This window comes from Canis lupus, chromosome 17 (assembly GCF_011100685.1).
Source record: "Canis lupus familiaris isolate Mischka breed German Shepherd chromosome 17, alternate assembly UU_Cfam_GSD_1.0, whole genome shotgun sequence".
NCBI classification, from domain to species: domain Eukaryota; kingdom Metazoa; phylum Chordata; class Mammalia; order Carnivora; family Canidae; genus Canis; species Canis lupus.
The window spans coordinates 49,682,883-50,243,435 of NC_049238.1; the positions used below are offsets into that span (position 1 = coordinate 49,682,883).

A 560,553-nucleotide genomic window follows, 5' to 3' on the forward strand; every position below is an offset into this window, starting at 1 on the left:
GCAGAGCTCGGGGAAGGGTAGAGGGAGAGGGAGAAGCAGACTCCCCACTGAGCAGGGAGCCCAATGTGGGGCTCAATCCCAGGACCTTGAGATCATGACCTGAGCCAAAGGCAGTCATTTAACTACTGAGCCATCGAGGTGCCCCCAGAAGGGTGGTTTTTCAATGAAAGCAGGAACCATCCACCTTCATATTTTAAGTAGGGGCTGTAGTTTTCCTGAGCGGTTAGGATTCCCTTCCCATCTCTCTAGGCAAGAGAAGGATGTTTCCCCTGCCCAACTAAGGTCCCCAAAGGGTGATTCATGGCAAACTACTGGCTTTAGGCCTCACTATTATTACTCTGATTGTTATAATCAATGCGCTACTTATTGACTTGTGTCTATGTGCCATAAATTATACTAAGCCCCATGTATGCAATCTCTTCTTTATTCCTGGTATTATTCACATTTTATAAAGTTGAGGGCTGTCAACCTGGAGAAGGTGAGGCACTTAGTGAAGTGATATAGCCAGTAAGTGAAGAAAACCAGGAATCCATCCCAGGTCAGTCTGGCTCTAGATAGAGCCTATTTGTAACCTGCATTATGCCCTCCCCTAGTCCTGAGGGGGAAAATATACTTGCAATTTGGGATCAGCTGAGCACTACTAGAAGTATCACTTGCAGTGTCTGAAGGTGAGGTTCTCCCATAACCATGCAACACAAATGATTTAGGATCAGTCTTAATTCCAAAATGTTAAGGCAAAGGCAAGTCTTTCTTTTTCTACGTTTGGTTTAAGAATTCTTGGCCAGCTAAAATAACCTTGAACATATCAAATGAAGAAGCTGTGAAAGCCCAAAATAGAAGATGGCCACTCAAGACCTCATAAAACTTAAAGTTTAGAATACATTTTTTCACTGTCTTAAAAATACTTTTCTTCAGTAACACCTTTTGTGGTGAGAATGGAATCTGGCAGGAAGAGCAGACTCAGGAAGAGGCTTTTGAGCCATGATACTGGAAAGTGAGTTTGTATGGGACCAAACACCTAGGAAGTTCACTTCCTTGGGCTCCCACAAAACAAGTCAGCTGCCCCAATTTTTATGAATATGAGACTGATCTCTGGCTGGAGCCAATTCACTGCCCTGACAATTTTATTTTTTATTTTTTTTTTTTATTTATTTTTTTTTTAATTTTTTTAATTTTTATTTATTTATTATTTATGATAGTCACAGAGAGAGAGAGGCAGAGACATAGGCAGAGGGAGAAGCAGGCTCCATGCACCGGGAGCCCGACGTGGGACTCGATCCCGGGTCTCCAGGATTGCGCCCTGGGCCAAAGGCAGGCGCCAAACCACTGCGCCACCCAGGGATCCCTGCCCTGACAATTTTAAAACTTAATCTAAATAAAGCACCCATGGGCGACTTTTTGCCTCTTGGAGTTGCAAATGCCTCTCCTGAATGGCAGACCCCCAACCCCAGTTTGGTTTATTAATTCTGTTTATTATTATTTTTTTATTTTTATTTTTATTCTTTGGACTTAGCTGTTGAGCTAGACCCAGAATCCAGTTTATCTTCCTTGAGTAAGAACAACCTGTGCCTCCTCTACCACAAATTAAAAGTCTGTTTATTTATTGATCGTTCTACCCCAAATCTATGCCAGCTCTTCAACAAGTTGTGAAAACCCAGGATTCTCAGATGAGTATCTGACATAAGGAACAGATGGGCTTTCAAAAGCAATTCTACCACAGGTCACTGCCATAATTTCTGCCCTGCAGTGGCAAGAATAATATCAAATTGTATGCAACTTTTATTGACCTTTCCTCAGTCTGGGACATGGACGAATTGATTCAGTGCTGCTATTCTACTTCATGGGCCAGAACGGGGGTGGGGTGGGGGGGACAGCTTTCCTGAGGGCTGATCCAGGCTGAATTCTGACACCAGTACTTTTCCATTCATTAAAAAAAAAAAAAAATCTGATACTATCTTTGGATGGGCTGGTTGCATAGCCCCTTGCTACAAAAAAAAGGAAAGAAAGGAAAGAAAGGAAAGAAAGGAAAGAAAGGAAGAAAGGAAGAAAGGAAGAAAGGAAAGAAAGGAAGAAAAGGAAGAAAGAAGAAAGAAAGAAAGAAAGAAAGAAAGAAAGAAAGAAAGAAAGAAAGAAAGAAAGAAAGAGTAAGAAGATATATATTTTTTTACTCTGCTGATAGGGCTTTGTTTTCCTGGACAAAGAATGGTTTGTATATACAACAGACCCTGCTAGCCAATTATGGACAGAAAGAAGGGCTGTAGGATCAAAACCTGGAACATTGAAATTATTACTTGGGTAGGTATTCCTATGTTATTCTCAAGTTCATAAATAGACAACCACACTGTCCAAAATTTGACTCTCCAAATTTGCCTGCACAGAAACCCTTTGTGGTTATTGCAAGTTCCTTTTCTGATGTGAAGTGGGAATCAATGTAGTAAGTGTCTCACGGGTTCTCTACTAAACTTTGGTGAGCTGTGTTACAACAAAACAAAAACAGTTGGAAAGTTGAGAGCCTCGGATCTTACTCAGCCACCAATAAAGATTGGCAGCTGCACCCCAAGCACTTGCCAAAAACTGCAAATTCCAAGTTCACTGTCATTAAATATTTATTAAAATGTCACTGAAAAGGAACTGGGAGTTGTTTAAAATCCATGCAGTCAAGCATCTAGGTTAAGCTAGATTAGCGAGAGCTAGGTGTCTGAACTGAACTAGATACTGCCCCATTGCCTGCACCCATCTGAGTTTCAGGAGAATTATTTTTACTACGTATTAAGCTTTACTACATATTGTACTTCACTATTATATATATAATATATATATATATATATTATATATATATATATATTTTACTATATATTGTGCCAACAGTTACATGGCAAAACAGAGCCCTCTACGTGTTGTTTGGGTTCACTGTACAAATGTTTATAGTATTTATGACATGACACACCATGGGGCTCATCCATAGAAGGAATGTAGTCTATATTCATCTGTCCCCACGTTCAATCAATTTATTTTCTTTCTCTAGTATTTTACATATCCTGGAAAACCTTTCTACTAGGTATCCAGAGTCTGGAGACTTGACAATTAGTGGGCATAAATATTTGTTTAAACAATTAAAAGTGGAGTACAAATAAATTATAATTGTAAAGAATATAAGTTAAATTATGAAAGTGAAATATAAATAAAGTGAAAACATTTATTCCTTCCTTACATGGGTTCCCTCAACACTCATATGTAAAGTTGTTGCTCATCCTGTGTATACTCATCAATTAGGAAGAAATTGCTCTTGTGCTCTTTCATGAGAGTATGGCTCCTTTATCTTGTTCCATTATTCATCCTTGAAGACGAAAGCACAGCATTTACTTCTGTGTACTGTGAACAGTGCTCTGTATACAATAGGTGCTCAATAAATGCAAATAAAATGAATGAATGACCCACGACCTGCATGTGTGACCCATGTTTTTGGGAGTGAAGGGGTCACTACCCCATAATTCTGGTGTCATTATCTAGAGTCAACAGCACTTGGTGTTCTCATTTCTATTGGCTTGTTCACCTTAGGTCATACTGCCCACAGTGGTGATTGCAGGCCCTAACTTTTTCTCCTAGGCACCTGTTGTAGACATCTGTTCCATTTGCTTGCTCTGCACCAACTCCTCCTTTTGCTCTTAATGCCATCAAGATTTTTTTTGGAGAATGAATTCTCCCCCACTCTCAGTGCATGTGGTTCAGCTGGTGTAGAGGCATAAGATCCAGGCCTGGCCAATCAGAGCATGCTATCTCCCTGCCCACAGTGATTGGTCCTAGGATGAAGTCATGACCAAATCCATGACTTAACAATTCAATCACAAGACTTTGTTTTGGAACTGTTGGATACGGAAGTTTTTTTCTTGTTCGATTTACCAGGACAATAGGATATAAACCTATAGCCATCAAAACTACCATATTGGAAAAACTTAATTAGGGATCCCTGGGTGGCGCAGCGGTTTAGCGCCTGCCTTTGGCCCAGGGCACGATCCTGGAGACCCAGGATCGAATCCCACGTCGGGCTCCTGGTGCATGGAGCCTGCTTCTCCCTCGGCCTATGTCTCTGCCTCTCTTTCTCTCTCTGTGTGACTATCATAAATAAATAAAAATAAATAAAAAAAGAAAAACTTAATTAAATGAACACACACACAAATAAATAAATGAACAAACACTGAGTATATAAGAGCCAAGAGAGGAATACAGAATAAGTCTTGGGGTACCTGGCTGGCTCAGTCAGGAGAGCATGCAACTCTTGATCTTGGGATTGTGAGTTTTAGTCTCACATTGGGTATAGGGATTACTTAAAAATAAAATCTTTAAAACAAGACATAAGAAACAAAATGAGTCCTGATGGCAGTGGGCACTAGATCCAACTGTGCCTGAATACCAGTTTGAACTGAATTTTCTGTCAGCGCAATGAAAATAGTTCAGACTAACACAGGATTCTATTGTCATTATACGGTCTCTTCCTAGGCCATTTTTAAATTCCAAGGGCCATAATCAGAGGCTTTGTGCTTACAGAACAACACATTCTGAGAACTAGAATATTTGTGTAAACTTATCCTGAGTCTACCATGGTTCAATTAAGAATAATTTAAAACTCCAAAGCCATGGGAGAAGTATAGAACACTGAACTGCGTGAGAGAAGTTCTAGACACAGACATTTAAGCATAGCAAGCGGGGCTGTTAAGAGCTATTCAAGGTGGCAAAGGGGCCAGTGCTGTTTTTAAAGCAAAGTGAAGTGAAGAAAGGAGACTGCCAAGAATTGGGAAGCTAACTACAGGGACAGAGGAAAATCTAAGAATAGTCTTACTTCCTTTAGTCCAGGTGATATTTCTACTTCTCTTACCCACTAATAACCCATTACCATTTCTCCAACACAAGTCACAACGTAAGTCTCACTCAGGCCCGGGAAAAGGACAGAAATAACCCTCTGGCCATTGTGGTAGTTCTTTTTTGGAGAAGAGTGAGACAGGGAAAGTAATCCTTCCCTAGGAACTGGGGAAGAGAGACCTGCTAAGCCCAGATGGATACAGAGGGCTTCTATAGGCCAAAAGCCCAATTCTCTCTTCCTTAGGTCAATACTTTCTCGGCTCTCCACCCTCCAGGTTTTATCCAAAGATCTCTGCTAGCTCTTTCAGGCAAGGTTTATGTTGAATGGGTTCCAGTGGTGAGGTCATTCTAATGGAAGGTTTCCATATATGACATGCCTCTGCTGCTGCGCCCAAGAGCATTCCCAAGGCCCTTTCACTGATGCTGTCCAAGAATAAGATCTTGGCCGAATTCCCACACTGAAGGGGCAGTGGAGCTTTGGTTTCTGAAAATAGCAGGCATTGTCCTTTTTGTCCAATTAGAAAAGCAACATTGTTCTCTGAAGAATATTTGGGAAATTAAAAAAAAAAAAGTAGAAGGAAAGAAAAAGAATAACCATGCCATAATTACATCATCTGCAGATAACTAATATGAATATTTAGGTGTGTTTCTTTCTCATGGTTTTATGAATATATCTATCTACATATATTTTAGGAAGGCAGTGTTGCATTATGGTAAGAGTGTGGGTTTGGAAGTCTGACGCCACTCATTAAAGAGTTCTGTGGCCTTTGGCAACTTATCTCTTCAAGTTGTTTAACTCCTTCAACAATAAAGTTTGCTATTTTTTAAATTAGTGCCCTACTAGTATAATATTATTTTAACTTACAAGTTTATAATAAGAGCTATCTGGTAATAAAATTTCTCCCAACATTCTTCTTTTAATTTTTAAAAATGGTTATTTCATTTATTTCATATTGGTTTTAGAGTAGTATTTTCAATGGGTGTTATACTATATGTTAGCAAATCAAACTCCAATAAAAAAATACACACAAAAAAAATTAAAGCAATTAGGCAAGAAAGGAAATACAAAGCACCCAAATCAGAAACAAAAGAGTAGTACTTCCAAGTTAAAAAAAAAAGAGAGAGGTGCCTCTCATTCATTCACTCACTCATTTATTTATGAGAGATACAGAGAGAGACAGACAGAGACAGAGACATAGGCAGAGGGAGAAGGAGGCTCCCCACAGGGAGCCCTATGTGGGACTTGATCCTAAGACCCTGTATAATGACCTAAGCCAAAGGTAGATGCTCAACCTGAGCCACCCAGGCATCCCAGCATCTGACTCTTGATCTCTGCTCAGGTCTTGATCTTCAGGGTCATGAGTTCAAGCCCTACATTGAGCTCCATGATGGGCATGGAGCCTACTTCAAAAAAATGTGATTTGGGGGCACCTGTGTGACTCAAGTCAGTTGAACATCTGCCTTAGGCTCAGGGTCCTGGGATCAAGCCCCAAGATGGGTTCCCTGCTCAGCAGGAAGCCTGCTACTCCTTCTACCCCCTGCTTGTGCTCTCTCTCTCAAATAAATAAACTTTTTTTATATAAACTTTTTTTAATGGGATTTATAGATTTGCACTTAAATTTATGGATCAATTAAAAAAGAATTAGCATCTTTAAAGAACTAAGTCCTCCCCTCATGGTATATAGCATATCTGCCTTTCCGTTTACTTTCTTCATGTCCTTCTATAAAGCACAGTTTTCCGACAAATACCCACCATTTGCTTTGACGTGGATGGAACTGGAGGGTATTATGCTGAGTGAAGTAAGTCAATTGGAAAAGGACAAACATCATATGGTCTCATTCATTTGGAGAATATAAAAATTAGTGAAAGGGAATAAAGGGATAGGAGAGAAAATGAGTGAAAATATCAGTGAGGGTGACAAAAAATGAGAGACACTTAACTCTGGGAAATGAACAAGGGGTAGTGGAAAGGGAGGTGGGTGGGGGGTTGGGGTGACTGGGTGATGGGCACTGAGGGTGGCACTTGGCAGGATGAGCACTGGGTGTTATGCTAAATGTTGGCAAATTGAACTCCAATAAAAAATTTTTTAAAAAAAGCATAGTTTTCTTCCTATGAGTCTTGCACGTTTTCTATTAATTCTGTTCCAAGGTATTTTCTGGTTTTGGTTGCTAGGATGAAGGAGATTTCTTCCCCCCCGCCCCCCCCCAACTACAACTGGATTTTTTTTTTAAGATTTTATGGATTTGAGAGTGTACACACACACACACACACACACACACACACACACACACACACACACGAGTGTGGGGGGGAGGGGCAGAGGAAGAGAGGGAGCAGATCCCCCACCCAGCAGGGAGCCTGACCTGGGGCCCAGTGGGGCCTAATCTCAGGTCCCCAAGATCATGATCTGAGCCAAAGGCAGATGCTCAACCGACTGAGTCACTAACTAGTTGTTTCATGAACTAGGAAAAGCTATTTCAGAAGTTTAATATATGTCTTTTAGTGGATGACTGCTGCTCTTTATTAGATCTAACCATTTTTCAGGATTAATTATCTCTAGATTTCTAGGTAGATACTTAGTTTGCCGCCAAGAACTGTGTTTCCTCTTCAATAGTAAACTGTTTATCTTACTTCATTACATTGGCTAGGTTATCCTTTCAGGACGCCATGACATAATAGTGGCTAGAATGGGTCTGCCTTATCTGACATTATTTTTTTGTTAAGAATGATGCATGATGGGGGTACCTAGGTGGCTCAGTTAAGCATCCGCCTTTGGCTCAGGTCGTGATCCTGGGGTCCTGGGATCAGTCTGTGTCCAGCTCCCTGCTTAGTAGGAAGTCTGCTTCTCCCTCTCCCTCTGCTCCTCCCCTCCCTACCACTGGTACTCTCTCATGTTCTCTCTAGAATAAATAAATAAAATCTTTTAAAAAAAGAATGATGCATGTTGGTGTGTTGAATCATTATTGTGCACCTGAAAATAATGTAATACAGTATGTTAACTCTACTAGAATTAAAGTTTAAAAAAAAAGAATAATGCTTCATGTTCTTTTAGACTTATCATGTTAATGAAACTTCTTTTTTCTCCCCTAATTTATTAGGGAAGTTTCAAAAATAAAGAATAAATGTTGATTTTCATCTTCAAATATTTTATTATCCATGAGAGACTCTTAGGTTTGTTTTTTTCCTTTGACCTACTTCTGTGAAATATGATATTAGGGGATTTCTTTTATGGGGCCATCGTTATGTTCTCAACAAACTCACCAAATGCATCAGGGCTCTGGAGCTGGGCAGACCTGGGTTGATATCCTAGCCTACCACTTACTAGCTTAGCATCATGGGCAAGTTCTAATGTGTTCTAAGTTCTAAGGTATCATAGGATGGACAACAAATGCTGGTAGTTAATGTTCCTTTACTATATTGATAAATTTGTTAGTGCTTTATTTAGGACTTAGGCATCTGTATTACCAAGCTTAGGTGAAGTGTGTGTATGTGTGTATGTATATGATTTATTAGGTTGTATTCATAAAAATGAGTTATGTTGATTTTCTTAACTTTCTATGCTCAACAACAGTTAAAATAGCAAGAGATATTTAAACACCAAAGTCCACAGCAGCACTATTCACAAGCCAAGAAGTGGAGGCAACCCAAGTGTTATCAATGGATGAGTAGATAAACAAGATGTGATATATACATATAATGGAATATTATACAGCCTCAAAAAGGAAGGAAATTCTGACAGATGCTACAACATGGATGATCCTTCATGACATTATGGTAAGTAAAACAAACCAGTCATAAAAAGACAAATATTGTATGATTCCATTTATATGAGGTATCCAAAGAGACAAACTCATTAAGACAGAAAATAGAGGGGTGGTCACCTGGGGGTGGGGGAAAGAGATGTGGTTCAATGGGTACAGAGTTTTAGTTTTAAAGATAAAAAAGTTCTGGAGATCTGTTTCACAAGAATATGAGTACTTAACACTACTCAGCTGTACACTTAAAAATGGTTGAGATGGCAAACTTTATGTTATGGATTTTTTTTGCCACAATAATTACTTTAAATGTAAACGGACAAAATTCTCCAATCAAAAAACCTAGAGCGGTTGCCTCTATATGCTGCCTACCATAGACTCACTTCAGATGTAAGGACATACACAGATTGAAAAGGAAGGGATAAAAAGAGATGTTCCATGCAAATGGAAACCAAAGGAAAGCCAGGGCAGCTATACTTATATCAGATAAAACGACTTTAAAATAAAGACTGCAATAAGAGATAAAGCAGGACATTACATAATGATAAAGAGATCAATCCAATAAGAAGCTATAACATACGTAAATATTTATGCCTGCAACATGGGAGCATCTAAATATATAAAGCAAATATTAACAGACCTACAAGGAGAATGATAGCAATACAATAGTTGATGACTTTAATATATAACTCACATAAATTAATAGATCATCCAGACAGAAAATCAATAAGGAAATATCAGCTTTAAACAAAACTTAGACCAGATGAACTTAACAGATATATACAGAACTGTCCATCCCAAAGCAACAGATACACATTCTTCTCAAGTATATATGGAATACTCTCTAGGATAGACATATATTAGGCCATAAAACAAGTCTTCACAAATTTTTAAAAAGACTGAAATCATATTAAGCATCTTTTCCAATCACAATGGTATGAAACTCGAGATCAATCACAAGACGACTAGAAAATTCACAAATATGTGGAGATTAAACAACATGCTACTGAACAACCAATGGGTCAACGAAGAAATCAAAAGCAAAATACACCTTGAGACAAATGGAAATACAACATACGCTGGGATGGGATACACTTACAGGATGTAGCAAAAGCAGTTATTAAAGGGAAGTTCACAGTGATAAAATGCCTATTTTAAGAAAGAAGAAAAATCTCAAACAACCTAACTTTACACCTCAAGGAACTAGAAAGAAAAAGAACAAATGAAGTCCAAAATTACAAGAAAAAAGAAAATAAAGATAAGAGCAGAAATAAATTAGAGAGTAAAAATAGAAAAAAAAAATCAATGAAACCAAGAGCTGGTTTTTGAAAAGGTAAACAAAATTGATAAACCTTTATCTAGATTCACTAAGAAAAAAAAGAGAAAAGGCCCCAATAAATAAAATCAGAAATGAAAGGGATGTTACAACTGATACCACAGAAATACAAATGATCACAAAAGACCATACAATCTATACAATTACATATCAACAAATTGGACAACATAAAAGAAATAAATTCCCAGAAACATACAATCTTCCAAGACTGAATCATGAATACAAAAATCTCAAGAGACTAATTACTAGTAAGGAGATTGAATCAGTAATTTAAACACCACCCACAAGCAAAATTCCAGGACAAAACAGCTTCACTGGTAAGTTCTACCAAATATTCAAAGAATTAATACTAATTCTTATTAAATTCTTCCAAAAAACAGGAGGGAACATTTCCAAACCCATTTAACAAAGGCCAGCATTATCTGATATCAAAATCAGACAAGGACACCACAAGAAAAGAAAATTAAAGTCTAATTTCCTGATAAACAAAGATGCAAAAATCCTAAACAAAGTATTAGCAAAGTGAATTCAACAATACATTAAAAGGATCACCCATCATGATCAAGTAGGATTTATTCCAGGGATATGGAGAAAAGGGAACCTTTGTGCCCTGTTGGTAGGAATATAAATTGGTGCAGCCACTTCTGAGTGTTTATCTGAAGAAAATGAAAACACTAGCTCAAAAAGATATATGTGCCCACCATGTTCACTGCAGCATTATTTCCAATAGCCAACATATGGGAACAACCTAAATGTCCACTGATGGATGAACAGATTAAAAAAATTGTTTATATATATATATATATATCTCACATATATTGTGATATACATATGCAATAGAATATTATTCAGCCATAAGATAGAATTTTAAAGTTGTAATATATATGTTTATATATACATATATATATATAATCACATATATGTTGTGAGATACATACACGAGTGTACATGCACATGACAGAATATTTTTCAGCTTTTAAAAATAATGAAATCTTGCCAAAACAACATGGATGGAACTTGAGGCCATTATGCTAAGTGGAATAAGTCTGACAGAGAGAGACAAATACCATATGATCTCACTTATATGTAGAATCTTAACAAACAAAACAAGCTCATAGGTAAGCCTTTCGGCCCAGGGCGTGATCCTGGGGTCCCCGGATTGAGTCCCATGTCAGGCTCCCCGCATGGAGCCTGCTTCTCCCTCTGCCTGTGTCTCTGCCTCTCTCTCTCTGTGTCTCTCATTAATAAATAAAAATAAAATCTTTTAAAAAAAGAGATAATTTTGGTTTTTTTTTTTTTTTTGATAATTTTGGTTTTATTCACATATAATTTTTTTTTTCTTTTTACCAGAAAATCACCTATTTTACTGAGGAGCAAATTCATTAGCCTAGTTCCACACAGTACTTTCTTATAACATACATTTGTTGTATCCCCTTGTTCATTTCCAATTTTGGATGTTTTTCTTTTTTCTCTTTGACTACTTTATTCCTTTTTTAAAAAATGACTATGAATTTACCAACTCTATTTTAAAATTCAATAATTTTTGTTTTATTTTTATTTTTAAAAAAGATTTATTTGAGAAAGAGAAAGTACGAGCAGGAGGAGAGGCTGAGGGAAGAGCAGTCCCCCTGCTGAGCCAGGAGTCTGATGCGGGGCTTTGATCCCAGGACCCTGGGATCATGACCAGAGCTGAAGGTAAATGCTTAACTGACTGAGCCACCCAGGCGCCCCTGATTTCTGCTTGAATATGTGTTTTTTTTTTCTTCCTGGCTTTCCTACTATATATTTTGTTCTTTTTTTCTAATTTGAGTCAAATGTTTAATTCATTTTTTATTCTTTCTTATTAAATAGTTAAAGCATTTAAAGTTCTAAATTTCCTTCCTAGTACAGCTTGTAGAAATTTCAGATGTTTGGTCTTTGATACTGCATTACCGTTCATCTCTAAATAAGTAAATATGCAGTTTTTATCTTTTCGTATGCTTTCCTTCTTTTACCTTCTAAGAGGTAATCTTCTATGATTAACTTGTTAATTTTTAAATTATACAATCTTTAAAATCATTATTCAAAACATGTGCATATTTACTGTTCTGTTCCATAGAACCTTAAGGATTTCCCACCTGTTAGCTAGGTGACTTTGGTCAAGCCTGTGCATTTATTTCTATCTTTTTGAGCGTCAGGCACTATTCTAGGAGCTGAGAATACAAGGGTGAACAAGAACAAGTTGCTGTTTTCAAGGACTGTATACTTTGGATACAGAAACTAGAAATAAACAGGATGATTTTAGCTAATGACAGTGCTATTCAGAGAGTAAAAAGGAGGTGTGGTAGAGTGATGGGGTGGAGGTGGTTTAGATGGGGTTGTCAGGGAAGATCACTCAGCTGCCACATCCCATGAACTCATCTTGGTCGTTAGCCCAGAAAACCTCTCCTGAGCCATTTGGCATCACTCATCTCTCTTTGTTTTCAACTGTTGCCTTCCTTGGCTTCTGTGATAAGATAGTGGTGTCACTATCTCCTGGTCTCCTCCTGCCTCTCTGACCTCCCCTTCTCAGCCTCCATCACATCTTCTCTTGACTACCCACTGAATGAGCCTGTTGGGCAGGATAACCATCTGTCCTGGCAGTTGGAAGAGAGCTCAACTGCTGGCTCCCTCTGCTGAGAGCACTTGCTCACATTCAGACCGTTGGCACAAGGTGACACTGTGGTGGTAGCACAGGCCCAAAAAGCAGTGTCTGAGGCAAGGTGTTAAGATGGCTTCCCACAAAGTGGAGACAGAGCTTCTCAATCAGGGCATGGGTCCAGCTGGCTTCCTTACATACAATTCAACACCAAGGACTCTATTTTAAGAAGGGCTAAGCAAAAGAAAGTAAGGAAGGCACTCACCTGGAAAACAAGCATGATTCCTACCCTTACAGAATTTATATGACAGTTCAGACCCGACCCACATAAGAAGACAATGAGAAAACACTGCAAGATGGCAAAGAACAACTCATTAAATTGTGGGAAACAAGGGGGATCCCTGGGTGGCTCAGCGGTTTAACGCCTGCCTTTGGCCCAGGGCACGATCCTGGAGTCCCTGGATCGAGTCCCATGTCGGGCTCCTGGCATGGAGCTTGCTTCTCCCTCCTCCTGTGTCTCTGCCTCTCTCTCTCTCTCTATGTCTATCATAAATAAATAAATACATAAATCTTTAAAAAAAATAAATTGTGGGAAACAGCCTAAAAGTGCCACTGGAGTTCTAAGAAGGAAGCCCCCAGAGTGAATGTACCAGTGAGAGAAGGCACAATAGCAAGTGGAACCTGAACTAAGCCCTAGGGGATGCAGGGTTGGTCACCAAAGGACATGAGAGCCCATGATTGTGCAGTACAACTGGGCTGGATTCCGGATCTAATAGGCACAGTGAGTGATACTAGACACATCCTATAAGCATATGGTCCCACTTCGGACCCTAAGTAGGCTAAGGCGAACAAAAACCCCAACTCTGAGTAAAGGAGTGGAACCTTTGTGAAGAGGGTTCAAGATTTTTTTTGAAAGACCTTATTTATTTATTCATGAGACACACACACAGAGATAGAGAGAGGCAGAGACACAGGCAGAGGGAGAAGCAGGCTCCATGCAGAGAGCCCGATGTGGGACTTGATCTCGGGACTCCAGGATCACGTCCTGGGCCGAAAGCAGGCACTAAACTGTTGAGCCATCCAGGGATCCCCCATCTTATAGATTTTTAAAAGAAGTTTGGGAAGTTAAGTGACTTGTGGGTGAATAAACAGCTGGGCCTAAAGGCAAAGTCTTAAATATTCAATCTGGCACTTCCTCTCCAGAGGATAATGTTCCAATGGTCTTGATCCAAACAGGCCTTCTCAGTGCCCCAGGCAAAGCTCCTCACAAAAAGAAATGAGTCCTGACTCAGAAGTTCCACTCCTGGTCACATGCTTGAAAGATCCTTGGACAAACTTGTCTCCAAATCCAGGTAGGGTTAAAACACTGAGATATGGGGGCAGGGAGAGCCAGGAGGCACAATATCAACTGATGAACTGTTTTCTAGGGAACAACTGATCTGTTCCTGAACTGTTCTCAAAATCTATTTGAAACAGAACAACATTGCAGGATTTACTGGGCTTTCATGTCATTAAAGCTTTGTTCTCAGAGGTCTCCATTCCTCCCAATCGTCACATGATAAACTTTTCCTTTTACTGGAGCAACTGAAACCCAGAAGAAGTAATCAATAGTTAAAGGGCATAGACACCATGATTTTAAAATTGGGGGTGTCAAAATGAAAGTTCAAACTCTTGCATCTCAAGCAATAAATATCTGCCCCACTAGCCCCACTAGGGAATACTTCTCCCCAGGCTGCCTCTTAAGGTGTCTGTTACCTGACAAAGCAAAATAAAGGCTTAAGTGGTTTCTTCTTCCTCTTTGGTGGCATTTAACTAGAGTATGTGAAAGTGATAATCTGAAGAAGCTCAGCCCTGCCCTGACTCCCAGAAGAGCAAATTCCCCAAAGTCTCTCTGTACCTAGCCCATGGCACTTTGGAAGGTCTGTGCCTCTAAAGTCAACTGGCAACCAGACACTGCCTCTCCCTCCCTACTCAGCCCAGACCAGTAAGCATGGTGCTTCTCTGCCTTGGGAGCATAAAGGCTTTCAGGAGCCCACGAATCAGTCTCTTTACTGAGCAGCTGCTATTGTTTCAATAGAAGCTGTTTCCCCATGTTTCATGTTCTGATTCCCTTTTATTCACAATATGGAATGCTTCCCTCCTTTTTCTACAACTCTGGCTCCTTTTCTCTTTCATGGGCCTGCCCCACCCATCTCCCTGCTTCCTTGTGGTCTGGCTTGCTACCACAGCTTTCCCCCAGAGCTTGGTGGGGAAAGAGACACTGAAACCACCCCATGCAGAGTGACTACAGAGGTGGAAAGAGGGCATTTACACACTGGTTTCCTGCCCCCCAGCAGCCTCTGAGATTTCTGGCACACAGGTGCAGAGGCAGAAAAGATGTGGCCATTTGGTAAAGAGTAAATGACCAATGTGGTTGTGACACATGACATATTCAGTTCACTCCAGTTTGACAAACATTTGCAGAAAGTCTCTGAAGTGCAGAGATGGATAAGAGAGCTCACAATTCTTAGGCAAGCTTTTCAACCCTGGCTGCACCCTAGCAGCTTTAGAGACAAGGACGAAAACAAAACCAAAACACTCTGAGGGACCCCACTCCAGAGATTCAGAATTCATTGGTATGGGGTAGAGCACAAGTATTAGTATTTTCTTAAAAGCACCCCAGGCATTTGAATGTGGAGCCAGGGGCAGGAGCATTATATGATCATATGCAGAAAGTTCTGAATAAAGGCTAAATTTAGGTTTTAGGCAATGCAAAGCTATTGCAGGTTTTGAAGCAAAATAGGAAACATGAGGATGGCTATAATTTAGGAACCTTCTCCTGACTGTACTAGGCAGAACAGACTAGAGTCAAGAAATACTAAAAAGAGAGAGAGAAAGAGAGAGAGAGAGGCTGGGGAAAAGCCTATTATTGCACTAGTCCAAGTAAGGAGAAATAAAGCCCTAAACCAAGCAATAGCCCTGAGCATGGAAAGAAAGGACCAGACTGGGGCAATTACAGGACTACTGAGGCAAGGCATGACAGTCCAGGCTGCCTCTGGGGCCACAGTGGGGAAAGGAAGGCAGTAACAGGAGGGGCACTCTTCCTCTCCCCAGACTTGCTTGGCCCCACATTCCCACCTACACTAGAACTGCAGAAGAGGGCAGCCCCACTAGCCCAGCGGTTTAGCGCCGCCTTCAGCCCAGGGCTTGATCCTGGAGACACAGGATCGAGTCCCAAGTCAGGCTACCTGCATGGAGCCTGCCTCTCTCTCTCTCTCTCTCTCTCTCTGTGTGTGTGTGTCTGTGTCTGTCATGAATAAATAAATACAATCTTTAAAAAAAAAAAAAAAAGAACTGCAGAAGAATTTCCAATACCTTGAGAGTTAAGAACCTAAGAGGAGAAGAATATAAAGACTTGGTTCTTCCAAGGGAAAAGTTCAAAGACACTAACCTGAGTGATAAAGAACATAGTATATTCAAGGACACAAAACTTTAAAATGAAGCGAAACTTTGTACATTTGCAGACTTTCTCACAGAATTGTGATATAAAAAGAACCCACTCTTCTACACAAGGTATTTATTCTCCTGCCCTCACCTGCGGGCACAAACAATACCATTATTTCTAGGTTGCCTTAGAACACTAGGTGCAGCTCATAGAAGGAAATCTATAGAACCAATTGCAGCTTCAAATACCTTCCTAGATGGTGCCGGAGTAAGAAAAACAGTCAACATATTAACATTGGCAGGGTGGGGTGTCAAGGGAATGGAATCACTCATTTGGAGTGTAACCTGGCACTCCAAATAAAGGCTCTATTATCATTAGCTGAAAGCTTTTAGGGCATAAGAAGGAAGTGAACAGGATGACCCACTTGAGACAACACCAAAAGAACACAACTTCACAGCCCTGGAAGATGGCAACAGCCAGACAAAAGATGAGCAGTTAACAGTGAATTGGGACACGCCTTCAGTGTCAGCCCAGCTCAAATTCCCCATACAACCAGACTTCTTCGTTAGCCTGTTTAGACAATACTTGATCAAACATATCACTCTAGAGTATACACACATAAAATATGTTAATTGTCATTTTATTGTAGAGGAAAAAATATCCTGTAATATTTGTTAAATAACAATACTTCCTGACAAAAATCATTCTTCAGGGTTTTCGAGCCTCACTATCTCGTCAGACATAGTGAGCTATCCCTCACCCTTGTAATAAGCTTCATTAATATTGGCATAAACCACAGGAAAACCCAAAGATTTTCTAAATGGCTTCCCAATTTCTACATAGATGCCCTTAATAATTCCAAAGGTAAACAACAACAAACATATTGGTGGAGAAATTAGGATAGATTAGAGGGGAAAAAAATATTAACACAACTGGTGAATCGAGAACAAAGGGCATAGATAAGTATTCATTATACCATTCTTTCAACTTAATTTTTTCATTACAGATATACTGAAGAGTTGTCTTAGCATTATCATGCCATTTTCCACACTTGCCTAAAAAGTACAGCCAATTATTTCTTTTTAAACCAGAAACAGAAGAATTAGTTCTCCCCCAGGTTATACTCACTTTCAATTCTGTCTAAAAAAGCTTCCAGAGTTTTCTGGAAAGTTTAAATTAAGAGGCTACAGTACACTGATATGGTTTTATAGTTCTTGGGAGGTGTTTGAGTCAAATTTTCATCGAAGGTCTGTGATGGTCACTGCTCTATCCACAACAGTCACGTGGCTGCAGCTCTACAACAGGCAAAAAGAAAGAAAGGGAAAGTCCTGGCAAATTCTAAGAAGTCACTTTTTAAAAGTTCTTATTTAACATGCTGATTCTGGCTAATGGTTTCAGTCTGGAAGCCAGATCACTACTTACATGGCAGTTATGGTGAGGGGCCTGGGATTCAGTGACTCCCCAATCCTAATCTGTAGGCCTCAATCAATGTGGGCCCACATACCTTCATTGACTTTTCAACTGGATGTATATTCTACAGTCATTCATAAAATATACATTTATTTGAAAGAACTGCTGAATTCATTAGTTTTGGGGGCTCACTGCATCAACCAGTTAATACAGTGCACCCACTGTCACATGGGGAATGCTCACTTTTGGCTTGCAAAAGGGGTCTTTATAACTGAAAAACTGAAAATGTGGTCACTTTTTTTCCAGCCTGTTTCAACATCCTAGTACCTAGATATTTATTACATTCCAAGGCAGACTGACCTATTTATGAACAGATCTGTCAGAAAGTTCATTCTTATATTCAGCTATAAACTCTTTCCTTGAGGACTTAGTTTAGTTCTGGGAGTCTTATGAAATGCACTCAATACCTTTTCATACAACAATACTTCTAACTTAAAGTTGGTTTTCAGATACTCCCTGAGGTTTTCCTTCTAAGCATCCCAGTTCCTTTCATGTGACAGGGTTCTGAGTCCCTTTTCCATACTGGTCACTTTTTAGTGAACCCAAAAGAAATAACACTCCATGGCTAGCATGGAGTGAAGCAACCTATCACATTAGATTTGAGGGGCAAACTGAAACATACCGATCTTATCAACAACTGAAATTTTTTATTCACAGAATACAAGTTAGGGAAAAAAAAACAGAAAACAAAAAAAACTTCCTCAGAAGGTCAGAAAAAGAAATCCCTATTATTTAAGCAAAATTTCAGAAGCAAATATATCTTACCTATCTTAAGTGGCTTTTCCCCTTTGAATCCAAATCTCTTATTAAAGTATAGGCTTAGCTATAACTAACTAACCAACTAAAACTAATATTTAATAAGCAAGCTACTGTACCAGGTACTTTCTGTGTATTCCTTCAATTAAGCCTCTCATTAACCCTATAAAGTAGGTGTTATCATCATTATCATCTCCCTTTACAGATGAGTAGGCTGAGGCCCAGGAAGATGAAGTCTAGTCAGACAGTCCTTAAATGGCAGAGCTACAACTCAAATCCATTCCTATCCCACACCACTTCCTACATGCATCCTTTTTAGGAAGACTTGAAAAGATGAGTGACAAGGCTGATCTTCTATGTGGGTCAGATAGGATAATGCACCTCATCAGCTCAGACTGTCCTCTCTGCTTGAATGAAGCACAGCCCCAATTTCTCCTATTTAGATACATACACAGAAGAGAGGTGGATCCTTGCTGTGTGGATGAAATCCTTTCTGGCGACAGGAAGAAATCTCTTCTAGTCCATGGTCAGTTAATTTAAAGAATCCAGTTCTGCAATAAGAAAAAGCAGGCCCAGAATCATGCAAAGGTGCTTCCCCAGTCTGAAACACATGCGCATACACAGAGTTCATTTTGAGACAGCTTCAAAAGTATGCTGGCACATAGGTCTCTTCTCTGGTGAATGAATCAGAGTTAGAGAATGACTCATCACTGCCACCACACTAGTTTTGCTGGGAGAATTCATAGTAAATAACAAGATTTAGAATGAAAAAGAAGTTTAACTGAGATAATCTGTTTGATTTTGAAATTCTTTACTCTGACATCAGTCTCTTAAAATTCCTATTGCTTCAAGTCAAACACTTCAATTTTATGTCCTTTTCTCCTAAAAGCAACAAAAGATTGCTTTGATGCCTTTTTTAAACAAGCATAGTAGGTGTATCAGGATACGGTGCTGAAAAGGTAACCTTTTAAAATAGCCATTTAATCCCACAATCTAGATATTTTAGAGAAAACAAGGTCTTTTAAATAGAGACCTCTTCCTCGCAGACTTTTCCCCACTATCTCCCTGTAATGCCCTTCAGGGCATCTATGTACTTACTCCTGGAACTTGGGGGAGCAAACAATGGCTATTGATTCCGGCAACATCATCTGGTAGGAGCAATGAGTGTGTAGATCAACACTGGAGAGGAAGGCAGTCTGTGTGGGATGAGTCTGAGAAGAGAAAAAAAGGATCTGAGACCCCTGTCAGTGAGACAGCCGAGCCTGGCCCAAGAAGAAGACAGAGCAAAAGAGTTCTAAACAGCTGGCCACGACCTCCTTCTCAAGTACAAAGCCACTGGCAGTCATAAGGACATATGCCTAAAATTTATTACTTTTGAGCATTATAAATAAAGTATAGCTTAACAGGGGTATGTAAAGAAATTCATAATTTGTAATTGACTATCAAGACTTATTTGGCCCCTCATATACTCTCTCTCTGAAACAGAGAGTTATCCATTCTGGAATAGACGGTAGATGCTGTCCGATACTTCAATGCGGTAGAAGTCAAGGACTTAACAAACCACAGTTGGGTAGGATTCTTCTTCTTGATGGAGGTGTTAAAAGGTCAAGCATGAATGTGCAGCTCTACAGGCAAAAATGTCAAATGCTATCCTATGGCTAAAGTACCATCCAAGGATGTGAGAAGCAGGGGCCATCAGGATTTCAGTGGTAGTTAAATCACACAAAAGACCCTATCTTGTTTGGGAAAAGGAACAAGATATTGAAATTTGAGGGTAATCTGTTACAGCACCATCAAAGTTTTATTGAGCACATTGTTTATACACAAATGAGTAACTACATAATGCCTTATGTTCATCTTAGAGGGGTGTGAGTGTAGATAACAAGAATAGGAAAAGAAAGCCCCAACTGGACTCAAAAAGACCACCAACCTTTACTGAAAGAACACCCAGAAAATGAATAAATATACCTGATCAGCATTCTCAAACTTGCTGTGTACAAAAATGAAGCTCCCGAGGAGCCTGTCAAAAGCATAGGCTCCTATGCCCTACCTTTAGAAATATCCATCCTGAAACTTTTTCTTTTTTAAAGCTCATTCATGGGTGCCTAGGTGGCTCAATCAGTTAAGCTTCCAACTCTTGATTTTGGCTCAGCTCGTGATCTCAGGGTGGTGAGATGGAGCCTGCTTCAGATTCTCACTCTCTGCCCCTCTTCCTGCCTCTAATTAGTAAACAAGCAAACAAACAAGTAAATATTTCAATGATTCTTATGTGCAGCCTCATCTGAGAAGCACCACTCCACAGAATGCTATGGCCGGCTCACTGTGGAAGAGGCCTGCAGGTCAGGAACATGGTAACAGAGTGCTGACAGCAAATACACACACAGGTCCTCATGGGGGCAGGTATGAACTTTGGTGACCACAAGGAAAAAATACTATTTACCAAATTATATGATCCTACAGACTATTAGGGACAAATGGTCTGTGCCAACACCTTTCAGCCTGTGGTCAGAAGAAGGAATTTTAACTGGGGATGAATTTTAACTGGGGATGAATGAGGCCTACATAAGCCAATCTAGGCCTCTGATCTAAAGTTGGGATAGCTAGAAAGACAAACTAGAGACACACATTGTTCAACTAAATCAAAAAACCTTGTCTTAAGCCTGTCTTCTCTTCTATTGTGCTTTTTCTCCTTCCCTTCACAACTGAATTTCTTGAAAAAATAGTTGTGTCCCTCCTGCCGGAGACAGAGGGAGGCATTTTTATGACCAAAGGAGCAGAAATGAACATGGAGACCAAATGCCAGGGCTGCCTTGGCGCCTGGCCGGGAGGGAGCAGCCTGGGACAGTGATACGAGCTAAGGCAGGGCTGAGGCCAGCTGGAAGACTGCTGTGAATCTTGGGCTGGAGGGCCACCTGGTAGGGGGGAGCAATACATGACCACATAAACTTTTTGATCAGCCAAACTGATTTATAGCTGGCAGAGTACAGAAGGAAGAACTGATCTTTTGCATCATCCTCTTGTCAATTTTAGGATCTGAGCAAATCTCTGCTTTCTTCTGTTTTTAACCCCCAGTTAGGAAGTAATGGTACAGAAATATCATGGGGGGGGGGAGGGAGCTGAAATACTATCAACTTCAGCCCTAAATTTATTCCTAGCTTGACCCTCACTAATTTAGAAATTCTTTTATTCATTTGTGGCTGAATTCTACCTGCAGTCTAAATAGTAATTATTCCAAAGTTCCCTAAAACCACCTGTCTCCCCTCCACCCAGGCAGTGGATCTAGACTGCAACTCTGTTGAATCAAATGAATTCCTCCAAAGAGAACCTCCAAAATCTCTCTGTATCTCTTTCTTCAATTCTATCTCAGAAAGATGAGTGTTTTCTCCTCTATATGGAGATAAGCCCCCTTTTTGTACTTTTGGTTTAATACTTTCCTACCTCCACATTATTTTATCTCTGTCCCTTTACATCTCCTCTCCTGGCTCCACTACGTTCCACTGAGCTCCACTGGCTCACTGGCCATACAAAAAAATTCAGACAACTACATACAAGAATGTAGATAAACCTTAAAAATGTTGAGCAAAAGAAGCCAGGCACAGAAGAATACATATCATATCATTCTATTTACATAACATTCATAATCAGGCAAAACTAAATTGTTGAGGTCATGGCTATATATTTAGGTAGTAAAACTGTTAAGAAAGCAAAGGATTTCCAGAAAAGTCAGGAGAGAAATTTCCCATATCAGAGGAAAAGTGTGACAGGGCAAGACCAGGGGGATGGGAGCATGCCTCTCAAATGTTTTATTTCTCAATGTGGGTCATGCATGTACATAGATGTTTAGTTCATGATTCGCTGAAGTATACATTTATCTTCATGTACTTCTTACATGTTATATTTCAAATATAAAGGTTTCAAAAAAACAAAATCAAAACAAAACACATGTTCATGCCTTTCACACTAAACCACAGATCAATAAATATTCTCAACCTGGCTACTCCTTAAACCACCATCCCATTTTTTTCCTTTCCCCATGAACTCTTTTTTTTTTTTTTTAAATTTTTATTTATTTATGTATGATAGTCACAGAGAGAGAAAGAGAGGCAGAGACACAGGCAGAGGGAGAAGCAGGCTCCATGCACTGGGAGCCCGATGTGGAATTCGATCCTGGGTCTCCAGGATCGTGCCCTGGGCCAAAGGCAGGCGCTAAACCGCTGCACCACCCAGGATCCCTGAACTAAACTCTTAAAAAAAAATAGAGTACATTTTACCATCACAACCTCAATCCCCATTACTTCTTCTTCTTCTTTTTTTTTTTTTTTTAAAGATTTTATTTATTCATGAGAGACACACAGAGAGAAAGAGATACAGGCAGAGGGAGAAGCAGGCTCCCTGCAGGGAGCCCCATGCAGAACTCGATCGCAAGATCGCAAGACCCTGGGATCACACCTGAGCCAAAGGCAGACACTCAACCACTGAGTCACCCAGGTGCCCTCCTCATTACTTCTTAAACCAGTGTTCCTCCTCCTCTGGCTTCTGTGCCTGAACACTGCCCTCACCCTGCTCTTACACCTCTTTGCTTCATTATCAACTACTCCCTATGCTCCCCTGGGCAGCCTGCACCCAAGCTACTGGTGACTCTCTTCTTGCTCTCCATCCTCCTCCAGTTCCAAGGCTTTCCAGGTCAGCAATATGGGGCAGTCTCCCAGATCCCTCTCCCATCCTGACCTTGCTCCCAAGTCCCAGCCATATTTTCAGCTGCCTGATAACTACCTCCACCGGCAGAATGTCTCACACGTACTTTAAGTACAACATGCTAAAAACTGTACCTACAATTTGCCCCACTTCTGAAGTAAGTTATTCCCTTTGGAGCCCTTGTTTCTGCTTGTGGGATGATCACTGCCACCCCCATGAGTCAAGCCTGCTCCCTAAGTCACCACTGACTTTTACTCATCTTCCTCTTACTCACTTCCTTCCCAAATGCAATGCCATGACTCTAACTCTCATCATTAGATTCTATCATCACACTCTTAAATGATCTCCCTGCTTCAACCTACTTTAAACTGCCTTTATTTTAGATATTCGAAAGAATGGCTTTGATCACATCATTGCTCTATTCAAAAACCTTCTTCTATTCTGCTTATTCACCCAAGATCCTCCAGAACATTGCTTCAGTGTATCACATTAAAGCTTATCAACTATGGGTTCCTGATATGAACCATGAACCCTGGCAGACTAGACTTCTCAATGTCTCAGGAACACAGTATTATTATTATTATTTTTAAATTTTTATTTATTTATGATAGTCACAGAGAGAGAGAGAGGCGCAGAGACACAGGCAGAGGGAGAAGCAGGCTCCATGCACCGGGAGCCCGACGCGGGATTCGATCCCGGGTCTCCAGGATCGCGCCCTGGGCCAAAGGCAGGTGCCAAACCGCTGCGCCACCGAGGGATCCCAGGAACACAGTATTCTTATTCCAATGTTGCCCCCTGCATATGAAACTCTCCCTTAGCCTATCTTGTCAAGATTCTACTACATCAAGCCAGGTAGAGTCCTTCCCTCCTCTGAATTCCATAGTGCTGTTTGTACCTCTTGAAGCATTGGCACATCCTGCCTCATGTGAACAGTGATTACTCGTCTCTGTTTAATCTCCTTTATGAGACCAAAACCGCATCTTACTCAAATTTGTATCCTGCAGCAGATAAGAAACAAGTTCTCTTTCTTCCACATACTATCACAGGGGATACTCCATAGAAGGCAAGTGTTTAGGTCATGGAATGCACACAGAACAGAGGTGCGTGGGACTGCCTCCTGGGTCAGTATTTCCTGAGTATCGCAGACAAGTATGCGTAATCTCCCCCCAAAAATGCAGACTTGTTTGTGTGCAAGCCTATTGCACAACATGAAAAGTACCTTGGTCTATGGAGTGAGGAGTTGAAAAGGAATAGAAAGAAAAATGCAGAAATGCTCTTTAGGGATGAAATTATATTTTACCTAAATATCACTAGAAGGTTGCATACAGTAAGTAGACACTTGAAAATCGGCCATATTGGTGACCCTACTGATTTACATAAAGGTATATGCTGCTTTAACAACGACCAATACAAGCATCTGAATTAATTTCCTTGGCTCATTAAAATATTTTGATTTATGTACCTTTTAGGAATATCATTTGCATGAAGTAGGTAGAGCTTATACAGTCAATATCCAGGTATACTCCAAGGCCAGCGTCCTACCACCATTCACTCACAGGGAAACTGGGACTTTATGGAAACAAGTTCATCTGCATTAAAACATTTTTTAAAATTCAAAAAATTAGGGGTGCCTGGGTGGCTCAGTCGGTTTAGCGTCTGCCTTCAGCCAGGTCATGATTCCGGGGTCATAGGATCAAACCCTGCGTCTGCCTCCCTGCTCAGCAGGAAGTCTGCTTTCTCCTTCTCTCACGCATGCTCTCTCTCCTGAATAAATAAATAAAATCTTTTAAAAACTAAAATAAGGGATCCCTGGGTGGCTCAGCGGTTTGGCGCCTGCCTTTGGCCTAGGTCATGATCCTGGAGTCCCGGGATCAAGTCCTGCGTCGGGCTCCCTGTGTGGAGCCTGCTTCTCCCTTTGCCTGTGTCTCTGCCTCTCTCTCTCTCTCTCTGTCTCTCATGAATAAATAAATTAAAATTTTAAATAAATAAATAAATAAATACTAAAATAAAATTAAAAAGCCTTAAGTAGTTCCCAGAAATCAGTACTATAGTGGACGCAGTCAAGTATGCTAGGAAAGTTAAGTGTGTATCCAACAGAAGGAAAGACAATCACCTAAATAATCTGGACACAGTTCACTTTGTTCTAAGAAAGAAATAAGCAGTTTATAACATGGGGAGAGAGAAGGAGACTAGTCCTCGGAGAGCTGGGTATTGCTTACATGGATCCAGCCCAGTGTGATAAGACCCTGTTGATCCTGTATGAGGAAGAGCTCTTCTTCATTCTCAGTGTGGCAATAATCAGACCCCGCACTTTGCTTGGGGATGAGAACATGGGTAATGGTAAATTCATTCTTCATCTGTCAAAAGGAGAAAACAGCTAGCTTGTCACCACTCCCTGGCACCAGTGCAACCCCACTCTGTCACAGCAGTGGCAAGGTAAACATCTACATAAGCGAAAGCCCTTCCTGTACCAGAATGAGTCCTTGGTTTCCTTGAGTCCCTCACCTCAGTGGTTCCCAACCTTGGCTGCCCATGTGCACTGCAGCGGGCACTCTGCAAAGCCACAGGCACCCATACCCTGTGGGAATTCCTGGCTGCAGCCAAATGGGACTACTTGTGAGTCCCAAGAAGCTCCAGGATAGTACCATTTCTCTTCCTTTGCGCAGATCTAAGATAATTTCCCTCTTACTGCTTCTCTCAGCCCTTCTCATCCTCCAAGGCTGTTTCAGTCTATTCTGTTTCACTCATTTCCGCATTCAGCAGTTAGTAATGGGAGTCTTCCTAGTGCCTCTATCCAATGACTTTCCTTCCTCTGAATTCCTAGTGCTCTACCACATATACCACTCAGCATGCTACTTATCTTTGGGGATGTATCTCCCATCTCTTCAAAATGCTTAGGTACATCTTGTGGACACATGCTGTGTGCCTTACATATCATATATTCCCAGGCCTACCATAAAGCAGGTACTCAAAAACTGACATATAGGTAATGCTAGCTCTTCCTACCAAGTTTAGAATTACCTCTTTCTTACTAGTAGCATTAAAATAATCTGTTCAATTCAAGGGACCGTGAGTATCAACGAAATGCAAGGTAACCAAACTCAAAGTAACACTGCATTATGCTATCCCCAGTTCCTTCTGCAGAGGGATCATTGAATACAGTAACTGATCCCTGGATATCTTCTCTGAGGCTCACAGGAGGCCAAGGGGGAAGTAATAGTCTAAGCTCAGGAAAATGTTTGGTTTTTACCAGTTTTCCACAGAGAATTCCACATGTCTCCACTCCTCGGGCTGTGTTGGCACTGGCTAGCTGGAGAAACTGTGGACAGAGCCTTTCAGGTACCACCACATGGCGCAGTCCATCGATTGTAGGAGCTGTAAAGGAGAAGGGAGAGAAGTACGGGACCATGGGGAGAGCATTCCCAAGTGGACCCCTGAGCTGGCAGTCCTGGGAGAGCAATGCCAAACCACTGGGGTTCCCCGGACTGGGAACAGGGAGTGGGGATCTTACCCTGATGGATGAGAAGGAGGCTGTGGCCACAGCCACTGCAAGTACATTACTTTAAGAAAAGAGGCTTTAACCATTCAAGTTAAGACAAGGGTAAATTACTACTTAAAACAAGTTCCTGAGCTATTCAGAAATTCTGTCACAATCTAATACAAAGGATAATAAATAAATAAATAAATAATCTCCTCATTCTTTTTTTTTTTTTTTTTTTTTAAGATTTCATTTATTCATGAGAGACAGCGAGAGAGAGGCAGAGACATAGGCAGAGGGAGATGCAGGCTCGCCTGATGTGAGACTTGATTCCTCGACTCCGGGATCACACCCTGAGCTGAAGGCAGTCGCTCTACCACTGAGCCACTCAGGCATCCCAACCTCTTCAATTTAGCTTTTACTTTCATTTTAAATCTCTCTTCTATCTCAGATAAGAATACTGGAGACTAGGACTTGCACAGAAATACACCAGGTATATTCTGTGTAATAGAAAATACTTTGGGTAACTAATTCTGAAGAAGATGTTAAAATGCCAAAACAAAACAATAACAAAAAACACATTCTGGTCCTCAAAAGAGGCATGAATGCACAGAGAAACTTATAAACCTGGTTTAGAATGCCAAGAATGAGCCCCACCCTGGATACCAGAGAGAACACTGTGAGAGAGACCACAGGCTCAAGTTAGGGGGTGTCTTTCATGATTACATTTTCATTTAAAAAGAAAAAGGATATTGTTTTTCAGATGTTCAACAGCAAGCTCTGGATTGCTGAGGAGGTAATAGATCAAGGAGCAGGCAATCACATGGCATCTGAGGATAGTATTTGAGGATTCAGAACGAAGGCTCAGCACAGTCCTTTCCTTGCAATTCTGCAATCACTCACCGAGTGCACACCAATGGGTACACTGTGCTCAGCCCACCATGAACACAAATACAAGTAAGATTCAAGCCCTAACCAGTACAAAGTTAAAATCTAGTTATTGGCAAATAACACTACCAGGTAGATGATCTCAACTGCATTACAGATACTAAGAGCTCTGGGAGTCTTGAGGAGAACAGAAGCAATCTGAATGAAGGGAAGGGAATATGGTAAAACTTTAAGGAAAGCAGGGAAGGCAGAGACAAAGAAAGGAGATTATAGGTTCAGGGCAAATGCTAACAAACCTCCTTGGATAAGATAGTCCAGAGGCTGCTCTGGAAACATGACAGCCCAATCAGACCAGAGCACAAAATGTGGATGAAGGAATGGCAATGGGAGACAAGTTGGCTGAGTACATGAGGCAAAATCCTAAAGGCCAGGCTTTGGAGTCTGGCACCCCCTGCCCACTCTTGTGTTGTCCTTGTAAGTGGATCTTCTGCAAAGCTGACTTCCCTAAATGCTACTTGAAAACCAGTTCCTTCCCAAAATGATCTATTCTACTAATCAAGGTACATGCATCATTTTGCTGCTACTGTTACCGTCTCAGGTGATCAGTGTGAGAGGAGGAAAGACTGCCGACAGTTTTTATGGCTAGACTGAATCATCACCAACTACATATGATATTTACCTTGACTAAGCTCCTTAAGGATTAGGAACAATTTTAAAACAAGCATAATTTGGGATGCCTGGGTGGCTCAGTGGTTGAGTGACTGCCGTCGGCCTAGGGCGTGATCCTGGAGTTCCAGGATCGAGTCCTGCATTGGGTTCTCTGCATGGAGTCTGCTTCTCCTCCCTCTTCCTGTGTCTCTGCCTCTCTCTCTGTGTCTCTCATGAATAAATAAATAAAATCTTAAACAAACAAATAAATAAATGTCAACTGTTGAATTGTAAAGTGGTACTACAAATTTCAGATTTCCCTTCCAGAGGGCCAACAGTGGTCTCTAGTTCACTGAACATTTTGAATCTCTGTAAAATCCTTAAAAGTTGAGGGTCTGACTTTCAAGGATATCATGAGCTCTTCAGATAATCGACCTGTGCCAGGTAAATTATATGACTGAAGCAAAGGCCACTTTCATACAGTAAACAGTGTGACAGGACACCGCACAGCAATACTGTGACGAGGGGCTTCTGTGACCAGGGCCTAATGGGTGGGATCATGGAGGTAATCTTAGATTGAAACCCCCAGAACGACACTCTGCCTGGCTGAACCCCAGGTGGAAGAGGACCTGAGCGAGTGGACTCACTACTTTCTGAGTTGCTCAATGCTCCAGGTTTTAAGGACCTGTCTACCACAGGTGGCTTGGCAGGCCTTACAGCTGTATTACAGTCCGCAGGCTGTGCAGATGCGACAGGTGCTGGGGGGAATATGTCTGGGGAGGGCTTCTCCAAGTCCGGCACCAGAGGCCCGCCTAGGCCAGGGTCCACCTTCCCAAACTCTTGCACGATTTTCAGCCGCTCCTTTTCCAGTTCCTGGTTCCGGATCATCTCCTCAAAGGCATGGAACTGCTCCTGTTCCAACTGCTGCTGCTTCTGCTGCGCCACCCTCTGCCGTTCCTTCTCCAGCTCCTGCTGGATGGCCACATTCCGGGCGAGTTCTTCTGCTTCTCTCTTCTACAAAGAAGGAAGAGCAGTTAGACTTACACATGATGCTCAGGTGATATCACACCTCAGGAGGACAAGGCTTTGCAGCACAGTGATTTCCTAAAATGTACACCTGCTCTGGCCCAATTTCCCAACACGGAATTCACGTTGCCCTCAGCAGTTCCAAGGAATGGTCACCACTTGGGTCTAGCTGGCCACTGCAGACCTAGTCTTCCATTCCCACAGATCTCTCCCCAATAGCTCTTACTGATGCATTTTCTTCTTTACCGAAATCCTGATGCAATTTACTATCTACACCTCATAATCTGCATCCTACACAGTTTTATTCTCTAAAGGTGCTATGTACACATTCCCTCTCCCAAGTAAGTCCACAAAACAGAACCAAATCCAAACTTGTACCTGTTGTATTGGGGGTCTCTATTGCATTTTAACCCAAAAGGAAGCCTCTGAAATTTTCCTTGTGATTAGTTCAATAAGAGAATGATATTTTAAACTAATAAGAAATATCAAGTAATAATCTCCTTCAGTAAGGTTTTCACTCACTCAGTTCCTTAGAAAGATATGCATCACTGCATATCTGTTTACTTCTCTGCTGATTTGCAATGTTAGAGTCCAGAATAGGACTCAGCAGAGCACTACAGAATAAGGTGGAAGTGCTAGCAGCGTACATTCACATCTGACACAGACTACAGACAGTGCTTTGGGAGTTTCTCCACAGGCTCTAACTAACTCTTCTAACAAGAATCAATTGAAAATAGATTGAAAAACAATCAGTTATTATTAACAGGTATAACCAAATGTGAATCAACACCTCCAAGTTCACTGATCTAAAAACCTATGTTTTAATGAAAATTTTCACTGTTCTTAGGCTCTCATTCTAGATACAGCAGAAAAGCAACAGATTTTCTGTCCCTCAAATCACCTCGGGGGACAAGCAGGCTAAATATGCATTAGAATCCTCAGCCTAAACACTTGTGTTCTATTCTTTTGAGTTTCTGGCCTTTGCTGAAAGAAGTAAAATATGCCACTAAAAGCACAGGATCTGCTAAAAAAATCATATTACAATGCTAGGGCATACCCTAAAAAACCAAAATAATTTCCTTCCTTTTGGTGTTATCTACTTACCTTTTCTTCATTATATTCTATATATTCTTTGGTATATCGTTTTAATAGCTCTTCCTTCAGCTCTTCTGCTTTGGGAAATGCAATTTCCTTTAACTTCTGAGACACAAAAATAGAAAACTGAGAATGAGGATAATTCCCAGCTAATTAAGTAGAGAAGTAAAAAGTATAATTAAGTCAATTTGGCAATGATAACAATGTTTCTAAAAACAATGTAAAGTACCCCCTACTGTACAATACCTGCTACTTCATAACTGATCTGGTGAAATGGCCTTATCTCCCATTGCAGGATTTGATGCTCAGATGCGGACACAACTACTTTTACCTTGGAGTGAGTCTGTGCTGCTTTGAAGCTTTTAGATGGGCAACAGTGAAAGCGAAGACCCACCTTTACTGTGTCTTTCTTCTCAGGAATGACAGCTGATTTGTAATCTCGATGCTTTGGGAGCTTCTCAATAAAGAGCCTAAAGGAACAGATCAGAATTATTATCATGCAAAATATCCAAACGTCCAACAGACTCTGAAGCAAAGCAATTGCCTTATTCTGCAGCCACTGTTGAGATGGGTTTCCAGACATGCCAGGGAGGGGTCACACACATTGGCCATGTTCCCCACCCACCTTTAACCCAATGTTCCCCACCCACCTTTAACCCTACGTTCCCCTCCTCTCCCAAACCTGGTGTGCAGGAAGCACTAAACTCCCACAACTAAAAAGATAAGAGGGGGAAAAAAAGCAAACCTACCCTGTGCCCAAAAATATACCTCTAAAGAGATTATTTTTCTTGTTATAATGACAGTGACAGGTTTCCAAAGGAAAGGGCCTCTGTCACAAATTCTTCTTCAAATAAGTTTGGCAACCAAGGGCAGGGGGCTGAGAAAAACCCATGTTTTATGACTACCCTAGCCCCGTGATCTTAACTTTTGCTTCTTTTTCTTTGGGATTCGTGTTCCTTCAAAGCAGGATATTCTCTGCATCATATTAAGCACTGAGATGCTTACACAGTACATGTGTTGTAGGCATGTAATACGTGGATATTACATATGTGATGTGCCTTACAGTCCTGATGGAAAGTTCTTAGAGAAACTAAGTGCTAGATTTTCTCTTTCAGTTTTGTCTGTGGCTGTAAAGCTCAATGGGAAAAATAAACCGAATCATCTCACAGATCTCTAATATTTATGACGTCTACTTGGGAACAGTGAAAACAAACAGGAGTTCAGTAACTTGTCACAGCCCAAAGTGGCAGATTCAGTTGGCCAGTTTCAGAGTCTATTCTTCTAATCACTATATCACTCTGCCTCTACAGGGCTCCTGGAATGCCTAGAACTGTTAGAGGGGTACTGAACAAAGATGTCTTTTAATAGAATAAGTTGTAATAAATATAAGCTGAGACCCAAAACAAATCAATTGAGGGGAGTTTGCCCACAGCTCTAAAATACCATACCGTAGTTGGGGACTAACTGACTCCCAATTTCTGCCATGGGTAGGAGTAAACGGAGGAGGAAGCCTTAGTAAGGAAAAGAAGCCGACCCCACATGAAAGCAAACTCTTTTTAGATGATGCTTCCTCTCTTGGTTCTATATTAGGCATATGAAATTTTCATTTCAATCCAATCTGACAAGACCCTTCAGGCAGAGATGAATTCTAAAATAAAAATGATTCTAAAACTCTTCCCTTTGGGTTCATGAAAAAGATATAAAACAGTTTCCTTAAAGTCTGTATTTAGAATAAATACAGATTCATTTGTTCACCCATGAGGTCCTGAAAAAGATATTAAGATAAGTAAGACTAGTTAATATGTGCAAGAGACCTATAATTCAGTAGCTCTGTCTGGCCCTACAAGACCAAGCTACCTGCTCATACTTTAGGAGGCTGAATGTGCTTTCTATGGAAGAATGAATCAGCCAAGACAGTATCATGTCACATAAATACCACACTTTATATTCACGTGTGCTTTCAACCTAAAGGGCTGTGAAGTCCCTGAGCCCAGAGATTCCTGTATCTTGTGCTTTTCTGCATGTCCCTTTTTTTTTTAAAGATTGTATTTATTTACTCATTAGAGACACACAGAGAGAGAGAGAGAGAGAGAGAGGCAGGCAGAGACACAGGGAGAGGGAGAAGCAGGCTCCATGCAGGGAGCCTGATTCAGGACTCGATCCCGGGTCTCCAGGATCATACCCCGGGCTGCAGGCAGCGCTAAACCGCTGCGCCACCAGGGCTGCCCTCTGCATGTCCCTCTAAAGCCAGCACAGTGCCTGTATGAAGAGGCACTTAATAAATATTTGAGGCATAAAATGGTCTTAAGACCTTCAGATGAGCTGAGAAAAAAAAAAAGCCCAAAGTATAAAAAAGTGCATACAGTATACCATCTGATATGTAAGAAGGGGGACAATTCTCTATCTGTATGTACATACACATTTACTTTTAAATAATAATACAGGAAACCAAGGAATGTAGAGGGCAGGGAAAATAGAGTAGATGGGACAAGAGTGGGAATGAAACCTCTCAGCATATACCTCTTCCTATTATTTTGATTTTGAACCATGCAATGGAATCTAGTTTTTAAGTAAAGGTAACACTTCTAGATGCACACATGAATATCTTTCTCTTGTTTCAGCAACTGTAGTCAATTTTCTGAATGAGAAACATATGCACAGAAGGGTCTCTTGAAAACAGAACAGGCAACATAACCCATTGTCTGTACTGGAGGCAACAGCACTCAGCGGTGAGGAGGCAGGCTCTGGAGCCACCCTGCCTGGGCTCACATCCTGGTTTGGCCATTTACTAGCTGCGTGAACTCCTGAAAGTTATCCAGTCTCGCTACACTTCAGTTTATATATATATATATATATATATATAGAGAGAGAGAGAGAGAGAGAGAGAGAGAATCCAGTGCTACCTGATAGGGCTGCTGGGACATTTAAAGAGATTAAAAAAAGAGTCAGGCACAGTGTCTAGCACATAGCCAACATCTGCTTGATATATATGCTATATATAGCGCATATATATATATATATATATATATATATATAGTGATTGCTATATTATGCCATATGATTGTTTTTACCAATAAATAAAAAGTGTGAGCAAGAACAGAGGAAGATGTTAACTCCAGGGCTAGAAGTGTTGTAGACATAGAATACCAGTGGCCCAGATGTATACTGTTCTCTGGGGTAAGATCTGGTTGCAGCTTAGAGAGGGTACCAAAGCAAAGATGGTACTTAGAACAATGAGGATAAAAAGATATGCAGAAAAGGACAATGAGGATAAAAAGAGATTTGCAGAAAAGGAAATCAACTTTACTTATAATGAAAGAAATTCAAATTAAGATAAGGTACCACTTCCATATATCAAATTGGCAAAGGCTTAAAGATTGATTATAACCAGTGTACACAAGGATGTAAGGAAATGGGTGTCCATATATACTCTTAACAGGACTGAAATTTGATAACATACTGTGTTATTACAGAACTGTAATTTTCCTGGGGATAGGGAAAGAAGACACCTCTTCAAATTTTAAACTCTGTATTTTAAATTCACAATTTCACCTCTAGGAATTTATCCTACATAACAGTACAAAGATATATATATAAGACTCATCAGTATAGCATTGGTCACAAAAGTAAACTAAAAACTCAAATGTCCATCAATAGGGGATTATGTAATGAATTATGCTGCAACAACATAGTAATTCACTCATTCATTAAACAGATATTTATTGAGCACCTACTGTGGGGTCAGGCATTATTGTAAAGGCTGGGGATTTGGCAGTGAATATAAATCCCTCCCCACCACAAGGTGTGTATTATAGTGAGGGAGACAGACGATAAAAGAAAACATATATAATCAGAGCTAGGAGAAAGTCATTAATAGGAAAGGGGAACATGAAGTGACAGGAGAGGGAGTGAGATTTTAGATAGGGCAGCTAAGAAAAGCATTGCTGAGAAGATGGCATTTAATTAAGGACCAAAAGAGAGGAAGCCATGAGGAGGTCTGGAACAACACAGTTCCAGGCAAAAGAAATAGCCCTGAGGAGAATGAGATGGATCAGTATGTCCTGATATGGAAAGATATGACTGTTAAGAAAGCAAGTTGTAAAATAAAATATATTGTATGATTTCATTCACACTTTAAGAAAAAAGGAATAAACACGTGAGCCTATGTGCTTCCATGGACACAAACATTTTCCTATACACACAAGAAATAACAGTGGTTATCTCTGGTGGATATGACTCTCCTTTCCACTATAGTATTTCTCTTGCCAGATGGTTTGAAAAATAATTGTTTTAATTTAATCATGAATATTACTTTTCTATACAAATAACAAATTCAGAGTCAAGCAGAAATCCTATAACATGGGATTATAGATTATAGTGAGCATGACCAGAGATCCCAGTCTATAAGCCTCAAACCCAGGGGAAAACATTTTCAATACAGGTAACAGATCATTTTCAGGAAGCAGGTCTGTGTTACAGGAGGCTCACACAGCAGACAAGAATTGCCTAAGTCCTCTGTAACTCCCTTCTATGTAGCCTAGTCAATGACCATAAAAAGCTGTGAAAGAATTCACCGCCTGGATAACTGTCTGTGCTCATCATGAAAATATGTACTGATTTAATATGCTGAAGATCCTGCTATACTGGGGTCTGCAAAAGGCAAAGTATTCCTGCAGGAGGGAAAACCTCTGAGAGGCAAATGTGCTTCAGATCATTAAGATGCCTGAACTGCCCCTGGGAAAAGAACAAACATGCCTTTTAAAATCCGGAATTAAAGTATCCACAAAAGGTCTAGAGCAATGACCTGCAATAGTGGAGGAGGCAGAGGAGCAGTAAGGTAGATGCCTGCTCCCCTCCCTCCTCTTTCCTCAGTTGTAATAATTGCCAAAGTGAGCCATTGTTACTAACAAGAATATACCAAGTAAAAAGCGGTGCAAAAACAGACTGAGAATATTAAGCCAGAGGTTTTTTGCAAGTCCTACAGCTTGTCAGTTCACAAAATCAGAATTAGGGCCTTAAAGATACCTGTGAGAAAAATGAAAATAGCTACATTTATTGCTTCCAGTCAAGCCAATCCAAAAGTTCCAAATTAAACTCCAAATCTAACAAAGTAAGTAAATGAGCTGCTGCAGCCCACCTCCTTCTCCCTGAGCTCTCTTCCAGGCCCACTTGATGGTACTAAATGGTCCCATAAATGGACACCATATACAGGGACAGATCCCCATATTGATCTTGCTGTTAACATGGATATTCGTGTCACTCAAAGTAACCTCAAGTCATAGAACGAAATTGATTTAAGTATCTGTGTATTCTTAATCCTACCCCCTCTTGGCTATTCAAGAGTTTATTGCTATTAAGCCCTTTTTGTGCTGTCCCATCAGCTTCTCCTTCTCCACAGGTTCCTTTCCATCAGCAAAAAATCTACTCCAGAATCTCCCATCTCAAAATACATACCACATATTCATGCACTCCTTGTCCCCCTTCAATTACTCCTTCATTTTTCCACTTACTCTCTATCCAAACTCCTCCAAAGAGTTATCTATGCCAGGGCTTGGCAAACTAGTATATCCAGTCTGGCTTGCCATCTGTATCTGTAAGTGAGGTTTTGTCGGAACACAGCCACACCCATTCGTTCGTGTGTTATCATACTATAATCAGAGGTTGTGACAAGGTTCAAATGGCCTACAAAGCCAGAAACATTTACTATCTGGCCCTTCACAGAAAAAATTTGCCAACCCCCAGACTGTACCTATGGTGTTTACGTTCTTCTTTTTTTTTTTTTTTTTAAGATTTTATTTATTTATTCGTGAAAAGACACAGAGAGAGAGGCAGAGACACAGGGAGAGGGAGGAGAAGCAGGCTCCATGCAGAGAGCCCAATGTGGGACTCGATCCCAGAACTCCAGGATCACGCCCTGAACCAAAGGAAAGATGCTCAACCGCTGAGCCACCCAGGCATCCCTGGTATTTACTTTCTTATTGTCCACTCACTTTTCAGCCCACTCCAATCTAATGTCTTCATAGTCCTTCCAATGAAACTGATTACCAAGATCACCAATCACATCACAACAGCAAACCCAAAACCTCACCTACCCCATCTGACCCATTCTGATACACTGCTACTCTCCTGCATATACTGGCCTCTTTTAGTTCCCATGACACCACTTTCTCCTGGATTTCCTGCTGCTTCTCAAATCTCCCATCAAGTCTTATCTGCTGCCCCTCCCTACCCAACCAACCTCAGGGGTCTTCTTATTCTATAGTCTTATTAACAAGGTTTCTGATCTTTCAATGTATCACGAATCTTCCTGGCACCTGATGAACCCTATGGACTCCTTAGAATAATTTTTTAAAGATATAATATAAAATGTGAAGAGTTACAAAAGAAACCAATTCTACTGAAATACAGTTTTCAAAATATAAAAATTGCACTATGGGGACGCCTGGGTGGCTCAGCAGTTGAGCTGCCTTCCGCCCAGGGCAAGATCCTGGATCAAGTCCCACATTGGGACTGGCATGGAGCCTGGCATGGAGCCTACTTCTCCCTCTGTCTCTGCCTCTCCTTCTCTCTCTCATGAATAAATAAATAATCTTTTTTTTGAAATTGCACTATGTGCTTCTTTATTGATATACTGTTAATATGTTAAAAAAAAAACAGGATCTAATCATGGCTTTAATAACTGTATTGCAATTAAGGAGTAGAGGTAAGCATAAATGCTGTTTTGGGATAGCAGTATCCATCATAATGTGTATTAATTTCCATTGGTGACAATATAACAAATATTATTAATGCTACTGTGAAATGGAAGGAAATGCTAAATTTCAGTTAGAGGTTAGTAAATAAGAAAAGTTTTTCCCAACCAAGTTTGTGGAACCTAAATTCTATAATGAATCCCCATGGGGTTCCTGGACCCCCCCAAGTAAGACCTATATGCCAGAAGATCTTAGCAGTTCTCATGGCTTCAGAACCACCCATATGCCAAGGACTTCTGGGTTTGTATCTGCAAGCCAGACCTCTCCTCAGTTCAGGCTGGAATGTCCAACTTTCTACTGCGTATTTCACAGGCATCTTAAACTTAACACCTTCCTGTGTCAAAGAAGCCAGGCCTGTATTCTTGAATCTCCTCCCTACTCAACCCCTTTTCTTTTTCTTTTTTTTTTTTTTTTAAGATTTCATTCATTTATTCATGAGAGACACACAGAGAGAGAGAGAGGCAGAGACACAGGCAGAGGGAGAAGCAGGTTCCATGCAGGGAGCCCAATGTGGGATTCGATCCTGGGACTCCAGGATCACGCCTTGGGCTGAAAGCAGGAGCTAGACCGCTGAGCCATCCAGGGATCCCCTCTCAACCTCTTTTCTATACCATTCTCCCCATCTAAATGGGCCAGCACATCCTAAGTTACTCAGGGCAGAAACCTGAGGTCAACCTTGACACCATCATCCTTGCCAAAATGTCAGTCAGTCAGTCCCATGGGCTCTAACTCCACAACGCCAAATCCACCTGCTGCTTTTCATACTGCCACACTCCTTCATGACATTGCTCTCTCTCTTGAATCGCCATAAGATTTTCCTAATCTGGGACGCCTGAGTGGCTCAGTGGTTGAGTGTCTGACTTCGGCCCAGGGCGTGAACCCGGAGTCCTGGGATCAAGTCCCACATCGGGCTCCCTGCATGGAGCCTGCTTCTTCCTCTGCCTGTGTCTCTGCCTCTCTCTCTCTCTCTCTCTCTCTCTCTCTGTATCTCTCATGAATAAATAAATAAAATCTTAAAAAAAAAAAAAAAGATTTTCCTAATCTCCCTGATTTCTCTTAACACATCCTCCACTATATACCACATCATAGCCCAAATTTATATTTTTAGAATATAAGTAAAATTAGGTCATAACCTCACTTAAAATTCTGCAATGGCTTTCTAATTCTATCAAGATAAAATGCAAACTCCTAACCGTGGCCTGCATGATTCGGCCCCACCTGCCTTTCCAGCCTCATCTTCTTCCTCCTCACTTGCTCCATTCCAAACACACTGGTGTTCTTTCAATCCTCAGGACACACTAAGGTATTTCTACTTAAGAGCTTCTGAACACACAGTAACGCCTGTTTTAAACACTCTGCTCCATACTCTTGGAATGACCAACTCTATGGCACCCTTCAAGTTTCAGTGTAAAATTGTTTCTATTTGATACCCTTGGTTATTCTGTCATAGCCCTCTCTTTCTTGCTTTCCTAGCATATGCCTTACTTTGTGACAGTTATTTGCTTACCTGTTTATTATCTTCTCCCATAACTGGAAAGATACATCAGTAAGGGCAGGAGCCATTTTACTTCCTATGTATCCAGGACCTAGAGCAGTGCCAAGTACATGGCAAATGTACACAATATATATTTGTTGAATGAATATGGTCCCTGCCCTCAAAGCACTTTCTATGAGGGGCAACAGGACCCAGAAGGTTCTCCAGAAAATATTTGATAGAGTGATTCCATGATTCTATTTAACTTTCTCAACCATAATTCTTTGAAGAATTGTGCCCTGGGGCCTCATTTTGGGAGAACTCTCCACCAGATTGCTGGAAATATACAAGAAAACTATTTCGGTCAGCAGCAGAAGAAAGGACAGTAGCCAAAGAAACTTCTCAGGAAAATAAGTTTTGTGCCCACTGTGCTGAAGAATGAAAAACTCTTAATAGCAAAGAGAGGCAAAAATGTAATTATAATTCTATGTAACTTTATCAACATTTAAATCACATAAGAGGGCATGATGGCATGGGTGGACTGCACAATCTCTAAGGAGACAAGCACTACGTCTAAACTTAAAAAATAAAGAAACAACAGCTGTTCTTTTTCTACCAAAGGGACTCTTAAATCACAGTACAAATCCCAGGAAGTCTACTTCTATGCTACTTTTCTGTAGAGCATTGGTTCTCAACCAAGGCAATTTTGCCCTTTAGAGACCATCAGGTAGTATCTGGAGACATTTCTGGTTGTCACAACTCAGGGAGGGAGTGAGGGGTGCTACTGGCATCTGGTGGATATAGACCAGGGATACCATTAAACACTCTACAATGCACAGGACAATACCCACAACAAACAACTACTTCCACCCCAAATGTCAACAATAACAAGGTTGACAAACCCTGCTGCAGAGCAGTATGTGATCAAAACCTTAACATGATATAACTGAAATGCATTTATCATTTCTGGGAGAACATGTAAGAAACTATTAAGAGTGATTGTCTCTGGGGAAGGGCACTGAGAGTTTGGAAAAAAGGCAGGGATAGGGAGAATTAGTTTTAAAATATATATATACCCTTTTGTGCCTTCTGCATTCTGCACCATATGTACATGTTACCTGTTCAAAAAATAAAAATAATCAAAAAATAGTCAGTGTGGCTCAAAACTATGGTCTCAACTCTAGCTCCAACTCATAGAACATTACCAAAAAGAAAACAAACAAACAAAAAAACCCAAGACCTATGTTGTAGATGAATCCTGAATTAAGAGTTAGAAATTTGGGGATGCCTGAGTGGCCCAGTTGGTTAATTAAGCATCTGCCTTTGGCTCAGGTCATGATCCCAGGATCCTGGGATGGAGCCTTGCATCAGGCTCCTTGCTCAACGGAGAGTCTGCTTCTCCCTCTGCCTCTGCCCCTACCTCCCGACTCGTGCTCCCTCTCTCTAATAAGTTTTTTTTTTTTTTAAAGTTAGAAAATCTAGGGGTCCCTGGGTGGCTCAGTTGGTTAAGCACCTGACTCTGGATCTCAGCTCAGGTCTTGATCTCAGAGTCGTGAGTTCAAGTCCTATATTGGGCTCCACACTGGGCATGGAGCCTACTTTAAAAGAAAGAGAGAGAGACAGAGAGAGACAGAGAGAAGATCTGAGTTTTGTTACTCTAAAGTGTGGAACAAAGCACTAAACCCAGAGCCCATTTCCTCACACGCAGAATGAGAGGACAATGTGCCCTACTCCATGTACCTAGAACTATGAAGATCAAATGAAACAATGCAGGTGAAATATTCTATGAACTATTAAGAGCCATACAAACACATCGCAGTCATTATTTTTCTAAAGGTCCTGGTATTATGAAAGAACAAAGCTAAAGATGATAAATGAGACCCTTTAACATTATTCCCTTTCTAAATTACACATCATTTCATTATCACTGGGGCTTTGGAAGCTGTTCCCTGTTAATTGCACTACTATTTTCTATTTATGCTGCCTACCCTAAGGTGCTGAGCAACTCAAGGGAAAGGTCTTATGGTGAGCCACACAAACTATAGGTGGTCAATACTTACTTGATGATTTGCATGATTATAATAAAGGTTAAGAAGAAAAACCTTTTTCTTGAATCACTCAATTTGTGACAAAATAAGTAGAGGTGAGGAATTTTGGTTCTGCTAAACTTCAATAATAACCCTATGATTAGCTGCCTCAATAAAGAAAGGACACAAAAAACACTCATCAATACAAAACATGCACAGCTTAACCATCCTCTCTCTTGCCTAACAGCTGGGCCACATGGGCACAGGCCAAAAAGCTAGGTCTCTTACTCATGAAATCACTGAGTCATGAAAATAACACTTCCAGTACTCATGACTTTGAATGTCAAGGACAGTATGTAGGAGCTGCCTGCAAAAATGATTAATGCTAATGATGTTGTAAAGTTCTCTAGTTTTAGCAATTCTGAGCAGAATAAATGAGCACAAGAGCAGAATGAGTGAGACATCAGTCACTGGAATAGAAAAAGGAAATCGGGGGTGTCTTACGTGATATACTTGTTATAGAGGATGAAGGCATGTTCAATGTTGCCTTCCTCAGAGTAAATGGATGCCATTCGGATAATCTCGACTCCAGAGCGGAAGTACCGTCGGGGTGGAATGTCTTCATTTATCTCCACTGTGCTACCCATCTGGGACAGGGCTCTCACCCGGTCTTCGGGCGGAAGGCTCACATCTCCATGGTCAGACATCAGGACCAAGAAGTTCTGAGACAGAAAAAACAGGTGGTGTCAGTACCATGGTTCTCATCACCCCAGCACAGCCTAGCACACGGTATGGTTATCCCACAAACTTCTACCTTATGAAGAAATTAAGAGAAAAATACCACGCACTGTGGCTTGAATCAAATAAGGTCTCTTTCCCACAAGAAGGCTGAGACCCTCAAGAAGCCCATATCACAATGATAAAAGCATTGGCCAACTCAAAAGCCTACAATACCTGTGCCATAATTAGGTGGTACAGGGAGTAAAACTGAAATGGGGGTTCTCTTATACCTTTCATACTAATCATTCCCTATCATTAGATAGCTTTGCTCTCAGTATCATAAAAGGGTGAATGGCATCTTATATTTTTTGCATGATTTCTCCTACCAGCTACCCACTTCCATCTACCCAGTACTTGGCATAGTATATCAATGAACTTTCGTGAGGACTGTTAACTGATTTCAAGTTTGTTCATTTTTATTTAATGAGAATAACTTAACATTTTTCCGTGGTGTACTTTTTCATATCTGAGCACAAGGTAAGGGGAAATGGCCTGGAATGAATGCCCACAACCCTAGCTCTGTGCACTTAAACACTATTCCAGTCAATCCACAACATCATTCATTACGTCAGATTAAGGAATTTAGATGTAAAAAAACAAACAAAAAAACAAAAACAAAACCCTTACTTAAATCTATCTTCAAAGACTAAGCACTCTTCAAATAAAAAAGGGCACAAAGATAACTTAGGATGCAAAGATGGACCAGCAAAAAACCCAAGGGTTTTCCCTCCCTGGATTTCAAACTGCAGTAATTCTACAATCTTTCTCGATCTGTTAGATTCCAATTCCCAACCGGTATCAGTCTATATCATTTTCAAAAAGAATCTGGATATTCGTTACAGATTGAATTACAGCACACCCTAGCCAGCATGCTCTAGAATAAACAAACTATCGAAGAATATGTTTTGGAATTCAAAGCCCTATGTCAATTGACCCCATTTTGTATTTTTAGTCTTAAACTTGACTCCTTCCCAACAGAGATCTTTTGTTCTCTCAGAATTCTGACCTGCCCAGAAATCCTCACATGTGTTTAATCTGTCCATACACTATTTTTCTGTTTCCCACTCCGCGCCCTCCCTCAGAGAGGCTTCTCGTGGCCAGTTCTAGCTCGAGGTCACACTTCCCCCAAACTTCCTCTCCAAACACTCTCAAGAATGGTACAAAGGCTGTGCGGACGACCGGGGATGCAGAGGTATTCCATCTCCCCCAAGGCCGGTCTAGAGGCTCAGAAAGCCGCTAGCAACTCCAAAACCTTCCCAGCTGGCCTAATTCGTAAACTCGATCCAGAGCCCATTAAAGCTAACTGACGCTTGTGGTGCCTCAGTACCTCTGCGGAAGAGGATCTGCGGGGTCGAGAACGGAAGACCCTCCCAGGACCAGCAAGCGGTGCCCGGTGCTAGAAGGCTACGCACCCCTCCACCAAGAGCAGATGCGGCATCCCCAAAAAGGGGCAAAGGTGGCACAAGGGGCTGAGGAGTTAAGACCAAGAGGAGGTCAAAGGAAGTGGCAAGCGTGAGCGGAGGGCCCTCCTGACACCTGCTTGAGGCCCCCTTCTTGAAGGCCCTCAAGCCCAAGTTGCCAACCCAGGGCAAAATTATCCTGGTTTTCGGGTCTTCAGAGCGCGGCAGGCGGGGACGCGCCGGGCCTGGCTGGGACCGGAGCCGTCAGTGGGCTCGCGGCGCGGCGGGCCGGGCAGAGGGCGCGGGGAAGGACAAGGCTGCAGGCCCCACAGTCACCGCGGCCGCTCCCCTTCAGATTCCCACCACATTCCCGGGACCCTTCCCCACCTGTCCCCGCGGACGCCACTCCGAGCTTCCGGAAACGTCACATCCGGCGCCCGCGCCCGCGCCCGCGCCCGCGCCCGCGCCCGCGCCCGCGCCCGCGCCCGCGCCCGCGCCCGCGCCCGCGCCCGCGCCCGCGCCCGCGCCCGCGCCCGCGCCCGCGCCCGCGCCCGCGCCCGCGCCCGCGCCCGCGCCCGCGCCGCTCTACCCGTTTCACGCTCAAGAACACAGAGCCTGGGAAAGCGAGCTGGGGGGCGGGGCCAGAACCACCACCTGCGAAAAAACCAACCAATGAGGAGAGAGCTCGACGACGGCCATCTTGGTAAAGGAAGAGCAACAAGGAAGAAGGGGAAGCAAATAGTTAAAAGAACCAATAAGCAAGTTAACTTGTTATTAGAATTAATTTGGTTTGGGGTCGAGTTTCCTGCCAGGCAGCCCCTGTGCCACATCCACACAAATCCACAAATCAGGGATCCCTGGGTGGCGCAGAGGTTTGGCGCCTGCCTTTGGCCCAGGGCGTGATCCTGGAGACCTGGGATCGAATCCCACATCGGGCTCCCGGTGCATGGAGCCTGCTTCTCCCTCTGCCTGTGTCTCTGCGCCTCTCTCTCTCTCTGTGACTATCATAAATAAATAAAAATTAAAAAAAAAATCCACAAATCAACGTTCAAGAAGGGATTGGTGATGCAAGTAGCTGGCTAAAGTAACCAGGCTTTCTAAATTGGTGAAAGAAAAACTGAAAATTTCAGGGGTTTTTTGTGTTACTTCCTACACAAAATGGATAACCTCGGGTATTAGGCAATCGCTTTTATTGCCTAGAAAAGAACTTAAGAGTAACTTTTTAATGTTAGAACACCAATACAATTTATTAAAAATGAGTGTTTAATTTCTAAGGGCCACTGTGCAAAGCAATGTAGACACAAAGATCTGTATGACACAGTTCCTGCCCCTGCAGCCAGGACAGGAGGTTATTTACACCAAATACAAACAGTGGCATATTCTGTGTATGGGCGTGTGTATGTGTGAGTACATGCACAGCCTCTTTCCAAAAACGTCCTTCAAGCCTGCTACTCATTCTTTCTCAGGAGATTTTGTATATCACCACTCTGAAACTTTCTGCTCTCCGGGGATACTTTACCCACCAAATACGGAGACCCTCCCTCTAAGTTTGTTAATGTGATGACATGACCTATCCTTCACCATCTTGCTGAAAGCCTCTGCACTGGTTTTACCCCTTCCACTAGGTCAGCATCCAGATCTCTAATTTCTCTGACTTGCTGTTGTGTATCTGTCTCTAGGATTTTCCCAAAGGGATTCTATACGGTCATTGACTTTTCAGACTGACCGCTGAAAGCCCTTACCAGATTCTTTCTCCCCTACAAGCATAAATATGCATGTCAGTACAAGGATCCACTATCAATTCTCCTGGATCCTCTGCAGATCATTCCTGGGCAGCAGCAAATGACTCCTAAAAGGCCAAATTCTTACCTCAATATATAGCATCAGATTAGAGAGAAAATGCCCACATGGACTTTGTGGGGAAGCTAAAAACAAGGTACATATCAGCTGCCTCCTTGTTACTCCTATGGTGAATGACATAGCTAGAGGGGCAAGGCAATCTCGTTAGTATAGAAATGACATCCATTCTTACCTATTTCAATGCAATCTTACAACAGCAGATAATATTCTTTTTAAAACAAAAATCAGGTTCTATTGCTTCTGGGTTTAAAACCCTTCAATTACTTCCCATGACACTTGGAATTAAAAAATCCAAACTCGGGGCACCTGGGTGGCTCAGTGGTTGACCATCTGTCTTTGACTCAGGGCGTAATCCCGGGGTGCTGGGATTGAGTCCTGCATCGGGCTCCCCACAGGGAGCCTGCTTCCCCCTCTCTCTGAGTGTCTCTCATGAATAAATACATAAAATCTTAAAAAAAAAAAATCCAAACTCCCCACCCTGGCTTACAGAGTTACTTGACTCCTGCTGTCTCTTTGACTTCAAATCCTACTCTCTCTCTCTTGCTTACTAGTCTCCACCACACTGTCTGAACATCAGCTGTTCCAGTCTAGACATTTGCACAGCTGTTTCCTCTTCCTGAGATGCTCTTACTCTGGTCTTCACTTGGCTGGCTCTATCTTGTAATTCACACATCAGATTACATGTCACCTTCTCTGACCATACACTCTAGGTAGCCACTCAGTCACCCTCTATCACTCAGCCTTGTTTTAAATCTTCTCTTAGTCCTTACCACTGTCCCCTTTGTTCTTTTAGGATCTAGATTAATTATTGTCTTTCATTCCCCTGTAAAATATAATCTCCAGGAAGATAGGGGCTTTTTTTTTGCTTGCTCCCAGGTATATCCCCAGTACCTCGAGTAGCTTGGGATCCCAGAAGACACTCAATAAAGATTGTTGAATATTCAAATATTGTTAAAATAAATGCTGTCTCACTGTCCCCAAAATTAATTACAAAGATGCTAGCCAATTATGGTGATAGATGAAATGAACAATGAAAAATAGTGTCCATTATACTCTTAGATCAAGTCTTCTCTACAAGGCAGTTAAAGCTAGGAGCAGGAAGCCTCCATAACTAGACACCTTCATTAATTGAGCAAGTATTTATTAAATATGTATCATGTTCAGGACTCTATGTCAGGCAATGGGTCTACAATAATAACAAAGAAAAATTCAGTTTTCATTGTTTTAAGGCCCTCATGGATGAGAATTTAGAGTCATCCACAGGGAAAAAGGTTTTTAAAAGATGATTAAGTTTCTCAAGGGGATGCTAGTGAACTCCATGCCCTGAAACACTGAAACGGCCTATTTTGATAACTTCTTCTCTCTGTTTTCTGTTTTTTTTAGACTTTATTTATTCATGAGAGACACACAGAGAGAGGCAGATACATAGGCAGAGGCAGATGCGGGCTCCCTGTGAAAAGCCTGATACAGGACTCGATCCCTGGACTCCGGGATCACGACCTGAGCTAAAGGCAGACGCTCAACTGAGCTAAAGGCAGACGCTCAACTGCTGAGCCACCCAGGTGTCCCCGTTTTCTTCTTCTCTTTAAGAGTAAAAAAAAAAAAAAAAAAAAAAAAAAAGATGTTATTTATTTGACAGAGAGAGAGAGAGAGAGCACAAGCAGGGGGAGCTGCAAAGGGAAAGGGAGAAGCAGAATCTCTGCTGAGCAGGGAGCCTGTCACAGGGCTTAATCCTGGGACCCTGGAATCATGACCTGAGCCAAAGGCAGATGCTTAACCAATGAAGCCACCCAGGTGCCCCGAAACAGCCTATTTTGAACATCTGTAGGGAATGGGAGTGCTCTGAAAGTAGAAATGAAATGTGTACTAATGAGAAATTGTTTACATTGTTAAAATTTTTGCTGTGAACCCATTGGGAATACAAAATGACGCATAGAATTTTAAAAACAAATACTTTTAAAAAAGATATAGAATGCGTTGTTCAAAAAAAGGGGGGAAATGCAGCAAATGTATTGGGATCTTTAATGCTGACATATTGCAACATATACAACATTGCACATGCATGCAAATTATGTTCCTTTTCAGTTGATCTTGGAATTAACCTGATGAATAAGTTGTTTCTTGAGAAGATAGCTACAGTAAAATTGATAACATCAAGATGAATCTGAGGTTTGGAGCTCCACCTATAGTTTGAAAACTGGTAACTGCATTGCCAAGAATTTCTAGTTGGGAAAATCGTTCTTAGGCATGCTTGGAAAGGTTTTTAATGTGTGTATAGTGTTACAGTTAATGCTTAAATATATACATAAGGGGTCAGTTTTATTTTAGACATTCTATTCCTTTGTCACTTGCTAGTTAGCTGTGAGTTTTATAATTTGGTTCCTAATAACTCAAAGCCTTTTGTTTTAGGTAAGATTGACATTCTGAAGATTGTAAATTTCAACAAGAGTTAAATGAGATAAGTTAAATGAGATAAGATAAGAAACCTTGGGGCTTTTTGAATTGAACACTTCAGGTTGAGGGATTTTATAATTTTATATTTGGTTTACATATTTCTTTTCTTTTCTTTTTTTTTTTTATGATAGTCACAGAGAGAAAAAGAGAGAGAGGCAGAGACATAGGCAGAGGGAGAAGCAGGCTCCATGCACCGGGAGCCCGATGTGGGATTCGATCCCAGGTCTCCAGGATGGTGCCCTGGGCCAAAGGCAGGCGCCAAACTGCTGCGCCACCCAGGGATCCCGGTTTACATATTTCTTTGCAAAAATACCTCCATATAAGTAGGCACTATATCTCTGAATGGGAGAAAAATTTCATGCCACCATACTTACACTCTTTGAAAAATATTTGTTCATTCAGTCAGCCAGCTGATATTTATTGTGTATGTACTATGTGCCAAACATTGCTCAAGGCCTTGGGTATATATATCTGTGAACAAAGCAAACAAAAAACAAAAAATCATACCCTCAAAGATCTTACATGTTAGTGATGGGTGAGGGAGTGACAGATTATAAACAATTATCATGTTAAACAAGTAAATTGCATAGTCTATTAGAAGATTCTAACTGCTATGGGAGAAAAGGGAAAAGATTGAAGGGAGAAGTATAGGGACACAGTTGCAGTTTCAAATAGTGTGCTCAGGTAAACCTCCACTGAAAAAATTTGAGTGAAGACTCGGAGGTAAGAAGAGCCTCCCAGGCAAGAAATAGCAAGTACAAAGGCCCTGAGCCAGGAGCTTGCTGGTAAACTTAAGGAACAGTGAGGACTCAGAGTGTGACTGGAGTGGAGATGAGCAAAAGGAACCACAGCAGTTGGTCATGTAGGATATAGGGATCAGCAAACTACAGTGTGACCTGACTTTGTCAATGAAGTTTTATTGAGACATAGCCATGCTCATTTTTTCATGTATTTTCTGTGGCTGCTTTCATGCTACAACTACCAAGTACTCTGAGTAGTTGAGACAGAGACCATCTGGCCCACAGAGACAAACATATTTACTGTCTGGCTCTTTATAGATTTTGCTGACCCCTGATGTAGGTAGGACCATATAAGCCATTGTAGGGACATTGGGTTTGACTCAGAAAAATGAGGACCCATGAGAAGGTTTTAACAGAAGAAAGGTGGTATCCGATTTGTGTTTTAAAAGGACCATTACAGTGATTGTGTTGACAAATTTTAGAGAGGCAAGGGTGGGAGCTGAGAAACCAGTTTGGACTGTGTTCACAAGGTACACTGGGGTGCCCCCAAGATACCATGGCAAATTCACCAGCGTGCAGCAAAATATTTAAAATTTTTGAAGGATCCACAGCAATACTGACATCTGTCAGATATCGTGTGAGCTTCCAGCTAGTAGGTGGTTCACAGTTTCAACATTAGGTCATGCTATTTTCCTTTTGGCGCCGCCATATCTTTGTGAAGCTGGGTTTTTGGCAGCACCTGCACTGAAAAGCCAATACTTTTTGAAAATTAATGTGGGGCAGGAAATGAGGCTGGCAGTGTCCAATTTCAGTCCAAGGTTTGAGATGTTGTGCAGTGCCCAACACTCACACAGTCTCCATTATCAAGCAGTTGTGGTTATTTAAGAGTGAAATAAAAATATTTTTTCTTTTCACTTATAGGTATTTTTTTCATATGTCTACTTAGTTGTTGGAGCATTATATTATCGCACAATGTGTTGTGTTACTAGAGCATTTTTCCTGTAGCTACTCTAATGAATCGCCACAACCTGGTGGCTTATAAAAGCAGAAATTTATTTTTTCACATTTCTGGAGGCCAGAAGTCTGAAATCAGTGCCCCTGGGACAAAATTAAGGTATAAGCAGGGCCATACTCCCTCCAGAAGCCCATGGCGAGGATTTGATTCCTTGCTTCGTGCAGCTCTGATGCAAGATTTGCTTCCATGGTCACCTTGCTTTTTCCTCTGCTGTCTGTATCAAATTCCTGCCTTGATCTTATAAAGACACATGTGAAGGGCGCCTGGCTGGCTCAGTTGGTGGGGCATGGGACTCTTGAGCCCCACATTGGACGTAGAGAGTACTTAATAAATAAAGGGACATATATGATTCCTTTTAGGACCCACCTCGCTAAGCTGGGATAACTTTTCCATGTCAAGATCCTTCATTAATCACATATACACCCAAGGATCTTTTTTTTCTAAATAAGGTAGTAATATCTACAGGTTTCAGGGATTAGGACCTGATCTCTTTGGATGGCCTTATGAAGCCTACTGCAGGCATAAATACTTACTACATTTTTGGCACCTAACTACTTAATAAATGGGACTGTTAAGTATTTGTTTGGGCCTATAGGTGAGACACGAACGGCTTGGTGAATATACAAAATTTGGGAACATCTGAGTTAGGAGGCTCTGCCATTAACTCAGGCAGGGAATGACAGGGGCTTGGACTTGAGTGGAAAGGGAGAAAAGTGGTCAGAAGTAGATAAGTTCCGATACAATTTGAAGGTAAGGCAGATGGAATTTGTTAATGTTCTGGATGTGTGGCTGGGAGGGAAAGAAAGTAGTCAGATGACTATGAAGGCTCCTTACACTTTCTCTTTTTCTGGAAAAAGTATTACTATGACCTGAGATGAAGAAAGAGCTGCATAGACCAGATTTTTTGCTGGAGGGGAGGGCAGATTGGCAGTTCCATTCTGTGCATGTTTAGAGAAGTAGATACAAAGAAAAGACAAAAGAGATCTAGTCCTACACAAAGGTGGTGTGGTATTTCTCTCAATTGGATCAAAGGGGGGCCCCAAATGTGGGGCGAGGATGCAGTGGAAGCCGGTGGCCCTGGAGGTGAAAGAATTCACCCATGGCAGAACAAAGGAGATAGGAGTTTATTGAATACACTGCAAGGGAATGGCCCCAGGACAGCAGAGGGGAAGCGGTTTGCAAGGAGACAGTGGGTGGCGCTGTATTTAAAGCAGGAAGGTGAGGAGGGAGGGGATGTTTGGAAGTTTCCCTTTTATGCTAACTGTACCTGGTTGTAAGTAGTCCGTTGGTTAGTTAGGGCCTATGGATATTTTGAGGTGGGTGCCCAATGGGCCCATCTGCATCCAGCCAGGTCATCGTTGTGGGCCTTTTCTACATCCCGTTGGTCTAGCCTGTTTGCCTAAAAAGTGGCCTCTACAGGTAGCATAAGAAAATGAGAATAAGGAGCTGAATAGCATCACCTCAGACAAGGAAAGCAAGTCAGAAAGGACTGGCCCACAAAACATTAAAATTGGAACAGGTCATTTCAAAATAAGCTAAAAGACATCAGAAGACCTAATACAAAAGATGAGAAAGAATATGGGGCCAGAAAGGCAAGGGGAAGTTAATGTCAAATGGCTCGAGTTTCTCTTTGGGGTGATGAAAAAGCTCTGGAAATGGTAAATAGTATTTTGGGTTTTGTTGATCTATTTCTATGAGAAGGTTGGGGAGATTCAAAAACTAGGCTGCTGCCTCAGTCTTTTCTGGAGTCCTGCTCAATTTTTGGACATGATTATTTCAAATGTGCACTACATCATGGATATACTTTTTTAAAAAAAGATTTATTTATTTATTCATAAGAGACACACACAGAGAGAGAGAGACAGAGACACAGGCAGAGGCAGAGGCAGAGGGAGAAGCAGGCTCTTCACAGAAGCACGATGTGGGATCCAATCCCAGATCCTGGGATCACGACCTGAGCCAAAGGCAGGCGCCCAACCGCTGAGCCCCCCTAGGCGTCTCCATCATGAATATACTTAATGCCACTGAATTCTGTACTTAATAGTGGTTAAATGGCCGATTTTGTGTTATGTATATTTTACCATAACAAAAAAATAAGATGGAAGAACAACATAAATCAGAATTAAGTGAGATGATAGAGCTCAGGACAGAATTTAAAATAAAATTTAAAATTTCAGGCATGAAGACTTAAAAAAAAAAAAACATGAGTTAATGACCATTATAACAGATAACGCCTTAAGAGAAACAAACGAGAAAAATAGGAAATTTTTTAAAAATCAAAAGAAGATAAAAACATTCTACAGAAATGGCAAATATAAAAGATTGGCCAAAAAAAAGCCAGGAAAATTCTGAAAAGAGTAATACAAATACATATAAGAATTTAGCATGCTATAAAAGTGACATTACAAATCAGTGGGGCTAATTAGTCAATAGATTGTGATATATACATGTTGAGACATAATTTCTCTGGAAGGATTCACAGTGTGGCAAAAGTAGATGTCTCTAACAGGGCAGGGAAATAGGCAGCTGGGTATTTGTTGAATACTTTTTGTAGCTTGTCCTATCATGTGAATTTATTACCTCTGAAATCTGACCGCCTGAGTTCAAACCCCAGCTTCCCTAATTGCTAGCTCTTATTCTTGGGCAACTTTTTGACAGTCTCCAACCCTATCTCATTATCGTGAAATGGAGTGAATAAACTCGGTAAGTGTAAAATACTGGGAGAAACAACCCAAATGTCCACCAACTGATGATTAAACAAATGTAGAACCATGCAATAGAATATTGCAGTCCTAAAAAGCAACGAGGTAGACACACTACAACACCGATAAACTTTGAAAACACTATTCTAAGTGAAAGAAGTCAGACACAAAGGTCACATATTTTATTATTTCATACAAATGAAACGTCCAGAGAAGGCAAATCCAGACAGAATGAAGATCCGTGGTTGCCAAGGGCTGGAGGGAGAAGGGAATGAGAAGTGACTGCTAAGGGTTAAGGGGGTTTCTTTTTGGGGTGATGAAAATATTAAGGGTTAGATAATGGTAATGGTTGCACAAGCTTGTGTAGGTACTAAATGACACCGAATTTACAGTTTCAAAAAGTGAATTTTGTGATATGCCAACTATATAGCTCAATACAAAATAATTTTTTTAAAAGATCTTATTTATTTATTCATGAGAGACACACAGAGAGAGAGGCAGAGACACAGGCAGAGGGAGAAGCAGGCTCCACGCAGGGAGCCCGATGTAGGACTCGATCCCAGGTCTGCAGGGTCACGCCCTGGACTGAAGGCGGCGCTTAAACCGCTGAGCCACCGGGGCCACCCCCAAAATAATTTTTTAAATGCAAATTACCGGTTTCCCCACTACCACCAGGTGACTTTCCTCGGTCCCCATCTCCCCCCTCCCCCCACTTCATTACCTTTCCGCCCCCGCCTCCTCCTCTCCTCTCCCCCATCCCTCCTCCCTCCAGCTGCCCCACGAGGTCCCAGGGAGAGCGGCTAGACCCCCCCTGGCGCCTGCGTGCTGCAGGTGTTGCGAGCACCATCCAGCGTCCTCGTGCGCCCACCGCTCTTACCTTGCGAGGAGGGACCCTTCCAGCGGATTTTTCTCGAGCGTTTCGGTTGGTCGCGTTTAGAGGACGTCCATGGAGGTCGACCTGGCAGGCCCCCTCAAGTTAACGTTTAGGTCCCTTCAGAAGTTTGATCGTGACCACCGGTAACCTCCGGTCGCTGTGCTCTGAAAGCCAGGTTGGCCGCGCATGGAAATCCTGAAGGCTTTGGAGGCATCTAGGCCTCAAACCGAAGCCTCCTTCCTCTGTGGGCAGTGCGATCTAAGCCCATTGCGGAGTCTCACTAGTAAAGTGGCACATGGTACTAGTCTTGCCTGTTGTTCTAACTGAAGCAGTGCATTCGCGGGCCTGGTGCATTGGTGTTTAGTAAACGGTGATTACTAAACGGAGGGCCTCTGGATGATGGCCCTCCTCCTGCAGCAGTGCACTTGGCTAGGCTCCTGGTATCAGCTGCCCCCAGGATAACTGGGAGCCCTTGCCATCCATTTGGTACACTCCCCTGTGATTTGTACTTAACCTTGCCCAGCTACAGTCATACATGAACGGATAAGGCAACCCAAACCTTTTGGAGGTGTGTCTTGAGTCTCTTGTTTTCTAAAATACCTATCTGGTGGACATGGGACATAAGGCCAGCCTCCACTAGAGGCTTCACATTTTTCCTAGTCCGCCAAGACTCATCTTCTATCATTTTTTATTCTTTTCAAAATGTATCCTTTTAGTCCTAACCTCAGACCCTGATTCTGCCATTTCCCCCACTCCTGCTTTTTATAAAAAGCTATAAAAATCTCTCCCCTTTTGGCCTTCTTAGGCCTGAACCAAGTTACTTCCTCTTTTCTTATCCTTCTCCCTCATTCTCCCATCCAATTCTTTCTCACACAGCCTTTGATCCTGATCCCCACCAAAGAAAAACCACAGTTAACAGCATCTCAGAACTCAAAAGGATTCTTTATTTCTTATCAATTATATTATGTTTTATTAAGTTTTAAAATATATCCAAATAAATTTATATCTATAATATGAATAAATATTATCTATAATAATATGAATTTATATCTATAATATGAATAAATATTATCTATAATAATATGAATTTATATCTATAATATGAATAAATATTATCTATAATAATATGAATTTATATCTAAAATACGAATAAATATTATCTATAATAATATGAATTTATATCTATCTATAATATGAATAAACCCCTCTGGGTACCAACACTCCTAGTAGCCCTTATATTGCATAGCCATAGTATTGAGAAATTTCCATTTCTTTTTCCCTCTCAATGAAAAATTGCATTTTCCCCAAAGAAGTGTATTTGGCAGCATTCTCGCGCTCTAGCTGCGCCTGCCTCTTCATGGCCTCCCGCTCTGGCCTCTGCTCTTCTGTGATGGGCTTTGACATCACTGGCTCAGGAACATTGGGTTTCCTCCATGGAATTGGTTGCAAGCTGAAGTCTTCGAGTAGAAATTGGTTTTGAGGTTTGGGTGGAGACTGGAGCTTGGTCACAGCAGTGGGAATGGGCTCCCGCTGGAGAGAAGTGGAAGATGATGTTTTGTAGGGTGCAGGCCTAGAGACAGCAGATTGCGGGACACTAGGCCGGATAGGGTTGGTCAAACCTGGTCGTGTGGGATTGGTTGAAATTGGCCGTGTGGGATTGGTTGAAATTGGCCGAGCAGGCCTGGCAGGACCTGTCAAGGAGGCAGGAGTCGGCCGGGATAGGTTGGCTGCAGCAGGTTGAGCTGAGCTGGTAGAACCAGGCCTGGCAGGGTGAGCCGCAGCAGAACGATGTGAGGCCAGAGACTGTGGCCTCCGTGGAACAGGTCGAGGTCGAGGCTTCTCGAAGATTGGAAAAGGCAAAGGCACCAACTTGACCTTCCCAGGGGGTGGCAGCTCATACTGGGATGGAGATGAACACTCTTCGTCAGCACCCCTGTCTGGTTTCTGGGCTTTGATTTGATTTTTCTCAGGACCTTTACCTTCACGTGTAGTATTAAGCCATGGTTTGATAGCTGGGGATGGCCGGGCATCTTTTGGGTTGCTGGAGCTTACCAGGGCCCGGGAGGAAGACAGTCCAGTTTTCTTATCACTCTTCTTCCCCAGTGCATGAAAAACCTGCACAGACTCCAACATGTGCATGCCTAGACAGCTTCGAGGCTTCTTAAAGGTCTCTTGACTAAGCTCGGGTTGATTTTTCTTCCGCTTCATCTTGGGAATGGTTGGCTTCTCTTCTGCCTTGATTTTGTTCCCTGACTGCTTACTTTCTTCAGCTTTCTTGGGGTTGTTTTCTCTGGTCCTTTTGGTCTTTTCCTGCCCATGGCTCTTAGCTTTACTGGTCCTGCTGGATGCAGCTTTCTGAGATTTGCTGTTGGAATGCTTGGCCGTGTTCACTGGAGCCCTGTCACTGTCTACAGCATCGCAAATAACCACATCTCCCCCTAACAGGCACTCTGAGTTTTTTGCCTGGATTTTGGCCTTGGGAGCACCATTGATAGGCTCGGTGGCTTTATGTTTGTTCTTCCTGACTTGATCAGAGGGAGCCTTTATGACACTTGACTTTTCTTGCACCTGGTTCAACTTGATGACTCTGGTATCTTTGGCTTTGATCGCCTTGGCACCTTTGGATTTATCAAGGTCTTTCAAGGAATTAAAGAGCTGGGGAAGATGAATGTCCCTCACCAGTGTAGCTACATCTGCAAAACCACCACTAGATTCAATCCCATTTTCAAGGATCCCTTGGTTCTCAAGACTCGGGCCATTTTTTCCCAGATCGGTGTCTTCAGAACCAGGCTGTTCCTCCTGACCAGGAGGGTCAATGGAGGCCAAGAGGTGGTGAATATCAGGAATTTCTAAAGGAAGTAGTGGAGGATCTTGGTTTTCTATCGGGATCTGGTAGGCATCCAGAGGCTTTGAAAGCTTGGTTTTAATATCATCCAAATTCTTATTCTCTGTTTGTTTCTGGCTGGGAGCTGGAGGCAGTACCAGGACATTACTAGAACTTTGGACTGGAGCTATCATAGAGATGTCTCCAAGTTCAGGTGGTGGGTTACTTTCAAGCATCTGGATATTTCTGCTACTGCAGGACTTGGGGAATTCTGGAGTTTGTGGCAGACAAAATGCCTGACTTGGAGGTTGCAATCCTAGGGACGTCTCCATCCCGAGGGAGGTCTCCATCACTACAAAGGAATCAAGGAAAAAGTCATTTCCTGGTAAGTGAGATGCTCCCCCTAGAAACTAACACAGAAATCATGCACCTTCTAGCAATGGGCAAGGCAGTTCTCCCAGATCTTCTTAGGAGATGGGAGGTGACTTCTAACTCTTACTGGTGATCATTCGATGTCATTGATGTTTGATTTTCTTTGTATTTTATAGGGTTGTTATGTCAGGTAAAAGTGATTTTTTTAATATTATGAAATGTTTAACAAAGCCTAGCATTCTCATATAGGGTCACTTCAAGTCTCTCTACTTTCTTTAGAGAATAAGAATACTTGACATCATGGACTAGGAGAGGGAGTGGAGCTCTTCCTGATAAAATATGTAAGTGAGGATAAATTCTTAGCCCGCTTGCTTTGGACAGGATCTCAGAACACAGGGTCTTAAATCTTGGTGTAGATTAAGGAAGTGAGGGAAAGTTAAACAGGCATCATCACAATAAGAGTTTCAAAATGCTTTCCAAAGACCCTGAAGCAATAGCTCAGGGAAGGGAGTTCACTACAGTGTGATAGTACACGGAAGGTGATCGGCTACAGCAGTGCAAAATGTGGTAGCCCTTGGTATGTTCTTGGGGTTCTTCGACCTATAGCATAGATAGCCATTACAGTGTGCCCAACTCACACCTCTACTAAGTGTTTTTATTTTTTATTTTTTTAAATTTATTTTATTTATTTATGATAGGCACACAGTGAGAGAGAGAGGCAGAGACACAGGCAGAGGGAGAAGCAGGCTCCATGCACCGGGAGCCTGACGTGGGATTCGATCCCGGGTCTCCAGGATCACGCCCTGGGCCAAAGGCAGGCGCTAAACCGCTGCGCCACCCAGGGATCCCTACTAAGTGTTTTTAAATAGAATCTAAAAGTGGAGAGCACTGAGCGAGGGTAGTGGTTATTAAAATCTCAGGACTTAGATTCTGCCTGTCTGTGGACTCAGTACTTCTCAGCTCCAGATCTGACCTGATTTTTGAATGCTGACCTTATTTCTCTCCCTCTTTCTATTTCTACTCACCTTGAAAACTTGTTTCTGTGATGGGTTGAGCTGACACAGAGTAGTATATTCCAGAATCAGAGGCTGGTGGTAGAACATTTGTGGGCTGAACCTCCTTGAGTACCATCACCATTTCTGGTTGAGGGGCAGAGGCCCTACTTCCCGTGTAGGACACAGAGCCATAGGATTGCAGACAGGGGCCAAGTTCTCCAGACAGTAGAGGCCCCAGTGTGCCTTGATTATAGTAGTATACCTGGCTTCCTTCCTGATAGGGAAGTGATAGGCTGTGTCCCTGATTTGGAATCTGAGATGGTGTTCCCTGAACAAGGCTGGCAGAAAGTGATGGATACAGAGGAACCATGTTATTGGCCTCTGAAGTTTTGTCATACTGGGCTGCCATAGACATGGAAGAAACACTTGTGTCCTGGTTAATGATAGTCACAGTGAGGTCTCTGACTAAAGATGACTTCTTTTTAGTGCTTCCCATGACATCCCACCGAAAAATACCAGGATAGGAAGCAGCTGATGTGGAGCTCTGGCTCTGCCCAGTAACTCCAGACAACGTAGTTGTACCGGAATGTTGGTAGAGGTAGGCACTACCCATGAGTGGCTGGAAAGAACAACCAGAAGCTGATGGCAGTAGCCATGCCGAACTGACAGCTGGAGCAGACACTCTGGAGAAGCTGCAGACACTTCCTGTTAGGGAAGCTGTATTGCTCACCACAGGGAGAGACAGCTGCAGAGAGTTTGGAGTTCCAAGTAAAGATGGATTTTGGAAATTTTCTGTAGGGAACAAGAGGGTGATGAAATATCAGGGAGATGGATCAATTCTCACTATGTTTAAGGAACAGGATTATCTTAAAGTTGTTGCTACCAGGAAGCCTCTGATACCAACACTTGCTGAGATACCAAAACTCAAACAGGGTGATTAAGTGCTGAAGCAGTCTGGTCGGTACTCTTCTATAGTAACTATTTTATTTGTATAACCATTTTATTTGTGCATTTCATGCTATTACCTAGAGTTCACATACCACTCAGTCCAGTTGGTAAATTTAAAGGGTCCCCACTCTTGGGTCACCTGGCTGGCTCAGTCAGAGGGGCATGTGACTTTTGATCTCAGGGTTGTGAATTTGAACCCCATGTTGGGTACAGAGACTACTTGAAAATAAAAGTTTTAAAGGAAAAAGGGGTCATTCTTATCTTTTTAAACCTGGTTTCTGATCTTACCTGAAAATGACTGAAAGTTTCTCAAGAAATGCTCTTTTTTTTTTTTTTTAAGATTTATTTACTCATTTGACAGGGAGAAAGAGCACAAACAGGAGGAATGGCAGACAAAGGGAGAGGGAGAAGCAAGGAGCCCGATGTGGGGCTTGATGCCGGGGCAGATCTCAGGCCCCAGGATCATGACCTGAGCTGAAGGCAGATGCCCAACCGACTGAGTCATCCAGGCACCACCCAAGAAGTGCTTTTGAGAGAAAAAATGTATTTAAACTCTCTTTCAGCCTAAGATTACTCATATATAAAGTGGTTATAATAATAATAACAATAACGGAAATAATTCTTACATGAATAAAAGTGATACATTACACTTTTTATTTTTTTATTTTTTTTGAAACATTACGCTTTTTATATTGAAGGAAGACATGTTCTTGAAATGACAGAAAAATCATGAAAAACATAAAACTAAGAAAAAATATATAGATATTAATGAAAACTGGGATATGTAGCAAGCATCAAAGCATAATAAGTTCACTAATAAATGAAGTTCTCTATCATACACGCAAGATGCTGGAAGTGAATATTGCCTATCCTATTTTGCTGAATACTACTAACCAAAACACAGCCCACAACAGAAGGTGACTTTGAATGAATTCCTAGCCAGTACATACAGAAAGAGAAGATAAAACAGTAAAAATTGTCTAACAAGCAGCAAATGATATAAATTTGCATATATAAGTAGTCACAATTTTTGTAGACAAATATTTCAATAATATCTGGTACAGAGCAGAGAGGAAAATAGTATGCATAAAAAGGAATTCCATTATTGTGTTCATTCACATTTTTCTGAATATTACCCAGCAAGTAACAGATACTAAGTCTAGTAGAAATGTATATTTCAACTGAACTCTACCTCTGAAACTAATAATATACTATATGTTAATTAATTGAATTTAAATAAAAAATAAATAAGATCAGAAGAAAACAATGAAAAAATATATTTAATATAATTATATAATAAAAGAGAGAACACTTAAAAAGCATCACAGAGGTTTTTATATTCTATCCAAAAATATATTTTAATCATCTTCAACATCCAAGAAAATGTCACCCCCAAAGTCTAAATTAAAGCCATCATCACTAAAATCAAATAAAAAAAATAATGTAGGAAACCCAAAGGACTCCACAAAATTGTCTTTGATAAATGTGGAATTAGAGATGTGGAGCTTGACTTTTTCTTTTCTTCTTAGATCACTAACTAAGATCTAAAAACAGATGTGTTCCCTCTGTGTTGGGAAGAAAATAACTGTAGAGATGAAAAGTAGTCTTGACTCAGAATCTATTGATCACAGAAAGGAATTAGTCGTTAGGATTCAATCTAGGAGATGCCTTTTTTAAACAAACTTGGTCTTATTTTTAATAGGCAAAACATCTACAGAGCTTAAAAATCAGAAATATAACTGAAAATTCTGTTTCTTTCAGCCCCCTAGATAGCCACTTTTATTTTATTTTATTTTATTTTAAGATTTTTATTTATTCATGAGAGACAGAGAGGCAGAGACACAGACAGAGAGAGAAGCAGGCTCCCCGTAAGAAGCCAGATGTGGGACTTGATCCCGGGACTCTGGGATCACACCCTGAGCCAAAGGCAGACGCTCAACCGCTGAACCACCCAGGTGTCCCAGATAGCCACTTTTATTAGTTGCTTGTTGATAATAAGCATCATTTCTAAAGTATATTTTTAAAATGTTTACATTTTAAGCAATTAACTGCCACCTGCATTCAGAGAGGCAATACATAAACCCAAACAACTGAGTATGGCTTTTTTGTAAGCTGTTTTTCCCTGCGATGCCCTACTCTGGCCTTCCTTTCCTGACTACTCTATTAATGGAAGTGTTTGCTAAAATCATCTTTGTTTTGTCCTGCTCTAAGCAGATTTCATTTTATGCTCTTCCTGCTTTTATTTAAAATCTTTGGTTCCCTTCCATATTCCATCCTAAACTACCTCTTTTTTTTTCTTGAGAGCTCCTCTGTGCTTTTCCTCAACATTCTTTTTTTTTAGATTTATTTATTTATTTTAGAGAGAGGGGAGAGAGAGAGAGAGGAAGAGAGAGAGAGAGAGAGAAGCAGACTCCCCACTGATCAACCTGGGAGCCTGATGCTGGGGTTGATCTCACAAGATCATGACCTGAGCCAAAGGCAGACATAGATGCTTAACTGCTCAACCTCAACTGACGATGATGGCGGAGCCACCCAGATGCCCCGCTTCCCCTTCATTCTTATATTTTCTCCTCCCCCTTGGTTTCAGTTGGCCTGTGCTGAGGGAAACAATCCTGAATATCCTTACCTTTGAAGACTTGCCTCCCTCAAACTCATTCTTCTTCATCCTCTTTCCCTCTTTTCCCTTTTCGACTACATAAGGTAGAAACTTCAAATCATGCCACTATAACTTTCTGAACAGTACTGAATTTAAAATACTACAGTTGAAATATTAGTGGAGGGACCATTAGAGATGAAACATCTTGGTAAATATTGCTACTTTTCTATATAACCTAGGTTTTCTCTCTTTCTGTCGAGACACTCTCACGAAGTCTCTGATTTCATTTTCTCCATGGGTGCCCTTTAACACTCAATATTAGAAAAGAAAGGGACCAGAGAGAGCAACCCATCTAACACCCTAAAGTAACAGGTGAAGAAAAAACAGATTTTGTGAGTGAATGACTTGTCCAAAGTCACACAGCTAGTAAATGACAAAGTCAAAACTGAAATTGAGGACTCTGGAGTTTTAGTTCAATACTTCCCCCCATTATTCCATGCTATTTTGAATGTACTACTAAATTTAGGGCAAAAAAAAAAAATCCAGTAAAAAACTTTTAAAAGTTTATTTCCTTACCGGACATGGTTAGAGAAGAAGAAACATCCACTGCAGATACAAGGGGCAAGGAGCCGATACTAGAGGGTATTGGAGCAGCTGAAACCAAAGACTGCATGTGTCCAGTACGAAGGTCACTGGTTACTGGTCACTTGCGATGATCCAAATTTATTTACTGACAACTCCAGGGAAACCCCAAGATTCTACCAGGTGGTGGTAGTTTGGTGGGAGAATGATGTCACAAAGCAGGCAGTTTAAAGGTCTGAGGGAGCCAATGGGGAGGTCACATTCCCAATAAGTAGCCGGGATTGGGTGGAAGGAGTGGTAGGAGAGCTAAAACAACACCTCAGTGGCACCTAAGCCTTCAAGATAGATGTGAGAGTTTCATTTTCCCCAGACTCTTATGTTAGGGAAATCATCTCAATGTTTCTCAAAGATGTTCATGAATACAACTAACTAATAGTTATTTATATTCTATATATTTTATCTCATGTAGTCTACATTTATGATTATAAATGTTAATTAATAAAAGTTAACATCCTTACAGACAAAAGACACAAACAACTAGGTTGAAAAACTACAGGTGTTCTGAAATAATATTGGTCTGATTAATGAACTTACTGTAGCTTTTAAGAAGTAAAGGATGGGATTAAAGACCTCTTTTTGTAACTTGGTTAAAGAATAGGGTGAAGTTCACTGAGTGCACTTCATGGGGAATAATGTGGTACAGGCTCTTCTCTTGCAGTTTCTTCTCATTGAATCCTCACTTTCTTGGGCTGGGACGAGCTGGGCTAGGCTGGGCCTGGCCAAGTTGGGCTTGGATCTCTCTTCTCCTCTCATTCATCATGGGCATTGTTTCTGGAACTAGCCTTGATCTGCAATCTTACAGTTGTGGGTGTTACTTCTGATCAACTTCCAGCAGCAGGCGTCTTCTTTTCAGTGCCTGATGCTTTGCAAAATGAATTGTGCCCATTAGAAGCAAATACCAGAGAGCTGGATGACACAGCTGATCGCAGACCTTTCCTTTTCCAGCACTTGGTTGCAATTCTTCTGCCCATAATTTGCTACCTCTGGCTCTTTGGGCCATACAGGCATCCTGCCATCCTGTTCTTTTATGGGTAAGAGGCATTAATGGCATCTGGGATACTTTCCCCTTTTCCTTCTCACTTAAGTGTATCCAGTGTGGCAGTTACTGTAGCCTCCTCCCCCCTTGCAAACAGCCACTGTAGAACCTTGGGCCTCTAGGATTCTCTGCCTGCCATGCTTGGGTGCAAGATCAGGCAAAATGAAGAAGAGAAGAGTTAGAGAAAGAAGAGGACATTCATTGAGAATAGGGAACATGCAGAATGAAAGAGTACAGGAAAAACAAGATGTGGATTTTTGGTTTCTGTGAGAAATAAGTTGACACATTTTGGCTTCATTTTGTATTAATAGAACATACAGGGACGCCTGGGTGGCTCAGTGGTTTGCTGCCTGAGCAAATCTGCCCTTTGGCCCGGGGCATGATCCTGGAGTCCCATGATGGAGTCCCACATCAGGCTCCCTGCATGGAGTCTGCTTCTCCCTCTGCCTATGTCTCTGCCTCTCTCTTTTTCTGTGTCTCTCATGAATAATAAATAAAATATTTTAAAAAGAGCATACAATTATATATATTCACATACATGTAAATTTATATTAATAGATTAATATAACATTTACATAACATATTAATTCCTCTATAACATTGATTATAATATAATAACATATAGTTACATAATTAGTATTTAATATCTTATAGCCATTAAATTATTTATTTATGCAGCTAGATAGTGCAGCAATGGCCATGAACTCTGTACACTAAAGAGAATATATATTTTTTCAGTTTGGGGGGTCATATTACCTCATTTACATCATTTATTGTATGTTCATAGAATATAGGTTGTTTTTAAATGCTCCATTATCTTCTACATTTTTCCCTTGTGTTTTTAAAAAGATTTTATTTATTTATTCATGAGAGACACACAGAGAGAGGCAGAGACATAGGCAGAGGGAGCAGCAGGCTCCCTGTAAGGAGCCCGATGCAGGACTTGATCCCAGAAACCTGGGATCACAACCTGAGCCACAGGCAGATTCTCTCTCTCTCTCTCTCTCTTTTTAAGATTTTATGTATGTATTAATGAGAGACACACGGAGAGAGAAAGGCAGAGACACAGGCAGAGGGAGAAGCAGTCTCCACACAGGGAGCCTTCTGTGGGACTCGATACCAGGACCCTGGGATCATGCCCTGAGCCAAAGGCAGATTCTCAACCACTGAGCCACCCAGGCATCCCTTCCCTTGTATTTTTAAGGAATCCAGCATTTGAGACATATTGTGTTTTCCTCTTGATGATTGTTTATTTTGAAGCATCATGAACTAATGTGACTTGATGGATTTTGTGGAGACACTTTAGAAAGGGTGCATGAGAAAGGCACCATGGCAAGTTACACTGTGCCCCGGAGCATAAGGAAGATGCCTATAGTCAGTCCCTCCCGGCCTGGATTGCTTCTTGTGACTGATAAAGTGCGTTAGGGCTGAGCTGCTCATGATTTTTAGGTGATGTAAGCTGGTTTAGGGGAGGAAATCTATGGATCCAGTCATCTTCCTCAATGATAGGCTTGTAGGAGAGCCTAGATCAATCTACCCGTGAACTTTTCTGGTGCTAAAATTAGGAGGTGTGTGATAAAAGACGCCGAGAGCCCACAAGAAGATAGCTTACAGATGGGACCTCCAGAGAGACATACTTCACCTATAAGCCTACTTTTCCTATTATGAGATATGAGTTTGTTCAGTGATAGGGGTGATGCTTATCTGAGAAGAAATTGTGAAAGGTGTTGCAGCATAGAGACATGGCTTAAGCTTATAACCTTTTTTCAAGATTTTCCCCTCTCAGAGTCATACCTCAGATAGCCTAGTTCAATGATATCAGTATACAATGTGAGGCTAACAGTCCGTAGAAAGTATCAGCAAGCCAGATCAGTGTCTCTTTCCTCTATGTTCCTATGGAGATCAAGGGACTCCATAGCTCCTACATTTAGGGTGGGTGGTGTAAGATTGAGAGAAAGTGTAGTAACATAAATTCTGGTAGCAGTGAAATATTTACATGTTAAAATATTCAGTGCTAACATTCAGTTCTATTTAGGCAGACCCTTAGTTAGGCCTTTCCTGGTTCCCTCTATTTCCTCTCCAGAGTTCCCGCCATTTAACTTTAGCCTGAAAGCTCAGCATCATCCTAACTTCTAGAAGACTCTTTAAAAAAAAAAAAGATTTTATTTATTCAAGAAACTGAGAGAGGGGAAGAGACACAGGCAGAGGGAGAAACGGGCAGAGGGAGGAGCAGGCTCCATGCCAGAAGCCCGACGCGGGACTTGATCCCGGGTCTCCAGGCGGCACCAAACTGCTGAGCCACCCGGGCTGCCCTCTAGAAGACTCTTAAACAGAGAAGGAATAACCTAAACAGCTTAGTCCAACACTTTGGAACTTAGCAGCAAGCCCTATTCTGACCTAAAGTCTTATTTTTATGGTTAGGGTACCATCTTATCCTATATGTATTTTTTTAAGATTTTATTTTTAAGTAATCTCTATACCCAATGTGGGGTTCGAAACTGTAACCCTGAGATCAAGAGTTGTGTGCTATAACAGCTGAGCCAGCCAGGCACTCCCATCTTGTTCTCCAGACCCACTTCCTGCATTTTGCACACATTCAGATCAATGGGAACTACAATATATGTAACTATCCAGTCTATCTTAGCAGGCTCTCTCTTACTTGCCCTTTTGTCAGTTTGTGGTTTAATTAAAGACCAGAGTTTCTCAAAACCCTAAGGTTAGTTATTTTTGTTTGTTTGTTTTTTCTAAGATCTAAATACCTAGAGCCCTACCATATACAGATAAATTTTGTTAGTGTCAACTACTTAGCTGTTTGGTGGTCCAAATATCCCTTGATCCCATATTTTCCATTTCAGTGTACTACATATCTATAAAGGCATTCTTTTATCTCATGTTGGACTCACTCCCATCCTAAGGCCTACTCTTTTCTAGTTCCCATATTTTCCGAAAACCTTATTATGCCTAGGTCTGGATTTTCTTGTATCAACTATAACTGAGCTTGTTGTGTCTTTTAGCAAACTGAGAGTCCAAGACCAATGTACCTTTTTTAGTTTCTGATACATTTATGTCACATTTTATATATTGTCATATTCATAGATATATGTACCATTCATACGTTTTGGCTGCTACATGCCTATTGAAATTTTTTCAGAAATTCCAAAAGAGTAGTCTATAATTAAGCACCAAATTTGAATGTACCAAATTGTAAGCTTGCAAATGTGCTGTGGGATCTTATATATTTTCTTTTTCCAAATAGCAATGTAATAATATTGACCTGTTTTAAATAATGTGTAAGTTTTCAGAATTGTAAATGCTTGTGGGTTTAAACTTGGTTAGAATCTGACTGTCCCAGAAATGTCAAAGCTAGTCATCTTTTTACCCATTCATTTGATAATTTATTTAATAACTCTGATCTTTCTGAATCTCAGTGTATTCAGATCTCAAATGGTTGTAAAGACCAACAATTTATATACTTACAGAAATTAGAAACTAAAAAATACAAATCACAAAAAAATAGGTATTATCACCTGGAATTCAGTACTCTATTCTGCCTTCAGACCTACTGTAGGACATGTTGGTCCTTTGCTATTCCACAGATAGCAAAAACTCAGTTTTTCTAACAGGTACAGATCCCTATGCCACACACTGTGTGGAAATCTTAGATGTGAGCTTCTACTCTCTCTCTCTCAGTCATTTTTTTTTCTAAGAACTAAATACCTACTGTCAACCTCTGGTGTGATACCTGGTACATGATAAGAATCCAATAAAAGTTTCACTGTGAGTGGGAGTGCAGGTTGATACAATACTTTTGGAGGGTAACAGTATCTTTCAAAATTTTAAGTCTACATATCCTTCATTCCAGCAATTCTACTTCTAGGGATTTAGATATAGACATAAACATATTTCAGGGCAGTCACATTGCAGCCTGTCTGCAACAGAGAACAAAAGCCTGAAAACAACTAGAAGTCCATCAATATTGGACCGGTTATATAGATTGTTTTCTATAATCTTTTTTTTAAAGGTTTACTTATTTATTTATTCATGATAGACACACAGAGAGAGAGGCAGAGACACAGGCAGAGGGAGAAGCAGGCTCCATGCTGGGAGCCCGACGCGGGACTCCATCCCGGGACTCCAGGATTGCGCCCTGGGCCAAAGGCAGGTGCCAAACCGCTGAGCCACCCAGGGATCCCCTGTTTTCTATAATCAATGAAACATTATGCACTCCAGGCATTAAAAAGAATAGAGCGGATGTATGCATAAATTGACTAGGAAAATCAGTATCCAAGATAGATTGTAGGATACATATACTCTACCGTTTTGTATAAAAGAGAAGATAACTATATATGTACAAATATTTATATATAAACAATAAGTCTTTCTCTTACACCATACACAAAGATAAACTCAAAATGGATGAAAGATCTAAATGCAAGACAAGAATCCATCAAAATCCTAGAGGAGAACACCATTTAACACCAACCATAAAGTTGGCCACAGCAACTTCTTGCAAGATACATCTATGAAGGCAAGGGAAACAAAAGCAAAAATGAATTATTGGGACTTCATCCCAATAAAAAGCTTCTGCACAGCAAAAGAAACAGTCAACAAAACTAAAAAACAACCTACAGAATGGGAGAAGATATTTGCAAATGATGTATCAGATAAAGGGCTAGTTTCCAAGATCTATAAAGAACTTATTAAACTCAACAACAAAGAAACAAACAATCCAATCCTGAAATGGGCAAAAGACATGAAGAGAAATTTCACAGAGGAAGACATGGACATGGCCAACAAGTACGTAAGAAAATGCTCCACATCACTTTCCACCAGGGAAATACAAATCAAAACCACAATGAGTTACCACCTCACCCCAGTGACAATGGTGAAGATTAACAAGACAAGAAACAACAAATGTTGGAGAGGATGTGGAGAAAGGAGGACCCTCTTGAGCTGTTGGTGGGAATGTGAACTGGTGCAGCCACTCCGGAGAACTGTGTGGAGGTTCCTCAAAGAGTTAAAAATAGACCTGCCCTATGACCCAGCAATTGCACTGCTGGGGATTTACCCCAAAGATACAGATGCAGTGAAACGGCAGGACACCTGCACCCCGATGTTTCTAGCAGCAATGTCCACAATAGCCAAACTGTGGAAGGAGCCTCGGTGTCCATCGAAAGATGAATGGATAAAGAAGCTGTGGTCTATATATGCAATGGAATATTACTCAGCCATTAGAAACGACAAATACCCACCACTTGCTTCGACGTGGATGGAACTGGAGGGTATTATGCTGAGTGAAGTAAGTCAATCGGAGAAGGACAAACATTATCTGGTCTCATCCATTTGGGGGATATAAAAAATAGTGAAAGGGAATAAAGGGGAAAGGAGAGAAAATGAGTGGGAAATATCAGTGAGGGAGACAGAACATGAGAGACTCCTGACTCTGGGAAACAAACAAGGGGTAGTGGAAGAGGAGGTGGGCGGGGATTAGGGTAACTGGGTGACGGGCACTGAAGGGGGCACTTGATGGGATGAGCACTGGGTGTTATGCTATATGTTGGCAAATCGAACTTCAATAAAAACATATACTAAAAAAAAAAATAATAATAATAATAATCCTGAACGTAAGCAGTTGGAAGACATCTGGGAGAACCACACAAGGAAGTGGAGAAGTGGGACTTAACTTTCATTGCACAGCCTGTACTATTTTGATTCTGAAGTGTACACACGTGCGCATCGAACCTGTGCTACCGGCCCCCGGCTTGGGAGGGCACTGTGGTTCCCCGACTGCTGTTTACTAATCAAACTTCTCAGTCAGCCAGCGTGGTGACGTCATCACGACTGTCGCGGCGCGTGCGCAGTAGAAGGGGGCCGGAACTGCGTGGGTGGCGCTTCTGCGCTGCCGCCCCGGGATTTTGTTTTGGCCCGGAGGACGCTGGCCTGGCGGCTTTGTGGCTCTTGCCGTTGGGTGGGCGGCATCTTGGGGCCCAGATGAGCCAGTGGCATCATGCCCGCGGCGGCTGGGGCCAGGGGCACGTGTTCTCTGGGCGTCGCTCAGCCAAGAAGAAGCGCGGAAACCACGTCCCGGAAAGGTAATCCGCCTTGGCCCCAGGGCGTGGCCCTCCTGCTCCGAGCTTCTGGGCCTGGGCTCCGTCCCTTATGGTCTCTACCTGCGCCGGGCCCCGCCGCGCGCCTGGCGCGTCCGCCCGAGCTGGGAGGCTCTGATGCTCCCGCTGCTCCGCCCGTAATATCCGATCGTCTGTGAGGTTCTGATTTCTTCCCGTTTTGTTAAAAGCGAGGCTCTGGCCATTGCTTTTCTGGTAAAATGCAGAGGGACGGCTTTTTAAAGATGGGCTGCCAGTGTTGGGGACACCCCTTCATTAGCAAATTGGAGTCTCCCTGAGTTCCTCGAGCTGTTCGTTTGGCGCAGCAAATATGACTAATAAGACGAGTTCGAGTGAGAAAACTCACCAGGACATCCGAGCTTTCCACCGTAAAAGTTGATCTCTTATTTTTTCCAGGAATTACAGAGGGCATGCTGTTGCTTCCTCACACGTCTCATTTGAGCTAACTTCTTCTGTAGAAATAATTTTGACACCTTACTCATGCGTGCAGCGAACTCTTTTCTTATTTCTTGAGACCTTCCTTTCCTCCCATCTCCTGCACCACGTCCCCTTCATTTTATTTCCTGGATATCATTAAACTGTCAACTACTCTATGTTAGAATTTGCCTGATCTGTTGCGGTTAGGTGCTAACTAGTGTACATATATCAACTCTTATTTCCTTCCAATCCATTTTCCACACAAGTCCTTTTAATAGACTAGTTCCAATGTTGCTCATAAATATATACCAAAAGCATTCTCTTAAGAATACAAACAAACTCTTTGCCATGGTCTTTAAGACTCTGCATATTCAAGACTCCTCTCTTGCTTCTCCAGCCCCACACTGTGTCATTTTTGTCCTCACTTTCTGTGCTTCAGCTATACCGAATTAACCTTAACTAACTCATCCTACAGATGTCAGCTCAAATAGGACTTTTCACTGTGACTCCTAACATTCCTAAGTGAAGCTCACAGTCCCTTTTCTATCAGGTTTTCTTTTAAAATATGAACTTGAAGTTCTCTGTTGATTGAATTTGATGGCATCAGTTGTATAAGGACTAAAACTGAAGTGAAAAGAATTAAATTATTTCAGTCAACAGGTATGTGTTAATGACGTCTTAGTATTCAGGGTTGGTCTAGGTTTTATCAGGGATAGAAGAGTACTGGCCAACCCTGGTTTTAGATCTGCCTTATTTGTTGAGACCTTTGTACTGTTGCCTTGTATCTAGGAAAGTATAAGTTGTTGCTAGGTGTTGAATAAGTAGTGGAACAGCAGAATTCAAAGGGAAGAGGGGACCTAGTATGTGGGCTATGGTTTCCATTTACAAGGAGCCTTCATTCTATGCAGGGAGATAGGCTAACATAAAATTTGGCTAACAAATTGTATTAATAGGTGGAAAGACTACCTCCCAATTGGACAACGGATGCCTGGGACTCGTTTCATTGCTTTCAAAGTTCCTTTGAAAAAGGTGAGCAAAAGTTAATTTATATTTCACAAATCTGAATTCATGATGTCAAATACTGGTGCTTGGCCATGTCCCACTCCACTCCCCCCTTCTCTGTTTTTTTGTTTTGTTTTGTTTTTGTTTTTATTTTTATTTTTCCAGTCATCTCTGTAGTCCGTGTGGGGCTTAAACTCATGACCCCAAGATCAAGAGTCCCATGCTTAGGGTTGCCTGGGTGGCTCAGTTAGTTAAGTGTCTGACTTGATCTCGGCATTAAAAAAAAAAAAAAGTCACATGTTCTATCAACTGAGCCAGCTAGGCACCTCTTCATATCCCCCCCCTTTTTTTTTAAATGAAATTTTTTTTAAAGATTTTATTTATTTATTCATGAGAGACACAGAGAGAAAGAGAGAGGCAGCGACACAGGGAGAGGGAGAAGCAGGCTCCATGCAGGGAGCCCGATGTGGGACTCGATCCTGGGTCTCCAGGATCACGCCCTGGGCTGAAGGCTGCGCTAAACCGCTGAGCCACCCAGGCTGCCCCATATTCACTTTTTAATAACAAATACTTTGTTATATCCCTTTTACTATTCTGAAATAAAATTCATAGGTAAGTACTACTTCCATACTTAATTTTAGAGAAAAATCAATATAATGCTGAAACTATAATACAAACAATGAATAAAAGTAACTTGTAATAAGGTAATATGTATTAATTTCAATATGTAAATATTTGGGCATAACTATATTAGAAATAAAGTAGGCAGTTACTTGCACCATGAATATAAAAACTGCAGATGCAAATGGAGCCAGATGGGTTTTCCTGCCTTACTGGCAGGACTTTCTGTGATAGTGAACAGCTCTTAGTAGATTTTCAAATAAAACAAAGTACAGTCTTTACTTGATTGATAATGTGATTACTGCCTTGGAAAATTCAACAAACTTTAAAACTATACAAAAAAACTTTCGAGTTTATTTGTGGAGTTGGTTTGAAGGCTTAGATAATTAAGAGTTTTTCACCCATGTGAGTGTTGAATAGGATATTCAAAAATCATTAGGCTTCTCTGTGTGGCCTCCGTAGGAGGACACATCATGAGGCACCATTGGCCGTGCAGGCTGGTGACAGGAGTGCCTGTGGCCCGGTTGCTGGGCTCTTCAAGGTGCAACAGAACCTATGAGGTGAAGATGAGTCAACATCGTTCTGATGTTTTCCAAAAACGTCTTCAAGGATGGCTGTGATAAAACCACGAGGAACACAATTGCATGTAATGAGCATTTAGGTAGCTGCAGGTGAATGTTCAAGTCTATAATTAAGGTGGTTAAAAATTCTTAATTGCCTCAAAGGCTTGCAATTGGAATGAAAAATGAAGAATTGGTCAAGAAGACATGAAATGAAGCAGATGATGAAAATGTGAGACACAATAGTAGGACTGTTAGGCATTTGGCAAGATTTTAAGCATCCATGACCTCCATTCACTAAATGCTAATAAGACCCCTTCACTCCCATCATCATAACCAAAAAACACCCAAAAATCCAAACCTAAAGACTCAGTGCCCTGGATTAGTAAGTCAGGATTTCAGCTTGGAAATTCTAAAAATTGTGTTTTTGTTTGAACTAAGAAAGAAATAGGTGGGGAAAGCATTTGGCCAATATAAAAAAAAAAAAAAAGTGAGAAAAGGGACACCTGGCTGGCTCAGTGGTTGAGTATCTGCTTTCATCTCAGGGCGTGATCCCAGAGTCCTGGGATCGAGTCCTGCATTGGGCTCCCTGTGGAGAGCCTGCTTCGCCCCCTGCCTATATCTCTGCCTCTCTCTCTCTGTCTTTCATGAATAAATAAATAAAATCTTAAAAAAAAAAAGAAAAAGACTCCTATCTCATTAAACTGCCCAGCATAGAATGGATTGGTATCTCGAGAAGCACACTTTGGGTGTATTAGGAATTTATTTGTTACTCCTAGGTCAGAGTTCCTTTTTCATCTCTTATGTCAGTTCTTCTGCATCTCTGGATTTCATCTTTTTATAAAGGTAACTATATGGTTCTTATTCACATCCATCAACATCAAACATGGTGGTGTTGAATAAGTAGAATAGTGTTGAATAGTGTTTGGCCTATAATAAATATTAACAGATATTTGTGGAATGGACACCCCATTTGCGGTTACTGTGAGTTATCTCCTGTATTTCTTTTCTCTGTAAGATTGTCCTAATTCCCTAACTCCCTATTTCTGGCCTCTGAAAGTGGATTCCTGAGGTTCCACCAGGGTCCCTGCTTAGCCTCTTGCCTAAAAGTACATCAGCAAGATTGAAAAATAGGAAGACTCTTTAGTTTTCCTTCCTCCACACAGCCACAAATCTTTCCTGTATGATGCCGTGATAAAAAGCCTCCTCCTAGCTCTATATACTTGGGTTATCTGTATTTACCATTGGCATTATTTAGGCACTGTAAAGGGGACTACAGAGCTGCATAACCACCCCAGTGCAGTTCCTATTCATGCTTAGAGTTAACATGTGACATTGACTTCCTATGTGTTTTATGGAAGTCACCCAAAGAAAAGCAGCCCCAGTACTTGACAGTCACTTCTCATGCACATTGGAATATAAAATAGCATATGTTAAGTGTCACATAAGTGCTATGGCAAGAAATACCTAGGAATTCAAAGGAGGGGGAAATGATAACAGACAGGAAGGCTTCCTAAAGGGTTTGTGACTTGAATTAGTTATTTAAAGTTGTTCACATGGCTAGAGATGATATTGATCCATCAGCTCCAAGTTTGCAAGAAGCTTACTAGAGAGATTGTATACCTTGTAATTCATTTACTCCTCAAAGCTCTCATATGTGGAAGACTCAACATCATCAATCTCTTATATCTTCCTAAGTTAATATATTACAAATATAACATCATCTCAAATAGACTGATTCTAGAATTCATAGAGAAAAATAAACCTAAATAGCCAGGAAAATTCTGAAAAAGAAGAATAAAGGTGGAGGGGGATCACGTAGCCCTGCCAGATACTAAGCTTATATTAAAAGTGTTGCTAGAGCACAGGAGATTTTTAGGGCAATGAAACTATTCTGTATAATACCGTAAGAGTAAATATGTATCATTATACATTGGTCAAAACCCATAGAATGTACAATACAAAGTGATTTGTAACATAAACTGTGGACTTTGAAAATGATGTATCAGTGCTGGTTCATTGATTCTAACAAATGGACCACAGTGGTGTGGAATGTTGATGGAGGAAAATGAGGGGGATGGGCTAAAAAGAGAGGGTATAAGGGGAAACCCTCCTTTCTGTTCGGTTTTGTTTTGAACCTAGAACTGCTCTAAAAACTAGTCTATTAATTTTTTTTTAAAGTCTGTTGCTGGCATTTGAATAACCTAACAGATCAATGAGTGGAGTATATAAAGAAGCCAAATATGTAAAAGAATGTTTAGTGATAAAAGCCACCCTTCATATATATATGTATTTAAGAAGTATTTAGAAGTACCTATTTATAGGCGTCCCGCGTGGAGCTGGAGATACAGTGGTAGACAGGACTGATACGGTCTCTGCATTCTGGGACTTAGAGTCTGGTTAGGAGATGAACATAACACAAACATAGAAATAAATGCATAGAAGTGAGCTTATTTTCTTCCTTCTCATCTCTAGAAGAAAGGATTGTAACATAACTTGTAAATTCCCAGCAGAGGGGAAACTTTCCTTTGAATCTCCTTGTGTGTTGGCATCACAAGGCTTGAATAAATGGCTTTTAAGCACACACTTGCTCTTATTTCATTCTCTCTAACAGAGTTTTGAAAAGAATCTTGCTCCAGAAGAACGTTTTTCACCGTTGGATCTTTTTAACAAAATCCAAAACCAGAATGAAGAACTTGGACTGATTATTGATTTAACTTATACTCACCGCTATTATAAACCAGAGGTAATTGGAACCCTTCACTGAAAAGAACCTACTTACTGATACTATAATAATGTGTAGTATCAGTAGTTATCATCATATGCTAAGGCTTTTTTCCATGGGTAATAGTTCAAAAAGGGAACTTAGTGGTTTCCTTAAGTACCTATTTCTTTTTTTTTTTAAGTACCTATTTTTAATTAGCATGTTAAAATGAGGTTAAAGAATGAATTAAAATGTAATATTGGGCAGTCAGCTCTGTATGTGCTAAAGAAATTCTGTAAGCTTCCATGTTCCGTATTTTGAAGATAAACTTTCAGTAAGAATAGTAGCAGCCTAAAAGGAACGAAATGAATATCTATTATGTCTTTAGCACTTATTTTAAGCAGTTGCCTGAGCATGTGAGCATCATGGTAAAAGACAGCTGTTCTTTAAACCTAATGCCTTTCTTTTCTTTTTTTTTTTTTTTTTTAAATCTAGGATATTTTATTTTTTTTATTTAAGATTTTTTATTTATTTATGAGAATGCACAGAGAGGAGAGAGAGAGAGGCAGAGACGCAGGCAGAGGGAGAAGCAGGCTCCATGCACCGGGAGCCCGATGTGGGATTCGATCCCGGGTCTCCAGGATCGCGCCCTGGGCCAAAGGCAGGCGCCAAACCGCTGCGCCACCCAGGGATCCCAACCTAATGCTTTTCTTTTCCCAATATATAATCTGTTGGCCCATGTGGCCTCTCGGTGGGAGGGAATTATCCTTCTGGCCAATTTCGTTTTCTTGGACAACAAATAATACCTAATGTTTATTAACATTTGTAAAGCAGTTTGCTATTTAAAAACTACTTTTCCCTGCATTAACTTAATTAAGACAACAGTCCTTTACTGATGAAGTACTAGTAGTACTGCTATCTCCTGCTGAGTGCTTACTCTGCGCTAGACTCAGAGGATAGAGATTACAGTTGCAAATTTTATAGATGATAAAACTAAGTCTCAAAAAGAGAATTGACACTTGAACTCAGTTATTCCTCTTGTTTTAGTTTATTGTGGTCAAATGTACATAAATAATTATCTTAACCATTTGTAAGTGTACAGTTCTGTGGCATTAAATAACGTCCACATTGATTGTCTGTTGCATGACCATTATCGTCTATAACCGAAACTTTTTCATCATTCTAAACAAAAACAACATTCATTAAACAAATAATCTTACCTCCTCTCCCTGCCACGGTAGCCTCTATGCCAGTTTCTATCTCTGTGAATTTGACTGTTCTAGGTACTTCATTTAAGTGGAATCATAGAATATTTGTCCTTCTGTGTTGGACTTACTTCACTAACTAATGTTTTCACGATTCATCTATGTAACAAAATGTCATTCCTTTTTATGCCTGAGTAATATTCCATTGTGTGTATATTCCATATTTTGTTTATCCATTCACCTTTGATGGACACTTGAGTTGTTTCCACCTTTTGGCTACTGTGAACAATGCTGCTCTGAACATTGGTGTACCAATATTGGGTCAGATCCCTGCTTTTAGCTGTTATAGATGTATAGGTAGGAGTGGAGTTATTGGGTCATATGGTAGTTCTATGTTTAGAAACCTTTGAGAAACCATCAAACAATTATCACAAATTTTAAATATACACAGAGGTAGACATAATACTGTGGGTAATCATTGTATATCCATGAACTTATCCAACTTTAATCTTTATTAATTGACAGCTCTTGTGTTTCATCTCTATACTTACTGGCTTCACCCCATTCCATATTTTTTTTTCCATATTATTTTGAAGCATATCCCATATATCATATAATTTCATCTGTACTTTATTGGTATATATATTTAAAATACAGGACTTTTATTTTTTACTATAATTATATAACATTAAATATCCAGTCAGTGGTCAAATTTCAATTGTCTTCTAAATGTGTTAGAAAATGTTTTTTAAGAGTTGAATTAAATCCAGATAAGATCCACACTTTGCCATTGATTATTAGGTCTCTGAATTCTTTCCTTACAAATGAAATAATAACACATTTTCATGGTTTTGCCTTATAGGACTTACCAGAAACTATTCCTCACTTAAAAATTTATACAATTGGGCATCAGGTGCCTGATGATGACACTATTTTTAAATTCAAATGTGCTGTTAATGAGTTTTTAAAAGAAAATACAGACAATGGTGAGTTTATTGTTGTTTTCTTTCCTCTTACCTGAACTTCGGTGTGCATTTTGAATGGGGTTGGGATTTTTAGTATTTTTAATAGTTTTAGCAATTAGGCCTATTGTGTTTGATAATATTAAGGTAGAAATGTCAGATGGTGCAGATAGAGTAAGGTGTTTTTCCTTTTATGGTCACAAACAATTTAGTTTAAAAAGTGGTTTTAATGAGAAGTATGAACTAGCCTCCTCATCTATATTTATTTTATTTTATTTTATTTTATTTTATTTTATTTTATTTTATTTTATATTTTATTTTATTTTATTTTATTTTATTTTATTTATTTTATTTTATTTTATTTTAAAGATTTATTTATTTATGATAGACATAGAGAGAGAGAGGCAGAGACACAGGAGGAGGGAGAGGCAGGCTCCATGCCGGGAGCCGACGTGGGACTCGATCCCGGGACTCCAGGATCGCGCCCTGGGCCAAAGGCAGGCGCTAAACCGCTGAGTCACCCAGGGATCCCCCTATTTTTATTTATTTTTAAATATTTTTATTTATTTATTCATGAGAAACACAGACAAAGAGAAGCAGAGACATAGGCAGAGGGAGAAGCAGGTTCCATGCAGTGAACCTGAAGTGGGACTCGATCCCGGGACTACAGGATCATGCCCTGAGCTGAAGGCAGATGCTCAACCACCAGGCTATCCAGGCGTCCCATCCTCATATCTTTTTTAATATATTTCGGAAATATATAATAAAAACCTTTTTTGTCTTATTGATTCAGAGGTGAGAGGTAGGGGAAAAGGTTAAGGATGTCAGGGTTTTGGGTCAAAGGATATGGAAAGCATGGCTTGTGTGACCCTCTGCTGAGAAAACAAGAAAAAAAAAGATCTCAAGGTCTTAGCATATATAAAAGAGACAATAAAAGGAAAAGGTTTGGAGACAGAGCCCTAGAAGCAGAGCAAACCAAGGTGCACCAGTGGAGTGGCCTCCTCATCATGTGCATTTAAGATATTCCTGCTGGGGGATCCCTGGGTGGCGCAGCAGTTTAGCGCCTGCCTTTGGCCCAGGGAGCGATCCTGGAGACCCGGGATCGAATCCCACGTCGGGCTCCCGGTGCATGGAGCCTGCTTCTCCCTCTGCCTATGTCTCTGCCTCTCTCTCTCTCTCTCTCTGTGACTATCATAAATAAAAAAAAAAAAAAAAAAAAAAAAAAAAAATTCCTGCTGTTTTCCATTTTGGATACAAATGCAGAAGGACACTACCACCTGTCATTCAGACATAAAGGACTTTAAAAAGCTCTCATTTCTTGTTCCTGCTTTAAGATCTACCACTCTGTGGGAAATAGATCTTACTAAGCTATTAGCTTCTGAATTTTAAGAATCCACTTACCTATTTCTGGCATCTGGCTATCAGAAAGAATCTGGTATTTGCTATATTTTAAGATTAAGGAATCTTTTGTCTTTGGAAAGCCACTGACCTACAGAACCAAATGTTCATTTTGTTCTCTTTCTAAATTTAGCTTGAGGAGTGTATACTGTGTTAAATAGAGAGCATATATTCCATATACACACAAACAGGGACTAGAGAAAAAATAGAGATGGAGGTGGGAAGATAGGGGATGGAAGGTGAGAGAGAAAAAGACAGGAATTTTAAGATAAATTTTCAAACTATAACATGGTTGCCTAATGCAGACACTAGCTCTTAAATATCTTAAGCCCTGTTCCCTGATCTTCCCTCTACTTTAACTTTAAAACTTAAGAGGCTTGGCCTCGCTTCTGACAAACACGTAATCCATGGACAGGGTAAATTATTTGATTTGTATTAATTTGTCTCAGAAACGTTACCTCCTAAGATATTAGGGTGCAGCTGCCAGCCTTCTCACTGCTTCCAGGCTCCTCTGTGTGCAGCTGCCCTACAGTATTCCATCTGTTCTGTGAGGGCTAGAAGATTCATATGAGTGCACATGAGGAGGTCTGTAAATCTTGTTTGTTCCCATGTTCTACCGTATTGAGCTCTCCTGGTAGTCCTGGGACCTTGCTTATGATACACTTTGGCTTCCTCTGCTCTAAGCCCCTCCCACAGATTCCAGGCTCCCTGATGAAGAGGGTGATGCTCTATGTCCACTCCTTAGAACTGCTAGAAACTCAGAAAATACGTTGATTCAATAAATGCTGAGAGGCTTTTGGACTTGGTAGAGCTCGGGGATACAGGGTGAAAGCAGTCTCTATTCCTTAGAAACCTACAGTTACCCAGGAAGATAAATGTGTGCTAACTCTAAGATAGTGGCCTAATTAGAATAAAAGAACTAAGTGCAACAGGAACATGAAGGAGAGGTTGAGGGAAGCCTGCCTGGGGAGACAGCATTTGAGCTGGGCAGTGGGGAAGAGAATTTTGCCAGAATGAGAAAGAGAATGTCTGAGTTTCGGGAATAAGTACAAGAGGCACAGGGCTTGAACTTGTACCAGGGAGCAGAAGCCTCTGATGTGACTAGAGGGTAGTATGAAAGGGCATAGAATTCATATGTTCATTTTCAACAAGCATTTAAAGGTCACTTTTTAAGTTAAAGGCACTGTTCTAGGAAGCAGGAACAGAAGTAAGTTCTTGCCCTTTTATACTCTGCATCCTGGTGGAGGAGAGGGATGAATAAGTAACTATATGAAATGTCAGATGGTCGTACATGCTTTGGGGAGTAATAAAGAGGATTCAGAAGTGAGGGGACATATGGGGTAATCAGGGAAGGCCTCTCTATTAAGATGTCATTTGAGTAGAGCCTTAAAAGAAGTGATGAACCATTGGATATCTGCAGAGTTTGGGGGACAGAGTGTTCAAAGGAGAGGGAATAGTAGGTGCAAAGCCTGTGAGGCATGACTATGCTTGGCATGTTTGAGGAATAGTAAGGAGGCTAGTGTAGCCAGAGTGGAGAATTTATGTGAGATCAGAGCAGTAGAAAATGGGATCTGAGAGGTTGGCAGGGGCAGGAGGTAGATCATGGAGGTCCCTGTAAATCCTAGTTTGAGTTGTTGTGGACATATAGTTCAGTTGGAGAAATTGATGATACCGTTTATGAAGAGTTCTAAGTGCTGTGCTAATAGTTTGGGCTCTATTCTATGCTAAATGAAGATTTTTAAGGGAGCAACCCTGCGAGTGCTTTCCTACCAGACACCATCTAGTTACAGACATACATTTTGCAAAGATCAACTACATGTGATTGTTTTTAATTTCTCACATAATTTTTTTAAAGGATGGATTAAGAAATACTATGGCACAGTTGGAAAAATTTTAAACTTCATTCTAGTCTTTGTTCTGTTGGCCTGCTGTGCAGCTTGGGCTTACATCTCCAATTCTCACTTTTTCATCATAAAATATGAATAGCACTGCTTACCCGAGTGCTTCACGTTCACATAGACTATGGTTTGTGTGGGGAGCACCAAGTGAGAGAAGGAATGGAAGTGCTGAGGGAACTCATGAGTCCCATAGAAACTGTTCTCTTTCATATTCAGTATCCAAAGTAAAGGCATTCAATCTGTTTTTTTCAAAAACAAGTTTCATTCTTCAAGCCTGTTTTTCTTGGCTTCCATTTTCTATAAAACAGTTACCGATGGGCATTCTGTATGAAGAAGCTGGGTTTGTCTCAGTGGCATTTTAGCTGTTAGTAACTGACCAGGCTTTCTCCAGTTTACACAATTGCATCTAATAGGGGCTATGCAGAATTTCTCAGAGGTGGTGAATTTCGACTTTATGTTAGATAATTCTTTATATAGTATGTTTCTTTCTTTTTTTTTTTTTTTAAGATTTTATTTATTTACTCATGAGAGACACAGAGAGAGAGGCAGAGACACAGGCAGAAGGAAAAGCAGGCTCCATGCAGGGAGCCCGACGTGGGACTCGATCCCGGGTCTCCAGGATCATGCCCTGGGCTGAAGGCGGCGCTAAACTGCTGAGCCACCCAGGCTGCCCCGTATAGTATGTCTCGAAAATATGCACTCCTCACTAGTTATTCCTTTTCAGGGTAGTGGTAGTGTTTGTGGCAACTAATAAATGGTACTCTGAGGAAAATTGTAGAATTTGTTTTTGGCATATCTGCTTCACTTATTTAACTCCGTTCCTTGTTTTTTAGACAAACTTATTGGTGTTCATTGTACCCATGGTTTAAACAGGACTGGCTATCTCATCTGCAGGTGAGTTACCAACCCCAAGAGAAAGATAATGTTTAAGTTGTTTTGTTTACAATAGTAGTGTAACCTAGTTGCAAAAAATGGAGTCAGTATTGAAATGTATGAAATAGAAAGCAGTCCCCACCCTAAGATTACCACCATAATAATTTAGTACGTATTTTTTCAGGCTTAAAAAAGCAGACAGATACAATGATGTGTTATTTAGACATCCTGTTTTATAATTTAATATATGGTGGACATCTTCCTGTGAAAGTATTTGGAAACCTCATTCTTTTTTAGAAACTGTATTGTTGGGGATCCCTGGGTGGCGCAGCGGTTTAGCGCCTGCCTTTGGCCCAGGGCATGATCCTGGAGACCCGGGATCGAATCCCACGTCGGGTTCCCAGTGCATGGAGCCTGCTTCTCCCTCTGCCTGTGTCTCTGCCTCTCTCTCTCTCTCTCTCTCTCTCTCTCCGTGTGTGACTATCAAAACTAAATAAAAATTCTAAAAAAAAAAAAAAAAAAAAAAAAAAAACTGTATTGTTCCTCTGTTTCCTGATAAACATAAAAGTCAGAAGTTTTTAATATTATAAAACATTGAATCAATTAACATTCCTGTTTGAACAAATTTGAATACATATGCTATTTTCTCAGAAAATTTCATTCAGAATGGATTTCTGAATCAAAGAATTGATGTCATTTTTTTGTGGACTTTGCTACACTGTACTGATTTATATTTGTTCATTCAGAAAATACTTGCCAAGAATCTGTTATGTGTAAGCACTGTGCTGGGTGCTGGCAGGAAGACTTCAGAGACTTAACTTGCCCTTTATGAACCCTAACAGTCTACAGAAAGAATAGATGTTCAAGAATCACACAAATGTGTGTAAAATTACAGCTCTGACAACTGCCAAGGAGAGAAGCATGGTACATGAGAGCATATTAAGAGGGAGGATTTGACATGGAGATTTCAGAGTGTTTCTCTGGGGATGTTTGGGCTGATACCTGAAGGATGATGAGGTATCTGTTAGACACTGGGGAGAGAATTCTGGGCATAAGGAACAGTAAAGACTGATAATAGGAAAAAACATAAACTCATTGGAGAAATGAGCCAGGGAGAGTGGGCTATGAGAAGTATGGTGTTAAAGTGGAGCTGAAAAGTTAGGGGGAAAAAATGTTGGAGAGGTGCGAGTGCCTGGCTGGCTGATCAGAAGAGCATGTGACTCTTGACCTCAGGGTCATGAGTTTGAGCCTCCTGTTGGGTGTATAGATTACTTTTTTTTTTTTTTTTTTTTTGAGATTACTTAAAAAGGTTTAAAATGGATTTGGAGGAGCACCTGGCTATCTCAGTCAGAAGGGCATGTGACTCTTGATCTCAGGGTCTTGAGTTTGAGCCCAATGTTGTGCAGAGGGATTACTTAAAAAAAAAAAACAAAAACAAAACGTTAAAAGTGGAGCTAGAAGTATGGCGAGGAGCTAGATCATGAGGGTCTGTGTTGAGACTTTATCTTAAGAGTAATTGAAAACCATTGAACTTTTTTTTAAGGGTGAGTTTGTAGAACAATCAAATTTGTATTTTCAAGCCATCATTTTGCTCCTAATTGGAGAATATACTGCAGGGGAGGAGAGAGTAGAAGCAAGGAGATAAATTAGGCTTTTGTAGAAATCAAGGCATGATGGTAACTCGGATCAAGGTGTGGTCATTTGGGTAGAAAGATATGAACATATTCTAGAGGTGCTTGTTGTTAGGACTTGGTGGTGGGTTGAAGATGAGGGTGAGGGAGAAATGGCTGGTGGTAGTGGTGACTCCTAAGCTTCTAGCCCATACAGTTGGTTAGATAGTGTTGTTTAGATTTGATGTTAATATTTTTCCCAATTTCTCTTTTGCTATTTGTTGGTTCCTGGTAAATATTCTGCCAAATTAAGTAAGTCTCCCGTTTCTAGTATAAAAACCACTTAGATCAAAAATGACTGTTATATTTTATCGGATACCTTTTTAATGTCTTCCAGTTTGGTCCTGTATTTTCTTCTCTTTAGTTTATTAACTAAATTGTTGTATTAAGGTAAATAATTGTATTAATAGATGTGCTTACAGTTGGGTCTTCGTTGCATCCTTGGAATAAAAGCCTATTTATGGTCATGGTATATCATTCTTTAATAATTGTTGGATTAGATGTGTTGATATTTTCCTAGGATTTTTTATACACATATTTGTAAGTAAAATTGGACCTTTTTTGAAAAAAACTTTATTTTTTTATTTTCATAATATGTGACATGAATTATGTTGTTTTGTTAGATATTTGATTGATGTACAAGGCATGAGGCCAGATGATGCAATTGAATGTAAGTATGAGGGTTGTCACTCTTTTTTCCTTTTTATAAAAGTTGAAGGTGGAAATGTAGATGAGTTTCTCAAATTTTGGAGAAAAAAAATGTTTGTAATTCATTTGTTCTGACATAATACAATTTTGCCAAAAGTTTATAAAGGGATGTATTTGGAAAAAGTAAGGTGTAAGGAAGGGTCTGAATAATTAGTGGATTTCAGCTTTGATCTGCTTTCTCTGGGAAAGATTTGCTTTTTGTACAGTGATTTCTAACAGTTCACCCACTCTTCAGTATTCAATAGGTGCCGTGGACATTGCTTAGAAAGACAAAACTACATTGAAGACCTTCAGAAAGGTCCCATCAGAAGGTAAGTTGCATTTTATATGTGAGATATGTGGTTAGGGAGATCTGTTTTTAGATCCTTTAAGTTGTACCCATCCATTTTACTTGTAGCTTACTTACTTGGTCGGGAAACCTAAACAAACGAGGCGGGGAGGATAGAATTATTATTTTCATGGGCCAAAATATTGTTACTAAATTGGCTACAGAATTTGGAAACCAGTAATAAACTGTGTGGAAATGTTCTCTTTGAGGAATTGGGATTCCAGTATATCCAGATCAAGTGGTTTTGAAGATACAACACATATGATGGAACCAGTCCACACCACTATTAAATCTGTTAACCAAGGACATTGGTATAACCTACATCAGACCCAAGGTTACCCAGTACCTTCTCGGCATTTCCACAGCCAGACCCAAGATTTGCAGCAGTCAGTAAGGTATCTCTGCTGTCCCCTTTTCTAGAATTGAAATAGAAATTTATATCATAAGTGATATAAATCTCATGTGGCAAACACATGAGAATGGTGAGAATTGATGTTTTCTAGCTCATCAGTGTCAACCAGAAGGTATCAGTTGCTCCTATTTTGCATTTAGAGCTGGAGAATCAAGTAGAGGATGGGGAATATGTGACTTTTCAGAGGCATTTGGGAAAAGGACTTAGAAAATTTCATTGACTCTAAACCTAGTTTAAGCCAACAATTTGATGTGATTACTACAAAGGATCATCACACAAAGGATGTGTTCTTAGGCTACATTAGTAGTGGTAAAGTTTTCAGATTAAGGAGGGTTGTTATTTAAAGAGTAAATATAAATTATAGAGAAAGTAGTACAAATCCAGTATGATACATTAAATTTACTGATCTTTTTGGAACAATTAAACTTCAATCTTAATTTTCCAAATTTGTTGTGTGTATAGTTATTACTAGGACTTCTACACTTTATAGCTAATTTATATATGTAATTATTTATAAAGTGAAAGCAGCTTTCTGTTTTTAAAAATGAATACCTTGTTCTGTCTCATGACAACTCTACCAGACTTGGGGAGAAAGTATTTGATTAGAAAAGTATTTGATTAGAAAAGCGTGGGCATTGATCTCTGTAGGGAAAGATGGAATGGTTCTCGGGAAGCTACCATGTGCCAAGGTGTCATGGTAGGTTATTTAAATACGTTATCTCAGTTTACCTTGAAAACAACCCGTGAAGATGGAAGGTATTACTTTCACTTTATAAAGCACTGAGAAATCCAAAGATGAAGCAATTTATCTGCTAAGGTTATACAAGTAGAAAGCAGGAGAACCAGAGTGTCTGTGTATTATTTTATAAAGCTTATTATGTATTTTATTAAAACTAATAATAATTCATTACTTCCTGTTTTCTTTAAGAAAATTTTCACAGAATCAGAATGTTTACCAGAGAGGCCATATCCCTCCTCCTGGTCCCGCTGGAGAGGACTATTCACAAAGGAGGTACTCTTGGAACGTAAAGCCAAATGCCAGTCAAGGAGCCCAAAATGCAATGTGGTATCCTGGCAGTTATTACAGACTGTCCTATCCAACCTATTGTGGGTGGACCGAATGACACAAACCTGTCCTGGAAATCTTCCTGTAGGCAGAGCAGGACTGAAGACAGCTGGAGTGACTTCGTATAAGATCAGGCCAAATGAGGTTTATAATCTATTTTATTGCTCCCTTATGTGTTCATGTTTAAAGAAAAATGACATTGATACTTACCTCTTCGCTGATAAATTTACAGTATTTGCAACAGTAAGGAAATAATCTGTCATCCAGTCTTAAATTTTTTTAAGGAAGCTGGTATTGTAGAACTGATAATATAATAAAGAATTTCCCATGTAAATTATTTTTTAAAAATTCTGTTTTCCTTATCTATGTATTTCTTTCTGACTAGATATGTGATAGGAGGAGTGTATGTATGGAAATTTCTGGCGTTTTTGTCATGTTCTATTATTGACCCAGTCACTAAGGCTATCTTTTTCTCTCCTGACTGTTCAAGATTTCTATTAAAATCTATCTAAGAGGGATCCCTGGGTGGCGCAGTGGTTTGGCGCCTGCCTTTGGCCCAGGGCGCGATCCTGGAGACCTGGGATCAAATCCCACGTCGGGCTCCCGGTGTATGGAGCCTGCTTCTCCCTCTGCCTATGTCTCTGTCTCTCTCTCTTTGTGTGACTATCATAAATAAATTAAAATCTTTAAAAAAAAAAAAATCTATCTAAGAGACAATCTCCTTAAAATCTAATCACTATTTGAAATTAGTAATTGTATTTTTGTGATTAGACGTTTCTTTCTTTGGCAGTCTCTTGTGGGATCTATCTGCTTTCACTGAATTATCAGATATGCCGTCTGACACAGGAATGGATAAACATTTAGTAATTGATTGTCAGTTGGGCAAGAGAAACTGATCGATAAACCAAAATGCTGCTTAATTTACCTGGCAGGGTAATTGTTATCAATTGGGTAGAACTATTCAGAAAACTTGAAAACTTTTATAGACTACAAAAGTTCTTTAATGAACGGAGTAGGATGCAACATTTAAAACCTGGGATATCTGGAAGACTTGTGGACAAGCATGGCTCTTTGTTTTATTGCTTCTCTGTTGAACATAACCTGCTTGGGATCTTTTTCCACTTGCCTCACAGTAGAAGGGTGCCTTGATCTTGACTTCTCAGTTACCTTTTCTGTAGATATTTGATGAATACTCAGGCAACTTGGCTTCATTTTTTTTTTAAAGCCTCTGACTTTGAATATTTGTATCCCAGAATGTCTCATACCGCATGCGCTAGGATTTTCTTTATCCTCTTTTCCACATGAACATGTGGAACTGGACCCTAAGCAGGTGCTCTAGTTCAACCAGTCCCCTGGTCTGTGTCTAGTTAGCTCAGTCAGGTAGCTACCTTTTGTCTGAGGAATGGCTCGTGGTTTTCCTCTGCCTGCCTCATGTAACAGATACAGAAGTTCTTGCTGAAAGGCTGCTCTTGTGGAATTGTCCACCAGGATACACCGTGAAGGCTCTCACATGGACTAAAATTGGAGCCAGACAACTGGTGAGGCATAAAAGAACAAGCAGGGGCAGGCATGGGAATCCAGCTACTCTGATAGTTTTCGTTGGCAAGCAGATTCTAAGGAGGACATTACCAGCAGAAGTGCCATCATTATAAGTACTGCTACCTTCAGAAAATGTGACCCCGTTGTCCCCTCTGTCCTTTTCCCATTTCAGTTGTCAACATGGTTTGTTAAAAAACTAGGCTCGTTAAAAACAACCAAGAAACTAGGCTCCTTTTGCTATCTCATATCTCATTTATTCTTCCCCACACTAGAGTTCTGGCTTCTGCTGCCACCATACCGTTAAAGTTCTGGCTAAAGAAACCAGTGACACTCACTCTTTTAAAGGCCTTCAATAGCCTTTTTAACTTTAAAGTTTTCATTTTTATTTAAAGAACACATGAGTAGTTTAAAATTCAAATAGTTCTATTGAGAGTACAGTAGAAAAGAATAGGTCCCCCCCCAATCCTACCCCTGGCTATCACTCTCCAAAGGCAAACACTATCTTTCTTTCTTTCCTTTCTTTCCTTTCCTTTCTTTCCTTTCTTTTCTTTCTTTTCTTTCTTTCTTTCATCATCTCTCTACTATCAGGGGGGAGGGGGAGGGAGAGAGGGAGAAAGGGCATCTTAAGCAGACTCCATGCCAAGCTCCAAGCCCTATGGTGGAGCTTGATCTCACAACTCGAAATCATGACCGACCTGAACCAAAATCAAGAGTTGGACATATGACTGAGCCACCCAGGTTCCCGTAATACTAAATATTTTTGCACTATCTTCTAGTATTTGTCTCCCATGTTTAAATACTATGTTTATTTTGCCATTCGATGATTTTTCCCATTTGTGATATTGCCAACACTGCTGTAACATTTCTCTTCATATGGTTAGGATAGACACAGATCCTTTTTTGTTTGAAATCTCTTCTGGAGCCCTCTAGGTTGCCTCCAGGTTGGGTGCTGTGTTAGTGTGCTAGGGCTGCCTTAAAGCACCAGACTGGGCAGTTTAAAAAAGAGAAATTTATGTTCTCTAGAGTTCTGGAGGCTAGACGTCTGAGCTCAAGGTGTCGGCTGGGTTGGTCTCTTCTGTGTTTATAGATGGCCATCTTCTCCCTTTGTCCTTATGTGGTCTTCCATCTGTGACTCTGTCCAGATTTCCTCTTACAAGGACACCAGTTATATTGGATTAGTGCCCACCCTTATGACCTTTAAACATATCACCTCTTTCAAGACCCTGTCTCCAGTTATAATCCCATTCTGAGGTCCTGGGGGTTAGGGTGACTTTAACATATGAATTTGTCTGGGGTAAGGGGTGGCACAGCTCGGCCCATGACAGGGACCTTAATTGTTTTCTATGCCTGGGGAGTAGCTGTTGCCCTGGGATTTCTCTTCACTGTTACCCTGGTCATTTCTTATATCCCTCGTCTGTTTCCTGGATCCCATAGCTGGCTGCTTTCATGGTATATTCCCGGGTTGGTGGACTATATCCTTCCTTAGCTTTCCAAGGTATAAATTTTTCAAGACTTTTGCATTTGTGAAATGGGTATACTTTATTCTTTAATTCCACTGATAATTTGCTAGGTTACAGACTTGTAGGTAGGTACTTTCAAATGCATTTATTCATTGTTTTCCACATTTTGTTGTTGCTCTTGAAACCCTGTGGTATTATGATTCTTGGGCTTTTGTTTGGGACCTATAATTTTTCTCTCCAAAAAAGCTTTAGGATCTTCTTTATCTAAAATGTCTTGAAATTTCATGATATGTTTAAAAGTGTGTTTGTTGTTGTTTTCTTAATTTGTAACGCTGTATACTTAGCCCTTTCATCCTGGCAAGTTGTGTACATCAGTCCTGAGAAATTTTGTTCTTTATATTTCAGGAACCTCTATTAGTTGAATATTGGATTTTTTAAAAGATTTTATTTATTTATTCATGAGAGACACATTGAGAGAGAGAGAGAGAGAGAGAGAGGCAAAGACAGGCAGAGGGAGAAGCACGCTCCATGCCGGCAGCCCGATGTGGGACTTGATCCCGGGACTCCAGGACCACGCCCTGGGCCGAAGGCAGGTGCTAAACTGCTGAGCTACCCAGGGATCCCATTATTGGATATTTTTTTGAAATGTACTTTTAAGTTGATTATTTTTTTTTCTCTTATTTTCCATTTTTAACCATTTTGGCCTTTCTTTTTTTAAAATCAGGAGAACTTGGGACGCCTAGGTGGCTCAGCAGTTGAGTGTCTGCCTTTGGCTCAGGGCATGATCCCAGAGTCCTGGGATTGAGTCCCACATCGGGCTCCCTGCATGGAGCCTACTTCTCTCTCTGTGTCTCTGCCTCTCTCTTTCTCCATGTGTCTCATGAGTAAATAAATACTTTAAAAAAAAGTAAAATCAGGAGAACGTCCCTTATTTTTTTCAAGTACTTTTTTTTTTTTTTTTAAAGATTTTATTTATTCATGAGAGAGAGAGAGAAGAGAGAGAGGCAGAGACACAGAGGAGAAGCCGGCCCCATGCAGGAAGCCTGATGTGGGACTTGATCCCGGGACTCCAGGATCATGCCCTGGGCCGAAGGCAGGTGCCAAACCGCTGAGCCACCCAGGGGTCCCTAACTTTTTTTTTTTAATGAATGTATTCTCTTTTTTCTCTCCAAAGTTACCAGTATTTTTAGGTTTCTTCTGTTTCCTGCATCAACTATTTTCCTTTTGTTTGTATGTTTGTTGATGCCTGTCTCTCTCAGAGGTATTCTTGAAATATCTGGTGACTTTTGCCCATCTTTTATTTTCTTTTTTTTTTCCTATCTTTTCATACTTAAGATTGAGCCCCTCAAAACTGATGGAAGCTCTGGTGGTCTCATGGCGATTTGTAATAATGTTGTCAGTCAGTTTGCTTTTTGTTAACTTTCCCCTTGCTGCAGTTTTATTTTTCCCCATTCTGACAGTTGCCATCTTTGATAATTTTATTGCACTCTCTCTCATCTACCATTTGATCTCTCTCTTCATTGTCTTGTGAGTTTTTAATCTGTAAAAATTCCTTTATTGGCATTTTGGGTAGGAAGTAGAGATATGAGTTCAGTCCATCCAGTGGAATGAGTCTCTGGTGACAATAAAGTTGGGTTTGGGATTTATCCTGAGTCTGACATGCTTGACCATTACATGTTGTGTCCCAGAAGTGAAGGCCGTCGAGTGTCCTCACTGATGATTTGATCTTGCAGTATCAGCCACAAATACTCCCACTATGGAGGGAGGCCCTATGTAGGAACCTGTATGAACCACCTTTCTTTTTCTTTTTCTTTTTCTTTTTTTTTTTTAAGATTTTATTTATTTATTCATGAGAGACACAGAGAGATAGACAGAGACACAGGCAGAGGGAGAAGCAGGCTCCATGCAGGGAGCCTGACGTGGGACTCGATCCTGGGTCTCCAGGATCACACCCTGGGCTGAAAGCGGCGCTAAACTGCTGAGCCACCCGGGCTACCCATGAACTACCTTTCTAATGGAATTCTAACAACTACCCCAGAATTATGTCCTGACTTAGAAATTTCGGATGGCTTCTGGCCTTCAGAGCCCGCTTCCAACTCCTTGTCAGGCCTTCTGTGATCTGACTCCAAGCTGACTTTTCAAAGCCTCTGCTCTACTTTACTCCATTCTACAGTGTGCAGGCCATTGGAGTACCTTGTGTCACATTTACGCCACCATGTCTTTGTCTTCCAGCTTTTTCCCTTGGCTCTGATGGTGCTGCAGTCTCTGAACAAATCACTCCCATTCTGGAAGCCCATCTCAGTAAAGCCTTCTCTCCCAGCTCTACCCCCTAATGAATCATTCCTTTTCCTACAGGGTACCTTGTGTCACTACTTAGCATTTATTTCATCTATATCTCCTTTTACACAAAACACAGATTCACTGATTCCCTCAATGCCCTCTTCCTTACAAAGATGCCATCTGCCACCTGGCCCATATTCCCATTTTCAGCCTTGCCCAGCAAACCTTACTGCATTCCCCAAGCTGACTGAAGCCCAAGTTATTTTCTTTTTAAGATTTTATTTATTCATTTATGATAGAAATAGAGAGGCAGAGACACAGGCAGAGGGAGAAGCAGGCTCCATGCCGGGAGCCCAACGTGGGACTTGATCCCGGGACTCCAGGATCGCCCCCTGGGCCAAAGGCAGGCGCCAAACCCCTGAGCCACCCAGGGATCCCCTAAAGCCCAAGTTAAACTCTGGGCCTGCGAGGCCCTTACAGCCTCCATGCCAAGCCCTCTCTCCTCTGTCATTTCTTCACTTGAGAGAGGAGAGCTATAGGGCCGGTCACAGGTCTCAGGCTTTTTTCTTTTTTTTTTTTAAGATTTTATTTATTCATGAGAGACACACAGAGAGAGAGGCAGAGACACAGGCAGAGGGAGAAGTAGGCTCCATGCAGGGAGCCCAACGTGGAACTCGATCCTGGGTCTCCAGGGTCATGCCCTGGGCCGAAGGCGGCACTAAACCACTGAGCCACCAGGGCTGCCCAGGATCAGGCTTTCTGAGCTGCCAATGAAGTATGGAGGAGCCAGCTCCCACTGTGGGGAGCCTTGATTAATGGAACACAGAGGCCAGGAGGGAGCCTGGCAGGCAAATTCCCCCTTCCTTGCAATCCCTTCTGTGGGGTTTGTCAGGGAAGGTTTTTCCTTTCAAGGTTTCCAGAGAAAGTTAAGCCCACTGAACAAACATGTCCCAAACAACCCATGGGTCTTCCTGGCTCATTGTGAAGCCTGCCTATGAGGTAATCCATTACCTCACATTGCTTTGTAGCTTTCCTTGCTTTCCTTCCCTTTATTCCTCACCCGTCTCCCTGCACATATCCCAAATAAAACATCAGCACTTTAATCCTTGTCTCAGGCTCTGCTTTCCGGAGGACCTAGGTAAGATACTCAAGCATCTGTTAATAAATTTGGCAGTCATGGTTTAATTTTTATTTTTAAGATTTTATTTATTCATGAGAGACAGAGAGAGAGACCGAGATACCGGCAGAGAGAGAAGCAGGCTCCCTGCGGGGAGCCTGATGCAGGACTTGATCCCAGGACTCTGGGATCACTACCTGAGCCAAAAGACGCTCAACCACTGAGCCACCTAGTTCCCCCAGCAGTCCTAGGTTTTAATTGTTCAATCATGTATACAAGAGTGGGAAATACCAGAGCTCTTCCACTGACTTGACATTGAGATCCTACAATACTTATACCTTTAGGAATACAGAAATGTCAATTATATTGAAAAGTTAACAATTTATCAAGAAGTATAGGCTATAGACTTGTAGGTAGGCATTTATTCTGGGGGTTATCTTCACATGACTTGGAAACAGTTTGAGTTTTGGTGTTGTCCCTGACCCAATTGTTCAGATAATACTTCCAAAGTTAGACTCACTTTATCAGATAGTAACAGTTATGCATATTTATGCAAGTTTATAATATTTATGCAAGTATATAATATTGCAGAGTAGAACAAGTTTGCTAAAATTTCTCATTTAACACTTTACCAAATCAAATCTTTTGAACTAATTTTATCTCTTCCTCTGCAACTCTTTACCTCTGAGATGACTTTTTAAGAACAGTAAAATTCATCCTTTTTTAGTGTACAGTTCTGTGAGTTTTGACAAATGCAGTTTTGTAACTAGACCACAACTGAGAACCTTGCCATCATCCCCCAAAATTTCCCTCGTGTCATTTTGTAACTAACTGCTCCTATTACCCTCAGACCCTGGCAACCACTGATCAGTTTTGGTCTATATATATTATTGCCTTTTATAGAATGTCATGTGAGTTTAGTTATACAGTATATATAGCCTTTTAGATGTGACTTCTTTCATTTGGCATATGCTTTTGAGATCCATCTATGTCACTGAGGGGGATCCATAGTCAATTCTCTTTTTGATGCTGAGTTAGTATTCTATTGTATGGATGTACCACAATTTGTTTATCCATCTACAGGTTGATAGAATTCCACTTTTTGACTTTTGAACAAAGTTGCTATTAACATTTGTATACAGGTTTTCATGTGAACATATGTGTTTATTTGCCTTGCAGTGAGACTGCTATGAGGTGTAATTTTATAAGAAACTGCCAAGTTTTTCCAAAATGGCTGTACTATTTGACATCCCCATCAGTTGGGTTATAGGAGTTCCAGTCGCTCACATCCTTACTTGCACTTAGTATTGTCAATTTTTTAATTGTACCTATTTAAATACAGATAAATTACTGTCTCGTGATTTTTAAAAGTCTGAGGTGAGGGGCCTCCTCATGGCTCAGGCAGTTAAGATCTGACTTAATTTTTGGATCAGGTCATGATTTCAGGGTCATGAGATCGAACCCTGTGTGTTAAGCTCAATGCTGGGCATGGAGCCTGCTTAAGATTCTCTCTCCCTCTCCTTCTACCCCTCCCTACCTCCATCTCCAAAAAAATAAATAAATAGAAGTTTGAGATATAATTGACATGATACACTGTTTTTTTTTATTATTTTTAAAAATTTATTTATTTATTTTTATTTATATTTATTCATTCATTCATTCATTCACTCATTCATTCATTCATTTATGATAGAGAGGCAGGGACACAGGCAGAGGGAGGATCAGGCTCCACACCGGGAGCCCGACACGAGACTTGATCCCGGACTCCAGGACCGCGCCCTGGGCCAAACCACTGAGCCACCCAGGGATCCCCTACGCTGTGTTTTTAAATGTACAGTTTGATACTTGACATGTATATAATCATGAAACCACTGCCACAATTAAGACAGAACATATCTATTACCCCCAAAGTTTCCTTGTGTTGTTTTGTAATCCCCTTTTCCACCTGAGGCCCCCTACCTAAGCAATCACTGATCTGCTTTATATAAGCAGAATCATAAAATATGTACTGCTTTTATGTCTGGCCTTTTAAATTCAGGATGATTATTTTGAGATTCATCCATGTTACTGTATGCCACTATAGTTGGTTCCTTTTATTGCCAACTTGTAGTCCATTGTATGTATATACAATTTGTATATCCATTCACTTGATGAACATTTCAGTTGTTTCCAGCTTTGGGGGGGTTACAAATAAGCTGCTAAAAACTGAGCCACTTTAAAAAAAAAGTATTTTTAATCAACTTTATTGATGCATAATTTATAGTCTATAAAATATACTTTTAAAGTGCATAGTTAGATGAATTTTGACAAAGTCACACTCCTTTTGTAATTAACACCACATCAAGATCTAGAACGCTGGCTTCATGACGAAGATTTGCTTGGGGTCCTTTCCAGTACTTGTCTCCCACTCCATTTCCAACAATCACTCTTTTGCTTTCCAGTCCCTCTAAAATAAAATTTTAATTCCTAGAGTTTTGTAGAAAAGGGATCATACAGTAATATATTAAATTCTAGTTCTTGCACTTTTTTTTGCTATGTTTTTAGATTCATTCATGTTGCAAATACAGTTGCAAGTATCAATAACATTACTATTTTTTTTTTCCAGGAAAAAAAAAGCTTTAACATTACTTTTTGTTACTGAGTAGTATTTCCTTGTATGAATTTACTACAATTTGTTTATCCATTGACTGTTGTTGGGCATTGGTTGTTTCCCATTTTTTCTCTTAAGAGAAAGGTTGCTGTGAACATTCATGAACAGGCTTTTGTGCATGTTTTCATTTCTCCTGGATAAATGCCAAGGAATGAAATTGCTGAGTAGAGTAAATACACATTTGATTTTTAAAGAAATTGCTACACTTTTCTATAGTTATACTATTTTTAAAAATTCAGGCCAGCAATACCAGTTGTGTTTGACAACACTTATACTACTAGTTTTTAAAAGTTTAGTTATGTGGGTATGTAGTTAGCAGCTCATTGCGTTTTAAATTTGCACTTATCTATGATGTCAAACATCTCGTGTTGTATTGGCTTGATTCATCTATCTTTTGTAAAGTGTTCAGATGTGACACCCATTTTTTTTATACCCATTCTTAATTAGATTGTTTTTACTGAGTTACAGGCATTCACTTTTTTGCTTTTATTTTTTTATTTTTTTTTAATAATAAATTTTTTATTGGTGTTCAATTTGCCAACATACAGAACAGGCATTCTTTATATAGTGTGGATGGATACCAGTCTTTGGTCAGAGTATCTTTTTCACTTCTATATTCCTACTGTGCTCGAGCCCACGGTTCTCTTTGCTATCCCTTGAATAGGCGAAGGCCTTGGGTGTCTCAGAGCCTGTGAACTCTTTGCTGCCTTCAAGGCTGTTCTCCCAGATACACAGCTTGCTTCCAGACCTCCTCCAGTTACTGTTCTAAGGGCCCTTTCAGGTGAGATCTTAACCATCCTATTTGAAATCGGAATCCCCAGGGCCAGGCATTCCTCCCTTTCCTTGCTTTTCTCCATACCACATATTCACCCAACAACTTACTTCTATTTGTTATTTACCTGTGTAAATTACCTGTTTTCCCGAGTAAAGAAAAATATTGACCAGGATGAGCCCCGGCCATAACATGGAAAATAATTCTTTCCAGCCTACTTAGGGGATTACGTCCTCTCCTGGAGGCTGATACACTTAGGGATGACAGATTTCTGAGCCTGCTAGATGCAGGGCGAGGCTGATTTCATCAGCGTCCTGTCCCCGATCTCTTGAGTACTGGAGGCAAGTCGCGGTCCAGTCGAGGAGGTCGTCCCCAAATGACCGCACCGAGTGCAAGAAGGGAACCAGTCCCGCCGGCCCCGAAGAGGACTGCAGCGGAGACGTCATCCTGGCCAACGCTGCTCTTTGCCTAGGAGGAAACCGACGTGGGAGACCAGGAGACCTCAGCGTCCAGCCTCGGCACCTAATCGTCCCCGTCGCCGGAAGTGAAGGACGGGCCCCGCTTCCGGAAAGCGAGAGCTGTTTCCGAGGGGAAGGTCTTCCGGACGGACCCGGGGCGCGCGCGCTGTGGGTCCCGGCGGGCCGGGCCGGAGGGGGCTAGGGGCGGGGACGGCCGCCCCCCTCGCTGACGTCGCGAAAGGACCGAGGAGCGCTACTAAGAGGGACCTGGGCCCGGGGCGCGCAGGTAAATGGACTCTTCGCGGCGGGCTGAAGGGACAGAGGAAGGAGTCGGAGTTCTGCCTGTCGGAGGGCAGAGCCTTGAAACTGGGGAGGCCGCAGCGCGGGCGCGGGACGCATGCGCATGCGCCTCGAGCGGAGGAGGGGGAGGCTTCTCCGACGGAGGGTCTGAGGGCTGCAGAGCTCGAGCGGCGGAAGGACCCGCTGTGGTTTCTGTGGAGAGAGAGGCTCGCTGCTCCTGCCGCGGGCGCGTGGGACGGGGGCGCCCCGCTGGGGGAGAGCGCCTGGGTGTTGGCGGGAAGCGGGCGGGGCCGGGCGGGGCCGGGCGGGGCCGGGCGGGGCGGACACCTAAGAGGTCGAGTCGTCGGCGCTCTGGGTTAGCTGTTGCGGTGGAGCGAGAGGCAGGTGCCCAGCGGTGATTCCGAGTTATATTTGGACTTTTGCTAGGGCTCCTTTTTCCTTAGTGTGAACCCATAAACGGCGAAGAGGGGTTTTTCATGATTATACGTCTTCCTATATTGTGTGGTCACTGTAGAAGATTCAGAAGCCACATTTTTTCCCCACATTTTTTTTAAGAAGATGAAAATTACTAATAATCCTACCACCCGAGATGGCCATAATTTGGTCTGTTTCATGTTTTTGATTTCCGTGTGCATCTTTTTTTGTGTAATTGGGAATATATTCGTTTTATGTTTCGGTATCTTCTTTTTTTTTTTTTTTTTTTTTTTTCCCCTGCTGGACATGACCATGCCAATAAAGATTGAATTACCGTGTGCCAGGACATTATTCACATATACTGTTTTTTTCCTAACAGAAAGTCATGTAATTCTCCCAAGTTAGAGATAACTCTTTGGTGTAGTTTCCTTTCAGTAAAATTTTTAGACACTTTTTGGAGAAGCCCGCTATTTATGCTACATTTTATGTTTTGTTTTTCACTCAGATGTTTTTACTCAATGTCCTTTAAAAAAAATTATTTATTTATTCATTCATTCATTCATTCATTCATTCATTCATTCATTCATTCATGAGAGACACAAGCAGAGGGAGACGCAGGCTCCCCCGCCAGGAGCGGATGCAGGACCCGATCCTGGGATCAGGGACCTGAGCGGAAGGCATGCGCCCAACCGCTGAGCCACTCAGGCGTTCCTACTCCATGTTCTTTATTGCTGTTTTCACACATCCTTAACTGCTCTTCAAGACCAGCTTTTTTTTTTTAAGATTTATTTATTTATTTATTCATGAGAGACACAGACACAGGCAGAGGGAGAAGCAGGCTCCATGCAGGGAGCCCGACGTGGGACTCGATCCCAGGTCTCCAGGATCACACCCTGGACTGAAGGCAGCGCTAAACCGCTGAGCCACCTGGGCTGCTCTCAAGACCAGTTTTTAATGGTTGTCTAGTCACGACAAATCCTGTTATTAGCTAGCTAGTTTTTGTTTTGTTTTGTTTTTTGTTTTTAAGATTTTATTTATTTATTCATGAGAGACACACAGAAAGAGAGGCAGAGACACAAGCAGAGGGAGAAGCAGGCTCCATGCAGGGAGCCTGACATGGGACTCAATCCGGGGTTTCCAGGATCACGCCCTGGGCCAAAGGTGGGGCTGAGCCGCTGAGCCACCCGGGCTGCCCAGCTAGGTAGTTTGTTTTCAATTTTTTGCTATTAAGATGATGAGAAGGACATCTAATTACATAAATTTTCAGGTTTTTAAATTATTCCTGGAAAACAGTCCTAGAAATGGAGCCTACCATGTAAAAGGATAAAATGAATTTATCATTATAAATCCTCACCAAAATATCTTAAGACTGAAATTGTTTTAAAAGTCAGATTTTTGCAATACTTAATTTTTCAAGAATATGGTTGTCTTTCTAGTTAGTCAAGTTCTTGTCATCTGTTTCTTTAGGTCTTTGTCCTTATTAATCTAAGAAAGGGCTAGTACTGATTTTTTAGTAATTATACCCTCTCTGCTTAAATGTCATGTGTAAAATGAGTATCTTTGAATCAAGTGTCATCCTTTCTTCAATAAAATCATTTTCTTAATATTTGTGTCTAGGTTCTACTTAAAATATACATAAAATGGTAAGACCAGAAAGCTAAAAAGGCTAAGCTGGAGTGAGGTTTCATTAATACCATAAGTAACCTATGTTCTAAAAAATTCCTAACATTCTGCTTCTACTTGTCTGTTAGAGAAGTTGCCCCTCAGCCATGCATCAGATCCTGTCTGTACAAGCAGGAGACCTGTACAGCCTTGATTCTTTCTGAGGAATGGAAAAGGAAGCTAGAAACAACTCAGCGGGGTAGAAAGACAACATCTCATGAGGATGCCAGATATGCTTTGGGGATGGATTCTTCTAGTTTAATAGTTTTGTCATTATTAAAATAATTTTTATTTGTTAGCAAGGATATTTTTTAGAGAATTATAATGTTAACTTTTAAACAAATGAAGTCTTTTGGTCTTTTTGGTTTTATGCAAATAGAATCCTGCCTATGAAATGCAGTTAACACATCAGCTGGACCTATTTCCTGAATGCAGGGTGACCCTTCTATTATTTAAAGATGTAAAAAATGCTGGAGATTTGAGAAAAAAGGCCATGGAAGGTGCTATTGATGGTTCATTAATAAACCCTAAGGTGGTAAGTACAAGTGAGAATAGAGGAACTATAAGGAGGCATTTAAGAATATGTTAATTTTTCATGATGTTATAGGTTAGCCTAAAATTGTCATCTTTGGGTAAAGTTTCTTGTCCAAGTTGTGGAGTCAGACTAGGCCAGCCTTGAATTTAACATTCAGTAGAAGCCAAAGTGCCAGGACCTTCCTCAGGAGATATGAAAGGTTGTGGTCTGGCTCTGGTATAACAACAATGCCTGGATCTTCATCTTCTCATCTGAACTAGAAAAATTTCTGGACAGGATTCAAAGGGGCACCTGCACCCCAATGTTTATAGCAGCAGTCAAAATGCGGGAAGAGATGAGATGTCCATACACAGATAAGGGAGATGTGATATACACACAATGGAATATTACTCAGCCATCAAAAAGAATGAAATCTTTTTTGCCATTTGTAGCAATGTGTGTTAAGTGAAACAATTCTGTCAAAGACAAATACCATATGATTTCATTCATACGTGTAATTTAAAAAACAAAACATGAACATAGGGGAAGGGAAGGAAAAATAAAATAGGATGAACATAGAGAGGGAGCCAAACCATAAGAGATGCTGAACTCTAGGAAACAAACTGAAGGTTGCTGGAGGGAGGTGGGTAGGGAATGGGCTAGATGGGTGCTGGGCATTAAGGAGGGCACTTGATGTAATGAGCACTGGGTGTTATATGCAACTGATGAATCACTAAATTCTACCCTTGAAACTAATAATGCAGTATATGTAAACAAAATTGAATTTTAAAAGTAAATAAAAAATTTAAAAAGATGTTAGTTTAAAAAAAAAAAAAAAGATCTCTTCACAAGAGGCATGCATTGTGGTTAGGAGCACACACTGGGGAACCATGGCAGCAGGATTTAATCCCAGCTCTGCTACTTAGGACTTTAAGCAAGTGATGGCTGACGTTTAGAGAATGCTTATTACTCTGTTCCTGCCATTGTTCTAAGTGCCTCCTCTATACCAACTCATTCAATTTTCACAACAACCCTGTGAAGTAACTACTATGACTATCTGCATCTAACAGATGAAATTAAGCAATTTGCCCAAGTCCCCTTGGTGATAAATGACAGAGCTAGGATTTAAGCCCATACAGTCTTTGCTTTGGTTTCCTCATCTACTGCACATGGATAATAATACGGATTTCATAGGATAGTTTTAAGAATTAAAATAATACACGTAAAATATTTAGAATATGGCTTTTCCCATGATATTAGTCCTCAATAAATGTTATTTAAAACTTTTTTTACTATTTGTCTTGCAGCTTTAAAATTCTATGATTTTTCTGAACACCCAGTAATTTTGAAAACATAGTCCATAGAAATTCTGATGACTAAAACAGCCTGACATTGGAGTTACCAAAGATAAGACATGTATCTCCAGGATGCTTCAGATTCTCCATGTGTAATTCTTTTTGTTCTCTTTGGTAGATTGTGGATCCATTTCAGATACTTGTTGCAGCAAACAAAGCAGTTCATCTCTACAAACTAGGAAAAATGAAGACAAGAACTCTATCAACTGAAATTATTTTCAACCTTTCCCCAAATAACAATGTAATTAATATGTATTTCATTTTATTTCTGTTAACTTTGTCATGATAATGGGTGTTCCCTAGGGTTGGAGGCTAAACTCCTATAAACCTTTTGTTGGTAACAAACTAAAATAATCGTTAAGAGAGTTCTGGACAGAGTTGAGATTTAGCACTGCCTGCTGCTAGACAAATAAGCTTTGCAGTCTTCTCACATTTGAGTAAACAAAAGCTTAGGTACATTAAATGAGGATAGTTTTATCTGTCTTTCTTACCATATAATAGGGTCAGGAAGATCCCTCTAAATAATACAGACATTTAAATGGTAAAACAGTAAGCATGGATATTTGTGTGTTATCGTGCACATCTTTTACTCTCTCTATAAACTTCTTGAGGATAGGAATCCATGTCTTTTCCATAGCCAGAAGCTTGCCAGTTACCTGGAACAGCCCTTACCATGTCACTCACATACCCGGAGCACAGAGTTCAAGGTTTGAGATACTGATAGTAACCAGTTACTGAGCTGAAGACAGCCCATCTATGGCACATAAAAAATACCTGAAGTTTTGCTGATGAAACTTTAGTATTACTGCTACTATTAACACAACCAGATTCTAATATCATCAATTGAATAAACATCAGTTGGACTTGTTCCTCTTTTGGCTACAGTTCCAGGGAGAAACAAATACGCTCCTGAGGAAGGCCAGGAAACAAGACAGAAATCCAAATGTTCTAAGATAAATAGTATAGTGGGAATAATCATTCAAACCTAGGGAAACAGCAAAGAAGCAACCCATGTAAGAGGGTGCAGCGAGGAGTGCCGTGTACACTGGACAGCGAAGGATGAGGGGACTCCTGGCAGAGGACAGAGTTTGAGAACAGGAAAAAAATGTGAAAGGATGGGACCCCCACACGGTCCAGGCTGGCTAGAAGGTAGGCATGCATGACTGGAGGGTCACCAGGGACTAGAGGGAGTGGGTGTTTGTATGCCATGCCAAGAAGTGGGCTTGACTGTGCAGGAAGGAGGTGCAGCTGTGAGCAGAGTGGTCTAGAGGCAGAGCTGGCAGCTGGTGGAAGGGCTGTTGAACAGAAACACTGTAGGTGGAGAGAACCATTAGGATATGGAGAATAAGAACCTGATCAGAGAGGGAGGAGGCCGATGGGGAGATATCTCAGACACAGAAACTACTGATTTTTTGTCTTTTTTTTTTTTCCTTAGATTTCAGAAGCTTTAAAAAAATTTGGTATCTCAGCAAAAGACACTTCAGTTCTAATTGTTTACATTGAAGAGGGAGAAAAACAGATAAATCAAGAAGACCTAATATCTCAGGTAGAAGGTCATCAAGTTTCTCTGAAAAACCTTCCTGACATAACAAATATTACAGAAGTCAAAAAGGTTTGTAAATCTATTTTTAGAAAAAGTGTGCTAGATGAATAATACTGATTCTGTTTGCTTACTGATCACCAGTGCTTGTTTTTTTTTTTAACTTTTAAGAAAGGTTAATATAATTAAGAATTACTTAAAAAATAATTATAGAAGCTAAGAATTAGGAGATGGAGGTTTATTTAAAATATAGTTAGAAATTTAGTTGATAAGGGGCACCTGGGTGGCTCAACTGAGCGTTTGCCTTCGGCTTAGGTCATAATCCCAGGGTCCTGGGATCTAGCCCCACATCTGGCTCCCTGCTCAGTGAGGAGCCTGCTTTTCCCTCTCCTTCTGCTGTTCCCCCTGCTTGTACTCTCTCACTCTCTCACTTGCTCTCTCTCAAATAAATAAAATCCTAAAAAAAAAAAAAAAAAGTTGATGAAAGCATTCTCTAAGGATAAATGTATTCTGTATTTTACACTTCAAATGCACTGTATAGGCTTGATCTTTAATGTCTAGATGTACACTTTTAAAATTGGTACAATTTAGTTTCTGTGTTTAGAGGGTTATAACCATAACTGCAATTTAAAGGGAACTTTTGACATAAGTGATGAATTGCCATCTACTTTGGCATATTTTAATCACGTTCGTGACTTGTGATTTCATACCATTATCCCAGTAGTTAAATAAAAAATAATTTAACTCATACATGTTTGTATAATGAAAATGAATAGTACATGAATATATTAGCATGCTAATATATTATGTATAATTAATATATTAATATATAATTAATATATCGTGATTATTATATAATTTTATATAATATATTCTATATATTATGTATTATATGATATATAATTATAATATATAATTAATATATATTAATGTATAATGTATAATGCTAATATATTATGATTTGTCTTCTATTTTTACAGATATATAAACTATCTTCACAAGAAGAAAGTATTGGAACGTTATTGGATGGCATCATTTGTAGAATGTCAACAAAAGATGTTTTGTGAAATGACAGAAATATTAGATATTGTCAGCATTTCTTTTTAAAAAGTGGAGTTTTCTTTCTTGATTAAAAAATGTATATATGTTCAATCGTAGAAAACACAGTGGTACAACAAAGGAAAAAAAAGCCACGCCTAATCTTCTCTCTTAATATTTTAAAAGATAGCCACTGTTGCTATTATGTGTTCTCGTCTTCCGATCTGTTTCTATTCAAATATATTTCATCTTTATAAAATTGGAATAATTGGGTGTTTCCTAGGTTCTTGCCTCAGTGATTTTATATTCATCAGCTCATATCCCTGCCCTTACTTCTGGCTGTTCCAGCATTTCCCTTCTAAGCCTCCCAGTTCCAAGGGTTTTACATACAAGAATTTATTTGTCATAACCTTACGAGGTAAATACTAGTATTACCACTGTTTTACACACAAGGCAACTAAAAAATTACACAAATAAGTAACTTGCTCAAGGTCATACAGCTAATATAAAGCCATGTTTTAGAAATGGTTTGGGTTTTCTTTTCCTACTTTATCTTCTATTTTGATTGCAGCAGTTAAGACAGCCTTGGTCAGGGGTCAGCAAACTTTTCTATGAAGGGCCAGATAGTAAATATTTCCAGCTTTGCAGGCCATAACCTCAACTCTTGCTGTCATAGTGCAGAGGCATCCACAGGTCATAAATGTTGCGTATACCTGTGTTTTGGTGAAACTCAGTTGACAAAAAGAAGTAGTGGGCAGGATTTGACCTGAGGTCCATACTTTGTGGACTTCTGGGTTAGGTTAGGCTTCGATTAAAGTCCCTAAGGCTCACTGGTTTCACAGGACAAAAGTTTGTGTCATGCATAGTCTGCATAGTCTGCATAGCCCGCATGAAGCAGTAAACACACAGGGCAGTGACTCAAGAACTTTATCTCCAAAGCTAGTCACGTGGTCCTGCCAACCTCACAAAGGACAGAAGTGTGATCCTGCCACGTGCCAGAAAGCAGGGAGGTGGAAATACTTAGTGATTTCTATCATCATAAATAATAAAGCACATAAGTACATTTCTTGCAGGTAGTGTGCTTAACATTTTATACACATTACCTCATTTAGTCCTTACTACAATCCCAAGAGATTTTTACTAGCAAGGAACTAGATCTAGTCTCTGAAGTCTATTTCAAAAAATTTCAAACCTGCAAGACAATTAACAGTACAATAAAAGTCCACATACCTTTCATGTGAATTCACTATGTGTTAACATTTTCCTAAACTAGTTTGCTCTTGCCTCTGGCTCTCCTGTCTGTACTCCGGTGTACACATACTTTTGCTGACTGATTTGAAAGTAAGTTGCAGACCTGGCACTTCAGCCTATACAGTGTTTAGTTATCATACCTCATATCCTTTAAAGTAAACCTCTTAAGAATAATGACATTTTTTGAGGAGCACCCTTGATGTCTTTCAGAATCCCACACTATTTGGATTCGTTGATGATTTAAGTCAGTTTAAATATTTTTGGGAGTAAGAGTAGGTAAGTTTTGTGTCCTTGCCATTGTGTGTTATCAGGAGGCACATGAGGGCTGGCCCGTCACTGCTGATACAGAGTTTGATCAGCTGCTTAAGGTGGTGCCTCGCCCAGACCTGCCCATTCAGAGGCATCTCTTCCCCTGATGCAGTGTTTCAGCTACCCCAGGCTACAAGTCTGGCCCTGTGTTCCTAACATCTCCAGCATACTACCCCTCCCGTGCCATCACTCACATTCTTTTTATTGACGTGTAAAATGTCACATACGTACTTATTCTCCTATTTTTACACATTTATGTTGCCTTCAATGTTTCACTTTTCCAAATAAATCTTTGTACATGTTTCCCTTTCTTTAGGATAGCTTCTCTGAAGTGGAATTATGGGGGGGGGGGGGGGGGAGTTGAACTCATTAGAGACTTTTCAGAGCAGGAAGGTGCCATTCTGCACCCCCATCCTTGCTGCTGGTTTGCTGACAGCAGCTACCCTGAACTCCCATCACAGTATCCAGGAAAGCACAACCTAGTTTGGTTGGTCTCAGAATGAGCAATTTGTATTTGTCAAATTTGCCTGCTATTGACCTTTCCATAGTCCTTAGTGCCACTGACCTCCCACACTCTCCTCCAAATCACCCTTCAACTATTTCCCCGCCTCCCTGTCTGGAGGCTGACCTATATGGCAGCAAGAGGACTCTTCTCTTTGGCTTCTGCTTGGGTTTGGCCAGCGAGAGGCCTGCAGGAGTCTGGAGAGGGGAAGAGAGGCAGCACATTCTCCTGACTCCTCCCTACAAGCTCACATGAGCTGGCTTTGTCCCTGAACCTTTCAATACCTGGATCAGGTGCCTTTCACCTCTCCCACCTCCGAGAAATAACACACCTGGTTCTTGCACCATTCTCGGTCCCTCTCAACCCACCATACCTTCAGAATTAGCCCCTTTGATCATCTGCATAAAATCTGCTGAAGTTACCCTAATTGAGTGTTGGGGCCTGATACCCTCTCATTGTCTCAATTAGTTGAAAAGTTACAGAACATTTCTGTAGAGCTAGAATCATTGTCCTAGGATTTCCGAACACCTTACCAAGGATGACCCATTCACTGTCTTCTTCCCTTGAAAGGATATTTCCATTCATCATGATTTTCTTCCATTCATCTTCTTTAAATGGTAAGTTGTCAGTAGAAGTTTAGGGCATTGGCCTGGCATCAGGTTACTGGGAGCCCTGACAAGATGTTAGGGGAGATTCTGGGAACTAAGTTAAACGAAGCTGAGTTGATTGTCTCTTCTCCCTGAGACTTCCAAACGCAATGCCACTTCCTGTCCATCTCACTGGCACATTTCTGGGCTGCAGTAGTGCAGTGGGGAATGTTTTTCAGAGATAGAAGCATGGAGTTTAGTGACATGTTCCTCTTAAATCCACAGCCTTTGGAACAATGGTGAGTCTCTGAGGCCCTGGATAGGAGATCTCAGCTTTTCTGGCCTTGGTTTCCTATTTGTAAAATGGGGACATTAATGTCTTTAGTACTTAGGTTGTCAGGAATATCAAATTGTAGAGCACAGGAAAATAGCTTCCTCACAGTGCCAGGCATCTCATTTCTCAGTAAACAGCAACAATCTCTTCTCTTTATGCAGTGGCACCAGTGCTGAGGCAGATAGTTAAAAAAAAAATAGGACTCATTGATGGCGGGGAAAGTAAAACAGTGTAGCCACTTTGGACAACAGTATGGCAGTTCCTTAAAATGTTAAACATAAAATCACCATCTGACCCAGAAATTCCACTCCTAGGTGTATACCCAATAGAACTGAAAACAGGTGCTCAACCCAAAACCTGTTCACCAATGTTCATAACACACAATAGTCAAGGGGATCCCTGGGTGGCGCAGCGGTTTAGCGCCTGCCTTTGGCCCAGGGCGCGATCCTGGAGACCCGGGATCGAATCCCACGTCGGGCTCCCGGTGCATGGAGCCTGCTTCTCCCTCTGCCTGTGTCTCTGCCTCTCTCTCTCACTGTGTGCCTATCATAAATAAATAAAAAATTTAAAAAAAAATTAAAAAAAAAAACACACAATAGTCAAAAGGTGGGAATGAATAAACAACGTGGGATATCCCTACCATGGAATATTACGCGGCCATCAAGAGCAATGACCTATTGACACATGCTACGTGTGTGAGCCTTGAAAACAAAGTGAGAGCAGCCCTGGTGGCTCAGCAGTTTAGCGCCGCCTTCAGCCCAGGGCATGATCCTGAAGTCCCGGGATCGAGTCCCACGTTGGGCTCCTTGCATGGCACCTGCTTCTCCCTCTGCCTGTGTCTCTGCCTTTATCTCTCTCTCTGTGTCTCACGTGAATAAAGTAATAAAATCTTTAAAAACCAACAACAACAAAGTGAAAAGCTCAACACAAAAGTTTGCATATCACATGATTCCATTTAAATGACATATACAGAAAGCCAGTTAGCTGTTGCCAGGGTCTGGTGAGAGGAGGAAGAGAGAGTGACTACATGGAGGCCAGGGGGTTTCTTCTGGGGTGTGGACATACTTTGGAACCAGGTAGAGGCGGCAGTTGCACAGCATCGTGAGTGTGCTGAAGCCACTGAATTGCACACACTACAACAGGTAATTAAAACATGAAATAATAGAATAAACACATCTGCCTTACCTTTAGGAGTTCATGATCTTAACTTGGTGCCTTTAGATTCCCAGGTCCGGCTAAGGCAGAGCCAGGTAGATTCCCAAGCCTCCGTTTCGCCATCTGAAGGCAGGAGCCTGGAGCCTCAGCACACTCCAGGCTTCATGGTTTACACAGAGAATGACCCATAAGTCCTCCATCTGGAGACAGCTGCGGCCAGCATCTAGTACAATCACTCAGATGTTTCTCTCTGCATGCTGTGTCTGGCAGTTTTGAGTTATATTTTTCCAAAAATAAGATTTTTTTTGTAAGACTTCATTTATTTGACAGAGAGCACAAGCAAGGGGAGCTGCAGGCGGAGGCAGAGGGAGAAGCATCTCCCAGCAGAGCAGGGGGCCTGAGGCAGGACTTGATCCCAGGCCCCTGGGATCATGACCTGAGTCAAAGGCAGACGCTTCACTGACTGAGCCACCCAGGTGTCTACCAAAATGAGTTAAAACCTACTGTTTTATAGTCTTTTATTTCTTGGAGTTATATTTTGACCCCCCCACCCCATGTCAATAAATCTCATTTTTATGGCTGTGAGGAAGGATGAAAAGCCTGAATGGAAACGAAGGCCCCTGAGTTTTGAGGAGGCCACAGGAGCCACAGGCCACAGGAGCCCGGTGAGAGTACAGAGAGAGTACAGGCCTGGGGACAGACCACAGAACTCTGGTCCTTCACTTTGACTATTAGGGTTTTGACTGGTTAATATTAGACTCGCTAGGAAAACTCCACTGTACTTTGGAGTCCTCTGTCCCTCCCTTTTGATTCCTCGTTCAAATTTTGCTTAACATTGAAATGTTAAAATGTACAAAATCATGGCTCACCCCTCAGATTTCATGTTAAACTCTACCCCTGTGGCCTTGTTGAGTGCCAAAGACCTGGCATGTCAGCAGTCTCCATTCACTGGGCCCAGACCCCAGCCGCCAGGCCTCAAGATGGTACCACTAGGGGCAGCCATGATCTTTCTCTCCAAGTCTGACTCTCTCCAGCACCTCTAGTTCTTCTAGAAATGTGGTTGTCATCCCTGACCCCTTCCTTGTCCTTATTGCCATTTGGGTCATTATAAACTCCTGCCATTTCAGCCCCCAAAATGCACCTACGAGTGGGCTGCTTCTCACCATCTGGGTCCCCTCACTTGGGTCCAAGCCACCACTGACTCTTGTAGGGCCTCTGCTGGCCCATGTGGCTCCTTAGTGGACATAGAACAAGGTACCCCTTTCACACAGTCACAGCCCATTAGATACACAGCCCAGTGGGCAGTGATGCTTTTGAGCAAATAAGAAACGGGTCCCTTTTCTTTGGCCAGACTCAGCTCTGTGGTAGGACTCCGGTTTGGCGAGTGCAAGAGGGCCCTATTTTTGTTGGGACTAGCCCTTCCGGGCCAGGTGCTCTTGGACAGAGAGCAACCTGCGTATCTGTACCTAGCCTGTGGGGTGGGGAATATGTGCTTCCACGACTGTCTCCTCCCATTCAACTCTCCAGATGTAGCCAGAGCAACACTCGTGCACGCACACATGCACGTACACAAGTACACACACCCCTGCTTACATTACTCCCCGGGTAAAAGCATATGGGTGGCCTCCCGCCGCTTTTGGAGTAGAGTCCAAACTCCATACCTGGGAGGACAGGCCCCTCGCGTCCAGGCCCTAGGCGCCCTCACCTCCCTGTCCCTCCCTCCTTGGCCATGTTGGCCAACTTTCCCGGAAGACCTCGCCTTTGTCCCGCAGCCTCAAGGTCTTCACGCCTCCGCTCCCGCAGCCCCGCAGCCCCGCAGCCCCGCCCCGCGGGTGTGAGAGGCTGCGGGGCTCCCCGCGCCCGGTGGCAGGAGGTCCGAGGGCCTCCCAGCGCCGACGTCCTGGGTGTGCCGGGCCCTCTGCTCCCGGCCGCCTGCCCACGTGGCCCACAGGAGCGTCCCATGCTTGCATATGCTTGAGGGGCGCTGTGACCCTGGCTTCAGGAGCTGGGGGGCTTCACCGTGCGTCGGGGTGAGGGGCGAGCGGAGAGGCGCACCGGAGTCTTGGAGGTGGGGGAAGCAGCCCCCTCGACAGCATATATGTGTCCCAGAGAAGGGATTTTTCTGTTTTGTTGTCCCCTGCTTTAGTTGATCTCAGTGCAAAAAATTTCACAGCTGCTACAGCACAGACCATGACTAAGGAGCAGAACGTACAGCAGGTGCACCCCAGGCTGTGCCCATTAGCTGCATGGCAGCGTTGCTCTAGGTGAAGAGGTCGCCAGGCACTTAGTACTTGAATCCTGCACAAGAGTACCAAGAAAAGAAGGAAGGGAAAGGAGGGGATCACAGGGGAGGGGAGAAGAAATAGGAGGGAGGGAAGGAAGGAAGGAAGGAAGGAAGGAAGGAAGGAAGGGAGGGAGGGAGGGAGGGAGGGAGGGAGGGAGGGAGGGAAGAGGAGGGAAGGAAGGAAAGGAAGGAAGGAGGGAAGGAAGGAAAGAGAATGAGGGAAGGAGGGAAAGGAGGGGAGGAGGGGAAGGAAGGAAAGGAAGGGAAAGGAAAGAAGGAAAGGAAAGGAAAGGAAAGGAAAGGAAAGGAAAGGAAAGGAAAGGAAAGGAAAGGAAAGGAAAGGAAAGAAAGGAGGAAGGAGGGAAGGAAGGAAAAGAAGGAAGGAGGGAAGGAAGGAAAAAGAAGGAGGGAACGAAGGAAGGGAGGGGAGGAAGGAAAGGAAGGAAAGGAAAGGAGGGAAGGAAGGAAAGGAATGGAAAGGAAAGAGGGAAGGAAGGAAGGAAAAGAAGGAAAGGAAGAGGAGGGGAGGAACGAAAGGAAGGAAAGAAGGAAGGGAAAGAAGGAAAGGAAGAGGAAGGAAGGAAGGAAGGAAGGAAAGGAGGGAAGGAAGGAAGGAAGGAAAGGAAAGGAAAGAAGGAAGGGAAAGAAGGAAAGGAAGAGGAAGGAAGGAAGGAAGGAAAGGAGGGAAGGAAGGAAGGGAAGGAAGGAAAGGAAGGAAGGGAAGGAAAGGAAGGAGGGAAGGAAGGAAAGGAAGGGCCTAGTGAGATGAGGGCAGGGAACTGCAGATGGTGTTTCCCTCTGGGCAGGGAGAGTAGGGAGGGAAAGAAGGAAAGAGAGTAGAGCCTGGGCAGGGAGAGTACTTGCGCGCTGAGCCAGGGGTCTGGGCTCTGGCCCATGATGACAGCACAGGGTGAGGCTTGCAATCTCCAGGCTCCTAGAGGCTGTGTGAAGGAGACGCGGGTGCACACCAGAGCACATCCAGGTGCCAACTGGGAGATGCTCCAGGCGTGAACCACCACAGGAGGAAGAGCGTAGGCCATCTGCAAGGGCAAGATCTCCTGAGACCTTCCAGATCCTGCTTCCTCCTCCAGGCGAATTCCCGAGCAATCATAGAAGTGAGGAAAATGGAATTCCTGCTCCCTCATGGCCCAGGCGCAGCCTTAGGATCCTGGGGTTTATGATTATGAAATGTGCAGAAACCAGCCAATGAGGTGGCCATCGGGGAAGGCCTGGTTCCTGGTGGTGAAGCAAGCCCGGGCAGTCTCTCCTGGATGCCAGTCAGAGGCTGAGGGCAGAGGCCATCCTGACACTGCTCTGGACATTCAAGGCTGTTGAGGTAGCAGGTGAGAGGGCTCGGGTTGAAGTACAGTGTCTTGAGAGAGGCCTGGAACCCCAGACCCTCTTCTGGGTAGCAGGTCTGATGTTTGACTCTTATACCACCTCGGCAGCCCCAAAATTTGCAGTTGAGGGGGAAGGAGCCTGGGGGCGCCCGGGTGGCTCGGTTGGTTAAGCGTCTGTCTTCGGCTCAGGTCATGATCTCAGGGTTCTGGGGTGGAGCCCCAAGTCGGGCTCCCTGCTCAGCTGAGAATCTGCTTCCAGCCCCGACATCCTCTGTCCCTCATCCCCACTCGTGCTCACTCTCTCTCTCAAATAAAATCAAATCTTTTTCAAAAGGGTGGGAGAAGGAGCCTTTGTTGAAACTTTAACTTGGGAACACAGGATTCCTGCCATGCATGGTACCTAGAGAGGGACGGGCAGGCGGGGGGACACATGGTCTGGCTGCTGCATGGTGCCTGCTCCGTCGTACCACGAAGCTAAGTGAGCCGGTAAAAGGGAAGGAGGGTGGAGAGGAGGGTGTTTTATACACCAGAGCTTTGTGTGTATTATTTTATTAAATCCTCAAAACAATCCCGGAAGGCAGCTTTTCATTTTATCCTGTTCTACAGATGAAGAAACAGGTTCAGAGAAGTTAGGTGACATGCCAAGGCCACACAGCTAGGAAGGGATGGAGCCAGGATCACATGCAAATCATTCTGGCCCCACACATTCTCCCAGTGGCTGTTACCTACATCCTCTAGGGCAGAAGCAAAAATAAATGCCCTCGAGCAGGGTCTCCGGGACGCGTGGGCGGTGGCAGAGATGGGCACTCACGGGGCTTCCCGTCTCTTCCCCAGGGCTGCGGGCGGTGCGCGAGGACACCAGCTCACTCACCCTCCTGCGCTTGGAGACTCCGGGCCCGCGGTCGCCCATGGCTCCGTACCACATCCGCAAGTACCAGGAGAGGGACCGCCCACGGGTCCTGGACTTGTTCTCCAAGGGAATGGAGGAGCACGCCCCCACCACCTTCTGCCACGTCCTGAAGCTGCCCCGAACCCTGGCGCTCTTGCTTGGGGTGCCCCTCGCCCTCTTCCTGGCCTCTGGCTCCTGGCTCCTGGTCTTCGTCGCCAGCCTCGCCCTCCTCACTGCCCTGAGATTCTTCTCCAAATACCCCTGGGTCCAGTTTAAAGTCCTGTGTTTGCGCTCAGACCTGTCTGACATCACCAAGTCCTACCTGGGTGAGCCCGGCTCCTGCTTCTGGGTGGCCGAGGCCGCCGGGCAGGTGGTGGGCATGGTGGGCGTGCTGCCCGCTGCCGATTGCCCCCTGCGGAGGGAGCAGCTGCAGCTCTTCCACCTGTGCGTGGCCTCTGAGTGCCGAGGTCAGGGGGTGGCCAAAGCCCTGCTCAGGACGGTCCTGCAGTTCGCCCGTGACCAGGGCTACAGCCAAGTGGTCCTCCACACCACCATGCTGCAGCGCTCGGCCGTGGCCCTCTACCAGCGCATGGGCTTCCAGAAGACGGGCCAGTTCTTCCCCTCCCTGAACTGGAGGCTATTTGCTATTCCTTCGTGTGTGTTTGTCTACCCCTTGCCCTCTGCTCAGGCCTCGCAGGCACAGGGGCAGGCGGGGGGGCCCTGATCCGGTTCCTTGTGCCTTAGTGCGGGGAGGGCTGGCTCTGCCCTGGCAGCAAGCCAGGCCCCGAGAGTCACTGCGACAGCACGGTGAGAGCCTACTGCTCCTTCCGTGGGAACTGGGGGGCGGCAGGGTGGCTCTCCTCCTTTCTGTCTTTTGGGATGGCCGTGGTTTCATTTATCCAGTGCCACGAGAGGGCTGCATTAAAACACACACCGGGCAGCCCGGGTGGCTCAGCAGTTTAACGCCTGCCTTTGGCCCAGGGCGTGATCCTGGAGTCAGGGATCGAGTCCCGCATCGGGCTCCCTGCATGGAGCCTGCTTCTCCCTCTGCCTGTGTCTCTGCCTCCCTCTCTCTCTCTCTCTGTGTCTCTCATGAATAAATACATAAAATCTTTAAAAAACAAAAACAACACACCAGTAAACATTTCTTTAGTTCACGCATCGGTGGTCAGCAATTTCGGCTGGGCTTGGCTGGCAGCCCTTGGGGTCTCAGAGGGCACAATGCACACCTCATTGTACGACTGGCTGGGGTGACAGGGCCACTGGGTGGGCTCGTTTCCCAGCGTACAAGCTCAGTGGCAGGTTTAGGGTCATTGCAGAGGAGCCGAGAGTGAAGCAGAAACCAACCAATGCTTTTCCAAGCTTCTCGGGTGTCCTGTCGGCTGACATCCCAGTCTCAGGAAGAGAAATGGGCCCAGCTTCTTCCGGAAGAGGAGCTGAAGCACAGAGCAAAGGGGGCCGAGAAAGAGAGCGGGAAGAATTCTGGGAGAAGCACGGGGGCCACAATGCCCCCAGCCTGCTTTGCCCCCCCTATCTCTGCTGGAAGGGAGGACGGAGTGGGATTTAACAGGGGCTAGAGCTAGAAGTGGTGCAGCCCCCCCCCCCCCCCCACTGGCCAAGCCCCCGTCACTGGCCCGGCATGCCTGAAGGGAGGCTGGGGATGTGTATCCGGGAAGAGGAAATGGGGTTGGTGAGTTTCTCGGGCCTGCCACACTGGGACCTGCCGCTCGTCCCCAAGTGCTCAGAACTCCGGATACTTACAGAAGCCTCAGGCCTGACCCCCTGTCCCCAAGCCTCTGATACAGCGGCGAGTCCTGTAGGCACAGCGTGTACCTGGTCCAGTTAGCTCATCGCCAGCACTGGGTCCCCCGCCCAGAGGCTGGGTCCCAGGATCCAGGGAGTTCCTTGATGGGAAGTCCAGGCACCCTTTCGGTCTGGGTGTTGTGACACAGCGGTGTTTAGGGGCCCCCCCCCATCCTGGCTCATAGCTTATCTCCTTCGAAGGGTCAGTCAGGCCGCAAACCAGGCCGGAACCTGCCAACTGGCATTGTTACAGGCACATCTCACCTAAATGGGGACCTGTCATCAAACATGCATGTTTGTTACCTAAGACCCTGGGCCTCACCTGTGTCACCCTCCACTGGGTCTCTTTTCTCCCTAGTCTCGGGTCACCCACAGTCCCTCTGCCACCAGGCATTCTACCTCCCCAGGCCTGCACCCTTTGCACCTTCCCTGCATGCTTCTCAGAAACCTGGAACGTCTAAACCTCCTGTTACACCGTGCCCCACCTCCACCCCCTGTTCTTTTTTTTTTTTTTTTTAAGATTTTATTTATTTATTCATGAGAGACAGAGAGAGGCAGAGACATAGGCAGAGAGAGAAGCAGGTTTCATGCAGGGAGCCCGACGTGGGACTCGATCCCGGGACTCCAGGATCATGCCCTGGGCATGAAGGCAGGAGCTAAACCACTGAGCCACCCAGGGATCCCTCCACCCCCTATTCTAAATCAAGCTTCTGTTTCCTCGCAGTTCCAGCTTCTAGTGATGCCGGGGCCTTGGGCCCAGGCTCTCTGAGAGGTAGGAAGAGGGGGGGCACCAGCCTCTACTGCTGTTCCCACCAGCTTCCCCTGGCCCAGCCAGATGGCCTGGCCAGAGGAACTCCCAGATGGGCGCCAGCTGGTGCTGGAGATGGGGGAGGCCCACAGTGGTCCCAATGCTTTGAAAGTTTTCCTAAGTGACAATTAATTGGTTTTGCTGATCCCATATAGATACGGTCCATGTCCTCCCGGGTTTTACAGGCCAGAGGGGGCTGAGACACCAAGGAGGGAGCCAGTGGGGATATGTTGTCATAAGTGTGGGGATGGTGGTCCATCACTTGTTCCAATTCCCTGCACTCACTATCCAACCACCCTGAGCTAGAATTTTTCTTTCTTTCTTTCTTTCTTTCTTTCTTTCTTTCTTTCTTTCTTTCTTTCTTTCTTTCTTTCTTTCTTTCTTTCTTCTTTTCTTTCTTTCTTCTTTCTTTCTTTCTTTTTTCTTTTCTCTTTCTCTCTTTCTCTCTCTTTCTCTTTCTTTCTTTCTTTCTTTCTTTCTTTCTTTCTTTCTTTCTTTCTTTCTTTCTTTCTTTTCTTTTTTGACTTTATTTATTCATGAGAGACACAGAGAGAGAGGCAGAGGGAGAAGCAGGCTCCCTGCAGGGAGCCCGATGTGGGACTCGATCCCAGGACCCCGGGGTCACGACCTGAGCCAAAGGCAGATGCTCAACCGCTGAGCCACCCAGGCACCCTTCTTCTAATTCTTTCAATAAACCAAAGCTATCTTTCTGTTTCAGGCCTCCATACATGCTTCCCTCTGCCTGGAAACACTCTTCTTCTGCCCCCTCCCACCCTTCCTCTTTGTTTGAAAAGTGCTTTGTTAAAATGTGTTCCTCCAATTTTCAGCTGAGTGGCCAGGGTAATTGGGTTGGAAAGATAACTTCTGAGCAGGGGGAAGCAGTTCATCCTACTCTTACTCGGGCAGTTATTGCTATTCATCCCTGCTACTCAAAGTGTGGTCCCCAGATCAGCAGAAGCACAATTCCTGGAAGCCTGTTAGAAGTAATCGTGAACACAAAGCTTATTAGGCACACGAGATTGGTATTAGCATGTTAGTGTTAGTCCTAGACAGTTTTCTTTTAAATGCCATGTTGCGGCCAGCCTCCCAGGAGACTCTGGCTCCACCTCGGGCAGAGTAAGTCAGGGGACTGCACTGTCCCCCATTGTCTGATCCACAGAGGGTGCTCTAGCAGCCAGAGACAGAGGCCAGGCCTGTCTTGGATATTACTTGTTTGCTCATCTTCCCCAGGCTGGATCCACGCTCAGTCAGTGGAGTTGTCGTTGTTGTTATCTTTTAAAGATTTTATTTATTTATTTATTTATGAGAGATGCACAGAGAGGCAGAGACACAGGCAGAGGGAGAAGCAGGCTCCATGAGGGAGCCCGACATGGGACTCAATCCCAGGACCCCAGGATCACAACCTGAGCCAAAGGCTGACACTCAACCGCTGAGCCACCCAGACGTCCCTCAATCAGCAGAGTTTTAAGCAGTGCTTTTCTGCAGGGTTCAGGTAAGGGACCCAAAGACATACAGGTGGATATGTTGGAAGGAGGGTATTTAGGTCAAGATAGGGGGTTAAGGATAATGGGAAGTTAAATTGGAACTTCAGGACCAGGTATGATAGCTAAGAAATAAGATCTGAGACTCAAATGTAGAAATTCCAAAGGAGGTGCTCAAGACAGTTTAGAGGGTCACCTAGGGTTAGGGGAAAGGGAAACGGGGAGTGATGGCTGCAAGTTTTCTTTGGGGGCCATGGAAATGTTCCAAGTCTCCACATAGGTGGTGGCTGCACAACATTGTGAATATAATAAAAAAGGAAGAGCTTAGATGGCTCTAAAACCCAAAGGAGGATACAAAAGGTTGGAGACAGCAGAGATGATGAGAGATTGTTATGGGAGTCACAGCTGGCCATGAGTCTGCCCCAATGGAGCAAAGGATGGGCAAGGGGCGCCCTGCAGCCCCAAGCCATCTGGCAGAGAAGCCTTGAGGACACCACGTACCCTTCTGCTGTGGAACAAGAGCTGATGGTTGATGTTTTCCTGAGGAATTTAAAAGTCCCAGTCAGTGCCTACAGGCCTGGGACTCTGGCAGAGGCAGATGGCTGGCTGTGTGTGTGAGAGAGAAGGGGGTGGGACCGGAGGAGAAAGTGAGGACAGAGGTGAGGCAGTGGTGTGCAGGGAAAGGCAAAGTGCAGATCTAGGACTTGTGACAAGCCTTTGGGCAAGTGTAGGGGATTGATAGTTTTCCAAAAGGTAGAAAAGACAGAGTGTGGTCCAAGATAATTTTAGAGGTCAGTGATTTGGCCCTAGCCGTAAAAAACCCTAGAACGCTGACTCCAAGCTTCCCTTTACTTTTCTTCAGCTAATAAGTAATTTGTTCAATTTGAAAGATGAGGTTTTTATTCTGAACTTGGTAAAATTTTAAGAACGTCAGAGTTTCCTTTTATGTAACAGCGTACTGGTCAAACTAGGGTAAATTTGTTCTTGGTTTTGCCTGCCAGCACATGGCTCTCCTGCCTGGCACACATGCGTGTGCCTGCATCGGGGTACCTGCAGGAAGATCTGGTGGCCTGTGTTCCCCCTCTCTTCTCCTGCCTGCCCCCCCTTCCTCCTTATAGTTTTAATATCGTGACAAAGTATACATTACATAAAATCTACCATTTATGGTAGACGATTTTAAAATGTAGAGTTCAGTAGCATTAACTACATTCAAAATATTGTGCAACTATCATCACTAACTACTTCCAGAACTTTCTAATTACCCCAAAGAGAAACTCTGTACCCATTAGGCAATAATTCTCCCTCCACCCCTCCTCCCAGTCCCTGGCACACACTAGTCCACTTTCTGTCTCTGAATTTGCTTACTCTAGGTATCCTGATCAAGTGGTCATACTCTATTTGCCCTCTTGTGTGTGGCTTATTTCACTTATCATCATGTTTTTAAGGTTCATCCATAACGTAGCATCTATCAGAATTTAATTACCTTTTAAAGACTGAGTAATATGGTGTATTATATACTTTATATACACACACACCACATTTTGCTCATTCATTCACGAGTTGATGGACATTCGGGTTGTTACCACTTTTTGACCAGAGTTGATTTGTTTTTAAAACCATTCAGGGGGCAGCCCGGGTGGCTCAGTGGTTTAGCACTGCCTTCAGCCCAAGGCATGATCCTGGAGACCTGGGATCGAGTCCCACATCGGGCTCCCTGCATGGAGCCTGCTTCTCCCTCTGCCTGTGTCTCTCTCTCTCTCTCTCTCTCTCTCTCTCTGTGTGTGTCTCATGAATAAAGAAATAAAGAAATAAAGAAATAAAGTCTTAAAAAAAAACATTCAGGAGGGGAAGCCTGGGTGGACTCAGTGATTGAGCGTCTGCCTTTGGCTCAGGTCGTGATCCTGGGGTCCTGAGATCGAGTCCCACAGTGGGGAGCCTGCCTCTCCCTCTGCCTGTGTCTCTGCCTCTCTCTCTGTATCTCTCATGAATAAATAGATAAAATCTTAAAAAAAGAACATTCAGGAAAAAAAAAAAAACATTTAAGCTACAGTGGGGACATAGTGAATTTTTAATTGGGAGACATTATCAGGGAGGTTCACGAATACATTTTGCTTGCATTATAAACCAGGTGGTTGCCTTCTGAGCAAGATCAGTGTGAAAATGCTCAGCTCTGTAGACCAGGGAGGTCCTTGTGTCGATTTTGCTAAATCTGAGTCTTATTCTATGTAGTTTATTTTAGGAACAGCTACACAGAAAATATGGACCTGTGACTGGCGGCACACCGGAGTTTTAAAGCTAGCAGCCGAATGGACAGGATGGCAACCACCTTGAGCATTAGTAGAAATTAAACAGGAGCACTGCCCTGCGGGCCTAGTCACCGAGAGCTATGGCCAGAAGGCCGGCCCATGGTGGGGAGCAGAAGCTAAAGTTCCTCCCTCCAGCCAACATCTCTCTTCTGGGGGCATTTTAATTCACTGGGGCATGAACCAGAGGGGCACCAGCTACTTGAAACAGATGCCCAGTGAGGTGGGGAAGTGCCTACTCACGGTGTGTGGGTCTAGGGAACAGGAGGGTGGAGCACCCTGTTGGGGGGCTGGGCCAGAGCCCTGATCTTACCAGAAGCTTGGGGGCTCGAGGGAGCCAGGTTAGGCAGGATGGTGGGTGTGAGCTGAGCTCTCTCCATGGTGCATTCTGAGATGGGAAGGAGAAGAGGTGGGGGTGTTGGGTAGCAACATGGGGAGGGTCCCTTTCCCTCAACCACTGAAGGCATGAATAGCCTGGATCCCTGAAGCTGTTGGGTAACCTGGGGATCTTCAAACAGGGGACCCAGTTGGATATGAGGGACTCCAGAGTGGTCATAGGAAGCTGACCTGCAGCACACACCTGCCTGGTGAGGGGCAGATGGGAGGAAGGTGGACAGGAGAAAGCTGCGGGCTGCCACACAGATTCCTACCTGGGAGGTCACCCAGGCCACCCCTTCTCTCCGGCTGCTCCCCTACACAGCATTCCTTTATTCTGACTGTTACCTTGTTTTCCTTTCAAATGATTTAAAATGTATTTTGTCCTCACTGTTGATAGTATGTAGTTTGTTTATTGAATTGTCTTAGCTTAATTTATCTGCTCTTAGGCTTCCTGACCATTTTTATTTTCCCCTTCTAAAAAGTTTGTTATACATATGCTACCTTAATTTATAAACTCCTGGCTTCATTGCATATTTAAAAAACTATTTTATTTCTTCTTAAATAAATCATGCCTATAAAATTTTTTTTCTGTTGACATTAAAAAAAAAAAAGATTTATTTGAGAGTGAGAGAGCACCAGAGGGATAGGGAGAAGCAGACTCCCTGCTGAGCAGGAAGCCCAATGCGAAGCTTGATCCCGGGACCCTGGGATCATGGCCCGAGCCCAAGGAAGATGATTAACTGACTGAGCCACCCAATTACCCCTTCTGTTGACATTTTAAATATTTTAATTTGGGCTTTTCAATTCCAAGCTATACCTTTTACAAATATCTTGATGTTTGTGATTTTTATTTCTTGTAAATTGTAATTCCTTTCAGGATATTCCATTTTTTTTTTATTGTGAAAAGTATATCTAACATAGAATTTTAACACTTTAAACATTTTAAATTGTACGATCAGTAGCATTAGGTACATTTGCTTTGTCATGTAAGCATTGCCACCATCCACTCTCACTATTCCAGACAGTTTCTGGACCCACCAAACACCAGCTCTCTGTTCCTCCTCCTCCAGCCCCTGGTAACCTCTATGCTACTTTCTGCTCTGATTTGCCCATTCTAGGTACCTCATGTAAATGGACCATATGATAGTTATCCTTCTGTGTCTAATTCTTTTTTTTTCTCTCACTCTCAATCACTGTTTTTAAACTTTTATCTTTTTGGATTTTTATCTATTTTCATTGCATCCTTAATTAAAAATTGTATTTATACTAGCAGATTTTGCTTTGTTGTACTGATGGGGTCACCCCAGATGGGAAGGCTGTCTGCCCTCCACTTCTTTCAAGTTATCTCCTTGGTGCCCTTCAGTAGATTTACCCTCTTCAAAGCTGGCTTTCCAAAGTCTCTCTGGATGACTTGAGATGAGGAATCAAAAAAATTCCTCCACGGCATTCAGCACCCTTAGGTTGCTCTCCTCTGATATTAAGTGGGGACTTTCTTGGTTTCATCCCTCCCCTTTCCCATTTTCCCGGCATCAGCTTACCGTGACCCTAGTCCCTGTAGACTCCATTTGCCAGATAAAAAATAGGACCACACACTGCAGTAAATTTGAATTTCACATAAACAGTGGGTAATTTTTTAGTATGTTTCAAATACAGCACTTATACTAAATCATTTTTTTTTTCATTCAGAATTAAATTTCACTGGAAGTCCTGTAGTTTAATTTGCTAAATCTGGCAGCCCTACTGTGGAAGCTGCCTAGAATTCTAAGTTTTCGTATTTGTTTAGTAATCTCTATACCCAGTGTGGGGCTCAAAATCACAGTCCTGAGTTCAAGAATCAGATGCTCTACCAACTGAGCCAGCAAGGTGCTCCCCACTATCCAGAATTCTAAACTCGAGTTGGGTCCACAGGCTGCCATCTTTGTCTTCAGAAGTCCAGAAGGAGGAGATATGGACCAGGTTCTTTCCTCTCTGCCTTTTCTTCCAGGCTCTACAGAAAAACACACCAGACTGAGTTGATCTATGATAATTTGTTTTACTATAGGGCAAGGGCCATTTCAGAAAGGGATTACAATGTAGGTGCAGATGCTTCACGGATCTAGGCAGGCCTTCACCACTTGGATAGGTTGACGTGCATTCCCTGTAGGTAGAGGGCTTCAGGGACTGACTCACCGCCAAGAAATCCAGAAGGTGAGTGTGGGGCCTAGCCTGGCTAAGACCCTGGGGTTGGCCTGCACTCCCAGAGTTTGCTGGGACAGAGGATACGCAATTATTTTCTGAGGACCAGATTTGGGACATGCAGGCACACACATGAGGCTGGCATGGAGCATTCTGCTAATAATGTACATTTCCAATTCATAATAAAATTAAGCAATTTATTGTATTTGCACAGGCCAGTGTGTTCTTTTGTCAAACTGCCTTGCTCATGCTTTTATTTAGTCCATCTTTCTATAGATTGTCTTTTTTTTTTTTTAAATGACTCATAGGAGCTCTTGATATATTTTGGATACAAATCCTTTGTTGGTTACATGTGCTACACTTCTGTGCCTTGTATTTTCACTGTCTTTTTTTTTTTATTTTTTTTTATTTTCACTGTCTTAATGGTGTATTTGTTTGTTTATTTATTTATGGGGTGAGGAAGGGCAGAAGGAGAGGGAAAATCTTAAGCAGACTCCAGCCCAGAGTAGAGCCTGACATAGGGCTCAAGCTAAAAAGCCTGAGATGATAACCTGAGCTGAAATCAAGAGGTAGATGCTTGACTGAGCCACCCAGGTGCCCCTATGGTGTCTTCTAATAAACAGAATTTTTATATTTCATTAATTGAATTTATCAATCTTTTTCTTTATGGTTTGCACTTTGTTCCTTAAGACATTTTTCCTTAAGTTCTTAGAGATACTTTCCTATATTCTAACTTTTTTGTTTTGCTCTTCACATTTATTTATTTAAATATTTATTTATTTATTCCTGAGAGACACAGAGAGAGAGAGGCAGAGACACAGGCAGAGGGAGAAGCAGGCTCCATGCAGGGAGCCCGATGTGGGACTTGATCCCAGGACTCCAGGATCATGCCTTGGGCCAAAGGCAGGCACTAAACCGCTGAGCCACTCAGGGATCCCTCTGCCCTTCACATTTAAGTCTTTAGTTTTTTTCTCTCAAAATCACATATGTACCAATCTATTTTAAAGAGTCAGACGGAGTTCTATGGATTTGTGATGTGTAAGAGCAACCTTATACTTCCCTGTGCATACTCACTTCCATGTCTTCACAATTAAAAAAAAATTAATTCCAGGATAATTAACATACAGTGTTATATTAGTTTCAGGTGTACAATATAGTGATTCAACACTTGCATACATCACCTGGTGCTCATCCCAAGTGCCCTTCTTAATCCCCATCACCTATTTCCCTCATTCCCCTACCTACCTCCCTTCTGGTAACGGTCTGTTTGTTCTCTAGTTAGGAGACTGGTTCTTGGTTTGTCTCTTTTTTTGTTTCCTTGTTTTGTTTCTTAAATTCCACGTATGAGTGAAATCATATGGTATTTCTTTCTCTTATTCTGCTTAGCATTATATCCTTTAGATCTATCCATGTTGTTGCAAATGACAGAATTTCATTCTTTTTTTATGGCTAATATTCCACTGTGTGTGTATACCACCTCTCCTTTATCCATTGATTCATCAATGGACACTTGGGCTGCTTCCGTATCTTGGCTACTGTACATAATGCTGCAATAAACATAGGGGTGCATATATCTTTTCAAATTAGTGTTTTCATATTCTTTGGGCACATACCTAGTAGTGTAATTACTGGATCATATGGTAATTCTACTTTTAATTTTTTGAGGAACATCCATATTGTTTTGTAGAGTGGCTGCACCAGTTTCCATTCCCAACAGTGCCCAAGGGTTCCTTTTTCTCCACATTCTTGCCAACACTTGTTTCTTTTTTTTTTTTTTTAAAGATTTTATTTATTCATGAGAGACACAGAGAGAGGCAGAGACACAGGCAGAGGGAGAAGCAGGCCCCATGCAGGGAGCCCAATGTGGGACTCGATCCTGGGATTCCAGGATCACGCCCTGAGCAGAAGGCAGATGCTCAACCACTGAGCCACCTGGGTGTCCCCAACCATTTTTAATTGGATTATTTTTGGTTTTAGAATTGAATTGTATAAGTTCTTTATATATTTTGGATACTAGCCCCTTATGGGAAGTCATTTACTAATCTCTTCTCCGATCTTTTTGTTTTGTTGCTTGATTCATTGTGCAGCTTTTAATTTTGATATAGTCCCAAAAGTTTGCTTTTGTTTCCTTTCCCTCAGGAGATATATCTAGAAAAATGTTGCTATGGCTGATGTCAAAGAAATTATTGCCTGTGCTCTCTTCTAGGGTTTTTATGATTTTGGGTCTCACTCACTTCCATGTCTTTAATGGACTTGTGTGGCTTCTTTTCTATTGCTCAGTTTTAAACTTGTCTGTGGATTAGTTACTGGGAGTTGAGGCCATGTCTACACCATGCATATACACTCTTCCCACTTCCCTGCTTCCCAGTGAGGTTAGACCGCTAGTCAGGGAACATTAATATACTGTATTTGTTGTAAGCTAAATTACATAGTAAAACTATGATTACTTTTTTTTAAAGATTTTATTTATTTATTCACGAGAGACACGGATTGAGAGAGAGGCAGAGACACAGGCAGAGGGAGAAGCAGGCTCCATACAGGGAGCCCGATGTGGGACTCGATCCTGGGTCTCCAGGATCAGGCCTTGGGCTGAAGGTGGCGCTAAACCGCTGAGCCACCCGGGCTGCCCTACTTATTTATGTAGAAATTTGGTTTGTTTTCTTTCCCTTGGAATTATCTTGTTTAGATTTCTATATAGTTGACACTTTACTCAGTTCCAAATTCTCTCAGATTAGTTTAAATAGAGAACCATGATATTAATATGCTTCAGGCAACCTATCAATTAGATCTCCCTGAAGTCTTTCCTAGAGCCTCTAGCCTCCAATCTGGACTGGGGACCCTCTGTGTGCCATCTAACAAACTCTTATTGAGTCAAACACATGCTTCACACTGTGTTAGGCCTGGCAAAACAAAGGGATCAGGGAGGGGTGCCTGGCTGGCTGAATCAGCAGAGCATGCAACTCTTGATCTTGGGGTCATGAGTTTGAGCCCCATGTTTGGTGTAGAGGTTACTTTATTATTATTTCTAAAGATTTTATTTATTCACGAGAGACACACAGAGAGAGGGAGACGTAAGCAGGCTCCCTATAGGGAGCCCAATGTGGAACTCGATACCAGGACCCTGGGATCACGCTCTGAGCCGAAGGCAGATGCTCAACCACTGAGCCACCCAGGCATCTTTAGAGATTACTTTAAAAAAATAAAATCTTAGGGATTTTACTGGTGCCTGTCTTTTACATGAAGCTAAGTGGGCATTCTTGGTCCAGCCCCATCTGCCTCATGGCCAGTTGAGGTTCTTAGATTCTACTGTTAAGCTATCTTGTGTGGGGAGTAACAGGTGAGGCTGGGTGAACACTGAGATGAGAATGGGCCAGGGATCCTAGGAATATGTGAATCTGGCCATGCCCCCTTTGGAGACATGTGGGACCCCAAGCCCCATGCATGGCAATAGTAAGACTACCCAGAATAAAGGTGCCAGCATCAAAGCATCAAAGGAAGCAAGTCCAGGGACAGAGTGAGAAACACACCACACACACAGGGAGGGAGAGAAGGGTAATTTATCCCACCAAGGAGGGGGTTGGCTTGGGTTACTGAGTATTTTCTGGCCAGCTACAGCTCTTTGAAAGATGTAGGCAGAGCAGATAGGGCTAGGGCTATGGACCAAAATGAAAAGCCACACATATGTACCTTGTGACTGTTAATACCCTTAACCTGTAGCCCAGCCATATTTGGAAGATGACCCAGCCTTGGCGGTGGTAGTTAAGTTTTCTTACATCAGGGACTTCATCAAGGGGAGCTGCCAATGGGGGACTTGTCGGGATGCCAAGAATGCCCCCTAGAGGCCAATAATGTTGGTTTTTAACTTTTGATCCTATTCAGATCCACTCTGTACCACCTCCCCACCAGGATTCAGAAGTCTTTAGTGAGAAATTGGGAAAGTGCTATAAGTGAGGGGTCACTGCCAGTAAAAATAAAACTAACACAGTAGGTTAAAACATCCCATGCTCCCCAACAGGTAAAGATGAAGACCAGGGTAACAAATCAGCTTGGCCCAAGGCTCTAATGGGCCAGAACAATCATTTGGGACATGAAATGCATTGTGATTTACAGACAAAACACTCTGCCTTCTTCATACACTCCGTCACCCACACTGCATGTACTGATGGTCACTGGAAGCCTCCAGGTTTGCTGGAGGAGGGTAGTAACAAAAGGTGCCCTCAGAGAAGAAAAGTGGCTGGGAGGCTGGAGCCTAACCTCCAGGAAAAAGCAGGGCAAGTGGATTCTTAGGTTAGGTGTGAACTGGATCTAGGAAGAAGCAATTCAAGAATTCTTTCTTGGCTGTCGGCTTGAAACCCTAACATTTTTCCTACATCAAACTTCACACACTGAAGGTTCTTTTCTCTGAGCCTTCTTCATTGCTTCCTTCTGGTAGGAAGGGAGCTTTGGTGGCACCACCTGAGCTGTGCTTGGTGGCAGGGTCTGCTCTTTAACTTTGCCTCTGCGGAAGCCTTCTGGGGAGGCAGTTGGTCCCTTACTGCCCTGCTGGGGCTTCTCTCATTCTTTTAGAATGAGGCCAATTAGCACCTTCCCTCTCTAAACTCTGGGCTTTAGCTGTCATTCCAGGTTACAGAATTAATTAAATGCTTTATGTACATTATTACGTTTATTAACTCATGGTTTCCCAAAGTGGTTATCCAAGTTATAAATGTTGGTTCCATGTCTGATGATAAATGCTCTGAGGCTTCAATCTTGAAAAGGCTGGAAGGAAATTCACTAGAGGGTAGAGGCCTCTGGGAAGCTGGAATGAAGCTAAGAGGAGGCTCTTGACTCAAGGTGCCTGGTCCGCTGAGAGCATCTGCACATGCCCAACAGCTACTCTACCCAGACACCATCTCCAACAAAGCCCATGACAGCTATCATCACGTCCTGCCGTGTTTGTAAAGAAACGCTACATTTCATTCCCATAGCCCATATCCCTTGACTGATGCTTTTAGGTTGAGATTCCCCATACACCTCAGGAGAGACATTGCATAGCTCTCTGCATATTTCTAGATGGTAAAGAAATGATCCTTCGCTGCTTGCTGTACTATGAATCAATCAAAAGTTATTTATTTTCTAAAACTGTAAAAACACATACAAAAAGGGACTTATTTGTGGCCAGAGTTCAGAAATGATATCATTGTGACAAACATTCCTGTGGGCAGGGCCACTGTGGAGAAAGTACTGCTACCAAACCATTAATAATCTTAATCACCAATCGGTCTCAGACTCTTCAGGTTACTACTTCTAAATTACACATGGACAACGAGTTAAGTTTTATTAAACCAGACTCATAAAAGTAAGGATTGTGCTTCTTCAGGTTGATAAAATATAATTCCAAGATTCTGAGGAAAATAATCTTTTATCAGTTCCAGGGAACTTTTCTCCCCAAGAGTTGATTGGTCACTTTCTGTGGAAGAAAAGAAAGACAGGAAAAAATTAGATACTTTTGCCATCAGAAGCGGACAGCCGCTTCTCACCCCAGATATGTAGCTGAGACCAGTGGGGTTCTACCCAAATCTTATCTTCCCCAGCTATAGCAACTATGGTAATCATGCAAAAAATTCTTCTTGAGGTGTTTAGGAAAGGTGATCTATATAGTCAGTATGTATTATTTCTGTACAGTCCTTCTGTACAGATTTAATATCCGGATAGACTCATCCATCCATCAGTTCAAACATACAAGCACAATAAAAGGCCTGGCCTGTGACGCTGGCACACTGGACAGGCCATGTGGTGCCGGGGGACCCCTTCCTCGAAGGGCCCGGCCCGGCCCAGCCCAGCTCCGGGTGTGTTCCAGAAGCAGTTCTCCAATCCCACATCGGTCTGGTATAAACTCGTCTTTTGGATTCTGACTTTCAGAGTCCTCTGGCGGTGAAGTGAAGGGGTTGGGAAGGAAATGAAAACAGTGAAGGATATGGGCCTTCAGGCAAGGCAGCCTGCCTGGCTTTTCAAGGAATATTTTGATAGCAAGTCTCCTGGCCTCCGAGGGTCTGGGACTTGCAGCATTACTGATTCCACTGGGCCCATGGGCAGGAAATGGTGGCGGCTTTGAGGCTCTGACTCCCCAAGCTGCCAACTTTATACTATACTTAGACATTTTCCAGTTTATTTTACAACCTCTAGAGGTTATCTGACTAACCAATAAGGGGTATAAACTATCATTTGGGGGTAGAGAATGAAAACCCAACAATTCTGATAGATTAGGACTTTCTACCATAACTCCTAAGTATGGAATTTGGTTTCATTCCAAATATATACCTGGAAGGTGCCTTTTTTAGATTTACCTTTTAAGATTTTTAGATTTAGACAGGTGTCTTCCAAATTTTAGCAGTGGTACAACGCATCACAAGCTTAAGTTTACTCCCCAGATATGTAATGGTTAATTCAACAGGTCATATGTGTTTCTCTCAATTTCTCTTTCCCCTGATAAAGCTGATGGATCCTGCTCCAGGACTGACTGACCTTCTTGAATAGCTGAGCTCGCAGCCGGTATGACTTATATTCCAATCTCCTCTTTTCCTCTTCTCTCTTTCTCTGCACTTCTGGAAGCTGCTCATAAATTCTTAGGAACGGTGCCAAAAGGAAAACAAAAAGCAGTGAGATTACCTAACCACAGAGGGACATGATCTCTTCTCCCCCATCTCCCTGAGGTATGCTGCTCTCAGGGCATTGGGCCCTCAGAGACAGGCCCCAGAACCCTGGGGTTGGCCTGTTTCCTGTTACACTGTTGGAAACAAAGAACACTGGCCCGGGGTGCTCATGATCTGGGAGGGCAGACAGATGAACAAAAACATCAAGAAATCCAGCTTATAGTGGTTACTTCTGAGAAAGGTGTGGAATAAAGGAGTGGAGATAACAGCTTCTCACTCTATATGCAAAAATGTACAGTTTCAATATAAGAATACAGATGTGTTAATTAGTATATTTTTAAACACACAGAAAATAATAAGAAAAGCACAATCATGGCCCTAGGTACAAAATGCTACATAGATTTCCAAGAAATGAAAGGTGGGTCTTAAAGAGAGGAGCAGAGAGGGGATGAGAGGAGAAGGGAGTATTAGAAAGAGTCAAGGCCTCAGAGAGGTGTGCAGGGAAGCAGGTGGGAAGCAGAAGAGGTGAAGGTGAGGTGGGCTGTGTAGGGTCTTGCAGCCATGTGAAAACCCTGGCCTCTGTCCTATCAAAGGCTGGGTGCCACTGATTTTAAGTAGGGAGGAACATGATTAAACATGCATTTGATAAATATACTCTAATTGGAAATGATCTAAATTTCCAACCAAAGAAGAGTGAAACAGATTATGGAATATAATGGAATTATTACAAAGCATAAAAAAGATATTTCAAAGAATTTTTAATCATATGGGAAAATGTTCACAATATAATGTTGAGCAAAATAAAGCAGGCTACAAACCTATATATACACTATCATCAGCAATTTGAGAAAAAATAAGTGTGTGAATACAGGTCTCTGCAAAACCCCCACTCCTGCCAGAAACAGGACTAGGGTCAGTTCAGTTCAGATGGAAGGATGATCAGTGACATTTATTTTCTTCTTTCTATTTCTCTATATTTTCCAAAGTTTTCTATAATTTGAAGAGTATCATTTAAAATGATGTAGAGGCTCTGTGGGAACTAAATGAGAAATAAGAAAGAACAGAAGCAGGAAGAAGAGCATCCTCTGAAAGTGGAGGCCAGCCTGCATCAAGGCAGTGAGAGCAAGTTCCAGAGCAATCACACTGAGTGCCCAGAATGTGCTAGTTGGCTCTGTGTGTGTGTGTGGTGGGTGGGGTGGTGTGGGGTGGGGGGGATAACACGGCTAGAGGCGCCTGCTCCCCAGCTTCCAGCTGGATGTGTGGCAGGTCTGTTTCGGATATGGTGGAGGCAATCAGTAACTGACAACACTAGGGCAAAGGTCAGGAACAAGAGTAAAGAGGAACAGACTTTTTTTTTTAAGATTTTATTATTTATTCATGAGAGACACACACACAGAGAGAGAGAGAGAGAGAGAGAGAGAGAGAGACAGGCAGAGACACAGGCAGAGGGAGAAGCAGGCCCCATGCCAGGCGCCCGACGCGGGACTCGATCCTGGGACTCTAGGACCAGGCCCCGGGCCAAAGGCAGGCACTAAACCGCTGAGCCACCCAGGGGCCTCCAGGAATAGACATTCTTAAATGTCACTGTTGATGAAAACCACATGTGATATCACCTCACACCTGTTAGAATGGTCATTATTAAAGAAGCAAGAGATAACAGGTGTCTGCCAGGATGTGAAGAAAGGGAACCCTTGTGCACTGCTGGTGGGGAATGTGAATTGGTGCAGCCACTGCAGGAAACAGTGGAGGCTCCTTAAACAATTAAAAATAGAACCACCAGGATCCCTGGGTGGTGCAGCGGTTTGGCGCTTGCCTTTGGCCCAGGGCGCGATTCTGGAGACCCGGGATTGAATCCCACGTCGGGCTCCCAGTGCATGGAGCCTGCTTCTCCCTCTGCCTGTGTCTCTGCCTCTCTCTCTCTCTGTGACTATCATAAATAAATAAAAAAAAATTAATAAAAATAGAACCACCATAAGCAACCTAAGGGTCCATCAACAGATGAATGGATAAAGCAGATGTATTATTATATTATTATTCAGTCATAAAAAAGAAGAAAATCTTTCCATTTGCAACGTGAATGGACCTTGAGGACGTTATGCTATGAAATAAGTCAGATGGAGAAAGGCAAAATTGTATGATCTCATTTACACATGGAATCTAAAAATATCAAACTTGGGGCTCATGAAATCTGGGTGGCTCAGTCTGTTAAGCGTCTGCCTTCAGCTTGGGTTGTGATCCCAGGACCCTGAGCATTGGGCTCCCTGCTCAGCGAGGAATCTGCTTCTCCCTCTCCCTCTGCAACCCCCTGCCCATGGTCTTTCTCTCTCTTAAATCTTTAAAGATTTAAATAAAATCTTAAACAAACAAACAAACAAACAAACAAACACAAAAAACCCACATCAAACTCCCTGAAATAGACACTAGAATTGGTGGTTGCCAGAGGCTGGGGCATTGGGGGATGAGGAGATGTTAGTCAAAGGGTACAAAATTCCAGTTGTAAGAGGAAAAAAGTTCTGGGGAATCTAAGGTCCAGCATGGTGACTCTAGTTAACAATACTGCATTATATACTTGAAAGCTGCTATTAGATAAAGGGCTAGTATCCAAGATCTATAAAGAACTTATTAAACTCAACAACAAAGAAACAAACAATCCAATCATGAAATGGGCAAAAGACATGAACAGAAATTTCACAGAGGACGACATAGACATGGCCAAAAAGCACATGAGAAAATGCTCTGCATCACTTGCCATCAGGGAAATACAAATCAAAACCACAAGGAGATACCACCTCACACCAGTGAGAATGGGGAAAATTAACAAGACAGGAAACCACAAATGTTGGAGGGGATGTGGAGAAAGGGGAACCCTCTTGCACTGTTGGTGGGAATGTGAACTGGTACAACCACTCTGGAAAACTTTGAGGAGGTTCCTCAAAGAGTTAAAAATAGATCTGCCCAACGACCCAGCAATTGCACTGCTGGGGATTTACCCCAAAGATACAGATGCAGTGAAATGCCGGGACACCTGCACCCCGATGTTTCTAGCAGCAATGTCCACAATAGCCAAACTGTGGAAGGAGCGTCGGTGTCCATCGAAAGATGAATGGATAAAGAAGATGTGGTCCATGTATACGATGGAATATTACTCAGCCATTAGAAACGACAAATACCCACTATTTGCTTCGACGTGGATGGAACTGGAGGGTATTATGCTGAGTGAAGTAAGTCAATTGGAGGACAAACATTATCTGGTCTCATTCATTTGGGGAATATAAAAAATAGTGAAAGGGAATAAAGGGGAAAGGAGAGAAAATGAAAATATCAGTGAGGGTGACAAAACATGAGAGACACAACTCTGGGAAAGGGGTAGTGGAAAGGGAAGTGGGTGGGGGGTTGGGGTAACTGGGTGATGGGCAATGAGGGGGGCAGTTGATGGGATGAGCACTGGGTGTTATGCTATATGTTGGCAAATTGAACTCCAATAAAAAAATAAAAATAAAAAAAAGAAAGCTGCTATGGGAGTAGATCTTTAATGTTCTCACCATAACAGTAAGAATGCTACTACCATCAACAAAATGGTAATTATGTGAGTTAAAGGATGTGTTAACTAGTGTGGTAAACATACTGCAATATATACATGAATCAAGTCATCACATCACGTATCTTAGACTTACACAATGTTATACGTCAATTAAATCCATGGCATTCTCATAATCGATATATGCATATCGCTAATTAATTAACTGCTAAAGCATGCAATGGCACAAAATTCAGTAAGTATAAAAAGGCAAAAAATTAGTCTTTGTCCTACCTCTGTAGGTTAGTCACTCAGTCCTTTTTCCAAAAGGCAACCACTATTACCGGTTTTTTTGGATATCCTTCCAGAGATATTCAATGCATATAAATGTATATGCATCTATTTAGGCACAAATACTTTATAAATACTGCATGTGGTAGCAGTGTACACATGCTTCTGAAACTTGACTTTTTTTAAAGTCTAATTTAATATGCCTTAGTATTCTATTATTTCACTCTATTACATAAATTCCTAGAAATGGGATTGCGTGGATAAAGGGTAATACCCCAAATAAACATCTTATTTCAAAATATTCATATCTTATATTTTAGATATCTTTATTTATATTTAGGTTTCTAACAAAAACAAGCTTGACAAAAGCATACAAATTAGTGGGGATTCTTTGCATCTTTTACATCTGACTCATCTATATTGCAATCCGCTATTTTTCTTTCCTTTTTTAGTATTATGAGAAACTTCTTTCACAACTAATTTTCTCTTAATGTTTTAACTTGAGCATAATGTCTTTATTCTGGAGGCAAGCCAGAGCTGCTGCTTTTTTTTTTTTTTAAAGCTTTTATTTATTTATTCATGAAAGACACAGAGCAAGTCAGAGATAGAAGTGGGCTCCATGCAAGGGGCCCAATGTGGGACTTGATCCTGGGACTCCAGGATCACATCCTGAGCTGAATGAAGGTGTCAACCACTGAGCCACCCAGGGCGTTCCAAGCCAGAGCTTCTGATCACTTGGTGGCTTTATTTATACTTTTATAATTACTCTTATTTTTTTGGCCTTACCGTTTAGACCTCTGAATCATTTCCTTCTTCCCAATAGGCCTGCTCTTTCGGGCATCCAGGAAACCTAAGCATGAGAAGAAGGGATTTTCAGTGGATAGTGGGTTAATAGGGAAGGGTGTTGAGCTGTGAGAAGGCGCTGCTAGAACTTGATGCCTCTACCTTGAGCAGCCAGTACTGGGCAGTGAGCAATGACCAAGGTCAAGGCCAAGGTTAGACTGTGGGCCAAGGTTAGACTGCTGACAGCAGGCTCTTGAAGACACAACATGCTGTGGCACAGACTAAACAGTGTGAACAGAAACACTGGCTGGTTTGCAGGTAGGGCTGTGATGAAAGCACTAGATAGCATTTCACAATTTTCACAGCGTTCACATATTATTTTATGGCGATCTTACACCTAGCAGAATGTTAGGAGTACAGTCTGGAGGGTTTAAATCCCAGCTTATCAGATGAATAATCTTGGGTAAGGGACTTAAACTCTTGTTGTCTCTGTTTTCTTATCTGTAAAATAGGGGTATTAAAAGCATCTACTCCAGAGAGGTGTTACAAGCATTACACAAGAACAATGCCTGGGCAAAACACATAAGGGTTACTATTATTATTATTATTATTATTATTATTAATTATTATTATTATTATCACCACCCTATGAGATAGGCAATCCTGGAATCAGCCCCATCTTTGAAGAAAAAAACATACTTTTGGAACTAATTTGCTCACAAACACATGGCTAGTTTATAAAAGCATCATTCTTACTGCACACTCTGATCTCTAAGACGCAAGGGCAAGAGGACTTGGCCTTATATGCATCACGAAAGTGCTGAGAGCTACACAGGGTAGGTTCTGCTACGTGAGGAAAGTGGGATCTCAGCAAGCAAACAGTCCCTTTCTGTCTCTGTCACTGGCCGGGCACTGAGCAGTGCTCCCTGGTGTGAAGCCAGTAAGAAAGCGAAGAGCCGGAGGGTACCTTTCTTCGGGAGCAGGTGTGTGGGGTCCCGGTAGCCCTGCCATTCTCTTGAAACATTGAACAGTGCCTCTCGCTCACTTTCCAACATGTTCTGCAGCTTCCTCTCCTGGACTATCAGCTTCAGACGCTTTATCCGCTCCCCAGAGCGGGAGATGAAGTCAGGTCTGTGAAGGTGAAGGGATTCCTGAAGAGAGAAAAGGCCCCCAGCCTCATGTTAATGATGCAGCTTATTTTCCAAGGGCCTAGAAAACAGTGCCTGACCAAAAGTGGTTTGAGGAGCCTGTTTCTTTTTTTTTTTTTTTCTTTTTTTTTTTTTTTTTTTTCGAGGAGCCTGTTTCTAAAGTGCAGAAAATTTCTGGAGTTGAAGAATAATCTAACAACTCTCTGTAGGGGAGGGCTCCAGTAGGAAAGCCAGAGGAACCAAAGGATGCCTTTGGAATAAGCTAAGAACTAAGACTGTGGCAATTACAATTCTTCCAAATGTTGATGGGCTAGAGCGCAGTCCATGTGCTATTTTAAATTTCCCTTCAAACAAATACATTATTAAATGACATTTCTTTCAGCTGCCAAGGTACATATAAAGAAGGGATTTTGTGCCTTTTAAATCCTGTGCTAAGCAGAAATAGGAATTATTTAAATGAAGGAACACACATAGACTGACACAAATATCAAACCTCCAGAGCGCTCTTCATGCAGATATCTACAAACCCAGCATCACCAAACCCAACATTCTCCCTCCTCTTGCCTTGTCCCCAGGTACTGAGGGCAAAAACAATTTACAATGGTTAACAGGCAAGTGACCTTTGATTAATGATGACAATGGGAAGAGATGAACTGTGGAAGTGCAAGAAATGAGTGTTATGTGACTGTTCTTCAGAAGGCCAAGTCACAAATTTAACATCTCTGCATCTCCCTTTCTGATCCCCTTAAACATATGGCTAGAAATAACTCAATGTCACTGCACCTGTAGGGTTGCTCTCACAAATGGCCTCAGTCGCTCTCTGTCTGGGCCTGCTAGTGGCCTGTGGCCATCCACGTGCTGTCCCTGCCAGTTCTGTTCCCGTAGAGGTTCCCTCCATGGTTTGGTGTTGGTTATTGGTGCAAACCAGCAGATACCAGGGCCATGAAGCTTGGGTAGGTTTTCCTTCTTAGGTTCAGACTTCACGTTTTCCACAGGAACAAACCATGATACTCCTATGGGAATTATTTTTAAGAAAGAAAAAAGATTTTTCATTCTTCTCATCAAAGACATGTGTGTAATACAGGCTCTTGAGGGGATGCAGCTATCAGAGGCCAGCATGAGGTCCTGGAGTTTGCTTAACTGCAAGTATGACTGTAATTGGAGTGCTAGATACTTTGAAAATTTGCCAAGGTGGTGCTGGAGGAGATGGGGTCAAGAGAGAGTCACTTAGAAATAAAGAATTTTAGCATTGAGAGAGACTTGAAATTCACTAGTTCTTTGCTACAAAACTGGAATTAGAAACTGACCTTCAGGGATGCCTGGGTGGCTCAGCGGTTGAGCATTTGCCTTTGACTCAGGGCATGATCCTGGAATTGAGTCCCACATTGGACTCCCTGAACAGAGCCTGGTTCTCCCTCTGCCTCTGTCTGCCCGTTTCTCTCTGTGTCTTTCATGAATAAATAAAAATCTTAAAAAAAAAAAAAAAAAAAAGGAAGAAAGAAACTGACCTTCACAGCAACTGTGTTTGTTCTTCCTTAACTTTTTGTCCCCAAGATAATTGGTGAGAAGTCTTTTCTCTTCTATTTTTTCTTCTGACCAAGAAGTCATGTCACTGTCCTCTTCTATCCTAGCCTCGCTAGAACTTGGAGTTGGGAAAGTCATCCCAACATCACGAGTGTGTTTTTTGACACCGTTCACGATCTCCAAGTTACCTGAGGAGAAAGATCCACAGATATCCTGGGAGCAGCCTTGAGATTTAGAGGGCATGTGTATTCGATTTAGTAGATGGAAACTTTCTAAGCCTTCAAAAATGCAGGCTCCTACCTCCTCTGGATGGTGTGGAGAGATGTGAGGGAGAGAGATAGAGGGAAGGGGAGGGGGACCAACGGGGAGAAGGGGGAAGAAGACAGAAAAAGGTTTTTATTTCTAAGTCAGGTTAGATATTAGAGGGGAAAAAACAACTAACATGGATTCAGTGGGTAGAGGATTTCAGTTCTGATTACAGGTGAGATATTTAATGCTTATAGTCCTACTGACAGGCATCCAGGTAAGGACGAGGTTGACATATAAAGACAAGACTTAGGGGGAAAAATCAAGGGAGAAGGTTATTTTTGTTATATAAAATCAAAGGATATAGAAAAACATAAGGGAAAAGCCTCTTTCCCACTTCTGTTCTCCATTCACTCAGTTTGTAACCCCATAGTTTCAGAGAAATTTTTGCACACATTTAAGCGTACTTTATTTTTAAAGTACTTTGCTTTTTCTTTTTAGTTATCAATGTTGGAGATCTTGTCATATTAGCAGAGAGTGCTTCCTCACCCTATGTTTCATTATATGGATGCACGATAATTTATCTAAGCATTTGGCTATTGATGGATATCTAAGTTGAATTAAATTCTCTGCTCTAATAAATACTTCAATGGTTAATTCTGTACACTTGTCATTTTGCACATATGCACAATATATCTATGGGTTAAGTTTCAAAAGTAAAAGTGCCAGGTCAAAGTTATCTTGATAGAAACTGCCAAATTGCCTGTCATAGGGGTTGTGTTCCCAACCTGAATGTACGAGTATCTACTTCTTTACACTTGTGCCCTCAAACTTACTATGAAATAGATTTTTGCCAGTCTGATAGGTGAAAAATGGCATTTGAGTATAGTTTTAATCTTCATTTTATTGTATGTGAGACTGAGTATCTTAACCTATGTTTAAAATCTATTTGTATTTCAATGGAAATGGTTAAATTCAGGTAATTTACCTGCTTGTACGGCTTTGTTTAACATTTGTACATTTTGCATGTTGCAAAGGGTAGAGCTTGAGCTCCAGAAACTACTGGTAGAAGATGAAACAGAGTCAGAAGAAATCACATGGTCTGCCACCTGTAAAAACAAGAGACCCTGTTATTACCTTAAATCACTGGCATAGTCAACCACAGCATAGGAAAACATACAAGCCACCAAGAGCCCCTTCTAATTCAATTCCAGTTGTTGATATCAAGTTGCCAGAAAGCTTCTGACAATGGGAACATGCTATTGCACAATTTGTAATGGGGAAGTGAATGCTGCTGTGGTTGGATACGGGCCTGAGCTGCTGTAAAAAGGTAAGGCATCAAGACTGGGTATGTTCACAGGACTTGAAAAAAATCTGAAGATCCTACTCAAAGATTAGCCTGGTGTGTCTTCAGAATGAAATGCTAAAGTTGTTTTTTTTTTTTTTTTTAATTTATTTATGATAGTCACAGAGAGAGAGAGAGGCAGAGACATAGGCAGAGGGAGAAGCAGGCTCCATGCACCGGGAGCCTGATGTGGGATTCGATCCCGGATCTCCAGGATCACGCCCTGGGCCAACGGCAGGCGCCAAACCGCTGCGCCACCCAGGGATCCCTAAAGTTGTTTTTTTTTTTTTAATTCTAAAATTTTGATGAGAGATAAAGAGGGCTAGGAATGACTAAAGAGGATGCTGGCTGCAGAGGGCGCCCTTCAGTAAGATCAGACTCAGATACTTCTACATGGGTAAAAATACAAAGAGCTGCAAGGCCCCATGAGAAGTCCCAAATGACTGGAGTATTTCAAAAATTATTAAAGAACCCAAGACGCCTTTATAATTATGTTCAGAGCAAAGAGGGGCAACTTCATGGGTTGAAGATGGTGGAATATTAGTGAATGACAAAAAGATAATCAAAATGTAGTAGAAAACAGTCTCTTAAACTTATCACAACAATCTGCTGAGGGATGGGTCCTAACCTAGAACAGTGAGTTAGAGTCTCTAGGGGAGGGGTCTGAGTACTTATATTTTTCATAAATGCCAGGTACTTATCTACTTAAGCAAGTTTGGTAAAAGTGAATTCACGGCTAAGTCAGGAAAGGAAGCAGAATGATTGCTCCCTGAACTAGATAAACTATATTCCAGGTCTCTCAGGAAACTGCAACAGTTTCTTTGAAAAATTTGAAACAGAGGAGCGATTTTAGATGTCTGGGGACAAGAAATGTTTTAATTTTCAAAAAGATAAGCATTGCAAACTGGTAGGTTTAACAATAATGACATAAAATTCTAGAATGGATCATCAATCTAATAATTTGCAAGCATTTGGAGGTCAAAGAAAAGATAAGCACATTTCAGCTACTGCTCAGGAAGGTAGGCAGAACGATCACTGCCAGGTTAGCCTGTTTTTGTTTTTTTTTTTCTAGTAGATATCGTCACTAACTGGTTAAGCCAAAAGAATGTGTAGTTGAGTGCAACTAGATTTGAATAAAATGACAAAACTTCTTGTGATATCTCTGAGGGGAAGATGAGTTACATGGGTTAAATGATAAAATAAACTGGTAGAACCATAATGGGTTGAACCACTCTTACCCAAATATTATCAACATAGAGAGAGAGGCCTTTAGTGTACATTTGACTGCAACTATTTACTAAGTGCCTGTCGTGTCCAGTTACTGGGTTTGCTCTATTCCTTCTTAAAATTTTATATATCAGTGTCTTGGAGGTATGAGAAGCAGGTTTCTCATATGATGCATATCTGGGAGGGCCTAAGTCATTTAGGATCTTTGTCAAGATCCAAAATAATAAACAGGAATGATGCCAAATCAAACACGGGATAATTGTAAAGCCCCACACACTAGGCAGGAGGAACAGCAACTCTGACACAGTAGAAACAGCTTTGTGTTTGGAGTCTCAAGATCTACGCCAGTCTCAGATCTTCCCTTTACTAGCTGACTCTACTTGAGCAAGCACTGCATTCTCTGTAGCAGGTTTCTCAGCTCAAAAAGGGAGCACCTTCATTTCTGAAAGTACAGAATTGTTAGAAAGAACCAGTGATTTAGATTATAAACTGTAAAAAACTAACATAAAACTCTGAGCCTACTGTGATGTTAAAAAAAACCCAAGATGTATGAGTATAAGGAAGAGTGGTGTGAAAGATAAGCCTGACAGGCAATATACTATCCCTTCTTTGCAGCTGTAAGAGAAGAAAGGACATTAGGTACTGAAAGGACTTTCAGGAGAGATTGTTAAGTATAAAAAGCAGAGCTGCCAGGTTTGTGAGCTGCCAGGTTTGCCAGGTAGAAAACATATGCAGCTATTTGCTTTTTTATGGATAAAACACCTGTGAAAAGAATAGAACCCAGATTGGAAAGAACTTTTTTTTTTTTTTTTTTTTTAGAAGTACAACTTTTAATTTGTAAATGACATGATCCTGTCCATAGAAAATACTAAGGAATTCATAAAGAAGTATTAGAACTAGTAAATTTAGCCAGATTGGGGATATAAAATTAAATAGATAAAACATTAATTGGATTTTTAAAAAAGATTTTATTTATTATTTCAGAGCAAGCCTGAGTGCTCCCACAGAGGGAGAAACAGAATCCTTGCTGAGCATGGAGCCTGACTAGGGGCAAAATCTCAGGATTCTGAGATCACAATCCAAGCCAAAAATCAAGAATAAGATGCTTAACTGACTGAGCCACCCACAATCAATTGTATATCTGTATATTAGCAATAAACAATCAGAAAATAAAATTAAGGAAACAATTCCATTCACAATAGCATCAAAAAAATTGAAATATTTAGGAATAAATTTAACAACAGAAGTGCAAGGCTTGCACAGTGAAAACTATAAAACATTGGTGGGAGAAATTAAAGATCTAAATAAATGTGAGACAATCCACATATGCAATTTTTTAAAAAAAGATTTTATTTATTCATGAGACAGAGAGAGAGAGAGAGAGAGAGGCAGAGACACAGGCAGAGGAAGAAGTAGGCTCCATGCAGGAACTCGATCCTGGGACTCCAGGAACAGGCCCTGGGCTGAAGAGAGAGAGGCAGAGACACAGGCAGAGGAAGAAGCAGGCTCCATGCAGGGACTTGATCCTGGGACTCCAGGAACAGGCCCTGGGCTGAAGGTGGCGCTAAACCGCTGAGCCATCTGGGCTGCCCTCCACATACGTAATTTAAAAATGGGCTCAGTCCCTGGGTGGCTCAGTCGGTTAAGTGTCTGACTCTTGACTTTGGCTCAAGTCATGATCTCAAGGTGGTGAGCCTACTTGAGAATTTCTCCCTCTGCCCCTACACTCTGCTCTCTAAAAAAAAAAAAGATGAATTCTCTGGTATATAAATTATACTTCAATATAACTTAAAAAAGATCTCTGTGAAGATATGCAAGAACTAAGAATGAGTAACACTGAGCAGCTCTGGAAAGGAGAGCTAGGTACCTAGGACTAGGACTGGGAAGGAGACAATAAAATATTCTTTTATATGTTGAAAATTTTGTACCATGTGATTGTATTCCAGTTTATTTTTATTTTTTTATTTAAAATTTTTAAAAAATATTTTATTTATTTACTCATGAGAATACACAGAGAGGAGAGAGAGAGAGAGAGGCAGAGACATAGGCAGAGGGAGAAGCAGGCTTCATGCAGGGAGTCTGATGTGGGACTTGATCCAGGGTCTCCAGGATCACACCCTGGGCTGCAGGCGGCGCTAAACCGCTGAGCCACCGGGGCTGCCCTGTATTCCAGTTTAAGAAGTGAAAATAAAACAAAAGCCTACAGAAAAGAGTGCAGCTATAGAGGTTTCATGGCTTTGGTGAGCTCAACAGAAGTAAAGCATATATAAGGCTTAAGAAATGTCCTACCCACAGAAAGGAAGGTGATAAATCTGCTCTGTCAACATGCTCTCACCATCTGAAGCACAACATGCTTAGTTCAAGGAGACATGTTTAAAAATAGGATATCAGCAAACAATAGAACCAGGGAAGCTGCCAATTTATAGGAAAGGGGAGTGGAAAGCATGTCCTGTGAAAAATGGTTCACAGTGAAGACCTGAGAGGAAATACTTCCGGGAAGGAAATGGGAACCCAAGAGGAAGATTAGCCCTATTTCTTGTGCCTTTTTTAAAAAAATTTTATTTATTTATTCATGACACACACACACACACACACACACACACAGAGAAAGAGAGAGAGAGAGAGAGAGACAGGCAGAGACACAGGCAGAGGGAGAAGCAGGCTCCATGCAGGGAGCCGGACGTGGGACTCGATCCCAGGTCTCCAGGATCACACCCTGGGCTGCAGGCGGCGCTAAACCCTGAGCCCACCTGGGCTGCCCTTCTTGTGCCTTTTGAAAGCAAGGCTGGGAACAGAGCGAGGGAGTACAATAATCGGAGATTTTGGATCTCCAGAAATTAAGACCTTTGATAATGGAGCCTTAGACACATAAACAAGCTGCCCATGCATAATGAGGGAGGGTGGAGCTCTCTGCAAGCAGAGGCTAGGGTGCCTCATGGCACAGATGCAGCAGAAATGACAGTCCCTTCCAAGCCCAACTCTCGTGAACATAGAGGATACAACCAGTCACGCTATGCACCACTGATTTGATTCAATGAGGAGCTTGGTGTGTGTGTGTTTCTAGTTCAAATCTCTTTCAGATTAATTCCTGCCTATAAAAAGTCAAACATTTAAAAAATAGAACAAGTCTAAAAATAAGTTCTCTCTCAATAAAATATATTTAGTTAGAACTCTAGGATGGTGAAAATCCAAAGGACAAGTGTTTTCAAGGATGTGGAGAAGTTGGAACCCTCACATACTGCTGGTGGGAATGCAAAATTGTGATATTTTGGATAAGAACAGGGCAGATCCTCAAATGGTTAAATGTAGACTGCTTATGCCCCAGCATATATCTGCTCCCAGGCATATGCCCAAAAGAAATGAGGACATACATCCACACAAAAACTTTGTAAAGGAGTATTCACAGCAGCCTTGTTAATAACAGCCAAGGAGAAGAGATCCAAATATCCATTTACTGGTGAGTGAATAAATAAAATATGTAATGGAATATTCATACAATGGAATATTATTTGGCAATAAAAAAGAATGAATACACTGCTACAATATAGAACTTTGAAAAACATTAAGTGAAAGAAGTCAGTCACAAAAGGTTACATATGGTATGATTCCATGTATATGAAATGTCCAGGATAAGCAAATCTACAGAAACAGAAAGTAGATTAGTTACTTAGTTACCACAGCCAGGGGCTGGGGCAGCTGTGAGAGGTTGGGAAAAATGCAGAGGGACTTTGCTAATGTGTACTGGGTGTTTTTAGAGGGCGTTGAAAATGTTTTAAAATTAGATTGTGGCGATGGATGCACAACTCTGTGAATACTAAAACCCACCAAACTGTACATTTTAAGTAGGTGAATTTTATGGTATGTGAAAAACCTCAAAAAAGCTGTAAAAATGTATTTATTTTCCAAACTGAAATAATGTAGATTATGAAGACTTATTTGGAGAAAAAAGCTTATGTTCTCTGGTCCTACATCTGCTGTTTCTAAATCAGATATAAGAACAATGAAATTGAACACCAATAAAAAAAAAAAAAAAAAAAAAAAGATATAAGAACAATGGAAGGGGACCAACAGTGTCATTTTCATTTAATAAAGCATGAACAATCCCAACAAAAATGTGGACACTGCATGTTCTTGGTACAACGTAGCACTACACACACTATGGCTGGGGCCAGCACAAACTGTCAGAATCATGCAATCATGCAATGTTAACTTCTACAGAGTCACAACAATAATCACAATGTGCAGGTCTCACTGTGTCTGACAATCTGTGCTGATGACCCACCAAGGGACAGGACATCTGTTTTGCTGAATTCATTAAGGATGCCGTTGGTAAACCAAGTCTCAGCTATCTCCTCAGATGATCTCATCATCCCTTAGGGCCTGGGTGTCAATCAGCTTACTCAGTCCTCTGCAATGAGGCTTACACAAAAGATTTAAGTGACTTCAGAGCAACTGACATTATCAGCCACCATGGTTTCAAACTTTCTGTGGCAGAGTCTTGGAGGAAGACACATGCTAGCTGGCTGGCTGGCCACTTCTGTTTTAATTTCTATTATTATGATAGCAAACTCACCTTTGGATACCTTATTCCACAACAGGAAAAGAAAATAATTCCTACTATCTCAGAGATATATCAGGCTTTTTAAGTATTTTTAATTTAATTAAAATCTAGGTGAGACTCAATTCCCACATTTATTGATCAAAGATACCTTCAGATAGGCTCCATCCTCCCAAAAGCTTTTCAATTAAAAAATTATTTTTGGGTAGAAATTGAGCTTAGAAAAATATATCCAATGTAGGAGAAAGGCCATGTTTTCTTACATGACCTCATATAGCTATTCTTCATGTAGGAAATTTGTTATTGCTGACATTTTGCCAGTCAGATGCCTGCTTGGAGACGCTTTTCTTTCAGAGGAATGGGTTCATGCTAGTTCATTTATAACCACTGAAGTTTAGGACCAGAGATACACACTGATAAGACAGATCAAAACAAGAACTATATAGTTTATGGCACAAAGGACAGCCTTTTCTTGTGAAGAGTTTTTAGATCACATGTCAACTGTAGTTTCAATAATAAAATTTACTAACCAATAAAGAGTGACACAATCACAAACTGTCTAAAACACAAAGTTTTGATATATATTTAATTCCTACAGATGAAATTAAAACTTAAAAAAGCAGGCACTTAGGTGATAACTGTCTATTATTCATCATTATAGAATCAGAACTAGATTTTTTTCCTGCAAGTTTGGTAGATGAGAACTATGAAAAATCCTCCTCAGAACATTAAAATGGCACTGTGTCTGCATAACAGATCCTCAGACGAGTTCTTTTCTTTTGTTAATCTTCTTTCAGACTAGAAGATTTATTTTTTTTAAATTTTAAAAGATTTTATTTATTTATTCATGAGACGAGAGAGAGAGAGAGAGAAAGAGAGAGAGAGAGAGAGAGGCAGAGACACAGGCAGAGGGAGAAGCAGGCTCCATGCAGGGAGCCTGACATGGGACTTGATCCTGGGTCTCCAGGGTCACGCCCTGGGCTGAAGGCGGTGCTAAACCGCTGAGCCACCCGGGCTGCCCTAGAAGATTTAATTATTACCTAATTGAACTTGTTAAAATATACCATTTATTTAAGGCTATACATTTCTCTCTAAATATAGATTTAGCCACATCCCTTAAGTTTTGGATATGTACCTTTACTATCTTTAATGAAAAAAAGTATATTTTCAATTTTTAGTCCTATAATCCAAAAGTTTAGAATGAGGTTTTAAAAATTTTATCTATTTAATGATAAAAATTATAGTTGCTAAATTCCAACCTTATTGCATTGTGGTTAGAAAATATAAACTTAGGCATACATCTACTTTGGGGATTTATCAACATTTTGCTTAAGTACAATTAATTTTTGTGAATATTCTATGAGCATTTAGAACAAGTGTGGATGCTATGTCTTGGAAAAAATATAGATATTTTAAATCAAGCTTATTATGTTGCTAGCAAAATTTATCTGTTACATGTCAAAATCTGAAAAAAATTACTCTTGCACTTGTCACATTCTATATTACAACTGCAACTGGATGATAGAAAAATGAATACATTCTGGTTGAAAGCACAGCAATAATTTTGGAAGTCTCTAAAAGACTTTTCCCTCCTTTTATTTTTTTTTAAAAAGATTTTATTTATTCATAAGAGACACACAGAGAGAGGCAGAGACACGGGCAGAGGGAGAAGCAGGCTCCATGCAGGGAGCCTGATGTGGGACTTGATCCAGGGACTCCAGGATCACGCACTGAGCTGAAGGCAGACGCTTAACCACTGAGCCACCCAGGCATCCCTCTTCCCTCTTTTTAACATTAATAGGGATAGGGTAGATTCTCAAGATAAGCAACATTTAATTAAAAAGAAAAAGGGAAAAAAAAAGGAGGCACCTTGTGGGCTCAGTCAGTTAAGTGTCTGACTCTTGATTTTGGCTCAGGTCATGAGATGAGCCCCACATGGGGCTCCACACTGGGGTAGGGAGTCTACTTAAGATTCTTTCTCCCTGTGTGGTCCCCTCCATCCCCCTACCTTTGCTCAGGCACAAGTGTGCACTCTCTCTCTCTCAAAAAACAAATAAAAAAACCCCTCTTGGTATAGAAGTTTATATTTCCAATCTTCCGGCCAAACTAGAAATTATTGGCAGAAAGTGGAAATAGAGGAATTTCCATGTGTTGCAGTTAGGATATGGACTGGAAAGCAATTTGGTACTAATGTAGGAAACTTATATAGCTTATGATCTAAGAATTCCACTTCTGGGTATATATGCCAACAACAGTTTCACACAGATCCAATGGGGGGTATGGACAAGGGTGTGCCCTCCCATTATTTGTGGCGACGGGAGCTGACAACAACCCGGGTGCCTATTATAGGGAAAGTAAGTCAGTGAACTGGTAGATGCACCAATGCTGCATTATGCGACTACCAGAAACCTAATTTTATATATGTAGAGCAATGTAGATAGATGTTAAAAACACAATGCTTACTGAAAATAAAAAAAATCGTATACCTTTTATATAAGTTGAAAACACATGCACACAAACAATACACATTTTGATAGAACTCTTGTAAGCCAAAAGATACTTGCATGACAAGACCAGTTGCCTATGGAAAAAGATGAGTGAGGATGCAATGTGGGGATATATTTTTAAAAAGAGGCCACGAATCTAGGAGTACACATTTAACTCAACCTTCAGCACCTAAAGTTAAAATTTTAAAAAATTTATCTTGGCATAAAAACAGTGTGTAATACTTTTCTAATCCTACTCTTTCCCTCTGCTTCTAGGAGGATTTATTATGACTAGATTGGAGGTACAAATAGGTATTTAAGGCAGAAACCAGAACACAATGAAAAGCTTGAGAACCTCCCTTTCCAGCTCATAACTAACATTCTGTGCTTGATCAGTCTGGCTTACCTCACTTTTTTTTATTAATGTCAAATAAAACATGCTTCTTGAAAAAAAAAATCAAAAGACACATTATAAAGGAAAAAATTTCTAATTCCATAATTTTAAGATAATTTGTTAATATTTGTTCCAGTCATATACACACATGAATATATTACATATATGGTTTATATCTTGCTTTTTATCTCTTAACATATAATGACACTGATCTTTTGGGTTCCAAGATACTGCTTTTGACTGTTGTTTCTTTCCATACAGGAGTGTGATGGGAAGACTGATATGAAATCAGTCTGTTTTATAAAAATCTAAGAATTACTGGTAAACATTTACTAAATATTACTAAAGCTCTCATTTTATTCTCTTGTGGAAGCCTCTTTGTTTGGCAGTTTGTGGTGTTCATTTGCCCAACTGCTGGTACCATGGGCCATTGGAGGTAGTAAGAGGTCAAAACCAGAAATAATTCATCTTCAGCTTTTTCTCCATGAATGATGATAAACTTGATTTTCATTTTTCGTAGAGACAGTAGTAAATTACCCCTCTTCTCGGACCTTAGTACACAACCAAATACTGAGAAAAATAGAAGGGGAAAGGAGGGAGAAAGAAAAAAGAGAGGAGAGAGGGAGATCCTGTGTGCCCACAGTGACAAACATGGCAGGAACATGAAAGGGTGGAGGAGGGGAGTAACCAGAGAAACGAGACACACACAGCAACAGACAGTAGGACAACACAGAATGGGGTGGGGAGGGGAGACCACAAGTGTACAAAGAGTGGGTGCACAGAGGCAGAAAGAAAGAATAGAGGAGCAGACAGCCTGCAAAGACACAGTAGTGAGAGGGAAACAGGAACTGTAGCACACAGACACAGTGGAGAGGCACGGGGTGGGGGGTGGGGAGCACGGCAGCTGCCTTTATCCCCTTATGTTGACTTGTTGACTTCATATGTACAGAGTTTAAAAATGTCCCAGGGACACATGTTTAGGGAAAAAAAAAAGCATTAGCACAACTAAGGAAACCTGGGCTAAAGACAAGATTGGCGGTTCATAAAAGAAGAAATATTAATGGTCAATAAATACAGAAAGAGGGGATCCCTGGGTGGCTCAGCAGTTTGGCGCCTGCCTTTGGCCTAGGGCATGATCCTGGAGTCCCGGGATCGAGCTCCATGTCAGGCTCCCAGCATGGAGCCTGCTTCTCCCTCCTCCTGTATCTCTGCCTCTCTCTCTCTCTCTCTCTCTATCATAAATAAATAAATAAATAAATCTTAAAAAAAGAAAATAAAAGCTCAGCAGGTGTGGTTAAGGAAATGTGAACAAGAGTAGACACTGTAGGGATCCCTGGGTGGCGCAGCGGTTTGGCGCCTGCCTTTGGCCCAGGGCGCGATCCTGGAGACCCGGGATCGAATCCCACATCGGGCTCCCGGTGCATGGAGACTGCTTCTCCCTCTGCCTATGTCTCTGCCTCTCTCTCTCTCTCTCTGTGTGTGACTATCATAAATAATAAAAAAATATACATATATTTAAAAAAAAAAAAAAAAGAGTAGACACTGTACTTCTGGCCTGATGGCAAATACTAACATGCCTGCTACAGGTAGGTATTGACCAAGTTAAAATTATTCAATACTGGTGAACAAATAATTGATTCAACATTTAAGGAGGGTGCTTTAGCAGTGTGGATTAAACACTTTCAATTCCCAGAAATTCCATGTTCAGAAATGTATCTAGAAGAAATAGAAAAATTCATAAAGATGTAACAGGACTACTCATCAAAGTGCAGACTATGATAAAGAAAAATTCATCAAAAGAATTTAAAGATCTGCCATTAGGGAACTGATGAGATAAGTACTGTACTTGTGTAATGGAACCCATAAAGCCACTAAAAATGGCTACATATCTGTATTAAAATAAATAAAATAATTAAAATAAACAAAAAATGTCTACATTAAGTATAGAGCTTCAAAACAATATACATAGTATGATTTCATTTTTTGACTGTTTCTCTCCATATATGAGCATGACTGTAAAAACTATAAAAATGGAAGAAATACTGGTTTACATATAATTAAACACTAATAAAACTCTTGTTTTATTCCCTCATGGAGGCCTCTTCTTTTGGTATTTAGCTACATTATCCAAGATCAGCAGTAGGTATGTGAATCATAAAATATACAGCTGGAAACTCATTTGTGAAAACATTAACCATGACTATTTCAGGATGATGAGAATTATGGGTGATTTCCAAGGTCCTTATATTATCTGAACACTTTATATTTAGTAAGTTTTTTTTTTACCTTTATACTCAAAAGAAATATTTGACAAAAAAGAAAACTTTTGACAAAATATTTGGTGATAAAGAGAAAGATGCAAAGTGGTAGGAGCATCAACAGAAACTATCCTGACAGGCAAGTCCTCAACAGTCTGATGAAGAAACATAAGCATGGTTCTAGTTGAGAGGAAGGAGCCTACGGAAAAAGGAAGACATGAATACAAGAGAGACAGAGAAATACTGAGAAAATACATGAATGGATTTTAGAAAAATATGATGGCACACAGGCTTAATGAACCTCTTCTTCCGTAACTGAAAGATGTGGAAAAAAAAAAAAAAGTGAAAAGAATATTCAGAATCTAGGGAGCTCAACTCATACCACAAAAATTCCAGAAACACTGGAGAAAAAACTGGAACCAAATTTAAGGAATTTTCCTACACAAAGGATCATGCAGAAGGGTAAAAGGAGAGTCAATTAAATTCAAAATACTGCACTGAGAAGAGACTGAGGCAATTAGTGGCTCAGAAGAAGAAAAATATCCCAACTGGAGACATGCTCTTAGTGAAAAAAAATAGCACCTCCTGCCAGAGCCAGAATGATTTACTATATACCCTCTTTTGGCAAAGAAGTCAGAAAAAGGTCTGGAAAATAGTCTCTTTACTCTAAATATCTTAGGTGCATTACTAACATTTGCCAGAAAAAAATAAGAACATAGCCACATCATTGCCATTGCCATGACAATGCCATGAAAGCAGTCACCAGCTTACCCTTAAATAGTACAGTAACAAAACTCCAAGGGCATGTCCCAAAGAATTAGATACCTTCCCTACTTCCACACTTGGTAAGGTGGCCACCAGCTTCTGACTTTTATAACAATGGCAAAGAAAAATGTCATCTCCTGTAGCTGGGCGGTTTTAGAATTATCTACTATCTCCCTGCTTTTCCTAAACTCTGATGGGCAAAAGAAATAGAAGAAATACACAATTAGCCTTTCAGTTTATGTCCTGGGATGAGGGTCAAAGCAGTATCTTGCAACAGGTAATAAAACAGGATAGAGAATTCAACCACATTCCTTGTGGGCAAATAAAATGGTTTCCACAGAACTGTTCAGAGACAAAGACAAGTAATCTGAAAACAAAAGACAAAGACATATGAAAGGAAAAAAAGAATTAAAAAAAAAAAAAAGAATTTATTTTGTAAGGAAGTTGACCCATTTCAGCCAATAATTTATACTCTCATTCTAGAGAAAAATAAAAAGAACATGAGCCTAATGAAATAGATCGAAGACAAACTAAAATGAGAGGAGATTAAAAGGCAGTTAACAAAATTAACACAATTCATCAAAAAACTAATGAGTATCTCCTCAGTGTTGGAGAAACAAGGGCAGTTACTAAAGAAGAAAACTGAGGACAAAAATAATAGCATTATACCACTGCAATAGAAAACAGAAGTTTAATTAAAAACTAAGAAAACTTAGCCAGTGGAGTAGATCACAGATTGAGAAAGTCTCCTAGGGACACCTGGGTGGCTTGGCGGTTGAGCGCCTCCCTTTGGCCCTAATCCTGGGGTCCTGGGATCAAGTCCTGCATTGGGCTCCCTCATGGAGCCTGCTTCTCTCTCTGCCTATGTCTCTGCCTCTCTGTCTGTCTCATGAATAAATTAAACCTTAAAAAAAAAAGTCTCCTAAAATGCAAAACAGAAACATGAATAGACATATTTCCAAAGAAAATATGTGGATGGCCAACAGACCCATGAAAAGATGCTCAACATCACTGATCATCAGGGAAATGAAAATTAAAACTGCAGTGAGAGATCACCTCACACCTTTCAGAATGACTAAAAACAACACAAGAAATAATGGGTGTTGTCGAGGATACAGAGAAAGGGTAACTCTCTTGCACTGCTGGTGGGAATGCAAACTGATACAGCCACTGTGGAAATCAGTATGGAGGCTCCTCAAAAAGTTAAAATAGAACTACTATAAGATTTTAATTTTAATTGCACTATTGGGTATTTATCCCCCAAAATATAAAAACACTAATTCAAAGGGATACATGCACCCCAATGTTTATAGCAGTACTATCTACAATAGCCAAATTATGGGAACAGCTCAATTGTCCACTGACTGAAGAATGGATAAAGAAGATGTGATAGGGGAGCCCAGGTGGCTCAGTGGTTTAGCGCCACCTTTGGCCCAGGGCCTGATCCTGGAGACCCGGGATCGAGTCCCACGTCGGGCTCCCTGCATGGAGCCTGCTTCTCCCTCTACTTGTGTCTCTGCCTCTCTGCCTCTCTCATGAATAAATAAAATCTTAAAACAAAAAAAAAGATGTGATATATACAATAGAATATTAATCATAAAAAAAAGAATGACATCTTGCCATTTGCAATGACATGGAAGGAGCTAGAGAGTATTATGCTAAGTGAAATAAGTCAGAGAAAGACAAATACCATATGATCTCACTCATGTGTGGAATTTAAGAAACTAAACAAATGAGCAAAAAGAAAAAAAAGAGAGAAGGGCAAACCAAGAAATAGACTCTTAGAATATGATCCTGGTGGGAATGTAAAATGGTACAGTCACTCAAAAAGGTTAAACAGGGAGCTACCATATGGTCCAGCAATTCTATTACTAGGTATATACCTAAGAATATTGAAAAAATATGTCCACACAAAAACCTATATATTAATGTTTACAGCATTTTTATAATGGTCATAAAACAGAAACAATCCAAATGTCCATCAACTCATGAATAAACAAAACATTGTATATGTAAATGGAATATTATTCACCTGTAAGAAGCTATGAGTATTGATTCATGCAATAAAATGGAGGAATCTTGAAAATATTATGTTTAGTGAAAGAAGCCAGACACAAAAGGCCACGTATCACATGATTCATTGATATGAAATGTACTGACAAGGTAAATCCGTAGAGACACCAAGTAGATTAAGGGCTGTAGAGTGGGGAGAGGTAGAAGAGGCTGAGAAACAGACATAGGGTTTCTTTTTGGCGTGACAAATATGTTCTGGATTTAGTAGTGACGGTTGTATAACCTTCTCTAAATATACTAAAAACCATTGAATTATGTATTTGAAAGAGTAAATTGCATAGTACGTTACTTTTATTTAAAAAAATTAATAGATATTGACCAATACTGAGACATACTATAGGAAAATAACTTACATTAAAAAAATGGTAAGAATCCAGGAATGAAATCCAGAAGCTCATAGGGAAAAATATATCGGGGTTGCCTCTGACACAGAAACATTAAGTGCTTATGCTCAAGAAAGGGGAGTAAAATTGAAAGAATTTTGAATTAAGGATTACCCAAAAGTTTTATATCCAACCAAGTTGTTTTTATGTAAAGAGAAAGATAGTCCCAAATTGTAAGAACTGAAGAGATGCTCATTCCTGAACAACTGTTTAAAAAATAGCCAAACAACAGAATTATTTAAATAGACCCATAGTTTATATGAAAAGGCTTTTATCTACTGGCCTGTATTCAAAAATATAATTAATATAAAATAGTGATTTTGCTTACAATATGGAATAGGTTATAATTCTTGAAAATAAAGCTAGTCAACATAGTAGTAATATTACCATAATGAAATGAGACAAAATTCACAAAATACTGGTAGGCTGAAGGTAAGTATGTGTGTGCCTTAGTGGGTGGGGAGAAACAGGACAAATACAATCAGTTTCTTAACTTTTCATATGATGGAGTCAATAGATACTATTTTATATCTGAGGGTAATGAGAAAGTGATTTAAGCATAGTATTTGATGAGATTATTTAATGGCTGCTAAGTTACCAGAAACAATTCAATAGATGTTGAACTCTTGGAAACAAACAGGGTTGCTGGAAGAGAGGTAGGGAGGGAAGGATAATTAGGTGCTGGGCATTAAGGAGGTACTTGATATAAGGAGTACTAGGTGTTATATGCAACTGATGAATCACTAAATTCTACCTCTAAAACTAATTTAAAAAATTCAATTCAAAGAAAATCATATAGCAATGAACAAAAGACTGGAAAGAGTAGGAAACCATTAAAAATGATAAAACACCCTGAAGAACCAAAACAATTTTGAAAAAGAACAAAGCTGAAGGACTTACACTTCTTGATTTCAAAACATATTATAGTACAGTATGGTAATATAACTGTGAGTACTGGGATAAAAACAGACAAATACATCAATGGACTAGAATAGAGAGCCTAGAAAGAAATCCTCAGGTTTATGGTCAAATGATCTATTACCAAAGGATCTTTGACCCTTGAAAAGATGCCAAGACTACTCAAAGGGGAAATTTATCTTTAACAAATGGTGCTGAAAAAACTAGATATCCACTTCCCAAGAATGAAGCTGAGCCTTACTTTACACCATCTAGAAAAATTAACTAAAAATGGATGAAAGGCCTAAACATAAGACCTAAAGCCATAAAACTCTTAGAAGAACACATAGGGGAAAAGTTGCATGGCCCTGGACTTGGTAATGATTTCTTGGATATGTCAGCCAAAGTTACAAACAACAAAAGTAAAAATAGACAACAAGGATTACATCAATATTACATCTGCGCATCAAAGGACACAATCAACAGAGTGAAAAGGAAGAAAAACTTACATATCTGATAAGAGGTTAATATCTAGAATATATAAAGAACTACAGCTTAATGACTATAAAAAATAAATGACCAAGGATGAGCAAAGGACTTGAATAGACATTTCTTTAACAATGATGTACAAATGGCCAACAAGCATATGAAAAGATGCCCAACATTACTAATACTCAGAAATGCAAATCAAAAACACCATGACACTGCATACCCAGTAGGATGGCTGCAGCAGCAGCAACAACCAGGAAAAGGCAATGGCAAGGACATGGAGAAACTGAAACTCTTGTGAACAGTTGGTGGGACAATAAAATGGTGTAGCTGCTGTTGAAAAGTATGGTGATTCCTCAAAAAATTAAAAATAGAATTACCATATGATCCAGCCATTCCACTGAAAACAAAGTCTTGAAAATGTATTTCTCTAACCATGTTCACAGCAGCATTATTCACAATAACCAAGAGGTGGAAGCAACCCAAATGTACACTAAGGGATGAATACATAAACAAAATGTGGTACATACATACAATGGAACATTATTCAGCTTTAAAAAGTAAGAAAATCCTGTCATGTGGTGCAACATAGATGAACCTTGAAGATTATGCTAAGTAAAATAAGCCTGTTACTAAAAGACTCTGATTCCACTTATATGAAATTATCTAAAATCCAGTAGAACCAGGGGCTCAGGGGAGAGGGAAAGAGGGAGTTGTTTAATGGGTATAGATTTTCTGTATTATAATATGAAAAAGTTCTGAAGAATTTGTCTGATTCATGACAATGTGAATATATTTAACATTACTGAATTTTACATTTAAAAATGGTTTAGAATTTTTTGTAATGTGTTTTTTAAAATATATTTTGAAAAGATTTTATTTTGGGACGCCTGGGTGGCTCAGGGGTTGAGCGTCTGCCTTTGACTCAGGGCCTGATCCCAGGGTCTCATATCGGGCTCCTCCAGAGAGCCTGCTTCTCTCTCTGCCTATGTCTCTGCTTCTCTATCATGGATAAATAAATAAAATCTTAAAAAAAAAAGATTTTATTTCTTTGAGACAGAGAGAGAAAGAGAGAGAGAGCGCATGAGCAGAGGTAGGGGCATGGGGATAAGCAGACTCCCCACTGAGCACAGATCCTGCTGCAGGGCTCAATCCCAGGATCATGGAATCACAATCTAAGTCAAAGGCAGATGCTTAACCAACTGAGCCACTCAGGCCCCCCGTCGTGTGTGTGTGTGTGTGTGTGTGTGTGTGTGTGTGTGTGTTTACCACATTAAAAAGTTCACTTGCCTCAGTCTGAAATGGCACTTTGTATAATAAACACTTAATAAACATGAGAACAGGAAAAAGTAATAAAAATAATAAAATTTAAACCAAACATATTTGTTATAATCTTACAGTTACGTAGAATAAATTTATCCAAAAAGAAAAATGCTCAAATTCAGTGGAGGAAAAAGTTAAATTCAACTAGATGCTACTTACACTTGAGCAAAGTGACCCAGAAAGGCTCAAATTAGAAGGAGAGGCAAAAAGAAACTGTGCAAATGTAAGTTTTAAAAATTGCATGGGCAGCCCGGGTGGCTCAGTGGTTTAGCGCCGCCTTCAGCCCAGGGCCTGATCCTGGAGACCTGGGATCAAGTCCCACATCGGGCTCCTTGCATGGAGCCTGCTTCTCCCTCTGCCTCTCTCTCTCTCTGTCTCTCATGAATGAACTAATAAAATCTTAAAAAAAAATTGCACTGGATGAAGTGGAATCAAAGACAAAACATTAAAAATGGAAAACAAAACTTGCTTTGTATGATTTATGGTATCACAGTGAATAAAAAGTGTCATGAATGTTTATGTGCCAGACATAAACATATAAACCTTAAATTACCACAAAGATAAATCAACCTTCAAATATACTCTTTTAAAAAATCTTCTTTGCCATCTCCCACTTGTTTACCATCAATACTTTAAGCTTATGTGTCTATCCAACTCTTGTGCATGACAACACTGTACCTTTTTTTAAGTAAGCTCTACTCCCAAGGTGGGGCTTGATCTCATGACCTCTAGATCAAGAGTTACATGCTGTGCAATGAGCCAGCCAGGTGCCCCTAAGTATACTCTTTCAAGTCATTAACAGACCAAGGAAACCAATATTTGGGAAGAATATAACTAATAAAAGTGAATGGCTAGATATAATTGGAATGTCATAATAAGGAGACTCCACTTCCCTTATAACACCGTTGGAGTACTTGTCTGTGCATTGAGCCATGAAGAAAATCTCTATATATCCTTAAAATAGAAAAAGAACTGAGCACAATCTCTGATCACAAAACTTTAATAAATCCATCTTTAAGGAAATTAAAAAAAAAAATCCCCTAAGCTTTCCTCTGGGGTCAAACAGGAAATCCAAAGCTACAATTATAGAATACCTAGAAAGTACTACTAATAAAAATACCACAAATTTAAATCTGTTAGATATATATCTAGTTTTCACTTAGGAATCTAAATAAAGAGTTGGATAAAGCAGCCCTCCCCTCCTTATACCACCACCACCAAAAATAGATCAACTTTAAGTTGATGACTTTTCTTGGAGCCATCAGAAAGTTGAGGTCACAAGTCAATCTTGGTCCAAAATCTAAGGAGAAATTGTTGCCTTCAGGGAGATAAGAGACATGAGCACCAGATTATCTGGAAGAGATATAGCTGGACAACATTAAGAAAGATGGAGACTGGATTAGGTAGAGACCTAAGAGTGTGGCAAGCGTGTGAAGCCCCTGGAGGCTACAGAAACTGGGGGAGTCTGTACCTTCTTGCTGGCTATTTCTCTATAAACTCCACCAGGAAAAAGATTGAAGAGTTTTATAAAAGTGTCTGTTACAGTGCAGACCCAGGAAATAGGAACAGTAGCTGTTGTGGGAAGAGTACCAAACAATCTTGTAGGGATGTCAGTAGAATAAGGACTTCCAGGGACCTGTCCCTTCCCTAGAAACACCAAAAGAAAAAAAAAAAAAAAAAAAGAAACTGGCAAGAACTGTTAAAAATATCAACCTAATCAGAATTCCAGAAGATAGTCAAAGGTTTATGGCAACTAAGTGAAAACTTAAGTAGAAGCAAGGCCACTTAATCAAGATAGGGGAGCACTGTGGCTTTTAAAGTACCCTTCCCAGTCACGGCATTGAAGACAGTAGCCTGTATGCATAGTGCAGGTACATGCTTCTAAAGGAAGCACAAAGTATGTTGTTCCTAAGGAATTGTTTCTTTGGATAATTTGAGTATTCCCTAAAGGACTGACACAAGGAGCCTGTCTTTGTTTCACTAAACTTGGAACCCTTTAAGGTCATTTTAAAGGATCCAATTTCTTTGAAAACACTGAAAACTAAATGAAAACAGTATTACTGCATATGGAAATAACTAACCATTAGGCACACTGATAGGGAAAAAAGCAGTGAGAATTTTGGGGAAATGGGGTTTTGAAAATCTCTCATGTACCCCAGGGAAACCAGAAAATGCATGAATGCATGTACAGAGAAGACCTGAGAAGACCATAAAGTTTCACAACTAGCTGATCTGTAGGTTCAGTGCAAGCTACAATTTGGCTAAGGCAGAGTTGTAAATGGCCTCACCAAGCACTGGAGTCCCTAATACACAGATAATCTACAAAAAACTGCAGAATTTTCCCCCTTTCCCTTTCCCCTTTTCCTTTCCTTTCCTTCTTTTTGGCTTTCTCTTGGTTCTAGATACTTAAGGCAATCTGTCAAACAATTAAAGATTTTATTTTATTTATTCATGAGAGAGAGAGAGAGAGAGAGAGAGAGAGAGAGAGAGAGGGAGAGGGAGAAGCAGGCTCTATGCAGGGAGCCTGATGTGGGACTTGATCCTGGGTCTCCAGGATCATGCCCTGGACTGAAGGCGGTGCTAAACTGCTGAGCCACCGGGGCTGCCCCAATCTGTCAATTAGTTGACTAATGAACTAAAAAAAAAAAAAAAAAAAAAAAAAAAAAAAAAAAAGACACACCAGAGACCAAAACTACAGTCTGTATAAACATAGTTCAGAAAAATCATTAAACATGCCAACAATTTTAACCCACAACAAGCAGTAACAACAAGCCCTAGGGAAAGAGGAGGACAATCTGATTCCCAGAGTGACCACATCATGATATTCAAAATGTCAAGTTTTCAACAAAAAATTACAAGGTATCCAAACAAACAAGAAAGTATGGGACACTTACAAGAAAAAAAACAAAACAAAACAAAAACAGAAACTGCCTGTCGGGAAGCAGAGACATTGGACTTACTATATGCTTTTTTTTTTTAAACTGTATGAAGACTTTAAATCAACTGTCCTAAATATACTTGAAGAGCTAAAGGAAACCATGGACAAATAAAAAAGAGGAATGATGTCTCACTAAATAGAGATCATCAATAAAGAAAAATAAAAAGGAGAAAGTAGAAATTACGAAGCTGAAAAGTAAAATAACTGAAACAAAAAATTCACCAGAGCAGTTCAACAGCATTATTTGAACAGACAGATGAATCTGTGAACTTGAAGACAGCATAAATGAAATTATCCAGTCTAAGGGACAGAATGAAAACAGTAGTAGAAAAAGAAAAGTGAACAGGTGCCATCAAGCTTACCAACATATGCAGGGTGGGAGTGTCAAAAGGAGAAGAGACAGGAAGAGTCAGAAAGAATATCTGAAGAAATAATGGTTGGAAATTTCCCAAATTTGATAAAAAATATGAATCTAAAACTGAAGAAGTTCAATGAACTCCTAGTAGAACAAACTCCCCACCAAGACACATAATAAACTCTTAAAAGTCAAAGATAAAGAGAATCTTGAAGCAGTAAGAATGAAGAAACTTGTAATACAGAAGGACCATAATTTAACTGCCAGTTTCTCATAAGAAATGATGGAGGCCAACCGGCAATAGGATGACATTTAAAGTGATGTGAAAAACTGAAAAAAGAAATCTGTATCTGGCAAAACTATCTTTCAAGAATGAAGGTGAAATTAAGACATTCCCTGATTAAAAAAAAAAAAAAAAAAGACATTCCCTGATAAACAAAAGTTGAAAGAATTCATTACTGGAAGACTTGTCCTATAAGAACTGCTAAAAGTACTCCTTCAGGCTGAAATGAAAGAAAAAGAGGCAATACATGAAGCCATGTGAAACAATAAAACCATATGATGCTATATGAAGAAATAAAAGTGGTAAACACAAATATATAGATACATATAAAAGTCAGTAATATAGTATTTCTGGTTTATAACTCCCCTTTCTTTTCCGATGAGATTTCAAAGATAAATACGTAGGGGTGTCTGGGTTCATTAAGTGTCCAACTCTTGATTTTGGCTCAGGTCATGAGATTGAGCCCCATTTCGGGCTCCATGCTGGGAGTGGAGTCTGCCTGGTATTCTCTCTCTCCCTCCCTCTGCCCCCCTCCCACTCACATGCACAAATGCTAAAAAACAAACAAAAAAACACAAAATAACAAAAACAAACCACAAAACCAAAAAGCAATCTATGTTAATGGGTACAGGAAGTCTAAAGATATTATCTGTGACTATAACAATTAAAAGGATCAGAGGCAGGGGCACATGGGTGGCTCAGTTGGTTAAGTGTCTACCTTGGGCTCAGGTCATGATCCTGAGGTCCTGGGACTGAGCCCCACATCAGGCTCCCTGCTCAGTGGGGAGTCTTTTTCTCCTCTTTTTGCCCCTCCCCCTGCTTGTGCTCTCTCAAATAAATAAAATCTTAAAAGATAAATAAAAGGGTAAGAGGCAGAGTGATACAGAAGTAGGAGTTTTTGTATATTACTGAAACTTGGTATCATATGATATTAGGTTGTTATACATGTAAGATGTTAATTGTAATTCCCAAGGTAAGCACTAAGAAAATAACTAAAAAATATAAAGGAAAGGAAATGAGACAGGAATCAAAATGGTTCATTATAGGAAATCTGTTAAATACAAAGGAAGGCAGTAATAGAGGAACTGAAAAGGAAAAAATTTAAGTAGGACATTAACAAATGGCAAAATTGCCAGTCCTTTTCTATCAGTAATTACTTTAAATGTAAGTATATTAAACTCTCCAGTTAAAAGGTTGAGATGGCAAAATGGATTAAAAAAAACCATGATCCACCTACATGTTGTCTAAAAAAGACTTCATTCATTCACTCACTCATTCATTCATTCATTCACTCATTTTAAAAGCTAAGGCAAAGATTTTTAAAGATTTATTTGTTTTAGAAGGGAGGGGAGGGTCAGAGGGAGAGAGAGAATTCAAACTCTCCACTGAGTGCAGAGCCTGACACAGGGCTCGACCTCACATGATCCTGAGATCATGTGAGCCAAAATCAAGAGTTGCTCAGCCGACTGAGCCACTCAGGTGCCCCAACTAAGGCAAACGTAATAAGATCATACAGACACCTGCATTGAGGCTGTTTTCTTATACAGGTGACCCTTGAACAACACAGGATAAAAGGATGCTGACACCTGAAGGTAGCAAAAAATCATGTTATATAAGTGGATATTTCCCAGCTATATTGTTCACATCCATGCTGTTCAAGGCTCAGCTATAATTTAAAATGACACAAAGACATGTGGTGGGATTGATGCCTGAGCCCATTTCAATTAGATTCAGTATCATATTCTTAAGAATAGGATTTGTATTGCTGCCAACTGAGTTCCTTTCATCAGAAGGGGTCAGATATATGTGTTATTCTGGTAATATCCTACAATTCCAAGCTATTACTTCTGGAACCTGTAGTCAGGACCTTTGGGTGAGAAAGAAATCCACACTCAGGAAAGGCTGACCCCCAATCCTGTCTTTATCACAAAGTCCATTTTGTCTTTATTACAAACCCATCCTGGCAAATGTCAGTATGTGACAGCCTGCATTGAGAATGTTATTGGTGCCATACCATTTTTACCAGATGTTATTAATGGAATGAAATCATTCGGCTCTGGCCCCCTCCATAGCACCCACCAGAGAAGGACAGGGTCCTCAATCAACAGGGTCCTCTTCCTTCAAGTGAAGATGTACCACCCAAACTGTCATCCCCTTGCTGTCCCACATTACCATTTCCATTTTGAAAAAGACTCACTTTGGATCCAAAGACATAGTGTTTGAAAGTAAAAGAATGGGAAAGATATCCCATGCAAATAATAGAAATGAGAAGAAAGCTTGAGTGGCTCTAACTAATATCAGACAAAAAGAGACTTTGTGTTAAAACTCATTACAAGAGATAAAGGGGATTATTTATTGATAAGAGGGTCAACCCATGAAGAAGATATAACAATTATGAACATATACCTATAATAGAACTTCAAAATATATGAAGCAAAAATGAACAGAACTTGAATGGAGAAATAGTTCCTCATTAATAGCTGCAGACTTCAATATATCACTTTCAATATGATAGAATAACTAGATAAAAGGAAGGAAACAGAGGACTTGATAATGCTATAAATCAACTAGACCTAGTAGACATGCCAGAACGCTCCAAAAAAAAGCACAATCCTCTCAAGGGCATCTGAAAATTCTCCACGAGAATCACATGCTAGACTATAAAACAAGTCATAATAAATTTAAAAGGACCGAAATAAAACAAAGTTTATTCTTTGACCACAGTGGACTGAAACTAGAAATCAATAACAGAAAGAAATTTAGAAAATAAGCAAAAATGTGGTAATTCAAACAGTCAAACTATTAATGGTCAAAAAAGAAATTGCAAGGGAAATTAGAAAAAGCTTTGAGATGAATGAAAAAGAAAACAAAACATACCAAAACATTGGAATGCAGTGAAGGCAGAATTTAGGGGAAAAAAATTTATATCCGCAAAAGCAGTGCTCAGAGGAAATTCATAGTTGTAAACACCTATATATTAAAAAAAAAAAAAAAAAAAAAAAAAAAAACATATAATTTTTTCTTCCAAGTTTTTATTTAAATTCCGGTTAGTTAACATATAGTTTAATATTAGTTTCAGGTGTAGGATTTAGTGATTCATCACTTACACAGAATAATAATTTCAAATCAGTAATTGAACTTTAAACTGTAAAGAATTAGAAAAAAAAAAGGCAAACTAAACCCAAAGCAAGTGGAAGTAAATCATAAAGATTACAGTGTAGATAAATAAAATATTAACTAAAAAAAAAGAGAAGGATAAATTCTTATAAACATACCAACTATACAAACTGACTTAAAGAAGAAACAAAATCTGAGTAGACATACAACAAAGATTGAATCAGCAATAAATGTTCCCCCAAAGAAAACCACATGACTAGTGGCTTCACTGATGAATTCTACCAAACATTTAAAGAAAGTTTCAATCATTAACACCAATTCTTCTCAAACTCATCCATAAAACAGAAGATGAGAGACAGTGTCCTAACTCATTCTATTAAGTATTACCTGATAACAAAGGCAGACAAAGGTATCTCAAAAAAACTATAGAACAATATCCCTTAGAAATAGAGATGCAAAAGTCCTCTTCAAAATTTTAGCAAAATGAATCCAGTGGCATATGACAAGAATTATATATTAAGACAAAGGAATATTTAAGGATTTATCTTAGGAATGCAAGGTCGGTTCAATGTGACTATCAATATACACCATATTAACAGAATAAAAGGAAAAAAGAAAAGACTCAGGTGATCATCCCAGTAGATGCTGATGCATCTGGCGAAAACCACAATGCTTTTATGGTAAAATACTCATCAAAAAAGAAAAAAAGGAAACTTCTTTAACATGATAAAAGTCATATGAAAACCCAAAGCTAACATCATTCTCAAAGACGAAAGACTAAATGCTTTCCTTCTAAGATCATGAACAAGACAATGATGTCCACTTTTGCCACTTTTATTTGACACTAACATCTGGAAATTCTAGCCAGATCAATTAGGCAAGCAAAATAAATAAAAGGCACATAAGTTGAAAAGGAGGAATTAAGACTATCTCAAGCCATAGATGACATGATCTTAGACGTAGAAAATCCTAAAGAATCCACAAGAGGGGCAGATAGGTGGCTCAATGGTTTAGCGCTGCCTTCAGCCCAGGGCATGATCCTGGAGACCCAGGATCGAGTTCCATGTCGGGTTCCCTGCATGGAGCCTGCTTCTCCCTCTGCCTGTGTCTCTGCCTCTCTCTCTCTCTCTCTCTCTCTCTCTCTGTCTCTCTTGAATAAATAAATAAAATCTTAAAAAAAAAAAAAGAATCCACAAGAAAACTGTTAACAAATGAATTCAGCAAAGTCATAGAGTATAAAAACAACATGCAAAAATCAATTATGTATCTATACACTAGCAATAAATAATGCAAACATGAAATTAAGAAAACAATTATACTTAAAATCGCATCAAAAAGAAAAACTTACTAAAATTTATATGGAATTTCAAGGGACTCTGAATAGCCAAAATAGTCTTGAAAAAGAAAAAAAAGTTGGAGGTCCTACACTTTCTGATTTCAAAATTTATTATAAAAATACAATAAACAAAAAATAGTGTGGTATGGCATAAAGAAAGACATAGGACCAACAAAATAGAATAGAGAGTCCAGAAATAAACCCATCACACATATGGTCAAATGATTTTGGATAAGGATGCCAAGACCATTCAATGGGTGAAAGACTGTCTTTTTTTTCAACAAATGGTGCTGGGACATCTAGATATACACATGCAGAAGAATGAGTTGAAGTCTTACTTTACACCATGTACAAAAAATTACCTCAAAATGCATTAAAAATCTAAACAAGAGACCTAAAACCATAAAACTCTTAGAAGAAAACAGGAGAAAACCTTAATGACATTGTATTTGGCAATGATTTTCTGGATATGACACCAAAAGCAAAAATTGACAAATTGGATTATCCTAAATTAAAAATGCCTGTGCATCCAAAAACAATTATCAATGGAGTGAAAAGGCAACCCACAGAATAGAAATAAAATTGCAAATGAGGTTTAAGAGGTTAATATCCAGAATACATAAAGAAATCCTACAACTCAACAACAAACTTGATTAAAAAACAGGCAAAGGACCTGAAAAGATATTTGTCCAGAGATGATATACAAATAACTAATGAACACATAAAGATGTCAACATCACTAATCATTAGGGAACTGCAAATCAAAACACAATGACATACCACTTCACACCCATTAGGATGACTACTATAAAAAACAAAACAAGTGTTGGCAAAGATGTGGAGAAACCAGAACCCTTATGCACTGTTAGTGGGATTGTAAAATGGTGTCGCTGCTGGGAAAAATAGTATGGTAGCTCTTCAAATAATTAAAAACAGAATTATCATATGATTCAGCCATTCCACTTCTGGCAATATACCCCCCCCCCAACTGAAAACTGGCTCTTGAATAGATATTTGCACACCCATATCCACAGCAACATTATTCACAACAGTCAAAAGATGGAGTAACCAAGTGCCTACAGACAGATGAATGGATAAGCAAAATGTGCTATACACATACAATGGAACATCATTCATTCTTAAAAAAATAAAATCCTGTTACATGCTACAATATGGATGAAGCTTGAGGATGTTTTGCTAAATGAAATCAGCCTATTACCAAAGGACAAATAATGTCCGATTCTGCTTATATGAGGTACCTAGAGTAGTCAAACTCATAGAGATAGAAAGTAGAATGGTAGCTGCCAGGGTTGAGCATAAGGCAGAATGAGGAGTTGTTTGAATGGGTACAGAGCTTCAGTTCTGCAAGATGAAAGGAGTTCTGGAGATGGAGAATGGTGATGTTTGCACAATGATGTGAATGTACCTAGTACCACTAAGCTGCACACTTAAAAATGGATAAGATGATACATTTTGTAATATGTATTTTACCAAAATTAAGACTAAAAAAAGAGAACAAGAAAATCAGATAAAAAATTTAACCAAGAGAGTGAGAGACTCATACATTGAAAACTACAAAAAAATTGCTGGAAGAAATTAAAAATATAAATAAATTGAAATAGATACTGTATTCACAGATGAGAAGACTTAATATTAAGATGGCAATAAACTCCAAACCAATCTAGATTAATGCAATTAATATCAAAATCCCCATGACCTTGAAATGGAAAGAAAAGCTGATCCTAAAATTCACATGAAAATACAAGGAGGCGGGGCAGCCCGGGTGGCTCAGCAGTTTAGCGCCGCCTTCAGCCCAGGGCCTGATCCTGGAGACCCAGGATCAAGTCCCATGTCAGGCTCCATGCATGGAGCCTGCTTCTCCCTCTGCTTTTCTTTCTCTCTCTCTCTCTCTCTCTCTCTCTCTCTGTCTCTCATGAATAAATAAAATCTTAAAAAAAAAAAAAGAAAAAGAAAATACAAGGAGGCTGTATAGCCAAGTAGTCTTGAAAAAGAACAAAACTGGAAATTCACATTTCTCAATTTAAAAACTTACTACAAAGCTACAGTAATCAAAAGCAGTGCAGCAATGGAATAGAGATAAGTATATAGATCAAAGGAATACAATTGAGGGCCCAGAAATAAACCTTCATATCTATCATCAGCTGATTTTTGACAAGAGTGCCAAGACCATACAATGGGGAAAGAATAGTCTCTTTAACTACTGGTGCTAGACAACTGGCTATCTATGGGGAAAAGAATGATATTTGACCCATACCTCATTATCATACACAAAAATTAGCCCAAAAAAATCAAATATGCAACTGAAAGAGCCAACAAGTATAAAATACTTAAAAGAAAACACAGAGATAAGTCTTCAAGACTTTGAATTTGGCAATGGTTTCTTAGATATGACAACAAAAGCATAAGCAACAAAAGCAAAAATAAGACTTCATCAAAAGTAAACTGTTGTGCATCAAAGGACAGTAACAAGTGAGTGAAAAGATAACCCAGAGAGTGGGAGCAAATATTTGCAAATTATATATATAGAATATATAAAGAATTCTTGCAATACAAAAACAAAGAGATAAACAATTACCAGTGGGCAAAGACCTGAATAGACATTTCTCCAAAGAACATATACATATGGCCAACAAGTGCATGAGAAGATGCTTAATGTCATTAGTCATTAGGAAAGGGAAAGGCAAATCAAACCCACAATCAAAATGACAATTAGTATGAGATATCACTTCACAACTATTAGTATGGCAAAAAAAAAAAAAAAAAACCCACAAAACAAGGTAAATAAAAAGTGCTGGCAAATGTGGAGAAATCGGAACCCTCAGACATTGCTCTTGGGAGCAGAAAATGGTATATCCTCTCTGGAAAAGAGTTTGGTAATTACCCAATAAACTAAACACAGAATTACGATATGACCTAGTATTTCCATTCCTGAGTATATAACCCAAAAGAACTGTACATAGCTGTTTAAATAGAAACTTATATACAAATGTTCATTACTGCTTTATACAGCGGCCAAAAGATGGAAACCTAAATGTCCATGAACAGATGAATGGATAAAAAAAATGTAGTATATACACACAATGAAATATCATTCAGAAAAAAAACAATAAATTACTGATACATGATAGGACGTGTATGAATCTCAAAAATATGTTCAAGTGATAGAAGTCTGACATATGGGGCATCTGGGTGGCTCAGTGGTTGAGTGTCTGCCCTTGGCTCAGGTCGTGATCCTGGGCTCCTTGGATTGAATCCCACATCAGGCTCCCCACAGGGAGCCTGCTTCTCCCTCTGCCTATGTCTCTGCCTCTTTGTCTCTCATGAATAAATAAATAGAATCTTAAAAAAAAAAAAGGTCATCTATTGTATGATTCCATTTATATGAAATACACAGAATAGGCAACAGAGGGTGACTGCTGGAGTGATGAAAAAGTACACAAACCAGATAGTGGTGATGATATAAAACACTGTGAGTACACTCAGTGCCATGGAATCGTACACTTTAAAATGGTTAAAATTGTAAACTTTATGTAAAGTGTGTTTCACCACACACACAAAAACCCTCTACCAAGATCTTTTGTCCTTATCTTCCCTATAGAACAAAAAGCCTTCATCTGTTTCATCCTCAATTCTTCACCTACCTTAAAAAGAGTCATACCGTACTATTTCTACATGTAATCACTATCATTTAATACCTACCAAAACCTCAATTATGAGAAATATTTATGGCAAACTGCCTGAAGGTCTTGTGCCTCCTTTCCTCTACACAAGTGTTCTCTAAGTTTTTTTTAATCATGCAGTTCTATTTTTTAATCATGCAGTTCTATTGATAAAGTATTTCTAAGCACAAATTAAAGTAGATATTTATTTATAAGTTAAAAAATTATGACTATACTACTTATAAAACATGCACAGAAATATAATTTTTTAAAAAAATATAAATTTTAAAAGGTTGAGAAAAATAAAAACAAGTCTAGTATTTTTCTTTCAATATCTTTCTATACTCAATGATCCCATTTCTCAAGCATCCCTCTTTGGAGAGCACTCCTCTAGATACCCTCAATTTTATTCTTGGGTTAAAGTAATAGTCCGTACTTGCTGACCCCCTGAAATCTGGCTTTACCGAACTCCCTAACCTAAGGTCCTATTAACCTTATGGGTGTTGTTACTGAATCTCTTTTAAGGATGCTGTTGGTGTGTGTTACATACACTGTGGTACCTTCTTTACGAGGACAGATGAGAGAAATTTCTCTTAGGTCTTAGTATCAGAAATACCTATAATGCTTTTGAAAATTTAGTGTGTTTTTATATTACAGACTTGTGTAATTGATCACAAAATTTTAGCATCACCAACTGCTAGAAAACTGCGAAATTCATGACTCACTTCTAGCAACTGTATCCACAGGTATATTGATCTCCCCTCTGGCTTCACCTTGTCTTCTTATCAATCACAATCCTTCATTTATTTATTTTTAAAGATCATGTTGTAGCTCATCCCTCCCTGGATTTAGTTTAATTTTCTGTCATTCTAATTCTTCATTTACTCAAAAAAATCATTATTGTATTACTTATATATGTGTGTGTGTGTATCTGTGTATTTTTTTTAAACACCTAAAAGTTTCTTGAAAGACAGGGAGGAACGAATAAACCATAAAGCCCCAAACAAAAAAAGCCAGGCACTATTGTTCAGAATGGAGGTCATCCTAAAATGGAAGCTCCCCTGTGCCAGGGGTATACTTTGCAGATTCTGAAGCATTTAGCGGCAAAGCCCTTCATTCAATTACCATTCAAAGGGTAATTCATAACTGAGTGTTGAAAAGAATGACAACTCACAATAGCACTGTACTACACTTTCTCACTCTTTTCCAGCTGGTAAGAAATGTGATAGTGAGGAAAGGGCAATTGGCTTTTTTTTTTCAACTGTGTGCAAAGCTTAACTAAAAAGTCCATGAAAAAGGCAGTCACATTGCCAGATGGAATTTGTAGCCATGTACCTGGATGTGTTTCCTTCTGGTGTGCTCAGAAGTCATTTGGGGATGATTCATATTCAATGCTTTCTTGTTCTTCTTGCTCCGCCTCTCAAGGTATCTCCTCTGATGGTCAGTGATGCTGCTGTATAACTTAATTTGCCTGGGTGACAGACAAACTCTCTCATGGCCAAAAGCTTGGATCAGTCGGGCAGTGTCAATGGTGGAGATGGAGCTACTCCTCTCCTGCAAGGTCACCTCTCTATCTGTTTGGGTCAATATATCTGATTCCACAGGAGAAGTGGTGGTGGAAAGGAGGTTGGTGGCAGTATCTGTGAGCAGCTCACTCTCCTCTGAGGGTCTAGAATCTGAAGAAGTGTTGTTTCTGTAGTGAAAATCTGGCTGTTTTCTCAGGATATACTTATCAAACTTAATCTGTTCAATTTTAATCTGATTGGATTTTCCAGCTTGATGAGTAGAAAGCATCTTACTTTTTTTAAGCTCTCCTGCGTTTTTATGAAATTTCTCTAGGCTTTTATACCGCTTCTTTTTCTGAAGCTTGCTTTTCTGCTGTTGCTGTCTACCACTCCATTCCTTAACATCTCTTTCTCCTCTGCTATCATCTTGTGTGCTTTCAGAGGTCCGGAGAGAATATGTGATGGGATTCTGAAGAAGTTTAGCCAAACGATCCAGTCGATCCACCAAGGAAAGTTCTTTCCTATCACCAAACTGGGGAGGCCTCTGTTGCCTCTGTCGCTCCTGATACCTGTTCCAGAGTTCATTCAAACTCACTGTGTGCTGAGCTGTTGGCTCTGGGGTGACCTTATGATCCCTTTTTTGATCATTAAGTTGTTTGTCACTCTTTGGATTATCTCTAGCCCGACTTTTAGCAGTATGCATCACATCGTTTTCCAAGTTTACATTGATACTGAGGCTCTCTATTCTGGTATAATCTGTCTTTGTCTTTTCCACATTTTGACGAGGGGAAGGAAGACTGGTGTGTTCTCTCTGTTTGTCTGGATGATGCTGAAAGAAATCCTTCAGAGAATGCCTCATGAAAACACTCCTCCCTAAGGATTCATGGCAAAAATCTTGATCACTTGGTAGGTGCACAGGATGATGAAAGTAAAACTTGGCTGACCTGAAGACAGAATGGGTAGTATTTTCAAATTCTGAATGACATCTGGACTCTGAAAAGGAGAAAAAAAAGATTTTGAAAGACTTTCAAAATATTTGCGTTCCCTTTAGAAATGGTATTCACACTTAATTCTCGAGATAAAGATACCTAAGGAAAGGGCAGTTTTATGTAAGGTTTCAGAAAATGCCCTGCCTGCACAAAGGATTCTAGCTAGCCATGTGCCTATGGGCCAGATTGGCACAATAAAACTTCAAGGGACTAAGGGTAAAAAGACTTGGATTCTAGGTTAGGTTCTGCCAGAGGCTGGCTGTTTGACCTTAGGAAGGCACTTTAGTTCTCTGGATTATAACAGCAACTGCTATGTATTCACTGTCTGCTACATGTGGAGTGTTATAATAAATGCTATATCTCTTTTTTCCTTTTAATTCAATCTTGTTGATAAAACTAAGAGATAGGTATTGTTAATCTTATTTTCAGTTAAGAAACCTGAGACTTCATTTTCATCATTAGTAATTAAACAGGTAGGATTTAAATAACATTCTAATATGTCTTAGAGGCTTTTAAAATTCCTTTCTCTGATCCATCTTCACATTTTTCCAATTTTTCTTATTGTGGTAAAATACATCTAACATAAAATTTACCATCTTCAGTTTTTGAAAGTCATTATTCTATATCAAGACAGGTATTTTTAGATGTAAGAACATCTTTCAATTATAAACCCTGACTGTACACACTAATATACACATCTGTGGAGTAGAAACAAAGACATAAATGTGCAACAAAGTAACACTTTTGACTATGGGATCCTTTTTGCCCACACTACAGATTACTGGCAATCAGAATGTTCATTAAATACTGAGAACCCCTAAGACAATTTGCCTAGACTACAGTAAGATACATGGATCTGCTTTTATATCTAAAATATAAAAAGACTCTCAAACCTCCCAAAAAACCAAAATCCAGGACCAAATGGCTTCACAGGTAAATCCTACTAAACATTTGAAGAATCAATACAAAATCTTCTCAAAGTCCTCCAAAAACTATAAGAGGAGGGAACATTTCCAAACTCATTTTATGAGGCCAGCATTGCCCTGACCTCAGACAAGGACACTACAAGAAAAGAAAATTACAAGCCAATATCCTTAACATAGGAGCAAAAATCCTCAACAAAATATTAGCAAACCAAATTCAACAATATATAAAAAGGATTATACATCATGATCAAGCGGGATTTATTCTAGGGATTTAAGGATGGTTCAACATCCACAAATCAATGTGATACATCAAATTAACCAAATGAAGGATAAAAACCATAAATTATCTCAACAGATGCAGGAAACGTATTTGAGAAAATTCAACAACCATTCATCACAAAAACTCTCAATAAAATATAAAGGAATGTACCTCAATATAATGCAGGTCATATATGACAAGACCATTGCTGACATCACACTCAATGGTAAAAACCTAAAGCTTTTCCTTCAAGATCAGGAACAAGACAAGGATGCCTATTGTTGCCACTTTTATTCAATATACTACTGGAAGTGCTGGCCAGAGTAATTACGCAAGAAAAAAGGGGAAAAAGGCATCCATTCCTATCCTCTTCTGATCTGTTCTTCAAATAATAATCTTTAAAAATGTAAATTGACCTATCATTTTCTATTTAACAACTTTCTCTTACTCTTATTCCAATCATGCTGGCCTTTCCCCTCGTTTCATTAAGTAGCATAAGGATGGGAAAGCATTAGGCAAAAAATTGAATGTAAACATTCAGTTTGGGTGACTATACAATTTACAAAGTAAAGGCAGTAGGTAAAATAAGGTAGGAAAGGTTACTTGGAACCAACTGAACAGGAAGCCTAGAAATGTATCCACCCATATATGGTTAACTGATCTTCAACAAGAGTGCTCAGAATACCCAGAGGGAAAAGAACAGGCTCTTGAACAAATGATGTTAGAAAACTAGATATCCACATGCAAAAGAATAAAATAGACTCTCACTTTACACAAAATCAACTCACAATGGATTATAGACTTAAATGTAAGGCCTGAAACTATAAAACTCCTAGAAGAAAATAAAGGGGAAAAAGCTGTATGACACTGATCTTGGGAATGATTTCATGGATATGATCCCAAAAACACAGGCAACAAAAACAAGTGGGACTACCTCAAATTAAAAAGCTTCTATACAGCAAAGGAAACAACAAAGTGAAAAGGCAATGTATGGAATGAGAGAAAATATGTGCATACTATATATCTGATAAGAGGTTAATGCCCAGAATATATAAAGAATTCATATAACTTAAGAGTAAAGAACTTGAACAGACATAAAAATGGCCAATAGGTAGATCCAGGAAGAAAGAATGAATGGTAGGTGGATATTTGGGGACACATTACATGGGGCTTGGAACACTAGGCTAAGGACTTTAAATTTACTTACTACTGGAAATTAAGAGTCACCATACCATATTGAGCAGAGGAGTTACATGATTATGGCTGTATTTCTGGAAGGATACTACAGCAATTGGATAAAAGAAAATTTCAAAGGGCTAGCTACAATATATTAAAAAATAAAGCAAAAGTATGGGGTGTCTGGGTGGTTCAGTTGGTTAAGTGATCAACTTTTTATTTCAGCTCAGGTAGTGATCTAAGGTTGTAAGGTCCAGCCCAGCAGTGGGCTTGTAGTCAGCATGGACTCGGCTTGAGATTCTCCCTCTCCATTTGTCCCTCCCCCCAGCTCACGTTCATACTCTTACTCTCTCTCTCAAGTAATAAATAAATCTTTAAGAAAAAAGCAAAAGTAAAAGAATGAGGAAACAGATAACATGACTGTAAAATATATTTGTTTTCCAACATCAGTATTTTTAATCAACACAGTCCCATTGACTTGGGACTGAAGTAAACTATATAGTAAAGAGTAGAAAATAAGCAAGTTGAGTGCATGGAGTATAACGGGCTCAATGAACAATGAAAGTAGATAATCCTATCACATGGCAGTTATTTTTTTTTCTTTTGGTCAAGCTCCACGCCACGCTTAAACTCATGTGATTCACAACCCTGCGATCAAGACCCGAGCTGAGATCAAGAGTCAGATGCTTAACTGACTGAAACACCCAGGCATCCCTCATAGCACTTCTTTAAGAGTAAAAATAATAAAAAAAAAAAAAAAAAAAAAAGGGTAAAGGTCAAATCATTATCTACTTCTGATAATGTGTTAGTTTAATACATTACTGGCAACTGTGATCCCTTTTCTCAATATCAGAGGATTTACAAAATTCTCTCCAAATATATCAAAGTATATTAAAAATGATTTACTACTTTTTAAAAATTAAAGTTAAACATATTCATTGTAAAATATTGAAATGATGCAGAGAATTTAAGGTGAAAAAGGGCTCTCAGGCCTACTTTCCACTGGCCGGTTCTGTATATCCATTTAGATAAAATGCTGCCAAGTAATACACAATATTCCCACCATTTGCTTCAACGTGGATGGAACTGGAGGGCATTATGCTGAGTGAAATAAGTCAATCGGAGAAGGACAAACATTATATGCTCTCATTCATTTGGGGAATATAAATAATAGTGAAAGGGAATAGAAGGGAAGGGAGAAGAAATGTGTAGGAAATATCAGAAAGGGAGACAGAACATAAAGACTCCTAACTCTGGAAAATGAACTAGGGGTGGTGGAAGGGGAGGAGGGCAGGGGGTGGGGGAGAATGGGTGACGGGCACTGAGGGGGGCACTTGATGGGATGAGCACTGGGCGTTATTCTGTATGTTGGCAAATTGAACACCAATAAGAAATAAATTTATTAAAAAAAGTAATACACAATATCTGTTCAATGAAAAAAATATTTTATGTATATGCAAGTATTTTATATTAACTGATTTGACATACCATAATTTAACTAGATATTTAGGTTGTTTCCAATTGTTTATTCCCCTGAAAAATGCTGCAGTGAGTATCCTCGTGTATGTGTGTGTGATTTTGTATGTTTGATACAACTTTATGTGTAGAACTCCTGCAAGTGGAAATGCTGGGGAAAGGAAACATTTATTTCAGTTTTAGTAAGTGTTGAGAGTTTAGATAAAGTGGTCCTATATAATATTTCTGCCTCAGCATCCATTTTCTGTGGGCAATGGCCTTCAGGGGCTTTAAACTAATGCTAGTCCCTCCCTTGAATGCTAGTCCCTCCCTTGTTGTTTGTAGAGAACAAACCTGTAGGGTCATAAGTAAATTTAGTTCCTTCTATGATTTCCCAAAAGTTCTTGTGATAAAGTTTCCCCCACCTTCCAGGTCCTTTCCCATGTGCATGCCTCCTTAGGGTAAAAACCCTGCCCAGCTTATTAAAATACCGTTATTTCTGATTTTGAATTGACCAGTCCAACCTTAGTCTGGGAACCCCAAACTACTCCACCTGTAGACTCCAATAAAGGCATCGCATATCCCAGGTCCTACCATTCTCACTGCCTGCATCTTGCCTTGACCTTCCTGTGTGGCCCCTCAAAGCATGCCATGTACCTCCTCTAGGACTCGTGAGTAATAAACTTCTCTATTTCAATTTCCATGTGCTCTTTTGTTGAGCCACTGGACATCCCAGAGCTCTACTTAACAAATGTTAATTTAATAAAGTCACAACGGTTAAATATTGCCAAACTGCCCTCCTCCTCAAAAAATTTGCCATAAATTTGCACTTCTAAGAGTAGTATTATGAAAATGTCTATACATTTCCCCATACGCCAACAGGACTCTTTATCAGCATCAAATTTATTCATCTGTGCTATTCTAAAGGGCTTTTAAAAATCTGTCATTTAGTGTATTTCTTCAATTATTAAAAAGGCTAATAAGTATTATTTCATATCTTTAATGGCTATTTGTATTTATTTTACCATAAAATTCCTTCTCGTGTTCTTTATTTTTTTTTATTTTTTATTTATTTATTTATTTATTTATTTTTATTTTTTTTTCATGTTCTTTATTTTTATTTAGACTATCTTTGACTTAAAAAAATTCTTTGTATATTAAGAAAACTAGCCCCCTTTTCTCAATATCACACTTGATGTTAGCCAAAAGGCCGAGAAGTGATCCCTTTTCTCAATATCAGTCTAAAATTGTTTTCCTACTTTCCATTTATAAATTGATTTTGCATATGATATTTTTCTACCATGCAGAAACTTAAATTTAAAAATGTAGACCAATTTATCAAATCTTTGCCTTTATGACTTTTAGATTTTGTCACCTCACCTTATTAAGTAATAATAATCCATACCTTCATCTAGAATTTTTATGATCTCATGCTCTCTTTTATACACTTAAATCTCTGATATATATGAATTTTGGTAAGAGGAGTAAGGTAGGGCTACAACTTAAGTCTGTACCTCCACATCCTCAAATACTAAGCATCTCTGAATTATTTATTATTATTATTTATTATTTTTTATTATTTGTTGAATTATCCATCTATTCCAAACTGATGTGAAATGGCACAGAGTAGATGATTCTCATTGTATTTATTTATTTCCATTGAAAAATTGAAATGCTCCAACAGCATCCTTTTAAACTATTATGATTGTATAGTTCATTTTAATATCTTGTATGGCTAAATCCTACACCATTTCCAACATCTTTTTCAGACTCATTCTGGTAAAGAAGAATTTTATTTTGTAAAAAATAAAAAAATAAAATAAAATAAAAATAAATTCCAATCCTACCAAAAAGCTGCAAAAACAGTATAATGAACTTGCATATATTTCTCTTAGATTCATCAATTGCTAATTCACAACCATAAATATATAAATATACATTTATATATTATTAATATTTTAATATTTTATCTGAACCACCAGGGAATAAGTTGTAAACATCATGTCTTTTCACCCTGGGATACTATAATATGTATACCCGGGAAAGAGGTATTCTCTGGGACGTCTAGGTGGCTCAGTGGTTGGGCGTTTGCCTTCAGCTCAGAGTGTGATCCTGGGATGCCTGGATTGAGCCCTGCATCATGCAAGGAGCCTACTTCTCTCTCTGCCTATGTCTCTACCTCTCTCTCTCTCTCTGTGTCTCTCATGAATAAATAAAACTTAAAAATAAGAAAGGTATTCTTACTCTATAACATGGTATAATTATCAAACACATTTAACACTAATATATTAATGTGAAGTTTATGTTCAAATTTCAGAAATTTGCCCCAAACTGTCCTTTATAGTCATTCTTCCCCTGGGCTAGAGTCCAATCTAGGATGACTACATTTAGCTGCCATGTCTTTTTTAGTATTCTTTAATCTAGAATAGTTCTTTAGCTTTTGTCCTTCATGACACCTACATTTTTGAAAAAGACAGGCCAGTTATTTGTAGAATGTCCTTCAATTTGAGTTTCTGTTGAGTTTCACTGTGATTAAAGTTATGCATTTTGAACAATTCTATAGGAGTAATAGATATAAATAAACTGTATAAATAAACTTTTCCCCCATACATTTCACTCACTAGTTTTATCATTCACTGATGATTCCTGCTTAAATCTGTTATTACTATAAGGGTTATAGTATGGAGATTTTCTAACTATAAAGAGGAGCCTCCCCTTTTCTTACCTAATCAGTGAATCTTATCTGTCTTAATATCAGTATAGATACATGAGTTTTTTTTTTAAGTAAACCTTTTGATTTAGAATAGACTTAGAAAAACTGAAGATAGTACAAATATTTTCCTATATTTCATACCCAGTTTTTTTATATTATTAACACCTTACGTCAATATAGTACATTTATTACATTTAAGGAACCAATAAAGATGCATTATTATTATTTTTAAGGATTTTATTTATTTATTCATAGAGACAGAGAGAGAGAGAGAGAGAGAGAGAGAGGCAGAGACACAGGCAGAGGGAGAAGCAGGCACCATACAGAGAGCCCGATGTGGGACTTGATCCGGGGTCCCCAGGATCACGCCCTGGGCTGCGGGCGGCGCTAAACCGCTGTGCCACCAGGGCTGCCCAAGATGCATTATTATTAACCAAAGTCTACACTCTGATTTCCTTAGTTTATACCTAATATTCTTTTTCTGTTACAGAATCCCATCTAGGAATACTGCATTACATTTAGTTATCGTATCTCCTTAGGTTATTCTGGTCTGTGAGACTACCTCAGATTTTCCTTGTTTCTCATGATCCTGACAGATTTGAGAAGTACTGATCAGATACTTTGTAGAATGTTGTTTATTTGGGTTTTTGACGTTTTTTTTCAAGACTAAACTCGTGTTATGGGTTTTAGGGAGGAAGACTTTAAAGTGCCATTTTCATTGCAAATTAAGGGTACACACTATCAGCATGACTTATCATGTTGACTTTGGTGTTGACATTGACTACCTGGCTGAGGTCATGTTTGTCAGGGTTCTTCACTATAAACTTACTCTCTTTTCCCTTCCTATGCTAAACTTTTTGGAATGAAGTTTTTATGAGCAATCCATTCTTAAAGAGTAAGGAATTATGCTCTGGCGCTTAAGGGTGAGAGTGTCTACACTCTCCAAACATACTCATACATCTGGAATTCTGCACAGAAGAACTATTTGCTCCCATTTATTTATTTATTCATTCAATCATTTATTTATATCAATATGGACTCATGGATATTCAAACTTTGGTTATAATTCAATACCACTATATTTCTCAAATTGCTGCAACTTTGGTCACTGGGAGCTGTTTTATTTATTTCTTGTGTCCCATTGACATACTTCCATCACTGTAAGGATTTCTCCTCACTTTCCATACTATAAGATGCTACAGGCTCATCTTTTATATTTCCTGCTCCAATCATAGAGTTAGTTGTTTTTCCAAGGAGTCCTGAACATGTCTTTGTGGGTCTCATTTCTGCATTTCATTTTTATTTTATTCTTTATGCTTTTTTACTCATGGTCCCTATGAGTTTTGTATTTGGGGGAATATTTTGAGGTCTTAGTTGAAATTTCATTAGAGAGATGTGCATCTGCTTCAGTCTGGCGTATGAGTTGGCACTACAAAGCTAGGGCCATTTTAAATAAAATTCTAGGCTGAAGTATATTCAGATACACATGTAGTTCTTTTTTTTTTAAAATTTATTTATATATGATAGTCACAGAGAGAGAGAGAGAGAGAGAGAGAGAGAGAGAGAGGCAGAGACATAGGCAGATGGAGAAGCAGGCTCCATGCACCGGGAGCCCGACGTGGGATTCGATCCCGGGTCTCCAGGATCGCGCCCTGGGCCAAAGGCAGGCACCAAACCGCTGCGCCACCCAGAGATCCCACACATGTAGTTCAATGCACCAATAAACTGTACCAATGCAAAATTCACAACTATAAACCTGTATGAGAGTTGATATGCAGTTACAAATTTCAGGATTTTGCCACTGTCTTCTTTCCCTGAACTCATTACCAAGATGGAGACAGATAAGTTTCCTTGCTTTACTCTTTTGCACAGATGTGTTTATTTCTTAATTATTCTTTTACTTAGATTGCAGCCTACTGGAAACTCAGGCAGGACTTTTTCACTATGGGTGTGCCCTAAGTTCTTATTTTGCTCCCAACTTCATGTAGAATTAGCCCCCCACCCCCACCCCCAGATCTACAGAATTCAGCTGAAACCCTTAGGGTGACAGTCTGCTTTAATGCTTAATTATCTCTAGGGGGGGTTCCTGTTTTCATTCTATCTTTGGGATCTTAAGATGCTTAACTGTCATGTCAACCCTGTTAAGTGTTAGAAGATAGTTTTGAGGGGATCCCTGGGTGGCGCAGCGGTTTGGCGCCTGCCTTTGGCCCAGGGCGTGATCCTGGACACCCGGGATCGAATCCCACGTCGGGCTCCCGGTGCATGGAGCCTGCTTCTCCCTCTGCCTGTGTCTCTGCCTCTCTCTCTCTCTCTCTGTGTGACTATCATAAAATAAAGTAAAAATTAAAAAAAAATTCTTTAAAAAAAGAAGATAGTTTTGATATTTTTATCTAGCATTCTAGTTATTTTCAAAGGAGCTTTTCAGGATAGCTAATCCACCATCTTGCCAGGAATAGATATATAGAAAACAAAAAGTAAAATGGCAGATGTAAATCCAACTATTTCAATAATAACAAATGTGAATGGATTAAACAATTCAATAAAAAGGCAGAAATTGTTACAGGTTTTTAAACAAAAACATAATCCAACTATAAGCTATCACAAGAGACATATTTTAGATATAAAGATACAAACAGATTGAAAATGTATGGATGGAAAACATATCATACAAACAGCAACCATGAAAAAGCTGAAATGGCTATACTAGTATCAGAATATCAGAAAAATATTTTAAAAATATTTTAAAAGATATTTTAAAATAAAAATTTTATTAGAGATAAAGGGGGATATTTCATAATAAAATAGATCATCCATGAGGAAATGTAAGGATTATAAACATATCTACCTGATAACTGGGCGCTGAAATACAGGAAGTAAAAACTGATAGAAAGGAGAAAGATAATTCAACAAAAAAAGTTGGAGACCACAATGCTCCATTTTTCATACTCCATTTTCAATAATGGACAAAACAACTAGACAGAAGAGTAACAAGGAATAGAAGACTGGAACAACCCTATAAACCAATTAGATCTAATACTCACCCATAGACCATTCTATCTAACAACAGCAAAATGCACATTCCTCTAAAATGCCTATGGAATATTGCCAGGACAGACCACTTGCTAGGCCATAAAACAAACCTCAATAAATTTAAAAGGATAGGAATAATACAAAGTATGTTCTCCAACCGTAAGAGAATGGAATTTGAAATCAATAGGAGAAAAAGATTTGGGAACAAAACTTTCCAAAATAACCTCTGGGTTAAAGAAGAAGAAAATATAGGAAAAATCAGAAAATCCTTTAAATAAATGACAATGGACTTAAGAGATTACAGCTAAATCTTTTTTCTTTTTTTTAAGATTTATTAATTTGTTTACAGAGAGGACACATGCATGCACGGGGGTGAGTGTGGGTGTAACAGACTAAGTACAACCTGCAGGGCTCAATCCCATGACCCCTAGATCATTGATCTGAGAAGAAACCAAGAGTCAGACACTTAATTGACTGAGCCACCCAGGCACCCCAGATACAGCTAAATCTTTTTTTTTTTAATATTTATTTGTTCATGAGAGACACACACAGAGAGAAGCAAGCTCTATGCAGGGAGCCTGATGTGGGACTCAATCCCAGGACTCCAGGATCATGCCCTTGGGCGGAAGGCAGGCGCTCAACCACTGAGCCACCCAGGTGTCCCAGATACAGCTAAATCTTAAGAGGAAATTTATGGTTGTAAAATGCCTATAACAAGAAAGCAGAAAGATCTCAAGTAAAAAAAACTCTAAGCTTCTACCTTAAGCATTAGAAAAAAAGCAAACTAAAACTAAAGCAAATGGAAGGAAATAATAAAAATCAGAGTGGAAACTAATGAAATAGAGAATAAAAAAAGGAAAAAAAAATGAAACCAAATTGAAATTACTGTAGTAATTTTCTTACCTACAAAGGAAAGTCCAGGCACAGACAGTTTCACCCTTGAATTCTACCAAACATTTAAAGAATTAAAACTAATTTTTCACAAGTTTTTCCAAAACATAAAGGGAACATTTCCCAATTCATTTTATGAGTCCAGTGTTACCATTATAATAAAACCCAACAAAGACATCACAAGAAAACTATAGACTGATATCTCTCATGAATTTGAACACAAAAAGCCTCAACAAAACACCAGCAAACTAAAATCTAGCAACATATAAAAAATATTATACACTTTTGTCAAGTGAGATTTATCCCACAAATACAAGGTTGGTTCAATATCCAGAAATCAATCAAAAGAATAAAACACAAAACTCACTTGATCATCTCAAAAGACACAGAAAAAACATTTAGCAAAATCCAACCCTCTCCGCCCTGATCTCTTTCTTGATAAAAATACTCAACAAACGAAGAACAGAGGGGAACTTTCTCAATTTGATAAAGGCATCTATGAAAAACCCACAGCTAAAACCATACTCATGTTTAAAGACAGAATGTCTGTTCCCTATACAGGAACATACTAGAATGTCCACTCTTGCCACTGCTATTCAACATGGTACTGGAGGTGCTAGCCAAGGTAATCTAAAAAAAAAAAAGAAAGGCATGCAGACTGCAGAGGAAGAAGTAAAACTACATTTGCAGGTGACAAGATCTTATATCTAGAAAGCCCTAAAGAATACATAAAACATTTATTTATTTATTAAGATTTTATTTATTTATTCATGAGAGACACAGAGAGAGAAAGAGAGAGAGAGAGAGGGAGGGAGAGAGACAGACAGACACAGGCAGAGGTTCTCCCATGCAGGGAGCTTGACATGGGACTTGATATTGGGTCTTCAGGATCACGCCCTGGGCTGAAGGTGGCGCTAAACCGCTGAGCTACCTAGGCTTCCCCTACATAAAACATTTATATGTGAACTATTAAAATGAGTTCACCATGGTTGCAGGATAAAAGGTAAATATTTATAAGTCAATTATATTGTTATACACCTGCAGTTAACAAAAAAACAAATTAAGAAAACCATTCCATTCACAACAGCATCAAACAAAATTACTTAGGAAGAAACTTAACAAAAGGAGTACAAAAAACTTCTATTCTGAAAACTATGAAACATTATGGAAAGAAATTAAGGATCTATATAAATGGAAAACATCCATGTTTATGGATTGGAAGACTTAACATTGTTTAAAAGGCAACAATTCCCAAAATGATCACAGATTCAATACAATCCCTACCAGAATCCTAGTTGATACCCCTGTAGAAACTGCCAAGCTGCTTCCAAAATTCTTACAGAATTTTAAAGGAACAAAATAGCCAACATAATTCTGAAAAATAAGACAATGTTGGAAGACTCATACTTCCTAATTTCAAATCTTACTACAAAGCTTTTTATCAAGACTGTGTGGCACTGACATAGGGATAGACATATAGATCAATGGAACAGAATTGAGAGCCCAGAAATAAATCATTCATCTATTGTCAACTGATATTTGTAAGGGTGCCAAGCCCATTTAATGAAGAAAGAATTCTTTTTAATAAATGGTGCTGAAACAACTGGATAACCACATGGGAAAGAATTAAATTAGACCCTTACCCTGCACCATATACAAAAATTAACTCAAAATGGATCAAAGACCTAAAAGTAAAACTAAAACTGTAAAGCTTTTAGAAGAAAACACAGGGATAAATCTTCATGACCCTGGATTCGGCAAAAGATGTTAGGCATGACACCAAGAACATGAGCAACAAAAGAAAAAAAAAGAGATAGACTTCATTAAAATTAAAAACTTTTCCACTTTAAAGGATATCATTAAGAAAGTGAAAAGACAACCCACACGTTTGAAAATCAACTTTGACAGAAAAATGTATCTTTTTATACAAATAACACTTAGAACTCAATAAAAAGAGAAATAACACAAATTAAAATCTGAATAGGTTCTGAATAGATATTTCTCAAAGGAAGATGTATAACTGACCAATAAGCAAAAGATGTTCAACATCATTAGTCATGAAGGAAATACAAATCAACAGCAAAATGATATACCAGTTGATACCCACTAGAATAGGTACAATCAAAAAGTCAGGGGGCCCCTGGGTGGCACAGTTGGGTAAGCATTCAACTCTTGGTTTCAGCTCAGGTCTCGATCTCAGGGACATGGGATGAGGTCTTGAGTCTGGCTCCACACTCAGCATGAGATTCTCTCTCCCTATCCCTCTGCCCCCCCTCCCCATGTGCTCAGGTGCTCTCTCTCTCTCTCAAATAAATTAATAATTTTTTTCTTAAAAGTAAAAAGAAATTTTTTAGAAGTCAGATAATAAGAAATGTTATCAAGGTTGTTGAGAAACTAGAATTCTCATACACTGCTAGTGGGAAATGTGAAATAATGCAGCACCTTGGCAAACAGTCTGAGAGTTCTTTAAATGATGAAATTTAAAGTTATCACATAACCCAGCAATTCAACTCCTAGGTATATACAAATGAAAACATATGTCTACATAAAAACTTGTATATGAATATTTATATAGAAGCATTATTCATAATAGCCAAAAGGTAAAAACCACCCAAATGTCCATTAATGGGCAAATGGATAGACAAAATGTAGCATATACATACAATGGAATATTATTCAGCCATTAAAATGAATAAAGTATTGATACACGTTAAATCTTATATGAACCTGAAAACATCATGCTGAGTTAATAGAAGTCAGTCACAAAAGTCCACATTTTAGGGGATCCCTGGGTAGCGCAGCGGTTTAGCGCCTGCCTTTGGCCCAGGGCGCGGTCCTGGAGACCCGGGATCGAATCCACGTTGGGCTCCCGGTGCATGGAGTCTGCTTCTCCCTCTGCCTGTGTCTCTGCCTCTATCTCTCTCTCTGTGTGACTATCATAAATAAATAAAAATTTTTTTAAAAAGTCCACATTTTATATGATTCCATGTAATTAATTATTTAAGGTCCAGAAAGAGAAATGTATAGAGACAAAGTAGGTCAGTGGGGATTAATGAGGGGGTAGAAAGGTGATAGCTAAGGTTACAGGGTTTGTACTTGAGGTGATGAAAACATTCTAAAATCAAAAGTGTTGATGGTTGTATATACCTATGAATAGGGTAAAAACCATTGAATTGTACACTTGAAATAAGTGAATTGTATAGTATGTGCACTATATATCAGTAAAGCTCTTTAAGAATGTTCTATAGGCATTACAAAAGTTTTTAAATTTTTCTTAAATTTTTATTTATTTATGATAGTCACACAGAGAGAGAGAGAGAGGCAGAGACACAGGCAGAGGGAGAAGCAGGCTCCATGCACCAGGAGCCCGACGTGGGATTCGATCCCGGGTCTCCAGGATCACGCCCTGGGCCAAAGGCAGGCGCCAAACCGCTGCGCCACCCAGGGATCCCCCTCAAAAGTTTTATTTAAAGATTTTTTTGGGATGCCTGAGTGGCTCAGAGGTTGAGCATCTGCCTTTCGCTCAGGGCGTGATCCTGGGATCCAGGATCGAATCCCACATCGGGCTCCCTGCTTGGACCCTGCTTCTCCCTCTGCCTGTGTCTCTTCCTCTCTCTGTCTCTTGTGAATAAATAAATAAAATCTTAAAAGATATATTTTTTTATTTTTTAAAATTTATTTATTTATTTATATAGTCACACACACACAGAGAGAGAGAGAGAGAGAGAGAGAGAGAGAGAGAGAGAGAGGCAGAGGCACAGGCAGAGGGAGAAGCAGGCTCCATGCACTGGGAGCCCGATGTGGGATTCGATCCCCGGTCTCTAGGATCACGCCCTGGGCCAAAGGCAGGCGCTAAACCGCTGCGCCACCCAGGGATCCCAAAAAATATATTTTTTTAAAGCATACATTTATACATATCTATTAGATGAACCTCATTATTTGCATTATTCTCAGATGTACTTTTAACTATGCTTTTTATAAAAAATTTCATTTCTATGATCTCTCATGACATAGCATGTGTATTCAACCTCTCTCTTACTCTGTATTGTCCATTTCTCCTTGAAGATTCTCTGGAGTTTTGTTAGTTTATGGTCTGATCCGAATTCCTCTACCCCCAAGCAAAGTTCCCTCTCCCTTCTTAAGCACCTTTTCATTTTATACATATTTTTATGCTATTTCATGGTTAAAGATATATGTAGTGTAGCCTCATTATGGATTGCAAATCAGTTTAAAAATATTCCTCCTTGATTCCAACACTTTGGGTGTTGTCTATATTAATATCATGTTTCCAAATTTCTCTTTGAGATGTCTATAGTTTTCCTTTTATTTTCAACCATTCTGAGTCATTTTGTTTTTAATGTGTTTGCTATATAGCATGGAACCAAGTCTGTTTTTTAACCTAATCTGAGATTATTTTAATAGATGAATTTATCCCATAAATATATATACTCTTTTTGTTTTGTTTTCTTCTAATAGGCTCCACCCCCAGAGCAGAATCCAATGTGGGGCTTAAACTCAGAACTGTGAGATCAAGAATTCAGCTGAGATCAAAGGCTGGAGTTTAACCAACTGACTGAGCCACCCAGGCACTCCAATGTTTATGTTGTCTTACATGCTCTCCATTCTCTATTTTAGGTATTTTTTCTTCTTTTACAAATTTACTTTTTTCTTTTCTCCTTCCTTTACTCTCTTGTTACTCCATTTTTCTAAATATTTTAATGTTTTATAGTTTTAGAAATAACTTTTATAATCTTATATACTGTAACTTACCATGTATTTCTTGATTTATTTTTAAAGATGATAATAGTTCACTTATACATCTTTCAGCCTGCCTTTCTTCTGCCTGTCTCCTTGCTAATTTTTCTTTTTGTCTTTTTGCCTTGCTTTTTCTGTGTGGATGCCTGTACAATGTACCCTTTTTCTTTGACGTTCACTACTATTACCAACATATGTCTTGGTGTTGATTATTACCATATAAATTTTTCTCTAGGACTAGGTATATCTTTTTATTATTTTTAAAATTTTTATTTTTTAAAAGATTTTATTTTTTATTCATGAGAGACACAGAGAGAGCGTCAAAACACAGGCAGAGGGAGAAGCAGACTCCCCGTGGGGAGCCCGATGTGGGACTTGATCCCAGGACTCTGGGATCATGTCCTGAGCCAAAGGCAGATGCTCAACTGCTCAGACACTCCGGCATCCCTAAGTTTGTCCTTTTAAATTGTAGGTTCAGTTTTCCTTGTATATCTTATTATTTTTGTTATCTTCTTTGGAGACACTAACAGATATCATTGTGCTAGATTTCCAGTCATTCGTCAAATTATTATTATTTTTTAAAGATTTTATTTATATATTCATTCATGAAAGACACAGAGAGAAAGAGAGAGGCAGAGACACAGGCAGAGGGAGAAGCAGGCTCCATGTAGGGAGCCTGATGTGGGACTTGATCCCGGGTCTCCAGGATCTCACCCTGGGCCAAAGGTAGGCACTAAACCGCTGAGTCACCCAGGGATCCCCAAATTATTTTTTCTAATAGCCTCCATCTCCTTTTTATTTTCTTTTTTATTAAGATTTTATTTATTTATTCATGAGAGACACAGAGAGAAAGAGAGAGGCAGAGACACAGGCAGAGGGAGAAGCAGGCTCCATGCAGGGAGCCCGACGTGGGAACTCCATCCCGGGTCTCCAGGATCAGGTCCTGGACCGAAGGTGGTGCTAAACCGGTGAGCCACCCGGGCTGCCCCTCCTTTTTCTTTTTACAATTCTTTTCCTTCAATTTGTTCTCTGATCCCCTAAATCTTCTTACCTCTTATTATCTAAACTTTTTTAAAAAAGATTATTTATTTATTATTTATTCATGACAGACACAGGGAGAGAGAGAGAGAGAGGCAGAGACACAGGCAGAGGGAGAAGCAGGCTCCATGCAGGGAGCCTGACCTGGGACTTGATCCCGGATCTCCAGGATCACACCCCGGCTGAAGACGGTGCTAAACCGCTGGGCCACCAGGGTTGCCCTACTATCTAAACTTTAACACATTTCACATTTTCTATAATTATTTATAGTGTATAACATGTAGGAAAAAATTTCGTGTCTTCTAGAATATGCTTTTACAGATTATAGTTCTACTTTTCTTTTCCAAGTTATGTCTCCTACACTACCCACTGCAGAGTTGTAATTCTGTTTTTCCATCTTATACATTTCTTTTATTGTGGTAAAAAATACATACATAACATTTGCCATCTTAACCATTTTTAAGTATACAATTCAGTAGTGTTAAGTATATTCACATTGTTGTGCAATAGATCTCTAGAACATCTTCATATTGCAATATTAACACTCCATATCAACTAAACACCAATTCTTCTTGCCTCCTCTCTACCAACCATGGGCAAATAATTTTCTACATTTCTATAATTCTAACTACTTTAGATACTTCATATAAGTGAGATATACAGTATTGTCCTTTTGTGTTGGCTTATTTCACTTAGCACAATGTCCTTGAGCTTATCTATATTGCAGCATGTGACAGGATTGTCTTCATTTTCAAGGTTACATAATATTCTTTGGATGTATGTACCACATTTTCTTTAACCATTCATCTGTTGATGGACATACGGGCTGTTTCCGGAATTGGATTAAGTGTAAATAATGCTGTGATGAACATGAGAATGGAGATCTCTCTAAGATACTGCCTTGAATTATTTTGGATATATACCCAGAACTGGGATTGCTGAATCATGGTAATTCTATTTGTAATTCTTTGAGGAATCTGAATACTATTTTCCATAATGGCTACAACATTTTATATTCATACCAACAGTGCACAAGGGTTCCAGTTTCTCTGCATCATTGGGACAATTGTTACTTTCTATTCTTTTTGTTCATATCCCAATTAGTGTGAAGTGGTATCTCATTATGGTTTGTGATTTGCCTTTCTCTGATGATTAGTGATTTCAAGCATCTTTTCATATGCTTGTTGGCTATTCATATATCTTCTTAGGAGAACTGTCTATTCAAGTCCTTTGCCCATTTTTTTTTTTTTTTTTTTTTCCTTTGCCCATTTTTAAACTGGGTTTCTTTGCTGCTGAATTATGGAAGTTCCATATATGGTCTGGATATTAACCAATTATCATTACCTTTTCACCCTGTTGTGTCCTTTAATGCAGCTTTTTTTTTTTTTTTTTAAGATTTTATTTATTTATTCATGACAGAGAGAGAGCGAGGCAGAGACACAGGCAGAGGGAGAAGCAGGCTCCATGCAGGGAGCCCGATGCAGGACTTGATCCCGGGTCTCCAGGATCACACCCCAGGCCGAAGATGGTGCTAAACCACTGGGCCACCGGGGCTGCCCCTTTAATGCAGTTTTTAATTCTGAGTAATATAATTGATTTATTTTTGCTTTTGTTGCCTATGCTTTTGGTGTCATATCCAAGAAATCCTTGCCAAATCCAATGTCATGAAACTTTTCCCTTGTTTCCTTCTAAGAGTTTTAGATTTAGCTCTTATATTTGGATCTTTGATCCATTTTTGAGTTAAGTTTTATATATGGTAAAAAGTAAGGGTTCGACTTCATTCCTTTCATGTGGATATCCAGTTTTCTAACACCATTTGTTGAAGAGACTCTACTTTCCCCACTGTGTAGTCTTGGCACCCTGTGGAAAATCATTTATATGTTATCTCATCTATTAATCTTGATGTGAGTAACTGCATCTGGACTATTTTCGAAATACAATATGGATAGATTAATGCCTTGACTCCTTTCTTTCCTTATCTGGGTATATTTTATCTTCCTCTAAGTGGTAAAGTTTGACAGCTAGGTAGTAATGACTTATGTTCTATATGTTCTTTCATGTTAGAAATAGGGGGCCATGGGTAAACATAAACAGATCTAATCTCGACTCTTTTACTATAATTTTTTAAATGTTTGTATTGTGGCTCTGTCTTTATTACAGTCTTCTGGAATGCCTTCAAATTTTAGGTTTTCCCCTGTTTCTGTACTGAAACATGATACTTCTATTACTGCCAGCCTGAAGTATTTATTTTTTTTTTAAGATTTTATTTATTCATGAGAATACACAGAAAGGAGAGAGAGAGAGAGAGAGAGAGAGAGAGAGAGAGAGAGGCAAAGACACAGGCAGAGGGAGGAGGCTCCATACAGGGAGCCTGACATGGGACCGGATCCCGGGTCTCCAGGATCACGCCCTGGGCTGAAGGCAGCGCTAAACTGCTGAGCCACGGGAGCTGCCCTGAAGTATTTATTTGTAATCCTATTTCTAAATTTATAATACCTTTCCCCAGAAGTAACAATTATTTTACATAATGAAGTGATACAGAAGAAGAAGGAGAAGGAGAAGAAGAAGAGGAAGAAGAGGAGGAGGAGGAGGAGGAGTGAAACTCTAAATTGTGAGGCAATGTTATTATCAGAATAAAATGAGGGGTGCCTGTGTGGCTCAGTCAGTTGCGCACCTGACTCTAGATTTCAGCTCAGGTCATGATCTCAGCATTTAAGGATCTCAGTCCTTAAATTGAATCCCACATTGGACTCCATTCTCAGCAGAGAATCTGCTTGAGGTTTCTCTCTCCTTCTCCCTCTGCCCCTCCCCCTGCTCCCATTCTCTCTCTCTCTCTCAAATAAATAAATCTTTAAATAAATAAATAAAATGGAAACACACACACACACAGGCCCTGTCTCTCTCTTATTCTCTGTCACTCCCCCCTCATACTCTTCTTCCTTTCCCCCGACACCCCAATCCCCCTCAAACTCTTCTCTCCTTCCCCTTACACCCCAATCCCATTACCTGCAATATCTATCTGCAAGGATTCCTTATCTTCTTTCCAGGCTTCCTTAGGAAATGTCCTCTTATTAAGGATCTCCTCTTTCTGTTTAATGGCTTTAGTGTCTGGCAGACTTTCAAGCTTTATGTCTTGTAGTCGAGCTGAGTGCTCTGCAGCAGCAGCATCGCTGGAACCTAAGAGGGGTAAATTAACACAGTATCCAGATAGAAGGTTGACAAAAAATATTTTTAAAAACCTCTCAAGCATCTAATATGTAAGAAGGCACTGTAACTGGTATTGAAGATAACGATGGTATAGAAAATAAAAGAATTACAGCATAAGAGAAAGACAGATTATGTACTCAAAAAAGGGAGAAACTACTTCTAGTTAGGAGGATCATGAAAGAACTCTAGGGTAAAGAAACAACTGATCTGGATGTTAGAAGTTAGCTAAGCTGGGATACACAGTGAGACAAAGAGAAAGGCAATTTAGGCAAAGATAACTATATAAGAAAACAAGACAGAAAAGCAACTGAACATCTAAGTAACAGAGCAAATATATGGTTTATTTGAGTAAAGAATATATAAGGAAAAGAGGTGCCTAAAAAGCTGTTTGGGAGCTGATTTTATTATTTGGAAAGACTGTGCTAAAAGAGTTCAGAATTTATTCTTAAGGGTAATGAAAACTTTCTGATTATGAGATTAACATAGTCTGTTTCTAGAACATTCATTTAGTAACAGCAAAAAGGGGGGTAAAATTTTGAAGTGTTGCCCAGAATACAACATAACTTGTGAAAAAAAGCAATACACAAAAAAAGAGAAGTGGCTAATTATACTCCAAAATGTTTCTATTTACAATTGTGTCAGAGACTACCAGCTGTCCTCTGAAATCCCTTATTCTAGCTTCTAAAATAAAACCCTGACAATAGAGTGGACAGATCGAGGAGATCTTGTGTCCTTCAAATGCCTCCCTTCATGAGCACAAAATCTTGTTTCCAGCCATTAATTGGTTCAGAATCTGAAGCAGAGGTAATGGTAGGCAACCAGTGTCCCTAGATCACTGAATAATACCCCAAAGAGCAGCCTTAGCCATCATCCTTTAGAAGAAGTTCTGAAAAGGAACTGGTATCAAACAGAGAAATGAAGAATTAAAAAAACAATGGGCTTTGGAAGATTTTGGGTAAAAGATTTTGGCTGCTGGGTAAAAGAAATTTTGATAATGTTTATTTGGGGAGAGAAAAACAAAGCAAGTTTATCCTGGCTCTTAAAATATTACTTAAGGCTCAACTGGAGAAAGTAAGAGGTAAACATTAGCTGAGAAGAGAAGTAGAAACCCAATCCCACCTTAAATATTCAAATATTTTCAGTCTGTATGGTTACTACTATGATGCTACCAGTTTACTTAATTCTAGAATATGCACCCCTTGGACCTGTCTATGGAGAACTTCACAAACTCTCATTTTGACGAGAAGACTGCTACTCTTATGTCATAGGACTGGCAAATGCCTTGTCTTACTTTCATTAAAAGAGAGTTATCCATGGAGACATTGAGCCAGTGAACCTGTTCCTTGAGTCAACTAGAGAGTTTAAGATTACAGATTTTGGGTAGTTGGTATACGTCCTCATCTTCCCAAACTACCTACTGTAGCACTCTGGATTATTTGCCCCCTGAGATGATTAAAGGCTGAATGTGTGCTGAGATGCTCTGGAGCCTTGGGGTTCTTTGCCATAAATTTCTAGTTGGGAAGCCTCCTTTTGAGGTAAGCACTTACCAAGAGATGTATAAAAATTACCCTGGGTTGTATTTCTATTCCTTGACTTTGTATGAGAGGGAGACAGGGACTTCTTTTCAAGACAGCTGAAGCATAACCCTAGCTAAAGGCTGATTCTCAAAGAAGTGCCCAAATACCCCTAGATCATAGCAAACTTATCAAAGCCAACTAGCTGCCAAACTTTGAATCTTTCAATATTTTGAACCTTATAGGGTGGGGTGCCTGGCTGGCTCAGTCAGTAGAGCAAGTGACTCTTGATCTCAGGGTTGCAAGTCCCAGCGGCACACTGGGTATAGAGATGATTTGAAAAAAATAATAAATTCTTAAAAAAAAAAATCTTGCACGGAGAGAAATCTCTGAGCCACAGCTGCTGTATAATCTGTCAGGAACAGGCTACTGACACTTATCTTACTACTGACTGTCTGCCTGCAATCTAGAGCACTACAGAGTGGTTTTTGTTTTGTTTTGTTTTACTGAGCAGGCAGTACTTTGGCCTTCCTACTTGAAAAGTTTCACTTCAGTAAACATGACATTCCGAAATGAAAGAAGCCATAAAACTTGTGCTAACAATGCTGGTTTCATAGTCTGGAGGTGAGATTCAATTGCAGCCACCCCACAAGCTGTTCTGAATAAGGCATCCTTGTGGAAAATGAAGCCGGGGTCTGATAGGGGAAAGTGACCACTTCACTCCAATACCCTTCCTAAGAGTGTGTATAACCCACTGGGTGGCCAAGCCTGTTAAAGCTGTCAGAATGAACAGATTCTTTCTTTTACATGTGAAAAATGAAGATTCTGTATTTTTTCTGTATAAAAAAAAAAAGAAAAGAAAGAACCTTGACTTCATTGGGCATATGGTTACCAGAATAGAGATTATATCACAGGTTGGTGTTGACGTGTGACTAAGACTGTCCAATACAGTGGAAGGGGAATGGTACATGTAACTTTTGGAATATACTTTTTTCTTTCCCAGTCTTCCTTTCTGTTGGCTGGAATACAGGCCTGATGGCGACTGCATGAGAATGGAGGCTAAAAATGTTAGAGCAACAGGAGAGAAAGAGCTTTGTTCCTTGATACGCTGTAGTCCACATCTGGATTTTTACAAAAAGAGAAATAATTTCCTGTCTTCTTTAAGCCAATGTTATTTTGTTTTTGTTTTCATCTCTCAGAGCCAAAACAAATCCTAACTTTAACATGCTATTATAGGCATTTTTAATCAGCATAATCCCATTGAAGTTAACTACATAGGTACTTAAGTAAATTTTATAAGTTTTTTTTTTTTTTTTTTTAATCAGGAAAGTCTGTTATGTGAATTTCTGGCAATGAGATTAACTTGTGTATCATAATCACAAAGTTCTCCAGAAATGTCTTAAAGAGCTTTAAACATGTTAATTTTACCTGCCAATCCACACCAATAAAATTACAACTATATTCTATTTCTCATATGAGCAAGACAAAGGTTGAAGATAGTAAAGAACAGAGAATACTTTTCTGTTTATACTCATTTTAGAAAGCCAGAAAAAAAATACACAGATAGTCCAGTTCAGTTACCTTTAGAGGCTTTCTGCAAAGATTCTTCTTCAGGTTGGGCAGCCTTAGTCACTGCCTTTTTAGTGTAGATTTCCTTTTTCTGGTTTTTGTCTGAGAGGTTCTCATCGTCAGTGATGGAAACCTGAACTTGGGCATCTGGAATAACGGCATCATGTAATTCCACAGAGAAGGAGAAGACAACCTACACAATAGGCAACTAACCTTTACCTCAAAAAACATGGTCCAAACAAACCCCCAAACTTCTTTTTATGTTAAGGAAAGAAAGCATTTTTTAGGCCCCACCACAGCTTTTAAGCTGTGACAGTTATGGTGGGTTTACAACATGAATTGGAAAGCTTTTCATATTCTTCTGTGTACAATGATGGTTTAAATAAAATGTCATTTTAAATGAAATTTGTTCTTTACTGGCTTGACACAATACTTTAAAAAAATCAGTTATCTTTTTCAAAGGGCGAAAGTGGATTTGAACAACTCCTTTGAGTTCTTCGGTTTATTCAAAGTTTTTGTCATTTATTGAGCCAATTTGATATTTTATATAATCCTAGGAAAGCATCTGTACCACATAGATTTTATATATAATAGTCTTATGATTTTTAAAAACCTCCTGAAATTATGTCCTTTTAAAATTGTCTAACACTTTCTACTTTCTATTTTTCTTGGTCATACTTGCTAGAGATTTATCTATCTCGTTGGGTTTTTTTTTTTTTTTTTTTTTTAAGATTTTATTTATTTGACAGAGAGAGAGAGCACAAGTAGGGGGACTGGTAGCCAGAGCGAGAGTGAGAAGCAGGCTCCCAGCTGAGCAAGGAATCCAATGCCAAGCTCTATCCCAGGACCCTAGGATCATGACCCAAGCCAAAGTCAGACACTTCACTGACTGAGCTACCCAGGTGCCCTTTACTGGTCTTTTAAAATCAGCCCTTTTTTTTCTTATTATATGAGAAAATTCAAGTGTAAAATAATGTAACTAAATATATTAAAAATCACCAATAAAACAACTAGGATAACAGTTAATAATGGTCATATCTTTTTACAATGGGTTCAAGAGATTCATCTCATTGCTAAATATAAATATTTTTCAACAAAGAAATCAGAAAAGCAGTAGAGATTACTAAAGATATAACATAGTGTGTCAACCAGAGGGCTTAAGAAATAAAGCATTACAGATACAATTTCCTGTATAAAGTGTCAGATGCCATTTTGTCATTTTAGTAGCAACCCTTATGCTGAATTTAGACTTTATCAATCTCAAGGACGTTTCTGAATTTTTTTGCCTTATTGCATGCATTAAATCAACAATATGTACCCAAACTAGAACACAGAATTATCCATGTTTAAAAACTGCCCTAGGATCAGCAGCACCTATTTAGCTAATAGCTATGCACAGGAATAAAAACCCTAAATGGAATAAAGCAACACAGGCAGTTATACATGTAGAATTTTCAGTGGCCACTGGAGTCTCTATTTAATAAATGCAACCATGTACCAACTAAAGAAGTACAATGCAGGGATGCTGAGGAAAAAAGTCAAGTGGGTCTCTAAAGATTAAAAGCTTTTATAATGCAGTAGGGCCTATATCTGGGGATAAGGTTGAAAACTCAAATACCCACAGTGACCGGACAGATAAGGTAGATGAATGAAGCAGAATGGCTGAGAAGTGTGGGAACTTGAAGCAAACACAAGAATGTACATCCTCTCTGCACAGATCAACCATGTGACAGGGGCAGGTGGTTACTGCCATGGAGGAATGCAAGCTGAGTGCAACCAGATATTCTGATTTTTCAAGGAAGTCCAACATCTTATTTTTTTTTTTCAACATCTTATTTTTAAATGTTGGCAGCAAAATGTTAAGAAAATTTAAAACACCATGTGAGCCATATATGTTCCTGCAGAATCCAATATATGAAAACAGTAGTTTGCACCATCAGATGAATTCATGAAGCAAATTTAATCAAGATTTTCTATGAATTTCAGTTTCTAAAACATTCCTGATTGGATACTATTTCACTTCAAAAGTTGCAGTATATTTTATTTCCCAGAGTGAAAATAAAGTTTATAGTTTCAAGAAATCTGTCGGGTGCATGGGTGGCTCAGTTAAGCATCTGCCTTTGGCCAGGATTGTAGTCCCAGGGTCCTGGAATCAAACCTCGGATCAGGCTCCCTGCTTGGTGGGGAGCCTGCTTCTCTCTCTCCCTCTATTGTTCTCCCTGCTGCTGTTCCCTCTCCCTGTGCTCTGTGGCTTTCTCTCTCTGTCAAATAAATAAATAAAATCCTAAAAAAAAAAAAAAATTCTGTGAAGTGTTTTAAAAGATTTTGTAAATATTTTACCTTCTTGTTGATAACCAATAACACAGCTAACAGAAAAAAGTTTGTCTAACACCAGAAAAAAGATAAAGGCTGGACAATATTCTCATTTGGGTCAAAGGAAAAAGGCCACAAAATATACAAAGCCAATTCAGTTACCTGCATTATCTTTCTGAGGGGTTTTTCGTCCTACTAACAAGGATGCCTTAGGCACCACCCTCTTACTGTAGATCCCCTCTTTATGTTTAATGTTAGCAGGGACTGTGAGGTCATCATCCCTTGTGCCTAGCACTTCTGCTGGGAAATCTGGAGCAATGGCATCATTGGATCCTGCGGAAGGGTGGGAAAGTAGTCCAATTAACACAAATATAGACATGAAGTTGAAGAAAGACAAAAAGTTTACCTCTTAAACCACTTCTATTAAAAAGGTACTGCAATAGGAGTGTCATAGTGTAATCAGGAGGCGATGTCAGTCAGGTTGAGGCTGTCAGACATGTACAATAAACTGCAACAGTACATAGTAGAGAAGCACGTGACAGAGGATAGATCAAGGAGAGTATCAGTTCAGAAGAGAGACAATTTCTAGTTCAGAGAGGAAAATATAGACTGTCATGTGGAAAATAAGCAGGCTTTCTGAAATATGCCAAGGAAAGAAGAAAGACATTTTAGGCAGCAGTGAAGCATGAGCAAAGACAAGGAGGCAGGGAAGCAAAGAGTATATAAGAATAGTGGTCACTTTGCAGTCAGGCCAGATCATAGAATACATTAAAGAAAGCAGTAGGCAATATTAAAAAATAACTATTTGGGACAAAATTCAGCAGACCATCAGCAGACCATGGGATCCCAAGTTAAAGAGTACAAATTTTATTGTATATGAAATGCAACATTAAAAATTTTTAAGTAAAGGGAAAATATAATCAGCTATGTTTTAGGAAGATTATCTGACAATACAAGATACAAAACACTGAAAGTCTTACGTGATAAAGAACTACAAGATTTGAAAGTAATTTTATTTTCTTTTAAAATACATTTCAATATTCCTATGTCCACTGGTAAGAGAAGTTTATCCATGCCATATAAAAGAAGTAAAGAACATTTCTGAGCACCTAAAATATATACAGCAATAGATCTGCATATTAGTCTCATCAATATAGTGCAAATATAAGTAAGTCATGAAGGATTTTTAAGGACAGATTGCAAGGATCCTACTAAGCCTGTTGGGTCATATGCATAGATAGATTAAATTGGGCTTTTTCTCAGCTTTTGTGACATCACTTTTTCTTATTCACTCCCCATCTCTCTGGCAAATCCTTAAGACCCTTCTTCTACCAAATTGCCAAATGCTAGAGTTCTTCAGGGAGTCAGAACTCCTTTTTCTTCCTGGGTGAACTCATCAATTACCAATGGACGGAACACTATCTACATACTGGCCAACATATATGTTTCTTTAGCTGACCTTTCTTTTGAGTTCTGGATTCTAGCATTCAGGACATAGCTATCTCTTACAGTATCTTTTGAAGAAAACAGAAAAAATATGTCCCCTTCTTAATTAAAAAAAAAACCCCGATATTATATATTACGGTACAACATAACAATTATACATGGGGATCGTTCCTCACAAATACTTCGATACCAGAGAACACACACCACTAGCAGCAAACACATGCAAACTCTTCACCGCCACCCTTTGTTCTCCAAGATAGGTGACTGTGTCAGGTTCGTAGTCAGGTGTCAAACAATAAACCCCTGAGAGCAGGGGTGGATGAACGAGAGAATCAAGTCAGTGGAGCTGAAAGGCAACTGAAAGACAGTGTAGCCACATGCAGCTGCAGAATGTATAAGTATAGATTTTTGTTTGGGGCAAGAAGAGAGCTAACATTGATCTAGAATTCTAACTGGATATCTGGAACCTTCATGCTCACCTACATATTTTCATAAAAAAACAGTATACGTTTATAAAATGTTAATATTGCCACCTTCTATGTGGCACTCTTGCTACAACCTTAATTGTGTACACCTCTGTTTACGGTCAATAGCTTATTAACTAACTAGTGTCCTTGCTTCTACTTCTAGAGTTCCCATCTTGGCTCCCTGCCTTCCCAGCTATGAAGTGGTTTTCCATCTAGCTGGCAGATACATTTTACAAATGTAAAGGAAACCACAGTTGCCTACAGGAATAAAATTCAAATGTTTTAGTATGGTTTACAAAAACACTGCATGATCTTGGATCTAACAATATCAGACCATTGTGCTCTAATCACATTGCCTTTTCATCTGTGAAATGTATCAAGCTCTTTCCTGTTTTCAGGAGCTTTGCCCATTCTGTCATCCTCTAATCTTTGCTACCTAGCCCATCTCTATCCTATAGACCTCATCTCTAAAGTTATTTCTTAGAAAGGCCTTTCGGAGCTCCTCAAAAAAAAAATGGGTACTCTTATTATTCTCACTCCGTTCTACTTTATTTTCTTAACACTTATCATTTGTAATTATGTACTTATTTGTGGTCTATTTATTTATTATCTGTAACAACATTCCACATACTCCATAATCTTTAGGATCTTGTTTATTTCTGTAAATGTAACATCTAGTATAGTATCTGCCAGGAACACAGTAAAAGCTTTAGTCCTTCTTGGCTGAAGAAAAAATGACCATGAACTGAAAGCTTTTGTCACCTTATGAAAAAAACCCAAACAACCAAACCTTGGTTTTAGATGCTTTGGGATGAATACTGTGATTGCAATGTAGATAGTTACATATCTGTTTTTTTTCCCATTCAATTCAAGATAAATTTTAAATGGAATCTAGAGTTTAAAGTCAGTATATAAGATGAAAAAACATATAGGGTTGAAATTACCCTGGAAGGTTCCTTAAGAAGGGACCATGTTGAAATTGACATCCTGTCAGATCAACTAATACACCAGAGTGCACTTTTTCCCTCTGGCTTGCAACAAATCACTGTGCCTACTTCTGAGCACCTCATGAAGTACCTGGCTTGTGTTTAGAGGCCATGTTGTAACAATAAGACACTTTAACTCTAGAATTAAAAAAAAAAAAAAAAAAAAAAAAAAACCAAACTCTAGAATAATTCTCAGGGAATCAAGATAAGATGCTTAAACTATTATAAAAGGCAAATGAAGATAGTAAACTTTGAGAACAGAGGTTTCCCATCACCCATTTCAAATTCCATAATGATAATATGTTGAGTATACAGACTGCATACAACTCTTGAACTTTTTTTTTTAATTTTTTAAAAAATTTATTTATGATAGTCACACAGAGAGAGAGAGAGAGAGGCAGAGACACAGGCAGAGGGAGAAGCAGGCTCTATGCACCGGGAGCCCAACGTGGGATTCGATCCCGGGTCTCCAGGATCGTGCCCTGGGCCAAAGGCAGGCGCCAAACTGCTGCGCCACCCAGGGATCCCTTGAACTTTTTTTTTTAAAGATTTTATTTTTAAGTAATCTCTACATTCAACATGGAACTTGAACCCACAACCCCAAGATCAAGAGTTGTATGCTTTACCAACTGAGCCAGCCAGGTGTCCACAACACTTGCACTTTTATTTTGCAAGATAGTTATCAAGTTTTAAAATTCTCTTAGGGTTTTTCTGGTAGCATTTTTTTTTATTGTGGTAAAATATACATATAATTTCCCCTTCTAGCCATTTTTAAGTATACAGTTCAGTGGCTTTAAGTACATTCACACTGATGTGCAACCATCATATCACGTATCTCCAGAATTCACACATTTTCACAAACCGAAACTACCTATTACACATAACTCCCTTTTTCTCCTCCCGTTCAACCCTTGGTAACCACTGTTCTACTTTGTCTCTATGAATTTGACTACTCCAGGTACCTCATACAAGTGAAATCTTAGAATATTTGTCCCTTTGTGACCAGCTTATTTCACTTAGCACAAAATCTTCAGGGTTCATCAGCAATGTAGCACGTGCCAAATTTCACTTTTTAAGGCTGAATAATATTTCACTGCATATATGTATCACATTTTATGTATTTATTCATCAGCTGATAGACATTGAGTTCTATTTGCTTTTTCACTATTGTAAATAATGTTGCTACGAACATGAGCATAAAAATATCTGTTCAAATCCTTGCTTTTAATTCTTTTGGGTATATGTTAGATCATATAGTAATTCTATGTTTAACTTTTTTTTTTTTTTTAAGAGAGTGTGTGTGTGTGTACAGTGGAAGGGTGCAGAGGTACAGAGGGAGAGGGAGAGAATCTTAAGCAGGCTCCATGCCCAGCACCGAGCCCAACTGACACTTGATCTCATGACCTGAGCTGAAATCAAGAGTCCAATGCTTAACTGACTGAGTCCAGATACCCCTGTATGTTTACTTTTTTTCAGTAACCACTATGTCGGCTCTCTGTAGTAGCTACATCCTTTTAAATTCCCTCCAGTAATACACAAGGGTTGCAATTTCTCCATACCTATACCAACCCTTGTTATTTTCTGTTTTATAACAGCCATCCTAATGGATATGGAGTGGTATCTCACTGTGGTTTCAATTTGCATTTCCTTCATGACTAATGATGTACAGCACCTTTTAATGTTCTTTTTGGACATTTGTGTATCTTTCTTGGAAAAATGTCTATTCAGATCCCGTGCCCATTTTAAAATTAGACTCTTGTTGTTGAGTTGTAAGAGTTCTTCATACATTCTGAATATTAATCCCTTATCAGATATGATTTGCATTTTGTTATAATTCTGTGAATTATCTTTAGTCTGTTGATAGTTTTTTTGATATGTAAGTTTTAACTTTTCATAAATTCCAATTTTTCTTTTGTTTCCTGTGCTTTTGATAACATATTAGTTTTATAAGAACTTTAACAACCTATTTGATTACCAAACCATGAATAAAATAAATCCTCTTTGTCTTTTCTATTAAACACAGAGAATACAAGTAAATTGGCTTTTGTTTTCATGCTTTTCATCCTAAAATTAACTTCTGACATTTTTGTTCACCTTATAACTACAATTTCTATTTAGACGAATGTTCTGTTAAACTGGATTCAAAGTTCACCACTGGTCACCTTTAGCACTGCTTCATTACTCTTTCTGGAACACTTCATTTTAACCCACCTCTTCAGCTGGGTGAATCTTCAAATTAATTTTTCAAGTAAGTATGACGGTTACCTACGAAGAGACTCATTTTAGACCTAAAGACAGCTGCTGAATGAAAGTAAGGGGCTGGAGAAAACTTTACCAAGCAAATGGATGTCAAAAGAAAGCTGGAGCAGGACTACTTAAATGGACAAACTAGAATTTTTTATTCTTAGATTGTTTTTATCCTGCTTTGGTATTAGGGTAGTACTGGCTTCATGGAATGACTTTGAATGTGTTCCCTCTACTCCATTTTTAAAAGATTTTGATAAAGATTGTCATTAATTATTTTTTTAAATGTTTGGCAGAATTCACCAATGAAACCAGGTAGTCTTGGGCTTTTCTGTGAGGGGAGATTTTTTTTATTCCTAATGTAACTTTCATTCTTGTTATTAGTCTAAGAAATTTCCTACTTCTTGGATTCAAGATTCATGATGCAATCTTGGTAATTTGTGCATTTTTAGGAACTACCTGGTTTTGTTTTCTAAGTTATCTGATTTGTTTGTATATAACTGTTTATAATAATCTGTTTTCAAACTGTATTTCTGTGGTTATCTGCTGTATTATTTTCTCTTCCATTTCTTATCTTGGTTTTTGAGTCTTTCTTTGCTGAGTTGATATAGTTAAAGCTTGTCAATTTTGTTGTTTGGCTTTTCTTTTTTAAAATATGGTCATTACTTTCAATGTTATGCTATTGTTTACTCTGGTCTCTATTTTACTTATTTTTTATTTTTCTTTGTTCTTTCCTTCCTTTACTAAATTGCAGCTACATTTTTTCTTTTTTTCCAGTTTCTTGAGGTGTAATGTTATTTGAACTTTTTCCCTTAATACATTTATGGCATAAATTTCACTCTAACATCTGCTTTTGCAACCTCCCTTAGGTTTTGGAATATTGTCTTTTTCTTTTGTTTTGAGACATACTTTGATTTGCCATTTGATTTATTTGGCTCACTGCTTGTGCAGTAGTGTGTTAATATTTACATATTAAATATTTACATTGTAGATTTTCCAGGTTTATTGTTGATCTTTAGTTTTTTTATCATCATAGTTAGAAAATACACTTGGTATATTTCAGTCTTCTTAAATCTGTAGTATTTGTTACACTGGAATTAAAATATTTTTTTTTGGAATTAAAATTTTAAACTTAATTAAACAGAAAGTATGAAGGCAGAGTATGTTTTCAAGTTCCTGTGCATTTGTGAAAATGTCTCTTTGCTGTCATATTGCTTAACAAATATGTCCTTGGGTCCATAAGTTTTTGAATTATATAATTTCCCCAATAAATACCTATTTTGTTATTTCTTACATTTAGGATCTGGATTTCTGTTTTCTTCCCCAGATTCGAGAAGTTTTCAGCCATTAATTCTTTGAATAAATTTTCTGCTCCCTTTCTCCTCCCTCTGGGAGCCCTATAATGTAATGTGAATGTTATTATGCTTAATAGCATCACTAGGTTCCCCTAGCCTATTCTCGTTGACTTTTTTTCCTATATCCTGTTCAGCTTGATTGCTTTCTATTACTCTGTCTTCTAGCTCACTGATCAATTCTTCTGTGTTCTCTAGTCTACTATGTATTCTCTCCGGTGTATTTTAAATTTCAGTTATTGAGTTCTTCATCAATGATCGATTCCTTTTTATATTTTCTTTGTTGAGGATCTCATTGAGATCTGCCACTCTTTTCTCAAGTCCAGCGAATATCTTTATTACCATTACTTTACATTTTCTATCATGCATACTGCTTATCTCCATTTTGTTTAGCTCTCTTGCTGTGATTTTTTTCTTAAGATTTATTTATTTGTTTATGATAGACAGAGAGAGAGAGAGAGAGAGAGAGAGAGAGAGAGAGAGACAGAGGCAGAGACACAGGAGGAGGGAGAAGCAGGCTCCATGCCGGGAGCCCGACCCGGTACTCGATCCTGGGACTCCAGGATCGTGCCCTGGGCCAAAGGCAGGCATTAAACCGCTAAGCCACCCAGGGATCCCCTCTTGCTGTGATTTTATCCTATTCTTTGATTTGGGACATAGTCCTCTATCTCATTTTTTCTGTGTTTCTCTGTGTTAGAAAAGTCAGCTACATCTCCTGTTCTTCAAAGTAGTGGCCTTATGAAGAAGAGGTCCTGTAGTGCCATGCAATGCAATGTCCCTATTCACCGGAAACTGGGTGCTTCAGGGGTATCTCCTGCATGTGTCCTACTACTGTGGTTAAGCCACGTTTGCCTTTAGTCCAGTCAGCTACAATGGGTCTCTTTGCCTGTAGTGGGTCAGTCTGGGGCTACCTTGTGGTTGAACTGGGTAAGACTAGAGGTTTGTTAGAGCTGTAGTTGCATGGTGCTTTCCCTGTGTTTTCTGAGAGGCTTTTGTTGGTGAGCATTGCCAGATATCTGCTCCCAGGCCACAGCTGAACTCTTATTATGTGTATTTATCTTCATCTCTACTCAGGTCACCTTGGAGTGGTCCTGGTCACTGTTGGGGCTACTTGCACAATGTCTTGCTTCTGGTGACACTTTGGATGGATTCTTGCCAATATGGGTCAGAAGGAGCAAATCTGAATGTGGGGGCAGGGCACACTGTTAGCAAAGCTGGTATGTGCTGGTATGCTTGTGGGAGAAGACCCGGAGCCTTTTGGAGAACTGCCGAGAGCAGTTTGGATGGCACAAACCCACAGGGGTACATGAGAGTGGGGCATCTTATTAACAAAGCTAGGTGAAGAGTGTGCTTCCTCCAGCAAACATGCATGTATCTAGGATTGGGGGTGAGGAAGAGGAAGAAAAATGGCACTGGCTCTTTTGTTCTTGGAGAAATCTACAGATCCTTGTTCCTACTGCACACCTGAGATTAATAAAACCTCCAGGCATTTCTCCCTACTGCTTCTTCTTTTTTTTTTTTTCCCCCTACTGCTTCTATACTGTATCTCAGAAGGGCTGTTGTGCTGTTCATTTAAAAGCGGGAACTGAGTTTTCTATTGCCCTCTGGCTATCCCGGATTAGAGCCTGATTATTTTTAAAATTCCTTGTGTTAAGCCACAGTGATTATAAAAACCCATGAAGTTTTAAGCCAAATGTTATGGGGATTTATCTTCCCTGTGTGGGTCCCCCATGCCTGGTGCCTGGTGTGGGGTCTGCTCCTCTCCCTTCTCCATGCTTGTGGTGTCCCTTCCTCCGACAGTCAGTCTTATGGGTAAGCTTAGCTCCTGGCTGAGTCTTTGCCATTCCTAACATTTTTCATGTGGCTTCTTCTATGATTGGCTGTGGAGAGTCTGCTCTGTGTTTGGGTTATTTCCTGGATTATTTACACTGATGTATTATCTGGTGTATCCGTGGGATGAGGTGAGTAGAAGTCTCCTACTCTGCCATCCTCCTGGAAGGTCCCTGGTCCCTCCCTTCTTAAAAATTGAAATGTAATTCAAATAACATAAAATCCATCAATTTAACAAGTGTACAAATGAGTACTTTTTAGTATATTTATAACCACTACTGCTATTTAATTCCAGGACATTCTTGTCACCCACAAAAAGAAACTCTATACATATATAAGCAATCACTCCATTTCCTTCTCCCCAACAGCTGCTGGCAATCAGTGATCTACTTTTTGTCTATATGGATTTGCTTGTTCTGGACATTTCATATAAATGGTATTATATAATATGTGACCTTTACTACTGGTTTGAATTGTGTAATTCTCTCTTTAAAAGTGTCATTTAAAAATATTTGTCAGTTTTCTTTATGTATTCAGGACGCTGTTGTTAGGTGCATATATATTTATAATTATTTTCCTCATCAATTGACACTTTAATCATTACAAAATGACCTTCATCTTTACTAATAAATCTTAAAGTCTATTGTGTCTAATAACATTCTAGTCTTCTTTGGTTACTGTTTACATGGCATATCCTTTTAGATCCTTTAACTCTCATCAGCTTGTCTTTGAAACTAAAGAAACTTTTTTTTTGTAGAAAGCATACAGTTGGACCATGTCTTTTTATCTACCTTGTCAATCTGCCTTTTTAATGGGAGCATAACTCATTTACATTTAATATAGTAACACATAATGTGTTTAGCTCCTCTGTTTTTGTACTTCTCTAGTACTGTCTTTTTTGTTCTTTGATTCCTCTACTAATAAATATTAAATAAATATTTATTAAATAAATATTACTGTATTAAATAATATTGTGTTAAATAAATATTTACTAGTAGAGCATTTTAATTCCTGTGGTGAGTCTTTTACTATATATTTTTAAGTTATTTTCTTAGTAGTTGTTTGGATATTACCATTCACATTTTAATATAAATTAACAATCTATTTGAATACCAATTTCAACAGTATACAAAAACCTGTCTCCTCCCCTCTTTATGCTATTATTTTCACAAGTTCTATCTTTATACATTTTTGTACAAGGGATTTATTATTGTTTTTACCTATTTGTCTTTAAAGTCGAATGAAAGAAAATAGAATTACAAAGACACATTTATGCTGTTTGTTTTTTTTAATATTTACCTGTGTAGTTATCTTTACCAGTGCTGTTTATTTTTTTTAACATGGATTCAAGTTACTGGTAGTGTCCACTCATTTCATCCTGAAGAATCCCTTTAGTATTTCCCATAGGTCAGTTTGCTAGCAATAAACTATCTGAGAATGTCTTATTTTCTCCTTCATTTTTGAAGGGTAGTTCTGCTAGATACAGACATATTGGTTCATAATTTTTCTTTCAGCTCTTTGAATACATCATTGCAATGTCTTTGGCCTCCAAAGTTTCTGATGAGATATCAGCTATTAATCTTATTGAGAATCCCTTTCCCAAAATGAATTACTTCTCTCTTGCTGGTTTCAACATTATCTTTGTCTTTTAACAGTTTAATTATGATGTGTCTAATTATGGATCTCTTTAAGTTTATCCTGTTTCAGTTTCCTTCAGCTTATCAGATATATAGATTAATAGTAACCATACATTTGGGAAGTTTTTGGTCATTACTTCTCCAAATATTTTTTCAGTCTCATTGTCTCTCCTTCTAAATTCCCATCCTGTTTGTAAAACAGTACTCCTGATGGTATCCCATGGGATTTTGAAATTCTGTGCTTTTGTGTTTTTCATACTGAATAATGTCAATTGGCATATCTTCAAGTTCGCTGATTCTTCTGCCTGCTCAAATCTGATCCTGAGCTTTCCTAGTGAATTTTAAATTCTATTTATTGTGCTTTCCAACTCCCAAATTTCTATTTGGATGTCTTTTTGTAATTAACTTTTCATTGATATTCTCTATTTGGTTAAGACTCTATTTTCATTGATACTATTTGGTTAAGATACTTTTTTCATTGATATTCTCTATTTTGTTAAGACACCATTCTATTTCAGTTATTTTTACTAATTTATTTTTTCAGAGAGTGAGCACGTGAGCAAGCACAGGAGCTGGGGTAGGGGGCAAAGGGAGAGGGAGAAGGAGAGACAGAATCTTAAGCAGGCTCCCCACCCAATGCAGAGACTTATGCTGGGCTTGATCTCATGACCCTGAGAACACAACTTGAGCCAAAATCAAGAGTCGGACCCTTAACTAACTGAACCACTCAGGTACCCTTCTTTAGTTCTTTAGATATGGTTTCATTCAGTTCTTTGAATATTATTTAAAATAGCTAATTAAGTCTTTGTGTAGTGAGTCCAACATCTAGTATTCCCCAGAGACAATTCCTAAACTGCCATTTTCTTGTGTATGAACCACATTTTTTGGTTTTTAATTTTGTAGCTTGTAATTTTTTGTTGAAAAGTTAGCATCCTAAATAACAAGATATGGTAATTTCAGAAATCAGATTCCATCCACTCCTTAAAGTTTGCTGTTCTTGCTTTATGTTGTTTTTTTTTTTTTAAGTAACTTCTTTGAATGTATTTTATAAAATCTACTGAAGTTTCTAATTCAAGTAGTTTAGTGGTCAGTTAATGCCTAAACAAAGATTTCCTTAAACACCTAAGACAAGTAAATCTGGAAGATTAACAAAGGGGCTTTGCCTGCATATCAGGGCATGCCTTCAACTTTCAGCCAGGCAGTTGTCAACTCTGCCTTAGCCTTCCTTTTCTTCTTGCACAGAGACTCAAGCACAACCAGAGATAAAGGGTGTGGCATTTTCGGGTCTTTCCTGAGAATAACATAGGCCTATATGCATGTAAACAGTCTTCTGGAGCCCCAGGAATAGGTCAAAGTTTTTCAATACATCTATGGACATCTTCCGTGGATTTACCTTTAAGCTTTGGGTTAGTCTATTGTTTGCCTCAATTGTTATCTATCATTTCAGCATTATAACATTAAAACACTTGCCTGTAAATGTTCTTGAAAAACACCCCATGTTCACCTACACACAACTACACACATACACACACACACACACACACTCAGACTTTTAACACTGGATAGCTCTGAGTGAGATTAAATAAAGACAAGTTTCTTGAATGGCATCTTCCAGGGAACTACCAGACAGATCAAATACTGACAATTTGGGGGGAATGAAGTTTGAAACAAGTGTGGCCCTGTTTTACTCCCTCCAGTCCTGGGAAAGCAGGCTGATATTTTTCAAGGTTATTACTGAGCTGAGTATAGAGATGGGACTAGTGGAAGTTAAATGCCACAAAGCTTATTGTTCTTAGCAAGATTTAGCCATTTCTCTTAAATAAATGTTCATTGGGTTGCTATAAACCTTTGGTTAATCTCCAGAGTTTTGGATACATTTTCTGAAGTTTTGCCAATTGTTTTTGTTGCTTCTATCAAGGGGTGAATTCTTAGGTCTTTACTACACCATTTTCTCTGCTGTAACTCCACTTTCTTTAAAAGATCCCAGCTAGTTTTCTCCCCATGGCTTTTTGCAACTATACAGTGATTATTAATGTGTAAGTATTTGAATGTCTATAATGAGTACTGGTATGAGGTATAAAATGACTTACCAAAAAAGACATCTCAGAAATTACTGTCTAATATACATAGGATCTTGTTCTACTTAAGAATGTTACTAGGCATAATAAGTAAATTCTAACCCATCTCTTTCTGGGGGGCTGTTACCTTTGCCTTGTTTATATTTTACAGATTTCATTAATTCAAATGTTTATTCATTCTCAGTTAAGGAAAAATCTATTTGGTCCAAATATTTGCAACCAGTGGTATATGACTTGCCCTTGACCCCAAACACTAACTGGATTCTTCTCATTATCTAAAGATGCATGACATATTAATTGACAACAGCTATTAGAACAATTCCTAGGCTTTCATCTAGAGTAGCTCTACTAGTTTAAGAGAGGATTTTCCTATTGTCAACTCCCCCACTCAGAGAACATGAAAACTACAATCTAAAGGGTGAAAAAATATATACAAATATAAATAAATAAATAAATAAATAAATAAATAAATAAATAATCTGGATCTCTGTCTTATCGATATATTCACCAATACATTGATGTACTCTATTTACAGGGACAATTTTTCTCAGGATGCAATGTACAATCCCTGAATTATTTTCACCTCCCATCACTGTCCAATTCTTCTCAAAATTAATGTCTTCAGCCAGATGAAAGACTTAGGGACACAGACATATAGCAGGACACTGGAGGCCTCAAAAAGTATTGAGATATCTGATCAGGTATTTTACTGGTATACACATTCTTTCTGTCTTCTGAACCAGGGATTGAAAGTTAAAAAGTGATCACTTTTTCCTACTGGGGGCTGAGAGTGAAAGAGTGATTAAAGTTTTCTTACTCAATTGTTTTCTATCTGGTAGCCATTAAATGTTTGTGTATATGTTTTTTCCATTAAGAGTATGTGTGTGTGTTTTAAGATTTTATATGTTTATTCGTGAGACACAGAGAGAGAGAGCCAGAAACACAGGCAGAGGGAGAAGCAGGCTCCATGCAGGGAGCCTGACGTGGGACTCGATCCTGGGTCTCCAGGGTCACGCCCTGGGCTGAAGGCGGTGCTAAACCACTGAGCCACCCAGGCTGCCCCATTAAGTGTGTTTTTATTTTATTTTTTGAAGTTTGTTTTTCTCACTTATTTTGCTTAGCATAATACTCTCTAGCTCCATCCATGTTGTTGCAAATGGCAAGATTTCATTCCTTTTTATGGCTAAGTAATGTTCCATTGTGTGTGTGTGTATCAGTTCTTTTCTTTTTAAAAAAAGATTTTATTTATTTGAGAGAGCACAAGTGGGGAGAAGGGCAGAGGGAGAGGGAGGAGCAGACTCCTTGCTGAGCAGGGAGCCCAGCATGGGGCTTCCTCCCAGGACCCCAAGATCATGACTATGCACCCAGGCATCTCTATATCACCTCTTCTTTACCTGTTCATCAATTGATGGACACTTGGGCTGTTTCCCTAATTTGGCTATTGTAGATACAGCTGCTATAAATACCTGGGTGCATGAAACCCTTTAAGTTAGTATTTTTGTATTCTTTGGGTAAATACTGAGTAGTGTGAATGCTGGATCACAGGGCAGTTGTATTTTTTACCAGTATACTTGTTTCCTTTATTTAAACTCTCATTTATTTCCCAAAAGCTCTCTCTGCTACACGGAACCTCAGAATCTAACAGGTGTCTTGGAATTCTTCCTCTTGGGGTTCTCAGATGATCTGTGATCTTCAGTATTTTTAACTTTTTGATGAAGCTCCATTCAGCTTACCAAAGTGGCTGCACCAGTTTGCATTCCCACCAAAGTGCTTCCCTTTCTCTACATCTTCACCAACATCTGTTGTTTTCTGAGTTGCTAATTTTAGCCATTCTGACAGGTGTGAGGTGGTATCTCATTATGGTTTTGATTTGTATTTCCCTGATGCCGAGTAATGTGGAGCATTTTTTCATAGGTCTGTTGGCCATTTGTATGCCTCCTTGGGAAAAAAATGCCTTTTCATGTCATCTCAAGCTATGCTCAATTTTATGTTTCCCAAATGTGTGTTTTTCCTTCAATCCAGGGTCAGAAAACCCACAGTTCCTTGGCTTTAATTCCACCTATACCATATCCTATCTCTTTGCCATTTCATTCCTTCAAGGAGCCTTCACTGGTACCCTCTGTTCCAGATTAAGTATCTCTCCTATATGCCCCCATACCCTTTTTTACTTCCCTCATCACAGCATGTACTGTAATTGCCTGTTTATCTGTCTTTTACTCCATTAGACCATAAGCTTCCAGAAAGTACTCATATCTCTAATTCACAGTTGTAACCCAAGGACCAACCACCAAGCTAAACACAGAGTAGGTTTTTCTTGTGTTGTTATTTTAGCTATTCTGACAAAGTGTGATCTCTCATTATAGTTTTGATTTGTATTTCCCTGATGATTAGTGATGTTGAGCATCTTTTCATATATCTGTTGACCACCTGCATTTACTTCTTTGAAAAAATGTCTATTCATGTCTTTTGCCCAATTTAATTGGGACTATTCATTTTTGGAGTGTTGTTTTATGAGTTCTTTATATATTTCTGATACTAACCCTTTATCAGATATGTCATTTGCAAATATCTTCTTCTGTTCCATAGGTCGCCTTTTAGTTTTGGTGATTTGATTCCCTCCCTGTGCAGAAGTTTTTTATTTTGATATAGTCCTAATAACTTATTTTTTATTTTGCTTCCCTTGCTTCAGAACACATATACAGAGAGAAGGTGGTATGGCTGATGTGAAAAAAATTACTGTCTATGTTCCCTTTTAGGATTTCTAGGTTTTTATGTCTCACATTTAGGTCTTTAACCTATTTTGAATTTATTTTTGTATATGGTTTAAGAAAGTGTTCAGTTTCATTCTTTTGCATGTTGTTGCCCAGTGTACCCAACATCATTTATTGAAAAGATTGTCTTTCTCTCATTGGATATTCTTTCCTGCTTTGTCAAAGATTAAGTGACCACGTAATTAAGGGTTCATTTCTGGGTTTTCTATTTTGTTCCATTGATTTCTGTGGCTATTTTTGTGCCAATACCATACTGTTTTGATTTTTATAGCTTTGTAATATAACTTGAAGTCTGGAATTGTGATGTGTCTAACTTTTTCTTTTGCAAGGTTGCTTTGGCTATTTTGGGTTTTTTTTTGTGGTTCCATACAAGTTTTCAGCTTTGGGTAGTATAGACATTTTAATAACATTTATTCTTCCAATCCATGAGCATGGAACAGCTTTCCATTTCTTTGTGTCATCTTCAATTTCTTTCACTGGTGTTTTATATTTTTCAGAGTACAAGTCTTTCAACTCTTTGGTTAGGTTGATTCCAAGGTATCTTATTGTTTTAGTGAAAGTTTTGCTTCTTTGCCAATTTGGATGGTTTTTATGTCTTTTAGTTGTCTGATTGCTGTGGCTAGGACTTCCAGTACTATGCTGAATTAAATTGGGGAGAGTGGGACATCCCTATCTTGTTTCTGACCCCAGAGGAAAAGCTTTTCCCCATTTAGGATGATCTTAGCTGTGGGTTTTTTAATGTCCTTTATTATGTTGAGGTATATTCCCTCTAAACCCACTTTGTTTTTAACATGAATGGATGCTGTACATTATCAAATGTTTTCTCTACATCTATTGAAAATGATCACATCGTTCTGTTGTTTTCTTAATGTGCTGCATCTCACTGATTCATTTGTAAATACTGAACCACTTTTGCAACCCAGTAATAAATCCCCATTAATTTGTTTTTAAAATCATAGCCTTGCACATAGTGGATATTTATTTTAGTTCCTGGTTATAGACTTAATAATTAATTCTAGAATTGAGCATTTTTATGGTTCTTTTTTTTTTTTTTTTTTCCAGTAGCATCCTAGTGGGGAATTAGAAGCAGTTATACCAGGCACTCTTAGTTATTACCATTAGATACTTGTCTGGTCCTCTTAAAGTTAAAAAAAAAATCTGCCTAAAACTAGGTAAAATTTGTTGTTTGTGTGCAATTTCTACACATATAAAGATGTCTATTGACAAATAATGAAAAATAAATTCATATCTAAACTGAACCAAGTCGTCTCTTGTGGACCACTCAAAATGTTATCCCAAAAATCAAAACCTGACACCATACCAAGTCAGTATTCTTATCTTAAAATCCCCACAGGAAATATTTATTCAGTTCCTGTATGGGGTGCTATATCATTTTCTAAATCTGCACTTCTCCTGTGGTGATCTCATAGGGTGCGGTGGGATATTTAAAAATTCTAAGGAAACAACAGTGATAATTGGTATCTATTATACAGTATACAAGCTACTAGCTCAGAGTAGTTTAAAGTTTCAATATGAGATAATGCCACATTCAAAGCTTCTGTATCTTTGCAAAGCTAGATTTTTGACAGTTTCTACAGTAAAAGCTGCAAATAACTGCGGTTGTGTAAAATTTCATCTCAGAGTTTGAGAAGTGCTTTAACACCTGCACAGATCTCATTAGTAAGTAACTATGGTTAGTTATGAACAAAGTAAGATATTTTCTTTCAAAACCCAAAACTAAAAGCATTAAGTTGTTAGATCAAAACAATAAGTATTTATATCTTAATAACTTACAGCTGTTTGAAAAAACACTTCTTGTGTTTTTATGTATTCTACATAATGAGGAGAAAAAACTCCATAGGCACTGTGAACAGAAAAAACTTGGAAACCTTTGTCTAAAATGGAGTCCACTAATCTAAACCATTATCCATATAATTTTCTTCATTAAATACTTATTAAATGTTTACATATACATAATACATCTTGCCAAAAAACTCACTTTTCTGAACCAGAGACTGAGGCATGAGTGGATCCATACTTTACTGAAGGATTAAATATCACTGAGCTTTTATTATGTCCTTCTAGAATCAACCAGCCAATTCACAAATAAAATTTCAAAAAATAAAATTCTGAATAATTTATGCAGAGTACCTGAGTGTGAGCTCTCAACGGTAGTGTCTGATTTGGAATCCAAAGATGGAGGAATTTGTCTTAATTCTGGAACATAGTACATCTTTGTACTACCAGGAGGTTTATACGGCAACAGTGAAGGCTGGGCTAAGGAGATAAAAATCAGAACAATTAATAATAAAACATTTATTAATTCACTAAATAAATATTGAGTGCCTTTCATGTGCCAAGCAATGTGTAAGATTCTTGGAATATATCAGGGTGCCTGGCTGATTGAATTAGAAGAACATGTAACTTGATCTTGGCGTTGTAAGTTCGAGCTATTGGAAATGTGGAGATTACTTAAATAAATAAATAAAGTAAATAAATAAATAAACTTCGAAATAAAAAAAAAAAAGATTCTTGGGATATATCAGTGAACTAAAATAGAAAAATATCCCTGCCTTTAAGAAGAGCTAGCATTCTAGAGGAAGGAGGTATACAGGAAACAACTAACATATTAAATGAATAAATTAGTATTTTAATAAGTCACAATTATATGAAAAAGACAATTAGAATGTGCTGAGGGGTATTAGTAAAACTATTGGAGAAATCGGGGCAGGATGCCATTTAAACAGATGGTAGGGTAGGCCTCACTGAGGTGAGTTTTTTAGCAATCTATTCCATGCTAATATATATTTCTACACACCAGCAAAAACCACATAGGAAAAAATACCGTTTACAATGTCATGAAACAAATAAAAAATATATCAAATACCTAATGAGTACATGTAAGGAAAGATTTCTTTACTGAAAACTGCAAAATGTTGATGAGTAAAATTAAAAAAAATAGAAAAATGGATATATCATACTTAGAAGTTAAAATACTCAATTATGTAGACATGCTAATTATCCTCAATATTAAAAAAAAAGAAATACATAAAAGTAAAAAAGATAGTCTTACCACTCGAAGATAACTATTATTAATATTTTAATATATTTCCTATGTGTCCTTTCCCTCTGGCTTATGTGTTTACATAGCTGTCTACATATGCTATGTATAGTATGGAATTCAGTGTTTCTACTTTGCATTTATAACAAAACATTCATTTTATTTCCTGTCTTTACATTTTATAGGGCTTTACTATAGATTAAATGTATTTAACCCTTCTCATAATGTTGAAAATTTAAAGCAGAGTTAAATTTTCAATTATAAAGAATTCAGTGAATAAAGATTTTCCTGTTTATAGCATATCCATTTTCCCTGCTGCCCCACCTCAGGTAAATTCTCTGACTAGAGAGTGAAAAAAATATATCATTTATAGTTTGTTTTAAAAAATACTAGCTGCTAAAATATTTTCTAAAATGTCTGTTTCAAAGTAGTAAGTGTATACAAGGGGAAATTTTAAACAACAAAAAAAATAGGGTGCAGCCTTCAGTTCTTTTTGGTCATATAGTAGTCATTGTTAGAATATTGATTTATTAATTTTCTTCCTCTACCAGTTGTATATTAAGCTTGATAGTATTGGTTAAATTTACCACTTAATTGAAAGGCTGCAAAAAAAAACCAATAATAATTGAGCAGAATTACAATGGACCCACAGAGCAAGAATGGCTGACATATAGAAATAGAGAATTCTGAAACAGATAAATGGCTTTTCAAAATTCTTTACAACTTTATGTTTAGATGCAATACTAAAGTTACTTTGGACTGACTCCTATGGGGGAAGAAGTGACTACACAGCAAATACTATTCTTGGGAAAGGAAAAAAAGAAGACTAGAGAAAGAAAACAACTATAAAATTTATAAACTTTTGAAAAATTTATAAAACTTTTGAAATAGAACCAAATATATACATATAGTATATTAGTCTGAATTTGTTAATTCTGAGTATTGAACAGTCATGTGTTTAACTTACTATTCTTTGTTAGTTAAAATGTTTTCATACAAAAAAAATCACAAAATTTTACTTTTTAATACACAGTATTAAAAATAATATTTTGGGGTACATCTGGGTGGCTCAGTGGTTGAGCAGCTGCCTTTGGCTCAGGGCATGATCCTGGAGTCCGGGATCAAGTCCCACATCGGGCTCCCTGCATGGAGCCTGCTTCTCCCTCTGCCTACGTCTCTGCCTCTTTCTCTCTGTGTCTCTCATGAATAAATAAATAAAATCTTAAAAAATAATAATAATATTTTGGGACATCTGGGTGGCATCAGAACAAGGCATATAAAACAGCCCAACTCCAAATGACCAACAAAACCCCTGAGTGAAAAAAGGCAAACGTCTGTTTTCACAAAGCACTGAGATTTTTGAGGTGGTTTTACAGTATCAGTATGGCACTAGGTAACTGACATATAAAGATGTTCTTTGTGATACTTGTGAACTTTAGATTTGGGTTTTTTTAATTTCACCATAAAAATGTATAAGAATTATAACCATCTTAACATACAAATGTATTCGTTTAAATTAAATTCATTCAGGGGATGCCTGGGTGGCTCAGCGGTTTAGCAACTGCCTTCGGTCCAGGGTGTGGTCCTGGAGTCCTAGGATCGAGTCCCACATCGGGTTCCCTGCATGGAGTCTACTTCTCCCTCTGCCTGTGTCTCTGCCTCTCTCTCTGTGTGTCTCTCATGAATAAATAAATAAAATCTTAAAAAAAAAAAAGGATAAACAAATAAACTAATTAAATTCAGTCAAAGTTAAATGCTGAACCAAGAAATTTTCTTTATATATGTAGGTATATCCCGTCTTTACCTAAAGACAGATAACCTTTTTTTGCATAAGGAGGAAAACTGAAAATAATATTTTGAGTAGACTTGTGCAAACTATTAAATTCTTTAAAATTAGTAATTTAAAGTTCCCACTCTCATTTGAGGAAGGAATGGGAACTTAATTATTAATTTTCCTGTTACTGTTCTGAAAAAGAAAATAACATGCTCTATTTTGAATGTTACATAGTATAAGCACAATTGAAATACAACTGTCACAATAGCATAGGAACACTCTAAATGTAGATCTTAGGGTAGAGACTGCTAGTTATTCATAAAAATCTACTTCTTTATTCTTAAAATCACAGCTAAACCATTTCCTAGCTAATAGAAAGTGATCTGAACCACTTCTAGGCCTAGCACGTGTGCTTCTCTATACTTTTTTTTGTCCCTTCTAGTTGACTGTGATGGTGAATCGGAAGTAATTGTGGATTCTGTGTTTTGAAGACAGGAGAGCTTCAGTCTGCCTGGGTCCTTGGGTCATGGTTTTATAAGCAAGAAACAGACTGGTATCATGTTTGCACAATTACATAATTTTGCATCTATTTCTTACAATATGTAACATTTAATATAATACAAGATAACAATAATTCACCTGCCCACCTAAAACCAGACCTCCATAGTCTTTAAGTTTTCAAGAACTAATTCATTAAGTATTATAAGATAAAAATAGGTCAAACACAAGCATGAGTTCCACATAAATTGTTAACTCCACTAGAAATTAAATAAAAAACATGATCACATTCCTTTCTTAGCTATGTATACAAAAACATAGATAGAATCATGTGGATCCTAATGTTTAAAATTAAAATTAGGTTTTCTGACTAGAAAGACCTCCTCACAAATTTCTGAGATCATTACATATAAAAGTTGGTAATATGATCTAAAATGTAATCACATTCTCTCACCATCTGTGCCATGAGGATGAGTAATCTGCTGGACTGAAGATGATGAGGCAAACTTCACAGGACCTTTGCCCAGCTTCTGGGTACTGGGCTCTGAAATTGCAAGTCCACGATCTTTGGTATTAATAAAAATCTCAGATGAAAACATGGTTTTTCCTGGACTTTCTGTTGTTATCTGAGTGACTGCATCAGATGACAATTTTCCAGGGAAGGCAGAAAATGGGGCCTTAATCCCCTCTGATGATCTGAACAAAAAAGAAAAAAGACACAACAGGTCATATCCATGGCTTATCAAATACTGTAATCTCTTTCCAAAGGTAGCTTCAAGGAATATTTTGTGGAGATACATCAATCTCAAATGGTTATTTCTGCAGTACCCTTTGCTATCTTAAATACTTATTATACTGCAATCATGCAGGAGTTTATTCATTTTAAAATCTACTTGAAATTTCAATTCAGAATGTTAGTATAAATTTTGCTGAGGAAATGGTACTTTTCAGTTGGAAGTAAAAAATATAATCATTTTTAAGAAACTACTAGAAGCCTACTATAAATTAAGGGACTATGCTAAATGCATAGAGTGTACAAAAGTAGATAAGAAATGAAGACTTGCCTCAAAAAGTTGTCAGTGGGAAGAACCAGAGGTTTGTAAGACTATAATCATATATTAAGATTTCAGACGATAGTAAAACAGAATAAATGATTGAATAAATAAAAAATGAAAGGAGACAAATCTTGTTTACAAAAGAATTCCAAAAAATATGTGATAACTCCCCATTCAAGGAGGTGAAGATTAATCCCTTTTCCCTTGAGTATGGGCTGGACTTTTTAACTAGATTCCAAAGAACAGAGAAATAAAGAGGGATTAAATAGTAACGTTACAGTGGAGAAACATAGCAAACACTATATTATTCAAGTGATGAAGGTTCACATCACCAATGTTGTCATGTGGATGTCACATAATCTCTGCTATGATATAAAGAGGTGGGGATTTCCTTTTTATGATATTCTTTGCCAAAATCCATAATTCCAGTCAGTCACGAGAAAAACATCAGTCAAACCCAGACTGAGGGACATTCAACAGAATATCTGACCAATATTCCTCAAAACTGTCAAAATCATGAAAAACAAGGAAGGAATGAGGAATTAACTATCACTGATAAGAGGATATTAAAGAGACCTGACAGCTAACTAAAGGGAATGGTGATATATATTGGGTCTTGGAACAAAAAAAAGGCTATTGGTGGAAAAAATGTGAAACATAAATAAAATCTGGAGTGTAATTAATAGTAACATACAGATGTTGGCTTCTTAATTTTGACAAATGTACACTATGGTAATGTAGATGTTAACAGGACAAGCAGGGAGATGGGTATAGGGAACTGTATTATTTTTGTATCTTTTCTGTAGATCTAAAATTACTCAAAAATAAGAAGTTACTGAGGTATCTGGATGGCTCAGTTATTTAAGCATGTGACTCAATTCGGGCTCAGGTCATAGGCTTGAACTTTGCTTGAGATTCTCTCTCTCTCTCTCCATCTGCCCCTCCCCCTGCTCACACACTTACTCTCTCTCAAATAAATAAAATAAATAAAATAAAATATAATAAAAGGTTATTTTTTAAATAGAGTAACATTATTTTAGAGTAACAGTTATATCATAAAACAGAAGAACTTTTGAATTTCTACCCTCTGCCTACTATTAACTAACTAAAAAAGACAATTAGGAGAAAAGAAGATAGACCATCTCCTTTATGAATATGAAAGCAAGAATCCTAAACAAAATCCAAAACGAAATGTTGTATGTATGTGAATTCCTACCAAGATGGTTTACTCCTGGAATGCAAGGTGAGTTAACACTCAAAAGTCAATCAATATGATTCACTATACCAATAAAATAAAGGAGAAAACATATTAAGCATAGTCAAATAAAGCATTTGATAAAACTCAGTAATTACGTAGATGAAAACTCACAGCAATGGGAAACCACAAAAAACTTTACAGTGACCATCCATCTTATTTATACTGAAACACAGAAAATGTTCACTGTGAGATTAGTAACAAAATAAGGATGCCAATTCTTACCATTTCTGTTCAACTTTAGTTAAGGTCTTAAATGGTATTTAGCAGTCAGGAAAAAGAAACAAGAGGTAGAAAGGTAGAAATATTGTCCTGTTCATATTTGATATAATTAAGTACAAAGAAAATCCAAAACAATCTAAACATAGCTCATTAGAATATAAATAAGTTTTTAGGAAACTTGCCAGATATGATATAAAATTTTTAAAAATCCACTACCTTTTTTTGGCTAAAAATATGCCATTTATAATATGATCACAAACATCAAATACCTAATAGTAAATGTAATAAAAAATGTAAGAACTCTAAGTAGGAAGCTAGTAATCATTAAAATTAAAGGTAATCTCAATAGGACTTCCACTTCCAGGTAGGAGGTAGTACGTCACCATAGGTCATCATCATTCCTGCTGCAACAAGCAAATAAAATTAAATAAATTATAAAAATCAGAGTTAAAAGAAATTACAGAGCTATGGAAGCAATGAAGAAACAGTATCATCTAATATGCTAGAGAGGGGCATTTTGGAGATTATGGTCAGGGACTGAGTGTAGGCAGACATACACCACTGGGAAAGAGAAATCACCAGAGCTTTTGATGAAATCATGGGCTGACATGATGGAGTGAAATCTAGCAGAATGCCAAGCCAATTCTCCCCACAGGACATTTTCTTAGTATCAGGACAGTATAGGAGAATGAAGAACTGAGTCGGAAAAGCAGAGTGAAGTCTCCTTCACAATTCATGGCACTGATAACAAATCAAGTCCCATTAGACAGAGGGGCCCATAACCTCAGGTCTCCTCCTCAAGACATTTACCAAATTTTGAAACTCAATAAGGGAGAAAGCCAAAAAAAAAAAAAAAAAAAAAAAAAAAAAAAAAGGCAGGAAGCTAAATAACTACTGCCTGAGGGAGAAAACTTTTAAAGCAGAGGACATACTCCAGACTCACAATAAAAAAAAAAAACCCAGTAGTGCCATCCCCAAGAAGCACTTGGGCTGAGCCAGGAAAAGTGAAATCACTTGCAATATTTGAGTCCTTATGCAACAAATTTCCATTAAGAAAGTATAACTATAGTGAATACATACTTGGGCTCCTCTTACATTTGCCATACTTTTTTTTTCTGATACTTTTTTCCCCCTTTTAAAAAAAATTTTAAATTATTCTAAAGCTGCAAGGGCTGAGAGCTGAAAGAGCTGAACTCAAATATCTGAAAGACTAAACTGAATATCTCACTGTATTTACTTACTGAAGAATCCAAGATCTGTCAGGCTTAAAGCAAAAATCCAGGGAGGCCACAAATCAGAAAAAATCAGAAGTTTAATTAATTAGTTCACTACAGCTCCACTCTATTGCTGACCTACTAAAATTCCTGACATGACTGAAGTGATCAGCTACTTTATATGATTAACTGAGGAAAGGGCAAATCCTCTGGTTGGAAAATAACAGCATCCTCAGTCCCTATGATTTTTTTAAATTTACAATATCCAGTACATAATCAAAAATTACAAAATTTGTCAAGCAGAAAAAAGTAAAAGTTGAGAGAAAAAACAGACAAGAAAATTGTTTTACAGAGAATTCAGATATTGGAATTAGTGCAGAAAGGACTTGAAAATGATTGTGAATATATTAAGAGATCAAAATATGGGAGATAATAGATAAAAACAAAGGGAATCTCAATAAAAATGAGAATCTACTTTTTGCAATCAATGCAGGAAAAAAAAAGAAAGAACAAATCCCAGTAGACCTCAGGAAATACTAATGATTTTTTAGGCTCACATAAAACAATCTAACATAGTACAGAACTATAGGAAAGAATGAAGGCACCTAAAATCTGTGTCTGTGTGTATATGTATGTGTGGATAATATACATTCAAGGAGTGTGTATAATATACACAGATACATATATACACATACACAAATACCTTTTTATATATACTTGTATATTCTATATTTCATATGAAATGAAATAAATAGGCAACCACAAATGAAATAAATAGGCAACAACAATGTCTTGTGGTGATTTATAAAAAGTTAGAAAATAAATACATTCACAAAAGCAGGAGCAGACAAATGGAGCTAAACTATTCTAAGAGTCTTCATTGTTTGGGACACCTGGGTGGCTCAGTCAGTTGAGTGGCCAACTCTTGATTTCAGCTCAGGTCATGATCTTAGGGTTGTGAGATCAAGCTCTGAATTGGGGTCCATGCTGAGCAAAGGAGCCTGCTTAAGATTCTCTCTCTCCCTCTCCCTCTATCTTCTCCACCTGGGTTCAGGCACATTCTCTCTCCCTAAATAAAAAATAATAAATAAATAAGTCTTCATTGCTCATAAAGTAGAAAGAATATTAATTTAAAATGAATTGTAAGTCAAGGAAGTATAACCTCTGGGATAATCATTAAAAGAATAATACAAGTATGTATAATAAAAAAATCCAACAAAGGAAATAGTATGAAATAAAAATAATCAATTAAAATAATAAAGGACAGGGAAAACAAATAGAAATAAATGCAAAATGGAAAACCTTAAAACAATCATCTCAATAATTATACTAAATATCAATGATCTAAATATCTGAATTAAAATGCAAATATTAACAGGATAAAAATAATAAAACCAAATCATATGCTATTCACAAGAGATACACTTTAGCATAAGGTGATACACTGAAAGTAAAAGGATTGAAAAAGATATACCAAGGAAATGGTAATTTAAAAAAAAGCATCATTTCTCCTTTTCCTCCTCCTGTCTTTTTATTTTTGCCTTGGATGGAGAGAATAAGGTAGGCACCTATACAGGGTAAGGTAACAGTACCCCAGAGTAAGGTAAGAGTCTCATGAGTGAGGAGAGTGCCCAACAAAGAGTAGCCTAACACAGGATATCATAATCCAATCAGGGCAAGGAGAGAATCTGTGGAGGTGTGGCCATATATAAAATACCAGAGCCTGATCAGGATAAGGAAGGTTTCAATGGAAAGGAAGGTCCAGCTTGGCATGTGGATTGATACCAAGCAGAATGAGGAAGGTGTCTCTAGAGTGGGGCAGCCTGACAAAGAGTGGAAGATCTGGACTAGAGTGTAGAAAACATCTTCATAGAGAGGCAGCCTGGACTGGGAAGTCAGATTCTCCTGAGGAGGGTGGCATCCAGGGACTAAAGGTGGCCTAATTTGGTGAGTCAGAGATCAAGCAGGGTAAGGGAAGGCAGGCTGACTTGAGATGGTAGAGCCAGGGTAAGGAGGGTATCTACATAGGGTAACCTATCATCTTGAGTCAGATCCTGAACAGGATAAAGGCATCCAAGCACAGAGGACCATTGTAAAAAATTAAAAGCCTAAGTAGGATGAAGAAGATGCCCATTTGAAAGGCAGTCCAGAAAAGTAAGAGCCTCAAGTAGGTAAGAAAGAGCCTACATGAATCGGATAAGCATTCTGATAGGCGTTGGGGGCGGTAAGTCAGAGAACAAGTTGCAGGGAGGTCATCCATGTTGAGGGGTAGTCTAGCGTGGAGTGTCAAAGCCCAAGCTAGGGGAGAAGCACACCCACACAGAAAGGTAGCCTGAATGGAGAGTCAGAATCTAAGTGGTAAGTCAGAATCCTGGCTGGGGAGAGGATGGCAAGAGAGATGGATATTAGTTATACAATGGGAGATTGATCAAATAAATAAATACATAAAACATATTGGAAGTAAGGGTTCTCACTATTGGATATGGGAATTACAAAAACAGAAAGAAGAAAAAAGTAAAATGAAATACAATCAGAACTGCAAATATCGGTGTGAGCTTGTGCTTTTTAATATATACCGAAGAAATAAATGTAAATGTATGTGTGTGTGTGTATGTTTGTGTGTCTACACATTGCCACTAAAAGGGCTTGGAGCAACCCAAAAGCAATGTGTACACATCCTGCTCAAATCTTGGCTTCAAAATATCTCCTTGAAGAAATCAAGCTCCTTGGAGAAATGGCCAATTCCAGAGGATGGAAAACTAGAAGGGTCTGAAATATCTTCTTATGCCAGAAAGCAAAGACACATTCAAAAGATAATTGAGACATGTAAAATGGATGCAGAAGACAGCTTGAAAGGGCTGTCACTGGCCATCAAATCAGTGGCATTTTCAGAATGAAAACAAATTGCAATAGTAACACTGAACACAATAAGAAAATGATTTTTTAAGACGTAAAATATTTACACTCATATCCAACAACAACAACAACAAAAAACATGTATCCAGAAGAGATAAAAACTCTATATTCAACAGTTAAAATAAACAGTACAATTAGAAAATGGCAAAACAACTTGAGGGGCGCCTGGGTGGCTCTGTCACTTAGGTATCTTTGACTCAGGTTGTGATCCTGGGGTCCTGGGATGGAGCCTCGGTTGGGCTTCCCTGCTCAGCAGAGTCTGCTTCTCCCTCTTCCTTTGCCCCTCCCTCTGCTCATGTGCGCGCACACACACACACACACACACTCGCTCTCTTGCTCTTTCTCTAATAAATAAAATTTCCAAAAAACTGGAAAACCAACTTGAACACATACTTTATCAAAGAAAATATACGGCACATGAAAAAGTATTCATCATTATTAGCTATTTAGGGAAATGCAAATTAGAATGATAAAGAACACCCCTTTATACTTTAGCTAAAATAAAAAATATTTAGAATATCATATGTTGATAAAGATGTAGAGAAACTGGATCCCTCATACTTTGCTAGTAGAAATGTAAAATGATACAACCACTGTGAAAAAGTTTGCAGGTTCTTATAAAATATACACATATTTACTATACAACCCAACAATCAGGGCAATTATCCTAGAGTAGAGATTCTCAACCTTGGCACTACTGACATTTTGAACCAAATACTTCTTTGTGTGTAGTACTGTGTATTCCAGGATATTCATCAGCAGTTCTGATGCCAATAGAAAATTCTTTGCTAGTTGTGACAACCAAAAATGTCTATCATCTGTTATAGCCAAATATCATCCTGGGGCCAAAATCACCCATTTGGGCAGCCCGGGTGGCTCAGCGGTTTAGCACCACCTTCGGCCCAGGGCTGATCCTGGAGACCTGGGATCCAGTCCCATGTCGGGCTCCCTGCATCGAGCCTGTTTCTCCCTCTGCCTGTGTCTCTGCCTCTCTCTCTCTCTGTCTCATGAATAAACAAATAAAATCTTTAAAAAGAAAAAAACAAAAAACAAAAAACAAAATCAACCGTTTGAAAATCATTGTCCTAGAAAAATAAAACTTATGTTAATGTAAAAATAAGTAAATGAATGTTATCAGCAGCTATATTAGTAATAGCAAAAATTAGCAACAACCTAAATGTCCTTCTACAGGATAACTGTGATATATTTAAACACTGGAGTACTACTTAGCAATAAAAAGAAAGACCTATGGATACATACAAGAACTCCGATGTATCTTCAGATCATTAGGCTGAGTAAAAAGAGTCAATCCCAAAGGTTACATGCTACATGATTCCATTTATAGAACATTCTCAAAATGATAAAATCATACAGTAGAGAAACAGATCACTGGTTTCTAGGGGTTAAAGAAGGCAAGGAGCAGGAGTGTGAGTATAAAGGAACAGATACAAGGAATTCCTTTGTGATGACAGAATGCCTCTGTATCTCAATTATGGTAGGAATGTGAATCTGTGTTATTAAATTTCATAGAATTATAGACCTATACATTCAAAAAAACTGAACTGCATGCAAAAACTGGTGAAATCTAATGAAGGCCTGTAGTCTAGTTATTCATATTGTATAAATGACAGTTTCCTCGTTTTGATAATGTACTAAAGTTACGTAAGATATTACCATTGGAGAAGACAAGTGATGGGTCCATGGCACTCTACAAACTATTTTTGGTAATCTGTTGGGAATATTTTTAAATAAAAAAGTGAAAAAAAGTAATAGACCCATTGAATGAAATAAGAAAGCAAGATTCTGTATGGATATAATAAACAAACTAAAAATCTGCAAAGGAATGAGATACTTACATAATTTCAAAGTACTTCTTCCCACAGAAATACATAATTATAAGAAGAAAAAGAGTAAATTTCTACTAAAGGAACCTAGTAGTCATAACTTTATGAAATAATCAATGTGATAATTGTCAGTAGTGGGACAAATGAAAATTGTGCAACATCTGATAAGATATAATGAGAATTCAAGGTCACCTCGATGATATTCCTAACCCAAACCTAATCAGGAGAGACAAGCAAGAAACCCAAATTGAAAAACACTCTACAAAGTAAATGATCTGTAATCTTCAAAAAGTCAAGAAAGTCAAGGAAAGAGTGAAGAAATGTTCCAGACCAAAGGAAATTAAGCATCATGACAATCAAATGCAACATGTGATTTTTGAACTGCCTCCTCTTATAAAAATCTTAAATGGCACAACCAAAAATTCTAAATAGTGTCTGTAATGCAGCACTGATATTAATTTCCTAATTTTCATGGCTTTATTGGAGTTATATAGGAAAACGTTCTTTTTATAGGAAATGATACAGTGATGGGGCAGCATGTCAGCAACTTACTCCCAAATGGTTAAGGAAAATAAGAGATATTAACATAATACTCTCAGATACTGATTAAACAGGCACACAAAAATTCAGTAAAAATGAAGATTTCAACATAACAGTCAATCAGTTGGACCAAATTGACATATACAGAATGTCACATTCAGGAACTGCAGAATATGTACTACTATCAACTGTACATTGATCAAAATAAAAATCTACCATAACATGATGCAATTTTAAGAAATTTAAATATACTGAAATCATTTAGAATATAATCTCAAAGACCACAACAGAATTATCTAGATAGAATCATTTCTACATAGCCCAAGGAAAAACAAATGGTAACAGAAAGGAGAAAATATTTAGAACAAAAGTAATAATAAGAAACTACATAAAAATCTGTGTATGTCAGAAAAGGCTAAATAATAATGAAATTGAGAAAATTAAGTATTTATTGTCAGAAATGTAGAAAAAGACCATCAAGTTAAAACTCAAAACAAAAGGGAAAAAAGTAAACATAAGCAGAAACCTTAAAACAGGAAATACACTCTAGAGGATCAACAAAACCCGAATTGTTTAATCCCTAGAAAAAGCAATCAAGTAAAATAAAAAAATTACTAATACGAGACATAAAAGAGCTATTATCAATAGAGATTCAAAAACTGAAAGGATAAGAGTATATTATGAAAATAACTCGTGTCAACAAATTCTGACAAGTTAAGAAAAATTTACTGAAAAACACTTTCAAAGCTGACACCAGAGAAAAAGAAAATCTGCATAGTCATACCTATTAAAGAAACTGAATCTGTACTAAGAACTCCAGGCCACAATGGCTTCACTGGTAAATTCTGCCAAATATCTAAAAAAGGAAATCAACCTTACACAAACTCTTTTAGGGTATCCCAATATATTTCTGAGGTCAGCCCAATGCTCATACCAAAATCAGACAAAGATATTACAAGAAAAGAAAATTGTATAAGTGAATATCCCCCATGAAACAGATGCAAAAATCCTACATAAAATATAAGGTAAACTGTATCTAGCAACAAAGGACAATATATAAATTAAGGATGACTAGGGTAATCTCTACAACATGTACTGTAATAAAGTCTGACTCCATTTTTGATGTTTCACTAATGACTTCTTTTTAAGCATTGCCTTTGGCCCTACATCTGGACAGGTAAGAAAGTCTTAATGTGAGTACCTTTCTTTGGCACCAACAGAAAATTTAAACCTCCCACACACAAAATCCTTTTCCTAGTTTTACTTCCTAGCCACTATAAGCCCAATCCATTCACTCTTACCCATAGGAAGCTTTGACCCAATAAGTAAGAAATTAAAATGAAAATTAACTTGTTGACGTTTCTCAATTAGCTTGACAACAATATTTCCATATACAAGCAACAAATAACTAGAAAACACAAATTTTGAAATACAACAGTATCAAAACCACAAAATATTTAGGAATAAATTTAACAAAACATGTGCAAGACCTATACATTGATAGTTACTTATTACTGAAAGTGTACTACAAGTGGAAAAAATGTTCATGTATATGAAAACTCAGGATTATTAAGATATCAATCATTTGCAAAATCATCTATAGATTCAACATAATCCAAACAAAATCCCAAGAAGATTTAACGAAGAAAACAGGAAGCTTATTCTAAAATTTATACTGAAATTCAAAAGGCTTAAAATAGCAAAAACAATGTTGAAAATAAAAACAAGGTTGGAGGACATAACCTGATCTCAAGACTTACTATCAAGCTATAGTAATGAAGACATCATGGCTATAAAAAAAAGAAGACATCATGGTATTAGTATGAAAATGGATAAACAGATTAAAGGAACAAATAAACCCACATGTTAGAGGCCAACTGAGTTTTGACAAACTTACCGATTAAATTCAGTAAGGAAATAATCAAAATCTCAAAAATGGTGCTTGACTATCTAAGAAAATGATTCTCAAATGCATAAATTACAGAATTAAAACATAAAGTTAAAACTATATTTCTAGATGAAAATATAGGAGAAAATTTTCACCACATTAGGTTAGGCAACATTTTCTTAGGCAAGACACGAAAAGCACTAACCTTAAATGAAAAACTAACAATTTTTATAAAAAGTAACACTTTGTCTTCTTCAAAGGGTACCAGTAAGAAAACAAAAATCAAACCACAGACTGTGAGAAAGTATGTGCAAGACACAGATAATGTGTATCTGAAATACGTAAAAAACTTTTATAATAATAAAACAAACAATACAATAAACAAAAGGGAACAGACACTTCATAAATAAAGACATTCAAATATCTAAGAAGCACAGAAAAGATGGTCAGCATCATGAGTCATCAGGGAAATACAAGTTAAAACCCAGTAACATACCATTTCACATCCACATTTAGAATGGCTAAAATTAAAAACAACTGGAAACATCAGTGTTGGCAAAGATGTGGAGTAATTTGAAACTGTATAAACTTTGATGGGAATAAAAAGTGGTACATTTGATTCTACTGCTGGATAATCTTAACTGACCCAGTCTCTCCCATCTGAATACATAAAATCTAGACAGTCTACACAGAGCAGCTATCAGAGGACTGAAAAATAACGGGAGTAGGCAAATTGGTGAAGATGATCAACATTCGAAGCACTATTAAAATGGTGATGAATTTATCATTGTTTCCTTTGGCATCCACTGGTTTGAACTCAAAATAGCTTGAAACATGGAGGCAGGCATTAGTACAGACAGAAAAACCTCCAAAGCCCTCTATTCAGGCCTGAAGAGGGAGAGTAGAAATAGTACAAAAATCTTTTTCCTAAAAAAAAAAAAAAAAAAAAAAAATCTTTTTCCTGGGCTCTCATCTAGGAATCTCAAGCACTTAAGTAATCTCATGGTGACAATATTTCAGCAGTTACAGGGACCATAGGAAGAGCTTCAAATTCTGAGGGAGGAAAACTTTCCTCTTCCGACAGAGGAGATTTGGTCTCCTCTGTACCAAGCCACCTGCAACTGACAGAAAGTAGTTATAGCAAGTACACAGAAAAGTAAATTAAGCTCCTGCTTTCTGTCCTCACTCAGGAAAGGGGAGCTCAAGGAAAAATTGTAGAGAGAAAAGCAATTCCTTAACATATGTTTGTAAACTCCTGGGCCTATCCCTGAGCCATCTGTGTGTGTGGATCTGAACCTAAATAGCATACTTACACTTTGAACACAGAAATATGAGATAGACTACTACCCAAGTCTCAGACTGTCTACTAGGTACACACACATGCAGGTCAGATCTGAATAGCAGTACAAAAGCTTTGAAAACTGAACTCAAATGGAACTATAATCCACAGAAGGCTGGTTAGAATTTGTAACCTGAATGTGAATGAGTTGATTACTTGCTAAAACAAAAATATCAAAAATTTCTATAGGATTTAAATGAGACTAGTTACCTCATAATATTACGAAATACAACCCCAAATTACTCCACATATGAAGAACCAGAATAATCTAAACTCATATGAGAAAAGAAAATCAACAGACACCAATGCTGAGATGAAAGAAATGTTAGAATTATCTGGCAAAAACCTTTAAGGAAGCTATTACAAAATCCTACAAGTAAGAATGGATACCCTTGAAGCAAATAGAAAGACAAAGTCTTAGCAAAAAAGCCAGAAGATATAGAGGAGAAAAGGCAGAGATTTTAAAACTAAAAATGATGTAACTGAAATAAATACTCATTGGATAAGCTCAATAGCAGAATGGAAATGTCAGAGCAAAGACTTCGTGAACTCCAAGACAGATCAATAGAAATTATTTAATCTGAACAACAGAGGGGAAAAACAGATTGAAAAAAAAAATTAAGAGCTTCAGGGACTTATAATACCAAAAGGTCTAACATTTCTGTCATCAGAGATATAGAAAGAGAAGAGAAAGAATGAGATACAGAAAAAATATTTGGAAGAAATAGGGACTAAAACTCCCTAAATATGATATAAAGATATAAACTCTTAGAAGGCTCAGCAAACTCCAAACACAATATAACAAAGAAATCCATGCCTAGAAACATCATAACCAATTGATTCACAGCAAAACAAAAGAAAAATTAAAGCAATATGAAAAAAATGACACACTTCTTCTAACTTACAGGGCAATAATGATTCCAAAACTATAGATTTCTTGTCAGAAACCATGGAATTTAGAAGGAAGCAGAATATTTTTAAAATACTGAAAGAAAAGGACTGTCAATCCTACTGCATGAGCCATAAAAAAAAAATCAGTAAACTGGACTTCATTGAAATTAAAGACCTTTGTTCTCTGAAAGATCCAGAGTTGATGAAAAAGATAAGTGACATACTACAAAAAGATATTTGCCACTAACATATCCAGCAAAGCACTTATATCTAAAACATTAAGAACTCTCAGAACTCAATAATAAGAAAATATTAAAAAATCATTTCACCAAAGAGGATGGTAAATAACCACATGAATGAAGAAAAGCCATTAGGGAAATACAAATGAAAACCATGGGAAGCCTGGATGGCTCAGCTGGTTGAGCATCTGTCTTGGGCTCAGGTCATGATCCTAGGGTCCCAGGTCTCAGCCCCACATTGGGCTCCTTCTCCCTCTGCGACTCCCCTTGCTTGTGCTCTCTCGCTGTCATAAATGAAATCGAAGGAAGGAAGGAAGGAAGGAAGGAAGGAAGGAAGGAAGGAAGGAAGGAAGGAAGGAAGGAAGGAAGGAAGGAAGGAAGGAAAATCATGTTGAAATATTACTGTACACCTATAAAAATGCCTAAATATATGGACAATATCATATGCTGTCAAAGATGTAGAGTAACTGGAACATATATCATTGATGGTGAGAATGCAGATAAACAGTTCTCACAAGGTTAAGCACACACATACAGCATATGACTCAGCAATCCCACTCCTCTGAGTATTTATTCTATAGAAACAAAAACTGGCACACAAATGTTTATAGCTCTAACTGTAATCACCACAAAGAATGAATGAATGGATAAACTATGGTAATCTGTACTACAGAATTGTAATATAAAAGAATAATAAAATATCATTCTTTTAATAAAGCAATAAAAAGTTAAAAATCTGCTTCATGAAAAAGATGGATGAAGCTTAAATGTGCTTTACAAAGTAAAAGAAACTAAACCCAAAGGCTATTACACATTATTACATTTATATGACACTCAGGAAAGGCAAAACTAGAGGAAAAGAACCAATCAGGAATTACCAGGTGTCAAGGAAGGGGTTTGTCCATAAATAGATGACAGGCAGAAATTTTGGGATTGACGGAAATACTTTTTATGGAACTGTGATGGTGGGTTTATCATAAATGATAGAATTGTACCTCACAAAAAGCAAGTTTTACACTATGTAAACTTTTAAAAATTAACCACTATGTAAGGGCAAAAGTGGAATGCAGGATAGGACAAATGAAACTAACTGTATTATAAATGAATCACATACTCACACTGAAGGGTATAGAAGAAAAGAACATGATCTAAGTAATAAATGTCAGCAGTGTTTTGATTGGATACTGTAATGCTAAATTCAAAAGGAAAGTATACATAAACACAGTATGCAAATTGGGAGGATTTGTTTTTCAGGTGGATACAGGTTAGGAACTCTGAAACTAATTTATATACTAGGGTAAATATATTGTGGTTTATCACCACTGAAGAAAGAAGTTAAAAAAAAATAAGGGTAAGAGGCTTGAATCAACCCTATGGTTCTAGATTAGTTGAAGGTATCAATATTGACTTGTGTAAGTATTTTTTAAACCACATCTAGCTATCTACAAACACATACACACACATTGATAGTAGGTATATGCATGAATTAATATACATACATATTAATTCTTAGCTTGATTAACTGCTAGAAGCAGTGACACCCTAGTAACAATAAGCTAATCTGGTGTTTTATACCTTTGTTCCTACATACTATTCTCCATTGGTCAAAGTAGCGTACTGAAGTCTCTTGCTATTATTGTATTGTTATCTATTTCTTCTTTCAGATATGTTTAGTAATGCTTAATACACTTAGGTGCTTAAGGGTGTGTATATATTTATAACTGTTGTATCATTTTGATGAACCATCCCCATTATTATTATATAATGGCCTTCCTTATCTCTTGTTACTGCTTTTAGTTTAATGTCTATTTTGTCTGATAAAAGTATAGCTACTCCTGCTCTCTTTTGGTCACCACCTGCATGGAGTATCTTTTTCCATTTCTTCACTTTGAACCTGTGTGTCTTTAAGATAATGAGTCTCTTGTAGATAGCACATAGTTGGGTCAGGTTTTTTACTCATCCAGTCACTCTATCTTTTTTCATTGGAAAATTCAATCCATTTACATTTAGAGTAATTATTGATAGGTAAGAAGTTAATAATGCCATCTCATTGGTTTTTCTGGCTATTTTTGTACTTTCCTTGTTCCTTTCTTCTTCTCTTGCTGCCTTCTTTTGTGACGTATTGATTTTCCTAAGATTATGTTCTAATTCCCTTCTATCTTTCATGAGTCTACTATATGTTTTTGCTCTGTGGTTACCATAAGGCTTACATAAAACTTCTTATAGCTATAACAATCTATTTTATATAATAACAACCTTGATCACATACAAAAACATTATCATTTTACTCTCTACATTTTTATGTTTTTAAATGCCCCAATTCAACAATGACTAGATCATTTAGATAGGAAAATCAATAAGGAAATAAATGTTGGACTTGAATTGTAATTTAGACCAAATGGACTTAACAGACCTTTATAGAATATTCCTTCCAACAGCTCCTGAACACACATTCTTATCAAGCATACACAGAACATTTTCTAGGATAGGTCATATGCTAGGCCACAAAACAAGTCTTAGCAAATTTAGGAAGACTGAAATCATACTAAGTACCTTTTCCTACCACAATAATATGGAACTAGAAATCAGTATCAGGAGGAAAGCCAGAAATTTTACAAATATGTGGAAACTCAACAATAAAATCCTGAACAACCAGTATGTCAAAAAATAAAAAAAAAAAAATCAGAAGAGAAACCCAAAAAATCTTGAAACAAATGAAAATGGAAACACAACACACAAAAATCAAAGGGATGAAGAAACACAGTTCAAAAGGGAGGTTTATGGCGATGAATGCCTATATTAAGAAAAAAGAAAGGTCTTGGGGCCTCTGGGTGACTCAGTCAGTTAAATGTCTGACTCTTGATTTCAGCTCAGGTCATGATCTCAGGGTTGTGAGATCAAGCTCTATGTCAGGCTTAAAATTCTCTCTCCCCCTCTCCCTCTGCCCCTCCCTCCTGCTCATGCATGCTAGAAGGGAAGGGAAGGGAAGGGGAGGGGAGGGAGGGGAGGGGAGGGGAGGGAAGGGAAGGGAAGGGAAGGGAAGCTCAGTTGGCTCAGTGGTTTAGTGCCACCTTCAGCCCAGAGCCTGTTCCTGGAGACCCAGCATCAAGTCCCATGTCAGGACTCCCTGCATGGAGCCTGCTTCTCCCTCTGCCTGTGTCTCTGCCTCTCTCTCACTCTGTGTCTCTCATGAATGAATGAATGAATGAATGAATCTTAAAAAAAAAGAAAGAAAGAAAAAAGAAGAAAAAGAAGAGAAAAAAGAAAGATCTCAAATAAATATAGCTCATGGAAAAAACTAGCCCATACTTTGCAGAAGGAAGGTAGTAACAAAGACAGGAGAAGAAATATATGAAATAGAGTTTAGAAAAACAACAGAAAATATCAATGAAACTAAGAGCTGGGTTTGTTTAAGATTTTATTTACTTATTTGAGAGAGAGCAAGGGTGAGAGAAATCATACAGGGAGAGGAAGAGGGAGAAGCAGACTCATTGCTGAGCAGGGAGCCTGATGTGGGGCTTGATCTAAGGATCCTGAGATCATGACCTGAGCCAAAAGCAGTCACTTCACTGACTGAGCCACCTAGGCACCCCTAAGAGCTGTGTTTTTAAAAGATAAGCAAAATTGATAAGTCTTTAGCCACACTAAAAAAGAAAAAAAAAAGAAAAAAATGAATAAAATAAAAAATGAAAGTAGAAAACATTACAGCTGATACCACAGAAACACACAGGATCATGAGGCTATTATGAACAATTATATGCCAACAAACTGGAGAACCTAGGGAAAAAAATATAAATTCCTAGAATATACAACTTACCAAGACTGAATCATGAAGAAACAGAAAATATGAACAGACCAATAATAAGAGGAGACTGAATTAGTAATCAAAAACCTCCAAACAAAAAAAAAGTCCAGGACCAGAAGGTTTTACTGGTGAATTCTACCAAACATTTATTTTATTTTTTAAGATTTTATTTATTTACTCATGAGACACAGAGAGAGAGAGAGAGAGAGAGAGAGAGAGAGTGAGAGAGGCAGAGACACAGGCAGAGGGAGAAGCAGGCTCCATGCAGGGAGCCTGATGTGAGACTCGAACCTGGAACTCCAGGATCATGCCTGAGCCAAAGGCAGATGCTCAACTGCTGAGCCACCCAGGCGTCCCTCTATCAAACATTTAAAGAAGAAACAACATGAATTCTGAAACTCAACCAAAAATTGAAGAGGAAGGAACACTTTCAAATTCATTTTACAAGATAAGCATTACCCTGATCCAAAACCAGATAAAGACTTTGATAGAAAACTACAGACCACCTTCCCTGAATACAGATACAACAATTCTCAACAAAATATTAGCAAATCAAATTCAATAGCACATTTAAAGAATCCTACACTATGACCAATCAGTATTTATCCCTGGGAGACAAGGACAGTTCGACATATGGAAATCAAAAAATATTATATACCACATTAATAGAATGAAAGATAAAAATCAAGAAAAAGCATTTGACAAAACACAGCATCCATTCATGATAAAAAACTATCAACAAATTGGGTAGAGAAGAAACATAACTCAATAAAATAAATGTCATCTATAACAAATCCTCAGCTTATATCATCCTCTGGGGTGACTGGTTAAAAGCTTTCCCTTTAATATCAAGAATAAGATAAAAGTGCCCACTCTTACTATTTTACTTAACATAGTACTAGAAGTCTCAGCCAGAGCAATCAGGAAAGAAAAAAAAATTGTAAAAGGCATCCAAATCAGAGAAGTAACACTGTTTAAAAATGATATAATCTTATAGATGGAAAATCTTAAATATTCCACCAATGATTAGTGTTTCTATCAACAATATATCTGAAAAAGAAAGGGAGAATATAAATTTACACTAGTATCAAAAATAAATACCTAGGTATAAATTTAATGATGACTATGTTCATGCACCAGAGGAATTAATACTGTTAAAATGTCCACTGCCCAAAGCCATCTATAGAGTCAGTGCAATCCCTATCAACACTCACTGGCATTTTTCACACAAAGAGGAAAAAAATCCTAAAATTTGTATGGAGCCATAAAAGACCTCAAAGAGCCAAAGGAATTCTAGGAAAGAACAAAACTGGAGGCATCACACTTCCTGATTTTAAACTACACTACAAAGTTGTAGTAATCAAAAACAGTATGATAGTAGCATTAAATCAGAAACACAGACAAATGAACAGAACAGAGAGCAGGGAAATAAATACCTGCACATATAGTCAACCAATATTTGACAAAGGATCCAAGAATACTCAACGAGGGAAAAGATAGTCTCTTCAATAAATGGTCCCGGAAAAACTGAATAACCATGTGTAGAAAAATGAAACTGGACTCCTATCTTATACCACTCACAAAAATTAACTTGAAAGAGATTAAAGAGTTAAGCATAAAACCTGAAAATTCATAGAGAAAAATATATGGAAAAAACTCTTTGACACTGATCTTGGCAATGACTTTTTTTTTTTTTTTTCAAGATTCTATTGATTTATTTGACAGAGTGGGGGTAGTCTGACCACAAGCTAGGGGAGAGGGAGAAGCAGGCTCTCTGCTAAGCAGGGAGCCTGCTGAGGGGCTCGATCCCAGGACCCATGACCGAGCCGAAGGCAGACGCTTAACCAACTGAGCTACTCAGGAGCACTGGTAATGACTTTTAATGTGACACCAAATGCATAAGCAACAAAAGGAAAACTCAGTATGAGGGACAACGTCAACCAAAAATATTCTGTATATCAAAATAGACAACAAAGTAAAAAGGGAAACTACAGAATGGGAGAAAATATTTTCAAACCATTTATCTGATAAGGGATTAAAATCCAAAATATATAAAGAACGCATACAATTCAATAACAAAGAAACAAACAAGTTAACATCCCCAAAATGAATAATCCAATTAAACAATGGGCTGAAGGTATGAACAGACATTTTCCCAAAGAAGACATATCGATGGCCAACAGACATATGACAAGATGCTAAACATCACAGATCAGGGAAATGCAAGTCAAAACTAAATGAGAGATCACCTCACATCATCAGAATGGCTAAAGTCAACAACACAAGAGACAACATCTGTTGTCGACCATGTGGAGAAAGAAGAACCCTCTTACACCGTTGGTGAGAATGCAAACTGGTGCAGCCTCTGTGGAAAACCATATGAAAGTTCCTAAAAAAGTGAAAAATAAAACCACCCTACCATTCAGCAATTGTGCTACTGGGCATTTACCCCCAAAATATAAAAACACTAATTAAAGGGATACATGCACCCTGATGCTTATAACACCATTATCTACAACAGCCAAATTACGGAAATAGCTCAAGTGTCCATCGATTGATGAATGGATAAAGAAAATGTGGTATATATAATATTACTCAGCTATAAAAAGAATGAAATTTTGACATTTGCAATAACATGGATGGTTAGAGATGGCTAGACAGTATTATACATAAATTAGAGAAAGACAACATATGATCTCACTCATATGGAATTTAAGAAAAAAACAAAAGAGCAAAGGGGAAAAAAGGGGGAGAGAGGCAAACCAAGAAACAGATTCTTAACTATAGAGAACTGATGGTTGCCAAAGCAGAGGTGGGTGGAGGTTAATAGGTTGGGTGGGTTAGGGGGATTGGGGAGTGCACTTGTTGTGATGAGCACTGGGTATTGCACGGAGGTGCTGAATTACTATTTTGTACACCTGAAACTGATACTGTACATTAACTGGAATTCACATAAAAGCTTAAAAAACAAAATAAAATTGGGCAGAGGAACTGAACAGATATTTTTCCAAAGAAGGCATACAAATGGCCAACAGGTACATGAAAAGGTGTAAACCTCTAGCTCTGTATATCAAAATAGACAACGAAGTAAAAAGGGAAACTACAGAGTGGGAGAAAATATTTTCAAACCATTTATCTGATAAGGGATTAAAATCCAAAATATATAAAGAATGCATACAATTCAATAACAAAGAAACAAACAAGTTAACATCCCCAAAATGAATAATCCAATTAAACAATGGGCATGCAAACCTCTAGCTCTATGAAAACCATGAGCTATCACCTGACACTTGTTAGAATGGTCATTATCAAAAGACAAGAGATAAATGTTGGTGAGTATACAGAGGTAAGGTAACCCTTGTGCACTACTGGCTGGTGGGAATGTAAACTGATATAGCCACTATGAAAAACAGTAAGATTCTTCAAAAACTTAAAGGGTTACGGGGCGGGGGGGGGGGGGGGAGGGACTGGGTGACAGGCACTGTGGAGGGCACTTGTGGGATGAGCACTGGGTGTCATACTTTATGTTGGCAAATGGAATTTAAATTTTTTAAAATGTAAAAAAAAAAAAAAAACAACAACAACTTAAAAATAGAACTACCATATGAGCCAGAAATCTCATTTGTGGGTATATATTCAAAGGAAATGAAAACAGGACATTGAAGACAGATTTACACTCCCATGTCATTATTCACAACAGCCAAGATATGGAAACAACTTAAGTGTCCATCTATTATATTATTCAGCCATTACAAAGAAGGAAATCCTGTCATTTGCAACAACACAGATGTATCTTAAGGGCACTATGCTAAGTGAAAAAAGAGAGAGAGAGACAAAAACTGTATGATATATATGTGGAATCTAAAACAGCCAAACTCATGGAAACAGAGAATAGAAGGGTAGTTATCAGGAAGTGGAGGGTGAGAGAAATGGGGAGATTGTGGTCAAAGGGTGCAAACTCCCAACTAGAAGATGAACATGTTCTGGGGATCTAAGTACAACATTGTAATGATAGCTAACATAATATACACCATACACTTGAGAGTTGTTTAAAAAGATCTTAAACTACAAACAGTTTTCACCACAAAAAGTAAAGGTAATTATGTGACAGGGCAGAGGTATTAGCTAATGTTATGGTAGTAATGACTTTGCAATATATAAGTGTATCAAATCAACATGCTTCAAAACAACTTACACAATGTTTTATGTCAATTATATCTCAAAAAAGCTAGAAAAAATCCTTTTTTCAAGAAAGAAAAGAGAAAGGAAAGATAAAGGAAGGAAAGGAGGGAGGCAAACAGGGAACAAGGGTTCTTGGGAGAAATGGTTGATTGGGAGTGGGGCCTGGGGCAGAGTAGAGAAGCCAACATGGAAAGTGCTTTCAATAGCTAAAACTCGAATCATTTGAGTAGTATTAGATTATAATCCAAAGAATGAAATAAATTTTCCTGAATCCATACTGATGTACATGAATAACTAAAGGAATAATTAAATGGGGGAGGAGTAATAGCTCTTGCTTACAGAAAAATTCCACTTTATAATAGACATGAAAGAAATATAAAAACTCCATTAGAATACCAGAGTAATAATTGCTACAGGCAAGATCCAGTGATGAATGATAAAATTAATGATGAAAGTTTAAGCAGAAACAGGATGTTAACATAGTCTACCAGTTTCTCTCTCGAATATCTAGTATTTACATAGGAAAAACAGTAACTGTACAGTGCAATATCTTAGTAGACACCACTGCAGTCAAGTAATCAAGGTTAACATCACCAGTAATGCATATCAACTTAATGTGCTCCCTAATGAAATGCACTGAAAATGCATAACCTCAATATACTCCTGAGACATCAGGCAAAACTAAATAAAAACTTTCTCCAAAGTAACTTTTCAAAGTGTCAAGGTCATAAAAAACAAGGATGGCCACAGATCGAAGGAAATAAAGTAGACATGACAATTAAAATGCAAGGTGGTATCTTGGGTTGGATCTGAAGTAAAAAAGGTTCATTTCTGGAAAGAATCAGGTGAAATCCAAATCAGTCCATATTTTAGTTATAATTTTATATGAAGGATAATTACTTAGTTTTTGGTAAATGTTTTACAGTTAAGATGTTAACACAGAGAAAGCTTTGGTAAAGGACATATTGGCAATCTCTAAGATATTTTTCCCAATGATCTCTGATTCCTGGTATTCACACCCCTGTATGATCCCCTAACCCTGAAGTGTGGGCTGGAAATAGTGATTCATTTCCATTGAAGACAAAGGTGCAGAAGTAGTGAGGTTCACTTAGAAAGTGACGTTACAAAGACTATGACATTTCTCTTGGGCATCCTTCCTTCTTCTCTCATGCTCACTTAGAGGGGCATTTAGTTGCATATTTAAGCTGCCTTATGGAAGGAAGGGAATGATGTCTGGCCAATAGCCATGTGAACAAGCTTGGAAGCACATCCTTTCAATCAAGCCTTGAGATGGGACTACAGCTACAGGCAATAACCTTGTTTGCAACCTTGAAAGAGATCCTGAGCTGAAATGAAAGCACCTGGCTAAGCCTCACCTAGATTTCTGACTCACAAAACCCATATTAACATTGGGATAATATTTATTAAGCTACTACATTTCAGAGTAATATATGTTACACAGCAATAAATAGTTAATACAAGAAGTCTTCCTACTATTTTTGTAGCACCTCTGTAAATATAAAATAATTTCAAAACAAAAGTTTAAAAATAATACATATTTATGTATTTTATTCACATATATACATAAACACATGTATACAGATTAGTGTATATATGTATATTGTATAGTTTGAACTACTGCATTTTTTTAAAGATTTTATTTATTTGAGAGACAATGAGAGAAAGCATCAGTGGGAGAGGATCAAAGGGAGAAGCAGACTCCCTACTAAGGGGGGAAACCAACGTGGAGCTCGATCCTAGGACTCCAGGATCATGACCTGAGCCAAAGGCAGATGCTTAACCGACTGTGCCACCCAGGCACCATCTGAATTACTATGGACTCTGGAGTTGGACAAACCTAGATTCAAATGCCACCTCTAACATTTAATAATAACCATGCAATGTTGGGCAAAACATCTAATTTTAAAATATTAGGATTAGGATTTTAAAATAATGATTATATTAAGTATAAAATGATATCTGCATCTACTATAACAGCATTTAGTACATTCTAGACAGACGGCATTATTATTAGTTCATATTTATAGTCATCTATTATTTTCTTCTAATTCAGGGAATTCAACTCTAATTCAGTATTATAATGGTGAAAGTAGAGACTGACCCTGTTTTTTAGGCCCATATTCTAAATCACTAACTTTAAGAACTATAAGGGCCTTTCAACTTTTTAAGCCTTTTCCTTCCATCATCATCTGCATACAGGCACCAAAGATATTAAATGACCTGTCCAAGAGGAGAGCTGACAGAGGAGCTGAAAGCAGGGTTCAAGATTCGGGGAGACATTACCATGTGGTGAACAAGCTCTTGCTTTAAACAGACTGAACTAGACTGCCCATTCTGTTGCTTACAAACAGTATTATGTGTGGGACACCTGACTGGCTCAGGTGGTTGAGCATATGACTCTTGTTTTAGCTCAGGTTGTGATCGCAGGGTTGTGAGACTGAGCCCCCATCAGGCTCCATGCTCAGCAGAGAATCTGCTTAAGATTCTCTCTCTCTCTCCCTCTGCCCCTCCCTACCTTTAATAAGATAAATAAATAAATCTTAAAAAAAAAAAACAAAACAAAACACAGCACAGCATCATGTGAGGCAATATTGTCTGCTGGCAAAAGAAGCAGTATCAGTGTCTCAGTTTCCCAGAGGTAGACAGGAATACCATGACCTACCTCATAGGGTTATCATGAGCATTAAATGAGATAACATGTATAAGTCCCTCATTGCCACGACTACCACATGTAGATACTGAATAAACATTTTTCCCTTCCCTCTTTCCAAGCCCAGGGCTCTTCACTATGATATGATGCCTTCTCAAGTAGAAGGTGGAACATGAAACAGAGAGGGTAATTCTGTTTATCTGTATTTTAAAGGATTCAAAATGTAAAGCTGAATTTATGACAGTCTTAAAATTAGGCTGAATAATATAGCTCTAATGTATTTAGTTCCGACCTAGGTTTCCTTTCCTAGAACACACTGCAAAGTGGGACATCACATCAGCGCATTATATTGATAGCATTACCAATGATATTAGCCTTGATAACTTGGCTAAAGTGATATCTGCCAAGATGCTCTGTTGGAAAGTTACCTTTCTTTCATTGTAAATACTAAATATTTGAATCATGAAATGGAAACTAAGAGAGACGGGAGAGAGGAAGCATGCACAAATAAGCAAGAGAGTGAGCACATATGCACACATCCCAAAGCCTGGTCTTCAGCATATTTCCAATACAATAAATAAATCAGTAAATTGTACCACGGGATGATCAAAGACTCTTCCCAAAGTAATTTGATGTTCTGAAATAATTAATGCCAAGTCTTGTCAAAAGCCTTTTAAAATGATAAATAAGGGGATCCCTGGGTGGCTCAGTGGTCTTGCGCCTGCCTTTGGCCCAGGGCGCGATCCTGGAGTTCCGGGATGGAGTCCCACGTCAGGCTCCTGGCATGGAGTCTGCTTCTCCCTCTGCCTGTGTCTCTGCCTCTCTCTATCATAAATAAATAAATAAATAAATAAATAAATAAATAAATAAATCTTTAAAAAATAAATAAATAAAATGATAAATTAAAACAAAGAAAAAAATAATAAAAATTAAAAAAAAAGATATATTACTTTCAGATGTTCTCTCTTATTTAGGAATTTATGCCTTAAAAGACTTCTAGAAGACTAGTCAGATACAACCTCCCCTAAGAAAAATCATACTACCTTTCCCAAGAACTTACATTTGCTTAAGTATTTAAAACCCTTTATCACAAATTCCATCAGCTTGCTTGTCATCACAATGAGACTCACCGATCTGCAGATACTGGAGTCCCTTCTGGACTGGAATATCCTTCCAAATCTGAAATGTTCACTTGTGTTTGCTTTGAGGTTACTATCTGGCTATTCTGAAAAAGTATGCTTTTCAAGTCCTGAGAAATATCATTACTATCTGGAAGAGGAGACTGTACAACTTGGAAGTCCGGTGAAGATTTAGGTCCTACAAAACCTAAAGATTCTTGATTCTGTGCTATAGGTTTACTGGCCAATAATTTGGAGGTTGGTTCCAATGATCTTGAAGATATAGTTTGTAGGTCAGAGTTAAACTCACTATTCATCCTTGTTTTAGAAGCTGGATCCAATGTGTGAAATCTTTTATCTAAGGTTCCACTATCCAACTTGGAAGGAGTCTTGGGATAAAGAGTTATACGAAAACAAGAAAGTGCTTTTCTATTTGAGGGTGGAGTAGATGCAGATGTAGATGTTACTAATGTACACTGACTTGGGGCTGATTGGGAGATCACATTATCGAACTTGGCTTCAACATTTATCATATTAGAAATGTATGATTTAAATTTATGTTGATTATTCTTTTCTACTACATAATCCTGAACTTGCGGAAGAGGGGAATGGTATTTTCCCATGTGATCTACATCTGGGGCTTTGCTCTGTTCAAAGAGCTGACGTTGTTCAAGAAAAATGGAAGAAGGAAGGTCTGAAGCTATATAATCCTGACCTTGAAGAAAGGGAGAGTGGTTTTCTCTCATCTGATGATCTAAATGTGGGGCTTTGCTTTGTTCAAAGAGTTCTTGTTTTTCAAGAAAAATGCGACAAGGAAGGTTTGGAGCTACGTAATCCTGATGTTGAGGAGGGGGAGAGTGGTGTTTTCTCACATGGTGATCTGCATGTGGGGCTTTGCTTTGTTCAAAAAGCTGTCGTTGTTCAAGAATAATGTGCGAAGAAAGATCTGGAGTTATAGTTACATTCTTCTCTTTTACTCCTAGTGTGGAACTTGGTCTGCTCATGCTAATGAAGGTATGGTTATCAGAAAAATGAACTTCCTTGACATTGCTACACTTTGTACTGGTACTGGGCTCAGAGTCACTGCTTTTAAAATCTGATCTTTCTAAGAATTTTTCTTCTTGCTGAGAATGTTCAACAGATAACTTTGGGCTTTGCCTGCTACTTTCTGCTAAAATAGTCACAGCTTTATCTGGTGAATGACTAACAATTTTAAATGATGAAGGGGAAGAGGTTCTCTGTTCTAGATCTCTGGGAGGATTTTGCTCTTCAGTGAAATGAGAATTAAATACCCCCACAGATGCTCCAGTACACTGGCTACCTTCAGTAACACCAACCTTAAGAACAGAGGAATCTGAAAAGCATTTAGAATGTCGGTGAGATGAAAAAGTGATGGAAGTAGTAAACTTTTTCATGGGTTCAGGGGGTAGCATTTGTGATGAAGAATGACAATCCATTTCTTCAAGTGGCACAGAAGCAGGTTCTACTAATTCTGACAGCCAAGGGTCTATCTTTTCATGGAATGGCATTCGAAGACCCTGGCTAATTCTGAAGTCATCAGCTGCAAAGTTTTGAAATGGGGAATGACTTCGTAACTGCAAGGAATTCCAAACTTTGAAATGGGGGTTACACTGGTCTAGTGATTTGGAAAGGTCGATGTGTCTGGTTCTCCATGATGATGGACTCCGTTGTCCTCTGATCATGTCTGAGGGGTCAGCAGATCTGAAAACACAAGGGTGACTATCCAATTGTGGTTGTTCAGCAGTTAGAGTCCTGAAACATCCTTTTTCATGGCTCTCAATAATAATGTGACTACATACAGCTTCTGGCTTGCATCCTATTCCCCGTGGACTCTGTAAACCCTAGAAGATATAAACAAGTTCTTACTTGAAGTAGTCCAAATAGTTATATAAAAACCAGTTATATAATCCAGGCTAAGATTTAACCACAAAGGTCCTGTTCATTTTTACAATAAAACAGGTAAGAACACAACAACAACAAAAAAAGACAGTTAACTATAGGATAAAATGGCTCATGATAACTAAGACCATATAGTTAATTCCTTCTAAAACTGTTTCACTAAAGTAACAAAAATAAAGACCACTATTGCCCTTAGTATTCTTACCTTTTTTCTTTTAGTAACAGAGGTCCCTTACCCTAACCTTTGCTGCTCACATGGCCACAAAGCTGGAGAGCTTTCCAGGTTCCTTTGTACCTAGGTATAAGTATGACTAGGTTTGGGCCAATGAGATATAAGCAAAAGCAGTAAGTGTAACTTCTGCTTCCTGTCCTTAGAAAATCAAATTCTTGACCTCCATGTTCCCCTATTACCACCATCATTACCATCGCCATTACTTTTGCCAGCTGAAAATGGTAATATCTAGAACAATCTCAGAAGCCATGTGTAAAAATGGCTTAGCTGCCAAGCCTGCTTGGGTCTTTGGATAACTTCAAGGAACAGAGCTCCTTTTCCTATCCTAGACTATCATATAAAAGAAAAATAAGGGGATCCCTGGGTGGCTCAGAGGTTTAGCGTCTGCCTTCGGCCCAGGGCGTGATCCTGGAGTCCCGGGATCGAGTCCATGGAGCCTGCTTCTCCCTCTGCCTGTGTTTCTGCCTCTCTCTCTCATTAATAAACAAATAAAATCTTAGAAAAAAAAAAGAAAAGAAAAAAATTCTATCTTATTTGGGCCATTGTATTTTGAGGTCTCTTTGTTATAGAAGCTTGGCCTATCACCTAATGTTTTACCAGTAAGAATAAGGAAAGGAGTATTCCTAAGAATAGGAAAAAGAATGAGTACTTCTTCCTGGAGTGTTGGATCAGAACCTAAAGCTACCATAAATATAAAATCTCTTTGAGATTTCTGTATTTTACCTATAAAGTTAATACTTGGCATCCTATTTGATAACAGCCACCTTTGATTTCAAATAAAAAAAACTAAAATTATGCTGTCACTTTTGACATAATGGAGTAGTAGTTGTACTTCCTATTCATCTTGTAAGTATAATTAAAAGTTCTAGATATTATATATAAAACAAATTTAAGAATCATCTGAAAGATGCAGAGAAGGCAGGCTGGCTATGGATTTTGGGACCTGAGGAATGACACGGTAGTGAAATCCTGGGTTTTCTTTTTATCTCATATATTCCAGATTTAGGAGCTAAAGAAGCCAGTAATACAGGAAAAAAGGGCATAGGCAAAGGCTCTAACAAAAACTCACGCTCATTAGCTAAAAAAAATAGTAAAAGTGAAGTCTAGCAAGACAGAAAACTTTTAGAACAAAACTGCTCTATTACAGCCAAACAACACAGAAAAAAACCCAGCTTTTTTCATATCACCAAAGGCCAAATGAGGAGCCTAAACCTCTACCCTTGCTAAATGATTACAAGACACCCCAACATCCAAGCCAAGGTATCAGAGATAGCCAACAGGACCCCAGGACCTATTTTTACCCTAGATGGATGGTAATGAGTTATATCCCTTTCTGTGGTATCAGCGGAGACCACACAGAGAGACTGGGCTTTGCCATTCAGCAGCAATGACATGCCCCTCTCTGTCCCAGCTCTAAGCTGGAAGAAAACTTTGCAAATCTCATATCCAATAAAAGATTTGTATCTAACATACATAAAGATGTCTCAAACCTTAACAGCTTAAAAAAAAAAAAAAAAAAAAAGACAACCCAATTAGAAAAATGAGCAAAAACCCAACATTTCACTGAATAGAACAGAGATGGGACATAGGGGGCATAATAACACGTTCAACACGATTAACATTAAGGAAATGCAAATTGAACTACAATGATTCTGCATCTACTGGGATGATCATATGGTTTTTATCCTTTTGCATTTTAATGTGATGTATCATGTCAATTTATTTGCAAATACTGAACCACCCTCGCATTCCAGGAATAAATCCCACTTGATCATGTGAATGACTTTTTAAAATGCATTGTTAGATGGAATTTGAATATCTTGTCGAAGATTTCTACATCTATGTTCATCAGAGATACTGGCTTACTGTATTCTTTTCTGTAATGTCTTTATATGATTTTGGTATCAGGGTGTGATGCTGGCATCACAAAATGAATCTGGAAGTTTCCTTCCTCTTCTACTTTTTGGAATAGTTTGAGAATAGGTATTAACTCTTCCTTAAATGCTTGGTAGCATTTACCTGTGAAGTCATCTGGTCCTGGACTTTTCTGTTTGTTGGGAGTTTATGACTGATTCAATTTCATTGCTACTAATTGGTCTGTTCAAAGTTTCTGGGTATTTTTTCTGATTCAGTTTTGGAAGGTGGTATGTTTCTAAGGAATTTATCTACTTCTATAGGTTGTCCAATTTATTGGCATATAATCTTTAATAATATTCTTATAATCCTTTATATTTCTGTGGTATCAGTTATTTCTCCTCTGTTTCTGATTTTATTTACTTGAGTCTTCTTTTTTTGATAAGTCTCATTAAAGGTTTATCAATTTTATCAATCTTTTCAAAGAACCAGATCCTGGTTTCATTGATCAGGTCTATTGTTTTTTTAGTTTCTATTTCATTTACTTCTGCTCAAATTGTTAATTTCTTTCATTTCACTGGCTCCAGACTTTGTTCTTTTTCAGATCCTTTAGGCATAAGGTTAGGTTATTTATTTGAGATTTTTCTTGCTTTTTGAAGTAGGCCTGTATTGCTATAATCTTTCCTCTGAGAACTGTTTTTGCTGTATCCCAAAGATTGTGTTTTCATTTTCATTTGTCTTCCTGTATTCTCTGATTTATTCTTTGATTTCTTGGTTGACCCATTCATTGTTTGTAGTATCACATTAACAAGAAAAAGAATAAAACCAATATGATCTCTCAATAAATGCACAAAAAGCATATGATAAAGTACAACGTCCATTCATGATAAAAACTCTCAACAAAGTAGCTCTAGAGACAATATACCTCAAAATAATCAAGACTATATATAAAAATCCTAGAGCTAACATCATACTCAATGGTGAAAAACTGAGAGTTTTTCCCCTAGGTCAGGAACAAGGTAAGGATATCCACTCTCACCAGTTTAATTCAACATAGTACAGAAGTCCTAGCTACAGAAATCAGACAAGAAAGAGAAATAAAAGGCATCCAATTGATAAGGAAAAAGTAAAACCTGCACTACTTGCAGATGACCTAATAGTATATATCGAAAATCCTAAAGACTCCACCAAAAAACTACCAGAACTGACAAATGAATTCAGTTAAGTAAATGGACACAAGATTAATATATGGAAATCGGTTGCATTTTTATATGCTAATAAATGAGGTAGCAGAAAAAGATATTAAGAAAATAATCCTATTTACAATTGCACCAAAAATAATAAAATTCCTAGGACTAAAATTAACCACAGAGGTTTAAGACCTAGCTCTGAAAGCTATTAAAAACACTGAAAGAAATTGAAGATGACATACAACGAAAAGATATTCCATATTCATGGATTGGAAGAATTAATATCGTTAAATGATACTAAATAGTGAAAGACTAGATGCTTTTCCCCTAGGACAAGAACAAGACAGTATGTCCATTCTTCTTCCTGTATTCAACATCATATTGGAGGCCCTAGCCAGGGCAATCAGGAAAGAAATTAAAGAAACCCAAATTGGAAAGGAAGAAGTAAAATTGTCTCTCTTTGTAGATGACATGATTTTTATACAGAAAATTCCAAGGAAACCACACAAAACCACCTAGGACTTAGAAACAAGCTTGGAAAAGTTGCAGGATGCAAGCTCAATATACAAAAATCAACTGTATTTCAACATACAGTGAACAATCCAAAAATGAAACTCAAGAAAACAATTCTATTTATAATAGCACAAAAAATAAAATAGAGTATATTTACCAAAATAAATACAAAACTAGCACACTAGAAAACATTGTTGAAAAGGCAGTATTTCTCATATTTATCTATCGGTTCAAGACAATTCCTATCAAAATCCCAGCTGCCTTTTTTTTTTTGGCAAAAATTTGAAAAACATATCCTAAAATTCACGTAGAAATTCAAGGGATCCATAGCAGCCAAACCAACACTGAAAAGGATGAACAAAGTTGGAGGATTCACTTTCTGATGTCAAAACATACAACAGCTAGAGTAATTAAAACAGGGTAGTACTGGCACAGGATAAACATGTAGATCAAGGGAACTGATAGTTCATATAAATAACATTTATGGTGATTTGATCTTCAACAAAGGAGACAAAATCTGTAGGAAAAGAATAGTCTTTTCAATAAACAGTGCTAGGACAACTGATTTTTCCATGTGTAAAAAGAATGAATTTGCATTCTATACCTAAAAATTATCTCTAGGCAGCACTAGTATATAAAATTGTATAATATATACAATTGTGTACATATACAATTATATATAATACATAAAGATAAAAATGTATCATTATATGTAATACGTAAATTACATAAAACACAAATACATACTAAATTTAAAACTTCTGTCCATCAAAGTACACAATCAACAGAGTAAAATGGCAACCTACAGAATGGTATAAAATATTTGCAAATCATATATCTGATAAGGAGTTAATATCTGGAATATATAAAGAACTCTTACAACTCAAAACAAAACAAAATCCCTAAAGAATTCAAAAATGGGCAAACATCTTAAACAGACATTGCTCCAAAGATGTACAAATGGCCAACAAGTACACAAAAAGATGCTTAACATCACTAATCATCAGGGAGTTCCAAGTCAAAAGCACAATGAGATACCACTTTACATCTGTAAGATGACTATTATTAAAAAAAAAAAAAAAAAAAAAAAAAAAACACCAGAAAATAACAGGTTGGAGAGGATGTGCAGCAAAATTAGAATCCTTGTGCACTGCTGGAGGGAATGTAAAATTGTGTAGCTGCTGTGGAAAAATGGTATGGCCATTGTACAAAAATTTAAAAAAGAGAATGACCATATGATCTAGTAATTCCACTTCTGGGTCTATAGCCCAAAAAATTAAAAAGCAGGGTCTCAAGGAGATATTTGTACACTTATGTTCACAGCAGCACTATTTATAACCAATCAAAAAGAGGAAGCAACTCAAGGGTCCATTGATGGATGAATGGATAAACAAAATGTGGTGCATACATACAAAGAATATTATCTAGCCTTAAAAGAGAAAGAAATTGACACATGCTACATGGATGCATCTTGAGGACAATAATGCTAAGTGAAATAAGCCAGTCACAAACAAATATTGTTTAATCACACTTTTATGAGATACCTAAAGGAGTCAGATTCATGGAGAAAGAAATTAGCATTGTGGTTGCCAAGGGTTAGAGAGAAATGGGAAATAAGTTATGGTTTAATGGATGTAGTTTCAGTTTTACAAGAAAAGTTCCAGAGGTTAGTCATACAACAGTGTGAATATTGTTAACACAATTGAATTGCATACTTAAAAATAATTTAGTATATTTTATGTATATTTTATCAGAATTTTCAAAGATAAATTTTATTTTGCCTCAAAAGGGATCACAAACCTACATATAAGAACTAAAACTAACTTCAAAAAGAGAAATCTTTGTATTTCTGAGTTATGCCACAATTTCTTACTATGATAACCAAAAGCATAAGCAATAAAGAAAAAGTGTATATCGGATTTTATCAAAATAAAAAACTTGTAAAAAAAATAAAAATTAAAAATTAAAAAAATTAAAAAACTTGTGCTTCAAAGGTCACCATCAAGAAAGTGAAATGACAGCACACTGAATGGGAGAAAATATTTGCAAACAATGTATCTATTAAAAAAGACTAATATTCAGAATTAATAAAGAACTCTTAACCTCTTTAAAAAGACAATTTTAAAATGGGCAAAGGAAGGGGAAAAAAGTGCACTTGTGAGGAGTACTGGCTGTTGGTATGAAAGTGCTGAATCACTATATTGTATGCTGAAACTGGTATTAATACTGTATGCTAACTAACTGGAATTTAAGTAATAAAATAAAACAAATAAAAAATAAATTAATTAATTAAAACAAAATGGGCAAAGGATTGGGATAGAAACATTTTTACAAAGATAAACAAATGACAAGCACATAAAGAGATGTTCATTATTACAATAAAATTTTCTATTTTATCATTAGAAAATAAAAAACACAATGCTACTTTACATCCAATAGAACTACTATAATCAAAAAGAAAACACAACTTGGAAAGAATGTGAGAAATTGGAACCCTCATACACTGCTAATGGGATCATAAAATGGTGTAGTTACACTGGAAAACTGTTCAGTGGCGCCTTAAAATGCTAAACATTGTCCCAGAAGTTCCACACTTAGGCATGTACCCAAGAGATATAAAAACATGACCACTCGAAAACTTGTACACTTATGTTCGTGGCAGCATTATTCATAAAAGCAAAAAAGTGGAAAGAAGCAAAGGTCTATCAACCCTTGAATGGATAAATAATATATATCTATATAAAGAATATTATTTGGCAATAAAAAGTAATAACGTACTCATTCATGCTACTACACAACATGGATGAGTCTTAAAAACATTATACTGAATACAAAAAAGGCACTCATAAAAGTTCACATATGATTCCATTTATATCAGATATCCAGAATAGGCAATAGAGACAGATTAGTTTATGCCTGAGGTTAGGAGAACTAAGGGGAGGTGAGAGGATGATAAAAATGTTCTAAATTCAGGTTATTATACATTTCTGTAAATGAAGTAAAAAACAATGAATTATAAAAATGGGTGAACCTTATAGTTCACTTATATATATTTACTTATACTTTTATAGTTTACTTATACCATTTATAGTTTACTTATATAAAAGTACTGAAAAAAAGTACTGTTCAGCTGATACATGTCCTTTATTTTCAGAAATAATTTTTTAATTAAAATTTTTACTTATAAGATCTGTTTGAGCTTATCAGCTTATATTATTCTCATTGCTCAGCTTAATATCAGAAGTCACAGACCTCAATGTCACAAACCAGAAAATAAAGTTCTTCCCTGTCACACAAAATAGATACACAGATATGCATGCATGCAGACACAAAGTCACCTAGCACTAAAAGCAAAAATCTACTCCATACAAAGAAATGAAACATGGATTATTACTTCATGCAAAACTTCTTTGAAAATCAAACTTACAGAAAGAAATGTTTTAAAAAATACATAAGGGTTACTATAAGGTTGAGTATAAAATTTTAGAATAATCCATAAATTACAACAGAATTATTTAAGAGGAGTAATTTTATAAGTTGTTCATAGTTTTATGTTTTAAGACCACAAAAACAAAAAATTTTTAAAAATACTTAAAAATTTCTACTGTATTCAAACCAACACATATGCTAAATGTTATTTTTAAATATTTTCTGGAAAACTTGACGATCTTGTTACACATTTAAAATCAATCTTATAATAAAATAAAATAAAATAAAATAAACCTTATTACACCTACTGAGATAACTGCATTTACATTCAAAACAACCTAAATATACAATAGCAAGCCTATGCAACAATACTGTGCATGTATGTGTAAAACAGAATTTTAAAATATTTTTTATAAGAATATTTTTGCATGAACATGTTTCCAATTATTTTGGGTACATACCCAGTAGTGGAATTACTGAATTATTATTATTATTATTAGCTATCCTGTTTAGTTATTTGAGGAACCACAAAGCTGTTTTTCACGGGGGCTGCACTATTTTTTTGTTCCCATCAGCAATGTACAAGGGTTCCAATTTCTCTATATCCTTGCCAAGACTTATTTTCCATTTTCTTAAAATATAGCTACCCAAGTAGGTTTGTAGTGGTATCACTATCCTTCTTTCTTCATATGGCTTTTAGTTGCTATCCAGTATCCTTTCATCTCACCTGAATGACTTCCTGGAACATTTCTTACATGACAAATTCCCTAAGTGAATGTTTATCTAGTCTTAAAGCCTTGCCCATTTTGAAAGATAGTTTAGCCAGATGCAGAATTCTTGGTTGGCAGTTGCTTTGTTTTTGTTTTTTTTTAATATATCACTCACTCCCTATAGGCCTCCATAGTTTCTAAAGAGAAGTTAATCATTAATCTTATTGAAGATCCCTTATAAGTGATGATATACTTCTCTACTGCTGCTTAAAAGGTCTTGTCTTTGTTTTCCGACAATTTGACTATAATGAATCTTTGTGAAGGAAGTATTTCATTTGATCCTGCTTGGAGTTCACTAAACTTTTTAGATGTATAGATATAGGATTTCCATCAAATCTGGGGAGTTTTCAACAGCTTCTTCATCAAGTATTACCTCTGCCCCTTTCTCTTTTCTCTCTCCTCCTGGTATTTTCATTATTACATATGTTGGTATCCTTGATGATATCTCACAGCTTTATTAATTATTCTTCACTTCTTTTCTCTTTTTTGGCCTCAGACTTTATAATCTCGACTGATCTTCAAGTTTATGGATTCTTTGGTCTGCCTACTCAAATCTGCTACTGAAACCTTCAAGTGGCTTTCTATCCCCCTTTTTGATGTCTCTATTTGATGAAACATCTTTTTGGGTTTTCTTTAGTTCTTCATTCCTGGCTTTCTTTAGCTTCTTGAGCATATTCAAGATGGTTGATTTAAAATCTTTTTCTAATTAAGTATAATTCCTGGGCTTCCTCTAGCACAGTTTTTATTAATTACTTTTATCCCTGAGAATGCAACTTTAAGTACTTCATATATGGTTAAAAATAGACATGACTATTGTTGCTTGTTGTAGATTGTTGTTGCGTCTTGGGATATTCTTGTAAAAGGTTTGTATTCTTTTCTGTGTGCAGCACTGAAGTCTATGTGTTCTTAGCTTAATAATCAGCTACTGTTTTGAGTTTCCTTAACACTTGTAGTCGGTAAGGAAAGGGAAAAGGAGAAAGGTAAAAAAGGAAGGAAAGGAGGGAGGAGAAAAAAACCTCTACTAGTTTTTTCTGATTTTTTCCAAGTTAGGGTACTTCTTCAATACTTAGCCAGGTTATTTACAATACTGCTTCACACTGCACTTCTCACTTGTGCAACAGAAAGCCTGAAAGGTTAGCCAAAAGCGCAAGTTCAGAGTCTTCTCAGGCCTTTCTGAGCATGAGTCCAGCCCTGAGCATACACATCGTCTTCTCAACTTCCCAACATAAGAAAGAGCCTTTGAAAGTCCTTTTACCCCTAAGTTGTCCCCTTTCTCAACTGCTTTCTTCCCAAGCTTTTCAGTGTTCTATTTATCCTGATTATCCCTAGGCCTAGGCTACTATAGCTGATACTTGGGCCACTAAATGTCTTCAATAAACACTGGCTGGGAAGCTGCCTCAGCCCTGGGAAAGCTCTTAGGTCCTTCTGGGAGCTGCTAGATAGGTTAAAACACTCTGCAGTAATTTGTTAAGAAAAAGGTTTGTACTTGTCCTTTATAAATACTAACCTACACCAGGAGTGTGGTCTGTCACCTTCAAAGCTACCATCTACCATAAACTGCCAGTAGGCGGGCAGTTGAAAATGTCACAGCACTCTCCTGGTGAAGTGAAATACCTCTTTTACTTCAGTAATCATTCCTGGTTTACTTCTGAAGTTTTGACTACATTCCAGAGTTTTGCAAAAGTGATTCTGCCAGATTTTGGTAGCCTATTAGACTTTTTTACGTGGGAATGGAGCCCTAAAGTTCCTCAGTCCGCCATTTTTGCTAACATCACTCACAAATGTTTTATATGCATAAAAATGTATTTGACCATTGATTATACTGAGTGCTAATTTCAAATACATATTTGTTGTCATATTGAGGCATTGTTCTTCTTTATTCTAATTTAAGTAAGTATTTTAAATTGGGAACAGATTTTCGTTTTTAATTTTTATTCCCAAGTACCCATTTGGAGCCTTACTAAAATAGCTGTGGTTTTCCTACTAATGTAAAAAATATATTTATAAGTTACCTAAAACTGCTTTGCTAAATCAAGTCTTATTTGCTCATAATGTTATTTTAAAAAATGATAATACTACATTAATATTTATTTTAAACATTTTGCATCTATATTTCTCACACAAGATTTTCAAAAAATATATACATTTTTTATTGTGGTAAGAAGTTAATATGAGATCTGCCCTCCTGACAAAAGTACATCCCCCTTTTAAGTGTACAATAGAGTACTGTTAACTATAGGTACCATGTTGTGAACTAGATCTCTAGAACTTGCTCATTTTGCATAACTGAAATGATATACCAGTTGAACAGCAATTCTCCATTCCTCCACCCCACAGCCCTGGCAATTACCATTCCACTCTTTCTATTGGTTCAACTATTTTAGAAATCTTATGTAAGTCCTTCTGTGACTAGTTTATTTCACTTAACATGATGTCCTCCACATTCAACCATATTGTTGCACATGGCAAGATTTCTTTCTTAAGACTGAAAAATATCCCATTGTATGTATATACCATATTTCCTTTATCCACTCATCCATCAATAAACATAGAGGTTGTTTCCTTAACTATTGTGACTAATGCTACAATGAATATAAGAGTGTAGACACCTCTTCAAGATCCTGATTTCAACTCTTTGGATATATACACAGACACAGGTTTGCTCAATCATATAATAATTCTACTTTTAAATTTCTGAGGAACCTCCATTCTGTTTTCTATAGTGGCTGCACCATTTTACATCCTCTCCAACAAAGTACAAGTATTCCAATTTCTTCACATCCTCCAAAAAAATAAAGATTGTTATCTTTAGATTTTTTTTATAATAGCCAACTTGATGTATAAGGTAATATTTCATTGTGGTTCTCATCTGCATTTCCCTGATGATTAGTGATGTTGAACAAGTTTTCATGTACTTGTGGACAGCTGTCTATCTTCTTTGGTGAATTGTCTATTCAAGGCCTTTGTCCATTTTTTAAAAATCAGGTTGTTTAGTTTTGCTATTATAGAGTAGGAGTTCCTTAGGTATTTTGGTTATTAACCCCCTCATCAGATATGAGGTTTGTAAATATTTTCACCCATTCCATAGTTTGCCTTTTCACCCTATTGGGGTATTTTGCTGTGCAGAAGCTTTTAATTTGATATAGTCACAGTCATCTCTTTCTGTTTTTGTTGTCTATGCTGTAACTACAGATGTTATGTATAAATGTCATGGTAGCTACAAAGAAATAACCTATAGAAGATAACGGGAAAAAAAAAAAAAAAGAAATAAAGCAACTGAAGCCCATCCCTGTAAAAAATTTACAAATCACAAAGGATGACACCCAGAGAAGAAAAAAGGGACAAAAGAACTATAAGACAGAAAACAATTAACAAAATGACAAGACTAAGTCCTTCTCTATTAATAATTACTTAAAATTACTTAACTAGATTAAACTCCCCAATCAAAAGACACCGGATGGCTGAATGGATAAAAAAGTAGATCCAAGTACATGCTGTCTACGACAGATTTACTGTAATTTTTTTTTTTTTTAGATTTACTTTAATTTTAAGAACACATCTAGGCTGAAAGTGAAAGGATACAGAAAGATACTCTATGCAAATGGTAACCAAAAGAGCACAAAAGTGGCAAAACTGATATCAGACAAAATAGAGTTTAAGTAAAAAATTGTAAAAATTGTCATAAGAGAGGGCAGCCCCGGTGGCCCAGTGGTTTAGCGCCACCTTCATTCAGCCCAGGCTGTGATCCTGGAGACTTGGGATTGAGTCCCACGTCAGGCTCTCTGCACAGAGCTTGCTTCTCCCTCTGCCTGTCTCTCTCTCTCTGTCATGAATAAATAAATAAAATCTTTAAAATAAAAAAAAAAATGGTCATAAGAGACAAAGAAGGTCATTAAATAATGCTAGCTAATGAGTCAATACATCCAGAAGAAATAAAAATTATGTATATATATATCCAACATCAGAGCACCCAAATATATAAAGCAAAATATAAGAACCGAAGGGAGAAACACACAGCAATAAAAATAGTAACAAATTTTAATACTCTACTTTCATTAATGGATAGTATATCCAGACAGAAAATTCAGTAAACAGTGGACCTGAACAATATTACAGACCAAATGGTCATAACAGACATACATAAATAACTAGACCCTGGGCAGCCCAGGGGCTCAGCGGTTTAGCGCCACCTTCAGCTTAGGGTGTGGTCCTGGAGACCCAGGATCGAGTCCCACGTCAGGCTCCCTGCATGGAACGGAGCCTACTTATCCCTCTGCCTGTGTCTGTGCCTCTCTCTCTCTGTTGTCTCTCATGAATAAATAAAATCTTTAAAAAAAAAAAAAAACTGTCAGTGCTATAAAAAGTCAGACTTTCGTGCTGAGACTGACCAGAAGGCCCTAGTCTGAGGTGGTAAGTTTCCCATTAGTCTCTAAATAGACTCCACTGGGTGTCAGGTCTGGATGTGATTCACTATGATCATATGCAAATTTCTAGCATTGAGCCAAGGTGAGCTAACCAGGAAGGAAGGGTTCTGCCTCTTTTCCCCAAACAGGGACTGGAGGTATAGGCTATCAGGTTCTAGGAGCCTGTGTCAGTGATTAGAGTATTGAGCTTAGAGGGCCAGCCCTAACTCATAATAGAAGCATCTAGCTAATATGTCTTATTTAGTATCAATCACTGAGAAATCCCAGCCACAGGGAACTTACACCTTTACCCATTGCCTATGAGTTATCTTAACAGCCCAGCCATTATATATAATCTTTGCCTGCAAGACACGAATGCCCTTTCAGAGTCCCCTTACATTGTCTGGCACTATATTGATGACAATCCAATCCTAGATTCCTCAGAGGATATGGTGCACAAGGCCCTAACACAGCTGGTAACCTACCTACAACAGTGGTTGGGCTATTGCACCACATAAAATTCAAGGTCCAGCTACAACTGTTAAATTTCTTGACATTAATTGGTCCTCTGAAGGCCAAGAATTCCACTTGCTTGATTAAACATCAATTGTTGACTATTCAGCCCCCTACCATACTATGGCAAGCCTAACATTTCTTAGCTCTCTTCACATTTTAGGGGTACACATACTACACTTATTCCATACTTAGCACCATTTATGCAGTTACACACAAATTCTCTACATTTTAACAGAGAGAAGCCTTACACAAAAGTCAACTCATCAAGCCCTACCCATGGTTTCCTCTGCCTCTTCCCTCCAGGTTGAAGCACTGGCCACCGTGTACTATGCATCCTGGAGTCTATAGACTAAATACTTTTCCTAATTGCCTCTTGGCTTCTAGACCAGATGGCTGCCCTTCATAGCTGTCTGTTACAACCCTTAGAACATAAATTCTGGCTGCTTATTGGGTTTTGTTACAGAGGCAACTCAACAGGAACAATCTCTGTTCTCCTGTGTACCCACATTTCTATTACACCATGCATAAGGGATGGCACCCAATAATGGCTCAGCATGACCACAATGCGCTTTGATAAAATGGACATGGTAGCTTCTAGAATGGGCTAACCTGACACGGCAGATCTTTCCACATTACTGGAGGATGTGGCTTCCTGGATCCTCAACCCATTGTCAATGGACCTCGAGGAACTGTTGACAGTGCTCATACTGCCTAAACCTCTGGTGACCTGGGAAGAGCTGACAGAATGAGAAAGGGATTCTGTATTCTTCATGGGTGGCAGTGCCATCACTCATGCAGTGGAGCCTATTGGGAGAGTGGTAATTTATCACCCTGACAGTGCCATGCTTATCAAAGATGTCAAGTGAAGGTTGGCTAGTTTGCTGAGCTTGTGGGAGTACAAATGGCTGTACAGAGTGCAGCTGCCCAGACAGGCCTCTTGTTCATATTTTCACTGACTAATGGGCAGTTGCTACCAGGCCATCAGTTTGGTCAGACCAACGGCAACAGGGTGATTTTCACATTTAAGAATATCCCATTTGGGATGCCCCAAATTTGGAGAGGCAATGCCCTGGCACCAGTCACAAATAAGGTTACCCAGGTTTCAGCACAAACTCTACCATACTAGAGTCTAACTCCAAGGCAGATACACTTGACCAGTTACAGACCTCTACATTATTCAACACCACAAAGGTCTATTTAAAGTTCTTGCTCCTGAAGTTACAAGGCAACAAATGGACTTCTTTGCTACTAGGGGCACTTTAAAACATTTTAAACTCTAGGACATATGGACACCACTCTTCTCATACCAACTAGGCTTATCTGGCCATGCTGCTTATGGTTGTTATCATGAGGTAATCTGATGCTTTTACTTACAGAACAATACTATTTACATTTTCCCAACATTACAGATTTAAAATGTCAATCATCTTATCTTCCAGTATTGCCTTGTGACCTGAGGACAGAGGTTATCTCCCCTGGTCACTGTCTAGTCCTGGCCCATTAGAAGAACACAGACTATGTGTTCTATTCTGCTGCTAGGCCACACTTACCCATTTGATAATGTAAATTCCTATTGAAATTCCAATGTATAGTGATTTCAGTGGATAGATCATTTCTCCTAACCATACCTCCCCCACAGGAAGTGGAAGTAATTGTGCCTGGACCCACTCAAAAGTAGGGAAGAGGCATTCTGGGTGGTTGACAACAGCAATACTGGATGACATCGTGGTGATATGATCATAACACTTGCCCCTACTCCACTTTGGAGAAGGCCACCAATGAGCTGCTATTACACAATGGCCCCATAATAAATCTTCTCATGAGGCAATCAGAAGGACAAAAATATAAAATGTAGATGTTTCATACTATTGGCCTTACTCTCTGCCTTTTGTGCCATGTGGGTCACAAGGCTTCTCCTTGACCCCAGAGACACAACACTAGAAAGTTGCTAGAAGTGAACAGCACTTGCTCGCAACTGTACCCAGGATGATAAGAAGGTGAGCTAAAGTTGGCCCTAGAGTGGCTGCATCTGAAATGCCACTAAGGTGTGGAAACTAGCTAGGAGATTCAAGTCTACTATCTTAAATGGAACCAATGGCACAAATGCTTAAAGGCCACCAGCTGTAACACTGCCCTAATTTCAACCCTAACTGGGATGATAGGCTTATGCATTTCAGACCCATCTCTAGTAATACAGGGCCAAATATTAAACTGTTAGAAGCATATATATAACTAAATTTTCTTTATACCAAGGCTACACATGTGCCTCCAACCTTTACTGTTTATGAACAGAGACCTCCTATGCCTCTGAGGAGAGCCCTACCCAGTCATTTGTGAGGTACATTTCCCCAAGAACCTCCCAAGTTTACTAAGAATTGTGATACCAATAGATGCTTACAATGATGCAAGCAAATCTTAATCAAGGTATCTCAAATCAATTTGACCCTGTTAGACTCTGGGGCCCCTCTGTACTTCTCCTGGGTGGTTACCTGGAAGAACTACCCTCCTCTGGGATGGCTCTCTCTATTGCAATAACACTGGAGATGACAACCCCAGCATATGATGGCAAGGGACAAAACTTCATCCCAAATGCTACCTCTACAACCTTCCACAATTGTAGAGATGACAACTGAAAATATGTGTTCACCTCAAGGCCCCCCTTTGCTTACTACAATACTTGCTGCCTGAGTGTGAGGCAATTCTATGACTGCCATGCTGGTTTCCATTGCACTTTTGAGCTTTGAAAGGCCAAGGTATCTGTCAAGTCTCATACACTTATGGAGGTTCCTTTAAACACTTTACTTAGTTGCTTTCCTTACCACACTCATTAAATTGGTCCACACTATGCTGCTTACTAGGGCCTAGTAAATTTAATTTTGGCTGGAAGAACCCCTCTCTGGCTGTGGATGCTACCACCAGAGCACCTCCCCTGAAACACTCTCACAGGACCACAGCTGTAGAGTCATCTCCCTGTACCACCCTAAGGAAACCCTTTCCCACTGCCACCACTCAGGTTTCCACAATCCTCCCACTCAATCCCTCCAAAAATGACTATTTCTATCCCATGGGCAGAAACCAGGGCTCATTTTTTGAGCCACTATAATTGCTAGGCACGTTACTGAACTCAACAAAGGCTTTTTCCCTAGTAGCCTAGATGGCTAATTTATTGACCTTTGCTCTCATTAGACCAACAAAAGGCACGCCACACATCTCTGCAGTTTGCCTGACCCCTTTCTATGGTGCTCAACTGGTCCCACGCAGGACACTTTGCAGTACAGTACAAGGCACCTGGCAGGAGATTCCACGCGCTCTTTGTAATTCCCTATGTCTGCATAGGCACCAACACCACAAGAATGAATATAACATATGCGTCACACCAAGAGCACAAACCCCCGAGTCTTGGGCGTTGCAGCCTAGTCACCCAGTAGTAACTCCCAATTTACCCTGGCTTCCACAATAAAACTCAGAGTGTTCACTCTGAGTTTAGTGCCCTGGGACCATCACACATCCATGGCTCTCCATATGTGCACTTCTTCCCTCAAACACATTTGCCTCCTTGTTGGTCCCCGGGGAGTTCTGTCTGTTCCTATCATGGTACTTTAGTCCCCCTAGGACAACCCTCACAACCTAATAACAGGATCCCCAATTCATCTCTTTGTTCTCTCACATCAAAAGCATTCAAAATTCATCTTCATTATGTCAAAAATTGGTCTGCTACTATCCCTCATGGGAACATACCACATAAGCATACAACAACAAATTATTAAGGCAAACACTAACCTGTCAGCCACATTGGCAAGTATACAGGGCTGCTACTCCAAAGCCTAGACTTAATACAACATGATGCTTTAGTGCAACATGTTTGGGATAAGCATTTAGCTTTAGATTCCTTACTGGGCGAGGAAGGAGGTATATATACACTGTAAAGTACATCACCTGCTGTATATACAAATAATTCTGAACAAATTTAGACAAATTTATAAAAGATGGCTTAATAGGTACAAGTATTTCATAATTTTACCCAAGTTTTTAATCAAATACTTACCTTAACCTTATCCATGGCTTTGATTTATTTTCTTGGCTGGACCCCGACAAATGGAGGGATGGTTACAGACAGGATTTTAAACTACCATTTGTCTAATTATACTATCAACTGGCATTTTTGCTTTGCTCAAATGTTTCATGAGTTAGGTGACCAAAACCCTGCCAGTGGCTTTTAACATCTCTGCCATCTAGACAGTGCCCATGGTTTTCCCTAAAGATTAATGCTTAGGCATCACAGGTTCAATTGTGATGAGGAAAAAGCTATCTTGAGTTGCTGCCTAGGCATTTTACAGTATGATAACCCTGCTCACACCCAGAGTCTGGACAGTTAGATAAGGACCTGAGTTTAGGATTCTCCACCATAAGTCTGCACTTTGTTATTACCTTCAAGCATCTTTTAAAACAACTACTTAGAGTTAAGCCTATGAAAAGTTAGTGATCTCTGCCTCAACCACCTTAATAGGTGTTTGCTACCCTGTTCTCTATCTCCTGCTTGCTCATGACCTTGGACAGAGGACTGCCTTGCCCCTTGCCCCAACCCAGACCCACCCACTCACCACCACTGCTTCTGGGATCTATAAGTAATAAATATTGTGACCTAACTTGCTTTGTGTGATGTACTGAAACTGCATCTTCAATCAAAATGACCCTGGGGTTTTCACTTTCCAGAGTGGGAAAAAGCTACAGGGTAAAACTGCCTTATCTACAGAGGAACAATGAATTACACCCTTCTCCTCAGAAACTATGCAAATAAAAAGAGAACAGAATGAAATTTTTAAGGTATTGAGGGGAAAAAAAGGACAAACTTGGAATTCTATACCCTACGAAATTATCTTTGTAACAGAAGGAGAAATGAAGGCTTTCCCAAACAAAAATCAAGGGAATTTGTTGCCAGTAAGACCTGCCATGCGTCAGATGTTAACAGAAGTATTTTACAGAAAAGAAAAATGTGGTCAGAAACTCAGATCTACACAAAGGTAAGAAGGAATAAGTGACAGTTAAAAGAAAAAAAACACACAAAACACTTTTTTCTTATTCTTAATCTAACAGATTGTTCAAACTATTGCTTGTGTATGCGTGGGTTTATGTGTATGAATGACAGCAATGATACAAGAGATGGAAGGAAGAAATCAGGATTACAGTTGACCCTTGAACAACAGAGGTTTGAACAGCATGGATCCACTTATACGTGATTTTTTGGATAAATACAGTACTGTAAATGTATTTTCCCTTCCTTATGGTGGTAACATTTCTTTTCTCCAGAGGAGTTTTTTAAATAAAAATATAGTATATAATACACATAATGTACAAAATGTGTTAACTGACTATATTATCATTAAGGCTTCTGACCACCAGTAGGCTATTAGTAACCTTGAGGGAATCAAAAGTTATATGCAGAATTTCAACTGTGTGGGGAGCTGGTTCCCCTCACTGCTGTACTGTTCAAGGATATTAGAAGGTACTCACGTTACCTGAAGTGGTATAGTGTTATTTGAAAATAAATTTGGATTAGTTCTAAATGTTCTACAAATTCTAGGGCAACCATTAAAAAATAGTTTTAAAAAAATTTTTTTTAAAGTCTAACTGATATGCTAAGAAATGAGAGCAAATATAATGATATAAAATACTTAATTAAAACACAAAAGGCAAGGGCACCTGGGAGGCTCAGATGGTTGAGCATCTGCCTTCAGCTTGGGTCATAATCTCCAGGTCCTGGGATCTAGCCCCACGCTGGGCAGCCTGCTCAGCAGGGAGTCTGCTTCTCCCTCTCCCTCTACTTCTCCCCCTGTTTGTGCTCTGTCTCTAACAAATGTGTAAATAAAAAAAACTCAAAAAAGAAAACAGTAAATAATCCACAAAAGGCAGAAAAAGACTCGGTGACAAAAACTGGAATAAAGAACAAGAGCAACAAATAAAAAACAGTAGTGAATATAGTAGATATTACTCCCAAATATATCAATAATCACTTTGAAAATCAATGATCTAAACACACTAATTAAAAGACAAAGACTGTCAAGACTGTGAGAGTGAATCAAAAAGCAAGATCTAGCTAGATATTGTCTACAAGTAAGACACTTTATTTAAATTTTTGAGAAAGGAAAGGAAAGATGGGGAGAGGGTCAGAAGGGAGACAGGGAGAGAGGATCTTAAACAGGCTCCACACCCACATGAGGCTCAATCTCACAACTCTGATATCATGATCTGAACTGATATTAAGAGTCAGACACCTAGCTGACTTAGCCACCCAGGCACCCCAAGAAAGCCACTTTAAATGTAAAGACACAGGGATCCCTGGGTGGCGCAGCGGTTTGGCGCCTGCCTTTGGCCCAGGGCACAATCCTGGAGACCCGGGATCGAATCCCACGTCGGGCTGCCGGTGCATGGAGCCTGCTTCTCCCTCTGCCTGTGTCTCTGCCTCTCTCTCTCTCTCTCTCTGTGACTATCATAAATAAAAAAAAATAATAATAATAAAAGATCTAAATCTAAAAAAAAAAAAAAAAAAAAAAAAAAAAAAAAAAAAAAATAAATGTAAAGACACAGATTAAATGTAAATGGATGGAGAAAAATATACCATTATAAAATTAATCAAAGTAGGAATACTGTATTAATTTCAAACAGAACAGACTTCAAAGCAAAGAAAGTTATCAGGGATAAAGAAGGACATGATAAGACATAACAATTCATAATGAATATATGCCTAATAACAGTATTAAACTACATGAGGCAAAAACTGACATAACTAAAAGGAGAAATAGATTGATCCATTATTATAGGTGGAGATGTCAATATCCTCTATCAGAAATAAACAGATACATCAGGCAGTAAATTAGTAAGGACACAGTTTAACAACACCATAAATCAACTGGATATAATAGATGTCTATAGGCTACTTCAACCAAAAACAACAAAATACTCAATTCTTAGGCTCACATGGAACACTCACCAAGACAGGTCACATTTCTTAATCATCAAACATACCTTAACAAATTTAAAAGAATAAAAATCACATAATGTCTGCTCTTAGACCACAATGGAATTAAATCAGAAATCAAAGCAAGAACGGTAACAGGGAAATCCCTAAATATGTGGAGATTAAACAACATACTTCTAAATAAAGCATGAATCAAAGAATAAATCTCAAGAAAAGTTTTAAAACATATTAACCTAAAATGAAAACATAATTTTTTTTTAAGATTTTATTTACTTATTCATAAGAGACATAGAGAGAGAGGCAGAGACATAGGCAGAGGGAGAAACAGGTTCCTTGCGGGCAGCCCAATGCAGGACTCGATACCAGGACCCGGGATCACGCCCTGAGCTGAAGGCAGCCATTCAACCACTGAGCCACCCAGGCATCCCATGAAAACACAACTTGCAAAAACTTGTGGAATGCAGGGAAAACATGGCATAAAATAAAATTTTTAGCATTAAATGTATATATTAGAAAAGAAGAAATATCTAAAATCAGTAACCCAAGTTTCTATATTAGGTAACTAGAAAAAGAATAGCAAGTTAAGTCCAAAACAAACTGAAAAAGAGTAAGATTTAACACAGAAATCAATTAAATTGTAAACAGAAAAATCAACTGAAAAATGAACAAAAAAAGACCAATAAAAATCATCAAGCCTCTTCCTAGAAAGAAAAAAAGAGAAGATACGAATTACTAGTATCAAAAAGGAAACAGGTGACATCACTACAAATCCTATGGACATTAAACGGATAATAAAGAAATACTATGAACAACTATATTCCCACAAATCTGATAACCTAGATGGAATGGACCAATTTCTTGAAAGATACAATGTGCCAAAACACACAAAAAGAAAAAGACATTCTGAATAGACATATATTTATTAAAGAAACTGGATAGTACTCTTTCAAAAGAGAAAATCCTAGGCCCAGCTGGGTTCAGTGGTGAATTCTACCAAACATTTCAAGAAAAAATTACACTAACTCCTTATAATCTCTTTCAGAGACAGAAGCAGAAGAAACACTTCCTAATTCATTCTGAGGCCAGCATTACCCTAATACCACAACCAGACAAAGATATTACAAGAAAAAAAAAAAAAAAAAAAAACCCAGACCAGCATCTCTCATGAATATAGATGCAAAAATCCTCAATAAAATATTATCATATCAAATACAACAAAGTATAAAAACAATTATATATCATGACCAAGTGGATTTGTCATTCAAAAATCAATTAATATGATCACAGCAAGGATGCCTGGGTGGCTCAGTGATTAAGCATCTGCCTTTGGCTCAGGGCTTGTTCCTGGAGACCCAGCATCAAGTCCCACAACAGGCTCCCTGCCAGGAGTCTGCTCCTCCCTCCGCCTATGTCTCTGTCTCTCTCTCTCTGTGTCTCTAATGATTAAATAAATAAAATCTTTCTTTAAAAAAACATGATCGGGCAGCCCCGGTAGCGCAGTGGTTTAGCGCCACATGCAGCCCAGGGTGTGATCCTGGAGACCCAGATCGAGTCCCACGTCGGGCTCCCTGCATGGAGCCTGCTTCTCCCTCTCCCTGTGTCTCTGCCTCTCTCTATCTCTCTCTGTGTGTCTCAAATAAATAAATAAAATTTAAAAAAATAAAAAATAAAAAAAAATAAAAATAAAAAAACATGATCACATCAACAAGCTAAAAAAAAGAAAAATGACCATTATATCAATAGATGCAGAAAAAGAATATGACAAAATCCAACACCTATTCATCAGTAAACTAGGAATAGAAGGAAACTTCCTCAACGTAATAAAGAATATTGGCAGAAAACCTTCAGCTAACTTCATACTTCATGGTAAGAAACTAGAAGCTTCCCACAAAGACCAGAACAAGTTAATGATATCCCATCTCAACACTTTCAACATCAAAATGGAATTCCTAGTTAATGCCATAAAACACGTAAAGGAAATAAAAGGTATACAGATTGGGAAGGAAGAAATAAAACTGTCTTTATTTCTTGATGACATGATCATCCATGTAGAAAATCTGTAAGAATCAACAAAGTCCTGGAACTAATAATCAATGATTGCAAATGGCAGGTTACAGGTTAATATACAAAAGTCAATTGTTTTCCTATATACCAACAATGAACAAGTGGAGATTGAAATAAAAAATACAATACCATTTACATTAGCAGCCCAAAAAATGAAATGCTTACATATAAACCTAGCAAAATATCTATAAGCTCTCTATGAAGAAAACTGTAAAATCCTGATGAAAGAAGTCAAAGAATTAAATACATGGAGAGATATTCCATGTTTATGGATAAAAAGACTCAATATTGTCAAGACCTACCAAGCTGACATTGTTCCCCTTAACTTGATCTATAGATTCATCATAATCCCAGCAAGTTATTTTATAGATATTGATATACTATTTCTAAAGTTTATCTGGAAAAACAAGAGATTCAAAATACCCAAGGCTATACTAAAGAAGAAGGACAAAGTTAGAGGACTGACACTATCCAACATCAAGACTGAAAATAAAGCTACAGTAATTAAGACAGTGTCGTACTGGTCAAAGAATAGACAAATATATCAAAGAACAGAACAAAGCCCAGAAACAGATCATATAAATACAGTCAACTGATCTTTGACAAGAGGACAAAGGCAAAGACAGTCCTTTCTACAAATGGTGTTGGAACCGAGTATCCACATGCAAAAAAAATGAATCTAGACACCAATTAAAAACTTCTCACAAAAATTAACTCAAACTGGAGCATAGACCTAAAGGTAAAACACAAAACCTAGAACATAACAAAGAAGAAAACCTTGATGACCACGGATACAGTGATGACTTTTTAGATACAACATCAAAGGTACAATCCTTGAAAGAATAATTAATAAACTGAATTCACTGTAATTAAAACTTTTGTCCTATGAAAAACCATGTCAAGAATGAAAAGACAAGCCACAGACTGGAAGAGAATATTTGCAAAAGACACATCTGATAAAGGACTATTATCTAAAATATACAAAGAATTCTAAAGAATAAATAAGAAATCAACCCAATTTAAAAATGGGCCAAAGATATTAAGACAATTCACCAAAGAAAACACACAGTTGGAAAATAAGCAAATGAAAGGATGTTTTACATCAAATGTCATCAGGGAAATGCAAATTAAAACAAAACTTCTGGGCACCCGGGTGGCTCAGTCAGTTGTGTGTCCTACTCAGCAAGAGTCTCTTTGTCCCTCTCCCTTTCCTTTTATCCCTCCCCCTGCTCATGCATTCTCTTTCTCAAATGAATAAAATCTATAAATAAAAAATAATTAATAAAACAAGACTCTACTCCACACCTATGACAATGGCCAAAATCCAGAATACTGACAATACCAAATGCTGACAAAGATGTGGAGCAACGAGAACTCTTATTCACTGTTGGGAGAAATAAAAAAATGGTACAGCCACTTTCTGAGACAATTTTGGTGGTTTCTTTTTTTTTCTCCCTATGTAAATGTGTGTGTCTGTGATTTTTTTTTTTAATTGAAGTAGAACTCACACACAAAGTTATAAACAGCTTGATGGTTTCTTAAAAAATTAAACATACTCTTACCATATAATCTAACATTTGCTCTCCCTGATAACCAAAAAAAACTGAAAAGTCTGATTTCCACACAAAAAAAAATTGCGTAAGGAAATAGCTTTATTCATAATTGCCAAAACTTGGAAGCAACCAAGATGTTCCTTAGTAGGTGAAATAAACTGTGTGGCACATCAAGACAATGGAATATTATTCAGTGTTAAAAAGAAATGAGCTACCAAGTCACGGAAATCCATGGATAAAACTTAAACACATATTAACAATCCAGAGAAGCCAATGTGAAAAGGCTAAATACTGTTTTAGTCCAACTACACAACATGTGTAGAGACAGCAGAAAGATCAGTGGTTCCAGTGGAAATGAGAAGGTGGCAGAACTGAACAGATCAGAGTACAGAGGAACATTAGGGTGGTGAAAATATTCTATATGATACAGCAATGGATACATGTGATTACATTATTTGTCCAAATCCATAAAATATATAACTCCTGGGGTGATCCCTAATGTAAACTATGGACTTTGGGTTATTATGATATGTCAATGCAGGTTCATCAATTTTAACAGATGTACTACTCTGGTGGGGGATGTTGATAATGGTAATGGAAGTGCATGTTTTGGGGGAGGAGGTCTATGGGAAATCTCTGTATCTTCCTCTCAATTTTGCTGTGAATTTTAAAAAACTCTAAAAAATAGTCTCTTTTTAAAAAGTTGGTACAATGTTAAAATAAACACTGGAATTCCTTCTGCCATGATTCAACAATTGAACGTTCTCCCTATCAGTTTTATGTCTCTCTACAAACATTGGTATATGACACTTCAATTATAAATAGTTCACCACTGCCATCTCCTAAGAACAGGGACACTCACCTGTCATATAACCACACTACCAATATTATACCTAGGAAATACTCTATAAAATCACGTAACAGGTCAGCTACTTTTCTCGGAAGATAAATCTGTGAGAGACAAGGATATTCTATCTTGATATCTAATCTATTTAAGATTTATTGACATTTTCCTAGAAAATCAGCCAATTCATGAAAATTTTACACCTAATAAAAAAGAGGTATACGTTATATACTCTTATGATTTCAAAATTTCTCAATGGTATGCTTAGCATACTTGTTTTCATTTAGAACACTGAATTATTTTCTTGTAATCTAGAGACTGCCTATTGACTTGGAATTTTTCCAAGATTCAACTCCAAGTGTTAATGTTCAATTCTATTATTTTCCTGTTTTCTAGTATATTAATTGATACATTTGAGTTTATAATTTCTTTCTTACTACTTTCTTAGTTTAGATTGTTTTATTTTTACTCTTAAGTTTGTTTTATGGGGGCAGCCCCAGTGTTGCAGTGGTTTGGCGCCGCCTACAGCCCAGGGTGTGATCCTGGAAACCCGGGATTGAGTCCCACATCGGGCTCCCTGCATGGAGCCTGCTTCTCCCTCTGCCTGTCTCTGCCTCTCTCTCTCTCTCTCTCTCTCTATGAATAAATAAATAAAATCTTTTAAAAAAAAGTTTGTTTTATGGTTTTCTTTATAAATATAAGAGATATCGGTTCATATACCACAATAATATAGATTACTGACTTCAAACTTTTCCTGAATTCAGAAGTTACTGAACAAAAAAGGGAAAATGAGAAGATAGAATCCTGGTAAGCATATCAATCTGTACACACAAAGTGGATTTTGTTATCATAGGTTGGGAGGAATCAAAATGATCTGAGTAGTTTTATGCCAACAAGCAATGTTAGAGGAGCCTACAAAAAAATGCCTACAATGTTGTTAGGAGCCTACAAAATGTAATTTGTTGTCCTCTGCACTTCTGTGGGCCAAAGGGGAGTAAGGTAAATAATCTTATGGTTTGGAGTTGTACCTGAACATAAAAATCAGTTCCCTGACATAGAAAACAAATAGTAAAATGACAGAAGTGGGTCTCACCTATCAGTAATTACTTTAAATATAAATGGACCAAACTCAAACAAAACATCAGAGATTGACAGAATGGCTAAAAAACCATTATCCAACTATACACTTATCTCTAAGAGATTCACTTTAAGGAAATTCTGACATAAGGTACAACATAGAGGAACCTTTAAGTTCATCATGCTAAATGACATGTCATTTACATCAAATGTCATAATACTGTATGATTCCACCTATATGAGGAATTAATTAAAATCACAAAGACAGAAAGAATGGCGGTTGCCAGGGGCTAGGGAAAGGGTGGAAGGAAGAGAAATTATTTAATAAGTACAAAGTTTCAGTCTTGCAAGATGAAAGAATTTCTGGAAATGGGATGGTGGTGATGGTCTCAAACATACACATAAATTAATTCATACTTTTAAAAAACTTTTCCAAAAAAGATAAACCAATATTTATGCTGTATCACTGACAAAAATTTTTCTGAAAAACTGTGAATTAGGCCATAAAGTCTATGCATTATTAAATTTTATAGTGTTAAGAGGAATGATAATAGCTGAAAATTGAGAACCAAATATCACACATTCCACTAAGCACTATCTCATATAACACATACCAAAACCTTGTAAGATAGAGTATTACTGTACCCTATTACTATTCATAAAACAGACCAAATGCCCTATCCACAAGAGAATGGACAAACCATGATATATTCTTACACTAGAATATTTTCAACACTAAAATGAATAAACCAAAACTACATACATCTACACAGAAAAATCTCAAAAACCCAAGTGTCTGTAAAAAATGCAATTCTCAGAATATATACCATGTTGATTCCATCTATTAAAGAATTCCAAACTATACTGAACAACAAGAGAAAATTAATACATGTCAGAACAAGAAGTCAAAAAAATATGTCTGGCAAGAGGACACACAGGACTTCTATGGTACCTGGGAACATCCCATTTATCAAGCTAGTTGGCCAATATGCAGGAAGTATTTTTATTTTCCTTATTCTTTATGTATGTTTCATATACATTCTTTACTATCCATGAAATAGGTCACAAATGAAGGAAAGTAAGTACTATTAAAATCATTTAAACACAAGCTATCGGGATCCCTGGGTGGCGCAGCGGTTTAACGCCTGCCTTTGGCCCAGGGCGCGATCCTGGAGACCCGGGATCGAGTCCCACGTCGGGCTCCTGGTGCATGGAGCCTGCTTCTCCCTCTGCCTGTGTCTCTGCCTCTCTCTCTCTCTCTCTCTGTGACTATCATAAATAAATAAAATTTTTTAAAAATAAATACAAAAATAAACACAAGCTATCAAAACTTTGTGCTCTTAAGTGGATAATCTGAAAAAGGCTGGACTTCATCTGCACCTCAAGTTATCACCATGAAGAGAAAATACTAATACAAAGCAAATCTATTCTTATTTTCCTAAGGAGATAAATTCTTTTCAATAGATGAGTTTGAAATTTATTAAAACCTATTGAATCTAGCCCTTAAACATTAACTTTTAAGAAATTAGACTCTTAACACTCTATCCAAAGACTAACAATGACTCAGCTGGTATCAACAATGCCCAAGTAAGAGATACAAACTCCAGTGACTTTTCTTCCACATTTCTTCTCTTCATTTCTAGCTTTCTTTCATACCTTGGACAAGTCAGTTGTTCTCTCATGACTGAACAACTTTGCTTTGATCTCTTCTACTTTTCTCCTGTCATCTTCATTTAATTCTGAAATGGAGTACCCACACTCATGAGCCAGATTAAATTTCAGATTCCAGGCTGAAAAGAAAACATAAAACACTTAAGATAATGCAATGTAAAAATAATTTTCAGTGATTATAAGAGCACATAAAACCATCAGTATATCCAGCTAAATGCCTACCACAACACTTAGCAAATAGTATGTGCTCTCAATTATATAACTATTATAAGTTCTTAAGAGCAATCACTTCACTGAAACATGTGATTTTTAAAAGCAGGTTTTACAGATATTTCTCCAAGAAGACCACTTTAACTATGATTTTCAATTATTTTTATCTTCCTTCCAATCAGGATGGTCCCTTTTCCTCCCCTATTAGTGTCTACTACAGTTGCTGTCACTTCCATGGGAGCTGATACTTAACCATAATCAATAAAACTTGGAATTTTCTGGAATCAGAATATGCAAGTAATAAAAGGAATGGCATAGGTAGTTAATCTCAAGGAAAAACTTATTAACAAATCAGGTAGGCCTGAACTGTTTATAAGTTGCTCTCTAAAATATATTCCCCATTTTACCCTAAATCTTTTTTTCTTTTTTAATGGTATTCTAGTATTAGAGATTAGTGGGATTAGTAAATGTCCTCTTTCAAAGCTCTAACTCAAGATTACTTGTTTTTTCTAATGAAATATGCTCTAAGAATTTTATTAGAAAACGGGACACAGGGCAGCCTGGGTGGCTCAGCAGTTTAGCGCCGCCTTCGGCCCATGGTGTGATTCTGGAGACCCGGAATCGAGTCCTGTGTTGGGCTTCTTGCATGGGGCCTGCTTCTCCATCTGCCTGTGCCTCTGCCTCTCTCTCTCTGTGTGTCTCTCATGAATAAATAAATAAATAATAAAAAATATTTTTTAAAAAAGGGAAAAAATTTTTAAAAATTAAAAACTATATATAGTTTTATGACATAGTGTGATTTAGAGCAGAGCAAATTATTTTCATTTTTTTTTCTGCCTCCAAAATAGAGCACTAGGACACCTGAGTGGCTCAATGGTTGAGTATCTGCTTTTGGCTCAGGGTGTGATCCTGGGGTTCTAGGCTGGAGTCCTGCATCAGGCTACTTACTCACAGAGAGCCTGCTTCTCCCTCTGCCTATGTCTCTGCCTCTCTCTGTGTGTCTCTCATGAATAAATAAAATCTTAAAAAAAGAAAAAAAGAATACTATAATAGGAGGATTAAGGAAACACGAGAAACTTTAGGAATCTGGAAAACCAAGCTATCTCCTTATTCTCCCTCAGGCTTCAGAATCTACCTAAAGACCTAAACTCAGATTAGTACTATTAATACTGTGACTTAGTTATATTATTGGTTAAATGGACTTATTCTGGATTATGGTCGAAAATGTAATCATTCTAATAGTCCTACAAGAAAATAAATTTAGACTCCACTTAACTTTAAACAGATTATTAAACTATAATGTTTATAAGCTTGACCTTTATAACAAAATATCAGCTCCTACCTCGTGCTCGTACTCGACATTCCTCTTCCTCTGCATTTCTGAGTATTTGTTTAGCATGATTCAATGAGGATTCACATTTCAGAAGGTTTCTGACATGTGCAGCCAGTGAATCTACACTGCTACCACCACCATCATCACTCTCTGACACACCCTCTTCTCTACTATCTGTTAGGCTTGTCTTGGGTGAAGAATATGGGAAGAAGTTTAGAAGAACATCAGAAACTGACTCCAGTGAATTACTGTCCCATGAGCAGGAACTGGCATCACTACTTGAATCACTTTTAATGATAGTCATCATAGGTATAACAATTTTATTCCCAATGGTTCCACTATACCCTTCAGGTTCAGATCTCATTACAGATTTGGCAGCTCTATATTGCCGACAGGTTTCGTCTACGGTCACTCTGGCTTTGCTTTCTGCTTCCTGTAGAGGACTTCTAACTGTAGTTGAACTAATAAACTCCCAATTCTCAATGCCTCTCTGGCATTTTAGATTTGTCTGTGTGCTAATATCCTTCTGTATGCACTTGTTGCTTGGGCTTTCCTCTATAAATGGCTGTCTCTGAGGCAAATCACCATTATACTCATCAGCTGTGAGAGGTTCTTTGAAGCAAACCACCTTCTTAGATTGTATAAATGAAATATCACTAACATCTCTGAAGGGGACAAGGGGAGCAGGAAAATTGCATCGTTTCAGTGCTATATTTTCTGCCTCCATTAAAAGGGTCCGAATCTCTTTAAGAGTTTTGGAACCACTGCTTCTATCTTGAATTTCCTCAGACCTAACATCTTCAAAACTTGAAGATTCTGGCTTACTTATTATTACTCTACCATCAGCCTGAGAATTTAAAGGCATACTGTTTGAGGTAACACTGGAGTTAGAAGAATCTAAATTATCTATTAGCATTTGAACATGGTCTGAAACTAGCTTCTGCTTCTCACTATATGAATAAGTACCAGGGGTAACTGTGGATAACCCAGTAATCTGATCAGCTTGCCCAACACCACTCGAGAACATCAGAGCATCCTGTGTTAGGTGTCTATCTGGAAAATCCTGTTGACAGAAAATATCTGGTTGTTCTCTGTGTGAAAAGGAACTCGGAGCAGTTGGTAACAGACTTTTCTGGTCGGCTGGTAGAGGAATTGTTGAAACCTTCAGTGCACCTTTCCCTAGATGTTTGTCTGGCAATTCCTGTGGGTAGAAATTATTAGATTTCTCTCTGTGGGAATAGGAACTAGAAAGAGATATTGGTATCCCAGAATTCACATCAATTGGTTCAGAGACAGCTGAAATCTTCAAAATATTCTCACTTTGATGTTTATCAGACAGCTGATGTTGTAAGAAAATACCGGGCTTTACTTTCTGAGAATAGGAATTATGAAGAACTGTCAGTAATGGAGTCTTCTGGTTATCTGATCCAATCACAGTTGAAATTTTGGGCTTTTCTCTTTTTGAGTAGAAACTAAGGGGAGCTGTTAGTAATTCAGTCTCCTGGTCATCTGGTAAAATCACAGGTGAAATCTTCAGTTTCTCTTCATGTGAGTAAGAGCTAGAAGGTCCTATTGGTATCTCAGTCTTCTGGTCAGCAGGTCCAGGAAGAGCAAAAACTTTTAAAGCTGCTTCAGTAACATCTGGCAGCTCCTCCTGGTAAAAAATACTGTCCTTCTCTCTATATGAGTAGGAACTAGAGGGAATTATATGTATCCCAGTCTTCTGGTCACCTGGTCCAGAAACAGCTGAAATTTTCAGAGTTTCTTCAGTAATATCTGGAGACTCCAGGTAAGAAAAGATGGGATTCTTTCTATGTGAATAGGAAGTAGAGGGTCCAAATCGTATCCCAGACTGCTGGTCAGCTGACCCAGGAGCCCCTAAAACTTTTAAAGCACCTTCGTTAGGAGCTGGCAACTCCTGCTGATAAGAAATGACAGGCTTCTCTCTATGTGAATAAGTAGTAGAGGTTACTGCTGTTATTCCAGTCCTCTGGTCACCTAGTCCAGGAATCCTGAAAACATTTAAAGACTCTTGAGTAAGATCTGGCAACTGTTGATGATAAATGATTGGCTTCTCTCTCTCTGAGTAAGAAGCAGAAGTAATTGTTGGTTTTCTGGTCTTCTGATCATCTGACCCAGAAACAGCTGAAACTTTCAGAGCTGCTATAGCCAACTGATTGTCTGAGAAGGGCTGTTGGTACAAAATACTGGGCCTCTCTCTATGAGAGTAAGAAACAGAAGATACTGTTGGTATCCCAGTCTCCTGGTCAGCTGGTCCAGAAGAAGCTGAAACATTCAGAGCCTCATCAGTGAGATGTCTATCTGATAAGGCCTGCTGGTAGAAAATAATGGGCTTCCCTCCAAGAGAGTAGGAACTTGAAAGTACCGTGGGTATCCCAGTCTTCTGATCACCTATTCCAGAAAAAGCTGAAACTTTCAGAGCCTCTTCAGTTAGATGACTGCCTGGGAACTCCTGTGCGTAAAAAATATTAGACTTCTCTCTGTGTGAGTAGGAACTAGAAGGTTCTGATAGTAACCCAGTTTTCTGATCACCTGGTCCAAGAATAGCTGAAACTTTCAGAGCCTTCTGAGGTAGATGACTGTCTGTCAAGCCCTGTGGGTAGAAAATAATGGGCTTCTCTCTAGGTGAATAGGAACTAGAAGGTTCTGATGGCAACCCAGTCTTCTGGTCAGCTAGTCCAGGAGTAGCTGAAACTTTCAGAGCCACCTGAGGTACCTGGCCATCTATCAAGCCCTGTGAGTAGAAAATAATGGGCTTCTCTCTAGGTGAGTAGGAACTAGAAGATTCTGATGGTAACCCAGTCTTCTGATCAGCTGGTCCAGGAATAGCTGAAATGTTCAGAGGCTCCTGAAGTAGCTGACTATCTGTCAAGTCCTGTGGGTAGAAAATACTGGGCTTGTAGGAACTAGAAGGTTCTGATGGTAACCCAGTTTTCTGATCACCTGGTCCAGGAATAGCTGAAACTTTCAGAGCCTCCTGAGGTAGCTGACTGTCTGTCAAGCCCTGTGGGTAGAAAATAATGGGCTTCTCTCTAGGTGAATAGGAACTAGAAGGTTCCGATGGCAACCCAGTCTTCTGGTCAGCTAGTCCAGGAGTAGCTGAAACTTTCAGAGCCACCTGAGGTACCTGGCCATCTATCAAGCCCTGTGAGTAGAAAATAATGGGCTTCTCTCTAGGTGAGTAGGAACTAGAAGATTCTGATGGTAACCCAGTCTTCTGATCAGCTGGTCCAGGAATAGCTGAAATGTTCAGAGGCTCCTGAGGTAGCTGACTGTCTGTCAAGTCCTGTGGGTAGAAAATACTGGGCTTCTCTCTAGGTGAGTAGGAAGTAGAAGGTTCCGATGGTAACTCAGTCTTCTGGTCAGCTGGTTCAGGAATGGCTGAAACGTTCAGAGCCTCCTGAGGTAACTGACTATCTGTCAAGCCCTGTGGGTAGAAAATAATGGGCTTCTCTCTAAATGAGTAGGAACTAGAAGGTTCTGATGGTAACCTAGTCTTCTGGTCAGCTGGTCCAGGAATAGCTGAAAGTTTCAGAGCTGCCTGAGGTAGCTGACTGTCTGTCAAGCCTTGTGGGTAGAAAATAATGGGCTTCTCTCTAGGTGAGTAGGAACTGGAATCTTCTAATGGTAACCCAGTTTTTTGGTCAGCTGGTCCAGGAATGGCTGAAACTTTCAGAGCCGCCTGAGGTACCTGACTATTTGTCAAGTCCTGTGGGTAGAAAATGATGGGCTTCTCTCTAAGTGAGTAGGAACTAGAAGGTTCTGATGGTAACCCAGTCTTCTGGTCAGCTGGTCCAGGAATGGCTGAAACGTTCAGAGCCTCCTGAGGTAGCTGACTATCTGTCAAGCCCTGTGGGTAGAAAATAATGGGTTTCTCTCTATTTGAGTAGGAAGTAGAGGATACTGTTGGTATTCCAGTCTTCCAGTCAGCTGATCCAGATATGGCTGAAACTTTCAGAGCCTCTTTAGTGAGATAAACGTCTGTCAAGCCCTGTGGGTAGAAAATAATGGGTTTCTCTCCAGGTGAGTAGGAAGAAGAGGGAACTACTGGTGTGCCAGTCTGTTGGTCAGTTGGTTCAGAAACAGCTGTAACTTTTAGAGCTTCCTCAGGAAGAGGACTGTCTGGTAAGCCCTGTGGGTAAAAAATAAAGGGCTTTTCTACATGGGAGTAAGTAGAGGTTACTGTTGGTATCTCAGGCTTTTGGTCAGTAGGACCCGGAACAGGTGAAACTTTCTGAGCCGGTTCAATTAGAGAACTGCCTAGAAACTCCTGTTGGTAGAAAATACTGTGCTTCTCTCTACGTGAGGAGAAATTAGAAGCTTCTGATAGTGACCCACTCTTTTTTTCAGCTGGTCCAGGAACAGCTGGAACTTTAGGAGCCTGTTCAGCTAGAGGACTATCTGGCAACTCCTGTTGGTTGGATATACTGGACTTCTCTCTATGTGAATAAGAAGTAGAGGTTAACGTTGGTATTCCAGTCTTCTGCTCAGCAGATCCAGGAGCAGAATATTTCAAGGCCTGTTCAGTTAGATCACTTTCTGGCAATGTCTGTTGACAGAAAATATGGGGTCTCTCTCCCTGTAAGTAAGAAGTAGATGATGCCAAAGGTATCCTAGTCTTCTGATCAGCTGGTCTAGGAACAGCTGCAACTTTCTGAGCCTGTTCAATTAAATGACTATCTAGCAAGGCCTGTTGGTAACAGATACAGTGCTTCTCTCCAAGTGAGTAGGAACTTGAAGATAATGTAGGTAGTCCAATGTTTTGATCAGCTGGTCCAGGAGCAACTGAAGCTTTCAGAACCTGTGCAGTTAGATCACCGTCTGACAACTGTTGTTGAGAGAAAATAACATGCTTCTCTCTTTGTGAAAGGGAAGCAGAGGGTACTATTATTTTCTCAGTCCTCTGGTCAGTAGGTACAGGAACAGTTGAAATTTTCAGAGACTCTTCTGTTAGATGACTGTCTGGCAAAGTCTCAGGGTGCAAAATATGATGCTTCTCTCCAGGTGAGTAGGAACCTGGAAGGACTGTAGGTCTGCCAGTCTTCTGGTCAACAGGACCAGGAACAGCTGAAACTCTTAGAGCCTCTTCTGTTCGAGGACTCTCTGGCAAGGTCTGAGGGTAGAAAATATTATGCTTCTCTCTAGGTGAGTAGGAACCTGGATGGCCTGTAGGTCTGTCAGTCTTCTGGTCAGGAGGACCAGGAACTGTCAAAACTCTAACAGCCTCTTCAGTTAGATGATTATCTGGCAAAATCTCAGGGTGGAAAATGCTATGCTTCTCTCCAAGTGAGTAGGAACCTGGAAGGCCTGTAGGTATGCCAGTCTTCTGGTCAACAGGACCAGGAACAGCTGAAACTCTTACAGCCTCTTCTGTTAGATGACTGTCTGGCAAAGTCTCAGGTTGGACAATATTACACTTCTCTCCAAGTGAGTAGGAACCTGGAAGGCCTGTAGGTACGTCAGCCTTCTGGTCGTCAGGACCAGGAACAGCCAAAACTCTAACAGCCTCTTCAGTCAGAAGACTGTCCAGCAAAATCTCAGGGTGGACAATATTACTCTTCTCTTCAAGCGAGTAAGAACCTGGAAAGCCTGTAGGTATGTCAGTCTTCTGGTCAACAGGACCAGGAAAAGCAGAAACTCTTATAGCCCTCTTCTGTTAGAGGATTGTCTGCCAAATTCTTAGTGTGGAAAATATGATGCTTCTCTCCAAGTGAGTAGGAACCTGGAAGGACAGTAGGTATGCCAGTCTTCTGGTCAGCAAGACCAGGAACAGCCAAAACTTTTAGAGCCTCTTCAGTTAGATGACTGTCTGGCAAATTCTCAGGGTGGAAAATATTACACTTCTCTCCAAGTGAGTAGGAACCTGGAAGGACTGTAGGTATACCAGTCTTCTGGTCAGCAGGACTAGGAACAGCCCGAAACTCTTACAGCCTCTTCAGTTAAATGACTGTCTGGCAAATTCTCAGAGTGGAAAATATGATGCTTCTCTCCAAGTGAGTAGGAACCTGGAAGGCCTATAGGTATGCCAGTCTTCTGGTCAGCAGGACCAGGACCAGCCAACACTTTTAGAGCCTCTTCAGTTAGAGGACTCTCTGGCAAATTCTCAGGGTGGAAAATATTACGCTTCTCTCCAAGTGAGTAGGAACCTGCAAGGCCTGTAGGTATGCCAGTCTTCTGGTCAACAGGACCAGGAACAGCCAAAACTCTTTGAGTCCCTTCAGTTAAATGATTGTCTGGCAAAGTCTCAGAGTGGACAATATTACACTTCTCTCCAAGTGAGTAGGAACCTGCAAGGCCTGTAGGTATGCCAGTCTTCTGGTCAGCAGGACCAGGAAAAGCAGAAACTCTTATAGCCTCTTCAATTAGATGACTCTGTGACAAGGTCTGAGGGTAGAAAATATTACGCTTCTCTCCAAGTGAGTAGGAACCTGCAAGGCCTGCAGGTATGTCAGTCTTCTGGTCAGCAGGACTAGGAACACCTGAAACTCTTAGAGCCTCTTCAGTTAAATGACTGTCTCGCAAATTCTCAGGGTGGAAAATATTACGTCTCTCTCCAAGTGAGTAGGAACCTGGAAGGATTGTAGGTATGCCAGTCTTCTGATCAACAGGACCAGGACCAGCCAACACTTTTAGAGCCTCTTCAGTTAGATGACTCTGTGGCAAGGTCTGAGGGTAGAAAATATTACGCTTCTCTCCAAGTGAGTAGGAACCTGCAAGGCCTGTAGGTATGCCAGTCTTCTCGTCAGCAGGACCAGGAACAGCCAAAACTCTTTGAGCCTCTTCAGTTAGATGAATGCTTGGCAAAGTCTGAGGGTGGAAAATATTACGTTTCTCTCCAAGTGAGTAGGAACCTGGAAGGACTGTAGGTATGCCAGTCTTCTCGTCAGCAGGACCAGGAACAGCCAAAACTCTTTGAGCCTCTTCAGTTAGATGAATGCCTGGCAAAGTCTGAGGGTGGAAAATATTACGTTTCTCTCCAAGTGAGTAGGAACCTGAAAGGACTGTAGGAATGCCAGTCTTCTGATCAACAGGACCAGGAACAGTTGAAACTCTTACAGCCTCTCCAGTTAGATGACCGTCTGGCAAAGTCTGAGGTTGGAATATATTACAGTTCTCTCCAAGTGAGTACGAACCTGGAAGGACCGTAGGTATGCCAGTCTTCTGGTCAATAGGACCAGGAACAGCTGAAACTCTTAGAGCCTCTTTAGTTAGATGACTCTCTGGCAAGGCCTGTTGGTGAAAGATACTGGCCTTCTCTCCAAGTGAAAAGGAACCTGGAAGGACTGTAGGTATGCCAGTCTTTTGGTCAACAGAACCAGGAACAGCTGCCGAAACTCTTACAGCCTCTTCAGTTAGATGACTCTCTGGCAATGTCGGAGGGTGGAAAATATTACGTTTCTCTCCAAGTAAGTAGGAACCTGGAAGGACTATAGGTATTACACTCTTCTGTTCAACAGGACCAGGAACAGCTGAAACTTTTAGAGTCTCTTTAGTTAGATGGCTGTTTGGCAAGGCCTGTTGGCAGAAGATTTTGTGCTTCTCTCCAAGTGAGTGGGAACCTGGAAGGACTATATGTATGCGAGTCTTCTGGTCAGCAGGACCAGGAACAGCTGAAACTCTAACAGCCTCTTCAGTTAGATGACTGTCTGGCAAGGCCTGTTGGTAAAAGATATTGTGCTTTTCTCTGAGCGAATAGGAACTTGGAAGGACTGTAGGTATGTCAGTCTTCTGGTCAGCAAGACCAGAAAAAGCCGAAACTCTTACAGCCTCTTCAGTTAGATGACTCTCTGGCAAGGTCTGAGGGTAGAAAATACAATGTTTCTCTCCAAGTGAGTAGGAACCTGGAAGGACTGTAGGTATGCTAGTCTTCTGGTCAGTAGGTTCCGGAACAGCTGCAACTTTAAGAGCCTCTTCAGCTAGATAACTGTCTGGCAAGGACTGTTGGTGTAAAATACTGGGCTTCCCTCTCTGTGAGTAGGAACTAGAAGGTACTGTTGATATCCCAGTGTTCTGGTCATCTAGTTTAGGAACAGTTGAAACTTTTGGAGTCTCTTCAGTTTTATGACTTCCTACCAATTCCTGTTGGTGGAGTGTATCAGAGTGTTGACCAATAGTAATCTCTTGAGGAGATCTTAAAGCCAATTGAGGAAAGTCCTCAGGGAACAAGGATAATAGAGATCCAGTATCTGATTCTCTAGTAGTAGTGATACCTGGTTTCAAGCTGGATTGAGTAATTTCAGCTATGCCTCCTTTAGAAGTATCTCCTAAAAAAAGAAATTTATTAATACTAATATATGTTTAATTAAGAAATACTTATCTTATGCATAAAATAATATAACAAGCTTTCTTTTCTTTGACCTTTATACTTCTAGTAATGAATTCTAAGAGTCATCAAAGGAGACAAATATTTACAAAGATATTAATTACAAAGCCATTTACAACAGCAATCTAATGCAGACATAATTTCAATACTCAACAATAGAGTAATGTTTAAAAATAGCATATCCATTTGATATGATATTATATTGATCTTAAATTTGGATTTTTAAAGAATTTTTAACATAATGGGAAAATGCTATCCAGACTGGGCTTTAATTTCACCCTAGTTATAGTCTAACAAATTAACTTGTTATTGTGTCATGTATGTTAGTAAAAGACATACAATTCCTCAATCAGATACAAAATACTTTATTCCATGGCATAGCAAATAATCATCAACTTATTTTCATGGGTTCCGCTTTTCCTCAAGTCCTACGAGGGCAATGCAATATGGCCCAGATGGATTCTATATATGCAGTGGGTTTAAATGATTCTTCTAAGAAATGTACCCTGAGAAAGATATATATATTTTTTAACTATATGAAACTATAAAATGTCTAAAGATTACATCAAGGATTTTGAACTAAATTCTAAATGGCACGGGGAGTTGCTAATTGATTACATCAGAACTGTAGAACTAAAGACTGAAGACGTGTGCGAATGGAATGCAATACCATAAGTAACACTATTAGAACTTTCTGTACAACAGAAATTTCTGTATTGTCTAAAATAGTACTTCTAGTTCTAAATGGCAGTTGAAAGTAAAAGACTAAAATTAAAATGACAAGATTTGACAAAATATGCATTTTTCCATTTGTTCATTAAAAAAAAATTTAATGTTTACTATGTGCCAGTCACAGTTCTAGATATAGAAATAAGGTAATAGACAAAGCTTACATTCTAATAGCAGGAAGTAGATAAAAAATAAATTGGTAAAACACATGGTATGTCAGATGATGGCAAGATGGTTGACATATACAACAAGTTTTATCTATACAGATCTTCCTCAACTTAAAATAGGGTTACATCCCAAAAAGGCCATCATAAGATGAAAACATAGTAAGTCAAAAATACATACAATAATCTAACATACCAAACATCACAGCTTAGCCAAGTCTAACTTACACATGCTCAGAACACTTACATTGGCCTAATTTGGGCAAAATTACCCAACACAAAACCTATTTTATAATATAATGTTGAATATGTATATTGAATACTGTACGAAAAGTGAAAAACAGCATGGTTATATGGGTACAGAATGGTTATAAGCCTATTAGGGTTTTACCCTTATAATCATGTGACTGACTGGGAGCTGTGGCTCTGCTGCTGCCCAACATCACAAAAGAATATCATAACCACATATGGCTAGCCTAAGAAAATATCTAAATGCGCAATTTGGAGTATGGTTTCTACTGAATGCATATCATAAAGATAAAAATCCTAAGTCAAAGCATCCTAAATGGGGGACTGTCTGCACTTTACATATAAAGAAATTAAGTTTCAAAGTTGAAGATATACTGTTGCTTCTCAATATGGAGATCTTGTTAACTTACAGATTCTGATTTAATATGTCTAGGGTTGGGGATCCCTGGGTGGCGCAGCGGTTTGGCGCCTGCCTTTGGCCCAGGGTGCGATCCTGGAGACCCAGGATCGAATCCCACATCAGGCTCCCGGTGCATGGACCCTGCTTCTCCCTCTGCCTGTGTCTCTGCCTCTCTCTCTCTCTCTGTGACTATCATAAATAAATTTAAAAAAATTTTTTTAAAAATATGTCTAGGGTTGGATAAGAAATTTGCATTTCTAACAAACTCCTAAGTGATGTCTCATATTTTTAGCCCACAGACCACATTTTGAGTGGTAAAGATATATAACTTCTCCAGAGTTCTACAGAAGTGACAAACACACGTACTTTAACCTTTTAATTCTAACTCCAAATTCTGAACTCTTTTTACTAAATTATTAGTGACTGCTGTTCTAAACCCAATGGTGAACTTCAATAAAGCAACTAAATACAGAATTAAATGGATTGAGTGAATTATCAGATAAGGAAGTACAGAACCAAGTATTAACTCTTTAAGGAAAATAAAAGAGAAGGCTGGAGGGTATTATGCTGAGTGAAGTAAGTCAGTCGGAGAAGGACAAACATTATATGTTCTCATTCATTTGGGCAATATAAATAATAGTGAAAGGGAATATAAGGGAAGGGAGAAGAAATGTGTGGGAAATATCAGAAAGGGAGACAGAACGTAAAGACTGCTAACTCTGGGAAACGAACTAGGGGTGGTAGAAGGGGAGATGGGCGGGGGGTGGGAGTGAATGGGTGACGGGCACTGGGGGTTATTCTGTATGTTAGTAAATTGAACACCAATAAAAAAAAATAAAAGAGAAGGGATGAATGTAATCTGCATAGTAACTTGAAAGGGAATAGAAGTTATAAAAAGTTTTCTGAGAAAAAAAAAGACTGAAGAAATAAAGAAAAAATAAAAATAAAAAAATCTTGAAACAAATGAGAATATAAATATACCAAAACTTATGGAGTGCAGTTATGGCAGTTCTAAGAAGGAAGTTCATAGGACAAATGCCTATATCAAGAAATAAGAAAATCTCAAATAAATACCCAATCTTTACATCTTAAGGAACCAGAAAAAGAACAAAGCCCAAAGCCAGTGGAAGGAAGGAAACAAAGACCAGAGCAGATAATAGATGAAGTAGACTAAAAGGACAATAGAAAAAATATTCATCAATAAAACAAAGGTCTGGTTCTTCTAAAAGATAAAGAAATTACAGACCTTTTTTTTTTTTTTTTTTAAGATTTTATTTATTTATTCATGAGAGACACACAGAGAGAGAGAGGCAGAGACACAGGCAGAGGGAGAAGCAGGCTCCATGCAGGGAGTCCGACGTGGGACTCGATCCCAGGACTCCAGGATCATGCCCTGGTTCAAAGGCAGGTGCTAAACCACTGAGCCACACCCAAGGATCCCCAAACTGATAGACCTTTAACTAAAATCACTACCACCTCTGTCCCACCCCCCAAAAAAAAACAAAAAACAGAGGACTCAAATAATAAAATACGAAAATGAAAAAGGAAATATTACAACTGGTATCACAGAAATACAAAAGATCATGAAAGACTTTCTACAAATAATTTTACAGCAAAAAATTTTACAGCCTAGAAGAAACATATTACCTACCAAGACTGAATCATGAAAAAGCAGGAAACCTGAATAGAACAATTACTAGTAAGGAGTTTGAATCCATAATCAAGTGCTTGCTTCAGCAGCACAAATACTAAAATTAGAATCCATAATCGAAAGTGTCCCAACAGAAAAACTCCAGAACCAGATGGCTTCTCTGGTGAGTTCCATGGAAGTGTCAAATAATTAATACCAAAATTTCTCAAATTCTTCCAAAAAATAAAAAGAAACACTTCCAAACTCATTTTACAAAGCCAGCGTTACTCTGATACCAAAACCAGACAAGAGAATTACAAAAAAGTAAAATTACAGGCCATTACTCCAATGAACATAGATGAAAAATCCTCAACAAAATACTAGCAGACCAAATTCAACAATACATTAAAAGAATCATGATTTTACCATGATTAAATGGGTGTTATTCCAGGAATGCAAGGATGGCTCAATATCTGCAAATCACCAATCAATATGATACACCAATATTAACAAAATGAAGGATAAAAATCATGTGATCAGCTTAATGGATGCAGAAAAAGCAACTGACAAAATTCAACATCCATTCATGATAAAAACTCTCAATATAGGGGGTGTAGAGGGAACATGCCTCAACATTACAAAGGCCATATATAAGGCCCCACAGCTAACAACAGTGAAAAGCTGAAAGTTTTTCCTCTAAGATCAAGAACAATATCCCACTCTCACCACTTTTATTCAACATAGTATTGGAAATCCTAGCCAGAACAATTAGGCAAGAAAAGGGGGGAGGGGCATCCAAATAGTAAAGGAAGAAGTAAAACTATCTCTATTTACACATAACATGATATTACATATGGAAACCCCTAAAGACTCTACCAAAAAACTGTTAGAACTAGTAAATAAATTCAGTAAAGTTGCAGGATACAAAATTAACATACAAAAATCAGTTATACTTTTATACACTAATAAAGAACTATTAGAGAAGTTAAGAATGCAATCCCATTTACAATTATATTTAAAAGGAAAAAAAACCCTAGAAATAAATTTAAACAAGGGTGTGAAAGATCTGCACACTGCAAACTATAAGACACTGATGAAAGAAGTGGGAAAAGACTCAAATAAATGGAAAAATAATCTACACATCTGAGAAGCTCAATGAACTCTGTGTAGCATAAATACAGAGACCCACCCCAATACATCATAATCAAAATGTTGAAAGACTGAATATCTTGAAAGCAGCAAGAGAAAACCAATCACATATAAGGGAATTGTAATAAGAGTAACAGCTGACTTCTCATCAGAAACAATAAAGGCCAGAAGACTGTGGGAAGACATACTCAGAGGCTCAAACAAAAATATTATCAACCAAGAATTCTAAACCCAACAAAACTCTTTCAAAAGGATGAAATAAAAATATTCTGAGAGAATCTGTTGGTAGCAGAATCATCATATACAAGAAATATTAAAGGAATTCTTCAGGCTGAAAGCAAGTGATACCAGAGAGTAATTTGAATTTACAAAACAAGACAGTGCTAGTAAAGATAATTATATAGGTAATTACAAAAAGCATATTTCCATATTTCTTTTCCTTTCTTAACTGATTTTAAAAGCAATTTTACACAAAGTGATATGTATATAACTATGTTAAGGGGGCTATAACATAGAAATGTAACATATTTGACAATGACATCAAAAAGAGGCAGGCAGAAGCAAAGCTGGCGTGAAGTAAGGAAAAGACACTGGATGGTAACAAATTCAGGAACAAATGAAGAGAATTAAAAATGGTAAATTAGAAGGATTAATATAAGTTCTATAAATACTAGCTCTCTTCTCAGTTCCTTAAACATACATAAAATTATATAAATAAGTATAATAATGTAACAAAGTATTCTTGTGTGTTTGTAACACATATAGGTAATATGTATAGCAATAATAGCACACACAAAAAATAGAGAATAGAAAAAAAATAGAGAATAGAGCTATATAGGAGTAACGTCTCTGTATCATACTACAATTAAGTTAGTATAAATAAGGTATATATTCTAAAAGATAAATTTTGTAATCCCTAAACCAACCACTAGAATATATCCTAAAAAAATTAGCTAGAAAATCATTAAAGAAATTAAAATGTGACACTTGGGGCACCTGGGTGATTCAGTCAATTAAGCATCTGCCTTTGGCTCAGATCATGATCCTAGAGTCCTGAGATGGAGCCCCACATCAGGCTCCCTGCTCAACAAGGAGTCTGCTTCTCCCTCTCCCTCTATGTGTATGTGCTTGTTCTCTCTCTCCCTCAAATAAATAAAATCTTTAAAAATAACAAATAAAATAAAATATGACACTAGAAATATTCACAAAGTCCAATAAAAAGCAGTAAGATAGGAACATAATAAAAAGACATGAAACATGGAAAACAAAAAGAAACCCAGCAAATATATATCCAATCTTAATCAATAATGGCATTGAATATGAACTGATTAAACAATTAAATCAAAAGGCAAAGATTGTCAGTCTGTATTTAAAAAAAGATCAGTAAGATCCAATTATAAGGTGTGTACAAGAGATACACTTTAGGTTCAGAAATACAAATAGGTTGAAAGTAAAAAGATGAAAAACATGCCATAAAGCAGCAAGCATAACTGAAATGACTATTCTGAAGTAAGAGAAAATGACCTTAAAACAAAAAAAACTGTTACTAGAATTAAAGAGAGACTATTTATAACAACAAAGTCAATCCATCAGGAATATATAACAATTACAAACTTAAATGCACTTAATATCATGGTCTCAAGATATAGGAAGCAAATATGACCCAAAAAAATGATAAAACAGACAATTAAGCAATAACTGCTGGAGATTTCAATAGCTTACTTTCGAAAACAGAAAACTAGGCAGAAGATCAACAAGGATACAGGACTTGAACCCTATCAGAAGACTTGAACCCTATAAACCCATTAGAACTAAGAGACATGTATAGAACACACACCTAACAATAGCAGAATGTGCATTCTTCTCTACAGTAAACCATACATTCTACAGAATAAACTATACACTAAGACATGAGAGTGAGCCTCAATAAAATTTAGATAACCTAAAATCATACAAAGTATGTGCTGTCCAACAAAAATGGAATCAAATGAGCTATTAATAACAAAAAGAAATTCACAAATATGTGGAAATTAAACAAGACATTCCCAAATAACCAAGGGGTCAATGAAAACAAATTGCAATGGAAACTAAAGTGTTTTAGGTGAATTAAGTAAAAAGCACAATAAACCAAAACTATGAGCATGTCACTAACATAGTGCTTAGAAATTTATCATTGTAAACACCTATGTCAAAAACAAAGTCTTAGGGCGTCCAGGTGCTCAGTCAGTTAAGCATCTGCCTTCAGCTCAGGTTGTGGTCTCCAGGTCATGGGATCCAGCCCTGAATCAGGCAACTCACTCAGCAGGAAGTCTGCTTCTCTCTCTCCCTCTGCCCTTCCCCACTGCTCATGTGCATGTGCACTCTCTCTCTCAAATAAATAGATGAAAGATCTTTTTTAAAAAGTCTCAAATCAATAACCTATTCTTTCACGGTAAGAAACCGTAAAAAGCACAAACTAAAGCTGAAATGTGAAAGGAAAAAAATAAAGACTAAACTGGAAATGAAACAGAGATTTATTTATTTTTTTAAAGATTTTTTTAAATTTATTTATGAGAGAGAGAGAGAGAAAGAGAGAGAAAGAGAGAGAAAGAGAGGCAGAGACACAGGCAGAGGGAGAAGCAGGCTCCATGCTGGGAGCCTGATGCAGGACTCAATCCTGGGATTCCAGGATCACGCCCTGGGCCGAAGGGAGGCGCTAAACCGCTGAGCTACCCAGGGATCCCCTGAAACAGAGATCTAAAAAGTTGGGGAAAAGATCAGAAAAAGTAGAAAAACCAAAATTTATTTCTTTGAAAATATGAACATAATTGACAAAATTTAGCTAGACTCACCAAAAAAAAAAGAGAGAAATAGAAAAACTCAAATTGTCAAAATCAGGATGAAAGAAGGGATATTACTAACAATCTTCCAAAATAAAAAGGATTACATGGGAATACCATGAACAACTATATGCCAACAAATTAGATAACCTCGCTGGAATGGATAAATTTCACAAAGGACAAAAAATTACAAAAACTGATTCATGAAAAATATAAAATCTAAATAGACTTACAGCAAGTAGAGACATGAAATTAGTAATTTTAAAACTTCTACAAAGACTATGCTAGGCAGCTTTACAGTGAGTTTCATTCAATAAAAACTAATCCTTTTCAAACTCTTAAAAACTAGAAGAGACAATGCTTCTCATCTCAACTGGTGACATTAGCATTATCCTTGTACCAAAACCCAGTAATAGCAAAAATCACAACAAATCCACGCACCAGTACCTACTATGAATATAAACACAAAAAACCTCAAGAAATTACCGACAAAACAAATCCAACAACATACAAAAGGATTGTATGCCCATAACCAAATGGCATATGTAACCAAGAATGCAAGGTTGGTTCAACATAGAAAATTAATTAATAATCCTATATATATTATCAGAATATAAGACAAAAACCATATGATCATCATAAAAGGCAGAAAAAATATTTAACAAAATCTAACACCTTACAGGATAACTTGATAAACATGCTCTAAAAACTACAAATGGAACTTCCTCAACCTGATAAACAGCATTTACAAAAATCCCACAGCTAACATCATGCTTAATGATAAAAGACTTTATACATTTCTACAAAGACCAGGGCAAGAAGACAAGAATGTCCATCCTTGCCACTTCTATGCAACATCGTACTGAAGGTTCTAGTCAGGGCAGTTGGGGAATTGAAATACATAAAAGGCATCCATGTTGGAAAGACAGAAAATTCTATTTGCAGATGACATGGTCTTGTATAAAAAAGTTTTAAGCAATCCACACAAAAAAAATATTAGAGATAATAAATAGTACAGCAAGATTGCAGCTATAAAACTAACATACAAAATTCAACTATATTTCCATACACTAGCAATGAACATTGCAAAAGTGAAATTAAGAAAACAATCTCGGGCAGCCCGGGTGGCTCAAGGGTTTAGGGCTGCCTTCAGCCCAGGGCCGGATCCTGGAGACCCAGGATCAAGTCCCATATCGGGCTCCCTGCATGGAGCCTGCTTCTCCCTCTGCTTGTGTCTCTGGCTCTCTCTCTCCCTCTCTGTGTGTCTGTCATGAATAAATAAATAAAATCTTAAAAAAAAAAAAAAAAAGAAAGAAAGAAAACAATCTCTTTTTCAACAAAAGGATTAAATGACTCAGAATTAATTTAACAAAGAAGTGCAAGACTTGTACACTGAAAACTACAAAATCTTGTTGAAAGAAATAAAGAAAACCCAAATAATGGAAAGACATCCCGTATTTATAGATCAAAGTATATAAGATGACATTCTCTCAAAGGAAAGACAACCCAATTTCACAGCTCTAAATATTATGATAGCAATGTTCCCAAAACATATCTACACATTCAGCACAATCTGACACATACTACAATATGGATGAATCTTGAAAAGATTATTCTAAGTGAAATAAGCCAGTCATGAAAAGACAAATACTGTACAATTCCACTTATATTAGGTACCTAAAGTAGTCAAATTAAGAGATAAAAAGTAAAATGAGAGTTAACCAACAGGAGGTATGTGGAATTAGTGTTTAATAGTAACAGAGATTGTTTTACAAGTTTTGTGGATGGATGGCAGTGATAGTTGTACAATGTGAATGTATTTTTGCCACTGAACTATGTTTTTAAAAATGTTTAAGATGGTAAATTTTATGTCATGTGTATTTTACCACTACTTAAAATATTAATTTTTGGGATGCCTGGGTGGCTCAGTAGTTGAGCCTCTGCCTTTGGCTCAGGGCATGATCCCAGGGTCCTGGGATCGAGTCCCACATCAGGCTCTCCGAAAGGAGACTGCTTCTCCCTCTACCTGTGTCTCTGCCCCATTCTGTACGTCTTTCATGAATATATATAAATTTAAAAAAAAAAAAAAAAAGAAAAACCAGGCACCTGGGGGGCTCAGTCAGGTAAATGTTTGCCTTCAGCTCAGGTCATAATCCCAAAGTCCTAGGATCAAGTCTGGCTCGGGGCTTCCTGCTCAGCGGGGAGTCTGCTTCTCCTTTTGCCCTTCCCCCCTGCTTCTGATCTCTCTCTCTCTCTTTCTCAAATAAATAAAAATCTTAAAAAAAAAAAAAAAAAAAGAAAAACCAATAAAGTGGACTTCATCAAAATTCAAAACTATGTGCTGCAATCAATACCATCAAGTAAGTGAACAGACAACCCACAGAGCGGGAGAAAATTTTTGCAGATAATATATCTGATAAACAACCTACATCCAAAGTATAAAAAGAACTCTAACAACTCAATATTTAAAAAATCAGTAACCTAGTTAAAAAGTAAATATCTAAGGATATACACATGGCCAATAAACAAGAAAAAATGCTCAACATCATTAGCAATTGGTAAATGTAAATCAAAATCACAAGATACCATTCCATACCCACCAGAATGGCTATAACTGAAAAGACAGAAAATAACAAGTGTTGAGATGTGGAGAAATTAGAACCCTCATCATGCTGATGGGAATGTAATATGTTACACACTTTGGAAAACAGTTTAACAGTCCTTCAAAAATGTTAAATGCTGTTTCCATAAACCAGCAACCCACTCCTTGATATATATCAAAGAGAAATGAAAAATATACACAAAAACATGCACATGTTCATAGCAGTATTATTCATAACACCCCAAACTGGAAAAAAATCCAAATGTCCATCAACTGATGAATGGGTAAACAAAATGTGACATATCTATACTTGGTAATAAAAAGGAACGAGTACTGATACTTGCTATAATACAGGCAAATCTTGAAATCAATGAAAGAAGCCACTCAAAAAAGATCACATACATGATACATACATACAAATCAATGACATGATTTGATTTATATGATAATGTCCAAAATACGCAAATTTATAGACACAGTGGATTAGTGGTTGCCTAGATTGCCTAGGGGTGAGGGAGGTGTGGAATGAGGACTGAGTACAAACAGGTACAGGGTATTTGGGTATAAAAATGTTTTAAAATTAGAGTGTATTGGGCTCCCTGGGTGGCTCAGTCAGTAAAGTGTCCAACTCTTGATTTTGGCTCATGTCATGATCTCAGGTCCTGGGATTGAGCCCTACATCAAGCTTTTTGCTTAGCACAGAGTTTGCTTAAGGATTCTCTCTCTCTCTTTCCCTCTGCCATTCCCCCTGTTTGTGCCTGCTCTCTCTCTAAAATAAATAAATAAATCTTAAAAAAATAAAACAGAAACAAAAATTAGAGTGTAGTGAGGATGGTTACCAGATGGGAAGTGGGGGGGGGGGGGGGGACACAAGATAAATAGGTGATGGGAATTAAGAAGGGCACCTGCAAAAAAAAAAAAAAAAGAAAAAAAAGGTCACCTGCTGTGATGAGCACCAAGTGTTTTATGGAAGTGTCGAATCAGTATACTGTACACCTGAAACTAATATTACACTGTATGTTAATGAACTAGCATTTAAATAACAACTCAAAAAACAAAAATATAATTAAGAATATAGTGATGTTTGTACAACTTGGTGAACTGTAAACTTTAAATGGGTGAAATGTATTACATGTAAATTTCATTTCAATAGAACTGTTTTTTAAAAAAAACTAATGACAGATGGCTTCAATTTCCATTCTAAATATATTTCACCTTCCAAAGCTCTAGCTTAGTTGCTCTTCTATATTTTGACAATTTTTTAAAAAGAAAATTTTCTTGTCCAACAGGTAAAGAGCTTAGAAGTCACTCATATCTACAGAAGAAAAGAACTGAACAAACTGAAAATCAACAACTCTTGGATCCATCAGAGAAGTGAGTTCACAAAGTAAAACAACTATCCTGAAAACCAGAGAGAGATGAAGATAAAGAATCACATATTGCACGGAGAAGACACTGGAATCACGAATGCCTAGGAAAAATTAAACTTTAATTAACCAACTGCTAGAGGCTAAGCATGAACTTACTTTAGAGAGAACTCTTAAAGCCAAAAAAACAAAAACAAAAAAAAAACCCTTGTAAGGGTTTTAGAGCTTCAGAAAGAACTCTACATTTTCATGAGCTTTACTTCGGGGGACCCCACAAAGCTATTAAGATGAACATGAGACAAAAATACTCTCATACTCTTGGCACAGGGAAGGATAATCATTTTAGAAGAAGACCAGATAGACTGGCCTCAGGGAAACTCTATTACTAGAGTCTAACCAACTGGGTTTTACAAAAATCTAACCAACCTGGAAGAAGGGAAACACACAACTCTAGCCCCACCTCCCAGGCTTCCTACTTCACCTAGGCAAAAGAAAAATGCTAAGAAGTGCTTGTAAAAGCAATAGCTCAGGGACACAGGCTCACTAAAGACTGACTCCTAATCATAAGATTATTATAATGCAACCTCTCCCCTCCACAACTTATCACTACATTAATAAGGCTCCTCTATAATAACAGAATATTACAGATGATGGAATGTAAGCAAGGCCCGGACCCTATTTAAAAAGGAGTGTCAGGGGCAGCCCCGGTGGTGCAGCGGTTTAGCACCGCCTGCAGCCCAGGGCATGATCCTGGAGACCCTGGATCCAGTCCCACGTCGGGCTCTCTGCATGGAGCCTGCTTCTCCCTCTGCCTGTGTCTCTGCCTCTCATTCTCTATCTGTGTCTCTATGAATAAATAAATAAAATCTTTAAAAAAATAATAAATAAATAAATAAAAATAAAAAAGGAGTGTCAGGATGCCTGGGTGGCTCAGTGGTTGAGCGTCTGCCTTTGGCTCAGGGCATGATCCCGGACACCGAGGATCAAGTCCCATGTCAGGCCTGTTTCTGCAGGAGCCTGCTTCTCCCTCTGCCTGTGTCTCTGACTCTCTCTCTCTGTGACTCTCATGAATAAATAAATAAAATCTTTAAGATAAAAAAATAAATAAAAATTAAAAAATAAAACAGAGTGTCAACAGAAACCAAAAGACAACAGGAGAGAAAAAACAAGGACATCAAAGGAAATTTTAGTGTCTGACAACAATTACAGCAAACAATTAAACAGCCTAACTTCTAGCCAGTAAACTCAAAACCTCACACCAAAGGCCTATTTACCTCACTTCTTTTTACCTAATACATCATGCCCAGTGGTTTTGTTCTTTTTAAAAAGGATTTTTATTTATTTATTCATGAGAGACACACAGAGAGAGGCAGAGACATAGGCAGAGGGGGAAGCAGGCTCCCTGCAGGGAGCCCAATGCGGGACTCATCCCAGGATCCCTCGATCATATCCAGAGCCAAAGGCTCTCAACCACAGAGCCACCCATGTGCCCCCATCATGCCCAGTGTTGAACAAAAAATTACAAGGCATGTTATAAGGCAAAAAAACAGTCTGAAGAGACTAAGTAATATAAGCAGAGGGAAGGAAACTCAAAGAATCAAAAAGAAATGACAGAAGTCAAAAAACAGTGTAACAGAAATGAAGGATGCTTTTGATGGGCTCATCAATAGGCTGGATATACCAAAGAATGAATCAGTGAATTTTAAGGTACGTCAACAGAAACTTGCCAAACTGAAATGTAAAGTGGGGAAAAAAGAGAAAAAAGAGAAAAAAGAAAAAAAAAAAAAAAAAAAACAGAATAGAACAGAATATCCAGAATTTTAGGACAATTTCAAAGGATGTAAAGGCAAAAGCAGGGTGATACAGATTACAACTTGAGAATTCTTTATCAAGCCATGCTATAATCATTAAAAGAGAGAGCCCCCAAGAAGACATATTTAGACACGGTGCCCTTATCAAATCCTACGGTAGTCCTCCTCTCACCTCTGAGACCAGGCCAGACATGACCTGAGACTCTCAAATAATTCTGACATCAAAATTATTTCTGATACATTTAAACAATTAGATACAGTGATTTCAACTATGCTCATCACTAAAATCCCTGGTCCAGACAAAAGCAAATAATCTCCTGCCCCCACATTCTATTACTGCTCTGTCTTCTTACCTTGGTTCTTCCCAAGATTTACTCCTCCCCTCTCAACCTTTCTCCTGTGCTCTTTGAAACCTTTGTGCTATTTAGTAATGTCTCACATACTGCCCTTGCAGCCCTCTTCCACATATTCTCTAGAAACAAGGAGAGATGGAAGTGACATTTAACTACTTCTCACAATGATTTATCATTATTTTCCATATTTCTCAAATAAAAATAAATGAAACCTCCTTTTTGAGGTTTAGGCCACACACAAGCTTCTCTACCATCCCCCACTATCACTTTCTCCTTGCAACTCCCAGTTCCTCCTGTTTTGTGAAGACTTCAAGGACTGGGTTCACAGATTTCCCTTAACATCAAATCCCATATTAACCAGAAGATAATTAAACATAGTTAACTAAGCCAATAAGATAGCTTCAAAATCACAATTTGTTTTCTACCCTATTGATCTTTATTCAATTTCTACTATCCAATCCCAAGGCCATACAATGGATCTAATCACCCTTCAAACTGATCTAAATTTAAATTTAAAACAAATCCCCATTTAAATGTACCACTTCAATCTGACCAAAATTACCCATTACTCTAGCTCTCTCCATAAGTTATATCCACATGATCTATTCAACTTCATAAATAAACCTCCGTCCCTTCTATTTTCTCCAACTAATAATTCTTGTGGTTTCTCTTCTTTCTCTATTCAGGCTAAAACCAACAGGTGATCAACTCTTACTGATACCCTTCCACTGCTTTCCATCCACCATATCCACGTGGCCACTCAACAAATCCCTCAACCAAGGATCAATCCTATAACTCATTTTCTGTAGTCCTGAGTTTTAATAGAGAAAAACCAGATTCCATTAAGGCTGGTAACATTACAAAATTATCTCCAATCTCAGCTGACTTCTCAGAACGACCTGCCAATTCTTTTGCTAGTTCTTGGTCAGCTGCAACTCCTACTTAGTAACCTAAATTCTGAGCCTGCACCAAGCTACTCTCCTCAAACCCCCTAACCCTCCTTTACCACTCACTACCTCTCCTTCAGCAGATAATCTTGTTTTCTACCTCAGAACTGATCTCTCAGTTTCCTCTCTACAAACTTATTTGGATCTACTCTTCTCCTTTTCTGTTCCATTAATTTCTTTTTTCCCTTCAAGTCACAGAATGGAATACAGAAATAATAAACTGACTCTAATATCAGACTCCTCATGTAATTGAGTTATAACATTGCCACAGAGAAGACAATGAAAAACCAAATGATTCATCTAATAAAATATCTGGGGATTTATAAATACATTTAATCCAAAATTAATATTATTACAGGAGTCTAAAAATAAAAAATTAGCCTTAGCAAGGTATTTTTAACAAGCTAGCCATAAGAACACCTAATATCTCCTTTTCTACATACCTGCTGAATGTTCGAGAGTCTTTTGCACAGTGTCAGGAGATACTCTCAACATTCTGAGATCTGAAGAGTGATACTCCAACTCTCTGGCTGGCTCATGAGGAATAAATGGAGGCAATATAGATGAAAAAGGCTGATTAATGTCCGTATTAGAATGACCTACCTATAAAAGGAGATTTAAAAAAATCAAAAAAATAGGATTAATTTTAGACTTCACCTTCACATTCATGAAAATGAATACTAAGCAGTTATACCAATTTCTTAAGATCATCTTCTCAACCATCCTAAATTCATATACAAGTCATATCTTGTTTGGTCAATTCTAGGAAGGCTCTACAAATTATTCTTAGGGTCTGGAAGTCTGCCTATATAGAATATTACAGATAGGAAGCCTAGAAGTTTGTTCCATATAAAAGTATGATCATTGAAGATTTTGAACTTTGGTATTACTCTTGACAAGTGCAAGAATTTTTTTTTTTTAAAGGAGAGGTATGTTGTCAAAAGTAAAGATGAAAGGAGGGAAGAGACAACAGGAATATTTTCAAGAAATCCACAAACGTTTAGAAAAAAAATTAAAGCATCAAAGAACTGGATCTATGATCAATTACCAAAATACTATGTCCTCAAACTTCTTTAAACAAAAGTAGTGGGAAATATAAACTGACAGTGAAGTAAAGGTTAAATGCTGAAAAAGAAGTTCTCAAAGATTCATCAGATCCCAGCAAGTACTTATTAGAAAAGAAATTAGAAACCATCATTGGTGATGTCAGTACATAAATATATAGAACTTTTCACCAGGTTCACATCATACTCTCATATAAAACAATATATTACTTTTAGGTTTCATTATTTTCCTAAAAATATTATTCCCTCTTTTTGATACTTCTCAGGGGAGAAAAAAATGTACCTAAGGATGAATTTGGTTCCATTCTCTTTTAGCAAGGTTTTTTCACTGTGTAGTAATGAACATTCTTAGAAGTTGGGATGGTATAAAAATAAATATTCTACTTCTACTGCCCTGGTCTAGGTTTCTCTACACCAGTGGTTCTCAGGTGTGGAAGATTTTGCCCCCATCCATCTCTCCCTGACCAAGAAACATCTGGCAATGCCTGGAGACATTTTTCACTGTCATAACTTGGAGCATGGGGTAGAGGGAGGGTAGCCATTGGCATCTAGTGAGAAGCCAGGGATGTTGGTCAGCACCCTAAAAGGCACAAACAAGCCCCCCACAACAAAGAATTATCATATCCCAAAAGATAACAGTAAGAGAAATCCTGCTCTAAACAGAGCACAAAGTTCTTAATTTTCAATTATCCCATTCCTAAAGGAGACTTTTTTGCAGTACAGCTCATTAACTTATGTATTTGTGTGTGTGTGTGTGTGTGTGTGTGTGTGTGTCTCCCCCCAGGCACCTATGTGTATTTAATATCAGTTTTACTCTAGAACTTCCAAATGTAGGAAGAAAAAAGTTTCTATTCCAATCTTGACTTCAATAAAATTTCATTAATATTACTCAGCCATAAAAAAGAATGAAATCTGGCCACTTGCAACAACATGGATAGATTTGGAAGGTATAATGCTAAGTGAAATAAGTCAGAGAAAAACAAATATATTTCACTTATGTAGTATTTAAGAAACAAAACAAATGAACAAAGAAAAAAAAGAGACAAAACCAGACTCTTAATTACAGAGAACAAACTGATGGTTGGCAGAGGGCTGGGTAAAATAGGTGAAGGGAATTAAGAGTACACTTACCACCATCAGCAGTGAGTAATCTATAGAATTGCAAATGGACAATATTGTACACCTGAAACTAATATAACACTGTTAACTATACTGGAATTAAAATATAGAAATAAACAAAATTTCATTATATCAAAGCACTGAAACATAACAGATACTAGAGCAAGTAATACAAAAGAAAATGTAGGGCACCTGGGTGGCTCAGTCAGTTACGTGTCTGCCTTTGGCTCAGGTCATGATCTCAGGGTCCTGGGATCAAATCCCACATTGGGCTCCCTGCTCAGAAGGGAGCCTACTCCCTCTCTCTCCCTCTCCACCCCACCGCTTATGCTCTAATAAAGAAATGAAATCTTTAAAAAAAAGAAATGAAAACATACAGTGAAAAAGATGAGAAGAATTTAAGAGATCACCAGATCTTCATTACTAATTGAAACAGGAGAAATCAGGAGGAAAAAATGAAAATTGGTTTATCTCCCAGTTTTTAATCAATAATGAATCAAAGATGATGAAGACACCAAGAAATGTTAACTTCTCTATAAGAATTAAGAAAATCTACAAGTCTGATTTCATAAAAAAAAGTTTGAGTTCTTTTGATATAGGCAAGTTGCATCTAAGGTGATGGAAAATTTTATGCAAGATAGCATTCAGGTCTAGGTCTACCTCAATAGAAATATTAGGATCTAAAAACGGATGGGATAATCATCACATGGAAAAAAGCATTTAAACCTTGAGAGGAGGGGTACCTGGATGGCTCAGTGGTTGAGTGTCTGCCTTCAGCCCAGGTCATGATCCTGGGGTCCTTGGATGAGTCCTACATCGGGCTCCCAGTATGGAGCCTGCTTCTCCCCCTGCCTATGTGTCTGTCTCTCTCTGTGTGTCTTTCATTAATAAGTAAATAAAACCTTAAAAAAAATAATAAACCTTGAGAGGAAATTAGGTACTTGGTGGAAGAGGTAGAACCAACAAAACAAAAAGAAATCGAAAAAGTAAATCTTAAATAATATTTAGTTACATGGCCAAAATAAGGAGTACTAAAACAGTATTTTAACACAAAAGCTAAAAGAATGTAATATGCTGCTACCAGGAACAAGGAAAGAGAAACACAGGAGTAATAATGATAGGAGAAAACTCCTGGTGAGGGCCTAGGAGTCTAGTTTCTGTAAAGTGAAGAGAACTAATAGCCAGGCAGTACTATATACCCTACCCCACTCAATATAACAATGCATGAGGCTGATTGTTACTATTCTTATTTCTTTATGCAGATGAGTAGAATAATCCTCCAAAGTCATCTGCCAAATGCATGAGGCTGAAAAATAATTGAACAAGGTTTTGACTCCAAATCTCTACACTCTTTTCATAACCCCAAGCTACATCATATATAAGTAGCTGCCAAAATAATCATTTAGAGAAATGATGATTAGGTACCAAAGTAAGGCAAACAAGTATAAATGAGTCTTCTGAGACACAGATGAGAATAAGAAAGAAACCAAGGAACAAACAAGCCCTCCAAGGGCAAGCTGAGCCGTGTAGGAAGATTACTGGCTCGTTGTTTCCCTAATACTGGCATTACAACTTGCAGACCACAGAATGGAGGTAAGAGTGAAAGATAATACATGGAACATCCTCCCTAAACTGAAAAAATATACTTAGGGCTATAGCTAGGGGCAAATAAAACCTGGAATACTGGTCAGAGTTAACCTTAGCACATCACTATTAACTGAATATGTATCTACATTTCTTTAAATATATGTGTATAAAAAGCTGATGTAAGTTACATAAGTGATCTATCAAAAAAATGAGAAACTCTAAGTTTAAAATTGATCATACTTGTTTCTCATTCTTATTGAAATTCACTTTGACCAATTCCCTTCAAAATTTTCACTCTTGCCAAAATAATGCAAAATCCTGGCTTTGCTTTCACTGAAGAATAGTTAAACAGGAAGGCAGTTTATTGTATAGTATGGTTAAATACATAGATAAGGTTAGTTTCAAGTACTAGCTCCCCTACTTCCTCAATAATAATAAGCAAGTTCCATTATTAACCCTCTAAATATCAATTGTAAAATCAGGATGATAATAACCCCCAATAATCCTATCTCATAGGATTGACCAAAGGACTAAATGAATTGATGTATATAAATAAATCTCTTAGCATAGTATTTGAGCACACAGTGTTAGCTATCATTTTCATCCCCATTGTTAAGAGAATGAAAATTAGAATTAAACAATGCCAACTTTAGAACATTAAAGAAAATAAAACTAACCTCACAGTTCTCTGTATTTCAATTTTTAATATGTTCAATAATTATAAATAAATTATTTTAATTATAAAGGATTAAATAATTATAAATAAATAATTTGTTTCCTTTTATAAATAAAAGGAAAAGTTTATCTCAATATCATTGTTCATTTTCTCTAATCAACTGCCTAAACCTAAATATTTAAAAATGACTGCAACCCAAACTAGCAGCTTACCAATGACAAAGTAAAGTTACACATGGGGAAACAGGAAAGGAAAGTAACATTAAGTATACATCATCTATTGTATAGCTGTATAAAATGACTAGTATAATATAAAGATACAAGGATATATTATAAAGAAGCTGACCATATCAGACAAAAGAGAATGGGCAATGGAACCAAAGGAACATTAAAGCCCAGATATCCAAGGATCCAAACAAATGAAGTCTTGTATAAAAGAAAGGCTAACACAGAATTTTTATAACACCTCAGTTTTCTAGTACACACACACAATAATAATGATATAAATGGAAGGAATGTGTATATACATAGATATGTCACTCATTTGGGAGAGAGGAAGTTAGTTATCTTTGAGGACACTAACTAGTGTGGATATTAAGACTCTCAGTATCCTTCCTGGGCAAACATTGGTTCTGAAATTTTCAAAATTCCTTCAAAGTCAAATCTTTCAGGACACCTGGGTGGCTCAGCGGTTGAGCGTCTGCCTTTGGTTCAGGGCGTGACCCCAGAGTCCCCGGATAGAGTCTCACATCGGATCGAGTCCCACATCGGGCTTCTGACATGGAGCCTGTTTCTCCTCCCTCTGCCTCTCTCTTTCTCTGTTTCATGAATAAATAAATAAAATCTTTAAAAAAAAAAAAAAAAAAAAAAAAGTCGGGCAGCCCCGGTGGCACAGCGGTTTAGCACCGCCTGCAGCCCAGGGCGTGATCCTGGAGACCTGGGATGGAGTCCCACATCAGGCTCTCTGTATGCTGCCTGCTTCTCCCTCTGCCTGTGTCTCTGCCTCTCTCTCTCTCTCTGTTTCTATGAATAAATAAATAAAATCTTTAAAAATATATATTTAAAAAAAAAGTCAGGGATCCCTGGGTGGCGCAGCGGTTTGGCGCCTGCCTTTGGGCCAGGGCGCGATCCTGGAGACCCGGGATCGAATCCCACATCAGGCTCCCGGTGCATGGAGCCTGCTTCTCCCTCTGCCTGTGTCTCTGCCTCTCTCTCTCTCTGTGACTATCATAAATAAATATAAAAAAATTTAAAAAAATTAAAAAAAATAAAAAATAAAAAAGTCAAATCTTTCAGGAGCTTCTAAAAAAAATATTTAAATATTCCAGGGTCTATTCCAATGCTTATAAATTGAAGACAGAGTAAAAAAAAATGTACAATTGACTATGTCTACCAGTGAGCCTAATCTTAACACTGTCCAAAGGTTCTTGCTGGCACAACCAGGAAGAGTTAGCATGTCTCCAGATAAAAAAATGCCTGGGAGCTCCAAAGGATGGCCTTTTCCAAGATACCACAGAACTCACTAAATCTTATGGTCTCTGAAACACAAATATTTCTCTTATGCAAACCCCTAACAAATTAATGGAGTATATATATTCTTGGATATCAGTTGAAACTAAGTTGTAAGTTGCATGTTGGTATTAGAGGATAGAAATAGGCCCTTTACTTTCATCCCCATTTTTCAACTAAAATATTCTTTCCCCACCCCACAAGAAATGCCAGACAGAAAAACTTACGGGCTCTTCAAAATCACTCTCTTCCTTAGATGGCAGTTGTAAGTCAGATTCCCAGTCCAGGGAGCTGTCACAAACCTCTAGATCATCAAGCACATTTTTTAAACTTGCTAGCTCAATGCATTCACTAGTCAAGTCACCTTGTTCACATATCTGGGCAATAGTAGAAAGTAAAATAAAAACAAGTTAATAACACATTTTCCTGAAATAGTACTGGAAAAGACCACATTCCCCAACTATCATTTCATTGTGTCTCACCTCTCTTTGTAGATCATCAACTCTTGTACTGCATACAACAGCATTCTCATCTAGGTTACAGCATTCAGTATCATCATCTAGAGTATAGGTGCCAGATTCAGCCTTCCCCTGCAGGCCCTCTATAAAATAGGAGTCATTTTGCATAATTGTATGTATGGTAAAACTGGACTTGTCTCCCATAGGCCAAGGAATTTTACCTTGGCCTGCATCAGCTTTCAGCAAAGTCCCTTGACTGACTATAATTAAAGATGCATTACTGGTCACTGGTAAAGTACCTTGTGACTTTGCATCATATGTCACCAAGTTTGCTGAAAAGCTGCTTCCCACAACTGCAGATGGACCTTCAAATATGTTACTAGAGTTTACATTCTTACCCAAAATATAGTTTGAGGAATCGGCAACTTCTTCAAATCTTCTTAAATCTTGTAAAACCAAAGAATCTGAAGTCGATACTTTCATTGGATAAAAAATGTTTGAAGATCCTACCTTCTCTGCAAGGTCAAGAGCAGGAACAGACTTTATCTTCCCAATGGGAAGAAATGGTTCATTGTCTAGATCACACTGAAATAAAGCTGACTGTGCTTTGCCAAGACCAACAGCCTGGCTGTGAGATTTTTCACTTAAAGAAGCAGATGACTTAAACTCTGGAATAAGAGAAAGTGGCTTAATGAACATTTCCTGAGGAGCACTGGGGAGTGATTTTAAATTAAGAGGCCAATACAGGGAGCTATTATCACCATTAACTTTTTTATGCAACAATGGTTTTGAAGCCTCTAATTCAAACACCCCAGGAGGAGATTGATAACATGGATGACTAAGCTCATCAAAGAAAGAGTTTTCATTGTTATAATTTAATAGGGAAAGATGTGGATTTTTTGGTTCCCTTTCTTGGCTGTCATTTACTAAAAACTTACTGATGTCAGTTTGGATTTCATTTACTGTATTCTCTTTCTTGGAAGGCTCAATAGAGGCAATTACTACCTCAAAGGCTACGTTTTCAGAAGCATCAACACTTTTTCCACCAAAAACACAAGTGGCCCTTTGGTTTCCTTCCTCTTGAAAATACAGTCGTTCTGATATCTGATCCAAGGTGGATTTAATAGTCTGAAGAGGAACACCAGAAACCTCCATCTGAGAGGTACCATGTCCACTAGAGTGTATATGTATTTCTGAAACTTTTACAGAATTACCAGGAACTACAATATTCTCACAATACTGTATTTCTGAAGATCTGGGATGCACCTCTGAAAATACTAAAGCACTTCTATTCTCCTTTAGTTCAAAACCTTGCGACAATTCTTTCCCCAGACCTTCTTCATTTCTTTCATACCCCTCCAAAGAATTCATCACTTCTTTCACCTCATTCTCAGCTGGAGCCCTTACATAAACACTCTCAAAATAATGACCGTGAGCTGTCAAGGGAATGCCCTTTCCTCTACTTTCCAAGAGACAATGCAGGAAAGAATGTGACATTTTGTTATTAAAATGAGGAGCAACTTCATGCGGAAAGGAAACATGGCCCTTACTGATCACACATGTTTCTGGACGGTGTGAAGCTTGGTATTTGCTCCATGGCATATATGCAAAAGGGGCACTAAAATTGTCACTTCCCTTAGGAATTGTATTTTTATCAACTGTGTCGAAAGAATCTGCATAAGAATGATGATCCTTACTGGTTAAATATTTTTCTGACTGCTGTAAAGCTTTCTGTTTCCAAAACTGCACATACGAACAAGAAGCATCAAAACTGTCACTTCCTTCAGGAGTCATGTATTCATCACTTGTATAAGATGAGGTTGAAACAGAAGCTTGACCTTCATCAGTTAAACTGGTTTCTGGCTCCTGAACTTCTTGTGTCTTCCATGTCATATAGGAACAAAGAGCATCATAACTATCAAAGTCTTTGGGGGTTTTCAGTTCATCGACTGTATCAGACGAAATAGTCTCTTCTTTAGTCCCTTGTTCAAGAGGTAAAAAAGAGTGCTGAGACTCAACAGCTGTACTAGCTATAAGTGAGTGCTGAGATACAGTAATACAACTGTTACCTAAGTCTGAAGCTACTTCTGAGGCTGCCTGGAATAAAGCTTCACTAACTTCCGACGGCCGAGAAAACCATTCAGTATCTTCAGACTTACCAGGAATTCCCCTGAAAATATACAGTTAAAAATAAATAAATAAAATGTTTAAGACATTTTTTTAAATACTAACATGAAAAATACAAAACTGATATGTCACTGAAATCAACATTATTTGAAAAGTATGCTGAAAAAGCAAAGTTCTAATTTCAAATTCCCTTAAAGTGGTTAGTGACTGAACAAGGCAAATTTTTTCTGAACAGAAGATGAACAGAAGACTCCCATCCTATGACCCTGATATTTTCTCAGCCTTCTCCTAAAATATTACCAAAAAATAGGAATATTTTCATACTGCCCCCAAAAAAAGATTAAATAAAAATACAAACTTTACTATTTAAAATGTTTACCACCTACCATAATTTAATACTTACTTAACTTTCACTAATTCTTTCACTAGTCATTTATTGTGCTCTTGAAAACCTCTTAAGAAATGATCTACTCAGGGGATCCCTGAGTGGCTCAGTGGGTTTAGCACCTGCCTTCGGCCTGGGGCATGATCCTGGAGTCTCGGGATCGAGTCCCACATCAGGCTCCCTCCATGGAGCTTGCTTCTCCCTCTGCCTGTGTCTCTGCCTCTCTTGCTCTCTCTCTCTCTCTCTGTGTGTCTCTTGTGAATAAATAAATAAATAAAATCTTAAAAAAAAATGATCTACTCCTAAAACACAACAGTCATCTATTGGTTGTCTATTATATACAGAACATTTTTTCATAAAGGTAATTTTAAGGTAATACATAGTAGAAAGGCAAAGGTTTTTATTCTGTAAACCTCTATAGCTTTTTTTAATGTTTTTATCTGAGTGTGGTTGACATACATTATCACATTAGATTCAAGCATACCATACCATACTTGTCATGGTGAGCACTGCACAATTAATAGAATCGTTAAATCACTATGCTGTGCACCTGAAACTAACATAACATTATATGTCAACTATTCTTCAAAAATAAACTATGCCTGAAATACTAAAATACATTAAAAATTATTTTTAAATAAACTACAGTTATCTAGCTCATTTTTACATATATGTTACTATGCCATATTAATATGCATCATGTCTTAACTTAGGGCCTTGTTACCGTCTGAGTGTGTGCTGAGACTCCAAACCCTCACCTCAGCCTGAAGCCATTAATATTAGAAACAACTTAGAATAAGAAAAGAGTAGAAAGGTTACATGCAAATAAAAAAATAAATTGTCCTACCTCAGAGGTACAAATTCTAGTTCACTGGGTTGAAATAAGGAATCAGACTCAAACTCTTGATCTTGTGTCAAGCATGTCAGCAAAGGCAAATCAGGAGAAGCAAAGTTGTCTTGTATGACTGCAAAGTTTCAAGTATAAAAATGTTGGGAATGCTGAAAGTTAATTGCTTAGCTTACTTATGTAATACTTTATAGAATCTAACGCTGCCATCTGAAAGTTTCTAGAAGCATCAGAATGATAACATAACAGCAGCAGCAGCAACTACCATTTATTTATTCACAGCCTGAAAAATTTCAGGCACTTAACATACAATATTTTAATGATAACCCTGAAGGATAGGTATTATTATACCATCTTACAGATGAGGAAACATGATTATAAAATTTAAGAAATATTAATTTGCCCACATTCAAATAGCTTAAAGGCCAGAGTAAGAAATGAACCTAAATACTCTAATTTCTTAGCAAATGCTCTTAACTATTATGTTGAAAATGTAGTCCACAGGTTCCTGGGCATCCCTAAAACATGCTTAGGAAGTGCCTAGAGTCAAAATTATATTCAAAACAACATTAAGGGAATCCCTCCTGGGTGGCTCAGTGGTTTAGCGCCTGCCTTCGGCCCAGGGCATGATCCTGAGGTCCCGGGATCGAGTTCCACGTTGGGCTCCCTGCATACAGCCTGCTTCTCCCTCTGCCTGTGTCTCTGCCCGACCCCCCTCTCCCTCTCTGTGTCTCTCATGAATAAATAAATAAAATCTTAAAAAAAAATAACATTAAGATGCCATTTGCCTTATTCATTCTCATTCTCTCACAAGTTTTATGTAGAATTTTCCAGAAGCTACATCATCTATGAAATAGCAACATATTGAATGCAGAAGCAGGTATCAGAATCTACCTGTATTCTATTTGGTCAAACATTATAGAGATTTTTTTCTTAAGTAAAATAATGCTACTCTTCTAAATATTTTTGTTTTGGAAAATAGCTATTTTTCTTTTAAAAATATTTAATTTGGGATGCCAAATTAAATCTTGGTGGCTCAGTGGTTGAGCACCTGCCTTCAGCTCAGGTCATGATCTTGGAACCTGGGATCAAGTCCCATACATCAGGCTCCCTTCAGGGAGCCTGCTTCTCCCTCTGCCTGTGTCTCTGCCTCTCTCTCTGTATCTCTCATGAATAAATAAATCTTTAAAATATACATATTATATATATGTAACTTATGTTAACATACCATGGAGTTGTTATCTGTGTCTCTGCCCCTCTGTATCTCTCATGAATAAATAAATCTTTAAAATATATATATTATATATATGTAACTTATATTAACATACCATGCAGTTGTTATTTTTTAATGAGTTAATAAATATTTTGTAAATTTCTAATATGGGAAATAGTATTAACCCACATAAACAAAAGCTCTTTGAAGTCCTTGGTACATTTAAAGTATGTGACCAAAGAGTTTGAGAATGCTGATTTAAAGGAAAAATAATTCTTGTGGATTCCTACACATTAACTTAAATAATTCTTATTATATGTGCCTAAATGTGGACAAACTAGGTATAAACTCATTATTTATACCATTTACATAACTATAAAACAAAAAATATTAATAGAAATAAACTATAAAACCAACAGCATTCTATCTAATATTAATTCAATTGAATAGGTGATGTTTTACTAAAACTAAACTGTTCTTTCACTATGAATCTAATACCGTTCCTACAATATACTTTCTGGATTTCAGCATGTCTGTAATACTGCACTGCACACCGTCCCTATCATAACTGTCATACTCTTGTTTTAATCTTTAGTCTGTATGCTTAGACTGTCAACTCCACATCCACTTTATTCACAGCTGTATCCACAGTGCCTAGCAAAGAGACCAATTTATCCCTCAATGACTGTATTCATGCATAACAAAACAATCATGAAATGTGCTCTAGCTATCAGATCAGGGATCTCCTCTAATAATTAAAAATGTTTATCTACAGTAAATGGGAAGCTGGAGTTAGAAAACTTCACCTAGAAAACATTTTAGAAGCCACATCACACAATCTCCTACCCAACGTTGCAATTCTATTAGAGAATTTTGCTTGACATTTTGCAGTGTTGTAAAGCTCACTATTTTGGTATACAGTCTTTCCACTACTAAATGATTCTATTAGAAAGCTCTTTTTTTTTTTTTAAAGATTATTTATTCATGAGAGACACAGAGAGAGAGAGAAAGGCAGAGACACAGGCAGAGGGAGAAGAAGGCTCCATGCAAGGAGCCCCAAGTGGGACTCGATCCCAGGTCTCCAGGATCACACCCTGGGCTGAAAGCGGCGCTAAACCACTGGGCCACTGGGGCTGCCCTAGAAAGCTCGTTCTTATATCAAATTGAAAATGGCCTCCCTATAAGCTATGTATTCTCATTTTAACCTTTAGACTAAGAATTAGCAAACATTTTTAATAAAAGGTCAATTAATAAGTATTTTACACTTTGTTGATCACATATAGTCTCCATCACATATACTTCTTTGTTCTTACAATCCTTTAAAAATGCAAAAACTATTCTTAGGTCATGGTCAGTACAAAATCAGATCCTTGCTCTAGACCATTATAATACTCATCCCAAGGTACAGTTATTTTCCTGTTTACTAGGCTGTCTTCCCAAAAGTGGAAGTAGCTTTCATCATCTAAATATCCCTAGCAACAAACATACCATAGGCACTTAAGATATTTGTTAAACAAATGAATGAATGAAAGTTAAGCTCCTTCCTCTTTAGCTTGACAGCCCCTTAAACAACTTATCATAGCAAAGTCTTCTCTTTCATCTACTGTCATACTCATTTCCTCTCACAAACGAACTCCTGTGCTGGCAACATCTTTTTCTTTTTTTTTTTTTTTTTTTTTAGTTTTATTCATTCATTTATTTTAAAGAGAGAGCATGTGAGCATGGAGAGGGGCAGAGGGCAAAGCAGAAAATCCCAAGCAGTGTCCCCGCTGAGTATCCTACATCTGAGGAGACCCCAACTGGAGCCAAAATCAAAAGTCAGAAGCTCAACGGCCTGAGCCATCCAGGTGCCCCACTGTCTACATCTTTCTTAAAATGTGAAACTAAAATGGACTTTGATGATCCACATCATAAAATACATCGGCATCAGTATTTTGCTTTGGATAGCCTTGGCTTATGTTTGAAAAAATCTTGTGAATTAACACCACCTATTGTGATACTCCTCTACAAAACTCTGACAAACTAACATCATGGTTAAATCTCATTCCCCTGTCAAAGGTTAATTCTAATATATGTGGTTGTTTCATTTTCTTTCAATTAAAAAAAAAAAAAAAAAACTGAATAAAACAAAGAACAAAATAGTATTGTCTTAATTATCATTTAGGCATGAAAAAATTGAAATTACCACACTGGTTAAGCATTCTTCCACATCCACATGATCCAAAGTTATAATAGTACAATTCTATCTCCTACCTTGATAATCTGAAAGGCACTTAAAGTTTAGCTTTTGTAAAGAGCTAATAAATCAGTGCAATATTGAACAGAGGAAACCAGTAAGATCTACCTCAAACAAGTCATTTAACCTCTTTATCTTACTTTTGAGGTCTGAAAACTGAGAATAACATATGCCTTATCTAATTCTAAGAATCTAATAAAGTAAGCATAAACATTTGGGTTTTTTTTTTTAGGATCATGGAGTCTCCACTGCTAAGAGAAGTTGTCAAAGGATAATATATAGTCTACCCCAAGAAAAAAATCCACAAATTCAGGGCTGAGGAGGTATGCCCACTAGAGAGGAAGTTATCATCTTTCTATCTTCTGTGAGGAATAGGACATAATGAGGGGCAAGTGAACATTTAACATAACTAGACCAGTCAGCCAGTATGGAAAACCAAAAATAAGGTAAGACCTTTGACAATGGTTCTACAGAGCTCCTCAACTCAAGAAAGGATTTAGGGGCACCGGGGTTGTTCAGTCAGTTAAGTGTCACAGTAGAGAGACTGAGCCTCCTATCCGGCTCCATATTCACTGCTTCAGATTCTCTCTCCCTCTCCCTCTACTTCTCCGTATTCTTGCTCACCCACACTCATTCACACACATGCATACACACACGCATACACACACCTCTCTCTCTCAAATAAATAATCTTAAAAAAAAAGATAGAAAGAAAGAAAGGATTTAAACGCAGGACCTGAAGTCCCCCAAAAGTATTTTACAAATATGAGTTATTACTACTGGTTAAAAATAAAGAGTTATTACCTAGCAGTGGCGAACATAAGAGATCTCTCTTGGATTTCTTTACTTGATTTTCTGGTTGGGTCAGTATACCTTCCTCCACAGAGGGGAAGTCTGTCACTTCGGTCCCTTCCTCTCTCATATTAAACCTGGTCTGGGTTGTATCCAAAGTGTGGGAAGAGTCCATTTCTTGCGGAGGATAATGCCAAGATTCTGTTCTCTAAAACAATAATTTTGAAGGAAAATATGCTAAGTCATTAACTGAGTTACCATATACATTAGTACTTAGATTTAACTATCCACCCACTCATGTAGCATATAGTTTCCTATATGATGACATTCTCATCAGTGTTTAGAGAAAGTAAAACTACTCTTTCTGTATGGTTTTCACAATATTAATTAATTTTAGACCTCTTCCCATCATTATCCATCTTTTAATGTGTTATATCACTAGTGATTCTGTTATTCTTGAATATTCTCTTCACTGTAGCAATACATTTTTTTTTACATTTGGTTTTATTTGATGAAACTTTAGAATTATAATACTGAAAAACATTTTCCAAACCTAAAGTTGTAAAATGCTCTACACATGACCACTCTACTGAATTCTTAATTAGCTATACTGGTTTCTAATGGACTCGTGGCTCTTCTCATTGTGTAACATTATCACATAATCCAATGGTCTCTTTCAAGTGTTTACTCTTAGATTAGTGGCAAGATTCGAAGCAATGCTTCCCAAAGTATCTATAGGAAGGAACAATTTTTTCCTACTTCCAAATTTAACATTTTATTAAAATACTAATTAAAATTAGTAAGTTATAAGTCAATAAAAATAAAATAAAAAACTAAAAAAACTAGAAAATTAAATTTAATAGACACATAAGCCCAAAATATAAAACATAAATTTATTGCAATACCTGTGTCTCTGCCTCTGTGTCTCTCATGAATAAATAAAATCTTTAAAAAAATTTTTTAAATAAATAAATAATAAAATAAAAATAAAAAAGATGAAGGGTCAGTTTTAAAAATAATAATAAATAAATAAAATTTTAAAAAGCAAAGGCAATTGCAGTCATTGTGTGACTCTCACTATAACAAAACCTCTAGTCCCCAACTCATCTCTCAGACTCCTTAAGCATGGTTTGAGCCTGGTCCCATAGTTTATTACTCACTCCACAGAGACAGCTGTCTGTTGGCTCTCCTGCCTGCCCATCCTCTGGCCTCGTCAGATTACTCTAGCTCAACTTCAGTAATTCCTTAACCTCACTAGGACAATTATCCTATTACATTTACACTAGTCATCATTCCTTTCTTACCTGTATTTCCCTCTTTACCACTCTGAGAGTTCATTGTCATACTCATAACCACTGCCTTGCAAATATCTTTAACTTTCCTCCCCTTTTCTCCCACTACCATATTTGCCTGGTAAAAGCTCAGTTCTCTAGTTAAACATTCTCCTTATCCAAATCCAAGCAGCTGCACATTGCAGAGTAAAAAAACACAAACCCAAATGTCGTTTTCTTTAAATTGATGGCATTAAACTTCAAGGACACTCAGCATTGCATAGAAATCCTATTATATTTTCCTGGTGAATTGACTTGCTAAAATGACTACACTTTCTCTCCTCAGAACTACTGAACTCTCCTTCCTCGTTTCCAAATGATGACCTCATCTACTTCAATTAAGTGAATAGCAGGCAATGGAATTTTCTTATCTTCCTGTCAACAGATCTACAACCCTATACTCATCTTGTAACTTAAAAATAGTCTCTACCTATCAGAGGCCTTCCCATCTCATTCCATTCTTTTCAATGACTGCCTCCCTATTTGATTCTCCTGCTTTCATCATTCCTCTCCCCAAGTAAACATATTTATAATTTCCCACCATAAAATAAAATTTTAAAACGCCCTTAATTCAACATTCCTTTTCAGAGACACCTGGGTGGCTCAGTGGTTGAGCATCTGTCTTCGGCTCAGGGCGTGATCCTGATGTCTGGGATCCAGTCCCGCGTCAGGCTCCTTGCAGGGAACCTATTTTCCCTCTTCCTGTGTCTCCGCCTCTCTCTCTCTCTCTCTCTCTCTCTCTCTCTGTGTGTCTCTCATGAATAAATAAATAAGCTCTTTTTAAAAAAATTCCTTTTCTTCCTGCTTATTTTGGTTTTTTCCTTTTTTAAGTTTTTATTTAAGTCCCAGTTACTTAACACAGTGTAATATTAGTTTCAGGCGTACAATTAAGTGATTCAACACACGAACAACACCTGGTGCTGGTCACAAGATTCTGTAGATTTTGTTGCTATGTTTCTAGTACACAACGATTACTTGTTATACCTTTTTAATCAATATAAAAAGGCCCTCAAGGGATGCCTGGGTGGCTCAGCGGTTGAGCATCTGCCTTTGGCTCAGGGCATGATCCTGGAGTCCCAGGATCAAGTCCCACATCGGGCTTCCTGCATGGAGCTTGCTTCTCCCTCTGTCTCTGCCTCTCTCTCTCTCTCTCTCTCTCTCATGAATAAATAAATAAAATCTTTAAAAAGAAAAAAAAAAGGCCTTCAAATCCCTAATGTTTTTGATATAAATATATTCTGTTGGAGAAATAAAGATTAGAGATATAAATTTGGGATTTTTAAGTATACAGATATATTTAACCCCCCTGAATCTACATGAGAACCAAAACATCCCAACACTTCAAGCAGAAATCAAAAGCTCAAACGTGTACAGGGCCAGGGAAGTAACAGAAATGAGTAAAACTGCCTGGAATTAGAGAGTGATGGGACCTGTGGCCAAATATGCACTGCATACACACTTTAAAGTGTGTCCATTTCAAAAATTTTTAAATACCATGCCCCAATTTTTTTTTCTGAAAACCACATTTGGCCATTATTCAGGTCCATATCTTAGAACCTTCGATTTTGAGGTTGAACGGGGGAAGATAAAGCAGGAAAGGAAACAGAAGAGTAGAAAAAAAAAAAAAAATAGAAGCCATGAAAGGAAATGATTTTAAGAAGTTATGCAATGGTTAACAGTGTCAAATGCTATATATTGCACCTAAAATAAGGACAGAAAAGTTCTCAATGTATTCAGCTATACAAATGCTGGCAAAACTTGCTTTGGTCAGAACATAAAGTAGATTAAGTAAAATAATAAGTAGATCCTAACCAGTGATATAAAATACATATATTAAGAAGGAAAAAATATATAGTTGATACAACTGTCTATTTAGAAAGTCCTAGGGCATCTGGGTCGCTCAGCCAGTAAAGTGTACAACTCTTGATTTCAGCTCAGGTCATGATCTCAGGGTAGTGAAAATAAGCCCTGTAGGCTCTGTGCTGGCATGGAGCCTGCTTGGGATTTTCTCTTTCTCCCTCTCTCTCAAAAAAAAAAAAAAAAAAAAAAAAAAAAAAAAAAAGACCTATTACTAAAATCAGTAAATGTGACTTAAAAGGTCAATATAAGAAGTCATTTATATTTCTATATATTTGTGAATAGGAAATTGAAATTTGTAAAAACATCAGCATGATTAATTACACCTTAATAAAAGCAATGTTTGTTTATTTTTTTAAAGATTTATTTATTTATTCATGAGAGAGACAGACTGAGAAAGAGAGGCAGAGACACAAGCAGAGGGAGAAGCAGACTCCTCACAGGGAGCCCGGTGTGGGACTCAATCCCGGAACCTGCGATCACGACCTGAGCCAAAGGCAGGCGCCCAACCACCAAGCCACCCAGGCGTCCCTAAAAGCAATGTTTTTAAAAAAAGGTAACACAACATGTTAAGTTTGGTAAACCGAAGACAACAAAATACTGATGAAAAAACTAAACACTTAAATGAAACTGCAAGAACTGTTGTGTTGGTGGATTACAGAACTCAAATATTAAGGTGTCAATTCTCTCCAAACTGATGTATAGACTCAAGGCAATCTTAATCAAAATTCCAAGAGGCTTTTTTAATAGACATGCTGATTCTAAAATTTATATAGAAATTTGGGGGATCCCTGGGTGGCTTAGCAGTTTAGCACCTGCCTTCGGCCCAGGGCGTGATCCTGAAGTCCCAGGATCAAGTTCCGCATTGGGCTCCCTGCATGGAGCCTGCTTCTCCCTCTGCCTGTGTCTCTCTCTGTGTCCCTCATGAATAAATAAATAAAATTTTTTAAAAAATAATAAAATAAAATTTATATAGAAATTAAAAGAATAGAGCAAAAACAAAACCATTTTTCAAACAAGGAGCAAAGTGGGAGAACTCACACTACCTGATTTCAAGAGAGTACAAAAATTAAGAGTGCAGAATTGGTATGACAAGCCATCAATGGAATAAAGTCCAGAAATAGACCAACACATATATAATCTGTTTTTGATAAAGATGCCAAGGAAGCACTAGACAAAAAGACCGTATCTTCAGCTAATGGTGTTGGAATGACAAATATTCAAATGTAAAGAAATCAAGATGGACACTTACTTTATATCATATACAAAACCAATTCAAAATAGATCATAGAAATATAAAACCTAGAACTAGAAAACTTCAAAAACTGGTTCGAAACTGGGTTAAATTTTGACAACCTCTCTTCCCTCAACTATGGGACATTTAGCAATGTTTAGAGACATGTTTCATAGTTACAACATGAGAGAGTGCTACTGAATCTAGTGGGAAAAGGTCAAGGATGCTGCTAAACACCTTACAACATACAAGACAGCCCCATACAATGAGGAACTAAGTGACCCAAAATGTCAAAAGTGCCAAGGTTGAGAAACCTTCCAGATTTTCTAGGAAAAAATCTTTGTGACATAGGATTAGGACAAAATTTCTCAGAACACAATACAAAACATTGAAAAACAAAAGCTATACGCCAATTTCATCAAAATTAAAGCTTTTGCTCTTTAAAAGACAAAGAATTCAAAGAAAAACTATAGAGTAGGGGAAAAAAATATTTGCAAAACACATGTTTAGTAAACGACTTGTACCTAGAATTTATAAAGAAATTCCAAAATCAACAAATAGAACAAATCAGCCTTTAAAAATGGGGAAGAGGGATCCCTGGGTGGCGCAGTGGTTTGGCGCCTGCCTTTGGCCCAGGGCGCGATCCTGGAGACCCGGGATCGAATCCCACATCAGGCTCCCGGTGCATGGAGCCTGCTTCTCCCTCTGCCTGTGTCTCTGCCTCTCTCTCTCTCTCTCTCTCTCTTTCTCTGTGACTATCATAAATAAATACAAATTAAAAAAAAAAAAAAATGGGGAAGAGGGGCAGCCCGGGTGGCTCAGCGGTTTGGCGCTGCCTACGATCCAGGTTGTGACCCCGGAGACCCGGGATCAAGTCCCACGTCGGGCTCCCTTCATGGAGCCTGCTTCTCCCTCTGCCTGTGTCTCTGCCCCCTCCCCCGTCTCTCATGAATAAATAAATAAAATCTTTAAAAAAAATAAAAATTAAAAATTAAAAAATAACAATGAGGAAGAGGGACGCCTGGGTGGCTCAGTGGTTGAGCACCTGCCTTCGGCCCAGGGCGTGATCCTGGAGTCCCAGGATCAAGTCCCACATTGGGCTCCCTGCATGGGGCCTGCTTCTCCCTCTGCCCATGCTTCTGCCTCTCTGTCTCTCATGAATAAATAAAATTTAAAAAAAAAATGGGGAAGAGATTTTAAAAGACCCTACATTAAAGAAGAAACATGGGTGGCAAATAAGCACACAAAAAGATGTACAGGACAGCCCGGGTGGCTCAGCAGTTTAGCACTGCCTTCAGCCCAGGGTGTGATTCTGGAGACCCGGGATCGAGTCCCACGTCGGGTTCCCTGCATGGAGCCTGCTTCTCCCTCTGCTGTGTCTCTGCCTCTCTCTCTCTCTCTCTATCTCTCATGAATAAATAAATAAAATCTTAAAAAAAAAAAAAAAAGATGTACAATATCATTAGTCATTAGGAAAATGCATATTAAAACCACAATGAGCCTCTCTCTCTCTCTCTCTCTATCATAAATAAATAAAAAACTTAAAAAAAATTAAAACCACAATGAGACCCCATAATATACCTAGAATGGCTAAAACTTTTAAAACAAAAAAACTAACAATACCAAGAACCGGCAAGGATGCAAATCAACTAGAATTCTCATATATTGTGGAGGAAGACAAAATGGCATGGCCACTTTGGAAAACAGTTTAGTACTTTCTTACAACATTAAACATACAATTACTGTATCAGCCAGTAATCTCATTCCTAAGTATTTACCAAGAGAATGAAACCATTTGTCTACAAAAATTTGCACCTGTATGGAATACTACTCAGCAATAAAAAAATTAAAAAGAACTTCTGAGTCACATAATAATATGGATAAATCTCAAAAGCATGTGTTAAGTAAAAGAAGCCAGATTCGAAAGCCTATATACTTTAATTTTGAAAAGGCAAAACTATAGGGACAGAAATCAGATCAGTAGTTGCCAGGGACTAAGGATGGGGGAGACGACTGATTACAGTGAGGTACAAGAGAACTTTTGGGGAGTGACAGCAACCTTGTATATCTCAAATGTGGTACTGGTTATGACTGCATATATCTCTCAAAGCTCATCAAACTGTATACCTAAAAAAGCGAAGTTTGCTGTGATAAAATTATACATCAATGAGGTTAACATAGCAGGAAATGAAGAAAATTCTTAAAAATTTCATTTAATGAACAGGGAGCAGAGTATTAAACCAAACAGCTAGGGATGAGACATTTGTACTCAAGTTGCTGGAGGTGACATGGTCTAGACTGTGACTACAGGATGGGTACCCCTAGTAGGGGTAAAAGTTTAGGAGGAGAAGTGGAGGAAAAGATCTCTGTAGGTTAGATCAAAGATCCAGGAGTTTTAGGCACTAGATGGGTAATGTAAGCTGAAGTGAAAGAAACTGAGAACAGTGTAGCAAGAGCTATATTTTCAGTGAATTAAGAGAGGTAACTCAGAAAACAGCAACAAAGATGAATGAACCAAATAACAAGGAGAAGGGGGCACCTGGGTGGCTCGGTGGTTGAGCATCTGCCTTTGGCTCATTGTCATGATCCTGGGGTCTTGGGATCGAGTTCTGCTATCAGGCTCCCTGCAGGGAGCCAGCTTCTCCCTCTGCCTATGTCTCTGCCTCTCTGTCTCTCATGAATAAACAAATAATTTTTAAAAACCAAAAAAAACAAGGAGAAAAAGGGGGGAAATGAGAAAGTGGCATAATGTTCCAGCTATGCTGAGGAACCCAGGCATGAAGGCAGGAAAAGAAGAGCTACAGGATCTGTCTAAGGCATATTTTTTTTTTTTCACGGCGTATATTTCACAAGATAGGGACAAAAAGGAAGACAACTACGTTTGGACTATACCATAAATATATCCTCAGAGACTACCAAACTATTTAGGGATATATCCCTATAATCATTTCCTAGGACTACCATAACAAAGTTACACAAACTAGGGGGTTCAAAACAACAGAAATTTATTTTCTCACAGTCCTGGAGGCTAGAAGTCTGAGATCAAAGTGTTGGCAGGGCCATGTTCCATCCAAAGCCTCTAAAGAGAATCCTTTCCTTACCTCTTCCACCCTCTGGTAGCCCCAGACATTCCTTGGCTTGTTGCAGTAGATTGCCAATGTCTGCCTCTGTCTTGATAGGGCTGACTTCTTCCTGTGTGTGGCTCTCTCTACGCATCCTATTTTCCTCTAACGACAGCAGTCATATTGGATTAAGGGCCTACTGTACTCCAGTATGATCTCACCTAAGCTATATCTGCAATCACCCTTTTTCAAATAAGGACATATTCTAAAGTACTGGGGAATAGGACTTCAACACATCTTATGCCACACAATTCAGTCTATTGCAATCCCCCTTTCATTTAAGAGTCCCAGAGTGCTATGAATTTTCTAGTCAAGGCTTCTTTTCATTCCTTTCTCTTCATGGCAGCAAATTTCCTTTCTTCATATCTTGCATCAAATGAATAGTCACTGCAATTTAGGGGAAATTGAAGGTACCAGAAGAAACTGATAACCCAAGATCTTAGATAATCAACCCTAAATATTTAACCATTATAAATGAGGCTACATTTTTCCTCCAACAAACATATAAGCCTCTTTCCTATCTGCTCATAATTTTTCCATTTCTTCTAAATTTATGAGTATACTCTAGATCAATGGTTCTCAAAGAGTGGACCAAAGATCCTTGGCAGTCACACTCTTTCAGGAAATCTATATGGAGCTCCCTTTTCTATGTAAGTCCAGATTTTCTTCACATACTGTGATGTATCCCAAAAGACTAAATGCAGAAGCAGATATGAGAATCCAATTGTGATGGTTAATTTTATGTGTCAACTTGGCTGAGCCACCAGGTGGCCACATATTTGGGAAAATATTGTTCCATGTGTCTGTGTGTCTAGTCTAGATTAACATTTGATTAACATTCGATCCACAAAAAAAACAAAAACAAAAACACAAAAACAAAACAAAACAAAAAAAAAAACATTCGATCCACAGATTAAGTAAAGGAGATTGCCCTTTCCACTGTGGATTAAGCCTCATCCAATCCATTGAAGGCCTGAATGGAACAAAAGGCTGAGCAAAACAGAATTTACAATTTACTCTCTCTGCCTGATGGTCTTCTCCTGCCTTTAGGCTTGGATTCAGAGTAGAACTTAAACCATCAGTTCTCCTGGTTTTCAGGCCTTTGGATTCAGACTACAACTATACCATCAGCTCTCCTGGGTCTCCAGGTTCCAGATCTTAGAAATCTCAGCTAACACAAGAGCAAATTTCTTATTTTGTGTGTGTGTTGTATGTGTGTATGTGTGTGTGTGTATATATGTATAAATCTCCTACTGGTTCTGTTTTTCTGGAGAACCCTAATACGTTGTCTTTTATTAGACCTGACATTAAAGAGATATGAAAAAATGTAGAACAATGCCACTTTTCAACTAACTTTTCTGTCTTGGAAAATATTTTTTCATTTTTAAATATATTACTTATGCTACTATATAATGTGTTTGTTGGGGTTTTTTTAAAGATTTTATTCATTTGGGATCCCTGGGTGGCACAGCAGTTTGGCGCCTGCCTTTGGCCCAGGGCGCGATCCTGGAGACCTGGGATCGAATCCCACTTCGGGCTCCCCGGTGCATGGAGCCTGCTTCTCCCTCTGCCTGTATCTCTGCCTCTCTCTCTCTCTTGGTGACTATCATAAAATAAAAAAAAATTTAAAAAATTAAAAAAATATATTTTATTCATTTATTCATGAGAAACACAGAGAGAAGGAGAAAGAGAGAAAGAAAGAAAGAGGCAGAGACATAGGCAGAGGAAGAAGCAGGCTCCATGCAGGGAGCCTGACGCGGGACTCGATCTCGGAACTCCAGGATCACACCCTGAGCTAAAGGAAGACGGCAACCGCTGAGCCACCCAGGCGTCCCGGATATGTTATTTTAAAAATATCTTTAAATGTTTTAATTTCTAGTAAACTAAATATCAATAGAAATAATTCATACAAACAAAAGATGCTTAAAATAGTTTTGAAGAATGTAAAGGAGTCCTGAGACAAAAAAGAAATTGAAATGCTATTCTATATAATTAAAACTATCAAAGATCTAATAGAAAAATGGAAAATTCACCTCTTACCATTCTTCACAGCTAAATCAGAATTTCTCATGCTATTTATGAAAAGAAAAATAGTTTGCCAGTTACACAAGACATACCTGATCATTCCTACACCCCCACCAAGCTGTTTTTTCCACAAAGACCACATTAGTATCAGAAATCTGTGTTCCACTATTGCCTTGATATGATGACTCTTGCCATACATGATGTGTCAATGGGACAACCTGAAAATCAAAAGCAGATTTTTTTTTTAAGATTTCTTTATTCATGAGAAGCTGAGACACAGGCAGAAGGAGAAGCAGACTCCCTGCAGGGAGTCTGATATGGGACTCACTCCCGAGACCCTGGGACCATGATCTGAGCCAAAGGCAGAAACTCAACCAGTGAGCCACCCAGGTACCCTCACTTGGCTTTTTAAGATGATTTGTTGAAGCCAGTGGCTTAGATCTGGGAGGGAGGGTCAGGGGAGTGTGGACTTTGGTTTAACCCTTCCTGAGCCAGAGGCAGATGCTCAACCACTGAGCCATGGAGGTGCCGTGAAAAGCAGATTTAAATACAATAGTAACACAATCACTGCTACTAAACAATAAGTAAAATCTAAACTTTAACTTATATTTCTCTGTTTATAAAGCACTTTCCTATATACGTATATATGTATATAAAACATTTCAACTCCACAACCACTATCCAAATTACTACCTTCACTTAAAAAAAAAAAAAAAAAAAAAAAAACGGGCGCCAGGTGGCTCAGTAGGTTAAGCACCTGATTCTTCATTTCAGCTCAGGTCATGACCTCAGGGTTTTGAGATCAAGTCCAGTGTCAGGCTCTGTGCTCTGCATGGAGTCTATATAGGATTCTTTCTCTCTCTCTCTCCCTGTCATTGTCCCTGCTCTTCTCCCTGCTCTCATGTGTGCAAGTGCCCACTCCCGTTCTCTCCAAAAGAAACAATGAATCTTTAAAAAAAATAAAAATAAAAAAATAGAGTCTTAAGGTTATTCAGTTAGAACTCAACATATTTTCCAATAAACCATGGCAGATCCTTAACCTCCTATACCCCTACCAGTAAAAGAAGCAAGTAGAAACAAGCAAGTTATTTTAAAATCTTATTTTTTGAGACATCTAAGAAATTAGCCTTAAAAATAGGGACTAAAATCAACCCAGTGGAGGCAGTGGGAACAAACATCAGGCTTTTTGTGAAATCAGAGCAGGGCTCCCTTAACCTGTGAGTGAAAGGAGGCAATAAAAGCTGTGACTGCAGCTCAAGGCTGAAACATTGCAAATAGAAAAGATCCAAGGCAATCAAACAAAAATGACCTATGTCAAGTAACCCACTGGTTCAGGGACTGGTTCCTGAGATTTCCTCCAATATTCCTGGACAATAAAAACCAGTTTCAATATAAGAACTCTTTTTTAAAAAGCAGCCACAAGGGGCAAGGTAAAGACAACCACAAAAACACCAGATAGAGAAGGGTGCACCATAGGACAAAAAAAAAAAAAAAAAACACTCCTGCTAAAAATGATTACAAACTATATTTTTTAAAAACTTTAAAATGAGTACCTCAGATCCTCAAAGAAATAAATACACAATGTCCATAAAAAGGGAAAAAGTTATAAAGTAAAATAGGCAGTTATGAATGTCAAGGAAGATGAATGCTAACAAAATATTAATAACCACAAATGTGAATGAGCCTCTGAAGGAAACTCAAGGTCATCAGATTTTTTCCAGAATTAAAACAGATACTACACTAACAATACAAAAAAATTTTTTTACAGAATGCTTACAACAATGTGTTTTTGTTAAGACCAGCTTATTTAAAATCTACTCAATAACTATAGAGATTTCTAAGATATCAACTCTTCCAAAAGGATTTCTCTACAGGTAGAGTACCATGGTGCACACCCATCTTGCTTCAGTGGAGATTTTTAAGGGACAAAGAATAAAAAATAAAACTATTTTTGCAAATGCGTTCTGGCCATTTGAAATTCCTAAATCTGTAACAATACAGCCAATGTTCTGGCACAGTTAATCTTCTTTGTGCCCTCCAGGAAAGAAGAATGCCAACATGAATGTTCAAAATGGCTATTCACTGCAGCGAAATAATGCAGGTTGTGGAGCATGGGGTCTTGCCTTAAAGAGCTGATTCAGAACAGCTTATAAAAAGAGAGTTCAATTCATTAGGATATTTGTAGGAAACTAATGATACGTTGAGAAACTAGCACATTGAGAACTAACCCAATGTGTGAGAAAATGAACTCTCCCCTCACTTTTATCAGTTTAAAGAAAACCTAAAATTAAAACTAAATGTTAAAAGTTCTTACTTAAAAAATCCATTCCCCAGGACTTCCTTTTTTTTAAGGTTTTATTTACTTATTCATGAGGGACAGAGAGAGAGAGACAGACAGACAGACAGAGAGGCAGAGATATAGGCACAGGGAGAAGCAGGCTCCCCACAAGAAGCCCAATGCAGAATTCGATCCCAGGACCCCAGGATCATGACTTGAGCCAAAGACAGACGCTCAACCACTGAGTCACCAGGTGCCTCAGAACTTCCTATTTTTATCACCCATCTGTTTAGACATCATTGAGAAAAATCATTTCTATTACATCCTCATAAATTTGATCAACTTTCCCACTATTGCCTTTGAATATAACCCAATATTTGAAGGATTCTTTAAGATTTTATTTATTTGACACAGAGTTTCGGAAAGAGGGAGAGGGAGAGAACAAACACACACAGGGGGAATAGAAGGCAGGAGAAGCAGGCTCCCCGCTGTGCAGGGAGCCCAGTGAAGGGCTTGATCTGAGCCAAGCCCTTAAATGACTGAGCATGGAGGCACCCCTCTTGAAGCAGAAGTTTTAAGATGAATGCTTCAAAACTATGCAAGTGTCATGAACTCTTCATATGAGATTAAATGTCTTTGGTATAAATTAAAAGTTTGAAAGAGTCTTTCCCTGAGTAAGTCTGTAATATTAAAAGTTAGTAGTCTTCCAAATATGTACTGTCCATGAGAGAAACACTTTAGATCTACGGACACACACAGGCTGAAAGTAAAAGGATGGAAAAGGATATTCCATGCTAATAAAAGAGCACAGGAATAGCTGTACCAAGTTCAGACAAAACAGATTTTAAATCAAAAATTGTTATGAGACAAAGGACACGACAGAATCTTAAAAGGGTCAAATCACCAAGAAGACATAACAATTAAAAGTATTTATGCACCCAACCTCAGAGCTCCAAAATCAATGAGGCAAATTTTTAAAGACTTTGGAGGAGAAACACAGAGCAACACAGTATATTAAAAGACTTCAATACCTCACTTTCAATAATGGATAAAACCACCATACCGAAGAACAATAAGGAAATAGAGGAACTGAACAACAATACAGACCAACTGGACCTAACACATATCTATAGCACTCCACCTAAAAACAGAATATACATTTTTTTCAAGTATATATGGACCATTCTTTAGAATAGAACATGTTAGCTACAAAATGAGTCTTAACAAGCTCAAAAAGACTGAAATGCACAGTGTCTTCCTCAACCACAATGGAATAAAACTAGAAATCAACAGCACAGAAAAAAAACTGGAAATTTCCACAAATATATATAAATTAAACACTACACTCTTTTAAAAACCAATAGGTCAAACAAGAAGTTACAAGGGAAAATTAAAAAAAACTTTGACATAAATAAATATGAAGACACAAAATGCCAGAACTTATAGGATGCAACAAAGCAATGCTAAAGGAAATTTACAACTGTAAATTTACAGCTGTAAGGCATACATTTAAACAAAAGGATAATCTCAAATCAACAACCTAATTTACACCTCAAGGAACTAGAGGAACAACAAACTAAACCTAAAACAAGCAGAAGGAAAGAAATAATAAACACTGAAGCACACATAAAATACTGAACAGAGGGAAAAAATAATTAATGAAACTAAAAGTTAAGGTTTTTTTAAAGATCAAAAAAATTAGCAAACCCTAGCTGGAATAAGAAAAAAAAAGGCTCAAAATAATAAAACTAGACACAAAAAGGAAAAATTATAACCAATGGCCCAGAAATAAGGATTATAAGAGAACAGTACAAACAACTGTACACAAATAAACTGGGCAAACAAAAAAGAAATACATAAATTCCTGGAAACACATACTGAATCATGAAAGAAGAGAAAATCTGAACAAACCTGAAACAAGGAGATTAAATCAGTAATCACAAACCTCCCAACAGGGAAAAGCCAAAGACCAGATGGCTTCACTGCCATTTGTTCATCAAACATTTTAAAAAGAACGAACACCAAACTTCCTAAAACATTTCCAAAAAACTGAAGAGGAACACTTCTTGACTCATTCTGAGGCTAGCATTACCATGATATGAGACAACGACAAAGACACTGGAAACCAGAAAACTAACACCAATATCTTCAATGAACACAGAAGCAAAAATCTTCAACAAAATTAATACTAGCACACAGAATGCACAGCACATTAAAAAATTATATACCATAATCAAGTAGATTTTAAACCTAGAACACAAGGATGGTTTGACATATAAAAAATCAGTGTAATACCTCCTAGTAACAGAATTAAGGATAAACCAAGATGATTATCTCAAGTGATACAGAAAAAGCATTTGACAATGGTCATCACCCTTTCATAGTAAAAACATTCAACAAACTAGGAAAAGAAGAAAACTACCTCAACATAATAAGAACCATATATGCAAAAGCCACAGTAAACAGCATATTCAATAGTGAAAGATTGGAAGTGTTTCCTCTAAGATCAGGAACAAAATAGTGCTAGAGATTCAAACTAGAACATTTAGCAAGAAAAGGAAATACAAGGCAACCAAACTGGAAAGAAAAATGCAAAATATCTCAGTTGCAGATGATACGATCTTCAATATAAAAAAACTCCAAAGAAATAAAAAATCGTAAAAAAGAAAAGAGAAAAGAGAAAAGAAAAGAGAAAGGAAAAGGAAAAGGAAAGAAAAGAAAAAAGAAAGAAAGAAAAGAAAGAAAAGAAAAGAAAAGAAAAGAAAAAAGAACAGAAAATAAAGAAAGAAAAGAGAAAAGAAAATAAAAGAAAAGAAAGAAAGAAAAGAAAAGAAAAAAAGAAAGAAAGAAAATAAAAGAAAAGAAAAGAAAGGAAAGAAATGAAAGGAAAGGAAAGGAAAGAAGGAAAGGAAAGGAAAAGAAAAGAAAGAAAAAGAAAGAAAAGAAAAGAAAAGAAAAGAAAAGAAAAGAAAAGAAAAGAAAAGAAAAGAAAAGAAAAGAAAAGGGATTCCTGGGTGGCTCAGCAGCTAAGCGCCTGCCTTCGGCCCAGGGCGTGATTCTGGAGTCCCCGGATGGAGTCCCATATCGGGCTCCCTGCATGCAGCCTGCTTCTCCCTCTGCCTGTGCCTCTGCCCTCTCTCTCTCTCTCTCTCTCTCTCTCTCTCATGAATAAATAAAAAATCTTAAAAAGAAAAAAAAAAAACCTCCAAAGACTAGGGTGCCTGGGTGGCTCAGTAGTTGAGGGTCTGCCTTTTTGCTCAGGTCGTGATCCCAAGGTTCCTGGGACGGAGTTCCACATCAGGCTCCCTGCAGGAAGCCTGCTTCTCACTCTGCCTATGTCTCTGCCTCTCTTCCTCTCTGTCTCTCAAGATTAAATAAATCTTTTTTTAAAATTTTTATTTATTTATGATAGTCACAGAGAGAGAGAGAGAGAGAGAGAGAGAGAGAGAGGCAGAGACATAGGCAGAGGGAGAAGCAGGCTCCATGCACCTGGGAGCCCGACGTGGGATTCGATCCCGGGTCTCCAGGATTGCGCCCTGGGCCAAAGGCAGGCGCCAAACCGCTGCACCACCCAGGGATCCCAATTAAATAAATCTTAAGGAAAAAAAAAGCTCCAAAGATTATACACACATATGTGCGCACACAAACTGTTAGAATAAGTGAATTCAGCAAAGTAGCTGACTAGATACAAAGTCAACACACAAATACCAATTGCATTTCTATACACAGTAAACAATGTGAAAAGAAATTACAAAAACAATTCCACTTAAAATAGCATCAAAAAGAATCAAATATTAAGGAAGGAACCAAAAAGGTGAAAAACTTACACAATGAAAACTAGTTTACCCAAAACCACACACAAAAAGTAACCAAAAATGGATCAAAACCCTAAATGAAAGACCTAAAACAATATAACTCTTACAAGACAACATGGAAAAAAAGCTTCATGACGCTGATTGAGAATCCAAATTGGTGTTATTTTCTGGTATAACACCTATGGTACATGTTAACAGAAGAAAAACAAACTGGACTTCGTGAAAATTTAAAAAAAAATAATTGTGCATCAAAAGACACTATCATAGTACACAGTAAAAAGACAACCCACAGAATGGGAGAAAAAAATTGCAAGGTATATATCTGATAAAAGAGTCATAGCCAGAATATATGATAACTATTACAACTCAATAATAAAAAGTAAAATAACCCAATTAAAAAATGGGCAAAGGGGATCCCTGGGTGGCGCAGCGGTTTGGCGCCTGCCTTTGGCCCAGGGTGCGATCCTGGAGACCCGGGATCGAATCCCACATCGGGCTCCCAGTGCATGGATCCTGCTTCTCCCTCTGCCTCTCTCTCTCTCTGTGTGACTATCATAAATAAATTAAAAAAAAAAAAATGGGCAAAGGATCTGAATACACTTTACCAAAGAAAATGTACAAATAGCCAATAATCACATGAAAAGATGCTCAACATCACTAAACATTAGGGAAGTGCAAATCAAAACACAATGAGATAACATCTCACACCCATTAGGGTAGCCACTATAAAAAAATAAAAAAATAAAAAAACCCGAGGGCAGCCCCAGTGGCCCAGCAGTTTAGTGCCACCTTCAGCCCAGGGCATGATCCTGGAGACCCAGGTTTGAGTCCCATGTCAGGCTCCCTGCGTGGAGCCTGCTTCTCCCTCTGCCTGTGTCTCTGCCACTCTCTCTCTCTCTGTCTCTCGTGAATAAATAAATAAAATCTTAAAACAAAACAATCACTGTTAAGGATGTGGTGACATTCAAATTCTTAAGCACTGCTGATGGGAATACAAAAGGTAAAGCCACTGTGGAAAACAGCATGGTAGTTCCTCAAAAAATTAAAAAAAAAGAAAAAATTACCATAGGATCCAGCAATTCCACTTCTGGGTATATACCCAAAAGAACTAACAGCAGGGTCCTAAAGAAATATTTGTACACCCATGTTCACAGCAGCATATTCACAATAAATAAAAATCTTTAAAAAAAAATGCTAACTGAAATAAGCCAGTCATAAAATGCCTCACACTGTGAGAGTCCACTTAAATGAGGTACCTAAAGTAATCAAATTCACAGAAACATGAAGTAGAATGGTGGTTGCCATAGGCTGGGATGAGGAAGAATGGGAAGTTGTGTTTAACAGGCACAAAGTTTCAGTTTTGCAAGATAAAAAGAACTCTGAAAATTGGTTGTACAACAACGTTAACACAGTTTTAACATTATTGAATCCCACACTTAAAAATAGTTAAGATTGGGACGCCTGGGTGGCTCAGCAGTTGAGCCTTTGGCTCAGGGTGTGATCCCAGAGTCCCAGGATTGATCCTGCATCGGGCTTCCTGCATGAAGCCTGTTTCTCCCTCTCCCTCTGCCTATGCCTCTGTCTGTCTGTCTCTCTCTCTGTCTCACATGAATAAATAAATAAAATCTTTAAAAAAAAATGGGTAAGATGAAGGGCATCTGGATAGCTCAGTCTGTTAAGCATCTGCCTTTTAGCTCAGGTCATGATCTCAAAGTCCTGGGATTGAACTCCATTGGGCTCCCTGCTCAGCAGGGAGTCGGCTTCTCCTCCTTTGCTCTTCCCCCCTGCTCATGCGCACTCTCTCTCAAATAATTAACCTAAAAAAAATGGTTAAGATGGTAAATTTTATATATGTGTTTTGTTACAATTAACCTAAAAAAATTAAGCCCCAGATAAATTAAACAGAAGATTTGTTGATCACAAATCAGTTTTACAGAAAATACTAAAGGAAGTTCTTCAGGATAAAAGCAAGTGACACCATGAGTAATTCAAATTTATGGAAAACATCAAAAAGCCAATTAAAGCAATTTTGCAGGTAATTGCAAAAGACAATATAACTGCATATTTCTTCTCTTTTTTTTCCTTTCACTGATTTAAAAAGCTTGTATGAAACAATATATATGTAATTGTATCATTGGGTCTATAATATAGAAATATATTTGATAATGACAGCACAGAAGAGATAATAGGAAGAGTCATAATGGAGTAAGGAAATTACACCACATACTACCTCAAAAAAAAGGGAAGAAATGAAAAGTAGAAGATAGGGAAAATAAAAAGGTCAATAAAACAATCTCTACAAATATATAATTGTTATTCTCCATTCTGCCAGATTCTTCAAAAAAACCTAAGATTTTATAAAGTTTTAACTAAAACAATGCATTGTTGAGTATGTAACATATACTGACCTGTGCCTAACATTAATAGCATTAAAAAGGGGATAGGGGATGGATTTATATGGGCATAAAGTTTCTCTATATGACACTGCACTAACTCCTAATAAATCTGAAGCAGATTCTGATAAGTTAATATGTGTATTGTAAGCCCTAATAATAACAAGAATTATAATTTTAAAGATCAGAATAAAATGGTATGAGAAAATAATCTACTTAATACAAAAGGTGGCAATGTAAGCACTAAAGGCATAAAAGAGACACGAGACATATAGAAAATAAAAAGTTAAATGGAAATGAATCCAAACATATCAATAACACTAACTATGAATGAACTAAATAATCCAATCAAAGGCATATGTTGTGTTAAACTGCATGAAAAAAAAAAAAAAGATTTCTGGGTGGCCCTGGTGGCTCAGCGGTTTAGCGCCGCCTTCAGCCCAGGGCGTGATCCTGGAGACTCGGAACTGAGTCCTGGGTCGGACTCCCTCCCCGTGTCTCTGCCTCTCTCTCTGTCCCTCATGAATAAATAATCTTTTAAAAAAATTAAAGGACAGATAAAAAAATATTTACTATGCAAACAATCCTAAAAGAGGTAGAGTGGGGATCCCCGGGTGGCGCAGCGGTTTGGCGCCTGCCTTTGACCCAGGGCACGATCCTGGAGACCCGGGATCGAATCCCACATCAGGCTCCCGGTGCATGGAGCCTGCTTCTCCCTCTGCCTGTGTCTCTGCCTCTCTCTCTCTCTCTCTCTCTGTGACTATCATAAATAAATAAATTTTTTAAAAAATTAAAAAAAAAAGAGGTAGGGTGGCTACAGTAATATCAATATGAAACATATTAAAACATAATAATAAAATATCTAAGGATAAATCTAACCAAGAAGGTAAAAGACTTGGTACTCTGAAAATTATAAAACACTGATGAAAGAAATTGAAGACAAGAGGGACGCCTAGGTGGCTCAGCAGTTGAGTGTCTTGCCTTTGGCCCAGGGCATGACCCTGGAGTTTTGGGATTGAGTTCCACATCAGGCTCCCTGCACGGAACCTGCTTGGTCCTCTGCCTGTGTCTCTGCCTCTCTCTCTGTGTCCCTCACAAATAAACAAAATCTAGAAAGAGAAGGAAGGAAGGAAGGAAGGAAGGAAGGAAGGAAGGAAGGAAGGAAGGAAGGAAGGAAGGAAGGAAGGAAGGAAAAGAGAAGAGAAGAGAAGAGAAGAGAAGAGAAGAGAAGAGAAGAGAAGAGAAGAGAAGAGAAGAGAAGAGAGAAATTGAAGACAACATAAGTGGAAAGATATTCCATGTTCATGGATTCTAAGAACCAATATTGTTAAAATGTCCATAATCCCTAAAGCAATCTACAGATTTAATCCAATCCCTATCAAAATACCAGCAACATTTTTCACAGAACTAAAATAAATCATTTTTTTAAAGATTTTATTTATTTATTCATGAGAGAGAGAGAGAGAGATGGAGAGAGAGAGAGAGAGGCAGAGACACAAGCAGAGAGAGAAGCAGGCTCCATCCAGGGAGCCTGATGTGGGACTCGATCCCAGGACTCCAGGATCACACCCCGGGCCAACGGCAGACACTAAACCTCAAGCTGAGCCACCCAGGGATCCCCTAAAATAAATAATCCTAAAATTTGTATGGAACCACAAAAGACCCCTAATAACCAAAGTAATTTGAAAAAAAGAAAAACTGGAGGTATCAGAATCCCAGATTTCAAGATATACTGGCAAAGCTACAATAATCAAAACAGTATGGTACTGGCACCAAAAAATACACATAGATCAAGGGAAAAAAAAAAGAGAACGCCCAGAAATAATATTAATAATATAAATTGAGGGGATCCCTGGGTGGCTCAGTGGTTTGGCACCTGTCTTTGGCCCAGGGCGCGATCCTAGAGTACCAGGATCGAGTCCCACATCAGGCTCCCGGGATGGAGCCTGCTTCTCCCTCCTCCTGTCTCTGCCTCTCTCTCTCTCTCTCTCTATCATAAATAAATAAATAAATAAATAAATAAATAAATAAATAAATAAATAAATCTTACTGCCATTAGGGAACTGAAATGAAGGGCAAACCACAGTCCTAAATATGGGAGAAACAGAGAAGCAAATATGGAGAATTACAATTTATTGGAGCCAAATCCAAGGAGTAGATACCCCCACATGGCAAACAGTACTAGTGTAGAAAAACCTAAATTGTTATTGACAACTTGCTAGAGGTTCAGGGTGAACAACCTGAGATTTAAAACCCATGAGTTTTACCCCAGGATCTGTACCAGGTTCCCATAGTTAAAAATCAAAGAAAAATCTCCTGCTTCTGACAGGGGCAGGGGATAAGTACCCATTCTGAAATGTACTCAGAGCATTCTGTTCTTAATAAGACCTGCCCTCAAAAAAACTATTTTACCAAAGCCTACCCCACTTGGGTTTTGCCAGAGACTAGGAGACCTAGGGGAAGGAAAGTAATTACTTCAGCTTCTTCTAGCCTTCAACAAGGGCATAAAGAAATACCCAACTCCATCCCCCTTTTAGCTTTCCTGTCTCACTTCAGAGAAAGACAATGAAAACCTCAGTAAAAATCACAGTCCAGGGCGGGGGGCGGGGGGGACCCTGAAACCTAATATTAGGCCTATAGAACACTTCCTTCCCCACCTCACTCACATTTTCCTGCATCAATAGGGCTCCTAATAATAATAGGGGAATATAACTGAAAGTACATCTCAGGCCTTATTTAAGAATAAATTCTAGGGTGCCTGGGTGGCTCAGGTCATGATCTCAGGGTCCTAGGATTGAGCCCCACATCAGGCTCCCTGCTTAGCAGAGAGTCTACTGCTCTCTCTCCCTCTGACACTCTTCCCCACTGTGCTCTCTCTCCATCTCAAATAAATAAATAAAATCTTAAAAAAAAAAAAAAAGAATAAATCCTTAGAGAAACCCAAAGATGACAGAGGAGACAAAAACAAGGTCACCAAAGGAAATTTTAGCCCAGGACACGTAAAGCTACACCAAAAAGTAAACACAACCCCACTCTAGCCAGGTAAATATAAAACTTCACACTACAGGCTTAGATACTTCAGTTCGTATTCAGATCGCATTCACTTTAAATATGTGACTTTGAAAAAAAATTAAAAGACATACTAAAAGACAAAAACAGTTTGATGGGACAGAGCAGGCAACAGAACTTGACTCGGATATGGCAGAGATGTTGAAATTTCAGTTTGGGAAGATAAAACAATTCTGGAGATGGATGATGGCAATGGTTACACAACAAATGTGTAATACCACTTAAGAATGGTTAAAATGGTAAATTTTATGTTATGTATATTTTACCACAATAAAAAAAAAAAGTCAAGGAGAAAAGAAGAAATGAGCTATCAAACTGTAAAAAGACATGGAGGAAACTTAAATGCATAAGTGAAAGAAGTCATTCTGAAAAGGCTACATACTGTTTGATTCTAACTACGTGTACAATACTGTAATAATGGATATATGACATTATACATTTGTCAAAATCCGTAGGATAGATCAAGAGTGAACCTCAACATAAACTATGGACTTTAATTAAAAATAATGTATCGGGGCAGCCCGGGTGGCTCAGCGGTTTAGCGCTGCCTTCAGCCCAGGGTGTGATCCTGGAGACCCGGATCGGGTCCCACGTCGGGCTCCCTGCATGGAGCCTGCTTCTGCCTGTGTCTCTGCCTCTCTCTCTGCATTTCTCATGAATAAATAAAATATTAAATAATAATAATAATAATAATGTATCAGTACTGGCTTACTAATTGTCACAAACCCACAATAGTGCAAGATGTTAATAATAGGAAAAATGGAGAGGGGTAATGTATAGGAATTCTGTACTTTCTGCTTAATTTTTCTGTAACAAAACTGCTCCCAAATAGTCTACTTTAAAAAAAGGATAGCCATCTTGCCAACAGACCAACAAGCAACTATAAGATGTGAATGCTCCCATAAACAAACTAGATCTACAAATATAATAGAACATTTCCCGCCCAGAGCCCAGAATATGCATTCCTCTCTAGCATCCATGGAACATTCTCCAGGAGAGACTATATGTTAGGCCATAAACCAAGCCTTGAAATTTTTAAATAATTCAAAATATAAAAAGTTTATTCTCCAAATAAAATAAAGGCAGAAATCGGTAACAGAAGGAAATTGAGTAAATTCACAAATGGGAGGAAATTAAGCAACAAACTCTTAAATAACCAATGGGTCAAAAAAAGAAATCACAAGAATTTTCAAGTATTTTGAGATGGTAACAAAAATACTACATACTAAAACTATGGATTGAAGCCAACGCAGTGCTTACAGGGAAATTTATAGCTACAAATGTGTACATTACAAATATAACAAAGATCTCAAGTAAAAGTCTACCCATGCAACATAAACTAAAAAAAAGGAAACTAAACCCAAAGAAAACAGAAGGAAGAAAATAAGACTAAAACAGAAATAAATGAAATAGAGAACAGTGAAAAATCAACGAAACTAAAAATTAGATCTTTGAAAATATCACCAAAATTAAAAATCCTTTAGCCAGACTTGCCAAGAAAAAATGACAGTACTCATTTTACTTAAAATCAGAAATTAAAGAGGGAACTTCATTACCAATCTTATAGAAATACGAATAGCAACTTAAAAAAAAAGAAAAAGAAAAATACGAATAGCTATAAGGAAATACTGTGAAAAGCCATATGTTAAGAAAGTTGATAACCTGGAAGAAATGAAAACACAAATTACTGAAAACTCAAGAAGAAACAGAAAGGGGCATCTGGGGTGGCTCTGTTAGTTAAGCGTCTGCCTTCGGCTTAGATCATGTTCCCAGGGTCCTGAGATCAATCCTGTATGGCTTTTCCCTTTCCCTCTGCCCCCTGCCCCCACTCATGCTCTCATTCTTTGACTCTCTCTTAAATAAAATAAAAAATATTTTTAAAAAGAAGAAGGACAGAGTGGCCAACGGCCTGCAGAGCAACATGCCTAAGTTTTACTGTGACTACTGCGACACATACCTCACCCATGACTCTCCATCTGTGAGAAAGACACACTGCAGTGGTAGGAAACACAAAGGGAATGTGAAAGACTACTATCAGAAATGGATGGAAGAGTAGGCTCAGAGCCTGATCGACAAAACAACCGCTGCATTTCAACAAGGAAAGATATCTCCTACTCCATTCTCTGCTCCTCCTCCTGCAGGGGCAATGATCCCACCTCCCCCCAGTCTCCCAGGTCCTCCTCGCCCTGGTATGATGCCAGCCCCACCCCATGATGCCAATGATGGGCCCGCCTCCTCCTGGGATGATGCCAGTGGGACCTGCTCCTGGAATGAGGCCACCTATGGGAGGCCACATGCCAATGATGCCTGGGCCCCCAATGATGAGACCTCCTGCTCATCCCATGATGATGCCCACTTGGCCAAGAATGACTCGACCAGACAGATAAGGAGAGACAGAAAGCTCTTTATATTCATTTTATATTACTTGTTCCACTTCACCAGAAGATCATGGTGCTGTGACTCTGGCTGTTTTCTAACAGCATAAGGAAGATTTGCTTCCCCTTCCTATCAAAGAGAGAATAGCTTTTGCAGGGGAGTAGTGGGACAAACAAACAACAACAACAAAAAAAAAGGCAATTTTCATTTGTATTGCGAAATGTGAAAATAGAATTGTCAACTGTTTAAGTTAAAAAATAATAAAAATAAAAAAATAGAAGAAGAAGAAATAGACCATCAGAAGAGACATATAGCAAGGAAAGAGAATCAATTAGTAACTAAAATATCCCCCCCAAAAAAAATAATAAAATATTTTCCCAAAAGAAAAGCCCAGACTTATATGGTATAGTCTACCAAAGAGTCAAAAAATTCTTAATGCCAATCCTTCATAAACAGAAGGAACAGGTTTTTGTTTTTTTACTTATAACTGCAGAACATTTTAATTCCAAAGAGCTTTAATACACGAAAAGCCCCATAGTTTCCAAATGCCCATCAAAGAGGGAATGAATTATCAGGCCCATCAGAGCTGGGGAAAAAATTTTTAAAGGGGGTGGAGGGATGAAGGCTGACAACCATTCTCTTTCAAAAAGATAAACACTGCATCCTCAGATAACCGCTCAGAATGTTACTTGATATGAATAGGCAAGAGGGTAATAACTGTCCATGTTTGCCTTATATACTGTATTGAGCAATTAAATGCCAACTGAAATATTCAAGAATGACTTGCTGAAACATTGAAAAAATGAAAGACTTCATCCTTGTCATAGACGGCCACTTCCGTGGAACATTCGGTGCACATAACCGGGTGATAGATTTCTTCTGCTTGTGCCTCTGTCTGCTCTGCAGCGTCTTCGTGGTTAGACCTCATCTTCTTATGGCCTTGCCTTTTCTTCCTGTTCTCTGGGATTTTGTATCTTAGAACCTCCTCTTTGTTGACAGAACAATTCATCACAAACATTGCTCTATACTGAGTTTTGTATGATTCATGCCTTCGGCAATCAAGACATAGTGTGGTCATGCAGGTAGGGCAATTCAAGACAGCATCACTATTTGGAACAGGCTGCTGTTATTGATATGGTCTCTGTATTCCAAAACCATGGAAGCCTCTTCTTTGTGCATCAACCCAGGCCTGATCTCTGTTATCTTTTTCAGGATCATATAATAACTCATCGTTTGTTGGAATCCTGTGTCGTTTTTTTCTTTTTCTTCTCGGTTACCTGTATTGTTTTGTTTTCATCTTCAGAATCAGAATCAAAATATATATCATCATAGTACTTTGTCAGAGCTGTCCCAACTTTTCCAGTTCCTGAGGAAGACCCTGTTTCCAGAGAGGATAACTTGTCCTCCATTGTTTTTATGGTGGAATTTAATTCAGCTTCCATTTCTTTTTCAAATTCATCTTCACTTGATGATTTACTTTCTCCAGTAAGACATTCTCTGATGAGTTTTCTTTTTTGGTCAGGAGTTCCATGTAAAAGCACATCCACTTCATCTTCAGAACTGCTCAAAGCAGGTTCCTCGTCGCTAGGCTCTTCCACTGAGTAGGGGTCGTACTCATCCTGGAGCCGGCTCATGGTGACCTACACCCTCGGACGCCTGACTACAAGCATCCACACAGCAGCTGTTTACGCCACAGGTCAGAAGGAACAGTTTCAACTCGTTTTATGAAGTCGGTATTACCTGGATACTAAGCCAGTCAAAAAACATCACAAAAACTATAGACCATTATCTTGAGACTATAGATGCAAATATTCTTTTTAAAAATATTAATTAGTATATATATATATACACACACTAATGAAAATATTAGGCAAATTAGTGTGTGTGTATATATATGTGTGTGTATATATATGTGTATATAGATATATATACATATATATGTTCTTATATCCTACAACATATAAAATATTTATACACCAAGATGAATTAAATTATCTCCAGAATGCACGCTTGGCTTAACATCCTAATATCAATACACCAAATAATAGAATAATTTAACAAAATCTAATACCTTTTCATGATAAACAATACTCCACAAACTAGGAATAGAAGGAAATTTCATCAATCTGATAAAGGCACCTATGAAAAACCTACAAGTAATATCTACTTTCAGTTAAAAAACTGGATGCTTTCCCCTAAGATCAGGAATAAGACAAGGATATCCATTTTCACCAATTCTATTCAACACTATACTGGAAATTCTATCCAAGGAAATTAGACAAGAAAAAATAAATAAAAAGCATTCAGATTTGGAAAGAATGAAACCGAAAAAAAAAAAAAAAAAAAGGAAAGAATGAAACCATATTTGACCACATTTGACATGGTCTTTTATGTAGAAAATCCTACAAAGTCCACTAACAATCTATTAGAACTAATAAACGAGTTCAGCAAAATTGCAGGTGACAAGATGAACATACAAAAATAAACTGTCAAAAAAAAAAATCAATTGTCTTTTTATACACTTGTAATGAACAATCCCAAAATGAAATTCAAAAAAACTACTTACAACAGCACCAAAAAAAAATAAATAAAATATTTAGAATAATTTAAGAAAAAAAGTATCAAACTTATACCCTGAAAAGTACAAAACAGTTTTGAATATATTTGCAAAAGATCTAAAAAATGGAAAGATATCCTATGTTCATGGATCAGAAGCTCTAGCATTGCTAAGATGGCAATATTCTCAAACTGATCTACAGATTCAATGCAATTTCTATCAAAACACCAGCTGGCTTCTTTGTTGAAACTGACAAGCTGAACCTAAAATTCATATAGAATTGCAAGGGATCCAGAATAGCCAAAAAAATCTTGAAAAAGAAGAGCAAAGTTGGAGGACTCACACATCCTCATTTGAAAGCTTCCTACTAAGCAATGGTAATCAAAAAAGTGTAGGATGGTATAAATTTGGACATATGGAACAATAGAATAGAACTGAGAGTCCAGAAATTAACCCATATATCAATGGTCAACTGATTTTCAACAAGAGTGCTAAGACCATTCAATTGAAAAGAATAGCCTTCTCAACAAATGGTGCTGGGACAACTGAGTAGCCACATACAAAAGAATGAGGTTGAACACCACATGCAAAAATAACTCAAAATTGGGCAGCCCGGGTGGCTCAGTGGTTTAGCGCTGCCTTCAGCCCAGAGCGTGATCCTGGAGACCCAGGATCGAGTCCCACATCCGGCTCCCTGCAGGGAGCCTGCTTCTCCCTCTGCCTGTGCCTCTGTCTCTCTCTGTGTGTCTCTCATGAATAAATAAATAAAATATTTTTTAAAAAGAATGTGAAAGAATCCACAGACTGTGAGAAAATATTGCAAATCAGACATCTTATACGGGAATTTTAAATTCACATTGTGGAAAATATGAAGACTGTATAAAGAATTCTTACTCAACAGTAAATAGACAAATGACTGAAATAAAAATGAGCAAAGAGTCTGAATGGATATTTTGCCAAAGATATGCAAATGGCCAATAAACACAAGAAAAGATGCACAATATCATAAGCCATCAGGGAAATGCAAATCAAAACCACAATGATATATTTATCATGTCACATCCACCAGGATGGCTACAATCAAAAAGTCAGCTAATAATGGGGCACCTAGATGGCACAGTAGGTTAAGTGTGTGCCTTCAGCTCAGGTCATGACCTTTGGGGTCTTGGGATTGGCCCCACCTCAGGTTTCCTGCTCAGTAGGGAGTCTGATTCTCCCTCTCCCTCTGCCTCTCCCACACCTACCTGCACCCTGCTCGTGCTCTCTCTCAAATAAATAAAACCTTAAAATTTTTTCAGATAATAATAAGTGCTCACAAAGATATAGAGAGACTGGAACTTTCATACACTGGTTGTAAGAATGTAAAATAGTGCAGCTGTTTTGGGAAACAGTCTGGCAGTTCCTCAAAGGTTAAACATGGAATTACTACATGTCCAGCAATTCTACTTCTAGACATATACCCAATAGAAATGAAAACATGTCCAAACAAGAACTTGTACACAAATGTTTACAGTAACATTATTCATAATAGCCAAAAGGTAGAAAAAAGAACAAATATTCATCAACTGATGAATGAATAAATACAATATATCCATAAAAAGGAATCTTATTCAGCCACAAAAAGGAATGAAGTATTAATGCATGCTATATACATGGATGTTTCCTGAAAACATTGTGCTAAGTGAAAGAAGCTAGTCACAAAAGACATGTTCTATTACTCCTTTTATATTCAATGCCCAGAACATGCCAATCTAAAGAGAGAAAAAAGTAGATTCAAAGCTGATTAGAGGAATAGAAGATTGGAGGGCAAAGGGGTGATAAAACTAAAATGTACAGGGTTTGGGGGGAATTTTGAGATGACAAAAATGTTGTAAAGTTGACAGTAATGTTGGTTGAACATATCTATTAATATACCGAAAATCACTGAATTATATACTTTAAGGATGATATATGTATTAATCTCAATAAATCTGTTGGAAATGTTTTTTAAAAAGCCAATTAAGCATTTAAACAAAGCATTCAAGTAAAATAAAAATAAATCTAGGGAAATAGTAAAAAATGAAAACTGGGCGCCTCGGTGTCTCAGCGGTTGAGTGTCTGCCTTTGGCTCAGGTCATGATCCTGGGGTCCCCTAATCAAGTCCCCCTTTGGGCCCCCAGCAGGGAGCCTGCTTCTCCTTCTGCCTGTGTCTCTGCCTCTCTCTTCTCTCTCTCTCTCTCTCAGTGTCTCTCATGAATAAATAAAATCTTGTAAAAAAGAAAAAAAAAGGAAATAACTACAGATTCAAAGGAAAAAGAATATTGTGTAGCATTTCATTATAATCAACAAGAAATTCTTGCTAAATAATTTTCTAAGAAATCATAAGTTACCAAAATTAAACAAGAAAAGTGAGTCTGTATAAACCAAAACCCTAAAAGGAATCTAAAGGCAAAGTAGTTTCACTAGTGATTATTTTTCAAACATGCAAGAAAAATTATTTTATTACTTCAACTGATTCAGGAAAGAAAAATAAAAATCTTTCCAGTGCTTTGTACGAAAATGATATAATATTAATGCTACATTTGATAAAGACAGGTTAAAAAAATAATTTAACCTTAAAACTATAATAATTTATAAAATACCTGCAAATAAAATCCAGCAATTCCTTGAGAGAAAAACTGTAACATAGTTTTTTATTCTAGGAAAACAAGGATTAACATTAAGAATAAAATATGTATCAAAAACATAAATTATACACTGTAGACAAATTTGGAGATGGGAGCAGAAAGGTGAAGAAGGGGCTCAGGCCCTGTTCTTTTCTACCATGAAATGATAACCTGATGGGAGAGTCTGAACATCCAAAAGGGCTAGAGGATAAAAGAGTGAAGATGTAGAAGAAGCTAAAGGAGGAAACATACATAGATTTCCAAACGCTGTTGATGACCTACTTAAAAGTTGGAGACCAAGAATTTCTGGTGATAGCAAGCCATGTAGCCAAATCATTTTCCCTAGCACAGCTCAGAAATTTAAATTTAGGAATTACAAGGAGAGGTGTTTGAAACGATCCATGTTGAATGGTCTATTGGACCAGCATTAAGGCCAACACAGTAAAGACTGTGAACCACTTACTTCCTGAACTCTTAAAAAGACTTGGTTTTAAGGCTGGGCGGGAACATTTCACTCTGAACTTAATTAACACAGTCCCATGCCTTAGCTAAGTATCAGAACAGGACTACGAACTTAATTGCTACTTTATACATTACCATTAGTACATCCTTATGATCTAGTAAGAGATACATGAGTGAATGAGTGAAGCAAATTTTTACTATTTTGTCATTTAACCTGAGACTAGACTGAATGAAATTAATATTTCCTATCATTTGGACTCATCTTTTTAATACACTCATTAAATACTACACAACAAACTCATCTTCAAATAGTACAGTTGGTTAAGCAGTGGAATGACTCTTGGTTTCAGCTCAAGTGATGATCTCAGGATTCTAAGATCAAGCCCTGGGTCAGGCTCCAAAGTCAGCATGGAAACTGCTTAAAACTCTCCCTCTCCTTCTGCCCTTCCTCTCTAATTGCACATGCACTCTCTCTCTCTCTAATGAATAGATAAATCTTTTTTAAAATAAGATTTTATAGTTCATAAATGTCTAGCAAGTCACATGTTAAAGTTTCCCCTTCAAATATTTTCCAATTTATGCCAATAAATTTTAAAGTCAGTGAGCAAAAGGAAAAAAAAATCTTAATACTCTTTATATCATCTTAAAACTACCTTAAAAAAACCTACCTTTAATACAAAACATCATCTAGACTTTCATATATTCTCCAAGATAAACAGGAAAATATCAAAACATCGGATTTCTCTAGAAAGAAAGAAAGCAAGCAAGCAAGCGAGCGAACCACACACTTCTGCAGGAAAAACAATGAGCTCTAAGAAGCAAGGTTTTTATTACACATAGATCACTGTTAAACAGAATAATACAGAGACAAACCATGAGAGACTCTTAATCATAGGAAACAGAGTTGCTGGAAGGGAAGGCGGTAGGAGGATAGAGTAACTTAACTGGGTGATGGACATTAAGGAGGGCACATGATGTAATGAGTACTGGGTGTTATATAAGACTGATGAATCATGAAATTCTACTCCTGAAACTAATAATACACTATATGTTAATTTAACTTAAATAAATTTTTTAAAAAATAATAAACTAATTTTATTTGATCATTTGTCTTGAATTGTTCCTTCTTTATATTGCTGTATTTTAGGGTCAAAGATCAATTAGGCAAAATTATGGTGTTTTCCCACAGTGTCTTTTTTTTTTTTAAGATTTTATTTTATTCATTCATAGAGACACAGAAAGAGAGAGAGAGAGAGGCAGAGACACAGGCAGAGGGAGAAGCAGGCTCCATGCAGCGAGCCCAATGTGGGACTCGATCCCGGGTCTCCAGGATCACACCCCGGGCTGCAGGCGGCGCTAAACCGCTGCGCCACTGGGGCTGCCCTCCCACAGTGTCTTTTAAATAAAATCATTTAACCAAGGGGTGGGGGGGGAGCTAAGATAAAAATTTTCACATTGGCTCTAATAAGAGTTAAAGTAGTTTAACAAGTTCTTCTTCTAGGCTTAGAGATATAAATTTAAATACTAATAGTTATTCAAACAAGAAGTCATAGAACAAAATAAAAGTTAGAAGACCTCATGAACAAGATAGGCTTTAATTATGGTTGTATGTAGGTAACTTATAACTTGAAATCTCCAACACAAACTTCTCCCCTTATCTCCAAAACCAATCTTATAATCTTAATGCTCATCTCAACCAATCCCTCCCCTCCAACACTCTCATCATTAACCTGACCATATCTCAATATTTGACAATTATTCATTCAATATTCTAACACCCAGACATCTTCTTGCCTTCATGTTCCACATCTAATCTATTATTAGTATATTATTAGTATTATTAGTATAGTAGTAATGTAAAATTCAGTGATAAATGTGATGATTTTACCTCTTAAATACTTCTTAAATCAGTCTACTTTTTTCTATATCCATCCATACTTTCTTGTCCCAAAGTATTATCATCTTTTGCCTGGCAATGATGCAATGGCTTACTAATTAATTAGCATCCCTGACTTATTGCCACTTCCTACTCCATCCTGCTGTCAAAGCTGTTCCCCATTCTGCTACAAAGTGATCTTTCTGAAACACAAATCTTGTCACTGAAAATGCCTTAAACATTTTCAATGACTTTCCAAAGCTCCAGAGATAAAGCCTGCATCCATATTTGCCTTTGGTTCCCTGGAAATGCCATGCTCTCTCCAACAGCACCTTTCCATGTGCCTTTCCCTCAACTGGGAGGTTTTCTCTTCCCTTTGCCTAGTTAACCTTAATTTGTCTTCAGATTTTAGCTCTATCAGAACTTCCCCAAGGAAGCCTTCTCCAGCTTCAATTAACAATGTCAGATTTCCTTATCGTATGCTTTCAAAGCACTGTTAGCACAATAAATAAAATTTTTATTTTAAAAAAAAGCATGTTAGTACATAAAGTTTTACTTTTATTTATGTGACCAAATGAATTTTGTCTGCTCCTTACATGAACACTAGAAAGGCAGAGATTTACAAAAAATAATAATAATAAAAATAAATAAATATTTGGGATAACCAGCTACGAAATTGAAGCAAGCAATCAAAAATCTCCCAACAAGAGTCCAGGGCCAGATGGCTTCCCACGGGAATTCTACCAAACATTTAAAGAAGAATCAATACCTACTCTTCTTCTGAAGCAGTTTCAAAAAACAGAAATGTAAGGAAAACTTCCAAACTCTATGAAGCCAGCATTACCTTGATCTTGATCCCAAAACCAAAGAACCCATCAAAAAGGAGAATTACAAAAAAAAAAGGAGAATTACAGACCAATATTCCTGATGAACATGAATGCAAAAATTCTCACCAAGATATTAGCCAGTAGAATCCAACAGTATGTTAAAAGGATTAGTCACCATGACCAAGTGGGATTTATTCCTGCATGGCAAGGATGGTTCAACATCCACAAATCAATCAATGGGATACACTATGTTAACAAAAGAAAGGACAAGAACCATATGATCCTCTCAATAGATGCAAAAAAAAGCATTTAACAAAGTACAGCATCCCTTCTTGATTAAAACTCTTCACAGTGTAGAGAAAGAGGCAACATACCTCAATATCACAAAAGCCACATATAAAAAGCCATAGCAAATATCATTCTCAATGGGGAAAAGTTCAAGAGCTTTTCCCCTAAGGTCAGAAATATGACCGAGATGCCCATTCTCACCACCGTTGTTCAACTGGAAGTTCCAGTCTCACCTATCAGACAACAAAAAGAAATAAAAGGCACCCGAATCAGCAAAGTAGTCAAACTCTCATTCTTCACAAATGTCATGATACTCTATGTTAAAAACCCAAAAGACTTCACCCCAAAATTGCTAGAATTCATACAGGAATTCTGCAACATGGCAAGATATAAAATCAATGCACAGAAATCGGCGGCATTTCTATACACCAACAATGAAAGAGAAACTAAGGAGTCAATCCCATTTACAACTGAACCCCAAACCATAGGATACCTAGGAATAACCGTAACAAAAGATGCAAAGTAGCCTATAGTTTCCTGAGTACAGGAAAAGACTTGGTTGTAAGGTTGTTTTCTGAGTACAGAAAACTATAGACCACTTAAGAAACAAATTGAAGAAAACACAACAAAATGGAAAAATGTTCATGCTCATGGATTGGAAGAACAAATATTGTTAAAATGTCTATGCTACCTAGAGCAATCTATATAGTCAATGTAGCCTCTATCAAAATACTATCAACTTTTTTCACAGAGCTGGAACAAATCCTAAAATTTGTATAGAATGAGAAAAGACCCGGAAGAGCCAAAGGAATGTTGAAAAAGAAAACCAAAACTAGTGGCATCACAATTCTGGACTTCGTGCTCTATTTCAAAGCTGTAATCATCAAGAGAGTGTGGTACTGGCACAAAAACAGACACACAGATTAATGGAACTTAACAGAGAACCCAGAAATGGACCCTCAACTCTATAGTCAACTAATCTTGGACAAAGCAGGATAAAATATCCAATGGAAAAAAGAGTCTCTTCAAAAAATGGTGTTGAGAAAACTGAATAGCCACATGCAGAAGAATGAAACTGGACCAGTTCCTCACACCATACACAAAAATAAACTCAAAATGGATGAAAGACCTAAATGTGAGACAGGAATCCATCAAAATCCTAGAGGAGAACAACACAGGCAGCAACTGCTATGACCTTGGTCACAGCAATTTCTTGCTAGACACATCTCCAAAGGCAAGAGAAAGAAAAGCAAAAATGAACTACTGGGACTTCATCAAGATAAAAAGCTTTTGCCCAGCAAAGAAACAGTTGACAGAACCAAAAGACAATCAACCAACAGAATGGGAGAAGATATTTACAAATGTCTTATCAGATAAAGGGCTAGTATCCAAAACCTATAAAGAATTTATCAAATTCCACACCCAGGCACGTGTGGGTGGCTCAGCGGTTTAGCGCCTGCCTTCAGCCCAGGGCATGATCCTGGAGTCCCCAGACTGAGCACCACATCAGGCTCCCTGCATGAAGCCTGCTCCCTCTGCCTATGTCTCCACCTCTCTCTCTGTGTCTCTCATGAATAAATAAATAAAATCTTTAAAAAAAAAAAAAGTCCACACCCAAAGAACAAATAATCCAATCAAGAATTGGGCAGAAGATATGAACAGACATTTCTCCAAAGAAGATATACAAATGGCCAAAAGACACACGAAAAAAATGCTCCATGTCACTTGGCACCAAGGAAATACAAATCAAAACTACAATGAGATACTACCTCACACTGGTCAGAAATGGCTAAAATTACCAAGTCAGGAAACACAGATGTTGGCGAGGATGCAGAGAAAAGGGAATCCTCTCACACTGTTGGTGGGAATGCAAACTGGTGCAGCCACTCTGGAAAGCAATATGGAGGTTCCTCAAGAAGTTAAAAATAGACTACCTTACCACCCCAATGGTGGCACTACTAGGTATCGACCCCAAAGACACAAATGTAGTGATCTGAAGGGGCACCTACACCCCAATGTCTATAGCAGCAATGTCCACAATAGGCAAACTATGGAAAGAGCCCAGATGTCTATCAACAGATAAATGGATAAAGAAGAGGTGGTATATATATATATATATATATATATAGGGAATACTACTCAATCACAAAAAATAATAATAATAATAAAATAAATATTGCCATTTGCAACGATGTGGATGGTACCAGAGGGTATTATGATAGGCGAAATAAGTCAATCAGAGAAAGACAACTGTATGATCTCACTCATATATGGTATTTAAGAAACAAAACAGGGACACCTGGGTGGCTCAGCAGTTGAGCCTTTGGCTCAGGGCGCCATCCTGGAGTCCCAGGATTGAGTCCCACACATCAGGCTTCCTGCAGGGAGCCTGGTTCTCCCTCTGCCTATGTCTCTGTCCCTCTTTCTCTCTGTGTCTCTCATGAATAAATAAAATCTTAAAAAAAGAGAGAGAGAGAAAAGAAAAACAAAACAGGATCATGGGGAAGAGAGGGAAAAAAAAATAAAACAAGATGAAATCTGAGAAGGAAACAAACCATACAGACTCTTAATCATAGAAACAAACAGAAGAAAAACAAAACAGGATCATGGAGAAGAGAGGGGAAAAAATAAAACAAGATGAAATCTGAGAAGGAAACAATCCATACAGACTCTTAATCATAGAAACAAACTGAGGGTTGCTGGAGGGGAGGGGGTTAGGGGAATGGATAACTGGGTGATGTAATGAGGACAGGGTATTATATAAGACTGATGAGGGACACCTGAGTGGCTAAGTGGCTGAGCATCTGCCTTTGGCTAAGGGCATGATCCTAGGGTCCTGGGATCAAGTCCCGCATAGGGCTCCCCGCAAGGAGCCTGCTTCTCCCTCTGCCTGTGTCTCTGCCTCTCTCTCTGTCTCTCTCTCTCAGGAAAAAATAAATAAAATCTTAAAAAAAAAAAAAAAAAAAGACTGATGAATCACTGACCTTGACCTTTGAAACTAATAATACATGTTAATGAGCTGAATTTAAATTTTTAAAAATTAACTTAAAAATGTTTTTAAATGTTTGGGTTCTCCAAGGTTCCTTGGCATCCTGCAGGACACCTGAATGCCCATGGTGAAAGCTCAATGAATTAAGTGCCCACTGGAATATTTACCAGGCAAAACAATTACTACTACTTTTTGACAATCAAAACAGTCTATAGCATCAAAGTCCTACAGAACTTTCTGGATGATGGAACTATTCTCTATCTGCACTGTCAAACAGCAGCCACTAGTCAAGTTGTGGCTATTGAGCACTTAAAAAGTGGTTAGTACAAGAGACGCACTGGATTTTAAATATTATTTCATTTTAAATAAATAAGATACAAAGAGCCATCTATGGCTAGTGATGACTGTTGAACAGCACGGATCTATATATATGTCTCTTCTGTCTCTTCACTTGTACTTTGCTGTACTTAGTTCACTCTGCAGTTTGTACCTCGTCTATGGAGCAGTCCTAGGCAATAAATCCTAGGCTTCTTTTGGTCCCCACGACCCGTCCTGCACACAACAGAAAGTGAACAAACATGTGATGATTTGATATCCAAACTGAATAGCAAACCTTTTTTTTCCTCCCTGAAAAGTTCATGAATTAAATGTAGTCCTTGTCAAAATGGTCTTCGGGGGCCGACCCTAAAATCAGCTCTTTTCTCCGTTGTGCATTACCTTGTGCTTTCTAGTTTTCCAAACTGGAGCTGCAGCAAAAGCCTTCTGCTATCTACGAGGGACCCCCTTATTGCTACAAAGGAGGGTCTGGAGAAGCAAAACAGGCGAGGAGCCTCCGGAGACTAATCACGTAGCGTCCATAATCCACACTACTCCCTCGAGGAGAGGCCTGCCCTTCAGGCATACTAATCTCCTAACCGTCTCCCCCAAACAAGGCAGTCCCAGGAGAATCACTCTCTCCACTCCTACAAACGGGCACCAGGAGCCCCACCTCCTCCCCAAAGCACTGTTAACGACACCCGCTGGGAACACGGACTCTCCGAACATCTGGTCTAATTCAAAAGGCCCGGGACCCTGCGAGAGCGGGAAACAAGAGAGAATGGGAGACTGAGGCAGTCCGCCAGAACCCGGGCAAGCGTCGGGGGCCCACGCGGCGACACGGCCGCTACAAGCCTTGGCAGGCGTGTTCCGACCAGTCCCGCACGGCGACCCGCAGCGGGCAGCGGGCAGCGGGCCAGAGCGCGGCGCTCAGAGACGCCCGCCTCGCTCCGCCCGACCGCAGCCCCCTCTCACCTGCTCGCGGCCGGGCTGCTGGTTCTCCGAGAAGCGGTGCCGCGACAGCGAGGACGGAGGCAGAGGCCCAGCGGGGTGCGCCTGCAGCCAGGCCTCGGCCTCTTCGTCGTCCTCCTCGTCCGTACTCTCCCGAGGAGGGCTCTCACAGTTAGAGTCCGAGTCCAGCTCCCGCCTCCTCTGCTCCTCCTCCACCTCCTCCACCATCACCACCTTTTCTGAGCCCAGGTTCGCCGGCTCCTCCGGCTCCTCCGCCTCTTTCTCCTCCTCCTCCTCCTCCTCCTCCTCCTCGAGCTCGCCGGGCCACGGCAGGTCCTCAGGCTCCATATTGCGGTCTCGCTCTAGGAGGCAGAGGAGGAGGAGGAGAAGGGAAAGGGGGGGAGGGGAAGGGAGGAGAGCTGGCTGGCGGTTGCGGCCGCGCGCAGGCGCAAAGACCGCCGCCGCCGCCGCCTCGCGCCGCGCGCCACGCGCCGCGCCGCGCGGAAGGGGCGGGGCAAGGAGTGAGAGCGCGCGTTGCTAGGGACGCCCCGCGGGGGCTGGCGGGGGGCGGGGGTGGCCGGGGGCGTGGCGCGGGCTGCGGAGGCTGTGGCGGCGCCATCGTCACCCGCTGGGATCTTGCGCTCACAGTACTGAAAGCTCACAATAAACCCGGACTGGGCTCCTCTCTAGGGAGGGGAGAATTTAGCCCCGGGCTGGGCCAGGAAAAAACTGAATTTTGAACCCCTGCACCGGGATCCCTGGGTGGCGCAGCGGTTTAGCGCCTGCCTTTGGCCCAGGGCGCGATCCTGGGGACCCGGGATCGAGTCTCACGTCGGGCTCCCGGTGCTTGGAGCCTGCTTCTCCCTCTGCCTGTGTCTCTGCCTCTCTCTCTCTCTCTCTGTGACTACCATAAATAAAAACTTTAAAAAAGTGAACCCTTGCACCGAGAGAAGGACAAACCCGCGATCATCAAACTTGAAAACTTAATTTTTGAAGGTTGAGTGCCTGCTTTACGACAGGGTGTATGTTGGGCACTTGAACCTATCAGTGAAAGAGTGTCTGGAGCCTGTAGAGGGGTTAGAACTGGACGCTGGTATCAGAAACAAGGAAGTTTGAATCCTGACATCGCCCCTTACGGCTGTGTGACTGAGCCTCTATAAAATGATAAGACCATCACATAGGATGGTTGTGATAACGCAGATGACCAACCTGAAGGACTTAGCGGTAGGTATTATCCATTGACCATTGTGCAGTAACTCATTAAATGCTCACAGTTCTGTGAGATGAGTATTATTGCCATTTCATATTTGAAGAATCTAATGCTCAGAAAAAGTAACTTGCCCAAAGTCTCTTACCTAGTAATTGGCTGGCTGAGTCAGTGCCATCCCAAGTGTTTTGCAAATCCAGTGAATTGCCCTGGCCGAGCTAATAAAGGGCAAGTATTTGTACTGATAGCACATATATTTTTAGGTTAGTCAATGATTTTGAAGTGCTTTACAAACAGATTTCCTATTTCAGGAACTCCTGTAAAATGAATAGCAAATTAAAGAATCTTGAGATGCTCTGCTATTACCTAAGGATATAGCCATAGTTAAAATTCTTCATGATATCTAGCCACAGAAGCAAAGAGGCAATGATATCAAAACAACATTGGTGGGATAATTTTTAGGGGTATTGCCAATGATGCACGTCCTATCTGCCAATGACCCAGTGCTGGCAAAACTATAAAGATAGAACTTAGACTGGAGCCCAACCCTCAGGGCTCTTATGAACACCCCTAAATGGACTGTGAGTATAATCAAATATAACTCTTCTTATGACAGGTTGAGGCTTTTCCTTGCTGGAGAACTATGGATGTAATGATAGAAAAAAATTGCTTGATTTTGTATTCCTGACTTGAAAAAAATCCCAGTGTACCTCTCCAGTAACAGGTACACACATTTCAGTGACACCATTACCAAATAATTCTGTAAACCTTTACCATTTACTTAGAAACTCCACTATCTGTATCATCTACAAATTTTAGGAAAAATAAAGGGAACTAATGGAATTCTAAAACTAATTATCAAAGTTCTCAGATGGGCAGCCCAGGTGGCTCAGCGGTTTAGCGCCGCCTTCGGCCCAGGGTGGGATCCTGACATGTCGGGCTCCCTGCATGGGGCCTGCTTCTCCCTTTGCCTGTCTCTGCCTCTGTGCGTGTGTCTCTCTCATGAATAAATAAATAAAATCTTAAAAAATAAATAAATAAAAGCTCTCAGAAACTCTCAAATTTCCAAGGCCCAAAGTAGTTCCATTTGCCTTGATGGCAATAACATCAATCTATTATAAGACAAGTTACCTCCTTCTGAGTTAGTAACAGGCTGCCTCATGTATTTGGGAATTATTTCCAATACTAGATTCTACCTTAACACAAGCTGATATGACTAATTGCTGCAGGGGACCCACTATTACTGCTGCTTTCAACAATAAGGCAACAAAGCATTTCCAAAGCACCCACCTAAGCAGGTTCTGCATGATCTGAAATCTAGAGATTTGGTCTTCTCTAGAAGCATCAGAAAAAAAATCTCCCTTAATCTTCAATGGAAAAACCTCATCAGGCACTGTTAACCCAACAGTAAAACTCCAAAGGCATTGATCCTTGGATTCATGTTACCCAACTAAAACTACATGCATCATTTTTTTCTGGGTTACTTGATGTCTAATCCATTGGAAGACCTCAAACTGAAGATTCTTGGGACTTCCTCAGAAGCTACTGACTACAGAAATGGATAGTTTATGCCCATTACAGCAGAACAATATTAATTTTAAGATTCTTCAGCATCTTCTATCTTACCACTAATCTTGCCTGTTGTTTTTGACAACCTTTACTAAGAAAATGATTTCTCTATATGATCTCCCTTATCTTCATACTGTTACTTTTGACTCCCTATGCTCATCTGCCACTTAATAAAAAACAATTTTAAAAAAGAAAGCAAAAAGAAAGAAAGAAAGAAAGAAAGAAAGAAAGAAAGAAAGAAAGAAAGAAAAGGAGAAGAAAGGAAAACAATACTCTCTGGTGTGTCTTTCTCAAACCCTAACTATTACTCTTCATTTAACAGCTGAAATGTGTAAGTCTTCTTGGCATCTTCCACATTCCAAGTTGACAGTCTGAAAGACAAACTGCTATCTCCTGAGTCTGAGCCTTCCAGAGAAGAAATTGGAGTTCTCTTTCTACTACATCATCCTTTAAACAAATGGCTGTATCCTTGAGTTACACCAGTATGTCCCTATACCTTTTCACCCATTCTCTTTAGGAGCCAAAACACAGGATGATGTGAAGGATGGCCCTGAAAGAGAAAAGGAGATCAATAAGGAAGTAACAACAGTACTTCAGATGATGAATGACAGGATGCAGATTGTGGCATGGGGATTGGAGAAGATAGATACAAAAGCTATATGGAGGTTACATCAATAGGGCCTAGTGACTGGGTATGGGAATGAAAGGTAGGAGGAAGGAGTAAGATAAATTCCACATTTTGGTTTGGGCAGCTGAGCTGGTGATGGAAATACAGAAGTAGAAATACGCTTTAGGGAAAAGTCATGGATTCATTTCTGAACATATTGAGTTTTAGTTGCCTGAAAGATATGCAGTTAGCATATTTAGTTACCAATTGTAGTACAGATCTGGAACTTGGGGAAGAAGGAGGTGTGGGTTGCTGACAGGTACTAGATTTAAAGAAAGTTGCAATTCAGTATAAAACAGAAGTGAGCCAAGGATGGAACAGTGAATAATATGCATATTCCAAAAGAGGAAGAGGAGAGAAGAGACTGAAAAGAAACTACCAGAAAGATAGGAAGAGAATACAAAAAGAGCGGTAATAAGAATATGGGAAATTGAATACAGTTGTCTCTGAAACAACATGGGTTTGAACTGTACAGATCCACTTATATATGGATTTTGGGGGGTAAATACGGTACAGTACTATAAAAGTATTTTCTCTTCCTTAGAGTTTTCTTATTTTTTAAAGGATTTTATTTATTTATTCATGAAAGAAACAGAGATGCAGAGACTTAGGCAGAGGGAGAAGCAGGCTCCCTGCAGGGAGACTGATGTGGGGCTCAATCCCAGGACCCCAGGATCATGACCTGAGCCGAAGGCAGACACTCAACCAATGAGCCATCCAGGCGTCCCTCTTCCTTATGGTTTTCTTGATAACACTTTCTATTCTCCAGCTTACTTCATTATAAGAACATATAACATATGAAATATGTGTTATGACTAAGTTATCAGTAAGGCTTCTTCTGATCAAAAGTAGGCCATTAGGGGCAGCCTGGGTGGCTCAGTGGTTTAGTGCCACCTTCAGCCCAGCACCGTGATTCTGGAGACCTGGGATCGAGTCCCACATCAGGCTCTCTGCATGGAGCCTGCTTCTCCCTCTGCCTGTGTCTCTGCCTCTCTTTCTCTGTGTCTCTCATGAATAAATAAATAAAATCTTAAAAAAAAAAAAAAGTAGGCCATTAGTAGTTAAGTTTATGAGGAGTCAAGTCACATATGGATTTTCAACTGTGTAGTGGGTACAGTCCCATAAGCCCCCCATTGTTTAAGGGTCAACTATAGTTTTAAGGTGGAAGAGGCTAAAAGCATCAAACGCAGCAGAAAGACAAAATAAGAACTGAAAAGCAACTAATGAAATTAGCATTAAGGAAATATTGGTAACTTCACAAGATATTATTTTGCTGGAATGGTGGAAACAGACTCCAGATGTAACAGTTGGGAAGCGATTGGAGGTGAGGAAGGTGAGACATTGAATATGGAAAGGAGGATTTTGGTCACAAAAAGTAAAAAAAAAAAAAAAGGATAAGGTGGTAGCTAGAACAGGAAAGGACCAACGGGAGTTTTGTTTTGTTTTGTTTTGTTTTGTTTTGAACGGAAGACAATTGAGTTGGTTAGTATGCTGAGATTGACCCAAAAGAAAGAAAGACATTAAGCCTAGAAAACAAAAAGATAATTGAAAAAAACAGAGAGGATGACAGGGGATTCAGGTAGCAGGATTACCCTCAAACAAAAGTGTGTGGCTTTCTCATAGAGGAGAGAAAAGACAGGTGTCAACAGATATATTTACTTGGGCAAGTGGAACAAGAAGTTGATTGAATTCATGCTTCCTGCCTTTTATTCATGTTAATCAAAATGTGGTCTGCAGACCATCTTCATTAGATTACCTGAGGTATATATTTTATGAAGAATCCCAGCTGCTCTCACCTAGAGAATAAGATCTAGGAAGTCTGGGTTGGTGTCCAGGAATCTAATCTTTAATATATATACCTCCTACCCCCAAGGAATGCTGATGCACCACAATAGTTGAGAACTGTTCCTTTCTCTGTGAAATATAAAGGACAATACAGTGCTTCCCCACCCACTAGAGAAAGTCATCCCTCTACCTGCCACCTAGCAGCCAAGGCATGGACATATGGCCTAGATTTACACCTTTGGATGTTTCCATATGTGACTTTGACTCTTAAGGAAGTGGAACAGAAGCAATTCAGAACTGTACTACTCAAAATCATAGTCTGGGGACTGGTAGCATCACCTGAGAACTTCTTAGAAATGTAAACTTGCAGGCTGCATCCAGACCTACCAAACCTGCACTTTAACAAGTGCAGTGGCTGCACTCCACATGGCTTAGAGACATATTAAAGCTCCAAAATGATAGAAATCTCAAGAGGTTCTTATTTCTCTGACCTGCAGGGTAAAGAAATGGGTTGGGTTGAGGGGCCTGGGTGGCTCAGTCAAGCGGCCAACTCTTGATTTTGGCTTAGGTCATGGTCTCTGGGTCACAAGATCGAGCCTCACACCATGATCCCACACTCAGCACAGAGTCTGCTTGAGATTCTCTCTCACTCTCTCTCTGCCCCTCCCCCTGCTCATGCTCCCTTCTCTCTCAAATAAATAAAAAGAAAAAAAAAAGAGTCAGCAGTAACAACAGCCAATGGAACACGTAGCATGACCTCAGTCATGGGTTCTGTTCTCCAGTATTCCTTGGTTCTTACCCTTCTTGGTCTGCTACTCATACTTAGTACAGGTAACAAACAATCACAAAATCACAGCAACCTATAATAAAAAGTGCTGTTTCTTGCTCATGCACCAGCTAGTTGCCTGGGGATATCTGTTTTAGGCTGCAGTGTATGAGTTGGCTGGGGTGACTTTTAGTACATAAGTCTTTCTTTGAGGACCAACAGGTTACTCAAAGAATGCTCCTTGCAAGACGGAGGTAGGAAGCTCTCAAAGGTGAGTGGAAACACAAATGCCTCTTAAGGCCACAGTTACACTGTCACTTTGTCCCACATATCATTGCCCAAAGCACATCACATGGCTAAATTCAACATCACATCTCTCCTGTGGAAGTTGATGGAAGATAGGAAATAAATATTTGCTAAATGATGAACCTAACATACATTGCCTTTCCCAAGCCTGGTTTCTGGTTTTCCCACTGGCTCTATGGGCCCCACAATATCCTTCTAGTAGGTTCCTTTTCTGCTGAAGTTAGCCAGCATTGGCTTCCTTCGCTTGAAACCAAAACCTGTCACTGATCCACAGAAGGAAGTCTAGGCCAAATGGAGAAAGTAGAGCCCCAGGATGCAGCTGTCAGAGTCAGAGAAAAAGCACTTAGAGACAATATGCACAAGATGGTTAGACAAATAAAGGGTGAATGGAGAAACAGGAGGTCTTGGCTGGAGACCAAAATATTGGGCTTGTAAAGGTCCAAGATGTGGCTACATGAGTTTAAAAGGCCCAAGGTGTGGCTATAGGAGAAAGTTCCTGAAACAAGTCTGCCCATGTAGTTATTAAATATCCCTGAAATATAAATAGCTGAATGAGGAAAGAAGATAAGTCAGATGCTGCATTCTTCCTGCACACTATCCAGATAAGTCACAAAGAGGGTCATGTGGACATCAAAAGGATGAGGGAATGGGGTGGGGGGTAGGGAGACCAGGGAGGTAAAGGCTCCTAGGTGGCTCAGTTAGTTGAGCATTTGACTCTTGATTTTGGCTAGGAAATAATCTCTGGGTCCTGAGATAGACCTCTGTATTGAGCTCCATGTTTGGCAGGGAGTCTGCTTGGGATTCTCTCTCCCTTTCCTCCTGCCCCTTCCCCCTGCTCATGCTCATTCTCTCTCTCTCTCTCAAATAAATCTTTTAAAAAATTAGAGGGACCAGGGCACCTGGGTGGTTGAATCAGTTAAGCATCTGACTCTTGGTTTCAGCTCAGGTTATGATCTTGAGGCTGTGGGATTGAGCCACATTTTGGGCTCAGTGCTCAGCATTGAGCTTGCTTCAGATTCTCTCTCCCTCTCTCTTCTGCTCTCTCTGTCTCTGTCTCTGTCTCTCTCTCTCTCTCTCTCTCCCTCAAATAAATAAAATCCTTTTTAAAAGTAGGGGAGGAAAGGGATGACTAGGGCTTTTTGAGTGCCAGGCATTATGATGGGTATTTTATAATTTTTGCCCTTCTAATCTTCACAATTCATCAAAAGATGAGGACATCAAGGTTCATATAAGTTAAATCATTTTCCCAGTATAACCCAGCCAGCAAGAGGGGGTACAATGTAGCTTCAATCCCAGTCTGTCTGACTACATGGTCCATGATCCTTCCTGTTGAACCATAGAGTGTAGAAGCTTCCAGTGGGGCAGTAGGAGTAGACACAACACAAGTCCCAGCCCTGCTGTGAGCAGAACACAGAAAACCTCCTTTGCAGAAGCTACAAGGATAGCTGTATCCTCAGGAGCAAGCTAGGTGTGCTAGATGTCAGTTAAGGTAAAGTAAGGTAAGGGGGTAAGAGACTGAGGGGGCAGGGAAGTTTGTCTACAGTTGTAGCACAGATTTGGAGGAAGGAGATCAGCATTGGAGGACAAGCCATAGAAGACTTGCAGAAATATGCAGATGAAAGCTGTGCTCCACAGGGAGATCAAAAGAGCTTGCATTCTTGTATGTGGCTAAGGATGACACTTTAAGATATGGATCTAGTTTCCATGATAGACCATTCTCTATAGGGAACCAAGAATGATCCAGTTAAACAATCAGAGTATTTCATGTCTTTATTCAAAGTCCTGCAAGGACTTTCAGTCTCACACAGAATAAAAACCAAAGTCCTAACCATGGTCTATAAGAGCCTCCAGACCTAAACTCCTGCCCATCCCTCTTGATCACCCACTTGAACCATGCTGGTCTCCTCACTGTTCCTCAATATGCAAGCCCACCTCAGAGCCCTTGCATCTGCTGTTCCCATGGCCTGGAACACACTTCTACAGAGTCTGCTTACTTTATCAGAGAGCCCTTCTCTTATAACCCAGTATAGTCATCAATGCTTTATTTTGCTTCTTAGAACTTATCACCACTCAACAGTTATTTGTTTGTTTATTGTCTTCCCCCCACTAGGATACAAGCTGTACAAGAGAATGGATTTTATCTGTTTTGCACACCACTCTATGCCTAGTGCCTTATACAGTATCTGGCATATGAAGTGGTGCTTGATAAACATTGTTGAATGAAATCAATGGAAATTGCATTGAATTGGCTGGTCAAAAGATTCTGAATAGAATTTCAGAATAAATTTTGTTTCACTGGAGCTGATAAAGATGTCTGCCTACTGGAAAACCTTTAATTTCCTTTCCCAGCTGGCTTCTGGAAGCTAACTATAACCTGCAGTTGACTCCTGGTGGCAAACTCTCCCTTAGGATGAGTCATTTCCACTAATGGTTAAGTTAATCCATTAATAGCTTCATTTTCATGGTGCTTTTATAATCATAAAAAGAAATTACAAAAGTTATTATGTGGCATATGCAGATAGAAACTGTTTTATATATGCTATGTTTGTCTGTGTGTATACATATAAAATAAATTTATATATGAAAACCAGTGAAGATAACTTGGAATATGCAACACATTTCCACTCCTGTGAGTACAAAATTACTATTTCAACTCACTGATTCCCTTGATGGTTCCAACACTGTTACTCCTCTATCTGGACTTTTCACAAGTTTTATACAACATCTCAATCTGCCACAGATACTTCAACACCACTGGATACCTTGGGTCATAAGGGCTGGATGCTAGAGCAGTTTCAATAAGCTGAAGTTTTTTCTTATTCTGGTCTTGACTCAAATCATGTAACCCTTCCAGGTTACTCTGTGAACAGGTTGGAGTACAAGTTACTCAGTAAATGTGGCATATGTTGTCCCCAAAATCCAGAATGATCCACTATATATCATACATTTTTCTCAAAGGTACAGATGCAAGATGGGTTGTTTTGTTGTTGTTATTTGTTTGGCTACTTATTTTTTTTATTTTGAAGGTAACATCTCCACATTCCCCAGGCCACTGGATCCCTGGACGCTTCCCTGAAGTGACACCTTGAAATTTTTGCGGGATTTCCCAGCCACTCTCAAGTATGTATATATTTTATCAGAGAACTGAGGATAACTGCTGCGTCCTGGTCCCTAGTCTTATCAGAATGATTGTTATAAACTTATTGGATCAAAGCAACATCTAGTAGGATGGTGAGTAATCATAAAGACCAAATTATGATTCAATGCTAAACTGAAGTAGCCCTGAGCCAAGAGAATATACAACTGACCTTTCAGGTAAAAGCAATGTCCTCTTCTAGTCTCTGCTTATTGGAAGATAGAAAAAAAGATCAATAGCAACCTACCACGTACCAGGGGATAGATTGATTTTTCCTCCAGTGAAAAGATCACATTTGAATCAGCAGCTACAACTGAAGTTACCATTTGATTAAGCTTATAGTCATCCAATGACATTATCTAAGACACACCTCAAGCAGGTGAGTGAAGTGGAGATGTGATAAGAGTCATCACTTATAAATATTTTAAGTCTTTTTTTAAATAAATTATTTTTTTGTTGGTGTTCAATTTACCAACATACAGAATAACACCCAGTGCTCATCCCTATTTTAAGTCTTTGATGGTGCCTAATTATAGAAATTCCCCCCAAATTATGTGATATTGTCTTTAGTTTATAATTTGGATAGGGAAGGCAATCTCCAGGAACTTAAGTTTGGTTCTTTCTACCATAAAAGACAAGATTTTGGGATGCCTGGGTGGCTCAGAAGTTGAGCGTCTGCCTTCGGCTCAGGGCGTGATCCTGGAGTCCAGGGATGGAGTCCCACATCGGGCTCCATGCATGGAGCCTGCTTCTCCCGGTGCCTGTGTCTCTGCTTCTCTATCTCTGTGTCTCTCATGAATAAATAAGTGAAATCTTTAGAAAAAAAAAAAAAGACAAGATTTCATGGGTCAGAGAGCAAGGTATATGTATATTTTTCTACCAGTAGCTGAATATTTCTACTCCAACTATAAATTCAAGAACTAGGAAAATAAACACAGGATGGATTTGAAGATCCACTTCCACTGGGCCCCTATGAGAAGAATGGTAGCCAAACTTTCATCTCCTAGCTCTTATAAGCCCCACCCTGACTGGTGGACCACGGTGGGATTCAGGTTCCTTAGGGATTAATTCTGGTTCAGAGCCAGTAACTAATAACTCCTGAAACGTCTGGATATATTTATTTTTCCCCAGGCTAAGTTACCATGGTAAATAGGCACAAGTCTCTTCAGGGGAAGTCTAGGAATAAGAAATATTGCAAGGTCCTTCCTCAAGAGTTCCTGATCTCTCCTTCCACCAGGGGGCCCTGGAACATTGAACTGACTCAGAAATGGATAAAGGGTAAGAGGCTATGACTCTTCATTGTGATGGATTCTTTTTGTACACCTAAAATTCCCCCCCCCGCCCCCAGTTGCACTGTTTAAGTAGAACCTTAGTGGGGTCTCTGTTTTGGCTCTGAGTATCCCATGTTAGCTACCATCAAAATTTTCTATAGGTCAAACTATTCTGATGTCTTTTATGGTAGTCATGCTCACCTTTTTCTATTGGTTAAGGGCCACTCTACGGCCCCCACCATTCTGAGATATGATTATCCCCCTTGAAATCAAGGAGTACATTTCAGTAGCAGAATATCCCCCTTCATCCTCAGTCTACAGAGGACAAGTACTTGTGCCTTGTAAAAATATAGGGCTCTTCTCACCAGTAGGTGAAGGGAATGTTCTCTGAGCCTCTTTGCCTCAGGAAAGGGGTGAGTGAATGACAAATCCACATTTAATAAATCTACTCAAAACTTCCAAACTACTAAAGTCTTTGGATTTTTCTATATCATACCAAAGAGTTTCCAGTATCTCAACTTCATCTATCATATGCCACACCAGGCTTCCATCAGCTGATCAAGCAGATAGATCCTCTAAAACTAGCAAATTTAGGCCAAAGTAAAATTGTGTCCCTAATCTCTTGAACTGCATGTCCACATATATTATCCATGTCTAACTGAAAGAAATCAGCAAACATTGCAATTTTTTTTGCTAAGTAACATCTAACTTTAATTGGTCCCTCGAGACAAGGGACAGCATGACTCATGTCTGGATGTAATGAGAGGGGGTCAAAGGGGTATGAGAATTGGCATCCACTTGCAAGGAAACTATCTCATGCAAGGTCATTAAAAAGGGCTTCAAGCATCAGACAAAGGCAAGGAGAGGGTATTCTTTTGTTATCAAGATCAGCTCAGTGAGGTTTGAGGTATTTGGTACCAGCCAGATCCCAAATTTCTCCATTCCAAATTTCATTTTACCACCCTTTCCCATTCTATGCCCTAACTTTTACCTAAAAGATTAGACAAGACTATGGGTTCAACCTACATTAATCCAGCAACCAGTTAATTTCAGCCAAGTGGGATCACATGAAGAGATTCTTTTAGAGAATTATGGAACTCCCTATTCTCTAATCATGCCTCAAAGCAAGAATTTAAAACCCTGAGACTTTCATTTTCTTTCTTTAAGCAGAGTTAAAAAGCCACAGACTAAGCTGCAGCCTTTATATTCCATGTGCCCTCCACATGGCCAATAACAGTAACCACTTCGATCTTCAATATGCTTCAATATTGTCTTCAATATGGACTTTACTTCATGCATGTGTACCATTCATCATGCCAGCAATCCACCTTCTGATGTTAAACAGATCATCATAGCTTTCAACTACATCCAGGTCAGAGAACCAATCCCACCTTTCCATTTTATTAGGGTACTATTGCCTGCAATCATAGCCAGTATTGGTCAGAGTTACTTGTTTTAATCAACAGAATATACTACAGCATGTTTCAATGCAGAGAGATTTATTGTAGAATGTTATCTGTAAGAATAGACAAGAAATTTTGGATGATAATGCAGCCAGGAGAAACACCCAACCTCATGATGGAAGGTCCCAATGGAAACCCTTACTTTTTATAGACATGTATGAGGTTAGGGACAAGAAAGACAACAGGAAGAATCTCCAGTACAGCTTCCCCCCACAAAGAATCGAATGCTTCCACCACCTGATATGTATGCTACTTCCCATATTATTCACTTCTAGCATCTAATACTGTGCAGGTATATTTACTTGGATGAATTATTCAAACCCTGGGATTCTGTTGTTTTAATTTTAATCCTCTCTTTTATGGGAAAGCAGGCTAGAAGTGGAATGCAATGGATATTGAATGGCCCAATCTGGAATCCCTGGGTGGTGCAGCGGTTTAGCGCCTGCCTTTGGCCCAGGGCGTGATCCTGGAGACCTAGGATCAAGTCCCATGTCGGACTCCCGGCGCATGGAGCCTGCTTCTCCCTCTGCCTATGTCTCTGCCTCTCTCTCTCTCACTGTGTGCCTATAATAAATAATTAAAAATTTTTTTAAAAAAAAAGAATGGCCCAATCTTCATTCCTGCAACAATCAGAAACACTTGTTGCCCAGGAAATATATTCCTGGAAATCTATCTCACAGAAACAAAAGCACTCACACGTAAAGACCTATGTAAGACTATTCATTACAGATATTTTGCAAATAACAAAAATCCATAATTAAAGTGAAGGCCCAACACTAAGAACATGGTTGAATTCACTACAGTCCATGTATATCTCTGAGTGCTATCATTATAAAGAAGAAATAGAGTTGAGTGGGAGAGATTTCCTCAACATGATGTTGACTGAGAAAAGCAATATAAAGACAAATGTATGTTATGTGATCTTGTTTTTGTTTAGAAAATTAAAAGAGGGAAGCCTAGGTTGCTCAGTGGTTGGGCGTCTGCCTTCGGCTTAGGGCATGATTCTGGGATCCAGGATCCAGTCCCACATCGAGCTCCTTGCATGGAGCCTACTTCTCTGCCTGTGTCTCTGCCTCTCTCTGTGTGTCTCTCATGAATAAATAAATAAAATCTTTAAAGAAAAAAAATAAAAGAAAATTAAAAGAAACTATATATAATGCATATGTGTATATGATTAAATGAATATAATAAAAACCATAGAAGAAATACATACCAGGCTTAGAACATGGGCTCTCTGGGGAGATTTGAAATGATACATGTGTGAGGGAAGGGAGGACTATAGCAAGAGGAAAAGAAGAAAAGACAGAAAACTAGATTTGAAACTCATAGTATGGATTTTGGGAAGGTGGCCACAGTAGCACCAGCAGAGATATTTAACCTCTACAAATCAACACATAAAAAGAGCAGAATATCTAGGTAGCAAAACCAAAGCACGTGGAAAATATTCATAACTAAGGTTTGAATTTGCTAGATTTGGCAAATGAAAATGCAGAACTCCAATTAAATCTGAATTTCAGATAAACAATGAATACCTTTTTAGTATAAGTATATCCCAAATATGGCATGAAAATAAAAAGATGAGACCTAAATGGAGGAGGGGAACTGTGCCAGAAAAATCCCAGAAAGCAAGCCACCATGTTTTTGAACACTACACAAAAACAACAGAAGAGGGAGCTCTATGAAATTAGAAAAGCTTTCCTGAACTCCATTTTTTTTTTTTTTTTAAAGTCCAGGAAAACTAATTTCACACAAAAATAAGAAAAAGAATAGTATCAAGGTATCTCACACAAAGTTACTATAAGAGAAAAGGGAATAGGAGCAGAATATCATCCCAAAAGACAATGAAAGCATGCCAAAAAGACCTACCTACAAAACAGGTAAAAATCGTAACCTACTACTTCAAAATGAATATCATGAGGAAAATGATAGAAAATGCACACACAGGGGCACCTGGATGGTTCAGTCGGTTAAATACCCAATTCTTGATTTCAGCTCTGGTCTTGATCTCCAGGTGGTGAGTTCAAGTCCCTCATTGGTCTTACTGACCCTGGAGTCTACCTTAAAAAAAAGGAAAAGAAAAGAAGCCACACACACACACACACACATGCACACACACAAAACCCAATTTAAACCAGAATTAGAAAAATTCAGAAATGAGATGATAGAATTCAATAAAGAACAAGAATCCAAAGGAAGAAATAATTTCAGAAATGAAGGCTAAACTACAAAGAATACACAAGGAAGTAGATGCAGCTGAAGAAAAATAGAAAGTAAAAAAGGAGGAAAAAACTTTAAATCAACAAGTAATGAAGAGATATAAAAAGGAAGAAAGTTTAATTGAATTTTAATAATTTTTTTTAAAAAGGAAGGAAGAAAGGTAAAGAAGATCAAACACAGGTAATAGGAATGCTTAAAGAAGAAAACCAAAGCAAGGACATAGAACAAATGCTACAACCTATGAATTAAAAATAAAACAAACAGGGATCCCTGGGTGGCGCAGCGGTTTGGCGCCTGCCTTTGGCCCAGGGCGCGATCCTGGAGACCCGGGATTGAATCCCACGTCGGGCTCCCGGTGCATGGAGCCTGCTTCTCCCTCTGCCTCTGTCTCTGTGTACTATCATAAAAAAAAAAAAAAAAAAAAAAAAAAACACAAACAGGGACAAACAAAATTTTCCTGAAAATAAAAAAGATTTAAAACTGCGCATTGAAGGAGCATGACACATAGCTGAGATCATTGACCTAGAACAACCAAGATCCCAATGTATTCTAATAAAATTACTGGAATTTAAAGAAAAATCAAAATTCTCTGACTTCTGGGGAAAAAAAGCATGTGACTTTCAAGGAAAAGAAAATCAGATGATTTTTTATTTTTTTATTTAAATTCAATTAATTAACATATAATGTATTATTAGTATTAATATATAATGTATAAAGATATTAACATATAATGTATTATTCTATTAGTAGAATTCAGTGATTCATCAGTCTTATGTAACACCTAGTGCTCATTACATCATGTGCCCTCCTTAATGTCCATCACCCAGTTACCCATCCCCCCACTCCACTCCTTTCCAGTAACCCTCAGTTTGTTTCCTATAGCATCAGAATTTTTGACAACACTTTGTGCCAGGAAAAAAGAAAAGTAATAATATAAGCAAGGAAAAACAAGTATGAAACAAGGATTTTATATCTAGCAAAAATAACTTTCCACTATAAAGGACACTAACAAACTATTAACAACATATAAAAACTGAGGAATATTATTCTCATGAGCCCTTCCTAAAAAATCTATCAGAGAGGAAGCAGCTTCAGGCCACCAAAATCACTAGAAAAATGTTGATATAAGGACAGGTGTTAAGTATTCAATATATAATTACCTATCAAACTATGAATAAATGAGAGCTAAGAGAATGTTACATATATCAGCTATGTACTCTGACAGATATATGTACTCTGACAATTATCTTCTTTATTTTTACTGTATTTTTTGTTTACCTATTTTTTATTTTTTACTTTTTAAAAACAGTTTTGTTGACATATAGTTCACAGGCCATATAGTTTACCCATTAAAGTGTACAATTCAGTGGCTTTTAGTATGTTTACAGAAACATGCATATATCACCACACTCAATTTTAGAACACTTTCATTACTCCCAAATGAAATTCCATACCTTTAATCTGTCATTTCCAATCTTCCCACTCCCAGGCCTAGGTATACACTGATCTGCTTTCTGACTATAGATTTGCCTATTCTGTATTTCTTATAAATGGAATTATACAGTATGTGAGCCCATTAGCAATATATGAGAGTTCTGATTTGTCCACATCATCTTTGAGAATAACCATCCTAGTAGGTGTGAAGTGATAGCTCACTATAAATTTCATTTACATTTATCTGATGTCTGATGATGTTGAACATCGTTCAGGTGCTTATTCTCCATTTATAGATCTTCTTTGAAGATATGTCTACTCATATCTTTTGTCTATTTTTAAATTGGATTCTTTGTCTTCCTAGCATTGAGTTGTAATTGTTCTTTACATATTCTAGATTCAAGTCCCTTATCAAATATATGATTTGCATATATTTTCTTCCATAATGTGGATTGTCTTTTCACTTTTTTGATGGTATTCTTTGAAACACAAAAGTTTTCCATTTTTATGATGCCCAGTTTATATATTTTTTTGCTGCTTATACTCTTGATGTCATATCTAAGAATCTAAGGTGTTATCTTAAATATGATATCATATCTAAGAATCTAAGACGTTATCTTATATGACATCAGATCATCTAAGATGTCATATCTAAGAAACTGTTACCCAATCCTCCGTCACAAAGATTTGTACGTATATTTTCTTCCAAGAGTTTTACTATTTAACTTTTACACTTTGATCTTTGATTCATGTTCAGTTCATTTTTATCTATAGTAAAGTCAAGGTCCAACCTCATTCTTTTGCCTGTGAGTATCCAGTTGTCCTGGCAGTACAGCTATTTTTTTAGATAGTGAGAGAGAACAGAGAAAGCATGGGCAAATTTTTACATGTTTTCAGCAATCATATTGGTGGTAGTATTAGACTTGTTATTCCAAATCTCTTGCTGTATAATATAGGATAAAACAAATGAGTAATTTTCATCCCCTGTATCCTTGAAAAACAGATTCTCTAACATTATATAAAGAAGGCAGTCATAATAGAGAAGAGGTTAAGGAAATGTTCTATAGTCCTGGATTAGAGTTATAAATATTAATATGAACTCATTAATTATTTAGCTCTAGCCACTGAAAAAAACGAAAGACAATGACCAACTATGTAGCAATGAGTATCCCTTAGCCTCCAGATCTGGTCTTGAAGTACCCTTTCTCCTCTCTCGCTAAAAAACAAAACAAAACAAAACAAAAAAAACAGTATTTTTGACAAAATGGCTGATCCCAAGTCTGGGCAAGAAAAGTTCAAGATGAACCTAGAGCATCTTATAAAATGAGATTGCAAGGAAGCTACTAAAGACTACTAGGATGATGTCAAAAGAACTCAGGAACTAACTCGAGGAGGCTCCCACTGGCTATAGGACTATATGAGCTTCAATAATGATTGAAACTGCGGCAATTTGAAATTCATCAAATATGTCTAAATGTAGGAGTTCATAATGATATTTTTATTTTATTTATTTATTTTTAAAGATTTTATTTATTTATTTATTTATTTATTTATTTATTTATTTATTCATGAGAGATAGAGAGAGAGGGAGAGAGAGAGAGAGAGAGGCAGAGACACAGGCAGAGGGAGAAGCAGGTTCCATGCAGGGAGCCCGACGTGGGACTCAATCCCAGGTCTCCAGGATCACGCCCTGGGCTGAAGGCGGCGCTAAACCGCTGAGCCACCCAGGGATCCCCCATAATGATACTTTTAAAGTCAAGAATCGGTCACCTTCAGAGGATGATAGGAAGCCAATTTATTATCTTGAAATTAATAAATAAAAGGAATTAATATAACATTCACCCTGCCTTGTGTATGAACTTCACTGTTGTATAACAAAACAGTGGATGAGGAAAAATGTGTTTTTATTAAAGTATTCTCACAGAAAATGAAATAGAAATAATACAATAATATCATGGTAGAATATTGACATTTGGCAACTCCCCAGTGAATAATAGATATAGTCATTATGACAAGCAGACAATGTGTACTTCCTATTTTTTTGCCAAATAATATTTAGCGTTTTGCCAAAGAGATTGTACCTGTTGTTTGATCCATCACCTGGATTAGTTGTCTATTTGCAAGAACTATAGAAAACAGAAAACACACTGAACTGCACCAGTAATATATAAGTAACAAAATCCAGCCTGTGCGTCAAAAGTCCTATAAGCAAAAGAAAGGATGGAAGAGGAGGAGCCTACAGATTAAAAGATACAATGAGGGCAGCCCGGGTGGCTCAGTGGTTTAGCACCACCTTCATCCCAGGGCCTGATCCTGGAGACCCGGGATTGAGTACCACGTAAGGCTCCTTGCATGGACCCTGCTTCTCTCTCTGCCTGTGTCTCTGCCTCTCTCTGTCTCTCTGTGTCTCAAATAAATAAATAAATAAATAAATAAAATCTTAAAAAATAAAAATAAATAAAAACATGACATATGTTTAAAATTTTTTTAAATTTTTATTTATTTATGATAGTTTTTTTTTAATTTTTATTTATTTATGATAGTCACAGAGAGAGAGAGAGAGAGAGAGGCAGAGACACAGGCAGAAGGAGAAGCAGACTCCATGCTGGGAGCCTGATGAGGGACTCAATCCCGGGACTCCAGGATCACGCCCTGGGCCAAAGGCAGCCGCTAAACCGCTGAGCCACCCAGGGATCCCGATGGTGTTCACTTTTAAATAATTCATTAAGTTATGTGTTTTGTGTTTTGTTCTGCAATGATGTTTTATTTTACAATAAAAACATGCATTAAAAATTTCTTATACACCAATCACACCTCAGACCAATTAAAACAAGTTCTCTAGAGGTGGGACCCAGGTATCAGTATATTTTAAAGCTCCTTGATGATTCTAAAATGTAGCCAAGTTTGAAAACCAGTGTGCAAGAGGACTGGCATTTCACTGTGCTCAGTACCAGGGGCCTGGATTCCGGTCTCCACATAGCCCCCAAAACACTGGTGTGAACTGGAGCAAGTGTTCTAAACTCTCTGGACCATAGGCGCTAGTCTATATGTTATATGGTGAAAACAGTTTGCTTAGCAAAAATCAGGATTGGACAGGGCGATTTTTAAAATCCCTTTGAGTTCCAGAGCCTGATAATATAAATTAAAAAGCAGAAATTGTATTTGAACAATTTAATTGTATAAACCTTCTAACAGCTGTGTATATGATATGCTCTCAGTTATGCATCCATATGAAAAATGTGTGTGTTTGTGTGTTGTTTAGAATACTGGCATGAAAAAGAATTTACCATATGTGATATAGTAAAGAGATTTAACGAAGGAGTGATACACAGGTGTGGGCAAGGCACAGACTTACAACAACGAAAAGCTCTTACCCCACTACACCAACCTGAAGAACAAGAAGAATAAATGTTTACTGGAGCCCAGCAAGAGCTGGAGCTGTGGAGGAGCCATCCGACAGGAGCTATTGTTGTCGGAGGATATAGTCATTCACACTGGGTCCATTCTTTTGTATAGCTGTGTAGATGACTAGACCACAATGCATTATTTATTTGCAAATTTTTATTTTCATAAATAATGTTGCTAAGAATATTCTCAGACATGCTTCTTAATGAACATATACTCGCATTTCTGTTGAATACATATGTAGGAGTGGAATTGCTGGGTCACAGCACAAATGAACCTTCGATACACACTGCCAAATAATTTTTCAAAGCACATGTACCAATTCACACTCTTACTAACAGAATGTAAGAATTCCTTTTGCTCCATAGTCTCATCAACATCTGTTGAAGAACAAAGACAAAGTGGGAAGATCTACACAATTAGATATAAGCATTTATTATAAAACTATGGTGATGAGACAGTGTGGTCTGGGTGAAAAGATAGATAAATAAACCAATGAGAAGAATAGAGAGTCTAGAAACTGTCCCACAATTACATTAAAAACACTGAATTGGGATCCCTGGGTGGCGCAGCGGTTTAGCGCCTGCCTTTGGCCCAGGGCGCGATCCTGGAGACCCGGGATCGAATCCCACCTCGGGCTCCCGGTGCATGGAGCCTGCTTCTCCCTCTGCCTGTGTCTCTGCCTCTCTCTCTCTCTCTCTCTCTCTCTCTCTGTGACTATCATAAATAAATAAAAATTAAAAAAAATATTTAAAAAATAAATAAATAAATAAATAAATAAAAACACTGAATTAATGATGAAGGTAACATTGAAGAGCTGTAGAAAAGAGATAGTCTTTTCAGTAGATGATATTGAGTCAGTTGAATATATCTACCCAGGAAAAGAAACTTGACCCCACCTCACACCATACACAAGAATCATTTCCAGGTAGCTTGCAGAGGTACACGTGAAAGGTGAGACAATAAAGATTGAGAAGAACGCAAAGGGAGAATATCTTCATGACCTTGGGCAAATTCTTAAAGAGGACACACCACAAAAAACCACTTTAGCTAAGAAGGAAAATATTAATAAATTTGGTTCCATTAAAATTAGGGATTGTTGTTCACTGAAAGACACAATAAAAAAATACAGTAGTATAAAGCACATACTGGCAAAGTCATTTGTAACATATTGTCTTAGTTCAGACTGCAGTAAGAAAAATACCAAAGACTTGATGGCTTAAACAATAAACATTTATTTCTCACAGTTCTGGAGAGTAGGTAGTCCAAAATCAAAATACCTGCAGATTTGCTGTCTGGTGAGGGACTGCATATCTTCTTGCTGTGTCTCACAAGTGGGAGAGAGAGTTTTCTGGCGATTCTTTAATAAGTACTATAATCTTATTCATGACAGCTCCCTCCTCATGACTTAATCACCTCCAGAGGCTCCACCATCGTGTTCAGGGTTAGAATTTCAACATATAAATTTGGGGAGGACACAAACATTCAGATCATAACACATGTAGAACTGACAGAGAGGACACTCTTATCCTTACAGAAAGGATTCTTAGAATGAAAAAGATAGCAACTCAGTGGGAAATTGATCACAAGACTTAAATAAGCCCTTCACAGTAGAAAATATCTAGATAGGACAGCCTGAGTGGCTCAGTGGTTTAGCACTGCCTTCAGCCCAGGGCATGATCCTGGAGACTTGGGATCAAGTCCCATGTTGGGCTCCCTGCATAGAGCCTGCTTCTCCCTCTGCCTATGTCTCTGTCTCTCTGTCTCTGTATCTCTCATGAATAAATAAAATCTGTAAAAAAAAAAAAAATCCAGATAGTAAAAAATATTCAAAAATATTCAAATATTAAAAAGGGCATAACCTCATGCAAATATAACAATGAGATATTACCTCATACCCACTAACACAGATAAAATTAAAATATCTGACAATATAGTGTTAGAATATGGAGCAATGAGAACTCTGACACATATAAATTGATACAATCCCTTTGAAAGTGAAAATAAATTGAAAGTTGAAAATATACCATGACTCAGCAATTTTACTCCTACGCCTATATTCCAGAAATGTATACATCTATGATCCAAAAAACATGTCAAAGAATGTTCATGAACAATGTTTTTTAATAGACAAGAATGGAAATAACTGTCCATTAATAAAATCAACAAATGTTATGGTATAGTCATGTAATGAAATAGTACACAGCAATTAATATGAACAAACCAATGCTACAAGAACATGAATTAATCTCATAATGTTGAATGAAAGAAATCATCCACAAAATACACATTGTAAGACTCCATGAATACAAAGCGCAAACAGGGATACCTGGGTGGCTCAGCAGTTGAGCGCCTGCCTTTGGCTCGGGGCATGGTCCTGAAGTCCTGGGATGGAGTCCCACATCAGGCTTCCTACATGGAGCCTGCTTCTCTTCTCTCTGCCTGTGTCTCTGCCTCTCTCTCTCTCTCTCTCTCATGAATAAATAAAATCTTAAAAAAAAAAAAAGTACAATCACACACAATGATAATCATGGTGCTAGATATCAGAACAGCCATTAAGACTGGGAAGAGGGAAAAAGTTGTGGTGATTGGAGGGACAAAAGGGGGCTTCGGGGATGCTATTGTTCTATTTCTTGAGTTTGAAGGTATTTCATGAGTATATTTATTTTTTGATGGTTTATCAAGCTATACATTTATATTTTCTGCATTTTATATGTATGTTTTACCTCAATTACAATCTTCTTAATGAAAAATATATATGTACAACAACGTTCATTATTGCATTGTCCATAATGTTATCAGATTCAACAGTTAAATAAATTGGGGTACATCCATAAAATAAAAGACTTTGTTGTGGTTTAAAATATTAGCTATGGAAAACTTTCAGAACATTTTGCTATGTGGAAAAAGCAAGTTACAAAAAAGTATATTCAGTACATATCCATTTGTTTAAAAAAAGTACATGTATGTGTTTCTGAGGTGTGTGTGTGTGTGTGTGTGTACACTCAAATAAACTAAATCATAGAAGGATTCACTCCAAAATATATTTTTAAAGATTTTATTTATCTGAAAGAGAAAGAAACAGATCATGACAGAGATAGTGAGAGAGAGCACAAGCAGGGAGGAGAGAGAGAAATAGGCTCCCCACAGAGCAGGGAGCCAGAGGCAGGACTGGCGAAACCAGAACTCCAGGATTATGACCTGAGCCAAAGGCAGATGCTTACCCTACTGAGCCACCCAGGTGACCCTCCCTCCAAGATATTAATAATAGTTGTCTCTGAGTAGTGTAATTACAGATTTGTTTTAACTTGTTTAATTCTTTGACTTTTCTACAATGTTCAACTAATCATTAATGTTCTATTAATGATTTTAAAGTGTTTTTTAAAGAAGAAAAATCTATTCAGAGTTTTGCTTGCATTCCATTAAATATTCCTTTGTATATTCACCAACTCTATCAAAGTAATCTTTTATTCTCCCCATGATATCTGAATCAGGCACAATGGCAAAATCAATCTGCTATGTAAAACATTGAACTAAAAATCTCAAATGGCTTCAGTTAGAACCTTCCTGTTGTGTGATCTTGTTTCTCCCACCTAATATTTCTGAACTCAATATTCTCTTCCCGGTGTCCTGCTGGAACTTGGATTTTTTTTTAAAGATTTTATTTATTTATTCATGAGAGACACAGAGAGAGAGGCAGACACAGGCAGAGGAAGAAGCAGGCTCCATGCAGGGACTTGATCCCGGCTCTCCAGGATCATGCCCTGGGCTGAAGGAGGCGCTAAACCGCTGAGCCACCAGAGCTGCCCACAGAACTTGGATTTAAAATTGTTCTAGGGGATCCCTGGGTGGTTCGGCAAGTTTAGCACCTGCCTTTGGCCCAGGGTGTGATCCCTGGAGACTCGGGATCGAGTCCCTGGGCTCCCTGCATGGAGCCTGCTTCTCTCACTGCTTGTGTTCTCTGCCTGTCTCTCTCTGTGTGTCTCTCATGAATAAATAAATCTTTTAAAAAAAATAAAATAAAATAAATTGTTCTATTTCTCTCTTTTTTTTTAATTGTTCTATTTCTCTGTATATTTTCTCCGTGTTTGGATTTTTGCCTTTTTCCCTATAAGAGACACAGCCAACAAAATCCCCAGACATAAACCAAGGTACGTGGACTATTTTTAAAAAGTAATGATCATATTAGACCTCATGTATGAAGTGCCTACTATTTGTCACATACAGTTTTGAATGCTGAACATAAATGAATTCTCACAATCCTAAGAAGTAGGTTTATATCTGTTTTACAGATGAAGAAACTGAAGCTCAAAAATGTTAAGCAACTTGGCCAAGGTCACCTGGTTAGTAGGGGCAAAGTCAAGATCCAAAAGGGTAAAGACCACGGAGAAGGGTGGACCTCTAAAACTGTCCAAGATAGAGACTTATAGTGAGCACCTTGCCTGTACAAATCTTCAGCACCTGACAGTCCTTTCCTTTGAAAATCTGCTATTAAGACAGCCAGAGAATGAATTATCAAGAGAATTTGGAATCTCCAGAAGTCTCTAGTTGTCTTCAACACTGGTGGCCCCACTCCACATTAAAGGCCTCTCTTCTGGTAAGAGTGCCCACTTCTTGACTGGACAGAAACTCTGCCTTGAACTTCCAAGCCAGGCCCCAACTTCCCCTTCCTCTGGGTTGCCCCAGAGGAAGCATTTAGCAGGTAGTGAGGACTGAGATGTCAGTTTGGATGATTGCATCAGGCTATCATCCAGAGTACCAGAGCCATTCAATTTGCTGACCGGTAGGTGCCAGAAAATGTTCAAGGTTTTGCCTAAACATTTAGGCATGGTGGCAGAGCCATCCAGATATGAGTTACCCCCTATGGCAACCACGTATTAACTGGTTACTTTAACTGAGAGTGGAAAGCTAGAAGTCAGAGGCCTATGGTAATGGTTCTCAAACTTGAGCTTGCATCAGAAGCATCTGGAGAACTTGTTAAATCACAGTTTCCTGACCTCCATTGCCACGGTTTCTGATTCAGTAGTCTGAGGTGGAACCCAGTGATTTGCATTTTAATAAATTCCCAGCTGATCCTGAGGTTGCTGGTCCAGGACCACACTTTGAAAACCATTCACCTAAGGAATTGGTACAATAGATCACAGCTGTATGGGTTTTTTAGCACATAATGGCAGCCCTTCCCTTCATGGCCAGAATGAGAAGGGATATTTTAGGGGTGCTGAACTCATTCAGATAGGGCAGAGGAAAGCCAGGACAGTTCTGCCAGGAGGTGGAAATTGCTGGAGCCACCTTAGAGTCTGTCTACCACATGGAGTGGGTTGTAGCTATTCCTTTTTGTCTTCCTGATGTCCAACAGATAACTATTGGTCAAACACACATACAACCACATATATTTACCAAAAACAAATATTAATTTCTTGGAGATCGCACAGGTTAAATTTATAAATTTATGCAGAAGAAAAAACAATTTTCTTAGCGCCATATACATTGAATGACAGCCCTTTGTTCTAGAGTACCTGAAATTATACAGAACAGTGTGAGTGCCCCTTATTCATCTTCCTCCATCAACCTTTCCTCACTCTCTGCCAACCACTAGTGTCCGGGCCCAAGATTCGGGCCTATTATTGAACTCTATGCTTCTTCCTAACCACTGCTTAGCTACACAAAGAACAGTCTTTGGACTTGCCCTTTGTCTTAACCTTCAACCAAAACAAATTATTAGCCAAGGTCTATCTTCCCTCTCTCTGACAGTGAAAGAGAGGGTGAGAAAGGAAGTTTCATCTTCAAATTGCACAACCAATTTCTTCTTGATTGACGTTTTAAATAATTTTTATTTCCTTTTCTAAATCTGCACTCTGTTCTGCCATAAGTGTTTCGCTATTTTGATCCATCTCAAACTGGTTTTGAAAGTAGGTGAATTTTAAGGAATCAACTAAAAATAAATAAACATCTAGATTCATCACTTCCTTGTATCTTAAATGCTTACAAGCTGGGTAAGAACTACAGTGAGATCATGAAGCAGTTGATCAATAGTGAGAATCAATGGATTCAGGTATCAGTGTGGTTAAGCATTGCTGGAATGGGTTACTAGACAAGCACACTTTAAGGATAAGAGGTGGCAGTCAAAGAAAGGAGTGCTGGGAATCGATATATCAGAGATGCCCAGAAGCCAATGGTGACTGGTATTTAGACATTTGTACTTTGACCTGTCATTGGTCACTAGCTTTTATCATTCTTGTAGCAAAGGAAAGTTCCAAAAGTCTGCTCAGGTCATGTTTAATATTTCTGATTATCAATATCTTTACTGCTACTCTAGGTACTAAAACAAATGTTCTCTAGGATGGGTGCTTCAAAGGGAAATTTCTTCAAAGAAAATATTTATGGGAGATCTGTGGGTCTTCCTAGCTAACCTTTGTGAGAGGGGAGACTTTGGATGCAAGCCTACGATCATGCAGTTGCTTTTCTACTATAGCATAATGCAACTTCCCATGCATTAGCTCTGTAATAGTGCTGGCGCTGAAAATGTTTAGAACCATTATCATGGTTTCATAGGCACCTCTTGTTGGGTCCCTTGGACAACTCAAGAGAAAGCGCCTGGAGGAAAATTAGAGCTCTAATTATGGATTGACCTGCTGAGATAATGCTTGTAGGCACACTTTTCCATGCTTAAATCAGGCACATCATGAAAAGGAGGTATTTCTGTACTTGCCTCTTTGAAAGTGGCTTTTCTGTCCCTAAATTATCTGTCCCAAGAGATTCTCTTGTGAATTCAGTAAAATTGCATCACGAGTTGTTTTTTTTTTTTAATTACTCAGCTTAAGAGAGCCTAAAAATGAAGTTGTGATTGTAATCACACTAAGGAAGTTTTCATTTCTTCAGCAAGCATAGGCACAGCAGGTAAGAGCCATGGAAAAACAAGATTTTTCTCTCTAAAATCTGCTTCTCTTACCACTGAACTTTCACTATTTCTGAGATCACTACAGTCTGGATTCATTTGTCCCATTATTCCTTTGAAAGCAATGATTTATTTATTTTTTATTTTTAAAAAATTTATTTATCTGAAAGAGAGCACAAGTGGGAGGGGCAGAGGGAGAGGGAAAGAGAGACTCTCAAGCAGACTCCATACTGAGTGCAGAGCTGGACCTGGGGCTTGATCTCATGACCCTGAAATCATGACCTGATCCTCAATCAAGAGTTGACGCTTAACTGCTTGAGCCACTGAGGTGCCCCTCAATGATTTATTCATACCAAAAAAAATAATGTTCCTAATTTTTAAATCCAGTAATGGTGAACATCATTCTAGACACATTTGTATGCATATATGCAGGGGGTTTTTTTGTTTTTTTTTTTTATATATGCAGGTTTTCATAACAGTTTTACGAAGATATAATTCACAAGCCATACAATTTATTCTTTCAAAGGGTACAAATTGTCATTTTTAGTATTTTGACAGAATCGTGCAATCACCACCACTAATTTTAGAACATTTTCATCACTCCAAAGAGAAATCTAATACCCATTAGCAGTCACTATCCATTTCCCTCTGCCTCTAGCTTCCAGAAACCATAAATCTTCTTTCTGTCTCTGTGGATTTGCCTATCCTGGACATATACACATGGAGTCACTTATTAGATTCTAACATCACCACTTACTAGCTATGAGACCTTGGGCAAATTACTTGGTTTATCTGAACTTTAGTTTCTCCATATGTAAAATGGAATTATACTGCCTACTTTAAAGACTTGTAAGGGGGCTCTTGGGTGGCTCAGTCAGTTGAATGTCTGACTCTGGATTTTGGCTCAGGTCATGATCTTAGGGTTCTGAGATCCAGCCCCACCTCAGGCTCCACGCTTGGCTGGGGGTCTGCTTTGAGATTCTTTCTCTCTGCCCCTCTCTCTGGCTCATGCACATATGTTCTCTCTTTAAAATAAACAGATAAGGGCAGCCCTGGTGGCACAGTGGTTTAGCGCAGCCTTTAGCCCAGGGCATGATCCTGGAGACCCTGGATCGAGACCCACGTCGGGCTCCCTGCATGGAGCCTGCTTCTCTCTCTGCCTGTGTCTCTACCACTCTCTCTGTGTCTCTCATGAATAAATAAATAAAATCTTTAAAAAATAATAAATAAAATAAACAGATAAGGGGGATTCCCTGGGTGGCTCAGCGGTTTGGCCCCTGCCTTTGGCCCAGGGCGCGATCCTGGAGTCTCCGGATCGAGTCCCGCGTCGGGTTCCCTGCATGGAGCCTGCTTCTCCCTCTGCCTGTGTCTCTGCCCCTCTCTCTCTTTCTCTCTCTCTCTATCATGAATAAATAAATAAAATCTTTTAAATAAAAAATAAACCTAAGTCTTTTAAAAAATTCTTATAAGAATCATTTGAAATAACATATATTTGAGCACTGGGTGATGGATAGAATTGTTGAATCACTATATTGTACACCTGAAATTCATATAACACTGTATGTTAACTGGAATTAAAATTAAAACTTTTAAAAAAAGAAATAACATAAAAAGAAGAAACAACATGTATATAGTACTTGCCTTATGGTATTTCCTCTATAAAATTGATATCCCTTCCCTAAGGCTGGGATAGCTAGTAAGTTCAACACTCAAACCAATTTTTTTTAAAGGTTTTATTTACTTATTCATGAGAGACACAGAGAGAAAGGAGAGACATAGGCAGAGGGAGAAACAGGTTCCCTGTGGGGAGCCTGATGCAGACTCGATTCCAGGCTCCCGGGATCACAACCTGAGCCAAAGGCAGATGCTCAACCCCTGAGCCACCCAGGTATCCCCATCAAATTTATTTTTAAAGAATTCTCAAGGATCCCTGGCTGGCGCAGCGGTTTGGCACCTGCCTTTGGCCCAGGGCGCGATCCTGGAGACCCGGGATCGAATCCCACATCGGGCTCCCGGTGCATGGAGCCTGCTTCTCCCTCTGACTATGTCTCTGCCTCTCTCTCTCTCTCTCTCTGTGACTATCATAAATAGATAAATAAATAATAAAAAAAAAAAAAGAATTCTCAAGAATAGTGGTGCCTGGTGGTTCAGTTGGTTAAGCATCTGCCTTCAGCTCAAGTCATGATCCCAGAGTCCTGGGATCAAGCCCTGCAGCGGGCTCTCTGCTCAGTGGGGAGCTTGCTTCTCTATCTCCCTCTGCCTGCCACTCCCCCTGCTTGTGCTCTCTATTAAATAAATACATAAAATATTTTTAAAAATTAAGAATAGAATTTAAGATTGATGTTAAGACTTTACTGCTTCTTTTTCAGCCCTACTGACGTATATTTGACAAAATTTTAACATATTTAACGTATAGACCCAATTTTTAAAATTTGGAAATTTTTGTTTCATATTGTTCATTGGATTATGAATATGTGGGCAATGTTTTCTTAATTGAATATAACATGAGAAGCCACTCAAATTAGATCAACTGATTATGTAGTTCTACCCAGATACCAGTCATAGACAAAAAATGCTTTTGCAAAACTAGCTATACCAAAACATTACCAAAAGATAAATCACAATATTATACGTTATTTAAACTGCGCTTGTCAAACTATAATTGCTGAATGGGCAGAGTGAAATATCAATGCCCTCAGAAAGAAATGAGTATAAGTAGTTGAAAACACTCTACAAGAACTGATCTATAACATCCTAGACCTCAGATGCAGAGTTAACCATAACCACCAAATGGAAATCGTCATTCCCCAAAGCCTATCTACCCCTCCACACCATTCCCACCCACCTCCCCACACACAAAGAGGCAATTATTCTAATGAATTTATAGAATATCCTTTATACACACAGAGATATACATATATGTATAACATGTATATATGCAACACATACATGTGTTTAACATATATAACATATTCATATATATGTCTCACAAAGCATATTATCCTTGCTTTGTGTATGTTTTAAAAATTATTACTGTTATGCTTTAGACCTTATTCTATTTCTCATGTTTTTGACTTAACACATAGATAATTAATATACATTCATATTGTTTGGGCACATCTAGTTTCTTGCTTCTACATGCTACATGGTCTTCTTGGGGTTTATCCAGTGCATTTTACTATACAATCCTCAGAGATCAACACACAGATTGTCCCCAAATCCCTGCAAAGAACATTAAAATCTCCTGATATGCCCCCTTCTCAACCAAGGGTCTGTGTGAGTTCTTTGTGATATATACGCAGAGTTGTAGTATTGAGTCACAAATTATACTATTACAGATGGTCCCTAACATTTGATGGCTCAACTTATGATTTTTTGACTTTACAATGGTGCAAAAATGATATACATTCAGTAGAAATCGCACTTCGTATTTTGAATTCGGATGTTTTTCCAGGTTAGTGATATGTGGTATGATACTCTTTTGTGATGCGAGGCAGTGGCAGCCGCAGCTCCTGTCAACTATGCTTTCACGAAGGTAAACAACCTATACGCTTACCACCATTCTGTACCCATACAACCATTCTGTTTTTCACTTTTGGCACAGTATTCAGTAAGTTACATTAGATGTGCAACACGTTGTTATAAAATGGGCTTTGTGTCAGATGATTTTGCCCAGCTGTAGCCTAATGTGAGGATTCTGAGCCCTTTGAGGGTAGGCTAGGCTGAGCTTTGATATTCAGTGGGTTAGGTGCATTTTTCGACTTAGGATATTTTCAACTTAGGGTGGATTTGTTGGGATATAAACCCAATGCAAGTCAAGGAAGATCTACGCTCTCTAGAAAGTCCATATTAATTAATCTACACCTTAGGCCATCAAACTACAGTCCATGCTTCAAATTTGTCCAGCCACTTTTTTTTTTTTTCAAATAAAGTTCCTGGAACACATCTATTCATTTATGTATTGTCTACAACTGCTTTGGTGCTACAACTGAAGAGCTGTAGCAGTAAGGGCAGATAGCATCTGGCCTGCAAAGTCAAAAATGTTTACCAATTGGTCCTTTACAGAAAATAGTCTGTATGAAATTGATTCTATGGAATTTTGGGGCTCCTTTGTTGTCTAATATATGATAAATTTTTGTAAATATTACATGGATACTAAAAAGAGAATACATTCTGTTTAGTGTAGAGTTCAATATACATTTAGCAGCTGAATGTCATTAATGGTATTCAGATTTTCCATATTTCTGCATATTTTTGTTTGCTGTTTTATCAACTTGTAGTTAAAATCTCTGATGATGGGACGCCTGTGTGGCTCAGTGGTTGAGCATCTGCCTTCAGCCCCAGGGCGTGATCCTGAAGTCCCAGGATCCAGTCCCACATCAGGATCCCTGCATGGAGTCTGCCTCTCTCTGTGTGTGTCTCTCATAAATAAAATCCTTAAAAAAAAATCTCTGATGATGATTGATTATGTCTCTCAGCATTCTGTCAGTTGTTATTTTATATAGTTTGAGCTGATGTCACTGGATATATGTTCATGATGGCTGTATGTTGTTCTGTGATTCCTTTTCTCAACATATAATGACCATCTTTGTTTCTTCTTATTATTTTTGTCAAGGAATCTATTTCATCAGCTAGAAAGATTGTTACCCAACTTTCTTTTTTTTTTTGTATCTTTTTCTATTCTATAATTTCAACCTATCATTTTACTTAATGTTCGATGTGTCTCATGTACATAGCACATTGTTGAATCTTGTTTTATTTTATTTTTTATCCTAGCTGAGAGCTTCTAGATTTTAACTGATGAATATTGCTCATTTGCATTTATTGAACTTTCTGGGACTTATATCTTCTTTTTTTCAAAAAAGATATTTATTTATTTGAAAGAGAGCAGGAGCAATAGGAAGGGCAAAGGGAAGGGAGAAGCAGACTCCCCACTGAGCATGGAGCCTGACATGGGGCTCTACTCCAAGACCCCAAGATCATAAACTGAGCCAAAGGCAGATCTTAACTGACTGAGCCACCCAGGCACCCCTGAGACTTATACTTTCTATGCACTACATTTTTATACTTTCCTGTTTTCTACTGGAGAAATAAAATTTAATGCTTTTTATTTATGTTACATGATTACCCTTAAGTTTGACATTTACATTTATTTACTCCAATTAATTTATTTAATTTATCAACATATTATCCTCCAAACAAAGCAGTAACTTTAACATACTTTTATGTCCCTAGGACCATGGTTAATTTGATATTGTCTAGAAAAATTCATTCTGGGTTGTTATAGATATACTTTTTCTCTTTTTTCCCTTTGGTCATTTAGATTTCAGACAATGAAATTTAAACACTTGCTAAGTTATTTAATTGCACGTGTACATCCCATATATCTGGCAGCATCCTCCTGGTTTATTTCTCATCTTACTTGAACACTTTCCCTAAGAGCATTTCCAGTGTTCTTTATGTGTAGTATCTCAGGCCTTTTGTGCCAGAGAACATCTTTATTTTTATTTTTTTAAATAAATCTTTTTTAAAAAAGATTTTATCTATTTATTCATCAGACACACACACACACACACACACACAGGTAGAGACATACGCAGAGGGAGAAGCAGGCTCCATGCAGGAAGCCTGATGTGGGACTCAATTCCAGGACTCCGGGATCATGCCCTGGGTCGAAGGCAGCGCTAAACCGCTGAGCCACCCGGGGATCCCTGAGAATATCTTTAATACAGTCTCACATTTAGATTATAACATATAATAGTTCTTTTTCTTTAATATTATGCCACTGACATGGATCCACTTTTTCTGTGGGAAAAGATGATCTCAATATTATTCTTGTTCCTTTGTAGTTTGTTTACTCTAGAGATTCTTTATGTATAAATGTGATTTTTTTCTTATCTACTTGGCTTGAAGTACAACAAAACTTTTCAATTCTGGAAACTTTATCATCATTATTATTTTGAACATAATTTACCAAATAATTTTTTTATTCTCTTATTCTGGGACTCCTGCTATCTGGATGTTAACATTTCTACTTCAATGCTTCATATCTCTTAGCTTGCATTTTATGTTATATTTTCTGCTATCTACTGGGAAAAGTCTTTAATGTGATCTTCTGACTCACTAATTTGTTCTTTGGGTGAATCCATGCTGCTATTTCTCCCATCTATTTAAATAAATAAATAAATAAATAAAATTCAACTCTATATTATATCTCATTTGTTATTTCAAGTATGTTTTTTAATAGCTTTTCCATTGTATTCTTTTTAATGAATCCTTTTTCTTTATTCATAGTAATAATCTGTTCCATTTCTCTCAGTTTTTCTTTCTTCATCTCTTTTCCCTCTCTCCTTGGAAATATTTTTATTGCCATTAAAAATAGTTACTGCAACTTTATAAATGCTGTAAGATGCTGAGGAAAGAATCACAAAAACCTCAAGGAAGGGCAGCCCCGGTGGCGCAGCGGTTTAGCGCCGCCTGCAGCCCGGGGTGTGATCCTGGAGACCCAGGATCGCGTCCCACGTCAGGCTCCCTGCATGGAGCCTATTTCTCCCTCTGCCTGTGTCTCTGCCTCTCTCTCGCTCTCTCTGAATGAATAAATAAATAAATCTTAAAAAAAGAAAAAAAAGAAAAAACCTCAAGGAAAATAAGCATGACACTTTATTCCAAGCCATACTGTCATTCAAATACATAGGCAACAGATAGGGAGCTTTGAACACAAAGACTTCTGAGAATTCCTATGAGTTCAAAGGGAGGATTCTATTAAAGATAAATTTAGGCCTACCTGAAGATGACTGGAGAAGCTACAGTAAAAGAACTGGCAGAGAGCGTTGGATGTTCATTTCTGCAGACCAAGACAGAACACATGTAGTGACTATGGTGGAAGAACAGATTAGGAATGATCTAGAGATGATATAACCAACAAAAATTCAAAGGGAAAAAAGGCACAAAGATAGGATAAGGTATACACATGTTGTGGCATAAATGTGTTTCTTTATCTTTAATAGCTTATAGAGCTGCCAAATCAAATAAGAGAAGTATATTTAATAATGCAAAGTTTAAGAAAATAAAAGTATCAATTAAAATTAAATGGGGGTAAAGGAAAGGGGAAGGAAGTAGAAATATTCTAATTTTATCATTGCTTGTAGTGGGGAATTAAAGATTCTACCTAAAGAAAAAACAAGATTAAGGGGCACCTGGGTGGCTCTCCTGGTTAAGCAACTGCCTTTGGCTCAGGTCATGATCTCAGGGTCCTGGGATGGAGCCCTGTATCAGGCTCCCTGCACAGCAGGGAGTATGCTTCTCCCTCTCCTTCTGCCTACTGCTCCCCCTGCTTGTGTTCATTCTCTCTGTCAGACAAATAAATAAAATCGTTTTAATTTATGTGACTATTAAGATAGTCACATAAATATCAAAAAGACAAGAAATAACAAGTGTGAGAATGCGGAAAAAAGGAAACTGGCGCTGTTGGTGGCAATGTAAATTGGTACAATCATTATGGAAAACAGTATTAAGATTCCTCAAACAACTAAAAATAGGACTACCATATGATCCAGCTATTCCACTTCTGGGTATTTATCCAAAGGAAATGAGATGACTATCTCAGAAAGATATTTGTACCCCTATGTTCATTGCAGCATTATTTACAATAGATAAAATATAGAAACAACCTAAGTGTCCATTAATGCAGGAATGGATAAAGAAAAGGTGGTGTGTGTGTGTGTGTGTGTGTGCGTGCAATGGAATATTATTTAGTCATAAAAAAAGAAGAAATCTTGACACTTACAATAATATGGATGGACTTTGAGGGCATTATGCTAAATAAAGCAAGTCAGACAGAGGACAAATACTATATGATCTCAATTACATGTGGAATCTAAAAAACGAAATTCCTAGATACAGAGAACAAATTGGTGGTTGCCAGAGGGGAGGGGGCCACAAAATGGGTAATGATGGTCAAAAGGTATAAATTTCCAGTTATGGGCAGCCCCGGTGGCGCAGCGGTTTGGCGCTGCCTGCACCCTGGGGTGTGATCCTGGAGACCTGGAATCGAGTTCCACCTCGGGCTCCCTGCATGGAGCCTGCTTCTCCCTCTGCCTGTGTCTCTGCCTCTCTCTCTCTGTGTCTATGAATAAATAAATAAAATCTTAAAAAAATAATAATAAAGAAATTAAAAAATAAATTTCCAGTTATAAGATAAAAGTCCTGGGATATAATGCACAGTATGGTGACTATAGTTAACAATATTGTATATTTGAAAGTTACTGGGACAGTAGGTCTTAAAAGGTATCATCACAAGAAAAAAAATGTGTAATTATGTATAGTGATGGTGGCACCTGGGTGGTCCAGTTGTTGAGAGTCAGATTCTTCTTGATTTTGGCTCAGGTTGTGATCCCAGGGTCATGAGATCCAGCCTCATGTTGGGCTCCGTGCTCAGCAAGGAGTCTGCTTAAGACTCTCTCTCCCTTAGCTCCTCCCCCCATGCTTGTTCATGCTCTCTCTCTCTCTCTCTCAAATAAATAATATTTAAAAAAATGTTATGTGTGGTGAGGATGTTAACTGAACTTATTCTAATAATCATTTAGCAATATATGCATATATCAAATTATATTGTGCACCTAAAACTAATACAATATTATATGTCATTTTATCTCATTTTTAAAAAGATTTTATTTATTTATTCATGAGAGACACAGAGAGAGAGGCAGAGACATAGGCAGAGGGAGAAGCAGACTTCCCGCAGAAAGCCTGATGCAGGACTCGATCCCAGGATCCCAGGATCACGACCTGAGCCAAAGGCAGATGTTCAACTGCTGAGCTACCCAGGTGCCCTTTTGTATCTCATTTTTAAAAAAGATAGTTACATAAAATTACAAAGCTAAAAACTAGAATACAAATTAAAAATTTCCAAATTATTAGAAGAAACTCACACTCAAAACAAAACAAACAGCTGGAGAAATCTGCATAAGATTGGTGGTTGTATCAATGACAATATCCTGGTTGTCACATTGTACTAGAGTTCTGCAAAATGTTACTATTCAGGGAAACTAGGTAAAGGGTATGCAAGATTTCTTCCTATTATTTCTTACAAATGCATGTGTCTATAATTATTCAATTAAAATTTCAATGAAAAAGACAACAAAGCAAACAGTGCAAAAATATTATAAAGCTAAAAAACACTAAAAAACAAAATAGAGCCCAAAACCTCATATTCATTAATGTAAATGAGCAAGATTTAGATTTTAAGACAAAAAGACTTCAGATTGGCTCACAAAGCAAAAGCCAACTAACTGTATGTGATAGTTTAGAGACATACCCAAAACAAATGAGCACTCTTACATTTCCTCCCTTCCCTGACTTTTAGTGGATGCTATTTTATTTTCCATTGGGAAGATTTGTAACAGAATTTCATTCTACAATGTTAATTTCCTCAGCATTATTCCTAGCTGTATGTTTGAATTGGCATTGCAAATAACACTTCCAAACATCATTTCTAGTTCTTTATTTTGATTCTCTTGATTCTATTTCTATCATTAAAATATTATTTTCTTTTTTTAAAGATTTATTTATTCATTTATGATAGACAGAGAGAGAGAGAGGCAGAGACACAGGAGGAGGGAGAAGCAGGCTCCATGCCAGGAGCCGGAGGTGGGACTCGATCCCGGGACTCCAGGATCGTGCCCTGGGCCAAAGGCAGGCGCTAAACCGCTGAGCCACCCAGGGATACCTAAAATATTATTTTCAAGAAAGGTTTATATAACAACAGCAACAAGAATGATAGCAGTGCGAACATTTTAACATTGGTTCAGCCCTCACTATGTGCTGAGAACTATGCCCAGATACTTTGAATTATCTCATTTAGCCCTCAAAACAACCCTGTCTTTAAGGTATTATTATCTCTGTTTTATAGTTACTTATTCCTTAAACACAGTAATTTTGCTCTCTTCTAGCTTCCGTGTCTAAAATTGCTTTTCTATACCCCTATCCTAGCATTTAAATTCTATCCTCAAGAATATAGAAGGTTATTATACTAAGGATGATATCTTCAACTGAACTTGGCAGACAAAAGACCCTACCATCCTTACAGGACATTGGGAGATTAAGATAATAGCCTTTTTTTTTTTATAATAGCAAAATTTTCTTATAGCACATTTGGGAGTTCCACAACATAAGCCCTGAAAAACTAAACTTAGAGACCCTCCATTTACTGAAGAGTAAAAGGAGAGCTTGAGGAGGTAGCTCAGAGCTGGAAGCAAGGTGTGTTCTGGGTGGTGTATAAGTGTAGCCAAAGGAAGAAGATCATACCAGAACTTTAAAGTACTCGAGTCTGTGTGAGCTATGAACAAGGATTGCTTTATCTGAGTTTTGATCCTGAAAGGAAATGCTGAAAAAATATTGTTTTAAAAATTATTGGTAATTGGAATCCTCCCCAAATCCTGGAGCTAATATACTTCTCCAATTGTGGTAGTGAAGAAATAGGCACAAAATTCATTTGTGTGGATTACCATATTCTTAATTAGTTGCATCTTTCTGTACTGCTTCTGGGATATTTGAAGATTGAATAATTACCTTCTCCTTTTACTTTTCTTTAAAATACTAGTTATGGCAAAGTTCTTCCTCTTACTCATTCCCACCTCTCACTATTACAAGTGGGTGTGTAGGTGGTAGTTAAATTCATCATTCACTCCATAGGTCGAAGAATACTGGAATTATGATAGACTAGATGAGGAATGGGCACCACCTGGAAATTGCCATCTCCAGGATTAACTAACAATCCTAAAATGCAAACAGTAAAGCATGATCATTAAGAACAATGGACCAGGAAAGCCACAAGCTCAGGTTCAAATGCAGGCTTTGCCATACAACCTGTGTACCCCAGTGCGGATTAAAAGAGTTAATAGGGACACCTGAGTGGTTCAGTGGTTGAGCCTCTTCTCAACTGTGCTGTGATCCTGGGGTCCTGGGATGAGTCCTGTATCAGGCTCCCCGCATGGAGCCTACTTCTCCCTCTGTCTCTGCCTTTCTATTTATTTATGAATAAATAAATGCTCCTTAAAAAAAGAGTTAATAAATCTAAGGTACTTAGAAAAATGCCTGCCACACAGTATGTGCTCAAGAAAAAAATTAATGGTCCCATGCTTTTATCTCAAAGTGCTGAACATGATTGTGTATTGGTTCCTGGGAAGCATTTCGTGTTTACCAGTATGGAGCAGACCTTTAAATATATTAGACTGCCTCCAACATTCAAAGGTGTCCTTGAAACATTGATTTTCTTCTTAGTGATGAGGCAAAAGGTGAAACAACTTGCCTTTCATTCTATTATTATTATTATTATTATTATTATTATTATTATTAATGAGACAGAGAGAGAGAGCTAGAGACACAGGCAGAGGGAGAAGCAGGCTCCCACAAGGAGCCCCATAGGGATTCCATCCTGGATCCTGGGATCCCGCCCTGAGTGGAAGGCAGACGCTGAACCGCTGAGCCAACCAGTCGTCCCTTGCCTTTCATTTTGAATGGAGGATCCCAACATACCCAAGATCTTTTCACACTCCATGCAACCGCTAACTTCTTTAAAGTGGAAGGCTCCTGTATTTCGCAGGATTATCTCTTTGCTTTGCTCCCTTCACAGGAAACTTCACAAAGTACCCTGTGTACTTGTAGCTTTTAGTTCTCCAGAGCCTTTGGTAGATGCCATCATTCTTGCAAAGCAGCATGCTGTCCTTTGGAATGGAGATGGAGTCAGGGACACTGCAGGGTTCCAGAGCCCCATTTGGTTGTGGGGGCTCCCAAGGCTCTGTTCCTGATTCATCAGCCACCTGACTTACCAGCCTCTGGTTTATTTTCTGTGTTTGCGAAACTGAACAAGGTTGTTTTGTGGACAAGGCCAACAAAAAGGTTAGGGAAAGACCTGGAATGGGTGGAGAGTCATATGAGTATGGGACATCCAATGGTGTCAAAGAATGACAAAAGTCTTGGATGACAGGTGCAGCACAACCAGGGTCCACGCTGTACATAAAACCCAGCGTTCCCAGCAGATTGAATCTGTTTATATTCAGTTTTAAAAAGTGTCAATGGGGGTGGGGGTGGTAAAGAACAAGCAAACAGACTAAAAAAGAAATCATCTTATTCCCTTTTTTATGCAGTTTCTGGAACCCACTCAAGTGGTAAGACATCCTATTCCAAGGAAGAGAAATGCTTTTCATTACTTGGCAATAAGCTGGATTGGCAATTTATTAGCATCTATTTTAACATCCCAGGCATCTCATGTAACGGCAGGAGAGGTTGATCAACATTTATGGAAAAACATTTAGGAACTTCCATAAATTTGTGTTTCCTGTACAGAGAACTGACAATCCGGAGATGTAATGACGATTTTGAAATCTGGGTTTAGGAATTCCTTTGAAATTGGTCCAGGCTTCTCAAGTGCCTTTGAAAAGCATATGGCTAAAGGCAGCAATGATAATAAAAACCCAAGGAGGCACAGCTCAATCACTCAGTTGCTTTTCCGCCCCACCCCCAGCTGCCTTTGCTATCAGGCCATTACGTGCTCTCCGGGCCATTGGCAGGAAATCTGTAAATGTCAATGTGAGGAATTTCTGGTGCATTATTATAGCAGGCAACATTATTGTTTTTTCTCCTTTAAAAAATATTTTGGCAAGATACCTGAGACTCAGGAATGGACCGCCAAATCTCAGTAGGATTCCAGATGGTTGAGATTCCGGCTCCTGATGACCTGATGTCTTCCCCTCCCTCCACTCTTAGATATTTTCATTTGTGTTCTCCTCAGAGTTAAATATTTTTATGTCAAGCAGCATCAAGAGTGGTCATTATTGAACATTTCCATGTTAACCTGGAGGTGAATGAGCTCAGTCGCACACACTCATAAGGTACAGACTTCATGTCTCTTTTTCAAGCTCCCCTTATCTCTTTCAGCAGCCTCCCCTCCCTCCCTCTCCCACTGAGGTGTCCTGTGAGGACCTGACCTACTAATGCTCCCTCTTTCTTCCCCCATTTACCTGGCTGGCCCCTGATATGTGCTCAGCACTGGCACAGGGATGTGTGATCTTCTTTGTGATCCTGCCCTGACCTGTGTGGTCTGGGTGGCTGCCCTTTTCTAGACTTCCATGGCACCCCATGCTGCCCCCCCCCCACCTCCCCGCCGCAGGAATAGAACGTCATGGTCCCACATGGAGGCTCTTCAGGCAGACTCCGGGCTCTGCCTCTTGTTCTGTGTGACCTCAGGCCAGGCACTGAAACTCTCTAAGCCTCAGCTCCCTCATCTGAAAACAGAGTACTAAAGTTGGGAGGATGAAACAAAGTAAAGCACTCACGTGGTCAGCATAACACCTGTACTTAGTCTTTGTTCTGTAGACATTTAGCTCCTGTTTTTTTTTTTTTTTTTTAAGATTTTATTTATTTATTCATGAGAGACACAGAGAGGCAAAGACACAGGCAGAGGAAGAAGCAGGCTCACCGTGGGGAGCCTGATGCAAGACGTGATCCCAGGACCCCAGGATCGCAAGCTTGAGCCAAAGGCAGCTGCTCAACCACTGAGCCACTCAGGTACCCTTGTTGTTGTTAATCTAATAGAACTTTGTTTCAACTCTTGGGTGTCTGCCATCTGAATGGTAAGCTCCCGTGAGAGCAGGGACTACAGGTTTGTCATCTTTGACTCCCAAATCCCTAACTCAGTAGGTATTAATACATTCTGCTCAAAAGGTATTTGTATGTTTTAGTGGAGTTGTTGGAAGGACTGGGCCCCCAAATAAAAGGTGTGACTTCAACTGGGGACACTTCAGTTATATGTAAGGCAGGGATGTTTCTACTACTTTACTCATATGTCCATTTGTCCCCCTAAAGAGAGGATACCACATTATTGGTCCTTTATGAGAAGAGGAGTTGCTCAAAGCCTAGGACATTCCTGAACTGTGTTTCACTGGTGGGTAGAGCCACTGTAACTTGTAACAGGTGGGAGTTTGACTCTGCTCTTTTATTCCCTGCCTCCATGCGGTGAGTAGAGTAGGCTTGGCTCTCCTACTGGTCAACTCCTCTGTTCTCTCTTCCCTGCCTGGACCTGTGAGAGGGAGGGGAGTGTGTAGATTCTGCAGGCTCAATTACTCTCAGTTCAGAAGGGTTGACATAGGAAGCACCTCCTAGACTTTCAGAACTAAGCCTCATGCTTCAGCCCAGAGAACCCCTATTTTGGCAGGTGACCTCTACTTGTGCACTATTAATAATATGATGCTGTATTCCCACTTCTATGTATAGCTTAGGGAGCCTCAGAATACATAAGGAACACATACTATAATTCAGAAACCCAAATCCCACCCCAAATTGAAATAGGGGATATGGGGATTAGACCTTGCTACCCTTTCGATCATTTTAAGAGTACATGACCCCTGCCATGGACTACAGAAAGGATTGCTACACTAGTCCAGATACTCAAGACATTCTGAGAGTTCTTGAGATGGGCCAGAGCAGGGGTTTTTCAGGTTACTCCCTATCCGTCTGTTCTGATTAATTTATGATAAGCCCATGTGGCTTCGACAGCAAAAAGGATGCGATTGAAAGAAAGACATTTTCTGGTTGGGCAGTGAATAAGAGCCAGCAGGGAAACCACCTCCTCTCTCCTTTGAGTCTCACTTCAAGAGTCCTTCCTTCTATATTCTATTTCTCTCTTTGAGCTACACTATTCTCTCCTCCAGAACCTTCTCCATTTCTAAATAAATAACCCTTGGCTGGAAGTGAGGTGCCCTGGATTCTTGCCCACCTCTGCTCCTAACTCACCAGCCAGGGGACCTCAAATCCTTGACTTCTCTAAGAGTCAATTTCTCATCTGGAAAGCAGGTACAAATACTTAGCTCTTGACTATCAGGTCCTCAGGGTGAGCTCTAATCCAATCTGACTGTTGTCCTTATAAAAAGGGAAAATTTGGACATAGAACCAGACACATGCATGGAGGTAAGACAATATAAGAGAACACAGGGAATATATAGCCTCACCTGCCTGAGGCTACCAGAAGCTAGGAGAAAGGCCTGGACAGATCCTTCCCTACTTCCTTCAGAGGGAGTATGGCCCTGTTGACACCTCGATTTCACACTCTGGCTTCCAGAACTGAGACAATAAATTTCTGTTGTTCTGAGCCTCCCAGTTCGGGGCACTTTGTTATGGCAGCCCTAGGAAACTAATATAGCATCCTTAGCAACTTAAAACAACAAAAACCCCACATTTATCTCATACAGTTTCTATGGGTCAGGAATTCAGCTTAAGTGGGCACTTCTGGCTCTAGTAAAAGCCTAATGAAGTTAAAGTCAAGATGTTGACCCAAAAGCCTGACTGAGCCTCGAGGGTCCCCTTCCCTCTAGAACATCAACATTAATAAGACTCCATTCTAGGGGCTCTAGTCTATGTGTCTTTTGGTTCCATATTCTAGGTCCTCCTAGAAGACAGGATATAACTGGCCCAACCTGGTCCAGGTCTCCTCCTCTAAACCAAATCAGCCTTAGGTGAGATGTTCCAAATCCTCCTTCCCCTGGCTCCCTCCTCCTCTTTTCTATTCTTCGGCTCACACCTACCCACCTCATCCATGCCTTCACCCTACCCGAGGCTTCAGACTCCAGATTCCATTCTGACAGAGGCCCTGGTGGTCAGTGTCTTAGAGACTACATTGTCTTGGTAGCAGGTGGAGACTTCTTCTAGTACCTGAAGTCTACATAATTATAGATCTTGCAGATTCTTCAGAGTAAAACATTTACAAGACAGACCTTTGTTCTGCTAATTCAAATCACCTCCCACAATTCATTTTTTATTCTAGGGACCCTCTCCCCAACAAGGGTGAAGATGAACCAAGGGGTTTCTACAGTACATATCGCTTTTTATCTCCAGGTCTGGGTGAGTGTCTTATGACTCCTACTTGCTATCTGGAACTGGGAAACACAGATACCAACTCCACTGGGAGGAGTGACTAATGACAGCATGTGTCACTCCACGCAGCAGCCTCTAAATTATGAGCCTAGAAGGAGAATGTCACTCACCAGCCATTCTGCTCCATGGCAGAGGCTGAGGGAAAAACACTAATCAGTATTGGAGAGGAGGTGGGGAGGGAGTGTAGGGTGGGGATCTCTGAGTCAGCCACCCTGATCCTATCCTAGAAGAAAGAATTTCTGAAATGTGACAAGGGAAGTTATATCCAAATTGGTGGGTGATGGCTTCAAGATGAATAATATCTCAGCTATATTTGAGCTCCTCTTAAACATAGAAAATTATGCTGCGAGAAATAGCATTTAATCTGAGCTTTAGTCTCTGCCAAGTGAGGCCATTTAAGGATGTTTTTTAAATGTTAAGCCCGCCAAAGCAGATTTGCCCTATCAGTGACAATGAGGGCAGATGAGAAAGTGATATAACAGGACAGGCTTTGACTCCAAACCCAATTTGGGTACAGCATGGAAAGTCACCTTGGGTGGGGCAAGATGAAGGGATGACATGAGGGAGCCACAAAATTAGATGTGAATTATTGCCCAGGGCCTCGTTTTGTTTTGAGTGGTGAGTTCGTGGGTGCTATTACCTTATTAAAAGCAACTAAATAAAAGTTATAAATGAGGATGAGGAGTGGGACAGACTAAGTCCTCAGCAGCTCCACATTCCTATCTTTTAAGTGGGGATTTTTTTTAATGCTTAGAAAATGCTAGACTCACAAAAGAGTAAATATCTTCATAATCCTATTGTTGTGGGAAACAAAGACAGAAGAAAAATTACTAAATTTCCTTACTAAATAAAATTTACTTACATGCCGAGTGACATTCCTTTAAGGACTCACCTGCCTAGATGTTAATACTTTGCTATGGGCAACAGGCAACCTAAGCCCGACCCCCAGAATCCTGCATGTCTACTTTACCATACAAAAATTCCTTTGGAAACTTACTTTACCTCTACTTCCCCAAGATACATGTTTGGCAATCATCCCCCAAGCGTATGGCTCAGATGTACATCTGAAGGGTCTCATGGCTAAGGTTTTATTAAACAGGAATAAATGACCTTTTCCTAACAATAGCTAGCCCCCTCAAGGTCCTGGAAACCTTGCTTCCAAAATTCCTTGGAGACTTGATCTCTCCCCAATCCCATCCCACCCTGAAAGTATGGGCCTAAAAAACAAAACAAAACAAAACAAAAAAAACAAACAAAAAAAGAAAGTATGGGCCTGTGCAGCATTTTCTGCCCATGGATCCTGTCCTTGTGCTTCAATAAAACTACTTTTTTGTACCAAAGATGTCTCAAGAATTCTTTCTTGGCCATTGGCTTCGTACCCTAACGCCTTTCCTACAACACTATTGTGTTTGGGATATGGAGATTATGTCTTTCCCCCACCCCTACAAGTCTCAGAGTTCTCAGTAGCTTTGAGGCAGGCACTTCCTAACACATAAAATGGCAACATAATAGGCAAATCTTCACCCTCCTCAACTCTGCTAATCTGCTTGGTAAAAATATCCCTTTAAAATGTCTCTCTTGTTAAAGATTCTATTTTATTTTATTTTACAGATTTTATTTATTTATTCATGAGAGACACAGAAAGAGAGGCAGAGACATAGGCAGCGGGAGAAGCAGGCTCCCTGTGGGGAGCCCAATGCAGGATTCGATCCCAGGACCCTGGGATCATGACCTGAGCTGAAGGCAGATGCTTAATCACTAAGCCACCCAGGTGCCCCTAGAGATTTTATTTTTAAATAATCTCTACAACCCAACATGGGGCTCAAACCCACAGCCTCAAGATCAAGAGTCACACATTCTGCCAACTGAGCCAGCCAGGCGCCCACCCTTTAAAAATCTTCAAAAGTAAACAAAAATAAAAAAATAAAATCTTCAGAAGTGTTTACAGATATAGACTTACCATGATATGAGTTTAAGTGATGATCAAAGTGAATAGGTCCAGAATCGGAACTTCCATGAGCTTGCAATCTAGGAATGATTAAGAAAGACTGCAACACCAGTAATTATATAAATACACAGATGTAAAGAAGGTCACTTTCATTTGGTTCAAGTGAAAGAAAGAAGGAAGGAAGGAAGGGGAGGAAGGAGGAATGAAAAGAAAAGAGAAAGAAAAAGGTGAAGGACATTTAATGGGTGGTGAGTACACTGTGGGGCCGGATGTAATCTGCGCCCTGCTGGCAGGTGGTGCAGACAGACACACAATGCTTTGGTCCATCTGTGTGCACTGATCCCCAAGCCCCAAGCCCCAGGATGAGTGCTGAAAGTGCTTATACAACCAGTAAGAGCCGGTGCCTGACCCCAAGGAGTTGGAGTCTCCTACCATATATAGGCCTCTATGCCAATAGCTCTTTTATACAAAAACACAACATCTGACTTAGATTTCATAGAAGGCAGGGGAAAGGGGCAAGCCAAGAATATTGAGTAAGAAAGGAAAGATTTGAATAGTCTGAGAATTTGCGTCACCTTGTGCTGGGACCTGGAGGAAGAGCCAGGCAGAGCATCACTGGACACGTTGCTGAGTGAAGCCAGGCTTAGAGCGGAGACAGGGATGTATACGTGATGGCTTAGAGAGGGTGGGTGAGAAGAAGCAAGGACAAGGGGCAGGAGGAAGGGCAGACTCTACATCTAAGTCACACTCTTGGGCTTTACAGAAGAATGAGGCTCATGTGGCCAAAGTGATAGAAAGGCTGGGCACAGATGCTAGATTGAATTTCCTGAGAAGAGGAAGGGCTTCGGCAGCCCTGCCACCTGCCACCTGGGAAGGCTATGTCTGGACAGGCAGGTCTGATGTAAGGTGGGAGGCTCCCTAGTTGGAGAGCCCAATTGGGGGCTGGGTCAAGATACTGATAGGAAGGAGAAGCATGGCACATGAGGAAGTATACACAGTAGAGTGCTGTGGTTAGGGACAAAAGTCTGGAACCCATCTTTTTTTTTTTTTTTTAAGATTTTATTTATTTACTTGAAAGAGAGAGTGTTGTGAGAGAGCACAGGAGCAGAAAGGAGGGGCAGAGGGAGAGGGAGAAGCAGACTCCCCACTGAGCAAGGAGCTGGATGCAGGGCTCAATCCCAGGACTTTGAAATCATGACCTGAGCTGAAGGTAGACACTTAACCAACTGAGCCATCCAGGTGCCCCTGGAACCCAACTTCTGCATTCATGTGTCAAATTTCCCACTTCCTAGCTCCTTAATCTTGGATTAAAACATAAACACGTGGGGCACCTGGGTGTTCAGTTGGGCCGCGGGTTCTCAGATTTTGGCTTGGTCCAGTCTCAGGGTCTGATTCTGGGATCTGATCTCTCAGGGTGGTAGGATCTAGACCTACCTCTGGCTCTGCGCTAGGCATGGAATCTGCTTGGGATTCTCTCTTTCTCTCTCCTTCTGCCCCTCCCCCTGCACTCTCTCACTCTCTCATAAATAAATAAATAAATAAATACTTAAAATTTTTTTTAAAAAACATATAAACTTTGTTCCTCAGATTGCTCATCTGTAAAATGTGCGTGATAAAATCACCCATCTCGGGCAGCCCCGGTGGCGCAGCGGTTTAGCACCGCCTGCAGCCCAGGGCGTGATCCTGGAGACCCTGGATTGAGTCCCATGTCAGGCTCTTTGCATAGTGCCTGCTTCTCTCTCTCTCTCTCTCTCTCTCTCTCTCTGTTTCTATGAATAAATAAATAAAGTCTTAAAAAAAATCACCCATCTCTTAAAGCTGTGAGGAGCAGAGAATGAGTTGATAAGTATAAAAAACAGCACGTCGTTAGCAGTCATCAATATTAGCTAGAATTATTCTCTAGTCATTTGACATGAGTGCCCACCCTATCTTCTCTATTCTTACTGATTTTTTTCAAAAATTCATTCTTTAATTCAGGGCGAATTCATTGAATTGGCCAAAACGTGGAACTACTGAGTCCCATGGGCTAGGGCTCAGTCTCTCTCTATGGATCCATTAATGCTTCTTACTTGTACACCAAAGAGGAAGCACACCCAGCACAGACCCCATCCTGGTGGGAGGATGCAGTCAGCCATGGGAAAGCAGGTGCTCTTCCTCACGAGGGGTCCTGTAGCAAAGCAGGAGTGAGCAGTGACCTTATCTCTCCATTGAAAATCACTTTGGACCCCACCACTCCCACCATTCTTTTTTTTTATTATTCCCACCATTTTTTAATTCTCTAAGATAGGGAGAGAGGAAATATTTTCAATCATGGGTTTTAGCCCCTCTTCTTCCCACCCACCTCCCCATCTCCTTCAGCCCCTCCCTGAAAGCTGACACCCCAAAGAAGGAACTTGACACTCCTACTGTTCTGGAGAAAGGCTCAACCTCTGATAACAGAAGAGTCATGAGGCTCTTCTTGAAGGCAACAGAGCTACCAGGCAGCTCAGGAGCTTGGAGGCAAAGGTGCCGGCAGCAGGCAGCCCACAGCCTAAATATGGAGCTGCCAGGAAAATGACTGTTTCCAGGGTGAGCTGACACAGCCATTCAGGAAACGAGCAACTCAGAACTTAGCAACGTAATTGAAGCCTGCCAGGCTCACCTCTCACACCTCCACCCCCAGCCCAACTCCTGCTCTGTGTGGGGCTGCTTTGGAGGATTTGCTGCTGGTGTCCAATAGCTGGGTGAATTCTGCTCACATGTGTTTCCCAAACAGCCCAGTTAGAAACCCGGGTCTTTTACAGGGTATGGGGGTTGCGGGCTCAACAACAGGACTTTGGTGGTGAAAAAAAAAAAAAAATAGCCACCTAGTGGAGACAGGGACATAAGAGTAGAAGGAGACAGCACAAAGGCACTGTCCAGGGGGGCGAATAGGCCTAGATTATCCCACTGGGAAATGGAAAATGTGCACTTGGAACAATGACTGGTTCTTCTCTTAATCACTGTCATTAAAACAAAGCAATCATGAGAGAAATGGCAGATTAAGCAAGATAAATTAATGAATCTATGTACTGACAGGATGCATTCATGAAGATACAGTGGGCTCCTGGGTCCTCATGAAAACTTGCACATCAATTCCCAGAACACCTCCTACTTGCATGATGGCAAGATGGATTCCACAGGAAGTACCTCAATGGGGCTCTGTTCTCTCCTCTCCAGGACGATGACCCAGTTGTGATGGCCACAGCAACCAGGAAAGATCTGGATACAGGCATCCAAATCCAAAAAGATTTGCTCTGACAGAAGTCTAAAATTAGCATGGAGAAGAAATGGTTAGAAGAAATGGTTTTCTCTTATCAAGAGAAAGAGAGAGATTGGCCAAAGAGATGGGACCTTCAAAGCCAGAATGTGGCAGGGTTATCAGTGCCACCCCTGAAAGGTAATCCTGGTCACACAGGACCTTTGAAGAGAGACTGCTTCTTCAGTCTTGAACTACCTACCTTGAACTGACCTCCAGTCACTTTGTTTTCTTCTCATTTTAACAAAGATATATTTGATTTAATAGACATTTGTATCAGTGCTATTTAAACATATTTTGTTGTCTTGATGTGGGCTATTTTAATTCTTCTTTTTCTATCCTTATCCTTATTGCTTCTTTTTCTAATTTTTAGTCTTCTCATTCTATCTTCTATTACTTTCCCTTACCTTCACATCCTAGGTATTAAACTTTATTCTTTAGAAAACTACTTGCTTCTATATTGTAGCTTTTTTAAAAAGATTTTATTTATTTATTTGACAGAGAGCGAGCACAAGCAGGCAGAGCGGCAGGTAGTAGGAGAGGCAGAAGCGGGCTTCCTGCTGAGCAGAGAGCCCGATGTGGGGCTCGGGCCCAGGTCCCTGGGATCATGACCTAAGCTGAAGGCAGATGCTCAACCGCCTGAGCCACTCAGGTGCCCTTATTGTATTGAACCTTTTAAATCTTTTAAAAATCTGCCTTTTTGTGTGTGTGTGTGTGTGTATATTCCTTTAAAACATTGCTTGTTTAGATATTTACGGATTTAATACTTTCTATTGCATTTAGTTTTAGCTCAATGTTTTATTCTTAAGGTTTTGTTTTGTTTTTTTAAAGCTATTATTAACTATATCAATTATGTTTCAGAGCAGGAATGTGGCAGATTGTACTTCCTAAAAAAGGCCACAATATTTTCATCCCACATGCTCTTCCAGAACTTTGTTGCTCTTCCATCAAGAAGAGGCATCTAAGTCCCCTTGCCTTGAACCTGGATGAGTCTGGACAGTTTGTGACTGTCTCAACTACTAGAGTATAGTAGAAGTGATGTTATGGGACTTCTGAAGGTAAGTAATAAAGATGATCACACACACACACACACACACACACACGCACACATACAAACTCGGCCTCAGAACCTAGCCACTATGCAGTGAGAGGCTTACGTGTCTAGGAAGCAAGCAACTCAGCTGGCAGCCAGCACCACCTTCCCTCCTGGAGATAGACATCCAGTCTTCAGGAGAGCCCCTCAAATTAAGGTATGGAACAGAGATGAGCCTTCCCTGCCAAGAGCCCTGCCCAGATCACAGATTTGTGAGCAAAATAAATGATTGTTGCCATCTTCACTAAGTTTGGGGTGCCTGGGTGGCTCATTCAGTTAAGTGTCTGCCTTCTGCTCAGGTCCATGATTCCAGAATCCTGCGATTGAGCCCTACATCGGGCTCCCTGCTCAGCAGAGACTCTGCTTCTCCTTCTGCCTCTCTCCCTGCTTGTGCTCTCTCTCTCTCTCTCTCTCTCTCTCTAATAGATAAATAAAATCTTTTAAAAAAATTAAGTTTGGGGTATTTTTTTATATGGGAATAAAATAACCAAAGCAGAGAAATAGAAACTACCTTAGGTATGGTAAAGAGGAAAAGATTTACTAGAGGATATTGAGTATTTACAAAAAGTTGAGAAGGGCTGGAATGAACCTCAGAATGTAAATTATTGAGCTCAATAGACAGAATCCAGAAAGGAAATAGAAAGTGTCTACTGGCCAACACAACCCCCTTTCAACACCTAAGAAACCAGGGAGTGGACCCTGGAGCACTATTGTGGGAAAACCTTGTGTCTCCTTGACGTGACTTGACAACAGAAGAACAACTCAAAGAGGCAGGAAGATGTCTTCTGCCCCACACGCACCTTCCATATCTCACAACACAACTTGACATTACCTGATTTGCATTCTGAATTCTAGCTGCAAAGGAGTCTGAGAACTGTAGTTTTCAGCTTCCCAGCCTCTGCAATAAAGGGAAGCCCTCAGAAGCAAGGTGAAGCAGAAATTGAGGAATTAGCCCAAAGTAGCCACATCTACCACCTGTCCAATTGATGACATCAACGTTTAGCTTCTCAAACTTTTTATTTCATTTTCATCTCCTTTTCTTCTCTTCTCCATCTTTATTACCTTGGTCTTCATGATTTGTTTTTATGTTGGGTAACAGAAATAATGATGTAATAATGGTCACACTGAGGAGAATGTGTCCTCCATGCAGGGATGATAAGAGCCCTTTACACCCAGGTGCACATGCAGGACCCATCTGGCCTTCCTAATTAATAACATCAATATTTTTATACTCACAAAAAATTTAATGGGCTGGACATCGATAATGTTCTGCAATTTTTGTTATGTTATAATGTATCAAAACATCTTTCTGAAAGTATATATGGGGGATCCCTGGGTGGCTCAGCGGTTTAGCACCTGCCTTCAGCCAAGGGCGTGAACCTGGAGTCCCAGGATCTGGTCCCGCATTGGGCTACCTGCATGGAGCCTGCTTCTCCCTCTGCCTGTGTCTCTGCCTCTCTCTCTCTGTGTGTCTCTCATGAATAAATAAATAAAATCTTTTAAAATAAATAAATAAAAGTATATATGAGATATGTATTATATATAATGGTATATATATGAGATATCCTAACTCATTTTTAACAGCTACAAATTTTTCAATGGCAAGAATGACTGTAATTATTTAACCAATCTTCTCCTGATTGATATATACTTTGTTTCAAATGTTTTTCTGTTATAATCAATGCTATCAAGAATCTTCATTCACATCTACATTGTGGGAAGTTTTGTTTGGAATAGATTCTGGAAGTATAGCTATTGAATTAAAGGGAATTCCTATTGTTTTTCTTTATGTTTTTTTTTTTTATTGCACATCACTCATTTATTATACTGATCTGGATTTTTTTTATGTTTTTCTTTATGTTTAAATGCATTCTTATTGTTTAAAAACTCAAACAAAGGATTATATAAAGTGAAATACATAAATTCCACCATACATATTTCCCGAGTTAAAAACTTAACAGTTTAATGTATGTCCTTCAAGGTCTTCATCTATACATAGACAGACACACATAAACATAATTGTTTCTCAAAAAATGGGATCATTTTATGTATATTGTTCTGTGTCACTTTTGAACCTAACAGTATAATAAAACAAAATGTATAATAATAAACATTATCCTAAACAACTCTTTCTGTTTAGATATACCTTATTCTGTTTTTGCTACCAGTGCTGAATATTATTAAATATATAAACTTTTAAACTTTTGCTTACCTGCAGGGTAAAAATCTTTATCTCTTACATCTTGTTGTTTGACTTGCATTTATTTTTATTAGCAATGAGGTTGAACATCTTTTTATCTTTTTATCTTTTTATCATTTGTATTTTTCCTTCTTTAAGCTGCCTGTCATACCTTCTGGCTATTTTCCAAAATTGTACTTTGCTTTAAATTTTATTATGGCTTTTGTCAAACAACATTTAAGAGGTGTCTGGGTGGCTCAGTCGGTTAAGTGTCTGCCTTTGGCTAAGGTCATGATCCCGGGGTCCTGAGATCCAGCACCGCATTGTAGGGCTCCCTGCTCATCAGCGAACCTGCTTCTCCCTCTCCCTCTGCTGCTCTCCCTACTTGTGCTCTCTCTCTCTCTGTCAAATAAATAAATAAAATAAAATAAAAAACATAAAAAATTTTCACATAAACAAACTTGTAGATCTTTTAAAGATTTTATTTATTTACTTATTTGAGAGAGAGAGAAAGCGAGAGAGCACCCATGTGTGCTTCTGAGCAGCAGGAGGGGCGGGAGGGGGAGGGAGAGAATCCCAAGCAGATTCCTCAGTGAGTGTGCAGCCCAGGGGGGCTGGATCTCCTGACCTTGAGATCATGACCTGAGCCAAAATCAAGAATTGGATGCTTAACTGACTGAGCCACTCAGGTGCTCCAAAATGATAGAATTTTAGAAATTCTTTTTTGTTTTCTTTTACATTTCATTTTCTGACTCATTGTTACTGATATATAGAAAAAATAGATTTTTATATGTTGACTTTGCATCAAGAAACTTTCTGGGATGCCTGGGTGGCTCAGTGGTTGAGTGTCTGCCTTTGGCTCAGGTCATGATCCTGGGGTCCCCTGATTGAGTCCCACATAGGGCTCCCCACAGAGAGCCTGCTTCTCCCCCTGCCTTTGTCTCTGCCTCTCTCTCTCTCTCTCTGTGTCTCTCATGAATAAATAAATAAAATCTTTAAAAAGAATTTCACAAACTCTCTTATGATTTCTCATAATTAATCTGTTTCTTCCTTTAGAATTTTCCCTGTATATAATCATATCATCTGTACATTTTTGTTGGAATTACATTAAAATTACAGATTAATTGGAGAGAACTGACTAGCAGCTGTGGAGTCTCCCTTCAAGAAAGGATGTGCTGTCCAGCTGCTAAAACATGCAGTTATAGTGGAGCCTCCAGCTGTTAGCACCTTTCAGGCTCACCTCAGCTTTCAAGCCAAGGCCATGCTTTTTCTAGGAAGGACCTCACCAATGACTGAGTACAGAGGGGGTACTATGGGACAGGCCATTTCTTCTCAGTGCAAGATTTTTTAATGGGCAATTTTTGTTCTGATATTCATCATTGGGTTGCCTGAGAGTTTGTCAGATGTGCATTGCAGGCTGAGACTTTCCTGCCCAATCCTGCCTTTATCTCTTACATGTATCATTCCCAAATAAGCTCCTTGAACCCCTGACTCTATTTCAATGTCTGCTTCACAGAGAAGCCACTGACACTGAAACATTGATATATTTATAATACTAAGCCTTTCCATCCAAGAAAACATATCTCCTCACTTAGTCATATTTTTCAATGTTCTTCAGGAAAATTTTATAGTTTTCTTCTTATTCATCTTGCACGTTCTTCAGTTTATTTATTTATTTATTTATTTATTTATTTATTTATTTATTTTTTATTTATGATAGTCACAGAGAGAGAGAGAGAGGCGCAGAGACACAGGCAGAGGGAGAAGCAGGCTCCATGCACCGGGAGCCCGATGTGGGATTCAATCCTGGGTATCCAGGATCGCGCCCTGGGCCAAAGGCAGGCGCCAAACCGCTGCGCCACCCAGGGATCCCCGTTCTTCAGTTTATTACTAAATTTTTTAAAGTTTGTTTTTTTGCTTGAGTAAATGAGATCTCTTATTCATACTCTTTATATATTTTAAAGTTTTATAGTAGGTCATAAGGGTTTAATTGTATCTTTAATTATCATCCATTTCTAAGTCATTTTTCTTTTCTTCTTTTTTTTTAAGGTTTATTTATTTATCTTTAGAAAGAGAGTGAGAGAGAGTGGGGGAAAGGGGCAGAGGGAGAAGAGAATCTTAAGCAGACTGCACTGAGCATGGAGCCTGAAGCAGGGCTGGATCTCACAACCCTGAGACCATGACCTGAGCCAAAACTGAGAGTCCGATGCTTAAACGACTGCACCACCCACATGCCTCTAAATCATTTTTCTTTTGGCTTCCTCAAAACAACAAACAAACGTAAAGGCAAACAACAACAAAAACCTATTTCTACCATTAGGAGAGTGAATAAATAAACTGTGGTATATTTAAACAATGGAATATTAATCAGTGATTTTTAAAAAAGAACAAACTACTGATACATGCAAAATATGGAGTGGATAAACTTATAGACTTTGTGTTGAGCCAAAGAAGCCAGACACGAGAAGTACATACTGAATTATTCCATGTATTTGAAGTTCTAAAACAGGCAAAACTAATCAATAGGGATAACACTGAAAAAAGTGGTAACTCGGGGCACCTGGGTATCTCAATTGGTTGAGTGTCCTACTCTTGGTTTCCACTCAGGTCATGATCTCAGGATTGTGAGATCCCACCCCCTTGGGGCTTCCTGCTCAGTGTGGAATCTGCTTGGGATTCTCTCCCCCTTCTCCCTCCCCCTTTGCTCCTCCCCCTGCTCACTCTCTGTCTCTCTAGTTAACTAATTAATTGATTTAAAAAAGAAAAGTAGTTACTTCAAAGGAGTGTCTGTGGACTGGAAATGGCACAAGGGAACTTTCTGGGAGATGTATATGCTCTATATCTCAACTTGGGTAAAAAGTCATCAAACTATCCCTGGGTGGCGCAGCGGTTTGGCGCCTGCCTTTGGCCCAGGGCGCGATCCTGGAGACCCGGGATCGAATCCCACGTCGGGCTCCCGGTGCATGGAGCCTGCTTCTCCCTCTGCCTGTGTCTCTGCCCCTCTCTCTCTCTCTCTCTCTGTGTGACTATCATAAATAAATACAAATTAAAAAAAAAAAAAAAGTCATCAAACTGTACACTTAAAATTTGCTCCTTTTACTGTATGTAAATTATAGCTCCATAAATAAAACACAATGTGTTTGGTTGGAGGACTCTGCTTTTCCTGCTGGTTCTCCACCTAAATAAATGACTACCCCAATGTCAAACCCAGAATCTGAGAGTCAACCCAGATTCCTTACTCTCCCTTCTGCCCCATGCATAGCAAATCAGTCGTGTATGGCCATTATATACTAGCTCCTAAATGGCTGTTGATTCTGACAGCTTCTCCTTTCCTGTTACTAGCACCAGGGCTCAGGCCTAAGGACCTTCTCTCATCTGATTTGCAGCAGTATCCTCCTAACTGATCTTCCCTTCAGGTCACCTTCCATACAGCAGGCAGATGGGTCTTCCTAAATTAAAAACTGCATGTCCTACACAGCTTAAGCCTCTTCAAAGACATCTTATTGCCCTAAGGATATAGTCCAGATACCTCAACATGCTTTAACTGGTCCTTCATGACCTGAACTTACCTTCTCACTGGTCTGGCCCCACTTCTCCTTCCTTTCTAGCATCTTTTACTCCTTAGGCAGCCATCATGGATTTCCTGCAGTTCCCTAAATCCTCTCTCTTCCCCAACCCCCCCCCAACACACACACTTTTTCTCCCTCTCTGGCCATTGCCTAGCATATTCTCCCCATTCAACCTGTCCTTTCTTCATGGCTAAATTTTACTCAACCTCCTGATCTCAAATGAAATACTGTTTCCTCAAGGAAAGCTTCCCCTGAAATTCTGTTGTTTTTTTGTTTTGTTTTGTTTTGTTTTGAGATTTTATTCATTTATTATTTTGAAAGAGAGAGGGGATGGGGGGGGACACATGCACAAGCCAAGGGAGGAATGGAGGGAGAGGAACAAGCAGACTCTGCTGAGCATGAAGCCAAAGTGGGGCCCCATCCTATGATGCTGAGATCGTGACCTAAGCCAAAATCAAGAGTCAGATGCTTAATCAGCTGAGCCACCCAGCTGCCCTGTCCCCTGAAATTCTTGACTAGATAACTATCCACTGCCTCATTTTATGATCTCAAACCATCCTGTCCTTCCCCCTGTCATGTGTATCACACCTTTCTGTAATAATTTCTTGAAGTGGCTGATATATTAATTCCTCAATAAATATTTAGATGAACAAATAAGTAAGTGAATGAATGATAGCAAGGATTGGGAAGAAAAAGCTAGTCACAAAAATTCTGGTAATGATGACCAATCCCACCCCCATATGAGGAGGTATCCAGAAAACAGGGAGCACATTTGAGGTGGGCAGGGCTATCCACTATTTCTTAACTGGATATATTACATCTCATATAATCTCTCAATTTTGTAGTAAGTGCTTGTCCTTCAACTGCCTAATTTGTTGATTCTAGCTCTTAATCCTCAGACTATAGGTAAGCAAATAACATACCCCCATTTCACAGGTGAGAAGATGCAAGCACAGAAAGCATTGATAATTTGTTCCATGTCATAGAACAAGCTAACAGCAGAGCTGGGTTGGAATCGGTTCTCCAGTCCCCTAGGCTCGAGATCACTACTCCATGACAGGATTCTCTGTGACCTTGCAGGTCATGTGTCCCCAGTCTGGCCTTTATGGGAACTGGTGTTAAGAAATCCCATTGAAGTTCCTTTCATTCCCTACCTACCCTGTACCAGAAACCTGCTGTATCTCATTGACAAAAGCAGTTCTGTTCTGGGCCCCTGGTAGCTGCTATCTGGGCAGGGGACCCCTGCAGCCCTCCCCCTCATGCCCTGACTGAGTATAGGCCCCTGCTGGAGTCTTCACATGGCACACCGCATGAATGTGTGGGACCCACTGGTTGCCAAGCCGAATATGGCTCCAGATTATTCTAGGAAATAAATACATTGTTTTGCTCTGGATTGCAGGAATTGCTAATTAGGGATTTTTATTTTGGGCAGTGTTCCTTGGAACTGGCAGACAGATGGAGTAGGCGACTTGCTCCAGGGGCACTGTTAAACAGAGGGAACTATCCATTTCTGCCCCTGTTAGGAGAATGGGCCCGAGCCCATTGCTGCCTAGCTCCACCCCTCAGGGCCTGAGGCAGAGGCCTCTTGGAAGGCTTTCTGGCTCCCAGCAGTTTCCTCTTCTTTGGGAAAGGCCCTCAGAACACAAGCACAAGCCCATTGTAGTCTTATCTGTGTATTATCCTGCCCCCTACCCCGATAATTTTTCTAGGGAGGATAGCAGGGGTCTTTCCTGGGATTTTTTTACCTGGCACTGAGAACAAGAATCCATTTATCACAGCAGGCTGACACGGAGAACACCGTATCAAGTTTGCTAGTGGCCAGGTTTTCAGTCATCAGTGAGAGAAAAGAAGAGCTGAGAGCATTTGAAAAATACTTAGCTCCTGATTCCACTAGCTCATGACATGCGGCTGTATCTCTACCCCCTTGTCAGTTGGTTGATTGGTTGACACTCCTTTGGATTCTGCTGATTAATTCCATTTGGGAGGGGGGTGCAGTTAATTTATTTATTTGGCCTAAATAATTCAGAGTGCATTTCTGTCACTTGCAACAAGAAGGCTGGCCTACTGGTGGTTGTCAAGGTTTGGGGACATACAGAAGGCTCAGGCCATGGCTCAATGGCCCATCTATGGCTAAACTGCCTGGGTTTTTTGGAGTTTTGCTGTGAGATCCCAATACATTGACCAATCTACTTTAAAGCAGCTTAAAGAGAACTATTGTGGGATGGGGGAGGAGAGAGGATACACAACAGTGAAATGAAGTCAGGTGAGAGGAAGCAGGAGAGGCCAGGGAGGAAAGAAATACACTGGGGAGATGTAGCAGGCTTGTTTTTGATTCTAATTCTGTTCTAGAGCTACAGCCTCTCAGTCCACTCTGGCAGCCTCTTTTTCACCTTCTCAACTCATGAATTGAACATCAATGCTCTGGGGATGCCTAGGTGGTTGAGCATTTGCCTTTGGCTCAGGGCGTGATCCTGGGGTCCTGGGATCGAGTCTTGCATCGGGCTCCCCACAGGGATCCTGCTTCTCCCTCTGCCTATGTCTCTGTCTCTCTGTCTCTCATGAATAAATAAATAAAATCTTAAAAAAAAAAAAAAAAGAAAGAAAGAAAATCAATGTTCTGAACACCATTACCTAATCAAATTTAAACATATATCAAGGTTCGTGGCCATCATTGCCCACAAAAATGGATCTAGACTTCTATAAGAAGGGGTAGTGGAAGGATGATGATTTCAAATCCCAGGGTGGAGAGCAATGTGGAGGAGTCACTGACTGAGTCCATTCCCCTGCCTCTGACCCTCCTGGAACCCATCCCAGTCACACCTCTTCTGTGATCATCTACCTCTCAGAAATGTCCAGTGTTGACTTCGCCCAAGGAAGGATAAAGAATGGAAGACAGGAGAAGGGATAACCTCCCTCTCTCTTGTGAGAAAACAGCTAGAAGCTGCCTTGGAAGAGTTAGGAAGCTTACCCTAAACGGTTCACAGCCACCTAGCTCTCCTCTTCTCTACCTCCCTCATGACCCAAACTAGAAAGAAAAAAGAAAGGAGGGCACAGAAGCCCCCATACCTAAGACCTCACTCTAGTCAATGCCAGAACAGCCTCATCTCCAGTGCCTATTGTGAGGATGTGAAGAGCATTAGGAAGGTTCTGCTGGATCACAGAAAAGGAAATACCAAGGTCCCATAGAAAGATTCCAATAATCTTTACAATGCAAATTAAATTTACAATGCGAATTAAGATATCACTGCAATACCTCTTTGTGCTTACCATTTGATTCTCATTTGCTTCTGTCTGGGTCCAAAATCAGAACAATTTTCTTAGAGGAAAATTTAACATTATATAATTTTGAATGTTTGTACCTTTGAATTCCAGTTTTTGGAATCTAGCCTATGGTTTTACTGTAGGTTCAGATGCTGGCACCATCATTTACTAACCTTGTAAGCTTGGGCAAGTTTCTTAACCTTGGGGTTAAGCATGGGGTCCTCAATTTCCCTAAGAAATAGAGATAATAATAGTACTCATCAAGTTGTGAGGCTTAAGTGGTGACTATGTAAAATGCTCAATACCTGGTTGAATAGTGCCCATAGAAAGTGATATACAAATGTTAACTAGCATACTTATTACCCCCACATTGGTGCCCCAAGTACACATAAAAGACTATGCACAGCCAGATTTTTATATCATAATGAAAAACAGGAAACTATAGAGTAAAAAACTTAAGTGCGTGTACATAATGGGATACCCTAGAGCAGTTGTTAACAACACTATAGATTTGGGGCACCTGGGTGGCTCAGCGGTTGAGTACCTGTCTTTGGCTAAGGTTGTGATCTGGGTCCTGGAATCAATTCCCACATCAGGCTCCCTGCAGGAAGCCTGCTTCTCCCTCTGCCTGCTGTCTCTGCCTCTCTCTCTCTCACTGTGTCTCTCATGAATAAATAAATAAATAATCTTAAAAAAATACCCCAACACTATAGATTAATCCATATCATGATGGGAAAAGAAAAACCATTGGAGGTATAATGTTAATTACAAGAATATGTATAGTGTGACACCATTGGTATAAATGATGATGATGGTAGTGCTGAATAGATGAATAGATTAATGTTAAATGAATTATGCATGAAGAAAAATCCATAGGAATCAACTTGACACTATTTAAATGTATATATCTGGGTATAGAATTGGGAGAGATATGTTTATCTTTTTCTAATGAGCCTACTATGTTAATTTATGGGCATTAAGAAAAGAATAAAGACAAAAACCATAAACCAATGACTGGCCTTGGGCAGGGAAGAGGGAAAGGACAGAGAAGGGCCCTGACAGTGGGTCCCTTGCCTCAGGGACAGATGCTTAGACTCCTCCTGTCCTAGTGGTCAGTGTAGCCTAAAGGCGCTACAGGGGTCTTGAGGAGGGGAGTTGTGTTCTGCAGAGGTGTTAGTTGGAGGCCAAGTTCACCTCTGCTGCAGCTTCACTGGCCTCGTGCCTTGTTAGTCTGATGGTTGGATCCTTCCTCAGTCCTTGCATTTAAATACATTTTTTTAGGAAGAGAAAAGGAGAGTGAGTGGAGGGGGAGGGTGGGGAAAGAAGAAAGGGGAAGAAGGAGAGAGAGAGGAGAGGCTGAGAGGAAAGAGAAGGGTGAGAAATGCTCTGTCCCTGCATCTCCATGGCCCCAGGAAGTGGGACGCATAGCTGCTTCTCAGCTCTGTCAGGAGTCGCCATGGAGACTGAGTGCTGGCCTCTTCATGATTAATACTCTGAGGCAGCTGTCTTCTTGGAGTCTTTTTAAATATATACACTATTATTTGAACACAATGATATTTAGAGCAGAAAGATCAAGGTGGGGGGTGGAAGAGGGGGCCGTAGCATTACCAAAATGATGACAGGGGCTGGGCCCTTCCCAGAAGAGAGAAAGGGAGGCTCACTCCTCCCCATCCCCCTCTCCTCCCTCCTCCCGCCCTGGATCCAGAGCTTCCAGTCTTACCCACTGCAGCATCAGCATCAGTGTCCCAAGGGCCTGCGCAGTGCCTGGCACAGGGCTGTGCTCAATGAACATCTGATGAATGAATTTTTTCATTCATTAATTCATTCAGTAATTGTCTGTTCTGTGCTTGTCCAGAAGGTAAACTCTCTTTCCCCAGCCTTTTCCCATGGAAATCAGAAATTTCCTCTCACCCTCCCCAAGGTCATGAGCATGCATGGGTGCACGTGGGGCACACACACACACTCCCACCACCACTAACTTCCACAAGTTCCCAAGGACCTTGCATGTGCTCCTTCTTGGCACATGTCTGATATGATCCACGATGCTCCTATTCATGGCGGTCATTCCAGGGAATCCTTGCAGGGAAGGACATCAGCCAGATTGAATTTATACTTCATATCCTACTTGAAAAACTAGAGGGAGATCATCCATATAGGCCATCCTAGAGTGAATCCTTTGTAAAATGAATAATTTTTTCCTAAATTATCTTTGGGAATAGACTAGCCTGGGCTTGACTCTCAGTCCCACCACTGAATAGAAGTGTGGTCTTGAGCAAGTTATTTAATCTTATCTAGTCTGTTTCTTCATCTGTGAAATAGGTCCCTACTTCCTTATTCCATAGGGCTTTGGGATGATTAAATGATACGTTTGTAAAGTGCTCAAAGTGTGTGATTTTCCTTTTTTCCCTTCCGGTTCCTGCTTTTATATTTAAAGCATGAATTAAAGTAGAACTCATAGGTCTAAGCTCCTTTTTCTTCCAGCCCTTTCCAAAGACCTTTATCCTATCTGGGCCTAGAATCTTTTTTAGGGCTGTTAAAATTTAGGGATAAAGGGGCTGAGTTGGGAAGGGCTACAAAAGGGCTTTATATTACCTTCTCCTCCTCAAGGAATCAAATGCAGATGCAATTACCCTCCAGAGGTAACCACTCCACATGGGAGAGTGTGTGTATGTGTGTCCACTGAAGCTGAGTGGCTCAGAGATGGGGATGTGGGCCAGCCGTATACCAAGAGCACAAGCTGTGTTCCCCATTTCCTCTCCTATTCATTCTTCCTTCTGCAGCTCTGTCCCCAGACCTGGCCTGTAATAAGAAGTTGGGGTGATTTGGACTCTTGTCTTAACATAGAGCTAGCCCAGTAGCCCTTGGCAGAGAGCAGTAAAGGCCTGGGAAGTTGCCAAAGGAGTAGGGGAATTATCTATGACTAAGGAGGAGGAATGCTGTGGCAGAGGGAAGAACAGCAGAAGGGATGGGGAACCTGGGGCTGGCCAATCTGGCCCGACGGGGCAACCTGGGGAGCCCTGGACACTGGCCTAGCCAAACCCCTCCACTCCTCCTCCCTCCCAGGCAGCAAGATGCCAGAATGGATTTGAGACATGTGTGCCCTGCGTGTCTGGTGTGGGCTCACCTGGCTTTGGCGATGCATTTGGATTACAATCAATCCCCCAGGTCTGAAATAGAGTATAATGGAAATAGTGCTCTGTGTGTTTAATCCTAATAGACATGTGCTGGATTTTTTCATTTCCTACATGCAAACACACGTGTCGCTAACCTAGAATTATATCTGTAGCACTTTTTAGTGCACATGTATGGCTCTTGAAAAGCCTTTGTATGATTTCCAGACACGGGGAGAAGATGAACACAAGTGTATCAACCCAGGTTTTGCAGGGATTAGGTGATGACATGTTCTGCGAACACACTTAAAAGGGTCACTGTAGGGTGGGGTTGGAGCAGCTGGGGTGGAGATGGGTCTTAGGGTCCTGGTAGACTCAAAGCCAAAATCTACCTTCTGGTCCTTAGTAAGCATTTAAGGAATGAATACTGTATGAATGAACACTGAGAAAATGAATGAATGAATTTCTGGACAATGGACATAGGGCAAAAGGCCTGAGAATTTGGTGGGGTTGGGGCATTCTTGGAACTCTTCCTAAAAGAAAAGTAACAGAGGGCAAGAGAGGCTGGGAGATACATGGCAAATCATACTATAGCCCACCACCCCTGAATGGCTTTGATCCCATTCCTAAGAAAGAGAAAGGAGGAAACCCCAGCTCTGCCCTCCCCATTTCCCAGCTCCCAGACTCCCAAGAATTGATGTTCTTTGTAAAGAAAACCGTGCTATCCCATGTATTTATTTAATCCCCTAATTTGGTCTCAGAAAGGAGGTAAATGAGCTAGAACACAAAATAAAACAAAAAAAATTTTTTAAAGAGAATGAGAAGGTAAGACAGAGCAAAACCACAGCAGAAGAGAAGTGAAATCAGGAGAGCAGGCAGGCTTCTTTGCTGGAACTGACTGACCTGCTGCAGCCAAGATTCACAGCCTCCTTAAGATTAGGGTTTTTTGTTTTTTTTTTTCCCCCATAAGAAGCCCAATTATTCCAGGTGCTGATTCCAGGGAAATATATCCTGTGGATTCTCTGTGTGTTGCTGGGAATAACATCCTTAGAGTAAAAGTCATCTATATAAAGGCAGGGGGAAAAAAGTCTACAGAAGCATCTCATAGCCTGTAGATGAGGGAGGAAGGAGCACAAATTGGCCCTACTTCTATCAAAATTTTATATACCCTTGACCCAGAATTACACTGACTGGAATTTATTCCACAGATATATTCACATTTATATAGTTAAGAACTTGGCTACAACATTGGTAAAAAGCAAAGATTGGAAACTTCGTACATGCTCACGGATAGGGGACAAACTGGCCTCCCTCACAATGGAGTACTATGCAGCCTTAGAAAAGAGTGGTCCAGCTCTTTAGGTTCAGGCATGGGGCAATCTCTCAGCTATTATAAATAGAAAAGGGACTCCTGGGTGGCTCAGCGGTAGAGCATCTGCCTTTGGCTCAGGGTATAATCCTGGTTTGGGGATTGACTCCCCTATCCTGCTTCCTGCCAGGAGCCTGCTTCTCCCTCTGTCTGTGTCTCTGCCTTTCTCCCTGTCTCTTGTGAGTGAATAATAAATAAAATCTTTTTTAAAAAATGGGAAAAATTATAGTGCAAGACAGAGTGTGTGCTTGCATATGCATAATTTTTTTCTGGAAGCATACACAAGAAATTTAGATGTTGCTACCTCAAGACGTAGATGGGTAGGAAAAAGAGACTTTTACTTTTCGGTTTAGGATAAACCCTTCTGTACTAATTGACTTTTTCTCTCATCAGTAGCAAGCGCTACGGTCCTTTTTAATTGAATTATTTTTTTTCTAGAACAAACGAGGGGGGGAAAGCTACTAAGAAAATGACACACACACACACACACACACACAAATGGGAGCAAATGGTGAATAATGGCAAGAACCTCTGTACTTTACTGTGTGTTCATGCATAGAATTTAACATGCTCTAACCCAATCACTCTTTACAGCAAATGTATGAAGTAGACGTACGTAGCTTCATTTCACAGGTGAGGAAACTGACATTCAGGGAGATTAAATGACCCAGGTAGTAGGTGGCAGAGACGGGATTCGAATCCCTAACCGTGGCATTGCAACGCCCGGGGCGTTCTGCCTCGCGGACGGCGGGCTTCTGCCTGCAAGGGGGAGGGGCTCTAACCCGAACGCCTGGCTCCACGCAGCGCAGCGCCCCAACCCGGCGCACCCGCGGCCCCGGCGCGCACGGGGCTCCACGCTCGGGGAGCGAGCGCGCACGCAGCGGCGCGGGCCCGGCAGCGGCGGAGGCGACGTCACAGCCCGAGCTTTCCTTTTCGGGAGTCCCCGGCACACATCCTGTGTCCATGTTTGGGCATTTACGTCACGGCGGCAGGGCCGGGGCCTCCCGAAATGGCAGTGGCCCGGGGAGTCGGAAGCCCGGAGCCCGCGCGGCCGCTGCTATATAAGTGGGGGGGCCGCGGATCTGGGGAGCCCGGCTGCGCTTTGGAGAAGCGAGGAGCCGCCTCCCGAGGCCGGTCCCGGCGAGCAAGGGCGCCTCGGCCCCCCGACCCCTTTCCCAGAGGTGAGCACCTGGAGCCAACAGCCCAGGTGCTTGGGTCTGTGAGGCGCAGGGCACCCCAACTGCTGGCCTCCCCGTCACCCACGCGCCGCCAAGCCCAGCGGGCGAGGCCCCCGGCGCCCATCAGCCGCCGCCGCGCCATGCTCCACCTTAGCGAGTTTTCCAGCCCCGACGCGCTCTTGGTCATGTCCACCGAGGGCTGTTGCGCGGAACCCAGCACGGAATTGTCCCGGCTGCCCGGTAGGGACGCGCCAGCGACTGCCGGCTACCCCGGAGGTAAGGAGAGCGGCAGAGGGTGCTCAGACGGCTGCGCAGCGCGGGGGCGCATGGTGCCTGAGAACCTGCAGGGACTGGGACGAGAGAGCTGTGGGGGTAGGGGTGGTAGGAGGCTCGGGGATCCGAGGTGCGCACCCCCATTCCCAGCCCCTCTGTGCAGCCAACGCCTCCGCAGGAACCTGTGGGTTTACCAGGGCGACCTTTTGCCTGTGCACGTGTGTTTTGCGTGTGCATGTTTGTGTGTGCGTCCTGGGGCGTATGCGGGCCCTGGCTGGATCACAGTGTGCAAAAGGCACCTTTCATGCATCAGCGCGCCCCAAGGGTTTCGTGGGGAAGGGCTTGCGGACTCCGAGGCGCGCCCTTTGATGCGCCCGGAGCTGATTACTGCTCCCTCCTCAGCAGGCGACTTCTTGAGCTGGGCTTTGAGCAGCTGCGGCGCTGGGGGGGACTTAGCCGATTCCTGCTTCCTGGAGGGGCCTGCACCCACGCCCCCTCCTGGCCTCAGCTACAGCGGTAGCTTCTTCATCCAAGCAGTACCCGAACACCCGCACGACCCGGAGGCTCTCTTCAACCTCATGTCCGGCATCCTAGGTCTGGCACCTTTCCCCAGCCCTGAGGCTGCAGCCTCCCGGTCTCCGCTGGACGCCTCTTTCCCCGCAGGCCCCGACGCCTTGCTGCCGGGTCCAGCGGACCTTTACTCCCCGGATATGGGCGCTGCCACCTTCCCAGATGCGTTCTGGGAGGTCTCGCCCTCGGCAGGCGCCCCCTCACAGTGCCTGTATGAGCCTCAGCTCTCCCCGCCTGACGTCAAGCCAGGTCTCCGGGCGCCTCCGGCCTCTCCCGCGCTGGACACTGCCTCGGCCTTCAAGGGCCCCTACGCTCCCTGGGAACTACTCTCAGCTGGAGTCCCAGGGAGCTGTGGGTCACAGGGAGGCTACCAGGCCGCCCCCGACGCCCGATTCCCCTCCGTGGGGGCCAAGATCGAAGACCTGCTGTCCATCAGCTGCCCGGCGGAGCTGCCGGCCGGTCCCGCCAACAGACTCTACCCCGCGGGGTCTTACGACGCTTTCCCGCTGGCCCCGGGTGACTTGGGGGAGGTGGCGGAGGGCCTCCCGGGTCTCCTGACCCCTCCTGGTGGGGAGGGAGGGAGTCGCGGCGACGGCGGAGAGTTTCTGGCGGGCCCTCAGGCTCAGGTCTCCCCCCTGGGCCTCCGCAGCGCCGCGGCGGACTTCCCGAAAGCGCTGGTGGCAGACGTCGCTGGGAGCAGCGGCGTGCCGGAGCCTCCCGGGCCGCCGCCGCCCGCCGCGTTCCCCGCTACCAAGGCGCGGCGCAAGGGGCGCCGGGGCGGCAAGTGCAGCGCACGCTGCTTCTGCCCGCGGCCGCATGCCAAGGCCTTTGCTTGCCCGGTGGAGAGCTGTGTGCGCAGCTTCGCGCGCTCCGACGAGCTCAACCGCCACCTGCGCATACACACGGGCCACAAGCCCTTCCAGTGCCGCATCTGCCTCCGCAACTTCAGCCGAAGCGACCACCTGACCACGCACGTGCGCACTCACACCGGGGAGAAGCCCTTTGCCTGCGACGTGTGCGGCCGCCGCTTCGCGCGCAGCGATGAGAAGAAAAGGCACAGCAAGGTGCACCTCAAGCAGAAGGCTCGCGCCGAAGAGCGGCTCAAGGGCCTTGGCTTTTACTCCTTGGGCCTCTCTTTCGCCGCCCTGTGAGGGGGCAGTGGGTTTGTAGACGGAGGCGCCGCCACCGCCCGGCACGGAAGAGGCGACCCGGCCCGGCCCCCTCCCCTCTCCTCTCCCCGGCACGTCCCGGGGCGGGCCTGCCGTCCGGCTTCCAGTTCCCTTCAAGTGCCCGCCGTTCGCGCCTCGCTCAGCACCAGCTCCGTGGACAGCTCCCGCGGTCCGGGCGCTGACCCCCGCGTCAGCCCGGCTTTGAGGGGAGTCCTCTCGGGCCACCCCCTGGGTAGGCACTGCCTTGCGACTCACGACAGTCTTTTGGAACTGGCTTGGCGCACGCCCCGCGCCCCTCGTTAGACCCCCCAGAGGCAGGCTGGGGCAGCGCCGAGCCGGTCTCGCGCGGGCTTTTGTACAGCAATGTCGTTTCCAGCAGTCATTGGATGTAACGTTTTGCTTTGGGGTTATTTCCTTTTGTTGTTGTTAATTTTTGTAAAGCAGACGCTACTCTCGAGCAGTTGACAAAACTGTTTATTTTTGCAATTAAAATCATTGTGCTAAAAGCTTACTGGATCTGCCATCCAGGCTTCTGACCCTTTCCCCCAGTCACTACCCCAGGAGAATATGTGCCAGATGAGAAAGGAGATACTCACGCCAAAGGAATCATTACGCAGCTACTGTCGGGCTGTGGCACATAGTAGGCATTCAATAAACATGTACTGAAATAACAAATGCATTTAGTCACAACTGACCTAAGAGCTCAAAGTGTTTCTGAAACTTGAGAGTGATTGTGATGCCTAGGTGTTGAACATTGGGCAGATATTATCCGTAATCCTCACAATCCTGAGTGCAGCAGGCATGTATTCCATTTCAAAGATGAGGGAGCAAAATAGGTAACTTGCTGGGTAACCCAACTAAGAACAGACAGGCTCAAACTCAGATCTGTCTGGCTACAAAGCCAATACTTTTTTACTAACCCCCAAATGGTGGCAACTCCGCTTAATAGCACTGTTTGGAAAAGGCTTCCTATCAAGAAGTGAAATAGGTTTGGCAACTAGAGGGAGCCCCAGGCAGTAGTGACGGCAAAAGAAGACTGCAGTATGGCAGTGCTGTTTGTGAACACCCAGAGTACTGGGCGTCACAGAGGCTCCAGCTAGTGCCCATGCGTTCTGTTTGAGAAGCACATGGCTGTCATGGGACTCGGCATTCAGCTAGACCATGGATGGGCAGAGCCAAGCCCAGCAAAGTGGTTGCCAGATTCTCACAGTCATGATGTTAGTTGCTCACAAAAGGATATTTTTTTTCAGGTGATGGCAGCCCATTTACCATCCAGCCACGCACCTGCCATAGTTGCTTTTCCCTAGCTCTCCTTCCAGGTGAACCCTTGGTAGTTTGGGGAGGGAATTTGGAGCTAGATGGGAGGAAAGCTGAACTCCCAACTCAAAAGCTTTTATACTCTTTCTGGCCACCTTGAGCATTAAAAATGCTGCTGTGCCACCCTATCTCTCCTCCCCAGTAACTTCTCTCTGCTAAGGAAAGGATAGGGCTTGTGTGCAGGTTTCAGTCTTTTCTCTTTCGAGCTGAGCTATTCTTGAGTTAAGAGTGCCTTATAGCTCTATGATATCAGATCAACCTGGCTTCCTTCAGTGTCAGACATGCTCACCCTCCACCCCACAGTCCAACTGACCAGAGACAAAATGATCAAGCCAGAGAATTCCACCCATTTCTCTCCCCAAGTATTAAGTACTTTCACGTGATTGAGAATCTTGTATCTAATAGACCAATTTGTGGTAAAGGACTCTGCATTACCTCTTCTAGAAGAGTTAACATTTTAAGAGTAGCCTGCAGCGGGCAATGCTTTAACCCTGTAGAGAGGCTCAAATGATGGACCATCCAGCATTATAATAGATAAGAGGTGGATTCACAGAGACACAAGATAATAATGATTTTCATTAGCTTACTATTTAAGTGACCACACCTTTCACTCACAGGCATGGACCACCTGACTTCACTTTCCGTGCAGAGTAGGGTATGGAAGAGCAGAAAGGCCCAGATTTCAAGCAACTGATTGCAAATCATACAACCTAAGCAAAGAAAGAAGGGCAGACAGGCTGTGGGTGGGTGGTGTCTAACCACCCTACCCTTACCCGCTTTAAATCATTCTATCAAGTACTGTCAGCACTATCATGCCCCATCTTGTCCTCACACACACTTAAACCTAAATATCACAGATGAGAAAATTGAACCCCACAGAAGTGACTTAGTAGTGCTGCTGGTGCCAGAGCCCAGCCTAGTTCTAGAATTCCGAGATGAAAAGTCCTTCCTAGTACTCCCAAAGGAAATGTCTCCATTTGCTGGATTATGAGGGAAGATAATGTTAGGCCAGAGATGGAAAGAATTTAAATCAAATAATCAGAAAATCTACCCAAACCCAAGACCCATAAAGAATCAAGGACAGGGGATCCCTGGGTGGCTCAGCGGTTTAGCGCCTGCCTTCAGCCCAGGATGTGATCTGGAGTCCTGGGATGGAGTCACGCATCAGGCTCCCTACATGGAGCCTGCTCCTCCCTCTGCCTGTGTCTCTGCCTCTTTTTCTCTCCGTGTCTCTCATGAGTAAATAAAATCTTAAAAAAAAAAAAAAAAAAGAATCAAGAACAAACAGAGAGCTCTTTCCTTACTTGCTCCTCTTTTTCATCTGGCCTTCAAAATGTGGGTATTTTCCCAGACGTAGTTCCTAGCTCTCACCTTCCTTATTTTAATACTCTTTTTGGAAAGCACATTAATTTCCAGGCCTTTAGCTATCACTGCTGCATAAATGACTTCTAAGCCAACCAGCCCTGGTCTCTACCCTAGCTGTAGCCCCTTGGTCATATTAATGAACACTTCCATATGGGTTCCCGCTGTCATTTAAAAGACTGTCGAAAATCATATTCTTTTATATATCCAATTTTCTGCTAATGGTAACTATCACCTGTTTGTGTGGGTCCTTAGACTCATGAAAATAATTTACAGTTCTATGGGATTCATGGTTGACCCCTCCTCCTCCTATATCCAGGCTGTCACTCAGACCTGTTGGATCTTATGAAGTTCTTCAGGGTCTTATCTACTCTCATGTATGGTACATTGTTCCCTTTTATGCATTGTAGTGTTTAGCTTGTGAGCTCATCTCCAGTGGGGATTTACCTGGGCAATAATACTCTGTGGCCTGGGTTGAGAATATGTTTTTCCAAAAAAAAAAAAAAAAAAAAGAGAGAGAGAGAGAGAATATGTTTTTCCAGAGCAGTTTTGTGTTTTCTTGTGCCATGCTTCCCAAGAGTACCAACTAATGGAGATCAGTCTTTATGTTAATTTAGCCTGGGCTTCCTGTATCACGCAGGAGTTGTGAGTTATATTCTAACTCAGATAGTTCTACATTCTCATAGGCCACTTCTTCAGCCAGGGCAGCACAGACAAGCAATAAACCTCCCTCCCCATACCTCCTGGGGTTAGTCACAGAACATCCCATGCTTACATTTCTTGGTCTCCCAGCTCTATGCCCAATTCTGATCCGGATAGATTTTCTTTCCTTAATTGCAATTTTGGTTAAGCTTCTCAGAGGTCTGTTATATTTTGTGAGTCAGTCCACATATTCTGCAGCAGGAAGGTCTTTGGTTTATCTATTCCACAATATTAATACTAGAGCCAGAACATGTTAAAAATATTAAAATATTTCCTGTGTTTATTTTCTCTGTGCCTATTGCCAGTGCCTTAGTCCCTGCCACTTCCTGCACATACACAAACACGGTGGCTATGACAGTCAAATAGAATCACATAACATGTAGTTGGAAGGAATTTGTAAGAATATCCTTTCTGACCCCTCAATGTACAGGGAAAGAAACTGAGGCCCAAGAGATTTGGGGATTTTCTTAAGGGCACACAGATGGTGAGAGATGGAAGTAGGCCTTGAACTTAGGCCTTCCAGTTCCAAGATAAGTGTATATCCCTTTATCTACTCGTTCTACAAGTATTTTTTTAAAAGATTTTATTTATTTATTCATGAGAGACAGAGAGACAGAGAAAGAGAGAGAAAGAGAGGCAAAGACACAGGCAGAGGGAGAAGCAGACTCCATGCAGGCAGCCCGATGTGGGACTCAATCAGGGGACTCGATCGGGGACTCGATCCGGGGACTCCAGGACCACGCCCTGGGCCGAAGGCAGGCGCTAAACTGCTGAGCTACCCAGGGATCCCCTCATTCTACAAGTATTAATGAGCACCCACCATATGCCAGGCTAGTGGTTTCCAACTTACTTCTTTTCTAGAATACTTGAAGAATTCAACACATAGCTCAGTGACAAAAGGTCACTCTCATCCTAACTTTCACCATGGAGATACAGGGAAGGGTCATAAGAATCTTGATGGAGTAGGATACAGGGAAGAGTTTGACAAAGCAACCCAGAATGCCTGCTATTTCTTCCCTCATCCTCCCAACCCCTATGCCCTATTTGAGACAAGCCTGCACTGTACCAAACTGCTTCCTGTGTTCCCTCTCCCTCCATTCCACGTTGCACATCACTACTGATATAATTTCCCTAAAACATATTCATGGTGTTTTATCCCAAACTGTCCACAGCTTCTACCTTCCTACAAAACAATATACACTACAATGAAAGCCTTCCATACCTGATCCAGATTCATCTTCCATACTCTTCTGTCTTTTCTCCCTTTGCTCTCTCCTCTCCCCTTGTGTATTATCCAAATCCTACCACTCTTGATCTCCTTCAAGAGCAGAGACTATGTCTGATTCAGATGTGTGAGCTCCATATCATCATGCCTACTGCCCAGCACACTTAAGTGCTTAATTATTGTGTGGTTTGGTTAGGTAAAGGCCTAACGTGCTAAAAGGAGAAAGGAAAAAAGAGAAGGAGGAAAGAGGAAGGAAGGAAGGTGTTTGGAAAGCATGAAGCTGAGAAAAGATGAGAAGGGAGAGATAGGCAGAAGCAGGACTGGGGTCCTGATCCAATCCACAGCAGTCTCATGAGTGGGACCAGACTTCCGGGGCGCCTGTGCCTATCCAGTTCTTGCTAAGCCCATGATTCTGTACCTCAGCTCTGGGCTCCCAGATGTGTCTGCCACTCAATTCTCTCTCTTTTGGTTTCTCTGGCCCACATGGAGTGGGATTCAGTTTAACATTTTTAGAACTGTGGTTCCCATAACAACCAAGCAGGAACTGTTGTCTGTGAAATGTAACATGAGCACACATGCGCAATGCACACATGCATACACACACACATATGCGCACGTGTACATAGATGGGTACATTCCACACACACAAATGCATGCACACCCACATACATACACATGTATATTCACTAATAGACACATGCATGCACAGTGTACACCAACATGTGTACATATGCATGCATTTACCTATGCACATACACATATGTGCATATGCACAGATATATACCTGCATGCATACACATATGCACAAAAGCACATGCATACTACACAGGCATGCCATGTATTGTTTTTGCATATTCATAGGAAGCATAGCATGAGGACAGATAAACATCACCAGAACAAAGATAGAATCAAGACAATATATGGAATTTTTGGTTCTCTGCAAAAGTAGGTGGATTTAGGGAATCTGTACTTTGGCAGAGAGGGTGCAGTAGGCTTAATAAAGCAAAAGGGTTGCAGGAGGGCACTGTATTTAAGTGCAGACTTTGGAGTTTATTAACTTGAGTTCAAATCCTGACTGTGCCATTCACTGGGCTCTGAAACTTAGCTTCCCCATCTGTAAAGTAGGAATAATAATAATATGTACATGATAGATTTATTAGGATAATTGAATGATATGCATAAAAATGATTAGTAGGATGCTTGACACTTGGCTAATAGGAGCTGTTATCATTTAGGTCTGAGAGGAAGTGATTTCTCAGTCAATCAATCTAAGAAGACTTTCTGGAGGTGGAAAAAATTTAAAAGCTAGGGATGGAAGAGAAAATGTTGGGAGAAGGGTAATTTGACCTGACTGGCCACTGTTCAGCCGCAGTCCTTATTAAATTTGCCTGTCCTCAAAAGCCACCAGACAAATCTACAAATTATCTTTACTGATATTAAATGTTCAGTGCCTTGCCTTAGCAGGAGTAGGATGGGGCCAAGAAGAGTCCCTGTCAGCCTCATTTACTGGAGGATCTTCGGGCTATGCTGGATTTCTGTGCTGCTGCAGCCACACTGCCCCTCATAGCCTTGGCACTCAACCCTGCCCAAGCTCATCTGTGCCTTTGCCCAAGTACTGTCTCTAGCCTAGAGTTCATCTCCCCTTTTCCTTACCCACGTCCAGCTCAGCCCTGCGCTTGATAGCCTCAACACCATGTCTGATTTCTCAGGCCCCACTGCAGCCCTGTGGACTTCCTTCAAGCCTAGAACAGCCAGATTGTTCCTGCTTCGATGGCTGGATAGGCCTTAAGCCAAGGGCCCTCTAGATGCTCAAGTCCTAGGGAGCTGGGCTTCTCTCCCAACCAAGTTCAGGGCGTGGTGGGGGGTGGGGTGGAGTTTGAGAGGTGGGATTCGGAGTGTGATGGAGGTGGGGTGGGTAGGAAGGAACTAAAGCCGCAGGTCAGTCTCTGTCTCTTTTCTCCTCCTCTAGGTCCGGGATGGGATTTGTGATGGGGACAAGTTCTCCTCGATGGTATCCTCAAGGGCAAAATTGGCTCCTGGGAAAGCAACCACTCGCAGCTCTCCCGGTTCCCTAGGGATGCCCGGAGGGGATTGACTCAAGCCCTCGCTGCGGAGACCGAGCATCTGGCCCGAGGTCGCCGAGTGCACAATCTAGCGCGCGGCCCACGAGGCTTAGTGGCCGTGGCGCATGTCCCAGGAGCAGTGCAGCACATCCGCCCTTTTTCCTGACCCACGGAACCGTCTCCCCACCCCCCGGGATCTCCCCCCAAGTGGGAGCAGGCCCAGCCAGGGTGGCAGGGCTAGGACAGAGAGGTCTGAAGTAAAGGTGGGCAGAAGAGGTGCCTGGGGGCAGGGAGAGTGCACTGGGCGGTGCCGGGAGCCTGGAAGACCAGGACCCGGGAAAAGCGCGGCCCGCGATCCCTGCACCCCCAGGGCGGCGCCGCAGGCCCCTCCCCCATCGATGGCACCTTCAGCCCAAAACGTGGGGTCCCAGCGCAGCCGCTTCTGGCGGCATCTGCCGCTCCCCAGCTCGCGGGAGAGCCCGCCCCGAAGGAGGGGCCGGCTCCGCCCCACCTCCTCGCTGCCTCCCTCCCCCTTCTCTTCCTTTCCTCCGGCCGCGAGCCCCCTCCTCCTCCCTCCTCCTCCTCCAACCTTCCCCCACCCGGTTTGTGGGCCCCTCCCGCTGCGACTGGCTGGGAGGCTCGGCCGCCCCCGCCCCGAGAAGGAGGCGGGGGCGCAAGCCGCGGCGGCCACCCGAGGCTGCGGAGGGGAACGGGATCCGAGGCCCCGGGGCGGCCCTGCATCTGGACACGGCACGCGGGGGCTGCCTGTGCACCCCCAGCCGAGGGCCGCGGGGCCTGGCCTCGCCGCGGGGTGGAGGAGGTAAGGGCGAGTCATGGGCGCGCTGCGGGACCGCTCCTGGAGAGGGAAGGCAGGGAGGACACCAGCCGCTGCCTCCTCCTCCCCTTCCTTCTCCCCCACAGCCCTCGGGAGGCCCGCGAGGCTGCCGGACCGGGAGGGATTCTGGGCAGGCCAGGCCAGAGGCAAGGAAGGGGTTAATTTAAGAAATTAAAATCAGAACGTTTTGAGACCAGGCTTCCCATCCCCCATCCTAGCCAGTAGCTCCCGGAGCCCGGTTGGGGGGCGGGGGCGAGGGCGGGCTCCAGCCCCCACTGGGACTCTGGGTGTTGGAGAGCGGGGCCAGAGCGAGGGAGGAAGGGGAGCGCCCTCAAACCCAGCCCTCTCCACCTGCTTCTGAAAAGGGGTGGGGGAGGGGCTTGGTGTTGAGGCCTGGCTGGGCACCTGTGCGGGAGTCTGTGGGAGGCTCCAGGTATCTGTGTGCGTGTCGGTGTGCACATGTGACAGTCTGGATGATCTGGAGGTGTGCATGTGTGTGCACGCATGTTTCTGCCTCCTCATATCCCGTGCCTCCGTTGGTGACTGCCCACAGTGATCTGGATGTGTGCTCCCCACTGCATTGCTTTGCATGTGAGTGTGTGGCACGGCGCCTGTGTGCACTTGCCATGGTGTGCCTGTGATGGGGAGTGGGGCCTGCTCTCTTCTTAGGTCGGCCGTGCAGTGAGGAGGGGCCCAGATGGCTTTCTGGGTGTGGGATCCAGGTGCTGGAGCCATGTATGTGTGACCTTGGGAGGTGTGTGCATGTTTGCAGGAGCACAAGAGTGCGGGGGGAGCTTAGGACAGAAAAGACAGTGTCAGGGCTGCCAGGAAGCAGGGGACTGGATGCATTGACCCCTGTGGGTCTTCATTAGGCTATAGTGACTGCTCTGGGAGGTACACTTGTGCGGACCCAGCCCCAGATGTGGAGAGCCAGAAACCCCTCCCTCTTGGGGGGGATTTGGAGAGTCAGGGGGCATTCCTTTATTCTCCATCCACAGGGACACTTCCAGCTGCCTCTCCATCCTTAGAACACCTTCTCCACCTGCTGGCAGATGTTTCCTGAAAGCACTGAGCTTAGAGCTTCATTTCTTAGGCCTCTAAAGCCATCTATTAACATCCAAATCTTCTTTACCCATTTCTGTGAGTTCCACCTTCTCTGCTCCTTTCCTGCACGTTCATTTTTATGGAAAGAGGTAGAAAGAGCTCCTGGGCTCCGAGGGCCAAGTGAGAGGTAGAGGAGATGGCTGAAGCATGGTGGGAGATTTGGCGGCAGGGAGCATGACCATCAAAACCCAAACTCTGCTAACTTCTCAATTTTGCCTGATCTGAATTTAACAGAGAAAGATACAGAGAGGAAGTTTGGTGATATCCACATGCTTGTTTCTAGATTTAGGGATGCCTAGCATATTATTGTTTTTGGAATATTTGTAGCTGGAAGGGGGTGATGGTTGTTAAAAGATAATTGCCATCTACTTTTGAATTCCCTGGGCTTTCCTGCCTCTCCGTAAGCCCACCACTCCCTTTATTCATTCATTCAACAAATATTCGTTGAGTGCTATCTTGGGCCAGCCGACAAATATTGTAGACTTGGCGTGACATTCTACTCCCAGTCAAAAGTAACACATGTTGAAACTAAGAGTGTGGGTTTTTTTTAAAAAACTAATTAATTCATGAGAGAGATAGAGAGGCAGAGACACAGGAGGAGGGAGAAGCAGGCTTCCATGCTGGGAGCCCCACGCGGGACTCGATCGCGGGACTCGATCGCGGGACTCGATCGCGGGACTCGAGATCGCAGGACTCCAGGATCGCGCCCTGGGCTAAAGGCAGGCACTAAACCGCTGAGCCACCCAGGGATCCCCTAAGAGTGTGGGTTTTGAAGTGATTCAGGTAGTGCTTGGTTCAAATCCTAGCTTGTCACTCATTCACTGGTGTGTAACAAAGCACCCCAGAATTTAGGGGCTTAAGACAATAGTGATTTATTATTTTTCATGGTCTGTGGGTTGGCCATGACTGTGGCCATAGCTGTGGGCTCACGTGGCACCTCTTAGCAGCATTCAGTTGAGGGACTGGCTGGGAAGGAACATCAAATTGGCCTTTCATCCTCCAGGGTCTCTCTACAGGTAGCATCTAATTAGTAATTTAGTCCAAGTTTTGTATATGGCAGCTGGATCCCAAATGGAAGTACTCCAAGAGGATAAGCCCAACTGCTTGTCAAGGCTCTGCCTGTGTCAGGCTTGCTAATGTCCCATTGGCCAAAGCAAGTCACATAGCCAAGCTTTGAGTCAATATGGGAGGGGACCACATAAGGACAAGAATCCTGGGAGGCATGGTTCCAGGGGGTCCATGAAAGCAACGTCTTCTCCTGTCACTTCCTGGCCTTGGGCAAGTGATTTGGCCACTCTGAGCCTCACTTTCCTCCTTCTAAAATAGAGGCAGTACCACCAACTTGGCAGCACTCATGAGGATTAAATGAGAAGTATGGTACCTGACCAGAATAATTAGTTGGTAAACGTTCACTGTTTAGATGATCAGATTGTAAGCATCTTGAGGGCCTGGCTGTCTGATTCATCTTTGTGTCTCCAGTGGCAGGCATGGCCCTTGTGTTTGACATCTCTTCATTGAGTGGATTAAAAAAATGAAGCAGGGAAGCTTGGAACTCTGCTATAGTGACAGAGTTTTTTGTTTTTTTTTTTTTTTTTTAAATTGTATTTATTTATTTATGAGAGACCCAGAGGGAGAGGCAAAGACACAGGCAGGGGGAGAAGCAGGCTCCATGCAGGGAGCCTGATTTGGGACTTGATCCCAGGACCCAGGGATCACGACCTGAGCCAAAGGCAGATACTTAACCCCTGAGCCACCCAGGTGTCCCTATAGTTACAGAGTTAAGGAGACACAGCAAGTTCTTACTTCCCAGTGGGTGGAAGTAAGCAGAGCCAGGGAAGCACTTGTTATTCCAGGTGATTCTTAGATTGACTTAATTATAACCAGATTCATCCAGTTCTATGATAATGAGTGGTAGAAATCACTTTGGCTACATGAAATCAATCAGTTCATCCATTATTCAGTGTGATTCCTCTAAGAATGATATACTGATGTCTACTGTGTGGGAGGAAGGTGTGACAGTAAATCATTTGCATTGCCCTTGCCCTCCAGTATATGCGTAGGGTGGGATCTGATGTGCAAACAAGTCCATGACCATCCAGCATGTGACACCTGTTACCATGTGTGAAGAGCTATGGTAAGGAGTGATTTGTGCTGTGATGTGATATGAGCTGAAGGAGAGAGTCAAGGAAGGCTTCTGGAATGGGTAGCATTTGAGCTGGGCCTGTAGAATTCACCATTTTGGAGAAGTCCAAGGAAGAGGGACCAGCATGAGCCAAGACTTGAGGGTGTGACAACACATGGTATTACTCAGTGTAGCTAAGCCCCACAGGGCTCATTAAGGATGCACATGGGGAGCAAACGCAAAAGCAAGGCTGGCAAGGCTGAGTGGTGGTTGGGTCCCAATCTGCCTTGAGGGCAAAGCACTGTGGACTTTACATCCCAGAAAATGGCTTGCCCTCAGAGATTTATTATTTTTTTTTCAGAGATTTATTTTAGAAGAGTGACATGACTGAATCTGTATTTGCAGAAAACATAAAAATTCAAAGCTGGAGGAGTTAGAGACTGCAGTTAGCAATAGTATCAGTGGACCAGATAGAGCGGGATAATTAGGGTCTGGGGCAGGGGCTAGAGGAAATAGAGTCAAATATTTAGAAGGTAGTATTACAAAAACTGGCGATTGAGGGATCCCTGGGTGGCGCAGCAGTTTGGTGCCTGCCTTTGGCCCAGGGCGCGATCCTGGAGACCCGGGATCGAATCTCACGTCGGGCTCCCGGTGCATGGAGCCTGCTTGTCCCTCTGCCTGTGTCTCTGCCTCTCTCTCTCTCTCTCTCTCTCTGTGTGACTATCATAAATAAATAAAAATTTAAAAAATAAAAAATAAAATCTTTAAACTGGTGATTGAAAAGAAAAACAAAAACAAAAAAACTGGTGATTGATGAGGTCTGAGGGGGACTTTGAAAATTCAAACCCTCGGGGGTTGCATCAAGGTGTGGAGCAGATAATGAAGACATTGGTCAAGATGGGAAATAGGAGAAAGAAGGAGGCTTGAAGGTGAATATCGCGGTATGGTGATGTTACTAGCCATATTAAGCTCTGAGCCACCTATTAAAATATCCTTTTCATCCTCTCCCTCTCTATAGGCTGCTTGTAAGGAGCACTTAAAAAAAAAAAAGAATCGCTATAAATGTTAGGTCTAAGGCATTGGGCTATGTGTACCTCGGGCTCACGGAAGGGATGGTATAGATTAGAATTAGGTTATCTCTAAGAAGTATTTGAATATGTTCAGGTGTGTCTCATCTTAAAAACCCCTTCTACTAAAACAAAAACAAAAACAAAAACCCCTTCTGGAATCTCCCATGCAGCTTCTTCACCTTCACAATTGAGCTTCCTGTGTCCACTCACTGTCTCTACCTCACTCTCCCCTCAACCCCATCAACCAGGCTCATCAAAGCAGTGCTCCCTGAAGTCTGCTGTGGGCCCTTTGCACCTCTGCTCTTACTTGTGTCATCAACTTCTGCTGTTTACATTATCATTTACTCTACTGCCCACTCCTTCCCTCCTTGACGCCCTCTCTTCTGAAAGGTTTCCCACCGAATTTTCATGGCTTCTGCTGGTTCTTAGGAACTTATTGGTTCCTTTCCCTCCTCCACCTCTCTGAGGATCCACCTTTCCCCAGCTCTCTTCTCTCTGCACCCTCTGCCTGGTCCGACTCATTTACATTTACGCTTATGTTGCCAAAACTGTTTTTTGCTCCACGTTGTGAACTATGCACCGATGATCTATCTCTACTTCCAAGGCCCACTGGAACCTCAAACTCATGGAACTTACAACTAAACTGATGTCTCCCCCAAACCCGCCTTGCTTCACTTTCCCTCTGAACTGAACCACAGCCCCATCTACCTAGATGCTCAAAACCCAAACCTGAGTTTGATCCTTCACCCCTCCCTTTATTTTTTTTTAAAGATTTTATTTATTTATTCATGAGATGGGCGGGGGAGGGGCGGAGAGAGAGAGAGAGGCACAGACACAACACAGGCAGAGGGAGAAGCAGGCTCCATGCAGGGAGCCTGACATGGGACTCCATCCCGGGTCTCCAGGATCAGGCCCTGGACTGAAGGTGGCGCTAAACCGCTGAGCCACCTGGGCTGCCCCACTCCTCACTTTAGTACCAGCCACAATCATTCTGTCACCAAGTCTTCTCGACTTCCCTTCCTCTGCTGCTCCTGCTACCTTGGCTAACAATTTCTACTTCCAATAGCCTTTTTCCTGACCCTGTTCCTTGGTAGTCCATTCTCTCAGTTGTACATCTGATTAGATGGGCCATTCTTCATCCCACAAACACCCGTGCAACTACCCCATGCCGTGCAGTGTTCGAAGTGCTGGGGAAGTAGCAGTAATTGAGACAGAGCTTACATTTTGGTTCCCAGGGGGAGGCATACTTTTTTGTCTTTATGGATCCCATTTTTGGTGCTCAGAATGCCTTCCTTCCCCTCCCCACAACCTCATAATTATACTTCCTCACCTGACTCTTCTTTACTCTTCCAGAGTCATCTTAGATGCTACCATCTCTGGGGGTTCCCCAGTTGCCCAATTCCTCAAGCTAAGTTGAGTGTAGAATCCTGTTCTTACATAGCATTAATTTCATGACTGTATCATCTAATACCTCAGTCTGTTGGAGGAGACCACAAGCTGTTTGAAGGCAAGATCTGGATCTTGCTGGTCTGAGTGTCCTCAGCATACCTAGCACAGTGCCCTGATACAGTTCATGGCACAGAGCAGGTACTCAGTAAATGTACAATGAATGAATTCATGTTTTAATAAAGCTCAGGACAGAATTCGAGGCTAAAAATACAGATTTGCAAGAATATTAGGACTTTTAATTACAAGGGACAGAAATCCCACTCAAATTATTTTATGCAAAAAGGGATATGTACCAACTCAGATAACTAGAAGGAAGGGGGATGAGTGGGTTTGGGACATGACTGCACCTGGGTTCTCAAAAATGTGGTGAGGACTCTTTCTAGCTCTTGGCTCAGCTTTACTCTGTTGTTATAATTTTTTTCCCATCACGCATGGGCTTTCTCCATGTGGTAGGTGGAGTTTATAGAAGGCCAAAACAGCTTCATCATCCTAGCATATGATCCCAGAGGAGAAAGAAACTCCTCAATCTTTCATTGACATTCCCAGTGAAGGACTCTGTTGGTTCAGCTTGAGGAATGTGCCCATTCCTGGGTCATTCATTGTGGCCAAAGAGATAGGAGCACCATGACTGCACAGGCCTGGGTCATGCAGCCCTGTCAGAACTACAGGGAGTGGAGAGGGGCAGCTCACCAAAGAAAGAATGAGATGTTGTATTACCAGAAGGTGGAGAAGAATTGTCGAGCAGATAAAAATACAAATGTCCACTACAGGAATTCTGGCAGAGTCAATGAGAATGTGACAGTAAACAGGAGCTGGAGAAGACACACATCTTGAGATGGTCGGCCTTGTTTGAAGAGATGAGACTCACACATCTGAAAAGCCTTAAAAACAACAAAAAAAGACAATACCTCTGGTTCAGCCTGGAGAATTCTTCTACCCAATGAAAACCTTCAGCTGGATTTGGAAGAAAGTAGACTTGAGATAGGCATTTCAGAAGGGAGAAGGGACATAACAGGGCCCTGGGGATGGTGAGGGGCAGGGCCAGGCTCAAAAAGGAGGCAGGTCTTAGGGCTGCAGATGTTGCTGATTTGGGAGACTAGAATGCAAAGGAAAATCTCCAACTGTTCTGTTATGATACTAATAATACAGGACTATGATAGAATTTGAACAGGCAACACTTCTATTTTTCGGTTGCTTCCTCTTTGCCTCCCCCTCCCTCCATCACCTTCTTGCCTGCATTCGGGCAAAGCTTATGCTCATGCTGAGTAAGTGTATACATCTTAGGCAAAAATATTCCTAAGAATGATTCATAGTCATTCCTCTGCTCCAGCCTGTGGAGGGAAACTAGGGGGCAGGCTGGCCTCAGGTGAAGAGCCACCTGGACCCGAGAAGTCCCTTCCTTCTGCTTTGCACATCTACATTCAGGCCTGCACCCTCAGACTTTCCCCTTTCTCAGAGCCTGGCTAGCAGGGTGCTGTGCAGGAAAAGGATGCTTCAAAAGTATGTGGAGAGGGGAGGGAGAAGGCTGACCAGTTCTGATGCCCTGAAAGTGCCCCCACAAAAGGGACCAGCACTTAGTTGGGATGGGCAGGTACGTACAGGTGCCCTGATACCAGGCTGACCATACATTATGGAAAATTGTGTTCCAGAACAGTTGTATGTGTGTGAGCTGAATTCTAATTATAACATCTTTGGTTGCTTTGCCAACTTCTTCAATTTTATCTATAGTTATTAATCTAGTCAGGTTTTCTATTTCTTCTTGAATCAATTTTGATAATTTATATTTTCCTAGAAAAATATTCAGTTCATCCAGATTTTCAAAAATTTGGGCCAAGAGTTGTACCTGGTAGCATTTTAGTAATTAAAAAAAAAAATATCTGTGAGTGGTCATATCCCTTTTCTCATTCATAGTGTTATTTTCTTTCTTTCTTTTCTTTTCTTTTTTCTTTCTTTCTTTCTTTCTTTCTTTCCTCTTTCTCTTCTTTTCTCTTTTCTTTTCTTTTCTTTCTTTTCTTTTCTTTTCTTTTTTTCTTTTCTTCCCTTTGAATAGATTTACCAGTAGATTGCTTTTTGTTTTGTTGGTCTTTTCAGAGCACTATCTTTTGGATTTAGCTCTTGAGGCTACTTTTTGGTTTTAATATACCTAATGATGGTGATGTTAGAACAGTGACTAAGTATTTCTTAAAAAGAAACTTAAATCCTTGTCTTATAGATACTAAAGTACTTTTTGGGTAAAATAATATAATGGTTTTGCTCAAAATTATCCAGTTGTAGGGGTGGGGGAAGTGCAAGGCAGGGGAGCAAGTATACAGTTGAAACAGAATTGTTGTAAGTTAATCAGTGTTGAAGTTGGGTGATGGGTAAATAGGAGTTTAGGATCATATTGTGTTTTTGAATATGTGTGAAAATGTCCATAACAAGTTATGGTTTTTTAAAATCCTGTCTCATCATGCATGCTATTTCTAGTTGTATTTTAAAACTCCATTGCATAGGGACGCCTGGGTGGCTCAGCAGTTGAGCATCTTTCTTCTGCTCAGGGCATGATCTTGGAGTCCCAGGATCAAGTCCCATATCAGGCTCCTTGCATGGAGCCTGCTTCTTCTGTCTCTGCCCCTCTCTCTGCCTTTCTCTGTGTCTCTTATGAATAAGTAAATAAAATCTTTAAAAAAATAAAATAAAACTCCATTGCATAAAAGGAAACCATACATTCTGAAGTATTTGCATGCTACCAAGTCACTGTCAATTTATGGTACTATGGTTATTTGTTTAAGGCCCTTAATTTTTAAAAATTGTTCTAGACTTTTAAAAAAGGTAATCCTAAACTACAAAAACAAAAGATATATGACTGTTTATATAGTCTTCTAGTGGGGCTGGACTTAAATGAAGCATGATAACAAAATCAGAAATCCTAAAGATTTTTATTGAAACAAACTATCAGCATTATTATATCAATAAAGATTGTAAACAGTCAACCCACTGGAGAAAAACAATTGTAGTATATAAATGACAAGGGATCAATATTAGAAAAAGCCTTTGGAAATCAATAAGAAAATATGAATGTTCAGTATGAAAATGAGCAAAGTAGTGCATAGGCAAATCACTGAAGAAATATAAATGACTGTTAAGTGTGTGAAAAAAATATCCAGCTAGAGTAATCAGAGCAATGCAAGTAAAACAGCCAGGCCACTTTCCTTCCTCCCTCCCTCCCTCCCTTCCTTCCTTCCTTCCTTCCTTCCTTCCTTCCTTCCTTCCTTCCTTCCTCCCTCCCTCCCTCCTCCCTTCCTTCCTTCCTTCCTTCCTCTCAAAGATTTTATTTATGTATTCATGAGAGATATACGGAGAGAGGCAGAGACATAGGCAGAGGGAGAAGCAGGCTCCCTGTGGGGAGCCCAATGTGGGAATCGATCCTAGGACCCTGGGATCACGATCTGAGCCAAAGGCAGACGCCGAACCACTGAGCCACCCAGTTGACAGCCAGGCCACTTTCACTCTCAAATTGGCAAGAGGACAGTGAGGCCAAAGGTGAAGCTGAGTCTGGCTGCAGTTGGTAGATGCTGGGAGCTGTTGAAAGAGCATGAGTGGGAGTCATCTGTAGACAGAGGAATCTGATACCTGATAGGGGACAGAACAGAGCCCTGAACTGAATGAAGCCCCAGTCAGCAGTCTGAGTGTGAGGAAGGCACAGAGCAGCAGAAGAGAACTGTTGAAGGAAAAAGTCAACAGGTCTTGATGGTGAGCAGAGAGCACAGTCAAGATGGTCAGTGGTATGGTGTGACTGGGAGGACAGTGGCACTGCTAAAGAAGATAGGGATGGATCCTGGGGAGTGGGTGAGGGGAAGTCCAAGGTTTGCTTTTTTTTTTTTTTTTTTTTAATTTTACGATTTTATTATTTATTTGACACAGAGCACAGCAGAGGGAGCTGCAGGCAGAGGGAAAGGGAGAATCAGGCTCTCCAAGGAGCAGGGAGCCTGACACAGGGCTTGATCCCAGGACCCTGGGATCATGGCCTGAGCCGAAGGTAGGCACTTACCCAACTGAGCCACCCAGGTGTCCGCCAAGGTTTGCTTTTTGACACTGGGGGTCATTGTTAGTCTAGAGGTTCATTACTAGTGACTGGCAACTGAGTCAAACGGTTTAGGCTGCAAAAAGAATTTGCTGCCTCACACAATTGACAAGTCCTGGATTACAATTTCAGGCACCTCTGGATCTGGATGCTCAAGGGAAGTAAGTCATCAGGAGTCTTTTTGTTCTTCTTGCCCAAGGAAGATAGAAATGGGACAAAGAGCTCAGGGCTCACATCCTACCAGCTGGGCACAGGTCCTGGAGGGGCTGTATGGACCTGGAGTGGGAAATGTGCCCAGGATGAATAATCACTGTGACTGATGAACAGGCTAAGGTCATACGTGCTTCCCTCCGAGCCCAACCCAAAATGAGGGGAATGGTTCTCCAAGGGAAAACTGGAGGTCTAGTCACAAAGGGGGACTGGAGCTGAACAGCAAAAACAATAAATGTCCATGGCATCCCACCTCTGAACAACAGCTACACAGATCCCCCTACTTGTACAATTTTTTAAATGTTCCTGTTTATCATAACACAACTATCCCTCACAAAACTTAAAATACACTTGTCCCATCTCCAGAAAGGAGATGTTCCAAGCTCTCACCCACTTAGCATGTCCAGCCCCAATTCAAAGATCTTGGTGATGGGCTGTCTCCTTGGGATAGTTACTGAGCTAGGCCCTTGTCTTTCAACTTATGGCCAGACTGTGATGGAGGAAAGATCAGATAGCTGAAAAAACAAAACCCATGCAGCTGAAGAGGGGAGACGAGGAAAAATACTCCCTAGTCACAGACCCATAGCATGGTCCACAGGCTTGATCAGTTAGTGAGGGTAAGGGTCCCAGACTCATGTTTTGGCTGCTTTGTTTCTGCCATCTAGAAGAGCCTCCCTTGTCCTTCTTGCTCTGTGCCCCCGAAAAAAGCAGCATGAGGGGGGGCATCACCTCCCACTGATGCAAGTTTAAGGGGTGGGAAACATTAGGAGCTGAGTAATCCCTGGCCTTTGTTTTCCAGGTTTGTGGGTTTTTCTGGCAATACAATCCGCTTAATCATTAGGAAGCTTCCAGTCAATTTGCATTCAGTTGTCCCCAGAGCCATTAACCAAACTAGAGACCTCATTGGAAGTTGTAATTCTTGAATCAAGTCCCTGGTGATAGTGATAGGGGAGGAGCAGGGTTGTCTCTTAGCAATAGCCCTTGGTGCTCTGCCCATCCCAGGAGCTCGTGGTTCTGCGGCTTCTAGCTAGGCCTCTGCCATGGGGCAATGCAAACCCCTAGTCTAGCGTGGAAAGCAGAGTTCCTTTGCCTCTTCCTACTCAAGCTGCATCTCAGCGGAAGCCTGTTTTGATGAAAGCCATCGTTGCCTCTGTGGATCTGGGAGGGCACAGCAGGAGGGGTTCTTGGAGGGCCTGAGGAGTCAAGAGCCTGTCAGTGCCCAGGTTTGCCTCTCTCTGTGTTTCCAGCCTCCCTGTTTTTGCTTGAGCTGACTTTAGCTAGAAGCAGAGAACTGGCTCTTAATTATCTGACTCTCAGCCATATTGGATTACTGGCCTCAGGCAGAAAACGCCTCTCTAGGCAAAGCACCATTTTCTTCCTCTCTGCTTTCAGATGTGCCCCCTCTCAGCCAGAGTGTGTCTGTTTCTTGCTGGACCTTACTGAGTCTGTGGGAAAGGCCATATCCCAACATGGTGACATTTTTCCACAAGTTCCCTAATGTTCCAGGTAGGAACATCATCTGAGCTCCAGAGACAGTGGGAGAGTTTGGTCAGCTGCTTTGCTGCTGTGTAGCAGGGGTTGCCAGCTTCTGAGGGGGGAAGTGGTACTATCTTACTTCCCCTCTTGATTCAGCTAATTCCTCCTTAGGGTCTGTTCCTTTAAAAATATTCCATTTCTCATTCCAATTTGTGGGCTAAGACTTCTTTCTAGTGCAGGTACCACAGACCTGACTCCAAATGGCTTAAGCAACAAATGAGCTGATTGGCTTACCCAACTCAACAGACCAGGATCTCAAACAGTGCGAGAAATCTCTTTCTCCATTTCAGTTCTGCTTCTCTGTGTTGGCTCATTCGCAGGAAGTTTCTCCCCAGAGAGACAAAGGTAGCCCTTGTGGCTCTGGCCTTCCCTATCAGTTTAGAAACCTGAGACCAACGAGGGTGCTTTTCCTCAGTAGTTCTAGATAAGTCCTGGAGGAATGACTTCCTGACAGCTTGGGGGATCTCTGCCCATCCCAGGACTCTGTTTGGCCAGGTCTCTATCACTTTCTGACCCCTGGAGCTGGGGTGGACCATCAACCCCCACTCAGACCATGTGAACTGAGAAACTGGGGAAGGAAGAATGGTTCTCCAAGGTCACAGCAGAGTGATTTTACCAGGAGAAGGACTGGGTGCTGGGCTGGTAAAGGGAATAAACATTCACCCAAACATCCATGTGGAAATGCCTGAAGGTAAAGGGAACTTGAGAGCAGGTCACGATGGAGACGCAGAGCTGAGAGTCAATGGCTTCAAGCTGGGAGTGAACATGTGGGAACAAACTAGACTGCCAGGGAGAGGGCAGATGCTAAGAGGGTGTGAAGGTCAGGAGGCAGGAAGATTCAGAAGGCAATGAGAAGAGGAGGTTGGAGATCCAGAGCAGGCAGCTTCACGGCAGCCTGTGAAGATGGAGTGGTCAGTAGTATCAGCTAAGGAACGAGTGGGTAAAGATCCTTGTTGATGACTCGATTGATAAGCAGGTGGTCTGTGACCCAGAGGAGCACAGTGACAGCAGAGGGTGATTGAAGCCTAGTTACAGGCAGTTAGGAAGAGAAGGGCTGTGATGAATGAGGTAGAGATTCCATGAGGCAGAGGAGATGTGAGCAGAAGCCAGAGATGAGGGAGGAGGGACAGTGGGAGTTGACGGTGACCAGGGGTAGGATGTCAGGAAGGGTGGTAGCTTGTGCTAGAAGAGGCCTGGAGAGGACAAATATGGTGGCCCTTGGAGCAAAGAGGAGGGCAGGGCAGGGCACTTAATGGAGAACGACCTAGCAAAGCACTCTAAAAAAGCACATACGTGCCTAGAGTGGGAGCGATGGGAGGGTGCAGTACAGAAGCAGGACAGGAACAGTGACACACACACACAGGTATCATCAGGTGAGGTGACAATTTGGTCACTGCAACATGGTACCAAGAGTCCAGCCTGTCTGATGGGTATGGTTGGCATAACATGGAAATAAGCATCATCTTTTAAGGAATTTTTTTTTCAGATATAAGATACATACAGTGAAATACATGTAGTACACTAACCTTAAGTATACAGCTTGATTGTTTATGTATATATTCACATGTATAACCACTCGTATCAAGATCTAGAACATTTTGAGCATCACATAAAGTTCCCTCCTGCCCCTTCTCGGTATATAGTCTCCCTGGGGGCAACCTCTATTCTGACTTCTGTCATAATCAATTTAGTCTGTTCTTGAACTCCGTATGTGTGGAATCCTACAGTATGCACTCTGCTCTGGCTTCTTTCATGCAATAGCATATCCGGTGGATTCATCTATGTCATTATGTGTATCAGTGCTTCCTTTTCTTGTTGCTGGCTAAAATTGCATTGGGAATAGATCGCCGTTTATCCATTTTACTGGTGATGGGCACTTGGGTTACGTCTAGGATGGAATATAGGTTGTAACTCTAAGCATAATGAATGCCCCCTCTTCCCCCCTTAAAGAATCCTCATTCTTTCTCACTCGTACATGGACAGGCCTCCTGCAGGTACAGAGCCGGCCAGCCCCCTCCAGGAGGCCGAGCACTGGTGCGCCCTCGCCCCTCCGTTACGCGCGCGTGTTTCCTGGGGAAGTCAGTGTTCTTGCGGGGGTTGTAGACCTCGCTCCTAAGGCTTACTCCCTCTCTTCTAGCCTCCTCGCCCCTGGCCGTGGGCGCCCTGAGCCTTACTGACCCCGCAGGGGGGCCCGCCCGCGGCCCCCCATGAGCGCGCCCGGCTGACCCGCGGGGCGGCCGCGGTGGAGCGGGGGCGCGGCGGGCGCGGCGGGGCCATGGCCTCGCTAGACCTACCGTACCGCTGCCCCCGCTGCGGGGAGCACAAGCGCTTCCGGAGCCTGTCGTCGCTGCGCGCGCACCTGGAGTACAGCCACACGTACGAGACGCTCTACATCCTCTCCAAGACCAACAGCATCTGCGATGGCGCCGCGGCCGCCGCCGCCGCCGCCGCCGCCTCGGGCTTCCCGCTGGCGCCCGAGCCCGCCGCCCTGCTGGCCGTGCCCGGCGCGCGGCGGGAGGTCTTCGAGAGCACGTCCTTCCAGGGCAAGGAGCAGGCGGCCGGGCCGGCGCCCGCAGCGCCGCACCTGCTGCACCACCATCACCACCACGCACCCCTCGCCCACTTCGCCGGCGACCTGGTACCGGCCAGCCTGCCCTGCGAAGAGCTGGCCGAGCCGGGCCTCGTGCCCGCCGCCGCCGCGCGCTACGCGCTGCGCGAGATCGAGATCCCGCTGGGGGAGCTGTTTGCCCGCAAGTCAGTGGCCTCCTCGGCCTGCTCGACGCCGCCCCCCGGGCCGGGCCCCGGGCCCGCCTCCGCCTCGCCTGCGTCCCCCTCGCCCGCCGATGTGGCCTACGAGGAGGGCCTGGCGCGCCTCAAGATCCGCGCGCTGGAGAAGCTGGAGGTGGACCGGCGGCTGGAGCGGCTGAGCGAGGAGGTGGAGCAGAAGATCGCGGGCCAGGTGGGGCGGCTGCAGGCCGAGCTGGAGCGCAAGGCGGCCGAGCTGGAGACGGCCCGGCAGGAGAGCGCGCGGCTGGGGCGCGAGAAAGAGGAGCTGGAGGAGCGGGCGTCCGAGCTCTCGCGCCAGGTGGACGTGAGTGTGGAGCTGCTGGCCTCGCTCAAGCAGGACCTGGTGCACAAGGAACAGGAGCTGAGCCGCAAGCAGCAGTGAGTGGCCCACGGGGCCCCGTGGCCGGGTGTGCCCATGAATGTTCCTGGTTGGGTGACCGAGTGTGTCACTGCCATTGCCACCACCGTGAGTGGGCCTGAGAGTGGCCGTGTGTGTGTGGCCCTGGCTTTGTCCTATGGTGTCGGTGGCCCGAGCATGTAATGGTGGTGTGTGGGAGGCCAAGAGTGCCAGGACCGTGTGTGTTAGGACTGTGAGTACATGCGAGTGTGACTGCATGCCTGGCTGTGAAAACTGCTCCTCCTGCTTTTCTTTCTTTCTTTTTTTTTTAAGATTTTATTTATTTATTTAATCATGAGAGAGAGAGAGAGAGAGAGAGAGGCAGAGACACAGGCAGAGGGAGAAGCAGGCTCCATGCAAGGAGTCCAAAGTGGGACTCAGCCCTGGATGCCGGGGTCATGCCCTGAGCCAAAGGCAGATGCTCAACTGCTGAGCCACCCAGGCATCCCATCCTCTTGTTTTCCTATGACTCTAGCCAAGGCCAGCCCCTGCCTTGTGACACCAGATCCTTTTCCCTTTTGCCTACTCAAAGGCATGACACGGTTCTGCTCTCTTCCTTTGCCATCATCAGATTTCCCTTGTCAACTGTATCATTCCTGAAAGCATCTAAGCATGAGGTCGTTTCTCCCATCTGCCATAACCCCTCTGCCCTATTAGGCTACCGTCCCTTTTCTCTCCTTGTAGAACAACTCCTTGAAAGTATTGTTTATACTCTTTGTCTCCAAGGTCCTTTCCCACTTTCTCTCTCGAACCCACTCTGAGCAGACAGCTGTCCACCTCCACCACGGTCTTCCATATCACCAACAACCTTCATGTTGCCAAGGCCCATTCATCATCACCTCAGCCTATCAGCAGCATTTGACACAGCTGATCCTTGAAACACTTCCTTCACTTGGCTTCTAGGACACTCTCCTGGGATGTCCTTCTATCTTTTTGTCTGTTCCTTTTTAGTTTTCTTTGCTGGCTCCTCCTTATTTCTCTGGTCTTTAAATGTAGAATTGTGGAAAATACAGATATTATTTATCTACTCCCATTGTGACAGAAGCTCCATGGGGGCAAGAGCTTTTCTCAGGTTTGTCCACTGCTGTATCCCTACATACCTAGAACAGCGCCTGACACCTAAAAGCTGCTCAGTAAATGTTGAGTGGATGCATGAACAGCTATAAATACATTTGGGAGTAAATGCTCAAGTGACTCTGAAGTGTGCTGTGTGTCCATGCACTTCCCGGAGGCTTCTGCATCTGAGAATGTTTCTGAAAATGTATGTATGTGTACATGTGTTTGAATGTGTGAGTGGGACGGTGCCTGCCTCAGACTGCGTATATGCCTGCAAGTGAACATGACGTGAGCACGTGTGCCTGAGTGCACATGTGGCTGTATGCCCGTGAGTGTTTCCAGAGGGAGGAGGTGGCTCTGAGTGGGACAGGATATTTCCGTGGGGAGTAGGGTGTCTGGCAGGTGCGTTGGGGCTGGGTCAGTGGGGTGTGTGTGACTTGGGGTATATGTTTACATTTCTGTGTGTGCCGTGGTGCAGGGCCTCGTGCCCGGGCCTGTTCTGCATGCACCTGTTCTGCATGCACCTGTGCAAGCGTGAGTAGGCACCACGGGCAGCTGTGCCCGTGTCTCTCCCTGCTGCTCAGGGTCTCCTCCAGAGGGTGGGCGGGCGGGCAGCCAGGCCGAGGCCCTGGGGTAAGAGACTGCTCCGGGCCCAGGGAGGTGGTGCAGATCGACCAGTTCCTGAAGGAGACGGCGGCTCGGGAGGCGAGTGCCAAGCTGCGGCTGCAGCAGTTCATCGAGGAGCTGCTGGAGCGGGCGGACCGCGCCGAGCGGCAGCTGCAGGTCATCAGCAGCAGCTGTGGCAGCACCCCAAGCGCCAGCCTGGGCCGTGGAGGCGGGGGAGGTGGCGCCGGGCCTGGTACCCGGGGTCCAGGCAGAATGGTGAGTGTCCGCCCGCCCCGAGAGTCCCACGTCCCACATGGCCTGGCCTCCCCTGGAGATGCTCCATGCTTCCCTGCTTCGGCTCTTCCCCGGGAGCAGACTCCAGGCCTGAAATAGGGGTCCGGACACAGGGGTTGCCTCTCTGATTGGGCAGAAGTGCCAGCCCCCGAGGCTGTGATCCAGCCGCCTTGGTTCTCAGGGGCCCATCTCTGCCAAAATGAGAGCCCAGGAGCCACAAACTGGGGTCTGGGATGCTGGATGGGTGTGGGGAGGGGCTGGTGAGCCTGCCTTTCTGGGCTGTCTGTCTGTCTATTTGTCCATCTTTCCCAACCTTTTTCCTTCTCTCTCCTCTCCCTCCTTTCTTCTCTCCATCTTATGCCCTGCTTCTCCTGCTCCTTCTCATCCTCTTGCCTCCTCTGCCCCCCCCAACCTTTCCCTCCCGCTCTGGGGGCCCACAGCGAGAACACCACGCAGGCCCGGCCATGCCTAGCACATACGCCGTGTCGAGGCATGGCTCCTCTCCCAGCACAGGGTAAGCCTCGGGCCTGGCCCGTCCCACGCAGCCCACCCTCACCCTGGAAAGATCCCCCGGCCCCCTGGATGGCTGGCCCATCTGGGGCTTTGGCTCCTTCTCCTTTCCCCATACTCCTCGGGTCACCTCTGTCTGCCTTTCCACTCTCTTGGAAGGGGGTTCTTGGAAAGTAGGGTGGGTGGGTTGCCCTTGGCTGGTGGTAGGGGTGGCATGGGGAGTTTGGGCAGACCTGATGCCCCTCGCTCCTCACCGTCTGGTCCACCCCACCCCAGGGCCTCCAGCCGTGTCCCTGCTGCATCCCAGAGTTCAGGCTGCTATGACAGTGACAGTCTGGAGCTACCCCGGCCAGAAGAGGGGGTCCCCGAGGACAGTGGCCCTGGGGGCTTGGGCACACGGGCCCAGGCAGCCAACAGTGGCTCAGAGCGCACCCAGGCCCCTCGCAGCTCAGGCCTGCGGCGCCAGGCCATCCAGAACTGGCAGCGCAGACCCCGCCGACACAGCACGGAGGGGGAAGAGGGTGATGTCTCAGACGTGGGCTCCCGAACCACGGAGTCAGAGGCTGAGGGCCCCTCAGATGCCCCTCGCTCTGGGCCTGCTATGGCTGGGCCACTGAGCAGCTGCCGGCTCTCAGGTGAGTCCTGGAAGGGTAGGCCAGAGGGGCCAGACTTTCTTTGGTGCTGGGCCCTCTCAGGGGACACGGGGCTGAGGCACTGAATCTCTTGGGCTCCTATACCTATTTTCCCCATGTCCAAGAACTCCCATAACGACAAACTCTCCTACAAGTGCCCTGGGCAAGGAACTCATGTGACAGAGTAGTGCTGCAGCACAGGGGTGCTAATGTCGGGTATTGCACAAAGATGCCACATCTTAGGGGGTCCATTCACATGGTAGGCTCGTTGACATTCATAGTAGAGTAGCTGAGTGTTACTGAAGACTGAAGTCCCCGGAACAGCAGGGAGAGCCCCCTTTTATATATGCAGAAGGTCATGTGCATATGTGGGTGGTCAGGGTCAGGGTCGGGAGGTTAGAGGGCTCAGGTCAGGTGCATGGCTACTCTCAAGTGACTGTTCTGGGCAGCCTTGCCCTGGCCTTCTGTTCATAGAGGACGGGTTTCTATCCACCTGTACCTTCACACCCCCTATCTGAACCCTTTCTTAGACTTGACTCAGTGGCTGCATCTGGGGGATGAGTTTGGACAATGTGATGATACATGATTTTAAAGAGAGTTTATTTAAGGAAAGGCCATCTTTTTCTAATTTGTATAATTAGAGGTGGGGTATGCAGTGGAGGGGGAAGCAGCCATGTCAGTGGCCCCCCAGCATGGATCTCTCATGCCCCTCCCTTCTGTATGTAGTTCTACCCCACCCTACCACCCCACCCACACCTCCACATTGGCCTTTGACCCTCTATACTGACCTTTGACCCTCTGGTACTGTGCAGCTCGCCCTGAGGGAGGCAGTGGGCGGGGTCGGCGAGCCGAGAGGGGCAGCCCCTCACGTTCCAACGAGGTCATCAGCCCGGAGATCCTCAAGATGCGAGCCGCCCTGTTCTGCATCTTCACCTACCTGGACACACGCACGCTGCTGCATGCTGCTGAGGTCTGCCGAGACTGGCGTTTTGTGGCTCGCCACCCTGCAGTGTGGACACGGGTGCTGCTTGAGAATGCCCGCGTCTGTTCCAAGGTACCTGTCCCTGTCTGCCACCCCTGCTGGGAATCTGCCATTGTCCCAGCAGAAAACCTGGGCCCTCAAGTTCTGGCCCTTGCAACCCTCAGCTTCAGCCTCCCTCCCCCACAGTGCTCTCCTGGGGCCTCCTGATCTGGGGCTGGTCTCCCTCCAGCCAGCCAAGCTTGGACCCCTCCATCCCCTGGTAACCCTTCTATCCCTGCAGTTCCTGGCAATGCTGGCTCAGTGGTGCACGCAGGCTCACTCCCTGACACTGCAGAACCTGAAGCCTCGGCAGCGGGGCAAGAAGGAGAGCAAAGAAGAGTATGCGCGGAGCACCCGGTGAGGCCGTGCTGGGCGGGTGGTTGGGTGTTACTGGGCTGTGGACCCAGGATTATCCAGAGGATAGTTCCTCTGGAGGAAGCGACCACAAGCAGTGCCCTGACCTCTTGGCCATCCCCAGGGGCTGCCTGGAAGCAGGGCTGGAGTCCCTGTTGAAGGCTGCTGGGGGGAATCTGCTGATCCTGCGCATCTCCCACTGTCCCAACATCCTCACTGACCGCTCGCTCTGGTTGGCCAGCTGCTACTGCCGTGCCCTGCAGGCTGTCACCTACAGGTAGGTCCATACCACCAGACTCGTACCCTCTTGGCCCAGGCCAAAGGGATCCCTGGGATCTGCATATTCTTCCCCCAGTGCTCAGGCAAAGGGACCCAAGAGTTCTCTGGTCCAAGGGGGAGGGAGCAAAGGCCACTGGGATGGGAGGTCCCAGCTCTATGTTTTCAACAGGAGTGCCACCGACCCGGTGGGCCATGAGGTCATTTGGGCCCTGGGCGCAGGCTGCAGAGAGATTGTCTCCCTCCAGGTGGCGCCACTTCACCCTTGGTGAGCCCCAGCTGGGGTCCGGAGGGGCCGGGGTTGGGCTGGGGCTGGGGCTGGGGCTGAGGACGGATTCCAGGCCATTCCAAAAACTGGTTGGGGAGCCAGATACAGGTTCATCAGTCTGTGTATTTATGTGTTAGGAGCAGGGCTTCAAAATCAGACCTGGAGTGATGTCCTGGCTTACTGGCAGTGTGACTTAGGGCAATCCAGTCATGCCTTAGTTTCTCAACTGCAAAGTAAGGGTGATCTTAGAGATCTTACAGCCTTAGTAGGACTGTAGCTGGCTCAAACTGATGTGTATATAGTGATCACTGATGTGCCCCAACTCCAGCCAGCCTGCAGAGCCCATAGAAAGTGTTCAGTCAACACCAGCTAGAAATAGCCGCGTTTGTTTGGCGCATGAAGGGCTGTTCTGGGAGGTCAATGTAGAATACATGAGAGCTGGTTGTTGGGAGAATCCATATCATCCACCGCTCTACTTGGAGTTCCTCACACCAGGCTCATTTGTCCCTGTACTTTGTCCTCCAAGCCTTCTCTGCACACGACTGCTGCTCCCCCCCGCCCCCATTCCTGTTGCGCCTCCTCTCCACTCCTGCTGTAGTTTGTTTTGCAATCATCTCTCTCTGTTTGGGTGTCCACTATGTTCACAGTTCTCAGGGTCGGGGCTGTGAATGTCCATTTCTATATCCCTGCTATCAAGTGTGTGGCAGACGCCAGGGAATCTACTGCCTAGGTGAATGTTGGGCAATGAAGCGTTCAGGGAAACGGCCGGTTTGGCATGAGTGGCCTTGTGGCTGGCGGGGCAGAACAGTGAGTGTGGAGAGGAAGGTGGGGGCAAGGTCTTGCCTAAGGGGGTTAGATTTTTGCATTTTACCTAGGAAGACCTTGGGAAGCCTTTGCAGTGTTTCTGATCATGAACACAGGATCACACCAGACTGGTTATGTTCTGTGCCCACACCCCTCCTTGGGGGCAGGGACCAAGTCTGTACTGTCACCACTGTATCCCTAGGGCCTAGCTCGGTTGTTCTTGGCTATGGTAGATGCTTGAGGCGCTTTTGTTGAGTGACTGAGTGAGAGGATATAGGAACAAATGGCTTGCTGTCAGCAGGTGCCGGATGAATTGGCTGAGAGACTAGGTGAATCCAGAGGAATATGCATGGTGGTCTGAACTGTGCATTGAAGAGTTATTCAGGAGTCAGGATCTGTAGGTCTCGGCAGGAGGTGGAGGAAGAAGAGTCAGGGATGATCCCAGGTTTCTAACTTGAACAGCTGAGTGGTTGGTGGGGCCCCAGCCTAAGTGGGGTTGGGGGGCATGAAAGAAGAGCAGGCTTGGGGTGCTGTGCAGCCAGAAGCTTCCTTAACAGCCCTCTCTCTGCCCCATCTCCAGCCAGCAGCCCACGCGCTTCAGTAACCGCTGCCTGCAGATGATTGGTCGCTGTTGGCCACACCTTCGGGCCCTGGGGGTTGGGGGCGCTGGCTGTGGGGTACAGGGCCTGGCATCACTTGGTAAGTCTTTCCTTGTGGCTGGGGTGGAGGGTGGTGGGAAGCAGGCATGGGTGTGACACCGAAATCCCAGAAGGGCTTGGGGCTGCAGCCTAGGTGGTAGCAGGAGCACCAGGGCACTGGGCCAGAGGCGACCTGGGGACTTTGTCAGCAGGACCTCCCCTCTTCCTCCTCTTCCTAGCAAGAAACTGCATGCGGCTGCAGGTCCTGGAGCTGGACCACGTGTCAGAGATCACCCAAGAGGTGGCAGCTGAAGTCTGCCGGGAAGGCCTGAAGGGCCTGGAGATGTTGGTGCTCACAGCCACCCCTGTCACCCCCAAGGCCCTGCTGCATTTCAACAGTGAGTAATGGAAATGTAGGGGACAGGTACCACTGTCCCTTCTTACCATGCCTTGTCAGCAAGTAGCATATCCAACTCCTTGTCGCTCCTAGGCAGCAAGCGCCAGCACTAGGGACAGACTGACCGGGATGCCAATCCTGGCCTTGCCACCAGTGTCCTCTGAAGCCAGTGTGGCGGCCAAGGCCTGCCAGCATCTGGTCCCAACGGTTCAGTTCAGTTGACATTTATTGCACTGCGCTCTATCCACATGGAGACATGAGCTGTACAATGCTGTCTGCCCCACATGAGCCTCTAGCGAAGGGTGAAGGCAGGACAGTCAGGGTATGAACATAGGTTCTAGAGCTGGACTGACCTAGGTCTCAATTTTGGCCCTCCTGCTCATTAGCTGTGTGACTGGCCAATTACTATACTTCTCTGGGTTCTCTATCTCCATTTTTTAAGCTGACCTTCTGGAATGAATGGGAGGATTAAATGAGACAACGTATGTGAGCCCCACTTGGACCATTTTCAGGGTGAAGACTCCTCTCTTCCACCGTAGACTCCAGCATGCATCCTCTGAGCCCAGCTTCCTCTAGCCACCTCCTCCACTCTTGACCATTCCTCTACCTTCACTGAGGACATGGGTGCCCAGCTGAGGCTGCCCATAGTCCTTCAGGGCAGGAGCTTGGACAGAAGCTGCCTTCTGATCCCTGCTCCACCCCCAACTGGAGCATCCTTCTGGGCACAGCCAGCAAGGAGCTGAGTCACCATCAGGACCTGGTGTCATCGCCCTAAGGACTGGCAGTAACCTCTGAGTGGCTCCTCCAATGCTCAGGCTCCTGGGGAAGGCCTCCCCTTCCTGAGGCCCTGGTCACACCTAAGCCCTGAGCACTGAAGGTTCCTCGACTTTCTCATTTCCAGGATCCACTTCCTCCTTCCCCTTCACCTTCATGGCCTAGCCCTAGACTGATCACTGGAACTAATTGCTCGGCCTCTAAAATCATCAGCTCCAGAACCTTCTCAGCCTCCTGACTTTCTTCCTCCTCCTCCAGCAATTTCATGGCAATATCTAGTCCCTTAAGCCCTCTGCTCCCAACCTGTTTGCTTCCTGCCTCCCCTCTTCCATGCTCCATTAGCTTCACCTCAGCCACTCTGTCCTTGAATTCATTCCCAGATGCCCAGGCCATGGCACAACTATCCCTTCTGCTAGGGAAGTTCCTAGAGCTCCTGCACAATTGGATGTTGCCCATTCCTCTTCCCAGAGTCCACTGTAGCCTCTGCTATATGACCTTGCCCTCCACCCCCCAGTCCCTGTCTGGTTGATCTTCTGGGTGCCACTGGTCTGCTCTCTATGTGGCACCCAGTGCCTGACACATGACCATCTTCTCAGACAGTTCTGGTTTCATTAAGTAGTGATTGGAGAAGCAGCAGTCCCACTGTCCAGGCCAAACATGAGCCGTCCCCACATTACCCACCTTTTCCTAGGCATTTGCCGGAACCTCAAGTCCATTGTGGTCCAGATTGGGATTGGTGATTATTTCAAAGAACCCAGCAGTCCCGAGGCCCAGAAGCTGTTTGAGGACATGGTGACAAAACTCCAGGTGAGGAGTTGGCTCTTGGGCCCCCCAAGACCCTGGATGACATCTCTAGGCTTGGGTTGGTGACCTGGGTGTGTAATGGGAGGGCCCCACATGCCTGACCCTGAGGGGAACTAACCCAGGGTTCTGTCTGCAGGCCCTACGACGGAGGCCCGGCTTCTCTAAGATCCTGCATATCAAGGTGGACGGCGGCTGCTAACCCGGGCAGGGGGCGGCAGGGCCCCCGCCAGCCCCACACCAGGCCACTCTCTGTGGACCTCCAGAGGGACCCCGATTTGGACTAGACCTTTGGACTAGACCTTTGGAGGCATGGTGTTATCCCTGGTTTCCAGGGAGGGGTTGACAGTTTCCTGTCCTCCTCCTGGGACCACAGAGCAACAGGCCTGACCCTGGGCACTGCCTCTTCAGGGCAGGGGCTTGGACAGAAGCTGCCCTCCGACCCCTACTCACCCCCAACTGGAGCATCCTTCTGGGCACAGCCAGCAAGGAGCTGAGTCACCACCAGCACCTGGTGTCATCGCCCTAAGGACCGGCAGTAACCCCTGAGTGGCTCCTCCAATGCTCAGGCTATGGGGGCAGGCCTCCCCTTCCTGACTGGCCTCCGGATCAGGGGCCTCTGCTAGGCCCCAGCCACAGGGGTGTCCCCACAGCAGCTCAGACTTGGCAAGGAGGGCTCTTTTCCTCCTCCTGCCCAATCCCAGCCCTCTGGGGGCATCCCCTTCAGATATCCTGCCTAGGCGGTGGGTCCACATTCCCCGGGGATAACACGGATAGGCCTATGGGTCTGGGAATGTGGTCAGCCAAAAGTGAGGGGCAGGGGTGCAGCGAGGTATCAGAAATGGGCTTGGAATGGCAAAACACTCATCTAGAACTTTTCCCCAGGATATTGACACCACCACTTCCAAAGGGGGGAAATTGCCAAGTAGAGAAACCTTAGTTTTTATTGCTGTAGAAATGTCCTCCTCCCAGCCACCACATACCCTCACGACACATCAGAGCTAAATTCCGAGCTAAAAGGTGCATGTTTCTATACTTCCACCAACCCTAAGCCTCTGAAGGGGCAAGGTCCCAGCTCTGGGAAACCTTATCAGCAGTGAGAAGCAATTCCTGTCCTTAAGAAATGTCTTTCTAATCCAGGTGCTTGGGCAGCAATCTCATGGCCTCTGGGTCCCCAGTGCTGTGGGTGGGAGGGAGTCATTGGGCTGCCTTCTGTGCTAGGGCCTGAAGGAGACCAGGTGAAGGGTGGTTTGTTTTGCTTCCTTGTCTGGCTAGCTTGCTTGAACGGGTGGCCTTGGTAGGGAACCAGACCCCTGAGGCCAAGGACAAGGAAGAGCACCCTCCTCAGACTTGCCTCCCTCTCCTGTCTTCAAAGGCTCCATGGGCCGTGGGCAATGCTGGAGTGCTTCTGCTTAGGGGCAGTGCTGAGGCCTGAGCCAGAGCCACTTGGCTTAGAAGCCACAGAATACAAGTGAGGGTTTTTCATGGACTCTTGCACAGTTCCGGCAAGAACAGGTTCTGGCATTAAGGCTCCAAAGACTCAGGTCTTCCTACTTCCTTTCAGAACTCCCATAGTAGTAATAGAGGCCTTAGGTCTGCCAACATTCACTTGGAAAGTTCTTTCAGACATTAACCTCAATCCATCTTAGGGTTTCCTTCTCTCCTCCACAGGCCCAGCTCTGCCCTAACCATTAGGTTACTGGTCCTGGTTGGAGCTGGGCTTCTCTAGTTTCTCATCCCTTTCTAGGGACCTAACTTTCTGCTATAGCCTGGCTTGGGACATTAAGACCCAGCCCCAGGTTACCCTGTAAGGGGTCCTTCACACCTGGGAGCCCAAAGGCTCGGCATCCAGCTCCCCTGGCTCTACACCCAGCTCTGTCCCAGCTCCTGATGACTTTTCCTCCCGTGGCTTATTCTGGCCTTGCCCTTGAAGACCCCAGATACCAAGGCTGTCATGTTGGCAACTCCCTACCCAGTCCTGCATGAAGCCTTGGCTGTGTGGCATCCCCCACTCCAGAGCAGCTGGCTCCCACCTCCCTGTCCCTGTCCCCAGGAGTTGCAGAAAGAAGCACAACTTTTCTCTGTCCTCCAGGGGCCTGGAAGGGATATGGGGGTGCCCTGGGTGCATCTCTCTTGCCTTGCCAACTGCACCCTCTATACCTCCTGCTCGAGACCCTAGGACCAGAGGTGCTGCCCTCCCCATCTCCTGGACAAAGCACAAAGGGATGCTCCACTTGGCCTGAGCCTGCCTTACTGAGGGATTTTTTTTTTTTCTGCCCCAGGAAGCTTCCATCCCTGAATACAAGACTGGGCAATTTCTCCCTGGGTGGGTACCCACTGGAATGCCTGGCATCAGTTCTGGAAAAAGAGGTCAGGGTGCACGGACAGTGAGCTACAGTGGGAGAGAAAGGCTGTGCTAAAAGTGCTGATGGTAGGAGCAGGTTCATTCGCCCGGTGATTCATTCATTTGTGTAACAGCCCTGAGCACCACCAGCACTGGGGGCAGAAGAGTGAACAGCCCCCCTCCCCGGTGGCTGGTAGGAAGTTTGGCCAGCAAGTCCCCACCTTCTATCTCCCAGCCAAGTGTGTGAAGGATGTGTAGGAGTACATACCACACAGGCCCAGGCTCTTGCCGAAGGGAATGATGGGTTACAGCGTATTCCACTACACAGCTGCCTTCCCCCCATCTCCCGGGGCTCACAGACCATGCATGCTGAGAACTGGCAAGTTGCAGGCCCTGTGTACCCCAGCTCAAAGCTAATCTTTTGACTCTCAGGGGGATGAGCCCTGCTGCTGTATGGGGAGCTTGTTTGCAGGGATGTGCCATTTGTTCACTTTGGCAACCAGGGCATGGATGAGGATAGGGAACAGGCATGGAGGGTCTAGCCACTGAAGCACCTTATCCTTCACTCACTCAAAGGAGAATTCTCCTCCCCCCTCGTATCTCCCACCTAGTAAGATGCAAGAGGAATGTCTGAACAAATCAAGGCAGGGCTGCTCCAGGGGTCCCAGGCATGTGTAGAGGTCCCGTGGGCTCCAGCACTTGGGTGTTCCTGTCCTATGGCCTGGACCTGGCATCTGGGAGGCTTGGCACATTTAGTTGAGTACTTCATCAGGCTTTGGGCTGTCGCCCTCTGGCCCTAGCAGAGAACAAAGGAGATGGTGTGTATATCTGACCCCTGGGGGTAGGAGGTGTGCTACTCAGAACTGTGGCTTTTCACTGGCCAAGAAACCCCCTAAGGACCAAGACCACCCAGGATTTCCCGGTCCTGTGAGTGGTCTGAGCCAGCCCCTCAAGAAGTGCTTCAAAAGCAAACAAAAGCCACCTCCCTCCCAAGGCCTGCTTCTCCAAAGTTTGGCTCCATCCTTTGCCTTTGGGTGCTGCCTTGTTCCCCTGGTCCTTTGGGCCACGGGTGGGAAGCTGCCCAGGCCCTAGTTGTCTAAGACGCTAGGCTGAAGACCTTCCCAGTGCGACTACTGGTGCCAAAGACCCAATTCCTAGTGGACTTGGGGTGAAGACAGCAGAGACCGTGAGTGGGGACAGGGCCTACCTGCCCAGAGGAGTTAACTCAAATTCATGTCACCTGTCCAGCCCATCCGTCCCCAAGGAGAATTCCCTCCTCCCAGGGGCCTGGCACTTCTCTTTAACCCTGGTAATCATGCTTTCTCACCTAGCCTTGTTCCAGGCCTGCATTTCTGTATATACTGCTGTGTATCGTGTGTACGTATTTATTCCTAGACAAGTGTATTCATCTGCAGCCTTTGCCTGAGGATAAGGTTTAGAATTGGGTGAGGACCGGAATACCAGGGCCGACTAAGGCAACCAGCTCCTATTCCTTCCCCAACCCCCCCGGGACCCCAGCCAGTCCCAAGACTGCCCTGACAATCAGGCAGGCTTCCCCACCATGAGCCCAAACCTTTGCTGTTGCTGGCAAGGTTCCAGTGGGGGAGGGGCTTGGCCTTGGGCCCCCAGGCTTCAGCTCTGCCCTGGCAGGGTCTTGCATCCAAGTGCAGAGGCTTGAGGTGACCTAGGCTTGCCTCACAACTGGTACCAGTAGGCTTGGCTCTAGTGGGCACTACTAGCGGGGACCCCCACAACTGGCCCCCAGGTCTGCCTTCCCTACACAGCCAGGCTGCAACAGGCCTGAGCCGTGAGGGTAGCTTCCCTTACCCCAAGCACATGAGGTGGAGGGGTGGAGAGCATTTTTTGGTTTTGTTTCTGAAGTGGTGCCTGTACCTCCAGCCCCCAGGGGGCCTTCCCTGGCCCCACTTCTCTGCCCCACCTAGGTGTCACCATCCCAGCACTTTGCTCCATGTCATCCATAGGTGCCCTCTACTGAATATACCTGAGTGTATTTAAAAGGACTCACATGGGCATCAGAGAATTTATGACTTTGTATCTAATAAAAGATGGTGAAACTGGACTATGCCAGGGAAGTAAATGGCAGGTGGCCGTTATTTGTCCGTCTGTCACCAAGCTTTTCTGCAGGAAGTGGGTGGGTGACCTGATGGCAGCAACAGTGAATAAAACATTGGGAAGATTTGTGTCAGGGCTGCAAACATCGCTGAAAGCCAAGCCATGCAGGCTCACTGTCCCTGCCACAGCTCACTCTTCCAGGTCTTCACGCAGACAAAAACCTTGGGGTGTCATTTTTGCCCCTCAGCTGGGGGGAGGCCATCTTTAAAGACAACCCTAGCACAAATACAGTAGGAGCAGCAGGCACGAGCCAGGCCCTCGGTGCTCAGCCACCTGTTAGGAAGCTCTAGCCAGCCAATCAGGGGAGAGACCAAATTACCCATCACTTTCTGGCCTCAACTCCCCCATTCTGCAGAATGAGGCTGCCTCACAGATTTGATTACTCAAGTCTTAAAATCTATAAAATCAGAAAAAGACCAGGTGCCTAGGCGTAAATTGTGTGTGGCTCTAGCATCAAACAAGTAGATGAACATTTATCCCTACAACTCTTGAGAGAGCTATTATGTTCATTACACAGGTGAGGGCAGCTGAGGTTCAGAAAAATTAGTTTAGCCAGAGATTATCAAGTTAGGAGGGATGCTAGACTCTACAGTCTGCACCCGCCCACCACCCCATTTTGCTTTTGAGTCCATCTAACCAGAGTGGCCCAGACTCAAGAGATTTTCTTTTTAATCCCCTCCTAGTGTCAGGCAGCAAAAGTTTCCGTGGCTCAAGGTGACAGTTATTCATCTGTAGCTTCAACTATTACAAACTATAGCTAACTACAGGGCAGCTCTCGGGACTAGTATAAACAAGAAGGTGGCCAGACCCTCCTGATTTCCATTTCATTTTGGCCATTCCAAACCTCCACTGGTCAGGAAAAAGCAAAAGGAACTCCCAAGACCATCAGTGGTTGAACTAAGAAGACCAGGTGGGTGCTCCTTCAGCCACCTCAATGGACTTGTAAGGAATCACTACAGAATTTAAAGAGAATGTGGCCTCTAGAACATTCCTCCAAGAGTCCTCAACCAGGAGATCTTGCTTAAGAGAGACCAAAGACTGAGCCAAAAGAGTATGGAGGTAGAAGGAGCGAATAAGGTAATGTAACACATTTACTCAAAACCAGACAAACCCTGAGAGCAGTGCCTGGCAAGGCCAGGGCTAAACAAGATGACATGAGAAGAAAAGGAAGGGACTCCACAGCTCCCAGCCACTTCTGGGACTAAGAAAACCACTAAAGTGAATCTTCTGGATAGAGGCCCCTCAAGTGGAGCTCCCCACCGGCAGAGTGGACCCACACTCTGCTGTAACAACCAGAGGCTGTTCAGGACTCAGCCCAACAGAAAAGAAGAACATTTTTCTATCTGTGGGTGAGCACATACAAAAGTAAAATCCTGACCTGGAGTCAAGACATTTCTAAGTAAAACTCCCAGCCCAAATAATTTGCCAAGTGAATTTTAAGTCTATTAAGTTTATTTAAGTCTTTAAGTTTATTTAAATAACCTCCAGTGAGAGCTGAGCAGGCCAATTACTACCCCTTCCTCATAATACCCATTAACCAAGACAGAGTAAGCATACCCTGCAGCCAGCCTGCCAGCCACTCTTGTGAGGGACAAGGTGCCTCTCAGTGTGGGCGGCCCCGGCCCCGTCCCCGGCCCGCAGCTGGGGGAGCATCTACTGTTGAGCGAGGGTTTTTGATGGTCTCATCCACTGACACGATAAGGCAGGCGGCCTCAGAGGCTGCAGTCAGGGCATTGATGCGCACCATGGCTGGCTCCCACACAAACGCCTCAAAGTTGTCAGCAATGTCCTCATTGTTGACGTCCACTCCATACCACATGCCCCCCTAAGAAAAGCAGAAAAAGGGGATGTGAGAGGGAATTGCTCTCAAATAGCTTCTTGCCTATCCTCCAAAGACTCCGGGTGTTAGGAAACCTCACGCTCTCTGAACTTGCCTGCATTTCTCCAAGGAGGATGGTGTCTGCCTGCCTCACACCAGGAACCTGGATGTACACATCTCGCCTGTGCCCCTAGCAATCACTCTCTTCAAACCCTAGATATACTGTTCACTCAAGAGCTCGGGGCCCTCTTCCAGTCAACATGCTGTGTTTTGGGAGGCTCTGGCCTCAGGTCACCTGAGGACTGTCTATTTCTCGGGAGGAACACTTTCTAATCCCTTAGCTTACTGCTTTCATTAGTCTCCATTTCAGATGAGGAAATGGAGAAGTGAATGATTTGCTTCAAGCCCTCACACAAGTCAGAAGCAAGGCCACTCACCAAATGCTGCTGTCACAGTGCTGAGTACTTAACAAATATTTCTAAACAAATATTTGTTAAACAGCAAATGAACAAATTAGATTCTGAGAGAGACCACAACTTAGAGGCGGTAGGACCGTGGCCAGGCCACTCTTCAGCAGGGCTCTGGCACACTTCACCACCACCTTGGGAAGCCCACTACACATGGTCAGCGTGTGCCTCTAGGGAGGAGGCTGCATGGTCCCCCTGATTCCTCTGATGGCACCACAAGGAGCCATCATATTCTTCCCAGCACTAAATAAACCCTGGAATCTCCAGTCCTGGCACTGCGGCTTTCTTTCTGCCCTCAGAGGCACAGCTGGCTAGTACTGGGTTTAGTTCTAGCCCTGTCACTGGGGCCCAACACACACTCAAAATTTAGCTCCATGCACCCAGTCCCTGGACCCCAAGGAGAAGGACCCACCTGGGCATGCCGAGCTCGCAGCTTGTTGAGGATGTTTGTGGCATCAAAGCCAGCATTGTCACACAGCTGACGTGGGATAATTTCCAAGGCCTTGGCATATGCCCCGATCAACAGCTGCTGTTTTCCTGGAATGGTCCTTGAGTAATCCCGCAGATACTTGGAAAGCTCCATCTCAATGGCCCCGCCACCAGCTACCACTGAATCATTCTGCAGAGACAAGACCCACCTTTCAATGCTAACAGGCCCCTGATCCAAGCTCCAGCCACAGCCGAGCTAGATCAGCCAGTCAATAGGCCCTCTAGGACAGAAGGGGGCCTCATTCCTTCCCATCCCAAACCACAGGAAGCCCAGATCTAGCCCATCCAAACTTTGATCTGGTGAACGTATGGTTTCTGACCATCTTTAAGGTCACCTGGTAGTTTGAGGGCATTGATACAATCACTGGAATGGCTAACAATAGCAGCTTCACTGCTTGCTCACAAATCATAGCCTTAAAGGCAATGTGACTTATTTTTAGAGACTGAGGCTATTTCTCTAGGATTTGTGAGGCAACTCAGGGCCAATAGGCCATCTAGGGAAGGACAGCTTATACAAGGAAGAAATCAGCACACAAATCCAGGGTCTTATCAGCTGGGGAGGCAGAGTGGGCTATGTGGGCAGGAAACCCCAGCCTAGTACCTTGATGGCCCTCCTGACGATCATGATGGCGTCATGCAGAGACCGCTCTGTCTCCTCCATAAACTGCTCAGCACCACCACGAAGGATGATAGTGCAGGTCTTGGCCTTGGGGCAGCCAGTGAAGAAATTGTACCTGCACCCATGATCAAATCATACATGTGAACTTCTTTCTGCTGCCCAGCTGCTGCATGCGACCTCACCACCTCCTCCCAACACTCAGCAGCTGCTCTTTTGTTCCTCACTAGGTTTTTCAATCTCACTCTTGGAGACCTGCTTGGGGAAAGGGTTGGGGCTGTATCCCTGAGGCATAAAATATTGTAGAGTCAGACTTTAGCTTCAACTTGATCTTCTTCCCCCTCAGAACAGTTTATATTGGAGTCCTTGAAGCCCCGAAAGGTGAGACCTCCAAAAGAGTAGCACGTGCTGCATACTACACCCAAAAGATGGGAGAAGACCAGACCCAGGCAGATCCTATGAACTCAGCCAACAGGCAGCCCAGGGCCATGGCTCACCTCTCGCCTCCAATCTGCGTCTCTTCAAAGACCTGGCAGCGGCCTAGCACATCAGCTGACAGAGCATTCACACTGGTTTGGATGGAGCCTCCGCAGGCCTGAAAGGTGCAAGAAGGTAAGATCACCTGGCAGTAAAGGCTCACATGAAGCCCAAAGACAATTTCCCGCCACCCAGTCTCAAAAGCTAATTCCCATGCTAAACTCTGCTACAGTGCCCCAGGAGAGTCCCACTGGATAACCCACTCTCACCCTTACCCTCCTGGAAGAGGAGAAAATAAAACAGAACAAAAACATGTGACAGGCAAGCAGGCCTAGTTCAAAGAAGATGGGGACACTTTACTTCACCAGTACCCACTCCCCCACCTAGTTTGTCCTGAGCCCAACAACTAGTTAAGATAGGTGCTTTAGACCCAACATGTCTTTGGTGAGATGCTCAAAAAGAAAAGGAGTAAACTTGGCTGAAAACACCAAAACTTGAGTTTATCATAGCATTACTACTAGGTGCTCTCACAAATCAGATTTCCTGACTTGAGTATTGCCTGTGCAGAGCACATGAACATGGTGACTGGAATACTTCAAAGAAAAAACAAACAAACAAACAAACAAACAAACAAACAAAAAAAACTGAAGACAAGCCTAGGGTCACACGTCCACCTTACTGCACTCTAGTACACCAGGAGTAAATGAAAACCCCTCAAGGCCACAAACACTAAGGAGCAGCATGGGAATATTTGGTTACCATCATTGTCCTCTTCAGATCCTCCTCCGGCACCCGGCCAGCACAGAACATGTCCCTGTCGGCAAAGTACTGGGTGGCCACATCCCCAATGGGGAGTTTGGATAAGACGACTTTGGCTCCAGAATGATGGATCCTCTCTAACTTGTCATAGAGAATGTTCCACTCAGCATCAACAATTGCCTGATAATCCTGAAAAGACCCAGAAAAAGAAGAGGATGCTTTTGGGGGAAGATTAGGAAACATGGTAGGCTAAGATATACCCCTTAAAATAAAATATGCTGATTTATCTGGGAATTAACAAGTGTCAACAGAATAGCCTCTCCTCAGTCCAACTAAACAAGGACCCTATACAGTAACTTAGCAACCACTTAAAGCTTTCAAACACAAAAGCAGAAAGTAACCCCAGGACTAGGAGTTACTCCAGAGCTGACATGCAAGGTGTGAGAAATAGTTTAGCCTGAGTGTTCTAGATTCCTCTGAGAAGCTAGACCCATGGAGTTCCCAATGACAAGACCTCTTCCCCCAGAGGCCATTCTGTGTTGGGGACACATTACCCAATATCACCTGCTTATGGTTGGGTGGCACTGCTACTTCCAGATACAGCCTTGGTATAATCAGTGATGGGAGTACACCTGTCCCTACAGTGTAGAACCAGGTACAGGAGGAGACCTTTCATCTGCTCAAGTAGGAAGACTCAAAATACTGGGCTCGATGTAAAGGAGGAGGGCCCCTGCCAGCCCTTCCTGGGGCGAGAGGATAATACTTCAGCAGGTCTTCTTTATTCAAACCTCCTCAGGTCTAGGTCACCAACTTTTCACTGAGAAAAGAAGTGGGGCCTGGTATTTGGACAGCAATATATTCAGGGGCCAGAAGTGGGTTCTTAAGGAGACTGAGAAACAGAGCTGGTCCCAAGATGGCCACAAAGACCCAAGACATTGGCCCAGAAAGCGGTTTCCATGCAACTGCCAGCTGGTGGGGCCTACCTCCACCGTGTGGACTCTGATTTCAGCATTATCTTTCTCAGCTTTCAGCTCAAGCTCAACATTTAAAAGGGCAATCATTGGATTGTTGTACTTTTTGGGTTGCATTTCAAACCCAGCATAAGAGAAAGTCTTCTTGAATGCAACGCCAGCTACCAGCTGGGACTCCTGTCAAAAAAAAAAAAAAAAAAAAAAAACACAACATAAAAAACACAACACAAAAAAACAAAAAAACAGTAAACAGTTCAGTATTGGCTTGAAATGAAATCAGGTATGCTACACTAATGTGTGTCCATTCCCCTGAACCTGATGGAATTAACCATGTCTTTATTTCACTGTTAAAACAAAGCCTTTTCATTTTCATAAAATCTGGGGAAAATACAAAACAGATTTTGGGTGTCCCTTCAGTATGAAGAAAACCAATCATTCAGCTTGCAGAGACTCAGCACAGTAAAGGTCTGTTTGCACTATCCTCTAAGACTGACATCCAAAGCAGGTGCCAAGGGATAATGCTGAACATATCCTATGGTACTAGACAAGGGGCCGGGCATTTGTGAGTAAGGTATAGTCCCGATGCCTCACCCCTTCAATCCCAACTCAAACCCCAGTCTGCAGCTATTGGACACACCTCCACATACCCCCCTGTATCTGCCCTGTGCACATGCACACACATACTCTACCTGTGTGCAGTAGCCTAGGTGCTTCTTCCTCCCAGATGAGGCCAGAGGTCCTAAGTGTCAGAAATTCCTTGTACAGTTCTCTAGATACAATTGTGGCTTCCTCCATGTCAGTCCCTCAGAACACGAGCTCCCCATGGGTTGGATTTAATACCAGGGAGTAAGTAGTAAGCACATTGTACCTGGGACTGACTTCAGCATTTCAAATCTCAGATCTCTTTCTTAGCAAATGATCAAGTCATTTCCACTTGAAAAAAAAAGTGTATATTGAGCTCAGTGACCTCTATGTTTTCTGCCAGTGCTAATCTATAGTCCTAATCTAGAATATGGTAGTTTTATCAGTGAACACATTCGTGCATTACTCAAATCCACAGCATCCTAAAGGGGGCAATGCCTGAGCTACATCGACATGGAGAGGCAGAATTATCAAAGAGAAAAAGGAAAAGATGTTCTGAAGAAGCAGTGTGTTGGTATCAGAGAATGCAAAGCCATTTATAGTTGCAGGAATATAAGCAGAGGGCAGGGGCCAGTTTAGGAGGATATTATAGGCTCTGCTAAGGCCTGCCTCTTATCCTGTATGCAATGTGGAACCCCCAAAGGCTTTATACACGGGGTAGTAAACTGTGGAAGCTCACCTTACAACAGAAAATAGAGCTGATTAAGGGGATGCAAGACTGGAGGAAGGGTGACCACGGCCAGGACAGTGGTCTTGAGAATAAGTAAAAGAGATAGCTTTAAGAAGTAAATAGTAGGGATCCCTGGGTGGCGCAGCGGTTTAGCACCTCCTTTTGGCCCAGGGCGCGATCCTGGAGACCCGGGATCAAATCCCACGTTGGGCTTCCGGTGCATGGAGCCTGCTTCTCCCTCTGCCTATGTCTCTGCCACTCTCTCTCTCTCTCTCTCTCTCTCTGTGACTATCATAAATTAAAAAAAAAAAAAAAAAAAAAAAAAGAAGTAAATAGTAAATTGGTGGGCAAAATGAGAGAATGGTAATTGATGGGTTGTGAGAAGTTGTAAAGATTTTTAAAGATGACCCTGCATTTCTGGCGTGAGGGACTAAGTCAATGGTGATGATACCAACCATATCAAAGAACACAGAAAGTGCTACAGGCTTGGAGGACTGGATGATGAATTCAGTAGCAGATACAGGAGCCTGAGGTTCAAGGGGGAGGTAAGGACTAAAGATACAGATCAGGAAGTTCTCCATTAATCCTGAGAATAAGTCAATAACCACTACCACCATTTACTGAATTCTGTGAGTCAGGTTTTGTGTTAAAGGTTTTATATGAGCTTAAGGAATGTTGGACAGCCTAAGAACTGGGTCGGAGCCCCTGGCTTTCTGACCACACAAAACGATCACTTTTGCTCCCTAGTTGAGTGAATGCCAATCTAATCTCAAGAGTCTGGGGAAACAGGAAGGCCCAGGAGATGACTACTGCTACCAAAGCAGTGGTAAAAACAAAGTTAGTAAGCCATGATGGATGGGCTGAGAAAGGAGGGGTACGGGGACCAAAGATAGGGGGGTTGCTCAGATGCCCTACAGATTCCTCACAGCTTTATTAGAGAAAAGAGAACCTCGGTTTACTGACAGGTGCCATGACAGGAGGAAGGGGAGGAAGGAGCACAGAGTGGGAATATAATCTGGAAAGATAAAAGTCAAAGAACAAAAAGTGAAGGGCTGGGCCAGGCTTTAATATTTCAAGCAGGTCTTGTCCTATCCAAATCACCTCAGGTTGGGTCACCACGATTGAGTAAAGAAGTAGGGCAGGTCAGAGGGGAGAAGGACCAAAGTGGCATGGAGATGCCAACATCAAAAGATGCTTCTAGATACCACTGTGTTAAAAAAAGAACAAGTTAGTTATGCTAGGCAATGCAGTAGCCATGAACCGCATGTTGCTACTTTAATTTAAATAAATAAAAATTAAATTAAAAACTTGGTTCCTTAGTTGTACTAACTACATTTAATGTGCTGTGGTAGCTACACATGGCTAACAGCTACCATAAAATGGACAACACAGACATGTAACAGTCCTACCATCACAGAAAGCTCTATCGTGCAGAACTGGATTAAAAGCCCCATGTACTGATATAGATCAAATTCTAAAATACGTGGTTAAATGGACAAAAGCAAGTTACAACATTATGTATTATAAATGAATACTTGTGTTTAGAAGAGCACTATTTACATATGTGCTTACAGATGCAAAAGGGAGAGCTTGGGCGTGTCACTTGGAAAAGAATGGACTAAGAAGTTCTCAGATTTATTAACTGAGAGGGTCACAGGTAATTATGAGATGGATCTGGTGCTATCCCCTCCCACATCACACTGAGATTCTAAAAATCACTGAGTTTATGATTTCTGCTGAAAAGTAAATACAGGTCCAAAGATATTACAAAATATATCTACAGTCACAGGCTATAGGGACAGAGTGGGGGAATACAACTCAAGTCGACTTCTAGCCCAAGATGCATTCTCACAACACCTGTAATATGTGTTCACCTCGTGTACCAACTTGTCTGAAGAGTCCATGTGAGAGTAAGAGCCTCCTAGGGAGGCTGTAACAGGCTTACCTCTAGAGCACCACCTTGCACCTTCTTGATTCCAATCATTTTAAGCTGCAACAACTCATCGAGCATTATCACTGCATCCACCACCATCTTAGCGAAGAAGGCTTTCTGCTGGGAAATCAGCTTAGAGCTCAGGGCGGTCATGGCACACTTCTCCAGCAGCTTCCTCTGTTCCCTGGGACACAACGATGGTGGGAGCTGTGTCAGGCCTGGAAACCCCCTCGTGTTGAGTCTACTACAATGTGGAGTGGGTCTCTGTTCTAGTCCCTAAACTCAGACCACACCAACTTCATCTGCTATATCTTTAGGACAGATTATTACTGGCAGATGGTGATTGCAATCAGAGACCTCATGTGTGACAGCTTTAAAACTACAGTGGATAGCCTCTTTTGTGCTGTGTGAGCTGGGGCACAGCCAAGGGTCTATCAAAAGCCAAATAGCCCCAGGCCCATACCGGGTGGCAATACACTTCTACATCCAATTTGGCCACGGAAAGTCAAGGTTCTGACAAAGCCCACCAGAAACTTACACTTTATCTTCCTTCTTCACGGTCACAGCGATCTCTTTGATCTTGTTAACTGCCTGCCAACAACAGAAGCCGAATGAGTCTCTGGTGCCAAGGGCAAAATGGAGAGGTGGTCCCAGTCTCTCTTGCCACTCTCCAATCTGTTTACTCCCAAATCTTAAATAGTCCCACTTTGTAGCTCAAACAATATTTCCAAGTCTTGTAGCTGCCTGGAAACACAAATCTCTACAGTTTAGAAAACTCCCCATGACAAACAGGTATAGGTCCAGTATAGATATAGTTCTGAAGAATCATCAGGGTATTTCCAGGATTTAACTCTGAATATGCAAGGAACACACTAAAACAAATAAGTAGAAACAAGCTAGGATGCTAGATTGTGTCAAACCTTCTGGCTTATGAAAGATATCCGTGATGATTTCTAGTACCTTATAGGTTAATTAGATGTGTTATGCAATATATCTGTATTTAAACTTAGTATCTTTTCAAAAGTACTTCTCATATATGATCTTGTTTTAATGTGACCACCCTGAAACACAGATAGTAAATAATTTTTTTGGGGGGTGGAGGGAGAGCAGAGAATCTCAAGCCAACTCCCCACAAAGAGCAGAACCTGATCTAGTGCTTGATCCCATGATCCTGAGATCATGACCTGAGTTGAAATAACTTGACTGAGACACCAAGCACCCCTGAAACAGAGAGTAAAGGAAGAAAGTAAAGCCTGGAGTGATTGGCCGAAGATCACAGAATGAAGGTCAAAGGTTAATAAGAACAAGGTCCCAAGACGTGTGTCATGAGGAACTTGATAAAAAACAAACTAAAAAACCCCACTCTCACTTACTGAGTCCACCAGGAAACCTGAGGCTTAAAGAGATTAGCTAGTCAAATAGCTACTGAATGTTAGAACTGAGATTAGTAGGGAAAATTCAGAAAATGTCCAAGGAACCCAGTTACCAGTCTCTTTACACCCCACTAAAGGTATTATTCTAAGGAAAACATGAAGGTACCCAGGCAAAGGCCAGGGCAGCCAGTTATTCCCATACCAACTGGGTGGCAGTGCGGAAAGCTCGGATGATGATCTGTGGGTGCAAACCTTCTTCCACATAGGGTTTCACCTGCTTCAGAAACTCTGCAGCCAGCAGGGTCACTGAGGTGGTACCATCACCGACCTGGAAGAAGATAGTAAGAAATTCACATTTTCTCATGTTTATTATTCTTTTTCTTTTAAAGATTTTATTTATGTGACAGAGAGAGGAGCACACATGCACAAGCAGGGAGAGCGACAGGGAGAGGGAGAAGCAGGCTCTTCACTGAGCAGGGAGCTGGACATGGGGCTCAATCTTAGGACCCTGGGATCATGACCTGAGCTAATGGCAGACACTTAACTGAGCCACCCAGGTGCCCCCATATTCTCTCACGGTTAGAGATAAAGCCTGAAACTCCATTTTTAGGCAACCTACCCATTTAAAGTGGGGACTGTTTAAATGGGTGTGAAATGTTTTTTCTGGAAGCACAGGTGATGGCAACAAGTACAAGGAAGGTGATAACAGTAGTTAGGTATCCATTCCATCAAATGGCTCTGGGCTACAAAATTAATTCACCAGCCATGCCCATTCTCCAAAGAGGGCTGATTTGGACAACCAGTTCCTCAGAATATGAAATTACACAAGCAGATTAACCAAGAACTTATTACATATATGGGCTTGATGAACAACAAGACACTCCCACTCATACTTATAATACTTATGTGTCATAAGTAACCACAGTAGTAGGAAACATCAGAAAATATTCTTTAAAAGAAGCACAAAGTACTATAGGAGTTTACAAAAAGATAATTTCCAGCCAAATCCCATTAAAACAATCCTCTAGGGGATCCCTGGGTGGCTCAGCGGTTTAGCGCCTGCCTTTGGCCCAGGGTGTGATCCTAGAGACCCAGGATTGAGTCCCACATTGGGCTCCCTGCATGGAACCTGCTTCTCCTTCTGCCTATGTCTCTGCCTCTCTCTCCCTGTGTCTCTCATGAATAAATAAATAAAATCTTAAAAAAAAAAACAAAAAACAAAACAGAAGTAGAATTTTAAAAATAAATAAAACAACCCTCTAGGACCAGCCAAAGTCCTTTACACTTTGAACACTGGTTGGAACAGGCAGATCGCTAGTCTGCTAAATGTCTAACATAGTCATTTTCTACAATAGGATCTAAAGCCTATTTTTAATGAGAGAGAAAGAGCTAAAACCAGCTCACCTCTGATTTCGCAGAAATTTACCTTCAATTCAATTATGTCCATTGTTAAATGTGAGGGATTTTCAAGGGGGAAAAAGTGTTGCTGTGGTAAAGGGTTTAAGCTGCCAAATTCCTGGCCAGAAAGGTATTAATTAGTCCCTTAATAAAGATAGTAACAGGCCAAATCCAGACTATTTTCACTTTAATTTTATATAAGCCATACTGTTTTTATAGGCTACTGGGTCCCAATAAACCTTTTATAAAACTTCAAAATATACCTGTAATACTCTATAATGTAAACCTTTTCTCTCAATATTTATTATCAAGATTTCAGTGTTAGAAATGTTTTAAGACAGACTAATTAATGCCATCATATTATACACTTAAAAATGGCTAAAGTGAAAAAAAAATGGCTAAAGTGGTACATTTCATATTATCTATATTTTATCATTAAAAAAAAACCCATGATGAGATGAGCACTGGGTGTTATACTGTATATCGGCAAATTGAATTTAAATTAAAAAATAAACCCACAATAAAAAACAGGTAAACTGGAAACAGTTTCCAGCTCCATCTTATAAGGTGACACATTAGAGATTAAATTATGTACCAGGTCACTGATATGAATGCCAGCACATGAGCGTAGTCCTAAGATTTCAGCTACATGCAATGAAACAGTATGAATTTTAAAAGATTCTTAATTCCATCTAAATATTTTACAAGCATGTATTACTTGTGAAATCATAATTTCAGATATAAAGTCAAAAAAATTTTAAAAGAAAAGCAAAGGAGCAAGCAGACATGTATTTCAAAGTTTATTTAAACACATGCTTGATTTTCCCACCTCAGCGTCTTGGGATTTAGCAATGTCCACTAGAGTCTTTGCTGCTGGATGGACAACATCAAGGAGTTTCAGAATTGTGGCCCCATCATTAGAAATTGTTGCTTTGCCTTAAAAGGAACAAACACAAAGTAAAAATTTAAAGACCCTTTTCCCAGTTGGACTCGGAGCCCGCGTACTCTTTACTGGTATGGGGCAGAGGAGATCATGGCATAAATGAACTGATTTTTTATAGACTTAGCTCTGTGCACAAAGGGCCACTTAAAATCACAAGCTTCTGAAGACCATGAGCACCTGATTTTCTCTGAACAGCATTTAGCACACTTCAAACTGGATGTAGAAAATATTACTTTAAATGAAAATGAGAAACTGTTTAGATATTCTTGACATAGTTGATACCCGATCTCACACGTCAGCTAATACACTAAAACAGGAGGGAGAATTCTGTCTTGGTAACATGATACAATAGGAACAATCACAAACAACTCAGATAGTCCCCTTTCATGTTTCCAGTCTGTCTCTCTCTACAAGGAAACAGGCTCCTGAGCCCAATGTCTCCCATACATTCCCATAGGGTCAGCATTCAGGACAATTTATTGAAATGGAATCATTTCATAGAGACCAATCCCTCTGAGATGTTAAAAGTAGCAGCATTTCTGATGCCAACCTCTGCTAACCCAAAACATTCTCCAGGAGTCTCCTCTCCTGCACCCCAGCCTGAGGAACCCTGCACACTTACCTCGGCCATCTACAATCAGCTTGTCCATGCCACGAGGGCCTAGGGTGGTTCTTACAGCCTCCGCAATCACTTGGCAGGCACTGATGTTACTTACAAGCTGGGGGATGCCCTGGGAGCTATCGGTCCCCTCTTTTAACAGGATAACTGGTGTGGGCTAGAGAAGAAAGAACAATGGACTGGTTTTAATAATCATCTATTACAATGAAATACAAGGAGGGAGCATAAAGGATAAATGTTTCCATCTCTCCCATAACAAATATATGGAGGACTTTTAAAGAATTGAGAGCACACTTGCACACACACACATGCAAAGGAAGGGGAGCAGAGGGAGAGAAGCAGACTCCCTGCTGAACTCAGAGCCTGATACCAGGCTTGATCTCATGACCCTGAGATCATGACCTGAAATCAAGAGTCAAGTACTTAATGGACTGAGTCACCCAGGTGCCCCTCTGGAGGCTTTTTTTTTTTTTTTAAGATTTTATTTATTTATTCAGGGGGGGAGAGAGAGAGAGAGAGGGGCAGAGACACAGGCAGAGGGAGAAGCAGGCTCCATGCAGGGAGCCTGACGTGGGACTCAATCCAGGGTCTCCAGGATCACGCCCTGGGCTGCAGGTGGCGCTAAAACGCTGTGCCACCAGGGCTGCTCTCTGGAGGCTTTTTAAAACCATTATTCCCACTATCCACCACACTGACTCCTTAACTAGCTCCTACATCCAGGGATACTGCTAAGACTATAGCATATCCTACAGGTGTGCTAGAAAATGGTATGAGAAGCATAATTTAGTCTTAAAAAAAAAAACAGATCAAATACTATGTTCTCCAGTGCTCAGTGGAATAAGCACAGCCTTTTCAACTTCTCTCTCTTTTTTTTTTTTTTTTTTTTTTTTTTTTTGCCTTTTCAACTTCTGACACCATTCCCTGTCTTGAAGAATTAGGTCACAGCACAAGAGGAAGCAGCTCAGTGTTCACCCTCCAGCAAAACAACCATTTATCTGCATTACAGCTTAATCCTAGAGAAGTTGATGGGGCACTGATGCAAAACATGAGGTGCCTGCATCTTCAGGTGGTGTCCTGGAGATGCCCAGGCAAGCAGTTTTACCAAAACATGCTTAGCTGAAGTATAGGGAAGGAACCAGGCAGAGAAACAAATAGCATGTCTGTCTGTTTCACAAAATGACAACAAATCTAACTCAGTGAAACTACTAGTGTGTCCATCTCTCATGCAGGTTCTACAGATTCCCAGTGACCAATCTCCAATCAAATGTCCCAACAGAAATTTTTCTCTATTTTGCATGCTAGCCTTGAGAACAGCCACTATTCCTATAGAGTTTTATTTGCAGACCTGCCTTAGAAACTCTGGGAAGACAGTTTAAAGGCTTGCTTAATAGACCTTTACTTCAGTGACCATCAGCACAGACAGTAATTCCTCATCCTAGCAAACCGAGTTTGTATCAAAACCTGTGTCTTCACGGATGAGCTCATAAACCAGACTCAGTCTTCCTGTGCTTGTGACTGAATTCTGTATGTTAGGCAATGACTTAAATTTATTTTTTTACCATGGATTGCAATATGAAGTTTGAAAGCCACTGCCCATGTCCACCTCTATAGGTACTTCAGGTGTCTGAGCAGAAAAGCCATGGGAAAGCACAAGGAATATCTCAACTCAACAATAAGGAGTCAGGGATTAACACACAAGAAAGTCAAGTGACCCATGAGGTTGACTCCATATTCACTGGGCAATTCCTGAAAAAGTCCAACTCCTTTGGCCAGTCCAGCTGGAGGGTAGTAGGCAGGAGGAAGACTGGGATAGGGCTGAAGAGGCATGCCAGAACCAGATCACATACTCAACTGCAGACCATGCTAAGGAATTTAGATTTTATTCCTACAAAAAGAAGCTCTGGAAAAACTTTTAGCAGAGGAATGGCATGTTTTGATTTACATTTTATCTACATAAAACACAAAAAGAGAAAAAGTAGGAGGCAAGATAATATATGTAAATACATAGAAGGGGGCTGGAAAGATGCACAACACACTCTAATGAGTATGAGGGTGGGAGTAAAGAGGGTTCTTTGTATTGTATATTTTCTTTTTTGTTTCAATTTTTTCCCAATGAATATATATCATTACCTTTTTTTTTTTTTTTTTTTTTTTTTTAAAGAATAGCTGTCAGATAAACCCCTAAATCTGGGGCCAAGCACAAGGTGAAGGGAAAATTCCTTCCCTTTCACAGAAGTGTCCCAGGTCTGGCAACAAGAAATGGCTTCTTTATACTCCCAGCATTCTCTCAGGCCTCTTAAATTTCCTCTAAGGAAAAAGGTGTCCCTTCCAAAGGCTCCACCCTCACCCTGTCCTACTAAATAACGGCAGCCTCCAAGCTTCTTCAGTTCATCCTCATCCTGGATAGTCTTACACTTCAAATCAAAAACTGACTTGGATCTCAAACTCTTCTGATTGTCTTCCACAAATTTTCACTTCTCCAACAGGATAACTTAATGCTTGTGAAGGGGCAGTCCCTGTGGCACAGCGGTTTAGCGCCGCCTGCAGCGCAGGGTGTGATCCTGGGGACCCGGGATTGAGTCCCGCGTCAGGCTCCCTGCGTGGAGCCTGCTTCTCCCTCTGCCTGTGTCTCTGCCCTCCCCTCTCTCTGCGTCTCTCATGAATAAATAAAATCTTTAAAAATAATAATAATAATGCTTGTGAAGACTTTTTCTTACCTCCACCTCCAAATCGTACCTCTATTTACAAGAGCTACCCTTGCACTTTTTAAAATATTTCTTACTTGTTTGTGAGTATGTGTGTGTACATACACACATGGGGGCAGGGCGCAGAGGAGGGACAAGAGACTCAGTACTGAGTGGGGCTAGATCTCAAGACCCTGAGATCATGACCTGAGCTGAAACCAAGAGTCAGATGCCCAGCTGAGCCTCCCAGGCACCCTTATTCTGGCACTTCCTACCAAAACCACTTTCCTGGGGCACCTCACTGGCTTAGTCGGTAGAGCAGATGTCTCTAGATCTCCAGGTCATAAGTTTGAGCCCTATGTTGGCTGCAAAGTTTACTTAATTATAATGATTATATATATAAAGATATTAAAATTTTTTTTTAAATGCACTTTCTTACCACTAGGCCAACAACTCATCAAAGCCCCGATTCTTCCAAGATGTTTTTTCAAAGCAGCTATTAGGAGCACCCCGAACAAAGGATCCCATAATGTCCTCTGCTTCCTTTTGTGTACAACTTTTTTTTTTTAAGATATATGAGAGAGAGAGAGAGAGAGAGAGAGAACAGAGGGAGAGTAAGAAATAGAAGCAGGCTCCCCATGAGCAGAGAGCCCGACATGGGATTCATCCTGTTTGACCTGGCTTGGCTCAATCCAGCTCAGCTCAATCCTTTCCCTTCCCTTAGATCTCTCCTCTACCCAGCCTGCCATTTATATAAGGCCTACAAAGCATAGGGAATGTGGGGACTATGTGGTTAGCTGCTTCTGAGCCATACTTGCTTTGTACTTAAGATTTCTCCATTGATTTAGTGTCAGCATACTGCCACTGCTTTTCCAAAAATTAGAAGCTAGTGCTATCTTAATTCATGGCTTGCATCAAACACAAGTATATATAAAGTTGAATTTTCAGCACCAAAAGCTGATGTATATTGCTTCATATGAGGCCAAATCTAGATGGCAGGTGTTCTAACAGTTGTACACAAGGGGCACCTGAGTGGTTGACCTGGTTGAGCATCTACCTTCAGCTCAGGTCATGATCTCAGGGTCCTGGAATTGAGCCCCGTGTCGGGCATGCCCTTGGGGAGCTAATAATGCACTGCTATGGAAAGTCCAGCTTCTTTTCTGTTACTTTTCAACCTCATTCATTCTTATTCAAGTAAAGAAACAATAGTGGAACCAGTAATCTGCCAAGGATATCATGGTAGGCTCTGGAATTTCAGCTTAATGATCTTAACCTTCATCCTCAAAATATTTAAGTATTATTAAGCTTGATGTTCTGTAAAACAACAGGTGTTCATATGCCAAGGCGTATAGTGCAGCACAATACCACAAAGGCAAGGCCATATACGTTCTATACAAGTGTACCAAAAGTCACAAGATTGAGGTTCCTCAAGGAACCCTTTTACCTCTCTTCCTTTTTTTCTTTTTTAGGTTTTATTTAAGTATTCTCTATCCTCAACGTGGGGCTTAAACCCCCAACCCAAGATTAAGTGTGGCATGCTCTTCTGACTGAGCCACAGGTGCCTTCTACCTCTCTTCCAATCACAGAAGCCTTCTAGAATACTAGGGGCATGACAGCAAGGAGGATTCTTGATAGAAGTTTCACATTCCAAAAGGAGAAATATAAATAACCAATATAGCAAGGAAACTGAGCAGGGGTCAGTTAAAGAAAAACCCAACTGTGGTGGAGCCCCTCAGGGAAGAGTTTCATCACTAGACAGAAGAGCCTCGGTTGTGATACTCAGTTCTACCAAAACTCTTACGGCGGCCTTGTCAGCAGGACAGATTACAGAGAGGAAGGGAAGCAAATCACCACCTAGTAGAATAGCTAACATTTGCTGAGTGCTTACTACATGCTGGACACTTTCTATGTATCAGCTCAATGAATCTCCTGAATACACGGAGGGCCAGAAATTTAGTAACATGCTCAAAGTCACACACCTAGTAGGTGACCCAGCTTAGTTACAAACCTAGGCATTCAGTGTGGCTCCATAGCTCTTATTCTCGAGGGCTCTGCTGCCTCTACATGGAAGATGAGGGCGACCTCGAGAATAGGTAATGCTGGAAGAGGAACTGAAAAAAGACAGTACTAAGAGCTACGGAGAGAGAAAGAGTACAGATAAATCCTAGGTTCCTTCCATCATGGGTACAATTGGATTCACGCGGCATTTGGTAACAGAATCAACATCTCACAGGCATCAGTGTGACATCTACCAGGACAGGAAGCAGCGGCAGCAGGCCAGAAGAGGACAGAGGACTTCCTCTGATGGGCAGACCAAAATGAATGAACGAAAGGCCAAGTGTACCACAGGGAGCAGTATCTTAGGGTCTTGCCTCAAACACCTCCCTAAAAGCTGGCCTCGCTCAACAGTAACACGAGAGACAGCAGGAGGCTTGGGATCCAAGGAAGGTATCTACAGCTGAGATGGCAGAAAGGGAAGATGTGGAAGCGGGTACGGCTACAGGGGGCCTCTGGGATTCATCAACACCCGTCATTCAAGAAAACGACACCGAGTTAATGGCCAACTCGGAAAGCCTGGTCTGATGCCAAACCGGAGGGGCAGACAGAGTCGGAGTCAGAGCCCGGGTCCTCCCACCTATGATGTAGTGTCCACCTTGTGCCCTGTCCGTTCTCCCCGCGGAGGAGCTGCACCCCCCAACAATCAGCTAGCGTTACGCTACATTCGGCAGGCACTAAAGACCTGTTTAGGAATGAACGAGTGAGTGCTCAAGTACAAGCCAAGTCTGTTTCCACTGATTCAGCAGCAGGCGGGCCGGGGAACCGGCGAGCAACCCTAGTTGAACCCTTAGGCTCAGCTCAATTTAAGGTCCCCATGCTGCCTCCGCCCGTTCTAGAAGCACATGTTTTTACACCCCACATTTCTCAAGGCACCAGGGCTTCCAAGTCGGCCCGCCGACCGCATATGCATGCACACTCAAGTTGCACTCGTTTAACATAGGTTACGATTGTGGGGGGGCTCCCCAAACCGGGTCCCCTAGGCGGGCTCGCGGCCCCGAAGCAGCCTGGGACTTGTAGTCCCCAGCCGGCCAGACCACAGCCTTCCCTCCAGCCCACAAAGCCCTCGCCCAGGGCCCCTGTTCCGTGCTGGGGCCGAGCCGGGCCGCGGCGGGCCGGGGTCACCGGTAGACACGGGATCCGGGTAAAGACACAATAAGCAGGGAGCGGAGGGCCCTACCGGACCGACTCGGGCCGGGCGGCGTCACCCACGGACCGGATGGCAGCGGATGGCGGCCGATGTGCGAAACGCCACTCACCATCATTTTGGAGGCTTATTCGGTGGCCCGCTACTCCTCCAGTCTCCGCGTCCGGGCGGCCTGGCAACCCCACAATCCCCCGCGACAGAGAAGTCCCCAGAAGCTTCGCCCGGCCGTTGGCTCGGGAGAGGAAGGGGCCGGGCCACTTCCGCCACTCTATGGTTTGCTACCACAGAGTCGGTACGGCTAGAAGGGCCAAGGCTGGAGGTCCGAGGGCGCCCTTGCGAGAAATGTTGGTTACCTAGGGGTCGGGTCGCCCGATTTTGCTCATGCTTTTCTCTTCGAGCAAGTAGAATCCTCGCTCGTCCCGAGTTACCCACTAACCCTCATTCAGACCAAGGAATACAATAAACACAAACATTTATTGGATGCTGACTGTAGGGCAGGTTTATTAAAGAAGAACCTGGTAAGAGATCTCGCAGCCCTTCCAATCCTATCGCACTGGTTTTGCTATGCCCATTTTACAGATGAAGGGACTGAGGCTGAAAGGTTATGAAAGGTGTCCAAGGTCACAGTCGTACACTGGCAGACAAGCGAGCGTGGGCACCCGGCAGCCGGCCCCACTGCCCGTTTTCTGGCTCTGCGCGGGCCACAGCCTCCCCAGGGGAGGGGATCACCAAGCCGCGTCCCCACGCCCACCGACAGAGAGCAGGCACCGGTGGAACCCGGCCGAGGACGAGCGGAGAGGCGGTCGCGGGAGACCACCTGGACGCCAGACGAACGCCTTCCCTCGGAAGGGGTGAGCAGGAGGAAAGCACACTTGGGAGAAGCAAATCGTCGTCCTGCTAGGCGGCCGCAGGGAAGATCCGGCCGAGACCGCGGCGGCTGACCGCGCGGACTTCCCGCGGCTGAAGCGAGACGCGGCGCGCAACCGGCTCGCTCCCCTCTCCGGCTCGCCCACCGGCCCGCGCAGTCCCGGACTCGAGTCCCAACTAAGGTGCCGGGGCGCCGGGGCGCGGGGGCGCCGGGGGAGGGGAGGCGGCAGTTGCTGTTAAGAGTTTAGACCAATCAGGCCTCGGCCCCACTTCTCTTGGCCAATAGGAAGTGGGCTAAGGCGCAGAGGCGGAACGTGCCGCTCCACGAGCAGGCCTCGGGGCCAATCAGCCGTGGGCCTCGTTCCCGTCCGCCAACCCGCGGTCAGAGCGGGCCTGGGGGCTGGGGCCGGAGCGGCTGTCAGGCTGAAGTCCGGCGAGCCAGCGCGGTGGGGCGGCTGGAGGGAGCGGCGCCGGCCCGGGCCCTGGAGATGGTCCCCGGCGCCGCGGGCTGGTGGTGTCTCGTGCTCTGGCTCCCCGCGTGCGTCGCGGCCCACGGTGAGCGGCAACGGGCGGGGCTGCGCTGCGGGGCGGGGCTGGCCCTCTAGCTTGCTCGCGTGTCGGGCGGGGAGTCCCGGGTCACCTTGGGGACCCCGCGAATTCGGGACAGGGCAGGTCTGGGCATGGGCGATGGACTGAGTGGGTGGTAGTCCCCAGGGACATGAGGAAGGCGCGGCCCGAAGACTCTGAGTCCTCGGCTCCTCACGTCGAAGCAAGACTCCTCTCCACGCCCCCGGTAGCGCCGACCCAGACGGCTGAAGGGGTGACTAGAAGGAACCAGGGACAGCTAGAGAGATAACAAGCTGGAAATAGGTATGTGAGCACTCACGTGGGCATACAGGAGCACACGTTCTTACACGTGGGCCCGCGGGTACAGGCACGCACGTACACACACAACCTGTTTGCTCCTGAAGGAGCACATAAACGTATACACCATACACACGAGCACATACGTATACCCACACTTGATTTACACAGATCAGCAGATGCAACGGCCAGGAAAAGATGTGTGTGGGAAAGTGAGTTCAGTGTTAAGGCTTCTTGGGAATGTATCTGATGGGAAATCCCCATTCCCGGGGAAAAAAAGGCTTAGAGACCAATGCCAAGCCAGTGAAACTTGATCTAGTGGCTGAGTTTTGGGCAGTGGAGAAGGGCAGCTAAAGCCACAATCAGTCCTAACCCTGACACGCAATAGTGGCTTGATGGTTTGTTGACTGACTACTCGACCTGTGGCGGCAGCTTCCACACTTCCACATTCCTCACTTGCTGGGCTAAGGAAACCAGTGATTCAAGTCTAGGTAAAAGATTACACTTTGGTGCTGAAGAGAAGGTCTCAAATGCCAGAAAAATCTGGTTGTTCTGAAAATTCTCTTCCTCATTGCAATGGAGCTGAAAATAGTTGTTCACTCCTTCAACAACCTTTATTGAGCACCCACATATCCTAGCCGCTGTTACATAATGTGGATACAGCATTGAGCTAAGTTACAAAACTATAGCTCTTGCCTTAGTGGAGGAGACAGACATTAAACAAAAAATTATAAATACTATATAATTACAAATTATGTTGAAAATGTCAATGGAGAAAAAGCTCATTTTGAAGGGGCATGTGATAGGGCAGGTTTCTCTAGAGACATTTAAGCTATGACCTAACCAATGAGTAGGAGTGAGCCAGGTGAAGAGGAAGAACTGGGGTAGGGTAAGGGGAGGAAGCCGCCCACGTAGAGGGAACAGTTGCAAGAAGACTCAGAGAAGTGAAGAAACTGAAAGGAGGCCAGGAAGGAGTCGGTGAGGTTGTAGTAGGAGCCAAGAGCCAGATGGAACAGGACCACACTTAAAAGCTTAGATTTTATTTTTAGTGCAAAGGGTAATTGTTGAGGGGTACTGGAGCCATAGGAGTAGTGACCTGATCATATTTGCTTTAAGATATTTTAAGAAGCAGGACACCTAGGTGGCTCAGCAGTTGAGCATCTGCCTTCAGCTCACGGTATGATCCCGCAGTCTAGGGATCGAGTCCCACATCGGGCTCCCTGCAGGGAGCCTGTTTCTCCCTCTGCCTATGTCTCTGCCTCTCTCTCAAATAAATAAATATTTTTTTAAAAGATATTTTAAGAAGCCCCCTGACTGTTGTTTGGGGGAATGGACAGTAGAGAGAAAAAAATGGAGGCAGATAGACTGGTTAAGAAGCTAGACCTGTGAGGACAAGAAATGATAGTGGCTAGACTAGCGGGATGGCAATGGAACCAGAGTCCACTTTTAAGGCTACCACGGCTCCACCCTGAAACTCTCAGGTCCACTTCAGAGCAAAGATAGATTCATCCTGAGAGAGAGAACACAAGGGCTCTCCTTCCTGGCTCCCCTGCATAGCAGCAGTGGTGGCAGCTGCTGATCTCTCTGGGGTTGCTAACTCTCTCTGCATCAGCTCTATCCTTCCCAGGGCAGAGAGCATCTGTCTCACCCACCTGGAGGACTCACTTGGCTGAAGTTGGGTCCCTGAGCCCAGACTAGAGCCAGCCCTGTTGAAGACAAGGTGTCCATGATCTGAACTTGAAGCAGCTTGTTCTCCGGAGGCATCTCACCCATACTCTTTATCTTCCAGGCTTACGCATCCATGATTATTTGTACTTCCAAGTGCTGAGTCCTGGAGACATTCGATACATCTTCACAGCCACACCTGCCAAGGACTTTGGTGGTATCTTTGTAAGTTCAGGGAGACCCTGTCTCTGATCTTGTCTCCACCTCCAGCCCACTAAGTAAGGTGACTCTCTCATCCCTTCAACCAATACTTGAGTGCTGGAACAGAGAAGAGTGCAGAATCCAGCTCTGTCCTCCCAGGACTGCTGTGTAGGAAGAAAGGGCTTCCAGCTAGCTACCCTCCTGGGTGTAATAGGACCTGGACACCAGACAGGGACAAGTTGTCTTTGGGGACACGAAATAGTGAGGAACCAAGGGTTCTGCTAGCTCTGTCTGCACTCTGTGACTTAAGGCAAGTTACTTCCCCTTTGTGGGTCCATGCCAACTCCCCTATGTTGTTCATGGAAAGGCAGGATGGAGTAGGACAACTAAGATAACTCTTGGTGAAAATTTAGTAAAAATCAGTGCCCAGCATACAGAAACTACTATTCACATTTTGTGAGGAACTAGTAGACCAGCCTGATCTTAAAACTGGCAAGTCTCCTCACTCTGACCTATCTAAATGTCTTTCAGCACACAAGGTATGAGCAGATTCACCTTGTCCCTGCAGAACCTTCAGAGGCCTGTGGGGAGCTCAGCAACGGTTTCTTCATCCAGGACCAGATTGCTCTGGTGGAGAGAGGGTAAGGAGCAGAGGCACAGGCATAAAAGGAGGGCAGGTGTAGGGTGGATTCTGAGGTCAGTGTTGGTGGTGGCGCTCTGAAATAACTCACGTTTTTAATGGTCTTTAAGAAATGTCTTAAGGTTCTCCAAGATTTTTGACCATTTACTTATGAGGCTTTATGAAAAATTCCCCCGGTCCTTCTTTCATCCTTCCAGTGTGACAGTCTGAGGGCTAGCTAGGACCCTGCCTTTCCTTTGGTCTTATCACCACCTCTTCCAGGGGCTGCTCCTTCCTCTCCAAGACCCGAGTGGTGCAGGAGCACGGCGGGCGGGCAGTGATCATCTCTGACAATGCGGTTGACAATGACAGCTTCTACGTGGAGATGATCCAGGACAGTACCCAGCGCACAGCTGACATCCCTGCTCTCTTCCTGCTCGGCCGAGATGGGTGAGGGCTCTTTTGTCTTTGGCTGTATCAGCACCAGGCTGGGTGCCACGATTTGGGGAGGTCAGGAGCAATCACCAGTCCCTTCCCCGCCAGCCTCAGTTGGAGGGCCAAGAGTCCTTGGGCCAAACAAGTTGGAGGGCCAAGTCCTTGGGCTCTAGAACTCCCAGAGTGATGGGGACAGTGGGGCATGATGGGGTGCTGAGAAAGTGACCATCACCACCTCTCTTCATGCCCTCCCAGCTACATGATCCGCCGCTCCCTGGAACAGCATGGGCTGCCATGGGCCATCATTTCCATCCCAGTTAATGTCACCAGCATCCCCACCTTTGAGCTGCTGCAACCGCCCTGGACCTTCTGGTAGAAGAGTTGTTCCCACATACCAGCCTTAAACAACTCTGAGCTGGGAAAGGAAAATCCAGGAAGTCTGCTCTTTCGGATTTGGGGATAGCATTTGGGGACAGGGGGAGCCGGGCAGAGGAAAAAGGCTTGGGCCTTGGCTATGCTAAAAGAAGCCATGCCGCTAGCCTTCCCTTCCTCAGGGAACCCCCAAACATCTCATGCCTTGGGATGAGGCAAGAGTCAGACCCCAGAGCTTCTTGGCTAGAATCTGGAACAAAAGAGGCTAAAGGCAGGTGGCCAGAGAGCCACTTGTGACTTGTCCCATCCCACCTGGCTCCAGCCTCCCCCTCCCAAGGTCTCCTTAGTGTACTTCACAGCAATTGCTGGAGTGGTTCAAGGAGCTGGTGTTTGAGGAATTAATAAACCCTCACTGTCTTTTTAGCAATAAAGCCTCTCATCAGGGTTGCAAGCGTGTCCTAGAATAAGAGCACACGGGTGGGAGGGGCTTTCATATTCCTCTGGTCCCATGCTTGTATTTTGAGGGGGAAGAAACTGAGGCCCACAGAGGGTAAATGACTTGCCCACGGTCCTTTAGGACCAGCGCTTAGGTGCTAATCTTGGATCCCAACAGCCTGCTTCCTGCTCAAGAACTCAGGAAGCCATAGTTCAGTCCCCTGAGAAGACTCTTCTAGTAGCCTGGTCCTGGGGATCCACACTAGAACTCAAAGGACCTGTGCTCTTGGCATTTAGAAACATTTGCACAGCAGAGTGTGGGTGCAGAGTGCAGAGAGGAGCCCAAACTGAGAAGCTGCAGCTCCCATCTCCTGCCACCACCTGGTCTAAAGCCATGTGCCTATGCACCACCTATGTGACTGCTGGGTGTCCAGACAGCTTGTTGAGTCATTCTCCATGAAGCATTCCTGCAGAGGCCTGTCACCACTCACACTTTATTAAGAACAGTGGGCAGGCAGGGGCGAGAGGGGGGGTGGGGGGTGCTGGCTGCTGTGAAGGAGTTAAGAACCCGATATACCAGACAGGTGGGCACTAACTGGCTCATGATCTAGGACAACCTACAGGGTGGGCACCTGCCCTCCCAGAGATCCCTCAGCAGGGGGTGTGTGGCAGGCTCCCCAGGGAAGGCAGGCAAAGAAATCTCAAGTGATGGTCTATAATTCCCATAGCATCCAACCCAAGAATGAGGGGTGGTGCTAACCAAGGGGAGGGTGATTCAGTCAGGGCTTATCTCAGAATATCTAGCCCAGCTCCTCTAGATTTCTGGAAGACTTCAATGTTCCTCTCTGAAGACCCTAAAGATGGAAATTGAGGCCAAGAGAGCCCCTCACAGACCCATGTTAAACTGGTCCCAGGGAAGCCTCTTGAGCATCCAAAATTAAGGAGCATAGGCCTGTCATGCCCCAGTGTCAGCCATGCTGCTGGAGTCCTCAGTGGGAAAGAGTGTGAGGAAGGGGTGATGATCCCCCACATTCCCCTCTTGAGGGAGGCAGAGGCCTCTTGCTTACCCCATGTGGCCAGCCACTGTGCCAGGGCCTGGTAGGCAAGGCACAAGGTACAGAGATTTCAGAGTCTGGGGATGGGGTTAATCTCTACTGCCCCAGATGTCCAAAAAGGGGGGGTGGAGAGAAGTATCCCCCTGGTTCAGTGTCCCCGGCACAGAGCCTCAGGGAAGATGCTCTAGAGGCCCAGCTGCGCCTTCCTGCCTCTCCCCGCTCTGCTAGCAGCAGGCAGTTGCCTTAGCAGCTACAAGGGTGGGAGGTGAGGAAGAAAGTAGAAGCAGCTCATCCTTCCTTTCTTCTTCAGTGCAGTCAGGCCATCCTCAGATTGCCACGTTGTTACCCCCTCTGTAGCAGGTTGGAAGGGGGAAGCCTCAGATGGACAGGTAAGCATGGCCATGGGGCCAAGGGGAAGAACACTGTTAGGGCCTGACCTTGGCTGCAGCTGCTCTCATCTGGAGAGTGTGTGTGTATTGTGCGGGGGCAGTTCTGAGAGGCTCAATGACAGCATAGAGCCTGAGCCACTCAGCAGCAGTGTCTAGGGCATGAGGTCTGATGGGAGGTGAGTGCCTAGGGCCTAGGGTCCAGCCTCTGTCCTACCTTCTGGCAGAAACAGAGCTGGAATCGGGGGGAAACCAGGCAAGGGGAATGGGGAGTTCCTTCCAAGCTTCCTCTCTTGGGAGGAAGGCCCCCTTTTCCTGCAGGGTCTGGGGTAGGGTCCCTTCCAGGCAGGGTGACATCACACATCAGTCATCTCATCCCCCAGCTCTGCATCTTCTGGCTCTCCTTCCTCCTCCTCCTCTTCCTCCTCTTCCTCCTCCTCCGAGGTCACATTGGGTTCATCCGCCTCTGCCAGGCATTTGGGGCAGGAACAGACAAACAGATAGTTCTCTCTGCAGGGGATGGGGGATGGTGGTGAGGGTGAAGTCAGGCGGCCACTAGGATGGGGCCTCCCAGAGCCCAGCCACCCACCGCATCCCAGCTGGCACCTGAGGATCTTGTGGCGGCTGTGGCGGCTACGCTCCCGCTGACAGCAGTCTAAGTAGCTGATACAGATTTCCTGGAGGGCAGAGAAGATGTGGCATCTGGCAGTCTGTGCTCTCTCTTAGATGGGAGCCTCCCCACCCACTGCCCCATCTCTACCCACTGCCCCATCTCCCAGGCGCTAGGCCCTCATCCATTTCTCTGTGCCCTCAGCAGACCACAAAGAGGCTTGTGTCTGAGACAGAGAGGGAACTGTGGTTAGCCTCAGGTTATGGTTACAGGCAGTTGATGGCCAAGGTCATAGCTGGGGTCAGAGGTTATCTTGATATGATGCTACTTCCCCTGGAAGATGCATCCAGACTCTGTGTACTGTGCCCAGTCAGGACCCCAAACCCACACATTCATCCACAGCCCAAGCCACAAAGAGCCATCTCTTGCTTTCTTAGAAGAAGTGGATTTGTTGATCAGAAGGTGGCTAGGAAGAAGAATGTGGGCACACAGTTGCCCCTCAATCATTGCTCTGGGGCTTTCTGGCTATTTTGTGAAGAACTGGGGGAGGGGTGGGGTTAGAGCATAATCATGGGGAGAAAGACTCCTGTCCTGGGGCATGTGGGGATTCAACTAAACGGCCTGAACTGGGGGCCCTGGCTATCCTTTGGGGAGAACCTGCAGGGCCAACTGCCCCCTCCCCAACCCCACCCCCCAGTTCCAAGCCCCTTCACCTCTCCTGGCTTGATATCCTCCAAGGCGGTGACATGCAAAAGGAAGTTGTTTTCTGGGAAAGTGGTCTCTGCATTGGGGACACAGCTGTGGTTACCTGAAAGAGGCAAATAATAAGGACTGTTGAGTAATAAAAATAACAGCTTCAAGGTGCAGAGCACTGGTTCCCCATCCTTCCCTGTTCTCTGATCCCTGCTGGGGCTGCACAGATCCTGGCACCCAAGCTTCCCAACTCCCTGTATGGGGCTCTTTCCTGAAGACCACAGAGCACAGGCACACATGCACTTACTTCCTACCCCCTCCCACCTGCCATCACTGCCCCTGCTGTCCTCAGCACTGGGCAGCTGGAGTCTCGCTTGTGTCTCCAGTGTCCCACAGGAGGAGGAGCAGGGCTATGAAAGAACTCCCGTGCCTGACCACTTAACTCAGTCCTGTCTGGTAACAGCTGAGCCAACTAGGCTCTCTGTGAGCCTAGTTTGGGAGGGGCAGAATGGTCCCAGAGCCTGGGAGGGGGGGCTTACAGTGAGGAAATCAGAGGGGGAGAGGCTGAGTCTGCAAAAGACAACTGTGTGAAGTGGCTCTGCTCCTCCCTGTCAGGTGCTTATGAGACTCCCCTTCTTGCCTGAGCTCCCTCCTCCCAAGGTCTTGTAACACCCCCCTCCCGAACCTGACAGGGCAGTGGTGGTATATGCCTAGAATCAGAGTCTGTGTCATACTTGAGCACAGGGCCTGGCCCCCTGGAAGATCTGATATATACACATATATTAAGGCATGAACAGTCCAATAAAAGAATGAATGAGAAAATCCCCAAAGAAGCTCAGAACCAATCCTGCTCCTAGAGTCCTCTCCACCAGCCTACAAGGGACCAAGTAGGAGAGATGTCCTGTGGCCGTAAGGCTACCCCTCCTTAATACCGGGACTCACAGCAGCTCTGAAGCACATACAGGCCAGATCCTTCACAGTTAAGAAACTCGCCAGTTGCTGTAAGACAGTAATATTCAGATGTTATTCTATCCATTTTACTGGGAGGAAAAGAAAACAAGGGTTATGAGGATAGGCACTGGGTCTACTGGGTCTACTGTCTTGCCACTAGTCACTACCATTTCACCTGACCTTGCTTCTTGGAGGCACGAGCTTGCTTTCCCATAAATGGGTATCACCTTACTTGTCCAGGACCCCCCAACCCTCAGGACCGAGCCTCTGTATGGATCTTGGGGTCATGGCTTATCTCTGTGTCCTGTGGATAGATCTCCAGTTTCTCATAGGCACATAGGGATTAGCTTCCCCAACTGTTCGCTTAGAACTCCCTCGGGGGAAGACTGTATCTGAATGGGGGGCATCCAAGGTTGGGTGAGACCAAGGCTCCATCTCACCAACCTGCCTCGATGTCCTTGTACAGCTGGTCAATGAAGGCGTCCAGCTGCTCTCGGTCCTGAGGCTTCAGTTCCAGAGCATCACAGGCATGGACCCACTGGCTCAGGGAGCTGGGGGTCCCAGGCATCCATGGTTGGAGAAGAGGAGGCCCAGCTCACAGGACTCTCCACCTCCAGGCAAGTTAAGCCCACTTCTTTCTCCGGGGCAGAGGCCCATCTTCCCCAAAAGACCAAAGCTCCCAAGAGCAAATTTTACCACCTGAGCCTTTCTGACTCCCACCACTGCATCCAGTCCAACGCTTGGGCCACAGAATTATACCTTACCCCACCCTAATCTTGAAAGGAGATGTGGCTACCTTCCTCTGTCAATCTCCCACCCCAGCCCTGAGAGACAAGTTCAATAGCTTTGGAACATTCCCTCCTAACCTGGTCCCAATTCCTTGGCCATTGGTCCCAACAAGAGCAAAGAGAGACCGGAATCCATCTGGTGTGAACCACTGTGGGGAGAAAGAAAAATGAGTGCACAGACTATAGTCACTCACTTTTCTTCCTGATACAACTCTCCATTTAGGAAGTCTTCTGTGAGTCAGTCCCATCCCAACTTCATACCAAGTCAGCTCGGGGTTAGCTCTTCAAGTAGGAGATGCTGACCTGGTTGCTCCTGGGGAGCTGGAATGGGTAGGAGGCCACTGGTCCCACCTTCCCCAGGCACTCACTCACCTGGCTGAGTGCCTCCTCATAAAGGGCCTCTGTGAAGAGCCTCCGCAGAAGTTCCAGCTGGCCCTGGTGTGGGGGAAGCAGGGAGAGACTTGTGTTCCTGGGGATTTGCCATTAGCACCCAGGCAGGGCCCAGAAGACCGGGTGAGGGAAGAAAAAGGGCCAGCTCTGTAGAATGAGCTTTCCCTGAAGGCAAAGGAAGGCCACAGAGTCCTTATTTCCAAAGAACCTTGGCAGTCTGGTGGATGGTTCCAACCCAGGGTGGCAAACCCAAACTCCTCCCTATTCTCCAGCGCTTGTACCAGGAGGGCTTGAGGCAACCTTGCCTGGAATGTCTGTCCTTACCACCATCTTCCAGGCCCCCTGACCTGGCCTCCGGGCCAGCCTGACTCCCTACTCCTGTCCCCAGAATGAATGTAGGAAGGCCTACCCCAGCTGTCCTTTCAACCCTGCCTGTGCTTTCAGGCAGCTCCTGCCTGGGAGTCTGCTATCCTCCTTGGGTGGGAGTAGGTACTCAGCACACGGGCAGCTAAAATCCTCCTGTTTCACACTGCTCCCTCACCCTAGGGACCCCCAGCCCGTTTTTCTCCGTTGTGACTGACCTGCCCGCTGCTATCCTGAGATTCTGCTTTATTATGTCAGAGCACCCAATCCTTCCTTCCTCTGTCATCATCCTACTTCTCAACTCTTGGTCCATGTTAGGGCACAAAGTTAAATAGTGGCAGGAATATAGGCCCTAGGCTCTAACCTCTTCCTGTGGCTGGGAAGGGACAAATGTGCAGCTCCCGTCAGGCAGCCACAGAACCTTCAAGGCTATTGGGGGTAGGGGGATCACAGGCAAAGACTAACCTTGAATTTGTCCCCCAGGAGTTTGTGGACAATTTCCTCCTCCTCATTGGCTGTTTTATTACAGAACTGGGAGAAGAGTCTGATCCAACGATCTTTATCCTTAGCCTGCAGTGAACAAATAGTCATGTTCACATACACCCGTACATGCATGCATGTGCACACATGGACTTGGGGATGCCTGCCTCCTTGCTGCCCCCTGTGCCCAGGAGGGAGGGTAGGCTGTGATTCTAAAGCCCCTGCCATCAGGGAAACACCAGCACATATGAGATTCTTGGTAGACCCTTCCTTGGCCTGGGAGCTTCCTCCCCTCCCTGCCCACACCCAGCCATCTCCCCAACGGGGCCAGGCTAGCCAGTGTAACACTTAGGAAAGCAGGAGGATGAGGCTGTGGAGCTTCAATGTTAATAGAAGGTGTTGGAGTGGCTCCTATCACTTTACAAGTGAGGCACAATCCTGAAAAAGTGGCACCTGTAAGCTGAGTACGTGACCTGCTGCTGTATAGGACACCCTGTCTTAGACTAGAGGCTGCAGGAAAGATGAGTCTCCTGCCAGACTTATGGTTAGCTGCTCCTGATTTTACATAGCGCATAGCTCTCCTCTGGGAAGCCCAGGGGGAGCTCTTCATCCAAGTCAGGGTTTTGAGGTGAGTGGGGGAAGACTGTGGCCAAGGGGCAAATGAGGTCAGAACTGGCTTCCCTGGGAGGGATGGGTGAACTCACCTGCTTCACTGTGGCCACCATCCGGGCCATCAACATGATGCTTGCAGTCTCAGGGGGGTAGTGAACACTCCTGGGGTGAAAGAAAAAGATCTGGCCTAGAAATTCCCTTCCCAGTAGCTGCATTCAGGGAAGCCCAGTCTGATTGCTATGGAGAATCTTTCCTACCACCTCCATTTATAACCAAAGGGAGGAAGTCATTGGCAAGGATGTGGGCAGGACTTTACATCCCTAGGGGCTCAATGGGGCTCTTCCTGGGAGTGTATACAATACTGAGGGTGGTGGGACTGGCGGCTCACGTTGAAGGCAGGGGGTTGGGTGATGTGACTTCTGTTAAACCCTAAGAATGGAGGAAAAATCAGGGGGATGGCAGTTTAAGACAGATGACTGCATCTGCTGATCTCAAGTAGGCAGGCAAAGAGGGAAGATGAACGGAAGAGATGAAATGCTACCTACCTCCATGCCTCCTGCAGCTTATTGAGAGGATGCAGGGGGTCATCCTGGGAGGGCCCTGGGCACAGGACCTGATGATATTGCTCGGCAGCTGCCAGTCGACATTCTGCACTGCAGTACATCACCTGGATGAGTGGGTGGAGGTCAATACCCTAGGATCTGGCACAGATCCTCATGGTATGAGGCACAGACATTCCTCAGTGGTACTCACCTGCACTAACTGTGTTCCTTCTATGAATAGCCCCTGAGCAGTAGCTCTGTGGCATCATGAGCAGAAAGCATATAGTGTCCTGGGAGCATGTGAGAAGCGCACCCAGGCTTGTTAAACTATGGGAAGGAGAGAGCTTTCAGGTAGAGGGAAGAGCCCTGCCAACGTCCTGGGAAGAGGGCAAGTTCTCATCAGACCTATTTTCTAGAGAGCGGGACTGGGGTAGGGAGGACACAAATGAAGCAGTAACTGAGTCTTTTGAATGTCTTCCCCTACATTATGGCTCTCAGGGGCCGTGACTTGCTCATGGTACTCACAGAGGACTTCAGCTAAGGCCTCTCCCCCAGCATCCTTCCATGTGTACTCCCCAGGGATGCTCACCTGACAGTGGGGACAGTTCTGGTGGAGGTCCTTGCGCACAGCACACAGCTCAGGGTGAGGCAGAACCTGGCCTGGTTTCCCAGTCAGCCTCTGGGCATTCTCCTCTGCCTTCTCCAGTGCCCGAAGGCAGTGGTCACAAGCTGAGGGAGAGAGCCACACAGGACAATGTGAGTAGTGTCTTTAGGACAGGAGCCATGTTTTGTCTTTTTCACAGCAGCATCTCTAGGGCTAAAAATAGTGGCTGGCACATGGTAGGTGCTCAGCAGACATTTGGGAAGTGAATGAACAACCGTGTTAAAGAACAGAATGAGTGAATGATTTCACAGGCATTCCAACACCGATTGGTTTTCATCCTTCTATGGAGTTCCACCCCTCCTGTCAGGCTCTCCCCCCTTCCCAGTGGGACTGAGTTTGTGGGGCTCTCCTCCTAGCCCCTCAGAATGTGCTTTCCCCACATTCTGCAGCCAAGTGACCTCCTTTCATGTTTGTCTGTAGCCTAAGTGTGAAAAAAGCATATGGCTGGAAAAACTAAGTGCATTCTACTTGCTTCTGACCCCTAACTCAGCCTGTTTTGACCACAGGGCCCGTGGCCCTCTCTTGGAGGGGCTGCTCTTTGGCACAGAGCCCTTTGGCATGACACACATCCCCCGTACTCTGACTCAGACTGAGTTCCACCTGAGTGACAGTCCTCCCCCAGGGAGCAGACTGGAAGAGCCCCTCTACCACTCATTCGCAGTCCCAAATGCCCTGACACTAGACAGCAGCATGGTTCTCAGGCACAGTTCTCCAAGGGAAGATGAACTTTTCTCCCAACACCTGAATTCCCAGAGACACCAGAGACACAAAGACAGCTAGGCCCAGCAGCCATGAGGAGTGGACAAGATGTGCTCACCTCGGTAGCGATAAAGTGCATTCCAGAGAAACTGTGCAGCCACCAGGGGCCGTTCTACAAAGACGGTCTCCCCCTTCCGGATCAGTTGTGTGGCAAACAGCCCCTTTCCCTACCAGGGAGAAAAAGGAATAGGATGGCCATAAAGAAAGAAAGAGGACACTGCTCCAAGGATTCCCAGAGGGCTGCCCAGCATCACCCCCCATTCACCTCCCTCTCAGGAGAGGCTTCTGCCTTGGGAGGGTTGGTGGAACATGGTCAGCATCCCCCCATAACTGCCTCCTCTGACCTACTTTCAGCCACACTTCTGTCAGCCTGTTCAGAGCAGAGGAACTGGGATGCGGAGGGAGCTGCCATGTCAGTCAGAGGAGGAGAATTTTTGGAAAGGCCAGAGGAGCACCGAGGCTCCTGTACCAGGAGGTGGTAATGACAGGGTGGTCTTCTTGGAGTTACCCATGTGCCCCCCTCCAGGATCCTGGCAATGATACTGCTGCTCAGGGTTGCAGAGGACTCCTATGCCACAGTAGAGGGAAGCCTAGTTGGGGGAGAATGTGCTGTATTCCCCTGGTCAGTGGGGTACTCACAGGACACAAGTTCTCAGTGTTACACTAAAAGGAATGACAAATTCTAGCATCAACCCTAATACTACTTGCTGTGAACCTTGGAGCCAATTGCTTCACTTCTTTGCATCTGTTTCGCATATGAAAATTATAACAATACCTACGGTAGTTTCCAGGATGCACCTCAACCCAAGCTCACCTTATGAGCTTTAGCTTCTTACTACTCAAAATGAGGTGATGGATGGGCAACAAGGGCATCATCTGGAAGACTCAGAAATGCAGAATCTCAGGCCCCACCCACCCGAGACCTGCTGAAGCAGAATGTGCATTTTAACAAGATGCTCAGATGATGCACATGCATGTTAAAGTCTGAGGCACTGTGGTCTAAAGCACTGTACACAGCCTGTAAGACATGAAGGTGATGCAGAGGGGCTCAGGAGATAGCCTCAGAACCCAGGCAGTTACTGGCCCTGCTGGGCACTTACTCTGGAGGTACACTTAGAGAAGAGGGGTAGTGCCCCTGACAGCACTGAATTGTCACAAAAAGAGAATGAAGGAAGGAAGGAAGGAACGAACGGACATAGCAGTGAGACGTCCCATCATGTGCCCTCTTAGGTAGCTCCCAGTTTCCTTCTAGCATTGGCACTATGGCTAGATAGCAGAGCCTCCCAAAGTCAGAGAAGCAGGAATGTGTAAACCAGGATGGCCTGGAGCAACCCATGAGCTACAGATCTCAACCCTGAATACTCTGGGAACTCTAAGTGCAGAGTGGGACAGCTGGACAAAACCTCTTGCCAAAGCCATTGATGTATCCTTGGTTGCCTTCTTGGAACCCCACCTCCGTGCCTTTTAGTGCCAGACCCAATCTAGCAAAATGAAAAGATGGCCTTCTTCAATGGGACAAAGGGATATCAACATGGACCCACACTATCGCTGACAATCTCAAATCTCAACATTGGGTAAATAACGATGTCTTTCTCTCTCTTTCTGGAGGACCGAATGCAGAAAATACTTAGTCATCAAAACAAAGGGAACAGAATCAAAGCTGGTTCCTTTATGAAACCACTCATCCCCCCAAACATAAGACAGTGTTTCAAGAAAAGCAGCTCTCATTTATATTACCAAGACGCTTGGAGAGAAGTAAACCTGAATGCAAAGGGCATAAATTTGCAAAGATATTTCCAATTTGAAAAATACATTTTAGAAAAAATATTGTGCAAAATTCTACGACTATGTAGTAAATTTTAAAAGCTTTACTAAATGGATAATTTTCTAGAAAAATATAAATCAACAAAACTGAATTCAAAAGGAAGAAAGCCTAGACAAAGAAGCAGTGCCGATTATCTGGTTGACCTGCACCAGTATAGCACTCTGGTTGGCATCCATCATCTTTGGTCAGACACTATCATGTTCTGATTGGTACTGTCCCTGGCACAGTAGTTGGTCAATCTTTAAAAGATTGCTCTGGCAAATATCCAGAAAAGCAATAGAGAAAATAGTCAAAAACAACTCCCATGTGAGGCCCCTAGTCCATATGGTTTATGACCCACCTCTCTCAAGCCAAAGAATAAGTAATCCTTATGCTATTTTAACTATTCAGTAACAGAAAAATGGGAAGCTTCTCCATTTTACCAAAAAACAAGTATAACTCTGATGTGGTAATTTGAGGAAGATAGCACAAAGGAAAAACCTCACAAATCAATCTTGCTTGATGAATATTGATGTAAAAAGCTTGGCATAATCTATCTTGTCACCATGTCTGGGTGGGTATGTGATTTTCTCCAGCGACAGATCAGGTGTGGGCATGGAGGGGGTGGCCAGCTCATTCTTCTAGGGGTGGGGTTTGATAGAGGGCTGGGAAAGGTCAAGTGGACAAGCAGAATGGCTGATGTGATGAAGTGAGAGGAAGAAGGGAAGAGAGGAGGGGCTGAGATAGGGGGTGCAGTGAAGGGAAAGGTGACTATCTTTGTGTGCTAGGAGTGATAGAACCCAGACACCATCAAACTATGACCTAGTCAAGAACCCCAGGGGCCTGTGGTGGATATGGAAATGTGAGCAGCTGAGAACACCAAGGATATAGGGGAGCTGCTTTATCATGGAAGGAGAGGAATGCTCCAGATGTGCCTTGGAGTGGAAAGAAGGCAATAGTGGGTTCGGTTGGGGAGATCAGGAGGCAGATGACTAGAAGGCTGACCTCTTGGGTAGGGTCCAGGAATACACAGAGCCATTACTCACGATAAATTATTCAACTTCCTCAGCAAACAAAGAAATGTATATGAAAGTGATACCATTTTCCACATATCACTTGGCAAAGTTAACTGGGAGAGAAAACACTCTGCTGAAGGGAACAAAAGGATGTGTGCACAGAAATTGAGCTTCAAGACCTCTGACCTCAGAGATGAAAAAATAAAGTACAACATACAAGTCCACAAATAAGTAGTTGGTTGAATAACTGCGTCCATCCCGTGAAACAGCTCTTAAAAATACGTAGAAATAGGTTTATTGATGTGATTTACTGCTGCATCAAACAGCGATTTCTAAAATTGTAATTTTAATATTCACATATTTGTACATAGTACAGGATTATGAGTGATTTTTACTTTCTCTTTCCTTACATGCATTTTCGGTAGTTTTCTTTAACTTTTAAAACACGATAATCTAGCGACAAAATTACGTCACTCTCCTATTTAAACGCTTCAAATGCTCCCAGGGGCTTCGAGCTCTGGTCCAAATTTCTTAGCATCCCAAGGCCTTTCATGGAAGGTCCTAGTCTCCCTCCACACCCCACCCCCAAATCTCACCTAGAAAGATCCCTGAGGGCCCAGGCTTGTCTCTACCTCCGTTCCCTCCGCTCAGCATGTCCCCGCCCACCACCCCCGGGCCCAGCCTGGCGCGTAAGCCCCGGCGCCCCGCGTCCCCTACCCCGGCCCTGCGTGGAGCGGCGGGAGTAGGGCCGCCGGCGGGCGCTCCGGGTTCCGCGGAAAGGGGGAGCGAACGGAGACTTCGGGGCTCCCGATCCACCGCGTGACCTCCCCGGAAGCCTTCGCGCGGGGACAGACCGGGAGCCCCCGGGCCGCGAGTAGGGAGCGAGCCGCCGAGTCCGAGCAGCACAGGAGCTTCCAGGCTCCGGGCCTGGGATCCCACGTGGCTGTCTCCATGGCCGGACAGAGTGGGGGCTCGCGGCGGCTCTGCCTTGGCCTTACCTTAGCGCTGCTTACGAAACGGACTTCCACCGCGACCCGGGCCTTGCCCGCCACGCCCACGCAGAAGGAGAACACGTCGCCCATGGAGGCCGCCATCTTGGGCGCGCCTCCGCCTCCTGACCCTTGACCTCGCCTCGACCCGGGAGGCCCCGCCCTCTCCGGCCCCGCCCCGCCCCCGCCCCCGCCCCCGGCGTGTGTGTCTCGGAAGGCGTGAGGGTTTGCGCTCTAGGGAGTCCGAATTTGGATCCCTTTAATCCATGCTTAGGTCGATTGGCTGGATGTAGCTGGGTCTGCCTTTGTGTTGTACATCTGTGCGCTTTTGCGTCTGTGTCTCCGTACGTACCTGTGTGTGTATAGTTTTGATGGATCTGTGTACAGTTCGTGTTTTTGTGCCTGTTGTCTCTCCACCCAGTGGCCTGAGTCCAGCGCTCTTCCGACCCAGCCGAGGGGTGGGACAGCAGCCGGCCGATTTCTACCGTCTCGGATCTACTTGAAAGGAAGGACTAGCTTACTTAGTAGGATAGTAGGATGCACCTATCCATCCTACTCAGTCGGGTGCAAGAATTCCCTTTTCCTTAGGCCTTCTACGGCAGATCAAGCTGGAATTGTGCTTCTCTCAGCCCCTAAAGGGGTTTAGGGACCTTGCAGCCTAGGGGTGGTGGAAGAGGGTACATGGTAGACCTCAGGTCTGAGGACCCCTGAAATTGTATGCAGAAGTAGTGTCATATGCACATTGTCCTGGAAACCGAAGAGGGGCCTGTTTTCTCATTCAGGACCCCAAGAAGCTGAAACCACTGACTTAAAGCATCTATTCCCACAGCCAAGCCTGATCACCATGCCTTTTTGTCCTCCAATTGATTCTGCACTCCTTGAAAAAGGACGTGTGTCTGTTCTGTTATGGTCTCATGGTGACACTGGGGGATTGGGTAGAGCCCAGTAACTGCTGAACAGGTTAACTGTTGATTTTTTTTTTTTTTTATTTTTAAAAAGTTAAGCCAATTGAAGAGGCAGGTGCTAGAAGAGGTAGATGCAGCTGGATCCCTTTGATTGAGGGAGTTGACTTTGGGTCCAGCATTAGGAAGGATTTCCCTTAAGACTGGGAGAGAGAAGGGTTCTTGGGGCTAGACGCTGGCCTCTCTGAAGCCTGTGACCTAGTGTCTAGGAGAGGCTGGTCTACCACTACCTTGGAAGCATGTGGTTTTCCAGGGCAACCTCTGCTCCCTGCCTTTCCTCTTTCCTTCAGAACACTGCCGACAGCAATGGGGACCATGCCTTCTCTCACCACGAGGTGGCAGGGCAGGCCTCTTTTCACCAGCTCACCTCACTATGGAGAAACCATCCTAGGTTCTAAATCAATACCCTTAACAGAGGCCTGTCCAGGAATGAAGAAAGCTAGAAAAATCAGGTCTGGAATTGCTGGTGACTGGCCTCACATGGGTAGACTATCAGCAGGTTTCTTATAGAAAAACTTAGCAGCTTCCTGGGAAGGAAAGCAGATCATGAGTTAAGATCTTGAAGGGGGAGAAGTTATAACTGTCTCCTGGAAATAAGCAGAGTGACAAAATGCCTGCCTTGGCAAAGGTAGAGCCAAATTTCTCTATTTTATGTAATGGTGGAGAGGAATGAGGGTGGATAACTATAGGGGAAAAGATCGTGGCCAGGGTAGCATGCCTGCTTCTACTCAGGCAGCTGGGGCTGAGCTACTGAAAGTGGTAATAGTTCAGACAAAATAAGAAAACTTTGGGAAACTCCATGAAGGCAAGTAGGCAAAACAGTTTACCTTTCCCTCTTTGCTTCCAACTCCACCACCTTCAGAGGGCAAGAGGCTTCTAGGCCCAGACACTGATTCAGGGAGGCCCCTTCTCAGCCAGGCCAGGTCAGTAACAGATGAAATACCTGGAGAGGCCAGTTCTGGTGTAAGCACCACACCAGAACGCAGATTTCCCCAGGTGAAGGAAATCTAGAAACCTTAACAGTTACTGAACACTTAGCACCCAGTCTGGTACACTGTAACAGCTTTACAGACATCCTGTCAGCTCTGGGAGGACTAAGTTGTTCATGCACCCATTACACAGGTGAAGAAAAAGGCCTCAATAGTTCCAGTTAGTTCCCCCAAGAAGAACTAGCCCAGATGGCCTCGGGCTCTGTTCCAGTCCTCAGCTGTCCACTCCTGACTCAGTGTCTTCTCTCTGTATGCTGTTATCAGAGCTGCTGGAGGGCTCATCCTGGGGGGCAGCCACGGCAGATACAGCTGGCAGCTTCAGCCTTTGCTGCTTCTGATACTTGACCCTGCGGTTTTGGAACCAGATTCTCACCTACAATCAGAGGCAATGGTCAGAGGCTGGAATATGACCAGCAGCTCCCCTGGTCCCCGCCCGACACACAGTGACAACTGCTCTTTGGGCCCACATTCGCTCTTTTATATATGTATGTATTCTTGAGAGACACAAAGAGAGGCAGAGATATAGGCAGAGGGAGAAGCAGGCTCCCTGCGGGGAGTCTGATACAGGACTCGATCCCAGGACCCCGGGATCACACCCTGAGCTGAAGGCAGATGCTCAACCACTGAGCTCCCCAGGCATCCCTGCTCTTTCTTCTAACAAAGCATCTCCTCCCAAACACCTTTCCCTATAATTTCAGACACCACTTGTTCATCCAACAAATATTTATTGAGCTCCTTTATGTACTAGGTACCATCCTAGGTGATGGTGATACATGGTGGAGCAATAGAGCTATGGTCCCTGACCTCATAGAACTCACAGTCCAGAGAAAGGAAAATAACAAACATGGAAACAAAGAAATACATAAACACAAATGGGGGGTTTGAGCCTCTCTGAGGAACCAGCACTTAAGCTGAGGTTGAAGGATAAGAGGCTGGTTTAATGGGGACAGAGAAAAGCAGGCCGGAACAGGGGACGACATGTAGGAAAGTGTGGTGTGCTTGAGGACCAGAAAGGAGGAGAGCATGGCTGAAGTATCTGAGACGGAGATGGGGAAGTGAAGGAAGGGAAAATGAGAGGAGTCAGCAGAGGCCAGATCACCTAGGACCATGGAAGCTATGTGAAGAATATAAAAGGAGATGCAGAAAGATGGCTGAGAGGCTACTGCAATGATCCAGAAAGAAGCTGGGATTGGGATGAACTAGGGGCAATGGAGAAAACTGAAGTGATCCTGTATTTTGAAGGTATAGGTGACAAGGCTTGCTGATGGACTGGAGGTGGGAGAGAAGGAGGAATCTAGGATGACTTGGTATTTTGAGCAATTGGATGGATGGTGGAGCCATGAGTTAGGGAGAGGAACAGATCTGGAGAGGGAAAAGGTCAAGAATTGAGGTTTAGGTTTGTTAAGTTTGAAATGCCTACCCAGAAGACATCCAAGTGGAGACCTCAAGAAGGTAGGTAGATGTACAAGTGAGAAAAAAAGGAGTGGGGACGCCTGGGATGCTCAGTGGTTGAGCATCTGCCTTTGGCTCAGGCCATGATCATGGCCTGATGGGGATCAAATCCCGCATCGGGCTCCTTGGAGGGAGCCTGCTTCTGCCTGTGTCCCTGTCTCTCTCTATATGTCTCTCATGAATGAATAAATAAAATCTTAAACAAAAAAAAAAGAAAAAGAGGGATCCCTGGGTGGCGTAGCGGTTTGGCGCCTGCCTTTGGCCCAGGGCGCGATCCTGGAGACCCAGAATCGAATCCCACATCAGGCTCCCGGTGCATGGAGCCTGCTTCTCCCTCTGCCTGTGTCTCTGCCTCTCTCTCTCTCTCTCTGTGACTATCATAAATAAATAAAAAATTTAAAAAAAAAGAAAAAGAAAAAGAAAAAAGGAGTGGGTGGAATATAAATCTGGGAGTTGTTGGCTTATAGATGGTATTTAAAACCGTGGGGATAAGGATGCCTGGGTGGCTCAGCAGTTGAGCGGCTGCCTTCAGCTCAGGGCATGATCCTGGGGTCCTGGGATCGAGTCTCCCATTGGGCTCCCCACCAGGATCCTGCTTCTCCCTCTGCCTGTGTCTCTGCCTCTCTGTGTCTCTCATGAATAAATAAATAAAATCTAAAAACAAACAAACAAAAAAAACTGTGGGAATAAATGAGATCAGCTGGGGAGACAAATTTGAGGTCACAAAGAGAAGAGTACCCCTACAGAGATGACAGAGAAGTGGCCAGAGAGCTGGTAAACCAAGAATGTGGTATCCAGAAGCCAAGGGAAGTGTGTGTCAATAGAGAAGGTGCAGTCAACTGAATAAGAGGAGGACAGCATCTGCTGAGTTTGGCAACCTGGAGGTCATTAAGGGACCCGGAGGAGAAGTTCCGATGGAACAGTGGGGAAAGAATTCATATTGGAATGAGTTAAGCAGATGGGAAATGAGGACACAGAGTGACTATAACAAGTTCTTGGGAAGTCTGCCTATGAAAAGAGCAGAAAAATGGTGTAGTGGCTAGAGGAGAATATGGAGATCAAGGGAATGTTTATTACTATTTTTAATATTTTGTCCTTGAACATACTTAATTTCACTGTCAGCTTCTTTTTTTTAACATGGAAACATAAAGTTCTAGATTAATATCTAGATTGTGTGTCATTCCATAATGTGGTTTCAAATGTGGGACTATTTTGCTCATTCATGTAGGGAGTGTGCCAAAGATTGTGGCCTGCCTCCCCCAGTGGCCTGGCCCAAGAGGCAGAGGGTCCATGTCTCCCCCCAACCTCACCCAGGGCCTTCTGGTCTGCCTCCATGTGCAGCCACAGTCCTGCAGCAGTCCCCTGCTCTCACCTGATTCTCTGTAAGGTTGAGCCGGGCTGCTAGCTGAGCTCTCTTCTTCCCCACAAGATTGTGCTGCTTTGTAAAGACGTTCTCCAACTCTTCCAGCTGCTTCAAGTTAAAAATAGTCCGAACCCTCTTTTGGGGTCTCTCAGTGTCCTGAAGTTCCTCTGCTGCAGCCCAGTCTGGGGTACCCCAGAAGCCTGAGCAGTGAGCCAGCTCTAAGCCTAAAGAGCATATGTACACACACACAGACACAAACAATATGCATAAAATACCTCTGGAAGGATAAAGAGATTGGTATCCTTGGCTGCTTGTGGGGTGGGGTTAACCAGGTGACTGGGGAACAGGAATGTTAAGGGGAATTCTCTAACTTAAACATTTTGAAGTTTGAGCTGTATGAATGTAATAACTATGCAAAAACGAACTTGAAAATGAGATCACTGTAATATAAGATGGTAAACTGCAATTCAGAGCTCCGCAGTGTGAGGAGGTTAAGGAAAAGTGGCTTGGAGCCATGCGCACGTCGCTCAGATGCAGTGGCATGAATTTGGATGGGGTAGAGAGCCTAGAATGAGGGTGGGGTGGAGAATGACCGGCTGAAAGGGGAAACGCAGAATGGAGAGAGCCCGGGGAGTAGGCACCAGGTAAAACTGTTACATGGATCTTGGTAACGGGTTGACACGGCTTGCACTGACTTTGCTCAGGGGTAGGTGGGAAAGCATGAATCAGATTGCCAAAAATGGCAAAGGCTCCTGTAGGTGGATGTTAACGCTAGAGAACGTTAGGGAAACAGTTCAATTCTCTTTGGGATGGATGGATGGATGGATGGATGGATGGATGGATGGAGATGCGTGGTTGGATGCATGGACGGATTTATTTATTCGGCTGGAAGTGCCTGCGCCGCACCGCCTGAGGTCCCCCTCTAAGAGCGCCACAGGCCAGCAGGCTCGGGGCAGTGAGCGGCGGCGGGGGCGGCACTGGGGTCCGGGAATCTGTCCGCTCCTCCCAGCTCCTCGCCGCACCTCACCACCGCAGCAGCCGCTTCGCCCAGATAAAACGCGGCCGTCCGTTCCGGGGAAGAGAGCCGCTTTGCGGATGAGCGTGCGCTACCGAGCGTGAATTATCCGAGGGCGTGGAGGGAGCGAGAGACCGTCGACCCCTTCGAAGGGCCGCTCTGCAGCCCCAGGCTGGCCGCGGCCGCGCCTTCCGAGGCCCGCATCGCACGCCGCGCCTCCCTCCTCAGCAGCGCGCGTGGGGGGCAGCTCGCGCGGCGGTCCCTGGTCTCCGCCAGTCCCTCCCGCGGGCCTCGGGCTGCACCGCACGGCCAAGGGGCACGGGCCCCGCCCCGCTCCGACCGCGCGTGGCTCTCGAGCTCAGGGCCTTCTCCCCTGCCGTGTGCCCACCGTCGCGGCTGCCACGCGCCCGCCGCCCCGCCACCTCGTACCTGTGACGCCGAGGCCCCCCCGAAGGCCGCAGCAGGGAGCCAGGCGGAGCCCGGGCCGGGGCGGCTGGGGGCGAGGCTGGAGGAGACCCGCGCTCAGGTAGGCGGGCAGCCACGTCGCGGGAAGCCCGGAGGGCGCGGGGCCGGGCCGCGGGGCGGCGGGCGCGCGGCGGGCGGGCCTGGCCAGGATGGCCTCGACGGAGAAGGACGAGTCCAGGCGCCCGGGAGCCCGCGGAGTGCCTGGGCCTGGGGGGCGGCGCGGGAGCGCGGGCGGCCGGGGCGCGCGGGAGCCGCCTGAGCGCGGGGGCTGGTCCCGAGCGCCGGGGGGAGCGGGCGGCCGGCGGGCTCGCGGCGCGGGGCTGGGCATTGGGCGGCCGTGCGGGGAGCGGAGCGGAGCGCTGGAGGCGAGGGCGGCACCCGGCCACTGGGAGGGAGACCCCGCCGAGGGCTAGGAGCTTACATGGGGCGGGGCGGGGCGGGGCGGGAAGGGGCGGGGCGGCCCCTTCTTCAGCCGCCCAGGCGGGGCCTCGGCGCGCTGCGGGGCGCAGACCCCCCAAAGCCCGCGCACGCCTCCCGGGCTAGTTGGGCGCTGCCTCCCTTCCTCCGCCTTTGAATATGCGCACCCCGGCGCGGTGGGAAAGGGCCCTGGGCTCGCTGGGGCGCGCGGGTGAGCCGCCGCCTGGCCACCGGGCGCCTTCGGGCCTGGGCTTATCCTTGCGCCGTCTTCCAAGCAGAAGCCCCAGCCAGATTCGCCTGCGACTAAGCAGACTTTAAAAAAAAAAATATATATATATATATATATTTTTTTTTTAAATATCTTTTTTAAAATTTTTATTTATTTATGATAGTCACAGAGAGAGAGAGAGAGAGGCAGAGACACAGGCAGAGGGAGAAGCAGGCTCCACGCACCGGGAGCCCGACGTGGGACTCAATCCCGGGTCTTCAGGATCGCGCCCTGGGCCAAAGGCAGGCGCCAAACCGCTGCGCCACCCAGGGATCCCTATTTTAAATATCTTGATAAATACGGTGAAAACTAAATTTCCCATCCGGCACCCCAGAACACGGGGTGTGGGGAGCCCCCTGGCACCAGGACCCTGGTTCCGCACCAGGACCCTGCGTGGAACTGCCAGAGATGATTCCAACTTGGAGGTGCTGCTTCTTGGCCCCCCATTTGTATAGTGGGCATGTGTGTCAAGTTTTCTAATTTTATTTTTTTGCGTAACAAAGCCAAACTCCATTCCCGAACACCTTTCCACTGTGGCTCTGAGGAAGCCTCAACACAGTGCCCTCTCCTGCCCAAGACCAGAGGTCCCAGTACCCCGCTGGGTCAGGGTAGAGGCAGAGCAGGGAGGGGGGCTTCCTCGTGTTTTCTTTCAAACGAAAAACATAACCTTATTTTTCTTCACAAAAGCAAAAAAAAAAAAGAAAAGAAACAAACAAAAATATCAATCTTTGAACTATAAAAAACAAAAACAAAAAAAACCCCAGACCTGGCCTGTCCTGCCTGGAGACCCTGCCACGGTTACCAATTTTTTTTTTTTGGATCATTCCAGGAACTTTTTGCACCCACATTACCTGAACCCCACTGGGAAAAAAAAAATCTTTCCTCTATCCCAAAAGGTGTTAGGAGAGAAAAGCTGTAACGGTTCCAGCTTAAGAAATACTCTTTATTACCAATGCATAGGAGTTGTGTATGAAACTCCTTGAGTTATGTAGGTTTAGGGCCGACATTTGTATTCCTGTTTTACAGGTGAATAATCACTACTTACTAGCTTGGGCAAATTACAAGTTACGGTTTGTATTTTCTTACCTGTAAAATGGGTGATAATAGTAGCCACCTGGTGGAGTTGTTGTGCAGATGACAGGAGTTAATCCATGTAAAGCATTTGAAATTGGCCAGGTACATGGTGAGCATTGTGCTTTGCTTGTGACACTCAGAGCGATTCTTGTTGCATCCTGCCTCCTCAGATTGATGGCTGACATTGAAACTACTCAATCAGGCTGAAGGCAGTTCCATGCCATTGTCAATAGGCATCAGCTATTTGGGACACAAACACGTCCCTGTCTGCTCTGCCTGGGACGCCTTAGTCCTTAGAGGAACCTTGCTGAGGCAAGCAGCTGCCTGCCTCACCCTCTTTCCCACTTTAGCAAATACTGGCTCCACCTTCTGGACAGCACCCCCAGGCAGCCTGGAACCTAAGATTCTGGGTGAAATCATCAGTGGGTGGCCCAGCTAGTCCCAGGTCTAGGCTTACTGTGGTCTGGCCAGGGGTGCTGGGTCATAGATGAGGGGACTCCAGTGACAACTCTGAGAAGGGGGTGTGGATGGAATGCAAACTCAGAAGAGGAGCTCTCACTGACCTGAAGTCAGACCCACTGGGGGATCAAATGAAAGTTCTAGAGCACCCCCACATTAACTCCTAAATCCAACACACACCATTTCTCAACATATTTTTTAAATATTTTATCCACTTATTTGAAAGACAGTGTGTATGTGTGTGTGTGTGTGTGTGTGTGTGTGAGAGAGAGAGAGAGAGAGAACATGAGGACGAGGAGGAGCAGAGGGAGAGGGAGAAGCAGACTCCCTGAGGAGCAGGGAGCCCCACTCCAGGCTGGATCCCACCACCCCAAAACCATGACTTCAGCTGAAGGCAGACACCTAACTGACTGAGCCACCAGGTGCCCCAACATATCTCTCTCTCTTTTTTTTTTTTAACATATCTCTTTTTAAGGAGATTTTCCTTTCCTGTGCCACCCCCAGGACAGTCCCCGCCCAGATGGCAGTGCCAAGGATGCCAACAGCATGCTTGTGAATAGGGATGCAGGCATCCACCTCTTCAGACCCACAAAGACAATAACAGCTCATGCTGTTGGGGGCTAGTGGAGCACAATGATAGAAAACGTAGATTTTAGAGTTGGAAAAAACCTATCTTTAAATTTCAGCTTTGTCACTGAACATTTCTGTGACTTCAGATAAGTGGATTATTCACTCCAAGCCTCCAATTTCTTGTAAAATGAGAATGATCTCTTGGGTGAGAAAATAATACTCACCTGATGGGATTGTTACAAGAATGAAATAAAAGGATGTTTTTCGCTAAATGGTAACTATTACGGGGAGGAGAGAGGAGATTTATATTGGTAGATGAGGTGGGCTAAGCTTCTTAAAAGGATTTAGTGAGAGGGTGGGGACAGATTTATAAGGCCAAGATAAAGTATCTGGTCTGTGTCACTTTATGCTCTGAGACTCTCAATGGGCTAATCTTGCAGCAGCATGCACTCTGGAATTAGGGGGCATTGACAAAGAACAAGGTAAAACTTGTAAGATGGAAGGCTTAACATTTTTAGTCTGGGGTGCCTGGGTGGCTCAGTCTGTTAAATGTGAGCCTTTGCCTCAGGTCATGATCCTGGAGTCCCTGGATTGAGTCCCATGTTCCAGTTCCCTGTTCAGTGGGAATTGCCCTTCCTCCTCTTATGCTCATGGGCACACACTCTCAAAAAATGATTGTATTTATTTGAGAGAGAGAGAATGAGCACTGGGGAAGGGCAGAGGAGAGAGAGTGAGAGAGAGAAGCAGACTCTGTGCTGAGCAGGAAGCCTGATGCAGGGCTTCCTCCTGGAATCTAGAGACTGTGACTTACCTGAAGGCCGACCTTCAACCTACTGAGCCACCCAGGCTCCCGAATAAAAAAAAAAAAAAAACATTTTAAATCTATCTGTGCTGATTTTTGGATAAAGAATATAGTCACTGTGTCTCTAGCTCTGGATTTTTAGTACACAATTCACTCTATTTCAGTATATGGTTATCTGTTTTTTATTAATTCACTTATTCTTCCTAAGACTATAAATTCCCAGACAGACATTAATATTCCCAGTTTAAACATAAGTAAATAGAGCAAGAGAGGTTAATAGATTATCTAAGTTCAAATCCTCCAGCTTTGTGAGTTTAGTAACATGTGATTTTAATGTGCATTTATTTCCCTGAATACTGTTTATGTTCAGCATCTTTTCATTAGCTTGTCAACCACTTGTATATCCTCTTTTGTGTGAGGTGCCTGTTCAAGTAGTTTGCTTATTTTTGTGTTGGGTAACTATCTTTTCTTCATTAATTTGTAAGATGTTTACATATAGATAGATATTTTGGAATCAAGTTCTTTGTTGCAATATACAGAGAAGCAAATACTTCTCCCATTCCTATGGTCTGCCTTTTCATTCTTTTATTTATTTTTAATTTTTTTCATTCTTTTATGGTAGGGTTTTTTAATGAACAAAAATTACTAATTTTAATAGTTTAATGATCTATTTTTGTGTCATTTAAAAGACACCTTTGCCTGCCCCAGTCATGAAGTATCTCCTGTTATTTTTTTATTCTTTGCTATTTTAGCTTTTACATTTAGGTCTGGAATTTATTTTTGTGTAGGTGTTAGGGAAAAGATTTTTAAAGGATGAGTCAAAATCTGAAGCTATAAAGGAAAACATTGATTTAAAAAACACAAAAATTAAAAAATAATTGTAACAATGGTTTGTAACAATGGTTTGTACTTTTTGTTTTCTATATAATTTAAGAGATAAATACATTTAAAGAAAAAAAAGCAATGATTTTATGTAAAAGCTAGTATTTTTGTGATTTTGGTTTGTAACTCCAAATCTTGTTTTCTACATAATTTAAGAAACTAATGCATTTAAAATATTTATGTTTTGGGGCACACAATGTATAAAGATGTAATTTTTGACATCAACAACTAAAAGAGATGGAGACAAAATTGTAAAGGAGCAGAATTTTTGTTATATTATTGAAGTTAAGCTGCTATATATTCAAATTAGAGTGTTTTAACTTTAGGATGTTAAATGTAATCCTCATGGTAACCATAAAGAAAATAGTTACAGAAGATACATAAGGGGAAATGAGAAATGAATTTAAACATTTCACTAACGAAAAAACCCCAAACACAAAATAAGACAGTAGTGATGGAAATGAGGGACAAAAGAGCTATAAGGCATGTAGAAAACAACACAATGACTGAAGTAAATCCTTCCTTCTTGGTAATTACTTTAAATGTAAATGGATTAAGCTCTTCAATCAAAAGAGAGAGATTATATGCCATCCAATGAGAAAGAATGTCTTTGTTTCTTCTCAAGGGTAGTCAGACATACTTCACTGTATATGGTCTACTGGACAAAAGCAATCTTTTTTTTTTTTTTTTTTTTTTTCAGGAAGGTGGGTACTACATAGGGAGGAGAGCTCCACATGAGCATTTTTTTAAGAAAAGATTTTATTTATTTATTCATGAGAGACACAGAGAGGGAGAGAGAGAGGCAGAGACATAGGCAGAGGAAGAAGCAGGCTCCATGCAGGAAGCCTGATGTGGGATTTGATCCAGAATCCCAGGATCATGCCCTGAGCCAAAGGCAGATGCTCAACTACTGAGCCACCCAGGCATCCCAACATGAGCATTTCTTCTTAAAAATTCCCTTACTTCTTGTTTGAGATTCACAAATTCTCTTTGATATAATAATCTATTAATGTGCTGTACTTCATTTATGAACATAATACTAATTATCAAATATTAATTTTGAAATTAGTCTAGTTATGTCCTCCAAAGAGAATAGAAATGGCTTAGAGAGAAATAATTATGTAGAAGTGGTTTAATAAATGGTTTAATATCAAACTTGATTCAGTCATATTCTAGGCCATGGATGTGACTTTCGAAAGATGGGGATGAATGAAACGTGGCCCGTCAATTCATTCACAGTGATCAAGACTTGACCTTGGTTTAGTTGAAGTCATATGAATATGTCCATCCACATGTATACCCTGGATGGCTCAATGGGTCAAGCGACCAACTCTTGGTTTTGGCTCAATTTGTGACCTCATGGTTGTGAGATCAAGCCCAGCATCAGGCTACACACCCGGTGAAGATTCTGCTTGAGATTATCTCCCTCTCCCTCTGCCCTTCCCCACCACAAGAGTGCTCTCTCTCTTTTTCTCAAATGAATAAATAAATCTTAAAAAAAATAAAATGACTTAAATGTAATCTTTGAAACGGTGCAACCTTGGAAAAGGCAGCGCATTAAGCAACAGCCAGGACACCTGGGTTTCAGTACCAGCTCTGCCAATAGGTTGTGACTTTGGAAGAGATTGTAATAATTATTGAACAGTTGTTAGGCTTTGAGAAATTGAGCTGGGTATTTTATCATAATCTTAATAGCCACTTTGTAAATTAGATAATACATTTATCTCATACAGGAGAAGAAATTAAAACTCTGAGAAGTTAATAATAGCCAAGATATGCAGCTGATAAATGACAAAATTAGAGTTTGACACAAGCTTTTCTCTGCATTAAGCTATTTCCATCACTTAATCTTTTGAATCTTAGTTTTTGTAGATGTGAGATCTACATATTCTCTGTATCCTTTATAAATTTGATGTTCTTTGATTTCAGTGTAAATATTTAAATGTAATGTTCTGTTCTATTATTATCATCCATTTCACTGAACTGCTGGCAAACCCATTTCTTAGTTTGTACTATTTGTCCTGAACATTTATTTCAGTCAGACTTACCAAATTATGAAATTCCTATTTGGGTTCTGTTAACATACCATATCCTCATTATTTAGTTTTACATTTGTTGTATTTGTAAAGAAAATAAAGTTAAATATTATAGAATTTGACTCCTGCAGTCGGAAGCTACAAGTACCATTTGCTGAAAGTAGAGGTGAAGGCAACTTCTCTCCTCTCCATCAGGAGATGGTTCTGATATTTGTTCTCCCAAAGGGTAGGGGAATAGAGAAGTAACTACACTCTTTTGCCAAACTCCTCTTCACTTTTGCTGTCACTTTGGCCTGGTGCCTAAAGATAAAAATATATGTAGGGGAAAAAAGGGCAGAGGTTTATAGATGGATAAAAACAAATGATCCAGGGATGCCTGGGTGGCTCAGTGGTTAAGCATCTGCCTTCAGCTCAGGGTGTGATCCTGGAGTTCCAGGATTGAGTCCCACATCCGGCTACCTGCATGGAGCCTGCTTCTCCCTCTGCCTATGTCTCTGCCTCTCTCTTTCTGTGTCTCTCATGAATAAATAAATAAAATCTTTTCTTAAATGACCCAAATAGATTATGTTTACAAGAAAATCACTGGAGGGACACCTGGGTGGCTCCGTGGTTGAGCATCTACCTTTGACTCAGGGTGTGATCCCAGTCTGGGTATCAAGTCCCACATTGGGCTTCCTGTGAGGAGCCTGCTTCTCCCTCTGCCTATGTCTCTGCCTCTTTCTGTGTCTCTCATGAATAAATAAATAAAATCTTAAAACAAAACAAAATAAACAAACAAGAAAACCAAGAGAATCACTGGAGATCCAAAGACACAAACAGATCAGAAGTGAAACAATGGAAAAAGATATTCCATGCAAATAGTAATCAAGAGAGCAAGTGTGGATATACTAATATCAGGCAAAACAGATTTTAAATAAAAAAAGAGGGGGATCCCGGGGTGGCTCAGTGGTTTGGTGCCTGCCTTTGGCCCAGGGCGTGATCCTGGAGACCCAGGATCGAGTCCCACATCAGGCTTCTGGTGTAGGGCCTGCTTCTCCCTCTGCCTGTGTCTCTGCTTGCCTCTCCCTCACGCTCTCTCTCTCTCTCTCTTTCATGAATGAATAAATAAATAAATAAAATCTTTTTAAAAAGGTTATAAGAGATAAGAACATTATATAATGATACAAATTTCAATATAGCAAGAATTTTAGTGCAAATAGTTATGTACCTAATGACAGACCATCAAAATATATGAAGCAAAAATTGATAAGAATTGAAGGGAGGAATACACAGGTTTACAATAAAAAATGGAAACTTCAGTACCCCACTCACAATAATGGATAGAACAACCAGACAGAAGATAAGTAGGAAAATAGAGAACGTAACACAATAAAACTACTAGATCTAACAGACATATACAGAATGTTCTACCCAACAATAGAATACATATTGTTTTTCTCATGCATATGGGACATTTTCTAGGGATAGACAGTATGTTAGACTACAAATTAAGTCTCAATAGATTTTGAGACTTAAAATATAGAGCCCGGGGGATCCCTGGGTGGCGCAGCGGTTTAGCGCCTGCCTTTGGCCCAGGGCGCGATCCTGGAGACCCGGGATCAAATCCCACATCGGGCTTCCGATGCATGGAGCCTGCTTCTCCCTCTGCCTATGTCTCTGCCTCTCTCTCTCTCTCTCTCTCTCTCTCTCTCTGTGACTATCATAAATAAATAAAAATTAAAAAAAAAAGATAGAGCCCATCAAATCCTCTCCTCCAACCACAATGGGATGAAATTAGAAATCAATAACAAAAGGGAAACTGGAAAATTCACAAAATTGTGGATACTGAATAACACACTTTTAAACAAACAACCAGATCAAAAAAAATCACAAGGGATATAAGAACATACTTAGAGATGAACAAAAATGAAACACGACATACCAAACCTCATGCGACTCAGTGAAAGTGCTACTAAGGGGGAAATTTATAGTTATAAATACTTACATTCAAAAACAAGATGTCAGGACTCCTGGGTGGCTCAGCAGTTGAATATCTGCCTTCCGCCCAGGGCATGATCCTGGAGTCCTGGGATCGAGTCCCACATTGTGCTCCCTGCATGGAACCTGCTTCTCCCTCTGCCTATGTCTCTCCCTCTCTCTCTCTCTGTGTCCCTTATGAATAAATAAATAAAATCTTAAAAAAAACAAAAACAAAAACAAGATGTCTGTGACACTTGGATGGTGCAGTCAGTTAAGCGTCCAACTCTTCATTTCAGCTTAGGGTTGGATGCAGGTTGTGATCTTGGGGTCATAGGATGGAACCCTGTGTTGGGCTGCATGCTCAGTGTGGAGTCTGCTTGAGATTCTCTCTCCGTCTTCCTCTGCCCTCCCTCCCCCACTGATGCTCGCTCTCTCTCTCTCTCAAGTAAATAAAGCTTAGGAAAAAAAAAAGATCTCAAATCAACAACCTGATTTTACAATTCAAGGAACTAGAAAAAGAAGAATGAACTAAAACCAAAGATAACAGAAGGAAGGAAATAATAAAGACTAACAGAGATAAATGAAACATTGAAAAACAATAGAGAAAAGCAACGAAGCAAAGTTGGTTCTTCAAAAAGATCAACAAAATCACTAAATCGTTAGCTTGATGGACTAAAAAGAAAATAGAAGACTCAAATTACTAAAATCAGAAACAAAGGTGAGACATTACTACTAATTTTATAGAAATTAAAAGGATTGGGATGCCTGGGTGGCTCAGTGGTTGAGTGTCTGCCTTCAGCTCAGAGCATGATCCTGGAGTCTCAGGATCGAGTCCTTCATTGGGCTTCCTACATGGAGCCTGCTTCTCCCTCTGGCTATGTCTCTGCCTCTCTGTGTGTCTCTCATGAATAAATAAATAAAACCTTTTAAAAAAGAAAGAAATTAAAAGGATTATGAGAAAATACTATGAACAATTGTATGTCAACAAGTTGGATAACCTAGATGAAATGGACAAGTTCCTAGAAACACAAAAACTACCAAGACTAAATCACAAAGAAATAGAAAATTGGAGTAGACCAAAACTAGTAAGAAGATTGAATCAGTGATCAGAAATCTTCCAAAAAAGAAAAGCTCTGGACCTGGTGTCTTCACTGGTGAATTCTACCAAACATTTAAAGAAGAACTAACACCAATTCTTCTCAAATTTTTCCAAAAAATTGAAGAGGAGACTTGAAGGGGAGGGAACATTTAACTAATTTTTGTGAGGTCAGCATTACCTCATACAAGATAGCCAGATGAAGACACTACAAGAAAACTACAGACTAATATTCCCGATGAATGTAGATGCAAAAGTCCTCAACAAAATACTAGCAAACAGAATTCAGTAACGAATTAAAAGGATTATACATCACAATCAAGTGAGATTTATTCCTGAGATGTAAGGATGGTTCAACATATGAAAATTGATGAATATAATTCACATCAACAGAATGAAGGGGAAAAAAAAACACATTATCATCCCAATTAATACAGAAAAAAGCATTTGACAAAATTCAACATGCTTTCACAATAAACACACTCAAACTAGGAATAGAAAGAAACTTCTCAACATCGTAAGAACTATAGAATAAAAACCCATAGTAAACATGATGAAACATTGAAAGTGTTTACTCTAAAATCAAGAATAAGTCTTTCACTTCTGTTCAAACTATGACTGGAGTTTAAGCTAGAGTAATTAGGCAAGAAAAAGAAATAAAAGGTATGAGGGGGATGTCTGGGTGGCTCAGCAGTTGAGCGTCTGCCTTTGGCTGGAGGCATGAGCCTGCTTCTCCCTCTGCCTGTGTCTCTGCCTCTCTCTCTGGATCTTTCATGAATACTTAAAATCTTTTAAAAATTTTAAAAATAAAAGGCATGGGGATACCTGGTTGGTTCAGTCAGAAGAGCATATAGCTCTTGGTCTCAAGGTCATGAGTTCAAGTCCTATGCTGGGTGTAGAGATTACTAAAAAAAAAAAAATGTTAAAGGCATCCAAATTGAAAAGAAAGAAGTAAAATAGCTCTGTTTGCAGATATGACCATATATGAAGAAAACTAACGATTCCACACACACAAAAACCTGTTAAAATAAATCATGAATTCAGCAAAGTAGCAGGATAAAAAGTCAACACACAAAAATAATTTGCATTTCTCTTTTTTCACTAATTTGCATTTCTATACACAAATAATGAACAATCTAAAAAGAAATTACAAAAACAATTCCATTTACAAAAGCATTAAAAGGAATAAAAATACTTAGGAGTTAACCAAGGAGGTGAAAGACTTGTATAATGAAAACTACAAAACATTGCTGAAAGAAGTAGGGAAGACACAAATGGAAACATATTCTATGTTCACACATTGGAAGACTTATTATTATTAAAATATCACTGCTACCCAAAGTGATGTATAGATTCATTGCAATCCCTATTAAAATCTCAGTGGCATTTTTCACAGAAATAGAAAAACCCATCCTAAAATTCATATGGAATTTCAAGTGCCCCTGCATAGCCAAAACCATCTTGAAAAAGAAAAAAACAAAACAAAACAAAACAAAACAAAAAACTGAACGACTCACACTTCCTGCTTCAAAGCTACAGTAATGAAAACAGTGCTATTGGCTAAGGTAGACATATAGACCAATAGAATAGAATAGAGAGCCCAGAAATAAACTGTCACTTACATGGTCAAATGATTTTTGACAAGGACTTCAAGACCATTAAATGGGAAAAAGACAGTCTTTTCAAGATTGTACTTATTTATGAGAGAGAGAGAACCCGCACAAGCAGGGGGAAGGGTCAGAGAGAGGGACAAACAGACTACATGCTGAGCAGGGAGCCCGACGTGGGGGTCAATCCCAGGATCCTGGGATCATGACCTGAGCCAAAGGCAGACACTTAACAGACTGATCCACCCAGGCACCTCAAAACAGTCTTCTTTTCAACAAATGGTAGTGGGAATACTGGATATCCACCGGCAAAATAATGAAGTTAGACCCTTACCTAACACCACATACAAAAATTATAAAAATTGATCAAAGAATTAAATGTAAGACTTAACACAATAAAACTCTTACAAGAAAACATGGTTCAAAAGCTTCACAATATTGTATTTGGCAGTGATTTCCTGGATAACACTAAAGGTACAGGTAACAAAAGGAAAAACAGACAAATTAGACTTCATAAAAATTTACCTTTTTTTGTGCATCAGAAGACTCTATTAACATCCACTTGTCAGGACGAACACCTATTGTATGTTGTATGGACCATATCACTATATTGTACACCTGAAACTAATATTACACTGCATGTTAACTAACAGGAATTTAAATAAAAACTTAAAGAAAGACACTATCAACACAATAAAAAGACAACTCACAGAATGGAAGAAAATATTTGCAAATCATATATCTGATAAGCCAATTATGGCTAGGATATATAAAGAACTATTATAATTTAATAATAAAAAGACAACCAAATTAAAAAATAGGCAAAGAATCTGAATAGACATTTCACCATAGATGTACAAATGGCCAATTATCAACCTCACTAAACATTAGGGAAAGCAAATCAAAACTACAATGAGATATCACCTCATACCCAGTTGAGTGGCTACTACCAAAAAAATGGAAAATAATAAGTGCTGGCAAGGATGTGGAGACATTGGAACCCTGTGCCTTATTGATGGCAGTTCCTCAAAAAATTAAAAAAATAGAATATGACCCAGCAATTCCACTTCTGGGTTTATGCCCAAAAGAATTGACAGGAGTGTCTGGAAGAGCTATTTGTATGCCCATGTTCACAACAGCGTTATTCACAATTGCTAAAACATGGAAGCAATCCAAGCGTCCATCAAAGGATGAATGGATTAGCAAAATGTAGTATACATACACAATGGAATATTATTCAGCCTTAAAAAGGAAAGAAATTCTGAAATATACTACAATATGGGTGAATCTTGAGGACATAATGCTAAGTGAAATAAGCCAGTCACAAAATGACAAATGCCATATAATTCCACTTACATGAAATATTTACTTAAAATCATAATGAGAGAAAGTATAATGGTGGTTGCCAGGAGCAATGTGGGAAGTATGGAGAGATATTATTTAATGGGTAAGGAGTTTCAGTTTTATAAGATGAAGAGTCATGAGAATTGGTGGTATGATGGTTGTACAACCATGTGAATGTATTTATTACCACTGAACTTCACATTTAAACATGGCTAAGATGGTAATTGTTATGAATATTTTATCACAACAGAAAAAAGTGAAAAAAAAAAGACAATGAATAGATCTCTTCAATGTATTGAGAGAAATTAACTGTCCATCTAGAAATTTATATCCAATAATTTGGTTAATTATAATTATATATCATAATATAAAATATAAACATAAAATGACAATTTTATATCATTTAATATATTAAACTATCATTTAAGAGAGAGGTAAAAATAAAACATTTTCAGACATACAAAGACTAAGAGAGTTTGCTACCCAAAGACCATCCCTTATAAGAGACATATTAAAGAATAGGTTAACAAGAAAAAAACAAAATTCAGGAGGCACAAAAAATATAAGCATAAAGGTCTATTAATTTGTCAATAAAGTTTCATCAACTATCAATTATTAAGAATATAATTTTTAAATTACAAAACTAAAATTTCAACAGCAGTAATAAAATTGAGCATATTAAACAATGGCCTGTTAAGGTGAATGACTAATTTTATTTATTAGTGGGCAAAATAATAGTTAAGATAATAAAAATATATGGGGGCACCTGGGTGGCTCAGTTGGTTAAGCATCTGCCTTTGGCTCAGGTCATGATCTCAGGGTCCTGGGATGGAGCCCTGCATGGGGCTTCCTGCTCAGTGGGGAGTCTGCTTCTCTCAGTCCCTCTGCTCCTCTCCTTGTTCATGCTCTCTCTCTCTCTCTCTCTCTTTTTTTCTTTTAAAGATTTCATTTAGGGACGCCTGGGTGGCTCAGTGGTTGAGCGCCTGCCTTTGGCTCAGGTCGTGATCCCGGGGTCGTGGGATGGAGTCCCACATCCGGCTCCCTGCATGGAGCCTGCTTCTCCCTCTGCCTGTGTATCTGCCTCTCTTTCTGTGTCTTTCGTGAATAAATAAATAAACTTAAAAAAAATAAAGATTTCATTTATTTATTTGAAAGTTATTTGCATAAGCAGAGGGAACAGGAGAGAGAGAAGCAGACTCCCCACTGAGCGAGGAGCCCAATATGGGGCTTGATCCCAGGACCCTGAGATCATGACCTGAGCTGAAGGCAGACGCTTAACCACCTGAGCCAGCCAAGAGCCCTCTCTCTTAAATAAAATAAAATAAAATCCTTTAAGAAATTTATGGACAAATACTGAAAGAACAGAAATACAAACCAGCAAAGGATTTTTTTTTTTGGTTTCTTTTTTTTTTTTTTTAATTTTTTATTTATTTATGATAGTCACAGAGAGAGAGAGAGAGAGAGAGAGGCAGAGACACAGGCAGAGGGAGAAGCAGGCTCCATGCACCGGGAGCCCGACGTGGGATTCGATCCCGGGTCTCCAGGATCGCGCCCTGGGCCAAAGGCAGGCGCTAAACCGCTGCGCCACCCAGGGATCCCAGGATTTTTTTTTTTTAAGACAGGGAGGGGTAGGTAGAAGGAGAGGGAAAGAGAATCCCAAGCAGGGTGTGGAGCCTGATGCAGGGCTCCATCTCACAACCCTGAGATCATAACCCAAGCCCAAATCAAGAATCAGACACTTAACCGATTGGGGCACCCCAAAACCAGCAAAGGATTTTAAAAGGGGGAGAAGAAAATCCAAATCAAAAAGCATTAACACAGCACGGAAGACAGAGAACCTTAGCCAATGTTGAAATGAGATGAGTGTTTCTAAACCAGAAGGGGATGGCAGGCCAGGATAGCTTTCCTAACTTCTTGGTTCTTGAATTTGCCCTTTTTTTTTTTAATTTTTTTTTTCATTCATTTATGATAGTCACACAGAGAGAGAGAGAGGCAGAGACACATGCAGAGGGAGAAGCAGGCTCCATGCACCGGGAGCCCGACGTGGGATTCGATCCCGGGTCTCCAGGATCGCGCCCTGGGCCAAAGGCAGGCGCTAAACCTCTGCGCCACCCAGGGATCCCTTGAATTTGCTCTTAAAGATGTTTTTGTGGGGACACCTGGGTGGCTCAGCGGTTGAGCGTCTGTCTTTGGCTCAGGACGTGATCCCGGGTTGTGGGATCAAGTCCCATATCAGTCTCCTTGCAGGGAGTCTGCTTCTCGTGTCTCTGCCTCTCTCTCTCTCTCTGTGTCTCTCATGAATAAATAAATAAAATCTTAAAAAAAAAAGACTAGCAATAAATGAATTGTGTTCAATTTAAGTAGGTGGGGAAAAAAACAATAGGGGAAAAAGTTAAAGAAAATAGAAGAAAAATGCAGATAAGAACAAAAAGTAATTAAATAGAAAAAATGATACAGTTAATAGAAAAAGTATAGTTGAGAAAAATCAACAAAATCCAAAATGCTTCTTTGGAAAAGATAATAGAATAAACAAGCCACTATCAAGACTTATCAAGAGTAAAAAGAGAAAAGACATAATAAAAATTGTAAGGAATGATGACATAGTAATAGAAAACAATATACCACTAACTGTTCATTGATAATTAACATTTTATGAACCACTTCCCCCTTCCCCAAAAAAGAATCCAGTTCCAATAATTTTATAAAACAAGAAATCCTAATCTTACCCTGTTTCAGAGTTGAAAAAAGGGAAAGCTACCCAAATAATTTTTTTTAAGATTTATTTATTTATTCATGAGAGACACAGAGAGAAAGAGGCAGAGACACAGGCAGAGAGAGAAGCAGGCTCCCAGCAAGGAGCCTGATATGGCACTCAATCCCGGACCCCAGGATCACACCCTGCACCAAAGGCAGACACTCAACTGCTGAATCACCCAGGTGTCCCCAACCCAAATCATTTTTAAGGCTAGTGTATGTTTGATATTCAAACCAGAAAAAGATGGTTTATAAGACAAAAATCATAAACCAATCATCCTGTGATACTAAGGTGCTAAAATGCTAAATAAAATATTAGCAATTCAAATTTGGCAGTTTATATAAAAATAATTAATCATGATCAAGTAGAGTTTATCCTGGAAAGGTAAGGAAGTTCAGCATCATCAAATCTCTTAAGGAATATACCATATTAACAGATTAGAGAAAAATATAGAATGCTTTTAATAGATACAGAAGGAAAAAAATAGATTCAGAGGGAACATTTGATCAATTTCTACAATCATTTAAAAATGTAAAGTTTTAGGGGCACCTGGGTGGCTCAGCCAGTTAAGCATCTGCCTTTGGTTCAGTTCATGAGTCCAGGCCCTGAGTTGAGCTTCCTGCTCATGCTCTCTCTCTCTCTCTCTCTCTCTCAAATAAATAATTAAAATCATAAAAAAAAAAAGTTTTAGTAAACTTAAGTGTAAAAGGTAGTCATCAAAGTAGTATTCTGTATAAACAGGTTGAAGAAAAGATATAATAATAAGTACAGAAAAAATTTTATAAAATTCAACATTAATTCATTTAAAAAGTATACCTTTTACAAAACTAAAGGGTAAAGGATAGTTGTAAAAAAATCTACAGCAATGATCATATTTAAAAATGAGACTTCGGAAGCAGTGCCAATTAAAGTCAAGAATAAGACACTGTTAAAAAAAAAAAAAAAGGGGGGATCCCTGGGTGGCGCAGCGGTTTGGCGCCTGCCTTTGGCCCAGGGCGCGATCCTGGAGACCCTGGATCGAATCCCACGTCGGGCTCCCAGTGCATGGAGCCTGCTTCCCCCTCTGCCTGTGTCTCTGCCTCTCTCTCTCTATGTCTGTCATGAATAAATAAAGAAAATCTTTAAAAAAAAAAAAAAAAAAAGAATAAGACACTGTTACCACAGTGTCTATTTATCATTGTACTGGTAATCTTAGCCCATGCAATAAGTCACAAAGCTCCCCGCAAGGAACCTGCTTCTCCCTCTCCCTATGTCTCTGCCTCTCTCTATGTGTCTCTCAAAAATAAATAAATAAAATCTTAAAAAAAAAAAAGAAAGACCTAAGAATTGGAAAGAAAGAGACAGTAGACAGTATGATTATCTATAAAGTAATTAAGCAAATCCACAGGGAAAGATTTCTGGAAATCTGATCAATATATAAGAATTGGTAAAGGTAATTATTATTAACAAATGTAATTAAAAATATATCTCTTTTGTAAGCACATCATAAAATACATAGGAATAAACTGAAGACGTGTAAAATGCTTAAACAAGAAAATTAGAAAGCAGTAATAAGGGCATAAAATAAGATCTGAATAGAAGGATGGGAAGACTCAATGCCAAAGATGACCATTCTTTCCAAAATTATCTTAAAATTAAATTTAAGTAGAATCTTAAAAATGTATGGAATTGTACAACTTGGCAACCTGATTCAAAAGCTATGTAACAAAGCACTAAGAATATCTAAGATAGTATGAATAAAATAAACAAGATGAAGGAATGAACTCTCCTTACCCAATATCAACACTGCTTATAAAGCTAGAGTGATAAACACAGTGTGATATCAGCACAGGGATAGGTGAATGTGCCAGTGGAACAGAATGGAGAGCCCCAACCCTATAGTGACCTTCCAAGTATAAACATGGCTGCTTCACTTCTACTTTTCAAATGTCATGCAAATTTCTCCTGTGGCCATTTTGCGCCCAGAACCATAAGGAAAGGGAATTCTAGGAAGTAGGATTTCAACTTAGCTAAGTTGACACTGTACAAAGCCACCATAGTCCATCCTTGGTCAACTTGGCATCCACAAATAGCCATTTTAACTATGCTTAACTTAGAAATAAAATTTGAACGCAAACTATAGCAAACTTGCACTTCTGCTTAGCATGATGTATCTATCCCTTACACAATAAAAACATGTCAGATCAATTGATTATCCATATGGAGAAAGAAAAAGTACATTCTTAATGGTCCCAATCAAAAGAAGATACAAAGTCACTTAATTCATAGTTCGGTGATTATTTCTCTTCTAGCTGAGTCACATTTCTCTTGTGATATCCTGTAACTTAACTACTGACAATGTTAAAAACTTCTTTAGACAGTAGAGGAATGGGGAGAGAAAGGATTTTTTTTTTATGAAGACACTAAAATATTTACATTGGAAATAAGAAGAAAAGTTTCATCCTCACTTCTGCAACTGATTGTGTTGTTTCAGCTGGTATTTTGTAAATACTCTTCCACTTCCCACTTTATACTCCCTGCCTGGTGAGGTGACTTTTGTTTCTAGTCTGTGCCTTTAACACTTCTTCCTGGATTGGGTTGTAGTAGTTTTGCTATTGACTTTAATCACCGGAAATGGGAGTACCAAGAGATTCTCCATTCTCCCCTTTGGAGGTCAAGACAGTCACCCCCGGCAGTACAATAACCTTCTTCTTTGCCTGTTGTGTCACTGGCAAGAAAAGTTTAAAGTAGCCAGGGTCAGTCTCAATGTCCAGTTCGGTGGAACCACTGCTGTGTTCCCCTTGGAAATATTTCTCTTTGCAGAACTAATACTTCTAGATCAGCAGAATCCAACGTTTCAGACATAGAAAGCAGCATTTTTTTTTTTTTTTTTTGCTAGAAAATCACCATGTGTTATATTGAGGGAAGCTATTCTCATTTCTAACCTTTGCTTCCTGACCCACGAATCTCTGCTTTGGGAGAAGCAGCAACATATATCAGTTGCTGATTTAAAGAATATCTTGCATCCTTTACCCAAGCCTTGCAAGATGTTGCCACCTGGGTGGTACAATAACCGAGCCTTCAAAAGGCCATTCTACTCTTCCCTCAGGTCAGCTGTTTCAGGGTGATGGGGAACATGGTAAGACCAGTAAATTCCACAAGCCTGAGCCCTTTGCTGCGAATGAAATTCTTTGGTCAGCATGGAAACTTTCAGATGCCTTAAATGGACCTTGAGATGGGAATTTAAAACCCTGACTCATCATTACTTTTCCCCAAATTCTTCAGGGCATTTTAACAATCCACCAATCTTATTCTAATTCTATCCAAGCAAATACTTGGTCAATCAAAGCACTGACTTCCATAGGCATCAAATTACGATTGTCTACAGGTGACCATTTAAAGAACATTTTTCTCCCATTCTATGACATTGAGTACCAGTGATCCCTGTACTGCTGGTAACCCTTGGTAATCCTTGGTAAGGGTCATTTAATGCCCTTAAATATAATTAGATCACAGAATCAATTCTATTATCCAGACCAAATTTGGAGAACCCATCACTCACTAATGTTCTGATCTTAGTAATCATGTCTGGTAGCATATTCTGTATTAGGATCCTATCTAAGAAACAGGGCTACTGGGCAGCCCTGGTGGCGCAGCGGTTTAGCGCCGCCTGCAGCCTGGGGTGTGATCCTGGGGACCCTGAATCGAGTCCCACATCGGGCTCCCTGCACGGAGCCTGCTTCTCCTCCCTCTACCTGTTCCTCTGCCCCTCCCTCTCTCTGTGTCTCTATGAATAAATAAATAAAATCTTAAAAAAAAAAAAAAGAAAGAAACAGGGCTACTAGGAATGACAAAGAGCAAGAATGCTATTCTGGGCATGTGTCCCCAGTTACGGGAGCTGGTTATTTAGTCTGTATATAAGATTATTACTCAAAAAAAAAAAAAAAGAAGAAGATTATTACTCTAGGGCTGGGGACTGAGCACAGGGGCAGGCCTTTGGGAAGGAAAGATGGATGTGACATGGGATGTGACGCAAGGACAAATTGGAACCCAGGAGGAAGAGCAAGAATAAGCTGGAAAGTGCTTCAGCCTCATGCCATTGGTAAGCCTCTAACTTTGCCCATGCAGGTGACCTGCCAAAGAATCTGGTCCTTTGTTTTAGGACTAAATCCACACATAGCTCAGGAGTTGGGGAAACTGAAAAGGCTCTGATGGAAAATAAAGGAACTTTGTGCTCTGCTGCTTTCCCCCCTCAGCCCCCATTGGCAAGGTGAGCCAGCAAATCTGTCATAATGCATGAGCCACCACAGGGCCTGCCTTACACAGTGTAAACAGGCAGCTGCTGCTTCACTTCTGTTGCCAAGTATCATGCAGATTTCCCCTGTGGCCAGCCCTAGCCCACAACCATGCAGGGAAGGAAATTCTGGGAAATGTAGTCCTAGCTTAGCTAAATTGACACAGTACAAAGCCACTACACTATTTATAAAAAGGTTTAACCTAAGGCATAAATATGTGGTACAAGCATGAAGACATTGTTAAGCAGGAAAACTATGGTAATTAAAATAAGGATTAGGGGCACGTGGGTGGCTCAGTCAGTTGGACATTTGCCTTTGGCTCAGGTCACTATCCTGGGGTCCTGGGATTGAGCCCCACATAGGGCTCCCTGCTCAGTGGGGAACCTGCTTCTCCCTTGCCCCTCCTCCTACTTGTGCTCTCTCTCTTTCTGTCTGTCTCTATCAAATAAATGAATAAAATGTTAAAAAAATAAATAAAAAATAAAATAAGGATGAGCACTGGGGAGGAAGGATGGGAACAGGACTAGCTAGGAAGTGTGCATAGGCCTACCATTCTCTGTGACAGTTTATTTCTTTTCATTCTGTTTTTTTTGTAAATGGGATCTATGCCCAGGGCAGAGCCCAAGTGCAGAGCTGAGATCAAGAATAGGACACGTAACTGATTGAGCCACCCAGGTGTCCCTGTGACATTTTATTTCTTAAAACAACTGTAGTAGAGATGTTTGATAAAGTAGGTGGTTGTGGGCATATGGGTATTCTTTTTACTATTCTTTATACTTGCCTATAGATTTGAAGTGTAGAAGGAGGTAAAGGAGGGAAAGGTGTAACAATACTAATTGCTGTTGTTTACTGACCGATAGGCTTGACCCTTGGATTATGTGACTTACGTAGAGAACAGGTTTCTTTCTCTGCATTGAGGGAAGAATCACAGCTATAGACACTAACATTTTGAGCCCTACTCAGGGTCCCAAGTTGGAGAAGATGTGGGGGTCCCTTTGCTGCCCTTTCTCTCAATAGCCTTGAGAAACCTTGTCCCTTTTTTCCTTTTTGCCCTCTCTTCTGCGGGGTGTCTCTCTATCTCTTGCTCTCTCATCTTTCCAAAGGAAGGCTTTTGCATCCAGGAGAAAGGTGCTAAGTGGGGTAAGTGCAGGTCTTTGGAGCTTCGATGAAGGACTCACACACATCAGGCTCCAAGTGAAGCCCAGCCCACAGGATGAGAGGGCCTGGGGCTACTGTGGGGAAGCCCCACACCTCCTCCCCATGCTGGGCTGCCTCAACTCCAGCCCACACCTGTTTTTCCCCTCCTCTGCCCCCTCCTGCACCTGACAGGCCAAGAGCAAACAAGGTTGTTGTTTGTTCCTCTCTCCCTGGAATGCACAGTGACACAGGGGAGGCACTATATATGCTGACAACACACATTACACTTTGCAGTTACATACTGTTTCCTAAATTTTTCTTCTGTATGCTGCTTTTAAGACTTTCTCTGAAATCCTATGCTCTTCAATCAGACTGAAGTTAACAAACATGTATTTGAGGGCTATTTTATGTGCTGGGTTTATGAGAGGTACAAAGGAATGAAGAATACAGTTTCTTCCCGTTGAAGACTCATGATCTCACGACAGGGGCAGATTCACAACTGTCAAATGAAAAGGGCAAACTCTATGGGAGTATGAAGGACAGAGATTAGTTATAACTTCAGAGATCCAGGAAGTGCTCCTTGGAGGAAACTTTTCTCTGCAGATAACCTTCAAAGAGAGGGAAGCCTAGGAAGGGAAGGGGTAGGTGACATTAGGCAGACAGAAAATGCTGTGGGAGCAGAGAGAAGGGCTACCTCACATGGACCCCTTGGGGACTCCCAGATTTAAGGTAGATGAAGACAGAGGCAGGAAGGAATGATCAGACAGGAAGGATGAGGCCTGGGGCAAACAGCTAGTATGCAGTGACACTAGTATGCAGTGACACTAGTATGTTTTCTACCCACTTAGAGCACTTTAGAGCTGGTTGGATCCTTAGCAGCAAACTAGCCAAAGCCCTTTCTTGTTCTAAAAAGGAAGGACATTAAGGCCCAACCAAGTGGGGAGTGATTTGCACAAAAGGAAACCTGGGTCCAGAACTCAGCTTCCAGCTCACCCTACACCATGCCCCTGTGACAATCCAGGACCTGAGTCAGCACCTTACTTGTCATTCTGTCCAGCAGCCATGCCTGTCACAGTGCCTGGCACATAGTAAGCACAAACCTATTTGCTCAACTGAATTCGGTTTCTTATTCCTCCAGTTTCTGAAGAAGTGGCCAAGAAAGAGGGATGGTCCTCTATTGAACCTTGTCCTACCACAGTCTCTGTTCAGGGTGCATATTGATGCTACCTTCTTGATCCCTACCGTCATGCTGTGATTTCCACTTTACAGAGGAGGAAAATGTATCTTGGAGGAGGAAAATGTATCTTGGAGAGCTAGGTGCTCCATTTTATGGCTAGTGAACTGCCTGAATTCAAACTCAGGTCCATCTGACTTTAAATTCCACGATGGGGGGTCAGCGTAAATGGTTGAAATTGATTTTAAGGGCAGCCTGGGGGGCTCAGTGGTTTAGAGCTGCCTTCGGCCTAGGGTGTGATCCTGGAGACCTAGGATCGAGTTCCATGTCAGGCTCCCTGCATGGAACCTGCTTTCTCCCTCTGCCTGTGTCTGTGCCTCTCTCTCTTTCTGTCTGTCATGAATAAATAAATAAAATATTCAAAAAAAAAGAAATTGAGTTTCATTGAATTGATTTCCCCTCCATGCCCACCACCCTTGGGGCAGGGTTTTTTTTCCTTTGGGGTGAATGGGGGATGGCATTGTAGTAGAAGAGTATGTGTGAAAGAGGGTAAATCCTTTTAAGGACTACCTTGCTTTAACTGCTCATAATGGACTGAACTTCCAACACCAAACAAAAATATCGATTTTTTTTTTAAGGTCGTTGCCCATCAGTCTTTAGCACCTCTTTGTATCATGGGCATTAAAACCTAATCTGAGGATCCAGAAACTCAGGAAATGAGTTGAAATGGAAAGACATAAAAAGAACTGGATTATAGTGTGTGACCTCTCCAAGTGTCTTGTAAGCAGATGCAGTTGGAGAGGGGAGAGGATGAAAGAAGAGGTTTCTGTGCTCAGGTGAAAGAAAAATAGAGATGATGGTGATGGTGGGTGGGGGTGGGGGTGTATGTTTCTTGCAGGTAGATGGTGGGTGGTGGTGGGCAGGGAGAAAACAGACTTGTCACAGGCTCTGCATACCAGCACAGATGTCCCCCTCAATCTCACAGGTGGGCTTCTGGGGTTGCCACCTAGTGTTTGCCACCCCCTACTGAGGCCGGGGAAGTTGAGTCCAGGGTTAGAGACCGGTTGGGAGAGAACTGGGCAGGGAGGAGCACTGGAAGTCCTGGGAAACCTCACTTTCCAGGCCAGGTGCAGAGGCTAGGCCTTCTGCCAGCTGGAGGTCTAGAAGTGGGGCAGGGGCTCTTGCTGCCTGTTTGTTCAGCACTGAACTGAGGTTCCTGTTAGGAAATGCCCTTGTTTGTGTCCAGGCTGATTTGTTTGCTGTTCACACTTACTTGGAGAGCTGTCCCTTAGAGTCCCAGTTCACACATTGGAGTAAGCGTGGGAAGGGAGAACATGGGCAGAGCCCAGAGCCTGTGGGATCCAAAGGATAATCTGAGAAGAGTGTCTACAGTTCCTGGTGAGGAGAGGGAGGCTTGGACCTCACAGGAAGCTCAGCTCTGACTTTTTGCTTTCCAGAGAAGAGCCGTGTCAGAGTTCTGGCTCAGAAATGGCTTGGAATTTGGCTTCCTCACTCCCTATGGGAACTGTCTAGTGAGGAGTAAAGTTTAATGCAATTTCCACCTTGAGATGCTGATTTAGTTGGTCTGGGTATGGCCAGGCCATTAGGACTTATAAAACCCTCCCAGGTGATTCCGACTGTGCAGCCAAGGTGAGAAAGCTTCTCAAACATTAACATGCATTGGAGTCGCCTTGGGATCTCAATAAATTGTAGATCTGACTCAGTAGGCCTGGGTTGTTTCCTTAGCTTTTGCATTTCTGACACCCCCAGGTGATGCTAGTGCTGCTGGTCTGGGAACCGTACTCTGAGTAGCAAGGCTACTACTTTGGACTCCTCATTCCAGTTGTCCTCATTGTTCAGGGGGAAGGGGGTAGAACCATGAACCCAAGCTTCCTGCACCTGTTCACCTGGCCTAACCTTTGCCCACTACCTAACTTGGTGAGTAATTGACTTACGGACTCTCTGGTCAAGGCCAGTCCCCTAGTCATTCTAAGGGTCTATGTGGATGAAACAGATTCCTGACCCTACCTAAGACAAGCCAATTCAGCTAGCTCCAGTTGGGAGTATGGCACAGGGAAGGAGAGGGCAGGAGCAAGAGCAGCAGGCACATCCTTCTCTGTCCTGTTGGGAATGTTGGCCTGATGCACAGACAGGACACAGATGTCACATGTGCTGGGTGTACTTCTAAAGATGGGTGTAATCATAATTTCTACCCACATAATGTATTACAAGGAGGCCTTGCCACTTCCCCAGCCACTCTTCTTGGATTGAGGCTAGCCCTCTGACTTGTTTTAGTCTATAGAACATGGAGAAAGTAACACTGTGGAACTTCTGAGGCTGGGCCTTATCATCTGAGGCCTCCCTTTGCCATTTGGGATGCTCACTCTTGGGATCCAACTTTCATCAAAGAAAGAAGTCCAAACCAGGCATGTGCAGAGTTTGAGAGAGGTCCCAGCCTTCCAGCCAACCCTGCCAAGACCCTAGATTTGGGAATGGAGCTATCCTGAACGCTCCAGTCCCAGGCACTTGGTAGTGACCCAGACCAGCTACACAATTTGTGAAGCCCATTGTAAAATGAAAACATAGAGTCCCTTGTTAAAAAATGATTATGAATTAAAAAAAAAAAAAAAACAACAGCAGAACATTAAATCAACTCTAGGGCCTCTCTGAACGTGGGGCCTGGTGCAACTGCCTAGGTCACATGCTTGTGAAACCAGCCTGATTATAACCTCCTAAGAAATCCTAGCTGACTCTACATGAAGCGGAACATCCCTGCTGAGTTATGCCCAAATTCCTGACCCCCAGAGTGAGCAAATAATGTAGTCATTTCAAACCACCAAGTTTGGGGGTGGTTAGCTACTCAAAATGCATGATGCAGCCTGACTCTTTCTCAGAGTGAGAGAGCCGTGGCAGGAGGCCCTGGCAAGCCAGAACTTTGGACTGAGCACAGTGACAGGTCATAATACTTGTTCACTACATGGACTAATCTTTGACAATGCAGCCAACTGCAACAGGTTACAAACTACAGCTCCGTGTTCCGAGGTGATTTTCCCGGGAATATGCTGACTGTGGGGAAGGCAAGGAGGCAAGGACAGGCCCCTGTTTGCTTTGCCTTTTCTCTAGGAAGGCAGTGTAGGGGAACAACAGAAGAAAGATCTTGTGAGTCAGACAGATCTAGGCTTACAGCGGGTAGGTGCAGAGTCATATAGTGAGCCTTTGGGGAGCCTCACACCTCCCAGATCTATTCCCATCTTGCTTCCCTTGTGGCTTTTCTCATCCCTGAAACGGCAACTTCGTCCTTCTAGCTGCTCAGGCCAAAAAACTCAGTCATCCTTGGATCAATCTTCCTCTCATCCTCACATCCAATCCATTAGTATAATTCTGATAAGACTCTACCTTCCAAACACACCCGGAATCTGACTTCATCCAGCTACCTCACCTGATACTACAGTGGGCCAAGCCTATTGTCTCTTGCTAGGATCAGTATAGTAGCTACCTATCTGTTCCCTTGCTCCTGGCCTTGCCCCTTTCCAGTGTTCAACAATAAGGTTAGAGCATGCCACTTCTTTGCTACAGTATCCTCCAGTGACTTCCCAAGTCATCCCAGGTAAGGGATGACAAGGCCCTTGACAACTCATTTCTCTAATCTCATCCATTACTCTTCAACACCCTCCTTCCCATATGCATGTGCACACTCTTCTTCAGCCACACTGGCCTCTGGCTTTCCCTGGGCCAAATATACTCCTGCCTCAGGGCCTTTGCACTTCTGTTTTCTCTGCCTGGAACACATGTCCTCCAGATATCTGTATGGCACATTCCCCATCTTCTTAAGGTCCTTGATGAGATGTCACCTTTTTTTTTTTTTTAAGATTTTATTTATTTATTCATGAGAGAGGCAGAGTCACAGGCAGAGGGAGAAGCAGGCTCCATGAAGGAAGCCCAATGTGGGACTCGATCCTGGGTCTCCAGGATCATGCCCTGGGCCAAAGACAGGCACCAAACCTCTGAGCCACCCGGGTTGCCCAGATGTCACCTTTTTAATGAGGTGTTCCCTGACCTGACCTTCTCTGCTTTGTCCCATATTCCTTGTACTGCTTAATTTTTCTTCCACCATCCAACAAATGTGTATTTTACTAACTTATTTATTTTTATTATCCCTCTATACAGGAATATGAGCTCTCCAAGGACGGAGACTATCTGCTTTGTTTACTGCTTTTTCTCTTTGTGCCTGGAACTGAGCTTGTCACAGAATAATTAGCCCACAAATATTTGTTAAGTGAATAAACCAAATGAATGAATATAACTTATATTAGCTTCACCTAATATAGCCCACTTTGTTGGATTTAGTGAAATCTAAAATAAGTAATAAAGATATAGCTCCTGGCATAGAACAGAGGCTTGTGCATACATATATATGGGTATCAGGGAGGAGACGTGAACAGGTCAGAAAATACTCACCAGCCTGATTAGCATCTTCCCCTTTGGCTAGGTGTTCCTCTCAAGGACTTTTAAGGAGCTAGGTAGAGGTGCCTGGGTGGCTCAGTTGGTTAAGCGTCTTGACTCCTGTTTTCTGTTCACATCATGATCTTGGGGTCCTGGGATCAGGCTCTGCACTCAGCACTGAGTCTGCTTGTCCCTTTCCCTCTGCTCCTCCCGCCCCTCCCCCACCCCACTCATATTCTCTCTCTCTCTCTCTCTCTCAAATAACTAAATAAAATCTTTTTTTTTTTTAAAAGAGCTAAGTAGGCTGCCATGAACTTGAATTTCTGGTTCAGGATCACCAGGGCATCAGCTTTCACCAAGGGAATTCTGGGTAAGGATTGATTTGGGCCAAATACATCACATATCACTTGAAACTTGTCACTTTTCTGAGCAAAAATAAATATCTGAACTCAAGTTCTTACAAAGCTCTCCCTGCCATCTCTCTGAATCATCTTATAATTCATCATTTAATCCAATGACTCTCATTCTTTTTTTTCTGCATTTAAGATCATTTAAAAAAATTATTTTTTTTAATGATTCTTTTTCCCTTTTAGACTTCAGAAGCAGAGAGCTGGCTCTCCTACTCCTTTATGACCATTACCCTCAGAGGTCCATACCAGAGGTCCACTCCTCTTGTTGTTTGTCTTTTCCTCTTTATCCTCATCTTCTTGCCAGTTCCTCCCTCCTCCCTTGATCAGCCTCTTTTTCATGTATTTGCAATTTTTATTGGTTATCTTATGGATCCATGTAAAACGTGTAGGGCTGTTTCATATATATGTTTTAAATTTATATAAATAGTATTCTGTATAAATTCCTTCCTTCCTTTCTTGCCTCTTTTCTTTTTCCACTCAAAACTATTTTAAAGGTCTCTCTTTGGTGCTGTATGTGCAGGAATTTCATTGCTTCTAATAGCTATTTTCTAGAATTTCACATTGTGGATGAAAGTCTTGTCAGGTTAATTTTTACTTGTAGAAAACCTTCTCTGTTGTTGAAAAGCTTGGAAGATTGTTTCCTTACATCAGCGTTCAAAAGTCTCAACAAGATGCCTTGGGGTGTATATCTTCTCTCCACATGGCTTTACAGCTGGGGCAACAAGCATTTGGAGGAGGGAATTCTGGATGTCTTGAAGATGAATTGTCTTGAAGATGAAACATCCCAGTGGAGATATTAGACAAGAAGTTCGATCAGAGAAGGTGTGTGGGCTGGAGATAGATTTGGGGGTCACATGCATGTGGATTCTAGTTGGAAAAGAAAAACATCAATGCATGAGATGAAAGATGGAGGAGAGCAGTCAAGTGGGGAGATGAGTAGGCTGAGCTCCTGAAAGCAGGTATCAGAGGGCCTGTTGTTAGCTAAGCAATTGTTTTCTTCCCCTTCATTTACAAAATTATAATCAAATATTTCAAACACTAAGAAAATTATAGATAAAAATATGATAGATGGGCACCTAGGTGGCTCAGTGATTGAGCATCTGCCTTCAGCTCAGGTCATGATCCCAGGATCCTGGGATCAAGTCCTGCATCAGGCTCCCCGCAGGGAGTCTGCTTCTCCCTCTGCCTATGTCTCTGCCTCTCTCTGTGTGTCTCTCATGACTAAATAAAGAAAATCTTTTAAAAAAACGATAGGGCAGCCCAGGTAGCTCAGCGATTTAGCACCACCTTCAGCCCAGGGCATAATCCTGGAGACCTGGAATCGAGTCCCGCGTCAGGCTCCCTACATGGAGCCTGCTTCTCCCTCTGCCTGTGTCTTTGCCTCTCTCTCTCTGTGTGTCTCTCATGAATAAATAAATAAAATAAAAAAAAAATGATAGATACCTAAGAGGCCTCCATCCAACGTCATTGACTGTGGCTTTTGCCACATTGATTTCCATTTTTCTCTTTAAAAGCACATTACAGACACGTATGCAGCCCCTTTGAGCCTCTCTCCAGTCCAATTCACTGGAGTTAACTACTATTCTAATTTGGTGTTATCATTTCCCTTCATGGTTTCATGCAATTGCTCCATGGTTACTTATCCATAAGCAACATATAGCACAAGGTGTTTAGCATGCTTCTAAACTTGATATATGTGGCATCATACTAGACTTATTTTTCAGCTTGCCTCTTTCACGCAGGACTATGTTTGCAAATTTTGTATATGTAGCCCTAATTTATTACTCCTTGTCGCTGTAGAGTATTCTAAATAGGAATATACTGTTATATTTATCCATTATACTGTTAAAGGATGTTTGGATTATGTCCAGTTAGTCAGACAGTCCTGCCAAGGACAGCACCTGCTGTTCTGGGCTAATGGCCACCCTTGGGTAGTTCTGGGGACTGACTGAAGATCCTCTGAGGATGTATGGAGCATCTGCTATATGCTGGATATGGCAAAATCATAGCAGTGAATCCTCATCACAAGCTGTGAAAAGTCAATACCTCTTTACAAATAAGGAACACAAGGCTCAGAAAGGAAGGTAAGCCACTTATCCAGGTGATGCAGCTAGTCCATGGTGTAAGAGAGGGGCATTCTTTTCTCCAAGCTCCTGTGGCCCTGACCTGTCCCTCCTTCCTCAGGGAACTCACAGCTTCAGCCCTGGGGGTGGGGGTGCTTCTAGAGCTTTCCTGGTTTCTGCTGGCTGGGGCCACACCTGTACTTGGTGCTGGGGAGAGTCCTATCAGTGTTCACTGCCTGGGTAGGCTTGGCCCAGAGACAGAATAGATGGGCCCACCGTGCTGACCACTGGTCTGTGCAGACCACAGACTTAGGCCTGCACCTGCCCTGGGGCTAGACGTTTCTGGGAGGCAGGACCCAGTTTTCCCAGTCTCTGCAGAGCTCACCGTGTGAGCTCCAGGAGTGCCCTGGAGAATTTAAGCCCTCTCTTCTGGCAGTGGTTTGTAGGGGCCCGGACTTGCTGTGAGGAAACCTAAACTCTGGTCAGGTCCTATTTCTAACTTGCTGTGTGGCGAGACGCAGGAAAGTCACCGAGGCCCCTTGTGAAGTGAGATGGTAGCCTCTGGGGGTGGTGACCCCATTCCCGGAGGCACCATTCTGCTTTTTAAGCACCTGTTCCTCGTGGGCACCGCCAGGCGAGGCGGCAAGAAGGCACCACGCCCAGGGGCTGGCGGGCCTGAAGGGCGGCCCACGGAGCGCGTCGTCTCCCGCGGCGGGCGGCAGGGGGCGCGCGCAGACCGTGCGAAGCGGCCGGGAGGGCCCGGGCGGCCCGTGGCAACCGCACCCCCGGTGTCTGCGCAGCCTGGGCGGCGCGCGGGAGGCCGCAAGGCCCGGTGCACAGGAGCCCAGGCGTTAGGGGTAATCCGGCCCGCAGGCCCCTCAGGAACTCCAGGAAATGAGACCTGAGTCGGGGGGTGGGGGCTGGGGGGAGGGAGGTGGAGCGTGGGTTGGGAGAAGGGACGCCGTGTGGTTCCACCTCGGCTCTCAGGCTGGTGGGGTCAACATTTTCTAACTGCGGGGCGGGGCACGCATTTCCTACCTCTCAGGAGAAAGAGTGTAACGTCGAGTCAATTGCAGGAGATCCCCAAATGTCAAAAGGAAAAAGACCTCATTTGTCCTCTGATTCCTCTCCGACCCTGAGGGGTGAGTGACAAGGAAAGCGACCCTCCCCCTACGCAGTCCCGCTGGGAGGTGGCGATGCGCCTGTAGGAGGCCCATTTTCCTGCTCCCAGACCACGACCCTTGCCAGCCTCAAATGTCCAACAGTATAGGTTCCGTCCTGACAGTATAGATTCTTTCCTGATTCCAAAACTAATATATACATGTTGCATAAAAATAAGACAATACCAAAATTACCATTAAGAAAATGAAAGCCCTCCCATAATCCCTTAACAAAATCACCACTGTGAATGGCACTTTTCAGGTTTATTTCTATTCTGTACATACACTAACACGTTTATTACAATGATTTTTACAAAAATCTTTGACTCAAACAATAGCACTGTTCTTTAACTTGCTATATTTCTCACTTAGGATGCATTGGACATACCAAGTGTCCATATATATATATAGCTCTGCCTTATTATTTGTTTGTTTCTTTATTTATATATTTACAAGAGAGAATGAAGGGGAAGGGGAGAGAGAAGGGGAGAGAGAATGTTAAGCAGGCTCCACGCCCCGCACAAAGCCTCATTTTGAGCTCCATCTCATGACCCTGAGCTGAATCAACAGTTGGATGCTCAACCAACTGAGCCACTCAGGTGCCCCAGCTCTGCCCTGCCTTTTTTTTTTATTATTATTATTTTTTAAGATATTTATTTATTTATTCATGAGACACACAGAGAGAGGCAGAGACACAGGCAGAGGGAGAAGCAGGCTCCATGCAGGGAGCCCGATGTGGGACTCGATCCGAGGACCCCGGGACCACGACCTGAGCCAAAGGCAGACTTGCAACCACTGAGCCATCCAGGTGCCCCTCTGCCCTGCTTTTAATAAATGGTTGTAGAGTGTTCTGATATACTTACCTGAGCCAGCTCACCACTGGTTTTCCATTTCTCTTCATGACAAGTGTTCTTACAGGTGCTGTGCTACCTGCAAGTTACTCTTTAGGAGAGATTCTTAAATATGCACTTTCTGGGATGAGAGAGAGGCTTGTTGAATGTTAGCTGATGTTGCTGCACTGCCCTCCACAAGCTGATTACCTGGCTAGTATGTCCACCCGCAGTGAGGGTAAGTTCCTGGTGAGTTTAGCCACAACCTCTCTGGAGGTGAGGCTGGAACCCCTCAACTCTTGGAACTGGTAGTCGCTTGACTTGGTTACTTCTGGAGGTCCCAGCAGCCCCCTAAGGAACCTTAGGGGAGGATGAAGAGGAAGGGGGCACACAGGTCAGGGAAGGGGATTTGTTTGTTCAATTCAGAAATGTCAATGGCATGAGAAAGGACTTCATAACCTACAAGAAGAGCAGTGATTCCAAAGTGGCTTTATCTTCTAAGGAGTGGGAGTGTAGGCAGAAGAGACAGTCATTGGAGTGAGGAACCAGTGGGAGACCCTGGGAGGGAAATTGTGTTACTCTTGAGGGAAAGGGGTCCATGTGGGCACAAGTGCATCAGGGACCAGTCCACTGCCTTTTCAAACTCCAGCATCTGCCTGGAGGTGGAGGGAAATTCTCTCCCTGGCCAAACCTCCCGGTTCCAACAGAACAGATAACTTGTCTTTGAAGGAGAAGACAGATGGCTAAGGCCCCTCACAGAGGGATCCTAAGACCAAATCAGATAATAGACTGGTTCAAAGAGCCTCTGAACTGGAGAAGCCCTGGCGGGCTTTCTGGAGGAAGGGGTGGAACATACTTGTGCCTTGGTAGGTGGGCAGAATGTGGGCCCTGTGAGAAACCTGAGCACAGGCATTTGAGGGAATGACCAGTCTGTTCAGGGAATAGGAAGGAGCAGGGATTGAGGGTGAGTTGGGTGGGCAGGGCAGAAGGAGCTCTAGCTGGGGATGTGGCAGAGGCTGATGTGGGGTGTTCTATGGCTCCCGGGAGAGGATTTGCTCCGGAGTCCTAGATTGTCCTTCCAACCTCTGGAGCCCTGGAGGATGGACTCTGGATATGTCCCCTGGGGCTGCTGGGAGCCCCTCAAAGGCTGCCTTCCCAGAGCAGCCCAGGACATAAGAGTTGGGATCAAGCAGCGCGTTCAAGGGAACACCAGGAGGGCGCCCACCCGGGACCACTGGCACTGCCGAAAAGCTGCCAGCCCCCGGCTGAGGGGCCCATCACTCTCCTCGTCACACCTCCACCTTTGGCTCTTTTCCCTTCCCCAAACCCCACATGGGGTTCCTCACCCCAGCAGGCAGACGGTGTACTAGGGGTGCGGGAGGCGGGAGGGTTAGAGCCAGCCCTGGGGGAGAGTCAAGGAGGGTCAGAGGGACTAAGGGCGACCGTCACCAGGTTTCCTCCGTCCGCCCGTCTTCCCCCTCCGCGCCCCCTTCCTGGCGCCGGGGCCCGCTCGGTCCCCTCTGGCCGGTGCCCTCCGCTCCGTCCTTCGCGCCCTGACCTTTTGGGCAAGCGGGTTTTTACGCTCCACGTTCACGCTCCTTAAGGAAAGGGCGCAAAATTCTGGAGGGAAGGAGAGAGTGCTCGGCTCCCCGCTGCCCCCGCCCCGTGCCTGTCTCCGCCGGGCGGCGCGGTGCTGCTGGCGGTCCCCGGGGGCGGCCGCAGAGGTGCCCCCGCCCCGGCCCGCGCTGCCGCGGGCGGAATCCACGCCGGGGGATTGAGGCGGCCGCGGCGTGTTTGCCCAGCGTCCGCCCCCGCCGCCGCCGGCCCTAATCTCCGATACACTTGCGAGTTGGTTTCCTGCCCCGCGGCCCCGACTCCCCGAGCAAACAGGCCGAGCGCGGCGCTGCATGCGAAATGTGGCATTTGAGGCGCAGGGCGGGAGGAGGGCGGGAGCGCGGCCTCTGCGGGTAATTGCCCTTCTCGGCGCCTAATCCTCCGGCCCGGCCCTCCCGCCGGCTGCGGCCCATTGATTAGCGCCGGAGCCGCGGGCTCAGCCCGGCCCCGGGAGGGGCGCCCTGCATCCCACCCCAGGCCTAGGAGGCGGCCGGGACCCCGCCCCGGCCCCCGCTCCCTTCATCCCCGAGCCCCTCTCCACGGCGCAGTCGGTACTTGGAGGCGGAGAATGTCCCTGGAAAGGGCACCAAGGTTGCCAGGGGACAGATGGGGTGGAGGGAGGAGGGGAACAGCCGCAAACTTGCCCAGGCACACCTCGGGCTGGGGGAGGTGGGGCCTCCAGACCACGCTGCCTTAAGCATGGTGAGGGAGGGGTGCAGAGGACCCGCAGGGGCCTGGCTGGACCGGACATCCTGAGAGCCCAGTGTAGAGCCGGGCGTGGGGAGGTCCCTATTTACGCCAAGCACTGTCGGGTTCCCAGTACTTCTGCAGTGGCCAGGGCCGGCTTCCCGCGGTTTGCCCAGAGGGGAGCAGGCCTCACACTGGCCTCGTTCCAGCATTCACTGAGCCCGTAGTAGAGGTGGAGTGCGGAGCCCCAAGTGCTCCAAGCCGGAATACACATGGCCTGTTCTACAAGTCCTTAAGGAGAAAGGCCAGTGCAGGGCAAGAGAGAAGTAGGGTAATATGGGAAGCTTTGGGGGGCAAATCCACTGAGGCCTGAGTGGTGGCCTCACAGGGACAGAATTGTTCTCAGCTGGGGTGAGTTTTCTTCCCTTTCACTTCCCAGTTTCCCATCCAGGCCTCCAGGATGCACCTCTTCCTCTCCAGAATGGCCATCCCAGGCCGGGGAAACTGAGACTTGGCCTTCTGAGTGACTTCCTGGGCCTAAGCCCGCAGTTCAAAGCTTGGCTTCTCTGTGTAGGGACAAGTCTTGTTGTTGTAGCTCTTGGCCCCCCGAGGTGGGGGAGCAGGTGGGGAGTGTCCAGGGATCAGAGGCCTCCTCCCACACCCTGAGGCCCAGGGAAAGAAAGCTAGGGCCAGGCAGAGGGTGGGCCAGCATAAGTGAAGGGCTGCAGAAATAGACACAAGAGCCGAGCTGTAGGAGGGAAATTAGGCTAAGAGGAATGGAGAGGAAAAAAAAAAAAAAAAAGAGGAATGGAGAGGGACCTAGCACCTCATGCCTGGGTACCTCTCCTCCCATTAACATCTTTGCACAGGGCTGGGATTGGGGCAGGCTAAGGGAAGGGCACAGAGTTAAGGAGGCTCGCCCTCTTAATATTGTGCAAATGCAGGGGTAGCACCCAAGGGGGAATGCCTCACCCTGGTCTCACCCTGGTCTCCTGCCTGCCCTTATTGCCCTAAGAGAACCCTCCACTGGCCAAAGGGAGCCCCAGTCACTGTCCATGACCTGCTGATTTGCCTCCCAGCCTCGCACCACCTTGACATCATCCTTATTCTTCTCTTGGTTGGTCCGGATCCTCTGATTATCTGTCTCGGAGCTGGCGTAGAGCTGCCCAAGGCAGGGATAGTCTCACCCCTCCAAGTCAGTGCCTAGGTAGACAGTGAGTGCTGAATAAATAAAGAGCTGATGAAAAAAAAAAGAGCTGATGAATGAATAAATGACCCAGAATCTTCCACGCTCCTCACCCTCAGTCTGAATTTTTCCCTCTAGACATGGCCAGCTGCAGTGGCCACCCCGGGGTTGCTTGCTTTACCTTGAACCCTGTTTAATCCTCAGGCCTTCTGCCTGAACGTGAATTTGCACAATTGGTGTGTGTTTGTTCTCACATCCTCTCCTACTAAGCCCTGCTTCTCTCCAGCCAGACACTGACTCCCTGAGGACAGGGCGCAAGCCTGGCCCAGAATTCCTTATCTGGCCTGAAGCACTCAGCCCAGGGTGGCACTCAATGTATGCAACACGGTGAGCACCCAGGGCCCTCACACCCATCCTACTGCCTTATTTCTGGTTGACTCGAAGGTGATTCAAGTCACATGTCTCTACAGTGACAAAGCTGGGCTGAAGCCCTAGGGCCTGTGTCCCAGAAGCAGAGGAATCTCCTCCTTGTGTTTAATGATTGCATCAGGCAAATTATGAGGGTGCAGCCCTGCCTCATGTGTGTAGGTGTGGGCTGGGGCGGCGGGGAGGGGAGGAGCAGGGGGGGGCTTCTCAGCTTTGTTGTATCATACCCATTCATACCATGCTCTGTCACATTCACTGGAGTTGGTGGCCATGCATGTGCTATCTGCTGGGGGTGTGTATGTGTGGTGTCTGCTGTGTGTGGATGTGTGTGTGCCTGGGGAGGTATGTGTGTGTGGTGTCAGCGGAGGGTGTATGTGGATTCTGTTGGATATGAGTGTAGGTTCCTGTGGGGAGGGTGTTGGCTGTGTGTGTGTGTGTCTGCTGAGCGTGGGCGGGTATGTAGTATCTCTTGGGTTCTGTCTGTGTGTTTGTAGTGTTTGCTAAGGGTGAAGGTAAGTGGTATCTGTAGGGTGTATCTAGTGTGCAATGCTGGCTGGCATATATGTGCGTAATGTCTGCTCTGTGTACATGTAGGTGGCTGTAGTGCCTGTAGGCTGTATTGTGATACTGCCTTCCAGAAACTTCTGTGTAAAATGCCTAATGATATCCCCAGGCCAGTTACCCTATGCCTGGGTAGAGGCTGTTGCTCCAGTGCCTGGGCTGACCAGGGGAGACATGCATGGAGGGTCTGGGAGTCCAGTTACTTGGGAGGTCAGGAAGCCAAAGGACAGCAGTAACTGTTATGACCAGACTCATGGAAACCAGGCTGGGACAGGCACTGGCTGCAGTGAAAGGACAGAGGCAATGCCTGGAGGTCTCAAATCCTACTGAACACAGATGGCAAGGCCTCCTGCACCACACAGATCCCAGTCAGGGAAACAGACTGGACATATCAAGTCTGGATCCCAGTCCAGGCAACATATTCAGTCTTAGCACAGTTTAGAAGGAAAAGAATGCTGGGAGAAGGCTGAGCTCAGATGGTTGGGCAGGCAGGTTAGAGAAGTGAGCCAGCTCTGGACAGCTAACCCCATTGGTGTCCTTCCCGGCAGAGGCAGCTCCATGTCCTACAGGATGCAGGACTCAGTGAAGAAAGCAAAAGCTGAATCTCAGCCCCACTGCCCACCTGGGTAGGAACCTTCCCAACTGTACCCAGTGACACTGGGCCTTGGCCTGGGAACATGCAACTTCTGCTTCTTCTGGAGAAAAGAAGAGGATATCCTCCCAGGCTTTGGAGTTGGGGGAAGGCCTGACTAACTGGGGTGGGGATGGCTTTGGAGCAAGATAGCTGGAGTCCTGCTGGCTGGGCATACTATCTTCTGGGCTAGCCTTCACAGTGAAGGCAGGGCAGAAGGTACAGCAATCCAGAAACTTACTGCTCCACAGAGTGCCAGAATGGCCATTCATTGCCCACAGAAGAGCTATGACAGGGAAGAGACAACAAAAAGAAAGTAGAAAGATGGCTGACCAAAGAGAGCATTCAGGAAGGAGTCTGGGAGAGGAGAGGAGAAAAGCCTCCAAAGAGTAACCCGAGTCACCAAGATGACCCAGAGCTAGGTTTGTAACCTCTGAATGCCAACTTCTTTCTGGTCTCAGTTTTGTCATTTGATTCAGGGGATTGGGATAGAATGATTTTAAGGTTCTTTTTTCCCAGGACTTTAACCACAGACAGAATTGGCCCAGTTTTGGGCTGTCCCAGATGAGGGCCACACTAGTTCCTGTCCCCATTCATAGGAACACTGAGAGGGGGATGGAGGTGGAGAATGTGGATGGCTCAGTGCAGCCCATCCTCAGACTGAAAACCCAGCCCAGGGCCTCGTCTTGCTGTCTGGAACACAGTGCTCATGTGTGAACAAAGACTCAAAAGGGCTATTAGGGACTTTTAGCTCCGAGGAAGGCTATGACTTTCTAACTCAATTCCAGAATTAGATTTGGAGCTGACATCTATAGATTGTCAGGGCTGAGATTCTGGGAAACTCCAGCCAAACTCCAGAAGCTGATGTGAGTAGCCTGTGACCACTGTTTTGGTTACAGGGGCCTGGAGGACAGAGAAGGGCAAGAGGCAGAGAATTCAGGCCTTTGGAGGTCAGGAGAAAGTGGAGGAGGAGGAGGAGGAGTAGGAGGAGGAGGAAGAGCTGGCTGCCTCAGTGAGGAGGAGGGAGGGAGTGATGAGCAGATTTTTCATCCCTTCAGTAAAACAAACAAAAAAATTATTTCTCCTATTTCCTTCTCTGAGATTAATGATAAACTGTCTGTCCCCTAAAAGAAAATGATAAAGACTCTAATTTTACTTGGAGGCTTAGAAATGCCATTTCTACGCAAAACAGGGAGCCCATAATCAGACTTGAGCTGGGCAGAGCTTTGATAGAAAATGTTTTCCTCTCTCCCTCTATTTTTTTTCCCTCCTTTCCCTAGCAAAGCAAGATGCCCGACAGCTAAGAACAATGCTCAATAAAGTGAAATAATATTTTAGTCAAAATAGGCCGAGACTGCTCCCAGCCAACTGTAAATTAGCATTTTGAGGGCAAATATGCAGACAATTTGAGATAATGAAGCCTGATTATTCAATCCAATGAATGTTAACTAGGGAGCAGAGGCTCCACTGCCTTATCTCACTCCCTTCGATTTATTTTTTTAATCGTTTCACATTTGAACTCTTTATTTGTTTCTGTTTTATGTGCCCCCCTTCACACACACACACACACACACACACACACACACACACACACTCATACACTCCCTTCTTTCGCCTCCTGTGCTCCCGCCTAGGCTGCTGAAGAGGACTGTGGGAGATAGCCAGTCTGTCCACCCAGGATCCCAGCCTGGCCTTCTGATTAGCTCAGCACGGAGCACCCACTGTGTGCATGGCCCTTTGTGGAGTCAGAGGAGGGTGGGGTAAGGGGGTGATATGCACTAAATAGATGGATGACACAGGCCCTGCTTTTCAGGGCTTAGAGCAAGGCTGGGGCCAGAATATGGGGAAATCACACAGGTTTACAAAGGAATATGCCTGGTATGTGAGGTGTAAGAATCAGAGACAGACATGAAATCCAAACAACAGGAGGAATTCCTTTCAAGGTCTTCAACCCACGCTCCCTGAAAGATCCAGAGGGAGCTTCATTCTAGGCAGGACTAACTTCATAGTTTGCAGGGACTGGTGCAAAATGAAAATGCAGGGCCCTGGTTAAAAAAATTATTGTGAATTTCCAGATGGTGATAGCAGAGCATTAAACCAAACATGGCAGCCTTTTTCTAAGGGATGGGGCCTGGGCAACTGTGCAGGCAACTGTGCAGCCCTGGCTCCAGGAGGACTGAGTGGAGGTAATCTAGGAAGGCTTTCTGGAGGAGGAATGAGCCAGGAACCCCTGGTTCCTGAATACCTTCACTACAGCTCTGTTTCCCCTTGATAGTGACTGTTCTCCAGCCCAGAAGTGATGTTTACTTGGTGGTGGAGAAAACAGCTCCCAGCTGGGCAAGGGACCCCCCCCCCCCCCTGCGAACCCCTGTGCTCTGGTGCTCACCTGAGCCTCAGCTTTATCCTTAGGCCTTGGTCCTGTTCTTTCCCTCACCAGTCCTGCCCCATTTCCCATAGGCTCCTGCCCCTGGGCCAGACCCCGCAGCTCCCCTTCCCTCTGCCTGCTGAGTGTCCCTCATGGTTTACGCATGCAGGGAGCCCCACGTGGGACTTGATCCTGGGTCTTCAGGATCCTCCTTCAGGAGGATCCTCCTTCCTCCTCAGGAAGCCTCCTCCCAAACACTGCCTCACCCTTTTCTGCCCTCCTCTTCATTAAAAAAAAAAAAAAAAAAAAAAAAAAATTATTGAAGTTCAATTTGCCAACATATAGCATAACACCCAGTGCTCATCCCTCCAAGTGCCTCCCTCAGTGCCCATCACCCAGTCACCCCAACCCCCTGCCCACCTCCCCTTCCACCACCCCTTGTTCATTTCCCAGAGTTAGGAGTCTCTCAGTTTTGTCACCCTCACTGATATTTTCACTCATTTTCTCTCCTTTCCCTTTATTCCCTCTCACTACTTTTTATGTTCCCCAAATGAATGAGACCATATAATGTTTGTCCTTCTCCGATTGACTTACTTCACTCAGCATAATACCCTCCAGTTCCATCCACGTCGAAGCAAATGGTGGGTATTTGTCGTTTCTAATGGCTGAGGAATATTCCATTGTATACATAAACCACATCTTCTTTATCCATTCATCTTTCGATGGACACCGAGGCTCCTTCCACAGTTTGGCTATTGTGGACATTGCTGCTAGAAACATCGGGGTGCAGGTGTCCCGGCATTTCACTGCATCTGTATCTTTGGGGTAAATCCCCAGCAGTGCAATTGCTGGGTCATAGGGCAGGTCTATTTTTAACTCTTTGAGGAACCTCCACACAGTTTTCCAGAGTGGCTGCACCAGTTCACATTCCCACCAACAGTGTAAGAGGGTTCCCTTTTCTCCGCATCCTCTCCAACATTTGTTGTTTCCTGTCTTGTTAATTTTCCCCATTCTCACTGGTGTGAGGTGGTATCTCATTGTGGTTTTGATTTGTATTTCCCTGATGGCAAGTGATGTGGAGCATTTTCTCATGTGCTTGTTGGCCATGTCCATGTCTTCCTCTGTGAGATTTCTGTTCATGTCTTTTGCCCATTTCATGATTGGATTGTTTGTTTCTTTGCTGTTGAGTTTAAGAAGTTCTTTATAGATCTTGGAAACTAGCCCTTTATCTGATACATCATTTGCAAATATCTCTTCAGAATGCCCACGCCCCATCACACCTTCTGCTCACATCAGCCCCGTGTTCCCTATGCCCAAACCCCTCAGGGCATCTGTTCATGCTGGAGCCTCACCTGGAGGCTCTTCCTTCAGCCCTCTCCCACTCCCCGCCCCGCCCCCATCTAACCTGTTTCCATCCCTCTCTTCACACCCAGCCAAAGAACTTTATTTATTTTTTTAAAGATTTTTATTTATTTATGAGACACACAGAGAGAGAGAGAGAGAGAGAGAGAGAGAGAGAGAGGCAGAGATACAGGCAGAGGGAGAAGCAGACTCCATGCAGGGAGGGAGCCTGACATGGGACTCGATCCTGGGTCTCCAGGATCACACCCCGGGCTGCAGGCTGCACTAAACCACTGCGCCACCGCCACCGGGGCTGCCCCACAGCCAAAGAGCTTTAGTGTCAAGCAGCCTGGTTCACACCCAGCCCCGCCTTTAACTGACATGTGCTCCTGGGCAGGTTATTTCCAAGCCTCAGTTTCCCTGTGAGTAAGTGGGGATGTACTCCACCCTGTCCCCTGAGGTGCATGAGAATGAGCACCAATATAGAATGAGCTGGTACAGGGGACCAGCCCTCCTAAATGTGCTTACGTTAGCTTACGACTCTGGGAGCCAAAGGGTGAGCTGCCTCTCTCAGAACTACTGTGCTAGTTGGAGTCTCGCAGTCTTGTGCCGTTTCTTCCACCTGGCTGAGTTCTTCCCCAGTAGTGTGATGGACAATGAAGATAGGCTCCTTCAGCCCCCTATGCCACCTCCTTTTTGGCTGGAGAGGTTGGAAAATGAAGAACTGCATTTCCCAGAATCCCTTGCAGCTAGGGTTCTGGAAGTGTGTAAGATTCCACCGGTCAGTTGCACCATGCAATCTGGAAGGTAGATATGAAGCTGAGGCTGTTTCCTGCCTCTGGTGGTTTCTGATTCTCTGTTTTCTGCAGCAGCTTTCCATGATCCATTCTCTAGCTTCTGGGTATCACAAGGCAAAGACAGTGGTGACAGTGTCAGTAGTGGCTCAATTCTGATTTTGTGATCTCTGCATTGCAGGTACAATTGTTCCAAATCCATAGTTCAAGGGATGGTTTCAGAAGTGGTAGTGCCACCAGGGTTAGTTCAGAATTCTTCTGAAAATCATTCCTGGATGTTTAGGTTAAAACCCACTATTCTGGGGCGCCTGAGTGGCTCAGCGGTTGAGCATCTGCCTTCCGCTCAGGACGTGATCCCAGGGTCCTGGGATTGAGTCCTGCGTCGGGCTCCCTACATGGAGCCTGCTTCTCCCTCTGCCTGTGTCTCTGCCTCTCTCTCTGTCTCTCATGAATAAATAAATAAAATCTTTTAAAAAATCCCACTATTCTGGGGATCCCTGGGTGGCTCAGCAGTTTGTTGCCTGCCTTTGGCCCAGGGCACGATCCTGGAGTCCCTGGATTGAGTTCCACGTCGTGCTCCCGGCATGGGGCCTGCTTCTCCCTCCTCCTATGTCTCTGCCTCTCTCTCTTTATGTCTATCATAAATAAATAAATAAATAAATAAATAAATAAATAAATAAATAAATAAATCTTAAAAAAAAAAAACAAAAAACCACTATTCTGACCCCTCCAACAATTTTGAAAGCACCTGATTCTCTGTATTAAATGTCTCCTTGGTGGGATCCCTGGGTGGTGCAGCGGTTTGGCGCCTGCCTTTGGCCCAGGGCACGATCCTGGAGACCCGGGATCGAATCCCATGTCGTGCTCTGGGTGCATGGAGCCTGCTTCTCCCTCTGCCTGTGTCTCTGCCTCTCTCTCTCTCTCTCTCTGTAACTATCATAAATAAATAAATTAAAAAAAAATATCTCCTTGGTTAAAATGCCCAGAGGGGTTTTCCACGCAGAGCCTTGGCAGGCACAGGTGCAAATCAGGCCTTCTTCTTCTCCCAGATACCCACAGCATAGCACCTAACATAGGTCTCCTTCTTAAAACAAAACAAAACAAACAAACAAAACTTCTTAATACCAGCAGCCTCAGCTCCAGGGTCAGCCTGTGAGCTGCCCAGCTCCTGTGCGGGTCATTGCCTGTTTGCATTTGCATTCACTTCCTGCCCTTCCCCTGCTCTGTTCTGCACGTAAGGAGCCAACCCTGTGAGTTGCATGTCCCAGGCTGCTCTGTCCACTGTTTTCCTATTGGGTTCAGGCAACGCAAGGCACTGGAGGTCAGGAAGAAGGAAAGGGTCAGAGCATTTCTTGTTCCCTCTCTCTCTTTCCTAGCAGGGGCATCTAATCTCTTGCAGCCAGCTTCTGCCAGACACTCCTCGCTAATGGCTCCAGCTCCCAGCTGGTGGCCCCTCCAACTTGTAGCTCTGACCTGGCAGTCCCAGCTCGGGGCTCTGGGAAACACCCTCTCCTCCATTGTCTGGCTCCAGGGGTAGTAGCAACTTCTTGCAATTGTTCATCTTGAAGTTGCTTTGCCTTCCCCTTTTCGGTTTTTCTAACATTCCTGTAACTGGATTCTCAAATGAAATCCCCTCCGGAGTGAGCTACCTGGCCAGGGAGTGGGTTTCCTGACACTGCATTCCCCATTCCTGCCTTGTCAGTAGTGGGGGGCCCCTGAGCCACAACTTCCCACTTCACGGACACAGTCTGTCTCAGACACCAGCCTGGCCAGCCTGCCCTGGCTCAGCCAGGGGAAACATCTGGGCAGAGTCCTCCAGGGTCCCATTCCCCTGCTGGGAAATGGGGGGTGGGGGAGGAGCCAGGGTGAATGGCAGCTTTCGCCAACACCTCACTTTTCTCTTCTCTTCTCGACATGTTTACTCACAGGCTGTCTGGAAAGTGAGAATCCTCCCTAATGGATGTTTCACCCAATTAAATAATTAACTCAGAGTGTTGCTAAGCATCCTTAGCAAATGTCTTCCAGTCCTGGAGGCTTCCTCATGCCAGGCCGTGGTTGCTGCCAGTCTGAGCCTGGCCAATATCGACCCAGAAGAGGCTGATGGGAGGAGCCAGGAGGCTGAGGGGTGTCCAGTGTTTCCAGGCCTGGGTGAGGGAGACAAGAGCCCTGGGAAGAGAGGGACAGGAGGGGTGCTTAGAATGTGGGGGCTGAGACTCATGGGAGGGGCAGTAGGCCATGGACTAAGGTGCCTATAGGAGAGAGGCTAAGTATGTTGGTTATGGTTCATTCATACTGTGGAATATCACTCAGCCCTTAAAAGAAATGAAACAAGTTTATGTGGAATAGACAGCGAAAGATCTCCAAGATATAAGTGGAAAAAAAACTCCACAGATACCAGTGCAGACAGTTTAACTCAATATAAGTAAAAAATAACGTGCACATGAATGCATATACCTTCACATCTATGAAAGAAGGCCAGAGGGAAACACACCAAACTGCTCCTAGTACATAGGAGTGGAGTGAGGAGAAGCAAGTGTTCTATTACTCTCTGCGCTCCTGAAATGCTAGACTCTTACAACCAGAATGTATTCTTCTATCACTTCAAAATTAAAACAAAAAAAAATGTAATGAAGAATACTGTTAGAAATGTAAAGAAAGCTATGTTAAAAAAATGGCACAGTGCAGGATGTAGGAGTTATGATAAATTGAAGAAAACAGATTCTCAACCCTAGGGGATAGCTTCTTGAATCAGTATTTTCCAAACATTTTGGCCTCATGTCATGGTGAAAAATCGATTTTCAGCAGATCCTAGTACATGTATATGTATTTGAAATAGAAATTCTGCAAAATAACGATTGCATTTGGTACATATCCTGCACCTTAGTATTTTCTTTTCTTTTCTTATTTTCCTTTAAAGATACTACTTGTGATCCTCCAAAAAGGCTTCATGAGTATTAATGAGTTCTAAGCTAGTTTGGAAAACACAGCTTAAATTGGTGGGTCTCTTAGGAGAGGCTTGGCCATCAAGCTCTCAGGCACTACCCCTCCCACCCCCCACCCCCACCCGGCTATCCACCTAAGAAAAACAGAAAGGAAGAAGGAAGGAAGGAAGGAAGGAAGGAAGGAAGGAAGGAAGGAAGGAAGGAAGGAGGGAAGGAAGGAAGGAGGGAAGGAAAGAAGGAGAAAAAGTGAGGGAGGAAGGAAGGAAATAGGATGCGGGAGGGAGGGGAGGAGAGAGAGAGAGAGAGAGAACCAAAAAATTCCACATGAGTGAGACCTCCTCCACTGGAGTAGCCCAATCTTAAAGATGGAAACCAAATCCTACCCAAGTTCAAAACCCAGGTCCTCACTGCTAGCTGTGTGGCCTTGGGCAAGTTTCTTAATCTCATTGCCTTCAGTTTGTTCATCTGTAAAATGGGCATAGATAAAAATACCTCCTTCCCTCAAGGAGTCATAAAGATAAAATGGGTTAATACAGAGCCCTAAGAACAGTGCTAGTGGTCAGTAAGGGTAAGCTTTTACTATTCTGCTTTCCCTCCTGACTGCTCCCGACACTGAGGTTTGGCAGGTGAGTGGGTGGGAAGTGCATTAGAGGTCAATTGCCTGCAGAAATGAATGAAATCTGGGAGAGCCCATTTCCACCCTCTCCCTTCAGCCAGGCCAGCTTGGGGGGAGAGGGGAGTGAGATGAGGTGTAGCGATCTCTGATGGGGCTGATAAGCCACACTCCTTCTCCCTTGTGACTGGGCCCTGGAGGCTTGGCGGCTCCCCCCCACCCAACCCACACACACACTCCCAGAGCCAGGCCTATCTCCATCATCACGGGTTGCCAAGCCAGCCCCACCTGCCTAGTGACTCTGAAGGGCAGGGGGTGGTGGGGTGGGGGGGTGGGTGGGGAAAGAAATTTGTGGTGGATTCCAGAACTGCTCACCACACCCTCTGGACCAAACTCCCAACCCCCCCCTCCCACCGCGGAAGTGGGGCGCCTTCCTCTCTCCTCCTCCACACCTAGGCCTCCTCCCCTGCAGCAGGTGCATGGCTCTGGCCAGCCTCCCTCCTTCCTTCTCCAGCCCAGCAACAAAAGCCCTTCCTGTGACCTGGGTCTCTAGGCACACCTCACCCGGAACCAGGCCTATCTCAGCCATCCCTGGGCCGCCAGCATCTTCAGCTTGGTTGCCCAAATATCAGGGCATGGTGCTGTCTATTTAAAAATTTGAAACCAGCGTCCAGAAGTATTAAAAGGAACCTTCAGAATGGCCATGTCTCTTTTTTTGGACTTAGGTCAATTGAGACAAACAACAAAAGGGTGGGACAAATCCAGTATACAGTAAATTGACACTTTTTGACATACAGTTTTATGAATTTTGACCAATGCAGAGAGCCCTGAAACCACCACGAAAGCCAAGATATAGAACACTCCCATCACCCTCCAAGATTTCCTCCACCTCCTTTTTACCCTCCACCCAGCCCCTTATGTTGGCTCCTTTGCACTTCTTCCCTGAAGTTTTACCTTTTGCAGAAATGTCATGTAAATAGAAAGCTAGAGCAGGTGGCCTTTGAAGTCTGTCTTCTTGCACTCAGTATAATGCTTGGAGGCTCATTCATGCTGTTGCATATATTTGGTTTGCTCCTTTTTACTGCAGAATGGTATTCTGCTGTGTGTGTGGACCACAGCTTACATATCCCTTAGAGGCTGACAGATATCTGGACAGTGTCTGGTCCAGGGCTGTAATTTAAAAAGCTGCTATTGGCACATTGGTGTACAGGTTTTTGCAAGAGCATGAGTTTTCTCTTCTCTTGGGTAAACTACCTAGGACTGGGGTTGCTAGGTCATATGCAATTATTTATTTAAAAATAAGAAAAGAGAGAAAATCTCCTTCCCAGTCTTCTGGCTCTCCAGGCAACCTCCCTTACCTCCCTCTTTGTGTTTTTCCAAAGGTGTGTGTGTGTGTGTGTGTGTGTGTGTGTGCATGCAGGTACATGAGAGAGAGAGAGAGAGAGAAAAAGTATAATCTTCTTTAAAAACACCGATGGTGGGCAGCCTGGGTGGTTCAGCGGTTTAGCGCCGCCTTCAGCCCAGGGCGTGATCCTGGAGACCAGGGATCGAGTCCCAAGTTGGACTCCCTGCATGGAGCCCGCTTCTCCCTCTGCCTGTGTCTCTGCCTCTCTCTCTGTGTGTGTCTCTCATAAAGAAATAAAATCTTAAAAAAAAAAAAAAAGGTGAACGCTGAGCACCGTCTTTAAAAAAAACCACCAATGATCAGATAGTACGCATAATTTGCTTTTGTTGCCTTTTTCACTTATTGGATTCCAAAGATTATATTCTCTTAATTCGTGTACATCTGTCTCATTCTTTTCTCTAGCTATATAGTATTCCGTATATGGGTGTACTGTACTTTATTTAGCAAACACATATTGATGATTTCTGATGTTTTTGAAATTACAATATTATAATGAACATCCCTGTATATGTTTCTTGTGCCAATGTTGAGTGGAACTACAGAATAACTTACAGGTGGAGCTCTTAAAAGAATAACATACACCCCAATCACTGGTTGTTCCCCTCCTCCCCTCCTCTTTCACCCATAGCATTTTGGCCTGTGCCCCCACAGCACTAGTGAAACTGCTCTCATCAAGGCCACCAAGACTTCATCCCTCATCTTCCTGGATTCTCTGAGGCAGACAATGTTGCTGACCCTTGTCATTCTGTTTAAAATAATTCCTTTCTGGGGCTTCTCGTGTCTCTTGGTTCCTCATGTCTCTCATGTTCTCTTCCCTATTTCCACTTCCTCCCAACCCTGCTACAGACATTCATCAGGATCCACTGAGCTCTCTACTGCCTCCTCCCTCCCTCGCCCCACCCATCTTCAGCTACAATTGCTTTGAGGGAGCTCCCACTCTATGTCCACAGTTCTGACCTCTATTCTCAGTTGTCAACTTCCTGTCCACACTGGGAAACCAAGTCCTCACCTGCCTGCCTTGGCTTTATTTATGGGCCTGCCATGCTGCCAGGAAATTGGGAGACTTTGTGTCCGCCTCTCATGCACTGACATGCATTGTATCCCCTCACTCTCTTCTTCCATTAATTTGTCACTGAAAGTTGCCCATCTCATCGTTCTTCCTCTTCTAATCCCAGGATCAATCACCCCTGGGCTGGGCTTCCCATAACAACATGCCAGGTACTGTGCAAGAATTACCAATCAAATGTGCACCTCACATAGCCTTATAAAAAAGATTGTATTAGCCTTTTAAAGTTCAGATTCAGGGCAGCCCCGGTGGTGTAGCGGTTTGGCGCGGCCTGCAGCCTGGGGTGTGATCCTGGGGACCTGGGATCGAGTCCCGCATCGGGCTCCCTGCATGGAGCCTGCTTCTCCCTCTGCCTCTCTCTCTGTCTCTATGAATAAATAAATAAAATCTTTTAAAAAAATAAAGTTCAGATTCAGTAACACATCTAGAAGTGGTGGACCCAGGCTTAGGTCCCACAGGTAGCCTGTGCTTGTGACTACACCATTGTACCTCCTGACTCGTTGTATTGTCTTGTTATAGATCATATGGCCTCTAGGCCTTACCAAATCCAACGGACACTCAGCTCACAGATTGGTTTTCCTAAAATATTGCTCTGAGTACACCACAGCTCTGACCAAATAAATGACTTCACTGCCTCCAAATAGAGCCCTGATGCCAGGCTTGCCATTCAAGGCACACATTGGGCCCAACCTGCCCATCTGCCCTGCCATGTGCACCTAAACCTCCAGCCATTTTGGTGTGTCTTCTCATTCCCACATGTCTATCTCGGCTCACACATTCACTTGCTGGGGGTGTCATCACCCCTCATCTCAACCAGGGTAAATCTATTCCCTCCTTTGTGGCTTAGGTAAATGCCACCTCTTCCAAAGTCCCCCACATCACAGAGAAAATACTACCTTAAATACAGAATACCCTCAGATCTTGCCCCAAAACTTCTCTCTTCTTTAACATGAATCCCAGCCTTTCCTCCCACCACAACCAGTATATCTTCCCAGAGATCTTATTTTAGAAGTTATGCTGAACTGAAACCAGTTTGGCGAAAATCAAGCTGAACAGAAAAACTATTTGGTAAAAAAAAAAAAAAAAAAAAAGAAGGAAAGAAAGAATATTCCAGAGTCCTTTAAAATTCAATTTCTTGGGGTGCCTGGGTGGCTCAGTGGGACCCGGGATTGAGTCCTATATCAGGCTCCCCACATGAACCTGCTTCTCCCTCTGCCTCTGTCTCTGCCTCTGCCTCTGTCTCTCATGAATAAATAAATAAAATCTTTTAAAAAATTCAATTTCTTCATGTTTGGATAATGAATAGGTTTATCTTTTAAAAATTCTAAAGATAGAAAGGATACAAAATAAAATCTCCCTCCTTTCCTTCTCCCCGCCATACAATTCTTTTCCTCACAGGAAACAAGCATTATTAGTATCTTGTGTATTTCTTTCAGATATATTTTTGTGGTGGAACTTTCTCCTCCTTTGAGTTTAGGCTGGACTTAGGGACTTGTTTGTGGTATTGGGAAGACTTCCAAGACTAGGGCATGAAAGGTATTATAACCTCCCCCTTGCTGTGCTCTCACAGCTGAATCCAGTCGCCATGTCACAAGGACACTCAAGCAGCCCTCTGGAGAGACAAGGAGCTGAGGCCTCCTGCCAACAGCCATGTGAGGGAGCCATCCTGGAAGCAGAGCCTCCAGCCTCAGATGAGCCTTCAGATAATCACAGTGCCCACTGACATTTGACTGCAACCTCATGAGATACCATGAACCAAAATCTCCCCAGCTGAACTGTTTCTAAATGTCTGGATTACAGAAATTGTGAGATAACACAGTTGATCATTTTTTTCACAGCAGTTAGGTTCTTTTTTTTTTTAAATTTTTTTTTAATTCATTTATTTGATACAGAGGTAGAGTCAGAGTGCAAAAGCAAGGGGGAATGGCAGAGAGAGAAGGAGAAGCAGGCTCCCTGCTGAGCAGGGAGTCCAATATGGGGCTTGATCCCAGGACTCCGAGGTCATGACCTGAGCCAAAGGCAGACAGTTAACCAACTGAGCCCCTATGGTCACATTTTCAATTGGTCAACACATAACCTTGTTTAATGTCTGTTTCTGTTTAAGAACAATGTACTTAATATACATCATTGATTCATTGACATTGAACTCATGGCCAACAGCCCTATAACTTATGTCTGAACAACGGTTACCTAACACACATTTTCTCAATAAGTTTTTTTTAATATTTTATTTATTCATGAGAGACAGAAAGAGGCAGAGACACAGGCAGAGGCAGAAGCAGGCTCTCCATAGGAGCCTGATGCGGGACTTGATCCTGGGCCCCAGGATCACGCCCTGAGCCAAAGGCAGACGCTTAGCTGTTGAGCACCCAGGGTGACCTCCAATCCCCCTTTTGGATATTTAAATAATTCTATCTCACCTCAAACCATATCATTACTCCTGGTCATATTGTTTGGGACCACATGTTATACTACCTATTCTATCACCCCTTGTCCTTTATCTTCAAGTTTTACTCTTGATTCTTTCCCAAACTTTGCCCTGATCTTTCCCATTGAAACAAACAACCATCTTCTTTCTCCAATAATGCCTACATTCACAGCTTCCCCATCCTCACCCCCAAACTCTTGGCTCACTGTAGTACACCTTCTGCTGGCAGCCATTCCGCAAAAGCACTCCCCCTCTCCTTGTGGCTAAGTCTGATAGACACTTCTTGGCTCCTTTATTACCCTAGGACTTCCAGCTGTTGTCCCCACCCTCTTTCTTCTGTTTTTCCACACACTCTCTCCCTTTTCCCCTGTCTACCTGCTCCTCTGTGGACCTTTAGAGCCAGTCCCCTTGAGGCTTCTCTCTCCTAGGTCCTCTTCTTTCCTCACTCTATGCCCCCTCTCAGAGGAGCTCACTCACCCCTTGGATTCAGTTAAGCTGGTGTGTTGAGGATTCCCACCAGGTCCCATCAGCTATCTGATGCCGTGCTTGAGCTCCAACCTGTCTCAGCTGTCCTCTGGGCCTCTCAGTTGGATGTTTCAGATTCACTATACCAGGCTTGGCTACACAAGGCCCATCATCTCCCTTCCCTAGTCTCTCCTGTCTCTTCTTCCCTGTCCCCATTTCAGTTTCTTATGCAAGGAACTTGGGAGTTACTTCCTTCTCGTCCTCAAGCTCCACACAGTGCCTGATACTGAAGCATTCAATTAATATTAATTTAATGACCTTAATCAACAACCAAGCCCGGTTGATACCACCTTCTGAATGACACCATTAACGGGTGGCCTCCCTCCACCATCTTTGATTGTTATTTCTGTTTCTCCATTACTCTCTAGGACCCATCTCAGAAGTGGCAGAGCTGGGAACCCAGGACATCTTAATAAGATGTTATGGGAGAATGAAATCCAGCCTGCTCTCAGGCCACCGGGCTGTGAAGCCTGATACAGGGCTTCCCCTGGTACACCTAGTCCCACCCTCCTCTATCCCAGTGGAAGGGGTGCCTTTCAAGCTGCATATCCTCAGGACTGCATCCAAAGGGGGCACTTTTTTCTAAACACTTAAAAGCAAGATGAGATCCAACCATGTCCAGTGTCCGGTCCAGCAGGATGCACGTCCACCTTACATTGGCTCAGGAGGCCTGAGCCCAAGAAAAGGGGCTCTTGCCTTCCAGAGATCCCATCTCAGCTGCGAGCCAGGAAAGGAGGGAGGAACAGCTAGAGAAAGGGATGGAGGGGTGGTGTGCATGGCAGAAATATGGGGGCAGTGAGGATGGCCAGGGTCTGGGAGAGGAGGAGATGACGAATTTCCTCGTTGTTCGCCGACTTCCCTAAAGGGCAGCCTTGCCGTGTGGGGCCAAGCAGCCTTATCCGGCGGGGACACTCCAGGGCAAGAAGCCCTATTGAGGCCAGCCGCTCCGGGAGCGCAGCCGCTCAAAGGAACTGTAGTTCTACAACTGAGCAGCAGAGGGCGCGCTCAGCTCGCCTCTGCTCCGTGCTGGGCGGGCTGTAACCTAAGCTCTGATCCCGAGGTTCGCAGAAGCCGCAGAATGTGGGGAGCAAGTATGAGAGAGAAATGAGACGACTTCCACGCTTCTCTAAAGTATGACCGCAAAAAAATAAATAAAATAAAATAAATAAAATAAAATAAAATAAAATAAAATAAAATAAAATAAATAAAATAAAATAAATAAAATAAAAATAAAGTATGACCGCCCAAACTCAGGAATGCCGGAGAGGAGCGGTGTGGTGGTGGTCAGGGAAAGCGAGTGGGGTTTGAACCTGTGCAATGTGAGGTCCAGAGGGACATCCTGCGGGAGACGCGTACCGGGCAACTAGTATACCGTTCTGGAGCTAGGGCGGAGGATTGGGGTTAAACCTGCAGATCAGGGGTCACATTGCAATTGTGAAATGCCTGAAGTAGCTGAGATTGCCCAGGGAACATGAGCAAGAGGCAGGCCAGAGGCAGAGGATTTTGGCGGGGATGTTGGGGAGCATCAGGATTTTCTTAAGGGGCTGGGAAAAGAGAGAGTGGGCATATCAGAGAGGTTGTAGAATAACCAAGGGACAGTGTGGTGGATGCAAGGGATGAGGGACTTTTAAAGTGTACGAGTGTCCCCGTTGCCAGCCCTCTAAAGAAGAGACTTTGACAGCCTGGTCCCAGGATCTTTATGATGTATGGTCCAGAGGGTGGGAAAAGAGAATATCAAGAGGCTGGATGGTGGGACCCTTAGCTAGAAAGGCACTAAGTACTTAATAGAAACAACACATTAAAAAAAAAAAAAGTCATTCTTGGGATCTGGGTGGCTTAGCGGTTGAGCGTCTGCCTTGGGTTCAGGGCATGATCCCAGAGGTCTTTGCTTCTCTATGTGTGTCTCTCATGAATAAATAAATTTATTCAGAGAGACACACAGAGAGAGAATGAGAGGCAGAGACACAGGCAGAGGGAGAAGCAGGCTCCATGCAGGGAGCCCGACGTGGGACTCGATCCAGGGTCTCCAGGATCATGCCCTGGGCTGCAGGCGGCGCTAAACCGCTGCACCACCGGGGCTGCCCAATGAATAAAATCTTTAAAAAAAAAATCATTCTTAACAAAAGGAAACTCCCAGAAATCAAAAGCAAACTTAGCGGTAAAATGTTGAAGGCAGTCCAATAAAATATAAGACCTGATAAAAATCTCCTTCGTTGCTGTCATTTTTCAACATTGTGCTACTTTAACAAGAAAGACAAAAAGAAAGTGTAGTTTTTGGAAAGGAAAAAACTGGAATATCATGATTTGCTGATGTTGTTATTATGGAGCTAGAGAAGAGAGCCCCTGGAAAAACTATTATAACTAACAAGAGAATTAAGTGGCCAATATAAAATCAACATACAAAAATCAACAGTTCTCCCACATACTGGCAGTAAGTGATTAAAAAAACATAAAAGTCAGAATATACTATTTCCAATAGCAACTAGAAACTATAAAATACAATTAATATATACACTTAAAATAGTTAAAATGGTAAATTTATGTTATGTATATTTTATACAATAAAAAGATAGGAAATACTCTAGGACTTAAATTAATTTTTTTTAAATTAATTTTTTAAAAAAGTGCACCACCCATAATGAAGAAAACTCTTAAGCATTGCTTAAAAGAAGAGAAGTGAAACAAATGAAATACACCATGTTCCCAGATGCTGTTATTGTTTGGTATTTTAAGTTTGTTTTTACGCCCCATGAACTAGACATTACTAGAATTATTTTATACCGACCACGTTACCTACCTGTTTACCGATTTCTCTGCTTACTTTTCCTTTTTGAGTCTCTGACTTTCCTTGTAGGATTCTTTTCTTTCTTCCTGAAAGAACATTCTTTAGCAGTCCTATAGTACAGATTTACTAGTGCTAAACTCAGGGGTTTTTTTAAGTCTAGATTTTTCCCTAATTCACCTAGTTCTTCAAAGGGTAGGTTTGCTGAATATATAATTCTATCATGACCATTATTTCCTCTTAATTCTTTAGTATGTTATTTTGCTATCTTCTGTTCCACTCTCGAGGTGACAAATCTTTGTCAGCTTAATTGCTGCTTATTTGCAGATGATATGACTTTCCTTTCTGTTGGCCTTTAAAACTTTTCTTTTTTAATGGAGAATTTCAAATGCCTCCCCAAGGAGAGAGAAAAGTTTAATGAGCTTTCACATTCCCAACACCTGGCATCAACAGGTAACAATATTTTGTCAACGGTGTTTTCTCTAGTCTGCCTCCCCTTCCCTGAGGCATTGTTTTGTTTTGTTTTTGCTGGAACCTTTAAAACAAATTCCATGGGTGCCTGGCTGGCTCAGTCAGTAGAACATGTGACTCTGATCTCAGGGTCGTGAGTTCAAGCATCACATTGGATGTAGAGATTACTTAAAAACAAAACAAAAGTTAAAAAAAGGAAAAGCAAATTCCAGATGCGTATACAGATCAGATTGTGTCCTTGATAGCTAAGGACTTTTTGCTTTATTTTTATGTTAATCTCTTAATATCATCTAATTCTTCATGCATGTTCAAATTTCTCTGATCATCTCAGAAAGATCTTTTTACAGTTGGTTTGTTTGACTCAGCACCCAAATAAAATCCATATTGTGCTTTTGGTTGCTATGGCTACTAAGTCTGTTTCCATTAATCACAGCCCCACTCCACCTCCTTTTTTATGCCTTTCATTTATTCATAAAAAACAGGCCACCTGTCTTCTGAAATATCCCACAGTCAGGATTTGTCTGCTTCCTCATGGTGTCATCTCACTTGTTCCTCTAGCTCCTGTATTTCCCATAAATTGGTAGTTCTATCTAGATCTTTGGTTAGATTTAGGAAATTGTTTTAGTAGAATGCTGTCATAGGCGGCATTCCTATTGCATCATGCTAAGAGGCACATTGTGTTTAGTTATTGCTCTTTGGTTTTAAATGTATCCATTACTGAATTAGAGGGTGCAAGATGGTGATTTCTTTCTAATTTTGTCATTCCTCCATTTATTAGCTGTAATTAATCTATTAGAAATCTTTTATCAACTGCTTAATTGAAGTGCAGTTGATATCGTATCAAGGTAATTATTGAGGGGTGTGTGTTTAATATTATCAAATTATGGAAGTTTGTATATTTCATGTGCTCAATAAAATGCAGTCATTATTATTTATTATTATTTTTGATGCTAAGATTATCCCATCTTTAGCCAGTGTCCCTTCAGGCTGGTTCCTATATCCTTTTAACATTACTCTGGTAGTCATTGACAACTTTATTACTTTATGAGTCAGTAAAATCTCCCATGTTCATCTTGTATATATCCTGACCTACAACTGGAATCAGTCATTTCTCCAGGGAGCCTTGGTCCCTTTTAGAGAGAAATGGTATTTAGAGAGCAAACTTTGGTTGTTGAGGGCACTTATTGCTGCTGGGTTGTCATTTCTACAAAGAACAGAGCTGGAAAATACCTATTATTTAGAAAGAAAAGTAAGCCCTGTGAGTTCATGTTGATGTTTCCAATTAAATTTTAAGATTACACAAGTTTTTAACTGAACCCCAAAAAATTTTAATCTCTGACTTCTTTTACAACTCTCCCTTTGTCTTTAGCATTCTTTAGTTTCCTTATAAGCATCTAGGGGCAGATTTCTTTTTATTCACCCTGTTTGCTATTATATGGTGCATCTTCTATTGTGAGTTCATTTATTTCATCAGTCTGGAATACTCTTCCTTTTTCTCTTCATATATTGCTTCGCCTTCACTCTTCCCATAATGTCCTCCTGCAATTTTTTTAAAAAGATTTTATTTATTTATTTATTCATGAGAGACACAGAGAGAGAGGCAGAGACACAGGCAGAGGGAGAAGCAGGCTCCATGCAGGAAGCCCGAGGCGGGACTCGATCCCAGGTCTCCAGGATCACACCTGGGCTGAAGGCTGTGCTAAACCACTGAGCCACCTGGGCTGCCCTCCTGCAATTTCAATTAGACAACTGATAGGCCCTTTCATTCTGTGCTCCATCTTAAATCTTCTGCCATGTTTTTCTTCTCCTGTTTCTCTTTGCCCTGTGTGTGTGTGTTTTAAGATTTTATTTATCTGACAGAGAGAGACAGAGCACAAGCAGGGGACTGGCAGGCAGAGGGATAGGTAGAAGCAGGCTCTCTGCAGAGCAGGGAGCCTGATCCTGGGCTTGATCCCAGAACCCTGAGATCATGACCTGAGCTGAAGGCAGACACATAACTGACTGAGCCACCCAGGTGGCTCTTTGCTGTGTTTTAAGTAATTCCTTCAGCTCTTTCTTCACTATTTCTCTGTTCAGCAGTGTCTAATCTGTGTTTAGTATTCAATGCACTCAATGAAGTGTTTTTTTTTATTGTGGTATTATTTATCGATGAAAAACTGGAGGAAGATTACCTTTCATCATTGGCTGAATGCTTAAGTGAACTATGTACATAAAATGATACTATGAAGTCTTTCACACGGTATTCACAAAGTTTAAAAAAACAATGTATAAATAAAAAATAACAAAGAGGGATTGCTCTAGACTAAGAAATTTAAGAGACACAATTACCAAATGCAATATGTGGGTCCTAATGCAAATAGACCAACCAAAAGAGACATTTTTTTATTTTAAGAGAGGGAGGGGGCTAGGGGCAGATTGGAGAGGGAGAGAGGGCTTTAAGCAAGCTTCATACCCAGCATGAAGCTGGTCATTGGGCTTGATCTTACAACCCTGAGATTGTGACCTGAGCTAAAATTAAAAGTTGGACGGTTAACCAACTGAGCTACCCAGGCGACCAATGAAAAAGACATTTTTGAGACAACTGAGGAAATTTGACCATGACCCTAGTATTATGGAATTCCAAGGAATTATTGTTAATTTTATTAAATGTGATAGTAGCATTACGTCTATATGAGAAAACATCTGCATATTTTAGAGATACGTTAAGTGTAGAATTTATTTAAAAATACTTTGGCCGTAGCAAGCATACATCACACACATGGAAAACATGATGCAAGTTTGACAAAATTTTGGTAATTGTTGAATCTGGGTAGTACTCATATAGGAATTTGTTAAACTGTTCTCCCTATATTTTGGGTATTTTTGAAATTTTCCATAATAAGCTATTTTTAAATCTTTAAAGAAGGATATTATACTATATCCTGTTAATATTTACAAAATCTCCCAAGTCTTACTGTTATAGAATGCTTTATAAATTCTGTCTGAACAATTTTTGCTTAGTCTTTTTTATTCATTTTTCACAGTAATAATTGATGCTTATAAATACTGTGTAAAATTCTCAAAGTGTCATCACTTCAGGATCACTGCAATAATATATGTGGTAGATTTCGCCATCCTTATGCAAAACAAAACAAAACATATTGCCTTCTTTTATATGAAGACGAGTAAAACATCTCACCTAAATTTTCTTGTTTTTTTTTTCTAATATTCCAATATGAGGCTCATTTCTGAAAACATTAATGCTTTTGCTGCCAATTTTCCAGCTCAGCTAGGAGACTTTTTTTCTGATATATGTGATAAAAGTGATATCTGTTCACTGTACAAAATGTTTATGACAGTTAAAAATATAGACAAGGGAGAAAAATCACATTTAATTAAAATGCCCATATGCAGCACTGAATATTGCTTAAATATATTTCTTTTCACTCTTTTAAATACATGGCCTTATTAAATACTGACTAAATACAGAAGAATATGTATTACATATGTGTAAAATACAAGGAATAAAAGCAAAAAGAACATCACTGCATCCACCACCCAATTAGTAAACCACAGCTTTTGAAATCCTTGCTGCTCTTTCCAGATTCCAGTCCCTTTCCTTCCCAAGGACATTAAGGGTGTTTTGGCTTTTGCGTTTTCACTTCTTTACTTTCCTTTAGAGTTTACCACATACGGATTAAGCAGTTTCAAATGGTCCAACTTGATACCCATTCCTAAGCAATATGTTGTTTTATTTAGTTTGACTTTTCTATAAATTACACGGAAGGTATTTTTCTGCAGTTTACTTTTTCACAGTCATGAGATTTGTTCATGTTGGTTTGTGTAGTTCTATTGCTTTCTTTTTCCCACTCCAATGTTGTTGAATGGGCTGCTATCTTCTCTATTTTTCTTATCTCTTCCACTGACACTGGATTACACTTATTTCTGTGCATAATTTATACATAATTGAGATAAGAGTATATATATGGTTGATATTTCTTTTTTTTTTTTTTTTGAGATTTTTCTTATTTCCAGTGAGCTGAGCAAAAATGTCTGGTTTGTATGGCTTCTCATTATTTTGTAGTGAGAGGGCCCTTCTTAAGTATCCAGTAGGGTACAATCCTGGTAGTGGGAGCCTACAGCACAATTTGTAGAATTCAGGTGGAACAGCTTGAATGTCCATCGGTAGGGCAACAATTTAATGAATTATGGATTACCAGTACAATGGGACACTATGAATAGTTTAAATCAAGAACAGATGGATCTACGTGTAATGACATGGAAAATTGCTGATGCAGTTAAATGAATAAAGCAAGCTAAAACTTTATGTGGCATGATACAATTTATATGTTAGAAAAAATCCAAGTGAGAGGTGCCTGGGTGGCTCAGTCACCTGAGCGTCTGACTCTTGGCTTCAGATCAGGATCCTGAGATCTAGCCCCATACTGGGGCTCTGTGCTCAGCAGGGAGCCTCTGCCCCTCCCCCTGCTGGTGTGCTAGCTCTCTCTGACTCTCTCAAATGAATAAATAAAATCTTGGAAAAAAATAAAAGAAAAGTTCCAAGTTGATATATATGGATGGAGGCAAATAGAAACAGGCTTTGAAGAGTCCCCAGGAATCTGTTAATAATAAGTTACCTCTGGGGCAGGAGGAAGCTCAAGTAGGGGTGGGGGATAAGGCTGAGTTTTACTCTTTATGTACATCAGTATGGTTTGATTTCTTCTTTTTTTTCTGGTACAATGACAATATACTTACCTATTACTTCTGTAAGTTCCTGTTAAAAAAGAAGTTGTCTGCAGTGTCAATTGCCTCAGAGAGGCCAAGGCAGGACTGCAGAGTCCACTGAATTTGGCAACCAGAGGCTATTGGTGACTTTAGGAAGAGCTGGTGAGGTGGCTGACAGGCTGCAAGGGTGAGGAGAGAGCCAGAAGGAGCATTGAGATGGGAAGTTCACCTGTGAAAAGGGGCAGGCAGGCAGGGAAGATAGTAAATAGGAGCAGGAGAGTAAAGGTTCTAATAAGGTGGCATTTGGGAGCGAAGACATCTACCTAAACCAGGTCTGAAGGGTGAGATATGGTCCTGAACAGGAAAGCAGGAAACTAGAAACAGAGTCTGAAGGACCAGGAACAGGGTGAGAATGGTAGATGCGTCAGGATGATTTGTTCTGGAAGCAGCCTGTGAATATTAATCCAGGACATCAGTGGCTCATTTATCTGAGTATGTGTGCTTGTATGTGATGCCTTGTGCATGTTGGTGCCTGACTAAAGGAGCATTGCAGAGGAGGATGGTTGACGTTGAATGGTGGACCTTGTTTGAGGCAGGTGCAGGGGTTCCTGAGTGGCTGGGTTGAGAGTGCTGTCAGAGAAAGGTAAAGTGATGCCACTTGGAGTCCAGTTGAGTCCAGCTGAATAAGGAAGAAAATGAGGAAAGAAAGCACCCGATCCCGTACCTGCCACATACTAGATGCTCTATCAGTATTTGTTGACTGTTGTCAAGGGATTAGAAGTCTCAGTAAGATGGAAGAGCAAATGTTGTGAGACTAAGGGTATAAAAATTGGAAGGGTAGGAGGTCGTGGTCAGAAAGTAGGATCTTCGGAGGTTGTGATTTCCACAGTGGGATGGTTTTGGTCATGATCAAAGCTCAGCTATGGCTTGATGGAGTGGGTTGGGGGACAAAGCCTGTTTAGGACATCACAGAACAGTGAGGGTTTATGAGTGTTAGAAGATACTAAGAATTGGAGTGTCCTCCCTTTCCTACCAGGTCTCTGCTTTTTGAGGCTTTTGACTCTGGCCTCCCTACTCATTGGTCTTTGGTTGCATATTCTCCTTTCCCAATGCCTTCACTCGCCCTTTGGTTAACTTCCTGGCTGAGCTGGAGACAGCCTGAGCTTCCGGGCAGTTACAACACACCAGTAGTGTTCCTTCCTCTGTCTCAGGATCTGCTGTCACCTGACTCATAGATCTTCATACTGGGCTTATGCATGGGCTATTTCCCAAGTCCTTGAGTGTCTTGTGATGATGTAAACACCTCTTTGCCCGCTCAGAGAGAGAGAGAGGGACCATGACAGAATGATTAGGTATTTTACAGTTGTTCAGAACTTATGACTTGCCAAAACTTTTTCATAAGCACCACTTTTTCTGCTCCTCACATTATCTCAGGAAGTTAAAATGATACAGCAAGTATTAACAGAGGGAGTCTGGTGGGAACAGGAGATGGTGCATATCCATGGAGACTCTATAGGTCAGAGTCCGAGTTTTAGATTTGCTGGACCAGACACCTGAATGTTGTGGGGTCCCCAGAGTGAGTAGTCTCACCAGGACTGATTCATACTGACCAAACTGATAAGAGATTGATATACAAACAAGATCTAAATTTTCATTTACAGTAAGGAGTGTATTTTTCAAAAGGTACTTCCTATACCTACAATCCTTCCCCAGGGGATGTCATCCAGGCTCATGCCTTGAAAAACCATATATGTCCTCATGACTCCCAAATATGTATCTCTTGGCCAAGTCAATTCTCTTCCTTATCTATCCAATAGTCTAATTTATCTCTCCTTTGATTTGATTAATAGGCATCTCTTGGCTGTTCCAGCTCTTGCCAAGATGAGAATTCACTTGGGCTGCTGGTTTCCTCCCCAAACTAAAAACAGGAGGAATTATAGAGGGCAATGAGAAGTCCAGGAAATAACAACAACAAAGAAGAAAGATCTGGGGAGCTAAACGACCGTTTAGAACTAGATGGCATGTGCTTGTGGTATGTGTGTGTGTGTGTGCATAGTAGTTGCAGCCTGAGGCAGAGGTGACAGTAATCATAAGGATAAAAGAAAAGTGATGGACTTTCTGCTTTTGTTTCTCCCCACACCTTTGTATTGGACAGACATTGCTTGCCTTTCACTGCAGAGCTGCAGAGGCAGTGGTTCAAGCCACTGGTCAGGGTGTCCGTGATGATGAACTCAGAGCAGCACAAAAGCCCTGTCAGGGTCCAGAGTGGATAAATTAGGGGAACAACTGTTTTTTAGTATATCCTCACTCCTTCACCTTTCACCCTCTAAATCCCCAGGTTGGCCCTTTCAATCACTGGAGGCAGCTTCCTTGCAGCACAGGGTGGAAAATAAAACCAAGACTCAAGGATTTTTTGGCCAGGTGTAGACAAGCAGAAGTGATGCCATGTGATTATGTGATGCCTGGGGTGCCCCACTCAAGATCTGAGTCTCTTTTCTCTCCTTGAACTTGACAGCCTACTAGATACCGAGTGGCCTCTGTCCATCCCCAAAAGGCAATATGGAGCAGAGCAGACAACCCTCAGGGAAATTGGGTTCACAAACCTAAACAGTAGGATGCTCAAAGCAGAAAATTAAACCAGAAGAAAACTGAAATGCACCATGCGTAGCATCAGAAACAGGAGGATGGAATCAGGAGTATTAGTACACATGGACCAAGGATTTCACAGCAGGTCTATAAATATACAAAAGTAATATTAGCAGTGTAAAACAAAAACAAGAAAAAGTTTAAAAGAACCAAGTGAAAATATTAAGTATGAAAAAGATACTAGTTGTATTTCAAGAACACAACAAGTGAGATATATAACAGATGAAAAATAAATTATTTCAAGATTATCATTTTGAGAAACACTCCAAGAAGGACTTTTTTTTTTTTTTTCCAAGCAGGACTCTTTAAAGACAAGGAGATAAAAAATAAAAGTTAGGCGATAAGGAAGGTAGAGGTAGAATGCCCACATCCATAGCAGGAAATCAGAAGGAAAAAAAAGAAAAGGGATTGAAGAGTATACTTGAAGAAACAATAGACACATATATTTCAGGTTTAAAAAGAATGAATGATCAAATAAATAAATAAAATTTTAAAAATTAAAAAATAAAAAGTAAAAAAGGATGAATGACCTCAGACTGAAAAGGCTGTAGAGTGGAAAATAAAGGAGAGAGGGAAAATTCACACAAAATACTGGGTGGTAAAATCTAAAAACACCGGAAGCTCTAAAAGTATTAGATTGATATTAAATCTCTCAGCAGCAACATTAGGTGTAAGAAGATAGTGGGATAATATTTCTTAAATACTAAAAGAAAATAAATTTAAATTTACAATTTTACATCCAGCCAGGGTGTCAGTCAAATGTGAAAAAAATTCTTAGGCAGCCAGGCTTCAAAATACTCGCAATAAAAAGAGCCATACTGAAAAACATCTCTGGGGGACCAGAAAGTAAGCCCACATGAAAAGTTAAATGGAATGATTTCAGATGGTTTAACCTAATATATAAAGCAAACTGTTCAAAAGATGTTAACAATTGTTACATCTCAGTGGAGGAATATACTGCTGTTCATTGTACTGTTGCTTCTACTTTTCTGGAAGTTTGGAAACTTCATAGTAAAAAACAGTTTAAAACATTTTGGAGGCAATATGCAAATAAGGAGAGACACAAATCCAGGAAACTTTGCAAGAAATTATATAGAGTAAGAGTGATTCGATACATTGGTAAAATTTTCTGTTGTCTAAACAACAACAGCAAGAACAACATGTCTCTGCCTCTCTCTTTGTGTCTCTCATGAATAAATAAATAAATCTTTAAAAAATTGCTTAAGTGCCTTGAAAAAAAATCTCATTCCCAGAATAATATTTCACTGGTGAATTCTATCAGATATTTAAAGATGATATAGTACCCATCTTTCATAAATTATTTTATAAAGTAGAAGAGAGGGAATACTTCACAACTCACTGTATGAAACTGTATGTTCTTCATAAACATAGATACAAAAACCCTAAACACAATATTAGCAAATAAAATTAAGCAATGTATGAATAGAATTATATATCATGACCAAGTAGTCTTTATCCCGAGAGAACAAGGTCAATTTAACATCTGAAAATCAAGTAAGGTAAATCACCATATTGGTAAAATAAGGGACAAAACCCATATGATCACCTCAATAGATGTAGAAAAAACATTCAACAGAATCTAACCTCCATTAATGATGAAAGCTCTTAGGCTAGGAATGAAAGACGACTTTCTCAACTCGATAAAGTGTATTTAACCAAGACCTACAGTCAACATTATATCTAAGGGTGAAAGACTGAATGTTTCCCCATAGGGACAAGGCAAGGATGTCTGCTCTTGCCACTTTTAGTCAATATCATACTGGAGGTTTTAGACAGTGTGACAAAGCTGAAAAAAAAAAAGGCATTCACATTGGAAAATAAATAAAAATGTATTCACAGAAGACATGTCCTATATATGGAAAATCCTAAGAAATCCACAAAAAATTACTATGGTTAAAATGGTAATACTGCCCATATTGATCTACAAATTTTTAAAAAAGATTTTATTTATGTATTCATGAGAGACACAGAGAGGCAGAGACATAGGCAGAGGGAGAAACAGGCTCCCTGTGGGGAGCCCCATGCAGGACTGGATCCCAAGACCCCGGGATCACAACCTGAGCCAAAGGCAGATGTTCAGCCACTGAGCCACCTAGGTTCCCCTTATCTACAAATTTAATGCAATCCTTATCCAAGTCCCAGCTGCCTTTTGTGTAGAAACTGACAAACTAATTCCATAATAATGTGGAAATGCAAAGGATCCAGAATAGCCAAAACATTCTTGAAAAAGAACAAATTTGGAGGACTCATGCTTTCTAAATTCAAAACTTACTACAAAACTACAGTGATTGAAACAATGTAGTATGGGTAGAAAGATGGACATATAGACCAATGGATGAGAATTGAGAGTCAGAATTAAGCCCTCACATGTAATGTCAATTTATTTTTGGCGGAGTTGCCAAGGAAATTCAATGGGAAAAAGATATTCTATACAAGTGCTGGCAAGGATGGGGAGAAACTGGATCACTCATACATTCCTGATAGGAGTGTAAAATGGTACAGCCACTTTGGAGAACAGTTTGTCAGTTTCTGAAAAAGTTAAAAATAAACCTACCCTTTGACCTAGCAATTCCATTCCTAGGTATCTATTGAGAGAAATAAAAACATGTCCACACAAAAACTTGTACATGAATATTCATAACAGCATTATTCATTATACCAAAACCAGGAATCAATCCAAATGCCCATCAATAGGTTAATGGATAAACCAGATGTGGTATAATCACAGTGGAGAACTACTTAGCAATAAAAAGGATTAATTACTGAGTACTGATACACACATGACATAGATGAACCTCAAAAACCTTATACTAAATGAAAGCTAGGCACAAAAGACTATATATTGTGTGAACCCATTTATATGAAGTATACAGAAAGAAAGGGAAAATCTATATAGATAGAAGTAGATCAGTGATTGCCTGTTCTGGATCTGGGGATAGGGACTGATTGCAAATGAGCACAAAGGAACTTTTTGGGGTGATGGAAATGTTCTAAATCTGGATTATTGTGATAATTGCACAACTCCATAAATTTACTAAAAATAATTGAATTGTATACTTGCTATGAGTGAATATGCTATTTCATGGTATATACATTAAACTCTAATAAGGCTGTTTAAAAAAAGGTAATAGGTTCAGGAACCAGAGTATTGGAATAATTTAGGAATATTTTATTCTAACTGTGGGAAAATCAGTGATAGGTTCAAATCTGAGGGCTATATCCAACTATAATCCTGTGATGGGCTGAATAATGGCTCCAGAGATATTCAGATCTTAAATCCCTGGAACCTGTGAGTATAATCTTACATGGCAAAAGAGACTTTGCAGATATGATTAAGTTAAGGGTCTTGAAATGGGAAGGTTCTCTGGATTATTCAGGTAGGTAGGCCCTCCATGTAATCAGAAGTGCCTTTGTAAAATGCAGGTAGAGAGGAATTTGACACAGAGGTAAGAGATGAGAATATGGAAGCAAGAGGCTGAAGAAGGGGTCATGAGCCACAGAACTTCCTCCAGAAGCCTGGAAATGCAACAAAACAGATTTTCCCCTAGAACCTCCGGAAGGAATGTGGCCCTGCTGACGCCCTGACTTTAGCCCAGTAAAACTGATGGTAGACTTTTGGCTTCCAGAACAGTATGGGAATACCTTTGTTCTGCTTCAGGTCACTAAGTTTGTGGTAATTTGTTACAGAGCCATAGGAAACTATATAATATCCAACCTTAAACAGATTTGGTATATATTTTATAAATTTTGAATTAGTTGCAAAAACATAAACTTTTAAATTTCACATTATATCTGGATTTATGTGGGGTTTTTAAAATTTAATTTTATTATTTTTTAAGATTTTAGTTATTTATTCATGAGAGACAGAGAGAGAGAGGCAGAGAAGCAGGCTCCATGCAGGGAGCCTGATGTGGGACTCAATCCCGGGACTCCAGGATCAGGCCCTGGGCCAAAGGCAGGCGCTAAACCACTGAGCCACCCAGGGATCCCCATGGTTTTTTTTTTTTTTTTTCCTTAAATGGGAAAATTAGGCAGCCTAGATCTCCCTATCAACATAATAATAATTGCCCTGAACTGGGTCATGTTCCATCAGCTTCGCTGTCTTCCGGTGATCTGCTTGCTTCTCTGTGTCTGCCTGGCTCCTATAGGCATATGAGAGTTTGTGCCTCCTATTTTAGAATGGTTACCATAGCTTTCTGCATGTGAGGACCTGGCCCTGAATGTGGCATCTTCCTCATTAGATTATTACTATCTCCTTTTTGAGAAGGTCAAGGAGGAAAGAGGGGTCCATTATGAAGCTTCCCAATTTGTTCATCCTGTGTCACTTAGCTCATCTGGCAACTGAAAAGCCCTTGCCCACGTTATCGCGGGGGCTCATTTTGTCTGTCAACCTTCTGGCCTTTCTAGAATAGAAAGAGTGGGGGAGTCTGTCCCTTTCACACCTGGGTTGTTTTTTTCACTTTACCATGAACTGACCCATTACCTCCTGGGGTTCCAGCATGACTACTGGCTCTTGAAAGGTGCTGTTAGAGTCTTGGAGGCCTCAGAAGAGAGGCAGGAGGGGGCCACTTAAGAAAGCTGTTCTTAAGTCTGAGATGTGAACACAGACCCTTTTGGTGAGTCACTTCAGTGCAGGTGAAAGGTTGGCAAACTTCACTGAGGTCTTGGGTGAATTACAAGGCACAAAAAAGAAATTTTATTTTATTTTTATCTTTTTAAAATATTTTATTTATTTATTTATTCATGAGAGACACAGAAAGAGAGAGGCAGAGACACAGGCAGAAGGAGAAGCAGGCTCCATGCAGGGAACCCGATGTGGGACTCCATCCCAGTACTCCGGGACCACACCCTGAGTTGAAGGCAGATGCGTTTAACCGCTGAGCTACCCAGGTGTCCCCCAAAAAAGAAAATTTTAAAGTAGATATTAGAATGTTCTAGTACTCAAAAGCCAAGTGCCAAAAAAAAAAAAAATAGTCAAGTGCCTCCACTTCAGCTCCTCTCTGGGCACTCCTCTCCTATCCCTCACGAAGATGAGACTGACAGCGACTCCCAATGCCATGACTGCCTGGGCCCATCTCAGGTCAGATGCTAAAGTCAATCCTTCCTAACTCTGGCCTGGCCCCTTCCGGACAGACTCACAGCTTTCCAGAAACCTACCCACTTGCGGCATCCCTTTCCCACCCAAGAACACCCCAGTCAGTGCACCTCCCAGCATCTGGACTGTAGCTTGTGCACAGCCTCAGGAAAGAGCCCTGCAAAGGCTCCTCGGCCCCTCCAGTAGAGACCTCTCAGGGGTCCCCCTTCTGAAGAGAAATTTGCCTCAGGGTAATGGCTTTGACCAGGGCATAACCACTCCCTTGCCCAAAATATGGCTGGTATAAATATTATTTGTTAAAAAGAAACATCTTCCTAATCCACACATAGTTTTGCATTGCCCTTAGTAGAAAATTGCAAGTAGAAAGAAAGAAAGAAAGAAAGAAAGAAAGAAAGAAAGAAAGAAAGAAAGAAAAAAGAAAGAAAGAGGAAAGAAAGAAAGAAAGAAAGAAAAAAGAAAGGAAGAAAGAAAAGAAAAGAAAAAAAAAGAAAAGAAAAGAAAGAAAAGAAAAGAAAGAAAAAGAAAATTGCAAGTCATTAAAGTGGCCCAGAGATCCTGGAAGGGGAGCTTTTGCCTTTTCCTCTTGCCATCCACTCAATGCTCAGGCCACACCAGCCTTAATACTCATAATGGCATAAACACTCCCAGCTGTTGCCTGTCTTGGGCCTTTGCACAAACCCTTCCTTCTTTATGCAAACTCTTGTGGGATTCTTTTCCACTCTCATCTCTCTCTGGTCTTGCCTAATGTAATTTCCTTGGGAAAACCTTCCCTGACCTCCCAACTGAAATGAAGTTCCCCTATATTCCCTGTATAGTTCCCTACATACAACCCTATACTATGGACTCCCATAATCCTATACTCTCCCTTCACAGTGCTTATTGTCATTTACAGTTTTATATTTTTGGTACTATGTGGTTAATGGGAGGAGCTTCTTGAGAGGCTGTGTCTGTCTGTCCCACATTTGCTGTGTCAATAAATAAATGAAAGGGGGGCGCTTGGGTGGCTCAGTTGGTTAAGCATTTGCCTCTGTCTCAGGTCATGATCCCAGGGTCCTGGGATGGATCCCTGCATCCCTTGCTCCATGGAGAGTCTGCTTCAACCTCTTCCTCTGCCTGCCACTCCTCCTGCTTGTGCTCTCTCTCTGTCATATAAATAAATAACGTCTTAAAAAAAATGAATGGAAGAGAACCATTTATAAAGATACTTTCTCCCCCTCCATCCCCAACAATTTAAAATATGCAGAGCTCCTTACTGTTTTGAATCTTTGTATTTATTTATTTATTTATTTATTTATTTTGAATCTTTGTATTTAAAATAGGATGTTGGATATATCTTTATAATTTGCTGAAGCAGAAGGCCCAAGCCTTAAGTACCTTTTTCAAAATAAATGTGAAGTCAGTCAGTCAGCAGAGATGACGTCCAAGAACACAAAGAAACCCCAGTGCTTGGAGACCACAGCTCCTTCTGCTTGGGGACTGATGGGCTGAGTCCCCTGGGGACTCTGATGCCAAGGTCTCTGCAGAGGAAAAGTTTTCCTCAGCACTGGGCCCAGGGTGAGGGAAGCTGAACACTTAGCTCCCCTTTCCTCAGCAGAGGAAGCAGAGTTCCTGGCCTTCTCTGATGTGCTGTAACCTCTTTGTCTCTGTTAATGGATAGTTGGGCTCTATGCCAAGTGGTGTGCTGTTTTAAATCATCCAGAAATGAACATCTTTGATCTCTGAACACTTGCAGGAGGATTTCCACAGGGTCAATTCCTAGAAATGGAACCACCAGACTAAAAGGATGACCCATTTTAATTTGTTGATAGATACTGCTAAATTGATCTTCAAAAAGGCTGTACCAGTTCATACTCAGACCAAGGGTGTCCTTTGACTCCCCTACGCTGGATACCACCATTGTGCTAATTTGTAGTTTTAAAAGACTGGTAAGCTTAAGCATTCTTTCTTTTAAGATTGATTGATTGATTGATTGATTGATTCATGGTGGGGGGGCAGAGACACAGGCACAGAGAAGCAGGCTCCACGCAGACACAGAGAAGCAGAGACAGACACAGAGACAGACACAGAAGCAGATACAGAGAAGCAGGCTCCACGCAGGGAGCCTGATGTGGGACTCGATCGTGGGTCTCCAGGATCACGCCCCGGGCTGCAGGCGGCGCCAAACTACTGCGCCACGCCACTGGGGCTGCCCTTAAGCATTCTTTCATACGTTTAATTGCCCCTTGTAAAAAAAAAAAAAAAAAAAAAAAAAAAAATTGCCCCTTGTTTTTCCTCTGTGAACTGTTCAAATTCAAATTCTTTGAGCAGTTCAGGTAGAGCTCTGGATATTTAAAAAAAAATTACTATATTTTATTCTATTGCTTGAGTGAGGTTTTTATGTCTAGATCTTTAATCTATAGGCATCATTGTTTTATGAGCTGGAACTCGAACTTTGTATTTAATATTTATTACTATGACTTTTTAAAGTTTATTTATTTATTTATTTTTAAGTAATCTCTACACCCAGTGTGGGGTTCGAACTCAAAACCCCACCGTCAAGAGTTGCATGCTTTACTGACTGACCCAGCCAAGGCACCCTTATTACTATTGTTTTTTACAGATGAAAATTAAGGTTGTCCTTTTCCCACATATTTGAAATACTACCTTGATAATAGATTAAATTCTTACTAATGTAAGACTGTTTCCAGACTCTATTCTGTTCTTGCTGACTGTCTGCCTGCTTCTGGCTCTACCCTACATTGTTTTAATCATTGCAGTTTTGTAACACGTACCTGGTACCTAGTAGGCACTCGCAAATACTTGTTACTCTACATCTACTCTTTTGGATCTACTTTAGAGTCAATAATGTCAAGTTTAAAAACTCACTGAGATTTTCATTTCTTCTACTCTCAAACCCCTTGAACAACTTTGTTTTACGTATATCTTTTATTGATGGTGTATTTTTGCATTTTTAAACCATATCTGAAAATATTTTGAGTTGACAAATTTCTCCCATTTAGTTATTGTTATAAAGATAGATATTCTCTTGTCACCTTTTATAATTTCAGATTGTTTTAAAATATGCCCTTGCTGCTTTCCATCATTTGCTTCCTGGTCTGTTTTCTTTATTGTGTCTCCCTACCCCCAACAATTTGAAAAATATATAACTTTTAAATATTAATCTTCATCTTTTTACTTTTAAATAAATATCCTTTTTTAAAAAAATCTTATTTATTTATTCATAAGAGACACAGAGAGAGACAGAGAGGCAGAGACTCAGGCAAAGGGAGAAGCAGGCTCCATGTAGGGAGCCCGACATGGAACTTGATCCCAGGACTCCAGGATCACGCCCTGGGCTGAAGACAGGCGCTAAACCTCTGAGCCACCCAGGCTGCCCTTAAATAAATATCCTTAAGCCTATATAACTGCAGTCACTCCTCTCAGAAACCAAGAGAACAAGCGGACAAAAAGTAGAGATACTGAAGATCTAAAAATACAAGTAATACATTTGATGTATTAGGGATAATGGAACTCCACACCCAAGAGAGAAATCATATTTTTTTTGAGCATGGGAAGAACATTTACATTGGCTATAAAAGAAGCTGTAATACATTTCACAGAATCCATTACGTACCAGTCATGTCATCTGCTCATAACGCACTAAAATTATAAATTAATAACACAAGTAAGGCTTAAAAGCGCGTGCCTCTTACAATTTTGCTTACTTTGCCATCCCCTCAGATCTCTCCTACCTGCCCTTCCCCCCTGGATTGGTAGATGACTCTGGGAAACTTGAAATTCTCACTCTACACAGCAATTCAGGTTCTCCAGGTCTCCTCAAAAACTCAACTCCTAGGCCAAAATTCTTCATCTGGAACTCCTCCAAGTACCCAGCAAAAATGATAGGATCATCTTCTGATTTACAGGGATCTACCCTCCTAAGAAGTTTTTAATGGCAACTTCACACACAACTACCATCTATTGGCTTTCATCTCCATCTCCATGAAAAAGCAATGAGTAAGCTACAAATACTGTGGTAATTCCTTTTTCCTCTCTCCTTTTCTCCCCTACCTTTTGGACATGTTTTATGCTTTTTGTTAATTTCTGAAATCAACAAATATTTTGAGTACCCACTACATGCCAGGCACTGTGGAGGAAGCCAAGGATAGAGATGAATTAGACAATATGGTCCCTGCTCTCATGGACCTTATAGTCAAGCAGGGAGAGAGACATAAAAGCAAAATAGCCACCCAAACCAGTGGAGCATTGCCCCTGTGGGCACTAATGAGAGCCTGTGGTAAGGAGATTCTACTCAGCTAGGGACGCCAGGCAAGGCTGCACTGATGGAGGGATGCTGGAATGATATCAACAGAGGAGTAGAAGCTACCTAGGCAAAGAGGAGAGGAGAGTGTACCAGGCAGAAGAAACAGCAGGTGCAATGGCCCTGTGTCAGAAGGGAGCAAGGTAAAATACAAGAGACTGGAAGAAGGTCAGCTTTGACTAGACCACTGTGAAGCAAGGAGAGGCTGTAGAGGTGGGTCTTGCTGGCCAGGCTGTGGATGGCTGCCCTTATTCTGAAAGCAATAAGAAACCATTACAATTTTGTTTTATTTTTAATTTGTTATTGTTAAATATAACATAAATTCTGGAAATCAAATAGAGCAAATGTACCCTTTAATGAATTGTTATCAAGTTAACATCACAGATGAGAGGAGACTGATGAAACTTGATGACCAAATGCAGTGTGGGATCCTAGATTGGAAGCTGGAAAGAAAAAAAATATGTTAATGGAAAAATTGGCGTAATCTGAAACAAGTTTGTAGTCTAGTTAATGATATTGTTGGTTTCTAGTTTGGATAAATGTATCTGTAAAATGTTAACATTAATGGAAGCTAGATGAAGGATGTACTGGGAACTCTCTGTACTATCTTTGCAACTTTTCTGTAAATCTGATACTATACCAAAATGTAAAACAAAATTTCGAGCCATCGGCATCCCAGACTAAATTGAAGGCTTATTATCATGCCCCAGCCATCTCTGTGCTGTTTTGTTTCCTCCTTCTTTCCCACATCTTCTATGACTCTAAATAGGCGATGTCGTGTCCACATCCAAATTCCTACTGTCTAGTCTGTCCTCTCTAGCTACCAGAAGCTAGGAATGCAACTTAGAAATTTCTCTAGCAGGAGACCAAAGTGGTAAGAGGCTTCATTCCTGCTAGGCCATTTTCAAGTTATAGGAGCAAGCAGGACCTAGAGCAAAACTCTGCCTTGGTTTTAGTCATCTGAAATAAGCAAACTGTTCTCATTCCTGTACCACCTTCATGATTTTTATTTGCCCTATTCCTGGAATCATTTCTCAAAGTAGTCTGGTTCTTTTCCCAAAGAATGCGACTTAGAAACCATGATCTGGGTGGTAGATGTGGTCATTGCTATTGGTGTGTTTACTTATTTTTTTTTAAGATTTTATTTTTATTTTTGAGAGAGAGAGAGAGAGAGAACAGGGGGAGGATCAGAGGGAAAGGGACAAGGAGACTTTATGTTAAGTGTGGAGACCCACACAAGGCTTGATCTCACAATCTGGAGATCATGACTTGAGCTGAAACCAAGAGCTGGATGCTTAATGGACTGAGCCACCCAGGCACCCCATGTTAACTTATTTTTTTAAATGTATTTTTCTTATTTCTAGGTTCTTCTTCTAACTCTTTTTTCCTTGCATTGTTCTTTTTGGAAAAACTGGGTTGTTTATACTGTGGTTTCCCATAGCCTGGATTTTGCTGATTTTATCTCTGAGTTGTTTACATTTTTCTCTGTCCATATAGTTCCTATAAAGAGGCTTGATCAGATTCTGGCTAGATTTTTTGGGCAAGACTACTTCATAGTTGGTGGTGTGTTCTTCTATTAGGAGGCACATAATTCCTGGTTATCTCTTTTGGTGTGATTCAGCAGCCATTGATAATCACTGCCTAGATCTATTTATTCATTAGGGACTGGATGTGGTGATACTCCAGTTCAATCATTTCTTTTTCATTCATTTGCTGGAATGCTTCTATAAAGAGAGTCTTCTCATTTACTATTTTGTTATCTAGTGTTACGGTTCCTATAGAAGAGGCAGGATTCTTTCTCTTTATTTAGTAGTTTTCAAAATAACACAACATATGTCACCCTATTGATCACCAGGGTAGATTTGTCTAATCTGGCCAGTTAGATGGGTGTCTCCTTTCTCCCTGAGCACTCCATGTGTGTGCCTCCTGAAGCTGTGCACTTGGTCACTCAGTAGAATAGGATGACCTTCCCTGACAGAGGAGGACCATTCTTCTGTCAAAGGTATATGAGTAGCTGTGCTAGTATCTCCAAACAAATTTTCTTAGCATCTTCTAGTGATGAGAAATTTAACTTTAAAACATCATTATGAAATCATGGTTTTAAGTATATTTAATATATTTCAATCCATTGATTGTTATCCTTGACTGTGCTCTATTTGTTGTACCTCTGGCCAGTAGAAGCTTCTCAAGTTGGCTTCTAAGGCTTTTCTGACAATCCTAGTAGTCTTTGATGGCTTTCTTTCAGTATGGTATCTGGGAAGCAGGCAAAAGGCAAATGCCCTCTGAAGCCTCTAGGTTTGGTGAGAGCCTTCTAGGTTTCTGGTTAGGGTGTTGAGGGGTTCACCGAGAGGGACTACAGAAGGAGCTGCTGAAGGTGGGGAAGACTTCAACTTTTAACTTTGTCGTGGGCTGAATTGTGTTCCTCACAAGTTTCTGTGTTGAAGTCCTCAACTCCCAATACCTCAGATTATGACTGTATTTGGAGATAGGGCCTTTACAAAGGTAATTAAGGTAAAAAGCAGTCACATGGATGGGTCCTACCAAATCCAAAGTGGCTGGTGTCCTTTATAAGAACAGAAGATTAGGACACAGATAACACATAGACCAAGAGATATCCATGTGAGAATGCCACAAGAAAATAGCCACTCATAAGCCAAGAAGAGAGGCCTTGGAAGAACCAACTTGTCAGCACCGTGACCTTGGACTTCAGGCCTCCAGAACTGTGAGAAAAAAAGTTTGTGTTGTTTAAGCCACCCAGTCTTGTCGCATTTTTGTTAGGGCAGCCTAAGCAAACTCATATTAACTTGTTGAGTTTGAAGCATCTATAGATGTTGCCTGGCAGTTGGAAGTGTGGATCTGGGGTTCAGGAAGAACGATTGGTCTGGAGGTAGACATGCAGGAGTTGGAAACACATATAGGGTGGATAAAACCTAACTCTCCAGGGAGAGTCTGAAGAGGGAAAAGGGAAGAGGGCTGAAAAATAAACCAATATTAAGAAATGGGGGAGGAGAAGCCCTTGAAGGAGATCCAGAGGTAGTGGGTTGAAGGAGAGGCAGGAGCAAAAGCATGAAGAATGGAGCCTGAGGCAGAGTGGGGGGGTTGAAGGAATTTGGAGAAGGCAGTGGTTAACTACTGAATGCCAAAGAGAGGTCAAGAAGGTAAGGACTAAGGGAGGGCCTTGGGATTTGGCAATTATGAATGGGTGGGAGCACTGGGAGCCAGGCTTTGGGGTGTGAATGGGGAAGTACGGGGATAGAGACCAGGAGGGTAAATCCTCTTCAGGAACCCTGATGGAGAGGAGGACATGGCATAGGCTGATAGTGAGAGGGAGTTTGACATTTTCTCTGTTTTCCTTGGGAGGGACTTAAGCATATTTATATGATGTGCGAAAGGAGCCCATGGATGAGAAATCCTGAAATGAAGGGGGAGATGGACTGGAAACTGGACTGCCTCAAGGCAAGAGAGGGAAATTAAGCACATGGAAACACCTCTTCCTCTGAGATGGGAGACATATAGCCAATGATTGGTTTTTAGGTTTGGGGCAGGAATTCAGGAATGAACTTTTTATGTGGATGCCTGTTTTCATTTCTCTTGGGTGTATGTCTATATATTTCTATTCTGATGAAATTTTTGGGTCATATGGTAACTCCCATATTTAACAATTTGAGGAACTGCCAAACTGTTTTGCAAACCAGCTGCACCGTTTTACATTCCTACCAGCAGTGTATGAGGCCTCTAATGTCTCCATCCTGATAACTTTTATTTATTTATTTATTTTTTGTTATATCCATTCTAGTGGGTATAAAGTGGTGTCTCGTTGCAGTTTTGATTTACTTTTCCTGATGGCTCATGTTTTCTTTTCATGTGCATATTGGCTATTTGTCCATTTTCTTTAGGAACTATCTATTCAAACTCATTTGCCCTTTTTATTTATTTTTTTATTTTTATTTTTTTTTAATTTTTATTTATTCATGATAGGCACACAGTGAGAGAGAGAGAGGCAGAGACACAGGCAGAGGGAGAAGCAGGCTCCATGCACTGGGAGCCTGACGTGGGATTCGATTCTGGATCTCCAGGATCGCGCCCTGGGCCAAAGGCAGGCGCCAAACCGCTGCGCCACCCAGGGATCCCTCATTTGCCCTTTTTAAAAAAAAGATTGAGTTACGTTTCTATTGTTGAATTGTAAGATTTCTTTATATATTCTGGATACTAGTCTCTTATTAGATGTATGATTTACAAATATTTTCTCTCATCCTGCAAATTGCCTTTTTACTTTTTAAATTTTATTTTATTTATTTATGAGAGACACACAGAGAGAGGCAGAGACACAAGCAGAGGGAGAAGCAGGTTCCCTGCGGGGAGCCCCATGCGGAACTCAATCCTGGGACTCCAGGATCATGCTCTGGGCCAAACGCAGGTGCGAAACCACTGAGCCACCCAGGGATCCCCAGCCTTTTTACTTTCTTAATGGTGTTCTTTGGAGCACAAAAGCTTCTCTTTTGATGCAGTCTGGTTTATCTATTTTTTTCTTAGGTTGCTTATGGTTTTGGTGTTCTATCTAAGAAGGCTTCCCCTAACCCAAGGTCATGAAGATTTACTCCCTTTCTTCTGAGAGTTTTATTGTTTTAGTACTTCTATTTAGGTCTATGATCTATTTTGAGTTAATTTTTGTGTATGATGTAAGGAAGAGTTAACTTAATTCTTGTGCATGTGAATTTCTAGCTGTCCCAACACCAATTGTTGGAAAGGATCATTGAATGGTCTTGGCACCTTTGTTGAAAATGAATTGGCCATAAAGATAAGGGTTTATTTCTGGACTCTCAGTTCTATTCCACTGCTCTATTATGTCTATCCTTATGCCAGTATCATACTATCTTGATTTGTAGTTAAGTTTTGAAATCAGGAAGTATGAGTCCCTCAGGTCTTTCTTCTTTTTCAAGATATTTGGCAATTCTGTATTCCTTGCATTTCCTTTTTTTTTTTTAAAGATTTTTAAAATTTATTCATGAGAGACACAGAGAGAGAGAGAGAGGGGCACAGACACAGGGAGAGGGAGAAGCAGGCTCCACGCAGGGAGCCCAACATGGGACCCTGATCTCCGGTCCCCAGGATCATGCCCTGGACTGAAGGCGGCGCTAAACTGCTGAGCCACCCGGGCTGCCCTACCTTGCATTTCCATATGATTTTAAAGACCAACTTGTCAATTTCTGCAAAAACAGCAACTGAGATTTTGTTGGGGAATGTGTTGAATCTGTAGATCAATTGGAGGAGTATTACCATCTTAACAATATTGCCTTCCATCTATGAACATGGAATGTCTTTCCATTTATTTAGGTCTTTGTTGATTTCTTTCACTGATATTTTATAGTTTCCAGTGTACATGTTTTATACTTCTTTTGTTGAACTCATCTTTTTTTAAGATTCTATTTATTTATTTGAGAGAGAGAGGGAGAGCAAGAGCGAGCAGGAGTGGGGGGAAGCAGCAAAGGGAGAAGGAGAAGCAGGTTCCTCTGCCGAGCAGGGAGCCTGACTTGGGGCTGATCCCAGGACCCAGGACAACTGAAGATTTTTGCTCCTCTGTTGTAATAATGCATGAAAAAGGCAATAACAATTAAAACCAAATGGCATTGGCAGCAAGATAGAAATCTCAGTGGAATAGAATACAAAGTTCAGAGTCTGTCTGCAATACATACAAGAATGTATATGAGAAACCCAATGGCAAAAGGATAGTGATTGGCAATAAGTATTGGGAAGCATGGACTGCTGTTGAGGGAGAGAGGGTTGGATTTTCAAACCATTCCCTAAAAGAGCATATAGAATAATTTTTAAAAATATTTATTTATTTATTTATTTATTTATTCATGAGAGACACACAGAGAGAGGCAGAGACATAGGCAGTGGGAGAAGCAGGCTCCTTGCAGGGAGCCCAATGCGGGACTTGATGTGGGACTCAATCCCCAGACGTGGGATCAGGCCCTGAGCCAGAGGGAGATGCTCAACCGCTGAGCTACCCAGGTGTCCCGCATATAGAAGAATTTAAACATAATGAAAGAACAAAAAAATAAATAAATAAATAAAAATAAACATAATGAAAGAACAAAGAAGTTAAACAACCTAAAAACTAAAGAAAATATGAGCAGATATTATTGATCTGTGAGGGTGGAAGAATTTAACGATGTTGAAACAATGGAAGAAAGTCAAGGATTTGACAACATAACCTCTTTTGTCAAACTTATTTGCAAAAAATATAAAAGACAAAGTGTTACTCTTTTTTTAAACAATATTTATTTATTTATTTGAGAAAGAGAGCAGAGTTGGGGGGTGGGCAGAAGGAGAGAGAGAAGCAGACTCCCTGATGAACAGGGGGCCCTACAATGCGGGGCTGGATCCCAGGACCCTGAGATCATGACCTGAGCTGAAGGCAGACACTTAACTGACTGAGCCACCCCTGGCACCCAAGACAAAGTGTTATTCTTACTTGGAAAGCAATAGTATAAATTAATAAGAAATTAAGACTTCAAAGACAAATGAGCATAGAAGATAATTCGGAGAATAGACAATTCAGTAAAAGGAAATATAAATGACTAGTAATTGAAAAAAATTCAATCTCATTGGCAATCAGAGAATGCAAAAGACACATGGATGTACAAGTTTGCTTTCAGCAAAGATTTCTAAGGTTACAATATTCGTTACTGCTTAGTGTGTGTTGAGATAGCTCTCATATTAACCCTATGAGCTGACTTCTATATTAGGCCCATTTTATAGGTGTGGAAACTGAAATTCAGTGGGCTTTAGTGATTTTCCTAAGCTTATAATGTTGGGGAGTGGTGGCACTAGAATTTGAACCCAGGCTGTGTGACTTTATTATGGTGAGGGGTCTTAGAAAACAAATGCGGGAAAGGGGAGGTGAAGAACAGGAGGAAATGTAGTCTGCAGAGCCTGGTAAAGTTATTTGAAGTACCTATGTGAAGGGCCAATGGGCTTTTATGGTATTGCAAAGAGAAGCAACAAGTGGGCATTTCACAAAGGAGCACTTTTTTATAGCAAGAACTATCTCTACAGACTAGAGAAAGCCAGGAACGCAGGAGCACACCCAGCCCTAGAGAGCCAGGTAAGCCAGAGGATCCTCTGACTAGCCCTCATGGCAGGCTGCAGGCAACGGGGTCATCTTATGAGGAGAAAACACACCTCTAGGTGATCAAGACTTGTGTCTTCAGTTTCCGCTCTTTCTCAACGACAGATAGCTAAGAGACCTTACCCCTTCCTCCTCCTGCCAAGTGACCTGCAGGGGAGCCCTGCCTGGCTTCACTGTCCTGTGGCTGCAATCCCAGGCCAGCAGGAAGCCTGAGCTTGCCAAACTGCGTGGGTCAGGGCAGGAGGAAGGAGAGCAGGAGTAGCCCATCTGAGTTCTCTTTTGCCCTTTCCTGCAGCCTTGCTACTGTAGCCCAGTGGTGTAGAGAACTAGGAAGCAGGTGAAACTGAACCATTAAAGAAGGGTGACTAATATATGTTAGTTGCACTTTGGTAAAGATGTCTTCATCTGCAAAACCATCAGGGAATCCATTCTTGAAGTTGGGACTCCATTCTGAGTACAACCTTGGTTAAGTCTGTTAACATTTTTTTATACCTCAATTTCTTTATCTGTGAAATGGTTGTATGACAATACTTCCTACTTTATCAACCTCAAATGATGTAGTGCCTATATGATCAACAAGCTAGTGTGAGAGTAGAGGCCACAGGCAGTCGTCAGACTATTCTCTGCAATTTTCCATTCTCTGCAATTTTCCAGTTAGAAACTTGGAAAAAATTACCCAAGCTCTCTCTGCTTTAGTTTCTTCATCAGTGAAAATGAGGGTAGCAATAGCACTTGCCTTTAATGATTGTTTTCAGGGGTAAATGAGATAATACATGTAACTGGTTGAACCAGGACTCCAATGGCCACTCCAAAGCTACATTACAGTTGCCTCACAACCATAATGCATACAAATCAACATCAGAGCATAGAGAAAAGATTCAAAACAAATTGTTAACAGTGTTTATTTCTGGATGGTGAGATTATGATCTATTTGTTTTTCCTTCTTTGTGTTTTTCTGTATTTTTGAACTTACTTTAATAATCAAAAGAAAAGCTGTGTATGATGTTCAGATGCCTTGAGATCATTTATTATGGTCTCCACTGCATTAAAATCTTTGACAATATTTTCTCACACAATCTTCTCAGCAACTGCTTGAAGTAGGCATCATTATCCCCATTTTCTAGATGAGGAAACAAGGCTGGTAGAGGTCAGAGAGCTGGTTTAATCTTCAGATTTTATTACTGCTAAGTGGCAGACAGCCAAGACCCATAGGCAGAGCTGGCTGTCTTGAAGATAGGTGCTGTCCACAGGCATGCTGGACTGTGGAGCTCAGTGCCCAGGACTCCTCCACCCCAGTCATCAGAAAGCAGGGGCAAGACTGTCAGGATTGGGCCTGTGGTGGGTATGTTCCCACAGATCCCCAGTGACTGGTGTACTGGTTCCCTCCATCCATATTCTGGTGAAGGACATGGCCTGCAGAGTTGGGATTTTTGGCCTCTTCCTCTCACTGCACAGGAAGTCAAGGGGTACTGCAGAGAGTCTTCCCAAGAAGAAACACAGGTTTCCACCATAAAGGTATCCAACAAAGAAACTAAAAATAATAGGATAACCACACAAGATTGAAAGAGGGATGTGGGTGTCAGACACATGATCTATCATAACAGGAAGGCAATAGATAATGGCTGTCCTGCTAAATCCACATACATAAGCATTTTAGGTAGAGAAGATGGAGCTGTCACCAGGCTTGAAAACACCAGCGGACATAAGTGGGTTTTCTCCCCATCCAGGGTGAGAGGGAGACTTTTGCTTTTTCATCATAAGTGCTTCCGTCCTATTTATTTTTTTTTAGCTGTATGTGTTATATTTTATTTAAAAATCATGAGTTTAAAAGTACAGGCTGTGGGGTCATTTGTGTGGAATCCCATCCCACCTTTGCCAATTATGGATCTTGGGCACTTTAGCCTCTCGGAGCTGCAATTTAATCTTCTGGAAAACAGGAATAAAAAGCACTCACTCAGAGGGTTGCTCTGAGGATAAAATGAGGTAATGCATACAAAGTACACGGACCGGCACTGGCTAAAATTCAGCATCTATAATTACTAACCATTGTTATCACTATTAATAATAGGCCAAGCGTTCAAATAAGACCCTGTGCTTTGCACACAGGCACATAGTAGGCACTCGATGGGTGCCTAAGTAATTGTTTAAAACCCTCAGCAGAGCCTCTAATTTCCACCAACCGGTGACGCAGGAGCCCCGGCTTAAGTACTGATGCGGTTACTTATTCATCATTCGCTCTGCGCCGCAGCGCCCGCCGAGGGCAGGCACGCCCGGCTCTCCCGCCTCCCGCCGCGCAGTCTCGCCGTCCCAGCCCGCCCCCGAGGCGCGCGGAGGTCGCCGGCTCGCTGGTGCGGGGCTGTCGCGCGCCGGGGCGGGAGTCAGTTCTGCCTCCGCTCCCGGCGTCCCCTCCTCCCAGGGCGGGCCTGAGGTCGGGGAGCGCCGCTCCGGACGCGCGGGGCGGCGGGGTCCTGCGCCACCCCCGCCTGCCCGCGCCCGGGGGGCGGCCGGCCCAGGAGGGGCGGGCCGGGGCCGACATCGCAAAGAAAGATTTGGGATTG

At 41.3% G+C, this 560,553-nt stretch overlaps 12 protein-coding genes, 5 long non-coding RNA genes and 2 pseudogenes across 28 annotated transcripts; 10 read left to right on the plus strand and 9 right to left on the minus strand.

The window, feature by feature from the left end:
- Positions 1–8,217: 8,217 nt before the first annotated feature.
- LOC111090657 lies at positions 8,218–30,525 on the plus strand. 2 transcript variants are annotated; one of them, XR_005372550.1, is made up of 3 exons: positions 8,218–8,252; positions 8,430–8,632; positions 30,342–30,525. It is a non-coding gene; the product is annotated as an uncharacterized LOC111090657 (long non-coding RNA). The 2 variants fall into 2 exon arrangements; XR_005372551.1 differs by having other exon boundaries at positions 8,234–8,332.
- Positions 16,615–42,949, minus strand: LOC100684058 (STAM binding protein). 2 transcript variants are annotated; one of them, XM_038561739.1, is made up of 10 exons: positions 42,867–42,949; positions 40,804–41,021; positions 30,441–30,516; positions 30,056–30,151; positions 28,573–28,939; positions 26,162–26,286; positions 25,131–25,268; positions 19,315–19,427; positions 18,668–18,767; positions 16,615–17,285 (listed from the first exon to the last, which is right to left on the minus strand). In XM_038561739.1, exons 2-10 carry the CDS (start codon positions 41,004–41,006, stop codon positions 17,229–17,231), a joined length of 1,275 nt encoding a protein of 424 aa, XP_038417667.1. In that variant the 5' UTR covers positions 41,007–41,021; positions 42,867–42,949; the 3' UTR covers positions 16,615–17,228. The 2 variants fall into 2 exon arrangements, with proteins under 2 accessions (XP_038417667.1, XP_038417668.1); XM_038561740.1 differs by lacking the exon at positions 42,867–42,949 and adding an exon at positions 42,407–42,791.
- A 9,212-nt stretch (positions 42,950–52,161) lies between these two features.
- LOC111090659 lies at positions 52,162–55,917 on the plus strand. The gene is made up of 3 exons (XR_005372552.1): positions 52,162–52,299; positions 55,269–55,333; positions 55,600–55,917. It is a non-coding gene; the product is annotated as an uncharacterized LOC111090659 (long non-coding RNA).
- On the minus strand, positions 53,292–61,593 carry C17H2orf78 (chromosome 17 C2orf78 homolog). Its single transcript, XM_038561742.1, has 3 exons — positions 60,436–61,593; positions 56,346–57,107; positions 53,292–55,300 (listed from the first exon to the last, which is right to left on the minus strand). Exons 1-3 carry the CDS (start codon positions 60,530–60,532, stop codon positions 53,358–53,360), a joined length of 2,802 nt encoding a protein of 933 aa, XP_038417670.1. The 5' UTR covers positions 60,533–61,593; the 3' UTR covers positions 53,292–53,357.
- A 5,792-nt stretch (positions 61,594–67,385) lies between these two features.
- DUSP11 (dual specificity phosphatase 11) lies at positions 67,386–83,834 on the plus strand. Its single transcript, XM_038561743.1, has 9 exons — positions 67,386–67,629; positions 69,033–69,108; positions 72,877–73,008; positions 75,034–75,157; positions 79,263–79,323; positions 81,596–81,642; positions 81,916–81,991; positions 82,218–82,403; positions 83,349–83,834. The coding sequence occupies exons 1-9, from the start codon at positions 67,529–67,531 to the stop codon at positions 83,542–83,544; spliced, it is 999 nt and encodes a 332-aa protein (XP_038417671.1). The 5' UTR covers positions 67,386–67,528; the 3' UTR covers positions 83,545–83,834.
- A 10,047-nt stretch (positions 83,835–93,881) lies between these two features.
- Positions 93,882–100,858, plus strand: TPRKB (TP53RK binding protein). 2 transcript variants are annotated; one of them, XM_038561745.1, is made up of 5 exons: positions 93,882–94,048; positions 96,574–96,673; positions 98,126–98,248; positions 99,443–99,619; positions 100,528–100,858. In XM_038561745.1, exons 2-5 carry the CDS (start codon positions 96,632–96,634, stop codon positions 100,612–100,614), a joined length of 429 nt encoding a protein of 142 aa, XP_038417673.1. In that variant the 5' UTR covers positions 93,882–94,048; positions 96,574–96,631; the 3' UTR covers positions 100,615–100,858. The 2 variants fall into 2 exon arrangements, with proteins under 2 accessions (XP_038417673.1, XP_038417672.1); XM_038561744.1 differs by having other exon boundaries at positions 93,884–94,048; positions 96,518–96,673.
- Positions 97,374–107,123, minus strand: LOC102153138. Of its 2 annotated transcripts, none has more exons than XR_005372554.1 (3): positions 104,754–107,123; positions 103,181–103,740; positions 97,374–98,182 (listed from the first exon to the last, which is right to left on the minus strand). It is a non-coding gene; the product is annotated as an uncharacterized LOC102153138 (long non-coding RNA). The 2 variants fall into 2 exon arrangements; XR_005372553.1 differs by having other exon boundaries at positions 103,181–104,111.
- A 600-nt stretch (positions 107,124–107,723) lies between these two features.
- Positions 107,724–110,317, plus strand: NAT8 (N-acetyltransferase 8 (putative)). The gene is made up of 2 exons (XM_038561746.1): positions 107,724–108,350; positions 109,182–110,317. The coding sequence occupies exon 2, from the start codon at positions 109,256–109,258 to the stop codon at positions 109,958–109,960; it is 705 nt and encodes a 234-aa protein (XP_038417674.1). The 5' UTR covers positions 107,724–108,350; positions 109,182–109,255; the 3' UTR covers positions 109,961–110,317.
- A 51-nt stretch (positions 110,318–110,368) lies between these two features.
- On the minus strand, positions 110,369–111,482 carry LOC111090661. The gene is made up of 2 exons (XR_005372555.1): positions 110,998–111,482; positions 110,369–110,672 (listed from the first exon to the last, which is right to left on the minus strand). It is a non-coding gene; the product is annotated as an uncharacterized LOC111090661 (long non-coding RNA).
- Positions 111,483–123,268: 11,786 nt separating this feature from the next.
- ALMS1 (ALMS1 centrosome and basal body associated protein) lies at positions 123,269–338,835 on the minus strand. The gene is made up of 26 exons (XM_038561747.1): positions 338,460–338,835; positions 311,687–311,812; positions 302,038–302,233; positions 297,786–297,903; positions 296,124–296,596; positions 294,451–294,569; positions 294,196–294,345; positions 288,458–288,617; positions 273,512–273,735; positions 271,759–273,379; positions 265,460–270,628; positions 263,893–264,026; positions 234,908–236,757; positions 210,171–210,412; positions 206,535–206,660; positions 189,735–189,905; positions 187,272–187,406; positions 183,976–184,146; positions 163,568–164,730; positions 133,314–133,434; positions 132,064–132,267; positions 131,339–131,568; positions 130,375–130,558; positions 129,411–129,474; positions 124,689–124,788; positions 123,269–123,633 (listed from the first exon to the last, which is right to left on the minus strand). The coding sequence occupies exons 1-26, from the start codon at positions 338,781–338,783 to the stop codon at positions 123,589–123,591; spliced, it is 13,620 nt and encodes a 4,539-aa protein (XP_038417675.1). The 5' UTR covers positions 338,784–338,835; the 3' UTR covers positions 123,269–123,588.
- On the plus strand, positions 325,051–325,536 carry LOC106559891 (annotated as a pseudogene).
- LOC100684409 lies at positions 326,283–327,182 on the minus strand (annotated as a pseudogene).
- Positions 338,836–379,985: 41,150 nt separating the features above from the next.
- Positions 379,986–387,131, plus strand: LOC111090441. Its single transcript, XR_005371896.1, has 5 exons — positions 379,986–380,065; positions 380,374–380,450; positions 385,630–385,849; positions 386,210–386,360; positions 386,638–387,131. It is a non-coding gene; the product is annotated as an uncharacterized LOC111090441 (long non-coding RNA).
- A 14,048-nt stretch (positions 387,132–401,179) lies between these two features.
- EGR4 (early growth response 4) lies at positions 401,180–404,154 on the plus strand. Of its 2 annotated transcripts, none has more exons than XM_038560604.1 (2): positions 401,180–401,743; positions 402,143–404,154. In XM_038560604.1, exons 1-2 carry the CDS (start codon positions 401,299–401,301, stop codon positions 403,459–403,461), a joined length of 1,764 nt encoding a protein of 587 aa, XP_038416532.1. In that variant the 5' UTR covers positions 401,180–401,298; the 3' UTR covers positions 403,462–404,154. The 2 variants fall into 2 exon arrangements, with proteins under 2 accessions (XP_038416532.1, XP_038416533.1); XM_038560605.1 differs by having other exon boundaries at positions 401,553–401,743; positions 402,146–404,154.
- Positions 404,155–424,797: 20,643 nt separating this feature from the next.
- On the plus strand, positions 424,798–438,589 carry FBXO41 (F-box protein 41). Its single transcript, XM_038561748.1, has 12 exons — positions 424,798–425,702; positions 427,434–427,659; positions 428,118–428,191; positions 428,464–428,822; positions 429,632–429,873; positions 430,082–430,197; positions 430,319–430,471; positions 430,643–430,738; positions 432,123–432,241; positions 432,420–432,578; positions 434,043–434,158; positions 434,292–438,589. The coding sequence occupies exons 1-12, from the start codon at positions 424,813–424,815 to the stop codon at positions 434,352–434,354; spliced, it is 2,613 nt and encodes an 870-aa protein (XP_038417676.1). The 5' UTR covers positions 424,798–424,812; the 3' UTR covers positions 434,355–438,589.
- A 1,474-nt stretch (positions 438,590–440,063) lies between these two features.
- CCT7 (chaperonin containing TCP1 subunit 7) lies at positions 440,064–457,963 on the minus strand. Its single transcript, XM_038561749.1, has 12 exons — positions 457,804–457,963; positions 451,809–451,962; positions 451,073–451,179; positions 449,048–449,173; positions 448,011–448,063; positions 447,485–447,656; positions 444,240–444,404; positions 443,257–443,445; positions 442,518–442,615; positions 442,006–442,138; positions 441,328–441,534; positions 440,064–440,454 (listed from the first exon to the last, which is right to left on the minus strand). The coding sequence occupies exons 1-12, from the start codon at positions 457,807–457,809 to the stop codon at positions 440,233–440,235; spliced, it is 1,632 nt and encodes a 543-aa protein (XP_038417677.1). The 5' UTR covers positions 457,810–457,963; the 3' UTR covers positions 440,064–440,232.
- Positions 457,964–458,949: 986 nt separating this feature from the next.
- On the plus strand, positions 458,950–474,632 carry PRADC1 (protease associated domain containing 1). 7 transcript variants are annotated; one of them, XR_005372556.1, is made up of 6 exons: positions 458,955–459,113; positions 461,212–461,312; positions 461,820–461,929; positions 462,190–462,357; positions 467,311–467,461; positions 471,190–474,632. XR_005372556.1 is itself a non-coding variant. In XM_038561751.1 (5 exons), exons 1-5 carry the CDS (start codon positions 459,047–459,049, stop codon positions 464,747–464,749), a joined length of 681 nt encoding a protein of 226 aa, XP_038417679.1. In that variant the 5' UTR covers positions 458,950–459,046; the 3' UTR covers positions 464,750–466,060. The 7 variants fall into 7 exon arrangements, 2 of the variants coding, with proteins under 2 accessions (XP_038417679.1, XP_038417680.1); XR_005372557.1 differs by having other exon boundaries at positions 474,316–474,446; XR_005372558.1 differs by having other exon boundaries at positions 471,797–471,931.
- Positions 463,618–475,403, minus strand: SMYD5 (SMYD family member 5). Its single transcript, XM_038561750.1, has 13 exons — positions 475,261–475,403; positions 471,501–471,609; positions 470,609–470,748; positions 470,023–470,144; positions 469,570–469,639; positions 468,851–468,955; positions 468,005–468,067; positions 467,711–467,781; positions 467,289–467,395; positions 466,836–466,892; positions 465,914–466,008; positions 465,197–465,267; positions 463,618–465,100 (listed from the first exon to the last, which is right to left on the minus strand). Exons 1-13 carry the CDS (start codon positions 475,354–475,356, stop codon positions 464,947–464,949), a joined length of 1,260 nt encoding a protein of 419 aa, XP_038417678.1. The 5' UTR covers positions 475,357–475,403; the 3' UTR covers positions 463,618–464,946.
- Positions 475,404–476,259: 856 nt separating this feature from the next.
- On the minus strand, positions 476,260–481,825 carry NOTO (notochord homeobox). The gene is made up of 3 exons (XM_038560606.1): positions 481,462–481,825; positions 480,027–480,241; positions 476,260–477,575 (listed from the first exon to the last, which is right to left on the minus strand). Exons 1-3 carry the CDS (start codon positions 481,823–481,825, stop codon positions 477,417–477,419), a joined length of 738 nt encoding a protein of 245 aa, XP_038416534.1. The 3' UTR covers positions 476,260–477,416.
- Between the last annotated feature and the right edge of the window lie 78,728 nt (positions 481,826–560,553).

What these genes read in the sequence shown, in the direction of transcription:
- DUSP11 (XM_038561743.1), top strand. Translation starts at nt 67,529, where the DNA reads ATGAGCCAGTGGCATCATGCCCGCGGCGGCTGGGGCCAGGGGCACGTG. An exon ending in ACCGCTATTATAAACCAGAG is followed by an intron (nt 73,009 to 75,033) that starts GTAATTGGAACC and finishes TTTGCCTTATAG; the next exon opens with GACTTACCAGAAACTATTCC. An exon ending in GCCAGATGATGCAATTGAAT is followed by an intron (nt 81,643 to 81,915) that starts GTAAGTATGAGG and finishes CCCACTCTTCAG; the next exon opens with TATTCAATAGGTGCCGTGGA.
- FBXO41 (XM_038561748.1), top strand. Translation starts at nt 424,813, where the DNA reads ATGGCCTCGCTAGACCTACCGTACCGCTGCCCCCGCTGCGGGGAGCAC. An exon ending in CTGCAGGCTGTCACCTACAG is followed by an intron (nt 430,472 to 430,642) that starts GTAGGTCCATAC and finishes TGTTTTCAACAG; the next exon opens with GAGTGCCACCGACCCGGTGG. An exon ending in ACAGGGCCTGGCATCACTTG is followed by an intron (nt 432,242 to 432,419) that starts GTAAGTCTTTCC and finishes TCCTCTTCCTAG; the next exon opens with CAAGAAACTGCATGCGGCTG.
- CCT7 (XM_038561749.1), bottom strand. An exon ending in GCTGATTGTAGATGGCCGAG is followed by an intron (nt 451,180 to 451,808) that starts GTAAGTGTGCAG and finishes GTTCCTTTTAAG; the next exon opens with GCAAAGCAACAATTTCTAAT. An exon ending in TCGTCAGGAGGGCCATCAAG is followed by an intron (nt 441,535 to 442,005) that starts GTACTAGGCTGG and finishes TTGTCTCTGCAG; the next exon opens with AATGATTCAGTGGTAGCTGG.
- LOC100684058 (XM_038561739.1), bottom strand. Translation starts at nt 41,006, where the DNA reads ATGTCTGACCATGGAGATGTGAGCCTTCCGCCCGAAGACCGGGTGAGA. An exon ending in ATTGAGCAACTCAGAAAGTA is followed by an intron (nt 26,287 to 28,572) that starts GTGAGTCCACTC and finishes TCTCCTTTACAG; the next exon opens with CTCCTACAATCGATGGACTG. An exon ending in GAATTCTCTGTGGAAAACTG is followed by an intron (nt 25,269 to 26,161) that starts GTAAAAACCAAA and finishes TCCTTTTGACAG; the next exon opens with ATGAAGAATGAATTTACCAT.
- TPRKB (XM_038561744.1), top strand. Translation starts at nt 96,533, where the DNA reads ATGCAGTTAACACATCAGCTGGACCTATTTCCTGAATGCAGGGTGACC. An exon ending in CATTAATAAACCCTAAGGTG is followed by an intron (nt 96,674 to 98,125) that starts GTAAGTACAAGT and finishes TCTCTTTGGTAG; the next exon opens with ATTGTGGATCCATTTCAGAT. An exon ending in ATATTACAGAAGTCAAAAAG is followed by an intron (nt 99,620 to 100,527) that starts GTTTGTAAATCT and finishes CTATTTTTACAG; the next exon opens with ATATATAAACTATCTTCACA.
- NAT8 (XM_038561746.1), top strand. Translation starts at nt 109,256, where the DNA reads ATGGCTCCGTACCACATCCGCAAGTACCAGGAGAGGGACCGCCCACGG.
- C17H2orf78 (XM_038561742.1), bottom strand. Translation starts at nt 60,532, where the DNA reads ATGCAGTCTTTGGTTTCAGCTGCTCCAATACCCTCTAGTATCGGCTCC. An exon ending in TTCTTCTCTAACCATGTCCG is followed by an intron (nt 57,108 to 60,435) that starts GTAAGGAAATAA and finishes TGTTCCCTACAG; the next exon opens with AAAATTTCCAAAATCCATCT. An exon ending in CACAGAAACAAGTTTTCAAG is followed by an intron (nt 55,301 to 56,345) that starts GTGAGTAGAAAT and finishes ATTCCTTTGTAG; the next exon opens with TGATGGAGACCTCCCTCGGG.
- NOTO (XM_038560606.1), bottom strand. Translation starts at nt 481,825, where the DNA reads ATGCCCAGCCCCGCGCCGCGAGCCCGCCGGCCGCCCGCTCCCCCCGGC. An exon ending in GGGGGGCCTCGGCGTCACAG is followed by an intron (nt 480,242 to 481,461) that starts GTACGAGGTGGC and finishes TATGCTCTTTAG; the next exon opens with GCTTAGAGCTGGCTCACTGC. An exon ending in TCAACCTTACAGAGAATCAG is followed by an intron (nt 477,576 to 480,026) that starts GTGAGAGCAGGG and finishes CTCTGATTGTAG; the next exon opens with GTGAGAATCTGGTTCCAAAA.
- EGR4 (XM_038560604.1), top strand. Translation starts at nt 401,299, where the DNA reads ATGGCAGTGGCCCGGGGAGTCGGAAGCCCGGAGCCCGCGCGGCCGCTG. An exon ending in GACTGCCGGCTACCCCGGAG is followed by an intron (nt 401,744 to 402,142) that starts GTAAGGAGAGCG and finishes CTCCCTCCTCAG; the next exon opens with CAGGCGACTTCTTGAGCTGG.
- SMYD5 (XM_038561750.1), bottom strand. Translation starts at nt 475,356, where the DNA reads ATGGCGGCCTCCATGGGCGACGTGTTCTCCTTCTGCGTGGGCGTGGCG. An exon ending in GTTTCGTAAGCAGCGCTAAG is followed by an intron (nt 471,610 to 475,260) that starts GTAAGGCCAAGG and finishes TCTCCCTGGTAG; the next exon opens with GGAAAGGGGCTGTTTGCCAC. An exon ending in ATGAGGAGGCACTCAGCCAG is followed by an intron (nt 467,782 to 468,004) that starts GTGAGTGAGTGC and finishes TTCTCCCCACAG; the next exon opens with TGGTTCACACCAGATGGATT.
- PRADC1 (XM_038561751.1), top strand. Translation starts at nt 459,047, where the DNA reads ATGGTCCCCGGCGCCGCGGGCTGGTGGTGTCTCGTGCTCTGGCTCCCC. An exon ending in CGCGTGCGTCGCGGCCCACG is followed by an intron (nt 459,114 to 461,211) that starts GTGAGCGGCAAC and finishes TTTATCTTCCAG; the next exon opens with GCTTACGCATCCATGATTAT. An exon ending in AGGACTTTGGTGGTATCTTT is followed by an intron (nt 461,313 to 461,819) that starts GTAAGTTCAGGG and finishes AATGTCTTTCAG; the next exon opens with CACACAAGGTATGAGCAGAT.
- ALMS1 (XM_038561747.1), bottom strand. Translation starts at nt 338,783, where the DNA reads ATGGAGCCTGAGGACCTGCCGTGGCCCGGCGAGCTCGAGGAGGAGGAG. An exon ending in GAACAACTGACTTGTCCAAG is followed by an intron (nt 236,758 to 263,892) that starts GTATGAAAGAAA and finishes TATATCTTCTAG; the next exon opens with GGTTTACAGAGTCCACGGGG. An exon ending in CCCTCAGAAAGATAATGCAG is followed by an intron (nt 187,407 to 189,734) that starts GTAACTGAATTG and finishes CCGTTATTCCAG; the next exon opens with ATGCCCAAGTTCAGGTTTCC.